This window comes from Diorhabda sublineata, chromosome 5 (genome assembly GCF_026230105.1).
Source record: "Diorhabda sublineata isolate icDioSubl1.1 chromosome 5, icDioSubl1.1, whole genome shotgun sequence".
Taxonomy (NCBI): domain Eukaryota; kingdom Metazoa; phylum Arthropoda; class Insecta; order Coleoptera; family Chrysomelidae; genus Diorhabda; species Diorhabda sublineata.
This window is the reverse complement of record NC_079478.1, coordinates 2769333-3346048: the sequence shown is the minus strand read 5'-3', so window position 1 is coordinate 3346048 and position 576716 is coordinate 2769333. Positions and strand designations below refer to the sequence as shown.

Here is a 576716-nt window from a genome sequence, read left to right as displayed (position 1 = left end):
TGAAGATGGCTTTCGTAGATTTGGTGTCTTATTGTTATCACCGCCAAAAAGTAAGCAAATTTCTTTGGTTACAACCTACTAATCTAAACAGTTCTTGCATGAATATCTTGATAAATTTTCTTGTGTAGCTTGTTTCCGTACTTACAATATTTGGCAATTGTACATATTTAACTCTAACTTTTCTTCATATGAACTTTTACAAAATCCCTTGATATTTATCAACTTCTATATTGCACAGAAACACTCTATTATAGTATCTGGTTATTCAATTCAAATCGTTATAAATAGTTAGAGCAGTTGTGAGAGCTATTTACTCGGCACCTAACCCTCTGCTGGACTGAATGCAGCGAACTTAACTAGTTAAATCACGCTACTCAGGCGAATAGAGTAAAAGAATGAATCTTAAGGTGGGAGGATTATTCAACCAGTCGACTTTACTAAACGCTGGTATATTATTTGCAGTTTTTTAACTAGATATTACAAGGCAACTGAAAAGTATTGAAAATTTAGATCAGTAACACGAAATGTTGTATTAGTTCAAAATATTATTACGTAATTGAAAATGATATTTTTTTAGATCTCAATTTTTTTGCAAGTTCTTCGCTTTAGCCGCACCCATAATATACATAATTGTGGCATCTCATTCATGAATTTGAAACCTGCAATTTTATAGAATCACCAGTGAATAATTTTCAGTAACTGGTCCTGAACTGGGAATCAGACCCAGATCTAAGACTGACAAAACGCAAACTTAATTCAAATATTAATTTCCTCATCTGTAACTTTATTTTATCTTATGCCAAAATAATTTTCCAATCTTTAGTTTGATTATTGCTAGCGTATTTTTCAGTTTATTTAGCTATATTTTTTTATTTCATCAGTTTCAAGTTGTTTTATGGATATTGACATGAAATTTAAACCATTTTTGATAAAATAATTTATATAATCATATTCAACTTGACAATGAATTAAATGGTGACTACGGAAATACCTTATAGATATTTTCCGAAGTGTTAAATAAACCATGAAGCAATCTATTTTGGTCCAAAAAGTAAGTAAACAGTATGGCCAAACACGTATAACCGAGTTAAGGAAATCTGATCATACCCTCGTACTACCGAACGATTTTCGGAAAATATTGAGTGGATTCGTTGAACGGTATTCCATGGAACATTTATGGAAAAGCAGGGGAAATTTAATCAATCCTATAAAATTGGAGATGTGAAGTGCGAAATGAAATAAAACGTGAAATAGAATAGAAAAAAGCTTTTGGAAATAATAATATTAGTCATTTCAAGCTAGATGTTGATATTTTAGGTTTAATTTATACAGGTGACCTCATATTGAAATTGATTGAAATTTTCACCTTCTCCGTATAGTTTTTTTTTTAAATAAAATAAGATGAAATTCTACTTAAACGTTTTGGTAAAAACTAACTACTCGTAGTTAGTTTTTCAAACCAAAAAATTTTCAGTATATAACCTACTCCAATATTGTTTTTTAAAGAAATTCATTTCTTTGGCATCAAATACACTATCTGTCACTATTACCCCCACATTTATTCAATATTTTTTCTCTTCCTAGTAGATACTAGTTTCATTCTTTAATAGTTTCAAAAGAACAAAAAGGTTCCTTATGTTTAAATAGCCGTGTAATATGTTGTGATATTAATTTCTCTTTATTTTATTTTGTGGATTTTTCATCACAATTTTCATAATTTCTAGTGTAACTAACTATCCCTTTCAGACGTCTCAATGTTGAGTATCATTATTGTTTCTACAACCACGTATACCAGTCAATAATGGTTTAGTTTTATGAAGAAGATTTACATGAAAGTTTCAAGGCAAATCTTTGCTACAACGATATTTGTGTCGTTTTTCATCGCTTCTATACATTAAAATCGGAGAATTTCTTATGCGGAAAGAGTTCAGATTTGTTAGATACTGATAATAACGAAATAACAAAGATTTATAGTTTCGAAATACACCTCAACACATATTATTTAGAGTATTAATGGACTGAAGAATGCATATGATAGATTGGAACCATCCACTGTATTTTTGAGGCTAAAAACATGTTCAAAACCAATCAAAAACTATAAAATGATATTTCTTTCTCACGTGATATGCGACAAATTGAGAAAAGCATGTAATTTTTCTCACTTGTAAAATATATTTTTTGTACAACTGTCACAAAAAATTGGAATCTCTATATCTTTGTTTATACGAGGATATATTGAAAAATTCTTAGCCTACTATAGAACCAAACCAAATTTCAATGTTAAAATATTTTATTACTCAACATATTCTCCTCTAAATTGGATACATTTGTTACAGCTAACCTGCAATGTCTCTAGACTTTTCATAAAAAATGTTTCTTCTTGCTCTGCAAATCAGACCTCTACAGCATTTATTACCTCCCCGTTGGAAGAAAATTCACGACCTGTTAAACTTTTTTTCAGTTGAGGTAAGAGATGATAGTCGAGCCAAATCTGGTGAATAAGAGGGGTGTTCTAGTAATTCAAACTCTAAATCACGAATTTTTAGCATGGCAACATGAGATTTGTGTACAGGGGCGTTGTCCTGCAAAAACAGAACACTTTTGGATAGTTTTTCGCTTTTTTTCTCTTAAATTTTTTCCCGTAAAGCGGTCAGTAATGTCGAATAGTAATCTCCAGTTATTGTTCTACCCTCATTCAAAAAATCAATCATGATTTTTCCTAGGCAATCCCAAAAAAACTGAAGCAACAATTTTTCCAGCAGATTTTTGGACACGAAACTTCTTAGGTCTTGGAGAACCAGAGTGTCACCATTTAATCGATTATTGCTTTGTTTCTGGATCGTAGAAATGTACTCAAGTCTCATCCACAGTAACAATTCGGTTTAAGAAGTCTACATGTTTTCAAATCGAGCACAGATCGAACGCGATGCTTCTATTCTTGCACGGTTTTGGTCAACAATCAAACATTTGGGGATCCAGTTCGCAGCAATTTTTCTCATGTCCAAATTGACGTGAGCTATATGATGAACGCATTCGTATGGAATATTCGGTGCTTCAGATATCCGTTTTAGCCCAATTCGTCGGTCTGATAAAATCATGTCATGAACTGCATCGATATTTTCGGGGACTGACACTGAAACTCCCGATCGGTCATCTTCAATGGAAAATTTACCTCTTTTCAAGTTGCAGTCTAATTTTTCACGGTTGTATACGAAGGAAATCTCTCACCAAGGGTATTAAGCATATCTTCGTAAATTTGCTTACCTCTGAACCCTTTTAAATACAGGTACTTGATGATGGCTCAATACTTCAATTTTTTGATTTTCAAAATTTCGGTGGACATTTTTTTCTTTTAATTTATTGGGTAACTCTGGTTTACTTTTTTGACTGCCTATATAATTTACTGAATAAAAAATGAAATATTACATTTTGGAGCACTTATTTTTAACACAGTAAATTATTATTATTCATCATAAAACAATCTCGTTTACTAGTATTATAATTAATATGTTTTCACAATTACTTCCACTATAAATTCCCGGAGATATTCCAAATGTTGCAGTCGTCCAAAAGCGATAATTTCTCGGGACAAAAAAATTCCTCGAAATTATTTTCAATACATTTCAGAGGATGTAAATTCACATTCACAGTTGTACAAAAAATGTTTTTATTTCCTATATAAAATTCGTATTTTCGTGGCAACATTCCAGAGCCTCGACCTGCAGTATTAGTGAAAAATTGATACTCTCATGTACCATTAAAAAACACTCATATACACAAAAATAAAATATGAAAATATAGTTTGTATTGATATGTGTCAAACAGGAAATTTATTGATCGATGTATATGTCAAATTATGATAGATACGCCTTGGAAAATTTGTATGATACGCAAAGAAAAATTCCAGTTTCAATCTATGTAGTAAATGTTATCTGAAGATTTAGTTTCTGAATGAAATGAAGTTAGATATGCACTAAAATGAAGTCTTTTGTGATGGTTTACTTGGTTAGGTTTAATATCAAAATACGTAACTTTAAAATGCGGCATATTCTTTGCATAGCTTACTAACGTCAACCGGCAAGAAAATTTCATTTGTAAACATTATTTTATTTTCTTCTTGAAATAGGTAATTTCGAGTACGAAAAATGGGAAATAGGAAAATGATTGAGTTGAGTTTGATAGACAGTTATGATAATTTTCCTTAAAAAATATGTATTCATAATATTGTAATTTATTTGTGAAAGGAATACTTCATTAGTCACAAAGCAGCAGTAACTTTATCAAATATCAGCCAATCTATTCTATATTTATAACATATTTCAAATTAGAAAATTAAATATATGACTAAATTGATGGTTGTGCTATGGGAGCTTCCATATCAAATATTATAGCATAACGCAGCATGAGTTTGAACCAATTGTCGAAGCATTTCCCCAGTCTGATTATGCCACAACACCCAATTTCGGACCACCTTCACAAAATTCATCCTGTGGCTTCATCATCAAAATCCGAAGTACACTGCTGTTGGTTTAATTCTCGTCGAACGTCATAAAAAATCATCGCACGATTTAATTCCATTTTTTGAGCAACATCAATGTTTCAAGTATCTGTAAACAACTCAAACCACTGAAAATGTCCATCTTTTTGATGCCAATGTTCAATTTGACATACTCACATCAGAGTTATCATGTTTCAAAACTTAAATAGCGACCGTCGTGATTATTGTGACGCTGCTTACATAAGACAGACATCTCAGTATTTAAACTAAAGATTTAAGGGCCATTGATATGACGAAAAAGATAAAACTGAATTAACAAATCAAGAGATATCAGAAAAACATAGGAAATTTCATTATAAAAATTTTGAAAACGTAATAAAATTCAAAAAAATTATATTTTTGGACCCGTACATAAGAACGAGAAAGCTGTAAACCATAAATACTACGATAAAAAAATTTATGACCGCTACATTTTTTTAAATTTAACAACTAAAGAAAAATTGTTTTTTTTTGTAGTTGAGACAGATTTTTATTTTGATATTTATGTTGTACGTGATCTATTGATTAATGTAATTATGCAAATGTCAATTTTGAGTCACATTTTGAAACTATATTTCTTTAAAAAGATAACGAAAATCATGACGATTTATCAAGATCAAGAAATGTACCAAAGCAAGAATTGAAGGATACGAAAAATGTGCAATATGAGTAAACAAACAAAAATAGAAACTAGAAGAAATGAATTTTACGTGAATCAAATAAGTAAAGAGGTATTCAACAGATACTTATAAATATTATGCACACAATTTTTTCCTAGTAGGGTTTTCGTGTCATTTGGAAAATTGCATTATTGCGTTTGCGATGGTAAATGTTTTATAGTAAGTTTTTGGTTATCTGAATTTTTTATATGATCCTTGCCAAGTACATTATCACTGAAGATTAATTTTCATTTCAATGTAGTCATATGTAGAATGGTTACATGGAATACTAATAAACTGTTAAAAAAAAAAGAAATATCTTAAATCAGAAACGCGTGATTCATTACCAAAGTTATATTGATCTCAATGATACACACTTTGTACTGTACATTGTACAATGGTACTGTCCAATAGCAACTCGTTCAAATGTTGATATTATAATATTCGTCATTGAGGAATTTTGAGTGGAACCATCCAAAATCCAAGTAATTTTAACAGATAGTGTCAGTTATTGTCGATACAATAAGTAAATCTACATTTCTCTTTCCTGAGAATCGACGAGTATGTCGGCTTTGACTCAAACTGAACCGGGGTCACATTTCACAAATAAAAGCCTCAGGAACAACGACAATAATAACGAATTATTCTCTCCATTCTGCCTACCTTTCTTTTCTTTAACCAACCGTCGCCTCAGGGCTCAAACTTCAAATAGAGCCAGTTGCTCTGCCCCAATATATTATGAACAAAACAACGAAATGGGATGTTTTCTTATTTTATTTTTAATAAACGAAATTATTTTCATTCGGCATAGTCACGTCAAACAATATATAAAACAAGCAATCTTCAAAAATCTTTTTTATATTATTATTATTATAGTTAGATAGAGAATTTTGATATTTGAAATTATTTACTCAACAATCGAAGCTACTTTTCAATAATTCATTATAGCAGTTACAACTCGAATTATATTCATTGATATGAAAGAAAAACATATCTGAATATTACCACATCTCACGCAATCGTTTAAGTTGAGTGATTTTTTAATGTATACCCACCTTCGATGTAATTAAAACATTATAGTTGATGAATTTTATTTTTCGGTATAGTTCGTTTGTGAAAAAAATTCATAAACACGAAATATATTATACACTTCAGCTCCGGTCATTATTCTAATTACGTCTTTGTAATTTACTTTACTTTTTATTCAAAATTAAAAAAGGCCAGTCTCCTATTTACATTTTAAAATTAATATGTTTTTCTTGCTCTGATGATTTATCTTTATATCTTCTTGTCTGTGCTGAATTAAGGCACGTTAATATCAAATAGTCTTCTCGTATTTTCCATCTGTAGTTATATTAAACTAACATAATGCATTAACGTCGTTAAGCTTTCGGAATTTTGTGTGAAATTTTTCCTTTTTACGTTGACCCGTAGAGTGCTCTTCAATGCAGAAAATTAATTTATGGATTCAACGTCCGAGACTTGTTTTGAAAAGTTTTTTGTATATTTGTAGATAAGTAAGGCCAATAAACATGTTTCAACTTGTACACTACAGTCGTTGATTCATTTCCATTTCCTTTCGTTTACTTCGCATAAAAACTTATTTAATCTGAATTATTATTCATGAAGTTTGGCATATTATATGGAAAATTGGCCGGTTTTTCACTTAATTAATTTCATCAATTTGTGAAGTTGATTTTAATATTTTTAATATTATTTTATTAAGGGCTTTATTTACAATTAATTGCCCTCAAATTCTGTGATCAAGGTTATGTACAAAATTATAAAAGCTACAAAAAAATGTCAAGACAAATATAAACATGTTGTCAAGATTAAATATATAAATGGTAATCCTCATATTATCACAAATACAATCTACATTTTTGTTATTGTTTTTTATTTTGGTTTGAGCTCAAGTTAAAAAATTATTCTACTTGCGCGAGAACGATTCGATGGAGAAGTGACTTTTCATTGAAAAATTTAATTCAATACGAAAGAAATATATCATTTTTCAACATAATCCACACACTGATCGAATTCCACTTTTTTCTAACCGTCTAAATAAATAATCTTTAGGGAATTCCGCAAAACATGCATTTATATTTGCCACCACTTCTTTATTTGTTTAAAATTGCTTTCCCCAAAATTAATTTATTGAATTTAGGAATGGAACATTACAACATTGGCGAAAAAATAGTTTTTCTTTCATAAATTATGGATAATGTCTATTATTTTGACTCTATTTTTGAGCCTAGGGTATAATTAAGTTTATAATAACATGTGATGGAACGCAACAGAGATAATAGATGGATGTAGATCTCAAAATGTTGACCGCGATATCTTGGCAACATCCTTATCTTGAATAAAATTGTTTTCGACCTAATCGAGAGCATTGATTGTTCTTTTTAGTTATTTAAATGGAAAGTTTCAGTTTTTTACGCAAAGCCCTTCACACATCCCTATAGAAAGAAATCTAATAATGTATGATCAGTTAATCGTCTCAACCATTCCATTCCAGAAATATTCCATTGAGGTAAAGTGGAAATGATATAATTTTTAAGTAGTTATTCCCATTTAAATCATCTTCACTGAAAAAAGCCCAAACAAACATTTTTTGAGAATTTTGCGTGTGTTTTCTCGTCCAATATGATTAGAGGGTCAAATTAGTATATCCGTTAACTGAAAAAGAGCAATGATCAACAACATAACGTCTTTTTATGTCTATCTAACAATAAATGTTGTGTTTAACTATCTAATCCACGTATTTAGATATCATCAAACTGAAGCATCACATCTAATTATATAACTTAACTCGTGAAACTATTTTTCTATTATACTAATTCTATAATTATTATTATTAAATGCATTATCCTTAATGTAACCTCTAAGTTCAAAGTACGAAGAGAAATGTTAAACGATATATCACAAGCTTATATTTTCTATTTTAATAATTGAGATTTATCCCGTTAAATATCAACATTGTCTTATCTTTTGTCAATTGTCTCTCACTGTAATATATACTAGATAAAAGAACATTTTATATGGATAATACAAGATGGAGAGTGTAGTACCAAATCTGATTCGTTTGATTATTCTCTGAAACCGAAATACTTCACAAATGATACAATTAATTATAGAAATCAGAATTGCTTCCAGTAAGATTGCTGTCGTCATGGGGATTAAAAATAATTGGATACATTAATCTTCTTCTCACGATTCCACTATTTCTCAATTAATTTTCACGTTTTTTTACACTTTTTTTGTTTCTTTTGTGTTAGATATCCAGTACAATTTTCATTTATTAACAAAGAGTGAATTATATGCATGATAATTGATTTAAAAATAATATTTTTAATCTATATTATCTATAAAAATCGATGTGAAAACCATGACATTTGTAAAACGTGATATTCAACTTATTGCTAAAACATATCTCAGAAATAATTATCAGTAAATGAGAAAAATTGCAGAATTTAGTATGTTCAAAAACATCCTTTTCTAAATGTATGTAAAGAAATGGTATTTCTTTAGTTTTAATATGGTTCACTTTATTTATCTACACATCTACAATTCTACACAAAAAAAAGGATTTTGAGAATCAAGATCAACAAACAGATGATGATTTCATAAAACTTATAAAGAAAGTATCACAAACAGAAAATGTTAGTAAAATTTCAACTGATCAATATCCAGCAATAAATTCAAAGGAATTGAAAGAATTTTTGAAAGATCAAGAAATTCCTCTGATATTTACAGCAATAAATGCACCATTTTCAAAAGCTTGGACAACAATAGCTCAAGAATGTGCGAATAAATATAATGAAACCATTCACTCGGTAACTGGATTTGCACTAAGTTATTTACCGTATGGAAAAGATGTAATGATTTTACCAAATGAATTAAAACTGGAAAAGTTGGAATACAGACAGAAAAATAGCTATAGAGAATACCATCAAATCACACAATTATGACAAGAAACAATTTGACAAAAATAGAGAATTTTTTGAATTTAATGAAGGAGATATGGTGTTTGTGAAAAATAGAAATAAACTAAATAGAAAGAAATTAGAGGAACTAAGAACATAACCATTCAAAATTATTGAAAAAATTTCAATTACAATTTATAAAATTGATACTGGTATAGTAAAATAGAATATAACGGAACTTATTCCAGTTTTGGCATCAAAAGAAGAATAATAACAAAAGTGTAACTGAAGAAAAGTCATAAAGGAAAAGTTGATAACACGTAAAGAGGTGAAGAGATCAGCCTCACTTGGGATGGGGGAGGAGTAGATTTACAGAAATAGTTTATTAATATCACTAATGTAGTGTATTTGTACTTGAAAATCATCTTATATGTATATTAAATTTTTCTTACTATGATCTATTTATATTCGGTGAAGGAAATTGCCTCTGAAAATAAACGTTTGTGGTTCATATTTCGTCTTAACATTGGAATAGTAAATTTTGCCATGGATTCCATCACTACGCTCCGCAACACCACATTTGGACGATTTTGCGAGAGCCCACATCAATTATTATTATAAAAGGTTCATTAAAATCCATTTCGATTCTTTACTATAAGTGAGGCTAGCCTTAGGCTCATTTTTATCCTCAGTAAAATTGATTTATTATATTGAGCATTCTCATATTTTTGAGATTGATGGATTTCACTTAATGCAGGCTTTCATGATGACATTTTACTGCGTTTTGGTTGTCAGTTTCGGTTCTATTCTCAGTTTTTTATATGATTTTTCCACGATCCCTTTGCTTCATAACAACTTATACTAGTTGATGTTTTGCTTTGTATCTCTTCTAGACTTTGGTGTCTTTTTTTCTAGAATTGCTATCGGATAGTATTTTTAATAGAGTATTGCTTCCGTCCACCTATCTTTACAGGTTCTTGGTGGATTATGATTGCTGTGTGTAGCTATTCAGTTCCATCTATGTAAGCTGTGAAATGTTCAATGGTTTCCGGGGCAATTTCATAGATTTAGAATGGAATGAACTTGCAGTTCAGCGGCTGTGCTTTTCAGATTCAGTAATTACTTGTCGTGTAAGATTCACAAGGAATTTTATTGCTCCAATACGGTGAAAGACATACATATTGATACATTATTATAAATCTGTGACTGACCTTCTAATAAAACCAAATGTGCGGACTTGAAGTTGAGAGAGAAACATTGATCAAATCCCTGCAAAAAAATTGTAGCGCCTAAAATTCATTTTCGAAATAATTCAAATTCCGATTTTTAAACGTCCGGTTACATTGTTCCGATTTCGTTGTTTAAAAACCTTTTGAAAGATAATTGTTCACAAAAAAATGAATAAATAGATTTTGTTTTCCACGTATGTAATAGCTTTCTAATGAGATTATTGAAGCAACGAAAATGTACTTTCACTAACAGTCGAGAGTTCCAAACCTGCAGCACGAGTGGTGCTTCAAACGCTTGGATGACGAGGACACTTCACTCAAGTTGCGTAACAAACACCGAAAAATCTCTATATAATCTGATAGTATTGTGTGTATACCATTAAACCCACCGCAATCATAATGAAATATAAACAAGTAAATGGAGTAAAACGGATTTTCGTGAGACAGTTAGTAGGTTATTAAATCAGTTAAAGAATGACAAAATGTGACATAAATGGATAGATATTTTCAATATAAATTAGATATATTGATAAAACAGTTATTTTAACGCAATTTGTTAAGTTGATACATTATTTTGTAGGAATAGATCCTGCTCCAAATATCCTATTTAAATTAGAGCAGATGAGAAGAAAGGCAAATGAAAAAACAACTACTTCTCTGTCTCATACCAATAATGTATTACATCTCCTGTGGAGAATGTAATGTTCATCGACTTTATCGATATCGATATCCCAAAAAGGTCGCATTCCTTGGGGAATTGGGCCCCTCCTTGGAGCTGTTCTATTCTTTAATAGCGATGAATCACTCCGTATTTTTTCCATGAATCTTCATGGATTTAATTTGCTTCGGTATTTCTGATACATTTTTTTCTATTATTGATTTTATGTTGGATCTTTCTCTTCTGAAAACTTGTTGGTATTCTATAGATCTATCTTCTTTATACTACTAGGATGATTCCTGAAGAAAACACAAAAATTTTGGAAAATATATATAAATTTATCAACGTAATCTTTTTTATCCTTTTTATAATAAGAATCGTCAAGCTCCTCAAAATAGCCATCAAATGCTGATATGCTGTTTGGGAACAGAAAATAATCCGAAGGGGCTAAATCTGGTGAATAGGTAGCAATTCAAACTTTAATTCATTAATTTTGGCCATTGCAATAGCGGAAGTATGAGCTTAATAAAACAACACTTTTTTCTTAGCCAAATGTGGCCTTTTTTGCTTAATTTATTCGCTCAAGACTATGGTCGATGTTTTTAGCAAACACTGGAAGAAGAGCCTTAAAATTTAGTAGTCGCGCTTAACAGCCATCCATGTATACAATACATTTTAGACATTATTCGTCTCATTTTCTAATAATTCGCCAAAATAATTGTTATTATTTGATTAGTGACTTTCGATTACTTCATAGTATTTTGTTATTTACCTATTGGTCTAAATCTCATATATAAACTCTTCCTAACACAACTCGCTTTTACAATTTGAAATCCACCAAATTATTCCAGTACTAATATTGCATTTTGGAAATTGTAACACGCTGGTGTGTATGTGTTACTTGCTATTCATTTATTGCATAAAACCGTTATTATTAAATTATGATTTAATTGTGGATAGTCAATAGGTTAAAAGCCATTGTCGTGAACACGGAATGTCTAATTGAAACTGATGATTTCCAGAATAATTTGTATAATTTTGCGATGATTTTATTTATTTAATCAATAATGTCCAGTTATTCTGGGTTTAGGTCATTATATATTATTCTGCTCTAAAAAATTAGCCTCCTTTCACTGGAACTTCTATTTAGCTGCCACTCTGAAAATTTTTTTCTCCATTTTTTCGCCGCGTTTTTCTATTTTGGTTTATTTTCATTCCATCTATGTTAAGATTAGCTATTATTTTCTCCATTTTAATTTAAACTCTTCTTTTTATTTATTTTATTTTGGTCAAGAATCGTTTTTAGGCTCGCAACTTTTTCGTAATTTCCAAAAAAGAGGATTTAATTTCTATACCTTATTTCTTTCAATGATTCTTATGTGAATATATAAGATTTCACACAGAGTAGAGTGTAGGTCAAAATATGTCGGTTAGAGCAATTTACTTCTATACCAATTTCCTTCCATGAGAAGTTGTGAATAAAAAACTTTTGTAAAATTTTAACGTCAGGTAACTTCGAATGAACCCTTTAGAATTATTCTACTTGCCACTACTTATTGCCCTTGACAATCTCATACAGTGTATCAGAATTGGTAGTTTAAGTTCGTACAAATAAATTAATTAGAACTTAAGTTTGGGACCATATTGAGGGCTCTCCTACACGCCTCTACTCTTTGTCGCTTCTTATGTGGGACATGTATTACCTTGTTTTCTAAAATTTGCTCTATGCTTCCCATTTTCACCGGAGATGAATGAATTTTTCAGTTTGTTCTATATTGTTTGAGTCCTCACTTTTTATTTGAGTAAATTCCATATTATCTGATCTTTGATTTCTATATAGGGCTTATACCATCACGATAATAGTAGTCTGATCCCTTCAGTTGTTTTCACTGGTTTTGTCAATTGATCTTAATTTCAAAAATTTTTCGAGTTTCCTTTTAAAATCGTTTCTTTGTATTGTCTTCTCACATTATCCTACGTATGACATAATCGTTGGAATTTTTTCCATTTCCAGTTTTCCCATATCTTGTGACTCTTATTAAATCTTAATCACTTTCCGCCTGGTAAATTTCACAGATCGGTTGGTTTCTTCTGTGTCATTCATTTAAATATACCTTTATCAGAATGCAGACGTATTAAAAGATTGATGTCGAATCTTCTGCAAATTCTTGAATTTCTACAAGCAGCACCCGATGTTCTAGAAAAAAACTGTGATTTTTTCGTTACGCTACATCAATTTTCCATAAATTCAATATGAAGCACCTGAAATGTCCAACTTCCAAACGCGAACGAGAATATTCCAATTCACATTGAGAGTTTAACCAATTTAAGTAAAACAAAAAATGATATACTGAAAACAATCATTCGAGTGAACTTGGGTCCCCGAGGGCTATCTTAGGAAAGAAACAATTTATGAGAAATAAGAAAACAATTGAGTGAAGGCAGGGTTTGGTCTCGGAGGAGTGAACAGGCGTCATTGCCCAAAGTGACCTGGGAAGCTCTATGTTTCAAACTTTGTCGTTTGTCGTGAAAGTCGCTTATAGTTTTAGAGAAACAGAGATGGACCTCTAACAAGGAAAACTAGGAAAGCACATCGTACAAAATAAATTTACATCCCACTTTCGCTTTTTTATGTCAACGTAATAAATTCAATGTTCTCGATCTCAGATTAAACTATACAGTGTGATGGAATAAATATTCTACATATTTATAAGAAATATTGAAACATCTCAAATTTAAATTATGAATTTAACTTATTCAATTTGATGTCGGGAGTATTAGTTTGGAAATTCTCCTCAAATTATGTGTTGAATGTGAAATGCCAAGTATTAGGACTAAAAAATATTTGGTTGTACGAAAAATAATCATAAAGTTAAGTTTCCTTATAAAAATAGATTATCATGAACAAATAATATTTTATTCTAAGAATTTCAGGAAGAATTTGTGTGTTACAAGAATGCGGATTCATTCAAAAACAAACAAAGCAGCGAGATGAAGAAGAAAATGAAAATTATCAACAATAAATATTTGTTACAACAATATTTCAAAAGAGGAGTTAAATCAAAACTTTTATTATTGCTTATAATACTCTTCACGTTTCTAACAAAAAGTAATCTGATGCGTTAAGATCAGGCGATTATACTGGTCATCTTATTGTAAAAGAGTACATTACATTATAACATTATCAGAATCCATTGTATTTTAGAGAAAGATGACATATTATTATCTTCGATGCACATCCTAAATTCTCTTGGTTTCTCTACGATTCAAACAATTCCAGAACTAATGAATGAAACAAGTAAGTGAAGGTTGTGGAAGGAATAAATGAACAACAGGTAATTCTAGAATATATCTACATGAAAAAAAAATCAGAATCAGAAAAGTGAAACGAAAAACTCAAATAATGGAAATAGTGTACAAGGAGGAAAATAATTGAGAGCTAGTTTATGAATGAATGAATAAATCTGGAAATATTTGTAATGCAGAAATGAATTTTGATATAATAGGATTTCTCTTCATATCGATCATCGACAAAATGATGACTAAAAACCGCAGATAGTGCATATTCTATAGGGTATTAGAGCTGATAGAGCCACAAGGCTGTTCTTGTGGTTGAGAATAAGAATTACTTAAAGAGAATGCTGTTCAAATTCGAGCAAGTAACGAAGAATTTATCTTCGCATGAATTTGGATAACACACTATTTGAGGAACCGTAGCGTTGTAAATTGCTTCTCAGTTTTAGCGTCAAAATTGCCATTAGCAAAAATAGAGAAATTGAATAACTAAGTGACAAAGACAAGTGTATGGATAAATAAGCATATGACAATTAGGATCGAATAAATAGTTTGCAAAATTTATGAGGGAGATAGCAGATTCTGTATAGAAAATAAATCGAACACCGGAGAAACAACGATATGAGAAACATTTTTTCAAGTCGAAATTAACAAGCATAGAAAAATCCTTTTGCAGACCACTGAAAAGTTGAAACGAAAGCTAGAATTCAGCATTTCAGTGGAGCCCCAAAACAAGTCCACGACCTAGAAATATGTGGTCAGACCTTGCTATGAAGAGTTCAGAACGTATTTTGTTTTCGAGAATGAATAAGGAATTCATCAGTAAAATTATGGAAATTACTGAAAATATTGAAGATACTGCATACAAGTTTATTTATCAACTACTTTGAATTGTCGGTTTTATTTGTCTTTTCACCGTAACCTTAATTTTTTAGCTAGATCCACTTGTCAGCTCTATTTATCTGGCTACTCCTTTTGGTGGTATCCTCATCACACCCTATGGAGTCTCTTTAGAGCTAGCTAATACTCTAGATGTCGCATGTTTTATAGAAAGTCTCTTTTAGCTTAAGTATCCTACGATTTTCTATCTTGTTAATGAGAACTTGACTGGTGAGGTTGATACGTATCACACTTTCATTACCATCAAATACAATCACCATACCACAAGATGATAAACACCAGTAGTTTGTGTAGTGTTAAGACTTTCATTTATTCATACAATTATCAAACTAGCTATGTTAAAAGCTAGCAGAGTCTATACGAAATCTTATTTTATTAGTTGAGACAAACATATGAAAAGTTTCTATTTTAATTTCAAAATGCTATTACCTGGAAACATTCGAAAAGCAAACTACTGTTTGTGCTCTGGTAATCCTTTCAAACTTTCTGGGAAATGTATATATAAAACACATAACTCCGAAATAATAAGACTAAAATGTATTGGGTTTTGTTCATCACTATATTTACTTAATTTACCTGATGAATATAATATTGCAAATAAACATTTAGAATTTCCAGTTCTCTGCATTATACGAACTAAACATCGAAAGTTTATCTTAAATTAAAATTTAGTTATTGGGAACGAAAATATGTTTACATGAATTCAAAATTCACGTAATTTTCAATATTATCTCATTTAATGAAATTAATAAAAAATTAATCATTCATATGAGAACAGTTTATAGAATTATTTTATAGCATTGAAAACCTCTTAATAACAGAAATATTTAATGATAAATCGATAGTATTTCGTACAACTTTTTCTGTCGATGCATTGCTTTTATGCATTCGACACGACCTTCATAATTAACATGAATAATATATAGTGCATTAGTAATTTTTGCAGTTCTAATTAAATTGCAGTTGTTTGTCCTCGTAGGAGCGACAAAATTCATTTCTAATATATTTCCAAATTGCTCTCTTAAACCCTAAAGTGATCCAAATGACCGAACTCTTATAGCTATAGTCAACTACTATTTAGATCTTAAACATCCAATTCAGAAAACTTGTTTCGTCAAGAAAGATATCAGTAGACGAATATGTTGTTGGATTTGAGAGTAAAATTAATTGTAAGTTAACTTACAACCCTAATAAGCCAACGAAATGGTAGATGCTAACACCGGGTATGCTTATTCAATAATGCCTTACTGCGTAAGCCTGGCCTCAGAAGATTAAGTGAGAACTGACCCACCAGTAAGTACAAGGATAACATTTTTACAGTTATAGATATTACACAAGCCAATTTCAGAAGAGATGTTGAAACTGAATGTTAATTTGACGAACACAATTCAAATAAACCGCAAATTTATACCTTATTTAATAAAAAAACTATCATATGCTGAAAATAAAACACCCATCAGGTGATTTGATATGATTGGTATGGAAAGATAAAAGGATTATCACTTCACGTACTTACTTCAAAAACAAAAGAATTAGTGAAGGTAACTTACAAGTTATGATTGAACTGAATGTAAATGGTCAATCACAATAAATTAAAAGTCATACTATTTTCTCAGGAGGTAATTGAAATTGTGGAGAAATTATCTATCTTCTTCTTCTACTGCCTTACAGTGCGTATGATCAATTGGGGTATAGTTATCTTTCTCCTCTAAGAACGTGACCCAAGTATCCAACCTTTCGCACCTTAATCAAGTTGAACAACTCTCTCTCAGTCACCGCTGCTCTTAGTACATCCTCGTTCTCCATTTTTTTTGTTCATGGTATATGCAACATTCTCGAAGGGTCCACATTTCGAAGGCTTCTAGTTTATTGATGGACGATATCTTTAATATCCATGTATTCATTTCGTACAGTAAAATTGACCACACATATACCGAAGGTCAGCAACAATATTGGTTTAAATTTAATAAATGTCTGTCTTGCGTATTCAATGCGGCTCTAAATTTCCTGCTGAAGGTCCCATTTCTCATATGATTTCCCAAAATTATTTATATTATCTAGTGATAATTGCATCTCAAGTACGTTGTATGTGACTATTGCCGTATTGTCCACATAGCGAATATTATTCACCGGGTATCCATTAACTTTAACGCCATAATCAGATCCCTCAAAAGTCTCAGCAAAGACGTTCTCTACATAGAGGTTGAACAGCATAGGAGACAAAATACACCCCTGGCGTACCCCTATTAAAACTTTTAAAAGTTTTCTGTTTTCTGAATTATCTACAATCAATGCTTATTTATTATATAAAATTTCTAATAGGGGCCAAAACAAAATATTAATAGTACATTCGAAGTTTATTTGGAAAATTAGTTCACGAGCTAACCAAAAACTTTCGATAGGGATCCAAAACTTCTGGCCATCATCTATAGTTACAGAAGAGCAGCTAAATTCTAAATTATATATTGTACGTTAAAATTGTAAATTGTAATCTTTATATGAGTTTATTTAATAATAATGGTAGTGATTATGATAATGTTTCGTCTTTTTTTCCTCCTCAAGATTTATTACTTTAGTAAGCTTTTATTTTTTTATTGTAGTTTTGCTCAAGTCTTCTTCATTCAGTTAGTTGTCATATTATAATGGTTCCAAGTGATTATGTTCAATTTGTATGAACATATGTTCAAAGAAACCAAATAATTTCATGTATACCTTCACAAGACACAAAAATGTGTATATTTTGGCGAAGGAGTGTGTATGTTAGTATGTAAACAAACTTTTTCACTTTATACTATAATCCGCATTTGTTCTCCATTAACCTCTATAAAATTATTTTCATTAATATTGTGCTCTGAATATTTTCTCATATCTCAGTATCAAAAATAGTTTAGTATTTTATGTGGCATCGTTCCTAAGTCCAGTTTTCATGCGAGTCCTTTATCCTACAATCAGCATTTTTAATTCTCTTCCTAATCTATTTCATACCTCTTAGGTCTATTCCTAGTATATTGTTTCTTTCGTATTGATTTGTTAATGTCAAAATTTCTGGAACATGACATGATGAAGGCAAATTACACCGATCAAAAGTTTCTTCTACGAAAAAATTCGAATGCAAACTTCTAATTCCTTTGAAGCAAATTCACCTAGGTTTACAATATTTTCTTCATATTCTTTCTAGATATTATTTACATGCGTCTATCCATTGTCTTCATTAACGCCCACTTCTCCTTTACGCTCCTTTTCCTCTTAATAAGGATCTTTTTACTCAACTATCTTCGTGTATTTATATTTCTCATCCAACGTAGTATCTTTGTTCTAACCACATATTCCTTCAAGAAAACCTTTAAGATCCAACACTAACTTTTAAAATATTTTTTGATCAAAATAGTCCTCCTAGGGCTCCAAACGTTTTGTTGCCTTAAGATTTCTTTGGTTTCTTCTTCTTCGTTTGTCCCAGTTACTTCCAGTTATTACAACTTCATCAAACTATACTTTGTCACTACTTTCAATGTGTTGAAGTTATTCAAATCCCTTCCCATCTTCATATATTTGGCTTTTTGGCTTTTCCTATGGGTAGGCAAGGATTTATGTTTTATTATTGGAAATCATCTCCTGGGTTCATATTCCATTTCTAGTAAAATGCTGAAGAGCACTTTGGATAATGGGTCTTTTTGTTGTAAGCTTCTTTCTATTTCAAAATTCTTCGACTGACTTCCTGCGGCAACTTCCAATTTTCCAATTCAATTTTTCTAAGGAGTATCACAGAACTTTATCAAGATTTTGTTGTTTAGAATTTCTTCGTCTCACTACCATCCGACAACAAAATTGTTAATAAAACAAAACAGTTTTAACCATTATTGCGATCCTTCCTTCAATTTTAAATAATCTTATTTTATACCTTACAAACAAAGAACTTTATATATTTGATATGAAATTCTTACACAGTCTAAGCCTGGTAGACGTGTCGACAACATCAAAGTAGATATTCTACGCTAGTTTATTCGGAAGTAAACTTCCAAGTTACTCAATTTCTGTGAAACTCCGTCATATGTAGCGATACAACGCTTAGGATATTGCATTAATTATTTCGAGGCAAAACGTGACTGTAATTACGTAATTGTATCTTGTAATGCAGATTATGTGTTTTCGTTTGTTACTGTTTAAGAACGGCAAAGCGAAATATATTTGCTACCAAAGGATCTATTAGTAAAAAACAATTTGAGTATATCGAAAATGTATATGTAATTATGAAGAAAAATTATTATCAGGGTCAATAACTGCGAAACTTGCGTATGAGTAATATCAAAAAATCTTTGAATAATAAGAGTACATCAATATTTTGAGTTTGATTCACATAGGACGCTTGAGAAATAAATGCGAGTCGTTATTAGTTTTTTCGTTAATTTATACCATATCAATGCACTCTTTGTTATCCTCCAAATAGGGATTACGACTCAGATCGATCAACTTGAGGTTTTTGAATCACTTTTCAATACGTTGAGGCTAAAAAGTGCTCCCACTGCAACTGTACGATGAAGCCTAATGAAGACAAACTTGTGTTGTACCAAATGATCAGTTCTAACTATCCCAGAGGGAATTCAAAATAAGATATCGTCGAATTTTTGAAAACTGCTTCACAATTATCTCTTTGAGGCTTCTTTACGTGCTGCTTGAAAAGCATAAACCAAAATACTGTCCATTAATGAAAAAATTCCACATAATTTATTAGCGCTGATTGTAGAAATTATGGAAACGACAAAGTTAAATTAGGCAAAGAGAAAATATTAAATTTAATAATCAAGAAGTTTCTGCCAACTATGTCAAGAAATTGATACCAGACCTTTAAGAGAGAATGGTAAAATCAATGCGAAGCATTCCTAATAAATTAGGGATACTATGGAGTGGATATGAAAAGTGGAACTAAGGAAAATGATAATCAAACAGATATTCACAGTGCTACTGTCGATAGAGTCGTTAAAAAATGTAATTGAGACAGGAATCAGATCCAAACATTATGATAACAGTAATTACAAGATATTCGAAACTATTCCGTCAAATATCAAGAAAAAAAACATACAAAAGTAATATTCGTAAGTAAACAATGGACATTATACTGTTAGCACAAGAAATGTGGAAATACAACGAATGACTAATTTAAATAATGGAGAATGAGAGAAGATTAAGCATCAATTCTGCTTTGCCCTGCGTTGATGGTGATTAGACATAGACATAGATTAGACATAGAAAAGTGAAAAACTTTCTTGAGAAGAGTGATTTGAGCTTTAAATTGTGGAAAATTGAGATGCCTCAAGCATCCCAGTAAACCAAGATCAATTTATGTTGAGGTTGCTTATTCTAACCTAATATCAAATTCCTTGTATTCTATTCAGAACAGATACAAAAAAAGTTATAAGAGAGAAAAACTTGCAAAGAAATATTTATATTTCGATCGATGCATCGTGTATTCTCAAGCAATAAATACAAACTATTCCACATTCATACGAGATTAGAGAGAAACTTCCAAGATCATAATTCAAATAAATAGTACTAGGAGTTTGTTCTCAAAATTATTTTTATCTGTATCAATTGTTTTTGGTTGCTGTGTCGATAGTAGTTTCGTTCCAATACCTGCAGCTATCTCATTTGTACCTTGGGGATTGGAGATGTAAAAGTACCGAAGTTTAGGGAAAGTGATCAGACATATCCAATAAAAGTTGAAAGCAAATGGCCCTATGCGGTAGGGTGGAAGCTAATGCCCTCCTCATAGCGGGCTAAAATGTTCTGTGAGTTCGTGTGGGACTTTAACCTCACTAAACCACGCTACTTTTTATGCGCCACGGAAGTGATGTACGGCGAAAGGACGAATACTGAAATATCATCCAGAGTACACGGCAACGAACAAGTCGATCATCTGACAAAAAAGGCGGGACAATTCCTTTCATAGAACCACAACCTCTCATAGGTTCTCCAAAATGGTCATAAAGAAGTGGCGAAAATATTTTTTTCATATTTCGTCAACTAGTCAGGAAAAGGACTGGAATTGAACAAAGACTGGACACTGCCTTTTGTTTGAAAGTGGTTAAAACCAATAATATAATATACGTTCCCATTTAATTTAAAAACTTTTTAAATGGTTTTTCTAGACTATTATTAATTTTATGCGTTTTATTTAGACATTGTTTTGCAATTACATAAAAATATTCAAGTTTAGTGAATACGTCTAAGAACGAGATTTTTCATACAACATAAAATTATGTTAAAGTTGCATCACGTGTACCAGTCTTTTATATTACTATTCTACAAGTTAATAAAACCAATAAATCGGCATTACTACACTATGGATTTGGTGAATCGGCAACGGCAAGCGAAGAGTTCGAAGGGTGAATAGACACTGAACGAGAAAATTTGCATTTTAAGTGTTTTCGACTTGCAGCGTCGGGGATGGTTTTTTGGATATAAGCGAATACTATAGGGAGATACACTCCATACAAATAGTCACAACATATCAACTGATTAATAATATTAGAAGAATTTTTCTATACAGAGAATTGACAAGGATTTGTTTGAACTTGACAATATTAAAATTACTGTGTTATCACTATACTGATACTTACAAAACACGATTTAACTCGCATTGGGTAGCCATATACGCTACAGTTTACTGGAGAGGTTTTTCTACGGAAGTAAACTGAATATAACAGATATATGAACAAAAAAACTGCTCAATCTAATCCTACAAAAGATCTGATCTACCAATGATGGAATTTCTGCGCAAATGCACCATAATGTGCAGGGCAACTATTATGAAAAGTTATCATTGATAGAAACCTTCATCATGGAATATTTGAGTGCAACATTTCATATTTTCTATGGAGTATCGAACAGAAATTACATTTCAAGCAAGTTACTTATAGAGTTGTGTGATAAAATAATCATATTAAATATATCTTTAAAAAATTTATGTGATGCAGAATGATAAAATACCTTATAACATTCTACATGTGATTATCCTACATGCAATACTTATTTCGATACTAACTAATTTCAAAATTTAATAGTTTATAGTCTCTTGAGATATCAGGCTCTAGCTCCACCTTTTTCCCAGTCATCCGATACTCCCGCTACCCATTTATCACGAGCAAATTTTACTATACATGTTCTTCTAATTATCCCGTTACGTCTCTGTCTCAATTTTTCCCATTTGCATCTCTACTAACTCCAGAAGTTTGTCTTAATGCACTAGTGCAGTTTATAGAGGATATTATTATTGCATTATTAATTAAGGCCTTTGTTTTCTTTTTGAAGCCTTTATTCCACTGCTATTTTAGTGTCTACGATGGTTTATCCATATAACATGCCTCTTCTAACTATTTGAGCACTTTTACTTGTTCTTTGATTTTTTCGGCGTATTTTCGACATATTTTGCCTTTAAGTAGTATCACCAGCTTCAAAAAACTTGAATCTTTCCCACACCCATTTAATATCCCTAACTTTTTCATGATTTCGACCATCATGATTATTCAAGATCGAGGATGAAGGAATCTACTTGACTTATATCTTAGTTATTCTCAGGAAAATTTGGTTCACCTCATATGTTTTCAATAGTTCTAATTAGTGAGTTCTAATTCGATTGATTTCATACCAAAACTGGAGGTTTGTAAAATTTTATTGTTGCATTATAAAATCCCTTTTTGCCGCGGTGAAAACTTATATCAACAATCCTTCATTGAATTCATTACATAAAATATACAGTTAGTTGAATTAGTAACAAGTGGCAATGGGAAATTTGTGGTGAATCCAAATATTTTCCAAACACTTTACCTGTACTTAAATCAATTTATGAATGTTAAAATAGTTGAATATGGCTAACTTTTTAATAGCAAGAGCGGACACTCTAATTGTCTTTAAATTGAATTAGAGTGTTCAAAATTTGGTAATGAATTACAGAAAGAGGATATAATATTACCTGAAACTACAGGATGCTATGAGAATAATCTTATGATAAAATTTACTTAAATTAGTCTCCTCTACCTATTGTGAATTGATGTTGAATCCTCGGTATGACCATCGACTCTCGACTTAACTGAAATAACTATATGCATGGACTCAATGGGATTTACGTAATTAAAGTCAAGAGTCATCTATAATCATCTATTTTGACTATGATTTCTTTATATTTGTATCTGCTTTCTAGTCTAAAACTGATTTCACCTCTGTCCTTATGTATTGTTCCAGAGCTAGCCTCTATGTTGAAGCTAATGATCCATCCTTTTCCTTAAGTACAATCTCTTCTAATTTGATATTTAGTTTCCCAATCCCTAACTCATAACTAACCATCAATTGAATCTCTCAATTACTCGCACCATTACTCAAAAATGGTGACTTTTCTTCCTCAGCTTTCTTCTGCTTCTTTGACCAAAAATATTTATATGATTCTTCTCAATTATAAATCCTTTATATTGACGCAACCAAAATTGACCGCACTGTCGATTGGTAAGCTCACGAGTTTATAAGTTATTTCTAATTATCTTCCCTTTATATTGGTTACACTGGCGAAACTAAACAACTTGCTTCTGGCTTTCAAATATATCTTCAACACTCACAAACATATCTTCATCTGTATTGACTCTCTTTCGTCTATTTCCTCAATTAAAATAATTTTAAGCGATCACCCAGTAGTTAAAAATATACAAGACATCTACCAAACTCTGTTCATGATATAACATCTGGAGAGACACTAAGGAATCCTTAACTCTTTAGAAATCCCAGTGGAAACTTGGGAATGATCCCAAAATGAAGTCAAAATCCCAATCCCATGCCTTTTAGATTTATAAAGCAATAAGATTTGATATCATCGGTGAGTCGATGATTTTTTATAGAGATTTGATTTGATTAAAACATACTATTTTCTTATTTCCCCGGTGTTCTGCCTGGTATATCGAACCCGAGACATTTCCCATACCTCCTCTACCTCTGGCTTCCCATTCCTCCGCGGAGGCAGAATCCAGCTATTCAGCTCTTCCGTGTATTGCTTCTTCAATCTACATTTTGCTTCTTCTTTTTTTTCTCTTCAAAGCAAAGTTTCTTCAACTCCTCACCTTCCTGCACAGGCTGGGTACTCCAAAGAATCCTAATGTTTGATTCTGTGAAATTATTACTCATGTTCAGTGAGAAGCTTTTCGAGGATTGTATCGAAAGGGAGACTAATCTATTCTAGGTGCTTTGACACAATTAAAAGCCTTCCAAATAATAGTTCTTCACATATAAGCCATTTAATTTTGAGAAACTACCCAACAGAGATCAAAGTTACTAACTTGTGACACACAATATAAAATATAATTATGTATTGTGATGGTTTTTTAATAGTTATTAGTGTAATTTATTGCGTACTTCTCATATTTTTCGACGAAAGATGTAAGATACTATTAAAAATGTTTAATTTTAGTTCAGGATATCCTGTATATGTTTGTCGATGTTAAATTCTCTCACATATACCCCAACTTTAGTGTACAGCTTATATTGTTGCACGTATATTCAAACATGTTAAGATGAAACTCTTATATTGGTAATAAAAGCGAATTTTTTCGATTTTACATTCTATAAAGTATAAACGATTCTATTTCTAATATTGTCAAGTATCAATGATAAAATCGTTTCATTCCACATCGGTTTTTATCCTTCAGAAAGAAATTGTGATAAAAAAACTGAATTGTTATAGTTTTTGTTTAATCGTGGGTAAAATATTATAATAAAACTAATTTTATTTGCCATCCGTTTACTAGAAATGAATCAAAATTTGTACGAAATTTTTGATTACGCTATATTATTTGAATGCCATCAATTAAGGGACTTTCTGTTGAATAATTTTGATAAAATAAAAATGAATTACTTCTCAGTCTTAAAACGATAGCTGATATAGACAACTTCCTCAACTTATTGCAGTATACCAGATAGAAAATTTGGTTAACTTACTCATGAATTATCTCACTGTGTACAAGAAATTGAACGTACTACTTCAATTGTATGATTTTATCAAATAGTTACTTTATAGACCCTCTATTAGTCAATAGTAATTCCATCAATCTTCACCCTACATAGAAGTAGAAAACAGTCGAGAAACTGGAACCAAGAGTCCGACAACTGAAAATAAATCATTAGTTTAACTCACAAGACACGACAGGAAATTTCAATTTCAATGAAATAACAAAACAAAATCAGATGAAAATCAGAAACGAGCTTAATCTTAGATAAAAAAATGTCTAGACCCAAGTAGAATGGTTTCAAGTTTCTGGTATTGAAGAAAATGTTTTTACTCTGTTTTATTCTGTTCTAGAATTTAGTAGAAACTAAAAAACGTTCCGAAAAGATCTTTGTCGTGTTAGAAAAAATTGAGATTAGTTTTTGAATTTTTTACATTATGACTAGTACAAAGAGAAAAGGTGGAAAATATCTTTTTGTGAGTATTTTGGAATAAAATTGATGTCTCGGCTTTCCACTTGTGTTTATAAATAGTGTGTGAAGTATTTAAGGTTATGAAAAAGTGATAGAAATGCCTTTAAATTATGGAACACCAATTATCTGGCCAGAACCCAAAAATCATCTCGAAGACTGTTATTTTTCCTGCGTAACCGTAAACGTTTCATCCACGAGCTAAAACTAAAACGAGTAAAATTGCAGTATGTTCAACGTCATTGACTCTTCAGTATCTAAAAATATATTTGAACCCTTAGAAAAAGACATTGAAGGACCAATCTCATCACAAAATGATACTGATTTTGAAGCTATGTTCAATGAGCCAAAATTCTTTTCCCAAAATAATTTGGATTATCTTGTGAGAGATTTAAATTTTTCTAAATAATGGAATAAAACCCCTCAAAACTGAACAGAAATTGGCTTTTTATTCTGGCACACATATAGACGAGAATTAATTTTTCTTGTTGATAAAAATGTGCTTCAAAAAATGATTTGCATTTAATATATTCTATTATATAATGAAAATTTATATATTTGGGTACCTATCGCCCACAGTACAAAGTTAAGCCCTTGGGAGACAATATGGAGCCTGGAAAGTATTAAAAAGTAGTCCCAAATTCTTTAGTAGATCGTGAAAAAATAAAATATAACATATAAAACTGGATAATATAAAATAGTTTGTTGAATCATTGGATTAAAACTGTTTTTCTTGCCAAAAATTCGGATCCACAGATGTACTGTAAATTATAGTGAGCTAAGATTAAAAAATAGGCCTAAAATGATGAAAATCGTCGTTTTTAGTCCATATCTATTATTCTGAAAATTTGTTCCAGAAGCTTATTTATCATTTACTCTTAATTCCTATTGACACGTCGGATACATATTTTTTCTTATTATTGAAACGAGAAATTTCTTTTCGTGTCATATGAGATCACGATATAATTGATGTCTCTTAGAAATCAATAAACTCTTACCAAATTCGACGAGCTTCTTTCAAGTATTTTCAACCCTACTTCATTCGTTTTATACCCTTTCGAATTATCTTCAATAACTCCATAAAGAATATTTCTATTAACGAATGACTTGTTTTGGGAAAATTTTCTTATTTTCTAGATTTTAATGTACTCAAAATTACCTAGCATATCAAGTTCAAATCACATTATACCAATTTAAGTAGGGTCGACGTGTATATATAGCAATGCAAATAACAGAATATGCAAAATTGAAAACTTGGTATAATAGATGCATTGAAATAAAGAATAGAAGCGCAGCACCTACATCATATTCAAAATGACATTTTCAATACCTAAATCTCACATATAAATTTAGTAATTGAAAAATCAATTTTCCAACAATGTGAGTTTGCCGCTAACATTTTAATTAACCTTTTTAACAATTACATTTGTTTTTGATGTTACAGCATTCCCTAAAAATTGTTGTATATTTTGACTGTAAACTTTAATTAACATGAGTCATGTTTGTAATCTAATATTATAATTCAAACAAACCATTCAAAACTAACTAGACTGTTGGTAATTACCAATTATAATTATAGTTGTTGCTGTACGCGCTGTTGTTTGTAGTCGAATAATGTTTATATGTTTTATTTTTTTGTTATTGTTTTCATCATAAAGTGTTTTTATAAAGATTGAAGCTGCTTTTCGAAAATAAATTTCTTTAACTTCACGTTAACAATAGATTTTTGTAAACTGATTCGAAACCTAGCTAAAGTCTTAGAGAAAATGCCTCAAACTAATCATATTCCACGTGGAATTGATAAAAAGTTATGTTAAATAATTAGCAAGTTCCACTTCACACAATTAGTTTGAACGGAAAGTGATAATAATAGCCCTCATCGTATTGACATCCAAGCTTATTCATTCTAAATTAGCTTCAATAGTAACTTATCTGTGTATGTTTGTTAGATTTCTATGTACAGCTTTTGAAATGTGTGTTAGACATTCGAAAAAAAATTTTTATGCAATCTGCTTCAATACGTGTCAATTTTGCGTAATTTGTGCAATTAGCCTACATTTTGATGTTTAATGCCAAACTTATTCATCAAACCAGAAATGTCTGGATATATAAATGCTAGTTTGAATAAGTTCAGAGGCAAAAAATGACACAACTTTTGATAGTAGGCTGACAAAAATATGAGTATTTTGGGATTGTCACAAAATTTAACCGTGCAATTACCGATGGATTGAAAGGACAGGCCCCATTGAATGATCAGCAGGATCTAAGATTCAAATATATTTAGCTACAACATCATACGTACAATAATCAATTTTCCTCTTAGGCCTACATATTGAAATTAGTGGGAACATCAAATAATCTGAGATACTTGAGGAATTCACTTAACTCCTCCACTGCATAATAATTTCGATTAAGTTTATTGAGCAATTGAGCAATTTTTGTGGTAATATTGATTCAATCGATGAATTGGGAAGCTTCATTAGATAATTTTTTCGAAACGCGCGAAATTTCTTTCAAATACTCTTTGATATGTCTCCGCAAATTTTCCTAGGATCTTCAAAACCTATTCTTTTGTTACAAAACATTAGTATATACTCTATGACTGGCCTATATAATACATTGAGGCCTTGTCTGTAAAATCTCTAATGTATAGCCTATAAAGTAGTCACCACGCTATAAAATTTCTTGCGTTTTGTCGATAAAATTTATATTTTGGCAGTTATAATCTTTTTCGTCCGTGATTTCGCATTATCACTACTATATGATGTTCGAAAATTAATTATTAAAGTGTTGTTATTTTACGGCATTTTTATTTCCCTGTTATGTTCTTCCATTTGAGTGTATAGCAACCTATATTATGAGTTTATAGGCAATAAATATATTTTAGGCAAAAGGAGGAGACCTTTATAAGCAAAATATTACTATTAATATTATAATGGGAATTGAAAAATGATTCCAATGAGGTATAGAAAACAGGGAATCTACTCATTTTTACATGGAGTACAAATCATCCTTCCAAGTCTTATGTAATATTGAACCAAAGCCACTGGGAAATCCCATCCATTCTAATGTGGGAATCCTACCACATTAGCAATGAAAACCCAGATCTCCCTGATGAAAAAGGGCGCAGCAACCCCTTTCATAGGCCCACAACCTTTTATAGGTTTCCAAAAAGGAATCAAGTCATTTTAAAAAAAAGTGGACAAATATGAGGAAATTAGAAACGTGGAAAAAGTTTAGAACAATCGAAACTATTTTCTATATAATAATTCATTACTAAGACAAAATTCAGTTACTAGTGTATGCTGAATTACCATACGAAAAACATCCAAAAAACTCCCGATAGCTTTTGAAGTTTCTGTAAAAAAACATCCTCAATAAATGATTATAGCTATCGAAGAGGTAATTCTTTCAGTGAGAGGTGGCTCACTTTGTAAAGGCGATGTTGTCAGATGGATTTTTACCAGATTTCTCTGTTCTGTAATAGTTATGATATAACTCTTTTCTTTTACAATAAGTCCAAGTCCAAATTTGTGCATATGTTGTGTGGATTTCTTCGTCAAATGAAAAATAATGAGACAATTCGAGGATTGGAGCGAAGATGTCGAAAAAAAATAAATCTCCTTCATTATTTGAGAAGTTTTGAATCTCTATTATGATGAGAAAACTTTTTTTTGACATAATGAAAAACAAATTTGATACATTCCACTAAACTATGGTTTTCATGCAACTTGTAAACTTGCTGAAACAGATATTAGAAATTGTGTTTTGCAAAATCGATCTCACGATATTAGCATATCTTTTGTCACTGATTTTATGATCATCATTATTAATTGCACGTGATATACCGAACTGATATTTCTTTTGAAAATGTCTTTCTTGCTTTACAAGAGAATTAGTTGGAGGCCTATTGAAAACCCGGCTTCCAACAAATTTCACATCGTTTCGTTTGTCTGAATATTGCCATTGGTAATATTTCTTTTATATTCACATAAACGCTATCTGTAATAAATTATGTACGAAATATCCATCATCAACTTATTTTCGATAAGAAAAAAGTTGAAATATATACGATTTTGAGACATATCTCGTAAGCAAAACTAGAAAACTATGTTTTGTTTTTAATTGGTTGGTATTTGGCAAAGAAAAAATAATGACATAAGATTTGTACGAAAATAATAATAATAGATTTTGAAGAAGACATAAAATTACTATATATCAAAAATACGTGGGAAGGGGGCAAACACAAATAAGAGTTTTTGAGGTACATTCGTTAATAGAACGAAAAATTGAAAACAGATTAATTTAATTATCAATTTACTACATAAATGTTTGTGTTGAAGTCAATCGAACTTATCCGTTCAAAGATTTATGATTTTTTCCAAAATTTTGGACATTTGGTACCGTCTTATTATTCCAAAATTCGCCCAGGAGTCACAATTGCAGACATTGTTAGCTTAAAGACGGTGGCCAAACTTTTGAGTTGGTGAGCCATCCATTTATAAACCTTTCAGTGAGATACCTGGGATTATTTGACCTACGAAGTACACAAAATGGAATTCAAACCAGTTTATTACAAACAAACATCAATTTCTGGTATTAATCAAAATATATGGGAAGTGTAACAAAAAAGGGGACTAGAGGCCAGAGATTTTCAGTGGTAGAGAGGGATTTTAGATACAGGTCATTCTGAAAATAAACAACTCCTATTTCAACGGCAGCCTGATCTCCACCAAAATGTTTTACAACACAAGATGAAACATCTTCTGCAAAAAGACAGTTGATGAACTGTGTCACAATCAATATTCTTCAAAAATCTTGGAATCGTTTATCAAATTATTGTCTTGAATGTGAAAGAATTTCCACGTATTCTTTTATTGCTGGTGTGTTCTGTTTCAAACTAGGAAAGTACTTGTATTCAAACTAGGTTATATTTTTTCCCACAGCTCGAGTTTTTTTGAAAATAATGTTATATCTGAAATCATTCCACCGATGTTCTTATCTTTACTATAAAGCTGCAAGTTTAAACCATTCAACTTTTCAATTATATCAGTACGAAAGGAAAAATTTTGGAGCCATGCGGGATCTTCCAGTTCTTTGAGATGCTCACACCGATCTTTCAAGAATATCTCTGGTGCAGGTAGCAACTCTTTGAAACGTTGCATAACTCTGCCTCTACTAAGCCAACGAACTTCTGTACGAAGCAACAGATCTCAATACTGGCATTCTAGCTCTTCAATTAGTTCTCTGAACAGTCGTCTTTGAAGTGCTTGTGCTCTTATTATATTTACTATTTATACAACTGTTTCCTTGATATTGTTCATACTCAACAACTTCCCACACAGTGATTGCTGGTGTATGATGCAATGGTAAGACAAAAATTTTGGTATGTCACTGTCTTTAAGACACAAGGCAATAAATATTTCCTCCACACTACACTATTGCAGGAGTTTAATCCGTAGCTAGCGCCACCATTTTCTTCACAGGAATGTTTTCAAATTCAATGAGCTTTTTAAATGCTAAAAATATATCATTTCCAACATAGCTTCAACTCTTAGCTTCACTGTATTAGCAGAAAGCTAAACAGACCTCTTGGCAGACATGATCTCAGCTTTATTTTTGATGTTTTTCACTGCATCACTTTGTCTTTTCTCAGAGCTGAATTCAGCGTATAATCTTTTTCAATTCCACTGTGAATTGTCTTGAAATGACGCTCAACATTTCCTTTCTTTCCAACAGAGTTACTCACATTACAAAGTAAATACAAACATTTATATTTAACCGCAAGCTACCCAAAAATAAGTTGACTGTTTGGCGACTACTGGCATAAAGTATTGAACACATCTTGAACATCAATGATTGGCAAGACAAAAATTGTGGAAAAAATCATTCAAGATTAAAAAGGAGAAGTATCATTATCTAAAAAGTAAAGAGAAAAGTAATACCATCCCAAGTACACAATTTTTATGATGATCTTTTGACTTGAAAAAGGTTTTTTCTCAACTTGATGTGATAAAATGTTCAAGCGTTTGTAAATTTCTGAGATGTTACCAGGTATCTATCTATGGGTGTACCAATAGGAGCACTTTATTCAACATTTCTTATTTTTAACTAAGTATCACTTTTCCAAGCACTAAGAGATTTACCTTTGGAGATCAATTGTTCTTCATATTCTTCTTGTCTTCCACTACTTTACTTTATCGCTTTTTTATACTTTCCTATCCTTTGGAATCATTATCATTCTCTCCAGAATTTTCCAAACCTGAATAATTTTGCAATCAACTTGTGAAAAATGTGGAAAAATCCAAAGAAATTCTCTATTTTTATACGTTGAAATTTTATTCATATTTTGTTGACCAATAAAGGTGTCCAGTGTCCATCAAATATATGAGTCACTTAATTGTTATTAAATGTCAATTAGTAATAAAAGCAAAATAAATAAATATTAACAAAGGGTATCGATTGGATTATATTTGACGCGTACAATTTGCTTAGCTCTACCCCAAATTTCAGGAATTTTGGTTAATTGTGTTCAATTATCACGTCGAATTCAGCCTTTCAGGAGACTAAATATGTCAAATCAATTGCAGATGAGCAAACACGGGGTATGAAATTCATACGGTGTACGTAATGAAGTGAGTTCTGTTATAGTATGTGAGGTAAATAATAAATCATGATGGTATCGGCTAAATCATATTTTAAGTAATGATGTGTCATATCAATGCTTATATAACTCAACAATAGAATAGAATAAATGATGATCGATGATAAGTATGGATGCAACGAGGTGGAAATGCCAAAAAAACAAATTTTATTCATTGTCACAATGATTTTTTTGTACATTTTTGAGTTTTATGTATTCTTATACAAATAATGTTGTGACATTTCTCAAACGACTTCTCGTTTCTGAGTTACAGGCCTTTAAAGATGCGAAAGTATATTTTCTAAATTATATATTCAAACGTGGATGGAATGAATAATTCTATATTACCACTTGAAGGCCAGTGGCGGATTATATCCAATGGTTGACAATCAGTAACTTGGGGACAACCTGTACAATATAAAGATAGCAAAAACTGTTTTGTTCAATCGATTTTTAACAAAAATGTACTCTTTGTTTAACTCGAAAAAATTTATGGATAGCCATAAAGAAAATTATCATAAATTTTTATTATTCATTGGAAAAACTTACAAATTAGAAAGAGATTAATAATTATTTTTCATCTAGTAGGCTACTACGTGATATTTAATTAAAAATTGCAAACGACAATTTGTTAATGTCAGTTTGCTGTTAATTTTGTTAACTTGTCATCAATTATCACATCGTTTCAATATGGTAGGATTTACTTTTAGTGAATATGCATTTGATATATGGTTTGGCTTCTGGTAACTCGTCAGAAGCCAGATATACTGAGCGCTTTCTGGCAGAGTTATATTCGACTGAAGAAATTTTGTTAGGTTTGATCGCAGCTTACTGGAAATAGGTTTCCATTATTTTTTATAAATTAAACCGCCCCTAGCCTCCAGATAGTACTCCTAAATTTTTTTAATCAATCCCGGAACACTGTACATAAAATGAAAGTTAGTTCAATACAATCGATGTGAAAATTCATCATGTTACTCTTTATTCTGCAATTTACAATTCTACTCAATGAAGATTAAAATGGAATCAGTTCCCAATAAAATAATCATATTTAAATTTTCATGAACTTCGATTATACAGTGAGCACATATTTTGGACTATTCCAAAGGGTCAACCTCCATGATGGATACTTATTTGTATGAACATCGCCAAACGGTTTCAGCAATTCCAACTTAGTCATGTTTGCTACTGCATATAGTTAGGTGAAACATACCAGAAATACCCAGGCTGAGTACAACGGGAATTCTACGGAATAAAGTTCTCCTAGTCAGTGAACTGGAATCCTGGAACATACTATTGACTGAAGCGAAAATATACTGTAAGTGAAAACTCAACAAAGAATAAAGGAACTGACAGGAACATTACTAGACAAGGAAATAATACCATAGAATAATAAAACATTGTCAAGGCTGAGAAAATTAACAAAAAGGATCAGAGAATAATAATCATGTCGGATAGCCAAACATCCATTGAAGTACTGAACTCTTCTTTCATTAGTTACAAAATAGCTTGAGAATACCAAGGCATACCGGACAAACTAGAAGGAAATAACATAGTTACCATGTTGTAGGTTTCAAGGTAAACGTATTGAAAATTATAGCAAATAATTTAGTAAAAACGAGACCTAAACACCCCTATGGAGACAGAAAACATTTTCTGGAATTAATACCGATACAATATTAGAAGAAATTGATACAAATAAAACACAACCTGAACTAAAAGGACCAACACCCGTGTACGTACGACCAGAAAGGATCAAGAGAACACATAAGCAAATTCTGTTAACAAAAAACAGGACAATGCCACTGGAGTGGACATTTCCAGAAACTAAAACTAGTAGAAAAGAAATGACTGCATCAATGCACATATTAGCTGAATGCAGGTTCTAAAATGGCTTAAAGAATCAGCAATAAATAACTATTAGTTTCAGAAACAATAATTGGAAACTGAATGGTGGAAGGGACACAATATATCTTTCAGATCAAAGTGAATCGTCTTTCTAACATACATTCATAAAATTCTTTTAGTGAAAGGCAGTTGTCTCTTCTCGAGCAACATCCAGGCTTCTGCTCAAAAATATTCCAAAATTCAGAGAAGTTATACGCCATTTTCCAATTTTTCTACAAAAAATCTATTAATTGCTAATCAAATTAATAAATTTCTGAAATATGTCTGCAATTAAGCCTTTCGGATGGTGTTAACATTAACATTGTTAAAAGGCAAAAACTTCCATGAAGAAATAATCAATTATGAGGACAACTGTTGTGTGGAGGCCAGTTGAGTATATCTCACCTGTACAATTTTCGAGCCAACAATGGAAATCAGTAACTCTAAATGTCCTGACGCTCAGTCTTCAATTTTAAGAATGAAATAGATTTATGGAATCAAAGCTTTGTGGAAACAATGGACCAGAATAAAAATGCAAGTAATTCATTTAATGCCATGAGTTGGCTTTTTCTTCTAAATTGAATTGGATTATCTAAATTTAATACGAGATATCTTTTTTTTTATTGATAAATGAAATTATTTAATATAAATATTTGCTCATTAAAATAGTTAAAAGCACGTTAGGGGGTACGTTGATAATGAGAAAAGTTTTTGTACCTTCTGCTAATATAGATGAATAACATATTTTAAATGAATCATGTCAACATTTGGAATAGAAAACCAGCAAATTATTGATTTTGTATTCAATTATAAAATACATCAGCAGACTTTTGACTGATAAAGTCAATACTCTGCTAATGATATATCAAGCTAATTATCGATGGAATAAAGTCCATCCAATGCTGTTAATGCTATTTATTTATAGTTGCTGGTCATCTAATGAAAAAATATCCTAGCTTTTCCGGTAAATAATAAAAATTCCCTTTGATCTTTGGTTTATATCATTTATTTCAGTATAGCGATTGAGCAAACACAGATTCAAATTGATAATTATAAAATGAAGACCTGAAAATCACGTTCACTTTTAATAAATTACCTCAGTGGAATTCACATGTATTACAGACGTTTTCAACCTTTTTATGTTTCTTCTCGTCTACTTTTATATTGCATGCAGATTACCAATTCACTTTCTTTCTACAAGGTGTCATTTCATTGGTCCAAACCGAGGACAGTTCTCATTTTCATAATAATGTACTCGACAACAAACAAAATTGCCACAACTAGAGTGCAGTAAATCTGAAATATCAGAAACCCCTGGACTACGATGTCAACGCGAAGAATTACAGTCCTTTACTTTTTTGAAGATATAAGAGGACACACACTTGCGGTGAATTTAGACTGTTATAAACAAAGAACATGGTTCCAAAAGGACGCAGCAACTTTAGAAACGTCCTATTATGTACTCGTCCACGAAATGAACCGTGAAGCCAATCTTTTTCTGTTATAAAGGAAATCTAAAATTTGGCGAAAGCGAAATTCGTTTAATGTTCATTTTTATTATAGCGCCGATTGATTTATATTGTTTTTTTCAACCAGTTTCTAGAAAGGTCTTTTATTCATTCACTTTCTAAAATTCTTTTTAATACTTTTTGAGATATATTCGAGATTGTTTAGCAGCATAGATATTTGCCGTGAGTTCGTAAATTTTTTCCAGCAAATTATTGATTTACAATAGAGGTGAAATAAATTGGATTCCATACAGTCCTGATTCAACACCTACGGACTCTTTTCTGTAAGGTTATGTCCAATTAAAGAGGCAGCTATCACGGAGAATACCTGCCGACCTGTCAAAGGTAACTTTAATCAACTAATTGAATACCTTGTGTGCAACGGTTTAAATTTGGACGATGTTATCTTTAAGAAATAAATTCTCTTTACTTTTCTTAAAATTATTTTTTAAATGTGAACTCAAATTCTTCCTATTTCCTCCCTGTCTTCGCTATTTTAGATAACTCTGATATTCTGAATATACCTGGGAATAACTTCAATTTCGGACTGTTCAAATGACCTACAAGCTCAATACGTGGTTTACTCAAACGAATCAAGCAGTACTCTTATTAAAAACACATTTCTCTCCCCTTGAATCTCTCTAAGACGGTTATTTTCCTAATAACACATTAGGATATTTCCTTTTCCTTCTTATTGCTTGAAAAGAACTCACTGAAAATTACCAGCCTTAAATAAACTATGAAAATGTATCTTAATTCACTCAATAAAATAACGAAACAAGTTTCTCGTGAATCTGTGACTTTGCTGAAAGATACGGAGTCCTGAATTTGATTTTTCACTCAGAATTCATTATTCATTCGATAGTATATGTGCAATTATTAGAGTATTGAAATTGAAAATAAGTTTAAATATTTGGAAGTGGAAAGAGATTCTTTTATTTAACACACCGTTGTAAATGTCATTTCGAACTGAATTTAAAAACAATTTCACTCGAATCCTAACAAATTTTTCCCTTTTTTCCAAGTAACGAAACCCTTTTCGATAAAACACGTTTAAGTAGAAGTGAAAAACACCATAAAATCTATATTGAACGTCCTTCTTGTTTAATGTGAGCTATCAGATGATTAATTGCTTTGATCTCGCTATCGAGTCGACAATTTCAGGGATCTGCTGGCCACAAAATCGAGTGAAAACTATGTGGCGCGGGAAAACTTGATTCAAAGCCAAGCCTGAGGCAATTAATTGAGAAATGTGCCTGAAATGGACGCTGTGTCCTCGGTTTCAGTGGTTATTTTAAAATGAATAGTGTGTACCCGATAGTGGGGACTTTCAACAGCGGTCATTGTGCGGTATATCACATAGGAGGTTACACTTCATCATTCCATAATGGCAGCGTGGTTTATCCATAGTTACAGATATTCATTTTGACACAAGTATGTACATTTGAGATTCTCAGGTTATAATAACTTCTTTCTCCTATAAAATTTCTTTATATAAAGTTCTTTTTGTTATACGGAATAACGAGTAAGCAGAAAAGTATGATATTATTTGTGAAATGGTATATTTTTCGTCATTTTTGGGTAGTGTCTTAATCCATCGATACAAAACTAATAATTTAGTGACATAAAACTTGGCGACATGTTTTTGACGTCTCTATATTGTTGACAGCTTAGAACTGAATTGACAGTTTTACTAAGTTGTAGTATATCATGTCACAACATTATATAGCTGGCTGTCAATCCGGAACACACATGTTCTTAAGAATTACTGAGCTCGGTCAATAAATAATAATCATCGTTTTACTATCTGAATTATTTCAAGGTAACTCCTTGGAGTGCAAAAAAACGAAACCATGACAGAATGAATGAATCTTAGAATCAAGATAACACAAATATGAAGGGTACATGAAAGATCTTCATTGGATATAGTTTCTGAGGTAACCTGGGCTTGTAGTTCCTGCGTCGTTGGCAGCAGCAGTTTCTCTTGAGGCTATTCTTCTGGGGTTGCTGGCTGCTACTGTAACGGCAAATAAACTGGATCATGACTATCAGGAGTGGGTTGCGAGGACGACTTCGAGGAATGCCAAACACACTTGGAGGTGGACGACTGTCGCTTCTTTCATCAATCTGTATTTCTGTTAAACCTCTAGGAATTGGCACCCTGGATGAACAAAGTTGGTTGATGTGTCGCTTCAGCACACGACCAGTATCTAGTTTCACCATGGCCAAACTATCAAGTGTCTTTATTATTAGGTAAAGGCGCACCTGGATCCCATCCCCAACTGACAAGGCATTGCAGCTGAAGAGGATTGCAAAAAATAGTATCCATTTAGATCCGTTATTCCCTTCCTCGATCTACATGGCAATCATTTGATCGATGGAAGGACTAGTTAACACAGAGATTGTGAATACCCCACGCCGAATAATGGACTTTCCGCTACTGTCTTTGAGTTTGCGATTAGGTGACTTTTTTTCGGTAGTTACGGTCAAAGTCACGACTTCGGCGTAACTCTTTCTTAACGTCAGATTCGAGATTTTTCCCTTGATTACCAAGCTCTTTATTATGGATGCGAGGGCCCTCAAGTGCTATAGCAATCTCTCGAATTTTTTCAAAAGAAATTGTTTCGCCATAAAAGTTGCAGTCAAGCTGGTTACGACGGAGGCTAGTAACAAACTCAGCAATGATTTGCTTTTCAGTTGGTTGAAGGTTGTTGAAATGGACTGAGGTGTCGAATAACTGGGCTTGTTTCGCTTGATCAGTGACATTTTAAAATACTAGATATTTTTAAAAATGTTCATTGTAACAAGAAAACGTTTTCTAGGATGCATCAAAGTTTTCAAACGAGATGACTTACTAATCACATTACGTTACTAAGATAAAGGCGCGCGCTCTAAAAACTTGCAAAAGACACATGAAACAAATGTTATAGCAAATTAATTGGGAAAGACGCTGTTTATGTTAACGGTTCGTATTTTTAAAAAATAGATTGAATACTAATAATAGATTTAATCAGAAGTACCATAATAATTATAAATACAACACACATACAATTCCGAAGTTATTCTAAAGAAAATCACCGTCAACCAAATGAGATTTAATTTGTATAACGATTTTTTGAACGATTCCTAGTACTTTGCGTCACCGAAAGTTGAAAAATCTCATCTTATTGTGTATTTTAACCCCTATTTGAGTAGTTTTATTAATCGCAGTTGAAATATTATTGGTCAAGTATTGCAAGAGAAATTAATTATCAAAAAAAATCTAAAATTTAAATACAACACTCTAGCTAGGGGTTTAACGATAACAAGTCATCCAATTTCCAAAAAAAAAACAAAGTTTGACACCCTAATACCCTAAAAATTTTGCATATAATAAACTAATGAGTTGATATGATTTTTGATAATGCGAAGCATTTATTGAAACTTTCTGTTTGGCGCTTCAAGGTACCAATATTTAAAAGATGTTTGAAATCGATCTGAAAATAGAATCCATTATTTACATAGAGAAATGTGAAACATTATTAAAATTCTTGTTGTTATAAACTAAATTTTCAATAAGATAAAAAGTGAATTTACTTCAATTTTATAGTGGCAAGCAATTACGAAAGTGTTATAATGAACAAGCAGAAGTTATCGAATTATAACTAGTAATGGGACTACAACAATGTCATTAGATGAAACAAAAATGTAACAGTTGATGCTAAAGGTAAATGTGCCATCTCCTATTGCCAATTACAGTAGTGCAACTTTAACTGTCGTGTTATCTTCGGGGATTTGAAATTAGTTACGGTAAAACCCAAAGTGCAAGTAATGAACCGTTCTGGGAGTAATTTGGAACATGTCACGAGAAAGAATGCAGTCATTATCAGAAATGGCGAGGCCTATTGCATTAAACATGAAGCACAACATATTTTCTGGATATCTTTTGACACGTTCGATGCACGGACTCGTTTCAACGCGATGAATTTTATCGTCTCGCAAATTGGTCCTTCCGTACTTCGGCGAGAACGTCGACTACCGACGACAGCATCGGCCCATTTAAATTCATTGGCGTCTCTATTATAACATTGCTTATATTATTATTATTATTATTATTATTATATTGGCGACAAAGTAATTTCGATTTTATAGTATAAAATAAAACACTTTTTTCACTATTTCGCTAAATGACCTTTTGCCATCTTTCTTTCAGCTTCATAAAATTTCTGGTCGTTATCAGCAAAAAACTGAACTAGATGTGGTTGAAGGTCATCGTTATTTGTGAAAATTTGACCAATCAAAAAATTCTACAAACCTCGGATTAAATGGTAATCAGATAGTGCTAGATCAGGACTGTATGGGGGATGTGGCATCACTTCTCAGCCAAGCTCCATTAGGCTCCCACGAGTTGCCAAAGATGTATGAGGCATGGTGGGACGCTAAACCTTTCCGATTTGACAATTCTGGCCTTTTTTTTCAATTGCTTAACAAGTTTCATTAATTAATTAGAGTAAACATCAGAATTGATCGTTAGGTTTTTTAGAACCAGCCCAAAAAAAACAAAACCTTTGTAATCGTCGTGTTTGTTCTATGATCGTTTTCGAACTATATTACTGTACAGGACCGATTATTATCACCAGTGATGGTTTTTTTTTTTCAGGAAATAGTCGATTTTATTACGTTTAAGGCTAATATCGCAAATGGATTTCTTTCAATTCCTGAGATCGAGCTTCTTAACTAGCCCTCCACATTTTAAGTGTTTTTCAATTGTTGTGTGCCTCGTCACAACCTCTCGAACAATTATATGACTATCCTCTTCAATTATGACTTTGATTTGGTCATCATCACTTTAGTATGCCGATCAGAACGTTGTTCATTTTTGAGAAAATAATCTTCAAAACGAATTTTTTTATACCAATTCTGATAGTCAGAAAAGTGACTGTAAAAAATGCCTCCTTTTATAAAATTATCATTTTTAAACTCGAGAATGGAAATTACACAGCGTTATATGAGTTCAATCTGAAAGAATTCTGTGCAGTTCGGCTTTTCTACTCTAATAATTTCACTAATATAATCCTCCTACTCCACTTCAATTCATTATTACAACTCCTCTCATAATTTCTTATTAGGACCAATTAATATATTTTGATTAAAAAGAAATTGGGTAGCACCTCATGTTCTATTTCAAAAAGATCCCGCTTTCATTATCTGTTATTTTGAATGAGAATTAATTCCCTGGAAAGAGAAAAACACGATGCCAATAAATTACTTCGCAAGCAAATTAAACTCAATGTTAAGCTACTGATATAGACATGAAGCTGTAAATACGCCACCTGGTGTTCTAACGGAACAAGTTTCGTTTCCTAACTCAATTATTTGGTGTCCTGCCGGGAAATGTCATTATAAAGCTCACATGCCCAAATTCCCGAGCAGGAGCGGATTTGTCTTCCTCAATTATCTGAAGTCAAATTATTATTTACAATTTTAAAGACGATCAAAAATTAAATTTTATATTAGGCCACATCAAATTTCATCAAGTTTACGATTCTATTTCACTATTTCTTCAAACTGTTGAATATGAATTTTCATTTGACAACCTACTAATTGCAAAAATATTTTCAGTTATAGTTAATTGAATTTTTTCATCGGTATCAACTGACCAGATATAAATTATTTACATACTCAATACCTAGATCATAATTATTCCGTATTTTACACAATTATTTGGCGCTGCACCCTAACGAAATTTATTTAAAACAAGAATGCTGGTAAGCCTCAGGATACTGGTAATAGGCTTGACTCCAGCGTTTACCAACATCTTGTGTATGGAGCTCACTTTCATCTTAATGGACACTTAGATATATCATCATCTTAATCATCATCATCATAACCATCATCATCATCTTAATGGACACATCAAAATGCGAAATTATCACTACCGAAATGCCATGAATCGAAAATATATTAGAGTAAATTGATCGTGTGGGCTTCGATGAACTGCAAAATTTGGTTATAACCAAAGGACATGGTTCCAGCAGGACAGAGCAGCTTCACACATTTCCAATAGCTATCTGCCATGTGTTGGGATAATTTTCCTTGGCACCGATTTGAGATATGACGTATTGTCTTTTGAAACGGATGTTATTATCTTGACAGTTACTTTTTACTCCATTGTGACACATCCTAATTTTCACGCTTTAATAATTTCACAGATTTTTTAGTTGTAGCACTACCTTAGGATATCGTCATATCTGTCACTATCTCATGCTTTAATTTGGGATGGTTGGCAACCATTTTGAAGACTTTTGAAACAACTGCGGTATTTGAGACTCCTGAGCATTAAGCATTGTCAGTTTTTCCTCATCATAACACTTAAGAAGCTACCTTTCGTATCAAAAAGCAGTATTTGATAAATAAAAAATCTCCTTAATATACCTTTTGCTAGTAATGAAAGTAGCATCCCTAAATATTGGATATTTTAATCCCAATTGACCTAATGCGGAATTTTAATTTATCAATTTATCAAATACGGTTAATAACGAAAGAGAAAAGTTGTATGGATATTTATGTGGTAAGCCTGGAACTTATAGAGTGTTATTTTCGAAAAAGATTCAAGTTAAATTTATGAGAAGTGACGATCGGCAACTGGAACTAAGAATTTAAGAAGAGCCGTAAAACTTTTTCAAGTTTTTTTCATTGCAGTACATTTGAACGACATTAATGAACTAAACAGATACATTATATGATTTTGGTCGCTAAGTCCATTCCTGTTTGCATTAGAAAAGGAAGACGATAGAAAGTAAATATTCTGAGCTGGAGCGCACTATATAGAGCCGAGAGAGTTAAATTAATTTAAATGTAATGTAACACACAGTTTCCGTAAAGGTAGTTGGCCTTTTTGTAATATAGGCACTATATAAAATATTTCTTCCTCAAAAATTTCACTTATATTATCATAAACAGGATGTACAAACTATTATAATGATTGTAAGAAACTCACAATTAACTGTGATATATCTAAGTGTCCAATTATTTAGTCGGTAGTATATATTCAGCTTATATCATCCTTCATAATTTGTATTCGTGTTCAAACATGATGAATTTTTCATTGGACGTTTATTGTCTTTGAAATATGACTCATAAATTTTTTAATTGCAATCATACATCTGAGGATCGCAGCTACAAAGAAATCAGATTAAATTCAAGAAATATTGGATTCGAAGGTGGAAATAACAAAAAAAAAGTATTCCCTTAGGAACCCGCTCGCTAAGAAATCAAACACCGCATCACGAATAGTGAGAAAAAAATTTTTTCGATAAAGATCCAGCATGTGTAACATAACGACAAATTTCATAGGGTTGTGATTGCTTTTCACTTTTTTTAAGTCCTGTGTACTCAATCGGGGGAGTAGAATGATTATATTCAATGAGAATTAACTCAATTCTAAGAAATTTCATATTTCTAGGTTATGTTTATGATTTTTTCTTGTGTCCTTAAAATTTTGGTTTCGATAGAAAAATCTGGACTTTGTGTATGTAATTGAAATCTAAACTTTTTTTGTCTTATTTTCTGCCTATGGTACTATGAGATGCGCTTATAACTAACCTACCAATCCCACAATTTTTGGGAACTCAGTATGTGCGATGGATCTTGCTTCACTTTCTCCTGCATACGCACCAGGTGTAAAGGTTCGTAGTTTCTCGCACTTCGAGAGAATATGGATAAATTATGAAACTGATCATATTAACAACCTTCCATCAAGTTTCAAGTCCGTAAATATGAAAAAAGTCGCAAGAGGCACAATAAAAAGAAAGTACGATCTGAAAACTTGCCTTATTGGCCTGGATCAATAAAATTTATTCTCAAATAAACTGTGAAGGTTATTAACATTTCAGTTTATTGACATCATTAGAAAGTCCAAGCTACAACATTCACTTTTTTTCAAGTTAACTAAAATTATATTTTTCGTGCTCCACTCACCCCTACATCGAGTTAATAAAGCACTTAGAGGAGATCGTCGACGCGTAGGCTCCTTTTCGAAGAGCGTGCCCAGACATAAAACGAAAGGATTTAAATTCAAGCACCCACAGTACAAATCAACGGAAATCGAATGAAAATTAAAGTTTCTGATGATAATGGCGAATTCCGACACGATATTGCCGTGACTATTCGGACATTCGATGTATAAATAAAAACGAGAAAAAAAGTTATAATTCTAGGCAGTCGTTTATCATTATGTATTTTGCCAATTAGTTAACAAATCTTTTTAATTCCCTTTTCAAAAATTGAGTCGCGAGCAATTAAAAATTCATTATTTATGTTTATTCTGATAAATTACTTAGAATAAACCCCAATCAATTTTTATTTTCATTTGAATTAAATTAATTGGAATTGAATTGAGTATCATTGCAAGTTGAAAGGCAATAAAATTGACCTTCATTCAAATTGGAAGAAACTAACAAGATCTTCCGCAACATTCATACACAATAAATAAAAACTTCTTAATAATGAATATTATTACAAAATTTCTCAATTTCTTTCTTGGTTATCTTTCAAGAACCTTTCAAAAAATTTCATATTTCGACATACACACCAGAATTATATGCAATACTACAAGCACTATATTAGAGAATCAAAAAAGTGCACTCACTTCAAACTATCCAACATCTATATACTAAAAATCCAATGGCTTTATTGATTGAAGCAGAAATAGCTTATTTGGAAAATGAAAAAGCTACCGCCGAATTTATGTTTGTACCATAACATTCCGGAGGAATGAAGAAGTAGACCCATCCAACATCAAACAGACTACACCAAGCGCTAATCACTGGACCATAGCTATTTAACCCATAAAAATATTTTAGTACGGACTGAACTGTAGATCTTAATGTGGCCCATCTAACCAACAACTTAACCAAACATGAATATAGAAAACATCATTGGTTATTTAAAGGTCAACATTTTCAGTTGACATTACAATAATTTCAACAAAGCACACACAAAAAGTGACGGGGTTTATTTTTAAAAAAGGCGTATCGCCATCTCGATACTGAATGACAGTTCTCATGCGAGTGGGCATGGAACTCAAGATATTCTGAATGTTTGCTTGAGGAAAATTGTCCATTGCTCAATCAGGGCCAATAGGAACTCTTCACGTGTTGATGGAGCAGATATGCGACGTCTTACATGACTTTTGAGCTGGTCCTAAATATGATCAATAGGATTGAGATCGGGGCGTTGAGCAGGCTAGTCCATTTTTGCGATACCAACCTCTCCTACTTCGTTACCATTCTTGCCGTGTGCGGTGTACGGTAATCTTCTAGGATCTCTGGAACATATCGTCGTGCTGTCAATCACGACGAGATCCGTGTATGCCTCAAAAGAAATAACTGTCCAATTCATGTGTCTGCATCTTCTGGGAGCTGCAGTAAGCACGGGTTCTTAGCTGATCTGCAGACTGTTAAAACACTTTCTTTCAACCTTCGTCGAACAGTAGACTATTCCGTGACCTTGTTGAAGACCGCTTTGAAGCATTCTAGCGGTTTGCGTTCAATATTCAGCAATGTTTCAATCTCAATAGCTCTCCGACATTTTCCATCAATTGTTAAGAGTTAACCTCAACTCAAGGATTATCCCTGTCCCAATTAAGTTTAGAGTACTTACAACAATCAACATTTTAGTCTTTTGTAGGTTAGGAAAAATCATATATGAGCTTCATCCAGCTCGGAATTTTTTTTCAGAAATTTGCCTCCAAATTTCAAGTCATTTTTGAGTTATCCCCAAAAAATTACAGGGAACCTTTTTTGCAGGAAATTTTTTGAACTATATTTTTAATTCCTTTTTTCGGCATAGACACCGAGTTATTTGCAGAATTCGAAATTTTGAAAATTTAAACAAAAATATATCGTTTAGCGGCCAAAATTTTGATGTAAACTTTTACTGTATCGATAAAGCACCATCAAAACTACTGAAATCCAGAAAATCAGCGACATATTAATTTTAGTGGGTTCGTGGTTCTAATTGGACTGCACTCACTGGGCTAATATTATTTATATATTTGTCTCTAGAGTCTACTACATACAAATGCTGTTTCTAAAAACATTAAAACGTAATGGTTCATTGAAGCAATGTTAATGAACATGTTGTACACTAAGTTTAAGCGTCATCTGCTTATCGAGCTCAAGTTTACTACGTAAAATGGAAAACAATCACTATATCCCTCAAATATATACAACTGTACCAAGAATCTCATGTTTAAATTTCGCATTATATAAATAATATGAGCTTCATTCTTAATTCAATTCGCAATAAATAAACGGTAGGTTTGAACGCTTTAAAAGCCGCAATCTGAACGCCCTAGAGTATATTACATGCTCGCCAAGTTGATGTATGAGATAGCAGCATCTGGAGACAAATGAAGAAATGTAGGAGAAAGATTACGAGCACCCCAACATCCAGGTTGGCGGGCTAGAACCGGATATCAAACAAATAAACATTGTTTAGCACACTGCGATACACTCAGATAGATACAAAAACCCAAAAGTGCACTTTATTGCTTTCTTGGAAATTTATTGGAGCCGGGATACAGGTGCGTTAAAGAACTTGCTTGTATTTAAACGGTTACTTTAATAAGAGAATAACTGTCTACATAAAATACTTTATCAAGTTAAGACATCGTTTCTACGCCCAATATCGATATTTTCAAAGTACAGTGTATTGAAAACCGTCTTTATGAATCGACAGTTTCATATTATTTAATACTTATCGTCCAAACAAAGAGAATACTGACGAATTTCACAATAAAATGCTTTTTCGGCAACTCAACTCTATAGGGTGTTCTCGTATTTGATACAAAGAGTAGATAGATGTGGCCAGGGGCGGCTCATGTTCAATGGTCAATCATCCTCAACTTTCTAAAAGTAGCAAAAATGAATTTTTCAATCAATTTTTTATTAAAAACGTACTCTTTGCTTAACTCGATAAAATTTATGGTTTGGGAGAATTTTCAACCATTGTACATGCTAACGAAACCGTTCGCCATAAAGTGACATTCTGAAAAAAATTATAATGAATTGTGATTATTGAAAATATTTCAGGAGGTATTGAAACAAAATTTCTTGGAGAACAAATGGATAAGTAAATAAGCATTTGTACTACATACAATCGAAGGCATAAGAAAAAACTACTTCGTGATATTCAATTAAGAATTGCAAGCGACTCAGTTAGTTAATGTTAGTTTGCTATAAATCTTTGTAAAATCTGTCATCAATAATTATCACATCGTATTTAAACTTTCAATATGGTAGAATCTACCATTAGTGATGTATTTGATGTATGGTTTAGCTTCTGGTAACTCGTCAGAAGCCAGAAGGTTGTATACTGAACGCTTTCCGGGCAGAATTATACCCGTGGTAGAACTTTTGTTAGGGTTACTCGCAGCTTACGGAAAACAGATTTGTCTACATAAATTAAATGAACTAGTTTTCATTATATTTTAAAACGACAACCAGCTTTAGAGCAAAATACTGGTCCCACAACTAGCGTACACAAAATGTCACCACAATTTAACGTTTCAACAACAAATATTGATTGGAGAAACTTCTTCAATCCTTTCACATCCAGAAAGCGCATGCCATGGAAATAAAGGATTATCCTGCAAGACTGGCCTTTGCTCGTTGGTTTCTAGACTTTGATGATACATTTGTTGGAAAAGTACTGATTACTGTTAAAGTTGGTTTAGCACAGACTCTTTCATGAATTCCCATTATTTACATTTATGGGCAGATAAAAATTCTACCGGTACAATTCAAACAAAGAATCCACATCGATTTTGTGTTAGTGTGTGGCAGGAACAGTGGGTAATAATTCAGTAGGTCCATATTTTTCTATAATAACCTTAATACCCAACAATACCTAGAATTTTTCCAAAATGATTTACCAGCCAAGTTAAGTGATATTCCTCTAAACATTCGGAGAGACATGCACGATGGAGCCCCTCTCCACTTCCTAAATAATTTGTTGGGGAAGTTCATTAGCATGGCCACCAATTTCCCCTGATTTAAATACAATGGATTGATCTATTTGAGGATATCTTGAAGGGCTGGTATATGCAACACCAATAAACACAAAGAACGAAATGATCTATAGAATAAACTCCCATTCTGACGTTATAAAATAGAATCTTGAACTTCTTTTTCGGGCATTTATTATAGTTTTTTTGTTCTCAATTGATAAGTTGAAGGCTAATCAACTAAATTTCATTTTTTTCTTATGTAAGTAACGATGCTCAACCGTATACAGTTCAATTAGAAATGTTTGATTGTGTTTTAGTACCTCCTGTAAGTATTATCAATAACTAATTACAATTTACGGTAATTTTCTTCAGAATGTCTCTTTATGGCGATCGGTTTCTATGGTATGTACAGAGATCCAAAAATCTACATTGATGTTTTCATTTTGTTTATCTCAAGATCTTGAAAGCTTATCGTAGATGTTGACGTTAATTACTTTTAAAAGAGTTCTGTGTTTACCCTCAACATATTATTCCGATAAATTACTTGTGGAATATCTGTTCGTATTTCGTCAAAGTCGAGAAATTTGATGAAAGAGCTCCCGATATTAGATCTATAACAAGCTACTCAAGCAATAACAATTCATAAAAAGTTAGTCGAACTCGGGATATTACTTTTCTTTGCGATTTTGATTACTGACGTGAATTTTCCCAATTTCCTAAAATGAAAGAAAAATAAAACAGCCGATAAACAGTGCCAAACATACAGAATGTTTCTATGAGTAATATCTGAAATAGTTTGTACAGATAAATCACAAAAAACCACTCCCAAAAAACTTTTAAAAAATCTCCCAGGAAAACGAACTTTTTTAACTATATTTGTTCATTAATTCTCACGAATTATTTAAACAACTCGAAATAAAGACAAAAGCTATTAATTATTGGGAGCACTAAGTGAAAGCAACAAAGATTGAGTACAAAATGGCGGTAAAGTTTTTCTCAGTAGATAAGGCTCTGTCTTTTTCTTCCTGATGGTATATATAAATCATTTGAGATCAAAAATGGATTTAGAAGGTTTACAGTGACGAAATAATTAAATATTATTTGTCACTATTCTTTTTTTGTGACGCATTCTAATTTTATAAAGTTATTATGAACAATTCTTACATTTTATACTTTTATTAGGAACGCTCGTGGTTTATCATTTTTAATTTATTATTTCCATTCCTTGGGTGAATTTACACATTATACGACTATAACTGGGAACAGTTTTGGTCATAATATTATGACATTTTTTAAAAAAAGATGTATGAGGCGTATCACTCGGTTTCTCCTTGACTATGATAGAATAGAATCGGCCTTAAGAAATTGGTCTCCAATAAGAGATATTTGTTTAAACTGGAAAGGTCGTTTACCGAAGCCCCCTATGTTTGTGTAAGTAATCCGACTTTCAAGAGACTTTATCATGACCCTTTTATTTTAAAAGTTAAGAGTGATCACTTTTTTATGAGAACCATTCCGATTGATTGAAACTTTGCGAAAACAGACTTTCCTATTCCTCCGAAAAATAAGACTAAGAAAAAAATCAAAATATTAGTTTAACTGAATATCTCCAGCATATGTGAACTGTGACGTAAAATTAAACTTTTGTCCATATAAATGGAGGTTTTTCATCAGCAAGGAAGTTAAAGTTATCGCTCAAGGTACACTATGAGAAGATTTGTTACATTTCAAAATTATTAACAACATTTTCCCTTCATTTAAATGTATTGAAGATATTCTCTGTATCTAAAATCAATATACCAAAAACACCTTCTTTCTTAACTTCCTTTCTCAACTGAAATCATGTTCATATGATTCGTTTTATGCGGATATATAATAAAATAGATTACTTAGATCGGAGATTGCAGCTTGCTCCCTCCAGTACCAAATCAGACTACCACTGAATCATAACTATAAAAGCAAACTTATACCAAATTTTGACCTTCCTAGAAATTATTCAGAAGGATCAATAATAAATAAAAAATAAACTGCTTGTTTCAAAAAGTTATATAAAACAAAGATCAAACGAATTCCGGGTATTTCTTTGAAGGCAGCGCCTTCGCCGAATTTCAGAATTCTACTATATACAAGCAGGATCAGCTCCAGAGCAGAGATGAGGACAGTAAGAGTCGTATAAACGATTGTATTATAAGTTGGCCAAAAGGTCTCTCTTTAAATAGTGTTGGATACAATGAATCCAGTTACTTCAATTTGTTAAAATTGCCTTCTGTAATAATTATAGTGTTGTTAATGATACTTGCTCAAAAATTAGTTTTCAAAGACAAAGTGTCATCCAACAAGACTTTATGAGTGAAATTAGAGTGTGCAGATAATTCTAGTATTATATTTTGAGGGTTAAACGTAGTCTTCTCAATTATGATGTAATATATATACACATGTTATTTTTTCATTATTGTTTTCATAGTTATCAAGAGTTACTCCTTAAGCGCCAGGATTTTGAAAATAAGCCTCCAAACCTGAAATAAAGAGGAAATAGAAGGAGCTCGGAATATTTTCATATAGAGCACAAGCTTTAGTACCCTAATACTCTGTGGTGCCACAGAAATGAATGTACAAATAGGGCAAATAATTTCTTAGCGTACAAGAGTTGATAATTATTTATAAGTACATAGTTACAGATAAGATTCTCTATAATTTGTGACGGACTTCTATTTTGAAACGGTTTTTGATAAAACGTTTCACAATCCTCCACACTGCAGTTTTGGGAATTTTCTTTAGATAGATGGGCTACCTTATCATCTCTTTTACGATCATCGTCAACTCTAATCATGAGAATCATTATTCTTCTTTCTACTGTGGCTATATTTGAATTGCAAAGGTATCTAATCACATTGCACACCCCAATATTTCTTTCTATCTACTTAATCAAGAATTAACGTTAAAACTGATATCAAAAAACGTTTTCATGGCTTTTATTTAAACCCAATTACTGAATAAAAAAATTGTTAAGAAACAGATTTCATTGAATAACCTCCAAAATTCGTGTACTTATCTTTTTTTTTTTCATACAGCTGTCTGTGGCATTAATTCCCATGAAAATTGAGCTTCTCTTTTATTATTAGAAGCGGATAACCCGACATCCTTTTCGTTATAACTTTGCAAAACCAGAAGGGTCGCATTAAAAGTATTTACAAAAGGAAAGGGAGCATATTGGACAACCTGCTTTTTTATTTGGATATTCTTTAATCGTGTAACGATCTCAATCTTCGTTTTTACCTCTTTGATATAATTATCAAAAATCAAGATGAGAGTTTGGATATTTCAAAAGAATTTATCTATACTTCATTAAAACTCTGGAATTAAGCACAAAGATCCACTTTAAGTGTTAATTGTTCAGAAATCATTATTTTTAGATTTGGAAATTAATATTTTAGAATTTCGATTCTCAATAGCAAATAAAACTAGTTCATGTTTTAACTATGAATGTGATTAACACACATATAGCATCAACATTGTCAAATCCATATAATGTTTATAAAGTAACAACTTTTGAAAGACTATGTGTAGAATTTGATGACATTTCGATTAGACTGATAAAGGTGACAAGTCATTTATGTAAAGCTACTTTTGTTATTTTCAAAACAATGAATATACCATTGCTTCTTAACTCTCAGCTATGGCTTCAAAAGTGTTATCCGGTGGTCGTTCAGACAACGATGATAGTGAAAGTTCTGGTTGTCCAATTTAGGTGGTTACTCCAGAAAACATCAAGAAAGTACACAAATTGGTTTTATCTAATCGTAAATTGAAATTGCGTAAGGTAACTGTAAAGATATCAGAAGGCAGTGTATTTTACAATTATTCTTGAATATTTGACCATGAGAAGCTTTTTTCTAAGTGGATGCCGCGGTTACTCACACTCGATCAAAGCACGGAATCAAAACGATCATCAACTGATTGGACTGCAGCTGGTGAACCATGTCCGAAGTGTCCAAAGGCTGGGAAGACAGTTAGCTGGGAAGGTTATGGCTTCAATATTTTGAGATGCGCATTTAATATTGTTCATCGGCTATCTCCAAAAAGGAGAAAAAATAAGTAGCGAATATTACATAGAGTTGTTAGATCGTTGGAATAGAAAAATCAAGAAAAACGGCCTTATATATCGAAGAAAAAACCACTGCTTCGACAGCTGTTACCGATGGTAACGATGGTTAAATTGAACTAGTTACACTTCAAATTGCTCCCTCATCCGCCGTATAGTCTAGATTTGGTCCCCTGTGGCTAATGGCTATTCGCTTACCTCAAAAGAATGCTCGCCGGTACGAAATTCTGCTCTAATGAAGAAGCAATTGCTGAAACTGAAGCCTAGTCGAGGTAAAAGACAATTCCTTCTACAAGCACGGAATCAAGAAGTTAGAGAAGCGTTGGAAATATTGTATTACCCTTTAAGGAGATTACATTGAGAGATTTTTGCAATAAAAATGTATGAGTCACACGAGTTTTTGAGTGATGTGTTGCTGGTATTGCTGACAACTGACAACACAATTGTTTTTATTCGTTATTAGCTACTATTATTATTATTGATCAGAATTTGAAAAAGAAATTAGATTTTACTGAGCATTTCAAGTAATGTCAGACAATAGAACGTCCGCTAAGTATTTTCACGAACTTTGGAGTGAAACTGCATACAATTAATTTGCAATTTTCATTATCCAACGCTTTGTTGAAGTTGGGGTATGCCTCAGGGCTAATTGTTTTCAAACTTCAAACCATACGAACACAAACCTGCTTAAAAAACAAATAATCTTGTAGATGATTTCAACTGAATTGAAAACATTAGTGGAATGGGATACATTTGTGAATTAATTTGAAGTAATTTTAACATTTATTTCTGCTAGTGAAATTATTTCTCACTTAGTTAATAATTATCAAGAAAAACATGTTTTTATGATCAAAATTTGTCTAGGATGATGATATAAATCCATTTTTATGTTCCAATTAATTCGGAATAAGAGAATTTGAACATACTTGCGAATTTTTAGAGTTGTTAGGAATAGGACGTTGGTAAAAACACTATGAATTCAGTTTCGATATGAATGAAAACTAAATTACTTTGGAATTAAACATCTCACAGTTTGGATATACGACGCAAACTATTGTACATATATCTAGGAGCGATTTTATGCCTATTTGACCTAATTTTGTTGATACAAAATATTCCTCAAAGATAATGCCACCTACAGACTTCAAACTGAATATAGTCGTAACTGAGTTCAATGCATGCTCCTTCTCAACCACACAAGTAGGATCTAACTAAGTTTTTACCAGCTTGAGACCGTGTGTTTAGTGAGTATTGTGAACTCAGTTTGAAAGTGAGGTTGAAGGACATATACAAAAAAAGCTAATAAGTACACAACAACACTACACAAGTGGAAACTTGAATCTAAATGGGAAGCGGCTATTGCCTGCGCCTGCAGTGATTTGATCTATTTTTCATGTAGATTATGAATAGTTCAAACAAACATATTTATTTAGAAAATATTTTATAGTATTGACTGTGTAAATTATTAAGAAACTGATACACAGGTTTATAGTTAACAATTATAACTGCATGTATATAATTACAATGTACCAAGTTTAAAGTTTGTAAATGACAGTTTTTTGAATTGAGTTCGAAAAACTGAACAGCGTCACCTTCGAAATATTCCAAAACTAATCGATTTAGATGCACATGAAATGACATTTAGTAGATTTATATATATTAACGTAATATTGTGCAGCTTATTGATGTGTACCTTCGTTTTCCAGCGAAATAGATTTAATATGGAAAATCGTGTAATGGTAATTTTCTAAAAAAATAATTTCAATATTATTATATTATATAAACAATTTAAACTAAATAATTAGCATATTTCAGGAACTGAAATTAAAGTTGTCCCGAAGCACAACAACAAAATCGAAAATTCAGGGTATTGTTGATGTAGTTTCTGTCCCTATATCGTGGGAAGGCGCACAAGTTAAATACAGCTGTGCTGTTACTCAATAAACACGAATAATATTAACGAAGTCGACTTGATTATAAAACATTATTTTACAATATTTTATGCATAAATAATGATTGCAGTTAACTCTTCTCCATTAACAAACTATGTATTATTTTACTATATACAATACTTTTAGTTGGATTATGAAAAATAAAGAAGAATCAATTAAAAAAGTTTCAATATTTTCGGTTTAGAATGACACAGAACTCGAAAGGATTATATTCATTATTAGCTTGAATGTAAAAGTATATTATGTTACTAGGAATAGAAGACTATCATTATTGTTGAGCCCTGATTCTGTGCAAACTGTGCAATATTAATAGTGCAATGGTGCAATTTTCTATACTGCAGTTATTTAAATTTAGGCCACTGCCACCTTTTCGGCTTCGACATTCACAATCTTGTCATTGGTGTACAGGGTCCTTCACGACGAGCTGAATCGATATGTATTTGGGAAAGTACTAAGATTAGAGTTCTGAAAATTTGTTTGCATGGGTTTTCCGAAATACTTGTTACAGATAAAATTATTTCAGTTTTCTAAAACTTCTGGTTACACCGGTAACAACACACACCGGTGGACCCAAACTTCGTTGTTTTATTTGTTGTTTTTATTAAATTTTCGAAATTTCAATATAACTTTATATAAGACATAATATGCACTAAGTCCACCATATTTTAACGTTTTCGAAATTTTTGGACACATATAGCCCTCCACTAAAAAAATTATTTATCTAAGTTTAAGTGAGTCAGTCTAATATTTTTGGGATCTGGAGACAATTAACACTTACAGCTTTTAAAATCTGTGAGAACCTTGACAAAAATTTATATAGGGTGTTCAGAAAATAGTGCCAAATTTCGCTATCTAAAAACTTCGAAAATTTAATTAAAAACCATGGAAATTTCAGTTTTTTCAAGTTTCTACAAGAACCTTTAATTTGAGATAAATGAATTCACAAACGAAGTCCCTTTGAAGCGTAGAATCCAATGGTAAAGAGAAAAATGGGGGTTGCCGTTTGAAAAAATTAAGTTTTCGAAGTTTTTAGATAGTGAAATTCGGTACCATTTTCTGAACACCCTATATAAATTTTTGTCAATGTTTTGACAGATTTTGAAAGTTGTAAGTGTAAGTTGTCCAAATTCCAAAAATATTAGAACTGACTCATTTAAACTCAGAAATATAATTTTTTTAGTGGGGGGCTGTATTTGTCCAAAAATTTTAAAAATGTGAAATAATTAAGAACTGGTGGACTTAAGGCATACTATGCCTTATATAAAGCTATATTGAAATTTTGTGTAGATTCAAAAAATTTGATAAAAACCATAGCATTCCATTTAAAATAATGAAGTCCATTTCCGGTATAACCGGAAGTTTTAGAAAACTGAAATTATTTTAGCTGAAACGAGGATTTTTGGAAAATCCATGCAAACATACAATTTTCAGAATACTAGTCGCAGTACTTTCCCATATACACATCGATTCAGCTCGTCGTGAAGGACCCTGTACATGTAATATTTAGTGTTTGTCTATATTTATTATGTTAGAAATATTTTTATTTGAAAGGTTCCCTGAATGTAAATCTCCTTTGATTCCATAACTCGTACTTGGTTGTTCTTTCCAATAAAGTATTTTTTGTGCAGTTTGTTATTGCTGGAAACAGAATTTTCTATGTACCTTTCAGCAACACTGTTGGATTCCCATCCACCATGTCGTTTTAAAGCGGTAATGTCCCTTCCTGTCAACTAAAACAGTTGCTGAAGTCAATGTCCCGTATATTCATGAAGATTTGGTAATTTTAAAAACATAACATATTGACAACGATTTAATAAATGTAATAATGAAAACAATAAGAAAGTACCTACCTTTGTTGTTAAATAAATACAGTTCTACGTCCGTTATAAGTTTTTTTCCATTCATTTGCGTTCATAAAGTATGTAATTTCTGAATCAGTCAAAAAACGTGAAAAATGTCCCGTAGCGGTTTATTTTTCCCGCTTTGCGTTAAAACTGTCACACTTTTATTTCTTGATATTCGTTCAAGAAAATCCGTTTTGTGTCTAATTAAAAGGAGTGTATTATTATTATTATTAGTGATGGAGAGTAATGGTGAAGAAAGTTGCACACCAGACGACTTTGTTGAATCGGCAACTGCAGCGACTATGAGTCTTCTCCCTGGGAACACCAGGGAGCAGTATTTTAAGGGATATAATTCTTTTATGGAAAGAGTGTTACTAGCTTACATTAAAACCAAATCCAAAATGTGGGAGTTCTCAACACTTTGTCGACTTCAAAACAAAAAGGCACCCTAATGGTAAATAACGACGTAGACATCAATAAATACTCGAAACTCATTGCATATTTCATATGAATCAGTTGGCTAAAACATTTTCCCTTGAAGAAATTAATAAATTTCTGGTGCAAGCTCCAGATGATCATTATCTCATACATAAGGTATGACGGCAAAAAATTTTACAAGTTGCTTCAATATTCGGAATCGTAGGAGCTCTGCGGAGGGAGGAATTATATAAAATGAAGTATAACGATATTAATAATACCGGAAATTTTTGAATTATCACAGTACCTAATACAAAACCTCATGTTCAACGTCGAAGAGTTAACTAACTATTATCATAATACTTAATTATTATCACAATGGGACGCCACTTAAGGCAGTAGAATCCTTTGTTATTTTTTGTTTCTTCTAGAAGTAGTATACTAATTCACATCGATGATGATTAGACAATTCGTCACCTCTTGTACGCCAATGTTCCAAATTGCGGGAGTATTCTAATTGGGTATTTCGTTGCCGACTGTTTAATTCAAATAGGTCTTCCTTTCTCTCTTTAGAATGATACGGGCTATTCGTACACTCCAGCAAACACCATTTTAATTTGGTGAAAATTTATTAAAAGCCTTAGGTTTAATGAAGCGGTTCCTTTTGTGACACTTTCAGATGCAATCGACGACGACATTGATACTACAATCAAACCGAAAATTGTTTTTAATGTTACGCATTTATGGATGAATAGAAACTGGAAGTTGTTAGCTTAATTCAATGTTGAACAGACGAAGATTATTGTTCATCATATTATTGATTTGTCAAATGGTTTTTATAAAGAAAATATATGTCCTCCAATTAAATTAAACACATGGACTGATTTATTTTGTTGGATGTTCAGATAATAATTAATCTCATCATACATTTCTCAATTTCATATTTGAAACTAATTTTATGACACTAAATTTTCAATATTATCTACTTTCTTTATACTATTGTTAGTCAGACAAACACTACAATAGATTTCCGAGTTGTGTTAATGATTGTCACACCAAAACTTATTTATTTCAAGAGCCACCACTGGAGTGTAAAGTTTTGAATTAGTTCAATTTATACATTCCATTAGGCGTCCTCCTTGAACTTGTGTTTTATAAAATTAAGTGCTTCGGTTGAGCTACATGGAATTTCTTGCTCAAAATTCCACCGTTAACAAGTTGATTTTGATGTTAACACAAACAATTATCTACAACTAAAAGGCATTGAATACTTTTAGAAATGGAATCATCGAATTTATTGATTGAAAAATTGAAGCATAAGAAAAAATTGCTATAATTGAAATGGAGGACTCTAATACCGAAATGTGAATTGATGTGGATTATAAGCTCGTAACGAACTAGTCGTATTCCCTTTCTCTCAAATGAAATGAAAAAAATTTTCACAAAAATTCACAGTCAATTTTTCTAAAAACAATTTCGATTCAAAAGCTCGGAAGAAGCATTTATGTTGTAGAAATGCTTTCAACGGGCTTCTTCCGGTACACTCAGACATTTCCGCAATTCGCTGATATTTATTATTCACCGTCAATTGAGGAATTCTTGTCGAATAAAAAGTGGCCATATGTTCAAGAGATTTGGATTTTAGTTAAAAACACTTTGCAGGATATTACCTGGAAAAGTTAATTATCTTATTGTTAAGAATTTAAGTATCCACTTGGAATGCTTCAAATAAGCAACTTTTGATAAATTGAGACAATTTTTTCATTATTATAAAAGATTGGAATATACGTACTCACACTCATCAAATCATAATTTCAGTACAGTACTGAAATTTTTGTTAAGATATATAAAAGAATGAAGTTACCCGCCAGTTGGTTCCGGAAAACACTGTCATGGAGAGAAGTAGAATAGTAGGGGGACTGAGCGAAGTTAAACCCTTTGTACGACCTGAATCGTTTTGTGAAAAATGCCACAGGACGAAATAGAACACAGGATGTAGATAGTGAAAAAATAATTGAAATAATTTACAGGGGCTAAAACAGGCAAAGATCCTCCTGGAAAATGATTAGCAGAGATCTATTCTCTCGAGTGCGAGATACAACAAAACTGCAGAGCATTTCAACGAGGTGTATATGAAATATAAAACAAAAACCTTTGGTAGTTACAACCATCCTAAATCCTGAACTTCTAGAAAGCAGTAAGATTGATAGATGAACTATAATCATTAGTGCCTCAACAAGATACATATATATTTACAATTTACAAGTTTGAATTCCATTAGAACTGCTTCAAGTGGATTTTCATTTCATATTTGGACTTTTGTTATAACGTGGAAGTGTACACCGAAGGCAGCTCGGAATATTTAGAAATGACATGGTTAATAAAATAATTGTGATTATATTTAAAAAAATACGAAGTAACGTGATTTATTTGATAAATAACAGTTTGTAGATTGTTTCTCAATTAAGATAACTTTACCCTCCAGCAGAGATTGACACAACTTCTTCAATCTAAAATAAAAATGTGGAAAACTTATTCATCATTAAGAACAAAGATATTCATTGAAAATAAGATTAACTATCAACTCAAATCACGTTGCTTTCTCAAATCACATTTTACCAGGTATGAAAAAAAATTCTAATTTCGGATCTTTTCATTCAGAAGTCATTATTACTGGAGAAGCAAGTGGTGATGCCTTCAAAGTAACAAATGACAATGGAAGTGCAAAATATATTCTTTGAGAAAAAAGCATTGCTCATAGTATTGCAAGATCGGTCTAAACAAGTAGATATTCAATCCCCGATTCAAAATATTCACACAAATTTAGTAAATTTAAATTTAGCAACATTTACATACAATAGCACCGCAAAATATATATACACAGATTTTAAAAAAGAAACCCTAACAAATAAAAGTTGTAACTTTGTATGTTTGTCTCAAAAATCAATAAGAATATGAAATTTCTTGAGATTTTGTTTTTATTTTTAGATTGGTCATTGGAAGAATAAATTGCATAGCTTTTGTGAATTAACTACGCTTTGACCACTTATTTATTGAATCATCATATTAAAGGTAGTTGCACAAACAACTATACGTAGTATAATCTCTATACTAGCCTCCAATATTACCCTTCGTCCTCAAATTATTTCGACAAAACGAGAGAAATAGCCCACACGAAATTCTAGCCGAGCAGTTGATAGATATGAGACTATATTTGTGTTCAAGGTGGATTTTTGAAGTATTCAACTGCAACACCAAGAAAATTAATATACAAGCCATTTGCGGCGACAGAAATTGAATAACTTACCATATGAGGACTAAATAAGAATCTGATAAATATTAGAAGACTCTATCTGTCCATTTTTACTTGGTACTTTGTAAGTGGTATTTTTTAAGTAACTACCGTAACTATCTCTAAGTCATGCCAGGCTCTTCTGGAATCTTCCTCGTATAATGTCATTGTCAAACAGAATCCAGAAAAACTTACTTCCCTTATTTTGTAAGATATTAAATCACCGAAGTATCACTCAACATAATATAAAATTATAAACATATTTCAAGATTACCGAGATGCCAAGTTTCTATTCGAGTATATTTTTAACGCACCATTTGCCTCAACTTCTCAGGTTGTATTTCATTTTTTTAACCATAAAATTCGAAAAATTTCAGATGAATCAACCAAAATAGACCAGTTGCTGAAGTATTTTTCTGATATATTGTAATTAAAAACAAATAAAATCAGAAAAAGACAATAATCAGTGAGATCTATGAAAATGCAAAAAAAAATACGTTATTTATTTGAAGAGCAGCTTGTATACTGGTTACCCGAACCAGCAGGGGTTGACATAACTTCCCTAATTTGAAAAATAACTTGAGCTTGCGAGTTAACTGGTGAAAACTGTAAACAAGTTTATATATCAGAAACCTAATGATATTATTAAATTTAATTGAGTCAAGTCATATTATAGAAGGTAAAATAATAATAAAAGCATAATTTTTAATTAAAATTATCATTAGAAGAAACATGATGGACCCAAGCAAGTTTTTTGCAGTTGTGCAAGTTAGTAAATATACAAAAAGTGGGATTTATTGCGATTTTTGTTGAAATATTTTACGTATTATGTGGAAGAAACATATACGAGCTTTCGCAGAAAGTATTTCCATTTTAAAATCATATATTGAAATCAAAACTTTTTCATTACCACTCTAGTCCACTTTATCTTAATTATAATGGACTGGCCTAAAAAAAGTTTTTCAAGAATATACAATGCTTATCGATTACTTCCGTCTGAAAGCTTCCAACTTCGGATATTAAGAACTCGTTCAAAAGAAATCGGAATATTGGAACCATATTAGCTTGTTTATCATTGTAGTATTCAATAACAAAAGAACTAAAAGAGAAAATATGAAAGTAGAGAGATAAAAAAGGGTGAAAAAAACTTTATATATTAGAATTTCCTACTCGTATACTTATATAAATAAATGATGTAAAATATTGTTGGAATAAGTTTGTCATCGTTGAAATAAATCCTCTTTTTACAAATATATAAAAAAAAAATCAGTTATCGTATTACTTATTACTGTTTCATTCAAATCTTTATCCTCATTTGGTATCATTATATAATTTTTGTATTGTTATTCACTTCTATACTTTTGATTTTAATGTTCCTCATTTTTATAGTTCAGACTCGTTTCAAGGCCGATTTATAAACTTTCCTTTTGCGTTGCTGTTCGCAGGTTTGCAGTTTAATTTTCATAGCAAATTGTAAAAAGTTATGTTATTATTTTTGACGTATTTACTGTTTTTTATTTTCATGCTTTTGTTTCTAATTCGGTATTTGCGGACTATATGGTGGAAAATAACGAAGAAAACTAGCAAAAAAAGCAAAGAATTATCAACCAGTAGTAGGTTAGTACATATTTCGAATAATTTGGTTCAATATGAGATACTAAATACTTACATTAACGAAAAAATGGACACGTTTTTATCCTTGATGCGAAATATGGTATAAATTTCTTCCCGGTAGGAAATTTATATAAAATTTCTCAGTGAAACTAGCAATAAAGAAAAATATATCTGGGAAACGATAAAATTCCCCGCTACTGTTCTCGGAACTTTTTCCGCTTTTCTTAATATCTGAGTATTTTTATTTCAATTACTGGAGACGTATAAAATAAATCTCGGAATAAACGTCAAGTTTATTTTCAGAATACAATTTGAGATTAAGGAATATCTAAGCAACGTAGAAAAGATAAACATATTATTTATTCGTATTGTTCATTCAGACAATGTACCTTGATCAACTGAGTAATCTGTCAGAAATTGTACAGGTGCAGGTCATTAACATTTCATATAAAGTGATTCAAATGATAAATGTTGTCATGAAAATTATTTTTGCAAAGAAAAAACGAAATTCTAAAATTGCACAGGATGAACATGAATTAATGTTGACACAATTCATATTTCACCTCAATAGACCAACGATATTTTGCGTTCGTTCGCAATATTCATTAATACTGAAACATCTCGAATTACAAAGAAATTTCACACCTAATTAATAACTACAAAATTAATTTATAATGTCAAGGTTCTATTGTATGAATGTATATTTTTGTGTGATAACTAAAATCACATGAACAAAACGTTACATACACCTCACAATGAAGCTTGAAACATTATATCCCACACTATAGTTCTTTTATGGATAATCAAGAACAATTAACTCTGGATACTGAAGAACTACGAGGACAAAACAGTAATAGTGAATCTGCGCTTTTCTTTAACCATTCTGTCAACTTGTTGAACCAAGTCACCTAAAACGACAGATTTGCATCCTCTGCCCCCTTCATCATTCACGCACAACACTATCACTCATGAAGTTTTCCCCATACACACAATCCTCATTCTGCGATGGATTTCTTCAGCACTATGGTCTTCAGGAATCACACTTCGCAATTCACACTTGGCGGGAGCATCAGTAATGGTGGACATGCTTACGTGGTTGTAGCACAACGCCGACTGACGCCTGAATGTCAACAATGGCGGAGTGTGTAATGCGAGAGCTTCGTACTTTTAAATATGATATATACAAAGAATATTAGCAATAATAGTAAAGTCGTGGGACCAGATTGAATACCGACAGAGCTTAAATGAAGAAAGCTACAACATGAAATAGTAGGTAAACTATTCCATATAATTTATAATCGGAGAAGTGGATGAGAAGAATACTAGTTAACTCATGTTCATGTACCGTAGCTACAAGATATTTGTAATAATAATTTAGGGTCAAAGAAATTCTGAGACTTCGTTAGCTATGCTAAAACTTTCAACGTAATTTGACACAAAAATCTAGGAGAATGTTTTATGAAAATATTCATCTAGAAATTAAATAATACATACGAGATTTGGAGATTCTGAAACTGAGGATGTTGACATGCAACGAAGATTGCGGCGAGGGTCCATAATGTAAACTTTATTTTTCAATTTAGATTTTGATCAGAAATTTGAAGAAGCTCAAGTCATATTTAATTAGAGTAAACGGAGTATCCTTATTTACCATTAGATACCCGATAAAATTCCTTCAGATTCCCCAGAGAGTTTGTAAAAATGTTTGATCGACTGAAACCTACACAAAAAATAAATTTATGACAATGAATTACTCACTTCACAAAAATGCCTTACATATAGGGTAATTAGGATTGATCTAGTCCATCCAGTTCAAATGTCTCAAAATATCTTGAAATTAATTGTTATTTTGAGAATATTTGTGCTAGTTCAAACCAAATTAGGTCTTTACTACGTAATTACAACAAATGGCTTGGTGTTATACATTGTTGATATTAATTTAGATAATCAAATAAATGATTTTCAACTACAAGTCGACTAGAAGTATTAATTATGTGACTATACAGACAAATGTTTCCCATAACATTGATCGAACATAGAATTTTTATCAAGAGCAAATACAGAAAGATAATTATTGATAAGCATTGAGTGTAAAATCGCATATAAGGGATATATATTTAACAGGTGAAAAATGATATTAAAATGCAAAATCGAAGGTCGAAGGGGAGCCAGCAGACGACACAATCATGGTATTGTAATATACGAAAATGGGCGGATGTACGGAGTGTAGAATAACTGCTTTTATGGAATACAGGTCAGGGCTAGCCAAAGTAATCGTGATGTGAAATAATATATCGGGATTTCTTTCATACTTATAGATGATTTATCTCGAAGAATAAATTTTTGTCGTATCCTGAATTGATACAGTAATTTAGCATCATTCTTTTTCTTATGAATTTTATACTCATTTCTAAAATTGCTTCATTTTATCATCGTCAGCCAATAGCATTTGTTTCTGTTTTCAGTAGCAAAGTCTTTTTTTGTGAGTTTCATCCAATTTTGTTGACAAGGCTATCAATTTTCTTCTGTTTTTAGACATTCTTGCAACCCCTTCGCATTATAAGATCATTTTTCTCGCTAGCTCTCCTCCATTTTCGTACAGGTCTGCTTCTTTTCCTTTTGCCTATTATAATTTAGAGCTTAACTGGTTATGTTTACTTCAGTCTTAGTTCTTTGTTCTTGAAATACTTATTAAACACCATATTTTATATTGTGACCTTTTGCGTGAGTATTCTTCTTTCGACGCCATTTACACTACCTGCTTTTGTACTATATCCCCCAAATAGCAAAATCACCCTACTAGCTCCATTTTTTTTATTCTCAAAAGATGACGCTTTCTGTTCCGGTTTTGTTATTTCGTTATATCTTTGTTTCATCACTGTTTGTGTTTAGTATAACCGGTGTTGAGTTATTATGTAGCCTGTGTGTGTAGTTTTATTTTGCACGTGATTTCAATTGGTTCTATTTTGTTTCTGACATGTTATCCTCTATTTTACTCATTTTTTAATACATTGTATTATTTAGTTCAATGAGTTCTTTTTTGACAATCAACCAACTCCCGAATGTAATACTATACTTTATCTACAACTTCCTCGTTCTAATTTATTATTTATTTCGTCGTCGATGGAACGCTCGGTAACTGCAATTGATTTTCACCCTCCTAGTTTTGACTTGACGTTTAAATAATCTTATTTTAACAAAGAGTTAATGATATTTAATTAACAAAAGTAAGAATTGTTATAAGTTTGTTTGTTACATGACAATTTCTATATTATTTTATGAAGAAATTAAACAATTTCGTATCAGGAATATATTGATTTAAAAAGTCCTTCTGCGGACAAGCTTTTACAAATAATTGTCATTGTTTGTATTTGAAGGGCGTGGATACCTGTATTCATCATTTAGATTGACGGCTGCACCTATTGTTTACATTCTGTTACCACATCGCTCAATATCTAATCTTACAAAATATTTTTTTTTTTTTCGGTAAAGTGATACTTTACAAAGGAAATCATCTTAATATATATAGAACAGTATAATATTTTTACATAATATTGACGAATAACATTTAGATTGACTGGAAGTTACTACTCAATACGGAAATGTCGTGTCGTCACGGCAATCTAAAAATTATATTGATATAATCGATTAATGGAACTCAAAATATATATTATCTATTCTCGCCTTGTGACATGTCAAATGAATCAAAATATTTACGAAGCTCGCAATCTATACAAGTCTTATTTTATGACTGTAAAACCATAAGATTGCGAAATAAGATTAATCTTATATCGCTAATAACATTAGAAAAATGGGATGAGTACTTCTCTAAATTGTTTACAGAAACAAGACCAGAGTTCAAAAATCAAAAACAGGACAATATAAACATCATCACATCTCCGCTTAGAATTATTACAATTAAAGAAGTAAAAGACGTTTGTCAGTCACTAAAGAATCGAAAATATCCAGGCCCGGGTCAAATAACACCAGAGTTAATTAAAAATGTCACTGAAAAACTTTTTTCTCATCTGCAAATGCTTTTCCAGAAGTGTATAAATGGTGAAGCGCTACCCCAAGAGTGGAAAACATCTTATATGACTACCGTATATAAAAAAGGGGACAGAGAAAATTGCGACAACTACCGGGGACTTACAGTGCTGTGTACAATATCCAGAATTTATGGAAAAATCATAAAAAATAAAATCGAACAGGAATATTGCAACATGGAGGCAGAAGAACAGGCAGGCTTCAGAGCGGGGAGGTCGACTATTGATCATTTATTTACGATTTCGCAAATAATTGATAAGAAAACCGCCAAAAATCAAGAACTCCACCTTTTGTATGTTGACCTTAAAAAAGCATATGACAGCGTACCGCAAACAAAACTATGGGATGCCTTGGAAAGAACAAATATAAATGCGGCCCTAATAAAAGCAGTACAAAAGCTTTATGAAAACAGTAAATCACAAGTAAAAATAGGAAACAAGGACTCAAAAGGATTCTCCATCAATAATGGGTTAAAACAAGGATGCTGTCTGTCGCCCACACTCTTCAAGATATACCTGGAACACGCACTAGCACACTGGAAAAGGAAATGTAAGAACATGGGCATTCCACTAATCGATTCCACACTATATACCCTGTGTTTTGCAGATGACCAAATAATCTTGGCACAGGACTACGAAGACTTAGAATATATGACAAGAAAGCTAGTAGAGGAATACAGGAAATGGGGTTTAGAAGTAAATTTCAGTAAAACGGAATATATGTGTATTGGAGGAGAACAACAAAATTTAATACTTGAAGAAACACAACAAAAAATAAGTCATTGTACAAAATACAAATACCTAGGCATGATCATCACTAATGATGGAAGATTAGATGAAGCAATAGCACAAAGAAATAACCAAGGAAGACAAGCAATAAGACAACTAAATAGTGTATTGTGGGACAAACAAATATCCAAGGAAAACAAACATCGAATATACAATAGCATAATGAAAAGTATAACAACATATAGTAGCGAAGTCTGGCCTCTAAAAGAAAAAACAATCAGAATGCTTGAAGCCACAGAAATGGATTATTGGAGACGCGCGGCAGGAATATCAAGACTGGAAACGAAAAATAAGAAACGACAGAATCAGGGAGATCATGAAGGTGCAACACACGATTACGGAAGACATTAGGGTAAATCAGTTAAGATGGTACGGACATGTCCAAAGAATGCCTGAAGACCGCATACCCAAACAAATTTTAAATTGGGCACCACAAGGAAGAAGAAATAGAGAAAGACCAAGATTAAGTTGGAGAGAATATAAAACCATAAGAAATGAATCGTTCAAAAAAATTTTTAGTAGAATTTCTCTCATTGTTAATATCGACCATATTGAAAATGGTATTAATTATCATTTGTGAAATATCACTTTATTAGCGGATGCCAATATTTTGAATCAATTTTTATTTCATTTAACAAAAGTTTTATTTAACATGTTAATCCAATATAACTGATCTAACTAAACTTCCACGAGAAATTTTATTTTACAACTCAGAAAAAGTTTCAATTATAAATGAAGTAAAGTTTGCTGTATCTAAATAACAATTACAGTGAGGCTTATTAACGTAAATAGAAAAATGAACAAGAAATTGTTCCACGATTTTTCTTTTTCTCAAAAATTATACCTGGACGGCTTGTTGAAAGGCAGGACTTTCCAATGAAAATTCTACAGCAAGCTTCTCTAAATACGCGTTTGTCTTCGGCATCATCTCTTAGATTAGGTAGATATGGCGGATTAGGTAATAAATTGTTATAAAGTTTGGCTAAAACTATAGCGGAAAAGTGATCAGTTACATTGTCCTAATTGTGGTAAACTTTTATCGTCGGTAACTTTGGTATTTTTTTCTTGAGTTTACTCAATATTTGTTACTTACTGCTCTATTTTTTTGTTCAATAGTCGATGAAGGTAACACCTTTGGTATCCCAAAATACATTAGCCACAATAATTTTTGACCGAAAAAACAGTTTTAGCTTTCCATGTAAGTTTTCATTAGCTACTTCATGTACTTTATTAACTATTTATGAAGGGCTGACTAAAAATAACTAAAAACTAGATATAACTGATAGAATAAGTGGTATATAATACATTGTTTATTAAAGCCTTAATATTCAAAGTATAACCAATGGTATTCCATGGTTTTAACTCAATGTTCGACAAGCTCTTTGAAATCGTTATTTGACAGTAAATAGTAATCTGATGGTGCAAGATCCGGAGTAAACTCTCAGTTAACTAAATCTGGATATTTCTCATACATTCGTATCAGCTGTCCTCTATATACCTCGGCATTGATGGCTTGACCATCTGGAATGATTTAGAAATATACTAAATCTTCATAATTCCACCAGAAACGAGACTTTCTGCTCGAATGGACCTCTCTTTGCGACGGGCTCTGTTAATTTGTCTAACCACCATCAGTGGCCGACCTGAGTCAGCCCACTAATAAAACGATTAAACTGTATTATGTGTATACCCCTTCAATTTCAAATATTTTCGTTGCTGCCACGGCTGATTTGAACTTTTGTTTCCAATATCGCACTCCATACTGATTATTATAAAAGGATTCCACTACAAATAGACAAAATTTTACACACAAAACCGAAATTTCTTATTATTGTAATTAAACATCTTTTTGCACTACAAAAAGTTTTAAATGAAGTTAGATATCGGTCAACGAGGGGCTGAAAGAAAGAAACAGATCGACGTGAATCTAAAATATACGAAAACAGAAAAGTGATAGAGAACTACCAAATGAATATCAGAATCATACTTCTGCACTGTAGATTCAAAATTTTGCTTTATTGCATAACAAAAAAGAATTAGCAAGTTTCATTTAATTTTTCTTATTGCTCGCGACATAGTGATGAATATGTAAGTGGAGGATTTACCAGCAGGCTGAATAGGCCGTAGCCTTGTGTAGCAGATTACGAGGGGCGGCAAATTTTGTTCCGAAATGTTTTATTTGAGTATACAAGATTGGAAATAATTATTATTCATACTGAAAAAATCAGTTTCGATGATCAGCATCCGAGAATTTGAATATTTTGAAGAAAAAGAGTTGGAATTAAGCGTATAGAAAATATATACTATATAAAAGACAATACAAAAGAAGATTTAATTTAACACCTGAGTAAGATATGACAATAACTGCTAGTGATTACCTCGGGGTTAATACGTTTCTCATTGTATCCGAGTTACCAAGAGACTTATAAAGAGATTTTTTTATTACAAAATTGAGTGAGTTTTCACAATAGGCTCTAGCCGAGGAAAAATTGTTTACCAATGATTTAAAATTAGTACAAGAACGCTTACCAAAGCTACTAACTTTTACTACTGAATTTTTTCTTGTTTGAAATGAGTAAAGATCTATTTACTATCGACTTTAATTCAAGAAATTCTGTACGCTTTAGTCATTTTTATTCATAGAGCAACAATTTTTCTTACGATAACATAGTTTTGATTTTTTTTAATTTGTGAATCGTATGCATGAACTCGTTGTGTAAGTTTTATTCTTATACGTGTTGAATACAATTTTAAAACAAACTTTACAGTACAAGATTCAATTTTGCTTGAAATATTATTTCAAAAATTCTTTGCAGGGAATAAAAATTAGTTTGAATAATTGTGAACTAAGGTATCAAATTTCAAGCGGCCAATCCGTACATCCACCACTGAGGGATACAGATTAATAACTGGTTTGGCAAAATTTCATGGATTATAACATGTAATGTAGTTATCAGGCATTTACCTTTAAATGCGTATTCATAAAGATATTTACTAAATGCCGACCTAGCGTAAAAAACTAAATTATTCAAATTTCGTTGCATAAAATTAAACGGGATGTGTAAAAGTTGGAAAATTAGAGAACTTCGTTATCTTGCCGGCGTAAAAATATCAACTCTAAATTCCACGAAACTGGTTTAGTTACTTACTAAAATTAACTTTCGCAAATCCTCTTAACCTAATTTACTCGAATTTCTTAACAATTTTCACCCTCCGCAATGTTCGCGGCAATTTAAAGTTATACAGGTTTTTTCCTTCGCATTGATCTTTATTGAAATAAACAGGTGAACATTTAAATTTATATATAGTTATTATGACTAAACGGAAATAAATCTCCAATTGGAAAGGCAAAATTAGAGGAAAAGAAAATTTGTATTTTTGGAGGTGGAGGCTATTTCCCAATGGTTTCCTGGTGTTAGCAATGCTTCTGTTGATGAAATGGACAGGATATTCGCAAAGTAGATCCTCTGCTGTCTCTAAGGCTTTCTCGCAGAATCTGCAGTTGTCGTTCTCTGCCATGTCTATCTCCTTAAGGTGATACTTTACAGGGACAGTGACCTATCAGAAGACAGACCACCAGTTTAATGTCGATAACATCTTGCTTGTTTAAAATTGTTAATAGAAGGCATATTCTGGGAATATACTTGAGAATAATGAATATCCACTACTTCAATAATTATTAACAGCAACATAGAGAGTCTACGAGGTTTCTCTTTATGTCGAAAGAACATCAAAGACTGATCTAAATAACATTTATCGCTAAATTTCGGTAGGAAGGACCTTGAGATGTCAACAAAGTGCGTTTTACAAAAAATCGTCACTTCATATTTCATATTTTTAGTTTGATTCGTCATAATTAGGATCATAAGGTTCATATAAGTACTGTTGGCCTTATTATTGTTTTGTCAGTGTTTATTACGTTATTATCTGCTATAATAATCTCATTTATCTGTATGCTTCTCTCGTTTTTCCTGCCTACCAGCATTATTTGAAAAGTATATTTCGTCTTTCACTTAACATATATTTTATTTGTCTTAGTTATTGCTTCGTCTACTGGTTAATTATTCCTCGCTTATCTCTGGTGGGGCTTCTTTCCAAATTTTTTTGTCTCTTCCCATTAACACTAGGTCGTCCACGTAGTCATTTAATTTCTTTTTTTTATCGGTCGTGGGATGGTTCCGTTTATACTTATCGCTTCTTCTAGTGCCATGTTTCCAAGTATTGGTTATAATCCATCTCCTGACTACTCTTTTTAGTTTGATTATTTACATATTACTCACGATATTGTTATAAAATGACGGGAATGGAAAATGAAGAGTAAATTAAATCAAAAGACAGAGAATGATATGTGATACTTTGATGAGAATAATAGAGACAACAAAAGTCCAAATACTGTATATACTTGTCATGGATATGACACTAAAAACAATAAAAGAAAAGAACAATAGCCTGGGAGATAATAATTAGTTGCAGCAACCCAGAAAAGGTAAAATGGATAAATTAGTATATGCAGACAATATAGTAACAGTAGCAGATATATTTAGAGAATAGCAAAAAATGCAGATGCAAGTCATAGGAAATTTGAGTAGAAGTAAATATACAAAAATTCATAGTATGATGTGAATGAAAATACAAAAAACAATTTTTAATGAGTAAACAAAGAATATATAGAGTGACCACATTCGAATAATTCGAAGTTATTGTCACAGAAGATGGAACAATACAACAAGGAAAACCTGGGAAACGAGTGAAATAACAACAGCAGAGATGAAATAGCTAAGGAAAATAGCAGGGAAAACGAGCATGGATAGGTTAGAAAAGAAGGTAATCAGAGGAAAAATCAAACAGGAACTAAGAGAAAACATAGTAGGTGAATGATGTTTAAACTTTCTTGGAAAAAACACCATTGAGTCAAAAAATGTGAAAAGTGACAGAAGCAAAAATTTAAAACTCAGGAAAACTTCTTTAGAACAAATTGCACGGAAAGGAGGAATAGAAGATAAAACTATTCGGCAAATAGAGACAAGTGAAGATAACTGAATATCATATCCAAAATGTCATTCCTTAGGTTGATTGAGAGGTCGTGAAATTCATCAAATGAACTAAGTGGGTTGACAATTAAACTAAAAAATATTTTTTGTTCATGTTAATTCAATTCGGTTGCTTAGAATTTATTAAAAACACACTTTGAATATGGAAAAATTAATATCGGATTATTCGTCAGTGTTATCCCTTTTATTATTATTGTTTGTTGTTGTTGCTAAAGTAATCATAACGTGTGGGTACATTAAATAAAGTAAACACCATTTCTTCTGCTAACAAAACCAACAATCCTATGAAAATCAAAACAAAACGACGGTGCTGTTATTATGAATAGTTGGTATCACGAATATGCTCAGCATATTAACAATAGACTATCAGTCTAATGGTGTTAAACCATATTAAAAATAAATTGTTATTGATCTGTTTTAAACTACTTATTCATTGTTAAAAATTATATATTCCGTCCTATTAAACGATGCTCATTGACTGTGTATCTGGATTCAAACAGGTGCTGAAAACAACTCTGAAATTAACACACCAGTGAATATTTCGCATAAACAATTTGGATCTTGCCACGGGCGCAACTGCTTGAATTAGATTTTCCAAACTTGATTGGATACATTTTAAATAGCTGTTATATGTTTTTATTTAGTTTACATTGTTAACCGTACATTATTAATGTTATGTTGAGGTTAGGTTTGCAACTTAATGGAAAAAGTAGGTAATCCATGGAATAATTAACAGTTTTTAATTAAGTTCTGGTATAGCTATTTCAGACAATCGCTTTTCTATTGTTAGGAAAATATTAAGTTGATTTTAATTGTCCGTTTTATGTTTTTAGCATTTTTTAATTTTTCTTTTATGAATAGCGACACAATAGGCAGAGGTGCTTTGTTTTAGAAGAGCTGAAGGTGTACTTTTCAACAAATCAACTGAAAACTCTGGTCTTCATCAATAAAAATATGCACGCTTCAAACTCATTCAATAAACAGATAAAATTTCAAAACTACAATTTACTAATTTACTTAACGGCAAGCCATATTCATTTTTTTTCAATAAGTTCTGTCGTTCAATAATTATATTGAAATTCAGAGGAGGTATATAAATACACAAATTTCTGCTATCGTCTTCTGTTTTTCAATATCTTCTTCAACTACTTCTCTTTCTAATTCTCCCAGCAAGTTAGTTTATTTATCAGATTCACTCATGTTATAGATTCTTAATTTTTCAATTATTTTCGAATATTAATCTTTTGTTCATGACTTTGATAGAATTCTTCATTAAACGTAGTTTTATGTGAAAGGCTGGGAGGATGACTTCATTCAGATCTGGAATCATATCGAAAAAACATTTGAGATTTCCTCTTAGAAACACCGATCTTTTTGAATGTAGTATGAATTTTAATCGAAGAAGGCTATAAAATTTTTCTTTATGTGAATTGCATGACAAATGGAATTGGTAACTAGATGGTTCTCATGGTGAAGCAACGCAGTTTTCAAATTAAACTTGAAGTAGTCTCTTCGAACTTTCCAACAAACTACTGATATAACAAAAGAAACACCTGCAACCTTGATGTTTAAAGTTCTGGGTTTTCTATGACGAATGATAATCTTGTATATCAATTGGTTCCTCGCGTGTATCAATATAGTCCCGAGATTTTAATATTTCTTCATTCTATGTAAAGTATGATTCTCTAATTTCCCTTCTTTATTATATTCGCATCGATAATTTTCATTTTCGTTTATTATTATCGTAGTTTTGTTTTGAAACAGTCTCAGTATTCCTTATCAAAATCACATCGTCAGCATGTGGTAGACTATTTATATTCATAGCTTTGTATATCTGAAAAAAACGGCTGCACTGATTCGTCTACAGACACGTTAGACATCCCATTCGAAAAAGCAGGCTTCAGGGTAAATAGCTGACAGTCGTTAACCTTTGGGCGCAACGACCTTTTTCTTTCTTCCTTCCTGAGACCGTAGTGCTCTTCAAGCTAGTTCAGAACCAAAAATTCTGTTTGGATCTAGTGGCATTAACGTTCCGAAAGAACTTTTCAGAGTAATACTGTCCCTTCACCGTCTCCTTTTTGTTGAGAATTTTTTTTACTTTAGCTAATAAACGCAACGGATGAATTAAAAGCATTAGTGTTAATTTTCTAGCCTCTTTATTTCCTTTTATTTCTACGAAAGCAAGGAGGTGAGACTTAGCTCAGTGCTTTTATAACTTGCTAACTATTAGAATGAATTGACCTACCACAAGTTTTATAGTTTCTAGCTTAACCTAACTACTTAGTTGTAGAACAACAAATGCGGAAATAAATCAAATACTAAGCCGTTGTCGACTGTTTCCAAATTACATTAGGAAAATAGACAATATAAGCTGGCAAACGAGCTTTAAACTTTTATTAATTTTAAACGCATATTGTTTCATGCAGCTTCTATTTGCGAATGAGCTACGTTAATTTATGTTTATATCCTCATGAAAAGTAAGTTGTTTAAAAAGTTAATTTAACCGTAAAAGTTTATATTTAGCTCTATCGTAAATTTCAGGCCGAAGTTAATTTTCGAAATTAACAATAACCGTTTACATTACACCTGTTAGAGGATCGAATGTCGTTTTAACGAATATAAGAAATAAACAACGTAATGTTGAAGGATCGTCATATAAATTTGTTTGTGGTTCACTTAGACATTGAAAAAGTTTTACGTTCCAGGCACAAATTGAACTTGTTCTTCACTAATTCGAGACGAGCAGATAAACAGATATTTTAGATCTATATAAAAACAAAATGATGATTTTATTCTTTTGTCAAGCTGTATCAAAGAAGGTATAGCAACTGCCATTGTTGGGTTTTTATAATAGAATTTTTAAATAGGAATGATGTGGTCAAGATCGTTTTTTATTGATTAAGTTTCTTTTCTCCAGAAAGCTATATACAGCTTCTAATCCTCTACAAGGCTCCTGAGCATACCTGACCTGACTCTGTTTTACAAATAGTACCAGGACAGATGCCTTCTTGAGCTATCCAACATAATCACATCTACAGCAAGCGATCCAATAAGGATCGAGATTAAAAGTTCCATTTTATCGCCGTCGAATTGATTGAATGAATAATAGTTTGGCAAACAAGAAAGTCTTGAGTAGCAAACTAAAAATTGGATAATAATTTTTTTCAACACCAATAAGGGAAAAAGGATTAATAAAATATATCAATTAAACGTAGACAAATTAAATGTGAATACAAATAATTTACAATGTAAAACTTTAATCAGAACGAATGCTCCTAATATCCTTTGAAAGTTTTACTTTATTTGCAGTGGCGTGTCCAGAATTCTGCTCGGGGTAGGGTCAGGATACAAGTCCACGGAGCCTCCAGGGTTCTAGGGGACATTCTAGAAGAATGTTTTGTGGTATTGTTTTGGTCCTTCAGAGAGTGCTATCTGTAGATTTACAAAAATGAATTAACTACTTCATTTTTGGGCTCAAAAAAGGAAAATAATGAGAGAGATTTTATTCATTCAAATAAAATTCTTAATATCAGTTTTAACAATATTTATTTTATATCATATATACTTATTTTATAGTTTAAGCTTTCGTGTTTTTTGCAAGCTCATGAAGGACTTCCTCAGATCTTATGCTAATGTCTTTGTATATCTACAATAGAGCTAGATCATAAAGTCTTTGGAAGAGTTTTTGATGTAATCCTTTAAGTACTAGGGTGTTTATTTCATATTTTTTCATAAGTTATATTTATATTTTATGTGTGCCGTTTCAGATCTGGCTCTATATGTTATAAGCCAAAACCTCAACTGCATATTCTAAAAATTAAAATATGCGAACACATACCTCAATGAATGATGATCATTATACGATGAAAATGATGTTCTGGAAAAATATTTTCAATTCAGCTTGGTGTGGACATATTTTTAATTCCATATTACACATAAACATATGAAAAATTGAATCAGGAGCCATGTAGCTCATTTTTCATGTGCTCTGTTTGTTGTTACCAAAAATTGTCAAAGTGAATTTTCGAATATATTCTGCAGCGAATAATGCAGTAATAATGATAATACTACATCGATAGCCTTTAACAAAATCTATAGTTGTGATAACATTTCAAAGATTTGAGAGAGCCGGTTGCTGTAGAAAAACAAATTACCTCCGAAAGACCAAAGTCTACAATTACTGATAAAAGGATTAGATAAATTACTTTTCAAAGATCCACTTCATTCGATGAAACGAATTGTCATACAAATCATGTTAGAATATTTCGGAAATCTCTTATTTTCATCTCAAGAAAATAACTCTAGTCCAGGAATGATCAAGAGACGACTTCGATTGTGAATTGAGTAGAAATAATGTTGAAACAATAGGAAATGCTTTTGATTTATTCAAATTCGAGCTTAACGGTTCCACTAATGAAAATAATACTCAATTAATTAAAATTCATATTGGATAAAAGACACATAAATCTATGAAGATCTCGTGAGTAAATGGGAGGGTTGGAATCATTGACAACAAATAAGATCGAAATACATGTTCTAAAAAATGAAATTTTGGGCAAAGAATTTATTTAAACTTTTTCTAACCGCTGAATTGAGCGAAAAGTAGTCGTAAAATTGCCCATAAGTCATCAGATTTCACGCTCCTTCCTGTTTTCCTTTGAAATATTTGAAAAATAGATGATTTATCTGTTCACATTTCATAATTTTATTGAGCTGCCATTAACATAAATTCAACTCATATTTGTGACTTCAAATCAAATTATTTGATAAGCTATACAATATATTTAATAATTTTAATTAAGAAAGTTCTTTCACATGCTTACAAAGACCATTAATAATAGATTAGATGACACCTCCAAGTTTTATAAACGAGGTGTTTTTCGCACACATATTTTCGGTTGAATTTTGAAATCACCGCGATACGCTTCTGTCCTCGACGTAAGGTTGTCATCTCTCCTAGCATATTTCAGATTCTTCGGCGTTTCCTCTCTTACTTATCTTCCATGTTTGTTTCAGCACATAAAATGATGAAAAAGCACATAGACGGAAGTATATCCTGCGATTTAGTTTTGATGAACTGCATCAGAATTCGGAGATGAATTCAAATGAACGAATTAAGGGACACGGCCACGAAAAGAAGGCAAGAACCGGATTTTCCGTACTTAATGGGCAAGTAAAATATGAATGCGAGCATTTTATAGACGGTGAATTATATTTCATTACTGACACTGGAATTTAACAAAATTATTATTATCTATTTCCTACTAGTTCCGTCCTAATTAATCTACTCTGAAATTGTTTGTAAACGCATAAGTTTGGGTTTCAAAAAACAGAAAAGAACGCACATTATTTTGAATCCTCGAATATTTATATTTGATTTCTTATATTTTGACTTTTTAAGATATTTTACGGTATGTAGATGTGAATATTAGCAAGCTACAGAACAGAGAACCAAAAAAAAAATTTCTTAATATCCATATTTGTTTTCTCTGTATCAATCTTGATACAAATAGTAATTTCAATCATTTGGTGTATGATCTTTGAGAAATATGAAAATAGAGTAGACAGTGGAGCATTTTTTTAACGTATCTCACACAAAACTAATCCGATATCTCTATATTTTACTTTTGGTGTACCTTTTTATAAAAGTTATAAAAGTATTCTTTCACGTTCCTATTTTGTTTCTAATAGTTCCTGGAATTTTTCAGAGGTTAAAGCATATGGTAGAAAACCAGGTAGAGTAAGTACTAGCCTCTCGAACCTGAGAAACAAAAGCATTGTTACACTCTTTACTGGTGGTATTGATCTCCAAAATAATCGAATTAGTGGATGCAACAGGATTACTAGTAGAGTTTCAACAACTTTTTAGTTTTATACTAGACTTAATCTCGTATGAGAATAATAGATGAAAATTTTAGATTTATTAGTTATTGAGCACCAATTCATTCGAATCCATCGTGACAAAACAAATATGAAATTTCAGAGCTTAATATCTATACTTACCACCAGATACGAGATTCATAAAAATTGTATTCTTAACATGTTCTTGTAATCAGTTGGACTGTAGCGTGAACGCATTTGATAGTTCACAGGAAAAATCCAATAATTAACAAGATTCGACTGAATTAGTGCGCCTTTGCTTGTTAGAGATTTCCAAAAAATATTTGTTCAATAATTACATATCCACTTTATCCTATCCGTAACAATTTTCAGTAACCAAATCCAAATAAAACCTGAACAATGAAACTTTTCTTTTTTGAATATTATCATAATCTAAGGGCAAAATATCAGAGTAAAACGTCAAACAGTGTGTCACATTTGTTAGTTACTTTACGATATGAGCTGGTAGAAGATTTTCAACCCTTCGAGCGAATTCATCCAAAGCCATTGAAATGATTTTTGTATGATTACTCGGAATATTCTCTTGTTTAAAATGTTTTGGCAAGCATTATCGTCGTCCACATTCATGGTATGTGTGGATTCAATTTAGAGAGAATTTTTAGATTGTGCCTTCACCGTATAGAAATTTAAGTTCATACTAAACCCATGATAGGCACATTGAATGATATTAATAGTTCATATACAATTGAACAAGGTTAATCCTGGATAGCTGATTGCTTTCAACTAGTATTGAAATCAATTTCCGATAATTTAATACAACATTCATTTGTATTATTATCAATGCAAGCGCGTGGTATAATAAAAGAATGAAAGAGGGATATGATAATACGTATTCATTGGAAAGGAACTCTTATGTGGATTGTTTATAAATTTAGTAGAATTTTGGTCACATTTGGTATTTTCGTACTAAAGGTCCCTAATTTAATGCAGAGTCCGTTTAAAAAAAGATACCAAAGTATAATATATAATAGTGTATAATAATTATGTTCAAAGTAAAGGACGTATTGAGTAGAATGTTTCTAAGACACAGAGTAGATGTTCATATGTCACAGTAGATACATTTCTGCTCTGCTAGGTAATCCAAAATATGCGTTGGAAAGCAAATGGTGAGTACGATTTAAAAATGATCAAACTACCATCAAAGAATAAGAGCCTTGTGACCAAACAATTTGACTACCAACTGATCTTGAGAGTTATGGGTAGTTCTCAGAATATTTGACGGACTTTTTTGTATGAAATTGTGGGCGAATAGAGACGGTATAATCGTTAAATAGCCCCCGTATGTATGAGTGTACCTATCTGGGTACCAATGATTAAACATTAGGTATATATAACACCCTTTGTATGGAAAATGTACATTCACGTTTTGTAATATTCGCAACTGCTTTGTTTCACCACACGTGAGGTTTGTTATATTGATTATAATGTTATTTTATTTGCTTCAACCTAATTAATTGTACGGGGTATTACACAAGCAGAAAATACAAAGATGAAAGAATACGGAACGAAATTATTGTTCTCGCAGCAGCCAAATCTAAGGCGATTTTCGTATATACTGTCATTTGAGATTAATCTTTTTATTCGGAGAAAAAGTCAATTAGATTGTTCCAATCCTATTCGAATATATAAGTATCGTATAAAAAGGGTTCCACATTAATTATCTAAAGATATTATGGAATTTTTGGATAGGTTCGGAGGACTAGTTTGTAGTAAACGTCATATATAACTCAGTTTTATTTATTCATGATTCATTTGGACGAAAGATTTGTAATAATTATGACAAATCTTTTTGCACATATTGTGAGAGATAATTCGATCAAAAATTCAAACAATTTCTATCTCTATCAACAACACAGTTCTTAAATTATAAATGAAAATGAAAATGAACGATTAATTGTAAATACACACACACAATGTGCTCTAGTGATTTCATTCCTTCTATTATTAATTCTTCTATTTCTGGTTTCGTTCTTCCGCTTCTTGCGATTTTTGTTTCCAAAAATATTTATTCTTCAATAGCCGATCTTCAAGTTGTAAATCTTCTGCTTCTGATCCGACACAGATATACTTAGTTTTTTCCATATTGACCTTCAACTCTAATCTCTCAAGCGGATACCCTCTCCGTGGTACAATCTCCTTCAATTTTCCACAGTTTCATGTACAAAGATTTTGAATGTCCTTGTTACGCTGAAGCTAAAGAAAAACTGTTTATTTTGATTTTTGAGTTATGATAGATATCATATTTTTTTTCGATTATACATTTCAGAATTTTGCCATATAACCTGCTGAAGGAACTAATAGCTCTATTGGGATACTACCAGGAGCAGCAGCTCGATTGTTTTAAGAGTATTCATCACTTGTTCCTTTGTGATTTTTTCTTATGTATCTTGAACGGTATATCGTTTGGGAAACTGAGTAATTAACCCCGTTCTGTTTTCTCTGAGTTTCTTTACGTAATGTTCCTTCCAACCCTATAGGTTGTATATTATTTCTTACTGTCTATTCTCTCGAATTTTCAATGAGTTTTCATGCTTCTGAAGATATACGTCTTCATCTCGATGCATTTGCGTTACCAGTTTTTACTTCTATTGTTTTCTCATGGTACAAATATTATTTGGTGAAATCAACGAGCGAGAACTTATTTGGACCGGAGAATCTCTTGAGCTTCACCACAATAAAATCCTGCTCCAACGTTTCGTCAATAATATAAAGTAATTCAATTTGCAATTACAGAAGAAAAATTATTCTCTGGAAACAGACACAAGATGTGACAGATTTTCGGATATAGCAGTAAATAATTTCCCAATTGAATATTCCCTATTGATGAGGAGGAAGAACTGAAATCTCTTGATACAACATTAAGAAACATTGTAAGATGTTGAAATAAACTTAAGTTGAATCCAAAACGATTCTTAAATAAAATGTTTTCTTAAATGAATGAACAATGTCAAGTTCATAAATTGAATCTCGAAATTATCTTGAAGGAAGGAAACGTATTAAAGCATTTTCCAAACTAGTCGGCATCATAACGAAATTTTGAAGAGCAGATTCTAACAAATTTCACAAGGATGAAAGGAAATTCCTCTCTTTTTGTTTCCCGCATCCAGAAAAAAAACTGAAAGAGAGAGCCGACTTTCAGGCTCTCTGCTCGATTTAAAAATATATTTTTTTCCTTCAGTGCTAAATGAATTTTAATTTGTGCTCTTTATTATGAGAGAGAGCGTTTTTGACAAGATCCATTATTCCAAAGCGAGTAAAGAATACGAAACGAGAGTTGAAAAGTTTTTGCATTGAAACGATCTTGATTGTTTTTTATGCGATTTGTTCAAAACCGAGATCTTACCTAATTGCGAAAAATGAACTTTGTATACGAGAGGGTTTCTACCTATTTTGATAAGTTCAGTACTTATCAAGTCCTCGAATCTAAATCCCTTCGATATATGGGGATGAAAGCTGGAAACACCATGTCAAAAAGTAATAAAATCGTCAAATTTCCAAGTAATTCATAAACTATGAATTGTTCTTATTCAGGGTTAGTTCGAAGTGTGAAAATTGAATATTTCACAAACCTAAAAGATAGAAACAAAGTTTTTACAGATTTTTTCCTTCATAACATAAAAATTAAATAGAAATATTCCAACAATTCCATTTTACCTTCTCTAGGCATATGTTATGAGGCTGTACATAACTATCTGGATACAGGGTTCTCATTGAAGTAGATAGAAGCAAAATTATAAATTCTGACACTTATTTGAACACACGTTATCAGAATAAAGTTACAAGGAACCTCATAAGTATTCCGTAAATATGACACACACGGAATTTAACAAAGATTATTATTATAACATTCGAAAAGTTGTCAGCCACTTGGTCAAATCCCTTCTCACACTCGGCACCTCGCCTTAATATAACAGAGTCTATACTACAGCCCCAGCTAGAGCCCTTGAAGTGCTACTGGGTTTTCCACCTAGTACATAACATCCTTAAATAAATGCTGACTGCCTCAATTATCCATGCGTAAATCTTACCGCAGGACGCTTTGAATGTGAATCATTTCGATGGTGACCAAATGGCGTTTACGCCCGCTACTAATAAAGGCTTGAATGTACACACAATTGATAGAGACTGGTGACTGCAAGCTCGCTATACCAAATAATGGAGCCACCTGGTACACAAATGGCTCCAGGATAAATGGGCGGGAAGGTGCAGGCTTCTGCGGATGGAATTCTGACGCACGATAATCATTCGACGCCATGGAAACAAAGTAATCTTAATCTGATCAGTCAGCAGAGCTTCCATATAAACGCTAACCGTTAAAATTAAGCTTGTGCTAAAATGTAAGAAAGTCCTACAGAAAATGATAAGTGATAGTTGCAAGATCCATCTCGTTTGGGTGCCCGGTCACTTGAGCAGCAGGAACAACAACGAGACGGACTCGCTCGTCAGATTGGAGTCTGAAAATTTACCAATGGGTCCAAAACTCATGCTTGGTGTAGCCTACAGTGTTGTTATTAGTCTCTCAATGGTCTGCTTAAGAGACAGGCTATGCGGAGATGTATAGAAACATTTGGCCTAAGACAAGGTAATGTACACATAGATCAACCTCCTGTCTCTCGTTCTAAACAACTACTCCAATTATATAGGAGCGAAATTCAACTGATGATTGGTTATTTCCATTGTCAAAAAGACTTATGACAACCAAATTTGGAGTTGATATAGTTATCCATAATCAGTAATCAGAACATACTGATCCGATCCCTTCCGACGTGATAGATAGAATATTCCATGACATAGGTGTCTCAGATCAAGAATAATTGTTCACTTTCAACTAATAACATTCACAAAACTATTAATTCTTAAACAAACTGCTATCATTACTCGTATAGTTTTTATTACCATCAACTTGAAATTCTGATTATAAATTTTCAATGCGTCTATCACATATTCATAATAAGTAATTTTGTTTGTAGCTCGTGCGCAACATCCCCTATTTATTTTCGCAAACTCTGCGAAAATTAGAACAATTGAGGTAAATTAATAGCTTGGTTATGAAAACAAGGCCGTGTTCATTACTATGCATTCACAGAGATACACAAAAGACGGAGTCTAGTTGAAAGGAACGAAATATGTACGCTAACTACATCGCTATGTTGGATCAAAAACATCGTAGAGAAATATAGGGAGTGTTTTGTAATTTTATGAGCAGTTCTTTCGATTTGGTACATCAATTCTCTTAACTGATTTAACTAACTTTTAATTTGTCATAGTATACAAGATGTTGGATAATCAAATAGCTTGTTATAGTTATTAATTATTCTATCTTGAAATAATAGTTAGCCAGAAAGAATGATCTGTCACGTCTGGTTTTAGACTCATGAAAATTAATTGAATTTATATGATGAAATAATTAAAAATGATTTCTTCGTTCTTAAACAAAAATCTCGAAATCTTGATGAAAGCGCGCTCCTCTCCTTCATTCCTCATACTTACTTGTATCTACGACAATCATTTCAAATGACTGCTGCTTTTTCTGATAAAAGACTTTTGAACTGGGTATCTTCTATAATTTTTCGGATCTGTGAGCCAAAAATATTCCCTGCTTAAGTTTCTCTCCTACAATATTTGGAAATATTGTTTACAATTCATCTTCTTTGACGCTTTCACAAAGTCCCAGTTTAATATGTGGATATTCACCAATGACTTATATTTTTCCTGGAGTATACTCGTTCCAAATACGACATTGTTTTCGTACTTTACATACCAATTGGCACTACAGCTTTGTATGAGATTGGATCTCACATCCTTTGTTTTGATATTCATCAACTTATCCTCTATTCTTTGAATGTGACTCATCAATATCAACTTAGCTATAGATTCATTAATAACTAGTCCGGGATCATTACATTTTCTTTCTATTTTTTTTTTGAATAATTCTATCAGTCTTTCTTTGTTTCTTGCTATGTAATATTATCTACAAATGTACAAATTTTGGTCGATTTATCAAATATAGTACCTCTCTGATCTATTTGATTGACTGCTACGTGTTATGTGATACCAAAAGGATCAATTAATTTACTACCTATTTTAACTTTAGCACAAGATTTATGCATTGTCATTATGTCCATATTAATCAATTTCTTGGTCACTTCCATTTCATTGCTTCTTTCAGTTTGCCACGATGTTCGCTATTAAAAACTTAATAAACATCTATAGTTAGTTTGTTTAGATCAATATCATGTTCGTAGCACTTTTCCATGATTTGCGGTACTGTAAATAATTGATCAGTTATGCCACGTGTTTTTTTTTTGTCTTTGTCTTTTCCTATATAATGCTGCTCTATGGCCCTGCTGGCCCATAGACAGAAGAAATAAGAGTATTTGGTAAATCCATCTTGTAAAAACAAAAACAAACCGATGACTTTGAGACTTCGTCAAGAAGTATGGGGATATCAGTATTCGTACAATAGTCGTAGATGCCTTCTCTTTTGAAAACTTCTGTTTCTGGACAAGGTTGGTGTTAACCAATTCCATTGTAGTGAGCAAGTTTTGCTTTAGATCTAGATAAAAGTAAATATGTACTTATAAACATGAGATAGTATATAATAAAAACATGTTTAATCAATTCAAATGAATATTTAGAGCTATATAATTATTTTTTGTGGTTCATATTCAAAAAGTACTAAGTACTGATTAAGGATTTATAGATTCCTATTCTATCAACATCCAATATTATTGAGTAAAACTTCCTATTCTATATATAATAATAATAATTATTTCATTGCATTGTATTTTGGAATATTGAGAGCTCTTTTTCTGAGATTATAGGTTAAACATGACATCATTAAGGAATAAATTTTTGTTTTTTAGTTATGATTCTTCTTCTTCCAGTGCCTGCTTCATTCTAATGAAGGCTGTCAATAATCCTTTGGAATTCCTCACGATCTTCAGTCACGCGTATTAGATTTACGGAATCACGTACATGGAACCAATCTCGAAGATTTTTCAACCATGAAAATCTTTTTTTACCCACGCCGCGCCTGCCTTCTATCATCTCTTCCATGATGAGTATTTTAATGTAATGTTATTTTCATTCATGTTGATCATGATTTGCTGAATTTTCTCCTTCGATAGGTTTCTCTTTAGACTGAATCTGTCCAGAAATCTGTAACTTTCTCTAGTTGTAAGATTTGATTTATACAATTTTGGCAGACAAAAAAAAATTCAAAATCATTCTCACGTAAACTATTCCCAATTTTTTTTTTAATTAATAATAATAATTCTCTTCATTTTTCACGCAAGGAAAAACTCATATTGTAAAGATATATTGTAGCTTTTATTTATTCACGTAAACGTTGGGACGGCTCTGACAGATCTTACTAAATATTCAAGGCAGGTAATTATTCAAAACTAACTCAACTCAATTTACTACTTCAAAGAGTTGCTTAAAGGCCAGTGATTAATGTTGAACCATATCATACATCGGTTCAGTAACTCACGTACACGATAAACAGGAAACTTGGATTTGAAGTTGTAAAATTGAAACCGTGAAATCACTTACGATACGATTAGTCCAATTTTCGATAAAGATATATTTACGAGTATATGTCGGTAAATCATAATATAGAAGCCACCGCTGGGGCATATGATGAATATCAACGTTAGCAATATGTTGTTAGTTTAAAGTACTTTGAATTATAAAGCCGATATTTCGCTAAATACGAGGTAGTTCATGTGTTAATTTATTTCTATATCGAAGCTATGCTATTTTTAAATTCATCTTTTATTTTCTGTAGGATTTAGATTGACTCAGTTATGCAATGAAGATCCCCCCTGATGTATAAATTATGAAACCTAATATTGTGACATTCCTAATTTATTTTTCCTATCTCTGGATACACTTGCTGGAATGGAAAGACTTTTCCACTGAAACTAATTCCGTGGATAGGTCTTAATTTCGTAACTCAGTGTATATTAGGGGCTGTGGAATGCATAGAATGGCAACTTTTCAGAAACTTATTGACCAGCATCAACTAGACAATATTTAGATCCCCAACTACGAATCGCTGCTATCCGATTACGATCTAGATCCAGTAGAATAATACTACGAGGCTCAAAAGTTACATGCTTTGTCTACTAGCATGGCGATAAGCTGGTTGATATGATGCTTTAAATATCGCCTGAATCTAGCTCAATAAAATAGTGATACTAAAAGTATTAGGAATCTTGGTATTCCAGATTAATCTTACCTGGACTCATCCTCCATTTGGAAAAAGGAAATACGCAAACTACTATCGCTTGATGAGACAATGACTTTATTATTGGGAATTAGAGCATCCAAACAAATCCAAATTTTGCAGAAGACTGTTCACAAGATAATGATATAGCACGATACACTATTTTCTTGACAAAAAATTTGTATCATGGAAAGTAGGATGCCTTACGAGTAGATTATATGGGAATGATTTGCACGCTTCTTTGTATTTTCATACCAAAGTTGTATAATCCAGAGGTAGTTTAGTTCATTTTAGTCGTGACAAGAAGCATTAAGCACTTGTTTTGAGCCTTTCCGTTAACACATACTTTTTTTTTTTGTTGATTCATTTAAAAAGCTAGTTCTGGAGTTTAACAAATTTCTCACCAGATTCAGAATGTATCGGCGAAAAGGACTGGTTCTGGACCTTCTGGAAATTTCGTAGACAAAGCAGAAATGGTGAAGCTGCGATTCTCTTTTATTCGTTGAACCAGGTTATCTGAAACGACAGATTTGCGTCCTTGGCAAATTTTTGCAGCACTACGCTCTTCAACCTGTAGAAAACGAATCACACTTAGCAATTCACACTTGGCGGAAGCATCAATAATGGCGGATATGTTTACGTGGCTGTAGCACAACGCCGACTGACGCTTGGATGTCAACAATGGCGGAATGTATAGTGTAAGAGCTTCGCAGTCACTACAGTTCATGCCCGCTTTCCTTTACCTGCGTAGCGTCCTCACTGAGCGATCGTACGTAAAAGAATTCGTTTCAGAAAAAATTTCATTTAAGCAATAAGAGTACCCATTGTGTGTAGGCTACAAAATACTTTTTATTGGGTCAACTAAATAAATATCCTTTCTTCCTGTCTTTGAAATAGTCGTGCGGAAAATAATATTGGAATACTGAAGACTGTGTCCATCTAAAATATTTTGAATGCAGGAAGAAGAAACATTTTTGTAGATATCTGATAACTCATATGAAATAGTACTTTTGGCGTACTTTAACCAAAAATTTGCTGCATCAATCTTATGTGTGTGAATATTCCATGTGGAGCTGGAACATGACTCCCAGAAGTAGGGTTCTGAGGATGATCTTGAGGAAACAATAGGAAGTGGATGAATGTCGTTTCATTCATTAGTGGGTATTTCAGTTGAACCGCTAGGAATCGAACGAAAAATGTCGATTAATGTGTCGCTTCAGCACACGTCATAAATCTAGCTTCTAACGACGCTGGTTATGTGAATTAATCGTATTAATTGAAACTAAATCGAATAATATTGACAGATTGATGATTGATTAGAATCAAAATCAGTTGATATCTTACCTCTGAAGCAGCATGATAGATGGAAACTTGCAACTATTGCGAAAAGTTACGTAAAGTATTGTGAAGTATAAAATAAAATTTTATACAATATAACGAAGCTATAAGTCTCCTACAGTAGCTCAAGAGTAAAAATAGGCTTGGTTAAAGATGGAGAATTACTACCTAAGGGTGGTATGTTGATTTACAACACATTGTCACAGACAATTGATATATTTTAGGTAATTGTTACTTCTTACAACAGTGCCAATATAAGTTGTTTAGATTATTTTTACCCAGATCCAATTGATAGTGGAATCGTAAACACCTCAACAATATTTATATGTATCTAAATTAATGAATGTTGTAATCATCATTAAAGTCGAAGCTTGGGAATGTTTTATTATTTATTTAATTAGCTAATGTGAGATTTATTCCGAAACAAACAACATTAAAACAATAACGGGATATGAAATAACTATTACAGCCGTTAGAGGGATTTAAAGTTATGACAAAACAGTAGTTAAAATAAAATAATTCTCAAATTATTCACCTGTATCTAGTCTAATGAAATTTAACGTAATTTTATAATTATTTTTACGATGCATTAAAATCGAAGTATGAATAACGTTCTCCATAACAGTTCATTATACGAAAAGTTATTTAACTATCAATATTTTTAGATGAATATTTTCTTTTTGTGATAGGTGAAATACATAATCTCTCTACTTTTATCCAAGAATATACTGCAAATCCTCCTTTCTCTGCGTATGAAGTTCTTCTTTCGGAGTTTGCAGGAAAACGTTTTATAAAAGAAAAGATGCTTACAGGAGCATTGTTTACTTCTCTTAATTCGCCGACCTCAGTGGAACCCTCTTATCCCTATTATTTCGTCTGAGCAGCCTGACCGACCTCATTTATGTTAGCAGTGGAATTACATTCAAGAATTTCATTTCTGGATTTTTGAATTTCTTGACTACGCTTATACTTCACTTATTATACTGTACAAACTTATTCAAGATTTTTCTCTCAATTTGTCAGTTGAACATTCATATTTCAAATTTTTTAATTATAGAAAAATACTTTATAAGGAATATTAAATGATATCATCACTTTTATTGCTTATGAATCTATTAGTAATTCATCATATCATAATAATTCATCAGGGTCAATTTTATTAAATATTCTGGAATCACACTTTGTTCAATTATCAAACTGCATATAATCAGCAACGAAATTGGACAGCTTAATTAAAAATAATCTGCTAGATCTAATTTAATCTATATCCCGAAACTTTCGGACAAAAACTGGCTGAATTGAAAATCAGTTGGAAAACAGATCGAGTTCTTGTGACCAAAATGTTGGAAGATATTTATGCATATCAAATTTTCCACAAGCAGAATATTCTGTTCGTTAAGGTTCGTTGTACATTAGAAGAAGGAGGTTTAAAAAGATTTTTGGAAACTACAAATCTGCTCGAGTAAATATTTGGGACTATTTCAGCTACACGTTGCCACCAATGCTACAGACTATGGTAGAGTAATTCACGAAAGTTACTTAGAACGAGGCGCCAAGAGTAGACATCAAACACCTTCTTTTTTGATGCTAGAAATACTACGAGATCATCAACAACATCATTAATGTTTCTTCTGAGTTGTTTTTAGAATATTTAATGAAATTATAATACATACAAGTTAGTTATCGAAAATAAAAATGTATGAATATGATTAATCATGTAACTATTTTGAAATGCCAATTTCGTTACTGAAAATGGAAATAATAATCATGCAAATGAGAGCAGGAATATCATTTCTATTATTCTATTCGCATAGATGACAATTTCTATTGACATAATCAGAAATAAATACGAATTGATTATACGAAAGAAAAACATTGATCAAGAAATATCGAAGTAATTTATTTATTTGTGAAATTGAGAAGAAGCCCCAATTCTTCTCCAAATTGGTTTTGTGTTTGCAGACTATAAAATAGCAATGAAAAGGCTTCCCAAAAACTATTTTCTAGACTTAATAAAGTCTTGGTTAAAATCAAACCTTCTTGGCATTTCCCAGTAGCGTCACAATGAAATTTTGATATACAACTATTTGATTATAATCATCATAGTAATCAACTTCATTTACATTTCTTAACGGACTAGCAATTAAAATGAAAATTTTGGAATGAACTCAGCAATGTTCACAAAAGAATTGAACAGCTTTTCACTAGAGGTGATAGATAGAAACTGTTATGAAGCATAAAAGAAAAATGTTGAGACAAGATCATAGATTACAAATACGACAATATAAAGGGCGACTAAATGAAATTTGCGTTAAAACCTTGTAGAAAACTGTGAAAAATAGTTTCTATATACTCTAGAAGAAGTGTAGTTTGGATGTAGCCAGCGGAAACTACAATGAATGAAGCAAAAACTTATGCTGTTGCTTCAAATTGAGTCTATGAAAAATTCACACAATTTTGTGGAAGCAGAAAAAAAAAAGAAACAGTACTATTTGGAAGAATAAACAGAAGTGCATCTTGTGGCATTGGTATTGGAAATAAAGAAAAAGTCGACCCACAAGTCTACTAATATATGGAATGTGAACTGTTCAGATTGTTACGTGCATAATATGTATCATTAGCGGACACAAGTGTGGACGTGAAAGATAAATTCATTATTCAAATAAAAAGCTGATATTTTGGTAACATACAGCAAATAATTTGAGAATTTTATATGTAAGAGATTTGAGCCTTTTAGATAGGTGAGAGTCAGCTGATACTATGAAAAGTAAAAAAGTGGAAGAATTGATGATTAGGCAGGAATCCAAATTATAAGGAAAAGACACAGACAAATATGATCAGGAAACGTCAAAGCCAGAGGGAGAAAAAAATACGAGAAAGTCATAAATAAATCGGCTAGCCCCGGTTAAAATATTTAGGAAAAAAGTTGACTATGAATTTAACACCACAGAAGAATATAAAATATGCCTTAGAGAATATTTCAAACAATGAATGATGTTATATAACATTTGAAATACTGAGGAGAATTTTCAAATCAATCATAATCAATTCCTTTCTTTGTCAATCGAATGAAGAAATTTTGTATTCAACAGAAATTTGCATCGACAAAATACTTTTGTCATTCATTCAAGAAGTATCAAATCTAGAAACAACACCATATGCTTTAATTTTAACCGACTTTCTCAAACTTAAAATTTCTTCGATTCATGTAAATGATGTTTCGATATTTGGATTATTCGGAAGCGTGACTCTTTTATCTATATTTTGGATGTTCCATTAACAGATTTCTAATATTTTCATATTATGCTTGAATTTAAGTAAATTATACCCTATAGAAGTAACCCTTTCTATTTTTGGTTGTCCGCTACTGGTTAGCACTTCATAAACATCTCACATAATAAACAATCTCCCCAATTTTTTCGATCAATACCCAATACTCCCAAAGTCAGGAAAACTTAATTTAGCCAATACTTTTCTTAATACGAATGTGACCCAATTGCCCCCACCGTCTCTTGTACCAGATGGTGGGGAAAGAGCCAACAATATGCTTTTAGAATGATTCCACCCCCACCCCGACAGATTTTCCGTTAGCGAAAAAGCACACCCCTCAGTTTCAGTTTGGTTTCAGGCGCTGAAGGGTGCTTTTCAGCTACGGGAAATTGCCATCACCACGCGTCCGGGGCAGACACATGTTGATGGAAAATTTGTGGAAGTTTTTCTTTTCTGTGAGTTTGTGCTTTAAATTGAAGATGATGAAAGTAAGCTCATAACTTTTTCTTTCTACAACTTTTAAATTGATATTTGACGAAGAGATTCGGGAAAGTTTTCACTAACGTGCAGTTGTAATTTTCCGGAATCAATTTGGTACTTGAAAATAAGTTTTACATAGAGAACATATAAACTTGTACTCAGCTATGTCGAGGATAGTTATACCTTGAATATTATGAGAAAATTCGAATTTACAAAATCATTATTAAAATTAATTAAAGTATATATATAATTATTAAAACGATTGATACTATTTTACGTTCATTATCCCTTGAGAATATTTCAATGGCATTTTTTATTGCGTTACCATTTGTTTCGAAAATATTTCATATGAAAACTTGACTCAGGACAAAATCTTGGCTCTAAATTTTCTATCGAATCTTTTATATTTACAGAATTTAATACAAACCCTATTGTTGTAATTTCATAAATAATTTTTTATTTTCACGAACAAATATCAAATAGACATAAATGATTGTTATAATCCAGGTATTACGAATTATTTAATGTTTTAATGCATTTTGGCTTATTGTCAACGAAAAAAACTAATTCTAACTTATCAATTTCCCCAAAAAACAGTGACTGCTTCCTAAAATGATTTTCATATCGAATTTTCATCCTGCTGAAATATTTAGAAGAAAAATCAATTTTTTTTAAAATTCGCTGTCGGAAGAAGCTTGAAAGCTGTTTATTAAATTTTATTCTTATATATTAATTAGAGATGGTATGTTCATTATTTATATTGTTTCATTCAAAATGATCACATGTCTGTTTGAAATGAATGATCTTCCTTGGCGGATACAAGCAATTTTTTCCAACCTATCTGCTATTTTATTATTTATTTTGATATAAAAAAAACATTTGGGAAGCTAGAAGCTGCTACAAAGCTGCAGTTTGTCGATAATGGTGATAAATCAAGTAAATGAAAGTGCTCGCAATCGTTCTTCGCTCAATTAAGTTTATTGAAATTTAATTGCGGAGCAAAACACATCCATTACCTTTATTACCTAGATTTTCATTTGAAAATTATCAGAAACGTTCAAACAATTTGTTCGTCGGCTGAAATCCTGCAAAATTTAATGGAGAAATGTTGAATCTATACGCATATCGATGAGAATAAGCAAAATTTTTAATGAGTTTGAATAATTAAAGTCAGATTTGAATTGGAAAATTACTCATTATTACTATTAATTGGAATAGAAATTTACTTTTAACCATATTTAATGAATTTTTGTTTTATATAAACTGAGCAAATTCTATAGAATGAACTGAAATTCTGATATTATGAGTGAAGTGAAAAATAACAATCGATTATTTTCGATCACCCTTATGGTATTCGTTACGATTAAATAATAGATAGAACGATAATGATAAATTATATATTTTGTATTAATATTGAAAGCACCGCAGCGTTTTATGTCTCATTTGTCCACCAATGTTGCTTAGCTTCAACAATGCCTTGAAAAACTCGGTTTGAAAATGACCAGTAATTTGGATAATTTCTTGTGAATTAGTTCAGATATTGTCAGCGGTCGAGGGATTGAAATAATTAGTTATTTTCACCTCAATTCCAAAACGTTTCTTACAAAAGTGTCTACACTGAGTTGGTTAATACCCAAAGAACAATTTTTTGTAAAAAAAATTTTTAATCCGTTTTGATATTCGGTGTTTGTACTAATTTTCTGTAGTAGATGCACTGGAGACTTGTCTTCATATTCTTTGTTAGATTTTAACCGTTGATTCCATCCTGTGCAGCTTTGGGAAAAATATAAATCGCCATCGATTTCGACTTGGATTTACACTAGGCATAATGTTGCTTCATTGCAATGCCATACGAACTGAACCGCAGATATTTCGTCATAATCATCTGGTAAGTTTCAATAAAAGTTTTTCAAAACTCATCACTTCAGTTTTTAAAGCTGTGAGGCTTTGGCTCTTGTTTGGAGCGTTTCTGACATTGTCTTTGAATTAATCTATATTCTGATTAAAATCTTGAGCATTCCGTTTGTGTGGAAATTTTGCGGATATACTCCAAATCGTCTGCATACGTCTCTTATTATAATCAGTGCCCAATACTCATTTCATATTGAAAGACGAGTATCTAAGAAGTTTTCTTTCGAAATCACCTTTAGAAAATAATTCTCTCAGTCACAGAATACCATAAAATGCTTCTAAACGCATTTCTAGGTTTTCAGCGTATTCATACAATTTGGTACAACCAATCTTGTCATCCAGGAAATTCCCATCATAATTTTCCATAGGTTATCACTTCAATTTTGAAAGCTGTATTTAGTATCCTCAAAAACTGAGCCTTTAAATGAATCTATTTTCTGAATCGCTTTCAGAAGCACATCCATTAAAAGACTCAAGAAATTCAAATTTTGATTTAAAACATATTTTTGTATTTTCGACTTATTAAGGAGTTTTACAGTTATTTATGGTGATTTTGAGGTTTTTTTGAATGTGATAACTATCGTTACACACATTGTAAACTTGACGAAAAACCGAAGTAATTAAACTATGTCACTTAGCTTTTAATCGTCGTAAATATAATCAATTCTATTCCTTGATTATATCATGAATTATATAATCACGATAAAATGTTTTGTGTACTAAACCCTTTAACTGATCGAAAAATGAGTAAAAGAGAAACTCGAGCAGCTTCGTAACCAGGTAATTTCACAAAATTCTCTCTTTTAATTAGACCGAAAGTGCTTCTCCGCCTCTTAATATTAATCTTGAATTAATGAAAACATTTGTAAGTAATCGTATTTCTTAAATAAACCGTAAAACTAACAAATTATTTAAAACAGCAGCGATTTTGATAATATACCGGTATTACAATTCTCGCCTTTTTAACAGAAATAATTTGTGATAAAAATGTGAAAAAATAACTGAATAATAATTATTGGGAAGTTTGTGTGTCGACCGCTACAGACAGCACTTAAATAGAGAAAATTCACGAATTCTACTAAATTAAAAAATAATCAACGTGTTGTTCAAAAATATCTGCGATTATTCAATATCACAAGTCTTAGATTAGGGGATGGGGATAAGTGAGAAGTTTGTTATGAAAAAACAGTTTTTTGTAAAGAAGTCTTCTTTAACATTTTTAAATCTAGTTTCCTCAATAAAACATTTTTGAATATAATCATCAACAGAATAAAGAAAATTTTGATAAATTTTTTTCCTTATAACTTCAAAATTTGTGCAATTAGACAATTTTTCTTTGAATTTGGATTATTTACTATGGTTGTAGGTGAAGGACGGATCTTAACAAATACAAACTAACTAAAATTAGCTTCCCTTGTTCTATTGATAATAACTGCAATAATTTTCCGATTATAACTATGTTTAAAGGCGTTTAGAAACTTATCATGGAAATATATAGAAACAAGTAGTGACTTATGGAAATAACATTTTTTTAATCTAAACAGATTTATAGGTATAATGAAGTAAAACAATAAGAATTATAAAATATGGAACTCAATAAAATTAACTCGATTAATAATTATTCTCTCAATAATGAAATTTATGTGAATATCACATCATTTAGACAAAATAGAAATGTGATGGACACAAAGTGTTTTTTAAGTAAAAAAATGGTTGATTGTCTTCTATACATTACTCCAACTTCTGAAATATTCTGTATCGTACGTAAAATTTTCTTCACTCAATCTGTTCGTAAACTCTCTTCCCATCAATGCTTGCCCTTTACATCTATTTATTTCTCACTTCATCCGTTTTACCTTTATCTAACTTTTTCTTCACAGGTTCTTGTTTTAAATACCTATCTTACTATCAGTTCTTTCCACTGTGTGATATATATGGTCTAAATGTCTTCTTTTACGACTTGTAATAAATCCCCTCTATTTGTTTGAATAACCCACGTAACAATCTGGATAGTTCACAATGTCTATGTATCAATAGACTTGTGACTTGTCTTCACGATTCTACTGCCTCAATATTTAGTCCAGTTTGTCTTTTTAAATAGTACTGATTGAATAACTTCAATTAGTCTATGAAGTACAAGTGTAAGTTTTTTTTGTAATTAATTCCAGTTTCCGTTACCTTAACTTCATCTAGTCCATTTCTTAGATGTAGTTCTTCAACTTCTCTTATGCCAAAACAATTAAAAAGTTAAAAACCTGTCACTTCTGAAAAAAACACTATATTTGATATGAACTTTTTATAACTCTTGTTATATTATTTTTGTTCCCAATATATTTCATTATTTATATTATCAGATTTACAGCTTTGTATATTCATTATTTATAATCAACCCACTAACGAAATTGATGGTAGATAAATATTACTGGTAGCTTGCTTGAGCAACCAGCATGACCAAGACAATCTGGGCTCGAACTCGGTTTAGGAATACAATGGAAATTAAAAATTTGGAATTTTAAAAAGTTTACAGCATTTATCACAACATAAACTTCGTCGAATTGTAGGTAGCTTCTATTAAACAGAATGAACGCGTGCATGACACGCTCTAGACGTCGAATTTAACCAGCTTTCTACTTTTTACGTGCTGATCGTCGTGTAGTTTGTAGTTGCAGATACCATGAAAAATGACATTTCTGAGAGAAAATCTGATAGAATCTGTACATCCTCATGAGTGTTCATATAACTAACAGTCGGCTGGATTCAAGGAAACTAAAATTTTGGAGAATATATGAAATCATTTGCCCATTTAAAAATTCCATGCCAAACTGGTGATTAACTTTCTGACCTAATCGACAATCATTGAATGTTTTGTTGAGTCTCTTCTCAATAAGTTCAAAAATTGATCATATAAACCTCAATTTATTCTTCTGTTTAAGAAATTCGTTCATCAAAATATGTTGTAGTAAAGTAACTGTAGATACATATCAAAGGAGGCCTTATGTAATAAGGAAAAGAGGAACAGGATAAGTTTGATTTTCATGCTAGTAAGTCCAACAGTAAATGATTCTCTTCGAGAATAAAATTGTTGCATCACTTCTTAGTGTTAGTATTTTCCATTTCTTCAAAACAAATTTCGATCATTAGAGACCAACAAAAATTGCTTACACAGACCGGAAACCAAATATATTTCACAAAATAATATTTACATTCATTCATCAATCTTTAAATTGTTATTCTACGGGCTATCTAACATTTAACTGTCTTATCTGACTGTTGGAAGTAGAAGATAAACCTCACAATTTAACAAACCCAATTTTCAATAATAAATTGTAAGTGATGGACCGGGCTTGGATGTAGTTATTGATGATAGCCGACATTAGCTAGATTTTCCTCTACAAACAAAAGACTATTAAATTTGTGGCTTAGCGATAATTATAATGTTGTATCCAAAACACCGACCTTTTCCAAAGAAAATTACGGAATCAATGATGATGATTATAGGCTTAATAGTATCTACACCGCAACAATTATTATAAGTTATTAAAGGACAAAACCCTAAAGGGCACAGAAAGGATTCTCGCCTAAAGACAGACGTTATCCCGGCTAAAGGTTGAAAATCACAAAAGAGCTATTGTTGTTGATAAATTATTTCACATCTAGTTGATTTGTTTGGTTAAAAACATAAAGAAAGTATGTCAATTCGTGTCAATGCAATACAATAAATCTGAAGACATCACTTTGTCGCAGAATCCCAAAATGATCCTCTTCTAGTTGGAAATTTATATGAATAAGGTACAGGGATAGTTAGAGCACCTAAGGTTGTAATTCAACCCTAAATTTAAACGTTCACGCTCAACGATTCCAAAACATATATCAGAACAAACCACGAACTACGGCACCTTTCTATGAATAATAATATATAATAATAGATACAAACATGAACTAAAAATTATTTTTCTACAAGTGTACCCTATGAATAAATCCAATATACCACCTTGATCGACATCCTTCAAATCGATACAAATTTAGGATATTTTAGCAAAGTCGAAACTCCTCGATAACTTTATGTAGATATTATCCGAACACCAGGACTACACTCAAATATACACGGATGCATCTAAATCGTAAGACACAGTATCGGCAGGAATTGTAATACTCATCTCAAATACTGGCTTCAGACTAGCTACCAGAAGAGAGTACAGTACACACAGGAAAGACACACGCCATTCTTCAAGCGGCTTTGTACAGTGCAAGGCAAGGTCCAACTAAAACGTTGATTATTAGTGACTCTTTGAGCGCAATCAACAGTCTACGATCGGTATATTAAAATAATCCACTCAGTATAATTCTAAAAGAAAAAATACACAGACCGATTCCTAAAACTATTGTGGGTACCTTCACACATCTGAATACCGGATAATGAAAGCGCTGACAAGATAGCTCGAGAGTTCCTCAGTAACCAAAATTCAGAAGAGGAAACATGGAGACTTGAGAGCCCACGTAAAGAAAGCAGTCCATGAAAATTGGCAAAACGTTAGGCGACAGAGCAGATCCAAATTAGCAGAGGTTAAGATGTCAGTGACTCCTTGGAAGAACAACCCGAAACAACGGAGAGACCAGATGATCCTGTCACGTTTGCGAAAAGGACATACCAAGTATACCCATGAACACTTTTTGACGGGACAATAAAACAATATATGTGATATGTGCCAAGTTGAAGTGTCGGTAAAACATGTGCTAGTGAAGTGTCCTAAGTGGTCTATGTGAGTCTTTGGAGCGATTGGGGAACAACTGTGACATTAAAAGTATTATTTCTAATCTAACAGAGATTGATATTATCAGCGAGAAATGAAATGTAAATTACATAATTGTACAATCACACCGTTACGTTGCTAACACTAAATTTAATTAAATGTTTTGGTTCTATTGTATCATTACGAAATTGTATACTGTTTGTGGATCATAATAATTCTTAAGTTGTGTTGCAAAGTATACCAATATATCAAGTTTAGAAATAGGATTTAATATTCACTCAGATCAACTCTCAAAAACAGCACCGATCATATCCATGTGGTAGTCACCTTCTGGCCTTCCAATGATCAAGATAATCATTTATTATCCTTTACGTAATAGATTTGGACTTGTTTTATTATTATTTTTCAATCGTGTATCCCGCATTTGTCTCCGTTTTGTCTGAATAAAATGCTTGTCTCTTTCTTCTTTAGGTCTGTAAGTTATATACAATATTGTTGTCATGAACCTTGTATTCTTGCACAGATAACAAAATTTTCTTTATCATATTTGAAATGCAATTTTATCGATGGAAATAATTTACAGATGTCAATTTTATATTGTTAAGATACCGTGAAAAGTCTTGAAAAGGTTGAAGTATCATTAATTCTAGAACCGTCTGTGTACTATCATCTTTTTGTTGTGTTCCATACCATAGATTATTAATTATTTAGGGAAAAGTATTCTCTAAATATATATATGTTAACATATTTCTAATAGGAAGGATCTATATTATAGTAATGCACAATCTCACTAATTGAAGAGGAACTTTGTTTCCTGTACAGATTACACATCTAGCCCTAAGTCGTAATTGCCGTAAAGACAGAGTGCGGCAAAATACAATACCACTTCAGTCTAATTGGTCTAATTTGTGGAAAATTAAACTTTGGAAACAGTTGCAATGAGTATAATATTCCAAAAGTTTGAAATATGTAGGTGGTTTATTAAATGAAAATATGATATTATAATTGTTGGATGCGGTAAATATTTCATGTTATACGGCTTGCTACTGATGAACTTTTTAATGGAATAAAATATTACATCGAGCCACTTGTTACTATCCTCAGAGGTAGACTATTTTTTATGAGTTGGGATGTCACCAAGCTACAACTTAATATACATTTTTTCGCATCGGGTTCAACATAATATAACTCGCTGAAATATAACCTCAATACAAATATATGGAGACTTTAAATGAGTAATTGGAACGTGGGTCTTTGTCTATGGTTATTAAAAATATTGTGCCTAGCTCACCTGATTTAGCATAAAGCAGATTCTTCTCAAAAATGTGTTAAAACAAAGCTATACTTTCAAAGAGATCGCAATATTTCTTTAACTAGTTTATAATAAAATTATTGATTACACCTCGTATACATGAAGTTGTTTAATATTTATTCATTGTCACTTTTTATGTGTTTGTTTTAGGTATTATGATTGCAGATTCAAAGAAGAATTTTAGTAACTTGGTTGGTCACGTGTATTCTTGGGTAATTAACACATATTTGGGGATGTTATTGCTTGAGAATACACGTAGCTGACAAGTGGCAACATCTTCAGATTTATCAACGTGCAAAATTAAAGAAAAGTTGAAAGAAAGTGCTACTTGTTAATATTTATCTTCAATACCATAACCAAAAAATAACATTTTCTATTTTTTTTTATTTAAAGTAACTTCTTTCTCATACTAGGGTTGCTACTTAAGGCTTAAGATCTGGCAACACTGTTGGAAATATTTTGAATCTGACATTGTCATCATAAAGTTTGACATTTTTCAGAACTTAATGTCATCCGTCAAAAATCGAATGTTGTACCAAAAAAATATTGATGCTGTACTAAAACTGATAATACAAGATCGTAAAGAAGAATAATGAATCTATGCATATGAAACCGAAACCAAACTATAATCTACTGCAAGGGTCTTGCAAGATGAACCAAATCCATCAAAAGTTGTTCACGCACGAAGCACTTCAAAGCAAATGTTTTTTTAGGAATAACTGGACATGTCCCCACCGCTCCATTGTAACTACGTCGACGTTCAATTCTGAATGGTACACCATCAGAATTATTAGAATAAATCAGGGAAATTAATCGCAGAAATCGAATCATTCTCCACGACGACAATGCGAGCTCTCTCACACATCAGTTAAAATAAAATCGTTTTTGAACAGTGAAAACATTGAATTTATGGATAATCCACCGTACAGTCCTTGTTTGGCACCTAATGATTTCTTCTTATTCCAGTAGTTCAAAATAAACTGCGAGTTCAACGTTTTCCTACACCTGAAGAAGCGTTCAAATTTAGAGTTACCTCAATCGGAAGTGTATTGATCTTAACGGATAATATTTCTATTATCTTGAGTAGTAACCCCCGTACTTACAATGTACGCCCGTTTTATAATATTTTAGTTATTCCATCTTATTAACCTTGTGATGGAAATTCGTCCCTTTTTACTCAACAAATTTTTGAACTATTCTTAATCGATCATTTCTAAAGAGCAATAAACACCATTTTCGGGAAATAGAGAAAAACATTTTCTTTCCACGGTACATTTTCCAAGAAATTTCAAATAAAACCAAAGAATAACTGAGGCGACGTTCAAGAGTGAACCTGGGTTTAGTCTCATTCACGTTTGGTCTCTTTTCAGTTATTCTTTTTGCTACATTTGGTACTGTGTGGGTTAATGACCATGAAACAGTGCTACAGAAATGTATGTATTGTAAGAAATAATTGTATGTTTGTACTGTTATAATTCAATAAAGAATTTTTTGAATTTTTCGAGTGTTTTAATGTGCACTACGATTTCAGTGTAATTTTAAACGTTTCACTGACTATAGTCGCTTACTGAGAAGATTGATGTTATTTTGAAATGAAATTTATGGTTACTATTATGAACTATCTATTGAAATAATCTAAATTTATATAGAAGAATATTTGAAAGAACCAAATATGTTTTAATACTTTTCGACTAAAGTTTGCGGTAAATGAAAAGTAGATTAGATTCAACAATATAAAATGAACATATCCTGATCGACAAACCAATTCATTATCACATAGTTGATGCTACAATTATCAAATTTGAAATGGAGGTTTCCTCTACAACATAATTTTCAACTTGGAAACAATGTTTGGATCCATAATTAATACGTTTCATTCTAATTTATAGTTTTTACTGGGTATACAGAACATCAACAGCTTACCAACATCTTTGAAAGGGAACTGATAAATTTGAACAAATTAATAACGTGCACTGAGAAGCAAAAAAACCATCAAAACAATGGATTGAAAAGGGAGAACCGGCTAATTATCAATGGCGAGTATTATGCGAAGTTATTGAACGTTTGAACGAAGAAATCAAGTCAAAACAGCCGCATTTGGATAATAAGAAAGTGTTCATATATTAAGACAATGTCATTATTGAAATGGCCAAAATTATTGCCAGATTCAACACTCTCGGATTATATTCTGTCGGCTGTTAATGGTTATTTTGAGGAGCTTGACGACTCTTATTATAAAAAGGGTATCGAACTTATTGGATACCGCAGAGAAAAGTATGTGGAGCTAAAAGGAAATTACTTTGAAAAATAAATATACTTTTTTTTTTAAATTTTTGTGTTTCTTTTGTTGGGCCAGTACTTCTTGTACCATCCTCGTATATATAGTAGCAATATCAAGCTCACTTCATTAATAGTGATAAAAACATTACTTCTAATGTTGCAATGCAGCCTTTTTGAAAGGTTAAAATAAAAAATCATTATTGTATACCTATTTTTTACTAGGTTCAGGTACTACCAGTAATGTTTATGTTTATTGCCCTTGAAAATTGTGACTTTCTATTTTGTGAATTCTTGTCTTTTGATTTTAAAAATGCTCACAATTATTTTTGCGAGTTAAGAAGAAATTTTTAATGTCACAGCCTTGATTTTTGAAATTATTCGAACTTTAAAAAGTTGTTGATACACTCTCCCCAAATAAATAAATGAATACATCTATATAGTAAATATATATTTATCCAATGAAGTATGCTAAAAGTTAAAGTCGTATTATATATCAAAAAATCAATTATCCGTTTTTTTTTATTTGCAAAGGACCTCAAGGAACCAGGAATCAAATTTGCATACTATGTTGATAATCTATAAATCTCCTAGCTTTGGATTATATCGTCCTAATGGATGGACACTAGTTTGATATGTCTCCTGAGGAGTAAATTTAATGGGCTAAAATGATTAAGGTGAATCCCCTAGCCTTGAGCTGTATCGATGTAATCAATTGAAGTTATTTGTGCCGCTGCTCTAGGAACTGACTTATATATGTCAAACTGTTATAGTTAATGTTAAAACTTGGGTTTTTTATCATCTAAAAAAATATTGTATTAAAGTTACCTCCTTTCAATTACCATTTTTATTCGTTGAGGTTGTGGTGGTCCAAACAAGCTCATTGATTTAATTTTTCTCATATATCTTAGTTTCAAAAGCACAGTGATGCTAAATATTAGTTGAATATATGTCTAGATTGACATATTTCTTATGTTATTTAGTACTTTTATATGCATTAGTCATTTAAAGCAAGATTTTCATCAAAATAACTTGCGATATGTCCTTTTTGAAACTTGAAACACGGATGTATCACATTGTGTACTTATTTCAGCTTCCAACGAACATTTTCAGACCCAATTAGGAAAGTAACATACGATAACATCGATGTCAAAAGAGCCTCAATAAAAGGGGCATTATACCAAATGATTTCCTCTTTGCTATGAGCTCTTTCCTTGAATCGGAAAAATAGGAATGATGCCCAATTACATTTTTTTCCTGTCATATTGATGCTTATCAATTTTTATGTGAAAAAATGTTACGAATTAAATATCGTTCGTTATATAAATTGATATAATACCTTCATAGATATTTGTTTGCATTTTTGACGAGCATTTTTCAAGATTCTATTTATTTAAGCTGCTTAGGGTATTTTATAGATGAAGTTTCGTTATTATGACAGTCAATATTGGGAAAATATTGGTTTCTATTTTCAATTAGAACATAGTGGACTGATTGTATACAATAATCATTGACATTGAGATTTTATTCGAATATTTCGAACTTTTTCGCTAAACCTTTTCTTCTTTTTATTTCATTTCTCCATTTCTAAATACATTTAGTCCCTTGCAACATGGAACAGTTCTTTGTCACCGAGATATTCGATCTTTTCTTTTCGAATGATTGTCAATAGATATTTGTTAACTTCTTCTTCTTCTTCAGGTGCCATTTCCATTGGTTGGAGACAATTTCGGCATACTTATTTCGGTCCTGAGTGGTGCGAATTAAAGATGATGTGTTCATACCAGTCCAATCGCGTGTGTTTTTGAATCATGAATATTGTCTGCGACCAGGTCCAAGTTTTCCTTCGATTTTTCCTTCTATAATTGATTTCACTATAGCATACTTGTTATTACAGTATATGTGGCCCAGATAAGAAGCCTTTCTTCTCTTTATTCTGTAAGCAACTCTCTTTCCTTTCTCATACGTCTAAGCACTTCATCGTTAGGTATATGTTGAGTCCATGATATTTTTAGTAGTCTACGGAAGATCCATATTTCAAAAGCCTTGAGTCTGTTCATGGTATCCACTTCTAATGTCCATGTTTCTGTTCCATACAAGAAAACTGAGTGCACGTACTTAAATTTAAGTTCAAGGTTCAATATTATGAAGAAATTGAAATGGTACGACCACCTAAGATGAGGGGCAGATAAAAAAGCTTAAGAGTTAAGAATATGTTAGAAAAAGCTCAGAAGAAAACCACCAATCACGAGAGATCGTTCTATAAAAAACTCTCGAAGACAATTTTTTTTATTGTACTTTTTTGCATTTTTTTTATATTTTCCCGAGGTAGAGCTTTTTCGTGAAAATCCCAAAACAAACTCTTGTAATTATGAATTATAGAAAATTATCGGTAATTTTGTTGCACTATGTAATTAAATCTGAATGTGTTTCACGTATTTATATTATTTTTAACTATTTTTCAAACAAACATTGAGTGGAAATAGAAATAATAAACTAAATGTATGGAAATATTTAATAACAAGAAACATTTGGAAAAAAATTACATTCAATTATCAATTTTCATATATCAACAAAATAAAAACAAACGTACATTAATAGATTTTCTATTACACAAAATGATTTAAAATTGAATCATCATATAATTCAAACAATAACAAAATTTATGGACAAACATTTTAAATTGATCAGTCTTCAATTGATACACTTTGATTGATTAGAAAAAATTTTATACTTGAATGGATTGTAACACTTTTTGCTTCAAGATAAAATATGATACTCCGTTTCTAAATCGATGATTATTTGTGGTGAACTAAACTTTTATTTTAATGTACTAACAACTGATAGAGGCCTAATTTAGTCAAGTCGTATATTTAAGTGAATTGTGTTCAAAATTATCACATACCTCGAGTCAACTATGATGAAAATTCCACAGATATTCGCAGTAAAACTTATAAGTGCAAAACATCATGTTAGCCTTTGATCAGAAAGTAAGAGCTTAATTTGCGTAGACATATCTTCTAAACTTATGAGTGTACCACTTTTTTCAGAGCCTATAAAACTTTCTAAATCACATCATATCAAATTCAAAGGGCTTCAATTTCTGTTGCCCTTATAGAAAGAGATCCAGAAACGGTAGTAAGTTAGTTAGTTAGATTCTACCTAACTATCCATCATTTAGCTAGTGTCTGATTGGAAGAGCTTTTGTATGCTAGCTAGCAGTAAAATATCAACTTTCCTGTAGTAAATTGAACTATTTGTTCGTATTTGCGCTCTTCTTATGATTACTTCCAAAGTGAGGTTAAAAACTGAAGTGGATAATTACATATTATTATTTCGATGAAAGGAACATTTAAGATTTCGATGAATTGGAAAATAGTATACCTTGGAACGTTCACTTTTAACAAACGTTTTTATATTTTGATTTCAAGCAGAGTTTTGCTTAAAACGTTACAATAAAATTACGGACGTAGCGGGAAGTAACCTAAATTGAATTGCAAATGGAACGATCATGTTGCTCAGCGGGATCTCATTGGATCGAAGAAGTAATTTGAATTGAGACGCTTGAAAAGGGGAAATCCTAAGTTATTTAAAAAAAAGTCAAACTATGATATAAATAGTGTGAATAGACAAGTAAGTATAAAATAGAGGCTATTATCAAAAGCAACGGATATGTACTTAATGACATTGGAAGAATTACATCGAGTAAGAATTATTTATCAATATTGTTGTGGTAATACAATTGCAATATATACACATCAAAAAAAACAGAAGTTGTACCACGCAACTTGTAGTACAAATACTTCAGTTTTTTCGCTATCTGACCAGGAAGCATTGGAGAACTGACTACTTCATAACAAAAGCACTCACAGACCCTGGATGTTTTCGCAAGTATCTATATATCAAGCAGATATCAGTTTCTCCCAGATTATCCAACTGCAGTGTGTCGAGCTACGTTATTCCATTTTTCCACTGCTCTAGATGGAAGGAAGTAAGAAACTTCCATATCCAGAAACGTCAAAGAAGTTTCAATATTACCAGCACGATGAAATGCTTGCGAGTATCAGAGGAGTCCTGGAAGTACACCTATGAAGCGATATGGGCTATAATAGAAACCAATCACTATCATATATCACACATGAACGATTGGATCTTCATAATTCTTCGAGGACATTAATATAAGTTCTTTAACACAAGCTATGATAAGCTGTGGCCCTTCAAATCCTCACTCAATCAGTCTTTCAGCAGCAAACCTAATATTAAGACTTTCTCCACTTATACGTCCGTCGGGTGATCACTTTTCGTCACAAAATACGATATTATGCCATTCCATCTTGAAGCGCTCTAGCTCTAGCATTTACAATAGTATTAGATGCTATAGTACAAATCTAGCGACTGAGATATTCAATTCTGCTTTGTCGCGTTTTATTTAAATATCGTACGCCTCTGATTGATTTGCTTCGCACTGTCCTGGTACGAAACTTTGATAAACACTGGTTTATTTCCCCGATATCGTTTATAATCTGACCACTGGAAAATTACTCATCGTGTACCAACAGACAGATGGTTGTATCCTGATCTGGTAAATTGTTCAATCACTTCCATAATGTACTTTCTGGTATTAAGACTTATACCGATGATTATATAAATGACTTAAAGTACGTTAAAGTTAATTATAGGGAAGGGTTCCAAGATGGAGATCGTATAGTATCTAGGAAAGGTTTTCAATCAATAGCCTTTTCTATTAGGAAATTGTTGAAAGTGAATAATGATGGAATTGGTTAAATACAGATTTCATGTCTTGAAGACTCTTGGCTTCAATCTTCTTTACTACTCGCTCTACTTTTTTCGTTCTTTATTTTCCTGACAATTTTTTTGTCTGGTATTGTTCAGTTCATTGTCAACTCCATTTGTTATTATTTCTGATGTATATAAAACTGATGGTCTTACAATTATTTCATACGCTCTGATTTTGACTACCGTTGAAATGTTTTTTGCTCTCAGTACTTTTGATAAATATCTCATTGCTTTGTTTCTTCTCAGAATTCCCTTATTGGCTCAATATATTTCAGATTTGTATATGTTACGGTTTCTAGTGGATAATCAATCAATCAAAGAATAACGTTTTTGGAATTATATTTGATTCATCTGTATTGATTTGTATGCCAAATTTTTTGCTTCATTTACCAACATATTTCTCTCTTCCATTTTGTTAATCATCGTAGTATGTAGTGCTCTGTGCTATATGCTGAAATACCAAAAAATTGTTGTTGGAATTTGAATAAATGGAAATCCGAATCTACTACTCGATTAAAGTTTGGTTTGCAATAAAAACTTCATCTAAAAAGTGTCAAAATAGTTCATCGATCGTTTGACACGGATTTGTTCCTCATTTTGCCCTTAGCATGTCGTTATCCAAAGTTGTTGGTATTCCTAATCGATAGGGATCAAAATTACTGGTTATAAACTAGGAGAATCTTCTTTGGCATTTACGAATATCTAATTCACTTGAATAAACGTTGCGAATGTTTTTAATCGCAACTGTCACGTTACAACTCGTGCGGATGTCAATATTTTTCTTCTATTCTATTCAAATTATTTTCATACGTTTGGGTGGATTCAAGCAGACTGTTTCTTACTAACTCACTCAATTTACTTAAACTTAGTACACTAAACTATCCACTATTCACTACACTATACATTAAGACTTATTATTGATATTTGTCTAATTCTTATACATACATATTTTTTATTGATTGTTCTCTAATATAAAGCAATTATTTGTACAGAAAGAATTTCTCGATAATTCAATTCTAGAGAGTAAACAAACAAATAAAAAGGCCTTGATTCTTTAAAAACAATATAAAAAAAGGAAAACAGCCTGTCCGATAATCGCCGCATTCGTCAAACTTTAGATTCTTTTATCATAATCGAACAAGACCGATTTCACGGTACATATCGTGGACGAGTTCGTAACAATACAATAGCAGATATACTCTTCTGATACATCTACTATAAAGCCCCAAATTGTTCAAATATCTAATGTTAATTTATTTAGATGTGAACAAGTTACAGTTACTTTAAAATGTCATTGACACGAAATACACTAAAAGCTGACAAATGACAAGAAATTATCGATGTTTCCAGAAACATACAACATCATTTCTCATTCTCCCTAATATTCTTATCTTTCCATTTTGATTTCAATGTGGGAAAGTGATATTTTGATTACTTTGCCTTATTATTAAGAAAAATAGAATAAAACAGAATATACTCGATTTATTTTATTTTTTTTTTTGGTGTGACGTTTTTAGTATAACAATTTATTTCAATAAAAAAATATCTCTCGACTCACTTCAACGAAAAATATTCCATTTACACGATCTCCCGATTCTTCAATAAGTCATTCTCAGTTCGACGTTCCCGGTGACAAATCAGGAGCGGATCCATAAAGTACATTTCTGCCCGTTTAATTTTCCAAGCTATTGATAATCGCGCCTTTAATATATAACATTGAATTTTGATCACGTGCGCATGGTTGGAGATGTCAAACTAAGAACAATAGAATCAATAAAATGTATTAGCCATGTTTATCACCCTATTCTTTCCAAGTTTCGTGCCTATAAAATGGGATTCACCGCTTTAGAACCATTGTGAGTTTATGAGGGTGCTTTAACAATGTAACTTTATTATTTTAGGAATAATTATGAGATGTAACTCACACTGATATTCTTAAAAAAAAACAACAGCAAGAGAACGAATATTATAAGCCCAAAGACAATCAAATTCTCTTGTTTTAGTCAACTAGACATTACTCAGGGCAGAATCCTGTGAATACTTATCTCTGATATTGTATTGTATTCACTGTAATTTCATTTGCTGCATTATTTACGACAGGATTCAATTTGCTGCACGGTGCCATAAATTGACCGTGGGTTTCACAATTTACCCCACCAAAATTATCGCATCCCTCATTATTTTTCAAATGTGTTGCCTGTTTTTCGAATTTTATTATTATTACGAATTAAAACAAAAATAGATACGCCTTTTACAACATTCATTTTATATCAGTTTAATCTACAGAGGACAAAAAGTTTGATTTACCAAATCATAGAAAATATCAAAAAAATTGTACAAAACATTTATACAAAAAAATGAACGGTGCTTAAACTAAAACCAGCCAATGAATTTCTAATAGCGTGTGTTCCTCTAATTACAGCTTCCATTCGTCTTGGAAGGCTTCTAAACAGATTCTGGACGTACCTATCCTTGCGGCATGTTTTCCCAGAAGTTAAAAAGAACATTTGAAGATCACCTAGTATCCTTATTGGCGCCGGATGTTACTGAATTTGTCGTCCTATATGGTCCCAGACATGCTCTATTGGGTTAAGTTCCGGGCTACGTGCAGGCCAATTCAGGGTGGGTATCTCGATCTCTACTAAGTACTGCCGAAACACTCTAGCGGTATGTGGACGAGCATTATCGTGCATTAGCACAGAGTTGTCACCGATATGAGGCATATAGGGCACTACATGGGATATTGGTTATGTACCTGTCAGCATTTAGGCTTCCATCATTCACTGGTACTAACTCCGTGCGACCCTCGAAAAAAATTCCTCCCCAAACCATGATAGAGCCACCACCAAAGCTTTCAGTTTGACAAAAATTAACCTGATCGTGCCGTTCACCACGTCGCCTATATACTATGTGTACACGCCTATCTGATGAATACAGACAAAATCTTGATTCAACCGTGAATAAAATATTGGACCAATCTTGAATATTCCAATTTGCGTGTTCTCGTGCAAATTTCAATCTTGCGACTCGATGTTCTCTGGTAAGACGTAGATCTCCAGCTGGCACTCTGGCTCATATATCTGCTTCGCTCAGCCTATTTCGAACTGTTTGTAGGCTTATTTGGACATTACGAGCAGCCAACAGATCTGCTTGCAGCCTTCGAGCGGTGGTACGCCATTAACCTCAAATAACGATCATTTACTACCGAAGTTACCTTTCCGCGGCCTTGTCCGGGTCTTCTGGTTAGCGGTCCAGTTTCTTGGTAGCGAATAACAGCTCTGGATATGGTGCTTTGTTGAACTCTAATTAACCCGGCGACGTATCTTTGACTACGGCCATCTTGTATGAACGCGATAATTCTAGCGGCTTCTTCATTCGTCACATGTGTTGTTAAAAGTTCAGGCACATCAATTATTAACAAAATTAATTTAAATTTTTTGCTATACAATAACACAATTTGCTTAAAAAGTTCTCGATCTCAATGCATTCTCCAAGACAGAAATGATTTACTTGAGTATTTTTGCCTCCAAGAAATTGTGATATTTTTTGCACATGTCAAAAAACCAGAAATATCTATTAAGTTAATACATATACAGATTGTCCCAAAAAACTAAAATTAAGTATTAAAAATATCCTAAAATACCAATGATGGGATAATTTTTATGGGGTGTATAATTACGTTATATAAAAACTAAGATTGTTTGTTTGTAACTTGGCGCAGTCGTAATAGGATTTTCGGGATTCAACGTATAGCACGTTAATTTTTCGTATTAACGATTAACCGAACTTTCGACTGGTTTAATTCGAATGTATATCGAACTTTGAGCTACCTGTATTGTTCGAGGAAATATCGGAAATAACCAGATAGTTCAGAACCGATCAAGTACTACAGGGCTCTAATTTGACAGTTCATCTCTTTAATAAATTGCAATTTCTGGAACCGTTGATGATATTCATACTGAACACACTATTTTCACTACCACTACACCAACACTGACAATTACACTGTCTGACTAATTAGTTTACTTTCTCTGGAGACGATAAGATGAAATTCATTTTTTACTTCTGAAATTTTGCGTTATCCCGTATAAAATCTAATACCAAATTACACATTGAAATTTCATAACTGAGTTAAAGAGGAAGATGGAAGGCGTGAAAGGCGTTCCCATTAATTTTTATTCATATGCAAGTTCACTCACGCTTTATACTCACATACTTTTTCACATTTTGGGGGATGCTTATCTTTGCATAATAATAAGTTTGCCCTTTTTCTGCCCTTGATCAACATGTTCGTGCTCCTCTCTTGCAAATAAAACTCGTTGATCATTTATTTACTATTCTGTATAGTTTATTTCTTACATATCTTCAAACTTAAGAAAAAAGTAAGTTCATGAATTGAAATGAATATTTTCAGGTCAACATATAAAAAATAAACAGGATGGAGAGTGTAGAAAAAAAAATGGAGGAGCGGGTTTTGATACAATGAGGCACACAAGAAACTGATCGACAGGAACGATTAGAAAATATTCATGGAGTAGAAGCACTCTAAGACCAAAGAAATTTGAAATTTTTACCAAGAACATAGTTTATTCCTCTATTTTCTCGTTTTTCCTTACATCAAGAATAACTAAGAAAAACGAGGATCAGCAAGAAAAAGTTAAAAAATACGCTCAATGCTTTGAAGAGGCTCTAAATCTAGTCAAAAAGAAGGAAGATATAAAGGAACGAAAGGAACTATTTTCTTTTCCTCGTGGAGGAAGAAACAGATAAGGAAATTTAAGTACACATGCAAAATTGGAAACACCATAAGAGTGCAGGTGAAAAATTCAATAGAAACTATTTATTAAGGGAGAAAAGATAAACGTAAAATGATATTAAAGACAATTGGTATGGAATATCAATTCTGGATACGGCTAAACAGATTGAAGGATTATACAGTGGGGAAAACTTTTTTATTAGTGGTTATATCCTTGATAAAAAATACTGTATGATCCAAAAGTTAAAATGCAGCCACCAGAAATCAATTTTTTAAAGCAGTAGGTATAAGAGGTTTGTCAAAAAATTTGAATTCTGTGCAAGAGTAAAGTATCTTTTTATCTATCTATTTTCTACAATTCAGATAAATGTTATGAATTAAAGTTGTTTTGAATTGAAAGTTATATACAAATATGCAATCACAGCCATTTATTTTGAAAATTTAGGTTTTGTGATTATTTACTAATAATTCCGTATTAATGATGCTTGTAATTGCATATTTGAATATAACTTTCAATTCAAAACAACTTAACTTCATAATTCATAAAATTTTTTTGAATTTTAAGAATAAAGATACTTTACTCTTGCACAAAATTCAAATTTTTTGACAAACGTCGTATACTGCTTTAAAAAAATGATATCTGATGGTTACATTTCAACTTTTGGACCATGCAGAGCATCAAGAATAACTTTTTTTCATAAAAGCACTCATAAAAAAGTTTTTCATATGGTTCCAACTTAAGTAGACACACTGTAGAAATAAAATAAGGAAAACCAAGGTTGAAGAAATGAAGACGATATTGGGTGAAAGATATAAGCAAATTCTATGCCTATATCTTATATTCATAGATTTCAAGGAGGCTTATGACACAATAGATGGATATAAAATAAATATTTCCTTGAACCAACTAGAAATCCAAAAAAATATTATGAATTTGGTCAAGATGACATTAGACAACAGTAGAATAACAAGTGACGGAACTGTATCAGACAAATTAGGTGCTCAAATTTCAATCTAGTATTGGAAAAAATTGTACGAGGCAGGAAAATACTAACGACTCATCATAATCAGCAGATAATTGCATATGCAGACGAATTAGCTTTGATATCCAAAACAAAAAAAGAAATGGAAAGAGCATTCTGAAACTAGAGGAGGCATCAAAACGTTATGGAATTACAATAAACAACCAGAACGTAAAGTATATTTGTAGTCAGTCAAATTTGATCAGTAGAAAAGATTAAGTTGGAAGTACTGAAAAAGTAGTTAAAACCGATGAGAAAAGGATAATGAATATGTAAAATACGAAAATTTTTCTAATTAAAACATATTTTCATTAAGTAGAATTTGGTACAACTTTTTTTCAGTTCATATTATACATTAAATTGATAATTGAAATTATATGGACGTAAGTAATAACTAATCGAATCAATTCGTTACAATATATCTTCTTTAATGGCGGTTAGTGAACGTTTCTACCTGGCATATTTTGATAAACGTCACAACTCTGATCCATCATCGGTCGCTTATCACATCTAAGACGACGGGGCAACGAAGTAGTAAAAACTTCCAAGACATCAATCACTGCCTGAATTGCCATCGCACGACCGCCTCCGGTAACATTACAAAAATCGCCGCCGCTACCACTGCCATCGTTAGCACCTGAATATAAAATTGTTACCGTATATCCAAGCACTATAGAAGACAACACTCAAGATTTATCATGGTTGTAAGGAAGATGAAAAATTACTGGATCGCAAAAAACTTTTGATAAAATAGATCGTTGTGAATTAAATCTCGTTGTGGTTTATATTTATTATCAAAATATTTATTAATCAGATATCAATTGGTTTTGTGACCCCTTATAAACTTCGTTAGTCACGAATAATAAATCTATTTGTAAAACTCACAAGTAGTAGATTTGGGTGTACAATTTTTTTTATAATACGAGGCTTATTTTTTGCAGTTCCGATCTTCCAGACATGCATCAGGTCTTATCAAAAAGTCCAAAACACCTTTTTTGTTGAGTTATGGTAGCTGTCACTATTGACTGCCCTGTGAAATTTGAATGTCGAGATTTTATTCGTTTCTTAGGAAGAAAGAAAATAGTGCAGAAGAACTCATAGAAATATGGGCCGATTGTACGAAAGGACTTTTTTATTATCAGTTTAATCCAGATCACGTTCATTGCAGCACAGAAACTGATCGATTTAAACGGTTGTAGTCATATGATAGACCGGTGGGTAAATTTAATCATCGGACTTTTCGGGATCAAAAAATAGCTTATTAGTAATAAACTTTCTGCTCAGTAATAATTATTAAACTTTTAGAATGTTACAACTACAAGTTCTTGTAGGCCATTTTTTAAATTTGAAATTTCAACCGAAAATTGCACGCGAAATTATATGATGTTAATGATGAAGGGGATCATGGACGCAAATCTTTTACTACCGATATTATTTAATGACCTAACGCAACGGCTAAAGTTGGTTTGCCCTAAGCGACTGATCAATAAAACTTTCAATATATTCGTTTTATACTTCGTTATTAATTAGTTGTTGTTCAGAAAAATTTTACCACAAATATTGACACCCGAAAACAATCTAACAATGTATTTCTACACATTCTCCAAGAAGATCTAAAGAATTCAAATGAAACCTTGATAATGGCGTGGTTATGGCAACTACTTACCAAAAAACTGTTTTTCTCAAAGCTTGTATAGTTTAGAATGTTTAGATGAAGAAGCATGCTCACTGATATTGTTGTGATCCACGACATAACCTGTTCTCAGTGGCCTAGAATTTTTTCTGAGCTATAGTAGTGCTATGAGGTGAATCATTTCCAAATTGAGGTGGAGCTTGCAAAAGGAATCAAAGCTTATTTTTTATAAATTATAAATGCAGGAGCTTTTTGGAATGGTATAGTCAACTTTCTATATGGTTGAATAGTTATTCGATATGACAAGAATATTGAGGTCTGCAGAGATGATTTGCTTTGAAACCTATTTGTCTGTCAAATAGTTCTAGACTGAACTTTTCGTGATAATCTCGGAATAAAATTTATCGTTATAATATAAATTATTATAAAAATATGATCTATGTTGTAATAAAACATATTCAGTTGTAATCATAAATACGGTAACACAATTATGTGGAATGTCAAAGACCCTTTCCTTCTGGTATTGAGACCCCAACATACTTTCTAAACTAAATTATATAGTATAAAATTTGCAGTTTTATCAGAACTGATGATAACTGCACGTCTGTATATCTTTGGTTAAATGTTTTAAGAATGTACAATCTGTAATCACATTCTGGTCAAGTTTTTTGGTATTCTATTTTTACGTATATAATACCTCAATCTATGAAAACGTATTAGAGATGTAATTAGAGAAAGATCAACTATCAAATCTGTTCATTTCATCGATACGTTGCTAAGCATGGTCCATTTCAGATATCTCCTTCTCGATAAGCAAGCACAGTCGATATAAATCATTCATTCAAAATTCACGGACGGTCTTAGATTTTGTCTTTTATTGGAAAGCTTTGGCAAGAGTTTCGAATATAAAACGACATATATAATCCACATTCCTGAATGTCCTTACATTCCTGAATCTTTAACGCCCGAATTCGTCCTCGTTGATGCCCTTCTCAAACGACTTTCGGCTCCTTTTTTCTTTCCAAACGCTGACGTAGAAGCGAGCGCTTTTTTTTATTGAAAATAATCTTTAGTGACGAATATTTGTTTATGTGACGGACTTTTTGTCTTATATCGCTTATGTAAATACAACTATTTCTAGAAATGGAAAGAGCAGATGCTACTCGAAATTATGAGAATATATTCGATCATTAACAGCCAAATTTAAATATAAAAAAGCCAGTAGTATTTTATCTGATACACTAGAAATTGGAACATACCCAATTGTGAAATTACTACTTGGAGCCTTAAGTAAAAGTAATTGAAAGATATTTGGACTCAATTGATGGATTAAAAATAATAATAAAATCGTTAGATTTCAATAAGAATCTTATAGTAATTCAACTATCTAATCCTTGCCTATTGAACGTTTCTTTCTTTCTCGCTATCCTTTTAGTCGAAAAAGCGAAGACAATCAATGTCAGTATAAATAAATAGTATATAAAAACAATTTTTCTCAAGAGATCAGATATCTAAAGATCAACAGGGACATAAGTTTGAAGCGGCTGAAACTATCTAATAAAGTTAGAAGATGAGACAAATTGTTGAAAAAAGGCTTTACTTTTTCCACTCCTCATTATCTACAGGGTTCAACGCATTAGGTATTTACATCATCAAGTTATTCTTGTTGACGATTAGTTGTATCTAGTTTCCATCGAAATATTACAAATACGTCTCTGTTCTGTTCACAGAAAAGCCCAGAGGCTAAATTAGGTAATTAGCAGATTCAAAGAGAGCATCTTAGTTTCAATCGACAAATGCACTAATTAGAAATCGACGAACAGGTCTACGATGCAGATCATTACTTCTCATTAAAAGCCTTGTCGCTTCTGTGTTTTGTGCCTTGAACAGAATATATATATACAGGCCATTTCATATCCCCGGGATTAACGACGATATTTGAGAAACTGTGAGTAATGTTTAAAAAATAAACATTTTATATTATTTGTCAATAGTTTTAATTAAAATTTTATTTGTTCATTAAGAAATTGTAGTTCATTAAAAATATTTACGGTACTTCAATTTAGTTAAAAAAATCAAGTGTTACAAGAGATTGTTAAAGAATGTTTGTATTATACTACTGGAATAATTTTATTGTACTATATTCTTAAAAGGGTTTCTTCTAAATTACGGCACAAACCAATAAGGTCCAATCACTTGTATTTCTATATAATATAATAACATGCGTAAAAAATCGGTACGTAGAAATAAAAATTTCAAATGTCAAAGTTCATAAGACGGGAAAATGAGGTTTGAATCAAATCAATCAAAGTAGCACCGGTTAAAATATGCAAAAATATTTCTGACTATTACCAACGTTCGAAATGGTTAATTTCCTCAACAAAATTTCGAAAATGTTTTCCTACTTTCATTCATATTATAAATTTCAACGGAAAATACTGTTGCCCAAAATATATAACGAAGGGAAAATTGACTGAAAATGTATCTACAACTTTGGTAGAATTCATAAATATGCAAAATAAGTTATCTGATTGGACGAAATTTCCGCAAAACTTTTCGAAATCGGAATAATTCGTTACTATAAACAACCCCTAACAATGTTCTAGTCGAGTAACTTATTGCTTTCACCTCACTAGCTGTATAATTGGATATTGGATATTTTGGCAAATACGGTTTACCACAATGAAAATTGATGATATTAATGTGTTTTCCATATTTACATTTTAATCACCGTATTATGAATAATAACCAATCATATCGGTTACCCAACTTGAATTTTGTTTTATGAATATATTGTTGATTTTTCTATTGGAAACGTGTCTCATATCAGTGTCGGTTTTCATACATGTTATACAAATCAAATTTTTAATACATCTTTTAATTCAAAAAAAGGGTGTGTTATTAGATAAACAACTTTAAATCACTTTTTATATTATATTTCAAATTTATGACTGTTGTGTAGACTCTCCAATAACTTTATCTTCCATTTTTTTGGAAGTTTTCAATAAACTTCTTATTGATATATCGATATATCCATTTTTATTCTCAAATATACTTACCTATTTCTCGGCTTTACAGACCTAACCTTGATCTTCTTTACTCCACTTCTCTTAATCACTAGTCACCTTCCAATCTCTTTAGATCTTGTTCCAACTAATCTAATATCACTTTCTCTGCAGAGTCCAATTCGTCTTTCTCCTCAAACTCTTTCCCTTTTCAATACTTTTATTTTTCTTCAATATTCTTTTTTCATTCATTGGCTACAAATGACCGATCCACTATTCGTTTAGTTTTTATAGCGTTCACTATGTCTTTTTCTTTGTAAAACTGAATTAACTCTTAGAACTTTCCTGTCTAAAATTTTTTTAGAGGTAGTACAATCTTCGACAACTAGTAATCGTTTTACGTGATAATTTGTCTCAATTTTAGGTCTGTATGCTATTTATAAAATCGTATGCTATTTATAAATTCGTATGCTATTTATAAAATCGTTTGCTATTTATAAATTCGTATGCTATTTATAAATTCACATAGTATTTATAAATTCGCATAGTATTTATAAATTCGTATGCTATTTATAAAATCGTATGCTATTTATAAAATCGTATGCTATTTATAAATTAGTATGCTATTTATAAATTCGTATGCTATTTATAAAACCGTCACGAAAAACATATTAAAAGGTCTAAGAAGTGAAAAGTTAATCATCTTTGGTGATAGAAGTTAAAATTTAAGTAACATGATCATTGTTCAACAGCTGACTCCCTATCTTTTATCTCTGGATTTAATTCATTTGATTCATTAATGAATTAGTCAATATATTCAAATTCCTCCACTATTTCAAACCCAAGCTCAGTATTCATGTATTTGTTGCCTCGTCTTCAAAATCCCTGCATCTTCAATTAGGCATTTTGTTCTCAACGTCAAATCTACATTATCAGTGATTTCAAAAATTTATATCTGCTTAGAATTTTTCTCTCTCGACTAGAATAAATGGTCCTCATTATAATATACGAAATAAAAGTTAAAAATAGTAGTAGACAGTACATTACCCTGTATTAATCACGATTTAAGGCCCCAATATCTTCGGGGCTTTCAACTCCGACTACTGTGATTATAAAAATGATTTTAACAAGTCTTATCATTTTCCTGGTACTTTGAAATAATCTCTAATATAGTACAACTTTTCTCTGTGTACACATATCATAAACTTGTTTGAAATGTACAAAAAGTTATTCTTCAATATATCGGAATTTATTAAGAATGACTTTATTTTAAATAATGCCTAAAGACAACCTGTTATTTAGCACAATAGATCTTTTTCAAATCTCCGAGAACAAACATCAGCCTCAGAATCAAAAATAAATAAAAGCTTTTACTGAAGTAAAGAGCATCAGCCAAGGGATAAACTGAATTTGTGGCGTATCGGCAATCAGCAGGGCTGTCGGCCCGACCCTTCAACTGGAAGAGTTAGAACATGATCAGTGGGCTGGAAGACCTGCAGCCCTAGATAAAGCGACGGCATCGTAGTCGGCTCTTCATCATTTTTTTTTGTTTGAACATACTCTCGTACTTTTATATACATAAACAATGGAAATATATCAATAAATAGTTTTGAATAGACGCTTCATCGGAGTGTAACGGAAGAATGATATTTAAAATTAATTTTTCGTAATAGCGTGGTCAAATATTCAAAAACATATATATTGATAACAACTAGGAACTCTAAATAAATTATTTACACTATCTCACTAACTTATTCACTGTCTAACATAAATTTCGATAACTAAGTTATCGTCTTCAGAGACTTGAATTATCTATTTTATTCTCTCGAAAAATAAATTCAGCGGAAATACCTCCTTTACATTTATTTTTTAACAACCAAATTACATAGTGGGCCGTGAGGATTTTTTTTGGATCGCTGATCGTTTTTATTTAATCCACGATGTTATAAGAAACCGAATGAGTCAAATTATGTCAACCGAAGAGTGCAAACTCCCGTTGAAAAGGGCGTATAACTTAACAACGTGCCCTCCGGTACCTTACAGAAAATGATGATTCTAGAATTACTGGCCCAACAAAGGAAACACAAGAATATTTGACAAAAATATATCTATTTTTCAACGTAATCGTTTTTTAGTTTCAGCGAAGTTCAATAAAGGATCGTCAAGCTCCTCAAATAGCCATTAATTGTCGGCATCACATCTTCATTGTTCGTAAATCTTAGACCACCGAGCCATTTTTTCTAGGAACAAAAAATAATCCGAGGGGGCTAAATCTGGTGAATGGAGTGCATGAGGTAGCATTCAACATAGAATTCAAAGTTTAATTCATCAACTTTAGCCATTGTAATGACGGATGTGTAAGCTGGTGCAGTGTCTAAATGAAACAACACTTTCTTCTTAGTCAAATGCGGGGCCGTTTTCGCTTGAATTTTTTTCCTTTTTCAAGGGAGTCAATGAGAATTATCCCACTAAAATTCGGCTCGTGCAAATTCCATTGACGATCATCCAATACTGCTTTGTATATTTTCTTCAACATTTCTAGATTCGTCAACAACTGCGATTATGGTCTTTGCAGGTCGTACGGCCTCGTTTAAACTCTTCTACCCAATATTTTACTGTTGAAAACGAAGGAGGATCATCACCCAGAGTAGAATATAGTTCAGCAGTTCATATATGGGTTGAGCTAAGGTCTTTCAAATAAAAGTATCACATAACAATGAACAATTTTCTCCATGTTTACAAATTCACTGGAAGCGTTCACTATTGATGGCTGCCAAACAAATACTAAACAACAAACTTGGAACATATGCTGAATATAGCTTCTTAATAATACAGTGGAATATTTTAAACAACTATCGCCATCTCCAGATCGAGCCAGGTATTTCTGACATCATCCTCGTACCAACAAGTATCTTCTTTCGTCAACTGATACTATTTACTTGTTATTTTCATGATAATTTGTTACTGGTCTGGTAACAGCTTAATTCTATTGATATTGTTTATCTCATAGTACGATGTACGTAAAAAATAAATTACCAATAGAACCTTATTATATGATTACTTTTGAGCACAATGATTCTTAATCTATTGTTTGACAACACAATAATTGTAGTGTCTGAATTGTTCAAGACAGTTTATCTTTGAAAGTTGACCGTTATATTTATTTTCTTTGGATGAACTTGATAAGGAAATGTTAGTAATAAGTGGAATAAATAAACAAAACGACTATTTTATGTCTATATTGACGTTATTTCTGATATTCAATTTCATTTATTTCATTAATGATACCACAATTATTATATTGAGAAAAATTTCTACAAATAATTTAATTTTAATAAAATTATTATAGAATGGATAACAGTGTATCAAACAGAGCTCAAATACATCTACAAGATGTTACTCTGAATGGGAAAACCGATTTAATGGAGATGAAGAAACGTACGAGTCCATTTTTGTATTTTGCTGCTATTACTAGTGAGTTAATTCATCTTATTGTTTATAATCAATACTTTAAGAATAGAAAATAATAACGAGAAGCGAAAATTACTCATTACTCAGTTAAGAAGACAAGTCATTTTCTCATTTGTGCTTAATACTTTACCTTTATATTTACCTATTGTAAAAAGTTGTATTCTTTTTTAAGTTAACAAACTTTCGTTCGTGAAATTCATTCATTCCAATTTAAGCTTATCTATAGTTTTAATATTTACTTTGACATTCTAATATTTTGTTTCTTTTTTTGCTACACAATTTTTAAAACCGTTTACATACACTCGTGGTCAAAAATAATGCACTACACAAATTTCTGAAAATATTTTTTTGTGTAATGAATTTAAATTAGTATTGCTATTGTTTAACTCCTTTTCAATCTTTTTGACGCAATAATAAGAAAAGTGTAGTAATTTTGAGTAATTTTCAATGAGTGAGAAAAATGAAAATAAAAACATTGCAATAAAACCAAAGTTTCTGGGCATGCTTTCAATTAGGTGCTGTATCAGTTCTTGACATATCATTTAAATCTTGAGGAGATGAATTTCGACGACGAATGCGGTGTTTTAAAATGCCCAGCATTCCCGATAAGAATCATATACGGACTTCATGGTAGCCAGGGTGTGAATTCCTATTTCGTTTAGGTAATTCAGAACATCAGTCACAACGTGTGGTGTACCTTAGTCCAGCAACACGATGCTGCCTGGTTAGCAAAGGTGCCTGGAGAGCTCTTTTGCTGTGTCGTCTTATTGATCTATCAGAACTATCAGACTTCTAGTAAAAGGCTGTTGAGCTCGACACTCGTCATTGACTGAACTGAAGGACGTCCTTGTCCGAGCCTCCTAGAATGTGAACCGGTTTCTCGAAATCTTTACATCAATCTGCCAATGGTTGGTGTACGCCAAACAGATTTGCCGCTTCCCGATAACTTTGTCCCTGTTCAACTAACTCGGCTATTCGCTTCGCGTTCACTTAACTGCCTAACTCTTATTCATTTTTTGTTTAACTAGTCTCGAATTTAACACACCTTGATTGACTTTGATACAACAATAGAATGAAAGAAACAATAAAATAAACATAAAATTAAAATTTTAAAAAACCACAAAAACATTTATTTGCTGATAAGAAACGTCGCTGCATTTTATCGCTAATATTTAAGATACTTCAATTTTTTGTGATAGAAGAAGAAAGGAATTCAAAAGATTAACATTTTAGGTTTTGATATTGAAATAAAGGGTGGCGCGTTATTTATGGCATCGAGTTTATGTAATGTTGCAATCAATATCAATATGTTTTTTTTTAATTATTAATTGTATGGTATTTCTTTGTTGTTTCCTACTACGTTAATGTCCTGTCATTCTGCTCCTGTCATATTATTGATCTCGACTTGATATGATCGTTCAGGTATACTTTACAACTTCATACGTCTTTTACTTCATTTCGTCATGCGAGTTAATGACCTTTTTGCTTAATACCAAATTCAATATGAAATTAATAACGCTATACGATACTTATCGACACATTTTGTTTTATAACACGTACTGAGGTTAATCCTTAATCTCCTAATAAAGTATGACTCCTTGGTTCACTGATGAAGACACTTAGAAGAATAGGATCCGACATCTTTTGTCAAACAGAACGATCAAGATAAGCAAATACAACAAACCTCAGGAAGGAAAAAGACCCATTGGAAGCTCACCAAAAAGAAACTCCGACGTAAATCAGTCGATCATTTTATAAGGAACACATTTAAAATCTTGATTATATTCATCGGAGCTTTTTGAATATACTGAATACCATCTATCCACTCGATACGTGAGCTTAGCTCATAAACTTTTGAAGCATTTTTTTTTCATAAGAGCCAATCATCTAATGCTAAACACGTTGTTTCAATTGGGATAAAGTTCGCAGTTAAGTTTCTTGCAACGAATTATGATTGAATTATAGCTTCATAATCTACAATTACATATATTCGACTTCAACAAACAGTCGTTTAGGGGCTAAGGAAGTAACTCACTTTTCTGTCACAACTAAATTTATATGTAATCGCCTTATCTGTTAAAATGATCTGTGGAAAATATTTATTACTTCATCCATACAAACAGATTTCGTGTAGTTATAGGATGTTGTGCAGCGTTTGCTATGTCGGTTTCAAACAACATCCGGAAACCTCAATATGCAGATGTCGGTAGAAATTACAGAATCAACTCTAATAGCCTACAAGATGCCCAGTTATGAACGACAACCCCATTCAATATAAAATAAAATCGTAAAACTTATATAAATAAAAAGCTTTCAAAGAAGATCTGAAAATTCAGGATATAGTATGATTCACGAGATTGAGACGATGATATTGAAGCCACCACATCGATAAAATGATGGAAGATCTATGGGCTAAATGAGCAAAAGATGACAAACCAACTTCCTCCCGAAAGACCTTTGAAAAGAGGGCAGGAAAGCTGGACATATTTCTCAAAAGGCTGTATAGAAGAAGAAACAAGACTAAGTCTTAAGAAAATAGAAGGAAGAAGTGAATATAGTAGTAAATTAACAAGCTATAACTTGCAATAATATGAAAAATATTGTCGATCGTACTTCGTATATATAAATAATGATTAAAATTTTCCTCTTCTCTTCTCTATTTACTCAAATTTCTTTACAGTGGATCTGACTCTAATCACGTTCGGTGTAGTTATAATCTGGATATCGCCAGTGACAGAAAAGCTTCTATCGGATGATCCAGAAGAAAACCCATTGGGTAGACCAATAAGCACACTTGAATTGTCGCTGGTTGGATCACTCTCTCAGATAGGAATGGTTATGGGACCCGTACTACTAGAAAGAGTATTCGGTAAATTCGGAAGGAAACGTGGTTTGAATATAATAAATATCTCAGTTGCAATAGTATTAGTAGGTTTAGCTTTCTCTACACACATTTTGTTATATTATTTATTTATTCTAACTGTAGGTATTTTACTAGGAGGGACTAGTGTGGGATTGGCTTTATACATAGGTGATATCACTCAAGACCACAACAGAGCTAAAATGACTTGTTTAATGGGATCATTCATACCCATAGGGAATCTTTATGGTTTTATTTTAGGAAAATATTTCTCTGTCAAAATATTCACTTTATTATCCACTATTCCTTTAATTATATCAGTTGTTGTATCCGAATTATTTTTACCGGAATCGCCGGCTTACCTTATGTTAAAAGGTGACAGAAATTCTGCTCTTAAAGGCTTGCATAAATTGTTAAGAATAAATTCGGAGCAAGCTGAAGAACAAGCTAATAAAATATTGTCTAATCATACTGTTAAGAGTGATAAGGCTAATTTTAAAATATTGTTGTCTGAGAGAGCTACAAGGAAAGGTTTTATAATATCGTGCATTTTAATGACATCAACAGCTACTACTGGTCTTCCTTCTATCATGTCCTATTTAGAACCAATTTTTGAGGAATCGGGTGCTCAAGTTTCGAGTTCTTTATATGCTCAAATCGTTGGTATTGTCCAAATCTGCTGCTATTTTACAGCAGCTGTACTAGTTGAGAAGGTAGGTAGGAGACCTCTGTTGTTAATATCAGCAGCCGCAAATACCGTTCCACTGTTTACACTTGGGGTTTACTTCAACCTAGTTTACAGCAAATCTACTATTACTGATCAATTGAAATGGTTACCTGTGATTGCTATTATCACATTAACAATAACTTCAATTGTAGGTATTTGTTCAGTAGCACCAGCTTACATGAATGATGTTTTTTCTTATAATGTTAAAGCCACGGCAATTTCTATAATTTATTTAATCAGTGGAATTTCAATAGCTTTGACTATATTTTTATTTCCTATATTCATGGATACGATTGGACTCTCGTGGAGCTTTTGGTTATTTTGTATGTTAAATGTAAGCGGTTTTATTTTTATACATTATTATGTACCGGAAACTAAAGGGAAAGACATTGTTGAAATCCAAGAAGTTTTGAGAAAATAATTATCAATTCTTAGGTACCACAAATGATAGACAGATGATTCTGTAATACATATCTGTGTATTTTTGAGGAATAGAACCATCTAATTATTTTATTTAACTTCCATAAATTTCCTAGGAAACAATAACTGCTTTTTTATCATCAATTCACCGATAAAATATGTTGAAAACAATAATACATGATATTTCGTTCAACAGACATGTTTTGACGTTGGTGTCAACGGTCAATGGTTAATATGTAAATAAAGTTTATAAATAATATTTTGTTTTATTTCATACCTCCTACAACTATCAAATTCAAAATATTTTATCTCTAAGCGAGAGAACGCAGAAATAAATTTGCTTGATTGAATAAAACAATACGATGTCATTCTAAATTACATTAAATACATTACACTAAATACATTTTTTTATTAGCTTGGTCCGAATCTATGCAACGAAATCTTTTTTACCTTAAACAATGCAATGATGGCCCCAAACACCCAGCAACCCAGGTACTTAATTTCTCAAATACAAGAACCATCCAAATTTATGGAGCAAATAAACTTTTCGATTATATCCCATATATCCCAGGGACAAATCTGGAATTTTTCGCAATCAAAATAGGAGATGAAATTGATCCTGGTGGTATTATTAAACTCAAGCTTTATTTAGTTTTATGTCGCCCAATTTTTCTAGAAAGTTGTGTTTGGAGTGTTCTGTAATAAAGAATCAAATTCCATTATATCTTAAATATATAAACGTACATTCATTGTATCCATTATGAAGTAGGTATAAAGCTTTGATTTACAAGATTCACAAGCCCTCTATCTCAATTTTATCAGTGCCACTCAAATTCGAAATTTTTCTTTTTCTCCCCCTATCTCGACCATTATGTTTGTATAAGCAGAACAAAGACTTATCACTGAATATGATCCATTACTCATTCAATACCAAGTTATTACTTGATAGTTTTTTTGTTCGATGTTCCTGAAAGTGTGACAAACGTTCAAACCTTCTAATAGTGCTTTAAATTCCAAGAAACACTCCACGTTGTACAAGCTACTTACCGTATACGACGATTTTTTCTTGCTCACTGTTCCAGAGCATCTGTTTTTTTTTTAATTTTCTTAGTACCATGCATCATTAAATCTGACAATAGTATCCACAGTTCTGTTTATTCTACTATACTCGTAAATTTCTGGAAATTACAGCCCAGCGATAAACACTTTAAGTCATGAACTCGCTCGCTCCGGCCATGTCACGGTATTGTCATAAATTTAAAAATTTAGTAATACTTATGTAAAATAAATAATATTTCAATATCGGAAAGTACTGATTCGTCTAATCCTAACAAGAAGACAGTAATTTTCTATCAATAGCAGTCAAAATAATATTAGCGGGATGTTCGGGTTAAAAAAGTAGATATCACAAATATTACAATAAAGTAGCTACAAATTTTATGATGTCGATAAAGAATGCTTGTATCTCCCTAATATTTGAGCGGTTGTTTTATAATCAGAAATAGAATTTTCATATCAATTTTGTACATCGAAGTTGTCACAAAACACACTTTTATTCGGTGCAACTATCATAAGCAATATCATTCGAGAACTTCTTGACGCAATTGATAATAAAATTATTGAGGTTTTAGTCTAAGAGCTGATCGCCACTAAGGTACTTCCAAAATGCTGAAACTTTTTCTTTATGTTATTAATTATATTTGAAGTAGAAAAATCAACTTCTGGCAGGGCTAGCGTTTTTGCCATATTGCAATTTTTTTTAGTATATTTTTAATTAGACAATTTTGAGTATGAAAAAAAATTGCCAGATGATTTGCTCGTTGAAAGTGAAATGGATCGAAAGTTACTAAGACGACTGGTACGATCTTCCAAATCTAATTCCTAAAGAAAATATCTTGTAAACTATTTTGTTAGGTATTTATGATAAAATATCATGATTCAGGTAATTTCATATAATTTTTGCTCAATTACAAAAGCTTAATAGTTTGATAACAATACTGAAGAAAAATTCTTTTCCAATAATTAAACATTCGTCTCCCTCTTCATTAGAAATAATCTCGTTCCTCGGACGGATATTGAACAATCAGGTATCCAAAAACTGTATAAAAATGCAACTTTTTATGTATTTCGTTGTTTATTTTTGACTTGATTCGCAATTGTGTAATGTATAAATACGACTTTCACGACATGGCCAAATTACGTTAGTTAAATGCCTTTATGTATCAATGTTTCGGCATTTGGAAAGTCTACTGTAGACAAATCGCCAGATATCTGATGGTTTAGACCCCGAGCCAAATTAGACATTTATCTGGAACATATTTGATATTCTTTTACCACCCTCATCAACAATAATTGAAAAAGTTAAGTAAGGATAGTTATTAAAAAAAAAACAATAAAACTTCTTGCTGATTATGAGATTAAAGTAGTTGTTCTTAAAACTTTTTGTGTGCAATTTTCGAAAATACCAAACTTCATTACATTTCAAAAATTTATATAATCGACAAATCCCTTGGCAGTTGGCAGTTTATACAAAATCATTATTGGTAATAACTAACATATCTTCGAATTTTGAGATCAATAAAATTGTAACTTTTCACCGAGGGGAGAATGGAACGCCTTTTCATCGGGATAATGTTTCTTCTCATACTTTCACAGCGATTCCAAAAGTATATCTTGTATGAAAGTATTATTTTTCCATTGTCTAGAGATTTTATCGATACACTCGCAGGCTTTTCTGATCTTTATTGTTTCTGTTGTTACTTTCAACTTGGAATAATATTTACAACCTTTACTTATATATTTATAAATTAACAACAAAGTTTGAGGTTTGTATAACTGGAACAGATTTAACCTGTTATACCTTGGAATTGTTTTTCATGGGATTACAACTAGCTCCTTCGTTCTGCTATATTTATTTGGACCATTTCATTACTTTGTACTATTATTCCTGCTTTTTCTCTATTTACCATTTTCTCCTAGTTATTTTTTGGTCGTTTCCGATTTGATGTATCAGTATGGAAACCGTTTATTCGCACATCTAATGGCATTGCATTATTTTAGCATAACAAATATACATAAGTTGTTTGTTCAGTGCGTATGAAAGGAAGCTTTGAAAACCTATAAATAGTAATCTTGACTTCATCAAATTTCCTCAAAGCCTCTGCCATATTTTTCAAAAGCTCTGCGTGAAAATGGATAATCTTTTATTGTTCCTTCCAGAAATTGCCACACTTTCCAGAAACTAACTAAAAGAAGACATCATTTTCGAACCTCACATTAGAAAAATAATATTTGTCGTTAATGTTGATTAAGCAACGTTGAATGAGAAGAAATTTATCATTTGAAGAAGTAGTTACAAAGTTACTGAGTAATGGAGAAAACCGAAAAAAGATTACTATTGTAGTTGACATGCTAGAAAGTTTTGAACTCTCGATTAAATAAATCCTATATCATTTTCCGGATAACTTTACCACAACCATAGAAGTGCAACGACTAAGAAAGACAAAATGGCAACGATTTCTCTATCCTCCGAGGTTCCAGCTCGGTTCTGCGCATTCTCAAGCATGCGCAAATTAGATAAAGTATCTCGAACATACCGCATACCAACTGTCCATATAGGAGTATTACAAATATGGTTGTTATTCAGTGGAAACAAAATGGCGGATTTTCGAAGCCAGTGCCCTCGATGATACGTAGCAGAACTAATCTATTTAGGCGGTTCATTTAAATTCAAAACGCAGAATATCTACTGTATTCTATGTTATTCATATCCATCCAGTTCCAAATTCGAAGTCTCCTGTATCAACGATAGAGAACATCTTATAACTGGGACACGTTTATTTTCAAAATAATACTCACAAGCTTTTTCAACTAAAACAAGGAAAATGAAAACTGAATTGGGAACGGGACCCAGTTTGAATAATTCCTGACGAATATTATATATAGAATCTTCAGTTAATTCAAAAGTTATTTGACTAAAATTGAGTCTAGGAATGCCTGCACAAGTTAAATGTAAGAAAAATAAGCAGACTGAGGTGTTGAAATAGGGGTGGTTAAACCCTCCATCCATAGCACCTCATCATTAAAATTGTATTTCTTTATATCTGAAAAGTTTCCACATGTTCTTGATTTTAGATCTCTTTTGATTTAAAAGAAGTCGAAACGTCAAATGGCGTGCAATATGTCACTGAGAAATTGGTCCAGCAATCGATGAAAAGCTACAATTTTGTAATATTGAATTTAATCACTACCGTTTACCGTAAATTCCGGAAACACTATGAGTGTTACTTAGGATTTGGATTCATTTCGCAAAAATCTATGTAGATCAATAATTAAAGTAGAAAAATTCTTTCACTGACTCTTGTAATCATCAAAAAATTGAGTTCCCAGTCTAATATATACGACAAAACTAACTAATGAAAGAAGACCTACTATGATCAAATTACTGTATTATTTAAGATGCTTAGAGCTATAATTAATTAGTACCTAATTAGAGAAAAGTGTTACTGGAAGGCAGTTGAGAAAAGTTAAATAGTTTGCTTATTTTCAATTATTTGAGCTCAAATAAGATATCTTGAGAACAGTTATTTTTGTAATATCCTCCATTTTCAGAAGAATTTTTAACGATGAAATCTCTTTGCCAGATACGTCATTTTTGTTCTTATTTCAAAGATTTACATTTGAAATTTGTAGTTTAATTGATTCCTATGAATTTAATGCAACGCTAATTTGTTTATGATCCTTTTTTTTCAAGATAAAATCATTCTTACAATGTATATATTGTATAATACATATTAGAATTACGCCCACCGTTTACTTTCCGCTGAATAAATTTGAACGATAATCATCTGATATTTTGTACTGCCAATTTAATACGAGTACGATTACTCGATAAGAGCCCAAATAATCAGTACGTAATAACCTTGTTCGATAAAATTTTGATTTACAAAAACATCAATATCGCTATTACATATTTATTCGTGATCAAGTGGATTTTGTTATTTGAAAATTATTCTTCTATCAAAATATGTTTAAACCATTTCTTCAATAAAAAAGTTTAACTCAAATGACTTCTCATGTTATCGGCATCGTCACTAAAAGTACTTCTAATCCTGACCTAAATTTTAATATATAGGTTATCAGTAAATTCATTATTAGAACAAATGTTTCATATATTATTAGGTAATTTATAAAATTACCTATCAGTTATAAAAAAAGACTTGCTTTTCGTAAACTACGATCGGTAACCTAGATCACGTTCACTGTCGATGTCCTCCAGAAACTGAACTAAGTAATTGGGTCAAAGCCATATGATAGAATCTAGTATAATTATATATTATAATCTAGTATACAAGTGGAGAACTGCATTCAGCCTCTTGAAACTTCGAGATTCCAATTGTGTTATCGGGAAAGGCTTCTCGAAATTTTGTATGAAGATCCTGTATACTAATTGATAATAATATCTTTTGTTTATGGTGATTTCCACCATTTTCAACAACGGTTACATAATATTCCATAATTCCCAGGTATCATGAGACTGACATCATAGACGTTTTCCTTCTTTTACAGGAGGTTGAGATGCAAACCATGATTGCTGTTCCGGGACATTTGGAATTAGCGTCTTATCATTTTTGTTGACCATTCAAGAGGAAGTGTCCTTAACACTCGAATTTTATCACACCTATTGGTTTTTTAAATTTCAAAATGATTTATTGGATTTTTAGTCTGATTAAAACTATCATCAGAAGAGTCATTTTCGTTCCTCATTTTACTAACAGCAGCTTTAACTAATTTCTTGCATTCCTTTTCACTTGATAATCGTTTGGTTTTTACTGGTGGTTTTCCTACTTCCAATAAATATCTCTCTCACATGAATTAGACTTAAAACAGTCGATGAACGCTTCATTTCACGAATTGCAACATTTACACTCATTTAAATGATTTAGGTTAGTTTTTTGAAAATTATTATTTCCGTTTATATGGTTATCTTTGAGTAATTAATTTAAGTAGATAAATTACAGGTTACTAAGGCTTGAATTTTTTGTACTTTTTGGCTTTACGACAAGAAAATAGCTATTGGTACTTGAATTGGCATCATTTAACGAGTTCGAAGAAATAACATCGTCTATAGTTGTATTAGTACTTATTGGATTGTTGATAGGATCGTGAAGTCGAACTAGTTGTTTCTATTAAAGTTTTCACTGCGGAATCCATTTTGTTTTTAATTGAGTCGTCTACGTAACCCTCCGTAACTGTGCTGGATTTCCACCCACCGTGATTTTTTAGTTGACTTATATCACCACCGGAATCCACTAATAGAGACGCCGAAGAGCTTCGAAATGTATACCCAGTGTAGTTTTTTAAATTAGGTACATTCAAATATATCGCAACAAGCGAGGGAATTTTTGAAAAAGTATTGATATCTACAACTTGGGTTTTGCATTTTCCCTTTCTCCACTGCGAAAATAAATGATCTGTTTTGACATTTGTGGGTCGTTGATTCTTATATTTTTTTAAATGTTTACCAAGTTTAATGTAAAAACATTTCATACCTCATGCATGAGATAATGATCGTCTGGAGCTTGCAACAGAAACTTACTAATTTCTTCACGGGCAAATGTTTAAAATTTTTTGGGTCTATAACTAATTGATTTATTTATCAAATATGCAATCAGTTTCGAGTATTTATTAGTCTATGTCGTTATTTATCATTAGGGTGCCTTTCAGCTTTGAATAAGTCGACCAAAGTGTTGAGGACTTCCACATTTTGGATTTAGTTTCAAAGTAAGCTAGTAACACTCTTTCTATGAAGCTGTTTACGCCTTTTTTAGTACTCCATTCCATAAAAGAATTATATCCCTTAAAATACTGTTCCCTGGATTTCTCAGGAAGAAGATTCATAGTCGCCGCAGTTGCCGATTCAACAACATCTTCTGGTGTACAGTTTAAACTTTCTTCACTATTACTTTCAATCACTAATAATAATACTACAAGCGTGAAAATGGAAACCGGTACTTTTTTTAACGATTTTTAACCGATTCAGAAATTACATGCAAATGAATGAAAAAAAAACGTACGTAGAAAACAAGAATTATTAAATACCTTGAATCGAGGTCTGTAAACACAGAAAAATTACATATCATGAAAATATTAATACACGAACCTACGTATTTTGAAAGGAATCAAAAATATTTGCAGGTAAAGTCTCAAATTTGAAATTTCTACCAAATTTAAGGTAACTTTGTGATTTTGATTAGTATTCACGTTCAGCCTGTCGATTATTCAAATGGCATGATCATGTCAACAACTTATTATTAAAAATTGAATAAACTAGGAATCTTTGATCTATATAACAGCCAAATATTACTGTCGACATTGAAACTGAGCAAGAGGTTTGAAGCAATATATCAATAATTCAAGAAATTCTGCTAAACAAGTTTCAAAAGAACTGTGGGCGATCGTTTACGAAAAAACTGCTGCCAATGTCTCAATCAGGCTTTTGGTGTGAATATTCCATGCTCAAATTAATCTTTTTATAGAGAAAAAATACAGATATTTGCAAGTAAACTTCAAACATTTTTAAAAAGAAGAATAAAGCGTTGTTAATGATAGAAAATATTGGTATTTCTCATGTTTGTAGTTGGAATGTTTTTCAAGACTTTTATGGCATAAATTATTACCACACAAGGGTGGTAATCTCACTTACAGCCCGTTGTAATATTTACATACCCCCGTCGTCAATTTCAAAATGCGTAATTAACAATATGAGAAAAATCTTTCTGACTGCGTTATTGACTGTATACTATACTACCATACTGGAGAAATATAAATTGCACTAGGAAAAATTCAACTTGTTGTATCAAATATTTCTATAAATCATTCAAATTTGAATTTCTGAATTTTTTGTTTATTCCAAATAAATAGAGAAAATTCATTTTTAGCTTAATTATTTCACATTCTCATTTGCCTCAACTTAGATATAAACTCAAGTTTTCTTCGAGACGTAACAAGTGAACAAAATGGGAGTCCGTGGATGGTGGAGTGATACCCAGGACGGGAAAAATGGAGGAAAAAGCTAAAACATGCAATAAACTTTAGTTTATATATTTAAAATCAAAACAGTAATCAGGGTAGGTTATTTAGGTTAATATGTGAAAGAACCTTCCTCTTAGTATGAAGCATTTATTTCACATATATACAGTAAAATCTCTAAATATTTAGAAAATATATTTTGCTTTTGTGGTTATTAAAGTTACGTCAGTAATAGGGAATAGTAACTAACTTCACGGCGAAATTATTTTCTATGCGATAAAATAAAACAATACCCAATCTACCCACATTTTTTTAACTGATAAACGTCTTCCTGGTAAGACATTTGGAAATAATTATTATTACACATTACTCCTTATAATCATGTTTCTATGACGGAATATTTCCATTCTCGTGTAAAAACAGTATACAGTATTAATCAATAATTTTGAAAATGGAACGCCGGAGATCTGATCCACGAATACCACTACTCACCGATGATGAGGATGACGAAGTGCTTGGTTTAAGTGCAGTGGGGGATGAAAAGAAAACGACAAGTTTATTTTTATACTTTGTTGTATGTGTCGGTAAGTGACTGACTAAATATTAACTAAATTAGCTTCTTATCTTACCTCGAATCAAGATCAATCAGATATTCAGTATGCATGCTTTTGTCACATAGTAAACTATTTATTTTATCGGTTTTACATACTCTTTTGATATTGAATAATTATACTACAAACCCTCTAATTTGAAAATATTTCGTCGCCGTTATCAGCATATTTGAAAATGTATTCAAATCATCTATTATATTAAAAAAATTGATGATTTCCATTCCGAGTCCGTTCTGGCGTTCTACCCAACCGATTTGCTTAACTTTTTTTTTTCAATGAAAGGTATTGATGCACAGATCAGCAATCAACCATCGGATTTCATCTAATTTTCACCATTCTCAAGTTATACTCAAATGCGATTTCCCCCTCTACATTACTTATGGGAGTTTTTCAGATACACAGGTTCTACCCTCAATATCTCAGGTTCTATTCAAGATAGAGACTTCGTTTTGGTTTAAGAACACTCGCTGAAAAACCTTCTTTCTTTTGAGTTTTTGAACACTTAAATCGGTTGAGTTGGAGAGGAGCTAGGCGCGGACATTCAATGTGGAGTTATGGATTTTTGTAGGTTTTTGGTAATTTTTCTACATTCAAAGATCTAGGTTATAATATAGCTACAGAGTTTGTTCTTTTCTATTATAATGATTTCTGATACTTATTTAATGGATTCGATGCGAGCGAAGCCGCGGGTAAAAGCTAGTAATTAATTTAATACTATTCCATTGAAATATTTTACACTATAATTTTATGGTCTATTTTACGTGTTTTACGTTCACCTATTATAATCACCGATTCTGAATTTATCCATTCTAAGCTTCCTATCCGGTGCGGTCTAGGTCCTTTAGGATCTTCCTCGTCTCATTCTATTCTGCGGTTGATAAATCAATGCTTTCTTCGGCCACATGTGCTGCTCCATCCTCATCACATGTCCGTACCAGAGCAGGTGCTTAGTCTGTATTCTCTCTGAAATCGTGTATACTCCACCTCTTCCTCGTTGTATATCTTCATTCCGTATATGCTCGGTTCTGGATATCCTGCACCATATTAGTAGTCCATTTCCACAGTCTTTATATTTCTTTTCTGTCTAACTGTTAGTTACCACATCCTTACGTTAAAATAGGTTATTTTTGAGTTTAGGTTAAATTTTACTGACCACCGTTATTTCCTTTATTTTGGTGTTTTTTTTTTTTTCATTATTCCATATTCGGGTGAGTCAAAACTATGAAGAAACAAAGTTAGCTCCTTATATTAGGAGGTAATTGAAAAAATTAAAACTAAAATTCGAAATAAACATTTTTGCATATGTATTTATGAACCTTCCGATTCAAAGCAAGAGCAAATTTCTACAAGAGATACTTTCAACATTTTTTTCTACGCCTGTTCCTGGAAATAATTGCATGCTGGATGCAGTACCGGGCTGGGCAAAATTAAAAAATCTTCTACCCCAACTTAATACATGTAATAAACATGTTTTGTCCATGCTTCAAATAGTATTGCATAAAAATATTTTTATCTTGTAAATTATTTAATTTCATGTATGAAAAGAATCCTGCTTAAAGCGCCTGTAAGGGTTCAGACGAATATTCCCAATCCCTTATTTATGTTAAGTAGACAAAAATAAGACAAGATCTTGCGTTTATGAAAATCAATTACAACTTTGTTTCTAGAACAATAACACAAATATAGGATTTCAATTTGTCATTAACCCAAAGTATAAAACTGATAATACAATCTGAGGTAGCTTTACAAATTGTCACAAACAAAATAATAGGCAGAATTTTTGAAAAATTCGAAAACTTCTCAACAAAGTAGTAATAATTTTTTTTTAATTAACTTAACTTAACTTAACTGATTGATTTTGATCCTGCAATTATAATATACATCAGTTGATGTGGAAAGAAATTTTTCCTTACAAAATTTTTTGATTGGTAACTGGAAAACATCTAGTGGTTTACTTTTTTTATAAATAACGATAAATTGCATAATTTGCTTTGGTATCCGATGCATATCTAAGTTCAGTGTAATATCTATGTAAAAAAAATGAAATGTCTATTTATTTCAAGTGAATAAATGTATGCGAATGTTTTGCATATTTTCAACAATTTTGTGCAGATTTTGGCTCAATATTGCGTATATTTATGCGTATAAGTAGAATTTTTCTATTTGCTTATTTGGATTTCCTCACTTCTCACTGAATAAATGTAAGTAGAGGTTAGTATCTGAATAGTTGAATACTGAAGCGAATGGAAGTACCTTTAATTATTAAAAAATATTTGAGATGATTTACTTTGAATTGAATTTATTAGTTTGTTTTGATTTTTGTTTGTTTATTTCAGCCTGCCTTGGTTCTAGTTCGTTAGGCGTGGGAGTAGTTTGGATATCGCCCGTAGCGCCCAAGATTACATCTATTAACAGTACCGACAATCCTCTAGGACATCCTGTAACTACAGTCGAACTCTCCTTCACCGGATCTCTCATACAAATAGGTTCCATATTAGGTGCGGTTGCATTAAAAGGAATGTTTGATACATTCGGAAGAAAACGTTGCCTCAGCAAAATCCATTTTCTAATCGTGATAGCTTTTGCCGCGTTAGCGTTCTCTCAACACATCATTTTGTATTTCTTTTTCTTGTTCATTATCGGATTTCTTATAGGTGGATTGAACGTTGGAACACCTGTTTACATAAGTGAGGTAACTCAAGATCATAATAGAGGATATATGTGTTGTTTAATAGGATTATTTATACAAATAGGGAATCTTTACGGGTATATAATGGGTTCGTATTTTTCGATAGAATATTTTACTTTATTTTGCGCGTTACCTAATTTACTATTTTTCATACTTTCCGATATGTTTCTACCGGAATCCCCTACATATTTAATAATAAAAAAACGTCACGAAGAAGCCGAGGATGCTATTCAACAGTTAGTTCGCTGCGACGTTATGACAGCTAAGAATATTATTAAAAATATCGAATATACTATAGAACAAACGGCCAATAACACTAGTTCAAGATTGAAATATATGTGGACCGATATAACTGCTAGGAGAACATTTTTAATAACAGCAGTGATAATGCTATTAGCATGCATTGGTATACCAGTTATTATGACATATTTACAATCTATTTTTGAAGAATCAGGTTCAGATCTTTCCGATTCTATGAGTACTATCATTGTTGGAGTTTTTCAAATATTTTGTTTTCTGCTCGCTTCAATTTTAGTAAATAAATTTGGTAGACGACCACTTTTGATATGGTCAACTTTAATAATTTGTATACCATACTTTGTAGTAGGTTTATATTTCAATTTAAAAATGTATAATCCCTCTTCAGTTGCTAGTGTTAAATGGATACCGTTAGCTGGTATAATATTCCTTATTTTAGTTGCGGATATTGGGTTAATATCGGTAGCTTACGCTTATTACAACGAAGTATTTTCTATCGATATTAAAGCTACCGCTATATCTCTATTATATTTTATAAGTGGCGTTATAACTTCCTTCTCATCATTTATGTTTCCTATACTTATAGATACCATTGGTCTTGATTGGATATTTTGGATATATGCTCTGATCTTTTTTGCTGGTTTTGTCTTCATATTTGTAAAAGTGCCAGAAACTAGAAATAAAAATATTATAGAAATTCAAAGAATATTTGCCGACAATACACCCCCTTATATAAATTATAAATAGTTATTGATGTACAAATTTAAGGAAGAAAACAGATGAATTTCAATCGAATACTTCATTATACTCTTTAATATGATTTCTCATAATATAGACGAAGCAAAACGCCGATTTTCCAAAGCATCATTGTCAAAAAAAAATATCAATTTAATGGTGATTATTGAAACTAAAATCATTGTTTCTGTTTGTATTGTCACATATTTTGTATTCTCATTACAATATGGTGTTTGTAGTATACTATGAAATTCTCAAATGTACTTCATTCCGACTAAAATAATAATTTTTGAAGTAAAAAATTTATAGGAATGAATAAATACATGATTTTTAAAAACAATACATGATTTAAATTCATATACTGAAACTTGCACCACAGCAACATTGTGGTACAATTTGAATTAAAATTTCCCAAATACAAAGTTTGTACTTTTTTTGGACATATACATAAAATAAAAAACATTGAAATTATCAGCAACATTTATTTATTTACCTTTAACCTATAGAATCGGTAGGTATTTATTCATACGAGATTTTTAAAAAGCTGTCAATTGCTCAGTTATTTGTACAAATACAGTCTTTTTACTTCAGATTTTTGAGGCGGTGGTTTGGTGTACTAGAACTAATCTCAATACCACGAGAAACAATCTCTCAAAGGTACAAAGACTTGCTCATATCTTACCGGGTCCATGAAATCATGCCTAAAAGCTGCAATAGAAATAATCCTAAATCTCCCACCTCTCCACATAGTACTGGAAAACATTGTAGAGAAAACGTCACCTAGAATGTTCAGAGACGGAATCATCATAGATGTTTAAGGACGTTGCATCGAAAAAGTTTAGCTTTGGGAAAAGCTTCACCTCAATAATAAACTGTAAAAGCAAGTAAGATCAAAACACCATACAAGAAATTGCATACAGAATTGCCATTAAATGGTAAACGGACGGATCAAAAACAGCATACGGAACTGGAATAGAAGTGTACGAGCCCAAAACACTCTGAAAGCCTCGGTAGCGCACCAATCATTTTTCAAACATTAATTACCAGTAATTTCTTATTAAAAATATCCACACTCAACCCCAGTTATTTGTGTAAGTTATATGTGACATTTTACCTTCTAAGAAGAAAATCTTTCTCTTGATTTTCCGCTGAAGTATATTTAGATTAATAATAACTTCTACAGTATACTTTCCAGCCCCATGAAAAATATGGTAGTAATAATAATCCAGAACAATAAAAGATTGAACTCACATCTTCTGAAGAAATTATTAAGGAAGTCAAAGAAAATATAAAAAAGAGCCCCGCGGATTTGATCTCATTGATCTCAATCTACAATTGACGTGGAAAGTAGCAGTGATTCCTAAGCTCCACACGAAGTTTCCTCTTACAGGCCGAACTTCCTTCTACTTATATTGTCGAAACTATTCGAAAAATTTAGGCTTAAGCGACTAAAACTCATTACAGAAGTATATAATCCAATCCCATATCATCAATTCGACTAAGTTAGGTCGATCAGGTCTACCGAAGTCGGTTCCAGATTATTTCTTGTCATGATACAGTTTGAAATAAGGTTTTAAAGCATGAATTGAAGACGTACTTGTCTTAACTGACGTTTTAGAATACTACATTTCGGACAGACACTTCAGAATTTAACAGAAGGAAACGGAAGGAAAGGTACTAAGAATCGAATGTGACCGTTCAGTTACACGACCATTAATGGAAGGTTTTAGACAGATATTGTGAAAAATATGAAAATAAACACTATGAAATAACATTACATCTATTTGAAGACAGAAAAAAGTTTGTGCTCGCTTTTTATATGTTTATAGTATAATATACTGATATAATATTTTTCAAAATTTTCGATCAGTGAACCAATCAATCATGTTCTATTTTAAATAATTTTTCTGATTCAAGCTTCAATCAGTTTTATAATAATTGATTTCTACCCAACTCTCCCACAAACATCGAAGCAAGTTTCGAATGTTTTTATTGTAGTACTAGATAATGAAGAAACTATTCGTACTTCATTTCTTTTCATTTTGAACGTCCAAATATTATTTTTATAGTTCTACTGGTTTAGAAAGATGGTAGCAAAACATGAAATTGATCCACGTAAACCGCTACTGGCAGATACCGTTCACTATAGTATTGATATTACTAATAACAATAAAGAAAGTGTGGAAACTACTGGTTTGTTTTTGTATTTTGTCGTATTTGTTGGTAAGTTTTTAGAAATATAAATTTTAATAATGTTTTTATCGTATTTTCATGAACAATACATCACAAAATTTTTGTAAAAATCTATTACTATGATTAAATCAATTTTCTAATTGTACTTATTCATTAGATAAATTAAGATTTAAATAACTAAAAATAATTTAAAACCTTAAACAAAGGTGCTAATAAAAGATGGAACTTGAAATGGTATTTACACAATAATATAATATAAACGGTGATCAGTTTAGGGATTTGGAATCATTTTATTTTTTATCAAAGTATGTTATCAGTTGTTCTTAGATGGATTCAATAAAAATTCTCGATACCACCTATGTTAAATAAAACCTATAAATGAGTAAGGGCAAATGTTATCTACGAAAAGTATCTTAAAACAACTTTCCATGTGAATGTCGCTAAGAAAGTCAATCTTTTCATTGCCAAGGCGAAACTAGAATGAAAGTGATTTTTCTGTGTGAATACTACAAGTCTATGTGAAGAAAGCAAATTGTATTTTTTGTTGCCTTATCGCTAGTGTAAAACTTGTGACAGAGCAACAACTTCCTTCCAATATGCAGAGAATTCTTTCGATATTTCAACTTTCACGAAAACTACAAATGATACATTTTTCACAAAAATTGAAAGCAATATACAAGTTATTGTTTGAAAAGTCCTGAATATCAATGACTTAGTGATCCCTAACGATCTGACTCCTAAGATAATAAAATAATGTGACTAACTCTAAGAAGGAAGTTTTTTCAAAATAAAAATTTGATTCTTGTTAGGAAATTATTACAATTAATTGGTAGTACGTATATGAAATATTAAATATTGTAATTTATTCACTGAAGGTAGAAAAAACTTTATATATTATATAATATGAAAACACGATCATGAAAAGCTTTTTTCATTACTAATAAAAACGACTACCACATATTTCTTAGATCAAAATGAGGCAATTTAGTTAAATTAACCGCTTAGATTAGATCTTATGGTGTCTAAAAGTTTTCGAATCGTTGAAATGTAAATATGTCTCATAAAAACATTTTTTTCATTGCAAATGTTTGCAAAATTTCAAGCTTTATTTATTTATGAAAATCCAACATTCTTATAAGAATTGATTCTATTACTTATTCATGGATTCTTTGAAATACGTTCTGAAATCTGTTTTTAAACTATGATTAGCAATTGTAAGACCAAAGCAACTGTAGATTTGGCGTTATTAGCTTCTAGCCAATTCGCTCGTGACTCTATTTCTTTTTTTAAACGCATGAACCTAAGTTCTCTTTTAAGTTCATCTCGAAATCGATATAAATATTAACTTATCTCCAAATATTCGAATAATATCTAAAATCCTAAAAGTTATTTCCCATTTTTAATATGAAAACGATTCCAAACTTTTAACTTCAAGGCCATGTAGCGTAGGTAAATCAAGCCATGGATTACGAATGCTTTATTATTTTAATACTCTTGTATCCATAAGACTAGACCAAAATCGATCTTGAAAGTATCTAAACTTGAATTTCTATTTTTTTTGCAGTTAATCTCAGTTTCGTAACGTTAGGAATAGTTGTAGTTTGGATATCTCCTGCTTCCGCGAAGCTGCGTTGTACGGATCCATTAGAGAACCCTTTGGGAAGACCTATATCGACGATCGAATTAGCCGTTTTGGCATCTCTAATCCAAGTTGGACTATGTATAGGAGCTTTGCTATTAAGAGGATTTTTTGATATGTTTGGAAGATTGGGCTTCATAATTGTAGTTAACTTTTTACTGGCAATATTTTTAGTAACATTAGCATTAGTATCGACTATAATTTTATATTACGTGATCATATTTTTTATAGGTGTTTTGATCGGTAGTTTGAGCGTTGGTGTACCTATCTATATAAGTGAAATAACTCAAAATCATAATAGAGCTAAAATTAGTTGTATAATGGCAATATTCGCACCAATAGGAAGTCTCTGTAGTTATTCTCTAGGAACGTTTTTATCTTTGAAAACTGCCACTTTAGTTTCATCTGTTCCTTCTTTTACATTAGTCATCTTGTCTTTCCTATTTTTACCAGAATCTCCTACATTTTTATTGGTGAAAGGGAATGTAGAATCCGCTGTTTTAGCAGTAAAATCATTGGTTAGTTGCGATTTTAACACAGCTATAAGATTAACGAAAAATACTGAAATGATATTATCTCAAACTACAAAAAATAATGGAATAGATATAAAATCGGTTTGGTGTGATAGGGCATCGAGAAATGGTTTAACAACATCTTTAGTTCTTATCGTACTTTTCTCTACCAACATTCCAGTTCTTATGTCATACCTTGGAATAATATTAGAAGCTGCTAATACAGAATCTTCAGTAGGGATCAGTACAGTCATTGTAGGCTTAATCCAAATAATGTCTTTTGTAACAGCCTCAAATTTGATGGACAAAGTTGGAAGAAGGCCACTTTTATTAATATCATTAGTTACAAGTTGTATACTTCTGATTATTATGGGACTATATTTTTTTTTACGAAGTAATGGAGCGTTTTTAGAAGATTTTAAATGGTTACCTTTTGTCTGTATTATATCTTTAACTGCTACTCTAGCGACAGGATTATCCTCAGTTACATTCACGTATATCAATGAAGTATTTACTTACAATGTTAGAACAATTGCATTATCGTTAATTCACTTCACGAGTGGAATAACTTCATTTCTTTCTGTTTTTACTTTTCCTTTAATAATGGAATCGATCGGTATAGCTTGGAATTTTTGGATTTGTTGTATAATTTGTTTCTTCGGTTTTCTATTTGTGTTTTACCGAATACCGGAAACAAAAGGCAAAGATCTTTTAGAAATACAAGAAATTTTGGGTAATGGCTATAGCTCAATTTGAAAGCAATAAAATGCGCATTTTGCATACCCCGTAGCAACGTTTTATCAACATGAAAACCAAATGAATATTGTAAATATTAATTCGAAATAAAAAATGTAACAAGAAAATAAAGAAGCATATTTTAATACCGCATTTTAACATTATTAAAGTTTACAGTTACATCAAAATATAGTCAAGTAGTTTGCTTTGACGTCGTTTAGGTTTAGTGGAATTTTCAATTATAAAGAACTGTAATGAGAACAAAGACTTGGAAGATATGAGAGAAATCCAATATGTTTTCTACCATGCACTAACAAGAGAGAAAACTAATATATTATGTAATAACTTAACATACCTATCGCTGATATTAAACGTGGAACAACAGATTTTTGAAAAACTTAATTTTTATATCGTAATCGATGAACTGATAAGTTCCTTATAAAGACATATCAATGATCGATATTTGAAAATAATAAGTATACATTAGAAATTATTTCATCTAGATAAAAACTGTAACAAATGAAAGTTCCAATTATTTTTCAATATTCACGAAATCTATTTCTTTTTATATTTCGTGAGACATTCGTGGAAGCAAAGCAAAATTGATTACTATTCAAAATAAACATCGATTATGTCAAGTTTTCCAAGGAAACTTAGGAAACTTATTATTTGTATTGAATTGCTTTTTATATCCATAGTTTTTCGATTTCTTGATTAATTGTTTAATGCCAAAGACTAAGCGACTAAATATTATTGGATTGGAAAGATTGGCAATTTCGTAAAATTGATAATTGATACTATAAACGACAGCTAGATGTCATTGTCGACAAGTTAATTGACTATAAGAACATCCTATTGTCAATATTATAAAACTGAAAAGATCTTTCATTACTTGTTAATAGTCTTTTACTACACCATATATTATGTGATCATTTTAGATAAAATACTTTTAAGTGCCATTTGAAAACAATAGCAGAAACCACACTAGACCTCTTCATCCTCTTTTTCTTCTCATTTTTCCACTTTTGTCTTCTCTAGAGCATTGGAAACAAATTTATCATCGATTTACCTATTTCCTCCACCTTTTCTTGTCCTATGAAAGTATGACTATTTGATTTATAGTCTGTTGTCTTTGTTTTTCTATATCTGCTATTTGTTCATTCTATATATTCCTTGATCTGTCCCTTCTTCTTCTTCTTATACTTCTCGTTTTCCATATTCGTTTTGTTAATCTATTTTTGTTAAATATCCAAAACAGTTTAAGATTCTCCTACTTACTGTTTCTTGTTGTAAATTTTTTCTTACAACTTCATTTCTTACTTTATGCATGCTAGTTTTATCGTGTATTTTTCGTAGGTACTTCATCTGTCATTGCGTCCACTTTACCATCTATTTTATTGTTAGTTCCCCAAGATTCACTTCCATATATCAGTATTGGAACTGTTATTGTATTGTATAGGCTCAGTTTCACTTTCATTGATATCTACTTCTTATGAACACATTTTATTATTTGCTTTTTCCATTCTGTTTGTAGCCTCCGCTTCTATTTCACTGTCCCTTATTACTTTTCCAAGATATTCAAAAGGTTGTAACTTATTCTATTTATTCTTCTTTCTCTATTACTGTGGTTTTGTTTCCATTTTTCTCGTGCATTATCATTGTTTTGCATTTTTCAATGTTTTTCCACCTCTTCCATCCAAATTTTAGTTAATGCTTTAGATTTTCTGCCATAATTACGATGTCGTCTACATAGAAGAAACCTTTAAAGTTTATTAGGATCATTTTGAGGTATCCTATGTTTGTTTGTATCTATCTCGTCCGTGTCGTTATATTTTTTATTATTTCATCTATTTTCAGTATAAATAATAGTGTGCTGAGACCTTCCTCTTGTTTTATCCCTTGTTCTATTTCAAAGACTTCTGATCTTTGTCCATTCAATTGCATTTTCCCTTTTACTCTTTTATATACGCTTCTTGTGATTTTCTTTTGTATCTCTTATTTGTTTAATATCTTCCCCACGTTGTTTCTTTGGATTCACTCGAATGCTGTTCTCAGGTTTTTCGTTACTTATCAATTGTTTCGTCTTTCTTTTCTAAAAGCTGCTTGCTCTTCTTCCAGTTTTTTGTCTTCTTCTTCTCTTAGTCTTCCTTAGAACCTCACACATTTTAATATAAAACTTGATTGTAATGGCTTGTGGCCTATTCCACTGTGACCTTTCCAAATATATTACGATCCTTCAATTCTTAAAGCCTTAAGTCCATCAGCTTAAAAGCTGAACTCTTCATTTAATTTTTTGTCTGCAGCATGGTTGTTAAATGTTCCTAGTGACAAATTATGTATTCTGAAGTTTCTTCTGATCTACAGAATTCACATAAATACTTCTCTGTCAACCACATTAATTGTAAATCTCTATCAACAGCAGTTTAGTTGACGCTTGTCTTTGACTTGGTGAACCCGATTTTGCTCCATTTCCGCTAGAACTTGTACTTCCTGGGGTAGCAGTGCTCTTTAAAGAAGCCGTGAGGATCTATTGGAATCAAAATTTCCGAAGGCACTGATTTGGCTCTACTAGATAAATCTAGATGAAATGATGTTTATAACCCACTAATATAAAATATTATTTGGATGCTTCCAAAGAGTTTATTGTTTTAGCGATTTAAAATTCATCATTTATATCATGCGGAAATTTAATGAATAAAGAACATCTGAAATTGCAATTGAGATAAGTCAAGAAATACTAACTAAAATTACATTTTATATTTGAAAGTATGTATGCATAAAAGTTCACAGATGTAAAGGAAAAACTAATTCAACTTTTGCAAACAAGAAATATTCCATGTCAAAAGGGACTGGAAATGGAAATCGAATGATTTAAGTCAAATCTAATTTCAAAATATAATTAGAAGAACCAAGAGGATACAGAACCGGTACACTGAGATTTTAAAATAGATATAAAATATTCTTAGTCCATAATTGAACTGTAATGAATGTTGATGAATAGTATTATCGAAAATAATTATCAAGAATCAATTTACTACCAAATATTAATTATTAAGTTTCATTGTAATACATCTTGGTTGTAGTCCCACGAAATCTCTCTTATTTCATCTATCGATTATAAACGTGTGTATCCAAGATGTAATTCGATGACCAAAACAATATGTCACTATATATGAACTTATAAAGCCCAGAATATGAAAAAAATCGGAACGTACTTCGTTAAATTTCATCGGCTTCCATAATATTGCACCTCCTATTATCTAAAATATGGAGAGCTTTATTGAATAAGATTTAATTCTTCCAAAAAAATCAAATTAGAAAAATCGTAAAGTGTCATCATCATTTTACATCTAGTTAATGCAGCAAGCCGATAATCAAAATGTTTTCAATAGCTACATAGGAAATTGGGATAATTTCGTCTAAATATCGCATCGCTAACCACATAATCTCACATATGATCAATAGGATTCAAATCGGTGCATGTTCATTGTTCATCTATTTTGTTACGCGAGGGAAAAAATATGAGTCTCATTACATTTTGGACCTAAAATATGTATTAAATATGTTCTTCGATTGTACATTATACTTCCTCTGAACATCTAATTTACACATCGGAAGGGTACGACTTGAACAGCACTTTTTAATCGTCGCTTACAATACCGAATCATGATTCATCTGTAAAAAGCACATTTCTCATAACAAATATTCTTGAGCTTGTGGTAACTGTACCCCTCGTTGTACTAAAAGTGTCGAAGCTTTTAGAAGCTTTCTACATATCAACATTATCCTTCTATGTACTATTGCATTGGACTTAAACATGTGGTAATGTCTTTCTTACATTCTACAATTTATTTATAGATGCTAAAATTTGTCATTTCTTTTGACGTAACTTTAATGCAACTAGTCAAGTTTTCAATCTGTTAACTTGATTGTGGACACGGATAAATAAATCTTGAATTGAATTGAAGCAACAATAAGTTTTATTAAGGTTTGAAAACTTAAACAGGGAACCGTAAATATGTTTTGCTCGAATCACGGTGGAATTCCGTTTAACAAAAATGAATGTAAACCGCAAAGAGGACAGACGTAAATTTTCACGTAGGATGGCGGACCATTCCCGAACTTTTAGAACATTTAACACTCTCGGAAAAGTAAACTGAAATAGCGAATAGCGGCGGGTAGTATCTTTAAATAATACATTGTTTCTTAGATTGAGACAAATGGAGCTTGGAGAGATTAAGCGCACTGCAGTTGGGGAAAAGAAAAGGCTAAGTCTAAACTGAATGTTTCCGAATTTGTTTTACTTTTTGCGTTACAAGGTAACGCACATCACATCTTGGATCTTCATAGTCATAGTCAGTCAAAGTATTAAAATTGGATTGCAAATGTCATAAAGAAAAAGTTTAAAGAAGGTTATAGTTATCACCAATAATCAGATACTGAACTAAAATATATCAGGAGGAATTGGATGACTTATCCTATCGATTTATCGACGACATTATTCAAATTTTAAAAATGGGAAAGATTTGTAAAAGCAAGCTTATTACTGATAGAAAAAAAAACGTCAGTCTCTGAAGACGATAACCTTGTTATCGAAACGCACGAATTCAAATCAAAACCCTGTACTTAAATACACCACGTTAATTGATGCCAAGCAGTTGTGAATCCAGTTGAAAACTAGAAGTTGATTCCGTTACCTCACGAAATAAACGATAGATAAGATTGAGAAACCTTCGAGAAGAAAGTAAACACGAAAAGAATGGCGAAATGAATGACAAATAAACCGGGAAATCCCATGAATTACAAAGGAGTGTCTCCGGTTACTCAGTTCGGTTCGGGTTTCCGTTTTTCTTTTAGTTTGCTTAAAACCTAAAGGAAATTAAAGTGGAAATTACAGATGTATTTGAACTTTTTCCTGGCTTGAATATAAGACATCGGAGAGGCTCTGAACTGTTTTTCGGCATTCCTTTTTCTGAAATTGACTCGTGGCTTAATGGGTGTGAGTCCGAAAAATATTGCCTCTGGTGTTAAAAGTTCAGTTTCCTTCATATAGTTTATTTCAAATATCCACAGACGAATCCAGTCTTCTTTTTCAATTTACAGATTTCACAATGATCAAAATCATAAATTTAAATTGTTTAAATCAAATTAAAATAATTTTCTTGTTCCTAATTTGAAAAAAAAAACAAATAAAAAAGCGATAAAATATGATAACAAGTCGGCGAATTCAACAATAATAAAGTCGGAAAACTCATAACAGTAATTCTAAAATAAATAAGACTGATTAGTCTGGAATACCACCACAGAGGTTTAATTAATTTTTGTGTCGATATCGGAAATAGTTTCAAAATCTCTTGTTGAAAAGACTACTTTTTCATTCTTCATTAGTCCAATCTTGGTAGGTGACATTCAGGAAGCTATATTGAAGAAAAGCAATAAATGTATGAAAAATGGCCAGACTCTTTCAAAATAACGAACTGGGTCAGTTATCTAGAAGCGAAGTCACTATTTAATGAATTTCAATTCGAATTTCGTCGTAATAAATCAACCATATCTTCCATTCATCGATTTTTCCAAGTTGTTTCATGAACTGGATGAAGGCATCAATTCGCCTGCAACATTAAGCGATTCAACGAAAGCTTTCGATTGAGTTCTCACGGACTCCTTGACAAACTAGAGTTACTGGCATCTCTTTTTACTAACAGGAAACAGTATGTAGTCTGCGCAAACGGAAATTTTGATTTGCGCAATATATAAAATGAATAATGCCTTTTTACATCAGTGGTAGGTGGGTAATAAATTTAAACTAAACGATAATGAATCGAAACATCTTCTCTTTAGTGTTGACAAATGGGCCATGAAATTTCAGCTAGTGAAACTACTGGGCATTTATTACCATGCTGGTAACCTCATATTTGACCACCTTAGCTCTGTATTCCTACTAATTTATCGAAAACTATATATAACTCATCAGTAAAGAAAATATTTACCTCACACAAAATTATTACAATGGGCCTAAATACAAAAATTGCAGAAAAATCCTCGAAAAGATTTTAAGTATAGTCATTCCTTGTTTGGAGATTGTACCTTTGTAGAAGTTGAATGTTACATTAATTGCTTTCCAATTTTAGTCCGGTAAAATTAGACCAAAAAATAAGAGTGAAGCTACATAAATTCCCGTCATGCTGAAAATCAGTAAATTTGTTTAAAATAAAATTGAACTTAGAATTTGAATGTTACCCATCATTTCCATGTAAGGAAAAAAGTTTTTCGCGATTATCAGTAAAACGGTAAGTTTTGTCATAAAAATACTTTCGACAAAAATTGTTGATCATAAAATTATTTACAAGAAACGTATTAATACTTTCTACGAGCCACTGTTTCTGAGATATAATGATTCAAAAAGTTGTAAAAGTTATATTTCTGTCGGATTTAATGGTTATAATGATTACCAAAACTGCAGAACAATATCTTCGTTAATTGATAATTTATGACAGTTCCTACGAGTCAACAGAAATTTCTTACAAATACTCCCAATAAGTCTCGGTTCATTTCAATGTTGTAAGAAAAGTCTACTGCTGAAAATATATTAATAAAACCATTAAATACGATAACTTTTCCAACTTTTTGAATCATTATATCTCAGAAACAGTTGCTTGTAGGAAAAAAGTATTCACACGTTTTTTGTAGATAATTTTATGATCTACAATTTTTGTCTTAGGTATTTTTATGATAAAATTCACCGTTTCGCTGAAAATTGCGAAAAACAATTTTTTTTCACCTTTGACCTTGAATAAAATTTTTCCCATATTCGGAAATAATAGGGACCATTCAAATTCTATGTTCAAATGTATTTTAGACAATTTTACTGATTTTCAGCTTGATAGGAATTTATGTAACTCCGAATGTCTAAATTGAGCGGATTATATAATGAACATCTTGGATACAAAACACTTGAGGTCGACGCTTATGAACTGGGCACATAAGAAACTTTTGGAAAAAAAATTCGGTGAGCCTTTTGCCTAGGGTAAAATTTTAAAGCACACCACAAATTATTTGTCATCGTTTCTGAAAATCGAAATAATGGATGAAATGGAGGCAAAATACGAATACTATTGAAGCAGTTGTTTGTAACTATACTATTTACTATAGATTTCCTTCTTAGGCCCATTTAAAGTCTTCTTTATTGGGTAATACTTCATATTTTTTTCTGCTTCTAACAATGAAAGAAAATATTTTGGCAAAAACACAAAAGTTAATCTAAATAAGTAACCTCAATTATACAGTTTAAGTTTGAACCGCAATTTTGAAGCTTATGATGCCCATTCATCTATTTGGTCTTTGAGGGGCAATTGGACAATGCAACTATGTTTGACGGACAAATCTTAAAAAACGATAATTTGGAAAATGCGTTTGGAGTTTTGCGCACGCATTTGCTTCGCTTGAGGTGCTCAAATTATGCAATTGGAAAGCAACAATTGTATTTATAAGATATTTCGTCTTTTCTTTTGAAATATCTAAAATAAATTTGTAGAAGAACTCGAAATTTAATCTTGATTTATATATAATTTTCATATGTACTTATTGTATATGAATATGGTCAATAAAGTTTCTATCTATCTAATGATATTGTTAAGTTTTGCTTGATCTTTTTTTTGTCATATATATCAGAAATTACTACTAAAATGAATATTTGTGAATTTATTTCAGTTTCTGGTGATTCGTTTCGAGATTTTATTTTTTATATTATTATTAACATAATCTTAATACCTTTTATATCTGAAACTAACTAAGAAACTGATTGTCATAATACTCTATCCATCAAAATTTCAATTTCAGTTTCAATTCAAAGATATTCTAGATGACTCTGAAGTCAGGGTTACAATAAATTTAAACTACATATTTTCTTAATAAATATGATTGAGAATATTTGTGATTTAATTAAACATATTACAAATTCTATCGATTCTTAAAAATTAATGACTCAATTATGCGTTCCGCATTTGTGGTATAGTACAGCGTATCATATATTCTGCTCCCACGAAATCTAATGTTTACTTTTCAGAAATTTTTGGATGTAGGATGGCTCTAGCTCCGTATATTCGCAGCCTCTCACACTTTGAGAGAATATAGATAGAGGTATCGTCCTCTTCGCAGTAGAGTTTGAACTTTGCATCCTCTGATAAACTTATCGTCTTCAGTCCACTTTTACAAGAACTCCAGAGTGTTTCGCAACTCATTGGAATATTTTTTGTGATTATCTAGCTTATCTAACTGAAGAAATAGTTATCGTTGCTTCAAAGTACAAACAACAAGATTTGCAATGAACTTTTTTGTCTATTAGTGAGTCCATGTTTCACGGCCGTAATATTGGTCTGTAAATTGCATTATAAACGTATTCCTTGAGACTCCTCCTTTATTTATCAATCAGTGATTTATGCTGTAATACGGGCTTAAGGCATTTTTAATTTATTGCCTGGTTTTTCTATTTCTGTCCTGTATTTAAATGTGCTCACAGTTTTAATCCTATGTCCTTCTATTTCTGTATTTATTGTGTGTTGTTTGAGTTCTATTACTGCAGTCTTTTTTACCTTTATGATCATACCAATTTGATTTAGTGTGTTGTTCCAGATATCAAAGTTTTTCTGTAGATCTTTGATGTTTGTCGCAATAACTCTATCTTGAGCTTAAGCTACTTCAGATATTTTCACTATTTGGAGGTTTTTGTATCCAATTCGCACTTTATTTGATTTGGATGAACATATATTTTCTATATTTTCTCGAAATATGTTGGAAAGTAATGGATGCAATCCTGCATCTTGTCTTACTCCTTCCGTGGTTAGAAAAACCTCTGCAATTAGGTTTTTACAAACATCATGGTTGATATTTGGTTTATATTGTATTTATATGTAAATTTAATACCCTAGCATTTCTGTACGAACTTAATATCCCTCAAAAATTTGTACATTTACTCTAAAATACTACATAAGCTTTATTAGAGGTTGTACAAACAGATATTTTGCACTTCACTACAGCAAACAATTTGAAAGATTAATAAATAAACAGCTGAGATATAAAACTGATTCTTCGTAATAGATTTGGATATTTTATTGGTAAATTATTGATTTTGACTTTTCACCTATTTCAATTTTTGAAATATATTTAATTTAGTTAAATTTAAGTGTTTAGTTGAAGTGTTAACAATGTTTCTTAAAAAACTGTCCATGAATAAAGATTGGTACGACAAATCCAAGATAAGTTTCCAAACATCAATAAAAACTCATGAAAGGATAGATAGAAGAAGAATATGATATGAAAAGGACATGAAAAAACTAGTGTAAAGAAAAAGGAAAGGAACCTCGTAGTAAAATTTAAATCGTGTTATTGTAATTAGGATTCCAAGGGAAGCCGAACCTGTTAGATGTATAACTTACGTTAGGCTTATGTAAGTTAGCTTTCTGACAGTGTTTACAGGAAGCCCAAAGAGCAATCTTGTAATTAACAAAGTTTAGTTGCGCTTTGTGAAATGTTCTTGCCGGGAAATTAGAGATCGTGATGTTAGACAATGAACGTGTTCGTTTTTGTAGGTACTTTATATCCGCGTTATTTTAAAGGAGAGTATTAACAATTGAATTGCTCTAGAGATTAAATAGTTTCTAATAACGTTACGTAATCAGTTTAAGAAATCAAATTGTAATTTGTAGAGAGCTAATTTGAAAAGCACGAGAAGAGAATAATTTAGAAATTGGGTTATTTCTAGTGGAAAATAATTTAAAAAATTAAAAACATGTGGTTCAAAATAAAGCAAATTGTGTATATTATCGTAATTCGTTTCATATTTTGGCTCATCTCTCAGTAATCCTCAGAAAAACAGATACAAAAGCAAACGTAGGGAGAGAAACAAAGATTATTCGACGTTCAGAGAAAGTATTGGATAAGATTGGATAAATTCGAACAAACAGCAACAACAATGCGCAGCGTCCTAATCTAACATCGAATTTCTAGGAAGGTACAAAGATCTTCATAGTGTTGTAAATACCCCTTGGTATGTACCTGATAATGTAGCAACCGTCCTCTAACTAATTGTGGATAGCTTAGTGAGAAAAATGCTATGATCCAAGCGATCAAAGGCTTTGGAAAAATTTGTATAAATGGCATTACCATTATCTAAGTTTTCTGGCGTGTTCAGCACATTAAATTCGATTGTAATTCTAAATATAAGATTATTAAATGAAGAAACCATTTGACCATCTTGGATAATTCTTATTTATGTTTATTTCTAAAGTACCAAGTCTTCATTCATATCTCCAGATTGGTATTATTTTCCATCATCCGGTGATAGATATTCTTCGAAGATTCATTGAAGCAGATCTAGGAATCAGTTTCTAAATTATCTTCTCTACAGTCATCACATTAGTTGCAACTGTCTCTTTGTGATCGACCAGGTGTCTTTTGAGGGCATTTTTAAGAAAAGTTTCATTAAACTACGTCAAGACTGTAAGGATCCTGGGGTACTGTACAATTGTGTGCTTTATCAAATATCGCTTCTCCTGTTTAATGAATGCGTTGGAGAATTGTCATGGTGGACTGCATCACGTCAATAATCCAATGTAGAAAAATATTTAGTGACGATGTTTACGCCTCACAAAGTTCATTCAGAATTTTCGACGGAAGATATGATATATTTTTGGGCCAAACCTCGTATAAAAGAGAATATTTTTAATAAATTTTGTTTAGTAGCACGGTTTTTTTTTTTTCGTTCAGAATTTAAAAATTTTTGCTAACGCAATTTAAAATACCTGGAAGGCATTTAATTATAGTTCAATAATCCATTTTTAGGCTTACCTTTATAGTAAGTCTTTTGAGGGTGAGAACCTCACGAAAGCAACCCAATAACGTCGTTGCTATGTATCTCTATACTCTCTATACATATATACACTTATTGTTTGACTCCGGAGAATGGATGTTGTGGTATTTCCGTTTGCCTGGAGTGCCGCTTCCGGTTACGGGACTCAATAACACGATCGGCTTGTTTATTTTCCCATTACTTGATGAAATCCATGCCTCCTTATTTGTACAGTTTCTCAGTTTTTTTAATATTTTTACAATAATTTTCTTTCTAGAAGAATCTTTTTTGTTTATACTGAAAGAAACAGTGTAGAACTATGGCAATTTACGTCAAACAGGAGCTTTAGATTAGCTGCTTTTCTATTTAATGTATTCTGTTAGTTTCAGTAAAACATTTCGTATCTTTAGCTTATCACCAATACGTCTCCGATTGCAAGTTATCGTCTTCGGAGGCTGAAGATAAACTGTTCACCTTCAGTCTCTGAAGACGAAAACTTGGTTATCGAAACGCGCGTCAGACTGAGTAATTGTGAGTGTTTTTTAGGTCAAACAATGATGCATCGTTGTAATAATACATGTTAAAAATAACGAAAAATGATTCTACGAAAAGTTTTGCTGGTCAACTTTATGTTTCACCATGCACAGCACGTTTCATTTAACAGCAAAACAACAACGCATTCCAATTACAAAATGTTGTTATTGAAGTTGTGTTTAATAAGTTTTAACTGGAAATTTGACTGACGGTAAGGTTTTGCCAAAGCCAAAAATATAAATAATAGCCACATTTGATATCATTCATTTGATCTATTGAACTTTTCATAATTAAATCGTTCGTGACTTCATAACCCACTTAAAATTTCAACAGGTCGCTCAATTAATATCGGATTCGATGCGGAAAGTTTTACACCGTATTCCACAACTGGGATGATTAATTGAGCTGGCTGATATGCTTGATGATGTATGTATATACATGGAGTAATGTTCCTGTATCACTTTTCTGTATCACTTGATACCCCTGTATCCAATTGCTGTGTAATAAATGTCATCAGTTATATTATATTGCCAAAATTAAAGTGTCAATGTACACGTTAGAGAAAATGAAAACATGAAATTGTTGTAGGCAAATCAACATACTGGAGTGTGAAAATTTGTTGAATTTTTCGTTTTGTACTTTATTGTTACCTAAAAATCGGGAATTTGTACTGGATAAATTATAAATGGATAATTAAACTAGATACATATTCTTCTAGTGTGAAAATCCTCATTTGAATTCTACACCAACACTCAAAATTACTCTGTAATTCTAAACTTACCTTCAGTCTCTGAAGACGATAATTTGGTTTTCGAAACGCGCGTCAGACAGTCTAATTGTGAGTATAGTTGGTGTAGTGGTGGTGTATTCAGTAAGGAATCTTTTTAATAGGCTATGGGAGAAAAGAGTTTGATGTGGGTGTTAGGAGGTCATTTTGGACTAAATATATTCAAAGTACTATTTATAGGTGGTGTACTTGAAGATATTTTTGCCAAACAATTGCAGTCCATATCTCTGAAATTGACAACATCAGTTTCTCAACAAGTTTCGTGGCAAATTGTATTCGATTATGTTAAACGAGGTAGCACAAACTGAATACACTGTTTACACCACCACTACTCCAAATCTGAAATCTCTATAGACGATAACTTGGTTATCGAAACGCGCCTCAAACATTGTTACTAGTGAGTGTTGGTGTAAACAGTGTGTTCAGTATGAATATCACCAACGGTTCCAGAAATTCCACCTTAAAGGTAGCACAAAGCAATAAAGGTACTGTTTTGATTTCGTACTGTCTATTGTAAATTTGCGTTGTATCATGGTACTCTTATAATGTCCACAAAATTTGTGAAAAAAAAACTCTGCATGTGTGTATCCATTGTATGATCTACAGATCTTGGTCTTAACATTTTTCTGAGGACAATTTAACCCTTTTGCTGCTTTTGACGCACCTTGGCGTCTCTAACGAAATTGCTTTTCATTTAGACGTGCTTGCGCTCATTGCTCGCCCCATAGATTCCGGAGCACTAAAACCCTGTACAGAAAGGACGAATTCGCCACGAATCGTTATGCAACGTACTCGTGGTACTATAAAACTTCATTGTTCATAGACTAAATTTGTTATCAAATGGTCGCGTTTTGGCACGATTTTTCGTACTCGTGACATACGGCGCATTAGCCTTTTGTGGACGGTGTTTAAGGCTATGTTTATGTCTAGTTCGAGGCGTAAGCTTAGAGCGAGTGAACGTATCGATGCTCGCGGCGAATTCGCCCTTTCTGAAAGAAGTTTTAGGGTAACGCAATAGACAGTTTTCCAAATATGATTTTTATGGAATCCAATGAAATTATGGAGCTTAAGTGACAGAAGTGAATTATGTTTTGTAGAGAACAAAAGTTCCATAGTTTAAAATAAGGAGGCTAGTGTTTCCTTAGCCCTTTTGATTCCGCTGTTAGCTTTCACATCACACACTTATTCTATATAACTTATTGTGGTACAGTATGCTACCGGAGTGTCGTTGAATGCTACCATCTATCACTCCAAAAGCTCCTAACCTAACCAAACCTATTCTAATCTTATCGCCGACCACTCCACATCACACCAGAATTGATCACTCTCTCTAGGCCTTCGACCATCCTTCTTTTACCATTGCAAACCCAATTTTCCCGTAAATTCTATCCTAAATTACGTGATTTCTCACTGCCCATTCGAAAATCAACCTTCATAGAGCAGCACTTTGCTCGAAAAGTACAGAGCCTTCTTTTTTAGGTCAAAACATTATATCACAGTGATATATTTCTATTTTTCTTTGATCCAGGATCTCTTACTTTACAGACATTATTCGTTCAAAGTATGGAAATGCGTGAATAGGTACTTATAAGATTTTTTAACATAAACTAAGCTTTCATAGTGTCTTAAATTTTAATGGCAATCTGTCAAGGCATGCGTAAATATCATTCCCAACTTGGTATTGATAAATGTTGACATCTCCAAGTACAGATTTGAAGCTTTCCACATAACCCTCGTTGCTTGATACAAAATTAATGAAAAATGATGAAAAAATGGTGTTTCAGAAGAAATGTATATCAAAGACTTACCTGAAAGTTTTTACTATTTTAAAGAATAAAAGATTTTCGAAAAATGGAAGATGTTTAAATAATATTCATTGGAAATATTAATGTCTTTATTAAATTTGATAATTCTACAACCACCTATCGAACAAATTAACAATATTTACATTAAACATAAGCAACAAAAACATTTTCATACAAAAGATTGTACAGAAAGAGGATACAAATGGAAATAATTAACTAAAATATGGCTTATAAGCTACAGCGAGACGATTTAAAATTTTTGTTGTATATATAAAATGCGAAGAGAGATTTTTTTCAACCCCAATTTTTAGCCTAAAGCGCAGATTTGAATTTCGGAAACGAAGCAAAAAAGAGCTTTCTCCAAAATTATCGAACGGGCATCAAGTTGTTGATCGGTGGGCTTTTATTTTATCAGTACAGATCAACAGCAATAAAAATGGTTGTTAGTTATCTAATGCACAATTTTTAATGAGTTATATTTCAATACTCAATAATTTTACTCCATGATTAGAAGTACGAGTCAAGGGTCAACATGTTTCGAAATACATTTACAAGATGTTTAAACGAGTTATTTAACGTATTATCAATCCCTATCATTTCGTACGGCGAGCCTACGGCGATCCTTCGTCGAGCCCGTGTGCCGCAGTTACGAGCCATTATACAAACTTTTGTTTTCACATAAGAACTGATCTTCAGTCGCCCTGTTACCGGTTGTCGGTTGTCTAAACGTAAAGATAATCTTGAATACCCTTGAAATGATGCAATATACTTTTCTGAAAACAGGACAACGAACTAGATAATCACAAAGCTCGTTTGATGCCACTATGAATATTTCGATCAGAAGTATTGATAATTATAATGGATAACAAACATCCTGTGCGTCGTATCAATCAGATTACTCGAATCCGCCATCTAAAACCTCTCTAGGCGCTTCCCATCAGATATTATCACCTACAATAAGGTAATACGCAGTTATCTTCAATGAATAATTGCTCAAAGTTATTAGAACCGAATTTAATGAACTATAATTTGCTCACAAAAAAGTATTTCCACACAGTTCCATTCTATCTGATAATCTCAAATAACTCTCTAGTTTGTGATGTGATTAATACAATGATTTGATCGACGTATGTGAGTCGAATATGGTGTTGAACGAAACTTCCAGTTATCATAAATGTTTGCAGAATTCTCATAATCAGATAACGCGCTCCAAGTTACTCCCAATGATCAATTACAATGAGCGATATCCGTATATTAAGAAAGTAATAAAAATATTTTTTTACGTTATGAATGTCCCACCAAGAAAAAATTCATTTACTTTGGAAAATGACATCCACGTTGAATTAAATCAAAGTTTAATCACGTTCCTTGTATCTTAGCTACATCGAAGAATATTTAATTTGGGCATAATTTAATTTAGTTAGATATTGAAAGGAAATATTTTGATGACTGATTTTTTTTTAAAAGACTTTCAGTACTCGGTCAAATTTTTTTTCAAACCATATAGATCAATTAAAAGAAAAAGAGGCGCAGTGGATCCTAATTTTATAGATTAGATTCATCGGGGTTTTCCATACGTTAATTTTTATTTTATTTTATTGTTACTGTAAAAATAAAGACACTAAATGTGTTATTACTACTAATAAATTATAAAACTAATAGACTCTCACTGTATACTCTTTTAAAAATTAAATATATTATTTAAAATAAGAAAAAAACCATAAATAAATGTAGTTTGAATCCTCTCTTTGACAACTATGTTTCAATTTTGGTTTATTAGGGACTATCTGAGCCACCGCTCGGCGGTATACTCTCGAAATCATAAGTTTGGATACCAACAGGTTGCGTCGGACCACTTCCTGATGTTTGGGATTCGGTGGTTTCAACAGCCGTAGAAGTCTGTAATAGTTCAAATTATCTTCAATGGTATATATACTACATTTCGCCAAAAAAGTATCACCATGATTTCTGAGCATTGTAATGAGATAGAATAACTATTATTGCTTGTATGAATGTCTTAATTCGTTTTTCAATTTAAAATACTAAAAATTATTTCTTTTAAAACTAAATAAATCAAATCTGTAACAAGTGTTGTCTCCTCGAGCTCTATCACACCACGACAAGAAATTTTCGACCAATTTTGTTCACTCAGACATCAACACCTCTTGTATTCGTTGAAGGTTAGCAGGTATCAAAATCTGTGGATCTCACCCTTCTGTAAATATTTTCCCACACATGTTCAATAGAGTTTGCCTACAAAAAAGGCATAAGCAACAACATGTGGCCCTTATCTCACTATAAAGTACCTATAAGAAGTTGAGGATTCTAATCCCTTCAAGATATTCCTGTCCAAAACTGTTCCATTATTAAAGGTCTTAAGTTGAGAGAAAATCACCTCTTCTTTGAATGGGTATTTTCCGATCTGAAGTATATAGACAAAATCTAGACCCAAATCTTGAACATTCCAGTACGCTTGTTCTAGTACGGATCTTAGCCTAGCTGTACGGTGTTCCGTTAGAAGCAATGCCAGCTATCTGGTTCTAGTGCCAGCATTTCTTCAATTTCTCACGATTTGTCAAATCTATAATTTCGATTTCGAAATAACTGTTGTTGTTTTTCCGTCACATGTCTTCTTTGTGAAGCTTACAGTCTCAAGAATCTATTGACTGCAGATGTAGTAGCCGACGTCTGACTGCATCCATCTTCAAGAACAATTTTTCTTAACAATTTGCTCCCATGGGAAATTTTTTTTGTAATTGCTAATAGTATAAAAATTATAAAATTCCACGAAGGCTAATTCTGTAAGCAACGTTGCCATTTCTACGGGTGATACGATACTTTTTTAGTAAAGTGTATTTAAATTTGACATAACCTTAAATAATTTAGAATAATATTTACCGTTTGACTGGATTGACTCGAACTTATGGGTTGCGCAATGGTACCAACTGAAATTGTGGTTGTGGTAACTGTATTTGTGGAGGTCGACGTTGCGGCTCGCATCGTCGTACCTGACGTTTGGGTGGTGGCGTTAGGTCTCACCGTCGAAATGAGGTCGGTTATTCTTCTTGCGGCCACTGTGATAGCGTGCGTAGGTAACGGTTGATTAGTATTACGTAATAGGAACTGTTGGAAATGGGCTTGTTGTAAGATTACTGGTAACTCGTAATGATGAAAAAAGTACACCATCGAATGCTGGAACAATGAAAAAAAAAACAGTGGTCATCTCAAATTTATAATCCGGAACGTGACACTATGTTAAAATGCTAATTTATGTCTGCTAGACATACGTTAACTACAAAAGCTAGGGATTTATGTACATATTCCAACTTTAGAACGCAAAGAGACTCGGATTTATATATCTTGACTGACAGTAACTGGTAATAAGGGTTTTTATTTGATCCAAAAAATACCCGATCTGATATATGGATAGCGTTATCATGGAATTTCAATTCACAACTAACGAATACATAAACTGACTAAAAGAAGAAGCTCCCTATGCTCCCCAATGCCTTTGAACAACTACTGAAAAGAGTGGTATTCCTGACAGTATCTAAGGTATACTGAAGACCAAGCATTGTTCAAACCAAAGGAAAATTAACCTCCCCATTATAAACAAGAAGCCGAGATAACAAGAAAAACGATCGGAATTCTGCTGGAAGATTAGCAAAAATTAATACACACTTGAAAGAAATGGGTAAAAGAAGCGAAATTTTTCGAAGCTCTCTCGAAGATGCTGCGCAACTACCTGAATAACAAAAGATCAAGATCAAAAAGGCTAAATCCAACATAGAGTGCAGAAGTACCAAAAGAGGCAGCTCTCCCCCCTGGGATCTACAACAGTTGCACGGCGGACATCCCAAACAAGAACTGTTTTTGTAGAACCACATCGAGTATCTAGTGGATAAGCAGAGGATGACTATCCAAGCTTAAACGGAAAAACAAGTTCCACGTTATCACGGTCACTGTTTCCATCTTTAGCGGCATAATTCATTTTATATAGCCGTCGCAATAAGCTCCAAACCCAACAAATCAACAGCCAGTATTTGTACCACAAAGTATCTTCCGAGAGTTGAACTTGACGAAAATGAAAAAAATCATAAATAACTGTATCAAGAGAAAATTCCAATAACTGAAGATTCATTCCAACGTCTAGCTGTAAAAGTTAATGTACTGCACAGGGAAAGACTAATCCATGTAATCAAGATTGGACTTAATCTAGCAGTCACCAAGAAGGAAAAGAACCCGCTAATCCGTGAGTATTGGCAAGTTCTGGAATTGGCAAATCTTAGCAACTCATAAGGAGTTAGTGGTGCTAAAAGCAAATTATATTAAAATATAAATAAATGTGTCTTTTTGGTAGATTCTTTCGAAACCACTCTCATTTATATATTGATGTATACTTTGGGCTTCGGCATCAATTCAACCCCTGGCAAAACATATACAATCAGAATTGTTCTGAATCTTTGTATGTTGTTGTCTCTAAAAGAATATATTTGAATAAAATTGTTTTGGAATGAACTTACATTGATAAATATCCATTTGAAGAAATTTATTGTTTTCTTTACCAAATTCTCCTTACTTCCATCATTCATGTTACAATTTTTTTACGGATATAATATAAAGGATACTGATTTGGAAATTTATTGACAAATGTGTCAAATAAAGTGCGTCCCGTTTCGATTAAATCGGTACGTCAAAACAAAGAGAACGAAACAATTACTGAGAAATAATCGATTCGTATTGAATGATATGCTTGTTTCGATAGTTGCGAGATCATGAGAAATGATTGGAAATATTCATAATTGAAAAGGATTCTTTTATTCTCCATCAACTAATCTTCAAGAAATAAAAATATACTATAACGATGATTTGAAATTATTTTCTCGACGTAAATTTGAAAATTTAAGTTAAATTTAAATTGAATATTACATGAAGTGTGCCTGTTTATGATAAAACTACATTTTATGTGATGCATATTTTATATATGTCTAAGAATTTTCATATTTCAGAATAACATTTCATCCAGAAGTCAATGCAGGTACTTTAGCTGATGGAATTCGCCTCGAGCGCGACACAATACATTTTGACTAAGTGGGTATTAAAGTCGTTGAAGGGAAGAAAGAAGAATCTCCCTGCTTGCTGTTCCGGTCACCGAATTCTCCTTATTTATTCGCCGGTTTAATTCCTACGGATTTCTCCCGATTCTTTTCCATCAAGTTATTATTTTCACAATAAACTAAATGAAACAAGATACTGTGATGTTGTTCCGGCGCGTATTCCTTTTTTTTGTTTGTTGATACAATGCCCTTAGGCTATGTCTTCTCATAAAGCTTTTTCTAACTTGCTCCTTTATTTTTCTTATACATTCAGGGTTGTTACGTTGAAAATTCTGATTGCACATTTCTACTAATTTCGAGTTATTTGATCTGGAAGTGCAGATGTAGAAAGATTTATCCAATGAATTCTCATTAAAACTAAAATATGAACAATTGAATTTGAACACAAACATTTACTAATGTTGCAAATGTTAATTTGGGGGCAGATAATACGTCAAATCGGAATGTTTTGGCATACGAGTGCTATTTGAGTGGTTTACAGACACTGGAAACATTCATCTTGGTCAAAAAATCGAATTAAATCGAATAGGAGTACGCCGATCAACTCGATTTCGTGATGAAGCACTTCGATACAGAATGAATTTCTTGGGGGTCATCCAAAATCGCCTGTTTCGCCAGAGCCGATGCTGTGCGTGAACTGATATTGTAATATTGTCATATAACATAGCGTGGGATTGAGGCATACTTAAGCACTAGTTGGAAAATTGACTGTCAATTTGATAATCGCTCAAAAACAATCTCGTGTCGATTGATGCAAAGAAATGCTAAAAAATTTCAACCGCGGTACTTGAAAAAACGTCTATAAGATGGTAGGAGGGTGTCGAATCATGGATCTGTGCATATGAACCCGAAACTAAACAACAATCGATTGTATGTACAAATCTCAAGACGAGACAAATTCAACAAAAGTTGTTCGTGCACAAAGCAAATGTCGCTACCGTTCCATTAGAGCATCGTAGAACAGTGAATTCTGATAGGCACACCAGCATTTGTTTGCCAAAAGTGTTCGAAAAAATCAGGGAAACCAATCGCAGAAGACGAATCATTCTGCACCAACACAATGCAAAATTTCACACATCTGTTCTAATAAAAACTTTTTTGAACTGTCAAAACATCGAATTGATAGATCATCTGCCGTAAAGTCCTCTTTTAGAACCCAATGATTCTTATGTAAAGAAGCAGTTGATGCGTTCAAAATACCTTAATAAGAATGGAGCGACAAATGGTTGAAACGCACGCAAAGTGTATTGATTTTGAAAAATCCTCGTATTGTAAATTTTTTAATAGGATGTATGCAGGAAGACAACCCCAGTGAATCTACCACTGAAGTATTTCAAGATCTGTTAAATGATGTTCTATCAATTTTTGCACCTAATGAAAAAAATTCACTTATGATGCCAAATTCCGTCACTTAAATGGTCAAATATTGGGCAGTATAAGTAGAGTAGCCCAACATATTAGACGTGAATTTCATGATTTAGTTCTATAGGAAAAGATTGCCGAATGTACCTTTATCTCTCGAATCAGTGCTGACTAGTTGGAGAATTTGGTTGGAAACGGCAATCTTTTATGCTAAACATTTCATAGCAAATAAGGAATTGCTTATAGAGTTCAATAATTAGACAGTACTTCTTGTGAAAAGTCACAAAATATTGTAGCAAAACTTTATACATAGTTTTGTAGATAAAAATTGTCATCATCAGAATCCGTTAAAATTGTTAAAGAATGTAAAGAAAATAATTCAAAAGTTTCAGGTGAAATTGGTAATTCGGTAAATAAAAAATGTTTCAGAAAAAAATATGGGCTTCATAACTCTCCAAAAATTTACTAAATTTTGTATAGGAGCTTTGAAATTGATGTGAATATAAAATTTTAGGATTTAAGTCACTTTAAATATGCTCCTCGGTAAATTTTGATTATAAAAATATATTTTCAGATAGAGGACAAAATTTCCGGATAGAAAACTTTGCAAAACACCTTGTCACGAATTATAATAGATTTTTTGAGTTTTGTTAGTTTGATATATAAATTTCTTTTTGTAGGTGTATGAAATGTAAATAAATTGAATTTTTTCAAAATAAAACATTTACAAGATGTTCATTTTTCGAATTTTCGTAATTATTTCGAAAATATTCCGTCATTTTTAGTGCTTATATATGTGTATATTTTATCAAAATTATTGGCATATGAATTAAACCAAAAAAGATCGCCTTCACCGCAAAAGATCCGATTTTTTAAAGTAGACCATATTAAGATACCTATCATAAGAACACACGGTATTTCACAATATAATTTTTTTAAAAAGGAAATTTTGTTAGAACATTTTCGTTGGAGGAAATTAATTTCGCTACAAAAAGCTTTCGTTATGAATTATCATCAAAAATATATTATTAATGTAATCGTGTCTTGAACTTTGTTATTTTTACTAATAATAATATTTAAATAATCAATATACATTCAGTTAAAGTACTATAAATCAGATCTCAAAATATTTGTTTACAAATTTATTCCCTTGAAAGTTATTCGACATTGAAGTTGAAGTTATATCTTCCAATATCATTTTCGGACGTAATTGAAGAAAAAAAGTATTTTCAAGTACTAAAATTTGACAATAACCGAGTAATGAATGAGTTGAAGACCAAAGCGTGGTAATGCAAGTTCTAATATTTAAGTTTTGTAATAACAACATCTAAAATTCATGTTTACGTCCAGCTGGGGTGCAAATTTACTGTAATATAAGTACAGTTTTTCTTCCGTTTCTATTTCTATCAGCGGCAGTAGTGCATTCGCAGATCCGAGCTATTTCAGGAAATGTACTCCATTTTAAAATCGCAGCTACCGACATATTGTTTGTAGAGTTTGTAGATAGAAATCAGATTTGTGATTCACTGATCAACTGCTCGAAGAAGCGTTGAGTGGACATCCGTCTTTGATTACAAATCACTTCATGAAATCAAAAACTGTATCCCAAAAATGCCTACTGAATAATACAAAAAATAACGGATGAGCAATTTCAGTTTTTGACATCCTACAATGAAGACGGTGATGATGTTTTTATTCGGATAATCACGGGGGATGAAGCTTGGGTATCTTACAACACCCCAAAAAGTTTAAGCAAACCTTGAAAACTTAAAATCTACTGTGCACGATACAAACGCTTGCGCGTGAATAATATAATTGGCAGGACCCGACCAAGGAATAAATAACGCACTTATTTTAGAATAAAAAGTCAAAAAAAACCTCTGGTGAACCAAAAATTGATCAACAATAAGTAGAGCTAAGGTACAGTTGCACCAAATCTATGGTTGAAAAGTCGAAAATTGTTTGTTTTTAGTTTTTACTTCTGAATTTAACTCTCGAGTTAAATAACTTTTTAAATGAGTGAGTTCAATGAAAGGAAGACTTCACGCTAATTCGTCTTCTTCTTTCTAACATGGATGACCATATTAGTAGTCCAGCATTCTCGCCATCGTTTAGATAGTCTTCTTCCTTCTGGGCTGTTCATTTTTGCCTCCTTAACAAGTCTTCCATTCTTTTTATTATATATTTTATAATTTTTCTCTCTGTCTTAGCCACCTTCCAATTTGCTGTTTAATATATTCATTCCGCATTCTTTCGCGTTCAGCATACTTCTTAGTATTTTCATTTCAACTGATTCTCATCGTCTGTAGCATCCCTATTCGTATCTGGTATTGTTTCTGCTGAGTATCTAATGGTAGGTCTTACAGTCGTTTTATATATCTTGATTTTACTTTCGATATTTGATTACTTGTTTGATAATTTTTAAGTGTGTTTCCAATTTTGGACATCACAAGGCATTTGATGATGAGCGTATTTAGTTGATTTGCTCAAGTGTTTTTCTATGATGTTATTAAAAAGTGTCGTTATTTCGTCTTATAATTTTTTCTCTCTGTATTTAAGCATTACGTTGGTGATCTTATCTGGTCCTCTTTATATTCAAATTTCCTCCAATATATATATATATATATATATATATATATATATATATATATATATATATATATATATATATATATATATATAATATTTTATTATTGGTAGTTACAAAAAACTAAGTAAGTAAAATAGCGGAATTGAAGAATAGTTCAGGCACCGTTACATGGGAACGGTTCATTTGAGGAAAATTTACTACAATATTTTTTTTGTTCTGAATTTAATTTCCAATAGAAGTAATTTTCGTAGCAGTTCTTATGAGGGATATCTTAATATGAATATTAAGATCTTTCACTTTCACAAAAATTATTAATGACGAATAAAACCTTTTATAAAAACAATAGTTTTTTGGTCTAGTCTAAGTTTTAATTAATCTTGGACATACTTACTTGTATAAACAGCCAAGACGTGACTAGAGCCAAGCTGCTGTATTGTCCGTTGAACCTATAGTGATAGGCGTAAAACGAGAAATGGTAGAGGTAGAAGAATCTGGAATAAAAGAAAAAACAATAAAGCTCCGTTCTGCTGCAGTTGCTCGGAAATAATTAATTAGTGATGTTTTGATTTTTCACTCCGGGGAAATTGAGAACAATACGTCACTCAATCCAATCCGGCGGTAGTTGCTTGAATGCAACGATAACTGAAATATTAAAATGGTCGATTGTTTTTTGTTTCACACAAACTTCCATTCTTATTTTCTTGTTATTATAATCTAATCTACAGAGTGTACAGTTAAAATTTCCCATATTTTTCTTCGAAATTAGTTTTTATATCATTAACCAATCCATAAAAGAAAAAATTAGTTGAAACTAATATAATTCTGACAGTCCAAGATCCAGGCTTTAGACCTTTAAATTACTTTACGTTTACCATGCAGATGTAGCACTTTCAACTTGTCATTTGTATTTATTTATCATATTATTGATGAAAAATCAAAACGGCAGAGGTCAAAGCAGAGATGCATTTTGTTAACTACCCTCACTCAATCCAACAAATATTCATCAACAGAAAAAAGTAAAATTAGAAGAAAATGACACCAACTGATAAAACAACTCAAAACAATGCAACACAACTGAAACGTTCCAGCGTATTAAAAATGATTCGATTGCTGAAAACATTCTTTATACTTATACAGTTTACACAAGGCAGTTGTAGCGGATCCGAGCAATACTTCAATTGCTGTTATGCAGCCCCTATAATTTCGGCACACTTCCAATTCCGTACACACCAACAGATCACTACCATCAATACTGCTCTTAAAAACATTCGGGAATAGATCTGGTCAAAATTTCACTCACCAGGATGACGCAGTGATTTGGTCCAGTTTGGACATAAAATATTACCATCATCCAAATTCGCTTGTTGGAAGTTTCGGTTTGAAGTAATATGCCCAGAAATAGTTGAGGCAGCTTTACAAATTTCAGATTCATCCATCATTTGAGTATTTCTCGCAAAGCTAGATCTCGACTACCAAGCATATCCAGAGGATACTTGATTCAATTAAGATTAAGGTGTAATTCGACTTTATGTAATCTTAAGTTGACGAAAAACTTGGACAGCTTGGAACATTGGAGAAAAGTCGTTGACCCGACTGGCAAACATGACTCATGCACACCGAGTTCACTTGCAGACGCCCAGAACTTCAATTTATTGGGACTCCTTCTCCTGGAGATGTGCAAACCTTTAAAATCAGTTACCAAGGCTTAAGTGGAGCTTATGCTATAGTTCATTAATTGTTGCTATGAAAAAATTCATCTACATTCTCTAAATAATTCAACATGAATAAGGAGGAAAATTATGTATGTTGTTTCAGATAATTTCCCGCAAAGTTTCCATTGAAAGATTTCCTAGTTTTCAATGTGTAATTTCCAGAGTTTTTCGTCAATGTTTTCCTTCAACAAGATCTTGATTAATTTTTACACAGTAGATCATTTTGAAATTGCATTTTTTAATTGGACACATTTCGCGACAATATTTCGCACTCAATTTTGACCAAAATGTACTCCTGTTAGTTCTCGGTAATCCGATAACTTTTTGTAGCAAATACAGTAGAAACTCATAACATAACTATGAGAAACTTGACGGACATTTCAATCTGCGAATAACATATCACATTACCTTACGTCTTGTTTGCCAGGCTTGTCCCTTTATCCCCGGGGAGATATTATCTGACACAACAAAAAGAAAAATACCACCAGCAAAAGGAAGATTACGAATAATGGCCGACTCACGAAATGACACAAAATTACTTTCAGGTCTATTACATAAAATTGACCTATTGTGTCTTGTTTGTTGGAGGTAATAACTGTACAACTGTGGATAATGTTACTGAGTGTATAATTAAGAGAGGGCCGGTATATGATGTCTATAAAAACAAAAATGAAGGTCGGTATCATGTTTTATGTATTTATTACTGTCGACCTACCAAAAGATCAATTTTAACGACAAAAAAATACAATACCTTTAATAAAATGATTATTTTTTGAAGTAATATAATTAATAGAGGTAAACAGCCAACGAAATAGAAATTTTAAATAGACCAAAACGAAATGTTAGATAGAGGTAAGATCAAGAGAACCTGGACTACAAATAAATGAGCAAAAATATATGGTAATGGATGGATTCACAACAACCAACAAGCCATTTATCCATAAAAATCAAAAATGGAAAAGAATATTTTGAAAAGATGGCCGAAATGAGATATCTGAGAGTAAATACAAATACAAATGAAAATACAGAAATTTAAGAGATGATAACAGCTGTGTTGGATTACAAAATATCAAGATCCGCGAAAAATAAAGTTTATAAGACAGTTCGCTTCAAAATAATCTACTATGGGAATTATCTAATAAACTGGAAATGTTGGAGAGGAAAATATTAAGAAAATCTTTTGAAGGAATACAGCTTGATGAAGACGTTTAAAGAAGAAGAACAAAAACAATAGAGATCGTCTACCATTAAGTAACCAGGTATTAAAGGCAAAATAAGATGGTTAGGACACCTAAAAATGATGGAGTATCAAAATTGGTTCAGGATGGAAAAGGGCATCTAACAAGGTGACTTAATTTTTCCCAAACTTTCTATAACTATCTTAGAATACTTAGAGCTAGACAATAAGAACATAATTGAAGGGAGAGAAGCTAAACCATCTGCATTTTTCCGCCGATATTGTGTGTTCTTAGCTAGACAAAGTAAATAAAATAATCTCAGAAGTATTTACAGCTTCCCAAGAAGTAGTCTCGAATATAAACATAACAAGACCCAATTTATGATAAATTTAGTCGTAACTCAATGTTAGAAGGAACTGCCAACTCAACAGAAGAATAGGACTTAGGCTGCATTTAGCAAGCTGAGACATGTCTCAACGAGCTATGGAAAGATTCACGTTACGTGTAACATTACGAGTTAAAACCCAAAACGAAGAGATGCGTGAAAGAATAAAACTTACGGTTCTTATTGACAAAAATAAAATATTTAAAATGGAACTGAGTTGGCAATATAGCAAGATTGGTAGATAATAGATACCCGTAGAAAATACTGGAATAGCGTCCCAGATATTAAGCATAAAGAACGGACAATTTGAACAAGATATCTTCCTATTGGATCCAAAATGTCCAAGACCGAGTAAATTATCTGGCTTAAGAGAGGCTTATATCCAGCAGTAGACGAGACAGGCTGCTAAATGATAGTAACAATCGATAAAGGAAGTAAAAGAAAAAAGGAAGACCAAGGAAGAATTGATAGAAAAGTTGAAGATAGATGTAAGAAAGTTTGGTATAGAAAGATGGCAAAAGACAGGATCAAATGGAGAAATTAATTGAAGAAAATCGAGATAACAACATGAAGCTATTGGCAACGCTGCCAGTTGAGCATTCGATGAATATATATAAATCTATTACGAATTTATTCAAATGAAACAGGAGTTGATCAAATGCTTGGAAAATTCGATAGAAAATCTATTAACCGTTAGTTAGTTCAGTAGTAAATTTTTTATAATCTCTTCCATCGTAATTATTCATATATTTATTTCAAGGAAAAGATCAATTATGTTTTCACTCAAATTATGTTTGATCACTTCTGTTTTATAGCTAAGTCTAAGTAGAAAAGAAATTAGTTTTTGTATAAATCTCACTCAATTCAAAGTGTTTAAAATATCGAATCCGAGTTTTAAATAGAAAGTTTTAGAAATCTTAGGTTAGAGTTATATGGTAAGGAAATCAAATCAGCACATATCTTTGAACAAAAACCACAGTTAAGTGCTACAACCAACGATAAGTTCATTTTTCATCTCTCGCATATTTGTTTCTACTTTATACTTATCTGCTTTTTATTCGTTGATTTTCTTGAATTCACGGTTGAAGTTCCTTTTTTCAGAAATATATTATTACTGCAACTTTTTTTATTGTTTCCAGAGCTTATATTCATTGAGAGAAGATTAACTAAAGCCAAAAACACTTTCTGGGGAATATTTTCCACTCGGGGACTTTGAGGTTACGAACTGTTGTTCACCGTTATTCAATTTTATGTTCATCAAATTTTATAATTGTACACGAATTTGAATCTATTCAATAGCTTTCACCACGTCTTTGCATCGCTAATCGCATCGCGTTAATTGTCTCACCCAACTTCTTTCTTTTGCCTTTCTAAAACATTTTTCTTTTTTATCTTTTTAAATTTCCTGCATTGCTTGTATTGCTCGACTTTAGCCAACCTCCTGGCAATAAATATTTATATGTACTTAGAAATATTTCATATTTTCATCCTTCCATATCCTGCAATCTCTGCCTTGCTCGGAAATTTGGATATATTCATCATTATATACGTACTGAAGCGAAAATGGTGCGTATTCTAAATACCATCGAATTGTTCATCTTTAAGGAATATTTCTAAACCCGCAATGAAAGCTCCTACACGCGAATACACTACCAAAGAGATAAACTCAAAAACTTCTAATGTAATAATATCACCTGCACTTTATGTTCTGTTTACTATGAAAATATATTCTAGAGAATCTATAGAGGACTGACTTAAGCTTGTGCTCACAAATCCCTACTTTTTAGACACTCGTGAACGTATCGTAGAATATACGGAGAACGCCATTTGGTTTAATAAACTGAATAGACATTTAGAATATAAATGAAGCAGAAAATCTTAATAATTGAGGGATTTTACTCAATACAACAGAAAGAATTTATAACTCTTATTTCGGATTGAATAACAAAATGAAAAATAGAATGAAGAAGATCACAACGGGCGTAATCCTATAGAAGAATTTAATCATTAATCACAAGTGCGATCCATGATTGCTTAGCACAACATAGGAAGAAAGATCATAATCAGTGATTTGGTCCAGTATAATATTCCTTTATTTCTACAAACTTTTCATAAGGTTTGACTAAAGTTTGTATGCCACTATAAAAATACGTTGGCGCTGTTAAATTTTGTATTCCTCAACTCGGCCTTCAGCTTTGCAAACAAAAAATGAATCAGACGGATCGAGATCGGGGCTACGGGGTGAGTGTTCAATCTCTGTGAAGCTACATCCGTTTACAGTAGCCTTGAAAAGCATTGCAAACCAGAACATTGTTATGAAGCAAGCGCCCCCCTTTTGCTGCGCCTTAAATTTTTTTGCCGTAACTGCCTTAATAAGTCAGATTGATATGCTGCGTTCACTGTTATATTTGATTCCTTGAAAACAATGAAAAGGATACTCTCGCCGTTCCAAAATATTGTAACCAAGACATGCTGGCCTATGCTGCCATTTCTTTTGTTTTATATACAATTTCTTCCATTCCAATATTTTATAAAGTAGACACCGTGGGTCATCTTCAAATGATTTCCGTCCCACTAAATAACTTTTTTATAGACCAATTTTTAATAGTTGAAAATGACGAAGAAGTCACCGTAAACAGCTTAGATGACTGTTTTTGATTCGTGTTGGTGTTCATCCTTTTCTAGTCAAAAATTCATTAAGAGGTCGTTCGAACTTCACTATAATGATATGAATCGAAACAGCAAGTTGAAATGCACTCTATGTGATATTCTATATTTCCATCTTAAGCTTCTGTTAGACAATCTTGTTCACAACATTGTTTATAGTGTCGTCCAATCATATAGATCGTGAAGCCGGTCCTGTTCCAATATGCTATCGATGCTAAAGTTTGGTGATTGCGGCGATGATTCGACGCCTATTTCTTCGTATTTTTGTGGCCTATTTCATTATGTTATGACTGCTTATATTGAGACAATATGAAGAGTTATTTACAAAAATACTAGAAAGTGAAAAAGTAGATATAAAGAGTTTCTCCCAGCCGGATAGAATTTGATATCATAATGAACATATCGAGTACAAAGTAAACTAAACGGTGTATTTAAGCAAATTAGTGAATTAGAAGTATGAGTGAATAGTTTAGTGATAAGTAATAGTGAATTGTTAAGTGTGTAAATAAGAAATTACGTAAGATACAATGTAAAAATTCAGCACAGCATTTTGTGATCAAAAACTGTTTATATAAATAGAACATGAGCTTGAAACATTCCTGAAGGCAAGAAAAATAATAACGAATGTGAGATAATCAGCAAAATATTTAAAAAATGGAGGTATAGGCTTCACAAACTACTTGTTTCAAAACATTAACTTGTATAAAATAACATCATGTTTTTAACCAATGTACATCCTATCCTCAAAACCGTAATAAACCAAATGGGCTCTGGAAAATCCTATACTTTCATTTGATTTCCAAAGATAATTCAAAGAAGATACGTTTTCCCTCAGAGTAGAAAAATATGTATTCCATTGTACTAGATTTAAATATATGCTTTTACGAGATGACGATTCTGCTATTGTCCGAGAATGGTGCAATATTCTATTGAAAGAAATTCTAATCCCTACATATAAATATACGAGAGCTGTTTGAAAAGCCTTTGACATAACAAAAAAATATAATCTTCTTCTTAGCCTATATACATTCATTCAAAATACACGCCTCGAAGTGAAAATTGGGAAAATGGAAAAAGTCACAGAAGGCGAGATCTAGTGAATACTCTGGGTACTAACCGTGACTTTTTGTCTTTCTTATTAATGTTTCTTTTTTTTTTGAAATGAGCACAACCCTATGAATGTTACAAAAAAAGTTGCCACTACTTTCTCGGCCGATTAAATCGTTTTTGGTTTTTTCGGAGCAGATTCATTCTTTTCAATCTACCATTTTTTTGTTTCAGGAGTGAAGTGAGAGATCCAAATTTCATCTGCACAGCAAAATATTCTCATTCTCATTTTGCTTCAATAAGTACTGAGAAAAGTTCATTCGAATGCGTTTTTGGTACAGTTAATAATTTTTGATCTAAGATTTTTGTTTTTTTTTAAGTTAAATTAATGATTTTCATTTTTTTTTTGGTGTATTTGTGACCATTAATTCTCCTCTCTATTGTATTGTGTAGTCATTCCTATATAATTTTTTTGGAAAAGTCAAACATGGTTCATGTATTATTTGATTTTTTAGTGTTTTAACTAATCAAACTATCTGATGTTTCAAAATTAAATTGAACTATTTATCACGTGCATCTTTCAACAACCATGGGCACAACATTTAGGAAACCATTCTCAAATTGAACGTAAGTAATTTAATTACATAACTAAAGATTTTTCAATTTAATTCTACAATCCATGTGTTTTATATGTTTTGGATCACAATAAATTATTTGTTCCATTCTATATTGTAGTTTGTCTGATGATGGGAAGAATACTTCTTCTAATTTTCGAAAATTTGCTGTAATATATATGATTAGAAGGAATTGTAAATAAAGATTTATTGTCAAACAAGTAACAACGACTGCGCGGCGAAAGACATTATTAATGATTAGGGAGGCATCAAAGTTGGCATAAAACAGACGCCTGAATAGAAAGGATCAACCTTTGAAAGTTGTTATCCAATGCCCGGAATAAATAAAAGATTATTTTGGAAATAATCACAAGAGGCAATCAACTTGTTCAACGCAATTAATTGAAGACGTCTGACGTCCGATGAATGAAAATAAATGTTTGTTATGGAAGTATCCTCGATTGCATGAACGAACCGGTTGTATCCCGTAACGAAGTTGAATAAGGAGATTGAGAGTAATGTCACATCAATTTTTTGTTTTACAAAATAAAAACACTATGGAAAAGAAAACAATTCAGATAACTTCCAAAACAGAACAAGGAAGGAACGTCCTGAAATTTAAATTACAGATAAAAACGTTGTAATAGATATATCATCTGCAGGCTTGAAAGTCTCTTTAAAACACGGAAAAGTGGAAATAGTTACGTATTCCACGTGCCGCCTGCATGTGATCCTAATTTCACGTGTTTCTGTCACGTTCTATTAGATCCATTTTATGTTTTGTGTGTATATATATATATATATATATATATATATATATATATATATATATATATATATATATATATAGGTGTTTTGTCAATACCGCCAAATATTTACGAAACAATCACGGAATATTCGTTGTTACTGAGGAATTTTCCATTTATAGAGTTTTGTTGAAAAGTATTATGTTCATAAAATAAAAATTACATAATTTCGGATAATAATGAATAATATTTGTTTGAATTTCTAAACAAATCTGCTTTTGCAATGTCACCACTCCTAATAAAGTAAAGCAGTTATGAATTTTACATTCTTTTGAGGCATCATAAAAAAATTGTTAATTCATGACAAATATTACTTCTTGAAAAATAAATATAACTAAGGTTTATTCATACTTAAATGCCTAGCTACGAAATTAATAGTTAAGAAAAATCAGACAGTCTCACGTAAGTTAAGTTTAATGTAATGTTTGCGTCTTTGAATATTTGGTTGATCTAACACATGGTCGGCATCGACTAAGGGGAAATCTGCGCCAGATTGACACATCAGGGTAAACAAAATAAAAGTTGCACTGCCGAAGCACATCACTCTTGTCATCATTGTGTTCCCAGTATAGTGTATACAGTCTAATTTTGTCACATACTTGGCAATAATCCTACGAGAACTTTCTCTTGTTCTTTCTGGGTTCGAGAACTTTCTCTTGTTCTTTCTGGGTTCCCTCTTTTTGATCTGTAATGTTCTTCTCGGCAAAGTCACTTCCTTCATCTATATCGTTTTCAGTATCATCTAATACCACAGTTACGTAGATGCCAGAACTAGATTCATCTACTAGAGCATGTTGCATGGATTTCTTCTACTAGCTTTTTTATTTAGCTCCTTCTTCTTAGTATAAGGCGTAGGCGCCTGTTTTATTTTCGACATTCTTGCCTCCTATCCTGCTCCAAAGTTACCGCTTCACCTTTTTCTGGGTTGGCCGGTACTCCTCCGGTCCAATGGGGATTCATCGCATGCTATCTTGATCAGTCTGTTGTCATCCATACGACTTATGTGCTCATCCCATCTTGATAGAACCCATTCGTTGACGTCATTTATTTTGTACAATCTTCTGATGTTCTCACTTCTTTCCCGGTCCAGGAGGATTTTTCCGGCTATTCTGCGTAGCACTTTCATCTCTGCTGTTTCCATCATTCTTTTGGTTTTCGCCGTTTCTGGTCGTGTCTCTGAGGTGTAGGTCATTATGGGTCTTGTATATTTTCGATTTGGCCTCTATTCCGATATGTTTATTTCGCCATATGGTTTCGTACAAACATGCTGCTATTCTTGAGGCTTTGGTTGTTTGCTCTGTCACTTCGTTCTCTACGTCTCTAAATCCTGAACTCTCGATTCCTATGTATTTGAATTTCATCACTTGGTGAATTATCTGGTCGTCTATGACTAGCTTACACCTTATCGGAGTTTTGGATGTGGTCATACCATTTTGTTTTGGATGCAGATATTATCATATTGAAATCTGTTTTTAGCAAATTTCAATACACCACTTGATTGCAGTCGAGGTTTAATACGTTTTATAATTAATATTAATAATTTACTACAGCAGCTATTTCTGCTTCAGGCACCATCTTTTCTTTGGATATTAGGTAAAGCCCTGCAAATTCAAACTTTCTCCGTACATTACTCCTGGAAAGACATGCTGCCTTATCAAGTTTTTTCATTAAAGATAGGCAAATGATTTTGTTGACAATTCTATAAGATTCCTGGTAATAATTTCGCAAAACTTCACGCCATGCCTGTTTAACTAAGTCATAAACGTCAACATCTACAACCAAAGACTGAACAATGTGGGACATGTCAACTGGTAAACAAAGAAGTTCAATGGCAATGTCCACTAAGTCTAGTGATATGTGTATAATAAATTTTTGCTGGTACAAAGTTATTTTGTAAACAATCAAAAAATTGTGATCCTTCCTTCCAGCTTGATGGTTAGCAATTTTATTTAGCATTGAGTGGACTATTATTACACCAAGTTGAATATAGAGGTAAACTTATGTACAAGGGAAAAAAGTCACCAACACATACTTACATACATCAACCATCAATTTACTTGGATTGTGGCTGCCCCTCTTACATAGAATAGAACATTTTGGGAAATCGCTTCGGTTTGAAATCCTATCTCGTCGCAAATAAAAAAATATCTTGGGGCTTATTTTGCAAATAATCTTCTTTTACGATTAATTTTAGTTTGTTTCTTTCATGACTTCCTGTGAACCTGCCAAGGCGCGGTCCAGATCGACTAATTTGCAACTTCCTTCATCATTTCTAACGGCTACAACTGCTCTTCTCATGTCCTTTTCAGAGTGAGTCCTGTGTTTTTGAGCATTTGGAATACGAATGAGAATTTGTTGTTAATGTTGTGTCAATCTTCAAGTCAAGTCTGTCAAGTTCCAACTTACGGGTTGCCGTTGTATTTTTTTAGTATTCTGAATTTTCGGTAATCATTTTACAAAAGATTTGGTCATTACCAGTTGCTTCTTGGTTTGTCTATAGACCCTTATCTCTACTAGACCAAGCTGGTAGCAAACACGACATACATCCATGCAACAATAGATAAGTAGTGCCATCCATGAGTTCTTCGAATGGTCATAAATACAAAAACTGTGATTACTTTTCAATTTATTCTCCTTTTCTTTCCACAAACTTTTAAAGCTAAAGCTTCCATGCCATTATAAAACTATGATGCATCTTTAGATTCAATAGACTTGATACTATTCTAATCAAGTTACGACATGTTTAAATTGACCGACATTACTTATAAGACACCTTCTGTTAATAATTTTTCATCTCATCTTTTTAAAGCTCTTGCTGTATTGAAAAGAACATTATTAAATTTATATTCCAAGACTTATTGCATGTGTAGTTTTATCTGGTTATCTTGAAGAAAGGAAAACGTTCCGTGTGAAACACAACCTATTTTCCGCCTGAAACAAACGCCAGAGATCCTATCAAATATTCACCGACATATGGTCGTTTTGAGACAATCTCCCAGAAAATTGTTTATATGATGCAGATACATCGTCGTTGGAATCAGCACGTGTTTCCTGATATCAATCAGATTATGATGATTAGAGTTGGGGAACGTTTAAATATTCGTCTAACATTATAGATATGTGTGTGAGGTAAGAAAGGTAGTGGAAAAATATTGACAATCTTTCACTGTAAGCAGAAATATTTTTTTCTTTTTGGTTATACCGGAGTGGTTAGATTGCTATCGATTGAACTCGAAATTTAGCCATAACGTAGTGCAAAAGTTTATTATTGTTATAGAAATATTCAACTGAAAATCTAGGATGGGAAAACAAAAACGAAAAACAACAAATAAAATGATTCAACTAAAAAATACGGGAAAAGGTGTGTCTGCTGTATTATTTTGACTACACATTTTTAGGTGAAAGTCTTTCTATAATCTCTATATGACAAATTGTTATTTTTGCTAATTTCATCAAAGTTTGCGTTACTTCCACGTCAAGTAAGTTGACATGACTTGATGACTGCTTGATTATCGGAAATAATTGCTTTGTCACAGTTCTTTCCACGTATCTTTCAAATGCTAATAAGAGTAATCATCATCAAGAGTAATATTTCTTCTTTCTACCCTGTTAGATCAGTTTATGGTTTTTTGCCATACCAATTATCAAACATCTATTATATAACTACGTAAATATCATAGAAGAATTAACGCACAGAACAGGACGAGGATGGTCCCAGAAATATCTGGCATAACCTATAGATGGCGGTAGTTGCTTTGAAAATACCATAAACTATACAGCATATGTTTCAAGTTTGATGACTCCACGTTGTTCAGTATTTGTTTGGAATCCATCAATAGTGAACATTTTCAATGACCTGCGAAGGCCAGCATCGCAGTGGTCGACCAAATGAGGTGACGACTCCAGAAATATTGGAGTCAAAAAGCGGTACAAGATGATCGTCTACCGAAAATACGCGAGCTAGCAGACATAGTAGGCAGTTCAAAAAGTGAGGTACATCGCAAATCAACTGAAAATTTTAATATGGGTGCTGCAATTGCTTACAACGGAACAAAAACAGCATCGTGAGGATGTTTCCATCGAGTGTTTGGTAATGTTTCAAAGAAATAAAGCCAAATTATTGCGCCGTTTTCAAAACAATGGATTGAAAAGGGAGAACCAGCTCCAAATAATGCAAAGATCGTTCAATATGGAAGCAAGTTCATGGCGTCGGTTTTTTGGGATGCGCGTGGAATAATTTTCATCAAATATCGACGACGAGTATTATTCGAACTTATCACAACGTTTGAGCGAAGAAATCAACTAAAAACGAACACATTTGGCTAAGAAGAATGTGATGTTTTAACAAGACAATGCACCAACTCACAAATCCGCTATTGCAATATCCAAATTTATCAATTAAAGTTTGAATTGCTACCTCATGCACCCTATTCGTCAGCTTTAGCCCCCTCGGGTTATTTTCTGTTCCCAGACATGAAAAAATTGCTCGATAGTCAAAAATTTTCCAACAATGAATGAGGCGATGTCGGCAGTTAATTGCTATTTTCAGGAGATTGACGATTCTTATTGTAAAAAAAGTATGTAGCTAAAAGGAGATCACGTTTAAAAATCAATCTATTTTTTTCCCAAAAATTTTGTGTTTTATTTGTTGGACCATTCTCGTAATAAAAAATCAGTTCTTGTAGATCACGTTTTAAATTTGAAATTTCTACCGAAAAATGTGATCCAAATCTGGTTCTGGGTTAGAATCCGCAATCAGTTGAAAGGTGATCTACATGAACCCGGGTTATAGTTTTCGAAACGACCAGTAACTACCCATGAGTAAAGAATTCAATGTTTAGTTAAACAAGGGAAACGTGTAGAAAGGGATTCGCTGATATTAATTGAAAACGATCATTTTAGTGCAAACTGTAATCTTTCCAATTGGTATGGAAAATTTGTTGGTATCAGTTTAAGCTAAAAACGTGTAGATTTTGAGCGGATTTATGGTTTTGTAATAAAACGACAGGACATCCCAATCTCAATTGACTTCTAAACTATTCTAAAAGATAACAAAAAAATTGTTTTCGATTCCAATTTTCTCTTTGAAAAGCGAATTTTTTAACTTATAAAGACGAAATTTATTGGAATAATATTTACTATACTGTAGCTACTGATTCTATGTATGTTTTATTATGAATTGTGAATATATGCAACTCGATAATAGAATTGTCCTTAACAAGTTGGGCGCATGTCACTGGCTTTTGTAAACTACCTACATGGCTTCTCGGATGTTTACTGTTTTGCACTGCTGCCGGTAATCGAAATGCCTTGTTGTCCAGTAGAAAGAAAAGCGATTAGAGACCCGCAGGAGGTACCTCGCCAGTTTTAGTAAAGCCGATCGAGGGGATGTAGCTATTTTAGACCCATGCAACATTATACAGGATGTACCTTGCAAGCATTCTATTTTACTAAGAAAATAATAAATTATTAGATGTCTCATTTGTATCGAATCAAACCAACAATAGACCTGCACATAGTGCATTTTTTGATACCACATTGTGGTATCACGCGTAGGGGGAAAAGTCAGAAATTTCCTCGGTTATTTGTACGAGTTTTTAGCTGATTTTTGTGATGTTCAGAGTTCATTATACGATTGCAAATAAGCAGAGAAGTGTTTTTAGTGGCAAGGAATCGTTTGTTTCTCTATTGATCAGTGGTAGATTTTGGCAATTTATCGTTTCAACAGTTATCTGATGTTATTTTTAATGATTATCAGCTTAGTAACAACCAAAGGCAGAACTCTACGATTTGTTATATTGCAACTTAAGCAAGAAATACTAAAATTTTCTCAGATTGTTGGTTTTGAATGGGACTATGTACCACATTTTGCGTATTCTTTTAAAACTAGAGACAGAGAGAAAGTAAAAATCATTAAAATACACCTTATCCACTCAACAACAATCAAAATTTAAATCAATCAGCTTAAACTCTCGCTGGTCTTCTGCCTGCTCCGCCGCGACCAAAATTGGTTTGATGCGTTAATAGAGTTGTGAAAGAAGCTACAATTAATTTAAAAAAAGTTTAAGAAGTAATTAATTTGGAGACACCATTGCTGTGACATGTAAAATTAGAGTAAAATAAACGATTTACTGGTAGAAAAGCTGAAATGACTTCATGTCACTGAAACAATAGGCAATTGAGACTACGGAATTTTTGATGGCGGCAACTTTCACAACCGTCTTCAACCGAATTATGCCTGATACATCATTTCTGCAGTATATTTCGTAGCCCAAAAGACAATAATAACAGTAAAATTTGAGGTATTCGCTCCGAGTGTGACTACAGCTCCACAGTAAATATGAGGCTGTCAGAGCATGTTTTATTACGTTTTTCAATAGCAAATGGAAAAATTTTGGAAAAATGTATAATAAATATTAGTAAAATAGTCGTCAAAAAAAATTTAATACTTACTACCATTTTATAATTATCTTGAACAAGCCAAAAACACAAATAAGTATAATGATAAAATATATAACAGAATGCAGTTGTACAATTGACAAAAAATAATAAACATCAATTCTCTGTTGACCCAAGAGTATTTTATTTATGAAAGTGAGTATGAACTGGTTACAAACCTCCGAGAATTTTATTTGAAAAACGTGCAATTATCGGAAGATGAAATAGTTAATTTGTCTTGTGGAACTGTTAAACAATCTTATTGTAACAATTGGTTTCAAGCTAGACGCTTAAGAATTTCTGAAAGTTCTAACGTTCATAATATAAAAGTTTTATGCAGGAAACCAGTTGAAAGTTTGGTTTCAGGTATGCTAAATCCTTGTAAAATTGACAGCAGCTCAACTAGATTTAAAAATGGAAAATTGTAACAAAGAAAAATATTTACGATACTCCGAATTATTATTTTTGATAACAATAAGGTTATGGTACTACTTACTTCAACCTTTTAGCTGCAGCTATCCACCGATTCCGTTGATTTATTTTCCATGTAGCGGTTGGAAATTTACAAAATTTGCACTTACTTTTTCTGCTAGTATTTTTACAATTCACTGCATAAAACAAATAAAAAATTTTAACGTGTTTTTGTTTATAATTTCGGTTATAATAGCCTCCCGTAATGCTCAAAGTGACCACTGCGAACGCTTCAGTCGATTTAATTTCCCCTACCATACCTTTCCTCAGAGCGAATACCGTATTGTAGCAGATAAATAAGAAATTGCTTGAGATAGGGACTGGTTGAATTGTTTGAGAGGAATGGGGACATATTTTTGTGAAATATGGTTCATTTATTGTCCCTGATATAGGAAAAACTTTTTCTCGAAAAGACTGGGCTTGTGGTGATTGGAGACCTAACCTAACCAAACATAAGGCTTTGAAGTTATTGGGTGAGTTGATTAAATTAGAGTTACTATTTAGGGCTTATACAGCTACGGCTGTATTATTACCTACAGCCGGCGATTAAGCTAATAAACAAGTTCAACAGGTTACAGAAAAACCGCAGAAAAACTGCAACACAGACAATTATAAGAAATTGCAAAAATCTACAGGTAGGTGAACCGATTTAACATATTTCTTTTTGCGAGTTGCCAATTGTTTTTCTTTATTTGTTATTTGTTATTAGTTTTATATTTTTCGTAATCTAAAAAGGTACAAGCAAAAAGAATAATATTATCATAGGTGAAGAAATATTTCCACGCAAACTGTCCATACTGTATATTTTTAATTAATATCAAATCAATTACTAGACTAGTGTAAGTCCCTACATGGTTCCTACCACATGACTTCGAGCTAATTAAAACGACTGCGTCGTTTTAATTGACTGTAGTTTAATTGGTCTACTTGATAGTTTCGGTGTTTCCACAATGAAACTTTCAATTCATGGGGAGAGAAATGCCGAATTATTGAATGGGTAGCTGACGGTTTTTCTTAATAGCTATCGATTACTATGCGCCCCTCATTATTTTCATGCTGTTCAATTCTAGGGACGGCAATTTTAATTTCTTAAGATGAAAATTCTAATTTCTGAAGAATGAAACCCATTTAAATTTCATTTAACCTGCTAATTACAAGTTGTTTCTATCAAAAATGTATTAATAATTTCATAATCAATTGTCATAACATGCCATTGGGCCTGTTACATTTTTCATATTCCGTTATTAACTAATTATAGGTCAGTAATCACTTTTGTTTTATTCTCAATATATTCAATTCTAAAAGTTCAATAAAATCTCACTGTCAATTCTAAAACGTCCTCTATCTACAACACCTTCCGAAGGTTCAACTCAAATTTTAGTAATTTTGTGGTGACACTATTCCTTACATTCGCTGGTTTTTCTAGTATATTTTTATATGTAGTGCCCACAAAATTTCTCGGCATATGGAAATCGAAATTCGATAGTTTGTTCTCAGTATTCTGACTAAAGTTTGAATTAATGTTAAAAAAAATTTATGGAATAAATTTTTCCGTCCTCGTATGAGTGCTGATGTTTATTACGGCGGATCCCTATCACAAAACCAAGCGGTAAACAACACACTTCATTAGTACGAAGATGATCTCTAGGTTATAGTGTTTATGGACAAACATAGTTGGCCCATGTCACGTTTGAGAGCAGAGAGCTGTGATTGCTTTTAACTCTGTATAAATGGCGGCTACGCTTCGAAACCGAGGATAATCGTCACCAACGCGACGTGACATAACAGTGTCGCCCATTTATGTACGAGTCTTGATCCAGTGGTAGAGCTTCAACTTTCGACAGACATAAGATAAATTGGAAAAAATGGCTGGAAATAGATCTTAGAATAAAGAAGAGAATTTGTATACACATGGACAAATTTTTTACTATCAATTTTAGGAGAAACTCAAAGTAACACGAATCGCCAAAAATCTTGGATTCTTTTGATTGTCAAAATGAGACACTAGGATCAAAATTCAAGGTTTTTATCATAAATACAAGGGCGTTAATGGTATCTATCGAGATGTTCCATTCTTCTTGAATCGCGATTGTAAGCTCCTGGTGCAGAGGCGTAGCGTGCTTTGTAGGGGCCCTGTATCAAAATTAGTTGGGGGGCAAAAATGAAGGGCAAATTATTACAAAAGTGAGGCTTCAAGAAGTAAAAAATATGTATGTAAATATACTTATTGTGTCTAGACTATGTATGGATGGATTTGATACGAGGGTGATTCAAATATAAACCGGAATTTTCATTATTAAGTTACAGAGCTGAAATTTTGTACAATTGTTTAAGATAGTCTCCGACACGTTTTCCACCTCTTCAAAAGCGTCTACATTATCTTTGACCAAAAAACGAATGATGATGCGTTTTGCAACAGACACTAGTACATCATTCTAGCTCATGACTATATTTGTACCAACCTCGTAGTTTGGGCTAAAACGATTGACAATTTTTATGAGGTAATCATACAAAAATAGAGCCTTAATAAACGAAGTAAATCCCATCGTATTCTACGTTCAAGAAACTCTTGAGACCTATTCTTTAAGCTTAGAGGAACAAAATTGTCGGACTTTTTCGACGTCTCCTTTGGATTCAAATTTTTTCACACGCAATAATTTTGCCAAAGATTTGAATAAATGATAATCTGACGTTGCAAGGTCAGGTCTAAATGCTGGCTGTGGTGGGAATCCAATACCGCCGAATACATGATTATATCCCCGACATTGATAGCTCCATATCGACCTCTATAATTCCACTAGATACATAACAAGTTTTTCAGCTCGAATCGACCTCTATTTGCTGAAGATTCTGGGATGAAACCATTTGTCTTCGCACGACAATGCATATAAAATTAAAACTATTATCTTTTGGTAGTACTAGGAGCTGCCTAAACATGTCTACTAGACTTTTCACGTTTGTGACAACTTTCAAAGCGATATATGATGTCCAAAGAAGTACGATAATCGACAAGTGTTGATACTGCTTCTCTTGTAACCTCGATATTCTACGGAGATGGACGACTTCAGCCTTAACAAGTTACGACATGTTTAAATTTAAGCTCGGAAATAACATGTATAATATTCCACAATCGAAAGCTTGAGTTATGTTCGCGTAAAGCTCCGAACTTGTTGCTTATGTATCAAGTTTATTTGGTGATAATGTAAAAATTAAAACATTGTCTTTGAGCCATAAGTTTAAAATCGGATTAACGTTTAGAAAATAGAATAATTCACGTCAGCGCGAATAGGAATTTTTTCCACTATTCAACAAACGAATATTAAACATTCCTGTGTACAGAATAGTTGATGGTAATAAATGAGTGACAGTAAATTATTACGTTTGATGTGCACGTTTATTTGTTTGATGAAATGAATTAGCCAGCAGCTTCCTATTTCGTTCTTGTCGATTTTTTTTTTTTTTTCGCCAACGTACTGGCGATGTAGACACAGCACGCTAGTCGCCATCGGCTTTAGGGACACAGAGAGGGGCTCCATTATTTTATTTTCATACATTTAGAATTAGTTTCAAAGTAATCGGCTCAAGTTCACGGAAATATGTCTGTGGATCAAAGGAAACTTTTGATATAATTTCAGGAATTTAACAATTTTCTTTTGTTCCTCGTAAGAAAAATATAATTCCCCCAATATTTATACTGCTATTAGCATTATTTATAATTGAAAGCTAAGTGTTTTTTACATACACGAAGCACTGTTTTTTGCATATTACAATTTTTTTATTTAAAACAATGTATCTTCACAAATCTGGCTTTCGAGTATATTTTCAATTGCACAATTTTGAGTAGACTTCACCAAAGGATTAAAAAATATAAATTTTAAAGAAGCTTTCGTCGAATTTCCAATTGAACATTGGAGTTCTGATGACATTATCCCATTCATTGGAAATACCGAAATAAATTTCAAATATTTACATTGTAATAATTATAATTACAATAAAAGAATATTTATCGAATTTAGACCGGGAAGAAGCCGACACAAAAATCGTGTATCACATAACTCAGATCGAGAATGATGATGATACTACCAATATATTGATAAAAGCTTCTGATACAGATATCTTGACGATAATGATAGAAAACATGGATCATTTATCAAGCTTATCGTTGAATATTTTTATGGAATATGGCGTTGGAAATAATAGAAGAGTAATCAACATATCAGATCTATGTAATCAATTAGGACCAATACTATCATAAAGCTTACAAGCATTTTCCAGAAGACCAAAGACCTTCCGAAATGAACCTTTTATTAAAAAATATGTCAATTATGATGCTTCCAATTTATCACCTTCTGAATCAAATTAAAACAGCAACTTTAACGGACTCAATGTATATCAAGAATATCTTAAATCTCCTACAACATTGAAACCAGACGTTCATGGATGGCTAATAGAGGAAGAAAAGTATACTTTCAATGACAAGATGAAAATATTGTCTATACATGACGTTTTGTTAAAATCCAATGAATTAGACAATCTCAGTTCGGGTGAGGAATTTTTAACATAAATGGAATTCATTGTATGAACATTTATGTGTAACATCACGTATTTAAAATGCCTTTTCCAGGGAGCGAAGAAAATGTAGAATGTAATTACGAGGGACGAGATTATTTATTTGAAGAGGGAGACAAATGATTAATTATTGGAAAAAAATGTTTCTTAAATATAGTAATTAAACAATCAAGCTTTTGTAATCGAAGTAAAATATATATGAAATTACCTGTATCATGATAGTTTACAAGATAACTTTCGATCCATTTTACAAATACTTTCAACCGAGCAAATCATCTGGCAATTCTTTTTTTATACTCAACATTGTCTAATTAAAAATATACTCAAAAACCAGATTTGTGAAAATACATTTTTTTAAATAAAAAATTTGCAATGTGCAAAAAACAGTGGATATTGTTGCAAGCACGACAACTTTACCAGAAGTTGATTTTTCTACTTTAAATATATTAAATAATATATAGAAAAATTTCAGCCATATGAAAGTACCTTAGTCGAAGTGGCGACCATTGATTGTGTTTTCCTTTGGCTAAAATTAGGTTGGATACGTCTGTTACATTTCTTTGGCCGAGTCTCAGAGCATTGCCATATACTATTTGAGACGGCTTCAGGAAGATAAATTCTCCGCATTCTATCTAGATCAACTCCGGATACGGATGCCAGATGTAGATTCAGAAATTATGTATATTACCATATTCTCCACAAAATTGCAATCTTCAACCGACATGAAAATCTAAAATAATGCGTAGGTTGTTTCTACTTAGGATTTATTAGATCTCTCAGTGTCAAAATTTAAAGGGGAGAATCACGAATATCTAAGACCGCATATAGATTCTCAAGCGTAGTTTTCCATTTTCTCTAGTTCTGCTTTTTAATAAACGCTCCACAAGAACCATAACGATTTTAATTATGCGAAAGAAGTCTCGGCCCCTTTTTTGTCAAATAAATTGCTTGCTTACTTCCCTCTACCCACAAATTAGGAGAGTATTGATTTTTTTGCCTAGTGTTTCTGGATATTCCGTGACCAACTTCCTCCAAGTCCATCGGTCTTATTGTTGCTACACATTTTTTCATCATTCCTGTCCAAATTGAATTGTGCACACTTTCAGATATCAAAAGCTTCCTCGTAAGTCCTAGGATGGTTTCTATTGATTCTATTTTCTTATTTCCATTTCCATTACGGTAGTTTCTTATAAGTTAACCGCAGCGCTGTAATTTGTTGAAGAGTACAAGATGTATGGAAAAACCGCCCCTGAACATATTTGTAAAACATTCGATTCGAATGTCGTTTATTTTTTAATTACATTTACCCTCACATATGGAAATCGACAAATTGGGGATATTCTGAAGGATAAAAATTCCTTCGTAAATATGGAAGGTTTGCATTGCGTATTTAGGATAGGGTGGTTTGATGTCTGTTTTATTGATATTGTTTTATATTCATGACATTAAACTTCATATAGAGAAATCCACAGAAATTTTTATTAATAAGTGATAAAGGATCTATTAGCTTAGAACAAGGACTATACAATCATGAAAACTATTTTCGAGAAACGGATAAAAATAAACATTCTCACAAAGGGAAATGAGATGAAAAATCCGTTATAAAGAATAAAGAATTTTCAGAGGTTGCTCGGTATCAAAATGTGGAACAGGACTAATTGAAAATTTAATGTAATATCCTACTAGCAACAATTAACGCTATGTCTGGGTTGTCCTTATTAACCAAACGCCACTTGACTTAAGTAACTGATAAGAACTTTATTTGTTCCATTTATATACAAATCAATAATTTTTCGGAATAAGGGCTATCAAGAAAGTGAAAAATATAGAGATAAATTTCCATTTTTTCGTTTATATCAACTGTGAACATGTCTAATGGATCACTTTAGAGCAGTCAACACCCCTTCTTTGACAGTCTTCAATTCGGAGACATCACCAGACAGCAATTGTTCTCTGGCCTTATTTTTACTTCCTGTTGCAAACCATCTGTCTAATATTTCGAGCTCTAGACGTCTATAATGAGAAATTCCAGTTCGTACGCGAGCTAAGTCTAATATATGAAAAAATTATTACTATTATCTCGGTTGTTACGAATTTTATTAATTTGCTAAGTCTGTCATTTCTTAGAAATTGTTTAAACTATTTTTCTTAATTTACCAAACCAAAATCCAGGAGAAGATGTCATTTTTGATATGATTGTCCTTCCTAGTATGTAATTTCGACAGCACATATGGCACAGGGCCTTGATGAAGATCAATTAAAAAATCGAAACGTTGGCATTTTGAAAAACTTTTAGAGAGTTTTATTTTGAGTCCTTCACCCACAACACCATTCGAAATGACATTGAAAAAACTCTTAGACAGTTTTATGTATTCTTGCTGATATTCGTTAAAAATGAAGAAGAATTGAAACATAATTTATTAACATGGAAATAAGCATTGAAATTGAGAAACATGAATTTCAATATATAGAAGACAAAAATAATGGTAGTGGGGAAACAAGAAAAAAACCTATAAATTGAAATAGATGGAATACAAAAGAAACAAATGAAAAGTTTCATATATTTAGGCATAGAAATAAATAAGTAGAAGTGAATGAAAGAATAAGCGCCGCAATCAAACTTCATTATGCGTTGACTAGAAATAGTATCAATAAATACTAGAATGAACGTGTATAAATCAATATTCCGACCTGTCCTTATACATGGTACCGAAAGTTGGGTACTTACAAACTAACTCAAAAATAAAAGCAGCTGAAATCAAGTACTTGTACAGAGTTACCAGATAAAAGCGAATAGGAAAATAATTGAAAAACAACAGCTAAGACGTTTGCGATACCTTTGTAAAATGGAGAACAGAGACCGACAAACTGAAGAAATGGAAAAGAGAAAAGAGGACGACCAAGGAAATCGTGGAAAAACACAAGATTGAGTGCTGTAATTTGTTGCAAGAGGCCTATGGGGACAATTCTCTATCTCGTACGCGTGTTTTTGAGTGGTGGAAGCGCTTTAGTGAAGGCCGAGAGAGCATTGAACGTGACCAGCGCCCAGGTCACCCTGTGACGGTTTCAACTCCGGAAACAAAGACCAAAATCAACCAAATTGTGCGTGCAGATCGTCGAATAAGCGTCCGGATGATTGTCGACGCTGTAAACGCCGATAAAGAAAAAATTTAGTCTGTGCGAAGTTGGTACCTTGCGTCAACGGGTCTGATCAGATTTCTTTTAAAGGTTACGAAAATATTTGCTTTGAAAGGGACCCTATTTGAGTCGATGGAAGCGGTAAAGCAAAAAACGGCAGAACTTCTAAAGACACTCCACACACCAAAGAAGACTTCCAGCACTGCTTCGATCAATGGAAAAAACGTGTGGAAAGGTTTGTGACGAGGGGAGGGGAGTATATTGAAGAGGAGCATTCGAATGTAGAATAATTTTTATAATAAAACCCTTTGTCGTAACCAGTCTCGTTATTTAATAGCCAGACCTCGCTTTAAAGAAACGAAAATTTCAAACCCGTGTCCAGTTCTTAAACTGTTCATTTATATTCTGCTGAGCAATTCAAAAAAATATGTATGGAAATAGTTTGATGTAAACTTTTAGGAAACAATGGATTTTGAGAGACAGTAATATTAAACCATTTTCATATATTTTTTCGAATTTTTCAACAAAACATAAATAAGCTTTTATTAACAATTTAAGTAACTGAGTAGTTGAGTAGAATTTTAGTGATAATTCCCTATAAACTTGGTTTAACCAATAATTTTTTTCTATTTCCTTTTCTATGAGAGAAATTTTTCATAGAATCCTCGTACGTATATTTTTTTCCACATTTAGAATTGTGAATAATCTCAATATTGTTTTTTAAGTAGAAGAGAAGAATTTTGCATAAAAACTAAAAATTATTACTAAAAAATAGTCACATCAACTTTCTCTAGCTGGAAGTAATTAATTTGAAAATAAAACGATTTAAGGTCATTGAGTCATCGCATTTACTAGGAATTCTCTCGGAAACAATAGCCCGAGAAAAGTTGTAAATGCATTCAAATTGGTATTATTCAAATCCGATTTGAAAGTCGAGATCTACTTTTAGAATTTTTTAAAATAATTAACAACGTTTCCATTTGTCCGAATTGGATGAACAAAAAGTTGTGATTAGTTTTTCCTTGTACGAAAAAGGCATTGCATTTAAAGTGCATATATTTGTTGAAGGTTCCGTACGAAAGACATTTTTTATGAATGAATTTTCATGAATTGTATTCAGGAATCAAAATAGTGAAAACAAACATATTGTTAACAAATTCCTCATTCTAGAACTTGGAAATCATTTAAGCAATGCGAATTTTGAAAACACCGCTCTAAACAGTTGATTATTAAAATAATTGTAATATCACTATAAATTTGTGAACATTCTCACTATTTTTCTTTTTCCCTGCTAGAATTAGCTGGGAAAATATGCCCCATATACTGATTTTACTCTTACTTCTATCTGTTTTATGATTCTTGTTGATTCTTGAACTACCATCCATGGTATTCTTCAAATTCACATTCACATTTCAAAACTATCGAAGTGTTATGTATCTATTTTTCTCATTGTTCATGTTAGCACCCCACATAATCAGCCACCAGATAATGAATGTACTAATTCATAATATCCCGGGATATTTCTTAATACAAGCATTAACTTTGTTTTATTTATATTCTAGATTTCTGCCCACGGAACCGTGTCTTCAACATATTCTTTATTTGTGTCCGAATGAATCTGACACCTTCACTTTGATCTTCTATTTCTTTCAAAGCTTTGCTGATTATTTCTTCTAAGAATATATTAAACAGAACCGTCGAAATGATGAACCCATCTGATTCCCTTTTTTACTTCAATGTCGTTTGATGTGCCCTTTCCTACTCTCATATTTTGTTTTATTATAGTGTTGATTTTGATATTAAATCTGTGTGTATTTGTCGTTTACTAGTACTACTACTACTGCTCTGCATTGAGATCAGTTTCCAAAGAACTGAACTTATACACCTCCTTAACTGTCTATTACTCCCTTATTGAGTCTCGTCTCCGATATGCGAGCGAATCTTTAAACTACAAAATATAGCTGGTAGATATATTTGCATCCGTTTGCCTTATCCGTAAGCACGTTTCTCCAATTTCGAGATCATTGCACGGCTATCCAACTGAGAAACGCGGAGCACGACCTCTACCTCCGTACTCCACGTTCAGAATTAGTTCAGGGCTCAATATTTTACAATGCAAAAAAATGCACAATCAGTTGCCAAATGAAATCAAATCGATATTACTATTATCTACAATTTTGTTACTCATTGTGGTTTTCTTCTGTATATTGAAATTTTATTTTATTTGTATCTTTATTTAGATATTTCTATGATTGTTTTTAGTTTTTACAAGCTTTTGTCTACAAATTGCAACAATATTTTTGACAATAAAGCAATTCTCTCCCTCTATTACATAGTCATGTTGAATATGATGAAATCCTTTGGTACAATCACATTAAAATCGAATTTCTTGTACCTAGACCACACCCGAACCCAACAAGAAATAATTTGAAGGGCCTGCCAAAGGTTAATACAATAAATTTGTAGCTAAAGAAGCTACAATCTTCATATACTAACATATCTCGCGAGATATAGATATTTTTAACCTGTACTTTGAGATACGTTTATAACGTATGCCCTTTTCGATCTCATTTTCTCACCAAACACATGAAAAATTTTGGAGAAGCATGTACATATAAATATTTTGTGCGTATATTTTCGATTAAACTGTGGGGCTAATCCGAACCTGTTGATAGAAAGGGCGCAGCTCACTGCCACATACAACGCGATTCAACTCTTACAAACCAAACAAATTATAATGACGGTCATCGAGTAAATATGCGTGAACGCGACATGTATATCGGCAGATAGAAAACTACGACTCGAATTAGAACCCATTCAATATAATTAGCGGATGATAGATGGCTCTTTCTGGGAGGAATTATCCAAGGACAAAAGCTCTTGATGACCGGCACCGACGAGACAAAGGCGTAGGTTCATCTATATATTATAAGGATCGCGTGCGTACTAAAAACAACAATCAACTGATTGTAAGAAATTTTGTATTGAATTTTTTCCTCCATTCAATACTTTTGCTCAATTTGCTTCTGAGACGGACCAAAAGAAAAGATCAATCGATAAGATTCAAAGAAGGTTCCTCTTGGGACGGGCCAAGAGAACAGATTATTGGTAGCTTGATTTTGGGACGGATCAATCGAGAGGTTTCACAGAAGCTTCCTCTTTGGACAGTCCAAACGAGAAGATTCATAGGGGATTTCAGTTGTGTCGGATTAAAGTAGGAGGTTCATTGGGGATTCCTCTAAGAATTGTAAAATACTAGCTGGTACAAAAGATCGGCTACTTTCCTATTAATTGCCGTAAAAAACAAGACATTATGAATGTAACCTCAAACAACCTAAATCATTAGCTCCGTGTTAAGGTGAGGCTTCCGCTTCAAAGTATGTTGTGAGAATCGACGAGGATGTCTGATTCTTATTAGATTAAATTGCCTATTTTTGAAATTCCTCTCAAAATGGCTCGTTTAACTTTCTTAGAAAATTTTGAAGGTCTTCCACTTCTTCAATTTGTCACGTAATCGTCGTTTTGATCGCTCCCTATGAACGGATTAGCTGTCGAACAATTTATTTTTGGTTCATTCCACAATTCCTTGCTGCTCAATTTCCGTGAGTTTCTAAAAATTAATTTACACGAATCACATGTACTCTCCATTGAACAGTAATAAGCCTTTGACAATTCAAATCTTCTTGTCCATAAAATAACATGGAAACAGATCTTGACACATTTTTATGCAATTAATTCACCTTTGCGGTCTATGAGTCCTTGGCCTCATATAGTGAATGGAATGGGTTCGCAAAAGTCTCAAAAAAGTAATATGTGGTTATTTTTTTGAATGACTTTAAGAAATAAAATACAACCGTTAACTGATTGAGTCGAAAACAGACTTGCTTCATGACAACGCTCCAGTCCACACTGATCCGCTTTCCAAAGGTACTGTACATGAATGTGGCGTCACAGACATTGAATACCCACCATATAGCCCTGACCTGAAAGCCAAATTAGCGCCGAAGATGAAATTAAACAGGCGGCATCTGAACATTTTGACTCTAAAGTTGCATCATATTTTTATAGTGACGTTTTGAAATCAGTGTTATTTTGATATATGAGCTTTCTTTTCTTGTTAGGCTCAGAACTTATGGACCGCGCTGTAAACCTCGATTTTATAAGTTGAGTTTATAATTTTCCACAGGACGGTTTTTTCTAATGTTGGATGGATGTGTGTACAGAGTTTCATATACATTACAACCCAAAAGATTTATTGAGTCTTGATATGGTACTGCTCATTTTGATCTATTAATCACACTCCTTTCAGAACGTTAAGGATGTGAAATGACCAGCTGCCACAGATCTTCATCTTCTATTTCATACACTGTGAGTTGTAGTCCTTAATCTCTGACAAATTCGGGAGAAGGTGGATATCGGTTTCATCCTCTTCGTAGCAGGATCTGCACGGTACATTTTTTACTAAACCTAGGCGTTTCATGTCCAATCGGAGAAAATGTATAATGGTTCAAAGCTTCTGGTTGATTAAAGTACACAAATAAAAAATTTTCTGGTCCAATAAATAGAAAAGAAGAATGTGTGTCTAATAGATGAACATTTCAAACTCTTTACAATCAACGCATATTTTCCGATTTCTTTGTGAATGTACCACAACAGATCTAGATGATGACAAAATTAGTAGATAGTTTTTCCTCCCCTTTGGTAATTATATGTATCAGTTGGTACAGATTCGGGACGCGTTCCCTGAAATTAAGTTAACAATTTTGGGCACGCCCTTGTCTGAAAGATAATATCAACTCGCTGTATACGCTTCTATTTGCCCTCTATGCAAATTAAAATTATGAGTTGCTTGTTTAGACATCGAAAGGCATATTTGTCGCTATTTCTCAGAATATATAATTATTCGGTCGGTTTATAATAAAATACGACCGTTTCTCGTTCTAATTGGACAATCGATGTCATCTTTAATAAAAGGGTATCGCTAACGTGGATTGTATCAGGGTGGATTGTATCAGAAAAAAAAATAATTTGGGCTTTAATATAGATAGAATCTACACCGGGGAAATCCTAAACGATCTACATTGATTTGTTACAAATAAGGTATAGAGGAATTCGATTGATAGTGTATGGAATTTACTACTAATCCGTAGTTGAATTGGATCGGAATTCTAATGATGTGTTAAATGAAATTCCCGTTTATTGAGATACGACGTACGATCATCATTTTTTTAATTGACTTAATTGACACTTTAATTATTAAGGATATCTTAACATTAACTTATCAAAGAGGCTGTATCTATTTGGTATAAAGATCAGGGAGCAAACAATGTCCCAATAAGTGATCCCATCCTGGAACAAAAAACAATGACTTCGCTCTCTAATACGGAAGTGTGTAGTCGTCTTGGGTACAACGTTTCCAGGTAAGAATCAAAAAATCTTGGTATTCTAATGATACCAGAAGCTTGAGAAAACGTCAAACAGACCACTATATCCAATTGCTTTCGCCATACATGTTTTAAAGACATATCTACTGCTACAGAACCAATTATTGAATATATTTCCATCGCGACGCATATATTTGTTTGAAATTCTAAACAGTGGATAGTAAGTACCGAGCAAAATCTACCCTATGCCGATATGTGCTTTTACTCTGGGGGTGAATACCACCCCAACTAAGTGATGGTAATTTTTAGTTGAAACTAACCGTAGAAATCGATAGAAAATGTTCTCTATGAAGTTTTTTGAAAATCAATACTTTTTGTCTTAATCGTCATCGAAATTTTGATTTTATGTTTCTAAATCTTCTTGATTTTAGGTCTCTTCTGTTTCAAAATTAGTTTTTTCAAATAATTTTTGAAAGATAGGGAAAATAGACGTTTCGATTTTTCTTTAAGTCTTTATCAAAATATATTTTCAAACGTCAATATCAAAAATTATTAAAAAAACTAAGAGACCTAAAATCAAGAAGATTTAGAAACAAAAACATATCAAAAGGTCTAAAACATAAAAAATTATAGAAATTTTGAATTTGAAAGCAAATGTTTAATCGCTTTTCACAAATAACCAAAAACTGCAGAGAGATTAAATGTAGCTTTCGTTATAGACCTAAAGCAAACCAATTCATTATTATTTATGTTTATTAAACTTGGGACTTATTTAGTGAACTGAAGATTTTGAAAAATTGAAAATTGAACCAGTGAAAAGCAGTCAATTTAACAAAAAAAAATGTATTGATTTTTTTTAAAAGAAGCGTTCATATAAGACTTTGAAATACATAAAATAAGGGAGTTATGACGAAAATATGATAGAATCCCTTATTTAATACAAATAATAGGATAAAGAAGCTTGATTCTAAGAAAAAATTATACAGGGTGGACCAGAAAGGCGTACGATTTTACAAACTCTCTTGCGTTTGAACGTTATGAGAGGGAGTTGCGCGAGCGGTGGGTTTTTCTGAAATTTAGTCGCGATGGATCACTTCACCTGAGCGCAACGTGCATTCTTCATTAAACATAACATAAATTAGTGTCCGAGGAAAAGTGTGATTCTATCGTGGGTGAGAAAGTTCGAAGCTACTGGTTCGACTTTCAATCAGAAGCCTACGGGACACTCAAGGTCGACAAGAACAAAAGACACAATTCAAAAAGTTGGAGCTTCAGTTAAACGTAATCCTGGTCTATCGACTCGTAAGCGATCAGCCGAACTTGTGGTATCCAGAACATCTTTGTGTTGCATTTTGTCTAAAGATCTGAAATTACACCCGTACAAAATTCAACTTGTGCAGAAATTACAGCCAAATGATTTAATTTTAAGACGTTGTTGGAATAATGTCGGATCGCTTTCAGAATTTCAACAATATTCTGTTCTCCGAGGAAGCCCGTTTTCACTTAAATGGGCATGTCAATATGTTACTGGGCTGTATAGAACCCACGTGCAAAACAAATTATCCGTTTGGGCAGCCATATGAGCGCACGGAATGATCGGACCCTATCCCTTTTAAAATCAACAGGGGCAATCCGTCATTGTAAATTCTGAACTATACATAGGCATGTCCATGGATTTTTTCTTTCCGTAACTGTAACAATTTGAAGCCTATAATCGTACGACATGGTTTCAACAAGATGGCGCGCCATGTCATACTTCTAATGCCCCTTTGGCGGTCGTAAACCAGATATTTGCTGCGAAACTGATAATTCGCCGAGGTGACATTGCATGGCCGCTTAGAAGTCCGGAATTAACACCACCGGATTTTTTTATGTGCGGATACCTGAAAAGTCTACTCCAATAATACGCTTAATCAGTTGAAGACTAATATCCGAAAAGAAATAGCGGCTATTCCCCGAGGAATGTGCCAGAGAGTTTTTACCAATTTGAGATCTAGATTCGAGGAATGATGCACACCTGGATGATGTTCTTTTTACAAAATGAATTTCGCAGATGTATATTTCGAATAAAATAAAAAATTGTATATAGATTATATTCAGTTTTTTTATTATTATTTTAAATTCGCAAAACTTTATGGCTCAGCCTGTATTTACAATGGAAAGAGCATTTTTTTGTGAAAAAATTGCCTTTTATTAAAAACAACTTAAAAAAATATTAAAAATAAATTCAAACTGCTAAAGAACAAAAAGTTTTGGCAAGCGATATTGTTTGATTTTTCGAAAATTTCTAAGGCCTTGTACGAACTTATCAAGACGATTTCGGATGTGAGTAGTTTCATCCTAGGAATCTGCAATGAAGCTATGTTCCAATTTTTTAAATACACACTTTCATATTAAATAAATTTTATTTTGTCAAATTTCCAGCTAAATCGTCTCTCCGAATAGAATCTATCAGAAAATTTCCATTCAAAGATCCCCATAGGCTTTTATTTTATTTAAAACTTTCCGCATTTTACCTATTAAAGGAAACGAGACAGTGTCAAGCTCCGACGACATCGAAGACAAAAAGATTAAAATTCCGACACCATTTTCGAAACTGTTGACGCTATTACAAAAGATTCAATTTGTACTTGTTCAAAATTCTCAAATCTAATAATATTATGCCTAAGTGAGTGGAATAAGCGTCGTTGAAGGAGAGAACTTTTAACTTCGGAATTAATATATTCCGTCCAGAAATACCTTTGGATTTATTCGAGAAACTTCGTATACGGCAGCGGTGGAATTCAACAAAACGGTATTTTTTTCCGTTGTTTTGATTACGTACCGTGACGCGGGTCGAATTTTTTTATTTCTTTCCTTCGAGTTATCATCGAAAATTAATACGTGTATTCCTTTTCTTCTTATTCACATACTTCTTCTTCGATTGCAGTGTAAATATTGTCTTTTTCAATAAATTTTACCAGCATTTTTGCTCAATAGGATCCGAAAAACTACAAGGAATACTAGGAAATCTCTTCCAGAGAGTAATAGACAGAGAAAACATACCGGAAAGATTGCAACTTCGCGTTTCAAAAATGGAGATTCCTAAATATGTTAGAACTATCGTGGGAAATGTATCGTAGCTTCAAGTATGTGGGGAAGAAAACTTAAAAACCGGATTTGAGAACAAATTCAAGTATTCGCAGCTGTGAGGTCGACAATAGTTCACATCTACACAATTTAACAACTAAAAAAGAAGATCCAATAACAAAAATGTACACCTAGACCTATGATACGGCACCAAGAAAAGAAATGTGGAGAGCTATGGAATAAAAAAGATTCTCTCAGAATACAATATGAACAACGAAAACTTGATCACCATAGAAACTTGACACAACACTATCAACACTTTTGTAAGAACTGAAAGACTTCTACAGAAATATTCCACATTATCAACTCTGTTAAAAACTTCCATGGAGTACACCCTGTAATATTGAAAAAAGAAGTACGAGGGAAAAGGAATTTCACTCACTTTTACAAACCAGAATATCTAGCAATGACCGAAATAGAAGTAGATGAAAATTTGGAAATTAAAAAGGTAGATTGATTCGAATATCTAGGATTCATCATCACAAAAGATGTACCAAATGAAGAATAGATTGGGACAGGCACGAAGATGCGTAGAACTACTAAACCCTATACAGATAAAAGACATGGTTCAATGTATAATGACATGGAGCGCTGAAACCTGGATGATCAATAAAAGGAATGAAAACAAAACCACAAAGGTGGAAATAGATGATTACCATGGAAGTTGCGGATTGACGAGACTTGACAGAGTAACGGATATTGAGATACATAATCATCGAGTAAGAGTATATTGAGAAAAAGCGATTGTTATGGTATGGCCAAGTAAGAAGATCAGAAAATACCAGATGATTAAAAAGAGTTACCTACTGGAGTTCCATGGGTAGAAGAAAACCTAGAAAAACTAGAAAATCTTGGCGAGATAATGTCGATGAAGAAGTGAGAAAGAGAGAATTAGAGAAAGACTGAGAGGACAAAGATAAATGGAGAACAAGATTGTAGGTGTAAAAACTATTTTTTGTTATAACTAAAGTTTAGTTACCAATTGATTATAGTACTTTTGAAATTTGAGATTTATTCATTATTTATCTATATATACATATAAACAAGGTAAATGTTTACCCTAACAAGCTCATAATTAATATATTGTCAATGCGGATTCATGTAGAGCATACAAAATCCATGTTTAAATAGCTTTGTTTTTGCCTAATCATTGTTGTACATAAATTAATAATATTTATTTATTTGATACCAATTATCGATTAAATGGAAAATTATGTATCACGGTTGATGATGAACACAGTTGAAAATATTTATATTACATCACAAGTATGAGTTTTCACCTGAAACACCTAAAACTTTTATGGATTCTCATTATCACTTATCGATCAATTAAATACAATTAAAAATTTACAATGACATTTGAATTATCAGAACAAAATAGTATTTCGAAAAATTACACTAATTCTGAATTTTTTGTATACTTCAAAATAAATATTTGTTAATGTACCTTCCTGAAACATAAAAGGATAAGAAAAGAATCACGCGACACTATTTTTTCTTCGACCAAATCATTTTTTTCCATCCATTTCATATAACCTTCTAATCTCTGCATTCGTCCTTCTTCTCCATTAATCTTGTTCCACTCGTAAATTTTTCTCTCTCCTCTCTTTCTCTCTTCTCCTCCCTAGCATTTAGCCTGTTTTCCTCTTTCTTATTCATGACCTTGCGTACATTACCATTCAACACCTTAGGTTGTATAACTGTCCTGTAAATTCTTAGCTTCGCTACCCTTGAAATATCTTTGAAACTTGATAGGTTTCCTAGAGCTCAAACTGTTTTATTGCCTCTTGCAAATCTCTTGTCAATTCTTTAATTTCATCCCCTTTACTTGTTACAGTCACTTCCAAATATTGCACTCTAAATTTAATTAAAATGGCGGGTAGAAAGTACCAACAAAAAACTGATCTTTTTTATATAACTTTTTAATATTTCCAAAAAAGAGATTCTTCCAAAAGTGTTTGTCTTCCTTTTTGTATTTCCTATTGCGAAACAAAATAAAAAGTGGAAACTTTTCGGAAAATACGTGCTTTGGTAACTGACTCCACTGGATTGCAATTCTCCAAAGAAAGGAGTTAAGTTCATTGCTTGAAGTATTTGAAGATATTGAAAGCTTATAATGAGATTTTTATTTGTCACCAAATAATTTATATGTTGATACACCTCTTACAAAACAGTTATTTGGAAAATTTTGCTTCTTTAGTAGATTTGAGAGTTTCTTTGCGAAAATTTTGAAAAACATTTTTTCGCTCATTATAAAATTTTGTTATTATTAGTTACATCCAACTCACCTCAACCAATGTCGTTTCGTGATCGATGTATGACAACAAATAGCATCATACTGGTCTGCCACCCACACTATAAGAATTATGTAGAACGCCGTGGTTGTGTCATTAAAAAATTCCGACATAATAGCCTCCATCCCTGTAATAAATTGAAAAATGATATTTTAAGTCTTCTAACGGTCTTAGATTTTGCCAACTAGTTCAGAGGTGTTTTCCGATTTTCACTATTGGTTAAATATAGGGTAATGCAAAGCAACTAGCTCATTCGAAAATTGTTTTTCCCCGCACTTTACGAGGATGGTCCCATAAGTACCTGGCCCAATAAATAAAACACAAAAATTTTAGAAAAAAAAATGTATTTATTTTTCAAATTAACCTCCTTCTCTTAGCGATGTTCAATAAGTTCGATACCTTTTTATAATGCCGACATAACCTCTTCAATTTTGGAAAATCTGCAATCCCCTTCTTCCGTAGTCTAATATTTCCTAAGTCATCCCTGTCTTTTATACATATGTATACCTGGTTATACAGCCTTCAGGTATATAACCAGGTATCATCGTCAATTTGGATCTCCCTTCTTCCAAGTTGTTGGAGCTTTGGAAACAGATATTTTAAAAAATGTTGAGGGTATGCAACAACCTTGTTTCAACTCTGTCTTGACTGTAAATGATTCCGATACTGTATTCCCGATTTCTACCTAAGTTCTGGATGGCCTTTGTAAGGATATGATTAATGTTGATATTCTCGAGAGCTTTCCATAATTTCGATATTGGTATCTTGTCGTAAGCCTTTTGTAAATCTATAAACATTACGTGAACTGATCTATTTCTTTCTCTATCGATTGCTTTAGAGAAAACACGTTGTATGTACAACTCTAAACCCATTCTTTTCATGAAAACTAACACTGATTTGTTGCCAAATTATTATGAATCAATTTAAAAAATTGTATACGAGGGTAATCCAAAACGAGTGGTAATTGATGAAAAATTATTATTGTAATTATTATTATTTATATAACTTTATTTCTCGATTTATTTTAATATAAATAAGTTGCATTTCCCAGCTGATAAAATCTATTTGAAATTTTGTATCGTGAAGACGTGCGTATGAATAGTGCAGTTTATTCAAAAATAATTGAGATTTGATGGAGTTTTTGTCAGGTATATCGATAATTAAATGTAATAAAAAATCGTTAAACCATTTTTTTGAGGACGTCTCGATAAATTTCATCTCGAAAGTATTTCAAACGAGTCTCAAAAAGCAACCAAATGTGAAAAAAATTATAAAACAAAGGTTTTATTTCGAATTTTACTTTAGAATAGTAAGTAATTAATAGCGACACTCAAAACTTGGACCATAACTGATCAAAAATTTCATTTTAAAATAAAATTCACATGAAAATTTCATTATTAATTTCTAGCGCTTACAAAATAAAATCAAATCTATCATTTTCTTTATACAGTAGTATTGTTTACACAAAAACTCTGAAACGAGGTCATGAAATAAACAATGTTTACAAAAGTAGATAAAATAACCAATCAAACAGTCCTCTAAAATCAACATGGAATACTTTCATGCACCGTGAAATAGGGGCCGCCGCCAGTGCCATGAGAGAAAAGTCATCAAAACACAAATCAAATACAGAGAACCCCTATTTGTATCAAAAATTCATATTCGGGTACATGAAACACTATCAAATTACCTTTTATCATAGTCCACAGATTGGTAATATTGAACTGATATAGAAATTGAACTACATTTGATTAGTTCGGGCTATATAAAAGGTCGTCTCTATAACGGAGTTAATTCAATTATTTTTTTCCTGTATAGACTAAAGAGGTTAAATCAGATTATATACGGTAGTAGTCAGAAAACTATACAACAAGAACGAACGGCGAAGTTGATGCGGCACATAATATGATTATGTCCATAACCAAGGACAATCCAATATAAAACAGAATAATCTTTTAATAAAAACGAATATTGATGACAACCAGAAAAAAATTTGGTGAATATTTATTTTTCAACACCCACTTCGGAGGGGGTTGAGTGCTGAGAGTGGATGTCTAGAGCATCCTGAAAATAATTCCGTTGGAGGGTTGAAATATTGCCAAACTATAACAAATAAAAATTATTGAGATGTAACCTACACCCGTTTATGTCTTGTCACAATTCTTAAAGACTTAAGACTTCAAGAAATTTTTTCTCACGCTTTCTTAAACAATTACTTAACGTCACTAAGTATCCAATTATGAAATTAATATTATGAAATTGATATTATTGAAAAACATCACATTTTGTCTTGTCGATGAGGTACCTGTTTTTGATTAGCAATTACATCCACTTTAAAACCTCTCATAATCATTATACATTCAAAATTAAGTGAAATACAGATTACGAGCATTCTTATAATATGAAAATATAATTTCATGTTAAATCTCGTAGTACGAGGGTCGCTTGAGAAGTTTTCGATGTAACAAAGAATCAAACTATTTATTTTCCAGCACAGTCTCTTTTGTAGTCTACTAGCAAACCTGGCCATTCGTTGCTGTGGCTGAGTGATTTAAAAGAAAGAAGCGACTTTAAGTGGTATAGGCAAAATAAGATATGTACAGTGTGTAGTCGAAAAAAAAGTGTGGCGCTATCTATAAGATGCAAAGGACAAAATTTTACAGTTCTCTGTAAAGAAATTCGTTTAAGGCGCTACCTGTTCCAGTCTTATGGAAACTAAGATTAATAACAACAATCAATGTTGATGATCAGTTTATTATCATTTATTGAGACCATTAATTTAGATAATAACATATCATTTAAGTTGGACCAAATTACATATATATGCCAACGTTCATGAAAATCAATTGACTCGTTTTTGCCTTCATTCGGAACATATACACGGACCCTGAATTTTTATATATTAAGATACAGTTGGTCCAGCGATGCTCTAATCCAGTGTTTCATAACGTGGGGCTCAGCCCCCACAGGATGGAATGGACTCGACTTGAGTTTTTGCTCTAGGATAGATTTCGGTGCCCAATTGGAAGAAAAAACCAAATTCTTAAATAATTGTGGCCAATAAATATTATAAATTTATTTGACGAGACCAAAATTACAAGTTTTTGGCGTTGCCAAATTAATATCCATTTCGCAAACGGCCAGACGCTCTAAAATCTCGCTTAAACACGTAGTCTGAATCAAAGAATTTCAATTTATGGGAACCTGAGGCGCCTCGTAAAGAATCTGTGGTCCGATGATACCTAGTAAAAAAAAAGCATATCTTTTCTTCGCAGCTACATTTAGGAGTATATTTCGTATTAAAGTAGAATTTTTTTGTTCAAATAATCATTTTTACGCAGTAAAGTAAGCGGTCGATATAGAAAATTTTGCTTTTAATTAAGATCTTTATTAAAATTAATTCGAATTTGGATATCTTCCTAAAACCTACCATTTAAGTTTCTTAATGGAACAATTCCTAATCTGTATTCTACAATCTATTAGATCTCACAATGGCAAAAGCGTGGCTTTTATACCGGCGAGTAAAAAGTGTATTACGTAACCATAAAAAGGATATGTCTTCGACTCGAGCTGGAGGAAACTTTGTACGAACCAGAACAGTGAAAGCCGCAATTCGATGAAAATGACATTCAGACTAAAAAGTACAAAGGTCCTGCACAACATTTTCCTCCTAATGCAGTACCTCAAGATCAAGTAGGACATTGACCAGCTTGGTCAGAAAAAAGGATTAGGTGCAAATTCACCAAGTGTACAGGAGTCTCCCAAAGCATATGTGATGAATGAATTTCTATTTTTGTGTGATTAATAAAAAAATATTGAATATATTGATTTTCTAATTTGTCTATTTTGAAATTGAAATTTGTGGTTTATGAGAGGTTGATATGATACACGAATCCGGTTCTGTCTCAAATATAACTACTCTTGACTGTCGCCGCCAGTGTTTTCGATCCCAAGTTCAATAAGGCCTCTTCCTGCTCTTGTTTACCTCTTCATAAAATTAATTGAATGCCTTTTCTGACCTAAAAGTTATTCGAGAAATGTGTTTGTGTCGTTGAGTGTTAGAAGACGGAAAAATTGTTACATTTTGATGTGATTTTTTTAGGGTGTCGTAATTTTTATTTTTGATGAACGTCTAGTGTAAAAGTAACGATATAATAGAGTACGGCCTCAATAAAATGTTTTTCGTTCAGCAACCAAATGATCTGTAGGCTACAGGTTACTGGTTAGAGGACCAATTAAAAATAATCAAACAAAAAAAATTATTCAAAGCTAGATGTGGGTACGGATGGACACCATCAAAGTTAATATTATTGATTTAAGGGTTATTTCACAGATGTTTATTCAGTTATCTGGCACACCTGCAAAGTAAATCACAGGCGAAATTTCGTAGATCCCACAAAGTTTTCTCGGAATCTACTCGACCAATTTCAAACAAATTTTGAATTCCTATTATTTGCTTTATACTCGCGAGTTATGGTATTTTGTCTTTGATATTATTTTCATTTTTAAGTATAGAAAAAGTTTTCGCGAATTTCCCATTTTTAACTATTTCTTTTTTTTTTTTTTATAAAACTATGCCAGGACTTAAGTGGATCTACTGTTTACTAACGAAACTCTGTGCGATCTACCATTTACATACCTCTTGATATCTTAAATGAAACTGATAATTATTCTTAGTAAGTACTTATTTAGACAAGTATGAGCAAAGTGTCTGAGCATCTTCCGCTAGATTCGCAAAATCAGGTTTGTAGTTGGAAATTTCCGACCTCAAAGAATCCATCTGTTAAGCGAAAATTGTGTATTTTATTATTTGTTTAAAGTAAAAAAATGATGACTCAGATAAATATATCGTTCAACACAATCAAATTCAGAATTTGGATATTTCCCAGTATAAACGAATGTCCAGAAATGTAGAGCTTGCTTTTAAAAATATGTCGCCATGTAGTCCATTTGAAATTTATCTTTAGATTTTGTACCCAGTTCTTAGATAACACTATGATCAATGGAATTATTAAACTGATGAATTCCACGAATTATTCACTAAAGCGATTCGATGTCTGATACCACTGCTTTAGATTTGAAGTAGCATGTTTCATGTTTGATGATGATTCTTGATGTTTACAAACTGTCGAAAGTTTTTATTTTCATTGTCAACTGTGATAGACGCTGCAATCTAACTCATCATTTTTTTTACTGTTTTCTTCTTGCCTTGTAGTTCCAGATTTCATGCGCTTCAGTTTTCCAGTAAAATCTGATTGTAACGCCTAATCACATTGCAAGTCTAAATCACGCAATTGCTGATAATCCCTTCTCTTGAAGAAATTTTATTATTTCGTCCGGTATAACTCGAAATCGTTACAAAAACCGGATTCAATCAACGACATTACGTCAAATCTGGTTCCTTCTCACCTAATTGTTGTTTAAACAACCGCCTTAGGAGAAATTTTTCTTTTATGGAATTCGCAATGTTGAAAGAATTATTCATCACACGTTTTTCTTTTCATACAACAAGCCAGTACCTACTCGTTCATGAATTATACATTGGTACTTATGAAGTCTGAAAAATCCTAGTCTTTGTGGCAAAAAGCAATGAAACAATTATAAATATCTGTCATTGCAGAAACTCCAGCAGTGTCATTGATACGAGTCTAATATATGCTCTGATTTTCATGAATTTATCAAGGTTGCGTGTTTTTCCTTTCAAGGAAATCATACCTGTATGTATGTAGCTTGCCGCAAAGCGACCAAAGTCCTAAGGCCGTGCGAGCAATTGACTACCTTACCAATTAATAAATTCCGCATAGCATGACAAATTAATGTTTGATGTATATTGTAGAAAGTATTGAAGCAACGTTATAGAAGCAATCATCCAGCAGAAAACCCTTCGGAATACTGGAAGAGGTCTTTAGTAATATCATACTTGGATTCAATTATCACGCACCCGTGGTGAAACAAACTTGTGAGTCTATTGCCCAGTTTTATGATTTACCGAACATAAAGAATGAAATGGAACTTTGGCAGCAATTGTGGCATGATAGGCTTAATCCAACAAATCCAACAGTTGTTGATGTCCTAAAAGAAACAAATTCTTTCTTTTTTTCCCTTCTGTTTCATTAAAAATTTTGATCGCTTTACCACGCACGACCTATGCAGTAGAGCGATTCTTTAGAAGCATCAGAAGACTAAAAACATTGCACCATGGCAGATGATAGCCATTGTCGAGAAATCTATCCGAATAAAAATACATATATTGTTGCTACTCTGCTCCCACCTAACGTAACATCTTTGATTCAACCCATGAACGAAGAAGTTATTCAAAATTTTTTGTAGAAGGTCTTATATTCAAGGCCGGTTAAATGCCGACTGTAATGTGACCGATTTTCATGAAAAGTTTACAGTAAAAGATGCCGTCTTGGAACTTAGTAAAAAATACAACACTTCAAAAATGCTGCAGAAAACTTTGGCCAGCCAGAAATCCTGCATCTGACTTAACTCTACAGACTAATGAGAAAGAATACCATCAAGACGCGCTGACCAATGTTTTGGATGTGGTTAGAAGTGCTGACAATCCCTTGAATAACCTGCCTGAAGATGCGGTAGAGGAGTGGCTTCTAATCGACGAGAATGAGCCTGGTGAACAAAAACTAACCGATGAGGACAACATTGTAGTAAATCCTCAGCATACTCAAAATTTTGAGGAAAGTGACTCAGACGCCGAAACGGAAGAAAATGAAAAAATCAGCTGGGCAGAAGCTGCAGAATCACTAAATAAGTTTATATCTTTTGTTAAGGCTAGTACTAGCTACACTTAAAATTTTATACTAAACGCCAAAAGTCAAGAAAGCAGAAAGACATTTAAAATCTAAGTGAAATGCGTTATATGAAATGTAAAATAAACTTTGTTGTATTTGCGTAGTGTATTTGTATTTTAATTATTAACCTTATAATTACCGCCCGATAGACCGGAATTTTCGGTAGTCCGAGACCGAGCCGGTCCCGAACGTGCCGGATTATCGGACTTCTACTGTACGTCATTGTATAGTATCAGTGGTGTCGATTAACACAGACTGTTCTACTCAAATTTTTTGCTTTGCCATGATCAACATGACAAATAATCGTGATCCTGCACCCCTGCACTATACTAATTCCGCCATCCGTTGAAAAGCTCTAGAGGTAGGTACGTATTAAATTTTTAAAATTATTTCTAACTGCCAGATAACAAAACTGGACATTCCAGTGAATTCTGAAAGGTTCAAAGAATTTTTCAACATAATTTCACTTATATCTCCCCTCAAGGTTCTGCGAATCGAATATATTGATGTTAATTCGGCGAATTTAAGCAAAGAAGTCATTTTATATCGTAAATTTTTTTTTATTAACGCTGGAAATAACAAAAATGTAGCTCGTAGTACAGCTTCAAATATCATAAGTGATTATGAGTTTTGCCCCAAAAAAAAAATATCCCAGCAACCACACATAATCACTCTCAATCATCAAGCAAGTTTTTTGGAATAAATAGAGCCGTGGGACTCCTTCAACAATAGATGTTCATTATAAATTGAATACATTTAAAATATACCAGTAACCTGTAGATATGCCGTGATTTTACTTAGGGCTTGGTGTTAAATATTTTATGATTCCATCAAGTTTTTCAGTTTCGCCATTTACTCGTATAAAACGTTCTATGGATTTTCTTTTGTGCTGCAAAGCAGTGTCGAATTTTATTTGTTATCGTACGAATTCGGTGACAGCGTTATATTAGAGCCCTTCTAATGTCCTGCGGGGGTGTTTAGTTCACTTTCTGGTATCGATTTGTGAATAGTTTGCTTAAAACTCATACGGTACCACAAATAATTTCTTATCAATCGATTTGACAGACACATAATTTGATTCGTGAAATGGCTTTTCATTTTCATTCAGTAGGTATAGAGGATTTAATGTAGAAAGTTTCGTGGCTTTTTAAATGACCACCTAAAGGTCACTAGATCTTCCTCTACACCTACGCTTATTCACAATTCTTCATCCATATCGCGGACAGTACTGCGTCATCACTTCTTGGTCTTTATAGAAAGTGGAATACTATTCATATTTTCGTGGATTTTACATTATCTTTGACCAAAAAACCAATGAGTAGTACGTCCTTCTCGCTCAAGTGCAGCCACTTCCTCGACACTAAATATTTCGCGCGCTTATTCAAAAATTCTTGTTTATATTTGAACCATTATCAAATTATCGTTGTGAAATTTTCGCTACGAATTTTATTCCAAAAAAAAAAAAAAACCTGTCCATTGATCTAGGCTAAAACTGTTCGATAGACACAGATATAAACTGCTTGCAGTATTATTTTGATACTTTCACAGCACAATAATACATTTTTAAACAAACTAATCCCCGTTGCATGATCGTATACAACAAGAGGATTATAGATTTCGCATTGATTAATTTGATGCTGAAATTAAATGAAGCGGTGAATATGCGATGGGGACAGGTATATATCTATATTCTACCGACGAATTTTCGTATTTTGATAGTTTCACAAATTAAATAGGCTTACCAGGTCGAACGTTGCTGCCAATTTTTATAATACGGGTAAAGTTTTAATCACGCAGATGTTGCCTTCAACAGAACAAACGAGATAAAAGCTTTTCGATTTTAACCTAGAGAGGGGAAACTAATCGTAACTAATCTTTCAAGTGAATCGGCCAGAAACAGAACCAATGAAATTATGATTCGCGTAATGCGCGACGAAATGGAAAAGTTCATTATCTACTGTTCGATATGGAAAAGTGGAAATTAGTATCCCAAAATATCGTTTATGTTAATGTAATGAAAACCGTATTGTATATGCGCCCAGAAAACACGTCAATTTAGCGTTTTCGAGGTCGTACAATCCATTTATCGAAGTTCCAATAATCGGAAATTAGTACTTGCCGGTTTTACCAATAACTCTATTGGTTGACTTCCCGTTTGAACTGGATTTTATTTTAGTGGGTCTTTTCCTAAGAGATGGGGATTTGGGATCGAGGGGGAAAAGACGTACAGTAAGAAAAAAGTCAAAAATAATTAATTTCATGTTGTTACTTACTCATTTTTCATTTTCGAATTGGAAATTGTTTCTTGATGTTGTTAAGCAGACGGAGGAACAGTTTTAGTTAGGTTAGGATATCTTCATTGGCCGAAAGCTCGACAAAAAATATTTTTACATGATAAGCGATATGTTTTTATAATGAAAAGAAACCAGTACAATTATTATTGAAACCAGAAACACTAATTTCCGACAATTGGATTCTAAATGAATTGTGTAACCTCGAAAACGCCGAATTGATCCTAAGGGTAAAATTACCGATTTTTTCCACTGGTAAATATGTCGCTCAGCCACTCCCACGGAAAAGTGAATTAATAATTGACCCATATACTCTCTGGACACGAATGTCCCAGAAAACAGGTCCAAACTTGAGGTTTTTCCGGAGAGCCCAACATGTGTAAGAAACAACTAAAGTGCTCGTGATTCAGCAAGCTTCGTCGAAGCTGGAAAACTGCTATTGGAGTAGATATAAGGTCTTGAAATATATTGGAGGCTATGGACGGCAACGAACACGTTCACCAATGTGGTGTTGAAGAAAAAAAAAAAGAAAAGTAATGCCTAATAGCGGTACTGCGGTAGAAACAGAGGCCAGATATAGATATGGGAAATGTTCCTAATTCGACATATCAGGCAGAACACGAAGCCCTTAAAATACGTAATTATTTATTATTTGCCCACATAGTAACCTAGTACGTATAGACTGACGGTAGAAACTGAAGCTAAAATGGAGCAGCGCGCAGTGATTAAATGCTTGCAGTATAGTGAAAAGTTGGAGTCGTGAATCTAAATGTGGTAGAGTATTTGACTATTTAATAAATATGGTACATAATATATAAACTTAACATGAAAAAATTGTCTGCTCAATGAATACAACAGATTCACTTGAGAATTACGTTTGGAGTCGATATAGACAAAAAAGAAAACTTTCTTTCAAGATTAGTAAAAATGGAAGAGTCCTGGATCTATCACTATAATGTAGATATCAAAATAGAGAGTAGGGAGTTTCATCACCATCTAGAAAATTAAAGATACATCCCTTAGTAGTTGTGATAACAGTAATGTAATTACTGTAGATTATCAGCGACGGGGTTGCGCAAAAAATCGTCACTACAACAATCGTAATAATTCAGGCAGCTTTCAAATGGGACAATATTAGTAAAAATGAGCAAAAGGATCAACCCTCGTATAATAATAAACCGAAGTTAATCAATATTTATTCACAGACCTTTAATTAGTTAGAAGTTCTAATCAATCAGTCACGCGATATATGATCATTTCATTATTAGTTTGTACAGTATGAAATGTCGATTATTGTTCATTTCACGGACGATGATGATAAACGATCATTATCACTGACACGTTTTGACAAATAAATCAGTTGCAACTCAAAATTGGCAAATTTTACCTATAAAAATTAAACTACCAGCAAATAGATAATTTTGAGTATAGAAAATACACAAATGAAAAGTATAATAACGCATTATACAAAGTGTACCAATATCACTACAAACTTCGGCATATTATTCGTATATAAAAAAATGTTGATTGGAAAAATAATCTCCATAAAAAATTTCATATTGTTTATAGTTTCCGTTTTACCTATAGTCCAGTCAAAATAAGTGAATATCTCGGAAAATCGACATACCCAGTATACTACAACGTAAAAACTATTTTGGCTTCCACAAACTACTCTCAAAATTCACATGTGATTGGATGGTCGCAAGTTTTAAAATCGGAGAACAAAAATCGATTTTCTTCATATTTTTTGCAAATATCTCGTTTTCTTTTCAATTCTCTACAACTTTTGTATTTTACATTTTTTTATACAGTGAACTGTTTTTGAGATAGAGGGCGTAGAACGCGCGGTTAGAGAATTAACTAAGGTCAACTGGTAGTCCTGATCAAAAGCTCGTAACATTAAGGTTATAATTTAATGCTAAATATATAATTATCATTTTTTATTAACTTTGAGATCAAATTTATTCTTTATGATTAGTGTCAATGTACCTGGCCAAGAAATTGTTGATGAAAACACTTAAATTGCATTTTAATTCTAATATAATTTATATTAATAAATGAAAATGACAAAAAATGAATTAGAAATAAAAATTTCTAGAACAGGTTCTAATTTGAATTTTCATCTTCTTCATCATCGTCATCTTCTGCTGCAGAATTTCAAGTTCATCTTAATTACCGTCTTCAACGACATTTGTCTCAAAGGCATCCATTATTTCTGGGTCAAAGGTTCTATTATCATTAATATCGGTCTGATATGGTACAGCATTGGGACAAGCTTGTCCATTACACTGGTCGCAAGCTAAAGAGCACTGCAACCCTGCTTTTGCAGTTACATGATAGAGACGCATTTTATATTCCACTAGTACAAATTACATAATTCAATTTGTGCTATAAAATACAGGGTGTTCCGTCCAGATTGTATACAAAAGAGAAAATAGTTTATTGAAAATGAAGATTTACCTCCGATTTTAACATAAATGTGACTTTGTGTGAAGTAACAAAAATTCGGCGTAATATAAAGGGGTTTTCATTTGAAAAATCATGTTTGGTTTGTAACGAAGTTATGCAATAATCTGTAATACTTCGAGATAATATGAATCTTAAAGATATATAATATAATAATTTATGTTTTGATATACCTTATAACACAAACCACCCTATGATTCGATGTGTTAGTAAATTAAAAACAACTAAGTGGCCCTTGGGTGATTTCTCAAGGTGAAAAATTTTTATTTCGGGATAGTATTTATAACAATTTGTGCCTAATTTGTATAGGAAGGAAGTTATCGTTGAAAAATGAAGCATTCATTTTGTAACGGAAACATAAACTTTTCTAAACTCATTCATACAAATGTATCTTATAAATATTTAATTGAATCGATGAGTTCTCCTAAATATTTTATTTGAAAAGTATACATTCGAAATATCAGAATATGTTGTTACTCGAGTACACGAAATGTGGAGTTTCACGTGGAGTTTTTACAAGTTTTTCCCCATTACACTTTATCCGATCAGTTCTTACGAAAGCTTTTATGTTACATACATTTTTAATAGAGAGTCTAAAATATGAGGGAAAATATTTAGAAATCTGTAAAATACGAACAACAGAAATTTGAGTCAGACAAAATATTTGATGTCGTTGAATGGTTCAAACTGAAATTAAATGTGCTTCAAATTTTCTCGAATAATAATCTACTATATTATCATTTTTATGGATATCTTTAAAATCTGGAAATATTTGATTGCTTGGCAAATACAATTGAAATCAAATTAGAAAAACTTAAGCGGTGAATGGTGAACTACTCAGAACGTGTTGTTATTTGACTTGTTTACAGATACTTAAAACACTCATTTTAGTCAAAAAATGGAATTAAATCACGAATAATTTCTTGCGATGAGTTTCTATGACTTACAACGTGGATTAAACCAACACGAGTGTGCCGATCAACTCGATTCGACTTTTAATAATGAAGCACCATTTCTAGTGGCCGTGTTTCACTAAACTAAACAGCAATCGACTGGATGGGTCTTTCCCAACGAGCCAAATCCAATAAAAGTTGCGAAGTTAACGTTTTTTACAACTAAAGAAGCGGTTGATGCGTTCAAGTCACATGCTTTGGAGGTACCACAATCTAAATGGAAAACTACATCGACAATTAGTTAAATTTTGTACAAAAAAATATTGATCTTAATGGAGAATAATTTTAGAAACAATGAAGATATATCTAATTATTTGTCTATATCAAAACTTACGTAGCAGCCCTCGTATTGATATTGTTTTCTATAAATCAATAAATATCAAGTTTAGGAATATCCATAAATAATTCTTTTGAAAGAATCGTTCGGAATGGTTTATTTGACTTAAATTCACAAGCCACGGAACTCGGTAAGTTTGTTGGAAAATTTTCTCGTCATCCAATTGTCTGCTGACCTTCGTCCAACTATCAGCCGTACACCAAAAAGTGAAATTATATTTTAATATATTCAGAAAATATTTCTTGAATAAAGATATAGATAAACTCTTCATCTGGTACAAAGAGGTCTAGGGATAGACTTCCTAGACGAAGTAATCAAACAATAAACAAGTAAGCCTAGTGACAAAACCCAGACCAGGTTAGTCTTGGTGTTGATCTTGTATATATGGACTTGGTCTTGCAGGGTCCAGTCTTGGTCTTAAGCTGCATCAAAACTTTTGCAAACATCGTACTTTTATGTGCTTGTTAGACTTAGAACAATATAAAGTGTCCAGAATCGAAGCAGAAACAAATAAACAATATTATCAACCACATTTTTATACAACTTAACAGTAAGACTACTCCTAGAATATCCACGAAACTTTTTTTAATAAGAATATTGTACATTTTGGATCATATCAATTTAATATTTTATTATTAGAATACCATAATTCTAAATTAATTTCCCGCTGATAAATTCACAGATATTCGAAAGCCTAGAATATATATTTAAAAAAGTACACTTTGGTATTTCATCGCCACAATCCCACAACAATCACACCCATTACCTAGTTGACAAAGATTTCGTTATAACATTATTTCGTAACGAGGTAACTGGAAAGTTTTTTGTTTAAAAATAATCACAAAACACACAAAAAAATTCTTAATGCAATTATGAAATAAGTATGTACATCCATTAGTTTCTCTTTGATGTCATGTTAGTAGCAGAAGAATCGAATTCGGTTTTAGAACATTCATCGATTTATTAAAAAATACAAGATTTCGATTCATTTTCGATGAGATGAAAAAGAAAAAATTATCACAGATTCCCAAGAGAAATAAAATTCTCTTTCTGACACGCTAATGCAGTTTGCGCCTTTCCTTTCGACACTGAACACAAAATGAGGATGGCGTCGGAAGGCGTTTGGTTATACACCAGATTGATCTATAGCGACTCGGGAATGCTACTCCCATTCTATCCAGGACACATACAGGACAGTACATTTCTACATAAATTTATATGACAATGTTTAGAATTATGTAAGATTATGGGGCCATTTTTAATAATCGTTGAACTTATTTTAGATTTAATTTAATATATATATAAGAGAAGTTCCAGATACTCAATGAAGAATCCAATCGAGCAAGGCTCAGTATGAACAAAACTAAAAAGAAGTGCATGGTCATGTCGCGCAGCTCAGACCACGCAGACACGGCAGATAACTATATCTTCGAGTCTATTACAACTTCAAACCTTGACTCTTTCATAACAGATTGAAAACTGGAAAAAAGGCGTATTGCAGTGCCCAGAAGATGCTGAAATCCCGCCGAGTATCTACCGTACAGTACTGAGGCCAGTTGTCTTGTATGTGTCTGAAACCTAGGTAATGACTGCTAGAGACAAAAACTCGTGGAAGAGGAAAGTACTACGACGCACCTATGGCCTAATCTAAAACCAAGGAGAATGGCGCATTCGTACTAATGCTGAGACTTACGCCATGTATGGAGAGCCCATCCTGGTAGCAGAGATCAAGGGTGCGAGGCTAAGATGACTCGGTCGGTCGAGGATTCAAACTTGCATACCAGCAAAAGCCGGAAGGCCGCAGACCACAAGGACGACCACTTGTAACATATCAGGGCGACGTAGAATGAGACCTCAAAGCACTAGGAGTTCGAAACTAGCGGAGAAAGGTACAACATCAAGGAGAATGAAAGACAGTTGTTCGGGACGCCAAGGTTTTTCATTAGCGTCAATTGGATGGGTGAGTGTTTCAAATATAAATCGGAATTTAAAAAAAATGGATGTTATATTAGTCTATTAGAAAGAATAAAGATCAGTCGGGACCGCGTAACATCGCTTTTTAGTGAGTGAGAAGGATATACCAGTTTTAGTTGCGCCAACGCATCTTTATTCGATTTTTTATCAAAGATAATGTGAAATCAGCGAAAATTTCGAGCAATTCGGGGACGAATGCCTCTTGCAGATTCGAGTGTGTGTTCAGTCTTCCGAAAAGGACGAATTTGCAACATGCACGGCGCCCCAGAAAGTCAGAGCAGTAGAAAAACTCTGGTTCTGTTATTCAGACTTAATGTACACTTCGTCCATTTACTGGCGTACCTAATAATTCAATTGGGATCGTTTTCGAACCACGGCAAACTGAAGGAGATTTTATGGATTTAATATCACTCAATATCCAATTTGTGCAAGAATTTGTGCAAAAGGGCTGAAGCGAAGTCCAATTTTGTTCGGATGGGTACGAAAATAAACATTTTTAATGGAGATAACTCTCGAGCTTTTGTCGATACATCATTACATCCACAGAAAATGTTTGGTGTGTTTTATGAGCTAATGTTACCTTAAAAACGATGGTGGTCAAAATGTTTTGTATCTTAATAAGCTGCATTAATCTTGTTGACAAGAAAATCTAACAGGTCGGAGCCAGACGCATCACAGCGCTAGCTACAATTGATTTGCTCAAAAAAAAAATTCTGATTTAAAAATCATTTCACGTAACTGGACCACTAAGATCGTGTTATTTGACCTAATGAATTATTTTCTTTGGGGTTACTTTAAAATGGATATTCAAAGAATTATTGGCAATTTTCGGCCGTATTTGCCACGAAAAGTTTGTGGATATTGCGTCAAGTAACATTGCAACCACTTGGCCAAAATCATATTTGAACATTAAGAATATACATTTTAATAGATATTAAAAAATTTATTTCTTTGTTTTAATATATTTTGAACTTGTATAACTATGAAAAACACCCCTTTGATGTCATTTTATGTCTATTTAACATAATTTACTTTCATTTGAAAATTTGTGTTAATGTATTTTGGAAATTAAAACCATCATCACTAATTAGTTTTTCAACAAATATGATACTCTGTATTCCGCAAAAAATATACTCTTTTTTTCAATTCGCTATTATTTGTCGTTTTCCAAGAAAAATCAGTTTTATTATTTCATATTTCAGACATTCAAGATTATTATTTGGTTACTAAATGACCTTCTGAAGTACCTATTAAATTTACCCGCTACCGCCTCAATATTGAACGCTTGTGACGGTAATAAAAAACGCGGGTAAGCAATTTAGTTAGATGCAATGTAGGTAAATTTAAATGAAGATAAAATCACATCGAATATCTGTAGTCAACGTTCAAAAGGACAGTTTTTTGTCACTCTGTATGGAAAATTGATTTAACTTCGTGGATTAACTGCACCAGTGTCTTTTAGTGGATGTTGGTATAAACTGTACGTGATATGTATATCACATACGTCTCAACAACAAAAACAAATCGGACACTCAGATTTAATCTTATAATTTTGTTAAATCGCTAATCTTTTTAACTTAAGGTGAGAACTAGTTTAGTATTTTATTATTTACACAAAATTTGCCACATAACTTTATCCATCATTTTTAATACATTTTCTGACAAGTTGTTTCATTCTCATAGCGGGTATTTCTCCATCTGCTACGGCGAAGGCATTGAAGAAATTGAATTTCTGGACGTACTCCACCTACATAGTATCCCATTCTTCTCGAAGAGCAATTTACAGCTGATTCAAGTCACTAATAGGGGGTAACGGTGTCCAGCAAATGCTCTACGGGATTCATATCGGGAAATCGAGCAGGTTAACCAGAATTGTGGTTCCCAATTGCTCCCAAAGTATTCGGTAACAATTCTGGCGGTATGTTACCCAGTATTATCGTATATCAAAATGAATAGATCACTTATAAATGGTGCAAATAGGGATACAGCTTCTAGAAGCACTTTCTCGAGCAGTTAGAGACCTATTATCAATGAGAATCATTTCATCCTGGGCGAGGAAATAATTTCAATTCAGAACATAACTGATTTCCTTTCGAAAAACCTTGATTCGCGAAGAGTACATTGGTCATTTCCACACTTTGTCTCGATCTCCTGAGAGATATAGACCTAAACAGTTCACAATTGCCCTTGAGTTCTATGAGAATGCTGGTCGACAAAGGATCGCCTTTCTCTACGATACCTTTCCAAGAGGTGGAGCCAGACTAATTCTGAGCTTACATGTGTGTTTCTCGCCACTTTAAGTCTCTCCCGAACCTCGGGAATGATAAACCTTTGGTCGCCTACTGCCAGCCCTTCGTTTGTTGCTACCGGTAATGACGGAGTGCATCGTAAATGTAGACTAGCGTTTCTTCAATGTATCGTACGTTTAAGTCTTCTCTTGCCAAAGAATCAACTTGAGCTATGTCTACATTCGAAAGAAGTATTATTCTGGACCAAAAGTAAAAAAAACATTAATGACAGAAAAGGGTTAGTCTGAATTACAGTTTAGAATAATTTCGACAGGTAAATTAACTTCAAAACAAATAAATTGAATTTGAGTATTTTCTAAGGATCTGCTGATCCTGTGGGGATTATTTCTAAGAGCTTACGCCCTACATTCTCTGTAATAACCAAATTACCCACAAACACATAATTCCCAATTAACTTTCTTCCTCTTCTTCTTGTAGTAGGACGAGGTCCTGTCAGGTCTGTCATCTGCCCTCTTGTGACGCCGATGTCCAGTTATCGTACCAGCGTTTTGGGGGCCTACCGATTGGGCGTCTTGTGTCTAGTTTCTGTGTTTTGGCCCATTTGGCAATCCGTTCTGGAGCCATTCGTTCTACATGGTCTCTCCATTGTCGGCGTCTTGCTCTTACCCATCTAACGACATCTTGTACTCCCATTTCTCTTAAGGTATCTGTGTTGGGTATTCTATCGTGGAGTGTGGTACCCTTTATTGTTCGTAATATCTTCATCTCTGCTGTTGTCATTTTTCTCTTTGTTTGTGTTGTGTCTGCCCTTGTTTCTGCGGCATAGGTTAGTATGGGTCTGATAGAGGTCTTGTAGATTCGTGTCTTACTTTCTATGCTCATATATTTATTTCTCCATATAATGTCCCGTAAATATCCCGATATTCTAGTTGCTTTCTTGATCTGCTTATCTACCGTCGTCATTAACTTTCAATACGGAAAATATGAAGTGTCAAGTTTATCATATAAGTTTGAGGGCATGCATTAACGCCGACTTCTTGGAGAAACAAAATATTATAGATATATTAGGTCTAAACAGATCACCAACATCAATACCGATCTTGAAAACGGTCAGGAATGGGGTGGAAGCAATCTGATTAAGTTTAATGCAGTTAAGTTGATACTGCAGTTCAGGATTTGGTCCTGTTTGAACATGAATATCATCACCGCAAATTCGCTTGTTGGGTGTTGATGTTGGGAGCAATATGTTGTGACATGGCCACGTAGCCGAATTAGCTAAGAAGCTTCACAAACATTTTAGCCCTCTTTAAGACCAAAATGATGTATACTCCTCAGCATCTTCCAATCCTCTACAAAGCCCAGTTTCGTCTTTGGAGTATTGCTCGCACATTTGGAGCCTAGGACGATAATCAATAATAAGAGATAATTAATATAAATATTCCTTTCTTTTTTCATTATGAAAATACTACAAACTAACAAGAAAAGTAGAACGAAAGTATTATTTTTCCATTCGCAAATACTACATTTATTTCTTAATATAATCTATCTGTTATGTTAATGAATATTTTTCATTCTTTTCGAGAAAACTTTGTTCTCTATGTACATTTGAATTATACATTTTGCAATTAACTCCGCCTTTGGTTGATGAATCAAAAATTAGATGTAAAATTTTTAGTTAACAATGAGAATAAAGCCGTGATCTGTTCATGAAACGGCAACATTTAATTAACGCTGCCTTTCTAATTAATTAAAATATAAGAATTTCTAACAAGTATACAAAGGATTTGCAGTTTCGTATAAAACAAAAATATTGGGTTAAGGTAACCGAAAATCTGTGTTCTTATTTCAAATATTTTCCATTCATTTCACGGTTTTTTTTTTTGAATACATACCTAATTATTTCATAAATCAATAGAAAAGAATAAACAAAGATTTTAGCAAAAAAAAACCAAAAAGAATTTGGATATAAAACTGAATTATAAAATGTCTGAAAAGTTGCCGAGCTCAGCCTAAAGATGTCAGCACTTGTCAATATAATTTGGGAAAGGCAATTGATCTACGCAAAAGAAAGAAGAGTTAGACGCAGTGTACGTAGATTCTTCATCCATACCACGACTGCAAACTTTTTGGCAATTGAATTCAAACGTGGTCAGATTTGTTTAACAACCACCGATATCATCAAAAGAGTTTATCGCATCAATTCGTCTGTATCCACCACTTCAATTTTTAAACGAAAAAATAGTCAAAACAGTGGATTGCGAGGAGAAGACCTCTTCCAAAAAAGATAAAGATGGTTTCATTGGCCGGAAAGTGATACCGAGCGTTTTTTGGGGATAGTCAAGAGATTGGGTTCATCGACTATCTTCAAATAAGTAAAACAATATCAGGAGAGTATTATGCATCGTTGGAGAAAGAAGGAGAAAGAAGAAATTGCAGAAAATGGCCGCATATGAAGAAAATTCACGATTGGTTGACCACTAGATCTGACCCTCAGCGACAATCAGTCGTCCATTTTACTAAGAAACACGGCAACTATTATTTGGAAGCTCTAAAAAGATTAGAGCGGAAAGAAAATATTCACTTGGATAAACATGCATAAATACATACAAGATATTTTTAATTTTTACGACAAAATTCTGGAGGCGATTATTGTCGCTTAGCATTATATTGAGGTCCACTTAAAATTAACAAATTCATTTATTTTCAGTTTCTTTTAATCAAAAACTGTAATATTAAGAAATGTTTTTAAATAGGCATTTCAAGTAACATTTCTATTTTAAGAAGCTGAATTACGAAAAAGGTTTGATAATGAAGAAGGAATAGCAACTTTCGTCCTTTTATAATTTTTCAGAAATGTCGAAAAAATGCCGTCCACATGCATTTGCAAAAAAACCCCTTCAAATATATACTCAAATTCGGGAAAAAAAAGCCATTTTACTCACACTTTGTAGGGGTGGAAGTAGGTCGAAGAAATGTATGATATTTCTAGATGAATCCAAGCTTAATTGTGTGAAAGAAGACATTCCGAGGTTATTGTGACTTGTCCACTGCTAAATTATATATATACAGATTATAGTTTTTGAGAAATTAGGGACGAAATGACCATCCAAATACAAGTACATCAGAGATTCGTAAATACCAAAAATGATTTCGTAAGTTCAGATTAGAAAATTTGTATATATTTCTGTCTTCTAAAGATCAGAAAGACCAATAAATAATATAATGAAATAATAAGGGCAGAATTGGCCGCAAATCCATATCAGACATTCGTTTAACTCTCAAATACCCTTTACTAACATTTGTCGACCTTCCAGAAACATTTGCAGAAAGTGTTTTGGTTCCCCTTAGTCTATGCGAAGAGAATGAAGCCAATCGATCCATTCCATCCGATCCAACGTATTGCATTGACGGCATCATACATAACCTTATTTTGATCACTCGATTACTGATGATGAAAAATTTGATGAACTAAAATGCAAAAGGGATTACGACGACGCAAGATCGCAAGAAGAAATTTGATGAATTGGTTCCGATATTGCTTCTCGGATTTCCATTTATACAGATTCTTGTTGGCAAAAAATTAAAAAATAATGTTCAAAATGCCATATTTTACACAAAATTAATCGGTTTTTGATATTTGGTTACATACAAGGAATCAAAATATTGTTGATATTGAAGGTAATTTTTTATTGATTACAAAAATTCATTCGATAAGAGAGTAAAATAACCTGCAAAAGTTCTGATTCTAGAATAATTATTTCAATTCATAGTTATCCTTTCATTGTATTCAAGTTATGCAACGTAATAGAGAAAAATAAAATCATTGCTTTGTTATATATACTCTTAGATATTATTATGATCAAGACGTCGTAGTCAACAGATTTCGTATTCATAATATTATAAGAAAACAGAAAGGAAAGAAACAGCCAAAAAATTTAATAAAAAAAATACTAAACGAAATGTCAACGAGTTATTTTATGACTGAACATAATTATCTAAATAATGTCTCTCTCGTTTATTCTGTATTTCATAAATTCGCAGGATGGTATTTCGACTGCTGGGCTTTTTGAATTTAGTCTTTAATTTGATATTTATACAAAAGATTTTTATATGTCGAATGAAATACCAGTGAACAAAGAATATCAATTTAATGGAAGTGATCTAATAGAAAATACAACTGATATTACGTAGGCGAAGAAGATTTTGGAATGGTTTTAAATATTTTACAAAAATTTCCACAATCGTCCAGTCACCAACAATCAAGGTAAAACCTCCAAATTTGGAATTAATCTTGTCTTAGCCTCTCCATTGAAAGTTATTTAAGTCCTATATTTGCTTCCTGCTCTTTAGGGGTGAAAACTACCACTAATAAATAAATATTGAATGGCTTGGGTAGCATGGAAAGTTTTCTTTTAATATGTGCTTGTACTCTCAAAAAAATTTTTGATAAAAAATAATTTGTTTTCGCCGTAATCTCTTCTTAGCTATATACACTTTTTTCAAATTTATTGAAGTCATCAGAATATGTATTTTTTGTGACACAAATTCGTTTCATCAAGTTTAGTAACAAGAAATAGTTATTCAAACCTAAATCGGGGGATTAGAGCGGATGGAAAGGAAACTTTTAATCTAAATCATAGATTTTCAATATAGACATTCCATACGTGTGTGTATTCTTGGATTATTCTCATGCAGAAGAATTTTCTTCAAGATCAAATTAAATCGTCCACAATTAACAAACTCAATTACGACAAATCCACCGAGAAACTCAATATTTTTACTACTTAGTGGATGGCATCTTGTGAAGAATTCACAGGTTACGAAATGGCACAAAAATTGCACAAATGGACGTCATGCTTGTGGGACAACTACTAAGTTCAATACAACAATTTTTTACTATTGAAATTGATGGTCCTAAAATTCCACAGTGTTTATCAAGATTATTCTTATTTTGAATAAACTTCAAAGTCACAGATTTATTGTGCGGCTTTATCACAATATACAGCGACTTTGCAGCTTTTTGTGTGTGTGTATAAAAAGTGTTCAAAGTTTAACTTTATAAATATCAAATTTCTTTATTTTTTTAAATAAAACCACCCGGTTATTTCTATTTTAATGCATTCAGGGGTAGAAAATAAGACAAATTTATGTATACTTTCCTATACCTAAACCTTACCGTTATCCAGATATTAAATGTTTTCTGTAAATTTTTAGAGATGCATGTGTGGTCTAAATTTTATTTTGACCCATTGATACAAGCCCCAAGAAATAAAAAAGTATTTTCCTGTATCTTGTTATGGTTTGTAAATAAAATCAAATCAAATTTAAACTTTTGGTCGTTTCCGAGATATTTGAGGTTTTAAATTATTATTGTATTTATGTATACATGAATTTGCCTTATTTTTTAACCCCTGAATGCATTAAAATAGAAAAAACCGGGTGGTTCTATTTAAAAAATGAAATTTGATATTTATAAAGTTAAACTTTAAACACTTTTTATACACACCCTGTATAAAATGAAAAATTTGTCAACATAAGATTCAAATACGTTTGAATTTGCTAAAAGCAACCGAACAGAAAGCATTTTCATATCGTTAAGGGTATCCTCGTAAAAAAATAATTTATAAGGGTCTGTCAATTGTCAAATTTTTAACATAAAAATTAATAACTCAAAAAGTATGCATTTTTCGGAAAAAGTTTTTAGACAAAAGTGTACTAAAATTTTACGTAGATTTCAAAAATGTATTAATATACAAGGCGTTCTATTTAAAATAACAAAGTTACAGTCGTTGTACAACTACGAAACACTAAATATAACGCTTAGCCGTTAATTATTTCACCAGTTTCCCCCGTCTGTATATTATGCAGAAAAAAAAAGTGAAAAAACACCGAGTAGATTCAGAAACGTTAAATTACCTGCGGTGCTTTTGGATTGCGTTTTATTTCGCATCATAAACGGTGACAAAAATAGTCAGAATAAATTAAAAGTTTTCGCTCTGCGCCAAAGTTGTAAAAGTCGTAACAACTTCTATTCTTGATTGTCGACGAGATATTTCTACTAAGGGATGATGCGTTTTGACAATTCTCATTAAAGCCGGTACGGTGAAATACGCGGAACTTAATCCCTTTATGTTTCACTTGACCCACCAATTGATATTTCATTGCATAACGGATAACAAAATATAAACTACACTATTCCTTTTATGTTTATTAAAACATCGATCCAAAAATATAACTAAAATTCAAAGAAATAACAAAAAATTACGCAGATAACATACAAGCGCCGAGGATATTTGATAATCCCCTGTTTTAGAAACTTTGATCTCTTCTTATACCTAAAATATTTCCTCGGCAATCAAAGCTTTAACTATAGTGACGAATTGAAAGAACATGAAGAAGGCATACAAATACTTGTCACTCGTGTCTACAAAATTTCTTAAGCTATGTACCGAATTAGTTTGTAACATGCCATTTAACTTTGTTCACGTATTGTGGCGCAGTAGTCACTGTTTTTGAAGACATTAATTTGTTGTCTACCATTCGAGAAATTCAATAAAACCTCGGAATGTATTCGTTTTACAACTACCTACACTCAAGTGTTTAAATCAAAGTAAATTCTAGTGAATTGTTTCTTTATATTCGCTGGTGTTGTCAATAAAAAAGACAAAGTTCATGCCTAGTTAAATTTCCATTTTTTTAATATTTCTTCATATAGTATTTTGTGCAAGCATACACGTAAGAAATTTGATTATTTTAGTCCTTTACCGTATTTCTATGTCAACCAAATCACGCATGGCATTCTCATGATAAAATTTTTGGAGGTTTTCGCTTCCCTGGTAAAAAATGTTTACCGTGAATTTTGTGATTTTTGTTAATCATCATATGGATCATAATTCCATGAACGTATCGTATCTACGAAGCGCCGTTTTTTTAAAATCGAATTAGAAGAAATTAATCAGAAGTGACTACTGTGCCACAATACGTGAACATAGAAAATTTGCCGATTGGCATATTATAAGTTTAATATCTGTACAACAAATATTTTTTCCGTACACTTTTTATATAACCAAATGCAATTGCTCAGGAAGTTACTACTAAATCTCCAAATCAAATGAAAATTAGTATATTCAGCATTTTTATAAACTTGTACCACTTGTAGCTTAATTTTTAAAACGGAGAAAATAACCACTCGAAGATCATTTCCGACTCGTCTCTGATCGACGACGAGCTAATAGGAAACAACATATTTTTTTTCTCTCGTCAAGGACTTTTTATTTTTTATTTTTCTCGTTTTCTCATTTCGTTAAGAACTCGTGGAGGCGCACCCAGGAAACAAATTATTTTTGTGAAAACGAATCACTACACTTACCGCTGCTGTCGAGAAGTTATTTTTCCTTTACCTTTAAGTCAAAGGAAATTTTTATGTAGCATGCCACTTCTCAATGAACGTACCTCTTCGACTTTCAGAGACGTCGCCCACTATTTTTAATTCAAATAAATAATCGTCTGATATAAAATCCTAGTAACACCATTGAAGACATCCAAAACGTTGATTTAATTTTTGTTTGAGCAATATTTTAGGTTTGACTATGATAAGGGAAAGATTTTCTTTTTCAGGGCAGAAATTGTGTCGGATTTGGGAGGGAAGAGTGGTACGGAGTGACATGCAAGGTGCAAAATCAGAGTTACTTTGTGCTTGTAGTGTTTGTTTGCACTCCTACGCTAGCATGGACGTGTTTTTAATAGCTTATAGAACCTTCAAAGCCTCTTGGCTGTCGGGGAGAACATGAATGTGATTTCTAGCAAACCATCCTGAAAAATGGTAAGTGATTTTCCTAATGGTATGGAGAGCTTGGTTCAAAAATACACAGTCGAGCTCCTTGCACTAGCTTCGAACCATCTTTATACCGTAGAGATACATTTTGAGCTTGCGCAAGATCTTTATTGAATCATGATTGGCGGTCAATGATTACCCACTTCGAATAGGATATCTATGTAAATCATGCTATGCATTTGGTCCCTTGGTTTGTCACTGCTTTCTGGATTTATTAATTCTATAATTCTAAGGTGATCTTTCAGATTCTCCAGCTCCAATTTTTTTGTACCCAGGCACATCAGTTTTCGAGTTTTGTTCAGCCCCAACAAACAGTGGATTTTGAGATTACCTTGTTTAGATGGTAGTTCCAAGTAAGTGTTTCATCCAGGGTGACTCCTAGATATTTAACTTCATTGGAAAGTATCGGTTGAATTCTTTTAAGGATAGGTGCTCGAATATTTGCCGTCCTGCTCATTATTAATGGAAAAAAAGTTGTTTGCATCTTGGCAGTGATTAGGAGTTCGTGTAGCCTAGGACAGTGAATCTACTACTGCTAAGCTCAGTGCATTACCAATGACCACATTAGAGGTGATAGGACTCCGTCTTGTGGACAGCCATTCACTTTAATGAATATTTTCGTTTTTATCTGCCGTTACTATCTGAATGAGTTCAGAAGTTCAACATGTTCAATATGTTATTGAGATGATAGATGCATTCAAATAATTTATTTTAACCAGTTTTTATTTATTTTATATATAAAATATTTCAACACCGCTGTCTGTTGTCGCGAATCAAAAAAGGAGCGTATTTTTCAAACTTTTGCGATTTCCCCGAGAATAGTCTCGGTAATTGGTTAGATTTATGCTATGGATACCCCTCCAATGCTCTTTTTAAAAAGTGGCGAATTTCAGAACAAACGAGAAATTGTAGGGACTCTACGGTAGCAAAAGCAATATAGGTCCGCCTTTTATGTGGCATATTCTATTCCATTTACTTTTCATCGGTGTTTTTGTGTCGTCATACGATACATAAAAGTATTTAGTTTCAAGTTATATGATTTAACTTTTCGAAACCGTACTTTTATTTCGGTTAACATTGTCGACGGAAATTTTCTATTTGACAAGCCTCAAATAGAGGAAAAAAGCAACGCAAAAAGGTCGAAATGTAATTCGGAATATAATAGAAAGCTTTTTCTGAATAATATATTGAATTATGATAAAATTTTGATTTTTCAAAATGAATAAATGTAATAGTCATTATCGTTATTAACCAAAACAAATGAATGAATGAATGAACTACACTATATTTGAAAAATAGATTGAATATACCTCAAATGAATGAACAAAATGGATCTCATAATGATTTCCACAATTTTTGTTCTAGATTATTATCGAAATATTTCATTAAAAAATAAAATCTTGAACATGAAAAACAAAATAAGTAATACTATATATCAACACCTTGTAATGATTTTGTGTGTACATAGGACAGACATATCAGTAGTTAGAAAATAGATTAAAAAGCTATCGATATATTCAATTATAGAAATTTTTAAAATGGAATCAAATACATAGGAACGAGAAAGCTGTCAATAATAAAACTAAAAAGCTAAATAATTTGAGTGAAATTTATAGTTTTATTTCAAAACGTTTAATACAACTACGAATAATTTAATTTATGGCTGCTACATATTTATGAGATGTGAAATTAATTTTTCTCCTTTTTTTTTTAATTAATTATTATGCAAAGTGTCAATGTCAAGTCTCATTTTGATACTGGAATAGGTCAAAAAGCAATTTTTACCTATTTTTTGGAACCAAATTTCTATCAAAAATGACCTGAAGTCAAGACGATTTATCAAGAAATACATGAAAAAATTAAGAAGGTATAAAGTTTAAGAAAATCATTACGAATATATACAAGAAAAAATGTACTCTTGTATGTGTTTATATGATTTTTGCATATATAATCTTAAAATTTCGACAATTATCAGTAGGAAAAATCCAAGGACATTTATAATTGTTCGAAAAAATTCTATAACAGGTTTCGAAAGCTTGTTGCTTGGTAAGGTGGCCTATAAACAACATGCTTGAGAAAATTGTTATAAAATAAAATGAAAAAACACAGAACAAAAACTTTATTTATTTGAAAGTGCAGTTAACCGAAAGACAATTAGAAAAGTTAAGTGAAGATCCAGACCGTGTTAGTTTCCATATCTGACGCTTGTCATTAATAATTTGATTATGATGTTTGGTATGTTTAATTCTATAATTTCATTAATATCAGTTTTACGACCAAATCGTAGCATTTTGAAATAATAAATAATTGAAACGTGATAAATAAAAACATCCCATGGGATCTGTTTTCAGTATAATGTACTGATTGGTTATCTCCAATCAGATGACTTAAAATTAATTGATTTATTAGGATTTCTACTGAAGTAATTCATTTTTCTAGTAATTATGCGGACTGAAAGGTTTATATATTTGGAGATAAATTATAATAAATTGGATAAATAATATCTGTAAAGTAAATCGAAGTAGTCGTTACTTCAAGTCTAGAAATTCTGTAGTAAAGATAATTCTTGATCAATTCGTGTTTGAACTGCATTTCGGAATTGGAGAATAATGAAGGGTCATCACTGTTAACGGTCCGCAACACCATCAAAGTTGTGTATGTATAGGTAGAATTACACATTGTAACAACAGAATATTGGAACCTGTGTCCAGCCACAATTTAATAGGCTTCTGAGCGATAAACTGTAAGATGAATACCATCCCATTATTATTATTATCTAATCGATTTATTTGTACATGTATCTGAATCACTGATCTACAATGTGTCTCCTGTTACGTGAAACGACCCATTATTTTTTGAAATTTAGCCCTGCTTGTCAAAACACTTGTATTGAAAGTATATTAAAAATTAGCTTCCCTAAAGAAAAACAGATTTTTCCTGCACATAAATATTCTATTTTTCAAATTTTTACCGCGACTCATCTAATCAATATAAATCTAAATCTCAGTACAAATCTATATAAACACTATCTAAGGTTTCTTGGCCGTATTTGGATATTTGGGTCCGTACCAAAATAGTAGAAAAGTAAAGCAGCGCAACTTTAAAAAAATAGATATCGACATGACATTTTCTCTGTATAACTGTCACTACGTTCATGTTTTACCCTGTTTCTCTGACCTCTCCGCGAAATTCATCACTAGTCTAGACTTCGGAGCTCGGAGCTACTCTACTTGTGGTCGCGGAACCGACTCCCGAACCGTTCGAAAAGCCTCCAATTTTATTTCATTGTTTAAACAAATACCAAACTATTGGCAATTTGCAAAATTAGTGTTTACTACACGCGAAAATATTTCATAATTTCTTTTTTGTTTCAGTCAATCTTTGATAGGTTCACGATTATAACAGGGCTACAATTGCGTTACTTCGTCACCTTCTTCTAACATTTTGACGACTTTAACGAATAAATTGTGTTTGCTTTATAAATTCTCAGATAATGTGTTTTATTTATGTTTATGCTTTCACTTCTGAGTAGAACCTATTTATTTTTAAGCAATTAAATTAGCTGCATTAGTTTAATCATGAGCTTCTCAAAATAAATGCTTTCCGTCGTTAGGAATCTCTTGATCAAACACTTGTTCTTTGCAGTATTTGATTACCTTTTACTGAACAAAATTCAACTCTTCTACCAGAGTCGGTTCACTGAGAATATACTATAATCAAATATACGTATTGAGAAATATCAATCATGTCGATTCAATAATTAGAAACTGTGAAATAATCCACAACAGCAAATTCAAATCAATACTGTTATTAATAATTATTTTTCATCATTAACATTTCTCAGTGTAGATCGTCTTCACGTATAAAATCAATGGTGCGAAATATGGATACGGTGGGTGGAAACGCAAAAAAAATATCAAGATTGGACGCAGCAACTGGTGGTGTTTGGCATGTGCCGTCGTCAGCGTATCCACGAGGACGCCCAACTTGTTGATGTGGCGGACCAGACGGCGACGTCTGAGACGGCCTCGCAGTAAGGTGCCTGTTGCTCTTACGAACGAGAATTTCAAATTGCCGATTACAGAATTTACCCAAGACATTGATAAAACTTGTTGCCGATATTATTTTATTATATTTGTTAATCAAACGCCAATAGAAAATTTCTGCTAAAATCTAATTCATGTATTTAAAATTCATATTATTTATCAATTGTAGCTAATTTGATAGTTTGAAAGTTTGGAAAAACGATTCCGTATGCCAAGAAAAAATAGCGGAATTACATAAATCACTGCTTTTCCAGAGAATTTGATTCTTAGCGACTTACACTCGCTCCTAGATGTAAAACAGAAATTCAGGAAATTAAGGGACGTGATTACCAAACAATCCTGACAGGTCAATACCACCTTAAGACGTCGGACATGGCAGGTTCTGCTAACAAACCATAGAAACAGCAGAGCATCTACTTTGCAAATGTTCTGCTCATGGCGCTAAAAGGCTCAAGTTCCTTGAAGGATCAGTACTAAAACCTAGACAAGTGAGACATTAAGAACCGCCAAAAAATAGCCTCCTTCGGAAGGAGTCCATTTAGAGACTTGTACAATATATCTCCTAGGTATAGGTGCTGGGTGGTTATAAAGCCAAATCGACTCCACAAAACAATCTACGAAAGAACAATGACATGATTGGCTAAATGTTTCAAATAGAAACCATCCATAGAAACTGCAGAGGATATAGTTTGCAAAAACCAAAATTATAATTATTAGAAATCATTATTTTACGAAGATGGATCAAATGGAAACCGCAAACCTGAAATTTTTCACAGTTTCCCTATATAGTATCCGCCTCTCAGGAAGCTTTCGAATGCCTTTCGTAAAAATCTCTCGTCTTATTAAGGTAACCATTCTCGCATCTCCAATCGCAGTAGATCAGGTGCCTCTTTCAATGGACCAAATAAATAAAAGTCGCGTGGCGATAAATCGGGACTAGTGGGTGTTCCAGTGTTTCTCAACCCAATTTGTTCAAGATTTACAACGTAAGCTGGATATGGCGTTGTCTTGTAGCGATATCGAGTCGTTTCGTTCTGTAGACAGTTTTTAGCATGTTTTTTTAAGAGGTTACTATAATACTGCGCGTCCAGTGAGAAAATCAACCGCCTTTCATGTCCCAATGGTACACAACAGCTTTCTCACTGACACTGTATATAGTGGTGTTCCGAAGTCTCATTTGTGGTGGATATTCGATTCAATAAATTTTCTTTTTTCTCTTCACTACCGCTGTAGGAGACGCGTGCTAGCTTTCGTGTGAATTTCTGCTCAAAATTCAGAAGTCTTGGCACCCATCTGGATTAAATTATGCGGTTCATGAATTATTTGCTCAACACCACCTTCGATGTTGCCCGATTCTTCAGCCAGTACTGCGTTGCCGTTATGTTCTCTACGCTTCGTAACAGACCAGTCTAGTCAACTCTAAATTTATCCCGCGATTTTTCAAAAACTTCGGTTTATATTTGAACTACCCTCGTATATAATTTAGTCTCTTATCCAGTATACGAAAACGAAGATAAACATTTAGATCATGCTCCTATTGATTCTGGACTATCACAATATGGAAATGGGTTAAGAAAAATTAATTAACATTATTTTTTTCTTTCAAATTTGAAAATACTACGAACCTTCATTATTATCATTATTATAAAACAAAACAATTATATATTTAGAGATATTATTAAACAAACAGCATCGGGGTTGTATTCTCCATTTCCGTATTTCACTTTCTAGAAATATATATAATTACGCAAAATCAAAACATTTCAAATATTAGGAATGGTTTAAATGAAAAATCGTGCTTAGTATTTTAGTTTGATTTACGAAAAATTAATTTTGTTTTTTCTCTTCATATACCTAACGTGAAATATCAATGATAAAATAATAACACTAATGGAAAAGAGAAAGCTAGAGGAAATTAAGTGCAACTCAATTTGGAAAATTGAAAGGGAAAATTAGACAAAAGTTTAATCACGCTAAACATAAATGACTGACCTAACAATGTGAAGCCGCAGATCAAACGAGACTTTTCCATTATGATTTAAAACTGACACAAGAAAAAAGCAGAAAATTCGGTTTAACGCCCAGTTCGGCACAATAAATGGACATCGAAACGTATAAATTAATTGTACAGAATTTTCGATACCTACAACTGAAATTGTATAAAATTATTTTGTTTTACACAATAACATCGAATACCACAACTAATACTAAACATACTGTTAACAACTTTAACAAAAACAAGAAGAAAAAATAGAAAAATTGGTAAATTAAGTAATCAGTACTGCCGCCTCTAATTCTTATGCATTCTTGAATTTTAATTTAAAAGCTTCCAATCAAATCTAAATGTATTGTGATTTGTGAAATACACTATGATTTATCTCAACTACCTTTTCTGATGGTCTTGCGGGTTTTCAATAGGATATAAGTACGGTAAACATAAAGGCTAGTTCTTAATTGTTATACATAGAGCGACCATGAATTCTTAGCCTAATAAAGAAAAATATGAAAAAAAATCTTGCATATTCCCTATTTTGTATGCTAAATCAGATATTTTAGGATCGAAAATCTAAATTCTAAATCCATAAAGAATTACCTAGTAGAGAATAAGTAGCAAACGAAAATCTGTTCATTAAATTCTGTTAATATCGAATAATACCCATTGAAAAAGCTCATTCATCATTGTTTTCATTATAATCTTCTGCCAAAAAGCTTAGAACAAAATATTTCTGTTTTGGATTTGTTTCTCTTGTCTGATGGTTTGCGGGTTCAACCGACGAAATTTAACTTTGCTTTTAATAATATTAAAACCCGACGTTTTCTCCTCGTACATTTTTTACAAATAAACTTTAACGTTTCCCCCTTTCATTGTCTTCTACGTCTGCACTGCCAGATATGAATTGATAATCCCTTGTTTTAGGAAAAATTCAAGAATTTGATACGGCGAGAGACAATTTTTTGAGTGAAAATGGGTAAGTTTATGGTTTGATAAAAAAAGGTTATTTGTCAATTTTTTTACATTCATCAAAATAGTTTTTTTCTAGAGTAATCCAATACGTTTCTTTTACCTCAAAATAGGCCTCAGTTCAACTGACTACCAAGTGCATTTTTTGTGATCAGCGAATAGCCACTAATCACTGGAAACCAGATTTGGTCTAAACGGTGGATGAGGAAGAAATTCAAAATGTAATTCGTGCAATTTAACTATCGTTACCATGGACTTATCAATCGGTGCATTGTCTTGGTAAAACAGTGGTTTTCTCTTCGACATATGAGGCCCTTTTTCCTTGGTTTTTGCATTAAAACGAACTGAAAACTATATGTAGTATTCTCTATTGATAGTCTCTTCTTTCGACGCTTCGGACGTGGTGCACCGACTGCGGTCCACTCAGATGACGATCGTTTTGTAAATACACTGCCTTCTGATCTCAGCCATCTCACTAAATTTCAATTTACGATTAGATATAACCAATTTGTGGACTTTTTCATGTTTTCTGGAGTAACCACTTCAATTGGACGACCAAAACGTTCACCATCATCGGTGTCTGTACGTTTAAATTCAGCAAACCAATAACAGACGGTTCTTTTCGATAGAGCAGAGTCCGGATAGCCCTTTTGAAGTCATTGCTGAGCTTGTACACAAAAATTGTTTTGAATCCATTCTTTTGAAAATAACAAAAGTAGTTTCACTTAAATGGCTGCCAATTACAGCTCATTGTTATATCCGTGATGAAATATTTTTCTAAATTTGATCATTTGAAACTATCAATATTACATTTAGATTTACTATCAAGACCACGAACGATGAAATACATTTGTCGTATTCTGTCGAGGGCTTTTGAAGTGGCTCGATTTTCCAATTTATCTATTGAGGGATTTGTGGGACGCGCTGTGTAGCATTTTGATACCGCAACTGATGGATGAGCTCATCGCTCTTGCTGTTTGACATGTCATTTTTGAAAATGATCGCATATAAGAGCTAATTAATCAACGAGAACTACGAGCTGTTGGAAGGATCATTTAGTTCGTTTATCTCGTATGCATGGTTTTTAAATTCACTTTATTTTTTTTTTTCTATACTTTTACGAGGGATTGGCGGTATGTATTGGTTGAAAAGAAAATCGTAAATGAATTCCCAACTAATCTAATCCAAGAGTCGAATTTTTTTGGAATTAACCAAAATGTATCTATTTGTAGACAAGTGAAGTTTCAACTGTATTTCTATAAAGAAAAATCTTCTGGTACTGATAAGTTAATCTTTAATTTTTTTTGTTATTTGAAAATATATATTCTGGAATCATAAATGTCGGGAAATATCAGAAAAAACTAAAAAATCAGACTATAAATTATTAACGATTTTTTAATTATGGACGAAATGCGTAAATTAATTTTAGTGACTACCCAGCCACGCCTAAGTGTACGGCAATGAAAAAGCTGATTAAAGGCAAAGAACAACTCCTTCACAGGACTTTTTATAGGTTGCCACTAGTAAATCCTTTTACACCAAAATAATTCGAGTGATACCTGCCGTTTGGACATGCCTGTGGATATTGAACTTGAACTTATGTAGGTTTTAGAGCTCGGGAATGACTTGTCTTGGTAGCTAATTCCACAGCCTTGTTCTCCCGATGAATTTAAATTCCGGAAGTCTGCAGGCGAAAACGGTGTTCATGAGTCACGTCTGCCCGTCGAGTAGGTCTTGGAAAAACTGGTCTAGGGATTATGTTGGACAGCTCGGAAGATCATTGGCCGTGGTAGTATCGGTAAAACAGAGTCTGGATCGCCTATAAGTCGAACTGGTGTGTTCTGCATTTTCTGGGTATTCTTTGGAACCGAGCTCTAAATGTGCGAGCATATTCCAAAGATCGACGAGTCTGGACCTTGTAGGAGATTAGAAGCTGTTGCTTTTTGGTCTTAAAGAGGACTCCAAATTTTATGATATTTTATGTCCAGAAAGGACCAAATCCTAAGCTGCAGTCCAGCCTTCTTCAATCAATCAGATTGCTTCCATCCCGTTCCAGAATGTTTTCAAGATCGATATTGATGGTTGTTATCTGTTGCTACCTACGGATTGGGGTGTCAGCCGAGTTTATTGGTGCGGTTGATTAGAACGGCGACACTAGTGCTATCATCGGCGAAGCTACTACAGATCGGGTTTGCAGTTTTGTCGAGTAGATCATTTATATAGAGGAGAAAGAGAGTTGGTGACAAAGTGTATCCCTGGCAAATACCAGCGTTGACCTATAACCTTTCTGTGGTGTATCCATCTATAGCGACCTGGATGGATCGGTCTTTAAGAAAGCTATTAAGCCAGTTGATAAGTCAGAACGACAAAACGTACGATCTTAATTTACATAAAGATCAATAGATCAAAGTGTTGGTGAAGTCGGGTTAAGGCCTTTTCTCCCTAGTTCGTCCAATTCTGAAGTATCCCTATAGGATTTGATGTGTTGAGTTAACTACAAAACTACCAGCGTTTCATTGCTGCTAATGTGCCGTATAAAATTGTAGATACTAAATATTTTTAACAAGAAATAGAAATATTTCTCATAAATCAAAGTTTTTTTCCATTACAATTATCTTAATAATTAGAATCTCGTATTTCAGAAACAAATATTTAATAAAAAAAAAGCAAAAAACTATCCAATATAATAGCAATTTCAGTCAACTTGTTATCGAGTGGTGCAGTGGGTGAAAAAGCCCGGTCCGTTAAATATGATGCGGCGCCAACGATGTCAATAGTACGCCACTATGGCGGAGGCGTCAAAGACTTCGGAAGTGATAAGAGACGATGGCAAATTTGCATAGTTAAACATAGTAATTTTTCAGTCGCCAGCACGTGGACGGAAAATATGATCTACACTGAAAAAAGTAACATACAGTTGTAATTTTGAATAATCAAATTTTATTTTCAGCTCTATAAATTATTATTTTTATTTTAGTTTTTTAGAAAAAAACTTCCATAAAGATAAAGGTTTGGCTTCTAAAGTGACTTTTTCAAGGAAATCAAACAATCAAAAAGCTACTTTTCGAATAGTTGCCGCGTTTCCTCGCAAAACAACTAATTATTATTCCAACTACTGATTGGAGCTATAAAGGAAGGAAAAATAAAGAAAATTCTTACGCCGATGATGGAATAAACTCAATAATAGATCCCTGGTTGTTGCCTTTATACTTCGGAATAGACCGTTCATCGACTATTCCAAAACGGAAAAAATTAATAGTCTTTTCCTATTCGTGAAACTATACGTAGAAGAAAAAAATTTCTCTCTATCAGGACAAAGAAAAGATAGTAAATTTCAGAGAACTACAAAATGCTTCCGCGTCCACGATATTATCTAGATATCAAATCTGGTAATTTCAGGATGTTTTCAAACTTGAAAAAAGTTCTTTAAAGAAAGTGAGGAAGTCATCGCTGAAACACAAACCGTTCTACTTGAATGGAACAAAAAAAACCGTTGAATTGGTTGTATCAGTGTCTACTTGAAAAAATAAAACTAAATTTGACCAAAATACGAGGGTTATCCATAAAATAAAGTTCACAAGGAGCTGCGGATGCCAAGAACGGGATTTGGTGAGACTAAAAAATGGATTCTCGCGCTAGGTACCAATTACTCTATGGGATTCGTTTTTAGTATGCAAAATAAGGATATAGACATAGACCAACTAAGCACTTGATCAAGTAGAGGTAGACCTTCTAGTCGTGGTAATCAAACTAACCCTGACCAATGAACAAGAGGGCATAGTGATGAGTAAATGCAAAACCAAGATCAAGATAGTCTTAATCTTGTCTTGCACATTTTTTGTTAGATTTAAAGTGATATAAAATGCTCAGATTTGATAATTCTTTTGGTTTATGGAATATCGGAATGTTTTTTTGCCGAAAATTTTGTATTATTCATTTTTTAACAATACATTAAAATCAAGAATATAATACGTCGAAAACAAACATAATGATAGTAGGTAAAAAGAAGAGTTTCGATTATTTAGGGGTGGACATACATACAAAACGAAGGAAATCAAGAAGAAGAGGTGAATCAAAGAACCAGCGCAACAATCAAACTTTAATACATATATGTTAAATGGAAATTGACTGGACAGAACTCTTTTAAACGGCTGTAATTCGCTATTATTTTATTAAAAACCTTGTATTTTTGGCTAAATCCTTGTCGCTGGTATATTTACTCAAAGGATTCTAAAACAACGAAGTGGTGGTTACAATATTTGTGTTAATTGTGCCATGAATGAAATCAAAGACGAACCTTGTGGAGAAGTTACTCAAAAAGGGGCCCCTTAAAACTGGAAACCCGCATCATCGGTAAGTCGTACTCTTATTTATGATTTCTCGAATCCTCATTTACACGCATTGATTCTATCTAGTTTATTAGCTAACGCTCGCTTTAATACCAGAAGTTATATTTGGACAGTCCATTTTTTCTCTCTAGGAGTGGACATACATACAAAACGAAGGAAATCAAGAAGAACAGGTGAATCAAAGAACCAGCGCGGCAATCAAACTTTAGTACCTATATGTTAAACGGAAATTGATGGTAGGGAAAGACATAAACAAAGACAAGTCGTTATAAATGGTAGTGAGAAGCTGGAGCTTACAAACTTACAAAAACTCGAAAGAAAAAAAATTGAAGCAGAAGAAATGAAGTACTTACATAGTCGGAGGTGACACCAGAAAAGAGCGAATAAGAAAATAAACGATAAAATAAGACTTGAATGTAGAAACTGTGATTTAAAATCAACAGAGTACGTGGTTTGGATATCCTTGCAGCAATAGACCGATAAAAAATATTTGGTAAGATATGGAAAAGAGGAAACGAGGACATTCAAAGAAATGTTACGGCAAAATTTCCAAATTTGAGCAAGAAGGATATGAAAAAAGTTGAAAAATGAAGTTGTTTGCGCCTTTATGTCTTCAATGTATAATCTGACAGTGGCATTTTCAATGTCAAAAGCCTTGTTGATGACCAAAAAGAAAATTTTTATTTATTGGATCGAATATCATTTATAAATTAGTTATTAGAATGAAACAAATATCTATCATTCTTGTATTCGATGTCCCGAAAAAATTCTTCTGCATAAATAATATCCTACGTCTTTGCAGTAGAAATCGCCTAATGTTTTAATTAAAATGATATTTTGTAAACCTGTCACACAACAAGGAAATGTCTCTGGAGACGACAGAAATAATAACAACCGACGCAATCGCGTCTATATCTCACTGCCCCATAAAATCTGCCCATGAATTTTCCATTATTGGAAGTGATCGCTACCGCCCGCCTTTACTCCTATAGCTTGTCATCGATTCATCAAAAACCCATTCCGTCGCAATAAAACGCAAGCAAAACCATCCGGCCGAATTAACGGCACGGATTTGACGGTGCGCGAATATCGCAAACAGACATTGTCGCTGATGTACATGGAAAAGATAGATATATACGAAAATGAAGAAGCTTCACTTCAGATGTACCCCAAAATATCAGTTTACACGTACTCAGAGTAATTAATTAAGAAAACCTCCGTGGAGATTAGATGTAGATAAAGATTTGTGGACGGAAATACTAACTGTGAAAATAATCTACACACAAAATGAACAAAACAAATGAAAAGCCAACTAATTTTTGATTGCTTATGAGTTTTGTATGGTCTTTAAACGATATTGTCTACATCTTCTCAACCATAACAAATAATTTCCTTCCTTTAGTTTTTGTAAAATGTAAAAATCATCAACAAGCATGTACGAATTAAATTCCTTAACCCTTTTTCCACCGAGGACTGTTTTCGCTTAAAAATTATGGTAAAGATTGAGGCTTCTAATCATTGTGCTGATTCTTGATGAGCTCCCCATCCACTAGTGTTTATTCATTGAACGATTTTACTAAAAGACACTACAATTGAGAATTCGAAAGCAATTCAATTATTCCTGTGTATTCTTTGAAAGTTGATAGAAAGACATCATTCGCGTATATAGGATGATAAGACGACAAAAAGGAGCATGCGCAAGTGAGACGTACGTGAACAGATTGCTCCAAGGGGGTGAGATATATGGATTGTTGCATACACAATAGGTTCAGTTCTCAGTTACCATTGTTGCTACTTAAGTTTTGAAACATGGCAACACTGATGTGAATATGTCAGATCTAACGTTACCATCATAAAGATTTGCCTTTTTAATGGTTCCATTAGAGTAACGTGGAAAAGTCACTTCTGAATGTCATACCAGAATTTGTTTGCCAGAAATCTTCGAAAAAATCAGGGAAACCAATCGCAGAAGACGAATCATTCTTCACCACGACAATGCGAGCTCTCACACATCAATTCAAACAAAAGTTTTTGAACAGTTAAAACATCGAATTGATGGGACGTCCACTGCATGAATCGACTCAAGTACTGAGTTAAAGAAAAATCTTGATTATGAACAATCAAATTTTTAATCGTTTTATCACATTTTTCCATGGATTCTTTTGGTACTTTTGTCAGTTTTAAGTTTACACATACCATATATACATAAATTTTATCGATAGTACCATTTTAAAAAAATTAACTTTTGACACATTATCTCTACGCGAAGTTTATTTTGATATTTAGTTCCTTACATATTAATATTTCGAGAGTGATTACATGTTTTGCGTTTTAATTAGTAAGTTAGATATCTAATCGAAATAATTCTTCAAGATCATACTGGTAGCAGTTGTAGAATCGAACTAAATTGATGCACCTACAGCGTGATCTGTTTACTCATGAGAAAACTGCTGCAATGAATGAAACTGCGAAGCAATTGCACATGGCGTCGCAGTTTGAGGCTGTCTTGATATTAAATGTAGCGTAGTCGCCGATAATATAGATTTCGATTGTAAATGCGACGATCTTTGACGTTGTCTTCAGTTCGGGTTTCAAACCCGAACGAGGTTTGTTAAACTACTCTGATGAGACGTAATAACGTCGAAACTAGTCAGTGGGTTACAATATTACGGTATTAATATCGACAAAAATTGACGTCGTCCACGCTTTTCAGAAGAGATGTAATTCATTATTCGTCAGGGTATTAGCTCCTTTGGAGAACGGCAGAATATATTTTCTAGATATTAAATTTCGGAATTATTTCATTGAATATATATTTCTTAGACCTCTTTATATGTTCATGTTTCTTAATATTCTTGATTTTAGGTCTCTTCTGTTTTAAAATTTGGTTTTTTCAATAATTTTTGGAAGACAAAAGTTGACGTTTCGACTTCTTTTAGTCTTTATCAAAATATTTTTATTTGATTTTCTTATGCAGATAGACAAGATGTTGATATATATCGAACAAATATTTCGTTTTTACCCACTCTTTACCCAAATGACTTTGTGGCATATTTTTGCAGACAGCCAATTTAGAAAATAAAAAGGTTTTATTTAAAATTTCATTATTCGAATATTATTCATCCTATATAATAGATTATTCTTTAAATTATAAAAAAAATCGCCTTCTTCCATCTTACCGTTCATTGGGCTAATAATGAATTTATGCATTACGTAAAATGTCTCCAAAGACTAATAACCAAAAAAAGGAGACACAGACCAGCGAGTGGCAATTTTTCGCTCAGTCAATATTAGTGAACGATAATTACTCTTGATTTAGATGAATCGTTGTGCTTCTGTTTGGACTTCGTGAAAAGACACCAAACTTGAATGCACAAGTAGCACTGTCCCGTATTTTATTAATGACTTATCCGAACTAAGGCAACAACAGCCAGTAGATTAATATTTTTGATCATTAGTTTGGTTTATTTGTAATTCAATTTAATTATTTATACGAAATGTCTTTCAATGAATAGTGTATAGAACAGATTTCCCAAATTAATAACAAACGATGTGAAGTGAAGTACAATATGCTACTCCTTTTTTTTTGGAAATTTGTTTTTTACATCATCATATCCACAATTCACGCAAAATGTTCAAATTTTGCAAAAAAACTTAGTTTATCTTATTTTTAGTTAGTACACACTTTCTTTTCTTCTGATTACCATTTTTTGGCGATTGGTGCAAAGAATAAAATCGAAATTTAATATTGAACTATTTGTTTTTCGATATTTCTCCCATATTAAATTCTTTGGAGCGTTTGAAAATATTTCTATCCAAAAAGTTTCTTTGATTCTGCTTCTGTCTTCCTTCGATTATTTCTTCAAAAGCTTTATACATAACAGAGGAATATTTCTCTATAATTATTGCAGTAATTGCTGCTTCCCTTTGTACACCGGTACTATCAGACCCATTCTCCAATCTTCTATCCATAATCTTGAAAATTTCTAACAGTAATAAGGTCGCTTATTCCCATGTTCTTTAAATTCTCAGCTGTGATTTTATGTTCTCCTCTCCTTCTTCTTTCTTATTTTCAAGTTTTCCCATCTTTCTCTTCTCTTTTCTATCCAGTTTCGTCGTGTATTTGGCTTGATTTGTCTTATTAGTGATAATAATCTCGATGTACGAGAAGTATTAATGCTTAATTTCCAACACGAAGGTCGTAGGTTCGAATCCTCTGTCGAATTAAATTTTTATCATACAAACCATTTGCTCTAAGTCCAAAGGAAAGTTACAAACCAGCTCACAACACCACATACAGGAGAAGGTAATATAATCGTATTAAAAAGATTTTCTTTTGAAATTATAAATGTTGATGTTGTAAGTTAGTTAAAAATCAGCCTACAAACAATCCCCTTCAAAAATAAGTTGAAATTTTAGAAAAAAAAAAAGGGATACAGTAACGAATTTTCCTTTTCCTGGATGTGCGGAGCATTTTAAATAAAATTATATTAAAGAGCTTCGGTAGCAATAGATTTTGTGTGGAATCCGAAAAAAAAAGGATATTTCTGTATATGGTTTCTTTTATCCTTACCAAGAAAAGTGATCCCTATTGTGTATTTTCGAGCTAGTAGTATTTAAAGATCATATTTCATTGTAACAACACTATGAGCGCGGACTTTGTTCATTTATTTTTCAGTTTTTTTTGTACTTACCGACAAGGGCTAAGATAACTGTCAACAAAGGAGCAGCGGGAAAAGTCACGGTAACGTTAAACTCCAACATTTGCAGGAGGTCGACTGAAACAAATAAAAAGAAATGATATTAGCAAATAACTCACAATTCATAAATGTTTAATCTAGACGAAATTGTTTGTACATGTACCAAATTAACTTTATGCCTGAGTAACAGAAGTAAAAAATTAATAGCTCATATATTTTGGAGACCTACTGTTCTACGAGGTGTGGCTATTAAGTAACGAAATTAGCGCTGCTACAGAAGAAGTACGCGTGCGCCAAAAGTTAACGACTGTCAGCTGCGGCATCTAAACAACAAGAAATTCGCAAAAATATTTGTATTGATACTTTGGATGCGATTGAAAATTAGTCAAACTTATTAGAAAAGGTTATAACACGTGTCGAATCAAATCTGCATTGAAAGGAATAATTTGAGTCTTTTGAAGATGTGAAAAAAAGTGGCCGGTGTCCTGAAGGATCTGACAAAAAAGACTTCCTGTACTTTTGCAAATCTCGATAGGATCTTGTTTCACGACAAGTCAATTCTCAAGTATTGCATATAAAAGTGTACAAGCTCCATATGTGATTAGTACCATCATCTCCAACCATGGACTACTATTAGACGGACGATTCTTCTCAAAGTTCAAGAGGAAACTTGCCCCTGTCGTCATTAGGTGAATCCTGAACTCAACTGGTTCACTTGTCGGCGTTACAGGTTTTCTACGATTTTCCTGTAACCAGTAACCAAAACTGTAGCCAAATTATAGCCTTTTACGTAGATAATATGCTTATTTTTTTTGTATTCCAAATCCTCAATTTACGCGACAGATAATTACTACGCGAGCGCAAGTCTCATCTCAATCCAAAAATCACTCTAACCGCAGCCATCTAAAACGAACATTGTTACTACATCAGGACCACATAAAAATGGCCCTATTTTCATAATAAGAGTTTCTCTCTCCTCGTATATAGTTTTAGAAAAGTAATATTTAGATACCTATTCCTATAGAACGTCATAATGGTGGACCCTATTATTAATTTGAATCATTCATCCTTGGATGCATAACTTGCAGATCGATTTCGAAACCATGACGCCTCTTCAGAGCAAGATACTAGAACGGTTTGACGAAAGAGTAACTTTTAAGAATTTATAATACTTTTACGTGCTACATATCCACCATTTTGTTGATCCCATATTTACATAACATTGAAAAATACATTAGTTTCAATACTCATACTAAAAACTGTTTTGATCGTTGGGAAAATATGGAGAATCATCTTTTTAAAATGGTCACATGAAAACGATTGATTTTAAACCTCTAATATACTAGGGCCGTTTTTTTTCAGCCTCCGATCGCTCCGTGCAGACGGTACGCGGGCAGAAGAAAGCGGTCATGCGCTGTAGGCGACTGCGAGGCTCTCATACTACACACTCCACCAATACTGACATTCAAGCGTCAGTCGGCGTTTTGCTACAACCACGTAAACATATCCGCCATTATTGATGCTCCTGCCAAGTGTGAATTGCGAAATGTGATTCGTTTTCTACAGGCTTAAAGCCTATAGTTCTGTTTATGGGTAAAACTTCATGAGTGATGGTGTTGTGCGTGTCGAAAGTTTGTCGTGCATGATGAAGGGAGCCAAGGACGCAAATCTGTTGTTTCTGATGACTTGATTCAACGAGTTGACAGAATGGTTAAAGAAAACCGCAGATCCTCCATTACAGCTTTGACTACGGAATTTCCAGAATATTGAAGGTCGGTTTGGTACTTTATTGTTACTTAACGGTTAGGTTTCATTGGCGACGAATTTCTTTGTAGAGGGTATTGAAAAGCTTGTCCACAAATGTCTCAATCTCTATTATTTATAGCCTATCGGAGGTTGAAAAAAAAACGGCCCTTGATCTTATTATCAAAGTGATAGTATCAGAAAAATTGGAATTTCCACGAAATATGAACCAAACTTTCAAGCATACGATCTGGCTATTAAATAACGAGATTGGTTACGAAAAAGCGTTTTATTATAAAAATTATTCTACATTCGAATGCTCCCCTTCAATATACTTCTCTTCTCTCGCCACACATCTTTCCAAACGTTGTTTCTATTGATGGAAGTCTTCTTTGGTGAGCACCTTTAGGAGCTCTGCCGTTTTTTGCTTTACCGCTTCCATCGACTCAAATCGGGTCCCTTTAAAGCAGATTTTATCTTCGAAAACAAAAAAAAGACGCACGGTGCCAAATCTGGTGAGTACGACGGGTGTTCGAGCTCTGGAGTGAGCTTACTGGCCAAATACTGCTTCACAGAGAGTGTGTTATGGGCGGGTGAGTTGTCCTGGCGCAAAATACAAAAGTTGTTCTTCCACAACTTGACAAATAATAAGTCTGGTTGACAGTCTGATCCTCTGGAACCCATTCAGTCATCACGATACCGTTAATGTCGAAAAAAACGATCAGCATTGTCTTTAATTTTGGTTTGCTTCCTCGACCCTCACTAAAGAGTTACACCACTCAAAAACACGCGCACGAGCTAGAGAATTCTCCCCATAGGTCTCTTGAAACAATTTATAACATTCAGTCGGTCTTCTTCTTCATCTTCTTTTTTCTTTTGGTGTTTTAGATTTTTATTTAGTGAAATATTTGAATAATGTATTATGTCCTTATGACTTATACTAATATCATATTTATTGAAATAATTCGATAATTGTTGGGAAAGTCATTGTACATATGTTAAGGAAAAATGATTTATGTTTTGATGTTTCGTTTCTGTTTTGTTTTGTTTTTAAATTGTTTGTAGTATCTGTTTATCCTTTTCTTGAATATGTTATTCAACATTTTTTCCGGATAATTATTTTCTTTCAATGCAGTTTTTGCTTTTTGAAGTGCCTTGTACTAATTGTGACGCTATGTACATAGGGGAAACATCTCAATATTTAGAAAATAGACCAAGAGGTCATTAATACGATAAAAAAAATAGAACTGCATTAACGAACCATGAAAAAAAAAAAACATAAATTCAATTATAAAGATTCAAAAATTCTTGAAACGGAATCTAATACATACACGATAATTGGAATTTTTAGAAATGGTTCACATAAGAACGAAAAAGCTATAAATGATAAAAAAGATCTAAATAATTTAAGTAAAATTTATAGAATTTGTAAATTCTAATAAATTTAATATATTTCAGATGTGAAAACCAAATAAAAAATTAATTTTTCTTATTGGAACAAAGTTCTAAGTTGATTTTATTCTTTTTTTGATATTCACGATGAAGGTGATCTATAGATCAATATAAAGAAGCAAATTGTTAGTGTCAGTATCATATTTTGATAAAGACTTAAAGAAAAGTCGAAACGTCAAAATTTCTTTCTTTTAAAAACTATCAAAAAACTAATTTTAAAACAGAAAAGACCTAAAATCAAGAACATTTATTAGATGTTATTAGATTTATATATATATACGTTTAGTGATCCGTTTATTTACTTATAGCTTTCAGCTAAATATAGAAACGTTGGGTACGTACGTATGTATATTCTTTGAGGATCTTTGAAATACCCACTCCATGGTAACTATTGATACAAAACATCACAAAGAAATACCGAAAATACAGATAAGAAGTAAGTGCGAATATATTCCGACAAAGTATCAATAGAAAAATTTGAGGCCAGTTTATTTACGAGACACAATTTGCGTCGATAACATAAAGAGATATTTTATAAAACGTCACGTTTCAACATTTTTATTTCATTTTATTTGTGTTTAATGGTTTCATCGGATACATCGAATCGAATACTTCCATACAAATTTATAAATGAACTCGAATGAAAACGTTTCTTGATGTAATAATAATACAAAATTTGAATCACGCCACTATAGTTTATTCATCATTTCCCAGAATTATTAGAATCATATAGATTTTATAGAATTAAACAAAATGTATTCTCAGAAAATATATAAATATTCTTTGAATCATTACAACCAATTGTTAAATTTAATCATATTTAGTTACGTATTAGTTGGAATTTCACTCTACAAACTAAATAATTGAACAAAAACGCGTCCTTGAAATTACGTTATGATGTATCGGTTTCTTACAAAAGTAAAAAGACCCTAGACACATAATATAAATTCCAATTAAATGGTATTAAATTCTCTACCGCAATAAAAATCGGTGCAAAAAAAATAATGATTGAGACGAAAGCGGATGTCTAGTAGTCTATTGAAAGCGTATCGGGGATCTTATCCTGACAACAATAAAATCAAACAGAGAAATGTGAAACGTCACACTATTCTCGATAAAAATTCTGAAGACGATCAGAAAAATTAAACTGAATTAAATTGAGAAACAACTATATTGAGTATATATTGGAAGAAAAGTCAATTGAACGACAAGAAATTCAAAACTAATCGATTGTAACGTGCATTTAGATCATTCGTTTCATACTATAGTTAAAATTATTGGGAAAAAACTGATACGGGGGATGTAACATATTTAGTTGCAGATCAGTTACTCCTGAGAAAACCCCCTAAGCAAATCCACAAGTAATTGATTGCTTATGTTTTAGAAGAAATCAAAATATATCTTCCAGGCAGGAACGTCGCTTCTGCTTCTGTTAAATACAAAAAAGGAGCCCAATCTGTGTCAGACAATCAAGTAATTATCAATCCTTTGTCGACCATCAATAACATTTGCAGCAGATTGGAAACAACATATTCGTATACCTCATAATCTGTTCGAATAGAATAAAGTCTGATTAAATAAAAATAAAGTTTGATTTTCTACTACTCTGTATAAATCAATCGAGGCATTCAACGCAAAAAATTGTCGAGAAAACATAACAAATCTGTTTTATTTTTTCATTTATTCTGTTTCCAACAGCACAGATACGTTCAAAGTAAAAGAATAAACGGATGACCGGAGATCAGTATCAAACTTCTTCTTTTCGTCAAAATATGATGTATATGAATATATGGCTAAAGTTAATACCGTGAACGGCATCGGTGCGACCTAAGCTGAACACGGATGGAAAGACAATTCTCCTGAGAACGTCCAGTATGCGCCCCTTGGCTATGCCTTGTCCGCAGACCGGCAAACAACTGCTCATGTTGACCGAACTGGTGCGGTCGCGGAGGCTTTGCATAAGAAAAATCCCGATCCGCTATATCCGTTTCCTTTACTTCAGCCCTACGTCCATCCTTCGTACAGGGTGGACAAATAATTTCCCAACAGAATTAGATGATTTAACAAAATTTTCATGTAGATTAATTAATGTCATCAATTAAATAAATATAAGGTCATAATTCAACTGTTTGGCAACAACAGGTACATAGTTGAAAGGTTTCCAAGAATTAGCGTTTGTGAAAGTGGTTTTCTCAATCCTCTACATTTTATGTGAACACGTAACCTTTTGATAGAGTATATTACGAGGTTCTAGTTTGACTTATGAGATTATGGTTTGATACTAGCTGATAAAGTATTGGAGCCCAGGCTCAAATCCATGTAGGAGCCCCCAGACTTGAACGACGGGGCTTACCTTGTACCAACGCTGGGAAACCCGGCCTTGGCAAACCAATAATGGCCCAAACCTAGTTGAAGTACGGGTAACTTAGCCCCGGCCATTCTATAGTCAGCCAAGCCTGTCTGAACTCTATGTAACCTCGCCTCGGCCATCCCATCCCATCACAAGTAACCAGCCTGGCCTAAGGTTACAGACTAGTCTTGGGTTTATCTAGTCAACCAAGCCTGTTCCAGGCTTGCAAACCAGGGACATTGTTATCATTTCAGATTCCCTTCAAGTCTGGTCGAATAACGGCTTCCAAGCATAGGGCCAGAGGTGTAGATACTTGGCCCAAATCTGGACCTATAGTGGGTCCATCCTATATGGGAAATACTACTTCCATCTACACTATAATAGTTCTTAAATACTCAATGTGGCTTAAAAAAAGTATACGTATTCCGTTCACCAATCTGCACCAGTGGTTAAAAACAATCTTGCTCAAATCTCCACCTCCAACAGAAATAGACCTTTATATCGACGAAGAAATAACAGATTTATCTAGAAACAATTGGTTTCAAGTCAGAAAGGTCAAGAAGATTAGGGGATGGAAGAAGAAAAATATAAGAAATTAAATGAGGAAAATTTACGGTCTAATGAATAATAAATTAACCGAATTAGACGATGGATTAGGTCTAATTCGGTGACTACTTCATAAGCGGCAAAGAAATCTCCGCATTTTACTAAACAATTAGGATAAAACTAACTATTGCGAACCTTGACCTTACAGAAAATTGCATGGGACTGATAAGAGCTTTCCACAATTTCTTTATAATTGTATCTCTAGCCATTTAAAAATTCAACTCCTTGCGAATTTACGCAACACTCTAAAATCATTCAAAGGACATCTTGTCTTCCTGTGTACTCTTTTAGCGTTTTTTCTAAATTTTAGCATCGCCACCCGGAGTTTTATCACATATTTCAAAAATTTGGTATCAAAGATACAAGCCTTAACGAAAGAAAACGAAACATTTCCGAAAATTATCTGTAATGATTAATTATTTAAATAATAAAGGCGAGTCACCCGGTATCTATCCATCGTAGGTATATTCTGGGAATTCTATGTGTAGTATAGCCTCTGTTTTTCAGAGTCGATGTACCCGAAGGCGATGTTTTCATTGCTTCACTTGTAAATCTCCACAAAGACGAAAATCGAAATGTAGCTATTCGGTTCCGAGGTGGTATACCAGGGTTGCTTTTTATATTTTTGACTGTTACTGATATTTACGGTGTAAACTTTTGGAACATAACCTCAACCACAACAATTTGTCATTTGATTGCGAATAGTCAAAAATCTTTCGGGAAACATGGATAAATCATTATGTAAAATATTGTGCATTCAAATTTGCTATCTGGATCATGGATCTACGGATACGGGTCTTTCAAGACTGCAATACAACTAAAATTGTTCACGGAAGACGTAAAACGAAGCAAATCATGGACTGTTTATTTGGTATTAAAGTTCATAAGGCAACAGGTGCGTTAGAACAAAAGAAATTGGAAAACTTCATAAAAGAAGTAAATAATTCTCAAGCCGCTGATCGAATAATTTTTTAACCAAAAAAAAACAAAATACATGGGCAGCTATTTTCAACACCTAGGGCGTTCTTCCTCAACGTCCTCAATAAAATAATAATCCTTCGACCCCCGATTCGCCAATACCTGACCCAGGGAATTCCAAGTCCTAACAGTATGCTATTAACTTAATCCTCTCCGATATTCCTTGTATCATTTTTAAGAAAAACCAATATATTCACTTCCCTCTACTTTCCTCACTGTATCACGACACCCCCTTCTATCCCTTACTTACACAAACAACACAGACGAGACGTATTGGATTGAAGTGTTAAGGTCACTTTTCCTCGACTGCCTAATCGACGTGAGCAAAGGTACGCTGCTCCTAGGAATTAGGGACGCAAGGCTAAGTTTAATTTTACGTTTTGTATATATGTTTTTTTTGAGCTACCTCTTCGTCATCTAGCCCACATATATTGCCCAAGCTAATAGTGTTTAAGGTTACATTCCTGTTTGAGTTCTATCCACTTGAGCCAGCCGTGGACCATTTTATGGGTTTTTTGTCCATTCTAGTATGGTGTTTTAAACCCATTCACTTATACAGCTTAGTTTTGCGGTGAATTTCGTCTCAAATCTGTTTTTGTTCCACCAACATTCGAAACAGTGGAATTAAGTCTGTGCGAAGTTGGTGCCCAAAAATCTGACTCCTGACCAAAAGCTCTTGTGTCAACGGGTCTGCTCAGATTTTCTTGAAAGGTTAGAAAAAGATCTGCTTTGAAAGCGACTCGATTTGAGTCGATGCGGTAAAGTAAAAAACGGTAGAGCTCCTAAAGACCCTCACCAAAGAAGACTTCCAGCACTGCTTCGATCAATGGAAAAATCGTATGGAAACGGGTGTGGCGAGGAGAGGGAAGTATATTGAAGGGGAACATTCGAATGTAGAATAATTTTTATAATAAAACCCTTTTTCGTACTTTGAAAGTTCGATCTCCAGAAACCAATACCAGATTGTAGATTTTTGATGACTTTAAACTGATTCATTTCATCATTATACATACGTAGAGAAAACTTCTTGAACTTGAATAAAAGTGCAGTAGGGTACCTGTTACAGAAATCTGTGGATGATTATAAAATAGAAAAAAAATTATCGAACGTGGCTTGTAATTATGAATTAATTTAACGGATCTGCTGTTGAAAGTATTCAAGTTGCGGGCATCACAAGTTCCAATTATTTTCCAATCTATTACATCCTTCACAATATATCCCGCCTTACTCTCTCTTAAATCTTTTATGAAACTCTTAATCTTCAGCATAGTCAGCTAGAGTTTTATTTTTTACTCGTCAGCGGGAACCCGATTTTTCATTAATAAGTAGTAGCGTAATCAGTGGTGGATATGAAAAATCCAAAAATATTAAAACGATTTAAAAAAATTTAGATTTCAATTAATTAGAAATATCGTGATAGATTAGAAAAGATTGAAGATATCTTTCCAGCCGGTCTGAATCTATCTCTGTCTCCAAAATACGTAAACTCCTCCTAAAGGAGGCTACTTTACTCGGGTTTTTACCCCAATTTCTAAAGGGTTAACACTACTCGTTAGATGTAGAGACATTCGCTATCTCTATTACTTTCTCGTAGAAACAACAGTTGTCGCTTTCCATAATGCCTATCGTCTTAAATGGTATTTGACACGGCTGTGATCTTTGTCGTAATGTCGATCTTTTCTATTGTCTTAGACCTGAAGCATTTCTACAGTAAGGCTCCCTCTGATTCTTCAGCCATCCACATAGATGTAGATAATAAAACTATACATAATAGAATGTAAGGACTAGGGACAATTATAGAAAAGAATTAGCGATGTTAATTTCGTGGAATAGTTTGCTGGAGATTGGTTTTTGACAATAATTTACTTTTTATCATGAGGTCCAAATATGGAGTAGCATAAATTAATTCTACAAAACATCCAAATCTAAAAGGAATAAAAAAACTACTAGAGTTAAGCTAAACAAAGATAAGAATTTGAAAATTGCAGCAAATTTTGGGGAATGAACTAAAGGCAGATGGCACCAGTTGTCTTGCATGTTCAAGTACAACAAGAAGTTTAATTTTTTGTCTCGATCAAGTACTTAGAGCGTGGACCAACCACCAACGCCTCGTTATTTAACAAAGTTATCCTCCTGCCTGTTTATAGCAAGCCCCATATTACTATAGCAGCACTGGGATGATTCAAGTAGAGAACCTGGAGTTTCCCACTTACATCCAGCCCTTATATGGCATCTAGAATCTATTTCCTGTTTCAGACGTAATCAGATATTTGAAAAAATTCGTCAAGACCCGACTTCGATGAAGATGCATTGCAAGCTCAAGAGTAGAAATTTGTTACAGGCTGATGTATCCCGTTTTTTAGGAATGAATCAGCGTAGTACCGATTCAAGTAGTACTTCGACACGATATTTCCGAAAATTTCATTTTAGTACGTTTATTTTTTAACAGTTCGTATAAAATACCGATCCAAAATAACAGTATGCAAATATCGTTGTAAAATGTGATTAATTAAAAAGTCCTTAGAATACCGTTGAAGCAAAGCACCAATTTCCATTTTTCAATAGTTATCGCTCGGCGTTACGCTCCGAAGAAAATTTAATAAAAAAGATTAATTTTTTTCAATATATATATAAATAGTATTTCCGCCTCCATCCCGCCACTGATAACAATCGCGCTTCCAGCATACTTTCGGTAATGATAAAACTTTCTAAGTTACACGGCAACTGCGAGGAAATTAATGAAGAGAAAAACTTTAAAAGTATCAACATCGCCATACGGAGAAAGCTTAATAGCATGAAAGGGGGATTACGCGATTTTTATAAAAGAATTATATTTCAACATACCAGAATTAAAGTACAATGAAATTATTTAACTATGTTTTAATTTAGATCCGGCTATCCTCCACGGGGAACCACTTCTCTGAGCAAATTCCTTCATCTCATCCTCTATTCTTTTTTTTTTTGTTAAATCAATATCAATATAGTTGCACAAAACTCGGTATTTAATACGAAAGGGCAATAATTTATAAACTCTATTTAAATAATGAGAAAATAGAAAATCTATTACATTAATATTCAAATATAATTTCCATTATAGTTGACTCGTACATACTTACAAACTTTTTTTAAAATATACCATCAGCAGTAGCTTTTCAATTGTTGATTTATCGACGTAGACACGATATCGAAGAAAATAATCCAATGGGTTTGAATCATAAGATATTGGTGGCCAATTTATTGGACCATTACGTGAAAAGTTTCTTTGAATCAATCAATTGTAGCGCAAACTCTTTGGTATGCAGCTCTATTAGAACCACATATCACCAAGATTATTGCCAGCCAATGGGCAACAAGCAATATTTCATTGGTAATCGAACCCGAAACAGTTTCAAGTAGAAACGGAAATACCCCCTAGCTTCATAACCTAAACGAGTCAATTTCAGAAATTGTGAGGCATCATCAATAAAACTAAATATGAATTGAATTAGTCATTGCTATGACTCCAGTGATAGTGACAGTATGAGCAGTTTATTTAAACCTAAAGAGGAAAAAGATGATAGTAGATGTAGAATCTATTTTAATTTGATGTAAACAGCTAAAACAAATCTAAGGTTTGTTCTTGGTAGTTGCACTGGAACTGTACTGAGCTGGACCAGTGCAGGCCAGTTCCTGAGTGTATAGAGTTGGTTCGATCGGATACAAAGAACGATATAGTGCAGAGTAGTGCAGAGAGCAATATTTTACATTCGTCCTATGACGAAGATGTAGTGCCACCGTTTGCAGATTACATTTATTGCACTATCTTGCACTGCACTGTCTGAACTGACTCTAGACCCAGTGCAAGCAGTACAGTTAACAGGGTGAACTTGTTCTCTTGCACTGCTACCAAGAACAACGACACTAGCGCTGGTTCTGCTACAAAGAACGCTTTAGTGTACACTTCCGAACTAGTTCTGCCAGTGCAGCTAGCAAGAACAAACCTCTATGTACGGTTTTTGGGGTTGTTCGGCCGTCGTCGGTTGTATTGCTACGTTTTGTTAGCAGTCGAACCGATCGAAGTTTCTGAAGATGCTTTCCTCTATCATTTGCAAGACGACCAAACAGCCCAAGACCGTATACATATTGGACTATGGCCGTGAATTTAGCTAAAACAAAGACATTTTAGTGACATAACACGGGTCGAATAATGGCATGGCCTCAATTTGTTACATTTTATAGCAATATTCTCATTGAACTTCTACAAAAACACTTCAAATGTAAATTTCAGTATATTTTCTCAGTTCTAAAGATATCACCGCGAACAATCTTCTTCAATACATCACATGAGTTCTTAGTCTAACATAAATAAGAATAATTATTTTCCAATATAACTTCTGACCTAAGTTTCTATGCCACTATATACATATTTCAATGCCGTTAACTCGTCCTTCAAGTTTGCGAACAAAAAATAGTCGGACGGAGCCAGATCAGGGGTATATGGTGTCCACGCTCTGTGTAGAGTAACCATTGGAAAGGGAAGCAGTGTGAACTGGAGCATTGTCATGAAGCAAGAGCACACCTCGGCTGATTTTACCGCGCCTACAGATTGGTATGATTGTAGTCAGCACTTTTTATTGCTTTTCGCGTACGGTCTCTCCTTTCTAATGCCACTCCATGGAATATCTTTTGGATGTCGGATCATAGTTACAGATCAAGGTTACATCACCCGTTACAACTGATCGGATTGGAAAGAACTGGAGTTTTCTGGAGTAGTTACAGTTTGCCGAACATAACCAATATTTTGATAAAAACATTAAACAATTCGCAAGCTTTGCCTTGGAGTAAATCTATACACCATGGAATGTCAAACCAAACTAAAGGAAAACTTATAATAAAATAATAGAAGAAAGAAAATGTGATCGATATTGAATTTTAAAACATTTTCAAATGTAGAAACTGATAGTTTTTGTCGCGTCATTCCGTGTTGGTCTGCACAAAAACACTGTTATCTCAAGTAACTATCATTTAATTAATTATCAAAAGCATTTAATAAAGCCTTTGTCTTAATTGAAATTTACAGAGATAATCGCACTAAGTAAATTACTGGAGAATGAAATTGAATTTTTTACTTTGTTAAACAACGTTAAACATAAATTATATCCTTCGTGGGTAATGGAACGAATAATATAGACACTTCACACAAGTATAAATTTAAGTGGGATTATATAGATTGAGTAGATTTGTTTTTCGATGTTTATTTTTTTGGTATATTAAAAAAAAACGTATCCCGTATAACGGAAAATCGCGGAAAAACGATAAAGAAATCGCAGAGACCTTGGATAATGAAACATTATTCTACATTCGATGGCTCCCCTTCAATATACTCCCCTTCCCTCGCCACATACTTTTCCATACGTTTTTCCATTGATCGAAGTAGTGCTGGAAGTCTTCTTTGGTGAGAGCCTTTAGGATAGTTTTTTGCTTTACCCCTTCCATCGACTCAAATCAAGTTTATTTCAAAGCAGATCCTGTTCTAACCTTTCAAGGAAATCTGAGCTGACCCGTTGACGCAAGAGCTTTTGACCAGGAGTGTAATTCCTCGCGTAAAATTTTTCTAACCGTTTCTTTATCGGCGTTTACAGCATCGGCAATCATCCGGGTGTTCATTCGACGATCTGCATGCACAATTTATTTGATTTTGATCAATGTTTCCGGAATTGAAACAGTCACAGGGCGACCTGGCCGCTGGTCATCTTCAATGCTCTCACCAGCGCTTACACCACTCTAAAATACGCACACGAGATAGATAATTGTCCCCATAGGCCTCTTGCAACAATTTATAGCACTGAGGCGGAGTTTTTTTTCAAGAAAACGAGAAATTTTACCCCACTCAACCAGGGCGCCCTCTAGGCGCTCAGTCTCGTTATTTAATAGTCAGACCTCGTAATTTAGTCGTGAACTTGTGTCGTATAATTTTTTAATCAAACCAATTTTTAATGTTGATCTATTCCTGATTGTCCAGGCTTCCAAGGTGTCTCTACCCCACGCCGATGTGTTCTTTGGAAGTTGAAGTTGAAGTTGAAGCTCTTTAAGGCGGAAAAATAAATGAATTTCATTTTATATACTGAATTTTGACCTCCGCAGGGCAAAAGTTAACATACACCATAACTTCAAGAAACTTTGAGATAATTGAAATTTACGTAAAAAAACAAGTTTTCTAGACAACTATACAGGCATTCATTGCGAATTATGGGAAAAAATAATAATTTATTTACACTTTTGAATAAATTTTATCATAAAAACTAGATAGTTTCCAAAGTATGTAGTATTCAAATTAAAATATTATCAATTATTATAAATTATTCATCGCTTTATATAAACGTGCTAAATCAGGATTTTTTTTTAAATATCTTAATGATAGGAGAAACCAACAGAATACGCACAGAATAACTTTCTTTTGCTCCCGGTATCGTAGCAACGACTACACCAACAATCACAAATAAACTGTATGACGCGCGTTTCGATAACTCAGTTATCGTCTTCAGAGATTAACTGTTTACCTTCAGTGAGGTATCTACTATAAGAATATTTTTGGTCCAAGGGGGTGAAGAAGGCATAGAAAGTGGAAAGGTCAAAGAGAGGTTGGTATTTTGGAGTAGAGGTGTGAGCAATTTTGAATGGGATGTTTAAATTAATTTGCTATTAAAAAAGACTTTAAATCAATAAGATTTATCAAAAAAAATGTATTAAAAATGTTATAATATTTCTCCTGTCGTGATTTTTGTTTTTTTTTTTTAAAAATTTTATTTTTTTAAAATTTTATTAAAAAAATATCATTTCCTCATTATGCTTCAGTATAATATAATTGATTGTTTCAATTATTGGTTTATAATTTTCCCAATTAATTAAGATATTTTTATCAAATAACAATAGTTTATTTTTCATGTAGATCGGATGTCATAATTTATTTAAAAAAAAATTCGATCGAATTAATAATATACAAACTTTATTAAGTCAAAAGACTTCATAAAATGCATTTTAAACATCTATCAATCGAATGCATCATCGAAATACCAGTTTTTTTGTTTTTAAACGAACGGTAATATTTTTCGCGATTTCATTTTGAACTATAACATTCCAAACCCTTTTCAAAGCAACGCATGGATTGTTAAAATACATTGGAAATTGAAGTTAATAGCAATTTTTGACTACCTACGCCTAAATACTTGACTGGAAATTGAAAAAATCAAATGCCCGACAATGCTCAATCGGAAATAACCGATTTGGATAGTCCATTGTGATTTTTTTAATATATTTCAAAGCGAGTTTTGTCTTTTGAAAGAAAGTGTCAACTGATATAACTGGGATCAAAATGGCATAGTTTTCATGTCGTTTTTACAAGTAACATAGTTGACAAAAAAATTAACACCACTATTTTGATGTTCTAACTTTTGTTAGCTATAATTTATTTGTTAAATCATATTAAATCGTCTTATGAAACAAATTGCAAGCTCATACTTCACCCGTTACGTGTCGAATCATCAAGTACTTCTTTCCGTATACCGTATTTGTAGAATTGTACTCAACAAGTGCTACTACATAAGCTTTTCCAACGACACTATTATCAATTGTCAATTTTATTCGGTACATTCTTTTTTTTTCTTCCATAATAGGTCTATCGCCGGTTCCTTCTTTTATATCTAGCTCTGGATAATCTCTCCACCTCTTTTGTTGTCGACTTCTACTTCTTATTCCAATTGGAGATTTATCTTGCTATTTAGGATTCGACTTTGTATTGGCTCTAATCTTTCTTATGTTGTGATACCGATTCATTAATGTTAGTTAGATCACATGTACGTTTGATATTTTCACTTCTTTTTCGGTCTGGTGTATTTCAAGAGATCCGCTTGAGAATTATCATTTTTGTAGTCTCCAAGAGTTGTTTCGTTTTAAATGTTTCTGCTCTTGTTTCTGAAAACATCTGGTGACTTTATTTGCACTGGCTGCTTGTCCTCTTATCTTGTCATCTACGTCTTCATAACTGGTTATGTTAATTCCAAGTTCTCTACCGTATTCTGATCTCGCAGTGATCCACTTCTCCAAAGAAATGAGTTCAGATAAATTGGAAGTTCTGGGCGTCTGCAAGCGAACTCGGTGTTCATTAACCCCGACTGCCTGTCGAGAAGGTATAGCAAAAATTGCTCTAGGCGGGATTATGTTAAGAGTATCTGCCTTGGAAATATCGGTAAAACAGAGTAAGGATTGTCTGCTCTACTCCGTATTGAGTCAAAAATCTTCAAGATATGCTTGGGTGCCGAGCTCCAAATGTGCGAGCAATATTCTAAAAATGGACGAATCTGTGCCTTGTAGAGGTTTAGAAGCTGTTGGATTTGAAGAGGGCTCCATGTTTTCCAAGCGAATTTGCGGTGATGATGATATTTTATGTCCAGATAGAACCAAATCCTGCGCTGCAGTTCCAGCTTTCTTTGTAAAAATAGCAGCATGGGTCTTTGCTTCATTTCATTCCAGAATGTTTTCAAAATCGGTATTGATGGTGGTGATCAATTACTGCCTATGGAATGTTTTCCTTATATATTGAAGGTATTTAATCACCTTCATTTTCGGCACATATCATGGCGTCATAGATGATTTTTATTATGTTCAATTAAATGTGACTAGGACTATTTGGTGTATATTTCTTATAATTCAACTCCATCTTCTAGCAGTTACTAAGTATCTGCATAGTGGATTATTGTAATGTTAGTAAGAGAAAGTTATCAAATTAGTGTTCTGTCATTGATTTATTCACTCAGTCCTCGGCTCTAAAGTCCATAGAGGACCTTGGTCTCGTTTACGACACACTTTACCAGCATCCCTGGTCTTGTTTTCCAATATTTGAGTTGTATTCTCTTCCGGTCTTGTTAAATCTCAACTAACCACCTATTTCCGGAGCCTCTCTCCCTCTTTTTCCTTCTAATCTTCCTTCTTCGTTGCTTTTTCTTCATCCATTCGCTCCAGATGCTCGAACAACTGTATTCGTTCAGCTTGCTTAGTGCTAAATTACTACAAATTCTTCAAACATCTCCATTTTTATTGTATGTATATAATTTTCTCAAAATATGCTGAAAATGCTAAGCATTTTGAATCAATTCATTTCCTTCAGTAATGATTGAGCCAAGATACTTGGAGTTCGTCAGCCTTGGCCCTTAAAAGTTTTCTTCATGTTTAAAAATTATTGTTTGGTTCAAAAAAAGACATTCAGTCATAGAACTTTCATTTCTTAAGCTACTTAGATAATCGCCTTCTGTTTTCTCCTCATAGGCTTGTAATCCATTCGATATCATCTTTGATAGTACTTAATGAATAGTCATTGTCTTTCCTAGTATGTAATTTCGAATGATATTACGCGTTAAAGACTGAAAATGAAACTGCCCAAGAGTTTTTTCAAGGCTAAAAATGTATGGTACATTATAACTTCATTTTTTTATCATCATCAACGTTTAAGTTATAATTTGAGTTGGAAAAAACTCTTGGACAGTTTTATTTTGAATCCTCAATGCGCAACACCATTCGAAATTCATAAATAGTGTTCTAAAGTGAATTTTCACAAACCAATATGTTTCCGTTTTTATATATAAGGCTAATAAGAAATATTTCCATTTATTTGACATCAACTATTAAAAAATCGTTAAGCATCCTTCCTCCTTTACGTAACGTTGATATAATTGTTTGATCTTCTGATGCCTTTCCATTTTTTTATAGCCTCATTTCTTCAAAAATTTGCAGTTTTGATATAACCTAACCTCAACATTAATTCCTCTACAAAATACTTAGTCGAGATTTCTTCTTCACCTAACATGTCTTTGTTCCTGATTTTACCAAAATTTAGTTTGATGCTTTTGATTTTGGAATACATTCTTCAAATATCCCATATATTTGATAGGTTTTCCACTTCCTGGATTCTACTTTGTTCTGATGTCCTATCTGGTCGAAATATGTTTGAAACTGACTTCCTCTTTTATTTGTAGAGCCTTACATTCGAGAACGTCAAAATATGTGCGCGTAGAGTCCAAAAATAGCACCTTGGGACCTCGATTAAGATTTTTACAAAAAGTGAAAACTAATCCGATATTTTGGAAATCTCGATAATCGAGTTCAAAAATTCGCTTACATACAAGAAATTAAAAGCGTGTGTTGAAGAAATTGAGAGATTCAATCCCGACAAACTTCAAAATAAGTGAATGAGAAAAATTGATAGGAATTTTTTGAGAACTTACCAATAAAGACGAATATCTGGTGATGAGAATATCGCAATAACATCGAAACTGAAACGGTCTGGAATTAAAAAAAAATTGTTACTCAAATATTATAAATTCAAAATAACTGTTTCTAATCTATAAACAGTATCCGTAAAGCGGTCAAGCAAATGTTTGCAGAGATAACATCTGTGTATAATGGAATAGTAAAGCTGCTAATAGGAATAATAACATTATTCCCTACGATTATTAGTTTATCATACCTATTGGGGCAAAACAACATGATATTATATTGTAATTCAAATATTATTACCCCGAGGGAATCGTACCAATTAATGTTGACGATAATGTCAAAATCACTTTTTAGATTCTATTGGAAATTACATTCCGAAAAGTTGAATACCAATGGACAATTCTTAGATCAATTCAAGGTGTAACATCATATCTCAAAAAAATCTCTACATAACCTACAACTTATCATTTCATTTTTTTTAATCTTATACAAGATACGTGACAAACTTGTCCACGACATGGAAGGTGAACCGGTCCTAATTGGGTTATAATGGAAAAAATCTAACATTTGGCGAATACACCGGTTCGAGGAATTCGTTTCATTCTAAAATTCTAGAAATTCTTTTCTGATATAACGAGTGATTTTTTTGCTGATATCTTTTTGGCAACACTGTTTTTGACAGATCACGCGTGAATCGTGTCTTGTGTCATTGTCAAACTTGTTCAGTTTGGTCTATAATTTAATCATGAATCGACTTACGAACGAACAACGCTTACAAATTATTGAATTTTACTATTAAAATTCATGCCCGGTTAAGAGAGTGCCTACTGAGGGAACTATTCGGAAGCTTGTATCGGCCAGTGAAATGTCGATTCGCCGCCGTTCGCAGCAATTGGGCCTCAACTACGTGGAACATTTTTCGAAAGGATTTGGGTGTAAAACCTTATAAGATACGGCTGATGCAAGAATTGGAACTATACGTCTAACATTTCGTGAATGGGCGCTGGCAAATTTGGAGAGAGATTCACGTTTTTATCAGCGACGAAGCTCATTTCTGTCAACAAGCAAAATTACTGCATCTGGAGTGAAGACCAGCCAGAAGCATTGCAAGAGCTATGCTTTCCGGAAAAGTCAATGTTTGGTGAGGTTTATAGGCCGGTGGCATCATCTTCAGAAGCGACGATGGCCGGAACGTTAATATGAATCGTATGATGATTGACGATTTTTTTGTCCAAAATCGAAGAATTGGACATGCCAGACATGTGGTTTGAGCAAGACGGTGCCACCTGCCGTACAATGGCCAAATTGAGAGCCGCTTTCGTCGAATATTTCATCTCACGTTTGGGGCACGTCAATTGGCCGCCTAGATCGTGTGATTTAACACCTTTGGACTATTTCTTGTGGGGCCATGTTAAGGCTAATGTCTACAGGGATAAACCATCAACGATTCACGCACTGGAAGCTGATTTTGAAGCATTTATTCGTGAAATACCGACCGATATGATGGAGAGAGTGTGCCAAAATTGGACCTTGCGCTATCTAAAGCGGAGCCGCGGTCATCATTTCCATGAAATCATCTTCAAACATTAATTTATACTGATCGTTCTATCGATTCCAATAAATATTTCTTCATTTTTTCAAATTTTTTGTGGTTTTTTTTCAAAATCATAACGAACGAAAATGGAAATAAGAAAAACATTACATTATATTGAACGATGACCTTAGAAACCTTACAAATTCATACTTGATTTTATGTTTTCCATTTTTTTCTCTATCTAACTTACTATCTAACAGTTAGACAAAACCTTCTTATTAATTCAGTATACAAATAAATACATTACTTATGTAAGATTTATCCCACATAAAACATTACACTATGAAGAAATCCAAATTATTTTATAAACCATCAATGAAATATCAACAAGATAGTTATGAATGCTACGCTTAATCAACATTATCGACCTGGTTGTCTACAATAATACATAGAAACATCGTAAACACGTTTGATAGTATTTGTGAAAGTCTGAATAGTGTTAAAGAGAAGTGACTCAATTAGACACACGTCGCATAGAACAACCAAAAAGCTATCTAGAAAATACACAAACGATTGTCATTTTCTATATGGGATATTTCCGCAGAAGTTTTCCCTGGGGGGTCGCCAACCCCGTAACATCCTTTGAACCCGATTTCAAAAGTTACCGAATCGAATAGAAATCAACCGGAAGGTTCCGATACAAAAATTTTTTTTACTAAATGGGAAACTTTGTCAGTTTTTAAATCCATGTACTAGGCAGACATTTTGATCTTTATTTTAATAATACTTCGGTTCCGCATTAAGTTGAACGCATTTTGTTAGTTATCCGGCCATGATGTTGATGGGATATCACAAACATGTTCCGGCGAGTTCAGTATTCGGCTCAGTTTAAGGTCGAGCCGAGTAGGAGAAGCGAGTTGCTCGGCTTAGTATCTACCCCCTCCTCCACGTTTTACTCCTGCAAATCGTCAGCTTTCTGTTCAGTTTCGAGGTTACGTGAAGACTGTGTTCTGCGGTCCATCGTTTTGTGGATTATCAATTTTTTTTAACAGACGTTGCAGGTTCTAAAACTTTTGCCCAGCCAAACAGTTTAGGGTAATTTGATCTTGTATTTCAGGAGTCATCAGATATGTATTCACATGTTTTACGGCGAGTTCACGTAGCAAAAGAGGAAGCTCCGAGAGTGTCTCTTCTTTATTAACCAATAATCAACTCATAATCTAGGTTCTTTGTTAATTTTCTCTTCCAGAACTTCATCTATTTCTTCTAATATAATCGCGTATGCCCTTTTACAATCCTTTCTATTTTGAGTTATGAATCCAGTCACTTAGTACTCGCGTTACCCGTCTTAAATTATGAAACTAATTCCTTCTCACTCCTTTTTCTTCCTATTTTCCGATCGTCATCCGTTCATATCATGAGTGGTCACGTGGTTCGCTGGTATCACGGCAAGATATGGCACACGTCATTTCCGGTTCGTTGCTCACTTGTTTCTATAGGCTGTACTGTTCGATGATGAACCGGAAGTGAGGAGTTGTTTCGCTTCCCTGCACTAAAGGACCGTTCCGTTGTCTTGTTTATACTATCTTGTCTTTCAACGAGTCTACGTGTATGTCTCCCTTATTATGGACCAGTTAATGAATTGTTTTACAAGTTGATGTTGACAGATGGCTGCGAACGCGATCTCGTCATAAAGATATATTCCTAAAATTTATATACTACTCGCCATCATTTTCTTGTTCAATATGTTGCTATGATATATTATTAAAAGTTATTCATAGTTGTGAGTATACAGGACGTCCCACGACAGATGACCAACTAGTTGAAACTATCTGTATATATGGCAAAATACTTTTAGTAAAAACATGAAAATTTCTACGTTTGAGTTTTCGGATACGATCTTTTTAACTAAAATATTTTCGAAGATGGCCGACTTCCGGCTCTACCGGAACATTGTTATTTGCTATACGGTTCATTTGAAGCATAAGTTAATCGAATTAAACCAGTTATTGACAATAATAATGCCGAAATTATTTTACTGCTCATCCAGAAGCATCAATACGTGTTGCCTAAAGAGATCTTGGAGTAAATACAATTTGATTTGATTTTATTTTTTATTTCTTAGTGCTTGTATCAACGGGTCAAAGTAAAATTTACACCACACCTGCATCTCTAAAAATTTACAGAAAACATCTAATATTTGGACAACGGTAATAGGAAAGTATACATGAATTTGTCTTATTTTTCACCCCTGAATGTATTAAAATAGAAAAAACCGGGCGGTTCTGTTTAAAATAATAAAGAAATTTGATATTCGTGAAGTTAAACTTTGAACACTTTTTATACCCACACTGTATAGAATGAAAAATGTTTCAACATAGATTCAAATACGTTTGACCCTGCTCAAAGCAACCGAACAGAAACCATTTTCATATCTTTAAGGGTATCCTCGTAAAAAAATAATTTGTAAGGATCTACAAATTTTTTATAAAAGAATTAATAACTCAAAAAGTATGCATTTTTCGAAAAAAGTTTCCAGACAAAAGTGTATTAAAATTTTACGTAGATTCCAAAAATGTATAAATATACAGGGCGTTCCATTTAAAATAACAAATTTATAGTAGACTTCCGCGTTTTCTTTCACAGCTTCAACAGACTCAAATCTTTCCATTTAACGCTAATTTGATTCTTCATTCTAATAAGTTTGAGTCATTTTCAAACCCTTTCAAAGTATCAATACAAATATTTTTGCTATTGTCTTGTGGTTCAAATTCAAGGATTTGCGACACCAGTTTTGAACACACTTTTCGCATGTCAAAATTTTGACGTGGTGGGGCAATCCGAAAGTAAATCATCTTCTCGGCCATCTTAAAAATTCATCTTTCAATGAATGAGTTTCAGTTGCAGTTTTATTGGAAATTTCACAACAATCCGTTCTTCTATTTTTACGTCGATCATTTTTACGGCAAAACAAAAAAAAACAACCTCTATACAAACGAGGGCCACGGCTAAAGTGGTTTGTCTACAGATACGGTAGACATCGCAATGGAAAAAGTTGGCTAAACAGTTGGCAGTTGTTAACCTTTGACGCATGCGTACTTTATTTGTAGCTACACTTTACTTAATAGCTACACCTAGTTTATTAAAAAACGTAGCTACATATTAAATTTATTTTACTCTAGTCTCTTTTTTATTAATTTTATCTGCTGGTTATACGAGGTTAAAATTTTTTAGCTAGGGGTTCAATTAGAGACCCCTGTTGGGCATATACGTTGATTACAGTAATCTGGGCACACAATTTTGGTGGACTTGAGTCTCCTCAAGAACCGAATACAAATATATTATTCTCAAGGTTTGCAGCATACTGATTTAGGCTTGTTTTAGTTCAAATCAGTATATCAGTACCAAATACGATATATATTGTATTTGAAAAAGCACTAAGTATATACATTTATATCGAAAATATTTATTTCCAAATGAAAAGTCGTCAATGAAAAAAACAAAGTTCCACGTTTTTAACATGAATTTAACGCTGTTGTTTTTGTTTAGTTTTGTTTTCTCAGTGTAGCTAAATCTGTTGAATACATGATGAATTAGTTTACAAAATTGTCCGACAATTAAATAACCCACAATCCCGTTTTACTTTCCACGTATCATACATGAATAATCAAATATGTTTCCACTTTCATAGTCCGAAAAACGGTTGAGCCGCAAACTGAAGGGATCGAGCAATTAAAAAAGGGGTTGCCGCGGGAATTGATGATGATGATGATGAGTACGTTTTGAAAGAGGCGCCATCGCCGAATTGGGTCGCCGGTCATAGAGTCGAAGTTAACCAAGCAGTAACCAACCAAACGATGTCTCGGTCTCGAGTGTTAATCAACATGATCATATTTCAGGAGAGGCGGTTTGATAGGGAGAAAGTTGGAGAGGGTAGCGGGTAGCGGCGGCAAAGTACATAAATCAGCGGGTACAGGAGCCGAGGGTTAACAGGCTCCCAGTAGCCTACTATCACGTAATTATGTCACCTATATCGTATGACAACGACTCGGATCTAGTTTCGATAGATGTGGATGTGCTCGTTGCTCGTTATGTTGCTCTTCTGGAATTTAGTGGGGTGGACACGGGGGAGTCTTATGTCATTTTTTTAATGAAATTTATTGCCTTGTATTCGATATAGAAAGCAATCAATTTTTATTTTCAAAAATTATATAGCAATAAAAGAGGAATGCCAATAAAGGAGATGGTCAAAGTTGAAATCGTTCAAAAAAACAATACAAAAGGCAAAAAAAAATACGAAAAGTACTTAGAAAAGCAAATGAGAGTGGATAAATGAGAAAAATTAGAAATATTGAGAAAAAAAGACACAATACATTTAAAGGTAACATGAGAAGAATTAAAAATGAATGGAGAAGTGGTAGGAAAGAAAAGTCAGCTCAAAGAGATCCTGAACAATTGTTAACGGACAATATAGATTGTATAGATGAATCAGAAGAATTACCAGAGAAACCAAAAAGAAAAGGGTAATAGAAGTCATTGGGAATGGTTTAACGCCACGTTGTTTAGAGTATTTATTTGGTAGCAATCGTCAATATTGAACATCGTTATGTGATACAAAACTTTTATTTGATAGACCATAGCTCAACCAGTATATAAGCTGAACTAAATTCTACTCTGGGTGAGACTGTTCCTTCGTTTTCAACAGTTAAATATTGAGTTCAAACAAGGCGGGTACAACCTGCGAAAACCATCATCGCAGTTGTCGATCAAATGAGGTGACGACTCCAGAAATGTTAAAGAAAATCCACAAAGCGGTACTGGATGATCGTCCATTGAAGTTGTGCGAGCTGGCAGACAAAGTAGACAATTCACAAAGTGCAGTACATAGACATGATAAAGCTGTGAGCAAAATAGATACAGCGTTTGCTCATAATGGAACAAAAGACAGCGTCATGAAGATGTTTCCATCGAGTGTTTGACGCAGAAATAAAGGCGAATTTTGATGCCGTTTCATAACCATGGATGAAACGTTAGTCACTTCACACTTGAAACAAAAGAACCATCAAAACAATGGACTGCAAAAGGAAGACCGGCTCTTAAGAAGGTAAAGACCGTTGTATCTTTGGACCGGTTTTTTGGGCAGCGCGTGGGATAATTTCCATTGATTATCTTGAAAAAGAAAAAACTATCAATGGCGAGTATTATGCGAACTTTTTGCAAAGTTTGAGCGAATAAATCAAACAAAAGCGGCCGCATTTGGCTAAGAAGAAATTGTGGTTGCATCAAGAAAATGCACTAGCTAACAAATCAGTTATTGCAATGACCAAAATTAATGAATTAAAATTTGCATTAAATTAATGGCAATTTTGAGGAACTTGACGATTCTTATTATAAAAAGGGTATCGACCTTATTGAACTTCGCTGGGAAAAGTTTATAAGACTAAAAGGAGATTTCGTTGAAAAATAAACATATTTTTTTCCAAAAATTTGGGACCATCGTCGTAAATGATTATAGAAATTGATGAGATATATATGTAAAGAAAAAAGGATGTCAGAAGAATGGGAAAACGAACTAAATGTTACGATACACAAAAAAGTAGATCAAGAACAATTCAAAAACTACAGAGGAAACCAAAACCAGGAAATACGAATGTGACTTTCCGCAATGTAAATACACAATTAAACAAATAGTAGAAAAAACACGTGAACACCAGATCGGTACTGAAAAGCAGTTTATAGATTTCCAAGAAGCATTTGACTCAATAGAAAAAAGATGATGTAGACTCTAAAAGACCAAAATATCAGATATATACACTGACCAGCAAAGAAGAAGCTGAAGAATTTCCAATTGATAAAGGACTAGGACAAAATGCTAGTACGTATTACAAAAAATATAAATACAGGAAACTTAGGAAACAGGGGAGATCAAATAATAACATTCGCAGACGACAAAAAGGAGAAACATAATGGAAAGTGTGTTAAAGAAGCTGACAACACAGTAAGGAGGAATGGAAATAATATAAAAAATTATGGGGAATGGTAAGTGAGTACGTAACTGAGAATAGAGATTGATCAGATTTCATCGGCATTATTTTAAAATAATTTCTGATTAACGCGGTTGTATCTATTCGAAACTATCTGGTACGCTACTGAAAATATCATCACATTCCATTCCAATATTCTTCAGTACCACGTGAAAGGGATTACAATGAAACAAATCTCAAAATGTGAGAGAGTTGTTTATGCGCCTTTCATGAATTCCACCAAAATTTCCTTTTCGAATACGAAACTTTCAGTAATGCATATTTTCCTTTGTAACGAAACAGCATTATCTTACATAAAAGAATTTTCGAGTAACAACAGTTTGGAATAGGTCGCGCCTTTTGCACGTAAATCTGAAATTCTGTTGTTCGATCTAAGAGACTAAAAATAACAGGAACAGATGAAATTTTATTATAAAAAGGATCAAAAAACTAGAAAATCGATGATGTGTGTATAATGAGATTGTATCAAAGGTTTTTAAATAGAGCTTCTTGGAAAATACGATCACCAAACTAAATCAACATTCCAAATGCAAAAAAAAAAATTTGAAATTATTTCGTAGTAGCCTTATAATACCTTGATTAAGAACACAATAAAGTTAACCAGTTGGAGTCTATGGAGTCAATATCCTTGTCTTTAGTAGTTCAGAAGACCGATATTGGTCACCACTAAGCGAATCCAAAGATAATGATGAAAACATGATAATAGTAGGGAACGAACAAATAAACAGCTGATGCCATTATGTACCTGGAAGTAAACCTGGTCACCAAGCTGACTGTCCAAGCCCACATCGGAAGAGCGGCAGATAAAATAGCCACGGTGCAGAAGAAACTAAGCAGGCCATCAATACAAGCAACGAATGTAGTACTGAACACACTATTTACACAACACTACACCGATACCCAGAATAACGCGTTTCGACTGAAGTTAAATAGTTCACCTTCAGTCTCTGAAGACGATAACTCGGTGCCATTCATACTGAATACACTATTTACTCTAACACTACACCGGCACTCACAATAACGCGTTTCAACTGAAGGTAAATAGTTCATCTTCAGTCTCTGAGGACGATAACTCGGTGCCATTCATACTGAACACACTATTTACACTAACACTACACCGACTGTCACAATAACGCGTTTCGACTGAAGGTAAATAGTTCACTTTCAGTCTCTGAAGACGATAACTCGGTGCCATTCATACTGAACACACTATTTACACTAACACTACACCGACTGTCACAATAACGCGTTTCGACTGGAGTTAAATAGTTCATTTTCAGTCTCTGAAGACGATAACTCGGTGCCATTCATACTGAACACACTATTTACACTAACACTACACCGACTGTCACAATAACGCGTTTCGACTGGAGTTAAATAGTTCATTTTCAGTCTCTGAAGACGATAACTCGGTGCCATTCATACTGAACACACTATTTACTCTAACACTACACCGGCACTCACAATAACGCGTTTCAACTGAAGGTAAATAGTTCATCTTCAGTCTCTGAGGACGATAACTCGGTGCCATTCATACTGAACACACTATTTACACTAACACTACACCGACTGTCACAATAACGAGTTTCGACTGAAGGTAAATAGTTCACTTTCAGTCTCTGAAGACGATAACTCGGTGCCATTCATACTGAACACACTATTTACACTAACACTACACCGACTGTCACAATAACGCGTTTCGACTGGAGTTAAATAGTTCATTTTCAGTCTCTGAAGACGATAACTCGGTGCCATTCATACTGAACACACTATTTACTCTAACACTACACCGGCACTCACAATAACGCGTTTCAACTGAAGGTAAATAGTTCATCTTCAGTCTCTGAGGACGATAACTCGGTGCCATTCATACTGAACACACTATTTACACTAACACTACACCGACTGTCACAATAACGCGTTTCGACTGGAGTTAAATAGTTCATCTTCAGTCTCTGAAGACGATAACTCGGTGCCATTCATACTGAACACACTATTTACTCTAACACTACACCGGCACTCACAATAACGCGTTTCGACTGAAGGTAAATAGTTCATCTTCAGTCTCTGAAGACGATAACTCGGTGCCATTCATACTGAACACACTATTTACACTAACACTACACCGACTGTCACAATAACGCGTTTCGACTGAAGGTAAATAGTTCATTTTCAGTCTCTGAAGACGATAGCTTGGTGACATTCATACTGAACACACTATTTACACTACCACTACACCGACACTCACAATAACACTGTCTGACACGCGTTTCGACTGAAGGTAAATAGTTCACCTTCAGTCTCTGAAGACGTTAACGAAACGCGAGTTAAACAGCGTCATGTAAGTATTGGTGTAGTGGTAGTGTAAACAGTGTGTTCAGTATAAAAATCACCAACGTTTCCAGAAATTCCAGCTAAGTAACGAATGTCGTAGCAGCAAAGAGACGAAGGGCGTTGAGAATACCTTCTCTCTACTCCTGTGCTACAAGCTATTATTGGGATAATTACAAGCGAAGAGGAAAGGATACTCTAGGAGTAGTGATAGCTTGCCAGAATATATGAACATCAGATAACAGAAAATGCTGGACTGCAAGCTTCTTTTTTAGCGTAGAGACCTGGACCAAACGGGAGCGTGATGACACCAATCTTACCCAGATTCTTACAAATATTTCAAGACGCCCTCGCTGACATCAAATGAGAGCCAGTTTAATTGCGAAGATAGGTGCTTTCGAGCCCAATTCTACGGAAAAGGTGAAAAAAAACCTTCCATCAATCCCTTATTTCACAAAGCGAACAAAAAATGGTGAGAAATGTAATAGAGTAATAGCTTGAAGTGACTGGAAAACGCAAGGAACAAAAACACCTTCCGATTCTCGCTGTATTATTATTCATCTGGGATACACGAACGTGCTCTGCGCGCTCTTCCGATTGCGTTATAATCCTGACGATCTGAATAGTACGTGTTCAACTGAAAAAGTTCGATGCATTCAGTACAGCGCAACCTCTACTAGTAAATAAGTTTTTATTCACAACTGTCCCAATTATCTAGTTCCTCAAGACGATTTGAACTAATTAATAATATAACAAGTTAATAAATATAAAAATATAGACAATAGACAACATAGAATTAAAAACGAAAGATAGGCCATTACCAAATGTTATTATAGAAAAAACTAGTGTAAGTAGAAGTCTAAAAAAGAAAATTTACTCAAAACTAATTTGATATATCCAGCTGGTTTACCGGACCTCACATCTTTGGATTTCTTTCTGTAAAGATATCTTCCAAGATGAACATGACAATATTAACGTTTTAAATCAAGTATATTGTTGTCAAATGTAGAATTATTTCGGCAAACACATTTTAAAAAGTACGACGATTCTTTTACACAGAGCTACAAGGTTACAAACCTCATAAATTTTCTACAATAGTTTTATCACAACTTCAATTATGAATAGAAATTCCAAATTATTTTAGTCTAGATAAAACAATGTAATAATAGACTAGTTAATAACTAGTTTCAGTTCAAAGGAATTGTGGAACAATAATATTTTCTTGAAAACAACAATATTAAAAAAATTTTGATTTTCTGAATTTTCTAATCAAGTTTTTGTCAATGAAAAATGGATGATATTAAACATGAGGACTTGGAAGAACGGAATAAAAAATGACTAAACCATAATATGCAACAGAAAAAGATAAATACGAAGTTATAGTTGAACATAATCCTATTTTTGTAGGAAGATGTATGATGAAATTAATATCAAAATATTTTTAGCTTCTTTTTAATAACAGTGTTTCCTACCATTGTGTGTCCTAATTAAAACAGCTTCACTAGACTATACTACCTCGATTGTTTTCGAAAAATATTAAATTACAAAATTAGCTTTTCCTGCAGACAATATTTATTTTATAGCACGTTTTAGACCGATCAGTAAATTGAAAAATGAAAATGTTGTGAAAAAAATTCATTTAGTTCTTTTCCACTTAACCGGAAGCACTGCAATCAATGATGGATTTACGCATAGGCACGTGAGGTTCAGGCCTATGGCGGCATTAACATTAACATAGACATTGACATTAACATAGACATTGACATTGACATTGACATTGACATTGACATTGACATTGACATTGACATTGACATTGACATTGACATTGACATTGACATTGACATTGACATTGACATTGACATTGACATTGACATTAACAATAACAACAATTGCTTTGTACGATTGTCAATAATGTCAGACATTTTTTGATGCCGGCTAGTCGCGAACATTGTCAATTAAATTCAATCCAACCGTCCAAATACGAGTCGTGTCACGCTACCTCACACGTGCTGTACGTGTCCCAATTTGCGTCTTGCCTTAGGCTTATAGGGATCTGAATAGTTGCAACCAATTGAAAGTGACGACAGAGCAAAACAAGGAAGTATAGATTTGATAAAGTCCAGGATTTCGAATACCTGGGAGTGACAGTGACAAACGAAGGATGTGAAACCGGGAAAATCGACAAAAGACTGGCGGGAAGGAACAAAACGTTTGGAGGATTTTCAAGATCAAAAGATGTTTCAAGATTTGTCAAGTTACAAGACAGTTATACAACCAACGGTGCTGTATGGCAGTGAGTGTTGGATCATGAACAAATAAGAAAAAAACAAAATAAAAATAAGGAAGAGAAAGATACTAAGGAGGATTTTCGGAGAAGTGCGAGAGCAAAACGAGTGGAGAAGAAGAACGAACGCAAAGATCAAAGATTGAATGGTCAAGCTGTTGGATATAGCCAGAATGAACGAAGATGTGTGAAAAGATAATTGTTAAGGGGAAAGGAAGAGGGGGCGAAAGAATAGGAATAGAGAACTGACATGAAGCAGCCATGAACGAAAATAGATGGAGGAAAGCGGTAGAACGATTTCAAGTCTTGGATCTATAAAATCTGTTGCTGATTAATGGAATTTAGGTGTATCGAACTGAGCCTAAGGCGACTGCACGCTGCAGTGAACTGTGTCCCCTACGTCATTTTTTACTAAAAACTGTCTTACAACATTGGCAAAAGATGAAAGAACAAAAATAATGTAGGGGTTCTAAAGGGTTAGAAAAAGTTGATAAAAATGTGGAAAACATCAAAATTTCGAAGAAAAATTTGAAAATTTGTTTCAAATACCGGCCTAATAAAACAAGAAAGATTTATTCTATGTGAAAAGTTATCCAGCTCATGAAACGGCGCTGAGAATTCTTTTAAAATAAAATTATAATTGCCTCTCAGGAGTAAAATAGCGACGCAGACTTGAAATCTCTTTGAAAACGATATTTATTTGTTTTTATTTTCATACCATCAAAAATAACTGTTTAATTCGGATAATTAACTTTTTGACGTACCTAATTTTGCAATCGATATTTGTTGTTTTTATCCAATGTTCAATTTAAATTAAACGAAGACATGAAATATGTCTATGAATACAAAAAAAAAATCACGAGAGGAAGCGCAAGAGAAAAAATATTTAAAAAAAACGAATTGAAACTGTGAAGTATAATATAACCTCGAAATGGGAAACTTCTCCTTAAATGTATCGAACACTCTTGTGTTAGACGTTTTTATTATAATTACTTTTTAGATAGACAATTTAATATAAAAACTGTCTGAAGTAAATGAATGATTAAAATAATATCCTAGTGAATTAGTAACGTACAAAATCGACAAAAACACCAATCACTGTATTTTGTGTTGTCTATTCAAAGTTGTTTTTCCTTTTAAAGATCAAAACGTCATTTTGTCATAAAGTAATCCACATCCATTTTAAAATAGTCACTTTCCAATTAAACAATTTGAGCACCCAATCGAGCACATGGGTACGCAATGCTTCAAATCCATGTATCTACTTGTCGTTTTCAAAATTTGTCCGTTTTCCCCATCGCCCCTCGAAGCCCAGGTAAAGGTTTGGAGCTTCATAAGCTTCAAAGTTGTGCTTTAAACACAAACTGTAAGATTAGTTAGATTAAGTTAGGTTATGTTAGGTTGGATTATGTTAGGTTAGGTTAGGTTAGGTATTCTGGCGAGATGCAATGAAGGCAGAAATACCTAGAGAAAGGACAAAAGAGGAGATTGTTAATAGTTACTGCGCAACTGAAAGTAAACAGTTTACCTTCAGTGTCTGAAGACGATAACTATGTTATCGAAATTTACGTTAGACAGTGTAATTGTTCACAGTGTGTTCAGTATGAATATCACCAAACGTTCCAGTAATTCCAACTTAGTTGCGATGACTCAACGGTCAACGGAACCAAGCAACTACGAGAGTTTAGTATTAATATCAAATTGGTAAGTGCTGATGTATGGTTTCTCAAATCATACCGTAGGTTAAGTATTTTTCCAGGTTTTATGAAAGTTGACATAAACAAGAGTCCGTTAATATGCTGGATCTAGAAATCAATGCGGTCTATATGACCGTATCGGCTGAGGCCGTCCAGATGATTGCAGGATTTCCTCCCATAGATCTTTCTTCAAGCTTTCTATATAAAATAGGAAGCAGACTGGCCGGTAACAGAAGAATGGCACGAGAAAGGACTTATAAAAAGTGACAGGAGAGCTGGGGCAGGCTGGACACTAAAGCCCATTGGACAAAGATATTAGAAGCTGGGTAAACTTAAACACAGATCCACTTTTTATTTTATTACGCAGGTTCTTATTGGACATGTATCGTTCGGCACCCCACGAAAAGAATCCAGGACTATGGATGATCTATGCGATACGTGCAAACAAAGGGACGACCCGGTCCATGTCCTGTATGAGTGTGCACGGTGGAATGGGGAAAGGACTATTCTGGAGAATAGAATTGGAGAAATACCACTGGTTATTGAGATCATAAGATGCATGAAAAACACCGAGAAAATTTGGAAAATAGTAACGGAGTTCATGATAGAGGTGATGAGTAAAAAAGAAAAGGAAGACATAGAAGTATACGGTTACATAGATAGGATAGATAATGGAAATGGGAGGTACGCAGATGATATGACAATTTGTTGCCCTCCCGGCGTACACAACTCCCAAGAAGTACAAAGGAGAGGGTGGTTTAGAGAGATGAAAGTCCCACACGAACTCGTAGCATTGCACTAACAAAAAACACGTTTTTTAAACAAATCAAGTCGAAAACATTTTTTTTAATAAACATGTAGCTTGCTTGGGGCGCTAGATGTACGATAAATATGGAACAAAGCGCTCCACGCTTTTTTCACAATAATAATTATATTTTTCATTCATTATTCCTTCATGGCCAAGAGGTAGAGACAGACCAAATGAAAAAACATAAAAGAATTGTGCAAGCTGAGACCAACGAAAAAGAACAAGGGGAGTAATCCATCCCAATAAAGGGATATGTAGGCGCCCCAAGCGCTAACCATAAACCAAAAGATTAAACAGCATGATGATGATATTTATTATTATAAATTACCTCTTAGACAAAAACTATTCAGTGTCAAAAAGTTTATAAAAAATATCCCATCGAAGATTAAAAATTAGTCACAAAATCAAAGAAATTATTTTTCTGAACGAAAATAATGGTATAGAAAAAAAATGAGTACTTACAAACACAATCATAATGAAAAATGCTGCAAAATACGACGTTCTCGCCATCCACATACTAACAAACCGATAATGTTCTCCAGATACGACATTTCTGAAATAAAATGATTTTTTAATAGAAATTTGATACCCCAAAGGTGCAATTAATGAGTCACTGGTATTAATATAGTATTCACGAGTGTATAATGAAGGTTATTATTCACTGAATAATAACCTTCATTGGTTGATGATCTCTTTTAGTCCAGGACTTTATTTAATAAAAACTTGTTTAAAATATACAAAATTACGAAAATTTCACTGTAACGTAGGTGGTCGGTTGGTTACACTGATTTATGTTTGACTGTTGACTTTAGAGGTTAGGTCTTTCCAATTTCTTAACTTGATTTGTATGTTTTGCCCATATTTCATGGCTACATTCAACTTTGTCTATAAACTCGCACACACTACCATTACACATGACCGATGATCATCCTGTCAGCTGTCAAAATAAAACTTATTAAGGGGGTTTTCTGGTCTAGAAAGTTGAAACAATTGATTTTTTTGCGTATATTCAAAGCTTAGACCCTTAAGAACACGTCCTTGGACGGATTTTTAGAAAAACGCATCATTTCCGGAGATACAGTAGATTTTATGAGGAGTTTTTCCCGAAAATACTTTTTTGAAGTGTTCGTCATGATATCTCAAGTTCTACGCGACTGATTCTTTTGAAATTTGATGAAAATCTTTTTTATATATCTTTATCGCGTCTGCTTTGAATTTTTCTAAAATTTTAATTGGAGTATTTTTACAAAATTCGAAAAGGTCCAAAAAAAGGGGCAAAAAATTGATATTTCATGTCTACGCCATTTTGTGAGTATTTTTTTCCGACCAAGGTGAATGCGTAGCGACATCTTTACAGATTAGGAATTTTTCAAATTTTTTTGTTCCAGATCACTATAAGAGCTGGAATCATGTCAACCAGGGTGCACCGTTTTTTACGTAACCCCCACATTACCGGCCTATAAATATATAAAAAATGGTTAGTACAAATATTTTTCAATTTTTTTACGTTAGTTTCAAAAATTCTAAAATTTGGTATTTTAAGCCATAATACCCCCTCTAAGGGGCACCAACCCATCTTTCCTATATTCATTTTGTATATACTTCTATTTCTTCCTTATATAGCCTTATATTGCATCTGTTTTTCTAAATTTTACAAAGCCCAGTAACAATAAAAACATTGAAACTGTATTTGATTGATAAGTCTACAACGTTCGACACAATCTTCTTCAATAGCTTTTTAGGAATTAGGAATATTTCGTTCTGTTTTTGTTCAAACCTGAGTTTGTTTGAGGTTCAGTCACATTTTACTTCCATTTTCGTTTACCACAATATTTTTTACCCAAGGTGATTTCTATCTTTTGATATTTGTTTTTTATAATTCTAGAGGCAACAAAGTTTACACGATTTTCGACGTCAAACCAATTGATATAAACTGCATTTTTGTTGTTGACTGCTATAGTGCACTTTTCATCAAACCATGGATTATTGTCTGCCAAGATCACTCCCGAAATCTAGTTTGTGCCAACTAAGGAGTCATTGAAATTGGAGTAAACGTCATTCCAAGAAAATCCTTAAGATGGTTCCATTTGGCCGATCTATATTGCCAAACTTCAAACTTTACATGGTATAAGATCCTGAGTTTAGATTTCTAGTACACACGCTGCTGTAATTAGTTTTAATGATCTGATGTTTCGAGGAGTGCATGTTGTTAGAAACAAGGTCTAAGCTGGTAGCAAAGTCACCATCTCGTAGTTTACGAGCGGTCTTCGTGAATATATGCGCTTAGATGACACTGACGACCTGGATAAGGATGAGGTGAGTTGAACCATATCGTAATTTGGATCTTTAACTGAATTATCTGTCGTCATTAGGAATAGAAATATTCTCTAAAGTAAAATTCTCTTTGTTTATGCGGCCATACATTGCTTTTAAATTATTTTATTGAATATCCACTGATATAAACATGGATTCTTCTATTTGTTAACCTCAAATGACTCGAATCGACAAACAACCACCTCGCGCAAGTAAAGCTGTGACACTATGTACGACAATTCATTTATCTCACGCGCCATCTAGAGATAAATAGTTAAACTATTACATTACATCATTTGAGATAAGTTTTTTAGCACCAATAGTAGAATTTGATGACTGATTACACTATTTGAGAGGAGGTGCGATATGTATCTGTAGTGGCTCAAGATATAATTGATACAAGTATATGATATTCCAAAACACAGAAGCCACAACTTCCCAACTGGCATATTATAAGTTTTTGCTTGCTTCTTGTGGCATTTTTTGATTTAGGTATGTAATGATGAAAGGAATATGCATTCCTGGTAAATATAATGACCGAAAATGAAACAGCAACATATTCTATACCTTAAATAACCCTTATTGTCTTCGCTTTCTGCTAAGGTCTTTATAGAGGACAACAATAAGTCGTCGTATCCAAGAAACTCGTCTAACAAAAGTCTACTAAAAGGATCTCCAAAACACTCGTCTTTAGCTGGATCTAGAGTAACGATTTCCACTGGGATTTTCAACCTGGTTCTAGTAGCGGGACTAAGTCGTAAAAATCCATATTCTAATGCGAATTCTACTATGTATTCATGTTCATGTTGAGCTAAAATAAAACGGTAAATCATATGTAATTAGTATATTCAATATAAATGTTGTGACGGGTATACAACCGTACGCCACCTAACGGCGCCAGTCATAATTTAATATAATGGAAACTATTCTAGAGGGGTCCATCTATTCCATATTGGGTATCAATGAACTACCACATATTTCTGAAAGATAAGTTTACTATAACTGGACTAGCTAGACTCTTTAAAAAGTTTCTACAATGTTCTAGAATTATTACAAGAGAATATATAAGGCAGGAGCTCACAGTAGTGTTATAGTTGTTCATAATTAGTGTAATGAAGTGAAATTAATTTGTACAATTTTATTTAAGAATATTAGGTTAGGTTAGGTTATGTTTAGGGCATAATCAGTGATAAATGTTGACTTTTTAATAGTAACTAGTTAGTCTATGTAATTGATTCAGCATTTATGTCTCTTCTTTCCATTTAACCATAACCATTTAACCACTTTTTTGTGTATTTTAGTGCAAACACGACCTACCACCATCTATTTTATTTCACTAAATCATCTCTCTAATTTTTAATTCAAAAAATTTTAGACCTTTAAGAATGTTTGATTCTTGATTCTTCTTGATTTTTTTTATTACAAAACATATTATAATACAGAAAATTTTAATTATATTTCGACAGAAGTTGAACCCACCAAAAATTTATTTATATTAGTAATTTATTAATATGTTTATGATTTACCTTTAGTTTGAGAATCAGAAGCATCTATCACATTTTGTTTAATGTCTGTAACTGCAAACAAACTATCACTTTCATTATTGACTCCATGTGTAGGCCTCTCAAAAATTGAAGATTTCTCAGTGGTTACCATTGGATGATCAGTAAATAACTGATAATTATCCCATAATGTAGGAGACATTTTTGATACATTTAACAACGCATCTGATATCAACTTCTTCTCATTTTCGTCTGTTTTAACTGCATTACTATTGATTTTACCTAGAATGTATGGAATTTCTGGAACCATTCATACTAAACTATTAAATATGGTTATCGAAATTAGAATATAACAGTGTAATTGTAAATGTTGATGTAATTGGATTAAACAGTGTGTTTAGGGTATATTTATTCATTATAATAAACAGCTGAATAGATATAACAGAAGAGTATCATGCAAAATCTATTTGATGTTAGTCCTTTTAAATGTTTTGCCGCTATATCAGCCAAAGTAGCAGTTCATATAATTGTATGGTTTGAGATTTTGCTATATTTTTGTAAAGAGCTATCCATAATACACTGGAATCGAAATTTACAACCCTAGATATGGTTTTCCAAAAAACCTAGCTCTGTAGTCAATTATAATTGATTTCCAATTTATTTGGAATGAACTTTGGTGAGTTTTAGGTCAAGTGTCAAATTTTTGAACATATCATAAAGTGTTCCTAATACAAGAAACTATTAATTCAATATAAATTACGAATATTGTACAACTTCTTTGAAACTATATTTTTCACCTTCTCGAGCTTTTTCATAGTCTTTTTCATTGAGTAATAAATAGATAGATATTCTGAATTTGTTCCTGTATCCAATATTTTCATCAGCCTGGCTGATTAAAAACAAACAGTTTCTGAAAGTTCTCAAAAATATCTATAAAAATGACAATATTCATTTACATAATTTTTTCCTACAAAAAACACTCTTTTAATAATTATAATAGCTAAATATATTACCAACAAGTTATATCAATGGTGTATTTAGTAATATTCAATGTTGAGAAATAGATTGGAGCAGGAAATTTAATACTTTTGCATCTAATTAGTGGTTTTTTATATAAATATGGGATATACTAATGTATTACAATCCCTAATTAAATTTTATATGTCACACACAATATACTTAATATATTTGATTAACCTAGATGGAATTATAAAAAAAATTGTATAAACATGAAAATAGTTATTTTTGAATCTACTAATTGTATGTGACAAATATGTAGGTCTTACCTTCTACAGCAGCTTGCAGTGGTTCAGTTTCTTTAGAACTATCCTCAACTGCACTTGGTTCGATATTAACAAAACTGTCCCTTGCTAACAGCCCAATCACATGGGTAAAATCTTCTACTTTGCCCTGTTGTTTCAGTTTTTCCTCTTTAGCATAACTCTGTTCAATATTATAATCCTTTCCTACATTTCTCACTATTTCTACTCTAAGTATCCCATCTCTAGGCCATGTATCTTTTACATGGTTCAAACATGTCGATGGTGACCGAGAAAAAGTAATGTGTATATACATCAAAACAAAAAATGCTGCTATAGCCTTAATTAATGTGAGAAATTCTAAAAATCTTCTCAATGGTCTAGGAAAAGTCCTTGCATAAGCTAAGGCAGCTCTATAAAAAAGCGTATGAAATAATCTATCACGTACATTAAATAAAGGATTTTGGTTATTATTGTTTCTAATCCTATTGGTATTGATGAAGGGTCCATTAAGATGGTTATTTTCAGGACTGACTTCTATTACTGGTGGTGCGTTTCCAGACATTTTTAATAAAGTTTTTAACGAGTTATAAATCTGAAGACAATATACATCCTGCAAAATAAAGTAGGTTAGTTGCACTTTTAAAATTAAGTTGATTTGAAGAACTTTTCAATTTCACTTTTATAAATGAGGAGGGGAGACATCAGCGTAATTCATAATAATGATTCGGTAACTTTGACGTTGTTAATAATCAGAATTACAAAGTTGTTTTTAGCATATTTATAAGTATTGCAAATCATATTAAAGCGCAAAACATACCTTTTATTATTAATATTTTACGGATTATGTGAAAATATAGTTGAAATATGTAATCATTCTAATAAGATACAATAATTATATTCCGCTCCAAAAAATTTCCAAAAAAGCAGATTTTTGATTTTTTTAAGTCAAAAACAAATATGAAAATTGACATACTTTTGACGTGAATCTCGACGGTAATGACAAATGACGTTTATATCAGGCAATTATTTTAACCGCAGTATGAATTGTTTTCTGGGAATTTTCAGTTGGGAAAATGTAACCAAACAAAAGTCATTCCAAACTTTTCCAAATTACTTAGAATTCATGCTATTGGATTTTATTAATTCTTTCAATATTTCATCTTCAACACAAAGTTCATGAATTAGCTACCGAAAATAAAATCAATATAAATTGTCCCAATTAAATATAAATATAACGTACGTATGTACACCTGAAGTAAAGGTATACTTTCGTTCTATTTAAACATTTTAATTTGACAATTATGAAGTTTATTGAAAATAAGAATATGTTACTCAATAAGTAAATAAAAAATAAATAGACCAAGTTAGTTATTGATTTAATAAATTCAATGTTTTTAAAAGATTTTTGCAAATAAAATAATAGCGTGAATGTTATTGATTTTTATTATAAATAAATTAACTGCTGAATAAATAAAGAATATATCGTATATTTTTTATTATACTTGAAATAACGAAGAAGTTCAGCAACGTTAATATAACCTGATTTTAAAATTAATATTTTATTATATTATAAATTAATATAATTAAAGTATCTATTAATTGATTTTCTTTCAATAAACAGCTGCGTTACTAATTTTAAGGCATTATTAACCAAATCCCACTGATACTAATTACTTAACCATATGTCAGGATTTAATAGGCCTGAATAAATATTAATAACAGAAATTGTTGGTGTAATAATAATCACTGCAATCAGAATATTTCAACACTTCGCTTAGTGCGTTCATTTTACAAATAAAAACAGAATTATTACAAAAAATAAATTGATAAAATAAAGGTAAGATACACAATATTCCCAATATAATTCTAGGGGCTTTTTACTATGAGAATGTATCATCACAAAATTAAAAATCACATTAAAATGATTCCTATATAAACATGTAGCTTTAACACAAAATTTGATAAGATTAATATAAAAGCCACAGTAGTCTGAGGGGGAGTAATTTCTATTTGCATATTTCTATTCTTCAAAAGCAAACGAAAAATGTTTTAATTATTTTTTGAATACTGTCACTGATCGGTAAGAAAAGAAAATATTATTATATTGTATATCCTCACAAATCTTTTCACTCATAATAATTATACAGTGTGTAGTGAATTTTATGTGCAAAAATTCATGTGTCATAAAAAAATAGGTCATAGAAAAATCAATTTAATAGAGGCAAACCGTCAATGAGAATTAAAATAAATTGGAAAAGAAAGTCTGAGATATTATTATCCAAATTTTGTTACTGAATTGGTAATTTGTTTTGGCTCCGAAAACCAATAATCAAAACTTTTACATATGGATAGAAATATTTTATTCCAATTGAATGAATAAAAACAGCAAGATATCCATAAAAGCACAATCTAATATGTAACACAAAATTTATTTAAAGATAACCTAAAAAAGCATTATAAGTGACAGCTAGTGTTGATAGCTTAGCTTCATTTAAGTGAAACCTTTATACTTTTCTCTTCTCTATGGTATAAATGATTCAAAATTTCTATGATTAAATAATAAATAAGTTTTAAAATATAATTCAAAGAATCTATGAACGGTAGTTACTCACGATCTCTCATCTAGTTCCCATCAAATCATCTTTATTTAACACACGTATCGATTTTTTCTATTGTAAAATATAAAAGTGCAACAAGCCTATTCACAAAATGGTAATTTTCTCTTGAATTTGCGTTTTTCTGAATAACCTTCAGTCTTTGTTGTACAAAATAAGAGTCATCATAATTATTTGTATTTATAAGTTGCCTAATTGTCTCGGAATCGGTTATAAATTATATCAATTGTCCCACTAATATAGAGAAGCCTCTCGTATCATTAAATATATACCATACATACTCAAAAACTAATTATCGATGAAATAATTTTTTATTAAAACTCTTCAATTACTTAATACATACACTTTTTATCCTTCTTAGGCATGAAGAATCGAACATTCCTAGATTGCCTCATGCTGATGGGGTCAGCAGTATCTTTAAACTTACCTGAAATGAATAGGCCCGTTCTACAAGAAGTTGTTACTACAATCGTAACACTTTCATTGACTGTTGAACAAATAGTTATCGAAGACCATCATCTGGTAAGATTTTGCAAGTATCGGTACTAATATATACAGGGGATTTCAAAAAATACTTGTTAATTCTACTGCGGTGGTATTTATATATACTAATTAGTTTTATTAATATAAAATATACAAAGTAGGGCATAAAAACAGTATATACCAAGTACAGGAACGTCTTAAATATACATTACCAGGAAAAATTATCGTAAAATGACTCTGTTGTGAACGCACCTCGTATATATGTATATTTCTTTCGTGTTATGAATCTGTTCGCCGTATATACTGAATTTTGTTACCGTGGCAACAAGCCCTATTGTGGTTTCTATTTTTAGACCTTTTTTTTGTCTAGTCGGCCAACGCTGGGCCGTAAAATAAATAGAAAAAGAAATGTAACACTTGGTTTTTGGCATTGGTAGTGTGCGTGTGGTTATTATTGCGCTACTATCTCATAATAATATTTATATTTTGTGTATTTTGGTTGATGTCAATTAGCAAGAGTGTATAAATGTTTAAGTTTCAATGTACAATTTAGTTAAACAGTAAATACAGTCCAGTACTTATTGGTTTATAGTTTAATGATGTAGTAAAGGTGAATAAGAAGAAAGTTTAGTGTTTTATTTGCCATTACAAATGAACTAAAAAATAACGTAATCAGGAATCTCCTGTACAGACTCTGACATGAGGGATCGGACCCTTACTAAGTCTTTGATGTAAATCGACTTAAATTAAAGTTAATATCAAATATAGATATCAGATTTTTGAATTTATGAAATAGTTTCAATCACTTTTTTACAACAAGATAATTCCGATTTTTCTCAAAATTTGTTCTTGTAAGGCTTTGGGTATTCACAGGTACTTAATGTATACATGCTTGTGAACGAAAATTGGTTGGATCCCCGACTAGGACCTAACGATGAAACAAGAAACAGGGCCGTTTCAGGAAAAATATGGGATCCGAAAATAACAAACTTGTGTGGAGAACAATCAAACGAGAATTTAGAAAATACAATATTTTGGAGGGGATACGGAGACGGAGATGTTGTTCTAAGTAAAAAAATGAAAATACGAAATCAGTGCACCACAAATTTACATAATTTTCCGTTCGATACACAAATATGTGAAATTAAACTTGGTTCATGTAAGTAACGACCGAATTATATATAACTGACTCACATTGTTTTTATCCTTTATGTAAAAATAGTGTTTTCTTAACAAGCGAGGTGTACACATTCCAAAAACATTATAAAAAAAGTCTAACGCCCCTAATTTTCGTAATATTTAGTCTTTTTGATTTACAAAATGAGGCATTCAAAAATTTTTTACTAAATGTATGAAGGTGATCCAAATATGAATCGAAATTTTTGATAAAATACTCAAATAACTGAGTATCTCAGTGCACTTGAATGTAAATGGAAAGCAGCTAATATGACGGCCGTGACGTCACGCTCCGGTTGTCTACTGTTTATCTAGTTTATTTATCAGTGTTACCACCCAACTATAGTCACCACAATTTTTGTAGTATAAACTGTTTAATGAACTTTTCAATTCAAAATAGAAAATAGGGGCAAAATAAATGTTGTAGATCGTTTTAAAGAAGAAGAAGTTGTTATCAAATGGAAAAAAATTGAGCCAGTTGTGATTTTAAATGAAATCAAATCTAACGAATTTTATTTAGAAAATGTTTCTGTAAATGTCGTGTTAGATATTAGACCTACGGGTAAGTAGACATAATATCCTTTAACTATACTAAGTTCAGCGAGTTTCTAATTGTTTCATATCATCAAAAAAATAACCTTTAGGAAGTTCTGCAAAATACGCGTTTGTCTCTACCATCACATCTTTGTCAAAATCTAGACTCTGAAATTCAATTTTTAAGTTTGAGCAGTGCTAAAGATCTATTTACATTGTTAAGTTAAATTCCAATTCTTATTTATACAGTGAAGTTTAATTGTTTATTACGGAAAAAACTCGCAGCTTTGCCAAAATTTGAACGTTGTATTAAACAGGGACGGCATAAAAACCTATGCAAATATCTGATTTCGTAATATTTCGAAGTGACAGTTCTATTAAACAGGGACGGCTTAAAACCTATGCAAATATTTGATTTCGTAATAATATTTCAAAGTGACAGTTCTATTAAACAGGGACGGCCTAAAAACCTACGTAAATACTTGATTTCTTAATAATATTTCGATGTAACAGTTCTATTAAACAGGGACGGCCTAAAAACCTACGTAAATACTTGATTTCTTAATAATATTTCGAAGTAACAGTTCTATTAAACAGGGACGGCTAAAAACCTACGTAAATACTTGATTTCTTAATAATATTTCGAAGTGACAGTTCTATTAAACAGGGACGGCCTAAAAACCTACGCAAATACTTGATTTCTGAATAGTATTTCGAAGTGACGGTTTTTTAACAGGGACGGCCTAAAAACCTACGCAAAGACTTGATTTCGTAATAATATTTCGAAGTAACTGTTCTATTAAACAGGGACGGCCTAAAAACCTACGCAAATACTTGATTTCTTAATAATATTTCGAAGTGACAGTTTTTTTAAACAGGGACGGCCTAAAAACCTACGCAAAGACTTGATTTCGTAATAATATTTCGAAGTGACATGTCTGAGCAAAGTTATATATACTTTTATCGTATAAAATATGGTGGTTATTTATTTTAGGCAATTTCAGTTCCGGTTTGGTCGAGTTTGCTATAAAAAGGAATCCAAAGCATTACTTTATATCCATTGGTTTACCCTGCGCAATAATAGTGGCCCTAAACTATTTCTCTTTATGGATAAAATCAAAAAAATTCTATTTAAACCTATTATCGGTGATTGTTCATTTTTATTTTTATCACTTATCGACCTGTCGGATATATCCAGTCTCATATTTTAAGCATTTAGACATTTCAGTGGGAATATCAACTTCAATATCAATTTTAATTTTTATACAATCATTAATATCAGCGGAAATACAAAACGATACATTTTTGAAAAATCAATTAATTGTGAAAAGATACATAAATGAAAATTCCGTAGCATTATTATCTAAAATCAGTTATCCTATATTTTATTTCATTATTATACTGATAAATTATAGTTACTCATAATCTTAGAATTATAAAAATATTTAAAAATTATGTACAGAAAAAACTACAGTTACTAAACTCTTAATGTGTTTCATTTTCTACTCTCCAATGACCATTCTAATCCATGGGGTGAACGAGGCCCCGGCAGGTATATTCACTCTACTTTAATGTGAATCTTTCCGAGCAGACATTCTGTCAAGAGTCACACGGGTTGCATGCGATATCTAGCTGTCAGATATGCATTATACAAAAAAAAGTTTCAAATAAAAAAGATGGCAAAAATTATTATCTATAAAAATGACCCTCATTATTTTTGTCGTACGTTGTTTCGCGAGATATTCAATAAAACGTGCTTTTCAAAAGGGTGGATGACGCAGGCGCCCCCCCCTTGACGCTCTCTTGGATTTACTTTCAGGGGACACCTCTAAACATATTACAAAAAAAATATCTTCTCGGAAAGATTCTCATTAAGTGTCGGAATCAGCTACTACTGATTCCTTATCAGGTGAATAAAAATGACTGATGTGGTTTTATCAACATAACGCCTGCCATTAACTATTAAGTAACGTCGTTTCATTGAAAATTCCAAAATAATACACGGGGCAGTAAAGTGTTAATGAATATATATACTAACAAGTAATTATGTACAAAACATGAAAAAAATATTAAATACTTGAATTATTCCTTCTTATAAAAACACCCCACCTATCTTACACCAACAATATTTATAATAAAATCTTTGGTAAAAAGAAAGTTCATTTAATGAAAAAAACTTAAGAAGGCACCATCTTCTTTGTTGGTTGAAGTAATACAATCAACCCTGCAACAGAAGAAATAACACCCAACAATCCAATAGTTCCTGGAGATAATTTCACATGGCCCAAAGACGTTAAAGGAATGAAGAAATCACAACTATTTTTAACAGTATCAATCACAATACTTTGATTATTACTAAGAATGGAAAAAGTTCTCAACAAAATTTTTAATGTGTCATTAGAATTGAATTTTTTTGGTAAGATATGATCCTTATTACTTTTCAGAAGTTTAGAAATTTCATAAAAATCTCTCACTAAATTCATTGTGATAGAATACAACCAATATCTATTTGATAAGTTGGACCATCTTTCCGTATCTACTGTGCAAAGATCTGCTCTTCCCAACCACAAAATATGATCTGCTAATAGAAATAATGCATTGGTTATCTTGCTCAGAATAAGTGAGTAGCGAATGGTTGCTTCTTCTTCATGAAATAGTGGTAGCGTTGCATATATACTCTCAGCAAATCTGCCAAACCTAAGCACTAAAAATTAAAAAATATTTCATTTATACTATCAGAAATAAAGTTGTTGAGTATAATACAAATGTCAATTAATTGCTAAGCAGTGAATTTTTTAATTATTTATATTATTCAGCTTCAACTTAAAAAGAATCATTATAAATAGGACATTTTCATGAAAATTCTGAATTTGACTAAAACTTTTTACTTACTTAAATTGGGTAATGAAAATTATTTTAATAAAATACATTTTTTCAAATTTTCATAACAATAAATTGTTATAAATGGTTAAGTTATTTATTACAAGCAATGTATAAAACTGAGCTTAAAATTATTAACATTCTTACATTTTCTAAAAGTGCTTAATTGAAATTCCAAATTCTTTAGTCCAACTACACCATTTTTACGATTTTTCTGCAGATTATGCCAGATAAATCTACTGAGATATTGCAAGATTCTAGAAATTCAATTTCATATTAGAGCAGAGGGGAATAATTATAAGAGATGTTTACCTTGCAATTTTATCTCTACCGGCCGTTTGATTGTTTAATTTTATTAACTGATCCATTGCATTAAAGTATGCACTAGATACAAGAGATAATATATTAAATATTAAGTCATTACTACAAACGTTTGCCAATGAGTTAAATGTCCTTGTTTGTGTACTTTAATCTTTGTGTTATTACATCAGTTTGGCTATCTGATATTAGTCAATGACATATGTAGATAATAAAATATTGTACAATATTTTACTTTAAAATGTAATTCACTCTGAATATATAAAAACTGACGGCAAATATAATATACAAAGCGATTTTAAACAATTCATTTTGACAAGTTAGATAACCTTTTAGGAATATTCGGACAATGATTACATTAAACCGATCAATATTCGGAAAGAAATCCGGATCCCATTCACAGTCATTTTAGAGCTGAACTAAGTGATCAGGTCCACATCATTAGGCACAGTGGTTTGAGAATATGGTTCATCTATGGTTTGTGATTATACTCAAGATTAATGGGTGTAAAGGCGGTTAGATCACGAGTGGCTAAGTTTCTTTTTGTTTTTTAGAACCTTCAAAATCATTAAACTCGATTCTTGGTTATTTTTGATAAATTTTTATAAGCAGTGCTATTGCTAGGTTGATAAATAGCTGATATCTGATCAATAAATATCATTAAACTACTTAAAATCTACTTTAAATTAATGTCTATAAACATGAGAGAATTATGATTAATAATTAACGCACGAAACTGAAGAAATAAAAATAAAAGTTTTTTGTGAGAAGAGATTTGAATTTGAAAGCTTCACTAAAAACGAAGTACCACATTCGGAAACTCTGATAATCTCGTTTTGGATTAGGATCAACTGATATATGATCTGATCTGATAGGTCATTGAAAATCTAATGAAATTATTCCTCAAATATATTCTTCATAATTGATTTGATTGATATTGGAGCATAAATGAAACTAGTAGTAGTAGTAAAAGTAATCATATTTTTTCAAGATAGCTGAAGAATCATTGGTATACAATTGCCTCAATCTTTAAAAAGAAGAAGAAATTGACAGCTATCTAAACTTCCAATACTCAATATTCTAGCATAAAATTTGTAAATTGAATTTTCTTTTACTCTGATTATACAGTCTTTATACCTAGTGTATAGAATAAATATAGAAACCTAAAAAAGATAGATAAAAAAGATAAAAAGTGATAGAAATAAAAACTAGAAGGAATTTCGTTTTTTGTTTTAACAAACTGGTTTGAAACTACCTGACCTGATAAAAAGATGAGTTTTTGAAAGATTTCTTTAAGTATATCATGAAATTAATAAACGTTTTTTAATAAAGAGTTACTAACATTCCGACAAAAAATACGGAGCATTGACAATTCATTTCCATTGAAATGTTAGCTGATAATTAGTGGTACAGTTTTTCATAATATAGATAAGATAAAATTGAAGCTAAAGACGACTATTTTTAACTTGTATAAGTGAATTACAAGTGCTGTATATTTTATGTTAATTTTATTTTAACATTTCAAATATGGAAAAGGAAGATATGTCTACCGAAGAGCAAGATATTAAGCCCATTTTTCCTGTTATGACAGAAAATGCCACCTTATCCGCTAGTGAAAGTCCTAAAAAATGGTCTCCGGGTTTACAGGACACTAGCAGAAAAAGTGCATTTTTGCCATATAAAGTTTATACAGGTAACACAGTATTGACAAACTTGCAACGTGGTAATACACTTGCAGAAAATGTTCTATCAGAAGAAACAGAAGTAGATTTTCATATGAAAGCTGGTCAAGGTGAATTATGTGAACAAGATATACTTAAAGAAGGTGATGTGGATGTTAAAGATAGCAATAATTTAACTGCTCTTCATTGGGCTAGCTTCTATGGTCAATTACATACTGTACAACTTTTAGTAAAACATGGAGCACAAGTTAATATATTAGGATCAGAAGAAGAATCCCCATTAATTTTAGCTGCATCTGGCGGTCATCATGATATTGTAGCATTTTTAATTAGTCATGGAGCTGATGTAAATCACGTGGACCATGTACTTATAAGTGTATTTATTATCCATGAATAATTTTAAAATTTTCTTATTTATAGATGTGTAATTCTGCTTTAATGTATGCTGCAAAAGGTAATCATCCACATACTTGCCAAGAACTTATTTTAAATGGGATAAACATTTCTCTAATTAATTTAAATGAAGATAGTGCTCATTCTATAGCAGTAGCAAATAACAGTACATTGGGTGAGTAATAAATGGATTATTTCTTCTAATTTTTCATATTTAATAATGATTGTTTAATTTCTTTTACACTTTTCATGTATTTTGAAATTATATTGAAAATTTATAAAATTTTAACATTAAGATTTAAAAAAATTAATTTTTTTCATAAAATAACTATGATATACCATTTTTTTAGTAAAAATTTCTTATTGTTGAGTGTGAGAAACCTAGACTTTACTGTAATAAATTTCTTTGATGTATATGTACTGGTTGTTTTATTTCAAAAAGGAATTTACTTTTTGAACATCTCAGGAATGGTAAAATTAACAGAAAAGGTATTCAGTTCTATATTATTTTATTTGAAGGGGTGGGTAGAGAATATAATGCAGGTAATGGGTTAAAAGAAGGACTTTGTTGGCCATGTTGAATGTATTCATTTGAGAACTCAGTTTGACTAGTAGAGTTGAATAGTGTAAACATTTTCGACTGGAGACACTCCATACAATAGTTATAGATAACACTTTCAATTTTCCATATTAATTCAATGGGATAGTTTCTTCTTCTTGACAAACCATTAACATCCTCTGAATTATTGTGATGAACATACACTCACAATATGTTATTAAAGATTCCTTGGTTATAGGTTATATATATATATATATATATATATATATATATATATATATATATATATATATATATATATATATACAAAATTGTGTATTTAAAAGAAGGCTTTTTACTGAAATTTTCACATAATATTGAAGGTTATGTATGACTTGACTCATTATTTTTTATTTGTTTTAGTAACTTAAAAAGTACATTTGATATAAGTGACAATTTCGGTTTTTTGCAGCTCAAACTGTGATAGAAAATTTTTTAATTTTACAAGTAGAATCAGGCGCAACTTCGTCGAAAAAAAGTGGAGGAACTGTTGCAGAAGAAAAAGGTTGAGAACTGTGACTTTATCAGTAAAAATTGGGACCTGAATTTTGCTTGTAGTAGATTTGAAAAAAATCTATATTACTGCGAAATAGAAAGTAATATGAAATACTCGTATATTTTTAATAAATGATTTTTTTTTAATTAAAAGTTGTTTTTCAATTGAATGAACCCCTTCCTATGATGATGATTATTAGAATGATCAAAATCATTATTTCTTCTAAATATTTTTAATTTATTTCAAGTTTACTTATTTTGTGTACCACCCAACTTATTAATTAATGCTTAGTTTCTTTAGGAATTATGGCAAAGTCTTCTGTATATAAGGAACATTTTTTATTGTGAAATCACTGTACTGATTTCAAGCTGTTAGGTAATTTTGGTACATTTTCTTCTGTAATTACCAATTGTTGAGAAAGTAGGTAATAGTACTTGAAGAAAATAAAATACACTGTAATGTTTTTCTTATTTATTTATAGTGTTTCTATCGATGGGGTAAGTTTATAAACACTGTCTCATACTTATTTAATTTATTTCAACACTTACACTACACTTAACTAATTTATTTATTTAAATTTTTTGGTTACTTTTCTAGTTTGGTCCGTTCACTTCACTATTTATTATAAGCTTACTAACTACGCTAAACAAACTCGATATAAAGCAGAAATGGAAGTTCCAGAATTCTAAAATGTAAACATACAAAAATAAATAAATAAAAAGACCTTTCTAGAAATTAGTTAAAAAACAATGTAAACATAAAAATAAACTTCAATTCCGCGGTTTATAAAAAGTTTATCGAACGTGGCGCGACTTCGCCAAATTTTATAATTCCATTCTAATCGGACAGGACCGGCTTCATGTTGGGGACGAGTTCGTAACAATATATTTGATTTGTAACCTTATTATATCATAGTGTGATACTAATCTTTAAATAAAAGGAAAAAAGGCTTGGAACATTTTCAAAATAGAAAAATAAATAATGCAACTTTGTATTCTGCATAAAATAACAAAAAACTAAGTTTGTTTGTATGACAAAGATACCTTAGGACAGGGGTCACATTGGCTTGTAGCTGTAATGATCCCAGAATGATCTTTCTTTTTTTTATTTGTATTAATAGAAATAATAATATTGCTGTCAAGGGGTGTATAGTGAATAAAAACAACTGTATAATATTTAATTTCAGATAATATAATTCCAAAACTAACTGAATATAAATTATATTAAAAACGAAATATAACTATATAATATCAAAAACAAACTTAACTAAACTTAATTGTTATGTAACTAAAAGTTCACTTTGATGCATGACACTGCATAGATTTTAATATCTGGCTTCAAATTAGATGTCGCCACACGTAAAATTGCTTCCAAACTCTCATTGGCTAAGCGGTTCCTATTTTTCGTTTTGTTGAGATTCATGAGAGAAAACGTTTGTTCACATATATAAGTTGAACCAAATAGGCTGCTGCATTTAGTGCGTTTTTTCGCAATTCTTTATAGTTGTTTTTATCAAGGCAACTGTAGAAGTTAAGTAAAATTCCTTCATTAAATTTGTTTTTTTAATTCTCATCATTATGAATGTCTATTAAATCCAGCTGCATTGACTCGGGTGCATTTTCAGGGGTAATGTTAAAAGGGTTGCTGAAAATGTCTAACAGTGGTTCAACTTTTTTGAAATCAGTAAAACGATACACAAGCGGCTCCAAAAAATCCAACTCTGATATTCAAAATTACTGATTTATTCATAAATCGATTTTCAACTTTTTGTATCACTAGATAGATTAGTTATTATTTTTAACCTACTAAAAACCATATAAAAGAAGAAAACCTGCAATATTTCAAAAAATTTTTTATTCTGGAGTGTTAAGTAATAAAATATAAATAAAATATATACGGACACGATACATCTCAAAAATTTTCAGTGGCCTTTTTTTCAACCGTGAACGTAAGTGGGTACTTCATTGTCGAATTGTTCACGATACGTATACATCCTCACGTAACTGATAATTATATCTATAATCAAATAAAATCGAGAGGTAGAACTAAAGAATGTTTATTTATTAAAAAATATTTTAATTCCTAAATAATATATCACAGAGAAATTCAATACTAAATATATATGTTAACAAAGTTTTCAGATACTTTTCATATTACACTGATGTGGCGACCTCCTAATTTAAGGCAGATTTTTACGTAATCAATTCATATGTATGTATTAGTTTCGATTCTGCATTTATTTGAATACTTCACATCGAATTGACTGATAACTTGAAGGAGATTAAACCAAAAGTAATGATTAAAAATTTCGCCAATTTTGATAACTACTAATTCTAATTTTTCAAAGTATGACTAATACGTCAAAATTGCACTCTTACTTATCTTAAAGTAAGTCGTATTATGCAATGTTGGTCAATGTTTCGCGAATTTATAATAAAAACAAACTTTGTACTACGAGGGTTGCTACGCCTCGCGCATGACCATTGGCCGTTAAGGTTTTTGTGCTTACGATAATTTTTGTAGTCAGCGACTATTATAGAGTTGACCTTACTGTTATTTATTTCGTTTAAAATATTGTAGTTTCTATTATGAGATCATAATGCCGTTGCTATATGCAAAAACTCTAATCGAAATACCAACAGGTATTAAATACTTGGTTTCCAAAAAAAAAAAAGACTTGGCGAAACATTGGATATAAAATTAATTTAAAATATGGTAAATGAATATAGTAAGCCACACAATTCCTATTTTTTTCTAATAATTATACTCATTTTATGTTGTTGATTTGCTTGTAGAATATTAACGAAAACGGTTTCAGTCTGGTTGGAAATATTTAGGTATGATACCCCATAAATTTTTGGACCGACGAAATTTGATGTCGTGTAGCCATAAAATACAAAAACCGCAAACTTCAGCAACTTGTAGTAACTTTAAAGTTTGAAAAAACAAAAACAAACTAATCTATCAGCTGATTGTATTCGCCCTCTGATATACTAGGATAGAAAGAATCCCCATCATTGACTATGACTAGAATGCCAATTGACGTGATATTAAGGATTACTTTCCGATCATAGTTTCCTATAATTCCACATAATTAAAATTATGTCAACAAGAAAAACGTCGCATTTGAAATGAGAAGAGTTACTTCCAAATATAAACGAAAGGTAAAAAAACTTGGAACAATAGAAAAACTAATTCGTGACTAATCTAATACTCATCCATCAAATACTGATGGTTTAGGTTGGAATTTTTGGTTAGGTGGTGATATTCATACTGAACACACTGTTTATACTACCACTACACCAACAGTCACAATCACGCTGGCTGTCTGTCAGTCTAAACTATAGTTTACTGTAAACTGTAGTTTACCTTCAGTCTCTTAAGACGATAACTTGGTTATCGAAACGCACGTCAAGCAGTGTAATTGTGAGTGTTACTGTAATAGTAGTTCAAATAGTGTGTTCAGTACCGATCGTTTGTTTAAGTTTTTTTTACTTTTGTTTTCAAGAGAAAGGGAAAGTTCCAAGTGTTAAATTGTAAAAAATAGAGACAATATTATGTGGGATATGGTATATTTTACGATTAATCTCACCATCCTATTAGGGGGATTTTAAAATGAAAATAATGAGAACAAAACAAAATTATTCGATGAACCAAACAACTTTTGAAGTGTATTCAGGAAGTGGTGTGTGCAAGAGCGGTTACAGCTGCGGCTGTATTATTCCTGTAGTCGAAGATTTGCGTAATCACACAAACAGATTCACCAGATTACAAGAAAAACGGAGAAAACACACCAACGCGGTATTGCCATCAAGTTATATTTGTATAAGTCATCTAATTTGTAATTAAAGTGTGTTAGTCTTTTAAGGTTATATTTAATTTTGGATATAAATAGAAAACTTTTAAAAAGTTTCAGAGAATAAATTCTACGCTAAACTATATCACTATTTATTGGTCATCGAAAATGACATAATCCATTTTTGAGTACTATACAATATTAAAATGATCCTAGATAAAGATATATATCAACCAATCATTCGAATTATAATTTTTTGTATATAAGGTAAGAACGTTTATATATATTTACAAACGTCTAGTAACATTTTATCATTAATCATGACTGATGAGAAAGAAAAAGTAAAAGTTAGCCAAAGATTTTTCTGGTTAGCAAATACAATTTTTCATCAAGTAGTGACAGTTACAGTAGCTTTTATAGCTTACGTTTTTGTCAAGAACTACGATGTTTCAAGTAGAGCGTTTATTCATTTTTTTGTTACAACTTTTGCAGTAAGTATTTTTTTAAATAATAATCAAAACACCACCAACTACTAGGTTCTTAGAAAATGGAAACAATATCGTATTTTATTATACATAGTGTTATGTCGCACTTTATAATTCTTCCTATTATTACTATTTGGTCATTGATAGGGCATATCAATTTTTATAGCCACTATTATTCACGCCGCATCCATTTCAACAAGTATTTCTTTTACATTTATGTTTTCTTAGAGACTCGACTTTCAATAATACATTAATTGACATAAAACACCCACGCTTTTGATGCTGAAATTATTTTTTAGTTCAATTGATTGTCATAGATCAGAAATTCGTGAAAATATAATTTCTTACTAAATTATATTGTATAACTACAAATTTTTTTACTTGAAAATTTACTATTGTGTGTTCTTATCCTGGTTAATATGCAACTAACAATACTCTAGATTGTTATGTTAGTTGCATATATGATCTCGCGTGTATCATTTCAATACGCTCTACGTTATACTGGTTACATATCTACGGTTATTATTCATACTTTTTAATTACAATTTGTTATTTCATAATATTTAGTATGCAACTAGTAAAACACTTTATACTTTTTGATACATTGATTATCATAGTCAAAATCATTTAAAGTATACAAATTTTCAAATCTACTTTCTAGTTGGTGAAAATCGAATCGTTATATATGCAGATAAAGCATGTAAAAACATGTCAAGATACTGGAATTTGTCTATGGTGATAATTTAGTCATTTTAAAAACAGATTATAAGTAATATAAGCTATTAAAAAATGGAAATTAGTCACTCAAAGAATAAACAATCGTTTTCGATCTCAAAAACAAATAAAACTTTGAGAAAAGTGAACAAACATATTCATTCATTGAGATGATGGAATGTTGGCGAAAAGACTTGAAAAATGATCAAATGGTTTTCTTCTTTGGATTAGTATATTTTTGAGCAAATGATTTCAAATTAGTTCTGACTCTTTAAAGAGTTCCAAATTTGTTTATTTAAAAAAAAAGAATTTTTGTTATTTCAGTACATTCCATTGATGGCTGAAGGTTTCATTTTATTTAACGAATCAAACACTTGGAGTTTACAAGTTAAAAGAAGTTTGAAAGGTTGGGTGCATGGAGCACTACTAACCATTAGTCTCATCTGCGTTTCTATTGGTATTGGAGTTGAAATTCACTACAAAAATAAAAGTATCCACCCCGTGCACTTCAAAAGTAATCACGGTAAATTAGGTACGAAGTGACAATTATTATTTTATGACTAAAATCAGTTTTTGAATGGTATACCTTTTAATATAATAAGTTCATAGTAATTAATTGGATTAACGTCTGGTATAGATAGTACTCTACAGGGTGTTTCGAGATTTTATGCGAAAATTTCGGAAGTGAGTAGATGATGTGAAAATAATGCTGTGACTTAAAAAAATTTCTCATGCGCCCCTTCGTTTTTGAATTATAGGCATTTAAAGTTGCGAAATCAGAACTTATACTTATTTGGGTATATTTTCTAATTTCTACATTCGAATATGAATTTTTGTTGGATGATCACGTATATGGATATAGTGTGTTTGACGGAATAAATAATTCTACACTACTATCTAAAGGCCAGGGGCGACTCATGCTCAATGGTTAACAATTCGTAACTTTTACAGGGACAACATGTACAATCTAAAGATTTCTTATTAAAAAGTCGCTCTTTTTTAACTCGATGAAATGTATGGTTTAAGAAATATGTAGATTTTTAGATCGTTGTACATGCCAAGTAAACTGGTCGCCATAAAGAAACATTCTGAGGAAAATTATCATAAATTTGAATCGAGTTAAACAAAGAATACTTTTTTGTTGAAAAATCGATTCAAAAATTCATTTTTGCTATCCTTAGATTATACAGGTTGTTCCTATAAAAGTTACTGATTGTTAACCATTGAGCATGAGCCTCCCCTGTTCTTCAGATAGTAGTGCAGAATTATTTATTCCGTCAAATATTCACTATATCGATATATTTAATCATCCATTAAAAATTCATAATGTTCGAATGTATAAATTAGAAAATGTACCCAAATAAGTTGTGATTTCGAAACTTCAAAGGTCTAAAACTCAAAAACGAGGGGTTGTACTAGAAGATTTTGGGTAGTTGTATCGCTTAACCCCCACAGCTCCGATGACCTTAAAAATTTAGTATGTTGTACAGTTTTTTATGCTGAACAAAAAATTAGAAACCAGTGTTCAAATTTGGTGTAAATTTTTACACACTAGTCAGTATTTACACATTCTCCTTGCAATTGCGAGCTATTGGGGATGTTAATATCGACAAAAAGGTCGATTTACATCATCACGCTCTTCAGAGGAGTTGTTATTCAATATTTGTCGAGACATTAGCCAGGAAAGTAGTTGTTTCCTCATTTAAAGAACGGCGGAATACATTTTTCTTGATATTGAAGTGAATTTCATAGTGTTAATAGTAGAAATCCTTTATTTTGATCAGCATAAAAAACCGTACAACATACAAAATTTTTAAGGTTATCGGAACTGTAAGGGTTAGACGATACATTTACCAAATTTTGTTTATGTCACTGAATCGAGTCTCTGAACATCGAGTATAGTATGCAATTAGTTCTGTTTGTGTATTATGCATCTGTAACGCCTCATTATAATTATTGTTTTAGGTTTCATATCGTGGATTCTGTGTTTTTGTCTGGCGTTAACAGGAATTATTACCCTCTATTCCTCAAAATTGAAGATAATAATACGACCAGTAACTTTAAAAAGCATACATTTATGTTTAGGACTTGCATGTTTCGCCATCGGAGTAGGTTCTCTAATTTTAGGTCTTAATTATTCTCATTTTAGGGTAACACATAATGAATTATTAGTAACAAAGACCTTGATCTCCATCATTACAATATGGAGTTCATTAGGTGCTATAATGTCTCTTTTCAATAATTTAAAAAGTATGTTTACTTAAGCAAAATATTGTGGTTTGATGAAAAATTCAAATTTTCAAAAATACTACTATTAATGTATAAAATTCGATAGAGAAAACAAAAAATATTGATTAAAAAACTTACGTAGAGATCACAATGTCTATACATGTTTTACTAGTTTTTATTAAACTCCCTGTAAAAACTTTTTTGAAACGTAAACAGTAACAATCGTTTTCATTCAATAATAAGGAAGAATTTTTATCATAGGACCTATCATAATTAAAAAAAAATTAGAAATCGAACAATAGATTTATAAAAATTAAATCAATAAGAAATACGTAGTTAGAGCAGGTCAGGTCTACAAAATTTTTTATCCTGGCGATAAAAAATATGGAAAATCACTTGCCGGACTCGTGTTGGTTTGAATAAATAATAGTTTTAGTCACATTAATATTTCGAATTCGAATTCATACCACCTTTGCCATTTTCATTCTTATAATTTCAAAAATATGCAGAACCATATTTATTTTGGGGAGCACAGTTTTTAGGCTGGAGGGGGAAGGACACGACCCTTAAAAATTGTTTGCTTAATATTTCTTTCTAATACTTTTCAAGTGCTTACAAGTACTGAAGAACCCAGTGTTTACAGAGGATCTGTTAATCCTACTCCTCCTAGAAAGTTCAGAATGTGATATGGCAGATCTTCGTCTTCTGTTCACTTTTCACACTTCGAGAGAATGAGGTGATGTCCTCTGCGCAACAGAATCTGCTCACTGCACGTATTACCTGCCAAGTCTAGCGTCTTAAGATGTCCATTGTGGCGACAGTGCCCCGATAGGACTCCCGAGACTGTTAGTATTCGTAGGTTGTTATTGCCTAGGTTGATACATTCAGTATAATTTCTCTGCTTATAACTTTCCAGAAGTGTTTTTGCCTACCTCATCCCCTGTAGGTTTCCCAGTAACTGGTTTTACTCCTATCTACCTTTTTTCCAATGCTTTCTCTATTCTTTTGTAGCTGAGGGTTCAGGTCCTATGGATAGTTGGTCTGATCTTTAGCTGATCTGTCAGCTATTTCTTATTCATTACATGGTAGCTTTAATTTTTCTTGCCTAGCTCGTTGAATTCAACTAGGCATTCCCAAACTAGTTTGGATTTTATCATACATATTTTTTAATTGCATGAATTTCTACTTGAAAAATACTTGGTGTGTTGTCCAGGCTTTCAGAGTGATTAGTTCTGGGCCCGTACACTCCTATTCCAGTTATGTGTGCTGCTTTAGAGTCTATGTACCATTTGATGATATTGCTGTTCATTTGTCGTTTGGTGTTTCGATCCCATTTATACTGCTACTGATTAGTATTCATTCATTCATTCTGAGTGATGTTATTTCTGCTAGACTTTCCAGTACAATGTGCAAGCCAGTATTTAGACTGATTCTAGTGCCCCAAACCACTGCCCCCTTATGTCTTTTTTGATCTTACAATTGCCTTGAACATCCACAGTAGAATCGTTGGGTTACAACTCCAAATTCTCCCTGTAAAGTTTCTGTACACCATCAGATTTTTTTTTATCTAACACTTGGTAACAGTTTTCACCATATTACTCGTGAACTACTACAAAAAAGGGTAAAGTTTTTGGTACGAAAAGCAACCTCTTTTTGGTTAATATTTGTGCGAAATATAGAGGATAATTCGTTTTCTAGTTGTTACTTTGTCATAGATATTTCCTTTGTGAAAATTACAAAGTAGATTATGAATTCATATATTGATTGTAAGAACGATTTGAATCTCAATTAGTAATAATTAAAGTTGTTATTTATGAATAAACTTTTTTCAAAATATACATATTTTTTTATCCACCCACCAACCTTTAAGATTGAATCTTATAAGATTTTTAACTGAGATTTTCATTAATGATATTTGTAATCTAACCAAAAATACTTTCTCCTGCATTAAAATTAAGTTGAATATACTTAAATTCTTCCAGAAATATTAAAATTCTTGTGAAAAATCAGTGAAATTCCGTAGCAGCACGGTTTCAAACAAAGTATCCCACAAAATTGAAAATCATATGTTTACCTGAAAAATACTTCGCATTTTCTCCTTGCTCAAGTTTGCAGGATACAACGAACAAGAGTGATGAGAGAAAGTTTTTTTATGTATACTTTTCCGCACCACCTACGAGGTAGTATACTCGGCGCGTTTTTTTTAACGTGGTTTCCCCTGTAGGCCTATTCCACGATCTACTAGACCACGATTTACTAGAATCCTGTTCGTTACTAAACAATGAATTTACTCTTATAATACGTATGGATTAGATTTCGACTAGAAATGAATAGAAATTTTGCAAACAATCAGGAAACACTCTCGGTCTTCCACAGTATAATTCCATTTAAGTTTCATTTCGATAAAAAAACCACCACCTCGTTTTGAAAGAGAAATATTATAATAAATGATTCCGTATATGTTTATCTTCAATAAAAAAGAACGACCACTTCTTCGGAGTTTGGAAATAAACAGAAAACACTCTCAGTCCTCCACAGTGTATGAAGTAAGAGCTCAGGTGCGAGTGCCCGGGTTGAAACCAAGTCTGAACGACGCGGTTGAGCTATGTTACCCATAACACTTAATGGTGACGTTCGTGGTTCTGTACGAAAAAAAAAGAACGACCACTCCTTCCTGAGTCCTGAATACCAGTAAAAATTATACCGTTTACGTTTCTGTACGAAAAAAAACAAAGAATACCTTTTTTTGAGAGAGAAATACTATTAAAAATGATTCCGTATATGTTTAACTTCAAAAAAAAGAACGACCACTTCTTCGGAGTTTGGAAATAAACAGAAAACACTCTCAGTCCTCCACAGTGTATGAAGTAAGAGCTCAGGTGCGAGTGCCCGGGTTGAAACCAAGTCTGAACGACGCGGTTGAGCTATGTTACCCATAACACTTAATGGTGACGTTCGTGGTTCTGTACGAAAAAAAAAGAACGACCACTCCTTCCTGAGTCCTGAATACCAGTAAAAATTATACCGTTTACGTTTCTGTACGAAAAAAAACAAAGAATACCTTTTTTTGAGAGAGAAATACTATTAAAAATGATTCCGTATATGTTTAACTTCAAAAAAAAGAACGACCACTTCTTCGGAGTTTGGAAATAAACAGAAAACACTCTCAGTCCTCCACAGTGTATGAAGTAAGAGCTCACGTGCGACTGCCCGGGTTGAAACCAAGTCTGAACGACGCGGTTGAGCTATGTTACCCACAACACTTAATGGTGACGTTCGTTTTCTGTATGAAAAAAAAAAGAACGACCACTCCTTCCTGAGTCCTGAATTTCAGTAAAAATTATACCGTTTACGTTTCTGTACGAAAAAAAAAACAAAGAATACCTTTTTTTGAGAGAGAAATACTATTAAAAATGATTCCGTATATGTTTAACTTCAAAAAAAAGAACGACCACTTCTTCGGAGTTTGGAAATAAACAGAAAACACTCTCAGTCCTCCACAGTGTATGAAGTAAGAGCTCAGGTGCGACTGCCCGGGTTGAAACCAAGTCTGAACGACGCGGTTGAGCTATGTTACCCATAACACTTAATGGTGACGTTCGTGGTTCTGTACGAAAAAAAAAGAACGACCACTCCTTCCTGAGTCCTGAATACCAGTAAAAATTATACCGTTTACGTTTCTGTACGAAAAAAAAACAAAGAATACCTTTTTTTGAGAGAGAAATACTATTAAAAATGATTCCGTATATGTTTAACTTCAAAAAAAAGAACGACCACTTCTTCGGAGTTTGGAAATAAACAGAAAACACTCTCAGTCCTCCACAGTGTATGAAGTAAGAGCTCAGGTGCGACTGCCCGGGTTGAAACCAAGTCTGAACGACGCGGTTGAGCTATGTTACCCATAACACTTAATGGTGACGTTCGTGGTTCTGTACGAAAAAAAAAGAACGACCACTCCTTCCTGAGTCCTGAATACCAGTAAAAATTATACCGTTTACGTTTCTGTACGAAAAAAAAACAAAAAATACCTTTTTTTGAGAGAGAAATACTATTAAAAATGATTCCGTATATGTTTAACTTCAAAAAAAAGAACGACCACTTCTTCGGAGTTTGGAAATAAACAGAAAACACTCTCAGTCCTCCACAGTGTATGAAGTAAGAGCTCAGGTGCGACTGCCCGGGTTGAAACCAAGTCTGAACGACGCGGTTGAGCTATGTTACCCACAACACTTAATGGTGACGTTCGTTTTCTGTATGAAAAAAAAAAGAACGACCACTCCTTCCTGAGTCCTGAATACCAGTAAAAATTATACCGTTTACGTTTCTGTACGAAAAAAAACAAAGAATACCTTTTTTTGAGAGAGAAATACTATTAAAAATGATTCCGTATATGTTTAACTTCAAAAAAAAGAACGACCACTTCTTCGGAGTTTGGAAATAAACAGAAAACACTCTCAGTCCTCCACAGTGTATGAAGTAAGAGCTCAGGTGCGACTGCCCGGGTTGAAACCAAGTCTGAACGACGCGGTTGAGCTATGTTACCCATAACACTTAATGGTGACGTTCGTGGTTCTGTACGAAAAAAAAAGAACGACCACTCCTTCCTGAGTCCTGAATACCAGTAAAAATTATACCGTTTACGTTTCTGTACGAAAAAAAAACAAAGAATACCTTTTTTTGAGAGAGAAATACTATTAAAAATGATTCCGTATATGTTTAACTTCAAAAAAAAGAACGACCACTTCTTCGGAGTTTGGAAATAAACAGAAAACACTCTCAGTCCTCCACAGTGTATGAAGTAAGAGCTCAGGTGCGACTGCCCGGGTTGAAACCAAGTCTGAACGACGCGGTTGAGCTATGTTACCCATAACACTTAATGGTGACGTTCGTGGTTCTGTACGAAAAAAAAAGAACGACCACTCCTTCCTGAGTCCTGAATACCAGTAAAAATTATACCGTTTACGTTTCTGTACGAAAAAAAAACAAAAAATACCTTTTTTTGAGAGAGAAATACTATTAGAAATGATTCCGTATATGTTTAACTTCAAAAAAAAGAACGACCACTTCTTCGGAGTTTGGAAATAAACAGAAAACACTCTCAGTCCTCCACAGTGTATGAAGTAAGAGCTCAGGTGCGACTGCCCGGGTTGAAACCAAGTCTGAACGACGCGGTTGAGCTATGTTACCCATAACACTTAATGGTGACGTTCGTGGTTCTGTACGAAAAAAAAAGAACGACCACTCCTTCCTGAGTCCTGAATACCAGTAAAAATTATACCGTTTACGTTTCTGTACGAAAAAAAACAACGAATATCTTTTGAGAGAGAAATACTATTAAAAAAAAAAGAATGACCACTTCTTCCTGAGCCGTAAAATACAAGTAGAAATGATTGCATTTAAGTTTCTGTACGAAAAAAAGAACGACCACCTCTTATTCAAACAGATTTGAGAAATCCAAAATACTTACATATCTGGCAGGTATCTCTCTTTGATCACTGACTAGAGTCCTGAAAAAAACTTTGTGTGGGTTCTTCAATCGCCAATATAATTTTAAAGTTTAAACTAATCTATTTAAATTCACTTAACAAAACAAATGTACCCATAGTAAGAACTCATGTTATACCATTAAATTAAATTAAATGTTAGATAAAGGGGACAAAAAAGGGAATAACAAATAATGCAATAATTGTCGTGGAATAAAGCTAATTAGCACATAGCTCAAAGTAAACGAATAGATCATAAACATATGATAACTAAACCGGCAATTAGAAATTATATTCAAATATAAACGTATAGAATGAAATATCAAATAGCAATAACAAATATGGATATTATTAGGAACATTGATGAGACAAGTTAAAAAAAAAACGATAAAATAGAAAAAAGGGAACCAAATTATTTGTGAGAAAATTCATGAAATCATAGATATAAGAGAAGAAAGGAATTAAAACTTGAACAAGACAGTAGATGAGAAAATATGTTAAGATATGGTAATAAATTTATTAATATAGAAAAAGAAAAATTGAAAAAGAACGAATTGATAAATAAAAATAAATAACACTCAAGAATTGCCAAAAAATCAGATATGAGGAATGTAATGTAACTGTTGTGAAATGGAAACTATAAAACAAAGTAATTAAAACTTAAATAATAAAGAAGAAAGCAACAAGAACGTGAATAGAACTTTGAACAAGAAAATTCAACGCATATATAATGAAATAGATAAATTAGGTAATAGAGAAAAATATGAAAACAAAGGAGAAATTTAAAATATAAGTGGAAAGGAAATCAAAGTGTAGTTACAAAGCAAATTGAATATAAACAACTGCTAATCAGAGCGCAAGTCTTACTTCTAAATTAGAAAGTATTTAAAAGGTCTTGAAATAAAATTTCAATTGAATTTATAACGTGTAATTTTCGTTAATAAAAAATGAAAAGCTTAAAGACTCACCTTTTTCCTGAAGATAATCCTTTAATCCAACTAACAACACAAAATATTTTCAATAAAATTATTATGAACCGGTTCACCCCATCCTTAACAACAAATCAATCGACACAACCAACCTCCACCGTATCTAGCGAGAAACTGAGAACCAATACAGAGATAGATGCGAGCCACTGTACTGACTAATATTGAAAATTATTTGTAAAATACCGGTTTATCTATGAATCAATGTTATTTATTTAGAAATTTATTTTTTGTACTAAAAACTGGTATGACTGTCTTGTGTAACGTATTACTAACGTAAATTCTATTTGATTTTAGTTTCAAATTTGGCGAAAATAATGTTTTCAAATTCTAAGGAAAGCTATTTCAAGTTTTTGTGAAGCCAGAAAATTTTTTCAAAATATCTTTACTTATTTATGTTTAGGTTGACTTTTCTTTGTTATGAACTTGAAGTTCACGTGGATAATGCAGGATGTAACTGTAAAATATAATCAAATTAAATAAAAACTTTGAAACTTTGGAAATGAATAGGTAACGGGCCTATTTTTTAAGCTGATATTTTTCATGCTTTCAACATAAACTGAACATAAATAAACAAGGAAAATTATTTGTTTTATTGCCTACTTTCAGTAATTCTGCTACATTACTATTTAATATCTGGCTAAATCATTATATTATGTCCAAAGATATGCCACTGGCTTTAAATACCCCTTGTCCCATTTCTTGTTCCCGCCAATACAGCAGTCGATTTTGGGAAAGTACTTATCAAACTAATAAAATAACAATACTGAGACCATTTTTAAACTGATGGAATGTTTTCATTTTATTAATTGTTTCTAATCAATGAAAATTGTTTATATATCTGTGTGCTCATTTTTTCTAAGCTATTTCATCGATCGTGTATATAATTTGAATACTGATGGAAAATGAAGAGTCAAGTGACAGATTACAAGACAATCTGTATAGTATGTCAGATTTTCTACAATGGATATCATATCATTTTACTGGCCTATAAATTGAAGATAAAAAAGAAGAAGTACTGTGAAAGAGTAATTTTAAGGTTTGTCGTTATCTTTCAAAACTTTGAAATTGTAAGAATTGTCTTATAATGTCTCATAAAAAACGGTTCAACTCAACAGTAAATAGAACTTTTATTAATGAAACAGTGAGCGGCTTTAGTGTGCCTAGTGAAACTCCAATTTTTAAACCTACTTCATCTGGAGGATCAAAATCACAAATAATTGAATTAAAATGTGATTTAACCTATAACGATTATTTGCAGTCTTTGATGAAATACCAAATAACTCAAGAACGTATTAAAAAACAAGAAGATATATTAAAAGGACAAATACTATTACAGCAAGAACATTTTAATAAAAGGGAAGATGATTTAAAACTGATTAAAAGTGATATGGAACAGCTCAATATGAAAGAGTACATAGTCAAAATGATTAAATCATGTGAAGAAAACATCAAAAAATTGCAAGAGATGTATTGTAGATATCAAACACAAAAGAAACTTGAAAATATCAGAGTGGAATTGCGTGAGGGAACGAAAGAATTAACTTTCGAAAATGTACAATTAATCAACACACAAGAAGAATATGATAAATTAATAGAATCTTTGGAAAAACTCACTAGTGCCTGTGGAAAAATTATTCATTGTAAACGCGATTTTCGTGGGTTACATAATTTGGCGGAAGATTGTAGACACTTGAATGAAATTTTAAAACAGATAAAAGAATCTCAGACATCAATTTCGATAATGAAGACTCATACCATAAGTACATTAATACAAAAATTATCTGATACTTTCGCCAAGAAATACGAAAACTGTTATTAATTCTTTCATCAATTTGTGTTTTAAGTAAGATTAAAATTGTAGGTATTTGATAGAATGATTTATTTTCTAATTAAATTTTTTTAATAATGTAACTTGATTTGCTCTATTATTTCGAGAGATTACGATTTCTGTGGGCCCTGAATTTGAACGTGGATTCTGATTGTGTTCATCTCTGGAAGGATGGAAAAAATATAAAAAAATTCAAGTAACTGTATGCTTTTAGATATCGAATGTCGCAAGAATATTATAATAAAATAAGTTAGACAGGATAGAAGATATTCTGATCTGATTAGGAATAAGGGAAAGTATCAAAACACTTGTATATTCTTTGAGTTTTCAATTTTTTTTGTAAGAATGTCTAATCCTATTTGTATTCCCGATACACTGGCAACTTGAAACTGGCAAAATTTGTGAATATATTCAGAAAATGATTGATTTAAACAACTTAAGGAATAATAAAGATGAACTATGAATTACTACAAAGACATTTAATTTCTAAAATAAATAGTTATTCAATTATATGATTCAGAAACCTAGAAATAGTTTGAGTTAGGCTAGGACTCCTCATATGTGAAAACACAAAAAACATTTTTAATCTTTCATGTCTTAAGGCGTAAGTATTAATAATTTTTTTGAATTTCTATGGGAAAACATAAGAAACAACTTTAAAATCTTTTATTATTTTAATTTTTATTAGTCTACAGATCTAGCTGGGGAGCAAGTCTACTTCGTGTCCATTTTTTTATTTGTTCCTTTGAAATTAATTATTCAGAACATTTCTTAAATTTGTTTTGCGGATAATCAATTTGAGCCAAGTTATTTCAAATGTAACTTGATTTCACAGTGGACTCTGGATTGAAGTTAAATGAAAAGCAGAGGATAGGAATTATGTTTGAGGAAATAATTAGAAATGTATCACATAAAATATTTTTTATTAGCATTTTTGCAAACTAACAGGTATGTATCTCATGCAACAATGACAACCACAATAAACAGCTTTTTGTATGGAATTGTCAAATTTTTAAAAAATTAAAATAAATTTTCAACTTTTTTTAATAACAAACGTCTAGAGATTTAACTCTAATTTTTTTTTCATACAGTTAACAATTTTATAAATCATAGTTGTTTTTGGTTAGTATCATTATGTTTCATCCCCTGATTGAAAATCTGTACATTATTAGGTATTATGAGCTGCGAATTTGTTCTGATTTTGTACAATTTTATTACAAACCAAAAACAAATATTGCACATCGGACTACTTCAACAACTCTTCAATTTCAAAAATGACACAAAAGACATTCTTTCATTTTTGTTTTGGCATCATTTCATGACAGTTACAAACACCTTTAAATATTAATTCCTTCCTTGTATTTTGGAATTATTTACAACATGTGTCAGTAAAAACTTTTTTTAAATGCGGACTCAGATACCTAAGTTACTACTGATACCAGATCTAGTCAAGTTACAACTGAAGGGTTAATGAGGTAATTATTTCGTCAAACTATATAAAAATAATGTTTCGTAGTGTGATTCTTTAGGAAGGAAAAATTTATTTAATTTTCTGTGTATGCTTTTATATTTCGACAATTCCGAATAACTATTCTCTCTAGTATCATGTCGATCTCCACAAATGGAAGTCATTTTCTCTAATTATCTAAAAAAATTTTAGATTCATTCACATGATATGAGAGTACTAGACTAGAAATTATTTTTTTTTTACAATAAGTCGCTTTCAATAAACACAGCCTTATTATATTTTATAAGGATTTCGTCATGTATGATACCCCTAACCTTCCAATATTTATACACCTCTTTGGGGCAAATAGCAAGGTTAGTTAGCATATATTCAAATAATCCAAATTAATTTATAATCACAAAATTAAACATTTTTAACATTATAACAATAATAAAAAATTTAAAAATTAACCAGGATCCAACTAAACAGATGCTATAATAGTTTCCTGCAAGTTTGAAATCTATTTTACTTCATTTATACAAAAAAATCAATGACATTTTGGATTCCCAGTGATTTAGTACTGTGGTACAGTAAAATGTACTAAAATCATCACAGTTACTGTTCCTGTTGATCGTGAGGTTCACATGAAGACTCATATTGTGTCATCATAAACTACAACTCATATACTGAACACAATGTTCACACAACCACTACACCAACACTCGGTTTACCTTCAGTCTTTGAAGACGATAACTTGGTTATCAAAACGGTCGTCAAACAGTGTAATTGTGAGTGTTGGTGTAGTGGTGGTATAAACTGTGTGTTCCAACTTAGAAATTCCAACGATTAAATTGATTTAAATATAATAAAACGGATGTTTACTGATACCAACTGTTTTTAAAGAAAAAAATTGAGGAAGATAAAATTTTTGTGCGCATTAGTTCCTCATTGAATTTATATTGGTAAAATTTGGCTTGGAAAAATTAAAGCAGACACATAGTTCAAATTGATTCAACATCTAGATCTAATATTTTTTCCTCAGATAGCGATTATCGATAAATATACATAATGTAGTTTGAAAAAAAAACAATATGAAATATATAAAACAGAGACATCTTGAGAAACAGTTTTGTTCGATTCAATATGGCACAGCCTTGTTACAATTGTCACACCAAATAATTTACTTTCATTGGTTGAGCAAAATTAGACAAAAAAATCGTTTTCTCAATGACTCTCCATGAACTACTGTTTCACTATGCATTATATTTAATGCAAACACTAGTTAATGGCGGACAGTTAGTACTATAAAGGCAAAGACTTATAAAAATTATTAATAGTGTACTAAACTTTACGTTGGTTTATTGTCCAGTCAAAATAGACATCTGACTTATCCATAGATCTGAAAATTGATGGAGACGTTAAATACCCCATTATAAACGAATTATCAATAATCCTACTTCTGAAAAATATCGTTTGTGATCCATCTATGAAAGATCCAACAACTCTACAACAATTTCTAGCAAATACTCATATTCGCCTAATTCAAGAATCTACAGCTGCTGGTATTCCAAACAAACAAACAATTTCAGAAGCCCAACTTCTTTAACTCATAGTTGAGGGTACGATAGATGGTAAACGGGGAATCTGGAGAAAGCAAATGTCTTGGATGAGGAACATGAGAGAGTGGACAGGTCTGAGAAATGTAGGAGATCTGGTTCACACAGCAGCCAACGCCAACATCTAATAATAGTGGATAGGTAACGGAAGAAGGCATCCAACAAAACAAGATGGTAATTATGCTGATGTCCTTGATAATTGAAACAAGAATAGAACAACTGTCGTTGTTGATACTACGGACTCCCAAGTGATAAAATTATTTACTTTTTAAAACCTGGGAATGCTCTAATACAATTAATCTTTCTTGTTTCTTGTTTTCTGTAATCATATTCCAATTTCTAGTTGAGTTCGTCAACGCTTGGACCGCCCTATTTCGAGGCTGATCGTTGGATCTGTGAGCAGATACATTCTTTTTACGTACGGTAGGTTGCTGGCCTCACCTGACAACCTTCCTCCTTTACCCGGGCTTGGGACCGGCAGTAGCAGTCACCAGGCTACTCTATCCACCCAGCAACAAACCACAAGCGGAGAGACAGTAAATTAGGGACACGAAACCTTTAGGAATACCTCCAAAAAGATGGATGGATTCATGGACATCAATATCTCTAGAATGACAAGTTGGAAACTACATGCTTAAGGCTTACAATACGTTGAAGAAGAAGAATTGGAAGTAAAGATCACACACAAATAGATCTTGATGAGATCTATCCATGGTTCGATATCTGTTAGCCTTCTTGAGATAATGGCCACTTCCGGTATCTCCAGAATTAATTTTTTCAGCATAAAACAGATATGATCGTCGTGGGGTGGCTTATCATACTTGTGCATCAGCTTTTTTTAAAAACATGTTTCTTCTTATCAAATGCTTGATGGTATATCCAATGAAACATGAAATATGGAAATAATGCTTAAAACTATCATGTTTTTTTATTATGGGGTGTTTTGAAAAAAAAACTACCCCATATTAGGAGACTTTCCTCTAATCGTTTTATTAATGTACAAAAATGGAGAAAATGGAAGAATTAGAAATGGGGGATGCTACATGAAATTAAGAGACAATCTAAAATAAGTAGACTTACACTGAGAAAATGCAACACTGAATAAAAATAAATGGGAAGAGAAAATATTTAGTTATAATTATTTATTTGATCTAGTTTAAACGAGTATTTGGGAACCTTTGAAGATTTCGAAAATATTTTTACAAGTTAGGTTATAACAATGACATTTTATGAGTCATACAAGATGTTTCTGTCTTAGGAAATTACTGTTTAAATAACAATACTGCTGTCCAAAGAGGACTACCGGTAAGTTCGTTTCATTCAACGTTTTGACACAAAAATATTTTCAACTTGAAATTATCAAATTTGTAGACAAACGTTTTGTTCGAAATTATGAGTATTTTTTCGAACCAGTAATCTTCTTTACAAGAAAAACCGTTTAACTTTATCGAGAATAGAAACATGGAAAGTGGATTTTAGAAACTCGGCGAGATATTTAAAAGATATCGACCAATTTGGAAAGTTTAATAAAACTGTATGTACACTGCCGGTCAAAAGTTTAAGACCACATTAAAACAACACAATTAACTATACCAGATTAGATAAATAAAAGAAAACGAACATGGCAGATGCAAATTTGTATTTTCCAAAAAAAAAATTTTTCTAATTGAATTCAGTACTGTCTTACAGCAAATAATTAACATTGATTCGGTTTAATCTGTTTCCAATTTTAGGCAATAATCCATGCCATAATAAAATTGTTCTTTTAGCAACTAATTAGCAACAAATTTTGAACAATGTTTGCTGATTCTGCACTGTCATTTTTATATGTCTCTTTTGGTAGATACTTAAAACAATAATTCCCTTCTTGAAAGGGTTGTATATCCATTATTATTCAGTTTTATATGGATCAAAATCGTTATTTCTATAGATACTATAAATTCAAAAAATTAATGTACGTAATAATAGATTACTTTGTAAATTAATGCTATGAACAGGGTCAAAGATTAAAATGGTTATTGACAACCACACAAAAATATAGTTAAAATACCAGAACATGTTTTAGGAAGAGAATGTATCCAGTGAATAGGGAGGTTCTGAATATAGTCAAATATAAATATTTAAACCTTTTTAAGTGACACTTTTTAAACATGAAATTGACAGTAATACAGATGAAATTCAACAAAATTGTTAGCTGGGAGAAACTAATTCAACTAATTGTTATGTAATAAATTATGAAGATTGTTAACATAAGTTAGTAAAATATTATTTTGCTTGAAAGAGTACTTTCTACCTTATTTGAGATCATAATTTATCCCGATGAAATGTCTCAACATCTAAATGATAATAATTGTCTGATACAAACTTATCCTTGGAAAAATATTACATATTTTTCAAATTAGTTGCAAATTTGTATTATAAAAATCTCGCCAAGTTCTATTTTCATAACAGTCGTCTTGAATCACAAAGAGTCTTCTCTACAAAGAATAAAATTAAAGCAAAACTAATTGCATCATCACATAGCCCTATAGGGGCCTTGCATTTTCAAATACTGTATCACCAAAGAAGGTCCTCCGGCTACTATTTCTCCTGGAATTTGAGACAGGGGACAATTCTCTATACTCATTATTCCCAAATTTGAACATAGAGCCAATTCAAAAGGGAGGTTGTGTAATGTTGGGTTATCATTAATATATAATGATTCCAAATTTTCGAGGGTACCAATCTCCTCTGGAAGATAAGCTAAATTATTTTCACCTGCACTTAAAAACACAAGATTACTAAGATGCCCGATTGCTCTAGGTAAGCAAGTTAACTGATTTGATTGGACAATGAGCCTTTGAAGATCTTTTAAATACCCCACTTCTTGTGGTAGCTGTTCTAAGCGGTTTTCTTCTAAATCTAAAACTCTGAGTTTACGTAAGTTGCCGATGCTTGGAGGGATTCTGCGTAAAAGATTATTTGAAAGAACAAGTACCTGCAAACAATAGAATATTAGCAATAATATCAATCAAAATATTTAGAATATCTTCGACAAAAAAAATATTTTGTTATATGTATCATAAAAAAAAAAGGTTTTTAATCACTTATATGAAAATATTAGAATCTAAAGAATTAAGATCACCTGCTATATGATGAAGACAATGACAGATAAATGTATTATGAGCAGACTCAATGAATGGTCATAGCTAAAGATTTAATTTGAAATAAACTAACTGTAGATACCAACATTATAAGACTAACAATGAAATTCAACTACCTTAGACTCCTTGGAGTAGCAAGTGAGAGGGATTTAATAAAGGAAACAAAAACTCAAGTGATAAAAGCATCAAAGTCCAGCAAATATAAGTATTTAAGACCAAACATTGATAACAAGAAGAATAATGAGGAGAATTTAAATGAAAACACTAAGAACAATTGATGAAGTGACACACAAAGAAAGAATGAGTAATTAGAATATTAGAAAAAGGTTAGGATTTCAAAATGTTGTAATATGGGTTTAAATAACAAATTAATTTGAAAAGTAGCCAAAAAAGAAATGAGTATAAAAGCACACACAGACACAGACCATTAGGCATACAGTTGGTATATAAACAGGAACTCACTGTCGCAAAAAGAGCTCAGAAGGATGTTAAATATTTGGAGTTGACAGGGTCCTATCCAAAAAAAAGAAGAGAGAATGCCGGAAACAAATGAGCATAAAAACAAATACACAGAGACCACTAGGAACACAATTGGTATGAAAACTGGAGCTCAGTTTCTCAAAAATAGCTTAGAATGAGGCTAAATTGAATAGATCCTAATAAAATAACAGGAAGAAAGAATGTTAAAAAACAGAGGAGCAAAAAATCAAACGCAAGGAGACCACTTGGCAAAAAGTATAAGAACTAGAGCTTTTAGTGTCCCAAGAACTTGGAAGGAGGCTAAATATTAAGGCAGACTCCTATTAAAAAATATTAGAATACCTAGAAGCAATACTATAATTAATTAATAACCTTAATTATGTTAAGAATAATTTGCCTGTATAAAATGGATTCTTACCTCTAAACTCTGCAGACATTGTATATCATCAGGCAATTTACTCAACTGATTTGTTCCTAAATTTAATTCAACCATATTTGTCCATGTTCCAACATCAAGAGGCAAAGAAGTCAATTGATTCTCTTTCATATTCAATTTTGTCAAATGTTTGGCTCTCGAAAATATTCCATAGGGAATTTTGTCGATTTGGTTATGTTCCAAGTTAACAGAATCAACATTTACAAATTGAGATGGACCTAAGAATATGCAAGAAATTCAAAAAACTGTATAAAGTTCCCAAAAAACAACATGAATAAGAAAAAATATTCACCTCCTGAGGGATAAGCAGAAAAAATATTTCTTGATAGTGTGATGCTGGTTAGTTCACTTAAACTTGATAACAATCCTTCAGGTAATTGTGAAATAGCATTTCCTTCAACATTAAATTCATCCATATGTTTACAATTGCTCAAAGATGGAGGGATTTGAGATAACCTGTTGTACCTGTTCAATAAGAAGTAATCACATAGTCAAATTAATTAGGGTAATACGAATTTTGTTACCTTAAGCCTAGCCTTGTCAATTGATGTAGTTCTCCAATAGTATCTGGTATATCTAGGAGTTCATTATGTTGCAAATCTAATGTTGATAAATCCAAACATTCACCTATTTCCACAGGTAGATGTTCCAAGTGATTATGAGAAACATCAAATGTTAACAAATGTACTAAACAACCAATACCAGGAGGTAATTCTTTTATTTTATTTTCTCGTAGACTCAACATTGTTAATGATGTTAAATTCCTAATTTCGTCACCTACATATCTTATTCTGTTAAATCTTAAGAATAAAGTAGTAAGGGATGTTAATTTGTATACCACATCTGGTATATCGTTTAGCTTATTATGTCTTAAATCTAATACTTTCAGTGATCTCAGATTTTCAAGAGAATCTGGTAAGGAAGTCAAAGAATTCTCACTTAAAGCTAACGTTTGTAGACTCGTTAAACAGCCTATTTCATTTGGCAAACAAACTATTTTATTACCATAGAGGTACAGTTCAGATAAATGATGTAAATCGCGGACAGTAGGCGGTAGTAGAGTTATATTAGATTTACTTAAATCCAAACGTTTCAAACCCTCCTCTTTACATCTTATAAATTCCTTTGACACGTCTAAATCTGCTTGAATAGGTTGTTTATTCTTTTTGGCTGTAGGTTTCAGTTTATTAGATTCTGGATGTTTCACCGTTACTACTTTAGGACGTGTAACGTCTCCCGATAGAGACCCCGAAGAAAATTTTTTCTTATTAACATGTTCCAAGGTACCAGAGGATTCAGCTTCAGGCATATCTTCAGAAGAAAGCATAAAATCACTACTAGCGTGTGACATTTTTTACTAAGACTAAATATTAGCCATTATGTTTTGTTTACAAGCTAACAAGTCTTGTAAATTCTTACTTAATGGCGTATAAAGTCATTTCACAACACATCACTGGGTGGAGGGATAAATTTTAAATTTTTTTCTTAGTAAATGCACTTGATCAAGGATTAATTCTTATGAAGACAGGTGCAACAGTATTTCGAAGGCCGACCGTGCCTCCGCCCATATAAACACTTTACATGGATTATTGAAGCTTTACACAGTTGCCACACTTTATTTCTATTTAGGAAATTTGAAAAGTTTGATATTTTAAATGTGGAATTATATAACTACGAATTTGAAAATCCAGGAATCAGTATTCATGATACTTAAAGAATGATTCAACACTATTTTTTCAATTGAATCTAGATTGGTGACAGTATAAAAAGTTGACGTATATATACTGTGAATTTCAAGTTTCTAAGCTTGTTCAGCATAAATTACAATTATTTGGTTTTTATAATACTCTACAAAAACATTATATAAAGATTCTGTACTAGTAAAAGAAGAAATTTAAGCCATCTCATTCAGTAGATTCTTTATATTACAAAAACAGTTAAGAAATCTCAAGTTTATTTATTGTTCCATAATAGCATCTTAAAATAAAGGTTTTTCATATTTGATGCTTTTGCATATTTCATACATTTTCTTATTTTTAGAATATGCCAAGATTAGTTTTTGTTAATAAAAACTATTTTTCAATATCTGAACTATTGAAAACTTTTTATGGCAACGGCAACGCAACATATTGCTGTCAAGAAAATTCGACATGAGTCACACTTTTTCAGGATTACCAATAGCTTTGTACATTGAACAATGTTGTCTTTATAACCCCAAAATTGTTGTTTCTATTATTCAATTACTCACGAGTCGAATAATTATTTCATAAATTATTTTAAATAGCAAATAATCCTTCAAATTGAAGATATTGTGCATAAATGGTTATGTCAGGAATAGACATTTTAATCAAACAGGGTTAGGTTGGTAATGTTTCAGGGGTATTATTTTACTGGTTATTAGAGAAGTTAGGGTTTTTTCATTTATCAGTGCGGGAGTGGTGCTTCATGCTCGTATGATTGCTGTGTTGTGAGAAGTGTTCAGCGATGTTTCGGTAAATGTAACAAAAAAATCGTGTTTTATCAAAAAATGTATATACATGAAATCTAGAGTGAATTTTTTTTGTGAGTGTTAGTTTCGAAATAATGTGCGTTGAGTTATTGTAGACATGTTTCGGTGTATACCTATTTTTAAAGGCTGTAATAGGCAAGTGGAAACTGTTGATAAAAGACATTGTTCTTTAATAAATGTTCCGGAGGAAATTTTGAGATACTCTAGGAGTCTAGAAGAGTTACTTTTAGACGCGAATAGAATACAAGTTCTCCCAAAGGTAATTGAACCCATCTCTTTCCGAAGTAGTTTTGTTTTTTGGTTAATATTCGTTCAAAAGATTTTTATCTCATATTTATTTCACGTATAAATGAATGAATCAATAATTATATACATATTATTGTAAAATGATTGTTACTAATTGTTTTACATTACTGAAACCTGTATTTAATCAACAGTTATTATTGCTTGTTCTTATGTTGTAATTATTTTAATGTAATTAGAAAAAGAGGTCATGAAGGTAAATATTTTTGGAAGATACAAGCTAAAATATTGTTTTTATATCCTAATCAATTTCCGTTTAATTTTAACCTACATTCATAAAGTAGGCAGTTTAAACAAATGTATTATATCACAAGTTACAGATTTTATCAAGTTAACCGATTTTTTAAAAACTAATTGTGACATTGAGTAAGAATATATGTGGAAAATATAATTCAGTTACAGAAAAAAATTTGATACTTGTAGAATAGTATTTATAATTAGTATAAATATTAATGTTTATATAATTTGAGAAATCAAAAAGTATCTAATTTTCAATTTAGGTCATGTGTTTATTTATTAGTTTATTCATGCATTAAAAATGATGGAACTAAATATACCCAACATTTGATAAGTAATTGCTGATTTATTCTTATTCCTGGTAATTCACTATCAAACACAACCTAGGTATGACTATTCTTTCCAGAAATTTGTCAGCAGTTTTTGAAACATTGAGGTAACTGGAATCACTGTTACTAAGTATGTCAATGAAAATATGTTCCATATGATAAGTAGCAACACCATAGACCATTTTTAAAATCAGTTATTTTTACTCCAGGTAGCTCTATAATTGATAATTTTCTCCCTATTTTTCTTAGATTTACTTGTAATGTTTATTGTTATTTATTAAAATATTTCAAAGGCTAACACTTAATTTTTCTGAGAATATTCTAGAATGGAATTCAATCACTTTTTGTTGTGTGTCATAAAAAAATGAATATTACTAGGGACATAGTCGTCTCATAATCTTGTTTCGAAGGGATTACTTTGTTTTTAGTCGAATTTAGGCCAGGTACTAATAAAATTTTAATTTATCGATAATATTTTCGACAACCACTTGTATATAATATATTTAGAATATTCTAAATGGAATTCAATCGATATTTTGTTGTATGTCATATTAATTTATATACTACTAGTGACATTGTCATCTCATAATCTTATTTCAAAGGGATTCCATTGTTTTTAGTCGAATTTAGGCCAGGTACTGATCAAATTTTAATTTATCGATATTTCCCATTGCCGCCTGTATACAATATATTTAGAATATTCTACAATTCACTATTTTTTCTGGCTGTGTATTCACTATGATGATGAAATCCCCCAAAAAGCTTGAAATAAATGGATCAAAAGTATATACCTTTCGAGGAGACAAAAAATAACTAGAAATATGCCATGAACAAAATCGAGTGGGGTTTGTTCATATCTCTTTACCAATTTCACTAATTGTTGATTTGGAATTTTGTCTATATAGTCTCTCCACTACCTTCTCTGTACTGATTGATTCTGTGAGATCTCATTTTTTTAGTAAATGAATATATGGGGATGATTCTTGGAAAAGGATAAATGAACTTCAAGCATGTCTTTTATTTTTTTTTTATTAAGTAAGTGTCTGTACACACATACACACACACAACACCTCTACAGAATAGAAAATCACCAAAATGTCCTACTAAAATCTCTACTTTTGGGTTATAATCAGTGTAATATGATGTCCCATGGTGGTGTGTGTATATAACCAAAATTGATTGAGATCCATTATAATGATTTTGAAACAGCCTCTGTACTGATTGATTCTGTGATATCTCATTTTTTTTTCAATAAATAAATATCTGAGGATGATTCAGAAAAAGAATGAAATGAGTAAGTATCGAATAAGTGTCTGTACACACACAAAACACATCCGCAGAATAAAAAAATTACCAAAATTGTGATTCTGATTGTTGATTGAAATTAAATTAATTGAAAAAATATTTATGTAAACTGTGACAAAGTTCAAATTATGTTTTTTTAATAATATTTTTTCTTTATCAAAATATTTTGATAAAGAAAAAATATTTTGAAGTATCCTTCATAATGGTCGTAGAACATTTGAAAAACTTGTGGGGCTTTGATTCGGAAACAAACCATGCAGTAAACTCATGAATTTTTTTGCTTTATAAAAAATTTTTACATTACAATTTTTCGTTTTTTGATTGTAATAGTTGAAAAAATTTTTCGCGTCTTGTCTTACTTAATCTTTAATTTTTAGTTGTAAAATTATGTAGCCTATTATGATGTCATTATATGTCTCCCTTTTTAACATTTTTCAGTTTACTTTGTAAAAAAATATTCATGGTAGAAATCCGTGGATAACTTCACATGGGTGTCATACTTTAGTTTTAAAGAAACTACTTTAATAAAAATATTAAATTCTTCCAACTAAAAATCCGAAACAAGTAACAAAACCATACAAAATTGAAAATATTCTTTCTTTGTTCTTCTAGCAGTCATACTGTTTTCATTTTGTCAGCATGTTGGAATGCCCTATTGGGTCAAATAGTGATGTGACAGACATAACCTAGAAGTGCATTGGTTATGTGTGTTTATATCAAATACATATTTGTTAACGTTAAAATAATTGTTACAGAACTTTTTTCGACTACAGAGACTCCGTAAACTCGGTTTAAGTGATAATGAAATCAACAATTTGCCGTCAGATATTCAAAATTTCGAACACCTCGTCGAATTGGACGTTTCCAGAAATGGTAAGTTGACGAGATATCATCAATAAATTATAAACTCGTACTAATGTAAGCTTGTATAGAACCTGTTTTTGTTATTGCATCGAGTAATCATATACTAAGGTATCTTCAAACAACGTTGCCACGTGTATTACCAATTTGAATAAATGAAATATCGGTTATAAAGTTATGGTGTAATCACAGTCAAATTTATTTATATTTTTGTTTTAATTCATTGTTAAGTAATTTGTCGTGGATGGGTAAAAATCAGTGTATGTATATTATGACGACCCATGGGGGTGTCTATACAACCACAATTGATTGAGACGGGCATTTGATGTTTTGTTGACTGCAAACAGATGCAATGCCACTACATTGGAGGAAGCGGGCAGGGCTTTTAGAGATATTATCCTGACATCACTCTAAATAAGATGAAAAACTATTCCAGATGTGGTAGAGTGGATAATTTTTGGATGGAAATTATAGAAAACAGTAGTTTAAAATTTCTTCTAATACTTTCTCACGGCAATGCGACAGCCGAGGGAGTATTTTCTATCTATGAGGAGATTTTGGTTGAAAATGTAAAATAAAATTCACGTAGGAATCAAAGATTAGTGTACGATTCTCTACAAAATTTGGTGGACTAAAAAATGTAGGTATTTCAAAATCTATGATACTCTCTATGAGGATTGCCTATTCAAGATATTGCTGAATACTTATAAAAGAAAACTGGAAACAAAAAAGAGAAAAGTCCTTGAAGATTCTCAATAAAAGCTTGCAGCAGTAGAGCAAGAATTTGTTAAATTAAAGAAATAACTTTTGCATTTTTCAAAATAAATAGTCATCATCATAATAGTGTATTAAATTCATGAAATTTTAATTGGGGAAATGTGAAAACTAACCCAAAAAAAACCGAGAGAAAGACGAGATTTTAATTTTCAATTTTTACTGTACTATATTATTTCTTATAAAATATTGGAAATTTTATACTTTCGCGGTTCCCTCGTTTTTAGCATTTAGAAAATGAAAAAAATCATCTGATTTCCATACATGTTTTCTTTAAATCTTCGTATTTATGAAAAAAAAAATATGGAAATTATCTCACCTGGAGATTTTATATAATTTTATGACTTTAAATGTAATTACAAACGCACTTCTTCACATATAATCGTTCATAACTTTTTTACAAAGTATCCAACGCAGTTCAAATATTTTTTTGTTAATCTACACAGAAAAAACGAACATTTTGGAAAAAAAATTAAAATTGTTTGTTTATTCATTTTTTATATGACTTAAAGATTTCATATGGTTTTCGCACTTTAAATGTTATCATAAACGATCTAGAAAATCGAAAAATCATCTGATTTCGATTAATTTTTTTTAAAATCTCCGTTTTTACGGCGGATTTATGTGAAAAAATATAGAAAATATGTCACTTTAAGATTTTATACGGTTTTATGACTTTAAATTCTCTTTAACAGTCAACCTTAGTAAGATACCAGTTTTTTCATGGTGAAAATTTTCAATTTTTCAAAATTAACTTTTAATATCGTACACTTGATCACAATAAGGGGTTTTAAGAATGTTTTTGTTCATATAATTTTAATGATTACTTAATGAAAAAGGTACAAAGGATAATATGTGAAAAAATTTTTGTATAATTTCTTTTTCAATTTGTTCGTTTTTTGTATAGATTATGAAAAAAAAGTATAACAACTTCATTTGAATATTTTGAAAAAAGTTATCAAGAATTATACGTAAATGAGCGCATTTTCATGAACATTTAAAGCCCTGAAATCAATGTAACTATTCATTTTTTTTATTTCCATAATTTTTTTCATAAATCCTCCGTAAAAACGAAAATTTAAAAAAAAATTCATTGAAATCGAAAGATTTTGCGATGTTCTAGAGCAAAAAAAGATAAAGTATAAAATTACCAAAATATCTTGTTTCTGATTACGTAAAATTTCAAATTTATTATTAAATTCTTCTTAGACAACGATGATATTGAAAGGGACTCATGAATATTTAAAAATTAGTATATTTGTCGACTAAATTTGAAAAAACCCCAATATTCAGTTGAGCATTAATTCAAAAAAAAAATCGAGGTAACTCCTTGAAACAAAATCAGATATACTTCATCCTACTTCGTTTTGTTTAAATTAAAAAGTAATCAAGAATTTTATTGGTTAATATATTTCACGAGTATAAAAACACCAGACGGATATCCCCACTATTAAGAAGTGTTTAGTAAATAAAGTAGGCGTATCACATTCCTACATGATGACATTTTTATTTACACAACAGGATGATGTCGCAAATAATAAATTATGCAAAAAATTACAGAGGAATGTATACAGTTATTATATTATGTTTGGTACAGAATTGGTTTTTAATTTTTTTTTAATAATTATTAAAAAAGAAGGATATAACGTTACGTAGGAAAAATTACGTGATAGAATGTGGAAGGATCTATTGGTCCTGCCAATCTGTCATTTGAATATTCTAAAAATTAGAAAAAGCTGCGTAATTTAGTTTGATAGATTCTCGTGTTTTGAGGAGAACTTTGTTCATTAAAATTCATGTTTTACAAGATGTAACAGTCACCAGAAACTTTGGTAATTTTATACTTTCGCGGTCTCTTCGTTTTTTGGGTCTAGAAAATCGAAAAATCATCCGATTTCCACGATTTTTTTTAAATCTTCGTTTTTGCGGCAGGTTTACGAAAAAAATTATTGGAATTAAAAAAATGAATACTTAAATTGATTTCAGGACTTTATGTTCATGGAAATGCACTTATCACGTATAATTGTTGTAAACTTTTTTCCAAATAACCAAATAAAGTTGTTATATTTTTTTCTCATTATCTACACAAAAAAAAACGAACAAATTGAGAAAAAATTATACAAAAATGTTGATTTATCGTGTTTTTACAATTAAAAATAATAACAATTTCTTTTAAAATTGATCTTTTTTCACATATTATCCTTTGTACCTTTTTCATTAAGTAATCATTAAAATTATATGAACAAAAACATTCTTAAAACCCCTTATTGTGATCAAGTGTACGATATTAAAAGTTAATTTTGAAAAATTGAAAATTTTCACCATTAAAAAACTGGTGTCTCATTAAGGTTGACCGTTAAAGAGAATTCAAAGTCATAAAACCGTATAAAATCTTAAAGTGAGATATTTCCTATATTTTTTCACATAAATCCACCGTAAAAATGGAGATTTTAAAAAAAATTAATCGAAATCAGATGATTTTTCGATTTTCTAGAACGTTTATGATAACAAGTGCGAAAATCATATGAAATCTTTAAGTCATATAAAAAATAAATAAACAAACATTTTTAATTTTTTTTTTCCAAAATGTTCGTTTTTTCTGTGTAGATTAACAAAAAAATATTTGAACTGCGTTGGATACTTTGTAAAAAAGTTATGAACGATTATATAAGTAGATAATAGATAATAGTAGATATAAGAAGTGCGTTTAAAATCACATTTAAAGTCATAAAATCATATGAAATCTACAGGTGAGATAATTTCCATATTATCCAATTTATATATTTCCAAGATTTTTCGATTTTCTTTTTACAGCCAAAAACGAGGGAATCGCGAAAGTATAGAATAACCAAAATTTTTATTTCTATACTAGGCTAGAATTTCTGGACCGTTGGTGATATTCATAGTGAACACACTGTTTACACCAACACTCACAATTACATTGTCTCACATGCGTTTCGATAACCAAGTTATCGTCTTCAGAGACTGAAAGTAAACAGAGATAATTTGTTTATGGAAACGCGAAAGTATAAAATTTCCAATATTTTATAAGAAATAATATAGTAAAGTAAAAATTGAAAATTAAAATCTCGTCTTTCTCTCGGTTTTTTTTTGGGTTAGTTTTCACATTTTCCCAATTAAAATTTCATGAATTTAATACACTTTTATGATGATGACTATTTATTTTGAAAAATACAAAAGTTATTTTTTTAATTAAACAAATTCTTGCTCTACTGCTGCAAGCTGTTATTGAGAATCTTCAAGGATTTTTCTCTTTTTTGTTTCCAGTTTTCTTTTATAAGTATTCAGCAAATCTTGTGATTTTTTATTATTGTATATTATTGTAATCAAGTGCACAATATTAAAAGTTAATTTTGAAAAATCTATTTTTTGACCTTTATCAAGGCTAAAACTATATAGTACATTATAACTCAATGCCTATATACCCAAGTTTACAACCAAACCCTTGTTTATATACAGGGTGTTTCGAATAAGAACCGATATAGTGCAGAGCGACTTCTACTTACCATTACTTAAAGCTCTCAACAGTCTCACACAGAGTACCAATTTTGGTATTAAGTTAAAGTGTAAACAGAAATTTTTGGCCCAACAAACTCCTCATGGATGCTACTTGGTATAAAGGAAAATTTATTATGGAAATACTGGAAGTTGCCACGACTAGTTATAATTATGATTGAAAAAATTATAATCAGCAGACAGCAACAAATTTACTTTCAGTTTAGATTTAGCATTGTTGTCGATATTTTGGGCAACTTTGCCCATAGTCCTGTCAGTTTTAAGGAGTTAGTATCGTTGGAAATACTTCAATGTCGGTCCTCCTAAGACCATGCATTGGAAACTTTCGCCTCTGTCGTTCTTTTCCTATAATCAAAACCAAATTTCACACCGTCAACTATTCAAGATCTTAATCACATGATCCTTTGATTTACTGAATTTCTTGTATTTGAATATTCGATTGTTTTTACTTTAGGTATCGTTAACACATTTATGTACAACATTGTTGGGTAGCGAATGTTCCCATGCGAAACTCACTGGCTTATTTTTGTCAATACCTTAACAGTTTTAATTGACTCGACTTAATTCTCACGAACTGCTATCTGTTTTCTGTGTCTGATGTTAATATAGTTTTTCATTATGAAGATACTCTAAAATAGGATAATTGCGATAATAAAACTTCACCAAATGTATGCCAATGCGTTAAAATAATATGAGAAAATTGGAAATTAGTTCTTTGTTAACATATCGTGATTAATTCCAGATTAATTCGAAAACTTGTATAATTAAATTCTTGTAGATATCAGAATTTCCATGTTGCTTTAAAAGTTTTGTTAATAACGGTAAACATTAACAAGAACACACCTGCAGCAATTGCAAATAAAACTGTTATAAATAATACATTAATATCATCGCTTCGGATACGTTTTTTGAAAGTAAATAAAGTAATGCCATCCTTATTACATAATTCATATATGATAAATTGTTTCCTTACGCTTTATTTTATGTCTCACCAAAATGATTTCTTCCTTTGTTTTGCTAAACATTCATTGTTAAGTTTTAGAGTTTTTCACTATGTTTTTTGATGCCTGGGTTCGATTTTTCGTGGGTGCAGAGCCCAACTCTGGTCCATAAATTTTTTTGTAAACAATTCAATTGTTTATAAAGCTGTAACTGTTAAACAAAGAGATATTACCTTTTCATTGGTTGGTCGAGACATTTTCAATAGCAAGTATCTATACAAATATTTTTCGCTCGTTGAAATTTGTCATACACATTCTTTGTCAATTCCAATAGATCCAGAAATCGCAAAAAGTCGATGGTCAAATCGAACAAGATTATCGATTTAATCGATATATTCATCATTTGACGACACGAACGTGGATCATCTTCAACATTTTCTCGGCCATCTTAAAAACGCTTACAGCACTAAAAAGCACGTGGACGCGTCAAACATCCATTGTCATAACTTGTTTCAGTAGTAATGAAATGTGACAAGAATTGGCTGGTAGATCATTTTTTACGACAAAACAAGAAAACACTATGCAAACGAAGACAACGGCTACACTGGTTTGTCTACGGACACAGCAGACATCGCATTCGAAAGAATAGTCTTCAGGCTAAACAGCTGACAGTCGTGGCGCACGCTCACTTTTTCTCCCTTAATAGCAACACACACTTTCTTTACTTTGAATTCTATGGATTAAGGCAAAAGCTGAAGCATTCACATATTACGATAATAGAAAATACAAAAGAAGAATGTATGATATAAAAATTATTGCATTGCATTCGATTGATTTAATGTTTTGATAATGTAGCTGACTAATTTGATGTTTACTTTGTTTCACAAACGTAATGGCTCTTGATATCTTGAAAATAAAAAAATGCAAATATTGAGGTAAAAAAATTGATAACAACATTATTACTCTTTATTTTATTACCGACTACTCATGAATATCTGTGCCGTGGTTTGCGATTCCTATACCTTTATAGCGACAAGAAAGTCGTTCGGCCTTGTCGTATTCTTTTAGAGATGGGAAATACTTCCGTTAGAATTAAGAACCGCTTATGAAAAATAAATTTTTTTCTTGCTTTTTTCTATTTCCACATACGACAGCCGAATAATATGTAGTGGAAAGAAATAGTGAAGACAATCGTATATTTATTGAGAATGTTTGTTTTAGACATTTTAATCTGCAAGTATGATGTAAAAACTACAAGGTGTGTTCTTCCCCAGGGGTCATTTTCGATTCGTTCTGCGCATCTCTTTGGGAGCGAATTCTCATTGGCCGCTTCCCAGCTGGTGCTCATTAGCGCACCTTGTAGTCTTAACATCATATCTGCAAGAAAATTGCATTATTCTATGCAATATATGCAATGCATTATTCCAAATTTTCCAAAAAAATAACGGTTAGTTCTTATATTCAATACAATACGTTAAAATTTGTATCAGGTTTGAGTTTAAGAGGTCTGGCTATCAAATAACTCCCGTCTGAGTGCTATAAATTGTTGCAAGAGACCTACGGGGACAATTCTCTATCTTGTGCGCGTAACCAGTCTCGTTATTTAATAGCCAGACCTCGTATATGATTTATTTTGTTTTTAAACCGCACCTTTATGTTAGTCATATTTTCTTTGTTTTTTTTTTAATTTCGTCGTAAACCTACTAAATATAATGGGAGAGGAAATAATAAAGAAAGGAAATATAAACATATAGTGACCGGTATGTACCGGGTGAGCAACTAAGAACGGCCGTCGCCCATATATCCAAAACGGATCCTATTACAGCTTCAGGAAAAAAAATAACAAAAATGACCCCGAGAAACACGTTGAAATCAATTTCACGTCTCTACCACTAGAGGGTTAATTCGAAAATGTAAAAAATATAAATAATTCTTCAACAAATTCTGCGCCAATACAAGTATAGATTCAGCCCTAGCAACACCATTTATGTCAATACATATACATATAATCCTCATCCCTAGCCGCCTAAATGACCTCGCTGTGTGACTCATACCTTAGAATCAAATAACTCCGCTGCCAAAGAAACCCTTCTCATCCTCTGGATCAACAATATGCAGCCCAACTCAAAAGGAAACTTCTTTATCCGCCCCTTAGGCTGCTAGCAACAATGGTCGATAACCTCCCTGAAATCTTGATAATTCTTCCATATCCATCACATAAAACCCACCCCACACACTCTTCGTCGATCGTCGGTGCTGCAAAAATCAAAAAGAAAATAAAAAGACTTGCAGGCTCTCTTTTTGTTTTCTTCTAACCAAAAATCCTAAATATCCGCTTTTCCTCCTTCCGAAAAGTTAGAAAAAACAATCCCACGCAACCACCTCAACCCAGCCCAGCAGAGGAGCAACTCCTTTATCGGGGCCCACTCCAACACTCTAATAAACCCTCCTCTTATTAAAATTTTCCTTATTGCACCAATTCTATCCAACGAATCTCTCTCTCAGAAATTCTGCGCATTTCCCATTTTACAAAGTTTAGTTTATCTCTTCAAATAAGAGTCCAATTTTGCTTAGCCGATTCTTATAAAATTGATGTTGTTTCAAAGAGCTTTTATCCAGTATTATAAAATATATAAATGGCTCTTTAGTTTACTTTTAAAAATTTCCTTATAATTTTCAAATTATTGTCATCATTTTATCGATCAGATCCCCATTGAAGGACATAAACATCCCGGGAACGCCATAACGTTAAGTTAGGAAGAAAATATCTCGTAAGTTCCATCTCTAGTAATCTGAATCTAGATATGAAAGAGCACAATGCTCCCTTAACGATATCATTACCAGCACAATGGAATCTCGGTCGAAGTCGGAGGCTCAATGACTTATTACATTTTTCTTTTCATTCCAATTCACCCACACGAATCCTTTGCTTTCAAAGTCGTAATTCCGGTTTGAGATCATTTAGGAGCCATTTTTTTACAGTCTTCTATACGCAATCAGCGAATCCCCAATAAAAGCTAATGAAAATACTCGTAACTAGCTTCGTACAGTTTTTTAAATCACATAATTAGTCATTAAGAATTAGAGACTTCGATAGTAATATTTTTTTAATCGCAAGATAACTGTCGTTAAAAAAAGTCATATAAACGAAGTATTTATTAACAAGAGACACAAAATACAAAAACTTATTAATCAAGTTTAATTAGGTGTTTATCAAAATTCAAAACCCACTTTTTTTATCTTTCTTGGTAGAACATAGGTCTGTGCACTTCCATCTTTATATCAACAATTCTTACGTTGCTTTGCAGTGTTGAGTGGGTTCGCTTAACCCTGTCAAAGTGACGCAATAACGATTTGAGTTGTTGATCTGGTTAAGTTCGAGGTAATCGATAAGGAAAACAGAATATGGTGGACAGAATTTTCCCGGTATTTTAATGGAACTTCAGGGAGGGTTTACGAAACATTGTCTTTGTCTACGGAACAGTCGTGCAGTAGATCGACACAGTGTAAAAAAATTGGCAAGCAAGAAGTGAGTTTCAAGCGGGATCTAAAAATGTTGAGTTTATACCCCTTGTAGATCTCAAAAATGTCTTTCTACCTCCCCCTTCATATTAATGAAAAACTAATGAAAGCTATGGATGAAGAGGATGATGGATTCAAATACCTTCACCAGTTGAGTGATGCCAAATTAAAGGAAGGTATTTTTATTGGGCCACGAATAAGAAAATTGCTGGACGATGACAATTTAGCAAAAAAGCTCACCGGGAAGGAACTTAGAGCATGGAAGGCATTTATTAGTGTAGTGAAGGAATTTTTTGAGCAACAATATAGATCCAAATTACCAACAATTAGTTGATGAACTTCTAGACGCATACAAATCCCCTGGTGCTCGAATTTCATTGAAAATTCATTTCCTCCATTCCCATCTGACATTTTTTCCCAAAATTTGGAAGCTGTCAGTGATTTGCAGAGTGAAAGGTTCCACTAAGATATTAGAACAATGGAAATTCTGTATCAAGGACGATGGGATCGGGCCATAATGGGTTATTACTGTTGGTTTTTAAAAAGGGAAAGGGCAACCCCTCATAAAAGTAGAGCTAATTAATATTTAAAGTAATTTTTTTAAAGTGTTTGTTTATAATAGATGTGAGGCATATTTATTAGATATAAACTATATATATATATATTGTCAATATATACGATTTAAAAAACGTGAAATTATTTTTTTAATAAATATTAAATATTTTTTTCAATGAATATGGTTCTATAAATGTAACTGAAAAACCTTACGTGATACAATTATTTTTTTCATACTTTCGTATTTGTACAAGCTCATGTTACTACAAAAATTTTTTTGTCGACCAGTGTAATTATTCAAAATTCGTATGACTGTCCATCTCAAGGACTCACTGCGTCAGATCAAATTTTCTCGTCGAACGATCTTTCGGATTCGACACAGGTAGTGTGCGCTAGATGCACGAAATGTTTTCTAAATGTGCCTGGCGTCCGAAAAACGAGGTAAAAAGCGCTGAGAGAAATATGATGTTAGTTGTTTCTAGTAATGGTGGGTCCACACGATACAGACTTTTGTTCGTACAGACTACGAAGTCGGAGTAAAAAATTTTACCCAAACATTTGGATAGAATGTGTGTACAGACTTTTTATTCGAAAATACAATTTAAATTTCTTAGCTACGGTAAATACGCAGACTTATGGTGGGTCCACACGATACGAACTTCCATAAAATTCTATAGAATTTTATCTGTGCAGACTAGACAAAATATACATGCATACTCCGACTTTTGGATCGCACCGACATTTGGATCGCACCGACATTTGTCTGTACTGTCTAGTTTGCACAGACAAATATCTATAGAATCTTATGGAAGTTTGTATCGTGTGGACCCACCATAACAGTGGTTGCACCATTACTGTTAACATTCATAAATTAGAATAAAAGTTTTTTTATTTATGTTAATTGATTTTTCATTTCTAATTATTTCAAACGGGATTAAGAGAATTTGACAGTACTGTAAAGTACAAGGATACCATAAAGTGCCATTTTCCGGACTCAAATTAGTACTTTACAGTCGTTATGTACTATCCACATCTCGTTAAAGAAACTAATATCTTATTAACGAGTCTCTCATTGTATTAAGCTAAACAATAGATAATGCAGGAGTCTTTTTTGTAGGAAATAAGAACTGTTGAAAACTTTAATTTTTCTTAAGGTCGCTTGACATAATGCAATACAACGTACAAGTAACCTAACCTCAAATTTTATCTAATATTTTGTACATAGTTTAACAATGAAAATAACGAAACTAAGTTTTACGAAAGTCAGCTGATCTGTTCATCCAAAGATAAATAGATTGTAACTTGTATGCATTAAAAACGGCACAAAACCGATAATGTCAAAATCTTGCATGAAACCATCAGATGTACTTCATCTGCGCATGCTTTTGGTCAAGAAATATTGCGTCTTGCGTTGCATCGCACCTTGTATTGCATCATATCAAACGGCCTTTATTTTATTAAAATATTGCGTTCATCAGTCCCGGAATCAGCATATCAACAACGTTTGAAGTCTCGTGTTTACCGATAATAAATATGAATCACACAGATTATCTTGAAATAAATATTTCTCATTTACGTTCCTGTAAATTTATTGCGAATTGTTTTCACGTATCGCTTTTATATTTTTATTGATACGCTACGTAACTAATCTTGCCAATATCAATTTATAAATACGTCGATATTATTTAAAGGAAAATTTCATTCGGTAATTTTAACGGAAATATACAGTTAACGTAGATGACGGAAAATTGTTAATGTTGGTTTTGCGACAGGTTAAAATTCCTAGTTTCAACTTTCTATTACAGTGAATAGAGCAATAATTTAATAATGATAAGATAGGCATTCATTAGAATGAAACGATGTATATTTCAAGTCCACTGACAAAAATATCAAAATATTAATATTAAGTGTCAACAGGAATTATGTTTCCTGGCAGATTTATGGTTTCGCGCTGTCTGGTATAGAAAAATCTAGGTTGTTTGTCCTATTTCCACCATTTGTAATCTGAGGATAATTTAATTAGTTATTGCCATGAACTTAATCCTTCGTAATATTCCACTTTAAAATATATTCGTAGTTTAAAGTTTTTTCTGTATACAGGATATTGTCGAAGTAATCCGTGGTAACTTCGTTCGTGATCACTTCACAACGATATATTCATTAAAAACATAAGTATTTTCATAATTTTATTTTTTTATTTTATTATTATAAAATAATTTAGCCCTTTGTTGTAATAACCCAAGTAATCTATGAATTGTTACATGTCAAATTGAAACGGCACGTTTTCTATGTTGACGTCTAAAACAGTAAAAGACCTTGAGCCAAAGGTGAGCGAAATAGCAGATGATCTTCAGCCACCAACAGTAATGTCATAAGGATATTGTTCGTTAATTTTATCACCAAACTCCTAACAGAAACGTTATGAGGACATTGTGCCCCAACAACAACAGCTTAAAAGAGCGACTGAAAGCATTTCTTCCTCAATTACTTTTTGGTCACCGCTACTTTTTCGGCATCAAACCGGGTAATTATTGTGTTTTTTTTTTGGCATTGAATCGTCACGTGACTACCCTTCGTATAAATGCTGTGCCTTGTTTGCCATCGAATAGTCACGTGATTACCTTCAGTATAATGATGGAACGTCTTTTTGATGCCGTAAGATGCCTATATATTACATTTGCCCCTCTGTATAATATGTTACAAGTGAAGATAGTTGCTGGGACCACTAGCTGGGGTCGTCGGCATAGTTAACTTCTGATTCTAAGTCGTCTGCTGGTCTCACTCACATCTGACTCAAGGTCGTCTGCTGTCTCACTAAGATCTGACTCAAGGTCTGCTGTCTCACTCACATCTGACTCAAGGTCGTCTGCTGTCCCACTGAGATCTGACTTAAGGTCGTCTGCTGTCTCACTAAGATCTGACTCAAGGTCGTTTGCTGTCTCACTAAGATCTGACTCAAGGTCGTTTGCTGTCTCACTAAGATCTGATTCAAGGTCTGCTGTCTCACTAAGATCTGACTCAAGGTCGTTTGCTGTGTCACTAAGATCTGACTCAAGGTCGTATGCTGCCTCATTCACATCTGACTTAAGGTCGTTGGTTGTTTCGCTCAACTGCTTTTATGCCTACTCAGAACACACATTATTATTGCTGTCAATTTTCCAAACGGGAATGTTTTTTTTCTCTTTTTTTTTTTTCATACTAAAACAGTTCAAATTTGTTAAATATTGATTATAATGGAATATGAAGATTTCGAGTTTGAAAATACGCCTCAAGATATTTAGAAAAAAGCGTTCGATGTTGGTAATAGTTTGGCAAAAACATGTATCAATGAAAAAATTTGAAAAATACTTCAATAGCATCAAATAAAATATTTGCTGGTGAAGGTATGGTTGAAAAAATATTTGGTTTTAATTTCAGGCTAGTTTAGCTATCCACCTTACAGACATGATGACATGGAACATTTCAATTTTGCCTCTTGACTAAAAATGGCAAATATACAATACGGCTCGAAAAAATAGAAAAAATTTGTTCAATGACAAATGATTTAGCGAAATTTTTGCTATTACCGAATCCGGAATTACATACCACAGTTTCAGAAGATTAACTGCGACTATTCTAGTTTCTACAAGAGCAGTTTTTGAAACTCTTAACCGCCATGGAAATGAATCCTATATATCGATAATTAGCGCTAATATAAAGAGAACATCAAGAAGTGTAGTGGAATAAATTCAGCCTCCATCGCCTCTCGACAACAATGCTGTGAAAATTCAGTACGTTTCGTCTTCAAATTCGACCTCAATTACAAAAAATATATTCAAATGAAACAACATATGAAGAAGTTCACTCCAAAATTGTCAATGTAATATGCATTTTAATTCTGAACTTTGTTTTGAGCGTGTAAAGTGAAGGAATTATGGTTATTACGATAATATCGCAACGTTCTATTGAAATAAAGAAAGTACGTTAAATATTTCCTATGAAAATTCACTTTATACCTATAATTTTGTCCAATACTGTACTTTTTTATTTGAACGTATTGTTAAGGGGACAACCGCACGCCATCTAACGACGCCGGTCATAAATTGATGTAATGGAAACTATAAAAGAAATGGTGGGTAACAGTTGAACTATGTTCTAGATGTTTCTGGAATAAATTGGCTATTACGAGCGATAGAAGTTACTAAATTGTGAGTACATGTACGAGAGTTTTGTCGTACGAGTGCTATTTGAATTGTTCAAATTGGATTAAACCAACAGCATCTCGAACCACCGTGTTTCGCTAGTTTTCTGACATCAATCGTAATCATAGTTTATTACAGGACGAATTTCGTAGAGGTCCTGGTTATTGTGACAGAAAACCTCGATGCACAGAAATGCCGTGAAAATTTAATCGCGTCTATAAGTTCATTACAGGCGACGAATCGTGGATCTATGCATATGAACCCGAAAGTAAACAACAATCGACTGTATGGGTCTTTCGAAACGAGTCAAATCCAATCCAGAAACAAAGTTGTTCGCGCACGAAGCACTTCGAAGCATATGGTCGCCCGTTTTTTCGCAATAACTGGACATGTCTCGTCGAAACTAATCGCAGAAGACGTATTCATGATATACATCATGACAATGCGAGCTTTTACACATCAGTTCGAAAGAAAACCAGTTTTGAACAGTCAAAACATTGATGGGTCATCCGCCGTACAGTCATTGTTTAGCACCAAATGATTTCTTATTATTCCCACAGATCAAAAATTGCGAAAGCAACTGAAGAAGCTCGTTGATGCGTTCAAATATTTTGAAAAAGCGATTTAATTGTCCATTTTAAAATTTGTAATTTGAATAATAATTGCGATTTAATAAAGTTTCAAGTGTTAAATTAACTTTTACAATTTTATTTACTGACCTTTACCCAAGAAAAGTTGTTTTAATATTTTTATTATATTTACACTTGTTTTACACAAACAAATTATGTTTATATTTTAATGACACGAAGGAAATTAATTTATCTGGATATTATAATGGAAAACTACTTAAAATAGTTACCTTGAAAAATTCCAGACATATCGTATAGAAATTCAACTCCATCCAACAGAAATAACTAAATTTCTAAGTAACAGTGGTAAGTGGTATAAAAATATGAATCCGAAAAATAGCGAAACCAATTCGTTAATAAAACACTTGGAGATCGTTGTATTTATATTGTTTAATCGCTTTTACCTCCAAAAAATCATCAATACGCCCACCCGCAATCCGATCGAATGTTAAATACGACCTCCAAAAACGAATTAACAAATATTTGCTCAGCAGATGAATTATGTCTTACAACAACGACGGTGGTTTTTAAATTCGGAGAGGGCGTAAAATAAAAATGCCAAGTCATAAAAATAACTGAGAGAGTTTTTTAAACTAATGCATTTTTATATTTTGATTAAACACATTAATCTTTCCAATGTTAATATAGAAATTACTTGAGAGAATCCAAATTTATAAGACAAAAGCAACTTTTTATAGACGATGATGATTAAGAAAAATGTGAAACGTTTCAAGTATAACCAATAGGAACAAGAAATAGATACAAATAAATAAATCGAGATCTAAGGTAAAGCTGATTTTAACGACTTTCAAAGAAATAAACGAATACCAAAATAAATCGCTTTAAATTCTTCATTCTCTGGGGTGATCCTATTGTATACAAATGCTACAATTAATGATATTTATGATCGTTAGAGTGGATAAGTTATTGGAACTTTAAGTGTCTAAGGGACGTATGGAATCACTTGAGTAAGATATTGGTTCCCGTTAGAGGACGCTCAGTTTACAATAAGTCTTAAAGAATACAATAGTAACTAACAATTCTTCACAGTTACGTTAATATAAGACAGAAATTAGTTAATACGAAACGATACGTTAATAGAGCAAAAAAAATGGACACTTAATGTACAGTTAACAGATCCAAAAGGTTCTCATCAGGAGTGATGAGATAATTGGTGTCTCGAAAGAAAGATAAACAATTTTTAGAAAGGTAAGTTTGTTAAAAAAATTGAAATACATAGTTTGGGAATTTATTTCTTGAAAGTACTAAATTCTCTATGTCGCGCGTGTGTTTTTGAGTGGTGTAAGCGCTTTAGTGATGGCCGACAGAGCACTGAAGATGACCAACGCCCAGATCGTCATGTGGTTGTTTCAATTCCGGAAACATTGATCAAAATCAACCAAATTGTGCATGCAGATAGTCTAATGAGCATCCGGATGATTATGACCAAAGTTTGTGCAAAGTTAATGCCAATAAATCTGACTCCTGACCAAAAGCTCTTGCCTCAACGTGTCTGCTCAGATTTTCTTGAAAGGTTAGAAAAAGATCTGCTTGGAAAGGGACTCGATTTGAGTCGATTTATCGTCCATAAATACCGGATTACAAATAAAAACACGTCAGAAAGAATAAAAACAATTTTTAGATTAACGTTAGCAACGTCAAATTTTTTAATAAGGTGTAGAATTTGTTACAAACGTCAAACGGCGAACGTCACTGGCAAACTGCTACGGCAAACAGAAAGTCAAGTTTATGAATCGGTCCTAAAATCGTCCAAATGTAAACCGTTGCACTCATGGCATTCATTTAATTAAGTACCTACGACGGCTCGGCAGGTATTCACTGTGATGATCCCATTTCGTGACTAATATTTTCTTTTATTTGTCCGTAAATTTTAGATTTGACATAATCCCACAGGAAAAAGTCTATAGGTGTTAAATCGAGACCGCTTGACTTACGTCATCTCTCCTGGAGAAAAAATTTCCCGAGCTCGTGACATACATACATTGGACGAGTGTCAAGTCGCTCCGTCCTGTTGTAACAATGTTCTTGGATTACAACGGAGAAGTCTTACATCTCCACATAACGAACGCTCCGAATTCATTATAACTGTGCATCCCCTTTCATCTTCAAAAAATTAAGAGCCTGTAAGTCCTCGCGCGGACATTGCAGCCTTTTTTGATTTGTATTCTGCGAATTAATATATTTTTCTTAAGGTATCTCACGAACTTGCTTCAAATAAAAATACACTTGTCCTATTTGCGGTGTGTTATGCATACACTTGTTTATCTTGTTTAACTCGATGTGGCTTCTGGTTTACCGGTCTTCATAAATTTAATATCCTTCCGGTTTTTTTTAATTACTTACTACATATGGACTTGGATCACATTTCACAAGAAAACAATGGCGTGGGGACAAGGAAATTATGATGTAGAGTTTCTGCAATATTTAACAAGAATTGCCTTGGTTTGTTTTCAAATGTGGACAGAAGTCAAACGAAAGGTGCCTGTTGACCCAGAGCAGTATTGCCCTTTTTGTTAAGAGGCGGTACATTTTTGAATTGATTTTATTCTTAATACACACCTTTCCAAATCACAATTTTCTAATATTGCTTGCATAAAGTTGGCCATTGGTTTATTACTATACATTTTTCCAATGCTGTATTTTTACATCTTAAACAAATTTTATTCAAAAATATTCTTTCTACTTTGACTCAAATTTTGATACATTTTTTAAAACAACTTGACCGAGTGGTCGTTCCAGCTCTACTATAATAAATTGGATCGAGCCAACTCTGTGTAAAGAGTTTTGAGACTTGTCACTGATGTGCCAAAGATTTTTGCTATTTACGATCGTACCAAGTACAATATTTTTCAGTTGACCTTGACGTTCATTTGTTTATTATGGCTCTAAGACTCCTCGATTTTATTTAAATTTGGGTCTATAATTCAATTCGTGCGGTTTGATAAGAGATGGAGTAACTTGTATGATATTACATCGTTCCAATATTCCGAACCTGCATTGGAAAGCTACTGCTATTGAATGTCTTTTCATCGTTAACAACAATAAATTTTTTTCACTCAAATATGTCGAACTTTGTTCCTGAAAATGAGTTTTAGCGGACAGTTCTTCATTAATTTTATATGAAGAAAAATGCTGCCGAGAGTCATCGTATTTTGGTGGAAGTTTATGGTGAACATGCTCCAGCTGATGGGCACCCAAAAAGGTTTGAAGATGAAGAACTAGAAGCATTACTCGATAAAGTTTGTTGCCAAACACAAGAAGAGTTCGCAGAATCTTTGGGTGTCACTCAAGCAGCCATTTCAAAACGTTTAAAAGCAGCTGGATAGATTCAAAAGCAAGAAAATTGGGTTCTACATGAACTCAAGCCGAGAGACGTCGAAAGGCGGTTTTGCATGTCCGAAATGCTGCTGGAACGCCACAGAAGAAAGTCATTTTTGCATCAGATTATTACTGGTGATGAAAAATGGATCCATTACGATAACCACAAGCGCAAAAAATCATAAGTGAATTCCGGCCAACCAGCCAATTCAACGGTAAAGCCGAATATCCATGGCGCGAAGGTTATGCTCTCTATTTGGTGGGATCAGAAGGGTGTGCTGTATTATGAGCTGCTAAATCCGGGTGAAACCATCAATGGAGAACGCTATCCGTATGAACTGCCTTATAGCCCAGACCTTGCTCCTTCTAACTACCATTTGTTCCGGTCGATGCAGAACGCCCTCACTACAATACGTTTCACATCAGAGCAAGATATCAAAAATTGACTTGATTCATTCTTGGCTACCAAGTGCAGTTCTTTTGGGATGGGATCTACAAATTGCCAGAAAGATGGGAAAAGGTCGTAGCTAGGTCGTAGTAGAATAGGTATCAGATCTGTAACTGTAATAGTTTTTACGTTAACTGATGTAAAATACAAAAAACTCAACTCCAAAGTACATTTTTTATATGCTTGGAGTAAAATAACTTTGTTAAATCCCTAATAAATGCATTAAAATTTCAAAAAAAACTTACAGAAAATTTAATTCTGACGATGTATACAACCTCAGGAATCCGGGCGCTCACTATAACTCGCTTACAAAGTGTTTTTGAAAGTTTTGTTATAACAACTCTTTTCCTTATATTTACCTATAGAATCATTTCCCGAGAGATTGGAGTGCTATTCTGAAACACGGTGTATAATTATATTAATAGCTCCGTTAGCACAAATTCCAAGTTTTTCACCTTTAAAAGAAATCCATGGTTTAAAGTCTTATTTCAAAAATAAATATCCTGGTATTTGACGGCCTGCTTTATCAATATACAGTTAGGAATCCATACTTGAAAGAATAGAACGAAAATAACCGACGTATTCTATTAATAATATCAAAAGAGGAAGTAATCTAACAATAAAAATACCATCACGTCGACAATTGAAGAGCAAAAGAACAGTAAACTAGCTATCAATTAATTTTTCGTTTTTCAGTGCGCGCAGTGGCGTATTACACAACGTTTATTTGTTGTTTCATACTGAATTTACTATCTCTTAACCTACACAAAGTACACAATCTGGCGCTTGTTATGAGTTTCAAGTTATCGCCTTTAGAAACTCAACTATTCAACAATCTACCGGGTTTAAACTACCAATAAACGTTTGACTCCATTCGACATGACTGATCAAACAGCTGAACTGAGAACTAGCGGCTCTCTAACTACGGAACACCTTCAGATACTTAGGGAAGTCCGTCAAGGATGCTATTTAACTTACATACGTAGAACGAATTATTTAGCTGGCATTAAAAGGACATCAAAAAGGCTTTATAGTAAATAGAACTGCGACATTAGCCAACAACGTAGAAGATCTACAAGAGCTTGTCAATTCTATCAACGAAATTGGAATTGAAAAATACGCGCATAAAACCAAACTAATGGTCATAAACAGACAACAACACGGCGAAGCTCAATTACTCATCATTGGAAATAACATAGAGAAAGTCAATAAATTTAAATACCTTGGATGTATGTTAAATGGAAAATCGCAAAAACAGCTTTTACAAAGTTTAATAAGTTCCTAATCCGCCGAGAAGAAGCTGAAGAATTTGAAAAAGCTAGGTTAGAATTCTCAGTCCGGAAGCCCTTTCACGGACTACAAGAGGAACTCTGAGTATGTTTAGTGTATGGGGATTAACCACCGTATTTCCTATACGCCTATATCATATTTCCGGATTCTGAAAGACCGGAAAAAGCTCATCTTTTCATGTCGGCTTTTGACGTGCATTGTATTGTTCGGACTCGTTGGAAAAACATCTTATACTTTGCAGATGTTATAACATTTATTTTTACATTGTCATGACGTAATTCGATGTGTATCATACAAAGTTTGTTATTTATGATTAATTCTTGCTTTTTTTTGTAAAATTGGTCAAGTAATAAATGGTAAATAACTATTCGATGATATACAGAGGAGTTTTATGAAACCGATTCAGCAACTATATCAGAAGTTAAATAATTTATAATCTATATATAATATAATAATGAGTTCGGACGTTTTTCAATGGAGGCACTTGGGAGACAAAGTTTTTGAAAGCCAATTAGCCAATTTTGAGGAGTAAAAATCACGATAAGAAACCAGTGTAGATCCGCTTACCTAGAAGTTATTAGTAATGTTGTGGTGTAAAAACGCGTTCAATTTATCATAAAATTGCCAATGGACAACATTATGAGTTTTCTATCTATTGAAATGATTAAATTTCGTTATTCGATTATTCTTATCTACTAACTAACTAACTGCTAAGTTTCAACTTGAATTTGATTCAAAGATCGCCAAGTGTCTTCGTTACTAATTCACCATCACCCTCATCGTTTTTCTTTTCAGTATTGTCTGAATCTTCTGATTTGTAGTTACTGGAATTGTAATTATGCTTTAACTTAAAACTCTACAACAATGATCCATATCATCACTATTTGCATACGTATCTTCATACTATTTCAAATACGTTTCCTATCAGTTGAAAAAACATCAGAAATTATATCATTTTTTTCTCCTCATGTCAATTACATGATTTATAGTTGAGCTTTGAACCCTTCTAGCTTTCTTAAGATACTTTATTCAATAGATCTCGTGATTGATATGTGAAAATACGGTTTTCCTCCACTCAGAGTGATAAATATACTCCAACGCTTAAAAACTCCAACGCTTAAAAATTCTCAAAACCATTTCTATGAAAAGATAGATTGGAATCTCTGGAATTATTTCTCTAGATCGTTATGTTAAGGTCTGCAAAGAGCCAGGAATCCATGGGGCCAGATTTCGGGAATATTCTGGTGATCGAGTAATTGAAAGCGCAATATGTATAGTTTAATCACGGTCTTTATCCATATATTGAATTTTGTATTTGAAAACGTTGGTTCTTATTCAAATTTCATCCAAAAACACCGTGCCATATTTATTATTCATGATTTTACCTTTATCAAGATAGTCGATGACCTAAATACCATGTAATACGGATATTATGATCTTGTCAACTGTAACTTCAAATTTATTAGTTTACAATTTACTAATTGCGTTAATACTATGGTATAAAGTCTTAGCGTCGATGATAGTGAAGAGGTAGCACAATAAACTTCGATAACTTTATAAACAAAAGATTAAACTAAGTTGCGCGAGCAGAGTCTCTGGAAACAGCGTAGCGTCGCTGATACCTCACTGTTCGAGATCTGATCACTTCGCTGTCTCGAGAAAGAATTCCAAATGCCTCATCTAGGTATTGGTTTTTCCCAATAAGAGGATTAGTTTAATTATATAGACATTGAGATTACTTGAAATTTCCTGGATCAGGTATCGGTCAGTCAGTAGAGACGGATTATTGTTTTATCGAGGAAGTTTGCTCGGAGAAATTTGTATTAATTACTCTGCTCGAAACAATTAATCATAGATACCAAACAATATATAAAGAATTAATAAACATCTATCCATAGATAAGCGGTCCCATCTTTTATCACCCTTTTCCGTGCTCCTCGAATTCGCAGAGATACCGCTTTAAACATCGCAATTAGAATACTTAAGCGGACCCGTCCCAGCCTTGAGGTTACGGCTTTTCTCACTTCTCAGTGAGTGCAACAGCTTTCTTAAAAAATTCTCCGTCTAGCGATCCATCTGCTGACCAGACAAAAGGGATGAATGATCCACGAAGATCTTTTGCTGTTCGGTCGTATTTGGAGTCAGCAGTGATACTGCAGTTGTTGAAAAATTCTGGCCTTTCCTCATGTCCCATGTCCTCTAACACATGAACACTTTCTTTGCAATTGAGAGCTTGAAGCAGATCAAATCCGGCCCTGCACATCCGTCGCAATTTTGAGGGAGACCAAGGGCGAGGACGTCTCGTAGTTGGTCCGTAGTATCAGCTGATATTTGGTTTCTATTACCGGCTGCTATCTACAATTTACTTTAATCCAAGAAAACAAATCACCTATTAAAAAATATAAAAAAAAATTTTGATGCATCTATGAAAAACTTTAATTGATGGCTGTTATATATTTTTGGAATGTAACGTTACAACTAAAGAAACATCATTTTTGCGGTTAAAACATATTTTTATTTTGACGTTTTATCAAAAAATACTATAATTATTTCGGTTCCAACTAATATACGAGGATGTATTGATATATGGTTAGCCTAGACCAGTTCCATGCATAAACAAAATATTGCGTTATCATAGCAACGAACAATAACTTATTAGAAGTGCCAGTGTAAAGTTTGACGTCAAAAAAGTAAACCAGAGTTACGCAATAAATTATAAGAAAAAATATGTCCACCGAAATTGTGAAAATCGAAAAATTGGATCATCAAATACCTGCAGTTAAAAGGTGTAAGAAGTAAGCAGATTTACTAAGGTATACTTAATACCCTTGAAAAATTGGTTTGCAAGCTTCAAATTAAATTTCAAGGTAAATTTTCCATTGAACATGATGACCGATCGGGAAGGCCAGTTTCTGTGTCAGTTCCCGAAAATATCGATGCAGTTCATGACATAATTTTATAAGACTGTCGAATTGAGCTAAAACGGATATCTGAAGCACTGAATATTTCATACGAACGTGTTCTTCATATAGTTCACGTCAATTTGGACATGAGAAAAATTGCTGCAATATGGATCCCCAAATGTTTGAATTTTGACCAAAAGCGGACAAGAGTAGAAGCATCGCGTTTGATCTGTGCTCGATTTGAAAACGATGTACTTAGACTTCTTAAACAGAATTGTTACTATGGATAAGATTTGGGTTCATTTCTACGAGCGAGAAACAAAGCAACAATCAATGGAATGGCGACACTCTGGTTCTCCGAAACCAAAGAAGTTTCGTGTCCAAAAATCTGCTGGAAAAGTTTCAGTTTTTTGAGATTCCCATGGATTAATCATGATTCATTTTTTGGATAAGGGTAGAACAATAACTGGAGATTACTACTCGACATTACTGACCACTCTACGGGAAAAAATTGGAGAAGAAAGATGCGGAAAACTATCCAAAGGTGTTTTGTTTTTGCAGGACAACGCACCTGCACACAAATCTCATGTTACCATGCAAAAAATTCGTGATTTAGGGTTTGAATTACTAGAACACCAGATTTGGCTCCGTCCTATTATCATCTCTTTCTTCAACTGAACAAAAGGTTGAAAGGTCGTAAATTTTCTTCCAACGAGGAGGTAATAAAAACTGTGGAGGTCTGGTTTGCAGAGCAAGAAGAAACATTTTTTTAAATGTCTAGAGAGGTTGCAGGTTCGCTGTAATAAATGTATACAATTAAGAGGAGAATATGTTGAGTGATAAAATATTTTGACATTGAAATTTTGTTTACTTCTATAGTAGGCTAGGAATTTTTCGATATATCCTCGTATATCTAAAAGAATTTCGAAAGTAAACTCCAGAAGTGACCATGAAATCCGAATTGCTGGAAGTTAAAAAAAAAGGAAAAGAATAAAGCTCTGTAGACATATATTCCGGTCGTAAAGTATGTGAATTTATTAGTAGAGGAAAATATATATTTTTAATTTAAATCGCAGTTTTGACATTAACGCACGTGTTGTTTTGCCGAACGTTTAAATAAATCTATTCTACACGAACATCAAAAGAAGTTGAAGAAAATATGAAAATAAACGTTTACCTACAGATTAAATTTCAGGTAGACGCCATATGTAATAACAATTCATGATTTTTTTTTTAAATTATTGATACATGGTTCATGATCTCTTAGCCTAACATAGAAAGAAACATCATAAATTAAAAAAAGTGATCATTTTTCAATATATTCGTACGTCGCTTGTTATCGTCGCTGTTAAATAAAAAAATGATCGGATTGGGGCCAGATCAGAAGCAGTGGCTTGGAGGGTGGCGCTTCCAAACTAAAGTGCAGCTCAAAGAAACCGTCACAACTCACTTACAATCATTGGCGGGTCTATTTTATGAAGACGATATTGTAAAGCTTGTTCATAGATATGACAAATGCCTTAATCGTCAAGGTGATTAAGTAGAGAAATTGTATTGTATTGTACCTTATTTTTGGTAATGAAATCTTTTTTGTATGTGTAGTATAATCCTAAGCAACTATTCATCTCTAATTTTGACTGTCATAATCACCAAACGTTCTCGTCTACATTGAACAGTAAACTGAAGTATGCATAATTCTTCTTTTTCGTTTTCCTTCAAAGTTGATGAGTTTCTGGCTGCTCTACTGGTTGTTCTGGCTGGTCGCCTTATATTCGCTCACTTCTATTTTATTATCAACATTTTAGAACACTGTCTCAATTAAGAATTAGAAAACAATTAAATGATATTAAACGTGCTTAAAGGCACTGACAGTAATTGATGAATTTATCTGATTGAAACTAGAGAGCAAGTTGTCTGGATCTGGATTTCGAGTGTATTATGTGTATTATGTCATGAATCATTTCAATAAGGAGTTTAGGTGGAATTGCTAGTTGATTTCCTCTTACGATTTAAGTTACTCAAAATGACGAAGTTAGCTACCGATTAGATTGATCCAACCGGACATGTTGAGTGACTTGAAAAATGTTTTTATTACGCAGAATCTAATCTATGGTTATGTCTATTCGTCTCCGAAGTAGGATCATCTGCAAGTGATAATTTATTTATAAAAACGCATTTTCAAAAATCGATTTTGATACTAAAGATTTCCCTTTCATCTACCCAATTATCTATTAACAACGATAAATATATTCTTCCAAAAATAGATCAATAAAAATTTTATTTAATTCCTGTCAGGTTGAAATGAGCCAGATCTCGTTGGCATGTGTTTTATTTCTTGACCTATATCGTGTGAAAAACTATAGATATGGACGTGGTAAATTGTAAATTTATCATATTAACTGATTATATAACTATATATTATTAATTTATGTACGAGATTTATCGTAAAAACAATGAGTTACTAACAATTTGACATGCTAACTTTTACCGAGTTAAATACAAATGAAAAATCAATTATTCAACTTGGTGTATTTGAAGTAATCATTCAACAACTCGTGAAATATGGTTACAATAAATCATATATTTTATATTTAGTTCAACCACGAATTCTCTGAAAAGCCCAATTATTGAATGATTCAATTTGGAATTGGATATTGATTGAATTTGGCACTAATTCAGCCATTGTTCTATATGGAGTACAAATAATGGGTTCCAGATTATGGAGACCTAGTTTTTAAGCAAAGAAACATACCTATATCCAGTGGTGGTCTAATGGGGTGGCGAACAGGGCAGTCACACTTGGCCTCGCTCTTACAGGGGCCTCGCGCAATAACCCAAGCAAATTTTAAAAAATATAAATTTTTTTTAAAATTTGTTTTATATATATTGACAGACAGTTCAAAGTAGTCAGAAGTCAGAACGTAAAAAAAGGTATTTTGATTATGAAGGGGGAAATGTAGCTCACGAATTGAAAGCGGAAGAAATTTTCAAAATAAACTATTTTTATGTCATTGTCGACAATGTGCGCGCAAGCTGTTATCCTAGGTTTGAGGCTCTTAAACATCATGAGAGCATATTTGGTTTCATGTATAATATAAAAAAATTAAAGGAAATTAATGATAGTGAATTTTTAAAGCAATGCAGTGACTTGCAAATATCTATGATAGTGGGAGAATCATGTGGTATTGATGGACATGAATTGTACGAAGAACTGAATATGTTCATCCTTGTGTATGAAGGAAACAATGACATTATCTCGGTGCTTAAATACATAAGAGAAAAAAATTAACTGAAGTTTACCCCACTACGAAATAGTCCTGAGAATTATTGCTACTGCTCAGTTGCGACTGCTGAAAGGAGTTTTTCGAGGCTTAAAATTATTAAAACAAATTTGAGGAATTCAATGACACAAGATCGGCTATCAGCGCTTGCTATTCTTTCAATCGAAAATGACGTAGCTTATTCGTTAGATTATTGTGCTTTAATTAAAGATTTTAGTCTTAGGAAAAGCCGCAAACATCAATTTTAAAATTTCATCATCTCTGTATTCTGGTAATATCAATAGTCTATGTATAGAGTTTTGTGATGATCGTTGTGGAGTGGTTTATCCATACTTCTTCGTCTAACTTTTCTGTTTTTTTTTTCTTTTGTTGTGCTTTTAAGTTATATTATCGATCCATCTTTTCCGGGGTCAACCGACACTTCTCTTTCCTGGCCGGCGATTTGTCTCTTGCGATCTTTACTACCCCATCATCCGTCATTCTACTTATATGGTTGTACCATTCTTAGTTTCTGTTCTAAAACCACTCGTTAATCTTTTCCACATTACATCTTGTTCTAATGTAGCCGGTACTTACTCGATCTCTCAATGTGTTCCCCGTGGTTCTCCTCAGTATTTTCATCTAAACTGTTTCCAGCATTCTTTGTGTTTTGAACGTGTCCGGTTGTGTTTCTGCTGTGTATGTCATTATTGTAAATTCTAGTCTTAGTTTCCGTTCGAATATATTTGTTTCTCCATATTGTATTATTGAGGCATCCTGCTGCTCTATTCTCTTTCTGATTTTGCATCTCTATAGCTTGATAGTGTGACGCCGAAGTAGTTAGTTTTTATAATCTGTTCAATGCTGGTACCGTCAATTTCTATCTTACATCTAATCGGTTCTTTGCTAATGACCAGTGTTTTTGTTTTTTGTGATGAAATTACCATGTTAAGCTTCTTTGCTACTATGTTAAACTTGTGGACCAATCTTTGTAGACCGTCTTCATTTTCTGCTATGAAGATAGCATCATGTCTTACATCTTACAACCTTTCCTCCTTTTCACTTCCTTTATTATTTCACCCATCATGAGATTTAAACATAGGGGGCTTAACGAATCTCCCTGTCTTATACCCGTGCGTTTATTTCCTCTAAGTTGTACGTCTATTCTAGCCTGTATTATGTCTGTCCTTATATATGTCTTCGATTGTTTTGATGATGTCTAAAGGTATTTGTCTATTATATAAATCACACTTCCACCGCGAAAATTAATTAATTGGAGTAGGAGGGATCATATTACCTTCTAAAATATAAAAATTTGTATTAAACATCAATATCGAGTGTAATAATAACCAGTGTGTACAATGCGGGAATATATGTTATAGATTTAATTTCAATTGGCAAATGATTATGCATTTTTTCTCAACGCACAGTATTGAGTCTTTAACTCATTTCGAACGTGGAATATGTAGATAAGGATCGTGCTTTGCGTGACTAAGTGGCAATGACCTTTCTACAATTCTTATGTAATAGGGATACGGATTCAAATATGAATAAGGGAGAATGAATTAATATTTTGAATTTTCTAAACAAGTCCAGGAAGTTTGGAGTGTTTAGTATGAGTGTGTGTGAAACTAATCTTTCTTGAACTTTGATTTTCTCTGAAATTGAATCCCACAACACGCAGCCCAGAAGAAAATAGCATATCGGAGATGATAGTTGTTATAGAATATAATAAATTTAGTTCCTTGGAAACTTATCTTGATTTTCATCGCTCTGGCGTTGAAAACTTGCACACTAAGTGGCAAAATGTTGATAACGAAGATGGTCATATTATTAATTGATAATAAAATTGTATTCAGTTGATGCTAATTTAAAAAACGACATCATTTTTCGATTCGCTTTTATTAATATATTCAAATAGATTCGATAATTTAATATTGAAACATAAAAAAAACCATTAGAATTTAATTTTCCATTCCCACTTGCTACATTCACACTGCAATTCAGTGATCATGTGGTTTGGCGATTCAAAACGATGCGAATACAAAATATTCGGTCTGTTGCTTCTCCGTTGACATTGTCATTAATTTTTTTCGTTCCGATGTTATCTGACGCAATTAAAATTCTCCCTAATGAGAGAAGCAACTAACGAAACTTGAATGACAATTATATGTTATTTAAAAAATTATAAAAAGTGCTGCTTTGACGCTGTGGGTGAAATAATGAAACACGTTATTCATCAGTTTCTTTAAGTTATTTATCTTTTTATAAAATAATAAACAATATAGTTTTTTAATAATGGTGATTGACATCGTATTACATCATCCCATCAGTATACCAGTGCTCACACAGCAACCTGAAGGTTTGGTCTGCGAACACTGCTTGAAATAATTTATACAATCACTGAATACATCTTTTACACCACCATTACACCAACTATAATCACAATTACACTGTCTGACGCGCGTTTCGATAACCAAGTTATTGTCTTCAAAGAAGAAACTGAAGGTAAACGTTTCAACTTCTCTGAAGACGATAACTTGGTTATTGAACCAATTATTTAATTATGGACGAATATTGAAGTCAAGTGTGTCTAGTCTCAGAGCCCGGCCCGAGGCCCTTGGCACCGCTAAGGGCCTCGGACCGGAGTATGGAAAATCCACCTGTCATTAGAAAATCTTTGGATCCCAATATCTCCGTAATTACTGTATATTATGCGTTCATATTTTACAGGTAATCAATATCGAAAATAAGCTTCCGATTTACCGTAAAAAAATAATTCTAGTTCCAACAAACGCTGGAAAATAATCAAAGATAAATTAAAGCTTTTATCAGACACCAGATGGGAAAGCAGAATCCAGGCAATTAAGGCTGTATTATTGCAATTTGATGATGTTGCTGAATGCATAGAAAACTTAAAATGCCAAACGCAACACACTCAATGATTGAGATTCCGTTTTAAACGAAATGTTTAGTTTGGAATTTATCATATGAGTCATTAACGCGTGTCAATACCATAAGCAAATTATGGTAATCTGTGCAAGTCCATTTAAGCATTACTCTTGAACATTTGTTTACATTTTGACTGGATTCAAAAAATGTCTTACGCTCGTCATTTTGAAGAGAAAAGCAGTTATGATTTGCCAAAAGATTTTAAAAATAAAAGAGTAGCCAAAAAGAAAAGGATGTTTGATTATGAAGACATGGAATCGAGATTTATGTCTTTAAATCAACATTTTTAAAATTTTGATTTCCTCTATAACTTAAACAAGCTAAAAAAAATTACAAAAGAGGAAATACTGAAAAATTGTCAGGATTTACACACAATCCTCCAAGTAGGTGAGAGCAGTGACTTCCAACCTCATGAGTTGTATGAGGAGTTACAAAATATGATCCCAAATTTACCCAAGTCCATTAAAGACGTGAAACATCTGCTCCAATATATCATACAGAACGATTTGAAAGAAATTTACCCAAATATTAACATTGTCATTAGAATTTTGATAGCAATATCTGTAAGTAATGCTTCCGCTGAAACGAACTTTTCAAAATTGAAAATTGTTTAAGAAAAACTATGAGTCAAGAAAGACTTTCAGCTTTGGCAGTTTTATGTATTGAAGTAAATGTAGCATCTAAGATAAATTACGCACCAATCTCCTGTTTTAGAACGGCAACTTTATTTGATGCTGAAGTATAAAAAATTTATTGTGCTATAATAGTGAAAGGTGGTTTGTTTGGCGATTGTTATCCGGCACAGTATTTTTCTAAAGACACACATTCAAATATGGCAAAAAGAAAAACTTATTCGGAGTTTTTGCCTTTGAGAAGTGACACTTTTTGAAAAACTTCCAATATGATTTTGTTAATACAGTCAGTTTTGAAAATAAACCCTTTCTCGTTTTTCCGAAATGTCCATGTCATCATCAAGGATGTTTTCTTCCAAAAGCTGCTTCTTTGAGTTACGGGAAACGTGGTGCAAAATGTTTCAAAGCAAGTAAAAGAGTGATTTTCCCTAGTTCCATTAAGATGATCCCATCGATTAATTAATAAACTCCTCTTTCATTTTCCTTATTAAAGTTGATGATTTAGGTTGCTTGGTATATTGAAAAATAAACAAAATTATTATCGACCCTAGTTTTTATGGTTTTTTTTGTTTTCGCATAATATAAATTTCATTAAATCTGTCGTTAAACAGAATTCAATTAGTTGGCCAACTTAGACACTATAAACAATGATTTGAGTTCAATTAATTACATGTAAACACATAAAGTGGCACTGTTTATCATTACGAAATTAATTGTATTACTTCGGACAAAATATCAATAACCCAACTACAGGATGTCCCACGAGGTTTTGTTCAGTATATATCTCGTAAACAGATTGAACTACGATATTGAATTTGGAAGTTGATGAGACACCTTGTATATTGTTCCATTGCTGTAAACTTGTAATTCAACGATACCTCTTTCTGGGGTATATACCAATTTTACATTCTAAAGGCTTTCCATATTCAATTTGACCCGATAATTCCAGTAAAAATATATGAGAAGATAACAATGAAAGTGACGTTGAAGTTGCATCTCTTTCTAGTGATTTTGTTCAAGGAAATATTCATTATTTTATTATGAGATTTACAGTTATCAAGACCTCGAGCAGAACTTCTTGGATCTAGAATGGATCGTCCAATAGATGTAGGATTTTTGGACTGTTGGACCGTAGTTCTCTTGACGTTTCGCCAACACGAGTCTGAAGATACCAATCTCTCGTATAGATTAGAAACGAGTTTTATTGGTTTTCAAAATATTTTGCATGCGTTTAGTTCAGGTATTGAAGTCGTAATCTTCTTAAAAAAGACCAAAGATAATTGCAAATCGTTTTGATTTTGGAAAAATGTGGTTTCGTAAATAGATATTTAAACCTCGTTATCTACAGCCACATCCTCAATAAAAATTCTTTCTCTATTATATCTTCCAATGGTAAGTGGAAAATTAATAAAACGAAATGGCAATTTTATGTTGATACAAAGGAAAACTAGGAAGAAATACATTAAAATGGAAACCTATTCTTATTCTATATCACTAAGGTATCTAAAAATGGTAATCGTCGCATTATTTTCATTTCTACATAACATACACTGGAACTTTTGGTTTATCTGTTTCTCTAAGTGACTCATGAGTAGTTCAGCCAGCTGTTTGATTAGGAAATAGATTCGATCCATACATGTTTTATATAAAATTATTAGATTCATTGAGTTTTGATTGGACCATCATTGATCACCATACGTTGTTCTACCTCTTGCTTCAATGTGCTTCTTCGGAAACCAAGTTTTGTAGGATTTGGCCTTTTTTAAGATCCACACAATTAACTGCTGATTTATTTTGGTATTATATGCATAGATTATATACCTCTCTAAAGGTAATACACAGAATTTCATGTACACTTAGTTAAAATTTCAATAAACAAGTCGAGGCGAGCTTTCTCTTAAGCAGTTGTTAGGTTATCTTGGATACCCCTAAAAAACATTTTCTTTTAGTGAAATGGTCATTCTCAATTTTGTAATTTCGTTAGGTAAATATCGTGGAAAATGTCAAGCAAATTTGATTATGATTATAACACTTTTTGATTATTATACGTGAAAACATAAGAAATACGTGCAAGGTAGAAAATGTAATTGACTGAGTACTAAAACGGAAACAAGAATGGAATAATCACATTAGTAGAATTAAAAGCGAAATACTAGTGCGTATAGCAAGGTAGAAGAAGTATTGGTCGACCGCGAAAGAGATGGTGTGACAATCTGGATCCAGGAGGCTGAAACTGAAGAAGAAACAGGTTTTAAACCTACCATACAAGAAAGAAGAAGAAGACTATTAAACCATTTCTTTTTTCAGCCATTTTTAATTTTACTTCTTTGACGGTTTTCAATATAATACCTTCTTATTTTGGTGGTTTTGATTATAGTACCGCCTTTCCCGTTAAATTGACTCTAATATGACTTTTTTTGGCGTTTTAAGCGTCTTTTTTGACACACTTTTGAATCCACCACCTTACTTTTTACAGTGTATCACTATACAATGTATTAAGTTCATTTGTGTGCTCTTGTACATCTACGTTAAAAATTATGAAAAACAATTCTACCAAAGTGCTCACGGCTCAATTCCTAGTTTGTACTTGTCACTACAAATAATAATCATCATCATTATCAAGCCTTTCAATCCCATGTGGATTATAGCTATCGCTTTTGACGCTTTAAATCCTTTTTTTTAGGTGGACTACTCTTCGTTTTGTAATTTTTATTTTCTTTACAGTTTATCGTTTGTTTTGGCTGCTTTTGTTATTATTTTCCATTCTTTTCGATTCTGGCGTTTTGCTCTCCAGTTTTCTATATTGAGTGCTCCTCTATTTCGTTTCTCCTAGTTTTTCTCGGCTTGTCCCTTCTCCTTGGACACAATGGGATCCAATGCGTTATTCTTTTGAACATCTCAATTGGTTTTCTTCTCATTATGTGCACTACAAATAATACTAATTGTAAAATGTCGTGGTTGAGGATATAATTCACTATTGTTAAGTTTACACCGGAACTGTCAGTGTCAGTAAAGAATAATCAGTATTGCTGTGGCTAAAAATTTTCATAGCAACCCTCGTATAATTATCTATTTAGTGCGTATAGAAAAAAGTATGTTTATTTATTTAAAAACGATTTCTTTTTGAGATATGCAAGTCTTAACGTAATTTTTTTTACAATAAAATATTAATTTCGAAACGTTTTTTTTTTCGGGCAATGAAAATCGACGTCCATTCAACGGATTCTAACGATATTTCATCATTATATTTATCTTGAGTATTTGGTGGATTTTATTTTGTTTGTTTCAGATATACCAGATATCCCCGAAAGCATCGGCCAACTTCGAGCTCTTAGAGTCGCAGATTTCAGTTCAAACCCCATACCCCGTCTTCCGCCAGCGTTCAGTCAACTCAAGTCGCTCACCGTATTGGGTCTTAACGACATGTCGCTTACTTCTCTTCCGCAAGATTTCGGTCAACTTACATCACTTACGTCATTGGAACTTCGGGAAAATCTACTTAAAGAATTACCCGCGTCGTTGTCTAAGTTGACGAATCTGGAAAGACTCGATTTAGGAGATAACGAGATAGAGGAATTGGTATGTTAATGAATATTCAACTCTATTAAAATTACCCAGGTGTGCATTTCGAGATGCTAATTTATATTAAGTAACAAAATATTGTTGATATGAGTCATAAAAAATATGATATTATGATTAATATTTTAGTAGAAAATTATCTGATCGGGAAAATTGATTCGTTCAATTAATATCTGTTTGTTTTTCATCGTATATTGCCGTATTTTGTTAAGAAAGAGGGAGTTCTAAAGGCACTTAATATCATTATGGACGCAATTGCTTCCACAATCATTAGTTGTAATGACTTTAAACAAATTTGTAGTGAAAATTGCTCTTTAAAAATCACCAAAAAAAAAAAAAAATTATAACGCCAGAAACTAAATTTTCACTATTTTTGTTTATAACTTTTCTATTTATATCTCCTGTAGGGTTGCTAGTTTACGATAAGAAAACCCTTCGGCACCGGTTTTTCCAATGTGGCGGCCGAAGAGCAAAAGTGGCGATTCCACAATTTTGAACTTCTACACTACACTACACTACACAACACTACACTACTCACCCTTCTACACACGAAAAAATAAAATTACGTTGACTAAAATTGTTAACCGCTGGAAAAATGTCATTTCAATTCAATGTTTTCTCAGTGTATCCATGCTTCTTTTATTGTAATCTGTTGAGAATGACTTATCTGTTTCGATTAAATCGTTAATTTTTTGTCTTTTTGCGCTCTTCGGTTTTTACATTTTCATCGGACAATTTTCACTTTTTCCATACCAAGATTCAAACAATCATTTTTAATTATCAAGGCAGAACTGGATTCCTACCATCAATATGTGGGTATCAAACTTAACACAATAAATACTGTCCAACTTTCAAATTTTGTCTTCTTCAATCGTATGATTATCGGAAATTCTTTTCTCAAGCAGAACGCATGCACTTTTCTTCCTGTCAAATGATTTTCTCTCTTTACCTCTCTTAACATCTCTCTTCTTTAATAAATCTCCAAATTTTCCATAATTACACTAAAATTCTCAAGGATTGCTTCAAACGTGCATGTGAAGTGGTTTTATTCATAGCGGTAAATTACTTCATTTTCAATTTCAACAGCAATATCGCAAATGTTGACATGAATTATACACTTATAAGATAAATTTGCTGACAGATTTTTTGCAATTCATAATCAACAAAACCATTCTAGCATTCATAGGAATTCCTTTCAACACAAATAGTAACAAAATCGATATTGAGCCAAAAAACTTGATGCAAGTACTAATGGCAACAAAAAGTTAAAAGTTTTGTGGCTCTTTGAAAACTTTTAATTTTTGGCTGACCCCTGAACTATTTCAATTTCTTTAATTTCTTAGACCTTTTGATATGTTTGTGTTTCTAAACGTTTCAAAATTATTGAAAAATAATAATAATAATAATTTTGAAACAGAATAGACTTTAACATCAATATTATTTTCGGCAGTCGTCTAGTACTTTTTTCGATGACATCGCTGTTTGGACCGTTTCAAACTCTTGTCGTAAGTCAAGCTGATACTTCCAAGATTGATTCCTGCTTCCAAAAATTTTGTGGTTGTAAATGATGATGCAGACTGTCCAACTCGTCTTTCATTTACTCATCTCGATACTATATTTTTTCTATTTCCAAAAAAATTTTCACGACAACTCACTCATACGATTGTTAAACATAAAAAAAGCGTCCGAAATGATCTAAATGTTATTGATAATTATTAACATCTTCAGGTTGAGTTGGGAAAGTTTTTAGACAACCCTCTTGCATACCTGCGTAATTTGATTTTTATTTTGTTTTTTTTTTGTAAATTTTCCGAAACAAGGATTTTCTATTTCAGCCATCACATATAGGAAAACTTCCTGCCCTCCAAGAACTTTGGTTGGATCACAACCAACTACAAAGTCTCCCTCCAGAAATAGGACAACTAAGTAATTTAACGTGTCTCGATCTTTCGGAAAATCGGTTAGAATATCTTCCCGAAGATATCGCAGGTTTGGAAAGCCTAACCGACTTACATTTATCTCAAAATGTATTAGAAACCCTACCCGATGGTATAGGAAAATTAGAAAAACTTACCATCCTAAAGGTAGACCAAAATAGATTGACTAGTCTCAATTCTAACGTCGGTTTTTGTCACAACTTGCAAGAATTGATATTGACTGAGAATTTCTTGAGCGAATTACCGATCGAAGTCGGAAAATTGATCAAACTAACAAATTTAAACGTAGATAGGAATAGCCTAACGGCAATACCAGAAGACATAGGCAATCTTTGCGAATTAGGCGTGTTAAGTTTAAGAGATAATAGACTTACGATGTTGCCAGATTCATTAGGAAACTGTAGAAGACTTCACGTGCTAGACGTGTCGGGTAACAGGCTGCCTTATTTACCCTATACGCTTCTACAGTTGAGCCTTAAAGCTGTTTGGTTGAGCGATAATCAAGCGCAGCCTTTATTAACCTTCCAAACCGATACCGATCCAGACACTGGAAAAACGGTTTTAACGTGCTTCTTGCTACCTCAACAAGAATATCAACCGACGATAGGTGAGTTTATTGTAATTTTTGTCTTTCAAAAATATGCGATTTTCTTTTTTTTATATGTGTTTTAAATCGTGTACGATTTTCGAAACGATATTTTACAACTTTAAAGACGAATATCTCAGAAAATGATGAAAAATTTACGGTCTAGATACGTCGCAAAGACGGAAAAGGAATCAATTATTCTAATTCAATGATTGAATGATGAAAGAGATTCATTATCTTTTTGTTTCATTTAAACCAGAAATACATACATTTAGGGGTTGGGGTTAGAACGTCCTACGACGTTGTCCGATGCTCATTTGCCATTATTTTCCATTGTTGTATTCTTCCTCTCTTAGCTCTTGTTCGTTTATTGATCGCTTTATTCCTCCTCTCATACAGGTTTTCCTTGGTCTTCCTCTTTTTTGGTTTTCTGGTGGTATCCATCTTATTACTTTATTTGCTAGTCTTGCGTATACAACAAGAAGACTTAAGGAAAAGACAAAAGGAAAAATAATCATAGATGATGAAAGCAATTCGAACAACTTGGTGTGTGTATATCAAAGAACTGTATAATGAATCTAGATCAGAAGAATGAAAATGGCATTTGATGAAGGCGAATGCTACAAATTTGACAAAAAACAAAAAAGCTGTTGGACCTGACAACATTCCAACAGAGATGCTAAAGCTTATAAAGAAAACACAGGAATATAGGAAGATATACTTGCTGTCTTTATAGATTACGAAAAGGCATTCGATCGAGTACAACACGACAAGACATTAAAGGAGTTGATAGTTTCGATGTAAGAATCATCGAAAAATTGTATTGGCGCCAAAGAGCGGGGGTTCGAATCAACGGAAAAGAATGCAAAATCTTAAGAGGGGTCAGACAAGGTTACATACTCTCACCACTTATGTTTAATTTTTATTCAGATAAGACCTTTAAGCAAGCTAAACGCATTACTGAACGACTGGATCCCGATAAGGAAATAAAATGTAGAATTGAGGTAGCTCGTACGACATTGAGAATGAGATCAATATTCTCTAATCCGGAAACGGAAACACATGGTAAGTTCTCTTATATGGTGTCGAAGCATGGACTACCATTAATCGATTAAGAGGCTTTTGAAATGTGGTTATATAAACGCATGCTCAAGATATCGTGGACAGCTATGCAAACAAACGATGCAGTCCTTAACACAGCAAATGCGGTTCGTGAGTTGGTAGTTAACATCAAATGCAGGAAAATAGCTTATTTGGGACACAAAATACGTGGGTAGCCGGTTTAATATCCCCCGGTTAATTATGATGGGTAAAGTTGAAGCCTCTTGGTTGAAGGATATCAGAGGATGGACTGGAATAAGAGAAGCAGGACTAGCTCAAGATAGATAGAGTTTTGCCATGCTGATCGTCAACGTCAAGGAGACTTGATACGGCGCGCTAAGAAGAAGAAGGTAGACTTGCGTCTGTCATTCTGTGAACATACCAGTACCATACCAATTGTTTCCTTTCTATACATGACTGTCTCTCTTTTATTAGTTACTATTTTCAATCTTGATGTCTTAGATGCCGTTCTCAGTACATCCATTTCTGTAGCTTCTATTTTCATTTGTTTTTTTAGTCACCACGTCTTTGATCCATATTCTAACGTGCTTTTGATCATGGTGTCATATAGTTTCATTTTTCTTTTTTTGCCTATCTCTATACTGTATTTCCTGTTTTTTCTTTTTTATTTTCGAGTCATTCTCCTTCCAATTTCTACGAGTTTTATCCCCATTTATACAATGTAACCGCTTTTTCGACCGTCTCTTAACTAAATGATTGCTCCATAGGTAAATTGATGACCTTATAATCGTGGTGTACATCCCCAACTTTTTCCTGCACATATCGAAGACCTTTATAGCCTTTTTCGAGATACCTTTGACGTGTGTGTGATTATTACACAAAATTCTGCTATCCAGCGGTTTTCCTGGATACTGCTTGGGTTTATTCATTCATTCAAATTTTGAATTTGGGTGTTCAACATTTTTCTGAGATACTCGACATTTATTTATTGTATTGTTTTGAAATTCAAATTGAATCATTTTACAAAGTCATTTAAAGTACTTTGTCAATTTTTTCACGGCGGTGCTAAATACCATTTTGTTATACAGTATTGGAAAAACGAAGTTTTAATTTATCACCACACCTTTCAATAGAATCTTACGGTTAATTATAGTAAACTCAATATTTCCACTAATCTTCCATTCCTTACTTTTGACTAACCTAATAGATCATTTCCAAAATACAGGATTCGTTTTAAAAGTAGTAGGACATTTATTTCTAATATTTATTCGTGAGAATAGTAAGAACGATTATAATTATTCAAAGTAGCACGAGTTTTTCAGCTTTTGTACGCTGCCAGGAACGCCTGGACCGAAATGTTCAATTACTGGGTCACGCCGTCTCTTTGAGCGTTGATTTTATTCTCGGGCACATTTTCCTCAAGGTTAAGTTATCGATCTGAAAAACTTGGGTTTGAGAATTGCTCAACTTTTGAGCAATCGTTTTGGTACTCATCGTACGATAACTGTTGAATGAATTTTCCTCGCGACATATTTTCGTTGGTCTTTCCCTACTTTCTCGGAACAGCTTGTGCCACTCAAAACCACCCGACCTAGCTATGGCACTTCAATTATGTCGTGAGTGATCGCACGACGCTGTTTCAGTAAACGTTCTTTGAAATTACGAAGACCTGCTATGCCACTGCTTTGAATAATCATCATTGGATTAGTGGATATCTAAGTAAATCAATACTTCGGCATTTTTCCTGTTTTCAATAAAAGCGAAGTTGGAAATTATTTGGAAAATTCATTTGGTGCGATCAGCTGATCTTCAAAATTACCAGGCTTATTCCCAGACGATTATTCCTTCTTTGGAGTCATTAAAACAAAATTTTTAATGATACGAATACATATAATCGTTTTGCTGAAACCGAATGTCCTCAAAGTTAAGAGGAAGTGATATAACTATGGGAAGGAAGAGGAATTTTGAATATTTATTTAGTATTTCCATTAATCCTTTGACGTAGGCCCCTAAAATTCCTATACAAACATCAATTGTTTAGATATATCAAGTCCGTACAGTGTTTACTTTCCTGGTAGAGGGATTTTGTTTACAATGTTTACATAAGTGAACATACAAAATTTGTCTTCATTTGTCCTTCAAAGCAACGGTAACCATTTCATTTCAAAATATGCCCAGCAGTCTTTGACGCACATCTCCCGTTACTTGTTCTAATGCTTATCGATTTCGATTCTAATAAATCCTTATTAAAAGGAACAGTTAATTGTCCCGATGCTCTAGTAAAATTAATTCTGTAGATTCGAAGTGAGTTGATTAAAGTGTTCGCATTCAAATACCTGTAATTTTTTTCCAATACCGTTTATATGTAAATGATTCAAATTTTATTCTGTTTGGTACACATTTTAGAACATTTTTTAACAACCCGTTGACATTTTCCTGCAAACCGCTTTTATATGTTGTGTGGTTCTATTATTTTTTTGTTATGTGTTGTATTCTTGTTGTTAAAATTTGTTTTTCTACAAAGCCGCAGAAACAACTGTAACAGAATTTTATCCAGCATCGTTCAAAATTGTAAATTACTGTACGTGGATTATTCGTAGTTTCAGTTTTTTCTGTTGCATCGTAATTGTCGTACACGGTGTGATCAAATTTGACTCAGAGTGGTGCGTTTAAACTGCGCGCGTAAATCAAATCGGTTAAATTCTTTTTCCTAAATTGATACAAACTCTTTTAACGTTAGTTATAGAGCAACAAGTTTGCTAGGAATTTCGTTTCAAATGGAATTCCGACGACGAGATCGATAAATATGTTGCAAAACTATTTGGAGGAGTTAACTCTAAATATTTGGGTGGCTCAAAGGATTCAGTGAAAGTCGTCGCAAACTTTTCACTTGCAAATAGTCTATACATCTCTATCAACGACCATAGCATAAAAAGTTGAAAGAAATGATGCTCGAAAACCGTCATATCGGCATCAGGAAGTTAGTAGAGGCTCTCAACATCTTATGGATCGACTCAACATGTTTAGGTATGAAGCGAGTCGATGCTACACTCGTACCAAAAGAACTGAACCTTGTAAAAACTGTTTACAACACCTTCACCCTATAGTTTGCGTGATAATTATGGGGTGGATAAAAACTTTTGACCGGTGGTGTACCTTCTAGAACTATATTTTCAAGTTAGTTGACTCAAATATATGAAATGTTCAACAAACAGCAAAATGTTTCATAACATTAAACCAACGTCGAGTAGATGCCGCCAAAAAGTTTCTTAACAATGTAGCTGAGGACCTTATGTACATGGCGCTTCCAAATAAGCTGAAATCTAAAAAGCCATGTCAAAATCGTTCCAAATGGTCAAACGGTCATTGGGAGTAGTGTTTTGAGACGTCATCGAAAAGCTTGAACGACCAGGTTCGCAGTCATAACAGAACCACCGTAGTCGCCGGATTTGACTTCCTGTGTTTTCTCCACTTTCCAAAACTCCGCTTCGGGGAAGCGTATGAAAAATTGGATCGAGATTGTTTTGGTTCGAAAACAGCCCATTTTGGAGTCATGAATAAATATTTGAATCAGAATACGTAGAAATGTTATTTTTTAAATCAGTCCTCGTCAAATTTCATCACATACCTTTGTAACACTAAATTTGCTGTTTGGATATTTTGGTTTTGTTGATTAAATTGTGTTAGGGAAATGACTACATGCGTTCCTTCAATTGGAACATAGAATAATAACAAAATAAAAATATTATAGTACTTGTTCAAATGGTTAATAACTTTAAGCGGTAAATACCATAGAAATAATATTGAAAATAGAAAGAGCGAGCTTGTTCACGTCGGCTCGAACTTCTGATAAAGAGAGTAAAAACATCGATATACCACTATCTATCTCCCTCTCTACTCTATTCCGATTGGATCGCCATGACGTCGAAGTTTCGAGCGGTTAGAGAGGAAAAGGAATCGGAAGCGAAGAGGGAGAGATATAGATTAGGAAACCGATGCTCTTTCTTTCTTTTCCAACGGTACAATTCCACGTACATGTCTCTGTCTTTCTCTATCTTTGATATTGACTCTGATGGTAAATAGACACGTATTTCATTTTGTACGTTCACTTTTTCTAACACAAAGCTTAACTCGGCACTTTGGCAAATTTATCAAACTTTCTTCTTTTTTTTGTTTTTGTTTTGTTGTCTTGTCTATTTATGTGTAAAGCACCATGTTTTTTTTTCTTTCTCTGTCTTCTGTGTGCACCCGCATAGCTTCTGATGGTCGCTTTTACCACCACCATCATCACGATCTAACACCAGGCCTTTCTAATGGTAGTACATTATCCCGTACAGATGGCGCTGTTACCGAAGACGAAGACGACGACGATTGGCGGGAGCACGAAGCCAGTAGAACGCATTCCGTTAAATTTACCGATCCGCAAGAAAAAGACAACAGAGAGGTGAGCACAACACTTCATACTACGTTGCGGTATATGGTGGGGGTTTTAACTAGTTGTAAAGACAGTGCGGTGAGATGGTGTTGCACGGCTAGGACGGGAAATTTGAGTCGGAGCAACAGTTATTACATGTTAAATACTTTAAGAGAGTTGGATCAGTTGTATAATAACAGAACCGAATATTCGAATGACTGATTAACTTAAAAAAATGAATTTTGCTTAATTTTTCCATTGGGTTTAAATTATACGTAAAGAGTATGGCTGTGAATGGTAAACAAGTAACGAATTTTATATTTGCAAGAGAATTAAATGATAGGATATTTATTGGTTGTCTACGTGAAAGAGTCGATGCTCGTTTCTACTGCTCCACCGACTTGTAAACGATTGACGTACAATAGAACAACTAGAGCCTCCAGTACGCAGAGAAAGTTCTCGATCAGTCGTTTAACCATTTTCTAAGTTTACTAAGCTAAGATCTTACGTTTTGGACATCTAAAGATGAGTTTCCGTCTTTTAACTTCATCATCTCCAAGTCCTTTTCCATTCTACTGTTCCACTGACCTGAAAGCGATTATTGTGACAAGATAGAGCCTCCAGTGTGCAGAGAAAGTTCTCGATCAGTCGTTTAACCATTTTCTAAGTTTACTAAGCTAAGATCTTACATTTTGGACATCTAAAGATGAGGTTCCGTCTTTTCACTTCATCATCTCCAAGTCCTTTTTCATTCTACTGCTCCACTGACCTGAAAACGATTATTGTGACAAGATAGAGCCTCCAGTGTGCAGAGAAAGTATTCGGACAGACCAAGATGGATTTTACCCGAACATTAACTTGCTACATATTAAAATATTTACAATGTTGTCAATATGTGGATGACGAAAGTAATATTGGGTACTTTTTATTATGATAGGAATTTCAAATGATTTACACAAAAAATTAAATGACTGGAATGAGTTTATTTTATTATTTAAGCGTTTTCCTCAGAATATTATCGCCATTGATTGATACGCAGGTTCAACGGAACCAGTCAGAAGAGGTTTAACTATTCTTCTTCTTTATCATGTACGATCCGTATTTTGGAGGTTTGCTATCATCATAACTATTTTGACTTTGAAAGCTTCGATTCTAAATAAGTCAGATAGTGTTTACTAAGCCAAGATCCTCTTCCCTTTCCAATAAATCTACAATTCTTCTTTGAATTATGAGCTGCAGGATCTGAGTCTCATGATGAGTTTCGGTCTTTTCACTTCATGATCTCTATGTCCTTGTCCATTGTACTGTTTCATCGACCTGAAAATGATTGAGCGAGAATTGGAAATTGGAATTGGAAATTTTTTGCTCACTTTTCCTTTATACGTGAAACTTTCGATTCATTTATATTCTAACTGTCTATATCTTCATGAGTTAAATGACATTAAATATGAAACATGTTCAATATTAAATTTATTTACTTATATTTGAATGATATTGCTCTAATTTTCCTCGCTTGAGACTTGTTAGTATCACAGATCCTCTTAAGTAAAATCTCAGGAGATAAGAAGTGCATCAGATGGAATTTCCACTGGATGGATATTCTTCATTTCTTACTCAGTATATTGTAATTTGACAATAAAGAACAAGGAATAAAAGTGTCTAAGAAGCGACGATAAAACTGACGAACTAAAAAACTGACTAAAATCTAAATTATTTATATACAAGATTTAGAAAAATGGTTTAGGTGTGCGTGAAGTGTTTTTTGAACCTAATGGTAACTAAGTGAAATTTTTGTTCGAAGTATCATTTTTTTTCAGTTGTGTTGATTTTTATCGAATAGATTTTGTATAAAGATGTAAAGTGCAAATACTTTGCGCGGAAACGATTTTATACCCAATCAAGAAATATTCTGTGATATTGAAGGTTAGAAAGCTTATAAAATGGCTATAACAAACGGTAGTTTGGAACCATTGCCCATGAAATATTGAAAATCTGATAAAAAAATTAATTATCTCATATAGAAGTAAAGTATAAGGTATTTTGTTTACGTTCGTACCATTTTTTTTGAAATTTTTGATGTTTCAATGACTAAACAATTTATTCGCGATATATTTTTTTACATTGTTGCCTGGACTATGTCTCTGTTAGGCAATCTAAGAGAACAGCTGATCTATATTAAAATCGCGGCCGTTGGGTAAACTATCGCTTTTCAGGTAGTGAGAGTTGTTCTGTATTGTTTTTTTTTTGTTTTATAGTCCTAAGAGGACTCCATAGATATCCTGTAAATCTGTTTCAGTAAAACTACTTAATCTAATCCTGAAGTCTTTCTACTTTTCCAGATGTAAGGCATGTTGCAGGTTACGTGGACTCCCTTTTTCACAGAAGCTTTCATTCTTTCCTATACTGTGTCTCATTCAATTTCCTCTACCATCTTAATTTTTTCTCTAGAGCTCCTCTTCGGCATTCCTTTCATTTCGTGCTTCATATTCCTTCTGTTCTAATCGTTCTTCTCCTATTCGTATAAAATGAGTGTCCATATTTCTCATCCGTATGTCAATATGGGTTCGGTTACTTTTACATATATTTGTTTTTGTATTTCCTTTTCGCCTTGAATAATCTTTCAGCTGCTCCAATTCTCTCGTTTATCTCTTGTTCCTCTCTGGTGTTAGTTCCACACCAAGGAATTTTTGCAGTTTTTTTAGTCAGTTTGCAAGTAACTTTTCAAGACATTCATTTCCATTGCTGTAAAATGATAACCCAGTAGCAGTTGAAAGGACAAACTTAAAGGTTTCGGAGGCGTGAATCCAATTTAATTAGATAGAAAAAGATTTAGTTTGAATCCTGCTTCTTTTGCACAAAAACTAAAAAAGCCACGTTTTCGAGATGAAAACTTCTTAAGAACTGTTTAAGAAGTTATTTTCCAATAGAACTGGTAATAATAATCTCTTAGAAACTTCTAGAATCACACAGAAACTTTCCGCAAAAGTATTCGTTTACCCCACGGCTTTTTTTTTTAATTGAGCATGAGCTGATTTTGACAATTAGAGTTCTTAATATTTTTTTAACGTTCAACATAATGCCTTATACAGATTTTTATTATCAAAGATAAAAATATAACAGATCTACGAATATATCTGTCACAGTTGATTCCAAAAAAGATATTTTTATGGGTAGTTTTTAATTTTACAGATTTTTATTTACATAATTATTAAATCACCCATATTTCGGATGGATATAAGTAAACGAATTTAACTGGTTCATTTATACGTTTAATAAAATTATTGCAATGAAAATTCAAAAAACATTAAATACTTCAAAATAAATATTTTCATATAATGTATAAGGTGCAAACGTTACCTTAATTAATAAAGACTGCGTTTTATAGTATTTTTTAAAATAAAATAATATCTTGAACATAGAGTAATGTTTATAGCAGAAATTTCACCATCAACCTTAAGAAACTATACAAAATTAACGTCCTCAAATTTGTGCCTTGTATAGGTTATAAAACTAAACCGTTCATAGTTCAAATTTAAATGGGTTTCATTTCATTTAAATAATTATAAATGTGAAGTTGATTCAATCCTTTAGTACTCTTTGGAACCAAATCGCCAGTTCCTCCAAAGCGTTGCCTTAAAATTACCGCGTGTTCAACATCACGATACCGTCCACGAGTATCATCGCACCAAGGAATCTTCCATAAAGAATATAATGATATACTTAACCAAATCTGTCAGATCATCTACACGACGTCATGCAAACCTCACTTTGTAACGTAAATAAATTGTAAGTTGGAAAAAAATTATGAGAAACGAATCCAAAATAGTAGAACCAAAAATAAACTCAAAACATCGTTAAATTATTAACTGATCTTAATACGACCATTGTTCTTGTTAATGCCACGCAGATTTCATATATTTATAGACCCATGAATGTAGTTCCATCATAGGGTACTCGCGTCATCGTCTAAATGTCTGATTTTTCATCACTTGGCTCAGTTATTCAAATGTAATTTCTGACGAAAGCCTGGATTAGCTCCTACATTATTTAAACAGCGTGCAAAACAAACAATTTAAAGAGAAAAAATGACCGGGGGCTTGGAATTAGAGTGATTAAATTCTAAATATTGGAAAATGAAAGTACAATATACCATCATAGTTCATAGTAGGATAATAGATGGGCTAAAGAATGTTAAACACTTCTAATAGACTCATTGTGACCCACTTGAATTTACCAATTTGTCGTTTGAAAAACCAATCAGGCGCTTTGACTTGAACCTTTTGATTCCTAACCACCTGAGGGGGAACAATTGCGATGACTGGGTTCCGCTGCCAGAGGGAAACTAAATTATAGCCCCTGTCGGTGCGTCAATGAAATCCAGCGATTGTTTTTCCGTGAAGCCGGTAGCGACGAGCTACAGATTTGATTTCAGGTAATTAGCACCGGGTGATGTTTCACGACTCGTTGTTCGATGAGTGTAGATCCAAGGATTTTTAGCTTCTTAACAGTCTTTCCTAATGCTCCGGGTTGGAAGATATGGGTAGAGGATAATTGGAGGTTGAAACAACTGTTAAACCCTGAGCCCTTTCGACAGCTTTGGCCTTTCTTCTCCTTTTATTTTTCTCCGAACTACTGATGTTGTAGTGTTTGAGCCGGGCCTTGTCAAAAGCACCATTTAAAGTTTCGAAATCGGTAAAAACCGATGCTTTCAGGGTAGTGGGTTTGTTTGTTCAGAGCCCTCGAAGGTTCTTGCAGGACCCTTGGATTTTCGCTACGTTTCTCGTAGTTGTTGTGCGCGATACTTGATTAGGGCTCAGGTATTATTGGTTTCAGGTGGATTCAATGCCATTCTTGTCAATAATTGTCAACAGCTTTCTTTTGCGACCAATGCGTTTTAGTACTTCGTCGTTGGTGATTCTGACAGTCCAGGGTATCGTCAGGATGCGTCTATAGAGCCACATCTTTTGATCATTTGAGTTTTCACAGTTCAGAGTTTTCATTTTGCTGTACAGTAGCAGTACTGACCAAACATAACATTTCATGAATCCTATTCGGACGTGGAGGCTTAGATTTCTGTTTTCAAACATTGAGGAGTACCTGACAAATGCCTTTCGAGCCATTTTAATTCTGATGTTGATTTCTTTGTCTAGATCTATTTGAGCGTTTATGACTGAACCATGTTTACCACCTCATGTCACTCCTCCAGCACTTTCTGAAGTACACACTGAGAATGTAGATTGAATTGTTATGGAGAAAGAACGCAGCCTTTGCCAACTCTCTTTTAAATTTCGATTTCGTCTGTCTCCATGTCCTCAACACGCACCACTGCCGTTTGATTGTAATAGATCGTATATCGCTTGGATCTAAGTCAATAGTTGTTAAATTCTGTATAAGTTTATCGTGTTGGACTTTATCAAATGCCTTCTGGAAATCAATGAAACAGACATACACATTTTTGTTGCATTCTCTGCACTTCTGTAGTGGTACTGTATTGTACTAGCGAATAATTTGTAATTTTACTTTAAGATGCTTTCAAATTTCCATTTAAACCGCGATATTTTGATTCGGTGGATGAAATTCGGAAGAGTATTATTTTTATTACCAAAAATATAGAATTTTTTTCAAATATTTCATGCCGTTTGTTACAATGAGAATTTTTAATTTCATTTGAAACCCATTTTTGACTTTTACCTTTGTATTGGTTGTGATGAATTGATTAGTGGACATTGTAAAAAGAAAAACGTTCAATTTTTATTTTTTATTTTTATTTTTCGAATGTTCAGAACTAGTCCGATTTTACAAATAAGATAATGTAGCTTTTTTAGAATTAAGTACTAACCCTAATTATAAAAAAAAGCTTCTCGTTGGAAATGTAAGCTAATTGTTAGGTCATTTATTTCGATTGCTCAAATTGCATGAAAGAGAAACTTACAGAGTGACCAAATTGAAATTAAAGTGTTCAAAGTTACGAAAAAAAAAGTTGCGGTCATTTGGAAAAGTTTTACGAATCCGCGCGTTCGAATATTTACATTGTTTTGCATGTTGAAACCCTCTTGATGTTTCTAGGTTGTGGTAGCATTGCATTTCTTGTGATACCTACTAATTTTTTACGGATCATACATTTATCGCATTTATAAATATACAGGGAAAGTTACAATAATCATTTAACGTAACTGAATGGTTTGGTGTGTTGTGATCTTTTTTGAAATGAATAATTTTTACTTCGTTTTCGTTTATTTCGATTTGGATACAATATTTAGTGACAAAAAAAACATGATAACAGCTAAAAACAGGGAAAAAGTGGAAATGAACAAATTATAATGAATGAATGATTTTCGGGGTGGTACGGTTTTAAAATTAACTAATTTTCGAGTCAATTTTTATATTTGTAAAAAATATATGGACGATATTGTGGTTTTAGACGAAAAAAAAGTTGCAGGACAATAGTATATACGCTGTGTCCACGGACATGTAAAAAAACTTTTAAAAAAATGGAAAGCCCTGCTTGAAAGAATAATTTATAAGAAAATTTTCCAAAAAACCTTTTATTTGTTGAAATATGTTTTTCATGTGGCAAATAAGGAAAAAAATTATCGAAAAAAGTTGTTTAGAATCAACATCTAAACTCATATATCATAAACTTTTTTCTTATTGTTCTGTACAGCTAATTGTTAAAAAAAAACAACAAAAGACCGTATTATTGTATTATATTGTATTGAATCTTTTATTTATCATGGAAATATGAATATTATTCTGTAATAATATTTAAAATGACCCTACAAAGTTTTTCAATTAGGTTTTATTACTCTCTCGTAAATAAAAATAGACTATAGGATTTCAATTTTTGAATAAATAGATAAAATGTTGATCCTAAACAACTTTTTTTAATACCTTCTTGTTGCAATTGCAGTTGTAGATGTCTCTCAGGCCTCGGTTGGCAACATTTTTGAAATCCCAGAATTGTAGAGATGAAAAAAGAAAAATAAATTGGTTAAGTTAGGTTAGGTTGCTGATCACCACATTGTATATTTTTTTGACTTCTTATGTTTGCATTGAAGCTCAACTAGTCCAAGAAATTAAGCCAGAAAAAAGAAATTTTTAAATTATATTACAATAAAACAAAGTTACGAGGTCTGGTTATTAAATAACGAGACTGCGCGCCTAGATGGCGCTAGTAGTGCGTTGGGTATCTAGATAGATATCTTGTCTACTTTGAAACGAACGTGTTTATTTTCTCACCATGTGTGACGAAAATTGAAAAAAACTCCGACAGACTGCTATAAATTGATGCAAGAGCTCTTTGGGGACAATTCTCTACCTCGTACGCGTGTTTCTGAATGGTGTAAGCTCTTCAGTGAAGGTCCAGAGAGCAAATCAAAATTCAAGACAATGTTGATCTTTTTTTTTTTTGACATTAACGGTATCGTGATGATTGAATGGATTCTAGAGGGTTAGAAAGTTAACCAAACTTACTATCGGTCAGTTTTGGCAACACTGCGAGAATGAATTCGTAAAAAAAGGTCCCGAGTTGTGGAAGAACAACTCGTCGATTTTCCACAAAGACAACGCACCTGCCCATAACGCGCAGTGCTCGAACACACGCCGTACTTACCAGATTTGGTACTGTGCTACTTTTTTTGTTTCCAAAGATAAAATCTGCTTTGAAATGGATCCGATTTGAGTCGATGGAGGCGGTAAAGTAAAAAACGGCAGAGCTCTTAAAGGCTCTCACCAAAGAAGACTTCCAGCACTGCTTCGATCAATGGAAAAAACGTGTGGAAAGGTGTGAGGTGAGGCGAGGGGAGAATGTAGAATAATTTTCATAATAAACTCCTTTTTCGTAACAAGTCTCTTAATTTAATAGGCAGACCTCGTATTTTAAAATAAAAATATTACATCAAAATCATTTAATCAAAAAGGGGGGCGAATTGAACGGAGAAAGGCTACATCCGTCGCTGTGCATTTTTTGATTCCTCAATTTTTCAAAACTAAAAGTATGTTTTATTCTTGACTACGCAGGGCTGGATTTTAAAAAAAAAATGAGAATTATTCTATCGTCGTTTCTCCTATACGCGGTAATTTTCGTGGTACTTGATATTTCAAATAATATACTTTAAAATCCCATGGAAGCACTTTTAATGATTTCCCTTTTTAAATAAAAGAAAATTCTTTAGCAACAACACACACAAAAAAATTGTTTTTCAAACAATAAATAATGAATTGTAGTATAATGTACTGACTTTCCCTGTACATCGAATATTTGCAATCTTGAAATTCCGAAAAATAACATTTGAACCTTTTCTACATGAGTTGATACAAAATATTTCTTTCAAATTTTGATATGTTTTTTAACGAATCAATATCTTAACTTATTTTATGTGATTTATGTATCGAGCTAGATTTTTTAGTTAAAATAATTATAGAAAAAAAAACAGTGATTGAGTAGGTATACGTAGTTAGAAAAGGTTAAACTTCCGTTGTATCTAATTTTAGGTAGATTACTTAGTATTAAAAAAAATGTTTCTGATAAGATACGGTCTTCTCATTTCAAATATAAACTAAAATGGTAAATATTCATCAATTTTACTCAAGATTTAGGAGCAACAAAATTTTAAAACAAATAAGACAACTTCGCAGTACGTCTGGTATCTAGGACATGGCAGAAGCCATCGAAAATAATAAAAAATGGAAAAAAATGATAGTAGAATAAAATTTATTATAAAAGGCAGATAATATGGAAATAATTAAGGGAAAAATAAATTACGGATGATCCGAGTTCGGGCAGTGTATAATAACGAAAAAAAAAAAAATTTTCAGATTCGAGCTTTTTTCGTTATTTTGCTATTTTCTAAAAAATTTTCCTCTGTATTGTATATTTTTTAAACCATCTGAAAGTAGACATTTCAACCAACAAAATACCCACCAACTTTTTAGAGAAATTGAATATTTTGACGTTAGATTTTTCGATTGAAAATTAGGGTGATATATGAATCTTGAGCCAAAATAGAGTAAAAAAATGTTTAGGACATACAAAAGGTTCGTTGTGCCCAAATTTCGCGAAAAAAATTTTTTAAAAAGTAATTTAAAAAAGCCAAAAACGTGGTTTTTTCAATTTTTCATATAAATTTTGAGGTTATGTGAAAAAGGTGTGAGAACAATAGTTGTAGATCTTTTGATTACCTACAACTTTATCATTCAACTTTTTTCTGTAAAAATAAAAAAAACAATTTTTTACCCTTAAACACTCATCCCCACCAATTTCCCGGGAAATGGGTTGTAGGTAATCAAAAGATCTACAACTATTGATCTCACACTTTTTTCACATAACCTCAAAATTTATGTGAAAAATTGAAAAAACCATGTTTTTGATTTTTTAATTTACTTTTTAAAAAATTTTTTCACGAAATTTGGGGACAACGAACCTTTTGTATGTCCTAAATACCATGTTAATTTTTCTGATTTGAAATATTTATTTTTTACTCTATTTTGGCTTAATTTTCGATCGAAAAATCTAACGCCAAAATATTCGATTTTTCTAAAAAGTTGGTGGGTATTTTGTTGGTCCACTTTCTGATGGTTTAAAAAAATATACAATACTGTGAAAATTTTTTTAGAAAATAGCAAAATAACGGAAAAAGCTCGACTCTGAAAATTTTCTCTAGTCATTATAGACATCCACTGCCCGAACTCGGATCCTCCGTAATTTATTTCTTTCTTCATTATTTTTATATTATCTGCCTTTTCTAATAGGTTTCATCCTACTATAATTTTTTTTTGTTTCAAAAATCATCGACCCTGGTCTTTTATTGGAACTTTTTTCAATATTTTACTGCTATTTATATATAAAAAGTCGTAATTCGGAATTAATTGAAAAACGTAGGCTAATCACGTGATTTTTCTAGTATTTTCTTCCTCATTTACCCATACGTGGTGAGGTTTTCGACTACCACTACACTAAGAAAATTTGGAAAATATTTAAAGAAATATGTTCAGTAGTAATAACCAAGTACATTGATAATTGTTCGAACAACTTTGATAGCAGATTTTGAAAACTTAACAAAAGGTTATTGGGATAGAATTTTTTTTGCTCATTATAGAAAAAATACGGATAAAAAACAATTTATTTAAAGGTGCAATTAACAAAAGGACAATTGAAAAAGTTTAGTGGAGATCCAGATGTACAGGGTGCGGCAGCATAACTTCCTTTTTTAAAAAGTTCGCCATTTAGTCGGTAGATGTCGTAACGGAGTGCTAGTGGTCTCGTTCGAGAGGGGGGACTATAAAGTTTTGTCCCGGCACAGTTCAGTCGCCATCATGCGTTGGAACAGTGAGGAGCGTGCGTTTGCCGTTGAGGTTTACTTTTCGAGCGGATGTTCTGTGATCGCAACCCAGCGCGCCTTTCGGAATCGCTTTAATTTAGCCCCCTTGGCCCCTGTCCCGGACCGGAAATCAATTGTTACGTGGGTCACTACGTTCAGACAAACTGCAAGTGTGACAAGACGAAGAACTGGAGTCCCTCGGCCCATTAGATCACCGGAGAACATTGAGTTAGTTAGAACTTCAGTGTTGCGATCACCACGGCGTTCTGCGCGCAAACATGCGTCTGCCCTTGGACTTTCCGATCGTTCTGTGAGGAGAATACTTCATGATGATCTTCATTTTTATCCATACAAGATGGCAATTGTGCAGGAACTTTCTGAACGTGACTTCAATTCTCGGAGGAACGCGTGTGAGGTTTTTCTGGAAGTCGTTCCTGAGGACGCTATTGTTTTTTTTAGTGATGAAGCCCATTTTCATTTGTGTGGATCCGTAAACAAACAAAACATGCGCTACTGGGCTGATACCAATCCTCGACAATTGCATCAACGCCCTTTGCATTCACCTAAAGTCACAGTGTGGTGTGCAATTTACTCACGTGGAATTATTGGTCCCTGGTTCTTTGAGGAAAATGAAGTCACAGTGACAGTGAATTCGCACCGGTATGTAAACATGTTACAGGAATTTTTTTTCCCACGGCTAGATGAGTTGGACTTAGGGGACACTTGGTTCCAACAAGACGGAGCAACGGCACACACTTCAAGAACATCGATGGCTGTTTTGAGGGAACACTTCCCAGAGCGCCTTATCTCAATTAGGGGCGATTTGGAGTGGCCAGCCCGCTCTCCCGATTTGACCCCTTGTGATTATTTCCTATGGGGTTTTTTGAAATCCCGTGTGTATGTGAACCGTTCAAGGACCCTACAAGATTTGAAGACGAACATCCAGGAAGAAATTGCCAACATAACGCCTGCTATGCTGGCAAGAGTCATGACAAACGCCAGAAATCGGTTTACTCAGTGTATGGAGAATGGGGGACATCACCTAACTGATTTGATCTTCAAAACTCAGTAAAACAAAACTTTATGTATGTGCCTGTATTATAAAAAACGAATAAAAATTTTCTGATTCATACAATAAGTTTTATTAACTTTTGAAAAAAGGAAGTTATGCTGCCGCACCCTGTATTACTTTCCATAACTGATGAAGATGTATTTCTAATACGCATGCTGTTAATAATTTGATTGATGTTTTTTGATAATATTCAAGTTTTATTGAGTTGGCATTGTTGTGATCCGTAATTTTCATAAACTTTTCTTCTTGTACACCACTTTTGGCCAATCGACTAAACGCACTCGATCTATTGGAGTTATTAGTATTTTTTTTCCGTGGTATTCAAGCTAATCGCTTCGGCAGATGATTTTGCCAATTTTGAATCGCATTTCTTTCAACATATTATCATACCAGTGACCATTTTCGGATTTCCAGTGACGATTTATTCTTAAGAATAATCGGTTGATTTCAATATTAACACCCCTTTTTGGCATAAATTTTTTAAATAATTTTCAATACAAATTAACGATACCAATTCAAAAAATACCTGAATATTGTCTTATACTGGAAAGTATTTGAAATAAAAAAGTTTGAGAAGGCCGTATTCTTATAGTTGCTATTGTAGATGTAAAATGTTCCCAAAAAGTTGACCATAACTGAATGATTAATGTTTATTTTTGTTTTGTATGCATTTTTGTAATAAATTATGTTCGTAATGCATGGATGTTTAATTTTACCGTTACGACCATTTTAGAAAGTCCTTAAAAAACCCTTTTAGAAAATTGTCGTTAAGTTTTCTAAAATAGTTTCATTCCTTTTACTTCATTATTTTTTGTTGTCAGTTGCAAGTAATTTGGTGGTGGCTCTCTATGGTTTACATTTCCAACAGTAAGTTTTTTTTTTTTAGAGAAAAGTTTATTCGAAACTCGTAAGTATTTATAAATGAGAATACCAAAAAAAATATATTTTCTGATAATACAATTATAAATGACTGTTTACTAAGGTGAGTAATCCAGATTCAACATCATTTCTCATATATAGAGTGTTCCTAAACTCAGAAGGTATGAAATTGAGATGGATCTTTCCACCCCTTTCCGAGATATCACCTTAAAAAGGTGGTGACTAAAATTGAGTTTTTCTCTGTAGATATTGGTTTTGGAAAAAAAAATAAGAAGAAAAACTTCATCTTGAAAAAAGGCTTTATATGAAATAAAGTGTTGGTAATTTTACCCTCGAGGAATATCGAAAAAATACCCGTGGCTAGACTCAATTTTAGTCACCACCTTTTAATGTATAACGAAACTTCCTCTGCCCGCCCCTTTCCGAGATATCACCTTAAAAAGGTGGTGACTAAAATTGAGTTTTTCTCTGTAGATATTGGTTTTGGAAAAAAAATTAAGAAGAAAAACTTCATCTTGAAAAAAGGCTTTATATGAAATAAAGTGTTGGTGATTTTAACCTCGAGGAATATCGAAAAAATACCCGTGGCTAGACTCAATTTTAGTCACCACCTTTTAATGTATAACGAAACTTCCTCTGCCCGCCCCTTTCCGAGATATCACCTTAAAAAGGTGGTGACTAAAATTGAGTTTTTCTCTGTAGATATTGGTTTTGGAAAAAAAATTAAGAAGAAAAACTTCATCTTGAAAAAAGGCTTTATATGAAATAAAGTGTTGGTGATTTTAACCTCGAGGAATATCGAAAAAATACCCGTGGCTAGACTCAATTTTAGTCACCACCTTTTAATGTATAACGAAACTTCCTCTGCCCGCCCCTTTCCGAGATATCACCTTAAAAAGGTGGTGACTAAAATTGAGTTTTTCTCTGTAGATATTGGTTTTGGAAAAAAAATTAAGAAGAAAAACTTCATCTTGAAAAAAGGCTTTATATGAAATAAAGTGTTGGTAATTTTACCCTCTAGGAATATCGAAAAAATACCCGTGGCTAGACTCAATTTTAGTCACCACCTTTTAATGTATAACGAAACTTCCTCTGCCCGCCCCTTTCCGAGATATCACCTTAAAAAGGTGGTGACTAAAATTGAGTTTTTCTCTGTAGATATTGGTTTTGGAAAAAAAATTAAGAAGAAAAACTTCATCTTGAAAAAAGGCTTTATATGAAATAAAGTGTTGGTGATTTTAACCTCGAGGAATATCGAAAAAATACCCGTGGCTAGACTCAATTTTAGTCACCACCTTTTAATGTATAACGAAACTTCCTCTGCCCGCCCCTTTCCGAGATATCACCTTAAAAAGGTGGTGACTAAAATTGAGTTTTTCTCTGTAGATATTGGTTTTGGAAAAAAAATTAAGAAGAAAAACTTCATCTTGAAAAAAGGCTTTATATGAAATAAAGTGTTGGTGATTTTACCCTCGAGGAATATCGAAAAAATACCCGTGGCTAGACTCAATTTTAGTCACCACCTTTTAATGTATAACGAAACTTCCTCTGCCCGCCCCTTTCCGAGATATCACCTTAAAAAGGTGGTGACTAAAATTGAGTTTTTCTCTGTAGATATTGGTTTTGGAAAAAAAATTAAGAAGAAAAACTTCATCTTGAAAAAAGGCTTTATATGAAATAAAGTGTTGGTAATTTTACCCTCTAGGAATATCGAAAAAATACCCGTGGCTAGACTCAATTTTAGTCACCACCTTTTAATGTATAACGAAACTTCCTCTGCCCGCCCCTTTCCGAGATATCACCTTAAAAAGGTGGTGACTAAAATTGAGTTTTTCTCTGTAGATATTGGTTTTGGAAAAAAAATTAAGAAGAAAAACTTCATCTTGAAAAAAGGCTTTATATGAAATAAAGTGTTGGTGATTTTAACCTCGAGGAATATCGAAAAAATACCCGTGGCTAGACTCAATTTTAGTCACCACCTTTTAATGTATAACGAAACTTCCTCTGCCCGCCCCTTTCCGAGATATCACCTTAAAAAGGTGGTGACTAAAATTGAGTTTTTCTCTGTAGATATTGGTTTTGGAAAAAAAATTAAGAAGAAAAACTTCATCTTGAAAAAAGGCTTTATATGAAATAAAGTGTTGGTGATTTTACCCTCGAGGAATATCGAAAAAATACCCGTGGCTAGACTCAATTTTAGTCACCACCTTTTAATGTATAACGAAACTTCCTCTGCCCGCCCCTTTCCGAGATATCACCTTAAAAAGGTGGTGACTAAAATTGAGTTTTTCTCTGTAGATATTGGTTTTGGAAAAAAAATTAAGAAGAAAAACTTCATCTTGAAAAAAGGCTTTATATGAAATAAAGTGTTGGTAATTTTACCCTCGAGGAATATCGAAAAAATACCCGTGGCTAGACTCAATTTTAGTCACCACCTTTTAATGTATAACGAAACTTCCTCTGCCCACCTCTTTCCGAGATATCACCCTAAAAAGTAAATTGAGTTTTTTTCCTCAGCACATATTGGTTTGGAAAAAAAAATTAACAATAAAAAAATTTTTAAATAAAACAAGGATTTTTGAGTTATAAATTTATTTCATCAAATTTAATCTTGAAGAAAAGTTTTGATATGAAATAAAGTGTTAATAATTTCACCCCCGCGGAATATTGATAAAATACCCTTGGTTAGTCTTTTACAGAGTGCACGGAAATTACGGAATTTCAAATTTTTAGTATTTTTGAAATTTGAAAAAATTCGGGATGGTTGCACCCCTCAACTGGATAGCCAGTTGTTGTGATTCACCGGTTGGATCATTAGATTTCGTAGAAACTTCCAACCTGGCAGCTGTAGAACTGCGAGGAAAAAAATAAAATGAGGAAGGAAACGGGAAAACAGAACAGATTTTAATAAAAAAGAGCTTATAACATATAAAAAAATTGAATTTATAGTTTTTAAAAATATAAACAAACAGGAAATTATTCTATTCGTTCTGTTCCATAAATAAATAAAAAAAAAACGAATTTAGGCGGAAACTATTATACAAAATTTGCATAAAACAAAAGGAGTTTAATAAAAATAACTTTAGTTTTTGTGAGGACAATAATAAAAAAACAAAGTTTAAAAGATGTTTGAAAAAACAGCGAATATAAAGAATAAAATCACCTCAAACTTTGATTTAAATTGAAGGTAGATAGAGGACGATTTAATATAGATTCCGAGGTTGTATGGAATTTTTCGAATAGAGTGGCAAGTCAAGTTATAATAAATAAATCCGAAGTGACATCTGTGCCACAATACGTGAACAGAGGAATATTCAAAATGTTTAAAAAAAATGTAACAAGCCGAATGGTATGGTTACACTATATACTCGTAGTTGCCCTTCAATGGTAAAGACGGTCCTGTGCATAATATGATTTCCTATTCGTCAGTACACAATCTTCCAGAAATGTTAATAAATAATATAGTTTGTTTATGTTTACATGAAGGAAATATCAATATTTTAACTTGAAATGTGTATTATTATTACCCGATTTTTTTGTGTCGTTTGCGAGACCGTTATCTCGAACACTGGAATGTGGTATTGTTTGTTTATATATTAGTCACACGGTAATACCTACTCAACGTTGAAAATTATTATCACGGATGATATATACGCGCTATTTAGGACAAAATTGTTTACCAAATGGTGTCGTATCTCGTTCTAGAACCAGTTAAAATAATTGAATTGACTCATTTAAAACTCCACGTGTTGAACAATTTGAGTATTAAAAAAACAAATGCAGTGTAATTTCCGTATAAGAAATATCGAATTAATATTTCACCAGTTTCATTAATTTGGTAACTTATAATCTTATAAATAATGTCACCAACGTCCTAATATTCGAAGTAGAACCCATCGTATTCCATGGGTTTACTTTTAATCCAACGGTCAGCAAGACTTTCTCTCTTTCCACTTTTGCCATGGATCTGAATAAATCGTAATATTACCGAATTGAATGCTGGAAGCGGTAGGAGGATTTGGAGAGAATGGCTTCCTTTCTCCCAGTTTCCACCCCGATCAACTGTCTACAAAGTTCATTCTCATCTTAATAGTCTTAAAAGATGGAACTTCCATGTGCGCAGAATTAAACTAAAAACACGTGACGTTGCTAAGTCCCCTTATTTAGCAATACTGTGAAAATAGTAACAGTGTCTGTACAGACCACGATGAAAGAGTGTTTGATAGAAAAATAACGTTCCAGAGTTTGGAACAAGTAGGATTTCCGTGGCGCTTGGATTTAACTATGCCATTTTGTAAATCGACCCAAAATAAGTCGAAATTTTTTTGATATCTCGCTTCGTTTTCGAGATATCGATACTTGAAGTTGGAAAAATTTATTTTTATTTAATATTTGTATATTTCAACCTAACCTAACCTAACTTAACTTTCTCGTGGTGCACTTTGAGTGCAAAAAGTTCAAAAATCGTAAATTTTTTACAGCCAAAATTGTGTAAAAAAATTTTTCTTCGCTTGAGGATTATTTTAGTTTTATTTTATTATTATTTTTTTTTCTCATGGGGGGCTTCGCCGCGAGGAGCGTGTGAGTTTGAAGAGGGAAGATTGATGGCAGATAAATTCGAAGCGGGTAGATTTGGATCGATTTTTTACAGTCATTTTTCTTATTCGGTTGATTTTGTCGTTAAAAATAGGATAAAGTTCCAGCAAAAATAATTGCTAGAACTTTCTCAGGATAATTGTGAAGTACTTCAGTAGTCTGAATTTTCAATTATAAAACAAAGAAAATAAATAACTTTTGAAAGCATTTAAAACGTACTTTTTCCTCGAAAGACGATATTTTTACATTAAATTACTAATTAAATCTTCAAACTATCATTAAATATTTTTTTTATTTTATAAATAATGAAAAATAACCGACAATTCTTTATGAAAAACATCAAATTATTCTTGTATTTATCGAATGTTGAGTTAAATGGCTCATTTTGCTATAAAAATCTATTTTTTTCAATATAATTTTGGAGTATCATGGTAAATAATATAAAAATTGAATAAAAAATCTTTTGTTTATTAAATTACAAGATTTAAAGTGATAAAATATTCATTTGAAACGAAGTATTGAACGCCATCTGTTCAATAAAGCGAATTTTGAACTAACGTTTGATTATAACTTTAAATATCGATATCTGGAAAACGAAGCGAGATATCAAAAAATTTCATTCTTCATTTTCGAGTTTATTTTGGCCTAATTAAGCTAAATCCCCCAAAGTTTATATTCTGTTTTAGTAGCAGTGCGATTCTGAGAAAGCAGGAACCGTTTTGTAAGCCAATTATATGCTGATTTACTGATACGTTTTGATATCATTTGGCTCGTTTCTGATTTTTAAATGTAAAATTGATGGAAAGTGATTCGGTACGTTGACTGCAAACTACGAAATAATCCATCATTTACTCTTCCGACGAGGTTTTTGACACATTTTTTTGAAAAAAACCCAAATTTTCTACATTTTTGATGATATTACATCACACAGATGGCGTTGCAGAAAAAATTACAACCATTTAAGTGAAGCTACTTGTTTCGTTTGCTAATTTATCACAAGCTTCTTGATGAAAAAAAAATACTGGCTTCTGAAGTGTTATCCAGACTCTGCTTCATCGAAAAGAATCATTTGTTATTCCAGAGGAGAACATTAAAAAAGTCTACAAATTAGTTATATCAAATCGTAAATTGAAATTGCGTGAGAAAGCTGAGGCCTTAAAGATATTAGAAGACAATGTGTTGACATGAACATTTGATCACGAGAAACCTTTTTTCAAAGTGTGTACCTCGTTTACTCACAGTCCATCTAAAACAACAACGTGTTGATGATTCAGAGTAATGTTTGGCTATGTTTACTCGTAATGAATCAGATTTTTCGCGTCGATATGTTACATGGATTCATCACTTCACTCGGGAATCAAAACGATCATAATATGAGTGGACTGCAGCCGGTGAATCACGTCCGAAGCGTTCAAAAGCACAACAGTCAGTTGGGAAGATTGTGGCTTCAGGATTTTGTTCATCGACTATCTCTAAAAGGAAGAGACAATCAGGAGCGAGTTATTGGATCGTTTGAATGCAAAAATCCACGCAAAACATCCTCATATGTCGAAGAAAAAACCATTGTTTCACCAGTACAATGCACCGATTAACAAGTCGATGGCAACGATGATTAAATTGAACGAATTACACTTTGAATAGTCCAGATCTGGCCCCCAGTGACTACTGGCTATTCCCAGATCACAAAAAAATGCTAGTCGGTAAGAAATTTAACTCGAAGAAGAAATTGATGAAATTGAAGCCTATATTGAGACAAAAGATAAATCCTCCTATAAGCACGACATCGAGAAGCGTTGGAATGCGTGTATTGCATTTGAAGGAGATTACATTGATGATTAAAATCGATTTTTAGCAAAAAAATGTGTTTTCCTTAGTTAACTTTGTATATTAATTAGTATTTTTAATGATATAATGCGATTAAGTAAAATTGTAAAACTTGGCAGTCAACTTATTACATAATTTTTGACAAGCCAGAATTGTTCTAAAAAGTGTAAAAATAAATAAAATAATAGAGCATAAGTAAGTGGGGAGTTTTCAAAAATATGTATCAATATTAATTTTTACAAAACAATCTTTGACGAAAAATCTTCTTTGTGTTTGTTAGAAAAAAAAAACTGCGGTTCGAATATAAAAATCGTTTGAAATCATGTCGGGCTTCACACCTTTTTAAATCGTGTTAAAACTGTTAAACATCTTACATCAAACCTTTTACTTGTAAACTTTCAAGCAGATCATATTTTAATGGTACAATAAATTCCGACCTTTAATGCGATCGAACGTGTCTAAAATGAAGTAACACAGATTTAGTTTACGATCGAGGCATAATTTTGTAGTCCTTTTGCAAAACATACCTGACGGTAGAATAACCTTCTAAAACCTTTTATAGAATGTGAATTATACATTGTAGACTTGAGCAACTCAGTATTTTGTTGATGCAAAAATATATATTTTTAATCCCATTCATGGCAAATGCAACCGCATGCATTTATTTTTAGTACTGTAAAAAAATGTCTGCATCTGTATTGATGCCTAAATGTTAATTATTTTTCGCAGTAAAAAAGATTTTCACTGCCATAATAATTCACAAAAGAAAAACAATTTTTCCAAGGATTTATTTTTAATATCGTCGATTATTGTTGGAGTAATCATCATAAAACAATTTATTTATTGAAATCATAATTGATGGTAGATTTTGAATAATTACTTTCAACCTAAATTGGATGATATTCCATGATCCGTCAGATATATCTTGAAGTAATTCCATAATTTAATCTGTTAATCGGTTTGGAAGAAAATTGACAATAACTTTTTATAAAGACGCTATATGTATCGGAAACTTTGATCGGGTTATCCCGATCATGATCTGGATGTTCGAAAACTAACCCGGATCACGTTTATTGTTGTTCGGAAACTGATTTCCACCCTTGTAGATCGGAGGGTAAATACGATCAGGTGATTTATCTATTTTGAACTAATTTATATCCCTTATATGTTGTCTGTCTACTACTAATTCTTATAAAAAATAGCTTATTGGTATTAAATTTTAGTGGAAAATACGTACAAGGGGGAAAATTATACAACTAAATAAATATCCTGGAAGAATTAAAGCATGAAAAAGTAATAGAAATCAAAAGTTCTTGTAGATCATGTTTTAAATTTGAAATTTCCACCGAAAGTTAAACGCTAGGTTCGAAAAGTGTGATCGAAGTTTTGGGTTTTCAAAATTCAGTAAAAAATTAGTTGATTGTTCTTAAACTTTAGTGGAAAATTCGTGGAAGGAAGAAAATCGTTGGTAACTGCTCAATAACAATTATTAAACATCTAGAATTTATTATACAACTAAATAAATATCCTGGAAGAATTAAAGCATGAAAAAGTAATAGAAATCAAAAGTTCTTGTAGATCATGTTTTAAATTTGAAATTTCCACCGAAAGTTAAACGCTAGGTTCGAAAAGTGTGATCGAAGTTTCGGGTTTTCAAAATTCAGTAAAAAATTAGTTGATTGTTCTTAAACTTTAGTGGAAAATTCGTGGAAGGAAGAAAATCGTTGGTAACTGCTCAATAACAATTATTAAACATCTAGAATTTATTATACAACTAAATAAACATCCTAGAAGAAATAAAGCATAAAAAAATAGTAGAAATCAAAAGTTCTTGTAGATCATGCTTTAAATTTGAAATTTCCACCGAAAATGAAACGCTGGGCATGGAAACTGTGACCTATACCTCGTTCGGGGCTAGGATTCGCAATCAATCTATCTGAATCCTGGTTATAGTTTACGAAAAGTCTTATGGTAATACGTGAATGAGTGAATAAAGATTTACCGTATAAAAACGCTTATCAACCGAACTGTCTTCTACAATATTTCGAATATATACACAACATTTTTTCAAAATTCTTGTTTAGACACCATTCGTTCGTCACAATACGCCACATCCAAGAGAACTGAAAGCAAAGGCTCACAAATTATTTGGAAAAGGACAGAATTCATTGGAGGAAAGTGATCAGCAATCGAATGACAACAGTACGATTGTGTCGGAAGCTGTCAATCCACATGTTAGACAGTCATCAGAAGCTTCACAGGTAAATAATGAAAACTTGACACGAATTGATAAAATAATTATAAATTCTAGTATCTTTGTTATAAAATTCAATTATTAACCATCTTTTCTTGATTATTTTATTTTTTTTAATATGGATAATTTTAACCTTTAGACGATACAGTTAACTGTACAGGCACTGCTATTCTCTCCATTAGAGGATTCTCTTTGTTCAAAAAATGAACTCAGCTCTTCAAAAATCGATTCCTATAATTCCTAAATTACTAATCGATCTCAATTACCCGAAAAGGAATCATTTCTGATTCTTCTGAAACCAAAAGTCTTGTCATAAACCATAAAAACACCAAAAACACACATTGGTGGTTTTCTTTTTACCCGCTAAAGTACCAGTCCATGTAACCGTATGGAATAAAGCGTTACATAAATAAATTTTCAGATCATCGAACCAGAAATTGATCCTACTACTGTTGGGAATGGACAAATTGACGAAAATAGCGAACACAGCCAAGAAGAAGATACAGACGAGGTAAGTTAAGTTCTTATACAAATTTTTATAATGCTTCATTGCATGTTGTGAATTTTGAATCCGTAAAAAAGTTTGATAGAAAAAAATAATTATATCACTCCTTCTTTTAGACGTTTTTTTTTTGGTCGTTGACGTTGTATGTCAACCGCATTTTAAAAGTAATTACTTTGATGGAAAAATTTATTTTGGGAAATTATAAGAACGTTTGACAGATTGACGTTTATTATATTTTGCATCATACACTCCAGATAATTAATTTGAAACGCTACTACGATTACCGTCTGTTTGAAAATCAAAAATCTGAAATACGACTCTTGATTGATTCAAATTATTATAAATTATAAATTATAGTCTCTGATATAAAGTTTGTTCCAATCTTCTAATGTGGACCGTCCTTGAAACAGTTATTGGAAGCGTTTAAATGATATTTAGAATGAGTTTCGTTCCAACCCATCAAAAAATCGTCCTGGGTACTGTAACGATTCGGCGCAATAGAGATTACGTGTTTCAATCGTTTGTTAACTGTTTTCGGTATGGTCATTTCGATACTTGGCTGATAGGTCTAGCTCTATAAACGCTTCCATTAACCGTTCCCGAAACGGTTCATCATCGATACCTAAGGTGGTTAGGTCTGTAGGGACTGTCCGGTTGGAACATGTAATTTATTGAACCATTGATGTTTATCGTCGGCGTTGCAGGTTTTCTGCGATTTTCCTGTAACCAGGCGAACTGATTCACCAGCCAAATAGCCGACGATAGGGAATAATGCAGCGGCAGCTGTACCCGCCACCCATTTAAAATTGTTCAAAAGAAAATCTCAAAAAACAAACACAAAAAAATTCAGCGCTGAGGAAGGGAATCATTTAAAAAGCCTCATACATCGAGGCGCCATCGAGCTCCATCCTGTTGAAAAATGATCTCCTGAGAATCTTCCATAATTTGGGTGAATAGCCATTGTTCCAACATGTCTAGGTACGTTATTCCAGTCACAGTTCTTTCCGCAAAAAAATGGTCCATAAACCTTTGTCTTCGGTGGTCTCTTTCTTGTTGCAATGTTGTATGTGGATTTTGCAAACCCCATATGCGAACATTGGGACTGTTGACATTTCCACTGAGATGGAAAGTTGCTTTAACGCTAAAAATGATACGTTGTACAAATGTGTCATCCTCTATCATTTCTAGCTCATCACCGCCAATTTTGAGGCGCTTTTTTTTGTCATTAGCTTTGAGAGCCTGCACGAATTCTAAACGGTAGGGCTTGTACAGCAAACGCCGTCTCAGAACTTTCCATATAATTGGTTGGGGTATTCCAAGTTCTCTATTGGTAGACTTACTTGGGCTGCGTACAAAACTGTCTTCTATACGTCTGACATCATCTTTTAATACATTAAAAAAACTTTGAAACTTCCCCTTTGCATTGATATAAAAATTATTCCTGTAGCGTTTGTACTTTAATCCTGTACTCGAGCCATAGTATTTCTCTGGTTTTTCGGATTCAATCGTAGTCGTACTTCGCTACAAGATGTATTTTGTTCAAAATCGGCCTTTGTGCCTCAAAACATCGATGGTGTGCGTAAACTGATATTGCGAAATCGTCATGTGGAATTTGTTCGCGATGGATACCGCATAATTCTACAATCGCTGAAAAAAAAACTTTTTATGAGGCTCATTTTTTGTTTGAAACTTTTTCCCTCTCAAATCAATATTTTCCGAGATTTTAATTTTAATTGTTATAATGTTAAAGGTGACTGACGGTCAAATGGTAAAAATCCTTGTATCGGACAAATTTTTTCTTAAATTTCAGCAAATTAATGCATAATTCGACGAATCCCATGGTAATATTACGAACCCTAATCTTGTACACGACCACCAAGTCTCTTAGACTTTTCCTCAGAATAATTCAAACGTTACCTACACGCGTTGGATAATCTCGTTCTATTCAAAGAAAAAATCACATTCAAAAACGTATGAAAACAACAAAAATCGTGTAAAAAGAGATAGTTTTTTATTTTTAACTCGTGTTAAATCAAGTCGTGTAAAAAGAGATTTAGATAAAGTACTTGCGGTTTTTTTGCGTTTAGGTATCTTCAGTTATCATCACAAAAACCATAAACGTGATTTACATCCGCATATTCTTGATTTGGAATGTACTTTATCAGAGATATTTGCACGTTTTAAAAAATCTAGGGATCTTGGAAAATAATATAAAGTTATATCTTGAAATAAATCTATCGTGTCATATTACGAGGTCTGGTTTGTTCAATGAGGGAGTAATAATGTCTATTATTATTCATAAGGATGAGCATAATAAATGGTGTTGTTGTTCTTTTGAATAATTAATAGTCGCTATAAATGATGACTATAAAAAAGCCTTTAACTCTGCGTCACACCAAAAAACGAATAACATCCTTAAATCAACCGGGATCGACGCACAAAATCTCTATAGATCATAACCGGACTTTACTTGCACCAAACAGCAACAGTCGAAATCGAAAGGTCCACATCAGAAGAGAAAGCAATAGGAAGAGACGTGCGACAACTGCAGGCATAAAGATCAATGGTAACCTTATAAACAATCTTCGTTACGCCAGTAGCCTACCAGAACTTCAATTTTTTATGGACGTTATTGTAGAATATATTGAGCAATTCAAGACCAAACTATTGGTATTCTTTAAAATGCAAAGAAACGCCACCATAAGACTCCATGGAGAGATTATTGAACAAGTTTTATCTCTAAGATACCTGGGCACGCTCCGTCAACCAGCAATGCGACCAAAAACTCGAAATCAGATCAAGAATTGAGCAAGCGCGGAAAATTCTGAACAACATGAGGACACTTCTGGTAAACTGCAACGTCAACTTGGAACACCGGACCAGAATACTTGGCTGTTAAATCTTTTCTGTTCTTCGGTACGGATGCTAAAGTTGGACCATAGATTCGGCCACAGAGAAGAAAATTGATGCGTTCGAAATGTACGTCTACAAGCGAAAGCTGCGGATATCTTGGACAGAACATAAGACAAACATAGAGGTCCTTCAGCAAATGGGTAACTTCTTACGTCAATCAAGGAGAGAAAGTTGCAGTACCTAGGACGTACAATGAGAGATGAGATTCTCCTCCTGATAATAGAAGACAATAACCATTCGGATCGCCAACCTCCGTAGGGAGACGGCGTCGTAAAAAGAAGAATTTACTCGCGAATAGAATACTATACTTTGCGGAACTACCCAAGATTGGCTACGCCCAATGTTTAGATCCTTTAGCGATATCTTTAACAACTTTTGATATTGAATTTGAAACTACATCTGCATCTATAAAAATCTTTACCACTCGAGTGTTTTCCCAGCTTTTCCTTGGACGAGCATCACTTTTATTCAAACGGGTTGTTTAACAAACAGAGTTGCAGATTTTATGGAGTGGAGAATATCATAAATGAAACCACCAAATACCTTAACATTCTTCGAAAGTTTAGGCGGCGTTATCTTCATAATTGGGCCGTACTTTTTTCAAAACGCTCGGGGCGATTCAGTAACTATCAACTCTGCAGAATATACGTGTAAATGCTAGAAAATGGTGAATCTAACGCGAGTTTAAACATTCCAAAACAAATTGTTTCCACGTAAAAATATTCTATGACCTTCCCTCGGCCCAAACTGATTGTTGATTTCTTCTATGAAAATGACGTTGCTTCAAAAGACGTCTTATGGATCTATGGTCTTTCAAGACTAACCCAATCCAGCTAAAGCTGTTCGCACTTCGGAACAAATGGTCTCCTGGTTTATTGAAATAACTGTTTTTGTCGTCACCGTTTCCTTGGAGCAACGTATAATGGTCAATTCTGTACAATGGTACACAGAAGACGAATCAGTCTCCATTACGATAATGCGAGCTCTCACACACATCTGGTCAAACAAAAACGTTTTTAAGCAGTCAAAACATCGAATTGACGGGTCATCCGCCTTAAAGTCATTGATTAGCACCCAATGATTTCTTCTCATACCCTCAGATCAAAAATAAATTGCGAGATCAAAGTTTTTCTATACTTGAAAAAGCTTTAACGATTAGGATTCTTGGAATGTTATGTGTGGTCAGTACTGCTGCTGTACGGAGTAGAAACTTGAACCTTGAAAAAACTTGAGACGCATCCTGAAGATACCTTGGACTGACAGAATCATCAACGACGAAGTATTAAGATGCATTGGTCGCAAAAACATCTTACATAGGAGACATCTTACGAAACGACAAATACCTACTGCTACAGAACTTAATGCAGTGCAGGAAGAAGAAATCCTGGCTCCGCAAAATAAAAGAATGGACTAATCTCAGCGACGAAGAAATGTTTAAAAACGTGTTTGCCAACCTTCAATGTGAAGATGGCATGTGTGGCACTTCACTCAAAAGTGCAAAAATTTATGATCCATCCTGTATCCCGTCTTCATGTTTTTCAACTTCAAAGAGATACGTAAAGTAAAGAAACGGATAGAAATAGATCTGATTAATGGCATTCCGGTATACAACAATAGAAAATAGAATATAAATTTGAATCATCACGTTTTGTCGATTCCAAAATGAACTGTTCGCCGTGTGGGAGTCCAATAAACTGCAATATTTTTTTCTATTTTAGATTGAAAGATCTGTTAGGTTTTGAAATACTTCACCTACATCACATTCATTTGTATATAGTAATTTTATCGATATTGTTTGTGCCGATAGGTGGTATGTATGTCAGGTATCTGACGTGTCCGTTTTAGTTTTTATTTTGATGAGTATTGTATTGTAAACTTTATTTTTATTATTTAATGGAATAAAGGAATCGTGATTCAGTTTGTAGGTGATTTGCTCGAAAGTAATCATCGGTTGAGGTCAGCAGAGAAAGTTTGCTTCTTCTAAAAAAGATCGCATTCATGAGATAAGACCATTAATATAATTTTGAATTGTTTATCAACTATTTTAGATTTATCCGGAATGAGTGCGCTACAACTCGTGACAATTAATTCGTTGAGATAAGAATGCGTCAACTCTGGATAGGTATATTTCAGGTAAACGAAAAGGTAGTCCGAGTACATAATACAAATCGTGACGGATTCGTCAAGAGTATTACCTAGCATTTAGTACCTAATCCACTTTGTAAAGTTGTAAAATTCAATTAAAACTGAGAATTTGTAAATTCCGCATTTTAACATTAGGAAGGAATTTTTAAAATTTGTCGTAATTTATAAAATTCTATATAACGTATTAATGTACAATTGTAATTGGTTGAAATTCTACCCCTAATATTTCCACGACCTTTAGGCTAGGTGAGGTTAGGTTGCATAATCTTCCGTCACGAGTTGTCTAATCTTCATGACAACTACGATCAAGAGCTGGCGCATTGTGACAGAAGTTAACATTTTTAGTAAAGATAATACTGTTTTCTTCAAAAAAAATAACGTAATTCTTTATCTTTTATAAGATAAAAACTATTTTAGTGTCTGAGGAATGCAAGTTTTTTCTTGCAGGCTTGATGCTAATAATTATAAAGCTCAATTAGAAAGTTTTAAGGGGGAAGATGCTTCAAAATATCGATATTTTCGAAGACATATCAAATTGAAACAAAACTTTCAGTGTTTATTATTATATATTCGCCGAGGCGCTTCGATTGTGTATTTTGTCTTTTCCATATGAAACAAAGAATCCAAAAATTTTTATTTTTTAATATTATAGATTAGAACAAATCATAAAATGAGAAATCGCGCGTAAAAGTTTTCGTATATAAAAAATCGTAATTTTCTTGAACTCACCGCGTTAATATGCTAATCACCGATTTCTGGTCGATAGAGTTGTCCTTTTGAATCCTCAAAAAACTGATTTTAGCCCACATGTTCGAGTCTGCGTTCTGGCCTCTTTACTTGAAAATGAAGCGCGACTGTTTTGTCGAGTGATCCTTTCGGCAAAATTGTTGCATTGTTGTCCAATTTTCAAATCTAGTAACTGCATGTTTCTCAGTGCTGCACTGTAGCCTTCAATGAACATTCCTCCAGCGATTTAAGTAGAAATCTCGACGATTTTAATGCCTGAGTGAAAATGGAATTGAACACCTCATTAGCAGCTCGTCCTTAGATAATTCCTCGTACACAGGACGAAGGGCAGAGTGCGCGCTTTCCAAGCGATTCGGCCGCTCGTATACCTGCTGATGGGTAGTTTAGGAAGATATTTATGCAAAAAAATTCGTTTTTTTAAGTCTCTAAAGCAGCTCCCCCCTTGAATATGTTCAAACAAGATCGTCTAATTCATTTTGAGAATAGCATTTTGGCTTTTTTGATATAAATCAGTATCGTTATGTGATGCGCTTGGTCCTTTAGTATCTTGATCAAATATATTTTTAGGCAGTGAAACTGTACGTTGATCACAACTAGTACTTGGATATTGCCATTTAGCTCTCTACAAAAATAATAGTCTTCCAGATGATTTCGTAGTTTTCGCCTAAAAGTCGATGCTCCAAATTTAAAGGCACTTCTTTTACCACTTTTTCATGATACCAAATATGATTTACAAATACACTTGAGAGCCCAAAAGCACCCTAAAATACTTACCCATTGAGTATTTTAGGATGTTTTTGGATATTTCGGTATTTTTCATCCTGATATAACTTTTGTACAATGTTTAAACATATATTTTCTGCATATATAGCAAAAATGATCTGGATTGGTTGAATAACGACTCTTTGAATTAGTCATGACGCAAAAACTGAAATAGATTAACATCTTAGCGGCAAAAGACGAAAATTTAAATTTTCTAAATTAGAATTATATAGAAAAGGATAAGTCTGATTTGCTGACAACAATTCGTCGGCTTCTGTTGCCATATTTTCCTGATATGACTCCTTCCGATTACTTCATGACTTTAGATTATTTACTATCTGTTGTAACCGTATTTTCATCCGTTTTTCTGTTGAAATTTAATCCTATATATCCATATTGATTATCCATCAAGTTTCAAGCATTTCCACCCACTGTAGTTTTCGTTAACGGTTCAACCTGTAATCGAAATCCGAAATGCCGTTTCGAAGAGAAAACTCCCACCTGTTGTACCAGATTTATGAGCATCCCATTCACATCTGTAATATGGAGACATTTCTAGAACGCCTGTATCTAGTTATTTATTCACATATTTTCTTTTCCGATAGCACCTACACGGAAATAGTCAATTTATTGTGTACGAACTATAATAAACGGTGCATCGGTTATTTCTTAGGGAAACGAAGAAAGTTGTTCGGTTGTAAGGTCGATTTGATGGTGTTTTTATAGGTTTTACATCATTAAAAGTGAACCGCGTCAAAAGCGAGTTTGATATCACGTTATTGGTGAAAGGTTAAAAATTAATATGTCGTTGATGACGTTTATGATAAAAATTCTATTAGAAATCGTAACCAAGCGGAAAAATTTTTTTTTTAATAAGGGGTATTGAAGCTTATGGTGATGGTAGGGCAATTTAATGGAAAACTTAATATATTTTGAAATTTGACTGACATATAATAGTTATTTGTGCAACAAGTGAGTAAAGTAATACTTTTTTTCGAGAATAGGACGGTTTGACCGGCGACAATTCTTACGAGTGGAAAAAAGTTACTGTACTCACGAGTTTCATACAAAAATTTTTCTACGTCCGTTTTTATTTTTTAATTGAATTGACAACATTTAACGAGTCGAAAGAAATAGCTTCGTCTGTGGTTAACGGATTGTTGGTAGGATCGTGAACATTTACAATGTTGCTTGAAGTCGAACTAGTTGTTTCCTCTAAAATTTTCAATGCGGAATCCATTTTTTTATTGAGTTGTCCACGTAACCCTCCGCAACTGTGTTGGATTTCCACCCACCATTTTATATAATTCCTTCCTCCGCAGAGCTCCTGCGATTCCGAATATTGAAGCAACCTGAAAGATGTTACAAATAATATCGAAGCATACATTGTTGCTTCTTCACCGGCTAATTTTTTAGATTTTTTGGGTTTATAGCCACGAGTGGATAAATGTCAAACGAATCCGTTTCTCCTTGTTCGCTATGCGCATGCGCCGAGCTGAGTCTCGGCGGGTACTTTTGAAATAGTATTTCAAATATCGCGAGGTTAAAAAGTGCGGCGTTCTTGGGTTCAAGCCTGATGATCGATAAATACAATGAATATAAGAATTTTTTAATGAATGTTAATCCTGTGTGCTATTGTACGGATATAGTGATACATTGTTTATTATTTTACAAATAATTTTATTCGTATAAAACGTCCGATTACACTCAGGACAATTAAATAATCCAGTCTTCAATTCCTCTTCATTCTTACTTTCCATAATCTACTTTGAGGTTATAAAAAATGATATTTTAGTTAAGTAATATGTAAATATTACACATTTTACTTACTTCAGTGATTTACCTATTAACACAAAACATATTTACACGTAAATATTAACGCAAATTGTTTGATGGTTGGGAAAGAAATCAAGTACAAAGTTTCTACCAGGGGCGTTTGAAGACATTTGACTGCGCAGACGACGTTACGTTTCAGAGCATGTGCAAAGCGAGCAAGGAAGACCATTTTGACATTTATCTACTCGTCTATAGCCAACTGATTTATTTTTCAAATATGCAATGAGTATTTACTGATATCTACGTCGTTATTTACCATTAGGGTGCCTTTCAGTTTTGAATAAGTCGATCAAAGTGTTGAGGACTTCCACATTTTGGATTTAGTTTCAAAATAAGCTAGTAACACTTTTTCTATGAAGCTATTCATGCCTTTCTTAGTTCGCCATTCCATAAAAGAATTATATCCCTTAAAATACTGTTCCCTGGATTTCTCAGGGAGAAGATTCATAGTCGCCGCAGTTGCCGATTCAACAACATCTTCTGGTGTGCAGTTACTACTACACTCCTTTTAATTAGAGACAAAACGGATTTTCTAGAACGAATATCAAGAAATAAAAGTGTAACAGTTTATCGTTGAAACGAATTGACATGAGAAAGAAATCGTTCACAGCCCTTTATTTTGATAAAACAATTTTATAATCTCGTTAAATTAAATGACACGTTACGGCACTTTTTTTAGCACCAAAACGTGAAATAATTAACCGCTACGATACTTTTTTTCACGCTTTTTGACCGATTCAGAAATTCCATTCCTTATGAATGCAAACGAATGAAAAAAACACGATTATTGTAACGGACGTAGAAAAATTAAAGTTATATTACTAATAATGCTTAACTTATTTAAAATCATTCAATCTCTTTTGTCATTTTGTCACACTAGCATGCGATTATAACGGCTAAAAACATAACAGGTCTTTTTAATGACTCCGCCGGAGGATTGCTATAAACGACTTTCTTTTATCAAAAAATTGCTATGCTCAAACGGTTTTGTTTCATATAGATTGCCAATAATAATGGAACTTATTTAATTTCTTTCCACTTCATTTACGGGTTATAATAATTATTAAAAAATTTTTATTGTGTAAAGTATTTTTTCATTAATTGTAATGATTTCCCGTGTTAATTTGCTAGGAATAAACAAGTTACTATCCTTTAGCAAGATAAAGGCAAAAATTGGAATCATATCAAGATTACAAGTGAGTGATTTGGTGTTGGGTTAGACACTTACCCTCGAAGTAACTCCTCCCAGTCTTTCTTGGTTGTGAAAAGGGTTGAAAAGATGCTTTAGGAACATTTATTCTCTACCCGTACAAGTTGCATTTGCATCCCATCGACTGCATAAATTATATCTTGTTCTCCGGCTAGTATACTTCACCGATAGGTCGTGAATCAAAGTCGAATTGAGTAAAATCCAAAAGATTTATAGTATCATACTTGACCTTTTTCAAAGAAATGCGTCACAAGTTAAATGAGTTAAAATGGGTCCTTTCAGCTTCTTAAAGCTCCAACAACTTCTCAAAACAGGCGATAATCACTGGTTGGTAGATCAAGACTGTAAAGTTAGCGGTCAAAGCCTTCCTGCTTGAACTTTTGTTACTTTGACACCATGCAGTCATTTTTGGTCATGGTTCAGAATCGCGCCAGGTTAGATGATGTCTCTTTGGTTAGTATCGTCGACACCGGGTCTTAAAGTAGACTTCAAATGTAATCAACAATTAGCACGCATGTTCCTCCTCAGATTACTATGGTTTAAATATTTTGATTCTACAGTAATCAGTTTATTTGTTTTTTTATCGTATTAGAAGCGATAGGTCAAATGCCATTCACTTCATAATTGTGATTCTCATTCAATGTTTTTGGATACCAACTAACAAACAACTGTCGTTTTCCTGAAAATATGTGATAATTGATTCTGATCACTTGGTGAACTAAACTTGCAGTACCAACCTTGACCACCTTCATCATGAACGTAAACTGCACTCATCAAACGATAAATATCTGCAGCACTGTATCATTTAACTTGTAACAGGAGTCATACAATAGGCGGTATCGCCTATCGTAGCTTCGCGGCGATGGAGAGTTTGGAAGCAGTATTAGCGGCAGTTGTAGCGTCACCTAACAAGGCTTTTTTCCATATGCAATGAAACTACCGCAGGAAAATTCATTTCGCTTATGGAAATACCTCCAATTCGTTCTTTTTTTCAAACAAAGAAGTCACGACGGTCACTTCAATCTCCGATCGCTCCGTGCAGACGCTACGCGAGCAGAAGAAAGCGGGCATGCGCTGTAGGTAACTGAGATGCTCTCGCATTACACACTCTACCATTCAGGTGTCAGTCGGCGTTGTGCTACAGCCACTTAAACATGCCCGACATTATTAATGCTCCCGCAAAGAGTGAATTGCGGTTTCATTTGTGATTCATTTTCCACAGGCTTAAGGCCATATTGGTGCAGAAATCCATCGGAGAATGAGTCGGATGTATGGGGAAAATTTCATGAGTGATGGTGTCGAAAGTTTGAAGATTGTCGTGCATGATGAAGGGGACCAAGAAGGCAAATCTGTCGTTTCAGATGACCTGGTTCAACGATTTGACAGAATGGCGAAAGAAAAGGTCTGTTTTTTACTCTACTTGAATTCATTGGCGACAACTTCCTTTGAAAAGGGTAGTAAAAAGCTTGTCCACAGATATGACAAATGTCTGAATGTCTTCGTTGATTATGTAATATAGGGGATTCAAAAAAAACGGCCCTGCATCACCTATACGGTGGCGTTTTTATCAGCGAAGAATAAACAGACTTTTAGTTCTCGGGAATTATCTAGTTTTCAACAACCGACAAGTTCCATTCACCATTTTCAAATAAAATTCTCAAAATTCCCTAAAAATTGTGTTGTAAGTACAAAAATTAATGGATTTTGAATTTTCGTACCAAACCATTTGAGTGTAACACTATTAACCTGAAACGAGTCTAGAGTAAATGATTTATTGTATGCATATAAAACTACTAACGATGCGCTCCGTCGGAGTCATGGAAAACCTCTTCTATAATAGTTGATTCGAGGGAATTTGTTAACGCTACGCATGTTTCAATCTAACTATTAAATCTTTCTGAGGGTGGTGTGCTTCTACAGGATCAGGTGACTCTTCGTCGAGTCGGATTCGTCAGCCGTGTGTCTTCTTCATCAGATGAGCGAGATTCTTCATCGAAACCGAGTCGTCTACACAGACGTGATACTCCTCACCATCTCAAGAATAAAAGAATTACGTCGGTGCCCATAGACAAAGACAAGGTGGCCTCGATCATTGCACAGGTCTTTTAACTCTTTTTAATTTTTTTATAATGTTTCAATGACATACCACTGCAAACATGACGCAGTCTTATCTACTATTAATTAAAAATTCATTGAAAACTTACCGAAAACTAATTTTTTCATAATTTTCCGAAAAATTGGAATTTTATTGATAAAATATCAATTTGTGCGTAAAGTCAATTTAGTGGTATATCATTGATATGTCTGTCTAGCTAGTGATGTTTGTATGTGCTTTTTGCATGCCGTTATTATTTTTTTCGTTTAATCGTACTGAAAAGGTAAAGTATTTTGTTGCAGTAGTATTCCTAACATTTATTGAGCTAAAATTTGAAGCCATTTTCCAAAATTTACTAATTGTTTTCTTACTAACAGGTTAGCTGGAGGCATTGACATGAGTTTTAGTGAGCAGATAAGAGTGTTAGCCATCCACACTCTCGATTTATTGTTTATTTACACCCGTCCGTCCTTTGACTCGCGTTCGAAATTTCATATCAAGCAGCAACTGCTTGATTTTTAAATATTTCATTATCGTATTTGGTTAATTTCTTCAATTTCTAATTATATAATACAAAATTGACGAATCGTCTCCAAGCTCATGGCGACAATGTTCAAATATGCAAGAAACATGCGAGGTTTTTGACGCAAAAAGAATCAGGAGGACGAAGCCAAAAATCTCTAGACGAATGGCAAGATTTTCACGAATCATAGCAGCGATTTTTTAAGTTCGGCAAGAGGAAAAGTCACAGGGAGCCAAATCAGTCGAATACGGTGACTGAGCGATGACTATCGTTTTGTGTTTGTCTCAAAAATCAGTAACAATATTTCCGGAATGTTACGACTAGTTATATAAATAAATTTGGTCTTGTACGATGAATTGTTTCAAGCAGATGTCTCAAAACTGTAAAGTAGTTGTCTTTATTGACATTTGAACTCTGGACACTGGAACCAATGGTTTCGGCTCATTGACTTGATTGTTGAGATGTTTGTAAATAATTACTTCAGCACGAATACAGGAAATATCAACATTACGACATTGCTATCGTAGAACTTCTTGTCACACGAGTGCTATTTGAGTTGTTTACAAATACCAGAAACATTCATTTTAGTCAAAAATGGAGAATGGTAAGTACTATCTCGAGCCGCCACGTTCCGCTTTATTAATGGCTGTCAAAAATATTTGTTCGCATAATTCGATGATCATGAAATGAAGCGATGAATCATAAATCTATACATAAGAACCCAAAACTAAATCATAATCGAGTGTATGGGTTTTCCAAGACTATCCCAATCCAAAAAAAGTTGTTCGAAACAAATGGTTGCCTGTTTTCTGGAAGTAACTCGACTGCCATTACAGCAACATAGAAAGGTCAATTCTGCATGGATACACAAGAATTTGTTTACTAGAAAAGATCGAAAAATCATCAAAAAAACCAATCGTAGAAGACGAATCAATCTTCATCTTCAGCTCTCACACATCAGTTCAAACAAAAGCGTTTTTGACAAGTCAAAACATTGATGGATCATCCGCCGTACAGTCCTTGTTTAGCACCAAATGATTTCTTATTTTTCCCACAGATGAAAAATAAACGTTTTGCTACACTTGAAGAAGCGGTCATTCGTTTTGGAGGTACCTCAATAGAATTGGAAAAAATGTTCTTAATCGGAAATATTTTGAGAATCAATAAAGCCATATCCAATTATGATTTTATTTGTGTATTTCAAAACTAAAGTAGCATCCCTCGTATTGGGGATGGAGCTTGACAAGAAGTTAATTATACCTTCCTTCATTTTAACATTATGTACAGAGGATCAGAACGGCATATATCCTGAAATCCTCGATAGCTTTGGAGACAAATAGAAATGCCACTCAAACCTTGGAGTATATTAGAAATGTTTTCAATTTCAACTAGAATTAGTCTTTGGTTTCCTACAAATAAGGAAATGGCTTACAATTAATGAAATATTGGCTGAAGCACATTCTTTACAATAAAAATTTCTTTTCCGATTATGAGAATTGATGTTAATTAACTAAAAATTAGCCTCTAAACTGTTTTGTATTGTACAATACTCCCAATCACGAATTTTATACATCATAATTTCATCTTTTTTTCATTTCAAACCAGAACAAAAACTATCAATACGTGATATAGTCCTTAAACATGTGAATTATGTAAATATTATAAATGGTATTTTGAAAACTAGGCATATTATGCAATTTACATTTTCCTCCTTAAGAAAACTTTTCAATTTTCGGCGGATGCGAAAGTTTCTCCACCAAATATTATTATATTATTACTAGCTTTTACCCGCGGCTTCGCTCGAATCGAATCCATTAAATAAGTATCAGAAATCATTATAATAGAAAAGAACGAACTCTGTAGCTATATTAGAACCTGAGATGTAGATCTTTGAATGTAGAAAAATTGCCAAAAACCTACAAAAATCCATAACTCCACATTGATTTTCCGCGTCTAGCTGCTCTCCAACTCAACCGATTCAAGTGTTCAAAAACTCAAAAGAAAGAAGATGTTTCAGCGAGTGTTCTTAAACCAAAACGAACTCTGTAGCTATATTAGAACCTGAGATATAAATCTTTGAATGTAGAAAAATTGCCAAAAACCTACAAAAATCCATAACTCCACATTGAATTTCCACGTCTAGCTCCTCTCCAACTCAACCGATTCAAGTATTCAAAAACTCAAAAGAAAGAGGGTGTTTCAGCGAGTGTTCTTAAACCAAAACGAACTCTGTAGCTATATTAGAACCTGAGATATAAATCTTTGAATGTAGAAAAATTGCCAAAAACCTACAAAAATCCATAACTCCACATTGAATTTCCACGTCTAGCTCCTCTCCAACTCAACCGATTCAAGTATTCAAAAACTCAAAAGAAAGAGGGTGTTTCAGCGAGTGTTCTTAAACCAAAACGAACTCTGTAGCTATATTAGAACCTGAGATATAAATCTTTGAATGTAGAAAAATTGCCAAAAACCTACAAAAATCCATAATTTCACATTGATTTTCCGCGTCTAGCTCCTCTCCAACTCAACCGATTCAAGTATTCAAAAACTCAAAAGAAAGAGGGTGTTTCAGCGAGTGTTCTTAAACCAAAACGAACTCTGTAGCTATATTAGAACCTGAGATATAAATCTTTGAATGTAGAAAAATTGCCAAAAACCTACAAAAATCCATAACTCCACATTGATTTTCCGCGTCTAGCTGCTCTCCAACTCAACCGATTCAAGTATTCAAAAACTCAAAAGAAAGAAGGTGTTTCAGCGAGTGTTCTTAAACCAAAACGAACTCTGTAGCTATATTAGAACCTGAGATATAAATCTTTGAATGTAGAAAAATTGCCAAAAACCTACAAAAATCCATAACTTCACATTGATTTTCCGCGTCTAGCTCCTCTCCAACTCAACCGATTCAAGTATTCAAAAACTCAAAAGAAAGAAGGTGTTTCAGCGAGTGTTCTTAAACCAAAACGAACTCTGTAGCTATATTAGAACCTGAGATATAAATCTTTGAATGTAGAAAAATTGCCAAAAACCTACAAAAATCCATAACTCCACATTGAATTTCTACGTCTAGCTCCTCTCCAACTCAACCGATTCAAGTATTCAAAAACTCAAAAGAAAGAGGGTGTTTCAGCGAGTGTTCTTAAACCAAAACGAACTCTGTAGCTATATTAGAACCTGAGATATAAATCTTTGAATGTAGAAAAATTGCCAAAAACCTACAAAAATCCATAATTTCACATTGATTTTCCGCGTCTAGCTCCTCTCCAACTCAACAGATTCAAGTATTCAAAAACTCAAAAGAAAGAAGGTGTTTCAGCGAGTGTTCTTAAACCAAAACGAACTCTGTAGCTATATTAGAACCTGAGATATAAATCTTTGAATGTAGAAAAATTGCCAAAAACCTACAAAAATCCATAACTCCACATTGAATTTCTACGTCTAGCTCCTCTCCAACTCAACCGATTCAAGTATTCAAAAACTCAAAAGAAAGAGGGTGTTTCAGCGAGTGTTCTTAAACCAAAACGAACTCTGTAGCTATATTAGAACCTGAGATATAAATCTTTGAATGTAGAAAAATTGCCAAAAACCTACAAAAATCCATAATTTCACATTGATTTTCCGCGTCTAGCTCCTCTCCAACTCAACAGATTCAAGTATTCAAAAACTCAAAAGAAAGAAGGTGTTTCAGCGAGTGTTCTTAAACCAAAACGAACTCTGTAGCTATATTAGAACCTGAGATATAAATCTTTGAATGTAGAAAAATTGCCAAAAACCTACAAAAATCCATAACTCCACATTGAATTTCCGCGTCTAGCTCCTCTCCAACTCAACCGATTTAAGTGTTCAAAAACTCAAAAGAAAGAGGGTGTTTCAGCGAGTGTTCTTAAACCAAAACGAACTCTGTAGCTATATTAGAACCTGAGATATAAATCTTTGAATGTAGAAAAATTGCCAAAAACCTACAAAAATCCATAACTCCACATTGAATTTCCGCGTCTAGCTCCTCTCCAACTCAACCGATTTAAGTGTTCAAAAACTCAAAAGAAAGAGGGTGTTTCAGCGAGTGTTCTTAAACCAAAACGAAGTCTCTATCTTGAATAGAACCTGAGATATTGAGGATAGAAAGTGTGTATGTGAAAAACTCCCATAAGTAATGTACAGGGGGAAATCGCATTTGAGAATGGTGAAAATTAGATGAAATTCGATGGTTGATGGCTGATCTGTGCATCAATACCTTTCATTGAAAAAAAAAAGTTAAGCAAATCGGTTGAGTAGAACGCCTGAACGGACTCGGAATGGAAATCATCAATTTTTTAATATATAAGATTAGTATAGCTAATAAAAGGGGCACTTTATTTCAAAAACAAATAACTAAGTTCTGTGAGTACGTTACGGCTTAAATTGCGAATCATTTGTTTGGCAAAATCATTGTATTTTTGGATGGGGGGATAATGTCATTTGATGTTTTCTAACAGTGGTTTAGAAAGGGAATAAATACGGAAAGTAGATTAAGAATTTGAGGAATGATGATAACTAACAAGACCAAAATAATTATTCAAAAAATGATGATAATACCAATAAAAAAATTTACGACGCAGAGACAACGTCAATAACGGAAAAATGTTAATGAAAATGAATTCAGACGACATAAGCATTATGAGATAAATGAGGAACTGAAGAGGACGATTTAGTTAAAAAAAAATAAAGAAGAAAATGGGTGGGACATGTGCGAAAACACAGTATCCTCAATGAGAATGTTGCAGTAGGATTTAGGAGATACAAGATTAAGAGAAATGTCCAAATCAAAGTGGTTATAAGGACTAGAGGAGGAAAGAAAGGATAAGCATGGAGATAATCCGGATTGATGCACCCCTAAAAAAGAATTTTGAAAGCACTTCGTTGCTGAGCCTCACAGGGGGGGTAGAAACATGTATATTTAATATATCCAATATTGTTGTGAGGAAATTCCTAACAAAGACTTAAAATATCTTATGTATTGTACGTAATTCAATCATTATCGGTATCTACATTTTCTGCAAAATTATATAACAAACAACTTATACCACAAAAACCTCTTTTTAGATCGAAAAAACACCCGATACTTATATGAAGAAAAATCTAGATTATTCTAAAAATAAGACGTAAAAGGAAATCGAAAACATAACTCGATAGATTATCTGATTTCACTTCATTAGATTTTTGTGTGTGTGAATATACATATGACAATATTCTTAAACTCAAAACGTCGTCACTCAAATTCGTCCTGTACCATGAATTATTCATTAAAAAAATTAAAATAAAAACTTGTTTCAGAAAATTTTTATCCTACCGTTTATTTAACTAATTAATTTATGCATTACTTCATTGACTCACTCTGTATGTACTAAATGTCGTATTAAGTAAAGTTGTTAAGTAAGCAATGCATTTCTTATCTTTATTACTTTAGAAAATAGGAAAATATGTGATGAAATAATAATATGGTGAATTATTTTGTGGGCTTTTTAATGCCAAGAATAGTGTCAGAACCCACATTTTTTATATTCGTATAGAGCCGGAAAAATCGGCGCATCAAAAGTTACTTGTACCAGGCGAACGAAAAATCTGTTGATCCTTTTCTGTGTGAAAACTTCCCTAGTAATGTTATTTCCCTTAGAAAAAATTCTGATCACTCTATGCACTTATAGTCGATAAAAATCCATCACTTTTTAAAGCGATGTGAGTCATAGAATTTCCGTTTATGCCTCAGATCTTCTTCAACGAAAATTGAAACTTGATGTTGATGCATTTACATCACGTATTGCAATACAATGGCACTAAAGCCACTATTGACAAGCTGAACTTGATATATACGAGATAAAATTGCCACTTAACAAAAAAACAAGATATCAGGCATGTTCTAGCCTCTTAAATACGCGATAACTTCCTCGGCTGATGAAAATCTTCCACTTTAAGTGTCCAATCACTCTTGAACCACGTATTTCGCCGGTTTTTCGAATTCAATAGTGGTCGCACTTCGCTACAGGATGATTTTTGTGAAGGTCGTCGAAAACTGGCTGTTGTGCCAGAAAACATCGATGCTGTGCTTAATCTGATAATACAACATCGTCTGGTGACACACCGAGATATTGAGGCATACTCGGACATTAGTTCATTAGTGCATGAACATCTAAAATACTTCAAAAGACGTCTATAATATCGTGACAGACGACGAATCACTTCGAAGCAAATAATCGCCTGTTTTTTTGGAATAACTGGTTATATTGCTACCGTTTCATTGGAGCAACGTATAATGGTCAATTCTGAATGGTACACAAGCATTTGTTTGCCGGAAGTGTTCGAAATCAATCGCAGAAGACGAATTATTCTCCACCATGACAATGCGAACTCACACACACATTAGTTCAAACGAAAACGTTTTTGAACAGTCAAAAAATCGAATTGATGAGTCATTTGCCGTACGGTTATTGATTGGAACTCAATAATTTCTTCTTATTTCGGCAGATCAAAAATAAATTGTTTTTTCCACACCTGATGAAGCTGTTGATGCGTTTAAATCATGTGTTTTAGAGGTGCCTCAATCGGAATGGAGAAAATACTTCGACACTTGGTTTAAATGCATGCAAACGTGGAGAATATTTTGAAAAACAATAGAGTCATATCGTATTATAAGTATTTATCTATTTTGTACATATAATATATGGATGGTAATAAACAATAACGTCTACACCAAAATTTTTTTGTATAAATGCCAGCGCTGAAAACGTGAATTAAAAATTTGGTTAAAAAAGGCCAAAAGGAAAGAAAAATAGAAATACGACAGTAAATGCACCGGACCTAACCTAACCTAACCTGAATCGATAGCATCGACATATTTCCCGATCTCAAAAGAGCAAAAAAACAATAGAAATAAATGAAAAGTAATTTTATTCCACAAAAATTTAGTCACTTTCCTCATCCTCTTCCATTGGAGATCGATCATTCTTTCCAGGATACAAAAATTTTATATCTACAATGATTGCATCGAATGGATCCACATTTTTTCGCCGTTTCCTGATAAATTCACAAATATGCAGGTCCAAGTTACTTCTGATTCCCCCTCTCGATATTCTTCTCATGTGCCTCTAGCTGGATTCAATGGTGTAGGCCCCTGTTTCATGGTCAACAAAGTGCCCTTGATTGTTGGATATTTCTGCTCCTACTTACCTGCTTACGAAATGACCGCGATTTTCGACTCTCTAGAGATCGCGGGAATTTCAAAAATATCGTCACCTGTAAAATTTCTTTGGCGTTTTTCGAAAGTTCTGCAATTTTTTCTAGTTTATCACTTGCTACACTAGCTACATTTTTAGTACACAAATGGACACTTTTCAGCTTACCCCCCATTTAAAACGGTTCTCCATCGATTTGAATAAAATAATAATAATAATTGAAATTTATTAAACCAAAAAAAAATAACAGAGCAAATAACAATTTACAATCTATTATACAAAAAGTATTACAAAAAATTTAAACTATTTTTCGTTTACAGTTACTTCTAAAAAGTCTGAAACGCCAGTTACTTTTTGTCAAGTAAAAAAAATTGTAGAGAAATTAAATTGAATACTTTTCAGTGATTATAAGAAATGGATTGAAAAAAAATATCTGATTCATTAGGCTGCTCGATTTCTTGAAAGGTCTAAACTGTAGCTTTGAAATAAAAAGATCGAGTGTTGATATACATTTCGTGACGCTTTATCATTCTTAAATTACTTTAAAAAAAATATGTGCATCCTACTTTCGTTCATTGAATATCAAACTCGTGCATCTAGATTATAAAAAAAAATGATAAAAAGTTCTTGATCATTCCAATTTCTCCTGTCAAATTTTGAATTGTTGAAACAGTTTGGTTTCAATAATTTTTTTTCGCGAAAAAAACCTCTTGACCCAACCCGATGATATGATAAAATATATTAATAATTTCTATAATCATCTTTATTAATATAAACCCAATTAATTATTTCAGTCTAAAAGAATTTCTAATAGAAGCTTAGCAGATTAAATAATTAATGAAAAGGATGAACTTTTGAAAAAAATTTTCGAATTTAACCGAATAAAAAATTTTATATTTTGAAATTATTATATTTTTATAGTAATAAACCTCTAAAAACAACATATTAGGACTTTTCGGAAACTATGATCGGGTGTGGTTGTGAATGTTTAGAAATTAACACGGATCACGTTCATTGTTAACCGGAAACTGATCCTTGCGGCCAGTGGGTAAATACTATAAACAGACGGGTTGTTTCATTTGTCTATGGTTTATTGAATTATAAAAATGAATTATTTCCCTTTAAATATCTGTCTACTATTAATTCTCTCGAGTTCTATTATTGTGAGGTTACTGAGCAAAACCATCCAACTAAAAATTTGGTAATTATACTCTTTCGCGGTCACCTGGTTTTTTGGCTCTAGAAAATCGAAAAATGGATGGATTTTAATGATCTTGGTCTCAAAATGTTCCATTTTTCGGCGGATTTATAATAAAAATACGAAAATTAAAAAAAATAAATATTCATGATTTTAAATGCAAAAAAATGACTTTCTACATATAATCCTTCGTAACTGTTTCTGACGTCGTGGAATCAAGTTCGTATATTTTTTTTCGCAATTTACATAAAAAAATGAATATTTTGAAAAAAAAAATTCAAAAAAGTTAATTTTTTTGAATAATTGTGAGTTGTAGGATTTTGTTAATAATAAATTGAAATATATTGACAATGAGTTGCAACAATTGTGAATTGAATACATTTGAAGCACTTACAATATCCAGTGATACAAAACAACCTAACCTAACCTAACCAAAATTATAAAATTTATCTATTTTTCGATTTTTAATGGTCCAAAAACTATTAACATTGAAGAATATAGTACGAAACTATTCACGAAAATTGATTGTTTTTCATCGATTTCATTTTAAGCTATAAAAACTAAAAAAATCAATCTTTTTGGATTTTTTTTTAAATTATTTATTAATTTATGTAGAATACAAAAAAAAATATAAGAACTTTATCTGATAATGAAATAATTTTTTGTAAAGAATTATTTTGCAAAACGGTTTTTTTTACGAATTAAAACAGTAAAACTATGACAAATTTTCATTCCAGGTATTTCTACTAATTTTTTTTATAAATCCGCCTTAAAATGGAACATTTTTGAGACCAAGATCATTAAAATCCATCCATTTTTCGATTTTCTAGAGCCAAAAAACCAGGTGACCGTGAAAGTGTATAATTACCATAATTTTTTGCAAAACCGTTTTTTTTTACGATTTAAAACATTAAAACTATGAGAAATTTTCATTCCAACTATTTCTACTAATTTTTTTATAAATCCGCCGTAAAATGGAACATTTTGAGACCAAGATCATTAAAATCCATCCATTTTTCGATTTTCTAGAGCCAAAAAACCAGGTGACCGTGAAAGTGTATAATTATCAAAAATTTTACTAAAAATTCGTATTTCTTTTCTGGAACTGGAATGGCATCACTTGCCAATGGCGCTTACAGAAATTAATGAATCTAGCGTTCGGTTTCTTTACTTGAACGTTGCACAATGTACTAATTGGTAACCTATATTCATAATGTTTCATCATTTCTTAAGTTTGAAATACAAAAAAAATAATCATTATAACTAAATAAATTAGACACAACCTGACAACATTGTCTAGTTTTTGTTAGTTGTTTATGGCGATTTCAGGTCTAGCTTTTGATAAACTTAAGAGGTCTATTAGTAGATGTCTTTGTTAGGCGGCCCCCAGACAATCAATTTTATAGCTCAATATTACGAATTGTGCAATATTATTGACCGTTTAGGGTTAATATTGAAGATTCCACTATTATTGAACAAAAGTTTGAGTGTGTTTTTATTTTTATTGCACCATATTTTTCCATTGCATTGTGTAGGATCAGTATTGCGCAATATTTTTTAGTCTGTATTTCGTTTTGACGAGGAGTACACGCGCGGAAAAAGAGAGTGAAAAAGTTGAGAAAAGGGAGTTTATCGTCGAATGTATCTAACTGTACAGATAATTGCCATATTTGTGGAATGTCAAAGGTGATGAAAAAATTCAATACTTTGAGAACTAAGTAACGGAAGGAGCTTAAGATACATCTCCAGTCGATGAAATTCTGATCTAGTACAGACGACATATACCAACCTACTAAACATGAAAACATTGCGCAGTAATTCGTTTATTGTGCAATTTAATTGATCGTTTGAATTCTAAGCGCTTTTCAATCATCTTATTGTACAATAAAATATATTGTACAAAGGGTCTAGGAGCCGCCTTACTGGGCTTCTTAAATTTTCCGACCTTTCAGCATCAAAAAGTATTAAACTTTAGTGCAAAATCCGTTTGAGACGGTAAATCGTAGATAATCGCTCAATAACAATTATTCAACATCTAGAATCTAATATTTTACCAAATATGGAAGGAACGCAAAAAATATTAATTGAAATCAAAAGTTCTAGTAGGTCAAGTTTGAAATTTGTAATTTCCTCCGAAAATTTAACGCGACGCACACTGGGGCGGACAGTTCCTATACATGGCAAAAATCGAAGAAGTAATTAACAAATTTTTGGAAAAACCAATATCCCCTTCATTATAACAGAGGTAAATGTTATCATTAATCCCCCCATCCCTGTACTAAAGTCAGTTTTCTACGGATAGTGTACGTGTACTGATATGTAGATTTGACTTTTGAATTTTTTGTGTGGATTTAAAGCTATATTTTCATAGTTTGTGTTTGAATTTCATTATGGAACCGTCGACTTGTGGTATGTAACATTTTAATAAAATTATATTCGCAGAAAACTTTATATATTTAGTTAATATTATTTAGAACAAAAAACAAAAAAAAAACAAAATTATCTTAACATTTTCCAAAATATATGTAAGCTTTTAGTTAGGTTTCAATATAGTCCAAGTTTTGAAAATTTTTTTTATAATTGGTATTATTTTGAGCTTTGCAATATTGTATAGGTTTCTTGCACTTTGCTTAAAAAAATTAGTCTGTGTACTGAAATAAGATAGGGTAAAAATAATATTTTAATTTTATCATTATTTTATTTCCGGAACGAAATCAACTTTTTAATACTCTCAGAATTTCAAATAAAAATGAAATCGATCAACACTTTGATTATTTAAAAGATGAAATAATGAAGCGAACAAAATATTGAAAGTGAAAAGCTTTTAAAGCGCTTAAATAAAACTTTATCATATTTCAAATCACACTTTAAATCGCGCTGGATGAAAGCGTTCAGAATAGAAAAAATGTTTCTCAAAAATAATGCTGAGTGGCATTTACAATAAGAGAAGATGTAGAGACTCCTAAAAGAAAAAAAGGTCGCCCAGAAATTCCATTTAAATCTAGTTCTGAGCAAACGAAACAACTAAAAACAAGACAGTTGAGATAGTCTACATCAATAAATGTATTAAATTATGCCGCTCAAATGAGTTTAAGAGCTACTGGACAAACCGAAGCTTCAAAAGTGTTAGATAATATTACCAGCACATCTCCGAAACGTGCGAGTCGATACAGAAATGCATTTGAGAAGTCGCTTGAGAAACAAATTATGTCAAGTGAAGACGTTCTAGCGCAGATGTGTCAAACTCAATTTTGCAGAGGGCCATATATTAAATTTTGAATTCGTAGGTGGGCCAGCTTTAAAATAAAATGAACAGAATTATTATAATATATATATAAACATTCGTAGAAAGTACGAGTATTTAAAACATCCGTAGAAGAATCGAATAGAATCTAAAAGCTCTAAAAAACATGATTCTTTTTTCTGTGACACATTGGGATCGCGGGCCTTATTGATACAGCCCAGGGGCCGGAAGCGGCCCGCGGGCCGTAACTTTGACTTGACTGCTCAAGCGGTTTTAGTGGACGCGGAGTTATCTCGACACCATTATGACATAATCAGGATGAGTGCTTCAGAAAAATTTCCTTCTATGTATGTAATAGCTGTATCTTTTTTGTATGAATATGTAAATAAACAACTAGAAGAAAATATTTATGTCTTACTATAATGCCTTTTGAATTAAAATAAAACTAACTATGTGATTTATTTGCAGTAATAACACATCCTATTCATAATAAACAACTTTGGCATATATTTATAGAGTTTCTGATTTATAGCCATGTATAGCCACAGTGTGCGACGTTCGTAAAATTGTGATATGAATATCGGTCTAGTTTAGGATCCGCAATAAGCTACCTGACTAAATTATGTACAGCAAAATGCTTTTTAATTCATTCTTATTATTCAATTACGCATCATTTTCATTCCATTTCTTGTTTCTTGCACTATTCAATTTTATTTTGACTGATTCCAATGTCTTCGATTTATCCATAGTTTCGTTGAAATTTGATTCATCAAATCTCATTTACACGTTTTATTACTTGAAATAGATTTTCAAACTTTGCAATAATAATGCTTGGACTGACTGTTCTAATTTTTTCAATTGATTCTTGATATCAGTTTCTCACTTCAAACATTGCATTTCTCTTTACGTAATTTTCTAACTAATTTAGGATATTTATCTTTATAGAAAATATATTGCAACCTTCTTATTTACACATCTTACTGTAAACATTTTTAACCGGTTACATAATTTGAATTTGTGAAACGATGTTTTTGGCTCGAGGTGTTGTTTATTAAAGTAGCATTGTTATAGTACCACAAATTTGCATTTAATTTTCGAGTTCAAGCAGTAACTTGGCGGAATCAATAAAAAAGCGTAAACATGAAAGATTACGTTTTCTTTCGTAACGTGTTTATTTTTAGATCTGACGGTGTCGACGGTACTTATATGAATTGAAAGTACCCACTTCTCGTACGTGTTAATTTTATTTATTACATTCTTTTCTTCACTTTACCTCGTGGTTAGTTTGTGTGAGTGACAGTATTTTGATTAAAAATTTGAGGTACTTAAATACCTTAAAGTTAAAATGAACGTTTTTTTGTTCTAATCTTTAATTTTGATCACAAAATGCTCACTTCTGAGTAGATATGAATTTTTTGCGCTTAATAATAAATTTTTGAATATTCCTATGTTTTCCATTCATAATTGAATAAGTTTAAAGCCTCTTATCTCCTATTCTAGGAGTCCCATCGGCCTCTGGATTGTTTTCTACATTCATTTAACCATCAAAAACACTTTCCCATAATTGCAGCTTGGTGCTGCAACTATTTTAGTGTGAGTTCGTTTTTGAATAATCATTTGTTTTCCATTCATAATTGAATAAGTTTAAAAGTTTAAAAGTCTATTATCTTCTATTCTAGGCGACATATAAGCCTCTTGATTTTTTCCTACATCGATCTAAACATCAAAAACATTTCCCCATAATTGCAGCTTCATACTGTAACTATTTTAGTGTGAGTTGATTTTTGAATATTCATTTGTTTTCCATTCATAATTGAATAAGTTTAAAGTCTATTATCTTCTATTCTAGGCGACATATAAGCCTCTTGATTTTTTCCTACATCGATCTAAACATCAAAAACATTTTCCCATAATTGCAGCTTGATGCTGCAACTATTTTAGTGTGAGTGGGCTTTTGAATATTCATATGTTTTCCATTCATAATTGAATAAGTTTAAAGCCTCTTATCTTCTATTCTAGGAGGCCTATCGGCATCTGGATTGTTTTCTATATTCATTTAACCGTCAAAAACACTTCACCATAATTGCAGCTTGATGCTGCAACTATTTTAGTGTGTGTTGGTGTTTGAATATTCATTTGTTTTCCATTCATAATTGAATAAGTTTAAAGTCTTTTATCTTCTATTCTAGGCGACATATAAGCCTCTTGATTTTTTCCTACATCGATCTAAACATCAAAAACATTTCCCCACAATTGCAGCTTCATACTGTAACTATTTTAGTGTGAATTGGTTTATGAATATTCATATGTTTTCCATTCATAATTAAATAAGTAAAAAGCCTCTTATCTCCTATTCTAGGAGGCCTATCGGCATCTGGATTGTTTTCTACATTCATTTAACCATCAAAAACACTTCCCCATAATTGCAGCTTGATGCTGCAACTATTTTAGTGTGTGTTGGTGTTTGAATATTCATTTGTTTTCCATTCATAATTGAATAAGTTTAAAGTCTATTATCTTCTATTCTAGGCGACATATAAGCCTCTTGATTTTTTCCTACATCGATCTAAACATCAAAAACATTTCCCCATAATTGCAGCTTCATACTGTAACTATTTTAGTGTGAGTTGATTTTTGAATATTCATTTGTTTTCCATTCATAATTGAATAAGTTTAAAGTCTATTATCTTCTATTCTAGGCGACATATAAGCCTCTTGATTTTTTCCTACATCGATCTAAACATCAAAAACATTTCCCCATAATTGCAGCTTCATACTGTAACTATTTTAGTGTGAGTTGATTTTTGAATATTCATTTGTTTTCCATTCATAATTGAATAAGTTTAAAGTCTATTATCTTCTATTCTAGGCGACATATAAGCCTCTTGATTTTTTCCTACATCGATCTAAACATCAAAAACATTTCCCCATAATTGCAGCTTGATGCTGCAACTATTTTAGTGTGAGTGGGCTTTTGAATATTCATATGTTTTCCATTCATAATTGAATAAGTTTAAAGCCTCTTATCTTCTATTCTAGGAGGCCTATCGGCATCTGGATTGTTTTCTATATTCATTTAACCGTCAAAAACACTTCCCCATAATTGCAGCTTGATGCTGCAACTATTTTAGTGTGTGTTGGTGTTTGAATATTCATTTGTTTTCCATTTATAATTGAATAAGTTTAAAGTCTATTATCTTCTATTCTAGGCGACATATAAGCCTCTTGATTTTTTCCTACATCGATCTAAACATCAAAAACATTTCCCCATAATTGCAGCTTCATACTGTAACTATTTTAGTGTGAGTTGATTTTTGAATATTCATTTGTTTTCCATTCATAATTGAATAAGTTTAAAAGTCTATTATCTTCTATTCTAGGCGACATATAAGCCTCTTGATTTTTTCCTACATCGATCTAAACATCAAAAACATTTCCCCATAATTGCAGCTTGATGCTGCAACTATTTTAGTGTGAGTGGGCTTTTGAATATTCATATGTTTTCCATTCATAATTGAATAAGTTTAAAGCCTCTTATCTTCTATTCTAGGAGGCCTATCGGCATCTGGATTGTTTTCTATATTCATTTAACCGTCAAAAACACTTCCCCATAATTGCAGCTTGATGCTGCAACTATTTTAGTGTGTGTTGGTGTTTGAATATTCATTTGTTTTCCATTTATAATTGAATAAGTTTAAAGTCTATTATCTTCTATTCTAGGCGACATATAAGCCTCTTGATTTTTTCCTACATCGATCTAAACATCAAAAACATTTCCCCATAATTGCAGCTTCATACTGTAACTATTTTAGTGTGAGTTGATTTTTGAATATTCATTTGTTTTCCATTCATAATTGAATAAGTTTAAAGCCTCTTATCTTCTATTCTAGGAGGCCTATCGGCATCTGGATTGTTTTCTATATTCATTTAACCGTCAAAAACACTTCCCCATAATTGCAGCTTGATGCTGCAACTATTTTAGTGTGAAGATGTCTGTGAATATTGATTCTGAACTTCTGTAGATCGTACAGCTTTTGCAAAGACGTATCTTGGGGTTTCCACAGACTATTCTTCGACACATTTATATCTGTAGATTAACTCAGTAAGCAGTATCTGATTTCCTATTTCCGTCCGAGATTTGTCGCCACTAAAAAGTAGGTAGATTAAACAATAAAATGCATTTTATTGGTTATAACCACGAAGCTAACCATTTTTGGCACAAATATCTCGAATAATGTAGCTTCTTCCCCTACTTACATCAATTTTTTCTATAATAATATTTGGTATTGGTCTACCTTTCGTTTTTAATTGTATCTTTTCTTCTTGTTTATAAAAACAACTTTCATAATTCCCAGAATCACATCCACTCTATTATAGTATATTTTTATTGAGTTTAAATCATTTTAAGCAACTACTTACTTCCAAAACATCTCAAAAAAAAAACACTATTTAACGTTGGTTATGGAAAGAGTGCACATAACACGCAATTGACTTGACTGGACGTTGGTGTTTCGTTTGCAGTTAATTATCATGGTGTTACAATTCGATTGCGAAGTATTGAGATTATTATTTGGATTATGCATCATCATTTTATTTATTAATTTATTTGGGAGCTCTGCAGCACTAGCCGCCCCTGACTCAGCTCTTGTTATGATGTATCTTCCTGGCAGTTTGTCTTTGGAGAAATTCCAATATTTTGTTTCATATTGAAACGAAATACTGAGGTCGTTCGTGATGTTTTGAATTGTATTAATCTACTAATAAGATGTCAAATTGAATTCGTGCTCAAATAAAATTCAAAAATTCGAATAGTTTGTTGACCTATTTACATCTTACAAACGTATCAATTTTATATATTTTATAATAAAGGAAATAATTATAAAAGATGCTGAGGAAATGATGAATTGCAGGATATGAAGAAGAAACACAACCATAAAAAAATCGATTCATTATTACATCCTCTCATCTTCTATATTATAATATTACAAAAACACATTAATCTATGATTGATAGTTTCGTTAAATCTATTAGGTTTGCAAAAATAATATTATTACTTAATAATTTATAGTTTTTATTTCGTTCATCTACCCCAGTAGTTTCCAATTAAGTCCTATCGATTAAATTGTCCATTTATTTCATTACGTCTTGACGTGTCGTTAAAGCTTAATTGACTTGTATTTTTTTTTTTTTTTTTTGGTATTGAATCTCATAACGACTGATTAAAACTTGAATTAAATTATCAATTTACAGTTATGAGATCATTCTCATGAAATTCCTGTCCACGTTCTTACTTTTAAATTAGTTCAAAGAATCAATACTAATTGTAAGTTGTATCTTTATCTAGATGTTATTACTTTTCATTACGAAATTCGTGATTAAAAATAGAAAACGATAATCGAATATTTTAATTCAATGTTTAAGAACACTGCATTCAAATCACTTACAAAGTCGAAGTTAACTAAAAATAACGACTTCAACATAATCTCCTTTTAGCTCCATACACTGAAATGCACACTCCTCAAAATAGCCTTTAACTGCCGATAACAGCACTTCACGTGCATCTAATCTTCAAAAACACTTCCCCATAATTGCAGTTTAATGCTGCAACTATTTTAGTGTGAGTGGGCTTTTGAATATTCATATGTTTTCCATTCATAATTGAATAAGTTTAAAGCCTCTTATCTTCTATTCTAGGCGACATATGAGCCTCTTGATTTTTTCCTGCATCGATCTAAACATCAAAAACATTTTCCCATAATTGCAGCTTGATGCTGCAACTATTTTAATGTGAGTGGGTTTTTGAATATTCATATGTTTTCCATTCATAATTGAATAAGTTTAAAGCCTCTTATCTTCTATTCTAGGCGACATATGAGCCTCTTGATTTTTTCCTACATCGATCTAAACATCAAAAACATTTCCCCATAATTGCAGCTTCATACTGTAACTATTTTAGTGTGAGTTGGTTTTTGAATATTCATATGTTTTCCATTCATAATTGAATAAGTTTAAAGCCTCTTATCTTCTATTCTAGGCGACATATGAGCCTCTTGATTTTTTCCTGCATCGATCTAAACATCAAAAACATTTTCCCATAATTGCAGCTTCATACTGTAACTATTTTAGTGTGAGTTGGTTTTTGAATATTCATATGTTTTCCATTCATAATTGAATAAGTTTAAAGCCTCTTATCTTCTATTCTAGGCGACATATGAGCCTCTTGATTTTTTCCTACATCGATCTAAACATCAAAAACATTTCCCCATAATTGCAGCTTCATACTGTAACTATTTTAGTGTGAGTTGGTTTTTGAATATTCATATGTTTTCCATTCATAATTGAATAAGTTTAAAGCCTCTTATCTTCTATTCTAGGCGACATATGAGCCTCTTGATTTTTTCCTACATCGATCTAAACATCAAAAACATTTCCCCATAATTGCAGCTTCATACTGTAACTATTTTAGTGTGAGTTGGTTTTTGAATATTCATATGTTTTCCATTCCTAATTGAATGAGTCGTAAGCCTCTTATCTTCTATTCTAGGAGGCTTATCGGCCTCTGGATTGTTTTCTACATTCATTTAACCATCAAAAATATTTCCCCATAATTGCAGTTTGATGCTGCAACTATTTTAGTGTGAGTGGGTAATTTTTTTAAACTGTGCAACTATACGGTTTTCGAAAGCTACTTGGTTCATTTTCATTTATTACTAATCATATTTATATATTATCAGTTATCTTCATCGCATTATCATCGTAATTAATCTCCGAATCAAATTCCATAATAGAAAATTAGTTTATCGATCCTAAACCCTACCATATACCATATAGCCTAAAAACGTCATTTACTTTGGCTTTTCATTTGTTGAAATTGATCTGCTTCAATAATTAGAAATTTTACAAAAAAACTTCTAGACCCGATCATCAGATAATCATATTTATCTCTGCTCCACATTATAATCATCACAATAATCTAGTGCATCGACAAAATGCCAATTTGAATGTATCTTTCAATCCTGACCAATTTAATATGATCGATCGGTCGGTCCGATATACCATATTTGTTGCCTTCTTTTGATCTTTTGTTTATGGTGAATTATTTCAACCTTTCTAACACAGTGGCGTACTTAAAAAGAAATTATTTTGCCATCATCTGAATATATACAAAATTCCAACAGAATACAAACTTCCAATGCCCATCCAGTTGTCAGATTGCCCTGTAGAATAATCCGTCATCGCTAATATATCACTTTCTATTCAAAGAAGGGGTAAAAATGTATAAATATTTTCATTAATAGACTACCAATCAACCCCAAATCCTCCAGTAGGTTAAAACTCTTTTTTTCGCATGTAACTGTCGAAATTTAAACCTCATGTCTCTTTTAAAAAATTTATTTAATAATTCACACCATAAAAAATAATCCGAACTTAGGCTAAAGGCTAAAGATTCAGGATATGACTTAAGCTGAACTATGAATCCATCGGAATTCGACAGCGTTGCCAACCTTTCTAATGATCTGGTGATTTTTTCCAAGCGCTTCTTTTCTCCTTTACAATAATTTTCTAAGACTATCGATGCCTGTTCATGTATGAATCTGAAATGATCCAAAAATTTCTAGTTAGTCGTGATAAATAAAAAAGCAGAGTCAGAGTTTTTGATTGTACTATCTGTAATTTTATTGTATTGTAAACCACCAATAGAACTGATTCCTATTAGTAAACGTAGTAAAATTCAGAATTTCATCTGGAACACATTATTCAGTAGCACATACGCTATATATTGGAGATACTTACATTTGCTATACTAACGATGTTGTTCTTATTGACGATACCGAAGATAATCCTCAAAGACTATTACATACCGTTAACACTAAAGTAAAACAATTAAACATGCTCATCAATACCGAGAAGACCAAATGCCTAGTGACGTTCAAAGAACCGATACGATTTAAGTTGGAAGTCGACTCAAAAATTATCTAACAAATGAATTATTTTGAATACCTGAAAGCTAAAATTACCTAAGTAAGAGAACAAACAATGAAAAAGGACGAATTTCAGGATGCTTGAAAGATATAGTTTGGAAGAACAAATACCGGAAGTAAAATCAAGATATATAAAACGACTGTAGGACCTACCAGTAGATACTCAGCAGAAACAATACTAGATACGAATAGGATAACTACAAAGAATACGGAATAAAGATATTAAACAGCATAGTGGAATGCAGAATACAGGAAGACTTAAACTCTGGAACAAACTGGAACGCAAAACTGAACAACTCAGAAGGAAGAAGACCACCTAAACGATAGCTACAATGCTGAACTTCTTCCGGGAAAAGTTGCTATCAATGAACATCTACTATGGTCATCCATATTAGAAAGAAGATGAAGAAAACCTTCAGATTACTTGAAACATGCTACCGTGAAGTCCGTTCTTCAATCAAAAACATCTCCTTTGGAAGATGTTTTACAAAGTTTCTATTAAACTGTGACCAAGTATGAAGCAAAGTCTTATCTCGTATGTATGAAGCAACCTATCAAGAAATAATTCCCATGACAATATGCTATTGCAAATGGAGAAAAAAGATTAGACCAAATTTTGTAAATTATCTTCGTAATTAATATTTAAGCATTTTCTTTGTAGATCAAACTTAATGGATAAATTTTTCAGTTTCTTATTTCTTAGACCCTTTTGTATGTTTTTGTTGCTAAATTGTCTTGATTTAAGTATCTTCTGAATGAAAATAAGCATTTAAAATAGGTAAAAATAGACTTTTCGAACAATTTCGGTCTTTATTAAAATATATAATTACTTACGTCTTTTTACAAAATATGTTGTAACAATATATGGAGAGAGAAAAACAATTACCACTCAAAATCGTACTACAAGTCCATCTATCACCTCTCCAAATAGCGTTGTTCCAGTGTTGCCATAACTAACGTTATCATATCACTTAATTTCCACATCTAGTTTATACTAAAGCTTTGATACTTCTTGAAACTCTAGGCTTGAAAAAATTCTGAAGAACAAATCAATCAAATATAGCATGTTATGAATTCGTCCGTTGACGTAGATCGTGAAGCCTGTTGTATTAATTTAATAGAATCTAAAGTTTGGCGGAGGGAAATTTCTTGTTATTGGTTTTATAACTTATTCACAGTATGTTGTCGCCGTTTTTATAAAATCAATTTCTGGGGTGGCCTTTTAGTTTCTTCACATTCTAGAATCACACACACGCGCATGTTCATCAGCGAATAGTCAGTGAATAATCTGATGTTATGTCGAACACATCGAGATATACAAGTAAACCCAACGGTAAATTTAAATAAACTATATAAGTGTTTGTAGTAAGTTAGTGCATAGTTTAGTGAATAGCCTATATAACCCTGCACTTTTTAGGTAAAAGACAAGCTGTGACAATAAGAAGACTTCATAGCAAGCACACAAAACTTGATGGTTATTTGATGTCGTTCTACTTTATATTTTTTGTGTGCCAATGACCAGCACTGTCAAGGCATGTTAAATTGAATTGAAATGTTTGTGATTATGTCCTGCGTCCTTTTCTTCATTCTCGTCGTCGTAATTAGAAACTCGACATTCCTCATCGATCAATCTCACGTAGATTATTCTTCTTCCAGTCCTTCGGTTGCACATTTTCTTCTGGTTGTTTATATTTTAGTTGTCAATTTGACCCTTTTTTACAGCAATTAGTGTAGCACGAAATTGATTATTTTTAATAATTTATGCTCATTTTCTGTGGGACTTTTCAATTCTATTTTATTACCCATAATAACATCATTCAAAAAGCACGTCTACGTTTCTGTATGAGATAGTAATCATAATGATCTCATTATACCATTGCAAAGAATATCTCATTAACTATGCTTTTCCTTCTTTCTATTCTTGAATGGTTTTTTTTTAAATAGAGGTAGAAATAACTGTTCGTTGTGACTGGTATGATTTATTATCTTTTAATAGACGGATTGTCGTTTAATGGTATAAAATAATTTCAAAAAACGCCCACCGTTTCCTTGCTCTGATAGTTCCTGTTCTAAAAAAATATTTGATAGAAAAAAATCGAATTAATTTTTGGAATTACGGTTATTATTCATTTCAATGTTTAATAATTTTCGTGTCAATTATATCCGGGAAGCAGATCATTAAAACAAAACTTGTAAACGTAGTGAGAATATTTAAGTATTTAAATTTCGCTGTAAACTTACTACTGGAACATAAAGATTCAAATCAGAATTTGGGTAAAATTTATACCCACATTTATTTATAAAAAACTTCTACTATTCACAATTATTTTATTTCAACATGATATTATTTCTTTCCAAATTTTGGGCGCCGTAGTCAAATCCGAGTTATTGTTTGAACTTTTCGTTGTTGTTCTCGCCGAAACCCTCTTCAACTGTTACTGAAAACAACCAAAACCTTCTGGAATATCCAAAAGGCTTTGAAGAAGTTTTTACTAGATAAGTGCATTAGAAAAATCATACTGCGACTTGATGATGTGTGCTGTGATGAAATTTATGAATCCTGGAGAATCTAATCGAGATAATCAGATATCTTGATCGAATTATTGCATTATCCTCGATCTGTGGCTAGTGTGCAAAGCTCAATTGAATCTTAACGTTCTAAGTGGGGCGAAATCGAAACCAATAAGTCACTTACAAGTGAAACTAATAAAAACGTGGTGATAAGACCTAACATAAAAAACCAAAATTTCGAAACCAACATTTCAACACTTTTCTGGTTAATAAAAAAAATAAAATTATATTTTTAATGGTAGTATTAATTCTGTTGACAAGAAAAAAAATTTATACATTGATTAAATTCTTATGAAATTCACGCTACACGTTACAAAGAAAGCAAGAAGAAAGAGAATCCTAACCTAACCTGAAAAATTATTAATGATTTGTAGAAATTGTTTACGTTATAATATTGAATTGTTTTCGTTTTTGAATGTCCTTGCCTAAAAAAAATAGTACAGACTGCGCAAAAAAATTTAAATACAGTTTTCGCAGACAAATTTATGGTTTTTGGATTTTGTAGTGGCCAAAAAAGTGTTTTCGGAGGCAAATTTACGGTTTTTGGATTTTGTAGTGGCCAAAAAAGTGTTTTCGGAGGCAAATTTACGGTTTTTGGATTTTGTAGTGGCCAAAAAAGTGTTTTCGGAGGCAAATTTATGGTTTTTGGATTTTGTAGTGGCCAAAAAAGTGTTGAAATTTAGATTTTCATACTTAGGTATCAGTTTAAATGCGTAATAAAAGAGGTAAAATGAAAAAAATGGTTGAAAACATCGAATTTCTCTAGCGTAGTCTGTCGGCTCAATTTATTTCTATTCTTGGCGATATCATCCTTGATTTATTATTAAAAATTTAGACTATCTTTTTACAAAAATAATAATCATTTATTTACACGTACAAATAATCATTAATTTCTATTGGATACATTCGTGACATTTCTTCAAGTCTATTTGAATATGAATAATGTCTTTTAAATAGAAATTCCAAAAAATACTGACGATAATGAGATCTAGTTCTTCCATAAAAAGATATGTTATCACGAATATCTCGCCAATATTTTCAGTATAAGCCTAACCTACCCTAACCTAATCTAAATTTTCAACCTCGAAAAAGTATATGAAGGAATAATTTCCGCACCCTTTATATCTTTATATTAAATTAAGCAGCATAATTTTCTCCACAACATACTGAAATTTTAAGGAAATCGGGCGTATACAACCTAAACTAAATAATTACCAAAACTTTTTACGACGAATCTTTGCAGTCTTCCTTTTGCTCTCCTGGCCTTGATTACAATATAATTCACATCCTTATAAATTATACTTACTCCCAAGTACTTAACTATGATTATTCTTCCAAGAAATTACAAATTTATAAACAAAACTACAATTGTTCATCCTTTTTAATCAGAAAAAAACCTAAAATCAAGATGTTAAGGGCCTCAGAAATAATGAAACTGAAGAAATTTAACTTTTTTCACTTCGTATAGGTTTAAACTAAGGGATGAAATATTTTGGTGAATTTTCCATTTGTTTACTAGTAAACCTTAACACCTAATTGTTTATATAAAGAAACGTATTTTATTGGTTTCACAATTATGTTAACATACTTGAAAGAATGTTAACCTATTCCCTTTAATCGTTACCTAACGTATAAACTTTACATAGGCTAATAAATTCTGCTGTTTAGAAAGTGAAAGTGAATAATGTCGAGAATAAAATATCAACTAGTTTTATGTTCGTTATCAACAACAGGTTTCGATGTTCTTGTATTTAAACCAGTCAAATGAAGGTAAATACATTTGAGGATCTGAAATAGTCTTATAAATAGAAATCAGAGTTGAGACAAAAAACATATTATATAACTGCTAAATCACTAATCTTGTCGCAGGTTTATAGAACTCTGATTTAGATTATAGGAAATGTATTTTTCATTCAGGTTTAACAAAATCGAAAGAAGAAATCCCAAAAAACTGAAATTCATCTTACATGTATCCCTTATATAAAAAAAGAAATAAAAAATCTACTGAAAATTATAAATTAATTAATGTCTTGCTATCAATCGCGAGACTATCTACCATAATAATAAATAAATCAACATATGAACGATTTGAGCGAAGAAAAATTAGGATTTCGGAAAGGTAGGTCATAACTGGATAATATACAGTCCTGGGCAAAAAAAAATCGACTCAGGCGACACCCCTACAATCAAAAGTCACCTGCCAAAAAAGATTGAATTGTATACAACAATCTTGAAGCTAATAGCATTAGCTTCAAAATGAGATCTCAAAATCCAATAACATGTTATGATCGATAACCACCCTTTCAATGCTTATTTACAATAGTACTAATTAGGAGTAACTAACCCTTATAAAAGGTTTTCTACTTGACCTATCACTATCTCGGCCCTGCAGAGGAGCAACTCCTATATCAGGGTCAACTCCAACAAACCTTCCTCATATAAAAAAATTCCCTTATCCTACCTAAAAATTTTCCAACGAATCTCTGTCTCTTTCTCACCTATCACTACTAGTCACATCTCCGTTAACAAAAAACAAGAATTCTTCCTGAAAAAGGACGCAACAAGTGATAAAGCTTATCAAGCGGTCATCCAGATATTCCCTTCGTTACCAAAAGGCTGGGAACTTTAATCGAAGACGCGTTTCCGGAAGAAAAAGATTCAAAATCGGGTCTTCACTGGTGTTCAAGTCCAACAAGAGCTCGTAGAAACGCGAGGAATGGTTGAACAGTCAGAAGAAAACTTAAGATAGCTAACATTGAGTCAAAATGCTACTGCTACTGGTCCCAACCGAACCCCAGCTCATCGATCAGGTCGACTACGATTTACCATAGAACAAGTCAATTGGATTAATGAACATTGGGGCATATCAAAGGAAGGAAAAACCGAGTGAAACTGGCGAGGGTGATAACGGCGAACCATAGAAAAAATTTTGCCCATCCACATACGGCAGGTTCTGTACGATGGTATTTAGAGGATGTCAAAATTGTCTCTATGGGTTGGCCAGTGCGTAGCCCGGATTTAAATCCTATTAAGCATTTTAAGGATGAACTCAAGAAAAGAGTTCGGGCAAGAAATACTTCACCAGTCACGAAATCGGACTACCACATGGCACTTACTAAAGAAACTTATTCAATCCATGAAAAAGCGATTTTACTAAGACCAGGGGAGGAAACAATATAAACACCGAAGAAATAATAAATAAATCAGCCAGTACTTGCAAGTTTTAACTTCATATTAAATAAAGAAATAGCGGAAACTATTATTTTGTTGTGTATGTGTTTGGGATGATTGTCCCTTCATTCCAATCCAATTAGGTAGGTTCAGTGAACCAGCACTGATCCTCTATTGAAGCAAAGTTCATATACCTTCTTTACCCTTTAGTCGACCGCCGTAGGATGAAAAGTCGTGTCGGTTTTTTATTCAGTAAAAGTCAACTCGAATAACAACAAGTTAATAGTTCGACATTATGAAATTTCACTAGAATTATATACATAAAGAGCTTCATTTAGAAAAAAAAAAGTGAAGTAATCATTCTAAAAACACGGAATTCTTGTCATTCCATGGTAGTTATTGTAACTGTATAAACAGGATTGAAACTAAACTGTAAATTTTATATCAAAAACTCTATTAATAACGAAGAAATTGTTACTTAATGGTATTTTATTGTATGCCAACAAACTAAAATTATTGCGTAAAAATTACTTTGTATTTCAATTTATTATAACGTTGTTTTGTTAAGTATCAATCGCTTTTTAAATTGGATAATTCGAAATCAAGATCAGAATTGAAATGGCTCAAAAGGCATTTGTCAAGTACTGCTCCACGTCAGAACAGGATTCATGGAATGTTATGTGTGGTCAAATGATAAAAAAACTTGAGGCATTTGAGATGTGGCTCTATAGACACATTTTTCCATTCGTTTTATTTATCTATTTCATTTTCTAATCGAGTACGTTCTTTTTTCTTGGAATTATGAACATTGTCTTGGTATTATCGATATTTCGATTTAGTGTTTCTTCGTCCTCTACAAGTATGATCATATAACCAGCATAGCGTTAATGTAAGTTTCTCCATTTTCCAGTTTAGATTTTATATGCTACCTTGTCTTACTCCATTGTTAGTTTTAACTATTCTTGTTGTTTCCTATTCCGTTCTAACGCAATCTGTACATTTCTCTTTGTTCTAGTTTCCTCCATAGGTTTCCTCTATTCATAATATCGAAAGCCTTTCTCAGATCAATAAAACCAACACACTTGTGAATTTCTTTCTTGTCGTGTTGCTTTCACCGATGTTTGTCTAATTATTTTCATTCTCAATAACCGAAAAAATAATTATTAGAAAAAATGTATTTTAAAAAAAGCAAGTCTTAAAACTTTTGTTAAAATATTTTTATTCTATTAGGGACAAAATACACAGATTTAGCTTCCTTCATAAGTCGTTTACATTTTAACACATCTATGCTTTTTGATTCGAAATTATAAGGGCCATTATAATCAACTATCTAGAAATGTTTTAATTCCTTTTATTCGAACAAAAGGTAGCTCCCTACATAAAACTTTGGAGATGTTTCAGTTTGATTCTGAAACAAATCAAGTGAAATGCGTCATATATATTTATATAGACATTTATGGCTTTTCCAGTGCTTCTGTTTTATCTAATTTTTACTTCCTGAATATACTCGTGCTTGTAGGTGGGAAAATACCTAGATAAAATTATAGACAAATGAGGAACTTTCATAAAATAACTCGCACAACTTTCATCAGAATTGTGAATTTTCTCATGCAATTACCGTTTCTATATCACTATAGAATTACATTCAGTTCTTTCACACTGAACTTGACATTGTAGAATGGTTGAAATCACGTTTTTTTTTAGTTAATAACAGTAATGTACCGACATTTTAATGTTACACAGGTCAGAAGAAGATCGGAGATCCAAATATTTCACTCGAGAAAAAGCATTTTAGTGCACGAACATAGAAAATTGTAATGCACGAAACTTGTTTATTTATTTTCAATCTACTAGAATTCTAAGCATGTAATTAAGCTTTATTTTAGAAATTCAACTTTAAATATCTCTTTATTCACGCACGGAAATTGTTTTTTATCACAATTATTTTATGATTACACAAAATATTTTATCCTTTTAGTCATTTTTTTGCCTCATTTAACAGTCCCTCTCTCCTATTGTTCTCAACTCTCTTCTAATGTCCCCAAACAATTTTCTTTTATCTCTCCTCTTTCCCCATCCCCTTCACCTTTTAGTACTTGTTTACCTTATCTAAAAATCTTCCTGAAAACCTAATCATTCTAGTGTATTGTAATGTTTTTCTAATTCATTTTATTCGTGAGGTTAATTGAAAAACACTGTACCTGTCTTACGTTCTTAATTTATTTAAATACTATACACTACACTTAACTTATTTATAATAATTCACCTATCACTATCACTTAAATAACTGTAGCTATTACTTCTATAACAATTCATAGACATAACCTAGTTTAGGTTAGAATTTTGGGAGTGAGACTGGTATACTCGACGGCACTCTGACAGCACCACCCAGCACAGTCTTCAGAAGTATTATTCTTTCACCCTCACCATAAAACGTTTCCATTCTGAGACCTATAAAATGAGCAGACCTCTGTTCAAAAAGTATTTCTTTCAAAGTCAAAACATTACAGCACAGAGCTCATTTTCTTCAGTTATGTAGACTTTTCTGATATAAGTATAATTTTTCAAATCAATTTCAGTTCTTTCTGACGCAGCGTCTCCATACATTGCCACTAGATTTTTTGTGAATGGGCAAACACTCCATTTAAAGTCCTAGTTTCGATCTATCCTTAGAGATTTCTCGCTAGGGAATTTATTGAATCAGTTTCGACAATAATTGTAGTTATCAAAACAAACAGATTATCATGAACACACTATTTACGTTACCACTACACCAACACTTACACTTACACTTTACTGAGTTTACCTTCACTCGCAGAAAACGTTAAGAAATTCCAACTTAATCAGATTATCCGTCCAAATGTAGATGCTGCTTACTCGTCTAAATTAACAGCAAACATTAAATGTTAAATTACCGCTGATATCAATTTTCGGAATTAGAAACGTAAAATTAGAAGAAACACAAACCAATAAAAATGTAAATGTAATTTAAACTCTGAAACGTGAGTGCTTTTTCGTGGTATTAGCTGAGAGAACCTGAGTAATATGTCCTCAAAAGAACATAAAAGTATGTCAGATATTTCATAGTCGTAAAGTGTTTACTACTCTATTCATCATCACATATTATACCAGATAAAAAAACTAGTTTATCTAACAGATTAAATGAGTTTAAAGTACCTGTCCCAACAAAGAAAACAGCGATGTTTATACCCTTTTTATATTACCATATGTCAAGCTTCTTAGACCTTTAAATATCGACATTATCTCATCATTGTTGGAAAATTTTTGACCACCAAGCCATTTTTTTGGATTTGGGAACAAAAATTAATCCGAGAGGACTAAATCTGTTGAATAGGGTGCTTGAGGTAGCAATTCAAACTATAATTCATTAATTTCGGTAATTGCAATATCGAATGTGTGAAATGATGCATTGCCTTGATGAAAGAAGTTTTTTAATAGTTATAATGTCTGTGATAGTATTAACCAATTTTTCAACTAAAAGTGACAAGAAACTATTTCATAATAATCCGAAAGTTTACCTCATTTCATTACGAAGAATTTTTTTCAATTTTCGTTCATATCAACATAATATTCTTTACCATATCATCAAGTCGAGGAATTCAGGTTTTTTCTTTCCTTGCATATACAAATATAAACTCCAACAATAGCAACAATGAATGTAACAATCACTTTGTGGGAATTTCGAAAATAAAATGATTAGGTTCAATATTTTACAGGTTTTTTCCTCAGACTATTGGTTATCGTTCCGCTTGTTACTTTTACAAATAAGCTTTTAGGTATCGAACAGTTTTTCAACTAAGTAGATTTCAATATACCGCAATTATCAGTTTTTCAGTCGCGCCTTCAATTTAACATCAAATTTATTAAAAAAATATTTTCACAATCAAGACAAATGACCACTTGACCCCTCTTGACTCTTGAATTAGTAAAAGATCAATCTTACATCTTGTGAATCTGTTGGAGACAAAATTGAAGAAACAACAACATCTAACACGAATATACGCTAAGAAGAAACAAGAGGAGTTTGTTAAGTTGCCATTTTATGAAAAAAAAGTTGCTACAAAAATTTCTTGAACAAGTTATTGAAATAAGATAAGTTGTAGCTACCTAGTACTTATTTTTGTTCAAGCATCCTCTCGAAAATTTTTTGATCACAACACCTTATGGATAATCGTAAGCTTATAAGGAATCTCAGCGAATCTCAAGGACGGAACACGCTGCCTAGTGGAGCTGTGAAGACTTCAACGGCTCTGACACTATCGAAATTTTATTCAGGACGATCAATCGATTAATTCTTTGTAACTAATCGAGCTTGCTCTACAACTTTGGATTTGGAATATTCTTAAACAACAATTAAGTTATCATAGAAATTTGTGTCGCTCAATAGTCACTGTAATATTCGTTGCGTTCTTTTCCACACTGTATGAAAATACCTTCAAGAGAAGATATCAAAATGTTTAGTTTAACTTGAAACAACCTAATTAAAAGCCACTCTCAATGAAATTGAAGAGGTTAATAAATTAATATAATTATGGTCAACTTCATCGAGTCCATCCACGTCTTGATGATCATAATGATAGAGGAAGTTTACGTATGAACTTGTGACAATCTATCATTTTGACATGGCAAGGATAAAATTAGACGATTAAAATTAAACCTATAATTTTTCTTCATCTTACGTTAGGACTTAGTCCTGTGTTTGCATCATTAGCTGCAGCTGGGATGATGGAGACCAGCTTTCCTACCATCTAGTAGGTGGTCGGGATGTATTCGGTTTTTCTTCTTTTGAAATATTTACCAACCTGTCAATTGACATTTTGTCCACGTGGTCTCTCCATTCCCTTCGCCGATATCTCGGCCATCTCACTACATCCTAGATGTCTCCCTTATTTCATCATTTCTCTTTTGGTCGAATAATGTGTTTTCCGTCATTGATCTCATCGTTCGAGTTTCAGTAGGTCTTAAAAGCCGCTTAGTTATGGTGTTCTCTGTTCTGGTCTCACACAGGTCTTGTTCATTCTGACTTTGCTCTTGGTTGCTCCAGGTATTAATGACGCCTTTGTTGTTTGAGCTTTCACTTCATTCTTTAAATTTCTATTACTTGATATGTTCGCTCCTAAATTTTTGAATCACTTGTTCTACACTTGTTCTCTGTATATTCTAAAATATTTGGTCTTCTTCAGGGATATTTGCATATTAAAAGCTTTCGCTATTTGTTCAAACCTTTGTAAGTTATCTTCGTCTTCTAAGATGATCACTGCGTCTTCAGCATAACATACTATTTTTATTTCTTTGTTTCCCATTCGGTATCTTCTTCCAGCTTGCTTTACTTCGTTTACAATCTCATCAATTATGATACTTAACAAGATCGGGCTTAAGCTGTCTCCTTGTCTGATACCGGCCGTCACAGGTATTCTACAGTTTATTTTAGTGTTCAGGTCTTCGATTACTTTTATTATGTCGGGGTGAATCTTTCTTCTCTTGAGTAGAGTTGTTATTCCCCTCAATTGTACCCTATCAAATGCTTGGGTGAGATCGATGAAGCACATATAGGCTGTTATATTGAACTCTATAGCATTTTTCGTAATTTGGCCGATCACAAAAACAGTATCTTTAGCTGACCTGTTCATTTTGAATCCCTGCTGTTACCCAGAGATACCAGATGACTTCTTCCGCTAAAAATTTAGTGAAAAGTTTTTGTACTGCACTCATCAAGCTAACCTCGATAATTTTGTGAATCGTTCTTTTCACTTTTTTTTCTTACATACATTAAAAGAATGTAATTTAGACATATTCTGAAAAAATGTATGGTTTCTGGTAATGCTACATTCGCTGCTCAGACACTGAACTTGAAGATAAAATGAAACCATGATCTCTTAATATGTTATAAGTATTGAGCACATACCTTGGTATGTGCGTAATAGTTTGACTATGAGGTTGAGAGCCTAATTTCATATCTTTCCATAAAATCTGTGGGGAATAGGCGTCAATCACCGAATGAGATAGGTAGATATGCAAGTAAAGATAACGTTATAAAGGTCATGTTTGAAATTTTGATTTTACGTCTAGTTTCAATGGGAAAAACCTGTAAAATATTTAGGGAATAATATTTTAGAAGAATTATGGATAGCAGTTCTCAATCATCTCATTAATGTGCGACGTGTATCCATAATTAAAAGAAACGTTCGTTGTTGGTTGAACCAAAAACTTCATTTGCTTTTCATAGAAAGAAACATCTCTTTCGAGCTTTCGCCTTCGAGATCCCCAGACATCGCTGGATTTTTATTTTTTGGAATCGCGCAATCAAGAAAACCTTAGGATCCTGATTTGATGCGATTTGCTAATCGGAATTTGAAAAAAAAATTTACAATGCATTCAAACAGATAATTAGTTGAGAGAGATAGCATTTGATGACAGTTGATATAATTTTTTTAATAAATCTATAATTTCGAACGCGAGAATTGATCCCATTTGTATACGTTTTAAATTTCAGTTGAAATTTGAAAATGAGGCCAGTATATTCAAGTTTCTCAAAAAAAAAACGAAATTATGAAGGTGTCGTCTGGTTGAATATATACATTATATAGAAATGCACACACGACTTTTTACGCAATAAGATTTATTCTCTTCAACATTGCATTTGTTTCCTGTCTACAATTGCTGTCAACGCGGATATTTATTCACGTGAAATGTTGTCTAAACGAAGACTGGAAGAAATAACTGTAAAAATATTAAATATATCTTCTAGTTAATGTAAAAATTTTGACGCCTAGGATAGTTACTATTCTATAATGATCTTTAATTTCAAAGGTATCAGATCCATAATATTTGTTCTGGAAAAATGGCTAACGAATATTAGCCTTTGTGTTCAATCAAATTCAAAATTTATAGCTCAAATTTGGTGTTAATTACGCTAATAAATTATACATAGTATCCCGTATAAGAACACTGAGCAAATGCTTATAGGGGAGTCCAAATTATGACAATTTGGAGCAATTTACCTCTATACCAAGTTGCATCCCTAGGATTTCAAAATAGGGCAACCCTTTCACTTAAAAATACTAAATTTTGTACATTATCTGAGAACGGTTAAGAACAAGGGTTAATTAGGGGTGATCTAATCTTAAAATTTCAGTTTTTTATCTGTCAGTTTCATTTCCATACCGTGGATAATTTAATTCTTAAACCTTTTTTCGTCTCGTAATTTTTCTTAAAACATTGTCATTTTCAAAGAAAAGTCGAAAAAGATTGCTCAATGATGTTGTTTGAAAAATTACAAAAAAGGTTGCGAAGAAATTTTTTTGAAATTTTGGCCCCACTCTTGCGACTTGGTGTAGAGATAAATTTCCCCTAATCTTCATACTTTAAGTTGGTTTTTACGTTTCTGTTCTGTGTCGGTTCTTATGCGGGACACCCTGTATTACAACTACTTCATTTTTATAGAAATGGGACTATAAATAATTAGACTGTGTCTCGATGTCATAAAATGCTAATAGAGTGCCACTAGCTGAAATCATTCTCACTTTTGTTCATAATCTTTTCAGGCCCTTAAAAGGAAGGACGACGAAAGTGACAGAACAAGCGGCGTCTCAACTCCGCCAGGCTCGGTCTCGGGAGGTGATCGCAGTTGCTCTTCGAGTCAAGGTAAGTACAACGGTTTCGGTCTTTTGTTTTTTAGGTTGATGGTATTTCGAGTATATATCAAAACGGTGTTGTCGGTTCTACAGTACGGGCTTTTCATTGCTCGTATTACAAGTAGGAATTGAAAATTCTGATGCTTTAGTCGCCACAGGACCTTTACGTGTCAATAAAGTGGAAAAATTGCTTCCCGATCGGTGCCCTTTTAAGCTTTAGAACGCTAATATACTCCCGTCGATAGGGATTTGAAATAATTGACGAGTTATTATAGATATTTCGAAAAACACCATGTATTACTGATATGGCTCCAAAAATTTAGTTCAATCACTTTATTTACACACGTTCCATTTATTTTATGAAAGGAAACACCAAGCTATGGTTTCAATATTGCTAGTTGTTTTTAATTATTTCATAGTAATATTACAAATTTCAAAATTGAAAAAAGTAATCACAGTCTTATGAATAACAAACTTTTTAATTGAATCTCAGGGAATTCTTAGTGATCTAGTGAAAACTTGAGGCCTGATTCCAAATCAGATCAGATCAGTGGTAATGCTTTCATCTTTATCATCTATAGGTAACTTTTTCAGAATTTCTAGACACTATCCAACGCTTTTTAACAATCTACAGCATATATATATATATATATATATATATATATATATATATATATAAACGACGTGTTTCAAATCCCTACATCTATAAACCATCACTTGTAAGATTTAATCGCAAAACAAGCAGAGAATAATTTTTTGCCAAGTTTTCTACATGTACAGATCATTGAAGGTTACCGTCAATATATAGACCAAGAAACTTGATCGAAATAAGTCATTGTTGGATAAAACTAAAGTTTTTTCAGTGTTTAAACAGAGACCGTTCGCGTCAGACCAAAATTTAATAGTAATAGCTTGTATATCTGGACCACTAGAGGCTACACTGAAGTCATCTGCGAATAAAGTGTATTTACCATTAAATAGTAAGTGTGTGACATCATTAATGAATAGAAATAAAACGAACTGGACCCAAAACTGAACCCTGAGGTGCACCCCTGCTAGCTGGCAATTTATCAATTGTTTGCGACATCAAGATAAGTTACAAACCATTTTAAGGGAACACCTCGGATGCCATAATATTCTAATTTGTTAATCAGAATTTTATGATCAACGAAAGCGAAGGTCTTAGCGAAATGACAAAAAACTGAAGCAGATATAACAAAATACCGAAACTCTTGGATAATCGTAATAATTTGGCATCGCCGCTTAATGCACTTCTATCGTTTAAAACCAGCGAGATGTTTTCGTTGGGATTAGCGCACACAACCTACTCAGTAATATAACGAGAGATCAAGCGCGAGGTGCTCATTTTAACCGTCGTCGGTTACTGTTTCATTTCGATTGCGATCTACGTTTTGTTTCGAAAATTTCTTTTGTTTACTTTAACGATGTTGTCGGTTAGTGTTTTTTCGCGCTTATCTTGAATGATAACGATGCGTTATAGTTTGTTAGAAATCGATAAGGCAGTTTTTGCTGTATCGAACGGAAAACATGAGCACGTTGCCTAAAATTCGGGTAAAAACGCGCGGTAATAAGTTTATTATAAAAGCAGATACGTTACCTAAATCGAAAAATTCGGCTATTTTAACCCTTACCCGTTCTTCACAAGACACAAAATCCTCTCCTCCTATTGTTAAGAGAAATAACGCCAATAACAACAATACGATTTTGAAATATTCAGGTTAGAGGATGTTTTTTTTTTACTATTTATTTTCATTTATTTTTATGCGTTATTGTGTTGAAATTGATTTTGGATTACGTATTCGATATATATTTGTTATTGAATTTGTTCAAGGCAAACGTGTATATATGTATGAAAGTTTTGTTGTGTTAATTGAAGCTAATAAAAGGTGAAAAACACGTGAGTCACTAAATATGTACTGCTCAATTTGTCCAGATAAAGACAACTTACGCTATTGGTTACTCTTAACGAGTGTTAAACAGAATTTGATGGAATAGTTACACCAAACTTATCGTGAATTAAATTCATATTTAATGAAAGAAAAATATTTTATCACGTTATCAAATCGGACAATGAAATCATAATAATTTCACTATATTTGGATTCATTAACAAGATTTTAATATTTGTTCTATATGATACAAATTCTTATCTTAATCTTTCTGAGGTGATATAATTTTTATTATTATAAACAACTTACCATGATATAAATTTTATTAATTTTCTTTAATATCTGTATAAAATGATTCTTTTGGAGACGTTTCAGAGAGAAGGAAAAAAAGTTTGTTCATCATTTAAACCTAGTGTCATCATCTCTTCATCTATCAACAAAAATACCAATTGCGATTTATATTAAGACAGCCTCTACTTCTTTTTGAGGTCATTCATTCTATTAATTACATAAAAAACGAAAACTTATGAATTTTCCTCTCGGCTATTAACAAGTTAAAATACCAATACATAATAGTCCCATGATTTCATTTTAGTTGACCTAGGCCGCCGATTATTTGATATATTTCACTGTTTCAATGTTAAATACTAATAAGACTAGAATCTTAAACAACATTATAAACCAATGTACCCATTTGGCATTGACACACAATAATAACAATTTATTTTCATTTATCGCACTTTCGAACGTGTCAATATACATACCAAAATATTGAACAGTTGTTCGTCTCATATAAAATTTATTAAATGTATTCTATTTCAAGAATTCAAGAATTTTAAATAAAAAAAAAGGTAACACCATAATAATGAGAATTATTCTCTTTTATTACATCGGTTAAATAAAATAAATTGATGACTCTGTATGATATTAAACAGAAAAATATTGGTCATAATACAAACATAAGACGTTATTAAATTTGGTGTCAAGTAAACGCTCTTGCACAAATATTGAAGGTGCTGATTCGTTTGAGATACTTTAGCTGGATGTTTGAGCAGGCGTCAATAACGAAACAGATTTATTTTTGGTAATTTTATACTTTTGCTGTCCCCTCGAAAAATCATCCGATTTCGATGAATTTTTTTTTAACGCAGTTCATATATTTTTTCGTTAATCCACACAAAAAACGAACTTTTTGGAAAAAAAATATGGAAAAATGTTTGTTAATTTTTGTTTTATCTTACTTAAAGATTTCATATGGTTTTCTGACTTTAAATGTGGTCATAAATGCACTTCTTCAGATATAATCGTTCATAACTTTTGTACCAAATATCTAACGAAATTCATGTGTTTTTTTGTTAATTTACAAAAAAAACCGAATATTTTGAAAAATAAAAATCACGTAAAAATGTTTATTTATTAATTTTTTACAAAATCAACTTTTATCCTTAACAATGGTACATAAAATTTACGTACATAGTCGAATTATACTTATTTCTTTGGTCTACTCGAAAATGAATATTTACCAAAAAAAAAATGATGATCCTTGAATGGAATTGGAAATTTATATGAGGTGCAGGGGGGAACCTTCAAAAGGTACTCTCTTGGATGAACCTTCTACCTGCCAGGCGAGTTATGTGGGATTCTTACCGCACTAAACCCTTTGACCCTGCTCTTGGAACGGTGTTTCCCCGGGGGCACTCTTTGTAAATACTACTTCGCCGGGGCGTTCTTATATGATGTTACTGTTACTCTTCGTACGTGGTGCGGAGGTCCTTGATGATGGTCTCCGCGTACTCCGCTACCTTGTTCCATGCTGCTTGGCTCTTCAGTATGTGCTCCACTATATTTTCTGGACTGAACCTTCAATGGGGCTCCAATGAAACTATACTGCTAAGAGTTTACAGAGCTCTCATATGCTCAAAGCTTGACTATGGTTGTTTTATCTATATGTCCGCTTCCAAGTCTAAAACTGACTTAAGACGACAATCTCCTCTCCTGTCATATGCTGCTAAAGTATCTTCCAATTCTTCTAATCCTGTCCATTCGCTACTTACCACTACTTCCGTACCTAACAACTCACGAATAACTGTAAATTCAATCCCTCAATTGCTCACACCTCTACTCCAAAATACCAACCTCTCGTTGACCTTTCCACTTTCTTTGCCTTCTTCTCCCCCTTGGATAAAAAATATTCCCATAGTAGATACCTCACTAACTATCTACAATAAACACGAATCCCCTAGCGTTCTTGTAGAGAAAGCATTCTTGGAAATTCTGCATAATACGGATGCCTCCAAAGCTGAATCCAGTGTGGGTTGCGCAGTCACTACAAACCACGAACTCATAAGTTCTTTCCGCTTACCCTCGACGTGTAGTGTTTACACTGGTGAACTATACAGTATCCTTCAAGCCTTCAAATATATTTCTTCTCCCCATAAACATATCGCCATATGTACTGACTCTCTTTCATCCATCCATTCACCGACCATACAATGGTCCAAAACAAAACAAACAAACCACTTTTGATGTATATTAAAGGTTAAGTTTCTACTAAACCTCTTAATTGCCACTTGTGACTGCCTAATAACTTATTTGACAAATAACTCGATTTGATCGGAGGTTTACTTTATTAGAAGGTGGAGAAACCGATTTTATTTGATATTATTAAAAAGCAAAAATTTATTTTAGTAAAATATACCTTCATTACTTTCTTTACACGAAAATAAAAAACACTTCTCTCTGTATATTCAATACATTGGTAATTTTATACGTGTCATACTTCTTTCTGTATTTTAATATATCGGTAATACAATATTATGTGGTATCATTTTAATAATCTATACAGTAGATAGATATTTTTATTAAAATCGTAATATTTTTATGTGGGACGTTCACGACTTTCGAATTTGAACCAAATATTCAGTTCACGTTGATTAATGAACCAATTTCGTAAAACAATTTTTGTTATTGGTGATTTTATCAAACACGGGTACTGTTGTTAAAAATAGTATAAAACTACATTATTTCATTCATGAAATGTATCAAAATCTTTTTTGATAAAGACCAAAATAGCTTAAAACGTCAATATTATATGTTTTTAAATGAAAATTCATTAAGAGGTCTAAAAAGAAAAGAGTTTAAGAAAATTATTCTATTCTTTATAAACTCTTGCAAAAAAAATCCATTAGGTTTGGTTTGGGGATCACATTCATTCCCAAAAAACAAAGTGAGAGACATATTGAGAGAAATAAGTCTGTAGAATATTTAAAGGAAGTTTATCGAATCAATAAATGCTTGTAGTATTCGTGAGTAAATATAATGCTGTGTATCTTTGTTCTTATAATGAATGCTTCCTATTGTAAGAAATCTCGTGATCAAACGACAAGCAGTACTTTTCTTCATTACTTTTCATCGAACGAAGCAATAATTATATTTATCGATCTTCCACCGGGTCCACAACATCAAACTTAATTTTAACATTGTATTTAAAAAGAATTTTAAAATTTGGCAAGTTTATTTACTATCAACAAGATCAGTTAAAAATAAACGGCAATTGAACTCAAATTTCATAAATTGACGTGAATCGACATCAATCGCCGTCAAGGGACAATCGACTTTAGTATTAATCTACCAGATATAACAAAACTAGACGCCAATTCACTTCAAATAACATGAATTGACGTGAATCAACATCAAGGGACAATATATTTGAACGTTAATCAACAAGATCTGACAAAAGTAGATGCCAATTGACCTCAAACGACTTGAATTGACGTGAAGCGGCATCAATCGCCGTCAATAGATATCAATCGGCTTCAATGGATTGTTAATCGACAAGATCTGGCAAATACTACAAAAGTAGTCGCCAATTGAACTCAAATGACATGAATTGACGTGAATCGACATCAATCAACATCAAGGGACAATCGATTTCAATATTAATCGACAAGATCTGACAAAAATAGACTCCAATCAACCTCGAATGACATGAATTGCCGGAATTAACATCAAGGGACATTATATTTCAACGTTAATCAACAAGATCTGACAAAAGTAGATGCCAATTGACCTCAAATGACATGAATTGACGTGAATCGACATCAATCAACATCAAGGGACAATCGACTTCAATGTTAATCGACAAGATCTGGCAAAAGTAGTCGCCAATTGAACCCAAATGACATGAATTGACGTGAATCGACATCAATCAACATCAAGGGACAATCGACTTCAATGTTAATCGACAAGATCTGACAAAAATAGACGCCAATCAACCTCGAATGGCATGAATTAGCCGAAATTAACATCAATCGGCACTTTAGTGGGTTTTTAGAAAATTTACAAATTCTAAGTTCTTCATAACTGAAATTATGATAGAAATTAGTCTTCAAAGTAACAAAACTAAGCTTAAATAAATAAAAATTCAAATCGAGAATGTTTCATCTTTTAAGTGTAATTTCACCTTTTCAGGATACAGTATTTAGACGAAAGTATCTGTATCTATTATGAAAGTTAACATATTGGTAGCTACAGTTGGATATCTGAGTATAATCAAGTATGTAAATACTTTCATTACCGTTTTAGCATATCATACATTTATTATGAGAAATCCGAATTATTCATAAATATTTCTGTCAAGTTCTACTTCGATACTGGTGACCTCTATCTTGAAAACTGGTCTTTCCTACTTGTTTATCGTCCACCCACATAAAACATTCATTAAAAAGACTAATTGCTTTGGAGACTAAAAATATTGTTAATTAAATATAATTGATTTCAATTAATTAGTAATATTTAGTGACGAATATTCCTTAGATGGAACTCATAGTCGAAAGCAGCGTTCAGTGAACGATCAATTTTAATCTTCTTCTGATACGTTTACTTTTAAGAACGTATTTCTTAAATATTGAAGATATTCGTTAGCTTCATGCTCACTCTACAAAGTGACGTGCCATAAGTCAAATAACTAATTTATTTACATTTCCCTTTAACTCTAATCACGCAATTCTAAGCTCAGCTTTCTGACCTGTCACGCGACGATGTTAATAAAAGAGAGAAGCATCGCGCAACCTGAAAATTATAGAAATCATCATTTATTTCTTCATTTCTTGTTTCTACATCGTGAATCACTAAACGTTGTATTATGAAGTAATTAAGTTTACTGTTGATCCTGCAGTTCGAGTTGTATAAGTGAATCTGTTTGATATTGAATGTTAATATGAAGTATTGATGAAGAACATGCAACAAATTTTCGGTGTCGTCATCATAGTATAAATAAAATTGAACACATTAAGGCAGAAAAATTTGCTACATGAATCGTATGATCATCATTGTTGCATGATAATCCAGCTTGAAATAAACAAACATAATTAGTTACCAAATCGAAATCAACACAGTCCAAATACAATACGAAAATAGCCTTCAAAAATTCAATGCTTATACACAATGCTAATGATTTCTACAAGCTATATGTTTCATACAAATGTGTTGGTGGTGCTCGTCGTCACAAAAATGAAAAGGAGAAATCTCAATTAACGTCTAGCAATTTTTGCGTAATTCTACGACTGAAACTTATAGAGAAGTATTAACAGTGTTTGGTGATGATCCCATGATCCGTACATAAATGTTTCATTCAAGTGGGTGAGATAAACCCATCGAGATGCACATTAACACTAACCTGCAACGTGTAAGCGCCCTAATGTGACAAAATCAATGTCCAACAAAGTCATCACGAATAATTGGGTGCTGTTTCGCGATAATGCACCTTACGCGTTCAAGATGATGCATCTTTTAGCAGAAAGGTTTCTCCAGCCTCTATATTTGCCAGATCTTTCGGTTTGCGATTCTCTCGTTTCCCAAAAATCAATAACGTCGTAAAAGGAGCGCGTTTTGAGTAGCGTGAAAATATTAGTGACGATTAGGAGAAATCAGTTTCATTATTTAGTTGTTGTTTATTCAAAAGTTTTAGCTTTAACGACAATATTAATAAATCCTTCATTTACTATAGAAATCTAATATTGTCTTTATTTTTTGTTAGATGGGATTTATCTTTTCCGTTTTTTTTTTTTTTTTAAATTCCTTTTTCATATTTAAAACTTTAGTCTAATAATTCCATAGCAAAATTATTTATTGTGATGATTGAAATTGAAATAAAACGTTATTAATCGGAACCCGTATTTCTGTATGCGTCATTTCGAATTTACTCTTTGTATCCATTTCCGTCCTTTTCATAATTCAATTCTGTCTTGTTCTTTTCAACTCAATTATTGCATCCTTTGTTATATCACAAATTGAATTCGATTGCAATTGTTAGTGGTACATTGTCAGATATACAATATTGAACTTGATTAAACGAATTGGAAATACCTGTTGAATTTGATATCTTCCGCCGACACGAATGTCAAATAAATAACGAGGATACGTACTGACATGTTTGGACGATCTTATCGATCGATAACATCAAAATATATTGTGTCACTTATACAGGGCGTATTGTAATTGTCCAAATTTTTACATACTCAAAATTCGTTAAAAGATAAACAAAAATAATTCCATAGATTTGTAAAGGCCGCTTGACATGGTGCAAGATAACGTTCAATAGATTGTAAAATCTCATAAATAAATATTACACGTCGTTTGACATTATTCAAATCTTTTGCGATTGCATCATATTTGCCATTAATGGAAATTACATTAGAAAAAGTAAACAAATTCCTAACCTTAACTTTGTTATCAAGTCAAAAGTTTCGTTTCGCTAGAATTGCAACACCAATACGATAATATTGCAAGTGCAAGATCTTGCATGACATGTACATGCTCAGCAATGCAATTTTGACAATATTAAAAAATTCATAACTCCTATGCAAGTTTGATTCCCTAGATTAACGTCTCAAGGTGTTTCAAAGATACATTGAAGCAAATTTTATGAAAGTTTGAGGAAAATCGAAGTTCGAAGAAAAAAGTTTTAGCTGAAAATAACGATTTTATAAAATTTGATTGGTCGTAGTTGGCAATAACTTCAACAAAGGGGAGCAATCAAGTAAAAGGAAAGATTTATAATATCTAGTTATATACGAGAGTTGTCTGAAAAGTATAAATTGAAAAATATATTTACGCATGCATTGATGGGTTTCTTGATTCTATTTTGACAATCGTTGTAAAGATACTGTAGTTATAAAACCAATCGATACTCGATAATCATTTTTATCAATTGGTAATTGCCGAAGAGTAAACGAATAACGAAAAAAAATAATTGAAGTCAGCTGATCAGAACAGTAACTAGTAAAGTATAGAAACTTATTAAAGTATGTTCAAATGCTTGTTTGTTGTATAACCAATTCGTGTCAAAGCTGTCTATCAAAAAAATATATTTTTTTTTCAACGTAATCTCTTTTTAGCTCTATATCCTTTTCCCTGCGAAGTTCGATATCCTTTTTATTATAAAAATCTTGAATCTTCTCAAAATAGCCATTAACTGCCGGCATCACCTGGAAAATCTTGGACCGCAGAATCATTTTTTCAAATATGGGAACAGAGGGAGCTAAATCTGGCGAGTAGGGTGCATAATTTATTGATTATGGCCATTGCAATAACAGATTTCTTGGCTGGTGCATTATCTTGATGGAAAAACACTTTCTTCTTAGCCAGATGCGGCCTTTTTTCTCCCGATTGTTTCACTTAAACGTTGCATAATACTAGCCGTTGATTGTTTTTTCCTTTTTCAAGTTAGTCAATGAAAATTATCCCACGAGCATCCCACAAAACTGACGCCATACCTTGCTTGCAAATGAAACGGATTTTGCTTTCTTTGAAGCCGGTTCCCCCTTTTCAGTTCGTTGTTTTGATTGTTTTCGTTTTGGCTTTCTTTTTGTTGCCACACACACGATAGAAACATCTGTACGACTCTGTTTTTGTTCCATTATATGCAAACGCGGCATCCATCTTGCGCACAGCATTCTCATGTCTAAATGGTTAGTAAATACGCGATGTACCGCACTTTTTGAAATGCCTACTATGTCTTCTATCTCGCGCACTTTCAATCGACGATCATCCATTCTTGAAACATATGCTGAATAGTTTGTATACTTCCTACTTTTCAAACAACTACCGCCCTCTATAAGTCAGGCTAAATAAGCATTGAAATGTCAAAAGTCAAAACAAATCTGAGACCTCTCTTTCGAAATTCAGAGCAAAGAGATCTTACTCAGAGTTTTCAAACATTGATATAAGCGACATCTGAGTAAAGTGGATTGCACAGTCAAATTCATCAAATTTCGTAGCGAAATATATTGTAGAACCACAGATTTACCTTTGACGTACAATATCTCAAATACTTTTCAAATGTCAAAATCAACTACACGAGGTTTCATCTCTATTCCGAAGTTGATTCTCAAATTTAATTGAACCACTCATTGATCTTTAATATTTCTCATTAAAATTTTGAGAATGATTCGAAAACTTTGATTACTAGCTCGTCAAATTACTATTGAACTACTTGTGATTTAACTTTATGTTTATGAAGCTACACGTCCAAATAAAATTTGCTTCGTAATTCAACTTGAAAAAAAGTTTAAGAAACAATGCTGTAATTAAATTTGTTCGCGAATAAGCATACGAAAACAAAGAACATACTCTGTTTACTTCAGAGACTTGACGCAACAAACTCCAATCTAAATATAATTAATTTAATGTAACTTCTATTTATTTTATTATTATAAATAAATGTTTGCTGTATCTGTATCGAATTCCACTAGGTATTTTGCATACGGCTTTTGAAACTGTGTATTGGATTAACTGTAAAACCAGGTTTATTAAATAGAAATTACAAATCGCATAAAATTAGAAGATTAATAAATTTATAAACCATCTCGTACTCGGAGGATTATAAATGTATTATGATGACGTGTTCGAGACGTGAAATTTAAATGTCGCCGTATTAACAATTTAAATAACTCGAAATTAGAAATTTTTCCTGTTTTGCATTCTAGTAGCATTGATTCGTACAATATTCTTAGAAATATTTTCATTGAAATTCACATTTGATTCTATTTTGTTGGTATTATTTGATGTAGAATGTTTTTTGTTTTGATTTCAACTTCGAACCTAACCACCCATGTTTGATCAATTGAACAAATATGTAACTTCATCATTAAATTAGAATTTTGGTCAAAATGTAGCTAATTTTTTTTGGAATGATCATTCAAACGATTCTTATGGTATTGGTTAACAAAAATTACAGGTATAAAGTCTACAGGTAAATCCATGAGTTCACTAAACCGTTTCGATCAACAGCTTTGAACTTAAATTTTCTTCAGTTGGTACTGGCCATCTTTCAGTGCATGTTCATATGATCTGTGATACATACCAAAAGAGGTTTTCCAAGTTTTAAGTCAGGAGAAGCTCTGTCATATATTAGAAAATATATTAATTCACAAGTCCATGGCGTAGTAGAAAGTCCGAAGAGAAGAAACAAAAGAAAGCTTCTAACATGTGTGAGGAAAATAGCAGGTGAAATCGTTGCGAAAACTTCAATTTACCAACTTAGGCCATATCTGTGAAACTTTCTATAAGACTTTTAGCAGTGTTTGTTGCTTAAAAATAACTCCAGCAAGAGAATTTGTCAGGTGATGAAATTTCCTGCAATTTTTCAGAGCATACTGATGATGAAGATATCGATGACATCGATGAAGATACCGCCATATCTCTCATACCACATGCAACTGGAGTGAAAGCTTCAGGAATGGCGCTCAATTATGTGGATCAGCAAGAATTTGTTTTCCTATGAAAATTTAAATCATGAATCTTTTGCAAGACTCGTTTCATCCGTTGAGATTTGGACATTTTAACTGAGGGTCATTTTTTTTTAACCACCGATCGCTCCGTGCAGACGTTACGTGAACATAACAAAGTGAGCATGCGCTGTAATGCGATGTAGCATTACATACTCCACCATTCAGGCGTCAGTCGGCGTTGAACTACAGCCTCGTAAACATGTACGCCATTATTGATACTCCCGCCAAGTGTAAATTGCAAAGTATGAATCATTTTCTACAGGCTGAAAGCCCATATTGGTGCAAAAATTCATCGGAGAATGAGTCGTGTGTATGGAAAAAACTTCATGAGTGATGGTGTCGAAAGTTCGAAGATGGCCGTAACGATGTACATCATGAAGGGAACCAAGGACGCAAATTTGTCGTTTCAGATGATCTGGTTCAACGAGTTGAAAGAATAGTTAAAAATCCGCAGATTCACAATACTGCTTTGTCTACGGAATTTCCAAAAGTTTCAACGTCTGTTCATTGGCGGCAGCTTTCTTTGAAGAGGGTATTGAAAAGCTTGTCCACAGATATGACAAATGTCTCAATCTCTTCAGAGATTATGTCGATTGTTTGGTAATAAAATTATTGTTTTAATATGAACTTGTCTATTATTTTCTTCGAGTTCTAGTAATAAACTAGTTTTATTTTATTATTGCTAACAAAATATTTGATGTTGATATAGAATTGATACGGGACTCGCCCTAGATAGTAAACTCCTTTGATATAACAATGAAAAGGGGATAACATGTAAAGCCACGAAAGCCTTTGTGGTGTGCAGATATTTCAGAGACAAGAATTATGGTTGTAATCCAAAGATCTTGTAGTGGATGTATCACGTAAAGGGCTACTACAACTGATGTTAATACCACGAGAATTAATATCTGGAATTGCAAATACCTACTAGCCTGTCTATGTACAACCGGGGCCATGGCCAATATTTTACTATAATTATTTGTATTTTGATAGCGTAATTTAACTTTTTTAACTAGTAATATATACGAGGTGTAGCTATCAAATAATGAGACTGGTGATATAAAATATTTTATTTTGTTGTTATGAAACAGTGCAGGAAATCTTTTTCTGTCAATTCCTAAGGGAAGCGAGCCGCTTGTTCTATCTCAATGATCTAAGACTGGGATGTTGTACTTGGTTAGAAACCTCTTCACGAACAGTGCGGATTTTATGCACCAGTTTTGAACACACTTTTTGCATATTGGAATTTTTGTGTAAAATTTGCGGCACACATTCTCCACCAATTCCTGCAGATTCAACAATTGCACGAATATTTAGCCGACGGTCAGATCGAACAATAGTAACGGATATAATCGATATTTTCGTCCGTTGTTGACGGGGAAGGGCAACCGAACGTAAATCGTTTTCAACATCGTTATCGGTCATCTTAAAAACGCTTAAACCATTATATAAAGTTTTCTTCAAGTGAAATGTCACAGCTCCTATACAAACGAAGGCCACGGCTACACTGGTTTGTCTACAGTCACGATAGACGTCGCATTCGAAAGAGTAGGCCTCAGGCTAAACAGCTGACAGTCGCCGCTAACCTTTGGAGCATGCCTACTTTTTCTGTAGCCACATCTCGTAATATGAATTGTGGTTTTCACTATATTTATTGTATGAGATTAGTTCCTAATTGTGCTCTAATATTTGTGTGTGTTAACTCATTTTGAAGCTGTAAAATTTAATTGTAAAACACACCCTCTAAAAGCGTCATTGACTTGAATTAAGACCGAAAATTCGTTTACATTCGATACTCATTTATATTTATTATTCGAACTTGGTGTAATTTATGTCTTCTTATATTTCAGCTGGCGATTCAGATGCTGCTGTAGAACTCCGAGAAGAAAAATATGAAATTCACATCGAACGATCCCAAACAGGTTTAGGCTTATCGATAGCCGGGGGACGTGGTTCGACGCCGTTTAAAGGCGACGACGAGGGTATTTTCATTTCTAGAGTAACAGAAGGTGGTCCCGCTGATCTAGCAGGTCTCAAAGTAGGCGATAAAGTCTTAGTAGTCAATGGAATAAATGTTGTAGACGTTAGTCATTATGATGCCGTTGAAGTATTAAAAGCATCGGGTCCAGTATTGATTTTACAAGTAACTCGAGAAGTCACTAGGTTGGTGAAACCTCCTAGCACTTATGTGACGAGTAAACCCAGCTTAACGCCATCTTTAATTAATAAAAGCGATACTGCGAATAAAAATAATGTACCTCCACCTCTTCCACCGCCCTTAGACGAAGATATAACTTTACAAAAAATTCTAATCCACACTACGCTCATCAGAGATTCTAGAGGCTTAGGTTTTAGCATAGCCGGAGGCAAAGGATCTCAACCGTTCAAGGCTGACTCCGACGCTATTTACGTATCACGTATTACCGACGGCGGAGTTGCCGATAGAGACGGAAAACTTTCTGTCGGCGATAAAGTAATTTCTATAAACGGTGTGGATTTGACGGGAGCTTCGCACGAACAAGCCGTCAGTATGCTTACGGGCGTAGAGAGATTCGTAAGGCTCGTGGTGGAAAGGGAAGTACCTAGCGAGAAAAATGGAGACGCTATTATTAGTCCGGGGCCTCAACAAAGTCCGAGATTATTTGGATTACCCAAACCTTATACGGGATTGTACGCTGCCAATAGTTATATGGCTAATAGACCCGGATATAGAAGATCTATGGAAATTGAAAAGAAGGTACGTCGATTTTATTTATTTATTTTTTTTTTATAAAAAATTTATGTAAAAAAACATTTTTAACCCGGTGGTTAAGTGGTGACATCCTAATCTAGGGGATGATTTAATGATTTTCAATAAAACAGTATCTATGCAGGTGATGTAGTACGGATCTAGTTGTTGAAAAAAAAACAAAAGAATATGGACGGAATGGATGGATGGATGGAATATGGAATAAGACCAAATATATAGAGATGGGAAGGGATCTGAAGACACCAGTTTAAAGCGACGACGGAACACAGTAGGTCCATTAGTTTGGATATCTGGGAGTGTCAGTGACAAACTAAGGAGGTGAAACCAGGAAAATCGGCTAAAGACTGACGAGATTGGGATCAAAATATATTTTAAGAGTCGCCAAGCTGCAGATATAAAACCAACGGCTCTGTGTTGTAGCGATTGTTGTATCTTGAACCATAAAAAAGAAACCAAAATAAACATGAGAGAGAAATATACTAAGAAGGATTTTCGGGAATTGCAGAGGCAAAACGAGAAGAAAGAAGAACGTGATATGGGAAGTTAAAAGAAGAATAGGATAAAAAAACGCAGAGAAGATTTAGAAAGAATAAATCTGGCAATAAATAGCTATGAACAAAAAGAGATGGGGAAAAGCAACAGAGCGACTCCAAACCTTGTGCCTATAGAACCAAATAATATTTCAATATTCTAAGTACTAGTTTTTTTTGTTGCTTGTTTAAACAAAAATCGTGAGTGGAAGGTAGGTATACAAAAATTATGTAATGTGACTGGCAACGTGGCGCTCGATTAGGAAACATTTGGATCATGAGACTCAAGGTAGCGACACCCAAAAACCTTCTTCTTTCACTGGCTAGAGATCTTTCAAAATGTTTCTTCTTCCTACCCATCAGACGCATTCATTTAGTTTTTCCAGTAAATGTTATCCTATGCTATAAAGGATTATCCCCAGTGCTTTTGTTTATTATCAGATTTTATTGTGCAATAATTGATATGAACATGAAGCTATTAGTCTTTTCACAAAAATAATTTTATGTGGTAGTTTTTTGTAGTCTCCAAAAGTGGTATGTACCCAAAAACGTCCTCTAACTACGGTTCTACTTGCTAAATCCCTAATCAATATTCGAGAATTTGCAGAACTTCTAAAAGGTACCTCCTCTTCTTTTCGTGGTCCAGCCCCATATTAAATTGGAATATCTGAAACCGTTGATGATATTCATACTGCACCTACATCCACAATTATACTGTCTGATGCGCCCAAGTTATTGTCTTCAAAGACTGAAGGTTTTAAATGCCCTTGCCGGATATTGGAGTAGGTTCTCACTTGTAAGAATTTTCTTCTGATACTGCCTTCCACACTGTCTTCTTAGTGAACCAAGAGATGTTCACTGCTTAAGGGAATGAATCTAAAAAGGAGATGCTGCTACCTAAATTAGATTCAATAATAATTGGGAGTTGATGTTTGAATGTTTAACATACGACTACTATAACTAACATTTCTTCACGTTATTATTTATTGAGTTTATCTCATCGTGGTGCCACACCTGCGAGTATTGACGATAATAATTAATCACTACTGTATCGTGTAATAACCTATTAATCATCCTTAATTAATATTTGTCATTATAATTGAGGAAACGTACAAATTATCTATAATATGTTGATGATGTTTATTTTGTTATTGTTTCGAATGATTCTTTGTACATTTATGTTTTGGAAAATAACTCAAATATTTTGTTGCGTGTTTTTTTTTTTTAATGAATATGAGATGCGTTATTTTTGTTGTGAGCTAATTTTTCATCATCAAAAAATAAATAATTTCATTTCATTGTCATGATGAATAATCCGGAATTGGAGGAATACAAAAACGATGAGAATTTTTTGAGATATTTCACTAAATCACGTGGAAATCATAGAGCATTGCATTGACCAATTATTGCGGCCAAAATCAGAAAAGAATATTAGAAACAGTTAATATATCGATTTATGTCAAGTCAAATAAAAATTCTGCCACGTGTTTCTAATTAATAGAAGAAAATTAATAATGGAATATAAGAAAAATTGTTTTTGGGAGAGAATACACAATTAATTATCAAATTAACAATAAAAATTTCGAATTAATATAAAAAATATTTTAAAATATTCACAAATTGTTCAAAATTTGACATGGCAAATACAATATCATTCAGGCGTTTAGCCAAAATTTCACTAAATCCTGACATTGAAACAAATAGATGTCTGGCACACAAGTAGTTTTTGAGGAGTACTTTAAGAAAAAAAAATTGTTCTGCGCGCGAGCGGCCATGGAAAATGGGTCAAACCACCGGAAAAAAATTTAGTCAATCGGTCCATTATAGATATAAACTGCCCCGATGAGTTGTTTTCCAGACATGGACCCCTGGTACGAGAGTTGTGGAGCGGATGTTCAAGTTTATTGGGCTGTAACTGTATGGATTCGTGATTTGAGTAGACTGAAATCAGATTTTCTAATAATAATTGTTATAAAGTTGATTTGCGCCGATTATACAATTGATATTTGTGAACTCGCTCCCCGATTCTGAAAACAGCTTTGACAGTTCGAATTATTTATTTACGACAGTCAACAGTCAAAAAAAAAAAAAACTATCTATAGTCCCACATCAATTGAAATACATTTCTTAAAAGTGGGAGGTACATCATTGTTATTCAATTATTCGAAGCGGCCCCCGCTGACTTCCCTGTCAGCTCGTTCGCCGTGTGAGTAATCGTCGCTTGGTATTTCAAAATAAAACTGGCATGAGATTACTAAGAAAAAAATGAAGGCCGCTGCGAGAACAAGCAGGTTCTGAAGTATGGATTTTAACATTGATGAAGCTATAGTCGATAATATAAACTACTAGCCGTATCAGAAGAATTTCCAGGTGTGTTGGAAAATTGCGGAAGTGTAAAAAAGAGGAATGGAAACTTTCTTATCGCATATTTTCAAACGCATGTCCTGAAATAGCAGGGTATTGGGACCAGAATGACAAGTGACCTTTTTCAGGAATCTGCATTTTGATATTTTTACGTCAATCGCATAGACATCGATCAGAAAAAATGGGCAAACTAAAAAACTTCGTGTTTAGAAAAATGTAGTTGAATTTGGCAAAAGACAAGGTGGAAATGAATATTAAATCTTATTTGTTCAATTTGACTTACTGAGTTGTTGACGCGTAGATCTGATATAGCTCATTATCACGTAAAGGAAACTTTTCCGAAAAAATGTGTAAAAACTTCTTAAGTGCAGATTTTCACGTTCTACAATTTATTTTATATACATTGTATCAAACTCCTTCCACGTTATTGACAAAATACCAATTTTCCTGGGTTTCCCCAGTTTCTATAGTCGCTGGTGTTCAAAAACTGCTCGTATAGCATAAATCATTTCTATTAGTTTCAGTGTGACCTTAGTTCCTGAACTAATAGTTTTAAGTTATTTTGAGCATAAGTTTTTTTAAAAACTTTTTTTTGTTTAATGGATCCAAGAATGTTAAAATCTCCAATCGTTTCACTCAATTAACCTGTTTATAATTTCTTAACAGCTATAGGTCAAAATGCTCTATTTTTCCAAAAGGTATATTGATAGTTTTAATATAAAAACCCATCAGGATAAGTAGAACAAACCTTACCAAATGACACTACAGCTCGGTGCGAGCCTTGACCTCCTCGACAATTCTCACCCAAACTGGTCTGTTCTTCACCAAGGTTCTTCATCCTCTCAAGTCTTCGTATATTTGATCAGTCCATCTGATACGGGGTCTACTTCGTCTTCTATTGTTGTATATTTTGACATTTCTGATTCTCTTAGGCATCCGTTTCCATTCTTAAATGTGACCTATCCATTGTAATCTTTGTGCTTTAATGAATCGGACCATGTTTTTATTGCCTAGTATTCCATCGATTTCTTTATTAGTTTAGAATTATCCAGTCTGGTTCATTCTAACTCTTCCATATATCCTTCTGATAATTTCTCACAAAAATTCTTAATCTTTCTTGGTCTTTTTGTATCATCACCCAACATTCGCTATCTTAAGTTACGATTAGAGTCTTGCTGACTTCATTCTATCACTTTGTATTATTTCTTGTACGGCAGTGTTTGGTTTGGCTGGGTTGTTTATATTTTATCCAAGATATTGAAATTTTACGACACCTTACAAAGTTTTACCATATATTATTAAATCTTCCACTCTCCTACAATCTTCTGATGGCGGCATCTTCATTGATACAACTTTATATTCATTAATAACTATGCCTCGGTCTTTATATTTTCTTTCTACATAATGGAGTCTCTCTTCATTTTTAGCTATTATTGCGTATGTCCAAATATATGAGTAGAGCTACTTTTCACACTTCTAAATCAAAACTTCATCATCAGAAGATGAACCAATACTTACACGATCATTTTAGCAGTAGTATTGTCCAACTCCAATATTGTCTCTTCTTCAATTTAATGATGTACCACTTCACATTGTACTTTCTTAACTTTTCTTGAATTTCTTCTAGATAAATATGTTCTTACTTAGATGTGATGCATGCATTATTTTAATGTTTTTCAGGTTACTGTACTTTCCTCGTACAACAAAAAAAAATTATTTCTTCTTGTATCATTTACTGTATTTATTCTGTTATATAAATATTGATATTGGCATCACTTAACTTGTTCTTACAAAGTCTTCGAACTTTATGGCCGATGCAATTAAAGTTAAGTTTATAAGCAACCACAATCGCCAATTAAAAGAACATTCTTTTTCAATCTGGTGCTACAGCAAGCGGTCTTGAAATAAAAAGACCATTATGTGAAACATAAAAAAGAAGCGCCATCGCTTAGAGCACTTCCACATCGTACAGTAGCGGACTATAATATTTGGTTTCTTATTGATTTACGTATATAAGCAAAATTGTGTAACTCTACAGGAATTAGGAAGTTGATGTTTACTTAAGACGTGGGGCTTAGCTTCTTTCCAAAATTCCTTTCGACCTTTTGTTTGTGGTAATACTTTATGTAGGTTCTTCCCTCTGTTCTAAATCGCTTTGTCATCCAGTTCCTCCTTGTTTCTTGCTCTTATTGTTCTGGCTTCTAGTATTTGTCTTAAAATCTTTTCCTAACTCATCTTTTTCACATGTCCAAACTATTTTGATTTTTTTCTATACACTGCTCTGCAGATTTTGTATTTAATATTTCGTTTTTGATGTGGTCTAATCTAATTTTGTTTTCAATTTTCCGTTGACCATGTTTTGGAACCATACGTTACTATGGGTATAGCTACTCTTCAATTTCTACTCATTGTTTCCTAGAAAAAATGTTATTACCGCGTTAAATACTTTTCCTACGTTTGTTATTTTTCCTCTATTTGTCTATTTTCTATTTTGATGTTATGTGTTTTTATTTCTGCTCTGGTTTTATCTGTGTTTATTTTGATACCGAATTTTTTTATTGTTCGATTAAACAATTCGAGATTTTGGTTTACTGTTTATTCATCTTCTGAAAATATGATCATGTCTTCAGCGTAACATATTTCAGTTAGTGTAATTTTGTCCATTTTCCAGTGCCCTACATTATAGCTTTTTATGTATTTTTTTAATAAAAAAAGTCTTGGGGTCGTATCACGATAAACAAAACTTGATAACTACTTAAATTCAATTTATATACATCTACAAAATTATGTACACAAAAATTAAACTAAATTGCGCGAGCCGAACCTTTGGAAACTGCGTAGCTCCGCTGAGATCTCTGCGTTCGAGATCTGATCGCTTCGTCGTCCTAACCTAGGATGAATTTCTCATCGACTCAAACGTCTCGCTTGGGTTCGTATATGAGATGGTGGAAGGATGTAGTTATATTGGTTAATCCTAAAATGTTATTATTATTATTGCGAGGACACGTTCATTATAATGAAAAATGTGGAAAAATACTATAACGTAAAGATTATGATATTGTGGCGGTAAGTAGTACGGGCCTGTGATATCATAAACAGTTAAACTCATTAGTAATGTTTTATTAAAACGATCAATCAATTGCTGGAAGCAGTGATTTAAAATTCGATCGAACATTAGATTTAATTCTTCCTCTTAGCAGAACAGGATGAGTACCACCGGTTTATAAACGGTATCGAAGTTGTTTTCTGATAAGAATCATAATTATCGACTGGTCCTGAAGCGAAACAGTAAACATTACATCAATATACTTTTATTTCTCTAAATATGTACAAATATCCTATTTACGTAAAATTTAAATTGAGCTTCTGTGAACGAAATCGTTCGGTTTCAAAGGAAACATAAATCGAGTTATAGCTTCCTTCCACTGTTTCTTTTATTCCAACATCGTTATTTTGCTTAGCGGAAAATATTATGAGGTCAAAAGGTCACACAATATAAATTTATAACCCCCGTAACTTGTTAACTCCAATACGTTGATATGTTATAGGAGAAAACTCAAATACATTTTCCAACAAGATTACATTCTTTGAGTTTGAAGATATTATGTATATTTGCTTTATTTTTGAAGAAAAAATTATTTGATATGTTACTGTTTGCTTAAAAATAAGAGACTTCAGTGGTGTTGACTCGAGTATCAACGCAAACTGCGTAGCTAACGCCATCTATCAAAAATGTTTTACACTTTCTTATACATAGAAAAATTAAAAACTATGAATTAATAACTATCTATAACTTTGAAACTTTGTTGTAGAAAAACTAACCTATCACAAAAAAGTTTGGTTTGCAAGTTGTTGAAAAACCACCCTATTAATAGGAGCAGAAGGTGTATTTAGATATGCTTCGAAACACAGGGGTCGTATGATTTTTGTATCTTTGAAACACAGAAAGGTCACAAGGAAAACCTTAGAAAAGATCTAATACACTTTCATTATGATGGAGGAGCTGTACACGACACGAGAGGACCCATAAGGTCTTGTAAATTCAGATTAAATTTAATTTTTATGTGGATTCAAAGTTTAGCACCACAGCACCATTGAGTATTGAAGATTAAAAAAATCTATCTGTCAGATCCGAAATTTTCCAGATAGTGGAAAGGAATTTTCTGTTTATCCTTTGATTTATCGTGCGTGACAACCGTATCAAATCTCTTCGCATTTGGTAGTATATTTTTACGCACGAGAGAGTAATAAAACGTAATTTCTAATACATTTGTACAGTCACTTTGAATATTATCGCAGAATAATGTAAATATTCTCTAGAATTTTAATAAATGTGCCTGAGCGAATACAAGTTTCCGGGCTTTTATTGTTCTATTATATCCATAAACTGAACAAAATAATAAAAAAAAGGTTTGGACAGGCCAAAAGCCCAAAAATTACGTAGGCGATTGATAAAATATATTCATTATTTTCATACACTTGTTATTTATTATGATTTCTCTATTATTTTAATATTCTCCGATTTATAAAAATTGACTATAACACACTAGCATTAAATGATATAAAACAAGGGGATCAATTGCATTAAATATTTGTAAATTTGAGTTGACTTACTGTAGGAACACGTGGAGACTCATTGTCTATCGAAAAATATTGCAGCGTATTAGGGTTTGCAAGTTACAGAAGTTGAAGCAAACACATCTATTTATAGAATTTTTTTTTACAAATTAATCATTTATTTTCAGACTTCTGAGTCTCCTGAGCCAGTAAAGCCGCCAACTCCTATTCAAGAACCGCCCAAGACAAACGGCATCGACCACAATACAGCAAAGGAAGTTCCAAAACCTGCACCGAGACGTATAAACTCCGCTTCGAGCGATTCATCAACTACAACGGCTCAACCGCAAGCACCTACCGCCAAATCGCAAACGAATCACAAGAAGGCATCATCGAATTCTTCTCTAGAGGATGATACCCAGGTATTTGCCAGGCCAATCACCAACGAAGAGTTCCAGGCTATGATACCACCTCATTTCCTTAAACCTAACGCTACCCGATCGACCACCCCTCCCTCAAAAACCTCACCTACACCGTCTGCGACTACGCCTACCGGTTACGATAATGTCGCGAATTCCGTTACTACGGTGACGATAAAACGGCCGGAGGCGCCCATCGAATTGCCCCCCTCACCGAAGGGGCCTGGGCGTGTTACGGAAACCATTACCAAGAGTACATTTACTGAAACTGTGGTCACTAGGATAACGGACAATAAGTTGGTAGAGCCGCTGATCATAGAGGTAGGCGGCCTTTAGGAATAAAGGCTGTTTTTGCTACCATTTTTTTTTTAATATTTTCCAAATTTTTTTTAGGTTTGATTTATTTTTTTTTTAACAACTGACGCAAAGTGTCCTTACAGTATTTTTACAATTTATACTAATTTATACTTTAAGGACCCTTTACAAGATGGTTTTCTATGCATGAAGCTATTACTTAACTTCACTCACCTGCACCGACACTTGGTTTTTGGTATTCATAGTGCCTATCATTCTAAATCAAAAAGATCGTATCGGTACTACTGTTTGAATTAGTATGATAGTACCTATATTCAACATCTCGTAGTTTTTTGATTGATTATTGGCAAGTACGAGTAGTTCCGCAAGATCGTTATCAAAATGCAACAAAAATATTTATATCGTGATAGAAAAAAAAAAACTAGTATTTAAATTCAATTTGACTTTACTTGGTAGAATATTTACGATGCGATGATTTGTTATTCTTTTCCTACGAGTGATGAACCGAATTAATACTAAGATGTTGTTCGGATATGGATTCGTCGATATTCGAAACCCGGACTTGATCACTACCATTTTGTAATCCTCATTTCGTTTTTTAACTGTATGTGTCCCTTTTTATTCTTTTGGCTCTGCAGATGCTCAGTGTTGATCTATGAATCACACTCCTTTCCTTTTTCTTGCGCTTCCAAGTATTATTCTCTTGTATTCTTTAGTCTCTCACACAATGCTACATCTAGCGTTTTCAGATGTCAATTGGGACGGTAATGCCCCAACAAGACTCCTATTTATATTCGTAAATTTTCCTTACTTTGGTAGTTGATACATTTTCCTTGCTTGTAGTTTCCAATTTTCTTCTATCTACTTAAGTTTTTAGTGTTTTCTCCATTGCCCCGCAGTTAATTCCATAGTTCCGGGAAATGCTTTTTCCGATTCTCTTTCACCTGGTTATCAGATAACATCATGTTTTATATCACTGTATCCAATCATTATCTTCTTTTCATCGATACTCTTCTTTGCAAAATGTATTTGTGCTCTTACGAAACGAGTATTTATAACATTATTCAATAAATCGTGTGACTGACACACAGATAGCGCTGCCATTGTCAAATCCATATGAAGTACCAACTTTCAAAAGACTATGTGGAAAATTTCATGAAATTTCGATTAGTTTTAAAAAAGTGAGAGCCATTTAAATGAAGCTACTGTCGTTATTTTCAAAACAATTACGTGTTTTAATTTATCATTGCTTCTTGATCGAAAAAATATTGTACAAGCTCAGCATCAGTGGCTTCAAAGTATTATCCGGACTCCACTCAATCGAAAAGAACAATTTGTTATTGGTTTGCTGAATGTAAACGTGCTCGTATCAACTCCGATGATGATAATGAACGTTCTGGTCGTCCAATTGAGTTAGTTACTCCAGAAAACATCAAGAAAGTCCACAAATTGGTTTTATCTAATCGTAAATTGAAATTGCGTGAGACAGCTGAGGCCATAAAGATATAAGAAGGCAGTGTGTTTACAATTATGCATGAACATTTGATCATGAGAAAGCTTTTTTCAAAGTGGGTGCCACGTTTACTCACAGCCGATCCAAAACAACGTTTTCATGATTTGGAGCAGTGTTTGTGTCAGCAGTGTCATAACAAATCAGATTTTTTGCGTCGATATGTGACAATAGATGAAACATGGATCCATCACCTCCTCTAGAATCAAGACGTTCATCATCTGAGTGGACTGCAGCCGGTGAAGCGTCCAAAGGCACAACAGTCAGTTGGGAAGGTTATGGCTTCAGTATTATGGGATGTGCATGGAATATTGTTCATCGACTATCTCCAAAAGGGAGAAACAATCAATAGCGAAAACTACGACTACAAATGCTAAAATCAAGGTAAAACGGAAAACGGTCTCATATGTTAAAGAAATAATCACTATTTCACCAAGACAATGCACCGATTCACAAATCGATGTCAACGATGGTTAAATTGAACGAATTACACTTCGAATTGCTTTCTCGTCCACCGTATAGTCCAAATCTGGTTCCCAGTGACTACTGGCTATTCGCTTATCCCAAAAAAATGCTTACCAGCTCAAATGAAGAAGCAATTGTTGAAACTGAAGTCTATTTTGAGGAAAAAAAGACAAATCCTTCTACAAGCACGGTATCGAGAAGTTAGAAAAGCGTTGGAATTATTGAATTGCTGTTAAAGGAGATTACATTGATGAATAACATCATTTTTTTGTTCAAAAAAATGTTCTTTTCTCAGTTAGTCATTCGGCTTATTGAGTATTGTGTTATATACCTAAAAAATTATGCATTAAAGATCGATCGATGACTGCGAAAAAGCCATTTCAAAACCTAATATTTAATAATATGAATAATATTTGGCTTTGTTGAAACATTTCCAAAAAATGTGATTAACATCCATCAGGTGGTATTTACACACTTGTATACTCAGGTAGAAACGATCTTTTCATGTCGCTATAACCCAATTAGTTTCCGAAAAAAATTAGGATCCGGATTACTTTCCGAACATTGAGATCTTGATTGAATTAACACGATCTTAGTTTTACTCAAATAAATTATAAATGTTGCATTTTTTAGCGGATCTTTATAAGGTTAGTATCTTTTTGAAATTATTTTTTGCATTTTGGTTGGTTTTAATTGGAGTTTTATTGTAAATATAAAACAGAAAAATATTTCTCATTCAATTTAAAATAAACGCATGAAATTAGTTTTTTTATTTATTTTCTCATTACGCCAAGTCTTTGAAAAAATCTCTTATGCTAAGAAATAATATCTATAAAGTATGAACAAAAATTTTTTATAAATTATAGATTGTTTTCAATTGTTATCATAAACTTCTTCACTTAACTTGAAGCATTTCTAGCTTTTCAAATGTAATGCATGCTGTAGTTGAGTCATTACTTGGTCTCCTTTCCTATCCTGTGTCTTTTGTTTCATTTCCTTCCATCTTATTCCTCGTTTTCCCCTGCCATCTTAATTTGCTCTCTACAGCTCTTCCTCGACCTTCCTTTCTTTTTTTTTTTTTGTAAGTTCGTGCTTCACATATCTTGTGTGCTAATCGTTCTTCTCCCATTCTTATAACATGATGTCCAAACCATCATAATTTTCCTTTTTCGATTTTGTTATCGAAATTTTCTTTAAATTTTTACTTGTAAAACCTTTTAAAAACTTGTTTTTATCGAAAAATCATGTTGATTGTAAATCTATTTTAATTCTAACTGCTTTTTTGATAGAAATTACTTCTGACGTTTCGACCTAATTCCGATCTTTATCAAAATGAAATCTCATGTAAACCATCTCTTCTTCTTGTATTTAACTCGGTCTTAAGAATTTTTTGAATCTTTATAATCAAATGTATGTTTTTTTTTTCAATCTTCCGTGGTTTTTTTACTGCAATCTTATTTTTATTAAACTGATGACTTTTGATTCTATTTCCCAAATAATGAGATGTTTGTCTTATGTAAACATGTTGTTTTAGATTTCAGTTCATTGAAATATTTTGGTAACGTCTTGTTTGTTTAAAATCAGTTTTCTGTCTTAATTTATTACAGTATCTGCTTATCCTTTTATTTGAATACGTTTTTTATCATTTTATGTAGTTTTTCTTATACTTATGCATCTAAATGCAGGATTTCATAGTTGGATAGCTCTATCAGACAAACTTATTATAACTGATTTTGTGACATAGGATGACATGAATTGAAGTTTAAATATCTTAAAGACCAATCTGGTTTTAAATACCACTCTGTTTTTTTCTAAATATTAATCTGATAGAACGTAAAATCAAGTTTTCTATTACGAGGGTTGCTACTTAAGTTTTGGGTTAGGCGAACACTGATGTGAATATGTCAAATCTGACATTGACATTTTTAATGGTTAACGAAATAAGTCAAGAAGATTTTCGTGCGATGTTTTTTATGAATTTCATCGTAGATTAAACTCACTTTTGGTGACGAAACCCCATTTCGAACCACTCGCTGGTTTTCTAAATTCAATCAATAAGTCATCCAAAATCGGCTTTCCTGAAAGGGAAACCAATCGCAGAAGACCTTTATAATGCGAGCTCTCGCACATTAATTCAAATAAAAACGTTTTTGAACAATGATTTCTTCTAATTCCCGAAACTAGAAAATAAAGTGCGAGGTCAACGTTTTTCTACACTTGAAGATCACATGTTTTGGAGGTGCCTCAATAGGATTCGAAAAATGCATACAATTATGTATTGATCTTGTAAAAGAATTAAGTGTTCGACTGAATTTCATTTTCCAGTAATAATACAATCATCTACAAATCGGAAAAAAAGAATATTCATATCAAATTTGCTTAAGACAGTATCCTCAACATCTTTTATTTCTAATCGTGCTATTATTGAATCGATTAATTAATTACTACGAATTATACGGTTGTTACTTCAGTTCATTTGAAACTTATATCTAATTGAACAATCAATCGGTCTTTCATAAACTATTTATTCAACTTTTGAATTAAACAAAATGTTGTAAAAGAAATGTAATCGCTAGAGTGAGCATAGACGGTTTCCTGATACAGTAAAACAAAGCACCTTCACATTTTAATTACCTTTAACAGTAATCAAATACTATATTATTTAATTAACTTTTCAAGGTTTTCCCAAGTAATCTATTTAACGTTATGTTTGAACAAAACACTTTTATAAAATGTATTCAATATTATTGAATGATAAATTTGTTATAATGTTAATGAGATTAATTTCTTTGACGTTACTCAAAAATAACCTTTACAACAAATTATTGCAATTTACGTTCGTTGTTAGTGCACTGCCGAAATTTACATAATTTTCGTAAACCCCCTCAATATCTCAACATTCGAGGATATGAATCTGGTCTGTAGCAGAATGAACAAAATTTATGTGATCGAGTGTTTGATACGAAAGTCGTACGAAATATACTAATTTTTTTTTCGAAATGAAATACGAGAGCCACTCTGTTTGGTTTGCCACGAAACTAGAGGAGTTAGAGCTAGCACTACTCTATGTTTGGCTATCATCCTGTAAGATATGACTGTAGTTGAGTCGATTTTATCACATATACATACGATTCTTTATCGAAATAAGTATTCAAGTTTGATCTAAGTGAACAACAAAGTTGTAACGCACTTTTGCTGATGGAATTCCTTCACGAGCAACTTTATTTCACTGGTATAGCGACTTTTAAAGAGCACGGATATCGTTCGAAGAAGATCCAAGCGATTGAATCAACTCTTAGTGTTAATGTTGGTGAGAATAATTTAATAGTTATTATTCACCTTATCCACCTGATTCGGCCATCTGATTATTCTTTAAATTAGGTGTTTCACAGTAATGGTCAGCGTCTACCATGATAAGAATGCCCTTCATGACCCAAAACACTGTATGCAGTATTTTCTGTATCGGTAAAGTCTGGTTGAATTTCTTCTTGACCGGAAATCCACTATGCCACCAATGCATTGACTGTAGTGACTAGTATTAAAGTCGAGGAACTCCTCTCTGTCATCTTGATACCATTGCAGAAATGTCATTGCTGCTCCTAAGCGTTGAATTTTATGTTGGGGTGTCAGATTTTTCAGCGCCTATCTAATACACGATCTTTTTGGATAGCACGTTTACGCAACAAGGATCTCGATATCTGCGGAAAACGGTTGCTCATCATATCACTGTCAAGTTTAATAAGATCGTTTTTGATGAGTAACGTTTGACCATTTCAAATAGCCCAATGTTTTGTGCATTCTGGCTACCACGCTACGGACACGAAGCAGGACCTGTCCGGCTGGTCTAGGATTGATAAGTCATAGAGCTATTACACATGACGGCTTATAGGGAAATTCTCTTTCAGAATGTGACTGATTAGTTTATGTGAAAGTAAGGAGAATAAGTGTTTAAATATACGTGGAGCTAACTTCGTTACATCATACTAAGAAATCTTTTCAAACTTTCGGCCGACGCGGTGTCGGTTCGAAACGTGTCGGTATAATCCTTCGAGTTCTAAGTAAACAAGCACGTTCCGCATCCTTACTTATTACAAGAACTTTCGATCTTTGACCCGTTTTCTGTAATAAAATTATGATTAAAGTATCATTGAGGGTTTGACTAATTTTTTAATTAACAAAATCCATTCAGTACGTTCAGAAATCTCAAACTCTTTCTATAGATGTATATAAATTGTGCATAAGAAGTTGAATCCCTAAAAAATATAATTAGTACAAAAATTGAAGATATTAAGTCGATTTTCATGGTATTTAAAAGGTTATTATTCAAAGTACCATATCGAAATTCAATGCTATTAAGAAATAAAGTTTAATATTCTACAACTCCCTGTATCGAATCTATTAATTTGTTTTTAATTTACTTTTATTTCACGGTTGAAAATACGATTTTACTTGTTTTAACATTTTTAATCCGCGCAGTAATTTTTTGTTTATTTTAACGCCGCACTGCGACGTTAAAGATTCCTTATCAAATATGGCGTTGTCATATGATTGCGCTCGAGTTTTTACCTGTTAGTTAATTAGCAATATTCGCGTTTGTTTATACATCGTTAAAAATGTTTCACATATTTAGGATATTTAAAAAAAGTGAGAAAAACGGTGAAGTGCATCTCAAATTATATAAGAAAAAACATGAAAATACATATCCGAGAAAGAAAAAAATTAAAAGGAGACGTATATCTATAGTTTTGGTGAGTTTTCAATTTCAATTTTGATTTTTTTTTTCTAATAATAAAGAACACTAATATCGGTATCTACTTAAAACTGCTACACTAACTGACATTTCTGCCTGTTTTGTTTTCCTCTTAACCATCGTCTGCTTTATATGTTGTTACATTCAAATAAAAATAATATAAATAATCAAATAAGGACACGATTCAAAGAACTACGAGGATGGTTCAGAAGTACCTGACCTAAAGATGGCGATAGCGAACGTTTTCAGTCAATTTTTAAACATGGAAAAAATTGGTCATCGTTATGTGATACAATACTTTTATTTAAAAGGATTTAACTCAACCAACATAAAAGCTAAACTCGATTATACTCTGGGTGAGATTGTTCGTACGACCTGCGAAGACCAGCATCCCATTGGTCGACCAAAATAGGTGACAACTCCAGAAATGTTGAAGCAAATCCATAAAGCGGTACTGGAGGATCGTCGACTGAAAGTGAGCGAGCTAGCAGACATAGTAGGCAGTTCAAAATGTGCGGTACGTCGCATATCATCTGAAAATCTGAACATGAGAAAGCTGTGGGCAAGATGGCTGCCGCGTTTGCTCACAATGGAACAAAAACAGCGTCGTGAAGATGTTTCCGTGGAGTGTTTGGCAATGTTTCACATAAATGAAGCAAAATGGATGACTTCACACCCAAAATATAAGAACAATCAAAACTATGGACTGAAAAAGGAGAACCGGCTCCAAACAACTGTTGATCACGGCGTCGGACTATCTTGAAAAATGGAAAACTATCAACGGCGAGTATTATGTGAGTTTATTGCAACGTTTGAGCGAAGGAAACAAGCAAAAACGTGTTGTTCTATCAAGACAATACACCAGCTCACACATTCGTTATTGCAATAGCCAAAATTAATGAATTAAAGGTTGAATTGCCCCTCATGCATACTATTCGCCAAATTTAGCCTCGTCGGATTATTTTCTGTTCTCAGACTTGAAAAAGTAGCTCGTAGCCAAAGATTTTCTAGCAATGAAGAGATGATTTGATGGGCTCGACGATTCTTATTATAAAAAGGAAATCGCTGGAAAAAGTGTATGGAGCTAAAAAGTGATTACGTTGAAAAATAAATAATTTTTTATCCAAAATTTGTGTGTTTCCTTTGTTTGGCCAGATACTTCTGGGTCCAATAAGAATCATGATATTTTTAGTAATTTGTAATCTAAATTATATACAGAGGGTTCGGTAAAACATTGTTTCAAGAATAACTCATAAACTAACTTTCTATTTGACATTTAACAAGAATAGTAGAAGAAAACTACAGAACGTTCGAGTACATAATTCAATTATTAGAGATTTATCGCAATAATGGATATTTAAAGCCTTTACTTTTTTTCACTTTTAATAAGATCGACTTTGGGAATAATTATCGGAAAATTGTCACATTTGACACGTCGCTGGTGATTCCAGTTTTGATTTTCCTTTAAAAACAAAATACGAAAAGCGAAAACGAAATCATTTGGATTCGGACAAATCAAAAATAAATAAAAGAAACTAAACTATACAGGAGAATTTGATTATGTATTAAAACCGATATTATTTTGTCTTCATTTCTAAAACAGCACGAGCCATATAGGCAACTAGCCATTGATTTATTAAAAGATAATTCCCTGTTTACCACAAGAACACCATAATTTTTCTATTGTTGTCATTATTTTCATACCACCATTCGTATTATTGCCATTTCCGAGAATCTAAGATTATACAACAATTAAGAAGAATTACATTTTTCTCCGAGCACAAATCAAGTGAGGGAGAAATGTCTTTTCCTCACGTATCGTACACTGTACTTTTCGTACGGATTGTGTTCAAAACGAAGTTCACTTTGTTTATTAAATAATTATACAAAAAAAAAACTTAATATTCGAAGTTCAGCATTGTACTCTATGATTCTAACCCAATGTTCAGCAAGCTTTTTCAGACCTTAGTAAAATTATTATTTGGGAATAGATGCCGAAAATTGTCACACCGCATTTTCAAAATCCCACAACACAAAGTTCATAAACTAGTTGGCGAAGACTTCGTTCCAGTTTACAAGGAAATACTATAATATTGAATAGAAAATTTTTAATAGCTTTTTTAAAATGAGAAAATTTTAAAAATTTTGTAAAAATTGTCGACCTCTCTTTAAGGCCAATTGGTTGGAGATAACATTGCATTACTTAATGATTTTACAGCTAAAATATTCTCGAAATTCCTTCTTTTATTTGAAGATAGAGCAACCAGCCTTGCGACCAAGGTTTCATTCAACTCCCCTATAAAACTTTGATTCGACCTGCAATTGTTCTTGTGTCCACTTACTTTAATCACCTTAAATTAATCAATACAAACTAATGTGTGTCACAAGTGTAAATAATTTTGTTTGCACTAGAAATTCGTGATCCAAAACTCGGTTGTTTAAATAGTTGTTGAGATAATTTCTAAAATATTATCACACTTAAGTTCACACAATGGTTTTTGTATAATTAGAACACGTTTGGTAATAATAATTAGATCGAGCAGTACAGTGTAACGTGTAGTATTTTTTTTAATATTTACAAACCGAATGTGTCGCAAATTCAGAGTAAATTTGATTTTAACAAGATTATCCAATCACAACTGATCTTCAAATAACTTTATGCTTTCGCTCCGTAATTTCAATGTCTCAATAGATAGTATCTACATTTCTGAAGTACCTGTTGAATAATCTCTTGACTAATGCATCTTATAAGGTTAAAATGTTGGGTAAAACGATCTCTTTAAAGCTTTATTACAAACCAAAAGACCAAAAGAACATGAACCAAAACTTCTGGCTTTTCAGCCAAACCATCACAAGTTTAAAATTGCGGATTTGAATAAAAGTTCGCCTCAAACTCCACAAAAATACTTTTAGTTCTGTGATGTCTTTGACCAATTTTACTGATTTCGAACATTTTGCCTACATAAATAATTTAAACATTTGGTGATTGTTTGTCCAACAGACGTAACATTTCATGGCTGTCATCTCCGTCTCCCTGCTATGATTTTTATGTCTCTGCTGGCGGGCTCGTGCGTTGCCGCTTGATCATTGTTGCAATCTTTGACACTATAATTTGTATCATCCTTTCAAAAGACGTATTATCGTTTTCTTTCATTAGCAGATCTAAAACTCGCCCTAAATATGAATCGATCCCTTAGGCATACTCCCAGATCGGCTCCAAACTCGTATCTTACTGCCAAGCTTCATATTCTACCAGCCCATTGGGGTGCTGTCCCTCCAATTGCCATGTAAAACTTGGCTGCGTCTTGAAATACTCTTCAGAAATCTTAATAAGTTGGACAAACTTATTTCCTTCTGACTTAAAGGACTTACTAAGTCCAATATCACTTTGAATACCTTTTCGTACATTTATTTAGTAATTTCGCCTCGATTTTGTCTGTATCTGTCTCTTCCTTTATTCCTTTAGTTTAGCAGTCTTGCTTTGAAAATGAACCAATCACTGTTTACTGGAAAAAATTTTTTCGGGTGCTCGATTTCCGAAATTTATGATGTCTTTGACCACGTGATTCCAATTTGACTGGTTTCGAATAACGGATTAAGATGAAAACGCTAACTGATGCCTTCTCTGAATGTTCAATAAATCAGTTAGCATTCTCAACTTTGTCTTCCATTAGAAACCCTTAAAATTGTGCATAATAATTAGTATATGAAATGTTATTCGATGTTGATCGATGTTTTATGATGTCTATTGACGTAGTTTGATGTCGTTTCGAGTCGATTCATGTCTCTCGAGGATTTGGCCGATGGGATCACATTTTGCTTAATTTAATCAATTTTTTCCTAATAATACCCAAAATTTCTTTCGTTACGGCACATCTACAGCTATGCAGGAATGGAATTCAAAAAACCCGAGCTCCCTACATGCTTCTTGTGAGGAGATATCGCACACTGTAAAAAATGCGCTGATAACAAAGAATTCTGCCGTTTTCGTTGTTGAAATTCTGTCAAAAATCATTTTGCAAATTAAAAAAAAAATGTTCTTCACACCCAGAACATGTAAATTCTCATGTCTAAACTCTCGACTGTGTTCCGTATCAATTTTTGTCACTACTCGACAGTGTACCCCAAATGATCGCCAAAAAGACTGTGCCCTCAATGATTTTAAATAATAAAAAAAAGTACTAAAATCAAATACTAGAATTGTAAACTAATTAAAGTTCTATTTGATTTAATGCAAACAATGGGACGGCTTCTTTGGAATAATCAGCCTGTACGGGTTATCTGGCGATTTCTTACTGGGTTACTAGTTTGTAACATTCTATACTTTTTTCGTGGGAATGGGAATTATAAAAGCTTCTTCAAAACTCGCTCCGGTATATCAGTTCTTCAAAAATAGATAAAGTATACACACAGAGGAAAGCACAGACTTGACCTCTCGTGCAAAGTCAGCTATGATAGCGGAGTTATGATCATGTATCTAGAATCGAGCGAAATCGAAAAGATTTCAAGAATTATTTCAACTTTATCAAGAGTTTTCCTTTATTCAATATATTGTTGTAAAACTCATGTCGTTGCTGTATTTAATTGGATAATTGAAATGATAAATTTGTCTACAATAAGTTTTTTTCAGAGATTATTATTCCTAAATATAAATAATTGTGTTTTAAATTTTTTTGATATTGTGAATATTTCTAAAACATGAATAATATTGCATTAGTACACTTTATTATAAATTATTTCCAGCAGAAATGTATTTGATGTTTATAAAGTGGAAAAATTTGATTACACATTACTAAAACTTGACAAAACAGAAATAAGGGACCTTTGTAATCAGTCGAAAGTGACGGTGACGGTTGATGTACCATCATTTTTTTCATAAACAAATCCTTGGTATTTATTTATTATTTATTAATAGATCAAAATTGTCAATAGAACCTGCTCAAAATTTGCTATTATCCGTCCGATTTCCAAGCAAAAGAAACATTCCATTCAGTGAAGAAATGTATATTTTTGCTGTTATATCTTTTTAAAGGTACAAAAGCTTTTTCTGTGTAATCAGATTATTTTTTAAATGGACTTTCTCAGAATTATTAAATTCAAATATTTTAAGGTCAAGTTACTGGAACATATAATTTTGAATCCATCCATACATGCCCAGATTACCTCCACCAAAGGGTATAAAACTCAATCTTAGGTTAAGTTATTTTGATTTTTGAAGTTTTTGACTTGTGGAATAATTGTAGTATCTTTCCACTCCATTACTTTTGTCCTCCGCCTTCCGAACTGTGTCTGGGGTAGCACTCCAAGTAATTACGGCTACGGTGCCCATTGATCTCTTAGCCCAGGAAAGAACGTCCAAGTACAAATCGCTACAGAATAGCAACGAAGCTAGAGAAAGTTCCCTCACAACATGGCAAACTAGATGGGAAGGTGAGACAGTAAAGGCCCAATGGACCAAAAGGTTAATACAAGCCGTGGGTTAAGTGCGAGCACCGCCAAGTAGACTACTACCTGACACAGGTCCTAACAGGACATGGCGTCTTTCGATGTTATGCCAAACGGTTCAGAAAAGACACCACGGATAGATGTATATACTGTGCCGCCGTAGACACTGCCGAACATTCCATCTTCGTATGCTACAAGTGGAGAGAGGTCAGAGACAGGACTTGCAGACAGCTGGAATGCGAGCTCACTCCAGACAACATTGTAGAGAAGATGGATGCTTGACAGCTCAGAGAACTGGAAATCGGTGCAGAACATGGCTAAGAGTATTCTCAGCAACAAGGAAAAAGATGAAAGACAAAGACGGCAGAGAGAAAGGAACCTGAACTCCTAATCCCGAGAGGGGAAGGGAGACGTAGGTTAAAAGGAAACCACTGATAGCCCGTCACTCATGAAGTTCCAGGAACGATGACATAAGTGACAAAAGGGGCCGTAGAAGACTAGAAGGACACTTCAACCGTCCGAGCTCCTCTGCAAAGCAGGACTCCGCAGAGGTGGTGAATGTTTCCCAGCAAATTGCTTGGGAAGTGTGACAAGTCGTTATAAAAAAAAATTACTTTTGTCCATTCTTATGAATTGAATATCATATCAATCTATTTCGATATCTTTGAAAAAAAGTCACTTTCGGTAGTGACACTCGTACATACATACAATTCTACATCGGCTGGTAATTGATAAGTTTTCCTTCTTTTAATGGAATATGAAAAGTATTAAAACTTAATACATGTTATGTTAGTAAGAAATAAACAATACCTTGAAATCGGTAAGGCCCTGCTATAAGCTTATCTATTGAGTAAATAATCAATATAATTATTTTGGAGATTTTTTCTTAAAACTTGGCATTTTCGTCTAGATAATTTAATTAGTTTTGTATTTGACTTCATGAACAGTGCTAACCATAATCAAGGAATAATTTTTTTTGTAAACTACTAATTTTAAAGATGTCTAGAATAACTAACAATATAATTAATAAACTAAATCATAATTACATTTAATACACAAAAAAATGTGAATTAATGATCTAGACAGCTTTTTAAATATTGTTAAATTCCAACCAAAGATTTCAGAGGTTTATTGAAAATTAAATCGTAAAGGTTTAACTAAAAACTTTATCACCTTTAAGATAAAACTTTTTCTCAAGTTTGGAATTTAACAATCGATCTAGTTATATATTGGTGTGTTTTTGGCTAAACCCTTCCAGCGCTAGCAGTCCAGCTACAAATAAGGTAAATTATACGGCAAAAGAATCCACACAACTCCTTACTACTTTCCACCTTTCCCTTCTGTAAACCTTGTGCTTCACTACATCTAATTTTATTATTTCTGGTAACATTATCAATTTTTTTTTATATAATTTCACAAATTTACGTTATATAAATCATCATTGTTTATAACTTTTGTTGTGTTAATTAAATTATTTTTTTTCACATAATGATTTGTTTAAAAAATATATAAATTGATCAAAAATTTCTCAGAACATCCGATTTTAAATTTCATAGTATATATTGTTTCAAAAAAGAAAGAAATTTAAAGGAAAAAAAGGGTCCAGAAATTTCAATAAAATAAATAACATAACTAGGCTTTGCTCTTGATGGATCTATTAGCTAATACCACCGCCACATCGCGCAGTAACTATTTTTCCTGGATGCCCCTGGTGGGATCGGAAAGACATTCCTCGTATCATTGATTTTGGCCACTGTTCATATAGAACAACAGCAGCAGTTCCTTGGAATAGCGAACACGTTATTGCAAAACCCCTTCGCAATAGCAAAAGCTCTAGTGGCCTCAAAAATAATCATTTGGTACGAATCTTTTCGCGCATTGGAAGCTTTGATCGAACTACAAAAAAACTGCGCAATGAATCGAGACTTTTTTTGCGGAATAATTTAGTATCCAAGATTAACTGCTGCTGATGAAATAAACTCTTGCCTCAAATCATCAAAGAAACTTTAAATGGTGGAGTTACATAGCTGAAGGACCTATTTGTTGAAGATAGTTGAAGGACCCATCTGCTGGGAAATGCATTACTATCGGTAATTGCCATATTCCTTTGAATTTTTGCAATTTAATCTCATCAAAAGAAACCCTTCAATGTGAATAGTTTACAAACGGAGGCGGGCTTCATGTGTTGAAATCTAAACCAACCAAAAATATGCAATAAAACGCGCTTGATGATAAGAAAACAGGTGAGTAATGTGATTCAAGAGACGATATTCAAAGGAAAATTGAAAAATGAGTTAATTCTAATTCCGAGAATTCCAAAAATCTTAACGAAAACGCCCTTTGATTTTAAACGAGTTCAGCTCCCGAATAACAAACCACCTGTTGGTGGTATCAACTTGGAAAATCCATATTTTTCTCATGAGCAGTTGTACGTGGTGTGACCAGGAGTCGGCAAATCTTTCAAAACAAATGTACATCACAAGGTGCTTCAATGAAGAAAATTGAACCCATGCTATACAATATGTGCAAACACCGCCATTGATATGCTTAATTTGTGTACTTTTTCATTTATTTTTGTGTTATATGAACAAAATATTTATTTTTTATTCGTGGTATTACGTTGATAACATCATGAATTAAATTCATCTAATCTGAAATACGAGTCTAATTGACAGTTCGACATGTCAGCTGGTTTTTTATAAAATTTAATAAAATATTTGATACGCAACGCAAGTTTATAGCAATGAATTTTTTATAATGTGTTACAAAAAACGATTAGTGGCCATTGGAATGTTACTGGAACGCACATGTTTCATCATTGTCACCACCTGAACTCTGAAAAAGCTCTTCTCATTTAGTATAAACTACTTAGATTTTAGAACTTTCTAATATTGAGCACAGTATAAGTAAAATTGATGATAATAATTTTGATAAATTTCGTAGTAAATAATTCGATTATAAACGTTTAATCATAAAAAACTAAATACATTTTCGAAAATACCTTTCAAGTTTAAACATAATTAGAAGATGAATTTGGCTAGGCATTAATAAAGTTGAAAAAGTTCATCTAAAAATAATTTTATTTATATATTTTCAGGATGTTACTTTAAGCAAATTGGGAGGATCGTTAGGTTTCAGTATTATAGGAGGTACCGATCATTCCAGTATTCCGTTTGGTTCCAAGGAACCCGGCATTTTCATCTCACACGTAAGTATATGGCGACCCCAATGAACTACACCCTTCAAGGACAAAAGTATCCGAATAATTGACTATTCAAAATAATTTTAAGTAAAAAAAAATTCTAGAAGTTCAAGTTCCTTTCAAATGAACCTTGATTCGTCAAAAAATATCAATGCAGACTATCTAACTAACAAAACTTCATTATATCATAAAATTTCTGGTCCTTATCAGGGAAAAACTGAACCAGGTACGATTGAAAATCATCGTCATTTGTGAAATTTTGACCATTCAAATAATTCTGCAAACTTCGAAATAAATGGTGATCAGATGAGGTCAGATCAGGACTGGATGGGGGATGTGGCATAACTTCCCAGCCAAACTCCAATAGTTTCCCACGAGTTGCCAGAGATGTGTGAGGCATTGCATTATCAACTTTTCCGATTTGACAATTCCTGCCGTTTTTCTTTGATTGCTCCAACTAGTTTCATTAATTGTTTACAGTAAACATCAGAAATGATCATTCGGTTCTTTGGACGTAGCTCATAAAACACAATATCTTTGGAATCCCACCAAACTGACAGCATGAGTTTTTTTTGTTATTTTTTAGCTTTTTTTAGTGACGATTCTTTTCAAGAAAAGGGTCAATTCAATAGCCAAATATCAAGCTTCTGAACTAGCCCAAGACATCTCAAGTATTTTTTAATTGTTGTCTGCCTCTTCACAACATCTCGAATAATTTTATGACGATCCTCTTCAATTATGACTTTGATTTGGTCATCAACTTCAATAAGCCGACCAGAACGTTGCTCATCTTTGAGGAAAAAATCTTCTAATATTCTTATTTGCATGAAAATTTTCGAATTTCAAAGTAATAGTCAGAATCTACGTATAAAAATATGAATTAATACTCTCCTGAGTATTGAAATTGTTATAACACAAATCAAAACAATTTACTGCTAGTTTATTGACTATTTCTAATTGTTCTAGTTGGTACCTGGTGGTACTGCAGCTAAAAGTGGAAAACTCAAAGTTGGAGATCGTATTTTGAAAGTAAACGGAACAGATGTAACTCATGCAACCCATCAAGAAGCTGTCATGGAACTTTTGAGACCCGGGGATTATATCTCGCTCACCATAAGACACGATCCTCTACCAGAAGGTTATCAGGTAATTTTAGTTCAAATGTATGAAAATGTGGGCACTTTGACATGAAGATTAGGAATAGTTCCAATTAGATAAACTTATGGTATTCATAAGAATTTACCGATGTATCAGAATTTAATAATTCAATTATTTAATTAAGTCTAAGTAAATAATTTATTTTGCACTTTACAAGGTTCAGTTTTTAATTAACATTTTTTACATTTTCAAATTTTGTTGTGTTTGTACATCTGCCAGTTGTGTACTTCAATTTTTCTTACTTGATTGAAATATTTTTATATTTACTTCGGTTTTTTTTTTCTTCCTAAAATCTAGCCGAGTTTACATGTATATTATTTTTCTAAAAAAGTACTTTCACTACCTAAACTACCAATATAAATACGTATAAAACCAAAAAGTCGTAAATTTATGGTTATTTATTCGGAGGGTATTATATTAAAATACCTGGCATTTTCCTTATAGTTGGAGATATTAATTAATTAATTGTGAAGAAATCTATCAACTGCTTTTTTGTTTTCTATTTTTTATATTTTTATAATAAATAAATTAAAGAGATAAAATATTGCATTGAAATAGATTCATATTCCCTAGATTTTCATAAACTTTTTCAATTTGACAACACTTGAGACATAATAAGATTATTATGCAAATAATGACACCTATAAATATTAATATGTAATGAACGATTTTATATTTCTTTAAATTCTTACAAGTTAAAAAAATAAAAAACTAGTACTTGCTAGTGAGGTGAATATTTATTATTTTGAAAAATATATTTTATTCAAAATATTTTTTTATTACAAGCAACTCATGGTTTCGTATGTTGATCCGAAGGTGAGTATACATTTGAAAACTGAAAACTAATTTATATGATTTTTATTTTATTAATAAATCTAATGAAAGTTTTATTTTTAAATTTCGTAGTAAGAATAATGTTTGATTTCAACAATATTTATTAAAATAATTTAATCATATTTCTATCCATCTATACTGTATCAGTGATTAATAACTGGTAATACTAATTTTGTATTTTTTTTTTGTTTTCTTGTATTATTTTTTCACATTTCTCTTTTATTAATTTGTTCCATATTCTCCTTTCTAATCCTCAGTTTATTCAGATATTTGCTATGAATCAACTTAATTATCCTTTTCCTATATATCACTGCCACTTTATGATGAATTTATTTGTTGATTATTATCCACTGTAACATATAACAATTTGAAACTATCATCAAATAAATATGAAATTAAACTCTAGACATTTGTGAACATTTCTAAAGGCATTTTAGGTGACCCTATCAATGGTAAGTTCATGCCATAAACTAACCTTTTTATATGAATAGAATATATAATTTGAAGCCAGACCTGTATCAGTCATATGATTTTCATTCCATATGTGAGGTTAAAAGGTTAAAATAAACCAACGGTGTAACTCACAGTTCAATATGATCAAAACATCTTTAATTTTTTAATACCATTGCTTAGTTGAATATGGAAAATGATGAACAATGTTAAACGAAACCGTTTGAGTACCTGAACTGGTTAAAACATATACATAAACAATTTATAACTACCTAAAACTACATCTATCATATTCACCTGTCGAGGTCAATGAAAATACACATGAATTATTGTAGATATTAGATATAGAATCAAAAATTTGCCAAGTTCATCTCAAGAAATTTGCGGAGAATGAAAAAAGCTGTCACAAAGAGACCAATCATTAGAAATTGTTTTTTTTTACAAAAAAATGAATAATTCTTTCTTTAACAGAGACAATGTATCATTGAGATCCCCAAAATAGTTTCATAACTATTTAAAAAAATTGATATTTGGACTTGTCGGATTTTGATACTAAAATTGGGATTTGAAGGGATTTGAAACAAAAATACGCTCAGGCTTCAAAGGGAGGAGCTATAGGAGCTATACTAATTGCAATTTTTTCTTTTTTACACTTCAATTACGTACAGGCTTAGTAAAACAAATGTTTAGTAATAAATCTTGACTTCAATAAGTGAAAAAAATATTGCAAAGTATCATAAACTAAAATTTAATGTTTTGTTAAAAGTAAACAAAGTCTTTATTATTATTCTAGATCACACAATATTTGTATCAATTTCTTCATCAACAATAATATTTTCATCTTCTTCATTGTTGAGACTTTCGGCTTCTTGGTTTTCCAAATCTCGATAAAATTTTAGTGTTTCGTAGTTTCTACACCGTGCTTTGTTAGCAACATCCTTTATTCTTGCAGCTTTAAGATTAACCCCTTTGTTGATGGTTGATGGCTTTTGGATTTACAGAGACATATTAAACTTTGGTTTTGTGTCAGATTTTGCCTGGCAAGTTTCAGTTCTATAGATCTTCGCCCTGGACCAGAATGTTATTTTTCTCCTTAATCTTTTTTAGCATAATTGTACTGGAAGTGCCACAAGCTCGGTTTTTTTTGCACTTTTTCAGAATCAGACTTTCAGTCTTCAAGACATCAACATGATGAACAGGTCCATGTTTCCCCAGAACTTCTTCATACTCTCCGGACTTAAGAATAGTGTCCTTCTTTTTCAAATCTTTATCAATCAATCTTCCTACTCTCTAGATAATAAAAATCGTTTTATAGCTTATTGTTTCATCTTATGTATGAACCCATGGTGAAATTATAATATTGTACTCTTATTATAAAATATATTTCATTATAAATTTAGCTTAAATGATGTTTAGTTATTTGGAAAGTACCAAGCCAAAATGCATTGTTTACTTTGATAATTTTATCAACAAATTATGCTTTGTTCGAAAAAATAATTTTAATTTTATTGAGACTTTCTTTTTACAACGTCTCATGAAAAATCCTCGCATATTTTTGTTTATCACTTTCCCTTTCCACTTTATACAACACATAAATATTTAAAAATTATATTCAATACTCGATACAAAACAATTATGTTTACACCTTTTGTTCCTGAAGACGATAATTTAATTATCGAAACATGCTTCAGATATTGTAATTGTGAGTGTTGATGAATGATAATCGCCAACCAATTTAGATGAAAATTTATGTTTTCTTTAGGAATTGGTAATTGAGAAAGCAGATAATGAAAAACTGGGTATGCATATTAAAGGTGGTCTTCAAGGACAAAGAGGAAATCCTTTAGATAGATCTGACGAAGGTATTTTTGTATCAAAAATTAATTCAGTAGGAGCGGCCAGGCGGGATGGAAGACTTAAAGCTGGCATGAGATTATTAGAAGTCAATGGAAAATCTCTATTAGGTCAGTAATAATTGTATATTCATTATTTGTGTACCAGGTATTGGTTATTTTCTCCTTCTATTTATTTTAACTAAAGAAATTGAAAATTATACAAATATCGACTTATACTGGCAATTCCATCGCTTAACTTTCGATGCATTCCGCATTATAAAATAACATATTAAAGCTTTCATTTTATTTTTTCTGTTTTGCTGTTCGTTAATATTTACTGAAAGCTCAAAACGCCTCGTAATCCATTCCATTTAGATTTACAATTATACCTCTCTGGACTAAGCGGAACGGGATAGATCGTGCTAATGATTGTAATGAGTAGAATACACTCTTAGTGTCATCTGTGTGAAACGTTTATATAATAGTTGGTTTGATATTAAAACCCCAAGTGACACAAATATGCTTAAATGGAAAAAAAATAACCGATTGTATCTCTCCCTTGATATTAACAATTTTGAATTTTAATCTGTAGGACATAGAATCTTTATAGCCACTTTTTATTTCATACAGATCATCATAAGTTTATTTGTCTTTCAATTATAATAATCATTCTACTCTGCACATAAATTTTTATTTTACATTTTCAAAAAAAATTAATTTAGTAATTTTATACATATAGGTAACTAAGTAAAAAAAGAAAAATGTGCAAGTGGGGATGATAATTACACAATACATTTTTTAGGTGCAACTCACCAAGAAGCTGTAAACGCCTTAAGATCTTGTGGAAAAATCATACATATGGTAGTTTGTAAGGGTTACGATAAAGGTGATATTGACAGAGCAGTTCATGAAGGTAGATTAACAAGAGCGGGATCTGTGAGCAGTAGATCGCAAAGTGTTAGCTCTTTAGACGTTCCTGACGAAGATAATCTACTGGTAAGTTTAAAAATCGATTATTAATATAAGTTTATAATAGTTTTTCCATAATTTTTTTTCATTTTTAACACCAAAAGTTTCTCGTTATAAATAATTTGAAGTAAATTATGTGTTTTTTAGGATCCGAAGGCAAAAGTGGAATTATCGCAGACCGAAAAAGAAGAAGTAGAAAGAAGGCTGCAGCCTATTCACCAAGAAGACGAAGAATTCTCTTTAGTAGAAGCAAAACCACCGTCTCCTGCAGATAAAGTAATTCGAAATTGTTTATAACTTCATATAAATATAAAAAATGAAATCCTCTTTTTTTTTGTTACCAGGTTCTAGATGTAGTACGAGCGGTAGAAACTTTAGCTCACGGACCAATTGAAAATTCCATACCTCCGAAATCTCCTAATTCGGAATTAAAAACGACCACAATAGTGATGAGCAAACACACACTTGCGCCTCAACCAACTACGGTAAGTGTTGTCTAATTTTCAAATTGTGTTGTTATATGTGTGCTTTTGTGTTATTTATGTTCATTATATATTAGTATGGTTATATGTATACAAAGTTCCATACAGATTTTCACCATGACGTTTACTACTTTATGTTATTCAATCTATGAATCTTAAAGTTTGATAAACTTCACCCTTTTCCAAAGATCTCTAACTGAATCCTCCATATAAGGGTAGAACGTTAATGTAAATCTCTTTGTTTTAATGCTGTATGGTACTATAGATGTTTATATTTTATTTTGATTTAATTTTTAAGTGCATGTTAGCTTTTTCTTATTTTTGTTTTGGACAGGTGAGTTTTTATTTGCATATAATTTAGCATCAAATCTACTAGCTTATTATTTAATATAAATATACCTACTCAACTAATGGCTTGACTGTTTACAAAAACCATTAAACAAAACCGTATTAAACATTGTACAGAAACAATTTTTAATTGTATAGATGTGAATAAAATGATAATAGCTTGTTATATTGATCCCTTATAGCTGGCATGTTTATGTATATACGATGTTAAATACGACATAACCTCATTTACTTAAAAATATTTATTTGACTATATAATATGCAATCAATTAATTGGTTGTCAAGCTATAGGTTTCCTCAATGACTAAAGTGGATGACTCTATTATTAACAATTGGTAAAAGGGGGACAACCTACAGGGGCTGAAACAGGCAAAGACTCTCCTCGGATACTATAACCAAAGAAGATTTACGAATACTAACAGGAGTCCTGTCGGAGCACTGTCGTCTCAATGGACACCGGAATATACTAGAAATTTTTATTCATATTCTTTAGAAGTATGAGACACTAAGAAGCTCCAAAGCAATACACCGTATGAAGCAGACAACGAAGATCTTTTACAGCTACAGCCATCCCACATCTGAACTTTCTTAGAGGTGTAGGATGAATAGATTAGCTGTAAACACTGGGTTCCCCAGAATCCCAGCAAGAAAGGAGGACACAATACACATACACAGTAATATCTGCCAGCCATAAACTAGTGTTTGTTTTATCTGTTTTATTGTTCATCTATGTGCATATAATAAATCATTCACATTTTCAGTCATTAGAGAGGATTCTGGTCCAATTTCTTCTGTCTTTTATATCTTCATCGAAGTTTTTTCTTATTTCAACACCAATAATTGGTATATTCACATCTTTCTTGTTATCCCTATTCGTTTTTTAATAATTTGGTCTTATTGATCTTGATTTTCCATTTGTGCAGCCAGAATCATAATTGATCTAAATGTTTCTACCTCTCTTCATGGCTTGTTAGAATGGATGTGTAGTTTATGAATGAGTTTTTGTTGGTAGGTAAATCTGCCCTGTACAGTACATATATTGAAGAACCCAGGACGCTTCTCTATAGGAATGTTGTCATAGAAGGACTGCTAATCACTACTTCGCTCACACGAACCTTAATCTGTCTCTGGTAGATACTTATTAATATTGTGTTCTAATATAGTTTATATACACACAGTTTTCTTCAATTTCTAACAGTATAAGCGTTTTAAAATAATTTTTACCTTGATTAAATGAGCATGTGGTCATACAATCAGTTTCTTTTATCGAAATTTGTTAATTACAGTGAGGTTATGTCATAAAAATCTTTTTTACAGCATGTCTAGCATGCAACATTGACACCTTAAAAAGAAAATGGAAATATAACAATTTATTTTTGCAGATAAATCAGCAAAGAGAACCATAACATTTATCAAAAAAGAATGAAATTTTACTATGAATTTATTTATCATAAATATATTTATAAATGTGAGGGTTTTTTTGAATGAAAAAAAAAGTGTAATGAAAACCGTGGTGCTCATAATTTTTAAGTACATGATAATTTTGTAAGTGTATATGTATATGTGAATTAGGTTAGAAATAAAAGTCGAGTTAAAACAGGTATTGTTAAACATTTTCCGGGCTAAAAGCATCAAGACCAACCCATTAAACGATAAAAAAACTGATATTATAAATACAGGTACCTAATGATCAATACACCTAGTATCTATCGTTATGTGTTGATACCAATGACAACAAAATTTATCCAAGATTCAATCTTCCAAATTTTATTATACTGAATATGACAAAATATCAAAAAATCAACAGTGCGCTGTTAAAGTTTGATGTATTGAACTTTTTTTTTGTTTAATTTGAAGCTTAGTGAAGCAAAAAATATATAAACGGAATATAAGATGGATTAAGAAGAGCTCTAAACTGGCAAAAGTAAAATGAATACTTAATTTGCAAAGTGACACATTGGTTGATCAAAAATTTTATAATCAAACTTACGCTTTCTCTGCCCAAAGGAATTACGGCTTAAGCTTTTATACAAACAATTTACATCGATAATTCTACACATATCAGCTACTGATATTTAAAAGTCTGCAGAGAGTTTTATTTCTGCCTCATACTTTGTAAAAACGCTTATACTAGAAAAAATTGTCAAAAGACTGAACACCTCGGGCAGCGGGGGTCCTACAGCTTCGTACGCCACACTTTTCTATATATCCACTTGTTTTCCTGGATAGCTCTTAAAATGGGCTGCTCTATGACTTAGTATATTGTCATTTTAGCGTTTACTTTAATTTTTTCTGAACAAAGTAATGAGTTCAGAAATTGTGTAGATTTTTTGCCTTGTTGCTCTCTATTTCTTTTATCTTCTTTAGTTGTAACAATTAAAACATTTTATAATATTTATTGAATATAATTATAATTAAACGACATCTGTTATATCTCGACTTCATATCTTCTTAATGTAGTTAATGACATTTGATAAGAATTAGTAATTTGATAAATTGTTTCATTCGACACACGTTGAGTAGAGATTCTAGTGGAGCATGAATTGAAATATGAGGAAACTCAAACAAAAGATGACTGCAGATTCTGTAAAAGAGGAAACACTTATTCACATATTTGTTTTATTCAAGAATCTAACTTTCAACAGGATAACTAAAATAGCCAGCGAATGTCATTAAGGAATTAAAAATAAAAGAGCTGCTAGTTTTAGACACAGTCCTCTGAAACTAAGTGAACAGATAATAGATCTTTGAATCAATCAATCAAACGCACATAATTATTCAGAACATTCAAATTGATCAAAATTAGTTATGAATATTGATTAATCGATTTTGATAATAAAAATTAGTTTATTATATTCACATGTGTTCGAGGAAGAAAATTAAAAAAACAAAAACCTATCCACATATAACAATAAACAGGTTTGAAAAACGTATAGCGAGACATATGAGATATTTATTTTGACCTATCAGAAAATGTTCCTAATTTGAATTTATATTCTAATTCTTATCAAATTTTGTATAATCTAGTTTTGAAAATTGAATTGTATTATTAAAAAAAGTAAATTTTTGTGACTTATCTCATACAATCATACAATAACTGCCACTAAATTTACTGAAACTGAATTAAATTGGGCCAGCACTACATGTACAATATTATTATATATAATCCATATTTTTTTTGTATTAATTCATTTGGTTTTTAAAAATTGAATACTGATTATAACGAAACACTTTTCCATTGTATTTGATTCATTATTTGTTTTGTTATCATTTTCTTTGTTATTATGCTTTACTATTTTTTCAACCATTATATGATTCCTCTTATAAATGTAGTTTCTTCTGTATAAGAACGTGAATTTCAAATGCAATACAACAAATTTTGGAAAACCGACTAATCTCGTATCAAAATAATATTTTAACTTAAGTCATCTTCTTCTTTAACCGGCGCTACTATTAATTGAGAACCGGGTCCTTCTCAACAATTGACTGTCCTGAGGGTGGCGCCTCCAACTTCGATCCCCTAGCTGAATCAGATCCGCCTCAACGTCCTCCAACCCATTAAGACGCAGTCTTTCTCTAAGTCGGCGTCCTCCAGGAACTCCATACATGGCTCTGCGCGGGTATCGATCAGAAGGTATCCTCTTCACGTCAGACGCTCCCCGCGGATGAACGCCGCTAAATCTGGCTCACCATACATTTGTGTCAACTCAGCATTCCTCCATATCCTTTTGTGAGCTTTGACCTTCGTGAGAGCCCACTAAATTTGAGCGCTCTCTCGACTGCCCACAAGCATCTATTCCCCGCAGTAACTAGCACACAGGAAAGCGGTGTTCTCTGATTTGGAAGGTGGTTCTCCTTGAGATTTTCATCTAGATGATTTTCTGTTCGTTGATTTTGAGTTCTCTTGCTTCAGCTCGAACTCCTCAACCGCTCCCGAAAGAGCAAATCTTGCAAATCTAAATAATCTAAATCTAAAATATCATCCATTTTCAATGACTCCAGTGGATGACACTATTAATTATAATTGCTTTGCTCGCTTTTTAGTAACAACTCTACGTTGTTAGTCGTTTTGTGTGCATATAATAAATCATTCTACTCTAGACCCGTAGAGGGCTGTTTCTCCAAACTCCAAACAGTTTGGTGAGAAAATCCAAGTACATAAATTGTGATTTATTTCCACGATTATTAATTTTTTTTGTATTTTTATCTTAGGTTTACAGTCTTGCGCTGGATTCTTATTTCAGTACATTTGAGAACCGCTTTTTGGGTTAAAAAAAGTTATACAAAGTCGCTGAAACAAACCTGTGAAATAATTTTTGAATCTTGAACCACTAGTGCCAATGGTATATTTTTTGAACAAAAATACAGGGTAAAAGATATGATATGTAATGTCTTATACTTAATCATAATTACAGCTTTTTAACATAATTGACATGATTGGATATTATTGACAAGAAATATAATTAAATATCCCATCTAGGATCCTACTATAGACAAAATATGTTGGAAGAACAAATTTTTTTAGTATATTTATTATATTTTATTGTCCATTTTGTAATACAATATTTTCTTTGAAGGATCCATATGCGTCAATCATTATTTTTCATTGCATAAAATGACGCGTTTACAGTAACTTTGTTGGCACCACAAGATTTGTTTGAAACAACTTCTAATATTTATACTTATGAAATCAAAATATTTACTAAAATGTCAAATTGAAAATATTCTTAGTGTTTAACTAAATATTTTTGAATTCTTGAGTTTGTACAATTTTATAAACAGTTCAATATTATTTCTCTATACAAAATATAATAATACCATAATAATTGTTGGGAATTGAAAATTACAGGAGAATATAATTGCAATCATTTTATATAAAAAAAAATATTTTTCGCACAGTTGTCTGCCTAGACTATTTGAAGTATCTTATTTACACTACAGGTCACAAGTTTTTACTCACCCTATAGTTTGCTTTTGCTTTTATTATTCCGGTGCACAATTTTGACATTCTCTGTAAAAATTTCAATAAATAATCATCGTCTATTTAGTCCCATTTATTTCTCAATATATTCCAAAGATGTTAAGTGGAAGTTGGACATTGCTTTCTGAATTTTCTGTTCAATTCATCCCAGAACTCAATCGGATTAAGGTAATGCGAATGTGATGGCCAAATTATTACTTTCAGTACCTTCTTTTCCAATTTTTTAAAATACTCTTTGCAGTTCCTGGGATCGTATTACATTTCGTCCTTTATAGCTTTATAAGGATAAGATAAGGATTTTAATTAGCCTTCCAATTACCTGATACTACGTGACCATATTTTTAGACTACATACTTAAAGTAATTAGGCAGCGGATTCAATTAAAGCTTTCAAACTGTTTTTTTTTAAATTAACACCAAACATTGACTTACCTGAATCTTTCCCATGAATCACTCTATCGATTTACGAAATTCCATTCAATAGTTTCTGACAGACATACGAGTCGGAAAATTATTTTTTCTAATATGTAGTGAGGACGAATTTAACAAATGAAAAATTATATAAAAGTAGTAATCCTTCTTTTCAATCAAATTTTCTTTCTGTATTAGAACAATAATCGAAAAAGATATAATAGAAAGCGACTACTGAATACTTAATATTCAAGTAGAAATAACTGAGAGATCTTTTTATAGATTAAATTAAAATCATCAAACACAGTAGTTACGGGTTCAAAATTTTCGAAAAAAGTGGCAATCAGTCCAGTTATACCATCTCAGATAAGAAGATATCAAATTATATATATATTTTTAATAATTTCTCTTTAATTGATCGTCAAAATAGAAGGTACAGTACTTACTGAATAATATTGAATTAAAATAATTGTTATTTATAATACTTATTTTATCCCTACATCATGTTATAACTTTGTTCGTAAAAATGATATGTGCCTTTTTAATTTCTACTAATATAACAAAAAAAAAACAGAATATATAATATAATAATAATTAATAAATATATTGTATTTTATGTGTTGTATATCGTATATGTTATGTATATAGGAATATTTATTGAAAGAAATATTGTCGAAATCAGTATCCCAATTCACGCAAAAAATTTTGTAAAAATATTATATTTGCACTAGACGAAATTGGTAATCAACAATCAAATATTTTGTTACAATATTGGATTAAAAATTCTGTTTTCAAACGTACATTAACATAAATGATTTTTATTAATCAATACAGTTAAGTCTGGAACCGCAGGTGGTATTCATAATGAACACACTGTTTACACTACCAGTAAACCAACAGTCACAATTGAAGGGGTAAGAACCAAAAAGGTCTAAATGACAATTATTTAAAAAAACGAGTCAAGAGCAGTTGAAAATTAAAATTACTTGCTTGGATAAAAAAAATAGGTTAACGTATCCACGCAATGACTTTCTCGACTTCATTATTCCCTTCATGAGATCATGTGTGATCCAAAAAAGACAATTGAAAACAATGTTTAAAATGGGGAGACATTGTGAGATTTGAGTATAAACGTAAACACTTTTTATTCTTTACGTTAAAGGATAATTTAAACTTTTCTCTTGCCTTTTATTCCACCGATACACACACACACACACACACAAAACCCCATCAAAAAACCAAAAATAAAAGAAAAAATAAACCATCGGAAACAAGGGTGGAAGAAAATGTTCAAGAAGAAGCACAGACGAAGAATTTGAACTCTACTTCGACTATGATAATTAGGTATCATTTTTTGTTGTATATTCAAATACAGTTTACTTGATAATACAAAATTGTATTCTTGTAAGGTATTAAAAACATTACGTTCCGTCATGTAAAAATACTATTCGAAATGTTTGTATAGATTTTACAATAATCAACGAACTTTGACTTCTAACCAAATGAAAATAATGGAACTTTTGGTTCTTAGTCCTTTAATTACACTGTCTAACACGCGTTTCGACTGAAGGTCTCTGAAGACGATAACTTGGTTTATCGAAACGCGCTTCAGACAGTGTAATCTTGAGTGTGGGTGTAGTGGTAGTGTAAAACGTGTATTCAGTACAAAATACAATGAAAAATAAACTATAGAGGATATAATTAATTTCATTATTAACAGATTTACAGTCATGAAATTTCTAGTGCAGATATTATGTAAACAAGTCCAGCCACTAGTTGTAACCAAAGTACATTTTTGTATTTGATGTTGAAAATATGGCAAACATTATCTATATTATCTAATTAATACGATTTAACTCCGTGTGATTATTGGAAATATATTTTTGGTATGAAAACCAGGTGTCGGTGCGTAATTGTGTTTGTCTTTTATTGTCAACCCGATTGTCCTTGTCTTTCGCGAAATAGCTTCGGTGGAGGTTTCATTATTAATACTCCTCTTTAAAATACTTCGGATTTCTAACAGGTCGACTTATTGCATGACTCTACGCTACCGCAATCAACTCAACATAATTTGGAAGTGGAAACAGAACCAAGAAAACAATCAGTTGATTATGAACAACATGCTTTCGTTACTAAAAATACCAACGATGAGCCAATTTTCACTGACTTTCCTTTACAAAGTGTGATACCACCACCTCCTATATATTCAGAAACAGAAACTAATATAGATTCTAATGATCGTAGGGCTTCCACCAAATTATTATATTCAGTATCATCTTCTATCGTTACAACTGATCTTCCACCTAATACATTTTCTATTAACCTTCCTCCTAAAGATCAACAATTCCAAATTAACGTTTACAATAATATACCTCAGCCATATAGATACGAGTATTTACCTAATTTTACCGATTTACCTATCGTACCCTCCCCCGGAAGTAGTTTATCCTATCCCAGTACGGAACTACTCGATGAATCGCAAATTATTAAAGTCCCTCCTCCACCACCACTAGATCTTAGTGATCTTTTATTGGATTTACCTCCTCCATTGCACGATTCAATGGATTTACCTCCTCCACTACCAACAACTCCTCCCCCTCCCCTACCAAAAACGGAACCACCTTTAGATGGTGAAATTTTATCAAGTTCCGAAAAGATTTTAGAAAGTTCAGTGAAAGTATCAACTACCAGATCATTCGATACAACTAACAAGACCTCTGTAACTCAGGATGATGAAGTAACAGAACCACCTATAGGCGCTTTAAGAAAACTAGTCGCAAATTTGACAGATGAGGTAATAGCCCATTCCACTAGCACAGAAGATTTAGAAGTTTCCGTTACGGCATCAACAGATAGAATCCAAGATACGGAAATAAAAGAAACTGATAGATCTTCAATGCAATTAAATACCAACGTAGAAGAAGCTATTAAAGCTGCTAATAATATCAATCAGTCAATTGATAACGCCAATAAATTATTTGTGACATCCTTAACAAAAACCGAGAAGGTCGTTTTGCCACATACGGGAGCAATAAAAAAACATGTATCATATGGGTCTGATGTTAAAAATGATACAACAGATGTCGAAAATAAATTTTCAAATCATTTATTAAAAATGGAACATCCAGTATCGACTTTAAACAACAGAAAACTTGTTAGTAACTTATGCATTGACACGTCTGAAGGTAGTTATCCAACAACAGTTCCAAGTTCCAAACACATAACTAGACAAACATCCGAACCTCGTTCTCCAACGACTCCTACTAGGCGTATTGCTAGACCTCTAGTTCCTCCTCCCCCGGCACCGTCACAAGCTGTAAAAAAATCTGTGACTCCTAATAACAGTATTACACATAAAACTCCACCATCGCCTGCTGTAACTAAACCCGCATCTCCCAAAAACGGAACAATAAAAAAAATTCCTCCTCCCGTACCTGCTAAAACATCAAAATTAACTTCAGCTCGAAGCGAAGATAATTTGTTGGATTCTGTTAATATTAACAATCCTATTTCTAAAGTTTTTCAACCATCTAGACCCATTTCTATGATTTTCTCTGGTAAGAAGGATTTGGGATTCGTTAGTGGAAGGTTGGGAAAATATGGTACTGTAGAAAAGGTAATTCCTTTTCCTTAGATAATTATAGTAAAGTAGTTATTATATTAAATACTAATGACGCGGTGTATTTGATAATTCCAAAATTTCTACGATTAAAATGAAAATTAATTCAATCAAAAGTTATTTATATTTTAATATTTTGGAGTTATCATAATTCGATTTTCCAAGTATATTACTTTACAATTTCTGTTAAATATGTGTATTCTTAAAGCCTCCACAGTCTCCTCAGCATAATGCGCCTAAACAATCTGTGAGTGATAGGAAGAAATTTTTCGAAACCGCAATGGAAGAAAGTCAAAAACCATCAAAACCAGGTAATATTTTTTCCTAATCTATCATTGTTTTGCTTAACTTTTGTCTTTGTATGGAAATTTCGTTTAAAAACAGATTAAAACCTGTCGTTTTGAGCTACTTCGGTCTTTATCAGAGTAATAGGCTAGTTGACAAATTTTGAAAATTAGTTTAAAGCTATAGCTTAGCATCTATTTCACCCCAAAAATATATTATTTTGAGAAAAATAGGTTTTTTACGTTGGTGTTTTGAGTTTTTATAAATGAACTTGAAATTGACCGCGAAAAAAGCCAAGACTATCATGGCGTCTTGAATTACATAGGTAACAAAAATAACGTAACGAACTCATCACTGCCCTGATACCGATGCTGCTTGGATATAGTAGAATTCTAAAATTCGGCCAAGTCACCTATGAAATACCCGGAATTCGTTTAATCTTTGTTTTTATAGCAAGCGGTTTATTTACATTGTTTCTTTTGAAGAATTTAGTATGACAAATAGTTGATTTTAAGGTCGATGCCTTACTGTCGCCCACTATTGATTGCATTTTTAATCCAAGTTATCTCTCAGTACTTGTTGGGGGAACTGTTTCATCCCCGCTCGATTATTGATTATGCTAAAATAGTAAAAACAATTTATTTAAAAAAAAAATCATAATACAATTTACTATTATAATAAAATATAATTTTAGAGAAAGTATTCAGTTATCTTAGTGCCGATGAATTAGAAAAACTAAAAGCAGAGGAAGAAAAGAAAATCGCTACTTTATCATCTTCAGATATAAATTCCTTACACGAATTGGACCATTCTGATGGAGATTCAATTGAATCACAACGTTCAAGGTAATAAATTAAAATGTTTATAAATAATTACATTCACAATAGTTTACTAGAAGCCACAATTGTCTCAAATTTATATTCAGTATCTTTATTTTTACCTTATTTTTCCATTATGTAGGCCTTCGAGTACTATTGGCATAGTACGCACCGCTAAGGCAGAAAGACGTCTCCGTGATCGACTTCGAGAAGAAGGTTTTCTAACAGACGAAGACGACCCGCCTCTCTCCCCAGCTGAAGAACGTGCAATTAAGGCAGAAAAACGGGCAGCCTGGAGAGCCGCTCGACTTAAATCCTTAGAACAGGACGCGATACAGGCACAAATGGTTATCAAAAGTATGACAGATATGGTGGGAGCTGGTGAAGTACCAACTACGGTTCAATCAGAAATAAGTAGCAGTGATGGACTTCCACAAAAAAATGAGGTTAGATGAAGGTTTTATTTTGATGTTAAATTATCTTGTTTAACTAAATATTGAATGAATGAAATGTTAGTTCAAAAGCCCAATAGCTAAAGTTTAGTGTTTGATGAAAAGGACTTTACTTTTACTTTTAGAAAACTCTCTGCAAGTTTGGACATTGAATTTCTGGTGTATACAGTGTAATCTACTTATATTATTGCGAATAGTTATTGTTACTATGAAGGGTAGAAGTAAGGAGAACAATCTGTGTCCTTCGGAATGCGTTAAACAAGAGTTGTCCAGGATTGTCATGGTTCTGGATTGCCCTATTCATGCCATACCCTTTTTCCTAAATCACCGACATTTTGAAAAGTTTTCAAACTGTTATTTACTGTATACGGCTAGACACTTTTTCAACTTTTCTCCTATAAGAGATACTCCTTCTTCTCTCTACCCTCCATAATTAGATATTCAAGTAAGTTGGATTAGGTTATTCGTCTTCCATCTGTAGCTTGTCTTTTACCTACATGAATATGTATCAATCGAATATTCTGAGGTGTTATATAAAAATGTTCCGTTGTGAAGTAGTCAGCAAAAGGTAAAATCAAATTTTACCATAAAAAGTTTCATGGTTATTAATCCCTTAAAAAACTTAATTTCTGGAATTAAGTATTAAAGTCCGCTGTCTTACATTGTTATTTTTTTGATACCTATTATTAAATATAAATATTTAAAATGTTCCCGGTAAACTTTATGAACGTTGAATTAGTGTAAAATACAAGGTATAGTAAAAAAATTTAACTTTGATATTATATTAGATTATAGCCAGTTATTACTACCATAAAGTGTTTTAATGAGCAGTTGAATGAGAACTACCATTTTTATGCTCACCAATTTGCGCTACGAAAGCGAGTAATGTCATGAAGTATAGGGCTCAAAATAGTTTAATTATAGATCATTTTCTAGTAACGTAAAAGTACAATTAAATGAAAAACTCTTAGTAATATAAATCCACCAAATAGTAACTTTTGATATAATATTTCGGATTCTTCGCTCTAAATCATTGCACCTGGTTGCAAACTCAAAGTTATACAAGCAATACATTCAATTATTTTTGTTTTTCATTGTCGAATAAAAGGCATTTAACACTGCATGGCAGATTCATTCAATCGTTGTTTCTGCTGTTGTCTTTAGTGGTAGAACTTGTGCATGTCCATATTTTATCTATTTATGTTTTGTTTTTTACATAGTTATTCTATTTTACCTTTCTTAATGAATCGGTGTTGCCAAAATTGTCTTGATATCCAATTTAATATTCATGTTAATAACAATATACCGTACATATCTTATCATGTACAACAAACATAAATGTGTAGAATAACTTGATAATTCATACTAACTAGTTACGTATTTGTAAAATGTATTGCATTATAATCAAGTTAAATATTTGTAGGACGTGAAATAACTAATAATAAATAGACTTATTTATTTTTAAATTTAACTCTTATAAATATATTTAGAACAATAACATCTGCCCAAAACTTAACATCTACAATTTCCTATAATTAATAACGTCCTTTTGAAAGAATTCGTAACTTTTGTTTTTGTTAAATATATTTACGAAATCATATCATCAATATTCATTGACACGTTTATATTGGCAACACCGCTTAGACCTAACTATACGAAATAATAACAAAACGTGATTAACAACTGGACTTTCCGGCTTTTTATTGTCCAGAATGTTACTAATACTAAACTTGAACTAACCTAAATGCATGTCCAGTTACGTCCTTCGAGTGCCGATTTCCCCAAACTCGCCGTAAGAACGAAACCTGGCAACACTACAGTACGAGAAAGTGAAAAAGTACTAGGAGAAACGATAACAAGAAAAACCGAAGAATACATCGACGAAAACGGGGAGAAAAGAGTGAGAACAGTGGAGTATGTAGAAAAGCTGATTGAGAGAGAGGTATAAAGAATCCAAAAATTGATGGCTTGTCAAAAATCAGCATGACTCTCTTTTGTGCACCATTTATGGTTAGTTTTTTAACACACGTTTCTTTTGTAGTTTTTAGTGTGTGATGGTTAAGTTTTTATATGTAAATAGAGACATTATTTGAAATAATACCATTATTTTCTCCGGTTAAATTAATGCAAATTTGTTATTTGGCTTAAAACATTTCATGAAAGAAGATTCTTTTACTGGCTTAATTTTGTTGTTCACAGAATATTTTATAAGATTGACTTCATAATGATTTTATCTAAATACTCGACTTAGTTCTATAAGTTAATTAAAAATTTACCTTGAACCCTACCCTTTCTCAAAATCATAATCGTACTCCCCGAGAGTGTGCTACACATATTGCATTGATTTGTGAAATTCAGAACATTGCAATTGACGGGAAAACTAAGCAAGAGCTATAGACGTATAATTGATGTTAATCACAACAGACTTTTACACCTTCAAGCGTTAAAACAAAGGTTTGTTACGTTTACTTCGGTTGGTAAAGATTTTATGTCACTCTTTCAAACAAGAACTGAGTAATAAGGAGACGAGAGTTCGATTTTACACCCAAACTATCCTCGATTCGACCTCCTTTAACCTAGCAGATCGAAGAGCACCACTATAATCTCATAGAGATCATTAGGGAGACAATGGTTATATGTTATATCAAGATTTTGCCTATTTGGCATAATTCTACGAATAATCGAAGTATCTATATGGTTGCAGATCAGTACTGGTATGTAGTGACATTAATATGGACGATCATATAAACATGGTGATCACTGAAAGGGCACCTTTTGCTCTCTTTGTAGAAGAAACATTTCTCTTCGTGCAGGACAACGCTCGATTGCATATCACAAGAATAGTACAAAATCCAAACAATGGTCTCAATGTAAATAACTTTTTAAGACCAAATTTACAAGATCCCTTGCCAAAATGAAATCAGAAGTGAGATTAAAAGCATATCCAGATATTGTCAAATTGTAATTGATGCTAGTAGAGGAAATATGGATTTTTCATTGTTTTTCAAATATTTTTGGCACATTCTTTGTTAAATTTCTGTAAAGTAATAATTCCTTCTTCATATAGTTATTTTTTGTTCAAATTGATATTTTTTATTTTACCTTAATATTACAGGGGACCGTTGTGTACATAAGATATGACATTGGACATTCAAATTAAGATTACATGGTAACTACTTTTTTGCCCAATTTATTCTTTTGACTTTGCATTCAAAAATTTTACAATTTTGTACACAAAATATTGAAAATTCTCTTTGATGTCTCTATTTATCATATCTAGTATTTGGTTGTGGTTTTAAACCGTGTATTTTGTCTTGCCATATCTGTTTTAACCTTTCATTTCACAAATACGTTGAAATTTGCCAAAAAAATTCATTTTTTTTTTAATTTATTAATATTAAGAAATTCATAAAGCTTTTGTTTTTGAGATACAGCTTTTGGTGTTCTAATTTTAACAGTTTTTCTTAACAGAAACATGTATATAAGACTATTAAAATATTGAAAACAAAATGGAAGATATGTATATATTCGATTTGTTTATTGGTTTGTGATTTTTTAGAAAAAGAACTTGACCAAATAAAATCAGTTGATAATGTTAAAACGTTATTATTTGTGCATAATTCAACTAAAAACTTTGCAAGTAAATGAAATCAGAAGTGTTCACAGTAATTAGATTAATTGGTATAATTTCAAAAAATCAATGTTTCACATATCCACAATTTATTCATTTTTCAAAATAATAATATTAGTACATATATTAAAAAAATATATATAAATATAAAATTAATAAGTGAATAGATTTTCTAAAAAATTACGACCGAATTTTTTTATATACATAAAACACTGACGTATTTTTGTGTTTGATATAGGTGGAACAAATTCAAGAAAAAATCATATCACTAGAATTAACAAAACCTGAAGACTTAAAACTCGATATACCTACAAAGTCTCCTACAACAGCCGATCAAGGAGAAAACGATGAAGAGGAATCAGTCTCAGAAATATCAGAACCTCCAACTCCCACTACTGATAAGGAGAAAACACTGGATTCAACAGACGCGACTATGAATAAAAGAAGACGTCGAAAACGGTCAAAGAAAGGAAGACATTAAGCAATTTCTTTTGTATTAAACGCATTTTTTATTGTTTTGTAAAAAGTATCGGTTTTTGTATTAATTAGAATTGGCAACATTGAAACTTACAGTTAAAAATAAAAAAATTGCACAAATTTACAATTTATATGAATGAATTCATTATCGATTTTATGAGAACTTTTTGGGTAAACTATATATTGGTACATATTTTACTTGCATGTTGGCAATTCTATTTATTTTTTCATGAATTGTTTCACCGAGGTGGAAGGGATTTTTAATATTGTTATAACTATATTTAAAATAAGTTTCTAAATTATTTAATTGTACAAAATATTTATAGATATTAAATATTTTTATTACGATGAATTTATTGATGTATAAAACTCTTTTTCCAAGGCTTTTACATTTTTGTGTAAACCAAAGTCTCGCGACACTATTTCAAATATAAAATGTCTTCAGTTGGTTTAAAGCGATACGGGACAATATATAAATATAATTAATATTATTTTTAGAAAAATGCTTTGGAAAAAATATCCACAATTTTAATAAATGACTATATTTTCCTTCTGCGTATGCTTCTTTAAACCCCATTATTCACTTCTTAGGTGCTAAAATACCTTCCAGTTGAGTCTAAAAAAAATTAAGGATCAGTACATTAATAAGAAGATTAATATATTCAAAGTGATATATGAAGGAATTCCATAATGTCTTAGGGTCCTTTCTAACGAGGCGTTTTAGTAACGCTTTACAGAAGTATTGTCTAGCAGCACGGCTTACCTCTTTGTGGCGTTTCGTGCATTTCGCCGGTGCTTTATGATGAAACCCATTCATGTGGTACTTACCAACAGTTTGAAAGTTTTTAAAAAAACGTGGTGATAACCGCAACCCAAGCATTACATTTTGCGATTTTATAAATATAAGCGTCGCATCTGGAATCCCATATCGTCGGTGCTATTTTAACTTCCAATATGAGATCTTCAGTGGCAATTTTCGAGACTCCTCTTTCCATTTTATCTAATCGGTATACGCAATTCAACCGACAGGTACTAACAAGAACACATTTAATATATGCTAGACAACTGTTAAGTGTGAAGGGGTTTCCCTAGAAACGTTCTACTCTGAAGCGGAAGTCAGCCATGCAGAAGCGCCGCTTGAACGCTCCCTGTGAAAGGATGCATATAAAACCATATTTCCCTCGCCGTTGTGAAGCGCTGCCAAACCTCCTCGTGAGAAGGGGCTCCTATATTGACATTTTATAAAAACAAGAGGTAATCTCTACTATTCATATCAGTGTTTATACATTTATGTATGTCCAGTCCCTAATGTTCTCTATCATATTCTCCAATATCTTCTTCCCCTAGTCTTGCTCCTAATAATTTTTGAAACAGTATGCCATCTTGCTTCAAGAATTATTTTATTAATCATTTGGTCAACCCATGGTATCACATCTGATAAGCCAAAACTTTAGCTTCAGTATTTTTCCTGGATCTCTTCTTAGCCTCATATTGCTCGTAACAATTATTGAAACATTATCCCAGCTTCAATATTTGTGTATCTATTACAGTTAATGTAATGGACACAAGATTCTACTTTCTCTCTCGTAACTTGGCCTTTGTTTATATGATTATGCAAATACCGAATATTGTATATTGTTTCCCTTAATAATTTTAATTATTTCTCATTTTTAACTAAAAGACCCTATAGATAGGTGTGATATACAACGTGAATAATGTACAAATTTGAAACGTGCAATATCCTCACCTTTAGTTGCTGATTAGTTTTCTTTAAAAATGCAATTTCTTCCGTATGTTTTCTTTCTTCCGCTAGTCTCGTTTCGGCCGCCCTCCTATCCGCCTGTTCTGCTCGTTGTTTCAATTCAGTTATTTGATTTTCCAAATCTTGTTTTTCTTTTTTCAACGTTTCTACATCTTCGAACAAATCTGATTTGCCTTGTTCCGCCTGTAACGCTTTTCTCATACCTACAAAGTTATTTATTTGAATCGAAGTAAGTGATATCTATATCCAAGGAAATCCAGAAAAGAAATGTTTTTTTTCGCGGATCTTATTCCTAACCTCAATTCAGGGATATGTACTTGTAAATTTGATCGAGGTTTTATCAACAGTTCCGTGTTCGCTGATCAACTCGAATCGGTTCATTATTAATACCGAATCGGTTCTATTACTTCTCGAATTTTTATTAGAATCATAATGCTCGATTTAATTGCTACCAAGAAGTCTTAATGTGAGCATAAATTAAAATAAACTGTTTCTACGGTTCTGAAAATATTTACTTTTAAAAGAAAATCGTGAATTATCGATCCGGTATCAGTTATGAATTGGTTCGGAATCGTTTCTAATGGTGATTCAACTGATAATGAGTCTGTATCGTTGTTGTGTTAAATAACTAGTCTAAAACTTACCGAAAGCAACACTGCTACAATATAACGCTTGATACGCTTCTATGGTCATGCGCATCTCGTCTCTAACTCTCAATAACAGCAATCCTCTTTCGGCACAGTTTATAGTTACTTGTCTAATAATTTCGTCAAAACATTGCGTATACAGTTCTCTTCTCACTGGGCAAATACCGGTCTCTCTAGCCTATAATAAAATTACTATTTACTAATATATAATCAGCGGTGTAGCGCTTAGTCCCGGAGCTGTGAGTAGTGGCCAAGAATCAGTTAGATTAAGCCCTCAAGATAGATGAAACATGACTTACTGTCAATTAATTTCTTATTGGTTTGATTTCCCATAAACAAAATCTACTACTGTTAATGCAACGTGCTCGTGTTTTCGGTCACAAATTACTTTTATGTCAGCTAATGAACACAGGAAGGCCAATAAGATTTTGTTAGTCAGTATATTTGAAGAACCTGTATATATCTACACCAAATGTAACATAGGTATAACCACATACCTGTCTTTGTTGTAATCTCATATCCAGTTGTTCTTGTAAATTAACAACATCTAATCGAGTTGCTGGTGTTGTAGAAACACACTGCCTCCACAATTGTCCATCGTCTTCCCATTCTTTAGGTGGTAGAATTGTATTGAGTATTTCTTCAGCTTCGCGTTTAATATCTGCGGTGAGAGGAGTCTTCTTTGCAGCTTCATCCTTATTAAGAAAAAATCACTAAATAGTTTAAATTGAACCAAAAAAATTAAATGATTTCCCTCTAAAATAACAACCTAACCTTAATTTAAATAACAAAAGTGAATAAGAAATGCTTATTTCAAAACCTATTATTTTAGGTATATTCTCATTAATGTAATAAATTGATACTTTTTTGGTTATGATTTTGTAACTTAACCTAACTTACACTCTAGGGAAATATGAGATTAGAAGGGAGGTATGGAACAGTGTGAAGAAGAAGCCGAAGTAACAGTAGAGAGAAAGAAGAAAGGCAATAGAAAAGAAAATTTCAACACACAAAGAAATAGAAAGCTTGATGAAAATTACCTCAGTCTTATAAATATTTCAGATAACTGTAATCAAAACAATGGTTGCTTCTGACTCCAATATATTCTATGATGTTAAAAAGGATTACTTGAATTTTCGTCATTTTTAGACCAATTCTTGAACACAATTTTTTGTTCTAACCACAAAAACACGTTTAGGAAATAACAAACATAGAGAAAACCTTACCAAAATCAATAAAAACACATAAAAAAACTAAACACCATCAAACACCCTTATAGTATTGTTGTTCACCGCTTTAGAACCCAAATTCAGCGCCATCTAGTAACATGTGGTTTGCTTCTATTCAAATTTTGACAGCTAATTGATAGGAATCCAGGAATTTTTTTTTAGGTTATGTTAATTGACATTTGGCAATTGAAAATTATTTTTATTTCTCACGATTCATTAATTTAATAATAAAATACTATTTATATCTAGAAAATGTATTTTCCTTATATTTTAATTGAATAATCTTATTATGAATACAGGTAAATATATATAACTTTCATCAATAGGTTTTTTTATATAATTAAATTATTGATAGCTAATGTGAATACATCTTATTGCAAACAAAAACAGATTATTCATAGATTTCAATAACCGGTATCATTACACTATATTTAGTTTTCATATTAAAAAATCTACTTAATAATACCAATAATGCTAATCTTACCCCAGAAGGTCCCGCTTTTGAATCATGTTTTGAAACTAAAATTGGATTATCATACTTAACCAAAGTATTCGGAGATGGTATTATTCTTTCTGTCGTCATATTCTATATATGACAAGGTATGAAAATGGAATGAAAAGAAACTAGCAAGATTGACATTTGTAAACTTATTTAGTAACCATGGATTTGTTTTTTCAATATTTAGTTACTAAGGATATAATTGAATTATTGGAGAGATGAGATTTTTAATGCCCTTTTGGAATAACGTTATCCTGTTCTACTAATGTATCAAAAAATAGTTAATACTAGTTATTGGAGTCGAGTAAAGTCAATTGAATTATTATAGAGAATAATATGAACGAGAATATTAATATATAATAAGAATGAATTCAAAAGAAAAACCATGTTTCGCTTGCTGATAGATTTTTGCTCTAAGTTCATTCTAAGGCGCCTGAAATACCTACGACCGTTGTCATGAGTAACGTTCACGACGACTCTTGTCAAAAGGTGGGTCGAAGTCATTATTTGATGGGACTTAGGACATTAAAGTACTTTTGAAGCATTCTTGTGACACACCACCAAATATTTTGCCAGAAGAGAATTTGATTTTACTTCAATGTAAATCAGTTAAGCACTCCACTAAAAAGTTCAATATTTTACAAATTATAACATAACCTCTTCAAGTTTTTCCTTTTTTGCTTTTCTTTAATAATTATCTCAAAACGCCTCATGAGCCATTCCTTTGTTTTACGATTATAAAGCTCTAGACTAAGTGGAACGAAAAATATCGTGGTCGTGATTGCTTAGTGGTATACACTTTATATAATGCCCTGAATAAATAACAGGACTTGTGATATTCGTTAAGCATATGACACAGAAATCGGTATTTCTCTGTAGAGATAGGAAGTCAAAATCACTAGATCCTTCAACGATTCTCTTTCCGCTGGGGCCAACGGCCTATTCTTTTTTATTTAAAGGGTAACAAATCACACTCTTACCCTTGTGTCGTTCCGGCACTGTCTACAGCCGATGCCTTTCTATTTGACAATTGGAAATGTTACAGTGATGACAGATTTATCGTCACAGATATCACAAGTTACACTGTCTGACTCATGTTTATATTACTAAGTTATCTTCTCAAACTGATTTATTGTGACGATTGTGACAAATATACTATTTAGTATTTCATGATATGTGCATTTTTTCGAATTTATCCGATTATAGATGGTTTAGAAACCACTATAGAAGCTTGACTTAGAAAAATATATAGAAATAAACAAGTGAGGAAATTAAATGAAACAGATAAGAACAATAAAGTCTTATTCTTAAAAGAAAAGTTCAATATAGTAGCCAAAAAATTGAGCAAAAGCCTCTTAAAACCTTTCTGATATATAAAAAATACACCTTCAAGAGTTTCATAAAAAAAATGAATTTGAAAGAGAATCCCCCTGGATTCAGAACTTCAGCTCAGCGAGATATTATAAAAAATATGCTACACATTTTTACTGGTTTACTCCCATTGTCATTTAAGGTAGCAACTAAATAGGTTCAGTGAAGAAAAGGACGAAACTCACGTTCGCCTAGTTACCACATGTCCTGCAATCACAAACTAACGCAGTTGAATGCTTTGGAGAAATTTTTAGGAGCAAGGACATAACCACTGAAGAAATTTCAGATATTGGAGCTCCTTCTATTTTTGGAACCGGAAACTGTTAATATTTTAGTGTTTGGGTCCTCCTTGTCATCTATTCACAATTATTTTTTTTCCAAATTAAAAAAAAACAAAATAATGTTTATAGAATACAGTAAAAATATTTGTGAATAAATTTAAATAAATAATAAAGCACAAGTACACAAAAAAATAAATTTAATAAAAACAAAAATCACCACAAAAGTAATAAACAGTCTTCTAAAGGAGCAGTCTTTATTTTTTTAAACTCAAATTTTGCGAAGTTCTCCGTCTCCAATACAAATTTCCAGATTCACTTAAATCATTACTATTTACAATAACGCTAGTCATAGCTACAGGTTGAAGTTCAGTAAAATTTAAACTACAATCATCATTTTTCGTTTCTTCAACTTTGCCATTTTCTTTAAATTGATTAGTATACTGTATAGGAACCTTAAATTTAATATTTTTTATCATAGCATGTTGTTTATTCTGAAAAGATGTCTCATAATGAATGGGACGTGAATTTGGGTCGAGGATTTTTTGGCAGATTTCTTGAGATATGGAATCCGTTTTGGGAATCATATTTCTACTCGAAAGTGAACTGTCAGTCGACAATATTTTCTGACAAATTTCTACTGATTCTGCCATGTTGTAGTTGCTCTGGAGTTGAACAGTTGGCATATGGTCGAAATCCCTAAAAAAAATGAATGGTATCATGATAGTTATTATATTTTATATGGGGATTTATTATATTGTATTTTAACTAAATTTGACATTGAGCTCATTGAAATCACACCGAAGGCACTTAACATGATTGACAATTCCATCCTGAGCATTCAAGATTCCATAAGAAAAGAAAGTTTCCAGAAGCCTATCTAATCTCTGACTTGAACTCAGCTCATACACAGAACTCAACTTGGCCCAAATATCCTTGGCCTTTTCACATTGGTAACATTCAGCATATTCACGAAAAAGAGCTAATTAGGAGAATCCTTGGTTTCATCCTTATTGGAACCATCAGCAGCTAATGTCAACTTACCATTTATGACATCCAAACCTTTTTGGTGCTTCAGCAGTAAGGTTATTTGCCTTTTCCAACTCGACCAGTTGCTTTGATCCTCCAGTTACTCAATAGAAGCCTTGAAATCAAATGATCCTGACGTGCTCATGATCAACTATCAGGTTTCAATCTAAACAAACTCATTCCGACACGAATTGTGTTTTTTTCTAGAGGAGCACGTGAAGTAGGATAAGGAATAATAAATTTTTTACATAAAATTAAGTATCAATTATCACGACCTACCTGTTAATATTGTAGTAGCTCTTAAAAGCCGGCGTTTTAAAAGCGAGTTTGATTGGTCCGTTGATGACACTGGTCGTTGTTGCCGTTCCACCAGTTGCATCCGCCCTGGAAACAGATTTAACAGCAGAAGGAAGATGTGTAACTGCTTCCGTTTCTTCTTTGTTTATCTTTATCGAAGAACAAGCAACGGAAGCAGTGGTTATAACGTTTATAGCGTTTGGATTATCGACAGGAATATGAGTATCTGTTTTATTGTTATTAACAGAACTAGTGTTCGGCGTTAGATTGGTGGTAGATAGTATTTTTGAACGAGCCGGTACAACAGTCTTTATCACTTCAGCCTTTTTACCAGGATGAGTGTTCTTCATATGACGACGCAAATTATCTTGACGGCGAAATGTTGTTGAACACACGCTGCATTTGTACTGTTTGCTTTCTGATTATTTAAATAAATTTACTTATAGAAATTTAATCATTTCTCAAGTGAAATACATGAACGTGAACCAAATGACTTTCGATACATGTGTACAGTATTAACAAAATTTTAAAATTTCGAATAGTGAAGACTCAAAATAAAACTCTCCAAGATTTTTTTATAATACCAAGGTTTCCATCTTTTATTCGAATTTCATCAAGTATAAAAATATAAGATTGATGTAACAATATTAAAAAAATCTATATGTTTTAATAAATTAATAGGACACACTGTATATGAGACACAAATTTGAACAAACTATAGAATATAAACAACTTTGTTGAATAAAATAGAAGAAAGAGAAAAAAGACATTTAAAGAAACTTACACATACAGATATAAATATATAAAGTATTGTCCAATTTTTTTACTCATATACAGTGTGTCCTATTCATTTATATATACATATACAGATTTTTTTTAATATCTTTTTTAATACATTTTTTGTTTACTCAAATCAAATAGAAGATCGAAACGTTGGCATTATAAAAAAACTCTTAGACAGTTTTATTTTGAGTCCTCAACTCGTAGCACCATTATAAATTACATACTAGGAAGGACAATAATATCATGAATGGAAAATTATAAAAATAACCATATGAATCCAAACAATTTTTTTACAAATTATTCACAGTGCATATATAAATATCCTAAACTTTGATGAAGACCACCAGTGTTCCTCTACCTTAACAGTATTAGTCATACACATTTCTGGTTCTTTTTTTTATGTACAAAGAGAATTTTATATATGATTCAAAGCCAAACTGTAACTGGAAAAAGTTGAACTTTTTTGGGTACATGAAAATAAACTAATACAAAAAAACCATGAAGTAAACCAAATTTTCTATTTCTTTCTTAGATTTTTTAATGTAGTCTTTGAGAAAATTATAAGACACAGAAAAAAATGACAACAGAAATCGTCTTCATTAATAATTATAACATTAACAATAAAAAATAAAGAATATGACAATTGCAGTGATTACATAAGAGGATCTGTTCTTATGTTGCAAAAACACTTGTTTTACCTATACAATAAATATACAAGAGCTCCAAGGGAGGAGGTAATGCAAATAAAGCTAGAATAGAACCAGAACTGTAACCCAAGCAAAGCAGGCAGGCTTAACCTATAAGATAACCCTATACTTGTGAAACATAATTACTTAATCAATTATTTAATAAAAAAGAAAACACTAATTAAGCACAAGTATACAATTATAGGTCTATTACATTGTCTGTTGTTTTTCAAAATTAAAATATATAAAGGTTGAGGATCATTGGTACAAGTTAGGGATATCCATTATAAGTTTCTATCAATAAAAATTATAGATTTATCAAGGGCTTCCATATACTTATTACATATTCAAAATATTCAAACTCTAGCTTACCTTCGTGTATCAAACTATGTCTTTGAAGATCTTTTTTGTAAATGAATTTTTTGTAACAAACACTACATTCAAAAGATCTTGTTTTGTTATGAGACAATTTATGAACTGATAATGCCCACTTTAGCTTGTATCTCTTTCCACAAAGATCACACATATGAGCTTTTTCTTCTACAAAAAAAAACATATTCTTGAGTTTGGATATCCTTTTAACATTTTACATAAGAAAAATTGTTGTTGGTGTATCTACGATTTTAGATGATAACTAAAAATTGCAATGTCTCGTTTGGCAATAATTAGATCTCTTTAAGTTGATTTAGCCATATGAGGTAGTTAAAGTTCATTCTATGTTATATAGAATAAAAACTATCCAATTGTACAAAAGAAATTGATTATTAGTGAACTGTAATATTAAAAACTAGTACAAACTTTTTTTCAGAACAAAAGAATAAACTCTGGTAGTAATAGAAGATATATAACAAATTACGGTAGGACTGTAGTAGAAAAGTTGATACACACTACTGGTCAAAAGTTTTTGCTCAAGCCATAATCCTTTGAATAAATCTCCAAATAATACACAAATAATAAACAAATTTATTTACCATATTATCAAGCGACGATCAAAATGATCTTACAAACCAAAAATAATAGTGTCAAAATAAAATTAAGAAGTTGCACTGAACTAAATTTAAAAATATGTAAAAAATAACACCGCATCAATCAATAATTCGTAAAAAAATGTATGCTACTTACTTGTATGAACTGCTGAATGTTTATTCAAATTCGACTGGTTACTGAATTTGGCTGAACAAATGTTACAGCTAAATGGTTTATCACTTTTATGTATTATGAAATGTATTTTCAAAGACTCCTTACTTCTATAAGCGTTTCCACATATAGAACATATGTGGCTTTTTACTTGGGAGTGTGTTGCCAAATGCCTAGTCAATTTACTTCTCACACTAAATGATTTTTTGCAAATGGAACAACTATAAGGCTTTACAGGCTTATGTTTATAAGAATGTACATCAAGTTGGGCTCTTAATATAAATTCTTTTCCACAATGTTCACATTTATATGGCTTAGCAGCTACAAAGTGTATTAATAATGATTTAAATTTACACAATAAGAAATACCTTACTTCCATTACAATAAGTATGATACTTGATGTGTGTTTTAGTGTTAAAATTCTTATTACAGATAGTGCAAAGATATGATGGAGGATCTGAAATTACTGTTACATGTTTAGGAATGATAACTGTATTGTAAGTTCTTCTTTGTTTATCTGGCTTTTTAATTCTACTTGCTGCAATATTTTTATTTTCAACTTTAAGGGAATCATATGTATTTTCATTGAAACTATTTTCTAGGGTTTTATTTTCTAATGTTTCAATAGTTTCGTGAAATGTGAGCTCTCCATTATAAGTTGAGGTACTGGGAACGTTCCCATTTACTTGTATTACTCCCGTATGATTATTAACTACTTCATCTTTTGTATCATTTTCTAAATTCTCATTGTTCTTTTCTGATTCGTGTAGTCTGAGTTTCTTTTCTTCTACACACTGTTTACACTGATTTTCATCCTCTAGAAGACAAAATCTGCATTTTTCATGACCACACGAATCCCGCACTAATCGATTTGAAGGTCCCGTGTGTAATTTATTACACTGAAGACAAACACTATCATGCATATTATTAATAATTAGAGAAAACACTACGATAACAATTATGAAAACTAGAGATTACTTTTTGTAATACTAAAAATTGACAAATATACAGTTACCACGAAGTTGTCCATGTCTTCTTCTTTTTTTTCCAAGATTGATTTTTTGATACTTTTACCATTTATCTTAAAATCTCTAAAAATGTATACCTTTCCAATAAACTATTAAAAAAATTATATTACAAATATTGTAAGTATATTTGACACATTTTGAGCATAAAATGTCCATTGCTTGCAGTGTTATAGAGGAAATTTATCTATGATTAACACATCCAATAATGTATTGGTTGTGTTACCGCTCAAATTATAACCATGGTTAAAGGTGTTGCAAATATAGAGATATTAATATCTCTATGGTTGCAAAAATCAGTTATAAAATTGACAGTTTTTTTTATTGTTTTTAGTAAGGTTATCTTTATATATGAGAATTTATTGGGCGCGAGGGTTTGAATAATATTCCGATTTGAATAAAAAGAAAACCTTGAAATCGTATCCAGTTTTAGTTTAGAAGATGCAAGCGACATCCGTGATATAACTTGTTATATTATTATAAACAGTTTTATCAAGTTTAAAAAAATGTCGGAAAATACCGAAGAGATGGCTAATATTGTAAAACAAAGAATTGAACGAAATCGTCAAAAAGCTATAATACTCAAAAGAAGTAAATTGGTCTCTCATCCTTATAACAAAGGCGAATTTGAAGAAACCACAACAACTTTAAAAATTGGTACCACAAAATATAAGGATACAGGTGGTGGTTTCTTATTAGAGGAGAATGATGAGCCAGACGAATTAGAATTACTATTGAGTCAGGCGGAGGCACCTATACTTGAACTTGATCGTCCCACCTGTGAGGTGTGTAATAAAACTTTCGGCACATCTTGGTTATTCGAAAAATTTAATTTCAAATGTTGTGATGGATGTAGAAACTCCGAGACACACAAATTAATCACAAAAACTGAAGCTAAGGAAACCTATTTGCTTAAAGATTGTGATTTAGACAAAAGGGAACCAATATTAAAATTCGTTCAACAAAAGAATCCTCATAATCCTCGATGGGGTGATATGAAATTATATTTATTATTGCAAATAGAAAAGAGGGCATTAGAAGTCTGGGGTACAGAAGAGCAGCTTGAAAAAGAACGAGAATTGAGAGAAGAAAAAAAAGTTTTAGCCAAATCCAAGAAGTATGAGAAGCGGTTAAAGGAACTAAGAAAAGGTATGAGAAGCAGTTTGTACAATAGAACTACAGCAGCTTCACACACTCATGAATATGATAAAGAAACTTATAATGAAGATGATGATACTTATCATAGAAAATGTCTCACTTGTCCATACGAGGAAACTTTTGAAAAAATGTAGATTGCAGGTACATGTAAAATTATATACATCATTCAAAAATAGTTTCTTCCTATTATTTTATTCATAATTCTCTTTTTTATCTGTTTGAAATTTTTATTTGCATGTTTTTAAAGATGAAGTTTTTATTAATCTCAATATTTACAATTTACTAGATGAAAAGTGTGAAAAAATTTGCTTAAAATTTATAACAATATATTTCATATGAAATTTTTTTTTATTTAATCCTAAACTATTTAACCAGGCAGTGTATGGCTGATTGATTGGTCATGCCATATAGATATATCTAAGACGCCATTTCCACACCATGGGCATCACAGATGATCAATGTAAACCTCATAACTTGCCTAATATCATCAAAGTGTTCAAGCTAAAGCGCCTGATCGACCTCTCAAAGGACATCGGCCTTTGTTAACGTCAAGTGAGGCATGAAGGGCCTATCTATAGGCGTATATGATCAACTGCCCTTTGTCCGCCCACAATTAACTATGAACTATGCCATATAGGTACTTTTTCCTCCAAGCTTTTTCATCTTTCATTGGCTCTTTTATTTCATCCCTTTTTTTTATTCCCTTCATCTCAGCTACTTGTTTCTTAATTTTAATCCATGTTTTATTTTGTCTTTCAAGTTTTGCTTGCTATTCTGGATTCGAAAGTTATTTTTGGTATTCTGTATCTTATTTTTGACTGGTTTTATCTTTAGTATTTCTCTATATGGTCCATGGCCTTTGGAATCGTATTTCCATTGCTTATATAAAGTCCACTGGATTTGGATTCCATGTCCATGTCTGTAAAGCATGGTAGGCATCACGACTTTTTTCACAGTTTCTATTTTTGTCTTTTTTGATACTTCCTTTTTCCAAATGATGCTTTCATTGTATTAAATAATGAAAATAATCACATAAAATGTCTTTTTATTTGTTATTTTACTAGAAAAATGGAAGATATGATTTATTTTATTTGAATGTGGGTAATTTTAGTTAGATTGTAATTTAATCTCTCCTGTATGATAAGACCCGCTTTTATTTTTTATTCATACATTTTAAAATGAAAAAGTCATGAATTCCATAATTTATTGTGATATGTTTAACAAATAAGATGCATGTACCAACAGGTGATTATTTTCATTGAAAGTTGAACATATCAATTGTTCATTTAAATGGTTTCTCTTCAGGCTATCATTACAGAAATCTCAAAAACTGTGAGTAAAAATTATTTATTCTCATATGTTTTCTAATCTACAAATCGGACCTTCTAAAACATTTTTTTTTATATTATTGATGTGTTTTTTCATCTATCTAAGTTATATTAATTCAATATAGATATATAACAGACACTAGAGGGTAATATTTACAAGATAAAAATATTATTTCATATACGTTGATACTAAAATATGCTTTATGTAGATAAAATACCCTTCTCGCCTTATAACTGATAAGGCGAGGGCTGGAAGAAAGATAAACACTCTTATCAGTTATTTCTGAAAAGGGATGTTTATGTTAGAAGGTAGTTAAAACTGAAGATACATTCTAACAATTGAATTCTTGTAAACAAGGTTGATTTCTACATTAGTCGTGAATTCCAAGAAATCCGTCATTTTATTTAAAAGTTGATAACGGTTTTATAGTAGTCAGGTTTCAATTGAAACTATCACTTTCCAGTAATTCACTTATTTTTTACAATTTTATACTATGTCCAAATATTCACTTATAAAATGTATTAAAACTATTTGTTAAAATATATGTTGTTTTATTTTAAAAAAACCCGATTACCCAAAGGTATAGAAATACTGAAGATACAATATATACTATAATTTAGTATAACATATTTATATTGTAATAAATTTTCTTGTAATTTTCAGAAATGAAAATAATTCAAAAAGTGTCACTATGAATTATCCCAATTCCACTTATAATTACATGTTTTTTCCATTCAACGGTCCCCTACTTCTTAAGTTTATCGATTCCATTTATTTATTTACCATAATTTCTCGTATTATGGCTTTTAGTCCTTTGAATATTATTAGGCTAATGTAGTAACTTTTGTTTGTGGACAGGTGAGCGCAACTGTAAAGTTTTATTGTAGTGGCAATTCTGAATTTAAACGTCAAAAAAGTATGGCCGATTTGGATGCGGCTGTGAGTAGGAATTCGAATCATTTTAACATAATGAAAGATTCAAATGGCCCTCGTGTTGTTACTATTAATAAAACCGAAACGGGTTTCGGATTTAACGTGAGGGGCCAAGTTAGTGAAGGTGGACAGTTGCGGAGTATCAATGGGGAACTTTACGCCCCTCTTCAACATGTCAGTGCAGTCTTGGATAGGGGAGCTGCTGAACAAGCTGGTATAAGAAAAGGGGATAGAATTTTAGAAGTGTGAGTAGCAAAACAATTCCCATTTTATTACCAGATATTTTAAATTAATGTTGAAGCAATATTGATTTTTAATAGTTTATTTGGTGACGTTTGACAGTCGGGTTTGTTGTGCATATATTTAGGCAGTGACTAGTAATCCTTTTGTTATTATTTTTATTACCGATTTGCTGTATTTATTTCATCAATTACTAGAAATTAATTTTAATAAATTAATTTAATAAATTTTTCCAGGCGTGCTTAATTATGATAATAGTTTTTGATAGATTTTATCCTAAACTTATTTTGTATTTATATCTTTATAACAACTATTTGGATATATATGTATATGTAATAATAAATGGTTGAGTTAGAAATTTTGAGGCTTTAGAATTTTCCAATATGATGCAGCAATTGAAAAATATTTTTATATGTAGAAGACCATCTCAAAGATAAATCAATCTATTGACAAATTAAAGTTTCTTATAAGGTGTCGCATTTCTACTTAATGTAGCAACAACATTAAATAATCATGCAAACTAGCATTTATTATATAATTCCAATTTATTTTTCTTAATAAATTCCAGCAATCGGTGTAATAATGAAAATTAAGAATTATGAAATCTCCTTTTGTCGGTTTAGTAGCCATTCCTTTTATTGGAATGGTGCAATGTTCTTTGTTCACTTCTTGAAATCAGTTTTTTCTTCTTTACATTAGATTGGCATTTCAAGTTACATATTTTTTAAGGTCACAATAAAAACGTTATCCTTATGTAATAGAATGTTTGTAAAAACTTGATTTATTATAAATGAAATTTAAATATCTGAAGTAATAATAACATTGAATTCGAAATAGCTATAGAATTTAATTTTTATGTTCAAATATAAAAATAAAACTTGGCTTCTCTATCATGAGCAACTAATGAATTATGTTGTACCGAATGTAGTATAGTATGATGTAAAACAGATCAAGTTTGAATTTATATTTTCTAATATTATCAGTCCTCTTTTCAGAGAAGGATTTGTATGTTATTCTCTCTAATTTAATATATTTAAATTAAATTAGAAGTTATATTCTTGATTAGGAAACTGTTTATTATAGAGATATAGTTCCACTGCTTTTGGTACAGCTTTTTTAATGAGTAAACTGACTGTCCACATTCAAATTAAATTGTAATAATGTAAAAAATGATAATGTTGTAATAAATGCGTGTTCTGATAAATTTTACTCAAATGATTAAGGTCTTTCTTATCACGGACAGCTTACAGCTTTCTCGTATCTATGTGTGTGAACCATTTTAGAGAATTCTCTTTTTCTTGTATTTGAGTCCATTTCAATACTGAGATGTCTGCCCTATGCAAACAGTGTCATCATTACCAGGTACTTGATAAATAATTTGCTCTTTTATTTTTGGTATGTGAAACAAAAACTACCATAAAAGTAAACTTTCTCAAAAAATGTGTTGGGCTTTTAGTATTGTATGAGACACTCTCCCTTAATTGATTTCGAAGAAACTGTTTATTTGCAAATTCTATTTTACTCAGAATAACAGTCTGTCTAAATATGAATTCACTATAATCGTGACCTTAGTTGTACGCAATTGCTTTTGTATTACAATACATATGTACTTATAATCAAATGTTCTGATTGTCAACAAACTGTAACGGTTGTTAAACCAGAGGGTCGCTACAAAATAATGTTAATTGTAGGCCACGATAAATCAAAAATGTGCAATTCGAGTCAATCAACAAACACGTACTATTAGAAAATATAACAAACCTTGTAATTATACTTCTACTAAGGAAGGCCAAGATACCTATGATTTTGTATAAATACCTTATTTGTGGCATTCTTAGTTGTTGTTGAATGTGCAAATTAAAAATATACAAGTGATTTTGAAAATATGGATCAAGTATCCTCTGATTAGAGGCCCCTCACTTTTAAATCAACACTGCCAGGCTACTTATAATAAATGTTGAATAACTTTTTCTTTTAGAAACGGTGTCAATGTAGAAGGATCCACACATAAGCAAGTAGTCGATCTAATAAAATCAGGAGGGGATGTTTTGACATTAACAGTGATTTCTGTGACGCAACAGGTAAGATTGTATACTACTTGTTACAAATACTTTTATATGCAAGTAAAATACCATATAAATAATATATTTGTTAACTTTATTGCTTTGCCGGTGTTTATTTTCCCAACAATTTTTTAAGAATTAAATTATTGTATTAAAATTTTTTTGACATAAAATTTGTCATGTTATATTTTTAAGCTAATATAATCTTATAAGATCCATTGTAAAATTTGATCTTCATTTATATCACTTGTATTCAAGTTTGATATAATAGTATAATGAATAATGTACATTATTAAAAAACTAATAATTTTTATGTTATCTAACAGCTCAAGTTATTATATATAGTTTAATATTGTTTATTTTAGGAAGCTGAACGTTTAGAACCAACTGATGATAACCAAATTTATTATGACTACAGTGAAAAAAGATCTTTACCTATAAGTATTCCAGATTACCACCATAATGAACGAGGTGGAGAACGGTATGTTTCTTTTAATATATACATGGCAGGTCGTCACCTTTGTTCTAGAAGATATAGGGAGTTTGCAAAGTTACATAATGATCTGAAAAAGGAATTTCTAGGTAAGATTATTTAAAATTTATGTCCGAGTTAATTTCACAGTTTTTTGTCTAATATTCTAGTATTTGTTAGTTTCATTTTGTCAAAAAATAGCAGCTTTTGGTCAATTTATTACTTTAGAAAAAAATCAAATACTTAACTCACTCTAATTGAATGTTCCTTAAAATATATTTGAAAATTATAATTCCTGTATATGTTTGACCAGTTACACATTTATTTCATCTGAAATAAAATGAATTTGTTAGTAATATTTGAGGATTTTTTTAAATGGTATTTTGAGATAATTTCAAAATTATTATTCAATCAATATCTTGTATGTTTCATTTTTATATTAGTTCAGTGTTTTCATTTTTTAAAGGTTTCACATTTCCCAAATTACCTGGAAAATGGCCATTTACGATGAGTGAACAACAATTGGATGCCCGACGAAGAGGTTTAGAACAATATTTGGAAAGAGTATGTGCAGTGAGAGTTATAGCAGAATCTGATATTATGCAAGAGTTCCTAACTGACCAAGATGACGAAAATAGCTTAAGTCCTGTCGATTTGAAAGTAATACAAACATCAAAAAAAGTATCCTCTAAATTACCTCTATATATTAATTTGTTTTATTTCTAGGTATTATTACCTGATAGAGATGTGGTAACAGTTTCCTTAAAAAAGAGCGCCAATGCGGACGAAGTATATGAAGCTGTTATTAGAAAAATTGGAATGAGCAAAAAAGTTTCATGTTATTTTTATTTATTTGAAATAGTTGAATACAATTTTGGTAAGTGAATTTTTATGATAAATACTATGAAAAAAGTCACTCACAGAGGTATTTGCAAAAAATTCTCTCTTGATAAGCCCTATGTCTTGCATCGTAATATTTATTTTATGTAGCAATGATAACACACTGGTGTTGTCGTTCAAATCATTCTAGAGTGGCTGAAAGCAATCTTATTGAGTTTAATGCAGTAAATACCAAGGTTGTTGTTTTCACAAAGAATGCTGGCACTGTAACTCACGATAAAATATCACCATCACCATAAATTCGTTTGTTTGGTGTTGAAGTTAGGAGCAATATGTCACGTGGCCGATATAGCTAAGGCAGCTTTTCAAAAACTTGGAGCTTCCTTCAAGACCAAAAAGCTATATATTCCTCAACAGATTCCAATTCTCTACAAAGCCCAGAATTGTCAATCTTTGGAGTATACTCATTTCTTTGAAGAAGTGCAATCTTATGGAATCTCCAAACGGCAGGCTTTTCACATAAAAAGACCATTATATCCCAAGTCCAAAATAACATCCAAATTAGAATGTGTAAACCTGTTTAACCAAAGTAATTTCTTGTTCTTCAGGTTCAATGGAATTTTCATTAATACACTTATGGTATTTTTACACATTTTGCATAAAATTGTAATAATCTAAATTTTTCCTTTATGGTACTATCTTCACTTGGCTAGCTTAGTGACATAAGATATAGTGAAGTTGATCGACTTTTTTGTGTGTATGATTTATTACATTCAATTCTGTTTTTTGTTCAATGTTTTAGAAAGAAAATTGCAACCTAACGAGTATCCGCATAATTTGTACATTCAAAATTACAGTACAGCCACTAGCACTTGTTTGAGTATTAGAAAATGGTTATTTTCCATTGAAAAAGAATATACATTGATGAATGATAGTCTAGCAATATCGTATTTATTTTGGCAGGTAATTCTTTATTAAACATCAACTTTAAAAAATGTTCGACATAATTATTAAAATATAAGAGGTGATTTTTAATAATTTAATGCAAACAGTTTCTGTTTATTTCATGAATTTTACTAAACTACTCCAGATTCTACTAAAATCTTTTTTTGTAAATATTATTCGACATTTTCAAAAATGTCTGATTGAATAAACAAAATTTTCTTCTTCTTTCCTTTGCTCTTACTTTTTTAGGGGTTAGATGATTGTTCCAGTTCCTCTATACCCATTTTCAATGCCTTTGTTATTCTCCCCAATTCTTTTGAAGTTTTATCCCGAGGTTTATCCATTTCTTTCTTGGTCTTTCCTTTCTTAAATGTTTTTCTCTCCAATTTACAACTCTTCATTCTTATGATGTATCCGTACTAATGTAGATGGTTCTTGTTTATTTCTTCTATTATTGATTTTTCTTTTGTTACTTTACCTTGTCCCACTTAGTTTTCTCACTATTAGCCATGGGTGTTTTATCTGCATTATGTTTTTGTTTAATTTTTAGATTGTTTCGGTTCCTCTTGTACCCATATTTTCCAATGTCTTTTGCTATTTTCCCCAATTCTTTTGAAGTTTTATCCCCATGAATTTAATTGGTCCATACATTTGTATCTTGGCCTTTCATTTTTTAAATGTTTTTCTCTTCATTTTATCTTCATTCTTATGATTTGTCAATAATAAAATGTAGCTGTTTCTTGTTTATTTCTTCAATTATTGTTTTTCTTTTGTTACTTTATTTTGTCCCACTTAGTTTTTCTTAGTATAAGTATCGGGTGTTTTATCTCCTTTGTATTTTGGTTTCATTTCTATTTTTAATTTTCCAATTTTATGCTGACCTTTTTAAGTATTAATAAATTTTTGTCGATTTATTCACCCTGTTAACTGTTTATGCAACGCACAGTGCATAAGCTATTTCTGCATTTAGTTTCATCCTTTTCCATCAGTATATATCCATTTCCATTATATTCTACTTCTCTATTAAGTTAGTCCGATTTTATTTATGTTCACTTCTATTTTAATCTTTTATGTTTTTGTAATTATTAATTTCAGGCTGTCGATGAAGTTAATAGAGGAGTTATAAATGCAGGAGAACGTTTATATCAATTAAAAGCTTTACAGGACAAAACTAGAGCTAGTGAATACTTGAAACTTGCTCGAGAATTACCCGGTTATGGAGAGGTTGTCTTTCCTCATTGTGCTTGCGATTCCCGAAAAGACGGACACGTGGTACTTTCCATAGGAACGATGGGAATTAAATTACATGCTTGCAGAGAAGATGGAACCCTCGAGACTCAAGTGATATTGTTACAATGGGATTGTTTGATACAATGGGAAATAGATGAAGAAGGTAAGTTAATAAATATCAGGATATTACTCTTCTGTTAATATAATAGAAAAAAAAATGGTTAGGCCTTTTATGGCATTATTCAGCTTCTTGTAGAAGCTCTAATAACTCTAGTTCTTTTGTTACTATTAAGTTTAAATCGTGTTTTTTTCATTTTAGGAATGGCTTTTTGTCTTAAGTATAATAGGCCAGATAAGACACCTAAATGGTTGAAAATATTTACACCATATGTGAGTATTTTTTTACTTTGAAATATTTAATATGAAAAGACTTCCTTATCTTCAAATATTTCTTAATAATATGTCTGCCATAGCAGCACTGTATCTTTAGATGCTTTTTTTATGTGTATATAATAAATTATTTAACTCTAAACCTGTGTAATGCTAAACTTTGGTACCAAAAAAAAAGAAAATTCAAAACGAAATAAATTTTTGTTTACTATCACAATGTTTCGAAGAACTATACCAAAAAAATTTTATAAGATGGTATTATATCTGCTAGTACCTTCAGTTTGAATTCATTCTTGTAGATTACTTCAAAATTTGAAGGTTTTAAAGAAATTTCACTACATAGTGGGTCAAAAAAGTAACAAATTGATTTGAAGTCAACACATAACACCTATTGGTACTAGTTGTAAGGAAAAAAATATTGACCCAACTCCTGCGGGAGTTTTTGCACCATTTGAGCTCCAATTAAACCATCTTGGTTCAGTGGATTCCTTCTTATCTTTCAAAAAGGATCTCTGAAGAAGTAGACCAAAGAAAAATTGAGGATTTCTTTCAGATGGTATTATATCTGCTACTACCTTCAATTTGAATTAATTCTTGTAGATTATTTCAAAATTTGAGGGTTTTTGAAAAAATTTCATTACATAGTATGATTTCTGTGGAATGTGAATTTTGTACCACATGGTGTTTATACTCCTAAAGTCGATAGGATAAAAATATGATATAAGCAAATTAGTCTCTGTAAAGGCAAATTATCAGAACATCCCCATATGCCCAATGATTATGTCCAAAGTTATTACTCCATAGTTTTTTTTTGGCTGAAGACACTATTTGCTTGGGCGGTGCAAAATATTTTCCTAGTTTTTCCATTGCTACTGCATCTTTTTACTAAATACAATATTAACAGTTTCAAAATGCCTCAGCTGCTTGAGCTTTTTCTTATTTTTATTAATTGACGTTTAACACTTCTTTAGTTTCTGGTCACATATTTTTTTTGAAAATTTTTTCATTTGATATGATTCAATTGGATCTGGAATGTTTCTTTCTTATCACTACAAAAACTATTTTATTATATGTTGTTTTATTTATTTTATTTATTTCAGTATTTGTATCTGATGGATTGTTTTGAAAGGATCTTGAAAGAAAGTGAGCTGTTGGACACGGGCGATTGATGCCTCCCTTAAAAGAATTTATTTTATTCAAATCTTAGACTAAAACATCATCAATTATTTAATAAGTAAGAATATGCGAGAGTCTATACTACACATTTAAGATACTTCCTAGAAAAAAATATTTATTGTGATTTTTATTATGATATTCTATTATGTATTTTTTAAATGTCTTTGATTAGCTTTTAAAAATGCTCTATTTGTATATAATATAATATATGATGTATTGGTGCAGTTGCAATATTTTAGAGAGAAGTTCTCTATTTCGCAATAAGGTGTATTTATCAGTAAATAACTAGTATATCTTCAATATTTTTATCGTATATTGAATTCGAAATATTTATACATTCTCGTATAGATCGTACTTGATGTTAAAAAACAATTTTATTATTGTTGAGGAAGTTATATTTCTAAATATCTGTTAGTTTCTTTTAACATTTGTTTATAGATCAAGATGAATTTGTTTTGATTTTTATTTACTGTCTAAATCATCTGAAAAATAAAGTACAACTTTGACTGTAATTCTGATATGTTCTTATCAGTTGGGGTATAAAAGGTTCAAACTTACAATAATAGATTTGCCACGTTGATTAGATTTAAAAAAAAAACTATTTTCGGTAGCCTACAAAGGCCTTACATATTGTGGTAAGAATTTCTTTTGTTTGTTTCATGATAAATTTTCTTTTCATTTAGGACTTGGTCCATAAAAATTTAACTCACTCTAAAAGGTACTCAAGGAAAGGTTAATTGTCATAAAATTTAAACTCCTGGATAAAATTAACGCGCCACTCATATTTTTCTCGATATTCTTTATTTATTAATAACTTATTGTACCACAAGTAGTCCATGGACCTTTTTTGACAGTGACAGTTTTTAATAAAGTTAACTATAGTATCACATATCTTGTTTTGAGAGTAATTCGTATTAAACCTCGTTTTAGATTAAAACTGTGTTGACATTTTCTGTTAGAAGCCAACTATTGATTGTTTTTATTATATGCATGTTTGGGAATATATCAAGTAAAAAAATGAACCGTCAAAGAAATTTGTCAATGCAGGAGGCAGCGCGAGCATCGGCTCTCCATAATGAAGAATATTCAATGCGAAATGTTTCTGGTTTGTTAAGAAGACATAATTCCAGCATAATTAGTCGCATAGTGAGGCGACATAATGAAACAGGTTCCTACCATCGCAGACCAGTAATCCAAAAATAGAGTAGGTAAAAGTTTTAAATACCTTCACATGACATTAATAGAAAATTGAAGACTATAACGAGAGTTAAATGAGAGGGCTAGAACAGGAAGGAAAAACCAAAATAAATAAAAACAAAAGTCTATAAGAAGTAATCATTGGTATTTGGATCAGAAATATGAGACTTATCAGACGAAAAAATTTAAACTCAACATAAATAGAAAATAAAATCGAAGAAGGACAATTAAGATGTTTTTGCCGCATCATGAGAATAAGAGAAGAACTTTTAGTTCTTAATGATTATAAATCGATGAATATATACAATTTTTAAATTTCAATTTGAGCAAATTCTCATCAAGTGATAATTATATCTCAATTTTATTCAGTCGAAAGGAATTTCAATTTTTCAGGTGATTTTCGTGTACAATTCTGACTGAGATACTTAAATTATTGTAAATTACAAAATAATAACACTTTGGATGCATATCAATTTAGAAACAAAAACCATTTTACAACAGCTAATATCAATACAACAATACAACTTTTTCTAAATTTTCTTATTAAATACTTTTTAATAATACCTTTCAGTTGAAGTGGAATGTTGTATTCTTTTGCTAGGTAACATTTTTTATTGGATATTTTGATGACAAACTTCCACTATAAAATTGATTCTTGTGTTACGAAAATTAATATTAATAAAACCAACAACTATAACGAAGAAAATATTTTAAATTAGAATCATCATCTCATTCTCAAGATCCATATAATTATCACTACGTAGATTATACAAGGTGGTCCTAGATTTTATACAATTATTGGAAGAGATGGTAGTAGATCCAAAATGAAAGTACTTTTTTTATATCTGAATAATAAAGGAGAATTATTTGAATAGAGAATCTTATGTTCTTAATTATCTACCATGATATTTTTTGTATGGAGAGCATATTTTGGGAGTGATTATAATATATTATGATAATTAATTTTATGTGTCTAAATTGTCTTGATTTTAGAACTCTTCTGATTTAAAATTAGTTACATAAAACAGACAGAAATTGATGCTTTGACTTATTTAAATCTTTATCGAAACGTCAATTTTTATCTGTCTTTAAAAAATTATAAAAAAAAACAAAATCAAGAATATATAGAAGCATAAACATATCAAAAGGTTTAAGAAATAAGAAATTAAAGAAATCACCGGTAATTTTATATAATCACCGAATTTATTACTTCTACGGATACATATATGAAGTACTTTTTGGTTGTACTATATACTTCTAAAAATTAATGTACATAATTATGGACCACTTAGTATTAAAATAATTGAAATCACTTGTGTATGTTTTTCCTAGTGTTATTTTTTTAAATAATAGGTTAGGTTTTTTCAACATATCATAAAAATTTATTTCCCAGAAGTAAAGTGAGACTTACCCCGACATTCTTAAACAATTACGAATTTTTGAAAAATTGCATTTAGATCTGGAGTTTGTGAAAGATCTGATTTATTAAATGGAATACTTATGTACTTTATGTAATTTATTTTTATATGTATATTTTTTTGTTTATATTTGATAAATAATTGAAAAACAATAGTTGTAACAAACGACTAAAAGTTTATTATTCCTTATTAGCTCCTGGTACAGGGTTTCTATTTGTTTAATAAAATTAGATGTAATTATTAAGACAATGAACTTGTAGCTCATACGAATATGTTTAGCTCTTTTAAATTGATTGAAAAGGAGCCAAGGCTCCATTGAACTGGGTTGATGTTCATGTATTTTGACGAGATCAAGTTATAGTCTTTACTTGTTTTCTATATTTTTCTCATGTTTTGGTGTTATTGGTATCAAATGCTATAGTTATTATATCTGTTTAAAGTTTACTCGTGGTTTTATATGTTCTGTGTTCAGGAATAAACCGAATGGCGATTGTGATAGTTAATGTCGCTAATTTTTATCTTGCTCCTTAACCTGACTTAAATGAAAATTACTTGAACATCTTCAATCTACGTCTACACTTAAACTAGAGCACATATGCCTATTAGAAAATCGGTTTCGAAATAATAGGAGTTTGAATGGTTTTTTTGAAAATTTCTTTTTATTTTTGATTTAATGATTATATAGACGAATTAAATTCATCTAATTTCAACGACTTTATTGAAACTTTAGGCCGCTTGACATGATGCAAGAAATTAGTTTATTACATGGTCAATATATTGCATAGATAAATATTGCACTTATTTAATATTTGTGTGCGGTTAAAAAATTAAAATAATCAATATATTGACTGCAATTTCTTGCATAATGTTAAGCGGCCTAAAGTTTCAATAAAGTAGTTGATGCTATTATTTTTCAATAGCTCAGGAAACCGATTTTCTGAATAGGGTTTAAAACGTTGCATTTATGCTCTAGTTTAAGTGTATACATAGATTGAAGATGTTCAAGTAATTTTCATTCAAGTCTGGTTAAAGAATACCATGCAAAATATTGGCATACTATTCAAAAATAAATTATTTATAATAAGTAGGGTGATGCTATTTACAACTCCTGTTTGAATAATAAACAATTGTTTTCAAAACGTTTGCCGGAGAACCAACAACACATGTATCGTAATGTTTTTCCCATAAACATAAAGTGATTTAGGCTTTGTAGGCTAAGCATACTAGTAAAATAATTGGGGCGCAAAGAACAGTTTTGTTAGAGTTTCACATGTTTTTTGGGTCAGTAAACATGAATTTGTAGTATAAGGGCGAAAATTTGACCCGGAACTTTTTGTTTTGGGCACTTTATCCAGTTTATGGCACAAAGGAAGCCTTTTATCGGCAAGTTCATCCGGTACAAAATTAAAGTAGATTAAATTTTCTACATTTCTTGAAATATTTTGTCGAGAGACGAACTGTTTTAACCGTTTCTTTATTTTACTGATTATGTTCTGTAATCTTTTGAATGGTAGCACACCGTAGATTTCACATAATTTATTGAAAATTTGACATTATTTTCATCTGTACCTGTCATTTATAGACAATTCAATGCTAGAATATTCGATAACTGTGTAATTATATAGGTAAAGATCTAATTATATAGGAAAAAGAATAACATTCAATTGAATAACTCATTAGCTTCGCGACAATATGAAAAAAACGCATTTTTCAATGTAATTTATTTTTGTTTCATGCACAGAACGTTGTTACGTAAACGCCTTGTTGATAGAAAAGATATTGTATAAAGCAACTTTAAGATTTTTTGAAAATGTATATAAATTCCAATATGAGGTTGATAAAGTGCCATTATAAATGAAACAGGAGTCAATTTTCGAAAAAAAAATCAAAATGTGGAAATATTTTTTGACTACCTTATCAAATCTGGTCTCAAATTAATTTTTTTCTAATAATTCCTAAAATTGTTTCAGTTACTAACTATTGTTGGTTGTGCATTATACATTATACAGACAATAAAAAATTTTTTCCGTTAACATATTTTATCGTTTGTAATCATCCTCATTTTCTCGTTCTTTAGCTTTAAGTTTATTTAGTCTAAACAATTTTATATTCTTCCTATTTTATCTTAATTCTTACGATACAACACCGACTGTCCTCAACTTTCCAATAATAATAACATTATTCCTGTGAAGGATGAAGTAAAATATCTAGACACATCAAAAGAAAACAACTAGAAATTAAAAACATGAGTTGCCTAATAAATAGAAAAACGCAGCTAATTCTAAATTTAATGTACAAAACCATAATTACTCCTGTATGGACATATGGAATCGATCTCTGGAGATGTAGCAAGCCTTCAACCACAAAAATTGAACCATCCACAATGACATAAATGTACAATTCATCAACGATGTTATCAGAACCAATATAAAGACTGATGTGCAAACAATAACAACCAACTAATCAATACTCTGCTCAACCACCCACTGCAAGAAAGGAGACTAAAAAACAATGACCCGAAGACACTCACCTGTATCGTACAATTTATTTATTACTCAATAAATATAGACTGTGAATTTGCAAATAAAAAATTCTCATACCAATTCAATTGTCCCATTTCTGTTTTTCTATTTTTGTAAATTACCTATTTTGGTACTTTTCTATTGTCTTCAAATATTATTTCCAGTTTTATTTTCTCTAATTTTTTTCTTAATTATTGTTCACATCCATATAATTTTTTCAATTTTAAAACTTCCTTTCCCTTTTTCTATTAAAAAATACGTTCACTTCTCCCTATTATGATTCACTTTTTTGGTAGTTGCTTAAGCAAATGTTGGGTAATTATAGTTTTCAAAACTTCCTGTATAATTTGTTAATCAACAAGAGCAAAAAATCTTAAAGTTGAAAATATGGAAAGTGGTAATTGCAAGTGATGATTTTTTATTTTTATTAAAAAAATAGTTTGTACATAAGATAGGTAATTATATTTGAAAAAAAAACTATTGAATAGATGAATTTAATTCAAACTTTGTAGAAAAAAATCAAATATTGCACATTTTTACGACTTGTAGCTCACTACTGTTTCTTATTTGTACCTCTATTATCTTTTTGTTAATTTTTCTACTGAAAATAATCCTAAGAGAATTTTCATCTATTGATATCGAACAGAACCGACATAAATGGATGCAGTTACGAGAGACTTATGTTTAGCAGTGAACTCAGATGAGCTAAATGATGATTATTTTGTCACATCTTATTTTCGACAAAAAAGTGAAAGCAGCTACAAAATCTAATTACACTTTGGTGATGTGCACTGGGAATCCAGTGAACTTGTTATTAAAATTTACACTGTAAGATTGGAAATTTTTCAATGCCATAATGGTTTTAGATTTGAGATGAAGATTTTTATGAAAAGTTCACCAGAATACCTTAGCTAGAAAGCTATAGAATCCGAAAATCAAAATTTTTTCTATGTGAATATTATAAAACACTGTAATATTTATAATCCAAATTTGAGAGTATTTTACTTGCTTGAATAAAAATTAAATTGTCATATTGTAAAGTAGTAGACAACTAATATATAATAAATTTTAACAGTGTAGTTACAATGCCATTGACAGTTTCTAATGTTTTGTTCTAAATTAACTTTATACTTACGTCCGATTTGAAATGATATCCTTATATTATTGGTGTTGCTAATAATTGAAAATAGTTATATATTTGCGTTAAATATTTTGAGAAAAATAGAATATTAATCTAAAAAATGATATATAATATTTGGCTGTTATGCACGAAATTGAAATAATAATCATGTTACTGAAATAATTTTTGTTTTATTTGAAATTAATACCTCCCTGTCTGTACCTTTTTCACCAATCACTTACCACCCACAAAAGAAGTCTGTCCATCATGGCAATACTGAAAAGGTTGCGAATCCATATGACTGACTCAAAGATATGTCCATTTCATCCAATAGAAGATCTGTATTTTCACTATTTATCCAAATCTCCTCAAATACTGGCGACTCACTAAATTTCCTCAATACTCAATAATCCAGGAATTAAAGCAATGATTTTATAGTCAACAACGGCATTTAATCAGGGAAACTAACAATAGCAGGACATTTTTTTTTGAAAAAATTGTAATGATTTGAATCAATTAGGATCTCAAGAACACTAATTACATTGAGTTATTTTTATTTATGTTTCTTATCTCATTAGGTCCTCAAATATACAGTAATAAGAATTTATAGTTGAGATTTTCTTCTTGGACCAAGCCAAAGTTTCCTTTTAGTTGAAAAAAATTACTATTTTTGTTACTTATCTGCCTTTAAGCATTGAAAATACTTCTAATATATAACAAATTCTTTTTATTTTGATCCTCTAATAGTCCAGAAATCATAGTAAATAGATTAATTAAAAAGTCAATGGAAGTGAAAAGTTGAATATAAAGTTGCTCCCAAGAAGTTGGATTTTTTGGTAAACCGTTGCATTTTAAAGAAAGAAAAGAACAGGCCATATATAAACCAAAACCCTTAAGTGGTATGATTTACTGAGACATCACTTGTTTTTCTCATTATTTGAGCCCTATAATTTCTTCCATATATAATCTTCAGGTAAAGGTTATAATAGTAGTGAAAATTGCTTTGAGTCCATTATAGTTTCAAGCTCTTCACATTAAAAAAAATTCAAGAAGCTGCAATGTATATTAATGTAATGTTATTTGTATTTCCTAAAGACAATAAAGAGAAAAAACATACTATCTACAAAAAAAGAAAGGAAGGAAACCCCACATAGTAGAGGATGAAACACGAAGTACTTCACAGAAGCTTCATAAAAACAACTCATAAATGGATAATTTTATCACGAAAATAATATTTTTATTTTAATTCTAATTCATTCATCATCTATCCTTTTTCTCATATTTTTTTTAGCACCTGAAATCATTTTTCTCTTTTTAAATGATGAAGGACCGAAATCATCTAAGCTTTCAATTGTTTTCTCTTTGAATTCCTTCTTAATTTCCTCAGGTTCATATACAACTGGAGCTTCAAAGTAATCATTCTGTACTGGTAATTGTAAATCTACATATTCTGGTTCTTTAACGGGTATCCATTTACCATAAGGATGGTTATCCCTAGGATCAATTATAGGACCATATACTGGTTCTGGAGATACTGTTACTCTTCTTTCTTTCAATTTTTCTCGTTCTAGTCTAGCTCTTTCTTCTTCCTCTTCTGCTTTTTGTATCTAAAATATTAACTTCGTCACAGCTAATAAAGTGAAGAAAAAGAGATTACCTGCATCAATTTTAGTCCTTCAATTCTCTTATGTTTTTCAACCTGTCTCAATTGTGTGGCTACTTTATCATGTTCTTGTTTGAGCTGTTCTTCTATACTTAGAAAGCCATCTGCTGGAGGTTCCCACGAAGATTCATTAGTAAGTGTATTCCAATAATAAATATGCCCTTCCTTTGACTTAGCTTCATGCCATACTTTAGTTTGGTTATCCTTAAGTTCTAAGTTTTCACTTTTTAGTTTTTTTGTTATAGCTATTGAAGTTAAATCAGCACAAGAATTACTTTCAACGTCTCTTCTGTATGCTGCCATAGCAGCCTGTTCCATTTTTCGAATAGCTGAATCCACATTTTCCGATTCTTTATGGGCTTTTGCACTAGCTTTTGTTATGTTTTTTAAACGTTTCTTCACGTTTTCCTGATGTCGTCGACCTTTTTCATGAAAATCAACACTAGGCTTATTGTCTGCTATCCAACATTTACAAAAATCGCAGTATTTTCGGTCGTTAGATTTCCAGTAGTCTGCCATTTTCAAATTAGTAATTTCTACTTATGAAAATAGTTAAAATATCAAATAAAAATATCCACTTTTCCCATATAAATAAATATACTGTCATAAATGTCAAATACGGTCTTCTTTTTCCAAGAATCAATTCATCTTCTATTTTATGACCTTAGACTCTATGGTTAAGTTTGCCATCTATTTGAATAAGTTGAATAAAGTTTTATATAATTATAATTTTTATTTCATTTCTAAATAAATAGTTAACATTATTGATTAAACTCTTTCAGAAAAAGTTCTAATTGGGGAAATATTACACTTATCAATAACACTCCAGTTAATTGTAAAAAGTTTATATTTTTAACAATATATGAATAGTACACTATAACTATAGATAATAAGCAGATTGCTAAGGAGCTTTTTTGTATTTAAATATATGACAAAAAAGGAAAATATAATAAAAACACAATTTACAGTTAGACATATACAAATTAGATCAATTACTGTAAGCTGAAATGTAGCGTGGAATCAATTTTGGTCTTGGACATCATATGAAGTTGCAGGAGTTTAATATGTCAGAATTTGGTTAATGGTATTCATTGAAGTGTTGTTCCCTTCTTCTTGGGTCTCGAGTGTGAGTTCCTGAACGGCGATAGAAATCTTAATTCTGTTCAAGATTGCTATCGCCAAATACCACATGTGCTCAATGGGATTAATGTCTGACGATTTTACTGGTCACCGTAATCTTGGAATATTCCGACTTTCTAGTGCCTGTTGAGTCCAATTTCATTTCAGTGATGATAAATAATGGGTTCAATAAAATTTGGAACACGTCTATCCCATGACACAGTGTCTGGAATGGGAATAAGCTGCTCCTCCTTGGTATGGAACGACTTTCCTGGCAAAAGATAGTGGTTGCATTTTGTCGCTTAGTTAAAATCCAGTCTTCGTGTTCCTGTGGTCACTGCAGACGAGAGGCTATATGTCTAGGAAGTAACTAGAGCAGTCTGGATGGTCTTCTAGATCGCAAAGTGGTTCCAGCCGATCTCCGCCATATTGTGAGACTAGAAGTGAATTGAGTATACGTTCTTATGGTTCGATTCCGACGTACATAATCTGGTACATACCGATTTTCTCTAGCATCAGTTACTGACTGTTAACGCTGTTAACTTTCTGGTACAAAGACAGTATCTGGTAATAGTATTGCCTAATTGCAAGTCAATTGCAATCCAACAATGTCCTAATTTATTAAATTGGGGAACCTTAAAAATCTTAATCGTATTCTGCTGATATGATTTCTATCAGTCTAATGAATCTTTTAAACATTTCATCTTTATAATTTTCGAATAAATTAATGCTTATTTGAAGCATTTTATAATAAAAAGGCAGATGCTCTTAACGAATTTCTTACTACTTACTAAAAATGAGGCAAACGTAATTTTTGCTTGTCTCTCTTTAGTCTTTCCCTTTTCCCATTCTCGATTAATTAGAAACGAAAATGATTAATTTCGAATTAGAAAGAGTCTTTCGAGGCTTCTCAAAAGTCTTTATTAATGTTCTCGAATCCTTTTTCGGCTCTTATGCCCCGGAGACGGAGGAAAAAAGATCTGAAAGAAAACTGCCATGGGCTACATTAAAATATTTTGCCCTTCATAAAGATAGTCGTTGAATATATATGTTTGTTTCAATTAATGGAATTCAAATCTATCGTATATCTAGTTAATTGCATATCGGGAATTTACACGAATACGTGGCGCGGTTTAAAAAACATGATAGAAAGCAGCTTATACTTTTTTTTTATTTGTGATCGATAGTTATACTTCTTATCTACCGTCTACAGTTTGATGTTTCTTTCGTTTCGTTCAAGAATAGAGTATAACCTCAAAAAACCCTTGTTGTGGAAACAAACGTCAACGTTTACTTAAAACCGAGCTTTTTATGTTTTAAATTTGTTTTCGTGAGTTATGGAAAGTGGACAGAAGGAGGAGTTTTTCTTATAAGAGAAAAGCTGAAAAAGAGTCCAACTGAAGACGATAAATAACAGTTCAAAAACTTTCCATAATGGCACTGACATAAAGAAAGGATATGATGATATGAATGTAGACGAATTGGAATATTTTGAGTTATAAAAATTAATATCATAGTTCATAACCCAAGAAGCCGCTATGTTCATAAGTGCGAAAAGTTATCCGGGGTAAAAATCATATTTGAAGCTTCGGTTAAAAATTTATCCTGATGCTAATGTGGCGCCACCTTTATTTAACTCATTTCGACGGACACTTTTCGGATATACACAGATATTTCTCTTTCTCTCTACCCTCCTTATTATGCGTATAGTTTTCAGACTCCAATATGAGATAGAGCACGGAAATTGCGATTAAATACAAATAAAAAATAGCCACAAAGATTAACATTTATGAAGATATCACATATCAGATATAAAGTGCTTGAGCAAATACGTTTTATAGATGACGTCTACTGACAAACGTTAACGATGGCCTAGGATGTTTCACAGGAATAAAACGTTTCTTAACCATTGATGAAACGTTGGTTCATCACATCATACCCGAAACAAAACAACAATCCAAACAATGAACTGTAAAGGGAGAATCGTTTCTAAAGAAGACCGATCCAGCTGCAGGAAAGATCGGTTTTTTGGGATGCGCGTGGGATACTTTCTCGAAAAAGGAAAAACTATCAACGGAGAGTATTACGTGAATTTATTGCAACGTTTGACCGGAGAAATCAAGCAAAACATGCCGCATTTTGGCTTATTTCATCAAGACAATGTACCAGTTCACACATCCCTTATTGCAACGTCCAAACTTAATGAATTAAAGTTTGAAATGCTACCCTATTCTTCAGATTTAGCCCCCTCGGATAATCCCCTCGAAACATCACTGGGAAAAGTGTATGGACCAAAAAAATATATTTTTTTCCAAAATTTTTGTGTTTTCTTTGTTTGGTCAGGTACTTCTGGGACTATCCAAGTAATTGCCTGATTTTTTCAATGTAACACAAACTATGTTTTCTGTTCTATTCCTGCGAATTTAAAGTGAAAGTTTATAAAGGACGGATGTTCGCTTGTTCTCCATTTAAAGACGTCTTTGTTGTTACCGCCGCCGACGTCTTATTGAGAGATTAATTTTTCGACAGAACGAATTTCGTCATTTGAATTTCAGAAGTAGGATCAAAGCCTGTCGCCGCGGTATCTGAGGGTGGCTTAAATAAAATTCAATAAGATTCAATGACGTTTGTTGAAAACGTGGCTACATTCCCATAATTGGATTATTTGTGAGATATTGGAGGAGATTTTTCAATCGAAAAGGTTAATTGGATTTTTGATAATTTGCTAATTAACTATACAAGTGCAGTCATGAAGTTATTCGCAAAAATTTCGGATTTATATGCAATAAAATGACTTCAAACATGCACTAATTTGTACCAAAGTTTGACTACATATTTATATTTATTTACATGGAATTAAAATTTTATTAGGTATTACCAAATAGAGTTTTGTTAAAACTTTCGATTACATGTTTTTCTAAAAGCTTCAAAAAAATAATTTTTTCACCTTATATATGATGACATATTGTGATTTCCATTCCGAGTCCGTTCAGGCGTTCTACCCAACCGATTTGCTTAATTTTTTTTTTCAATGAAAGATATTGATGCACAAATCAGCCATCAACCATCGGATTTCATCTAATTTTCACCATTCTCAAGTTATACTCAAATGCGATTTCCCCCTGTACAATACTTATGGGAGTTTTTCACATACACACGTTCTATCCTCAATATCTCAGGTTCTATTCAAGATAGAGACTTCGTTTTGGTTTAAGAACACTAGCTGAAACACTTTCTTTCTTTTGAGTTTTTGAACACTTAAATCGGTTGAGTTGGAGAGGAGCTAGGCGCGGACATTCAATGTGGAGTTATGGATTTTTGTAGGTTTTTGGCATTTTTCTACATTCAAAGATCTATATCTCAAGTTCCAATATAGCTACAGAGTTCGTTTTGGTTTAAGAACACTCGCTGAAACACCTTCTTTCTTTTGAGTTTTTGAACACTTAAATCGGTTCAGTTGGAGAGGAGCTAGGCGCGGACATTCAATGTGGAGTTATGGATTTTTGTAGGTTTTTGGCATTTTTCTACATTCAAAGATCTATATCTCAAGTTTCAATATAGCTACAGAGTTCGTTTTGGTTTAAGAACACTCGCTGAAACACCTTCTTCCTTTTGAGTTTTTGAACACTTCAATCGGTTGGGTGGAGAGGAGCTAGGCGCGGACATTCGATGTGGAGTTATGGGTTTTTGTAGGTTTTTGGCAATTTTTCTACATTCAAAGATCTATATCTCAAGTTCCAATATAGCTACAGAGTTCGTTTTGGTTTAAGAACACTCGCTGAAACACCTTCTTTCTTTTGAGTTTTTAAACACTTAAATCGGTTAAGTTGAAGAGGAGCTAGGCGCGGACACTCAATGTGGAGCTATGGACTTTTGTAGGTTTTTGGCAATTTTTCTACATTCAAAGATCTATATCTCAGGTTCTAATATAGCTACAGAGTTCGTTCTTTTCTATTATAAGATTTCTGATACTTATTTAATGGATTCGTTGCGAGCGAAGTCGCGGGTAAAAGCTAATTAAGTATAAATTTATTTTTTGTTTTTCCCACTATTGTTCTCAGTGTTTTCATCTCGGCTACCCTCAGCATTTGTTTCGTCTTGTTGGGTCTGATACAAGTCTTGTAGATTCTAATTTTGCTAACATTGCGCATGTACGGGTTGGACTAGACCAAACAAGAAGAGACAGAGTAATAAACACATGTCAAAGAGCAGTGCGGGATACAAGACATTGTAAGATGGGGAAGACAACGTAAGAGGCTGTGGTACAACCATGTAAGACGGATGGACGAGAACAGACTTCCGAGAATAGTCCTAGAAAACAACCCGCCCGGCTCAAGGCCTCCCGGGAGACCACCTAAAAGGTGGAAAGATAGTTGGCAATCCACCTCTCAGGAAAAGAGGTAGAATTAACAGATCTCCAAGAAGTAGAAGAAGAAGAAGAAGTATAAATTTGTACATAGAAAAATATATAGAACTACATAATCAGCGTAATCATGTTCAATATTTCGTATCATCAAATTTATCTTTGGAATTTATTTTTCTTCTTACACTAGACTCAACTCATCACTACATATATAATTAACTATTCACTATATAACTGCTTTAATAATTTATTTAAATACAGCGGTTACTTTTTGATTCCGCTCCATTCATTTTGACTTTTTATTAAAAACTCTCGCTGCTAAACAAGTTCGTATATATATATCAGAGAGGAATTTCTAGAATTCTAGAAAGTAAACAAACAAATGTAAACAAATCGCCGCTGTGATAAAAACAAACATAACACAAATTTTAGACCTCCATCGATCAGGACCACCTCACGATTTATGTCGTGGACGAGTTTGTAACAATATTTTAGAATTTACTCAATTACCAAGTCCATTATTACACATCTTGTTGGTGGTATCAATCTACGCCTTCACTGTTCCTGTTTCAAAACTGATTTTTGATTCTAATAACTATAAAAATTGTAGTGAAAATTAATTATTCCAATACCGTGTTTTCCTCCTCTCAGTATTAACAGTTTCATAAATTCTAATAAATACCGCTCATACTTATACTAAAATTCTTGTTACATCGTTTGATAGTTGTGGCTTTAATTTCGATTAAAAATCTTTACAAAGAACGAAAAAGAAAAATATAAATTTCTCTCGAAGTATTGTTCATAATTTCGTAGAAAATTTGAAGAATTTCCATGCATTCCTTGCATTGACCTGCTGGATGGAGGAAATTGAAATTCTTTAAGAATACTAATAGCTAGAGAACCCCCTAACGTTTGATTTCATAAATACTTAATTCTGGCAACACCCTCAAGAATTTATTTATTGCGTTAACAGTAGCGTAGATAAGGCGCTATGTGGATACGATTGCAAGAATTTCGTTTATAGCTTTTGGTTTTAAAAACATTTTATGGAAGGAAACGATTTAGTCGGAATAAAAAATTTTTAAATCATTATATTGTAGATTGTTGCCTCTCCTCATTCAAGACTTTCGCTGCGCTTAAAGCTGATTTTTCGGAAACTACGATCGGGTTAACTCGGTCATAATATGAATGTTTGGAAACTAACCTAGATCACTACACTGATATATCAGTAGGTACTGGTGGGAAAACCATAGCATTTTATATTTATTACTTATTGTACGTGTAAAATGTAGAAAACGTAAAAAAGTGACTTTTCTCCACCATATTCCAAGGTGTAGTAGAGAAAAACCCTTTCAAATATATTAATAAAACGCGAACCAAAAAAATTTTGTACTGAAAATACAATTTTTCAATACAATTATGTTAATTGTAAATACATTTGAGCCATTTGTGAAATAAAGAGGTAAATAAATAATAAAATATTCATCTGAAATTTACCCATAATATAAATTTGAACGTGTATTAACGCTCCGATTTATTTTCAGATTTCAGATAATACACAAACAAATCTTTCCATAAAATGAATTTCTTGGAAAATTTGCTATTCCTCAATAACTTTTCATTTTACAAGTTAACTCTCTCTCTCTCTCGAATGAAAATTCATAATTTCGATAGACCCGGTGGTCTCGAATCCTCTTGTTCAATTCCAATTGACAACAAAGAAAAAATTGTCATAATGACAAGAAATTTCGAAAATGGGAAGTAAAAAAAATCACCCTAGCAACGATCATACTCGTATTATTCATTAAATAGGAGGCGGTCCAGTTCAACAATTACAACGATCAAAATGATTTCGGGCGTTTTGTGCTAGAAGAACTGAAGAAAAAAACTTTGAACTTGAGAAAGACAATTCTTCAACATCACCCCCCTACTTGCATGCGAAGTTCGAACCCTCTAGTTAAACTTTTTCTGGCCAAAAAATAAGAAAATATAACAAAAATGACCTTAAAATGGAGAGGGGTGGAGATGGAAAGTTTCGACCTTAGACGGGAAATCATCTCGCAACTAATTGAACCTATATGTGAAATTTCATTTTTCAGTCGCTTTTCGTTTGACCTGCAGAGGTGAGCAAAGGTCAAAAACCACTTTTTTTGCACTGCGACTCCTCGAAATATTCATTTGTTTCAACTAAACTCTAATAACATCAATCCGCCGCCAAAAAAGCCATGTATGCTAATTTTGAACCAAATCGGACCCATAGCAATTGCTCGAGAGACGAAAATAAGAATTGTAGCTTAAACAGATATATAAATATATATGTATAAACTACAGACATTCGAAAAACCATCATAATCGTGATCACGGGGGCCCCCCATTTTTCTTCTAGTCATTCCTACCGTAATAGTCGAATTTTTCAAGGAAAAATTTTACTAAAAAGAAATTGAATCACTCCTAGGAAATTTTTTTTTTTGGTTGCAACATATATTTTGTTATATCTGAGTCAGAGTATTTTAGAGATTTCGTGAAAGCTTTGAATCCGCATTACAATGTGCCTTGTAGAAAGTTGAGTGCGTCAATATTACTGAATTGAATGAATATAAATAAAAAAAATCAAACCTAACCTATGTATTTCTTAATCTTGTACCAACAGTTCTGTATTTCACTGCCAGCATTTTGCTTTATAGGTAAATTTTTCTTCTTTTCCATCAACTTCTGTTATTCGAGTGAAATCAAGTTCGTACCACAATTCGTGCTGTGGTCTACCAATTTTGCTACTTATTTTTCAAAATATGTAGCGTACATTCAGTTACCAAAAAACTGCATATTCGAAAATAATTTGTTATTTGTTACTTGAAAGATAATCCTTTCTTAAAAAACTTGATTTCTAACATTACCTTTACCCAACGTAGAAAAGTCGAATAATCTAGAAAATTGTTTGCGTCGTAAACGTAATTTTTTACATGTAGTTTTTTACATCCCACCAATGCCATTAATAATGTTTTTTTGATAGTTAAAAATTTATTATTACTCTTATATGATTGTATTGATTTGTTTTCATAAGCAGCGTTATTAATAGGTTACTGAGGTTTGCTGTTTTCTGGGTTAGGATCCACAATCAGCTGATAGATGATCTACCGGACCTTAGATCATAGTTTTCGAAAAGACTTAATGATTGTAACATCCTTTCATCGTTCTATCCAAGTCTCGTGGTTGTCAAAAACGACGTAATAGATGATGTCAATGTTTTAGACCGTGTCGTGCCTACTTCCCATAAACTATTGTTGGATCAGAGAGGATTTCCTTCAAAATTTGGTGGCGGTCGCAGTTCAAGCAATAGCAATAAGATTGTTTTGTTAAATTTATAAAAGTATGTGTTGAATTGAATTTTACCCAAGTATATGCATTATCTATAACTTTCGTCCCGATGTCAACGGCCTTTTTATATTGATAAAAAAGGAATTTTAGCGATTGCAAACATTGACTTTGTTGGTTTGTCTCAAGTCTGAAAATAAGCATACATTCATGGTTTATGGTTGGCTTATGTGAACGGTATTTTTAGTCAAACCCCCAATACAAGCTTATGGAGATGTGAGATCTGGTATATGTGAAGAATAAGGAGTCAGTGAATATTTATATTAATGTCCTGAAGAAATTTACGGAATGGGGCAACTTTATGGGAAGTTGCTATACAATTCGAGGCTTTAAATAAGATATCTTCTATCAGTACAGTTAACTTTAGGACAAATATGCTTGAATTTCAATTAATAAAATGACGAATTAGCTTTGAATATAAAAAATACTGGTAACGAATAGAGATTTCCTAACCTCAAATTTTAGCCAGTTCACCAAGACTTCTTCAACGCAGGTTCGTTATCCAATAAACAGCTTTTATCTTTAAATAACACGAGAAAAGTTGAAAACCGTGGGAAATTATTCTTTTCATAATATTGATCTCGTAATATTGATACCTCAAATGCTGATGACACAGTTTCGAAGACATGTCAAAAGTAGACATAAAAAAGTAGAAAGCATTCATTTTAGATTGGAAATGCTTGGAAATAAGATATAAAAGGGAAAATTTGGGAGAGTGGTTGGAAAGTTAAGTTTCCTAATTGTGGAAAATGGGCAATCAAACTAGGTCGAACTTGCCTGTACCAACATAACCTAACCTAATTATATTGACGAGAATGAATTGCTCATTGTTTATTTTTGATGAAAATAAGTGTGCTCCTTGATCGTGCGATTGAACAAATGTATTTTTAAAAAAACCATTTGCCGTCTAATGACACTACGCCTTTGTATTTTGAGGAGGGATGTTGCCCTCGTATTAGAAAGGAGGAAAAGTGGGCATAATGTTGAGGATTCAACCGAGAAATTGTGATGCAGTAAATTGATATAATCAGTTTGCGGGTAGAATTCAAGAGTTACATAACTTTCGTGAAGGGGAGTGAGAAAATTGTTGGTTTTGTGGGATATGGAAGGAATTACAAATATTTCTATGTAATCACAACCAGTACAAGAGGGGCGAAAGCCGTTCGTTTATTAGATTAGGGGATATATTGGTAATTTATCGAAACATCTAACACGTAGAATTGCTTATTTTAATGCACAAAAGTGGTAAATCGCTATTGTTACCAATGAATAACAAATGGATTCTCATTAACGCATGAAAGTGATTTTTCAAATCTACAACTGATAAAAATGAGTAACTTGTTTGTGCGAAAGATTAATATGCATGTTCATGCGTGTCATGATATGAATGCTATAAATTTAATGAGGGCCGAGAGAGCATTGAAGATGACCAGCGCCCGGGTCGCTCTGTGACTGTTTCAACTCCGGAAACTGTGACCAAAATCAACCAAATTGTTCGTGCAGATCGTCGAATGACCATCCGGATGATTGCCAAGGCTGTAAATGACGATAAAGAAACTGATAGAAAAATTTTACACATGAGAATGTTGAGATTTTATAAATTATAGAGTTGACAACAATGCAGTTTGTCAATGATCCATTCATTGGCACTTTTGGCGCGACATTATGTATTAATTGTAAGGTTAGCTAGTAGTTTTTCACTCACCACGTTGTGTTATATTTTTGACCAAAAATCAATAAACCTTTTATTTGGAGGATGTTTTAATCTAGTGACAACCTAAAACCGTAACGGGTTCTTAACAGAGAAAAGTCTGTGCGAAGTTGGTGGCAAAAAATCTGACCAAAAGCTCTTGCTCAGATTTCTTTGAAAGGCTAGAAAAAGATCTGCTTTAAAAGGGACCCGATTTAAATCAATGGAAGCGGTAAAGCAAAAAACGGCAGATCTCCTAGAGGCCCTCACCAAAGAAGACTTCCAGCACTGCTTTGATCAATGGAAAAAACGTATGGAAAGATAAGTAGCGAGGGGATTGGAGTATATTGAAGGGGAGTTTTGGAATGTAGAATAATTTTTATAATAAAGCACTTTTTCGTAACTAGTCTCGTTATTTAATAGCCAGACCTCGTATGGCTTGCGAATTTCACATTGAACTCATTTACAAAACACGATTCAAATCGGATATGTGATTCGAGAAAACTTTCCGCATCTTTCGTCACAGAAATCACCACTTAATTCGATTTCAACCACTATTCTGACTCATCTAGTTTGGAGTTTGTAAAAATATCTTTAGGTCATTAACATCTTTCTTTTTATAAAAAAAACTTCATCGTTTTGTCATAATATACAACATTTTATTTCTAATTACTGTATACGAGTTGCCTAAAGTTTTAAATGTGCCCTTTAGCAGTAACCAAAGCAATAATCATACGCACTTCCAGTTCAACTATCGTACAAGTCTTCCTACGAAATCCCTGCATTTAAAAAGATATTGTTAAGTATGCTGGCCGAATGATTTTGATCTTTTATAACCTTTTTGGTTTTACAACATTGAGATGAATCGAGAATAAAAAGCTCGATTTGTAGTTGAAAACGAAATGGCTAGACCAGACTGGGATTAAAAAGGGTAGAATGTTGTGCCTTAAGCGCGACATAAAAGAAACACAATCAGAGACTACTCAACAATCTTAATGTTAAACATACCATGATGTTTTATATATACGGATCAACCCTCGAGGTTATTAGCGGCCTACAAAAGATTACAAACATTAAATTTTATCTAATACGCTTTTAGAAATGGTGGCAATTTATTTACTTTTACTTTTGATTGGTCCTTTTTGTTTATTAAGAAATAAATAGATAATGAAACGTTCGAATGGGATGTAACCGAATTATTAGGTGATATTATTTGAATATACAGTGTGTAAAAGCTGTAAATTCATTTTTTCGAATACTGTTTAAGCCTCTAACAATCCTATTTCAGGTTGATTATGATTAAGATTTCCTTCAAAGCCTCATTCAAGAATCTTGGCGCAATATAAAGAGCAACGACACCAAAGTTTTCACGTTCCTGTGTTTGTCAAGGACATACACTCCGACTGCAGATGATACTGCATACCACCACATTAATCTAAAACCTAACCTTACAGAGTCACTCAATTGACAATAAGAGTATCTTAAAGTTAAAGCTGTACCAGAAAATATCACAGTCATTTTTAATTGTTATATTTTTTTGTTGGTTTTGTGTGCCAATGACCAGGCATTGTCGAGGCACATTAAGTCATAAAGGTCTCGAAACGAAGGTAGGGGGGTGGTTCATTTCATGGGCGCTTAGTTATCTCACTCTGTGACCGCTAGGTCGGCGTTGTGATCGAGGGATGGAAAAATTAACTTTAAATGAATATGAAAAACACGAAATACCGTTACAATACACTCTACAATTTCAAATTGTATTATTTGAATAAAAATTTTCATCTTTACTGTTCCCACGTCCATCCCTAGATAGCAGCGCCGCGCCTTAGTTATTTCGAATACTTGAAACCCGAACAATATGAGAACCACTTTGGTCTGGTTAAACTGTAAGATAAAAAATAAACACGATTTTATGTAGAGCGTCAGATACTATGACGTTTAGTTAAGGTGAGTAATCTCAGTAGGAGTTAAGCCCAAATATGACGCCCAATTATTTGATACAGAGATTAAGCATTTTTCTTTGGTTCGGATGATGATATCGCTGATCCAGATTTTCCAAGGGATTCCAATTTTGACGAAACTGTGAGAAGAGATTTACAGATTTACAAACAACAAGTGGATAAACATCGAAAAGATGATGATCTACCCGAAATGACATATTTTTTTTTTTTGAAAGGAAATTACCATTTTGGTGTATCTCATATCAAATACATATAGAGAAGTTAAAAACAGTGGATCTTTATAGCTAATAGCTACAGATATTCTAAATTATATTGATATTTTCCGTTTTATCAGTAAAAGAGGAAGAATTAATAAAACATAAAGTTTGACTTTATCGTTGAAAACGGGCATTAAAATTTTTGTATATTATCTTGAACTTTTGTTTGAAAAAATTACTGCAATCAGTTGAGCTTCTCTCTTGCTTTTAATTAACAATCTCCGCTTTTTAATTTGGTCTCATCATTACTTCTAGTGACTTTAATTTAATTAGATGTCCGAAAATTATGGCTGTATATTTTTCAACGTCTCTTCTAATAACAGAAGCGGACTGGAAACCATGTAACTTAGAAAACCCCTTGGTAAAGTATTTCGTATATTGCCGAATTTAGATACGAGCCTACTCGACATTGTAGAAAGCCAGCAATAAAGTTATATAATCTAGCTTTTTTTGAAATAGTACGACCATAATCTATAGTCGTTTTTAAATATTAAACTTATACGAGGGTTGCTACTTAAATTTTGAGATATGGCAACACATCTGACATTGCCATCATAGAGTTTGACAAATACTTTTTGAGCTGTTTACGGATACTTGAAACATCGTGGTATTGGTCATCAACAACTTCGGAAGCAACTCCGTCCCGAGTGATTCGAAAACTTATTATTTATTGCATTAGATGTGCTTTTGTTTTATTAAGTGCCCAATCATATATCTGCTTGGAAGATTGTAACTAGGGATCGAGTTTTAGCGTCTCCTCCATCCTCTATTCTGATCCTGATCCTAGTTGCATTCTTAAAAACAATTGTAAAAAACTAAATTTTGAAAAAGCGAATCGATAATCTCAATTGTTAGTTCTAATAGATGTTTGGCCCTTTTCTTTTGTTAGTTTGTATGACAAATATTTGGATTATGTAATGATGATTCGACAATTGGTGATTTAAAATAGAAATTACTTTTAGTTTGCTGCTTTTCTAGCTCAGAATTTTCTCAGCGGCTTCCTATAAATAATGGAAACTTATGTTAGGTTATTAAAGAAATATCCAGATGAAGCTTCCAACTTACTGGTCTGTAAATCAAAGACTAGTGTACTTGTCAGATGCCTTCTGGTTTGTTCTTCAAATTTAACGTTTTTTCTGATGTTTCTAATTGTTTTTTATACTCTCTTCTAATGACAAATGAGATATTTCGTCAACTAAATCATTGGACGCCTTGCTTATCATTGAATGGAAAAATAATTGAGGAAACCGAGGAAAAGTTACTTATATATTATACTCAGAACGCTTAGTTTTATGAAATCATGCGTAAGTAGTCATTTGCTTTTAAAATTAAAGTAAATAAAATAATTCGTTTCATCGATACCAAGATATTGTACAAATAAATCGAATTTCCTAAAATTTGTTTACTTTCAGTATTGGAAAAAGTAGTTCCGCGATATTACCTTTCTCAAATCTGAGAAGTGACAATTTTATTTAGTATGTTTATATTAGACTTTTCCCCATTATTTGTAGGTGTGTATAAACGAGAAATGTTGGGATGTATATATCAGTTTACCTGCAAGTTGTTACAGGGAGAGGAGGAAATACAAAAATATTTGAATTTCCCACGGGATCGCGTAGAGAAAATGGATTTTTCGGGAAGACTTTTGCTTTATGTTCGTAAACTTACCAGGGACTAATCTAGCCGTTGAGATATAAGAATAGTGTATACATTATATTTTTCGTTAATATTTTTAGTCGCTACTGCAAAAACATATATTTTGATCAACAGCAAAACCAACCAAATGTTAGTTAGACCACCTGTTTGTTCGAAGTAGTTTTGTAAAGCTAAATTTTCCGCCTTCTTGTTGATTTTTGATTTGGTTTTAAGTTTTCACAATTGACAGCCACGCAGAAAAGTGTCAATATTAATTAGTGGTCTTATTTAGTCTTGTATGATGATAAACATACAAGATTCATTTTATAGAATACATTATATATAAATTATATCTGTCAAACGAAGAGGTGATGGTAGAAAAACGTTCTCAGGGGACCGTAACGTACTTTTATCGACGCCGTCATCGTAAAAATCAAACTTTTGGGTTTACAGAAGGGTTGAAAGATGTCACGTTTCACTGAATTTCAAAATATCGTATACTGGATAGTGCTAGCTCGTTCCTGTATTTGTTTCATACCTGGCGCCGTTATTCGAGAAACATGTTTTTAACCTTTCTTCGTATTTCCATATTCCCTGGAAACGTTCCTATTCTACAACATTACTGGAAGTGATATTCTCTCCTAATGGAGTTGAATGGAAGAGATTTAAGTATATCGATATTAAGTTTAGTTTTGTTTTTGTTTCGAGGAAGCAAGTTATTTAAAAGTAGATGTGATACTACAAAATGAAAAATAGGTAGCTTTTTTAGGAATTACGCTGATGCAATTATATTCACGGCGACGTGGTTCAGTTTTTCGGTGAGTCTAACAAAGTGTGTTACGGCAGTAACCAAGTTTTTCCGATTTTTAGAAAATGTCTTAAAATCGCAATGAATCTCTTCGGAACTGCTTCAAATTTAGAAATAAGAAAATCAGTTGGATCTTTGAAGCATCTGGACATGCTGACTATGAAGAATACGCCAATTTGATAATATGTAAAAAAAATATAGTACATAACTCGCTAAAAAGTGATAAGCACATTTACAAGAATTCGGCATTCGGCCTATAGTCAACATTCCCACCGGGTGTTTCGAGATTTGATGCAAGAAATTCGGGTGAGTAATTAAATAATGTTGTGAGATAAAAAAAATTCCATACGACCCCTAGTTTCTGAGTTATAGGTCTCTAAGGTTATTAATTTTTATTATAATAAACGTTCACCGTTGGTACCTTTCCATCCATATTATGTGATATTTCTCTGAATATTCGCAGAAAATTAGAAAATCTTAATTACATTTTATCTAATAGGTGGATTGGTTGGGGAGGTCCATTTGCATGGCCACCACGTTCCCCTGAATTAAGTACAATGGACTCATTTTTTTGCTCAAAAGTTTGGTATATGCGATAAAGAACGAAATGATCGATGGAATAAACTTCCATTGTGACACCATAAGGCAGAATCTTGGAATGCTTGATAAGTTCGAAGAAATATTCTTCGGAAGTGTGTAGAAGGGCTGTAGGCTAGCCAACTAAATTTTTCTACAATTCAATTTTTTCCTTATATAAGTAAAACGATATTTGAAAGTATGCAGTTCAAGTAGACATGTTTTAATATGTTTTTATACATCCTACGAATATTTTCAATAAATAATTACAATTTATTATAATTTTTTTCAGAATGTCTCTTTATGGTGAACGGTTTCTTTGGTATGTACAACAATCTAAGAATCTATAAATCTCCTAAACTATAAATTTTATCGAGTTAAACAAGGAATTCCTTTTTACATCTTTCGATTGTACAGGTTGTCACTGTAAAAGTTACGGATTGTTAATTATTGGATATTTCATGTCACATTATCTCCCGAATTTTTTGCATCAAGTTCCGGAACACTCTGTATATTTATTTATATAAATAAAGTTGAGGAATAACAATTAACATTCGCTGTTTAAGGCGAGTTGTGACTTTTTACGTCAAAAAATGTTATTTTAAGAGAAGTATAATTTGATTATCATGATAAAATGGACGAATGTGCAACGCAATGTACGATACGCATCAAGACTAATTATTGACCTATAATATATTTTTCCGGTGATTAATTGAATCGTTTGCAACGTAAACTTGACATGACAAATGGTTTATAAGCTTTCAGAAAATTCCAATTCCAGCCGTCACGCATTTTTTTCTTATTTTTGCTTGGAATTTTTCATCTTCAGCTATTTCACTTTCCTTGGAATGGTAACTTGAATATAAATAGTATGTAAATCGCGAATATTGTTGTAACTTGGCAGCTGATTGACGTACTTTAGACTATATATAACCAACAAGTTGAACGTTTTAGTGAAAACTCATTTTTCAGTTAGTTTTAGACTGTGTGTTATTTATGTCGAATATACTCAATATTCTAAGAAAAACTTTAGTAAGATTTAGGTATTTAGTTTATATCACTTTCGCATTAATGTCCAACAAAGTAGTATTTCAGCCGCGGCGTACACAACATTTTTTAGACGACGCATAAGATTCAAAACTTTTTCAATTACCCCGAGGAAAGAAAATAAATAATAGAGAATTATAAACATTTTATTTATTGAACAATATAATGTATCTACATAAAGATATTTGCAATGTCAATATTAATTTATTAATTATTTACAAAAACTAATGTTGATTTTACCTACAGGATAACAAAACTTCGGATAAAACAAAAAATTTCAGAAAATAAAAAATTTAAGGTTATACAAAATCATCGAAGTGAAACTGTCAACTGTCAACATTGAAGTGGTTAGGTCACATTTAAGTTAAAGTTGTCTACTCTAGAGCGTCCCGAAAGTGTTTAGCAGTACGAAACTGTCACTTTCACTACATAGAACACTCAAAACGCAACTTTCGGTACGTAAATGAATACAGAACGAATAACTTACAGATGGCGTCGTCTAAAAAATATTGTTTGTTATTAGATAATAATAAATTCACGATATTTAGTTTTTCACTTAATTTGGAACCGTTAAAATTATACAACGACATTATTATATTTAATAATGGAATGTTCCAAGCCATGTATATAAATACAGTACACCTTGATATTATGTTCGCAAAGGATTATATTGAGTTTCAATGCGGTAAGGAGTATCAGAGCCATACTATTGAATACAGATTCATTCTCTTAAAAATATGAAATCGTAATTACAGTAATAGATTTATTTTTACTTTACTTTCAAGCAGTATCTTACAGGCGTCAACTTTAGGTTCCAAATATTCCAAAATTCGTATTTAAAATTAAAAAAATATATATATTTTTAACGTGTTGCCTTTTTTTAAAGCGAAAAATCTGATTACGAACCAAAGATGACTTAACGAAAGTTTTTTTGAAAACACGAAATGAATTCTGTCTACTTTTCGACTTCAACTTAAGTCAGCTTACCTTCAGTCCCTGAAGACGGTAGCTAGTTATCGAAACGCGCGTCAGACAATGTATTTGTGAGTTTTGGTGTAGTGGTAGTTTAAACAGTGTGTTCAGTATCAATAAAATCGTAGTGCCCTCAAAGGATCATATGAAAATGAAAGATATTTAAAATATATTAATACTTTTGTTTAAAGGCGCTGACTCGAATAATTCTTATCTTAATAGTACAGCTTTATACTTATTTTGTTTACGATTTATCCTCTGTTTACGGCAAATTAGGATGATAAAGAACAGCTCCTCTCATGTCTAAAGAACCGTTTTCAACTTAAACTAACCGTATCGACAAGATAAAGCACGGCACCGTCTCTTCAAGAATACCTAAGAATCCATCGGATAAGTAATTATGCAAATTTAACTACAAAGAATTCTTTGAGGATACTATAAATGTTAAAATTAGAATTAAACTTGCTACTGAATCGCAGTAGGCTAAAGATTATAAAATCGAAGTACCTGTTTCGGAGATATCGCAACATCGTGTACAGGACCGAAGTCACAATAATAAACTCCCGTTAATTGTGGGAGAAAACTTCAAATACTTGTCAATTTTTAGTTTTAAATCGATATAAAATATTGGGGACGATTGTGGTGAGCCGGCTATTCACTATTCGTTAATGCGGCGCATCTGTTTAATTGCATTTGCGTATCGAAAATTCGAGGCATTTAAGCACGTTCCCGCGGGTCTATTCAAGTTGATAAACAAAATTTGAATTCAAATTGACTCACTTCACTGGTACATTGATAAATCAATTTCGCTTTTAGAAGGTCTATTTAGATAATTATTGTATACTGCAGAATTTACTGACTTTTTCAGTTTCCAATTGTCTTTTTGCTTCTATCTGTCATCGTTCCTCTTCGAAACATCTGACACATACGAAAGGTCGCTGCTACAATCATTTCGCATTCAGTTTAAGTAAAGTGCGAACAGAAAAACTGCAAGAAATTTAGGTGGAAGGCCGCTAAAGTAACAAAAACAGTTTTTTTTGTCGATTATTTCTACCAAACACAAAATACACTATTCACTACACATTAAATTCTCCATTAAACTTAACTATCCACTAAACTTTAAGTTATTACTAGACACTTACATAATTTATTTACAATTTGTTTTATTTTTTTTCTATCCCTATCTGTTTATTATCGTTTATTTATACTCAACGGATTTCTAGATAAATCGGATTCTAGAATGCCGTATACAAACAGAAAGGAAACATTTTCTCTATAAACACAATCACAATATGTGAACAACTTATAAAAATGATACAAAGAATTGCCGCGTAGAGGAAAAAATAAAAGATCCTGGAAATTTAGCCGTTAAACTTTAGATCCTATTAATATAATAGAACAGGACCGGCTCCACGATTTATATCAGTGGTCTAGTTCTTAACAATAAACCTTTCAATCAATTCAATCACGAAACACATGTAGGCTTGATCACCTGACTGTGAGATTTTGATTCGACAATCATTTCCAATTGATTAAATTTAATTAATGACAAACTTTGTCTGTGTGATTTTTGCTTTTAGAAAGCTAGTCTCAAACTATTATAACGTTTCTACTAATAGATTTTCTGCATATAACCCAGAAACATGAATTTATATTTTTGAAACAACCAAAAGAACTTAGATGCCGTCTTTCGAATACAATCTGCTCCTAGGGACCTAATTTGAAATTGAACGAAAGCTAATTAACTCTTTTTGCGGAATTGATTGGTAAACAAAAATTTGCAAATATCGGAAAAACGTTGGAACAGTTAAAAGCGATCGATAAGTTACTATTTTAATCAAAATGTAATTCATTTCGAAGGAATATCCATGAAAAATATTCATTTAGCATAAAGACACAATTGAAATAATGAATTGTATCAAAAACCACAGTGACTTCACAGTTCGCTTAGTCACTAACGTCACAATCGCGTCCCTTCTGTAGCAGATGACAATTCAACCGCAATCGCTACGACGCCAGATGGCGCTCTAGTCCAATTCTCTACTGCACGAGAAACTCGTTGCAATATCTGACCAGTCGGAAATTTAATATAACACAGGATGTGTTAGGTTTTAGTAGAACATTCACGTTGACGACAATGGACATAACGTATAGAGAAAATTGAATCCAGTTTAGACAGTTGGTTGGATTCAAACGGAACGACACACAACATGATTTCCAATTAACTAAGATTAGGTACTTTAATATAAGTTCGTAAAAATTTAATCAAAGATATTAAAAATAGTCATGATTATATTGATTATTTTGTTAAAACAATTACAGCAAGGTTATGTTTAAAAGAAAGCGAGACTACCACCCTAAAGATCAGGAGTAACATTTGAAAAATATATGGAGCAATAAATCATAATGACGCAAAAGAGGACGAACCTTTTTTAGTCAGTTTTAAACCTCTAGAATATTCCGAAAATTTACTACTTGATAACCATGAGCGTCGGTAAATTTAGGTGTAGAAAAATCTTTTTTTAGACGACGCCAACTGAAAGTTGTTCGTTCTGTACCTCACTTCATACTAAATCGAATTATGCCATTCTGTTGTAGAATTCTGTCACAGAATAATAAGGTCTTCGGAACTTATTAAATGTATTTGCCATTTTTAATTCCGAAGGCAGCTGGTTGAATAATTTTTTAACAGATGAACTTCCAAGTTCACACTCTGTGAGTAAATGCATTTCTTCCGCCGGAAAAAAACTACCCGTCAAAGTAGTAAATCGTTTTGTAATTGTACTTATTAATAATTGATATTTTTTCTTTCTCTAGCTTGTTATTTATGTTGTCGTCGTTGTAACCGTAGGCAAATACGGTTAGTTTTCAATCTCCTAGTTTTTTCAAAACTGTGATGACAGCAGCCCCGTTCACACAAATTATTAGCGATGAATGACGAAATAAATGATCAGTGGATCAAATTCAGGATCTGTTACCTACTTGCGACAAAATAATGCATTATGATTTAATTTTAGCCCAATATTATCCAATTGACAAAAGTAAGATCTGTCATTACTTATAAATAATCTCTTATTGATCCATATTCTAACTTTAATTGAATTTATTTGTTAATATATTAATAATGAAATTGCTACATCATATATTGCGAAAAAATGTATATTACTACTTTTTTAGACGACGCCATCTGTAAGTTGTTCGTTCTGTATTCATTTATATACCGAAAGGTGCGTTTTGAGTGTTCCATGTAGTGAAAGTGACAGTTCCGTACTACAAAACACTTTCGGGACGCTCTGGAGTAAACCAACCTTAACTTCCTCAAATGTGAGTTAGCTATTTCAATGTTGACAGTTGACAGTTGACAGAGATTCCATTAACATCTAGTAGAGATATACAATATTAATAAATTAATATTGACATTGCAAATATCATTAAGTACATTATATTGTTCAATAAATAAAATGTTTATTATTTTCTATTATTTATCTTCTTTCCTCAGTGTAATTGAAAAAGTTTTGTATCTTATGCGTCGTCTAAAAAATGTTGTGTTCAGTCCTTGGCTTACAAATAACTATTTGGCAAAGTTGAAATGAAAAATAAAAATTATTATTGGGATTTGGTCGTTTTTTTATAAACTACACTATTCTTATTATAAAAAGTATACCGAACTGATTGGTTTATAGAACTAAAAAACAAATCAATTGTAAAGAATTATATGGAAATTCAGCCTATATAACTTCGTATATTTTTACTTGTCCAGAAATCGTAACCATTGAAGGACGTGCTTCTTTTATATCATATAACAATTTGGTGAACATTTTGTACGGTATTGATGATTAAAAACCACTTGAGTTTATGAATATACTCTACGAATAAATTCCATATGTTGCTATTGAAATTCGAATCACGTATAACGCTTTTTAGATGTCATGAAACTTTCTCGGCGTATAGAATTTTCATTGAAACGTAGTAGGAATATTGCTTCAAATCTGAAAGTGAAATCTTATTATAAATAAATAACAATGTAATGTCTGAGTATATCGATTCTTTAAATTGAAAAGCACGTCATGAAGGCATTCCCACGAATTTACTGATATTGGCCGTAGCGATAACTGCCATTATCACGTAATATCGAAAAATTAAAATGTCACCGAACGAAGTGGCTTTCGGTTCTTTTCCAGAAAGGCGAAACATGAAATGTGGAAATGTGGTCACGAACCAACTGCATTGCGATATGAATCTGATCCACTCTACACCTATAATAAATGGATTATGTGTCGCAGCATATATATTTTCTCTAACAGTTAAAATATTTAAACAAATTATATTTTTCACTATCTAGAAACGAAAATTGAACATTTTATTTTGCCTAAAAATATGAATTTAGTATTTGGAATGAAAAACAATCGTTCATTTTAACTAGTTTGGAGAGCTGCTGAAACCTATTTTGAGTATTTTGGGATGCTCTTGGATAAAAATGAGAAGTCTTGGACTCCCAACTATCTTCGTAAATCGTGTCGCTTCTAATTTTAATATAAACTTTTCTATTTATCATTTTCTATTGCCTTCATTCTTCATTTTTTTTTGTACAAGCCAGTTAGGAATTTGACGATTCCCCATACAGTTATAAATTAAAATTGCAGTATCAAATATCAGCATTTCTATCGATTTGTATGCTCGGTAAATTGTCTATTATTATTAAGCACAAAGGAGAATGAAATAATAGGACCACATGTATATTGTATATATGCCCATCGACATCCTAAACAGCCCTGGTGACATCTTGCCAGGGGAAAACAAACGACAGAGTCACCGCGGGGCTCAAGGGACATATTTACCTATTGAACACAATTCAATTGTCTGTCAAGTAACAGTACCGTAATTGGCTAATATTTGATCACTAGCATTGAGAAATTACTTATAGGAAACAGAAGAGAAAGCTAAACTAATGGAAAAGTGAAAAACGAGAAGAAACTTCAATAGCGTACAGTTTTAAAGACAAATTTTAGAAAAGCGTTGACTCAATCAATACAAGAAATATGATGAAGGCTTTGAAAGACCAAAGGATAGGAACGAAACTGAGAAAACTTGACGCAGTAGATATGAAGAAGAAATTGGAAACTTCAGAAAGAGCGGAGCTCAAATAATAGTATATGCAGATAACATAGCCTTGAATACAAAAAAAAAATGATGAGGATGTTAAAGAAGTTGAAAACAGAGAAAAAGGAAATAGAAGTAAAGGAAACGAAAATAACGGAAAGAAACTATATTAGGTATAATCAAGATGAAAATATATACAACTTATGAATGATGAAATGAAGGAGTAACTTAAAGGGAAAGATATAATTAAAATCATAAATAACGTTAAATATGATGACTAGAGTATCTGTTAAAGTTCATGCAAAGACAGTGTACCTTTATCAGTGGTATCCAGTAGGTAGAAGAAGAAACGCCCAGATCAAAGTAGTGGTTAAAACAAGTTGAGAAGGAATGGTTAACGATGGGAAGACAAGGCTAAGAACGGGACTAAATGGAGAACAATTAGCAACATAGGGGAATAAATAGGTAACGGGGATTGATCACACATCTAAAAAAATTCTGTGTAGATGTAGAGCAATAACGAAAAAATTAAAGTTCGGTACATTACTGGATAGAAAAATTTCTTATCTCTCAATTCTTAACAATAAATTCGAAAGATTCCAATTCGGTCCTGCGTTTTTCTTGGATAAAAACAATTTAAAACATAATGGGACGTTGAATATAACCATAAATGGAGGTCTATAGAGTATTCAATGCCTCTCGATGTACTTTGGGTACTCATTTTTTTAGGTTAAATCATTGTAAATAGGGTGGAGCATAATGTTTAAAAAGTAGGGTCGATCTATTCATAAGAGTCTTGATGGTTATCGAATGCGAGGTGGAGCGAAGTATTAGTTATCTTATTGGCATTTTTATGGGATAACTATCATGGCCGAAATATAGCTGCGAGCTCTATTTGCATCTCATTAATTACCTCTCTTTTAAATACGAGGGTCAAAAGATTTTTCAAATGAAACACAGATTTTTGGATGTTTTGTTTGAGTGAACGTTATAGAAATAGGTGTTTGTTAGTGACATAAATCCATCGTTGATTTATTATTCATTTTCTATCCATCAATTTATTTCTTCAGATTTGGAAACAAGAAATAGTTACCTGGGACGGATTCCGAAGAATTTTTTTTTAAATCTACACAATAAATTGGCGTAATAGTCATCATTGATTGCTTTACCTGTTTGTAGGCAGGCAAATTGGATTACACCACGTACCTCGATATTCTTCGGCTCCGAGAAACTATTTTGACAGTTGTTTGGTCTCTAAAGTATTATAGTGCATCCAAGTTTTATCCCTAGTTAATAAGTAGTGTATAAACTTGTGTACATTGCCAAACATTCCGACAAAATCCACACGATGTGTTAGTGGTTAATTATGAGCAAGGGCGACATCTATCTTGCGGAAAGCTTTCTCATATCCAAGTAACCATTAAAATTGATAGTACAGCGTTTTTATCCTTGCAGAGATTCCTGCAGATAGTAGAAAATACCAAAATATATAGACCCATTTACAGGATTTCCTATTTTTCATTTTGTTTTTATGGAGAAACCAAATAGTTATAGGAGAAAGCAGTAGATATGTTGTATATAATATTGCTTATGGATTGATCACATTAGATTTGTCAGAATTTACATGATTTGTGGAAAGATGAAAATCGAATGACTACAGACAAGGAAAATGTAATCCATAATTCAAGAAGTTAATGGAGATGAAATGAATTTTTCAAATATTCTTCCATTTGAATACGTCAGTTGAATGAGTTAAAATCAACTTTTACATAGTTACAAATTTATTTGTGGTTCTGAGTCATTAAACAGAATAATAATGATTATAGCACAAACAGAATTACTGTTTAATGCATTAATTTCGTATTTAAAGTCTGCAGTTTGCACATTCCATGCGAGTATGAGAAATCTTCAGATTGTTGTTTACAAACAAACAATTAATATTGATAATAATCCCAAAATATTTGAATTGGTCGCAATTTTGACAGTCAGGCATGAAAAAGCTTCATTGTATGATATATATTGAGTGTTAAATGTAAAAGACTTAGCCCAATACACAAGGAATAACCGAAAAGGAACTGAATTCATCAACTGGTTGCCAACTGATTAGTTGTACACACATTTGACTCAATTGTGACCCAAAACCTGACCGATGCAAAAGTAAACAATAGTTCATTTTTGTTAATAAGAGCTTAAATTATGTTGGGTCACATATATTTAATATATAGTTAAAATTTTTAACAATTTTGAGCTTTTCTCATTTTGTTAAACTAACAAGAGCTATTCTAATCCCCTTTTCAAGTGGAGTGGAACCAGTCCAAGTTTTCTTCCAAATGTATAAACTATCCTATTCGTCCATTTTTGTTGGGTGTTGAGATTGGGAGCAATATGTACTGGTAAGTCACGTGGATGAATTAGTTAGCTACAAAGAAACTCGGAGCTCTGTTTAAGATCAAAAAGCTATATTCTCGACAGATCCTATCCTTCTACAAGGCTCAGATTCGTCCATATTAGAAGTATTGCACATTTGGAAATCGGCCCACAAGCAAGAGGATGCTCGATTCTATAGAGAAGAGAGCAATTCGACTTATAGGCGATCCAAAGCTGACCAGAAAATATAGTTATATATATATAAGACATAAAAAAAGAAATTAATAAAATGAAAACAGTAATTTTTCCAAAAGGAACTAATAACCTTACATTGAAACTCCTAAGAGGCGGGTGATTCAAGTTGCCAGCGAAACAACAGGTCGAGTTTCTTGAAACCGGTTGTCAAAGCGTTGCCGACTGGTTGGCAACTAGTTGCTTCGTTTGAAGTTTCCCAAGACTCATAGCGAACTGGTTAGTGATTTGTGTCAGAAATGAGTTTCTTTTGAGTTGATCTATATGTATTCGGCCTTCATATCTCAATAGTATGTGGTAAGTACAGACGAATTTACACATTTTTTACATACCGTCGTACAATAAACAGTATAAGTATCTCAAACACCGTCGTTGATGATACTATTAAGAATAAAGCAGTCTTCAAAATCCTTACAAAATACCAAATTTCAGTAAATACAATCCATATTTGTAACTTAAATGGCAAAACTTTATATATAAAACTTCGTATTTTTGGTTCTAACTACAGAATATCCATCTTATTTTGAGAGTTCTCGTACGGTAATGTAATTTTTTCTCCTATATACCTATAAACCTTCGAGTTCTCAAGTTATTTATATTTCACACTCTGTTGCCTTGACGTTTTCCGCTTGGTGCTCGTTTTGTAATATTCCCTCACTTTTCGCTTCACACCCTCTAGTTAATGAATGTAAAATATAAGTCAAATAATACTCATTCTTTTGTTATGGTTCTTTTGTTCGAACATCCCTTCCTGGTCTGTACATCTTTGGATGTGCTCGATAAATTTTGAACTATCAAAATGTATTTTCTGTATTGGGTTAGTGATTAGGGTTGCTATTTGAGGGTACGATGACTAATCATCATTGTTCAATTTCTTGTATCTAAAGTGTCATCATTTCAATTTATAATATGAAATGAGAATAAGGAAAAGATGAAGAATTAGATAAAATAAAGCACAAAAAGGACATCAACAAACAATATATATCATGCTGGCCTCTCATAATCATTCTAATTTTCATTCCTTTTGGTTTTGGGATAGTGGTTAGATGTTTTATCTATTTAAATATATAAATGAATTGCTTTTCGTTAGTCTCGCTAAAACTCGAAAACGGCTGGACCGATTTGTTTAATTTTGGTCTTGAATTATTTGTGGAAGTCCAGAGAAGGTTTAAAAAGTGAATAGATATGTCGATCTATCCTCTATGTCGATGATTCCCACGGATTTACAAATCGGTTTTAAAAGTTTAATAATTTCCAGTACATCTAGCCTTTGCGATAACCATAAATAAATCGCAAGGCCAGTCGTTGGAAGTTTGCGGAATCAACTTGGAGTTTCCCTGTTTCGCGGATGGATAATTATATGTCGCGTGTTTGAGCGTCTGAAAACCGTCATCTTTGTTTATTTACGCACCACAAAACAAAATAAGATTGTCTCATATTTTTTAATTTTTTATTTCTTGCTTTACATCTGTTAAAGAGTAACTTTGAAGTCTGTATATAGTTTCATTTCATAATTAGATACATATTCAAATAAACGATTTCCCATTCGTTTCTGATCGAGCAATATTTTACAAAAAGATAATCATAAATAAGTCCAATTATAATTTGAGTAAAACTGCACCATCTACAATCTACGTAATTATACAGTAATGATAAAATCCACCCAATTATACCGCTCGGGTTTAAAATAAAATCTAGATTAGCTAGCAATCTGCTAGAAAATTATGAAAGCCATATCAGTTTTATGAATTAAATATTCGCATATTTAGACTAATTTTAAACTGAAATTTCCATTAAAACAGATGTAATCAAATGTAAATGACACTATATACTGAAAAGAAATAAATATAAAATTAAATATTGCAACTACAACATTATTATGGTGTAAAAAATAGTTAATTTGATACATGTATGAAAAGTGAGGTTAGAATATAAGTTTTCGTTGGTTCGTTGAAGACGTACTTTATTAAAGGATATAAAAAAATAGTATTATCTCATTTATATATACAAGGTGCGTCAATATTAAGATGTATTAGTCGTAGTGAAAACACCGAAACGAATAACGCGTTTTCTAAATACATTATAATGATTTGTCGTAATAGAAATTGTCATATCAACAAATTTTGAAACTTTGAACTATTTTTAACGGTTATTCACCTTCATTAATTTAATACATCAATTAATTACATTCGCAAATTATATTTTTGTACACTATCAAGTTCGAGCTCTTCAAGTTACTTCGAAATTTTATTATACAAAAACCATCTGAGCTATAATTTATCGAAAAGCACTTTTAAAAATCTAGAAAGAATACTTTACGACCCTTTTTAAAAACTGGGAACTTTGTCGCTGAAACTTCGACTAATAATTTTGGTTTCCTAAATAAATCTTTTTCTTTCTAATTTTGAAAAAAAATTATTTATTGTTATAAAAAGGTTATTATCAACAGCTTTGGAGGTTATAAATTGTTATAACAATATTTGAATATCATCCTAGATAATTTTCATTGCATTACTCAGCATCAATAAGAATTAATTTAATGGGTTATTTTAGACATTTCTGTTTATACAGTTTATGCCAATTAACTAATATTTCGATTTTTGTTAGGTTTACAAAATAGTTATTTAAGTATCAAGGGTAGTAAGTCGATGATTATGCTTTGAGAAAGACAGAAACTTTCATGTTATATCAGTTCGTTTTAAATAATAAATATTATTTTTTAAATATGATTCCATTTACCAAATTTTTATTTTTACTTTGTGACCTACCTTCACTTCATCATTGTCTGCGTATTTGTTGTTTGGAAGATGTCAAAAATCAAAAATTGAACGGGATATTCCTGAGAAAAGTCATAATAAATATGTTGTTTAAAAAAACAAAAACACGCTTACGAAATTGAAAAGTGAAAAGTTTATTTTGGAAATTAGTTTTAACTTTTTAGTTTGATGTGATTTAAAAGCGTGTTTTTGTTTTTTTAAACTATTTTATGTTTCGATTTATTGTCAAAAATATAAGTTCTAGTTATTGATTTTGTCTTCAACAGAGGGTGCACTAAAATTTCTTAAATTCTAAAGTAAGGTGAACAGTTGTAAAGTTTGTTTAGATGTAAAGAGAAAAAAAGACAAAACAAATTTTTTCAACAGCGTAAAAAGGATTTGAAGTCACGCCTTAGACCGCTCGGTTAACGAACGCAATTATAGTGGTGGGATATACTAACATTAATAAGCCATACTCCAAGGGAGAGTTACAAATAAACTCACAAGCCCACAAACCGATAGCGTATTAAAATCCGTAAAATCCAGAGATTTATACGACAAATAAAAAGGCTGTCAAAAAATGTAAATAGAAAACATTAAAAAAAGGGGGCTAGGGGTAGTCTAATGGTCTAATGATAAAATTTTCCATATATATTCTGTGGACTAAATATTTGATGTTAAAGAAAACTAATGATGATAATTAATAATTGTAGTATTCGTATATTATGTGAATATTTAAAGCAAAAGGGCACTAACAGAAAAAATCCAGTATCACTTCGGTGGAAAAAAAATATATAAAACACTCCCATTTTAAATTTACTATGTATTACTATGTAACATTGATATTTTTATTTCAAACTACATGAAAATTTTGTGTCAAGTCACACCAGGTTGCCATATACATATTGAAGACATTTATTTGTTTATAGTTTTAATCCTAGCACCACGTTTTTAAAAAAATGCCATTAATTTCCTCATAAGTAGTGTTATTCTCATGCCAAGAATTATTTTTTACTTTTTAGTTTCATTATTGCTAAATGCGCTTATTTTTTTTACATTTTTATATTTTTTTAGTATAAAGCGTGTGTCTCAGTGCTTTTAAACTGTATATCAATTTTTGGTTTTTTAGTTGAATTTGCTATTTTCAAGCCGTCTGTAATATGTGCAGATGTAATGATAATTGTAGTTTTCCCACTAGCACTATATTTCTTACTCTCATTCATAGGATCAGGGCCGTATTAAGATTTATAAGGCCCGGGGCTAAAATAATGACGGGGTCCCCTTAAGGAATTCGAAAACCCGGAAAAATTCACAAAATAATATCAATACTTTAGATTTGTGGTATCAACACATCAAAAAATACAGAATGATTTCCAAATGATGCGGCCCTCTTGGACCTGGGGCCCGGGGCTCTAGCCCCCCCAAGCCCCTAGCTCAATTCGGACCTGCATAGCATACAGGAAGAAATTTAGTCCTGGCGAATCTAGTCAGGATAATCAAATATTTTGATGGAATTATTTCAACGTTTATATTGAATCTAATAGTTGAACGTAGGACAAAATCGAAACCAAGAAGTCAATTACAAACATATAAATATACAGGTGAAATTGATAAAAGCGAGTTAAGTATTCAGAGTTTGTTCACTTTAATTGGAGCTATTGCACGAAGTTTCATAGCTGACATTTGAAAGATAGTACTTTTAAACGAAGAATATGAAAACGTGACCTCCAAAGAACAGATTGGTGCGGGATCGGAAGAGGTTAGCACTTCCTATACCCTGCCGAGATCTTTCCGATTTCCAGTTCTGGCTCGACACATTCGCCATTCTCGCCAGTCTCTCTGTGCGCAAAATGTTTAAAAATTTTAGCAACTGACATTTAGACTTTGTTTAGAAGAGGAAGATGAAGAAAACCGGAAAGATTTCATGGAGAACAGTGTATGTACATTTTGCTTGGAAAAGAAGATCCGTAGATCAGTACTGGATACTTCCTCACTTCTTCAATAAGCTTTTCCGGTTTTATATAACAAAAAACATTGCAAAAATATTACAAATTCCAAGTCGTGTTGGACTGGGATGGGACACGTATCGGAAAGGTGTAAACTACGCTGTTCAAACTCATTCCTTCTCAGACACTCGTCCGTATGATCGTAGTCGGATCGGAAGGTGTGTGCCGGCCTTTATTGTGCAACAGGTTTTATTGTTATAAATTTTTATGTGTACAGTTATTGGTTTGACGTTGAATATTGATATTTATTCTTTTCAGTTGGTAATACCGGGAATTTGTTAACTAAAAATATTTTAGTTTCCATATAGAATTTATTTTGTAGTAGATAGTTGGATTCTAGTCATTCCAATCTATTTATAACGAAGCAATTAATGTCCTTCGAATAATTATAAACAAGATATGTTGTCAATATGAATTTAGAATTATTTAGAATTTTCTTATGTTATTTTATATCAGTTGGCAGTTTCTAGTTATTTATGAAATTTCGTGTATTTTACATAATTGACTTAAAATGTTAATGCAAAATTGGCCTAAACAGTTTTCATGTTTTGATGCATAATTTACGTATTGCGGTTGAATTTCCATGGCAAATTTAGGCAGTGAATATTTTGATTATAAATAGTTTATATCATATTGAAATTTATTCAATTCGGCTACGAACAATTTAAATAAAATTACTAGCACGTATTCTTCGATTAGTTAATTGTTATAGTACATAGCTCAAAAAAATTAGAGGTGAGCACTACGTTTCAATTTAAACATTCGTAGTTTTAATATGTTATATTTAATTAATTGTTTTTGCATATTTTATAATATTCTTTGGTATTAAATTTAACTTGTAGTTGGGTCAGTTAATTTCGACAACCCTACACTATATACCCGCATTATTAGAGTTTCTAGCTTAACCAAAGTTTACTTAAAACTTCTATTTACAATGGCGAATAAACGATAGAGGCAAAAGTTACATTTTATTTTTGTAAAAAAGTCCTGCTTTTGTGGAAAAGTCTTTTAATTGAGGCAAAAAATTTAATAGTCGCAAAAAATCGTGGGAAGTTTTATTTTTCTTTTTGTAAAAGCACACAACCGAACCTCTAGGGGGTATTGCCAATGTAAACTATCAAAATTAAACTCCACGCCGCTTTTAAACAGAAACACCGATTTAGACATTTTCACATACAGGAATAAACCCACAAAAACATTTGATAATGAGGAAAAATGAGGATGCGAAAATGGTTTATAGATACGTTGTTTCAAAAAAAGGTAATCCAGTTTCAGGATAGATAGAAAACTGAAAAATATATGGAGTTTGTTCAGTAAAAAACTTCGTATCGCCATCCGTATTCAAGATAGAGGGGGTTGAAGAAAAAAAATTATACACATTTTAAAATTAAATAATTATGGGTATTCAGCTATTGGGGGCCTTAGAATAAAACAAAACAACAGTTTGTTTGTTGTTTGTTTCATACTTAGGTCTCCAATAAATCAGTGCCCATACTTATTTAACTTTGGAAAACTAGATCCCATACTGATAAGATTTTTGTGAAACATTACAAGAAACGTAAAGCCATCAGTCCCAATTTTTCTAAAAGTATCCGTTCTATCGATGGGCATATATGATAATGCTTTAAAAAAAGAGAATATCTCTCCAGAAGACGATACAGCTTCAGACAAAGCAGGAATCAGAGGACAAGCAGAAAAGTTTTTAAGAGCAGTGCAAGTTTTATAGATATCAGAACTGCTGTTTGTAAGGACATTTTGAAGTAGATTATCGAAGCTCAAAATACAAATACGCGAAAAGACACTTGTGAACACGAAGCTACTAGCTACTCTAGCTCTTGTAGAGCTACTCCCAGCATGTTTGAGATATAAGAAGGAAATGAAACACCAAATGAAGGAAAGCTTGTGTATGAATTGTGTAGACGAGCGATTTATTTAAAGTTTTCTAAACCTTCAATACTATTGAGAGATATAGTTGACAAAAAATTTGTAGACATTTAAAAAAATGTTTCGCTGTTTTTAAGGTAGCAGTCGGATTGACATCGTCCTATGATTGAGTAAGGTTCAAACATGATATTGTAAATGTATTTTTGGTAAAGTATGTGTATAACAAGAACAAATTGGTGATGTAATTATAACCATACGTCATTAGAATTTATAGGTCAGCAGGATGTCACCGTGGTCAATTTATTATAGTCTAGCTACATTTACCACAGTATGCACATATGTGAGAGTGCAGCCTGTTAAACTCCAAATGATTCTCGTGTTTTGATATACAGAGTCGTGGATTGCAGGACTATTAAATTTCGAACTACTAGCACTAATTTTAATAACGTAAAGTAAATTTCTAGATCACGAAATATACAGTCAGCTATATTATCGGTTACATGAACAGAAGATGGGAGCTCGTTAAATTTAATGTTTTACATGAAAAAAATTCTGGAGATTTTGGATTATACAGAGGGTGTATCATATGTGACAATTCCTACGTCTCAATTTAAACATATCGTAACTAATCTTCATTCCTATTATTCATATTCTATCATTATCTCTTTGTTTATCACCAACGCAGAATATTTTTATAAAAATTTGTTTATTATATCAATTACCATAGATAATTCCATTAGAATGGGTTTATGGGACTATTTTAATCAGTTACAGCAGTCAGATGATGAAAATCTTGCCACTGACTTTAGGGATTGTCCGAATGTACAGATCATCCGTCTGGACCTACTAAATGGGACAAAGCCGGGACAAAGTTTCACTGGCCCGACTATAGAAGGGTGTCGCAATGAAAAGGTTAAAGAAAAATCTATGAAATTGAAGGCTAAAACACACGGCACAGCGTTTCAGAGTTTAATCTTCTTAATAGTGGAGATTTGACGTTCGAAGATCGTTCGTACTCGCCGTTTATAGGATTCCATTGAACTTACGACGCCATACATCGTCAATTAAGATCTTTAGGTGATATCTTTGCCCCTGTGCGAAGCTAGAACATATCAAACGCCTATATCTCCGCGGAGCTACGTTACTCCTAGAGATTCGACACGCGAGACTTCCGTTTAATTTTAAGTTGTGTACATATTTCTGTGTATACTATCAGTTAGATAATTTCAATATATAATAACGCCGATTATTGTGATACCTCTTCAAAATCCTCGACTTTAAGTCTAACGCTCATAGTTATCAGTGTCACAAAAATTAACCAAGATTCTGGGGAAACATCGAGTAGAGCTGTGTCTGTCTTGCAGAAAGAGGATCGTTATATGGTTACTTGCGATGAAAAATGGATTCATCTAAACAACCCGGACATGAAAAATCAATGGTTACACAAAGGACATTCACCAGAACCTGTCGCAAAGAGAAGTCGATTCGAGCGGACAGTCTTGTTGTGTGTCTGTTGGAATTATGAAGGTTCAGTGTCCATCGAAATTATTCCAGATGGTCCAGCTATTATTATCGAGATATGTATAGCTGATGCGAATGTATGAGGTTTAATTGAAGAAACATCCAGGTTTAGTTAAGCAAAAGATCACAGAAAGGGGTATTGGACTCCTACCACATCCAGTATGTAGTCCAAATCTAGCCCCGTCAGACTACTCAGATTTATGGCGAAATTCTTGCGTTGGAAAATATTTGTAACCAAAGGGGATGTTAAAAATGCAGAGCGACAATTTTTTTACATCTAATCCCAAATAATGGTTTAATAAAGGTCTCTAGAATACGATGGGTTATACTTTGAATATTGGGGCATCCTTTTTGTGTGATTATTTAATGAACAAAGTGAAAATTAGAAACTAACTTCATTCAGGAGACATCCTATATAGAATTTGTTTGCTTGGGTTCATATACTTTTATTATATATTACAAGTTTCAAGTCGCTTGCTCAAAGTGATTCATTCGTCAACTAATCAACTACTGTTCGATTAGGATCTGAACCTTGGATTCAAGTGTATGATACAAATATTGAAGAATTCAGTTAAGAAGTAAACATTTGTATGATATGTACAATGTACAACAGTCAGTTTTAAAATATTCTGTTCTCCGTCACTGAATTGAGCAATAACCATTCCGCAAACTGCAAAGCGCATTTAAATCAAGTTTGGCGCGCCATTAAGTTGACAAATTTGGAAAAACATTGTTTTAACTGAATAATAGTGTATACGCAAGAGCAAATATTAATTCAGTTCGTTGCATAAACCGACGTCCGGTTCGTCGGCGTCCGTTAGTTACATTTTATGCATTGTATAACTATCTCAGCAAATAAAAAATCAAGGGATATCCAAATAGAGTATCTAACATTGAGCTCAACGATTTGATTCATATTTCTTATAAAGAGCTTATGCTGCAGTCAAACATCTGACTGTATTTCGTCTCTCCAACGTTCCTGTATGTGTAGACTATTTATTCCAGTAGTATTCAGTTTCGGTTTTGATTATAGCTCTAACTAGCTTTCCAATTCATTTCAAAGTTTATTATTTTGTTCTCATTTTCATACAGATTTACTAAGTGTCCATTATGCTCCACTTCAAACAGTTTGGTCTGCGAGAATATTTGTCTTCTATAGTTTGTTATTTCAATATAATCTTTGTTAGTTTCGTGCTAAGAATCACTACGATATCAATTTTCTTATTACTTTTTGTAGTACATCTTGGCAGCTGTTACTGCATGTTTTTGGAATGGAATAAATTTATGCTTGAGCAATACCAGCAACCAAACACAGAACTTTTGATGAATGTTTGGTAAACCTGATATAACAAACAATATAACAAATACCAAAAATCAATTCGCTTTTAAAAACTGTAGGTGTAAAGGAACTGGCAAAATATTGGGAGACCGGCAAGTAATGTCGTGAAATCGCCAAATACCACAAACCCATATCCTGCGTGATAAGTTTTTTGAGTTTCGTATGTTTTTCCAAGTGAATTAGACGTTAATAAATACGAAATTTGATTCTTTAAGTCCAGATCTGGTAATTTGACATTTGAAACAGATTAGAAAAGTAATTAGCTGTCTTTCATAATTTGTCCAAAGAGATCAAAGCTAACAGATCCATTACATGCAATTTACTACTTCAGCAGCACCTTGATTACTGGAGATGGTCCTATATGATAATCCAAAATAAAAAAAGCTTTGACTCTCTCCAATTCAATCATTTAGAAGTACTGCGAAGTTTTGTTTCATTTTTTTTGTTAATGGAAAAAATTTAAATGATGATGTTAACGAAGCTGATAGCTTTATTAAAGAAAATTTATTCGTTTTAACTTATTTCAAGAAAGTGACATTACTTTCTTGTCTCCTTTTGTAGGTGGTATATTTTGGAACTCGAGATCACAATTAAACTAAAGTGTATTTAAAATAAAAATAAAAATAGAGAACCAAAACTTATTCGCACATAGTGCACGTGATCAGGGTACCGTACTTGAGAAATAATTTGAGTTTCGACAAGCAGATAATAATATAGATTAATATAAATTATGAATAATTATGCATAATTATTATTACAAAAATTTTCAATGTAAATGTGAAGTTTGGACTAGATATAAAGTAAACGACCATAATATGGAATATTTAATATTCAGATATCAATAATATTCGAATTTTCACTTAGCCTTTTATTGCCTACACCTTGTTTTAAAATATTAAAATAACATCTTCATTTTTGATCTCAATAAACACATTTTCTCATTTCCCATCAGATGACATTGAGCTTCCACTGTCGTTATCATTTATAATAATATGTGCAACTTGTATATTAATAACAATGTCTTTATTCCACATTTTGAATACTTGAAATTGGAAATAACGTCATTTTATTTTCATAAATATTCAATGATTTGTTTTCCGCTAGCGGTGTATAGCTAATATCAACAACTTCATCATCTGTCTCCGTGTCAAAGATATTTAAGAAACCTGAGCAACAGACAATTATAAACAAACTCACTACAGTACGACATTACGATGCCGTCCCTGTACTACATATGACAACAGCTTCTTCATCGATGCGGCGCTCGCTCTTACGCGGCTTTTTATTTATGGTATATTATGGTGCCACTTATTTGGATCAATAATAATACCACGTCATGTTTCGGCATTTTCACGTGCTGATCACGCCCTGATCATTGTTTTTATTTACTATTTTTCTTTGATAAATAGACTTTACGTATATTTGGATGTTATTGAACAACTTGCTATCATGTTCGCGTGAGCGTTGGATTCAAATCACTGTGTATTTAATCGACAACGAATTAAATACCCTTCAATGGTTTTCTCGTTGAACTAACCTATTTATTGATAATTGTATTCCCCTGCTGCATTCCATTCAACATCCACACATCGAAATAGCGTATATGAAGCAAATGCATTATTCTATCAATATTTCAACCTCACTGATTCACTGATTGATGTACGACTTGGAAATTTTATCAGATCTTGTATGCTTTGTGCTGAAGAGACTGCTTTAGTTTGCGTCAGACAGAATGGTATAAAGGATAGAATCTTATGTTTCACTGAAAATTTGATATAGTTGAGGAGAAACTTCCTAAGATTGCGACTACGTAATATCTATGTAAATTTTTTGATTGACATTATTGTGTCGTCAAAATCGATATGGAACTATGTACGGATATGATATTTTATTTTTATATTATTGTATGCAATTACTATCAGAAATTGCCAGTCAGTTCTGGTACAGAAAGTAACAATTTCCTCGAAGTGACCTATTAGTAGACTCAAATTTGGAAATGTGTAGATTCAAAATTATACGATAGCTGTAATCGTATATGTGACTTTTTCTCAATGTAATACAAATAAAATTCATTAGAGAGGGTGAATAAAACTAGTTTTGTCTCTTCTGTTAATCAACAGTGACTTTTTCTGCATCTGCCCCGTGGTTTACTTTGTTCTGTGTGTATACTTGGGACCTGTGACAAGTTTTGGCGTTTTACCAAGAAATATTCTTTTCTTATTGGCTGCTGTTTATTAGGCAATCAAATTAAAACACAATTAAGTTTATTGTTCAACTTTCACCATGAAACTCATTCGAATTTTGTAGTAAATTACTAACAAAAATCATGACTGATTTCCATTTAAGAAGATTTAAAATTCTAATATCTAGTTATTTCACATATAATTTCTTCAAGAAAATATTGTAAATAGAGTTGTAGAACGTGATAAATTTCATTTTTTATGACCCAAAAATATCTTCATCTAAAAAATTAATAATACCATTTTGTTATCTTCGTCAGGAAAGATAAAAAAATAAAAGATTGCCTTCTACATCCCCAAAAACCGAACTATCTAGCTTTATGACTAAGCTGTATATAAATTTGAGATGAAATAAGGGGTGGGGGTATATTTGATGCTCCCAGGGTGGTCGTAAATCACAATCGGGACTATACTAGTTATCGTCCTCTTTCTTCCTTATAAATATGATCCTGATATCAGAGGCGTGCTTGGTGATACAGAAATATTGATATTTGAATCTACAAGACCGGGTTTTATCATATTTACAGTTAATTTTGTCTACTACGTCTCTGATCTTATAGTTTTCGCCTTGTTAAAATTATTATCTTTCTACCAGTTCTACTCAAGTTCCATCTTTGATATCGGATTTCTCTGACTCATGGTATTTTTCTTTTCGACTGGTTAGATTGCTATTGACGTTTATCTAGCTAACTGTTCTCTTGGGGCGCGAGGGATGACTTCTGTCGAAGAGGACATGAAAATGGTTTTATGATTATTTTTCAGAGATAGTAATTTTCAAAGTAATAGTCATATAATTTGATTAGAAATTATTTGAGTACATATACAGTATGTTTAAGATGTTAATGAAAAAATAAATAGACGTAGAACATTCGTTTCGTGGTCGTCTATTTCTAAATTATATTTTAGAAACATCCATTTGAAATTTTAATATAATAATATTATATATTATATAATTATAATAATGTAATAGTTCGATATGGATAGTTTCTAAGTGGAAGTTGTTCCGACTAAGGAAGACAGAATCATAACGTTTTCTCTATCCTCCGAGGCTCCAGCTCGGTTCTGCGCATTCTCAAGCATGCGCACTATACATAAAGTGTCTCGAACCAGAAAGAAAATGAATATTGTCGGCACTTTAACGTTGGGACGTTTTTTTTCCTTACCAACTGTCCATGTAGGAGTATTACATATATGTAATGGCCTCCATTATTTGTCAAATTGAATGATTTTTTCAGTTCTATGATAAATTAATTGCTGTCAGAAAATCTAAAACTCAACAGACTTTTGTATAAACGTCCTATATACAGTTTTCACGTTGATTTGAAAATATATTGGTCGTTGTTGAGTTTTATTTTTTTCTATCGTACTCTGCTAATGAATTGGGGTTTAAGCTTTCCCATTTATCAGTTCCCATATACAAACCATATGCATAAAAAAGGGGCGAGAATGCGAGAATAAAGGGATTGGAGGTATTTTTCAACTGAATGTCGGTATATATGCATCTTCTGCGGTTTATATTGCGAATGAATAGATGAGAAATAATGGGAAATTGTCCGAAAAATAATAGAAAGAAGCCAATAGGTAGTAGTAATACCATTTATTAGAATTTTTTGGCTAAATTATATTATTATATTGTTGATTTAATACGTTGCGAGGGAATACAAATTTAAATTTGGAAAACAATTGAAAATATGAGTTACTATTTCAATTTTTCATTCTATTAGGATTAGGATTTCAATTTAAATAAGTTTCATCATCAAAAATCTGCGTTAGGGAGGAAATATATAATTTGAAACACTCGTATTCATAATTTATTCAATATAATACATTCAAGGTATAAAGCAACTGTAAATTAAAACTTTATTGGTTCACATTCACCTCCAAGGCGCTTTTTAAACTTTATCATATATAATTCTCTACAAAATATTAAAAAAAATCGGAACTGGAATCGTGAATTTTCGATATACTAGGAAAACGATATTTGCGTAGTTTTATTTTTAAAGTATTTCCATTTCTTTAGAATTAAATACGTAATTATATCTCAGGTTCCAACTTTTATCAGTTTTTTGGAAACATATTTAAAATAACTTTTTGATATGGTACATATATCTGGAACTGAGCTTCCTACTTTTTCACTATTAGACTCTGTATTGTCTACCTGTTGTTGCCAAAAAGCGATCACCTCAATCAGGTATTTTCGTATCTGTTCTGCTAAATATCAGGAAAAAATTTTTGAAGATACTAAAATAATGGACAAAAAGCCAAATAAACAATTGGTATGAATCTAGTAGGTTGCTGTCATTTAGGTGTTTAAAGTAACTAAAAAACGTGGTTCATTTGTCCAAGACTCAAAGAATAGGCATATTAATTACGATAACAAGAACTTAGAAGGAGGTTTGTGAAATTTTTAATAATAAATACCCTAGTCAACAGGTTTAGCAGTATACAGTAAGCAAACTTGAAAACAAACTGGACTAATTGTAAAATATTGAATAACCAGGTAGAAATGCTCAATTTACTGACGTAAGTACTTCTATAGATTGATGAAAATCTGCATAAGACAACTCGAGAGCTTGCCGCCAACAATGATGTAAGTTAGTCATCTATTTTGAGAGTTTTGCATGAAGGAAAATACCACTCCTACAAAGAAGATGATCTTGAGAGTGACGGCAAAAATTCTTTGAATCGATGATGGATCGGTAAACAAACAGAAATGATGATTGCCGAGGCTGTAAACGCCGATAAAAAAACGATTAGAACAATTTTACACGAGGAATTACACATGACAAAAGTTTGTGCGAAGTTGGTGCCAAAACATCTGATTCCTGACCAAAAGCTCTTGCGTCAACTGGTCTGCTCAGATTTCCTTGAAAAATTAGAAAAAGATCTGCTTTGAAAGGGACCCGATTTGAGTCGATGGAAGCGGTAAAGCAAAAAATGGCAGAGCTTCCAAAGGCACTCACCAAAGAAGACTTCCAGCACTGCTTCGATCAATGGAAAAAAGACTGGAAAGGTGTGTGGCGAGGGGATTGGAGTATATTGAAGAGGAGTATTCGAATGTAGAATACTTTTTATAATAGAACCCTTTTTCGTAACCAGTCTCGTTATTTAATACCCAGATCTCATATATGGACCGCATTTTATATTTGGATACATTCAGTTTCCTTATCTTTCACCGAATTATCTGTTTTTTTGATGCTTGACTTAATACTACACGTGATTGAATTGATCGAAGCCGCTCCAAATAATAAACTGAAAAATATTGTGCCACAGTAACCCAACAAGCTTCGTTTCAACCATTTTTTAATTTATGTTATACCCAGACCGCAATCATTTATATTATGGAATATTTTTGTAGGTGTATGGACCGCTTAAGTTAACCCACTGGTGAAATTCTCTAATTTTGTCGTAGGAATCGGTATTTCTGGCGCTTTTTCAATATTAGTTCCGGTGTATCCGTCAGTACGGTTTGATACCTTTCGTAAATAAACCCGGATTAACCTGCTTTTATTTTTCGTGGTTGTTCAGCTTCAAACTTTAATATTTTACAAAAGCTGCGCGTTAGACAATAAATCTAAGAATGTGAGAATTTAAATTTAACATAAACTTATCAAAGTTTTTTTGTTTTGATTTTGAATTGTATCAATATTCAAAGGCGCATTATATATTCTCTATATAAGCACATAAATTTATTTGTCTTCAAAAAAAAATTGGAAAAGCCTACGTAGAACCCATCTCGGCATGTCGACTTCATATACCTCTTTTTAAATATGCCATAAAAAATCCTTATTGGTGTTTCTTATAGCTTTTTGGACCATTTCGCGGGAAAAAGGGTGTTTTAAATTGAAATTGATATTGCCTATCTTTCTGTTCTAACCGGTATAAGATTGGGTTATTATTTTCGGATTCCTAAAAGAAAATTTTCACAGAATTCGGTTCGTCAAGTTCAAATATTACAGATCTGGTTTTTCAAGGGCATAAAGACATAAATATATTTTTCAAAAATAATATTTACCGTAGGTAATAGACTGTAAATATATCCACATATTGAAATTTGGAAATGACAGCTTTCTAAACCAGGTGTTAATGATTTTCCAGGAGGAAGTAGCTCTGGCCACAAATATTGAATATAGGAAATGCTAGGGGCTGCATTTTGGTATTTTTTATACAAAAATGCGCTTCCACTGCGATCTATCGCGTTAATAAAATTTTTAATTAGACTTAATGCGCAATGATGGAAGCAGATCTTGAAACGGCTCTACAAGAAGTGAATATTCCACATTTTTCCCTCCAGGATTTAAACAGACTCGCTTAGGTTATAATTTTTTACGATAATGGTTTCCTTGGTCTCAATTAAAAAAAAAATAAAGAGTAAAATTTGGTATACACAGTTAAAGTCTGAGTGTTTTAGGTTATTTAATCTAGTTTGGGAAGCTCAATGATAGGAATTAACTTCGATTTTCTATCCATAATATTTTAATACACCACTTCTTCATTTTGTTAATACTATGACCTGAAGAGTACGTCTATATAGTTTCTGGCTACTTTTTGACATATACAAGTCGTGAAAGAAGTCGTTTAGATCCTGCATAGTTAATCAGATTCAAAGTCATCAACGACCTGCGATTCGTTCGAAATGGAGAGCTGTGAATAGGAAATCTTATTGGATGCAGATGTAACTTGTATAGGTAAATTTCTACAAGGAAGTATTGGTCTCTTAATTGACTGTTACTCAAACTTCTTCTTCCTCTTTCAAGAGGACCAGGTCCTGTTCAATCCTGTATGTTTGGCTACTTGGATCTTCCAAATTTCGTACCACCTCTTTGGTGGTCTGTCTACAGGTCTGCGTGTGTTCGGTCTCTGAGTTTTAGTCCACTTTGCTCACTGTCTTCTTTTTACCTGATCCCTCTAGAATCTTTTTCAAATTAAGTCACTGGTGGATTTTCTTAAGATTTTCATATCGATAAGACAAACAAAAGCAGTCCGAAATTTGATCTTTGGTTTGGTGAAAATTATATGTGAATCAAACTGTACTAGATTGGTTCCAGAAGTACCTTGCCTTGCTAGAAAAGTATCACTGTATTAGAAAGTACACAATCTATACAATATATGTTTCAAGTTTGGAGACGCCACGATGTTTAGTATTTGTTTGATATTCATGAATAGCGATTTTCAGTGATACAATACTTTTATTCGAAAGTCTTTAGCCCAACCGCGTTTGCTCACAATGGAGCAAAAACAGCGTCGTGAAGATGTTTCCATTAAATTTTAGTTGATGTTTCACAGAAATTATGCCGCTTTGCAGCTAAGGGTCCATCACTTCAAGCCTAAAAAAAAAAGATCAATTAGAATAATCGACTGAAAAGGGAGAACCGGAACCAAAGAAGGCAAAGACCGTTCCATCTGCTGGAAAGGTCATGGCATCAGTTTTTTAGGATGCGCGTGGAATATTTTTCTTCTTGGAAAAGGAAAAACTATCCACGGCGAGTATTAAGCGAGCTTTTTGCAACGTTTGCGCCAAGAAATCATCAAGACAATGCACCAGCTCTCACATCTGTTATTGCAATGGCCAAAATTAATGAATTAAATTTTGAACTGCTACCTTACGCATCCTATTTGCCATATTCAGCTCCCCCTGATCATTTTCTGTTCCTAGACTTGAAAAAGTTGAAATTATTTATTATACTCATCAATACATTACAAGAGTTCCGAGGTCCAAAGGAATAACTCAATATTTCCTTCGGCATGACTAGTGTCGACCATTGTAAGTAATTTGTATACATGTACAGTTTTGGGAGAGATGAATTTTGTTTTCGCGGTTGAATGAAATTACAAAAAATAGGATTCTAATACCGACTGAAAAATTGAAAACCGTCTCTGTATACATCCGCACTTCTTCATATTTTCTTTGAGCACGATACATGTTCACTGCCAGACCAAAGCATATCGCATATAATAAAACTTTATGGTAGCACGGAGATACAAGGCCTAGTTAAGATGAATAGTATAGGTATCATCACATGTCATGCTTTACATTAATGTAATGTCTTTGGACGAAACGCGATGTTGCTGCCGCAGGGTTTATGCGACCTTTGAGGATCTGGGCATGCCCCTATTCCTTCATTTAACGAAGTTCCATTTTATTTTCTTACATACAAACACATAATTTATTCACTGCTTAGCAAATATAAATTTTCTTGATGTTAGGGTAACGGTTTGTTTTGAGGTTTTTTCTCAAACAATAAAAAAATAAAACATGAAATGAGAAATTCTATATGGATACTGTTGTTGAAAAAAGTATTCAATCAATATCAGAATAAATTGTTACAAATCAAAATGGGTAACTCTACACAACATTGGAAATAGATCGTCTAGTTGGGTATTATGAAGCAAATAAAAGAATTGTTTTCAGTGAGATTGGGTTCTTTGTTGAGAAATGATGAAGTCCAAAGTTGACAAAATGTTCAGTTCAAAATGTACCATTTGAATCGTTTGACAATAATTGTTTTGATTAACAAAACTCTTGCTACACAATCGTCGTATTGTTGCTCAATATTTAACAATTTTTGAGATTTGAATTTGAGCACGTTTGCCACAATTTAATTTCACTTTTAAACTGTCACTTGTCACATATCAAAGAGTGCTTATCGCCTGCCAACTTAACTAAATTGAAAAATAACATGAACATGGTTACCAACTTTGACTCTATATAAAACAAAATAGTGTGAGGGAAGGATAGGGTCAAGGTTGGGATAGGTCTACTTAACTAACTAACCAACTACTTAACTCTGAAGTTCAATACGGTTTTGATTGTGCCGTAAGAAGTGTATGCTAGGTAAAGACCAGGCACCGATATTGTACAGTGATGGCCGTACTTACCAAAACAGGAAAACAGTATTGTCCAATACCTTGCTCAATTTTAGCATGCTGTCCGAGATATAATTCTTCCAATATCAATTGCAGAAGACAGTTGTGCGAAGATCATTCAATATCATCATAAATACGCACGGCACTCATACCAAATTAAGAAATGAAAATTAATGTTTACTCCCCGTTTAAAATTCTGTAAATATCTAACAAACCGTCAGTCCACGTGGACTCTCATCTTCAATGTTTACCAATGAAAACATCGAGTCGTAAACATAAATGCATTTGTATTGGACGAAGCTGTATGTACACAATTTCCTCGAAATATTCCTGTTAGACATTAGCGTCGCTTGACGAAATACATTTAATTAATAAATTTCTTCAAATAAATAAAAATATGAGCGTTCTTTAGACTAGTTTTTACCTAACATTTCACCACAATCAGTAATCGTTATTGAGAACGCATCCTACAACTCGCGGCAACTCGTTAAGATAACAAAGCTCAAATTTTAGAATTTAAATCTGTAAAAAATTGAATTGCTTACTGTTGTTAAAGGTCTAAAGTTAGAGGCAATTTATTATATTGACAAGCTGTGCTACCTCCTTACTATTACCCTATATAGTTAATACGGGCAAAATCAGAATTTCGAAAATTTAATCAGTCTTTAGAACTGAGTAAAGAGTTTGTAGAGCTCGTAAAGAAAGTTCTAGCAGCTTTGGAAAAACTTTTTTGAATATCAAAGAAGAAGGTGAGTATGTGGTATCACCCTCTTTACAACCCTACATAATTCAGTCAAATGATGACTCTAGCTCAGACACTTCTGACTACCATGATTATTTATAAAGATACTTTGGAAGTGAATTGTTTTTTCCTTTTGTTTTATTTGCAAAGAATTTATTTTCCTTCACGGTTTTTGATTTGAAATTTCGTTTTCCAAAAAAGAATCGAATGGGGTACAAAAAGGACTCAGTGCACGTCTGGTACCCTGTTTAAACCAAACTCCCTTACAGGCAGGTACATTTTATTCGTCTATTTACGTAAGTTCAATGTAGGACTACAGGGTTTTTAGAATCTACAATTGATATTGGAAGAACTATAACTATTATACAAAAATTTCTAGAGAAAGTGTACACACAAATAGAATGTGATTCAGAATTCACACTACTATAGAAAAAGCATTGGCACAGAGAATGTACCAGAAGACTATGCATGTCTGGTTGACAGTGACTAATATACAAGCTCTGAGGTACACATTTGAGATTTTTTATAAATTGAGATATATAAATACTGAATGGGAATAGCTTCCAATCAGGATGAAAAAAATATCTGCCGTTCCTAGGCATAACATTCCTCAATTATATTCCACAAGATTTAAAATAAAGCAAGAGAAAGAAATAGGTTATAAAAGATATGATGGAAAAGGATTATCACAATTTTTATGGCGATTTACCTCATTTTTAAAACTTGCATACATTTATTTTATGGGAGTCTTTCGTTTTTGTTGATTTTATTTGAATTTAAAAACTTTGCCGTTTGTCTTTTGACGTTCATAGTAAATTCTGCACCCTATTTATAAATTTGACGTTAGTACCGTTAACCTAAAAATTTCGTTACTGTTTTGACTTTTTGTTTTCGTGATATTTTTGTGTTTTTGTTTGTAATCCGATATTTATGCGCGACATTATGAAAAAATAACGAAGTGAAAACAAAAAAAGTCGAAAGAGCGTCATAAGCAAACAAACAGAATGATAAATAACCTCAACATCACGCCCTAACGTCATATGTCAAAATCACGTGACTATTGCTAGGAAAGTAGCTACGAACGACGAGGCAAAGATGAAATTCGTTTATATTGAAAGTGACCAACGGCAGACCGATCGGCAAACGGCGACTTTGCATTTCAATGTTTTTAATTTTGTAACAGCAAATGTCAACGGGAACGGAAAGTTAAGTTTACGAATCGGCCTATTCTATAAGTGCATTGTATAAGAACTGATGGCGTATCTAGGCACCTAAAGACTTTATGAAGAGTTATAAAAGATCTTTGTTTTATATTAATACTATAAATAATTAATGAAAAACTGAAGATTGTGCCTAAATAAACAATAATATCAAGAATTATGTTAAAAATTTTTTGTTAAATGTAATTACAAACATTTGATTATGATTGAAAATAATGGACTCTGTGAATCAGAAGTTTTTGTAAAAAATTCTTGACTTCTATTACAAAATTATTTCCTAGTATGTGGTAAGCAAAGTAATAAATATAAATAATAAAAAGTCCTAATTCCACTCGCACTTCGTAACTCTAAATAAGGTTGGATACTGCGTCAAACAAAAGTTCGTAGGTTCATTTTCTTAATTATTTTATTTTTAAAATTTCAAAATTGAATTCCGTAATATTTATTTCTACTATAATCATAATCGCATTCAAATGATTCCCATGCAAAATATAAAAATTTCTATCGCGTTAAGTTGTGAAATGATTCTAGCCCAAATGTTAACAAATTGGTTTTTTTGCTATATCAGGTTTTATGTTACAAAGAGTTTTTTTTCTGAAATACGAAGCTCTTTCCAAATTAAAAAGTTATACTAAAATTTCATGGATGTGTTCTTAAATTTTATAATTTCGCTGGGATAATAAAATATAAGTTCATTATTACTTCACTAACACAAACCACAAGTTCGTGAAACTTTCAAAAGAAAGTCAGTTTTACCCTTTTGTTATAAGAAAACTCGGAAGACGCCTTTGGACAAGTTTGGGGAAAAAGATGTGCTGCATAACTTTATCAATAACGACTGTCTTTTTTCAAAGTTTCGGCTTGATTGAGTATGAAAAAGATTCCAGACACTATTGCATTTTATTATTTGACCCGAATATTGTTTTATGGTCGTGTTTCATTCAAATACATATGACGCTAAATATTTTTAGTCGCAAGAAAACTAAGGAAGTGTTTTCATTTATGTGAATGTGGATGCATAACTTCATCTATTCGTCCTCCATCGTAAAACGTCTACTACGTAAGGCTCAAGAATAACCAGAAATCACACAAGGCCATATCGGGCAAATAAAATGGATGTTCAAGGTCTATTCTTGTGTCTGTAATGATCCCTGCCTCCTCCAGTCGTGTTCATTCCTTATCTAATGTCTGTTTGGGACGATGTATTGAATCTGCCGATAATAATACATGATGAATTTCATTTTTTTTTCTTTGTTCATTTCTTCACCATATTCAAATATATTTCGTCTATTCAGAAATATAATTGTTTACATTTCTTTTGCAATCTCTCCCAAAATCTTTGTTCGAGACTCAATTTCCGAATCAGTTTAGGAATCAACAGCATTCAGACTTTCAAAATTGTCGACAAGCTGTAGTCATTAGTTCCTTCTGTGGAAGAAAATATCCGATTCGTGCATGGTAGATAGGAGCAAAACCAATGATTGGGATAACCAAATGGGATTGAGTAAGTTAAAGACTTAAATAAATAATGAAAACCCTACAATGGATTCCGGGATGTACCAAAGCGAAAGAAATGCAAACAAGCCCTTCATGGGTCCCGAACCCTTTTGTGGTATCAGCCACAATAGAAAAAGCACTGGAAAGGGAGGTAAATAGGAGCTAATCCAATTCTTGGGATAACCTTGAGGGGCTGAGACAGGCAAAGACTCAGAGAAGATCTGCTGAATGTGTCAAACTAAGTCTACGAATACTGACAGGAGTTTTATCGAGGCACAGTCGTCTCAAAAAACATCTGAAGACGCTAGATTTAGCAGATAATGCCTGCAGATTTTGTTGCACACAGGACGGAGCCTCTATCAACATTATTTCAAAGAATGTGAAGACGAAGATCTCTGGCAAACTTCTATTTGTGCTACTTCATCCAAAACACTGCGATTATCTTTTTGTTTGACAGCAATTCCATATTTCAATATTTTCCAGTTATAAAAATATCAATTTGTATCATTTAATTTGTTTCTATCTCTATTTCCATCTTCCCTTTTAGCTCAACTTTTTCCTATTTAAATATAAATAAGCTTATATCAGGAAATTTGGTGTAAATTAGTCAATTATTCTTCTTAAAATTGGCTAGGCTTCCTGAAAGCACTAAATCGAATTTTCTAACAGAAACTTGGAGAAATTTCTCCACAGGGACGGATTTTGTCTCAATAAAATTCATAAGCAACATACTTTTCATAAATTCGATTAAACGCGGAGTTATGACTGGAATAAACACAATGAAATAAATTGTCGAGTTTGTCTTCTACATTGTATTAATCTAACACTACATTTAAGACAAATCAATCATTTTCCAAATTGCTGTGGCATTTATAATACGAATGATGATGAGAATAAATTATAATTAGATATCAAAATAGTTCAACCAAAAAACTAAAAAGTTACATGTTGAAGTAACTATTGTGATACTGTTTACATTGGGCAAACATTGCAATTATTGGCAAGCAGATTAAGAAGCCACCATAATGATGAATAAATTGAATAGTCTAAGCCAGTGGTCGCCAAACTTTTGAGTTAGTGAGTCATCTTAGCATTTATAAACCCTTTAATAAGCTACCTAGGAATATTGGGCCAAAGAAAGTACAAAAAATGGAACTTGAACCATCTTATTACAAACGAACATTTAGTTCTAGTATTGATCAAAATATATAGGAAGTGTAACAAAAATGTTCATTTCAATGATAGGAGTTGAACTTGTTTTGGCCATCAAGTATTTTCTTGAAGTTTGGAGGGAATGTTGTAGCCGCCATTCAGATGCAGTTGTCCAAATTCTCATCAGTCAGTCATACTTCACACAAGTATGTAGCACATTAGAACATAGCTTTCAATCTCAATGCAATTTCAACCACAATTGGATACTTTTCTTTGGGGACTAGAGGCCAGACATTTTCAGTGGTAGAGAGGGATTTTAAATACAGGTCATTCTGGGAAATAAACAATTTCTATTTCAACGGTAGTCTAATCTCCTCCAAAATGTTTTACAACACAAGATGAAACATCTTCTGCATCGATCTCTACAAAGGGACAGTTGACGAACTGTGCCATAGTCAATATGCTTTTAAAATCTTGGAATCGTTGTTCAAATTGTTATCTTAAGTTCGAAAGAAATTCCACGTTTTTACTATCATTACATCAACACTGACAAATTATACTATGTTTCGATAGTCAAGTTATCGTCTTCAGGGACAGAAAATCAACAGTTTACCTTCAGTCGCGCGTCAGACGGTGTAATCGAGGTAACGTGACGACAAAATATTTTGAAAAATCCATTTGAACAAACATGCAACCAGAAAAACTTCAAGATTGTATTCTCTTCATTTAGTATACTATGAAATTATTCAGTAGAATCAAAAAGATAGGAGTATTAGTTTCTTAAATGAATCATATTTCCACGTTTTCCTCTGTATACCTTAGTAACATCAGATAATTAAAATACTAGAGATATGAATCATTTATTTAGAACGGTATATTTTGTATAAGCATTGCAACTACCAGAAATTTATCGCTAGATGTAACGTATAAGTCTTTTTTAGTCGTTTTGCCGTAGGGACGCGAAATTAATTTTATAACAGCAGAATATCTTACAACGGTACTGTATTTCTATGTATACCAAACGAAACGAGATGAAATTTATTTTCTACCCGAGGGTATCAGCAATAAAATTATAGCTCACACAAGGGGTGTAGATTTTCTCTGAACTACCATGTAAATTAAGGATAATTCACCGTTAGTTTACTCGTCGTTTCTTCTATAGGTATATTTTGGATTTACGGCCCGAGCGATAGATCAAAAGTCATCATTATTGAAGATACACGTTTTATTTGTTTTGGAGGAGTTATTACATTATCTCACTGTACAATTACCGATAAGTTGAGGAGTTGCTTTAAATACGCACACTATAAAATAAGCTAGTACGGCCTAGTCTAACCCAGTTTAGTGGAGTCGAAAGTACTGGAATATATCATAAAGTTTTCTACTTTTTGGATGAAACTACGTTTAGTCGACAAGCAGATCAAAAACAATTGAGATAAAAGTTTTGACAGAAATTTTACAAAGTGAAAGTAAAGAATCTTGTCATTATAATGAGTTATCAATGAGGTTAAGTTAGGTTAAGTAATGATACTCCACAATTCTTAGTACCACCAAGGCTCACCATGTGAAAATGAATAACAATCGAATGAATAAAAATTGAGATATGATTATTGCTTGCATCTAGGAGCCCAAATGGAAACTGAATAGTATAAAGTTTTGTCTTTACAATGTGGGATTGTGAAACCTTGAATCTTGGAATACCTAGAATACCTTGAGCACTAGATAACGCGACTAAAGTTTCAAATGTCAACCAATGTAGAGCTAGGAACCCATTGAGGTTGAGTTACTAAGTCTTGGAATACCTTAGATATCAAATAACGAGTTAAAATACAAATGGCACCCAATGCCCTTCCGAGTTGTGTTAGTAAATCTTAGAATACCTTGGAAATTAAGTAACGTGAGTAAAGTTACAAGTAGCTTCCTATGTGGTGTTGAAAACTCATTCAAATTGAAATAGTAAGTCTTGGATTACTTTAGACATCAAGTTACGTGAATAAAAATACAAATAGTGTCCAATTTGGGATTCAAAAACCTTTCGGATCGAGCTATTGAATCTTGGAATACCTTGAGCATTAGGTAACGTGACTGAAGCTACAAATTTCGAGAAACGTAGAGCTAGGAACCCATTGAGGTTGAGATGCGAAGTCTTAGTCTTAGAATACCTTAGATATCAAATAACGTGAGTAAAAATACAAATAGCGTCCAATATGGGATTGAGAAACCTTTCGGATCGAGCTATTGAATCTTGGAATACCTTGAGCATTAGGTAACGTGACTGAAGCTACAAATTTCGATAAACGTAGAGCTAGGAACTCATTGAGGTTGAGATGCGAAGTCTTAGTCTTAGAATACCTTAGATATCAAATAACGTGAGTAAAAATACAAATGGCGCCCAATATGGGATTGAGAAACCTTTCGGATCGAGCTATTGAATCTTAGAATACCTTGAGCATCAGGTAACGTGATTAAAGTTACAAATATCGACCAACGTAGAGCTAGGAACCCATTGAGGTTGAGGTGCGAAGTCTTGGAATACCTTAGATATCAAATAACGTGAGTAAAAATACAAATGGCGCCCAATACCCTTCCGAATTGTGTTAGTAAATCTTAGAATATCTTGGGAATTAGTAACGTGAGTAAAATTACAAGTAGCGCCCTATGTGGTGTTGTTGTTAAAGTTTACTCGACTATTCTCCAGGGTACAGTTTTTGACGAATATATATATTACCGGCCAAACCCGATTTCAAACCATACTACTTTTGCCTAGGATCAATTCAAGAATCAAGCAAAACCAGGCTTTGCTCTATCTCCATCTATTATAGTCATCAAGTTCAAAATGAAATCTTTTACAAAGTGTCCAGTGATTGTCAACAGGAAAACCGTTACTCTGTAAAAATTCATGACTTGGGGTAGCGGGTATTGTATCAGATGTATTAAGGAAATGACATATTCCTTGGTTCCCATATTGCATTATGAGGAAGAGATTTATGGCAATTAGAACAATATGGTCATTAGGTAGAGAATTTCTAGGTAATCAGTGGCTGATGGAGTATCATTGAATGAGACTCTCATAAGAAAAAATAATTGATAGGCTGGATTGAAGGAACGAACGTCATATCTAACATGAAAATTCAATTCAAAAAGGTGGACTGAACCTTTGGGTTTTAAGGTCGGTGCTATTTCTTTGTTTATTCTCTAACATATCTAATTTTTTTATATATTTGGGAAATAGACGATTCATTAGTCAATTACGGCGAATAATTTCCCGATTTTTATATATCCTATTCTCAATTCTTCATTGTATAATAATGTATAAAGATAATAATGATATATCATAAGAAATGCCAAGTGAGAATATCTACAGAGACGTCTTTTATAAAAAGTACAGAGCTGAAGTGGAAATAAAGACTTGGACCTGATTATCCTAATCTTAGGTCTCCCCCGCTACCGTTTCTGGAATACAGATAGGGCAATCATGCCAACTTTTCCCATTAAAGAAATCGTGCTTTCACATACATATCAAAACATTTGCATTATTCAATTCCACTCTCATTTTCATCCGCTGGTTTTGTCTATCTTTCACCTTTGCATTTGCCTACACTTCCTTCAACAAATAAGGCCAATAGGAATTCTTTCTAATTTTCGGTCATAAAAAGTCAGTAAAATGTCTTTCAAGCAACATTTTATACGTCTCGAAAATTGGGCAAGTCTGGAAATTGATTGGAAAAACTTTTATTAAGATTTGACGTAGCTGAATTCAATTTATTATCCGCTAGGTGAAATCGAAACTAAGATCTAGAGAAAAATTGTGTAGTGCAACAGGAAAAAGAAATAATGATGAAATGAAAATAAGCCTGAAAGTATGAAATGGATAAACAAAAATCATTGGATAGCGAATGATTCTTTTATTGTATTCCTTGAATGAAATTACTTTGAGGCTAGAAAATATATAAATTAATTTAAAGTGTTTATACAAATTTTCAATTTACATAGCACGTCAATGTATTTGCACTATATCTTTCTATATTTTTATAGAATGTCGTTTATACTTTTTTGTTACATAATACAGAAGAACTACCAAAAAAGAAACAAAGTTACCGTCGACTATCTGCTAACCAGACAACAACGATTCTCATAATTTCGTCTTAGAAAGCCTCAGAAAGTCCTTTTTCGAGCTTAAAGGTAAACCTCTTAGCGACGCTACGTTTCCTTTTTAAGGATTTTTATGCTAGGGTTAAGTTTTTGTCGCACGCCAGACTGTAAGAGGATAACAGTATAATATTGTAGAGTTTTTAAACCGATCTTATACTTTTTTAATGAAGTTTATGCTCCTTTGGCAATGTTTGATATTGCCATAAATATCTTAGCAATTGGCCAATAGATTTAAAGTTTATGCCAGGCTCGAAAATTCTAATCAAAGGTTGTTTGATCCGGAAATGAATTCCTAGGAATAGAGAATCGTTCGGTTTCAGTAAGTTCTACTTAAATGACACTTTCATGTCATGATTGTTTTTACTACTGTCAATTTGGGATTAATAAATTGATTGATGGAATTTTCAGCTAATATTAGAAAACAGCTGATCTACGTCAAAATGGCAGTCGTGGGCAAACTATAGATTTTCTCGTACCCGTGTTTTTCTCCGATAGCAAGAGTTTTTTTACATTGCTACTCGTTTTATGGTCTTGAAAAGATAATACAGTCGCAGCTGTACTCGTCTGCCCCCAATTTGAATAAAATTTTTCAAAAAATCAAAAAAAAAAATAAAACAGAAAAAAACCCTAAACTGATAAGCACCGTTTTTACTTACTTGAGCTCCCTTTTCGTTCTCTTCCGGCGAATAGTCGTCTCCTTCCCAGCCAGGACAGCAAACACATTCCCACACAACCTTCACAACCCCAGTCCTGCAGAGGAGCAACTCCTACATCAGTGCAACTCCAACAAACCCATTTCCTATAACATACTTCCTTTATCTACCAAAAATTTTCTCTATCGCTAAATCGTCCTCTATCTATCTACACTCTGAAAGTGTTTAAATCAATGTAAATTTATGTTAGCGAGTAGTTATTATTTGTTCTCCCTATTGTCCGTAAGAATTACAACTTAAGGTCATGCGATCCTGCCAACGCGAGCCTTGAATCTCTGGTACAGAGATCCAGCATCATATAGCCTGGTTACTTCACAACTATAGCTATAATTATTATTGGTAAAACGTCAAAGAGCTGTGGTATATTTTACACAGTCACCCATTTCTGATTAAATAATGTAAATCAAAATGATCATTTTCTATTAAGACAGAGAGAAATATAGAATTTTTTCTACATTTGGAACTGTTGGAAGTTCAATAAGAGATCTTCTGAATATACAGGAAACGGTCAATTCCGCTATAATCAGCTAATAATTTTTATAGACATTTTCTTAAAGATTCAAGCATGAGGTACAAAGTATTTTTATAAACTCACGTAGGGTAGTTTCGTGGTTAGAAAATGGGACTTTTGGGATATATTAAAAGTTTGTTAGCAGTTTTGTGACCTCTCGTAATATCTCGTAGCGCCGTTGAAAATTACACAAAGGGCCATAAAATGATTTCGTGAGAAATTCACGAAATGGAGAGGAAGGTTTGTTACGTGTAACTCCACTAATTGTAATTTTGTAACTACGATTCCATGAAACTAACTTTAGATGTTTCTTATGTGGGACTTTAACCTTGTTTTCGGAAATATAGTAATAGTTTCCGTTTTTTTTATTTCTGTGCTAGATTTACGAGGTATTATATAATTTTTTGTCGAACGTTATTTGCTGCATAAGAATAAACAATAATAAGTTAAAATTGTAGTGTTTGTAAGTGTGCTTTGTAAGATTTTTGAAAATATTTTTGCGTGTTGTAACCAATAGATCTGAATCTGATTCCTAGTCTGGAAACTATCTGAATAATTGAAATTATTCGCTGAGTCCTTTCCATTCTTCCTCTCTTTCACCATTTTCTAAATTATCTCTTTGGTAAGATGGACGTAATGGATTGTAATATGAACCAAATAATTTACCATTTAATTTTGGTTTAGAAAATTGAAAAATGGTTTATCTTAATCACTGTGTATTGATCCTAAAATGGGGTCGAGTAAAGTACGAGATAGCTTCGGAGAAGATCAAATGATAAAAATAAGGAAATAGATGTTATCTAATGTCAAATAGACCTAGAACCAAAACGCAGTATGAAGAACGATGTAGATCTTCTATTTGTTATATCACAATTTGTTTTTGTTACAAATTTTCAACTAATAATGAAATGAAGTTAATCCCAAAACTTTTAATAAATAACTATCTATTCTAGTCACTTTGATATATGAATATAACATGTTTGTAAAATGAGATTGTTTTGAAAATATTAGAGACTATAAATTCTAGGATTTCAACGTTGAAACGAAATTTCCCAACAACAAAATGACTTCACTCTACTTAGAAGCTGTTGAATATCTTCGGGTAAACGAGATAGTTGGTAACAAGCCAATTTGTCAAAGTGAACATTTTCGCGGATTTCAGGTTTCCACTTTTCTAAGAAATTGAAAGAAAAGCTAATCTTATACTCGAAATAATTCTCAATGGTACTTATCTGACGTTACATCTTTAGATGCATCTCGACTTTAATAACATAGCTGCGAATAGGATGCTTTATGGTAACGGCAGAAAATAGGGCAACAAGACGTAAATTTCAAACAAGATAATATACGAGGATTGTCCCAGAAGTATCTGAAAGAAATTATATACTTTATCATATACTTTTCCCAGCGATGTTCAATAAGTTATAATAAGAATGTCCAGCTCCTCAAAATAACCATCAACTACCGACATCCCCTCCTCATGGTTGGAAAATCTTCGACCTCTGAGTCATTTTTTCAAGTCTAGGAACAGAAAATAATCCGAGAGGGCTAAATCTGGCGAATAGAGTGCCTGATATAGCAAACTGAAAAACCACTTTCTTCTTAGCCACATGCGGCCGTTTTTGTTTGATTTCTTTGCTCACATAATACTCGTTGAGAGTTCCACGCCCATCCCAAAACAGCGACACCATGTACTTGCCTGCAGATGGAATGGTCTCTGCCTTCTTTGGAGTCGGTTCTCCTTTTTCGGTTCATAGTTTTGATTGTTCTTTCGTTTCGGGTGGGTGTGCCAAACACTCGATGAAAACATCTTCACCACGATGTTTTCGTTCCATTACGAGTCAGCTGACCGACACCAAGTGAGTCTGAGAACCATTTCTTTTCTTTACTGTCATGTGTGTACTCGTATTTAGTCGTAGGCTTCGTATTAATTTTTACGGAGATGAAGAGATGAAGGAAGATTCTACTTTGAATTTCAATGTCTATTAGAATTATTTCGAATTTGAACTTTTGTTTTGATTACCAAATTAAGTACCAAAGGAATGCTATCGCTACTAGTGGGAGCACAAAAAAGGAGAAAGCTTTTATCGTCTATAATATGTTTCCACAAACAATTGTAAGAAGGTAAAAATGATAAAAAACCACGCCCGGAGATGAAAATGGAACAAAAAATTTCCGCTCGTCCTTTTTATGTAAAAAGTAAGCACATGGGGATTTTGATCTTGAGCTTCTGTAGATTGTACTGTTCGGCAAAGACGTCTCTTGGTAGATGATTCAATAGACTAGAACTTCTGCAAAGGAAGGAGTCCAAATTGACGTTATGCTGTATAGACCTTGCAAATACTGTTTCAGGTGGTATTATGTTGGTAAACATCTATCGTGGTAGTCTGGTCAGCGACCTTTCTTCTGTGCTTTAAGCTGTACAAGTTTCTGGTTTACTCTGGGTCGCCTATAAGTCGAATTGTATTGAGCCAACCATTCTCAGGATATGCTTGGGAGCAGAGCTCCAATAGTGCGAGCAAATCATGCGAGAAATTTTGAGAAGATCTGAAGGATTATCAATGTTTTAATGTAATAGTTGAAACTAATACAAGTAGATGACAGCTCAACTAATTACAGTTAACAAGAAACTGAAATGGCGAGAAACATTAAACTATATAATAATGATTCCTTATTTCAATTTACGCATTATTATAAATATGGAAGTTTTATCATGATTTTCCTTATTTGATAATTAAATTTTAATTCAACTACAGTACGTTCTGTTATTTACCAAGAAAGTAAATAGGAGGAAACAGTAAATTCCTCATTAAGATGAAGGCATAAGCAGAAGTTTGAGAAGACAAAGAAGGTCAAACAGAGTCGGCAAATATTCAACTACTTCATTATATAAATATTTGTTTTCTTTATGTGGTTTTACCACGGCGGAGGAAGGGAATGGATTAAACTACCGTCAGAAGATAAATAGTAACAGTTTGTGGTAATGATTGAATTAAAAAAAGAAAGTAAAATCTGGTGAAACAAAAATTATATACTGGTTGAGCAACTAGAAACATCCGGAACGGAATATATTGCAGTTTCGGATAAATATGTTTGAAATACTTCGAATCGCCTCGTATTTTTCCAATCTTATCATCTATTGTCGTGGGTCTATTGGAGTAAGCGAGATATTTTATGTGTCCCCACAAATAAAACTATAAAAAATTAGGTATGGAGATCTGGGTAGCCCCATAAACACCCGGTTTATATCTTATATTTACAATTAATTTTATTTTGAGGTGAAATCAATGCATTTAACTGACGTATTGGAAGAAAAGAATGTTCAAAATTTATTTTCATATAGTGTTATTCTCTAAGTTAGCCGGTAGGAAAATTTTCTCAATTTTACTATTTACTATGATGCGCTACTGGTAGAACTTGTGCAACGTAGGGTCGACGACAGGCATCGCGTCGGTTTGCTTGGGAAAACGAACAGATGACGATCCGAATTTAGGTACTTGAAAGAGTAAGTATCATAATAAAATTGAGAATGTAGAAATTATTTGATTCATACAGGCAAATAGTATCAGTATCCTAATTTATTCAAAATAGTTATATCGATACTCTTGCTTACTTTTAAATTTTACTATTTCTCAATTTGTATTACTTGCGATTATATTGTTACATAATATTAATTTATCTCTTGTATAAACACAGAAATTCAATTAAATCGGCGTCACTCACAACGTATAAAACAATTCTAGTAACAGAAACTCGTAGGGTACAAACTTTATTATTTCATACAACTTTCCAGATACCATAAAACCAATTTCTTGTTAACTCTTATCAAATAATTCAAAATCTTTTGGCAATATCAAGTACAAATATGAAATACCATTCACAAAAAACATATTTTCAACTACACTGTCCAGAAAAATTGAAGTTTTTTAGCTTCAATCACAAAAATTTTTATTTGCTTAATTTTACTACCGAATAGTTTACTTGAAATAATTAAGATTCGGTTGATCATTATTATAATCAATCCTTATAATATTTTTCTTTATTTTTCACTCCATTTTTATGAAAAAATGTGGAAAGCCAAATTCAGTCATGTTTTTTAGTGACAGACTGATTTTTTTGCATGCTCATTTTGTAAACGGAAGTGAAAGCATTTCGTATTGAAATTTTTTGCCAAAAATTTCGACGAAAGTCCATGGAACGTTTTCTTCCGAGCTTTCTTTGTGAATTTTTAACGCAAGCACTACATTAATTACTGATCGGTGCCGTTAGACGGCGTGAGACTGCGTACCTGTCACAATATTATTGATACGGCTGAAAGTTGTGCCCACCATTACTTCATTTTTATAAAAACATATGGTGAATCAATGTCGGCCATGTTTTTTAGTGACAGGATGATTGTTTTTGCAATACTTTTTTGCCGAAAATTTCGACGAAAGTCCATGGAACGTTTCCTTCCGAGCTTTCCTTGTGAATTTGCGTTGAGGTCAACTCATTGTAACGCAAATATTTAATCACCACGCGTTATTCACGATACATATTTTACTTAACTACATTAATTACTGATCGGTGCCGTCAGACGGCGTGAGACTGCGTACCTGTCACAATATTATTGAAAGTTGTGCCCACCATTACTTCATTTTCATAATAACATATGGAGAATCAAATTCGGTCATCTTTTTCAATGGCTTAACAACAATCACCAAGCGTTATGCACGATATGTTATAATTAACACCAACATTGGGGGTCTAAGAGATTAGGTAATTGAATGAAGTTTATATTTTAAAAATAACATCATGTAAATGAGGACCACTCCTCTAAACGAGAACGCAGATTTGTGAAAACTCTTGTTCCTGGCGGATGTTTTCCTTTAGCTGACTGATGTAGACTATATGTTTGAGGTGTCCTCACCAAAAAATCAAGAGGCGTCAAATGAGGGCCACGTGGAGGCCAAGGGATATAACTTCTTTTGGAAATTAATCTTTCAGGAAACATCTGTCTCACAGCCACTATAGAGTCATTTGATGTGTATCTGGTCGCTCCGTCTTATTGGAATCAGGTTCTCGTATTCGCGCTATTCTTGATCTTGCAAGTTCTGGAGTCGAATATCCCTGTAACATCGCAACATATGGATCGGTATTAATGGTGATATTTAAATGAAAATTAGCCTCATCTAAAAAGAGGATGTTATTAAAGGTGGAAAATCGACTAAGCAATTCTTCAGCAAATGCCAACCTTGCTTCAAAGTCGATATCTTTGAATTTCTGTGTTAACTGGAGCTTATAAGGACGCAGCTTAAGATCCAACTTCAAAATTCGCTGTAAACTTCGTCGCGACAAGTTTAAAGCCACTGATCCTTCATCCTATCAATATTGTCTGTGGTCCTAGACGCCCTAAGACGACGTTTTGTTGGTAGTTCAAACGTAGAGCAGGTCTCTCCAAAACTTTTAACCCATATTTTATTTAAGGCTACCCCCGCCCACCCACCGTTTACCTCGTGAAAAAAGATGATGCAATATGCACGTTACATTGCGCACCCCTTATAAACCCCGAGGAATAGGAAGAAAGACTTGAAATTTTTAACGGATTATGCTACTTCAAAATATGTTAGTAGAATTAATTCTATTGAACTTTAATAAGCTAATGACCACCTCGATTTTGCAATTCGCTATGACTTTTCGTATAGTCAGCAGACGGTATCCCATAAACTAATTGTTGTTAAGAACTACAATTTCTTAAAGTTATGGTACACAATTTTTCAGTGTACGTGTTAGGTTGAGAAGGAAATTGAATGTCATTTTCACTGCACACAACGTTACCGACAAATAGAGTTTTAATTTAAAAGTTTTTCTTTTTTTTATTGTATTGGAAACGGGAAAAAACTGTTCAATTTTAGATCCATTCAAAGCAGTATTCTTCTCAATAGAAAAGTCTGGTTCTTTTTTTATTTCCAGTTTTAACCGTGTAAAGAAATGGACGCCATTACCGATAGAGATTGGAGATGTCAGGAGCATGTCTTGGCTCAGGGCGATTCAGAACCGTTGCGTTGTTGATAGTAACTCTGTAATGCAGTTTGCCCATTTTTACAACGAATAGTGGTGCATTGAGCGGTAAGGCAAAGTGAGCAGAAAAGCACTCGGTAATGGAAAAACTGATAGAGAGGGCTATTGGGAAAAGCTCAAATTTTCCGAGGAGATTTTCACTCTTTGGTTTCATAACAAGCGGAGTGCTTTTATACTCGAGTATATGAAAGGAAAATACAGCGTATGTGGGAAAATCGTAGAAATAAATGAATATTTGATTCGATAAATCCACTTTCCTCTAACTTATACAAATAAATGTGGAGATTTACTTTAAATATTTGACAAGTTCTTGTTTATAACGTTAATTTAAAAATTCAAAGTTGTCTTAAAATTGTTTTTAGTGATTGCGCAGACAAATCTACTATAACATATACAGTATTGCTGAATATACGAGAACCAGATGTACCTGACCCACCAAACAAAACACGAAAATTTCAATTTCGATATACATTTTATAATAAGAATCGCTCTAAGCTAAGAAAGCTCCTCAAAATAGTCATTAATTACCATCATTACATCATTGTTGGAAAATCTTTGACCCTCGAGCCATTTTTTCAAGTCTTGGAAAAGAAAATATGTCGAAGTGGCTAAATCTGGCGAATAGGTTGCATGAGGTAGCAATTCAAACTTTAATTGATAAATTTGGATATTGCAATGACGAATGTGTGAACTGGTGCATTGTTTTTATAAAAACTTAGACAAAAGCCGAACTTTTTTCTTGATTTATTCGCTCAAACGTTGCATAATATTCGCCGTTAAAGATTTTTCCTTTTTCAAGGTATTTAATGAAAATTCGACGCCATAACCTTACCTGCCGATAGAACGGTCTCTGCCTTCTTTGGAGCCGGTTTTCCCTATTCAGTCGATTATTTCGATTGTTCTTTTGTCTCGGATGTGAACTGATGGACCCACGTTTTATCCATGGTTATAAAACAGCGCAAAATACGGCTTTATTTCTGCCAACGATCCTCCAGTATCGCTATGTGGATTTTTTTCAATATTTTTGGAACTCTCACCTCATTTGGTCGATCACTCCGATAGTGATTGTCTCAGGTCGTACGGCCTCGATTAAACTATCCAATGCTGTCCAATATTTTCTTATTGATAGCAAACTTACTCAAAGTAGAATCAAGCTCAGCTTTTATATTGATTGGGTTAATGTCTTTGAAATGGAAGTATTTTATCACAAAACGATGATCAGTTTAATCCAGGTTTTCACAGTTACTAAAAACTTTCACTATTGATGGCTGCCAAACAAATCCTTCTGTCTTCAAACTTGAAACATATGCTGTACAGATTGTATATTGTCTAGTGAACTGGTACTTTTCTAGCAATTACCTCCATCTCTTGGTCAGGCTAGATAGTTCTGGTACCATTCTCGCAATGAAAGTTATAGTGATAAATATTTTAGTTAGTTGGAATACCTCAAAATCTTCTCAATTTACAAGGCGAGATATTAGAATATGGAAGAAGTCAAAGCATCGGAAATATCGGCTGTGCAGATGCAGATGGATTGGTACTAACTGCTAAGCACAAAAGAACTATGGAAGAAAGCTCAAAGATTTATAATACAATTTGAAAACATGAAGATAAATGAGAAGAAAACGAAGACAATGATGATACGCAATGATGAAATCTAAATGGTAAAAAACTGGAGCAAATGCATAGCTTTGAATACGTAGGCTCAAAAATAACGGAGACTAAAGGAGATAACAGGAGCAGCAGGAAGACTTTTTGGAAGGATTAAAAATATCTTTCTGGCATAAAAAGATATACCGAAACATACATTCCTCAAAAAACATTGACCACAACGTAAAACAAAGAAATAAGATATAGAGCATGGATATCAGATATCTAATGAAAATAGAAGTAAAAACGAGATTGAGCAGGATAAGAAATAACACATGTAGGAAGAATCTGAAAAGTTTTTTTCTGATACTAAAGTTGATGAAGTGCAGCTGAAATGATAAGAATAGAATACGAATTAAAAAGAAACAAAAAGGAAGACAAAAAAGTAATTTGGAATGAGGAAGTAGGGACAGAAGAAGGGAATATTGATTGGAATAAGATGGAAAGTAATGGAAAGAAAAGAATGGGGGAGACTTTGAAGAAGTGATAATACATACAACTTACATCCGTAGTGCAAGAATTTTCATTGTAAACTTTATAACTCACAAGAGAAATCGATATTTGAGCCCATAAAATTTTTAAATTTTCCTATCGCTACTGTCGGTATGAAGTAACTGTGGATCTTCCTTCCAAATTATTCATAAATATCTCATGTTTCATTTTATTGACGAAATCTCCGTAAAGTTTTGCCATTAATTCCCAAAGATTAGTAATAAAGAGTGATGATATGAAAGCCAAGTTTTTTTGCCATGCATCTCGAAAAGTTTTTCAACTAAGTCGAACTTTGTTCGAAACTGATTTCGCGTCTAGATGCGGGCTCTCAAACTCATATTTCACAATGTTTGTATATATGTATAGGTAATAAATTTCCCCCAGGCCTAACCCTAATCAAATACATTAAATTTTGAATATTGTAAATCACTTAGGGGGAGGAGCGACGGAAACAGAATAATTATTTATTTTTTTTACTTTGTTTTTGACAAAAAAAACCTAAATTAGAATACATCGAATAAATGTTAGTAACATGAGTTTTAACAAAGGCGAAAGAAAAAAAAACAGTTGAATTGGAGAGGAACCAATTTAGGAATAAAAATATATTCAAGAACTTTGGGAAAGGAAACCTTAGGAAGAACTAAAGAATGTTTATAAATACAAATTAATAAGGTATATATGCAGATATGCAAAAAGGGTCCTTTCAGAGGCAGAAGGATGTAAAAAAAATAAGAGGGAGTCCAAAAAAAGGAATTTTATTATTCAAAGTGGACTAAAAGCAATTGAAAACCTAATTGTCCATTTTTTTTCCTACTATTTCATGCTCTTAAGAACGCTTAAAAAATATTTGTACCGATATGTATTGCTCTTAACACTTTCACGTTTACATCCAAAGGGATCCATTTAATCAGTATTATGTAAATTAGTGGTTAACTAGGCATTTTCTCGTTTAATTTTCTCATCTGAAAAACGAGCAGTTCCACACAACAAATTAGTTGAAGTCACTTCCCACCCGAAGAAGAGCCTGAAATAGATATTTCATTATCAGCTCACACTATTCGCAGGTATGGCTCGGAAACGCTAATTCATTTCGGTACACCATTCTACTTTTAAAGAAAGCCGAAGCTAGTGATAAATATCAAGCTGATACGTTATTACTTATATTGTACAGTGTGTTCATAAAGTGACGTTTTCTTCCAGCATTACGAAAAGCAGTAAATACGTTGCATCTGTTTTATATAGTATGTTGAGACAAGAACACTTCTCATCTTGATAATCTTCTATCATGAATTATGCAGTTTTTATATGGTGGACAAGAAAAAAAACCAAAATAAGCAAAACAACGAGCGGCTTCCTTTGGAATAAAAGGCGCGTCACGATTATGTCCCACGCCAGCACTAAAAGTCATTTTAGCCGTAACCCTTTTGAAAATATTTTTCGAAAATGAAGCAAGTGGACAATGAAGGCATTTCAAGAAAAGATGAAGCGACCTGATTGAACATTTTAGCATTATAAAGGTGCCCATAGGTATGATATGTTCTTACGAACTAAGCTTCTATATTTTATATAAATAAAATAATTAAAACGTTGGTCAAATGCAAAAATTGTGTCCTCACCCGACTCATGGGTAGATATTTGACCCTGATGGCTCAAAAATAGAAAATGAACAAGTAGAGACAGGAGTATATGGCCCACCAACTTTCTATTTTCCTGGAAACATACAATATTCTCACATATGCAGCTCATTACGCATAACATAACTAGTGCAATGCCAATGCAAATATTTATCATATCAGATATCAGAATTGCCCTTCAAGCACTTGTCCTTTGATTCAAAACTAGTCTGGGGCTGCACCCAATCTTAGAATTCACTGGGAGCAAACTAAAAAGTATCTGGCTACATCAGAGTGCACGGTACTGGACAAGCTGATTACGTGGCAAAAAGGCGGAACAACTTCTTTCATAGGATGAAAAGTTTTATAGGTTTTAAAATAAGCCTTCAAATTATAGTCATGAAGAAGTGGGGAAATGAGAAAACTCAGAAATATGGAGTGAAACTCCAGGTATGAAACAGTAAAAGAGATTTCTTTCCCATTCTATCAACTGGTTCCAAAAGATCCTTTCATTTAGTAAAGATGAGCTAAGAAGAGTTAGCAGTATGTTCATTGGATACTGTCTGAAGATTTCGTCAGCTCTTGTTGTTTCTACAAGGAACCAAAGTAAACCGCCGTACACCTTCGTGAATGCGATGCTATCCTTAGATAAATATTACGATTTAAGTTGTTTGAAGGCAGAAGATGTAGATGTATAGATTCCGGACTTTGTAAAGTCGCTGCTACCTGACTGGTAAACAGTTCGGGATACACAATAGATCAAGAGGTCAATCCTAGCTAATCTAATTCACTTTATTGAAATCGTGTTGAATATCCCATCAACGTTAGGTTTGGTTTCATATTGATATATTTAGAATTATATTTAGAAAGAATATTCGAAGAATGTTTCATCTTTCGATTTCAAAAACAGATAAAAATGTGTAAAAACTGGATGTTTGTCAAAACAGGCGACTGGTGTACTAGATACTGTGGTACTTTCATAATAACGCGTTGTATCACAAGTTGCTTTTGTCCGATCCGATCTACTCGCCATATTTAGTACCATTATCTTCCGAAAGAGAAAAATGTGTTAAATTATTTAAGGATGTGACAGAATAAGGTAGTACGAAAGAAATAGATTCAACGTAAAGGCAGTAATTTGAATTTTATATTACGTTATTTTCAATAAAATAATTCAGCTCGTACGTTGGTACCTTTTTCTTAATGAATATTCTACTTACCTTTTGAAACCGTCCCTGCACTGATTTGTTTTAATTATGTTTTAATAACCAATAATAAGAGTGAAGAGAGAGCTCGACATACCCGAAGTGACTAGATCAGAGTAGACATATTTGCAAAGCAAATTTTCTCGAAAACATGAATATTCATGCACTGTTAAATTATTTGACATTTTACATATTTCTCCCAATTTGCGGACAAATTGTATATCACAGGGTGTTTGAAGCGCTGTTATAGTAGAAGAAATGAGAATTTCCCTACCGTTTTGCATGCTTGCAACTGAATATCTACAGCTAAATGGTAGTTTAATCACGACGTGCCTGTTTTAGCTAGACTGGCTGAAAATTATGTAAATTTTAGTAGAAGTCGAGTTTCATTTATAATTACTAGCAGCGAATTACATTCTAAATTATTAGTCGCAGAAAATTAGCTTGCCCAAATTAATTATTGATATTTATATTAGTTGATATTTATTTTCACTAATACAAAAGAAAGTCTAGCGTCTTCAAATGTTTGTTTAGTCGACAGTGCCTCGATAAAACTCTTGTTAGCATTCGTAGATTGTTCTTACTTAGGTTGATACTTTCAGCAGATTTAATCATAGTTTCCCAGAAATTCTTTGCCTGTCTCAACTCCTGAAGGTTATTCCAATAATTGGTTTTGCTTCTATTTACATTCTTTTCCAGTGCTTTTTCCATTGTAGCTGATACCACAAAAGAGTTCGGGTCCCATGAAGGGCTTGTCTGCTTTTCTTTCGTTTTGGTGCATCCCGGAATCCATTGTAGGGTATTCATTATTTATTTAACAAATACTTAGCAAGGCATCTTTCACAGAAAGTTTTTTCTTTTGGAACAACACATAAAAATTGATATTGAGATTTGAGAAAAGTGACATTAATTTCCTTATCAGTCATTTTATTCTTTTATTTTTCGTTTTCTAGTTATATACCCACTGGGTATATAAACGTTTTTGAGATCACCAAGTAACTTTCAATGCGACGAAGTAACGTTCTTTTGTTATAATCTCCGAGGATCAATAACAGAAGAAAACTCATGGTTATTTCGATACACACAGCCTGGTGGATAACTTCAATAGGAAAAAGGATAAAAAGTCACTAAGGGCATTAAATTGTTAACCGTGTTTTCAATTAAAGTCACTGAACAGTGAAAATTGCTGGCGTAGTTATATGGGGATCTACTACACGTTTTAGTTTCTAAAAGAAATAAACAGAAAATTTTGTACAATCTGTTCAAAATTTTGAATATGTGTGGATTATGTTCTTGCCTTCAACCATTTCATCAGAGCGTCGTTTTGTCCTTAGTAATTTGATAACATTCTTCAACAAGTATTAGTTAGTCTGTGGCTTTGTCATTTTCTCTGTTTGATTGAATTCTTCTAATG

At 32.4% G+C, this 576716-nt stretch overlaps 15 protein-coding genes across 32 annotated transcripts; 9 read left to right on the top strand and 6 right to left on the bottom strand.

The window, feature by feature from the left end:
- The first annotated feature begins 118733 nt into the window (after nucleotides 1-118733).
- On the top strand, nucleotides 118734-123208 carry LOC130444146 (facilitated trehalose transporter Tret1-like). Its single transcript, XM_056779187.1, has 2 exons — nucleotides 118734-118949; nucleotides 121627-123208. The coding sequence occupies exons 1-2, from the start codon at nucleotides 118826-118828 to the stop codon at nucleotides 122952-122954; spliced, it is 1452 nt and encodes a 483-aa protein (XP_056635165.1). The 5' UTR covers nucleotides 118734-118825; the 3' UTR covers nucleotides 122955-123208.
- Nucleotides 123209-131339: 8131 nt separating this feature from the next.
- On the top strand, nucleotides 131340-135748 carry LOC130443912 (facilitated trehalose transporter Tret1-like). Its single transcript, XM_056778807.1, has 2 exons — nucleotides 131340-131568; nucleotides 133932-135748. The coding sequence occupies exons 1-2, from the start codon at nucleotides 131436-131438 to the stop codon at nucleotides 135287-135289; spliced, it is 1491 nt and encodes a 496-aa protein (XP_056634785.1). The 5' UTR covers nucleotides 131340-131435; the 3' UTR covers nucleotides 135290-135748.
- A 1438-nt stretch (nucleotides 135749-137186) lies between these two features.
- Nucleotides 137187-140504, top strand: LOC130444749 (facilitated trehalose transporter Tret1-like). Its single transcript, XM_056780028.1, has 2 exons — nucleotides 137187-137500; nucleotides 139035-140504. The coding sequence occupies exons 1-2, from the start codon at nucleotides 137365-137367 to the stop codon at nucleotides 140375-140377; spliced, it is 1479 nt and encodes a 492-aa protein (XP_056636006.1). The 5' UTR covers nucleotides 137187-137364; the 3' UTR covers nucleotides 140378-140504.
- A 13899-nt stretch (nucleotides 140505-154403) lies between these two features.
- On the bottom strand, nucleotides 154404-276371 carry LOC130444748 (membralin). The gene is made up of 11 exons (XM_056780027.1): nucleotides 276172-276371; nucleotides 275379-275964; nucleotides 274117-274374; nucleotides 273158-273401; nucleotides 270740-270830; nucleotides 255588-255645; nucleotides 238197-238280; nucleotides 197224-197356; nucleotides 163789-163888; nucleotides 157227-157520; nucleotides 154404-156227 (listed from the first exon to the last, which is right to left on the bottom strand). The coding sequence occupies exons 2-11, from the start codon at nucleotides 275914-275916 to the stop codon at nucleotides 156105-156107; spliced, it is 1923 nt and encodes a 640-aa protein (XP_056636005.1). The 5' UTR covers nucleotides 275917-275964; nucleotides 276172-276371; the 3' UTR covers nucleotides 154404-156104.
- Nucleotides 276372-278336: 1965 nt separating this feature from the next.
- LOC130444745 (gamma-aminobutyric acid receptor exp-1-like) lies at nucleotides 278337-281647 on the top strand. Its single transcript, XM_056780024.1, has 4 exons — nucleotides 278337-278491; nucleotides 279326-279611; nucleotides 280056-280190; nucleotides 281157-281647. Exons 1-4 carry the CDS (start codon nucleotides 278363-278365, stop codon nucleotides 281585-281587), a joined length of 981 nt encoding a protein of 326 aa, XP_056636002.1. The 5' UTR covers nucleotides 278337-278362; the 3' UTR covers nucleotides 281588-281647.
- Nucleotides 281648-282172: 525 nt separating this feature from the next.
- LOC130444747 (peroxisomal membrane protein 11A) lies at nucleotides 282173-283743 on the bottom strand. The gene is made up of 3 exons (XM_056780026.1): nucleotides 283355-283743; nucleotides 283190-283299; nucleotides 282173-282866 (listed from the first exon to the last, which is right to left on the bottom strand). The coding sequence occupies exons 1-3, from the start codon at nucleotides 283408-283410 to the stop codon at nucleotides 282340-282342; spliced, it is 693 nt and encodes a 230-aa protein (XP_056636004.1). The 5' UTR covers nucleotides 283411-283743; the 3' UTR covers nucleotides 282173-282339.
- A 23-nt stretch (nucleotides 283744-283766) lies between these two features.
- LOC130444746 (DNA-binding protein RFXANK-like) lies at nucleotides 283767-286640 on the top strand. The gene is made up of 3 exons (XM_056780025.1): nucleotides 283767-285406; nucleotides 285463-285610; nucleotides 286446-286640. The coding sequence occupies exons 1-3, from the start codon at nucleotides 284888-284890 to the stop codon at nucleotides 286541-286543; spliced, it is 765 nt and encodes a 254-aa protein (XP_056636003.1). The 5' UTR covers nucleotides 283767-284887; the 3' UTR covers nucleotides 286544-286640.
- A 3933-nt stretch (nucleotides 286641-290573) lies between these two features.
- Nucleotides 290574-295591, top strand: LOC130444340 (uncharacterized). The gene is made up of 3 exons (XM_056779428.1): nucleotides 290574-290816; nucleotides 291849-292056; nucleotides 293490-295591. The coding sequence occupies exons 1-3, from the start codon at nucleotides 290646-290648 to the stop codon at nucleotides 293786-293788; spliced, it is 678 nt and encodes a 225-aa protein (XP_056635406.1). The 5' UTR covers nucleotides 290574-290645; the 3' UTR covers nucleotides 293789-295591.
- A 7368-nt stretch (nucleotides 295592-302959) lies between these two features.
- On the bottom strand, nucleotides 302960-310772 carry LOC130444488 (leucine-rich repeat protein soc-2 homolog). Its single transcript, XM_056779635.1, has 4 exons — nucleotides 309700-310772; nucleotides 309468-309640; nucleotides 309158-309393; nucleotides 302960-308093 (listed from the first exon to the last, which is right to left on the bottom strand). The coding sequence occupies exons 1-4, from the start codon at nucleotides 310524-310526 to the stop codon at nucleotides 307632-307634; spliced, it is 1698 nt and encodes a 565-aa protein (XP_056635613.1). The 5' UTR covers nucleotides 310527-310772; the 3' UTR covers nucleotides 302960-307631.
- Nucleotides 310773-311595: 823 nt separating this feature from the next.
- Nucleotides 311596-481283, top strand: LOC130444483 (protein lap4-like). 18 transcript variants are annotated; one of them, XM_056779615.1, is made up of 24 exons: nucleotides 311596-311943; nucleotides 314614-314731; nucleotides 346972-347261; nucleotides 349097-349805; nucleotides 355184-355290; nucleotides 376035-376211; nucleotides 376626-376715; nucleotides 388243-388422; nucleotides 421883-421982; nucleotides 435523-436409; nucleotides 444061-444612; nucleotides 459874-459984; nucleotides 460945-461124; nucleotides 461923-461952; nucleotides 464183-464384; nucleotides 465058-465251; nucleotides 465372-465500; nucleotides 465569-465709; nucleotides 473469-475061; nucleotides 475273-475375; nucleotides 476044-476194; nucleotides 476310-476613; nucleotides 478376-478561; nucleotides 480489-481283. In XM_056779615.1, the coding sequence occupies exons 1-24, from the start codon at nucleotides 311782-311784 to the stop codon at nucleotides 480729-480731; spliced, it is 6939 nt and encodes a 2312-aa protein (XP_056635593.1). In that variant the 5' UTR covers nucleotides 311596-311781; the 3' UTR covers nucleotides 480732-481283. The 18 variants fall into 18 exon arrangements, 17 of the variants coding, with proteins under 17 accessions (XP_056635593.1, XP_056635591.1, XP_056635594.1 ...); XM_056779613.1 differs by having other exon boundaries at nucleotides 355103-355290; XR_008909959.1 differs by having other exon boundaries at nucleotides 311617-311943; nucleotides 355103-355290; nucleotides 478376-478629; nucleotides 480489-480619.
- On the bottom strand, nucleotides 481030-485003 carry LOC130444364 (axonemal dynein light intermediate polypeptide 1). Its single transcript, XM_056779457.1, has 5 exons — nucleotides 484778-485003; nucleotides 483634-483831; nucleotides 483134-483314; nucleotides 482475-482692; nucleotides 481030-481343 (listed from the first exon to the last, which is right to left on the bottom strand). Exons 1-5 carry the CDS (start codon nucleotides 484946-484948, stop codon nucleotides 481308-481310), a joined length of 804 nt encoding a protein of 267 aa, XP_056635435.1. The 5' UTR covers nucleotides 484949-485003; the 3' UTR covers nucleotides 481030-481307.
- Nucleotides 484533-508680, top strand: LOC130444486 (sorting nexin-27). Its single transcript, XM_056779633.1, has 10 exons — nucleotides 484533-484664; nucleotides 494816-495135; nucleotides 497109-497211; nucleotides 497559-497775; nucleotides 498132-498325; nucleotides 498392-498542; nucleotides 499308-499468; nucleotides 500546-500843; nucleotides 501000-501070; nucleotides 502171-508680. The coding sequence occupies exons 2-10, from the start codon at nucleotides 494876-494878 to the stop codon at nucleotides 502237-502239; spliced, it is 1524 nt and encodes a 507-aa protein (XP_056635611.1). The 5' UTR covers nucleotides 484533-484664; nucleotides 494816-494875; the 3' UTR covers nucleotides 502240-508680.
- LOC130444485 (zinc finger protein 154-like) lies at nucleotides 486697-491759 on the bottom strand. Its single transcript, XM_056779632.1, has 5 exons — nucleotides 490819-491759; nucleotides 490431-490766; nucleotides 489681-489848; nucleotides 487822-488257; nucleotides 486697-487212 (listed from the first exon to the last, which is right to left on the bottom strand). The coding sequence occupies exons 1-5, from the start codon at nucleotides 491366-491368 to the stop codon at nucleotides 486771-486773; spliced, it is 1932 nt and encodes a 643-aa protein (XP_056635610.1). The 5' UTR covers nucleotides 491369-491759; the 3' UTR covers nucleotides 486697-486770.
- Nucleotides 491725-494493, top strand: LOC130444487 (DNA repair protein complementing XP-A cells homolog). The gene has a single exon (XM_056779634.1). It carries the CDS (start codon nucleotides 491977-491979, stop codon nucleotides 492760-492762), a length of 786 nt encoding a protein of 261 aa, XP_056635612.1. The 5' UTR covers nucleotides 491725-491976; the 3' UTR covers nucleotides 492763-494493.
- An 877-nt stretch (nucleotides 508681-509557) lies between the features above and the next one.
- Nucleotides 509558-510777, bottom strand: LOC130444010 (WW domain-binding protein 4). The gene is made up of 2 exons (XM_056778965.1): nucleotides 510161-510777; nucleotides 509558-510110 (listed from the first exon to the last, which is right to left on the bottom strand). Exons 1-2 carry the CDS (start codon nucleotides 510683-510685, stop codon nucleotides 509757-509759), a joined length of 879 nt encoding a protein of 292 aa, XP_056634943.1. The 5' UTR covers nucleotides 510686-510777; the 3' UTR covers nucleotides 509558-509756.
- Between the last annotated feature and the right edge of the window lie 65939 nt (nucleotides 510778-576716).

Coding starts and splice junctions, on each gene's coding strand:
- LOC130444488 (XM_056779635.1), bottom strand. CDS start 310,526: ATGTCACACGCTAGTAGTGATTTTATGCTTTCTTCTGAAGATATGCCT. Junction 309,641..309,699: donor TTGACAAGGCTAGGCTTAAG/GTAACAAAATTC, acceptor CTTATTGAACAG/GTACAACAGGTTATCTCAAA. Junction 309,394..309,467: donor TTCTGCTTATCCCTCAGGAG/GTGAATATTTTT, acceptor GCATATTCTTAG/GTCCATCTCAATTTGTAAAT.
- LOC130444749 (XM_056780028.1), top strand. CDS start 137,365: ATGGTAGCAAAACATGAAATTGATCCACGTAAACCGCTACTGGCAGAT. Junction 137,501..139,034: donor GTATTTTGTCGTATTTGTTG/GTAAGTTTTTAG, acceptor TTTTTTTTGCAG/TTAATCTCAGTTTCGTAACG.
- LOC130444340 (XM_056779428.1), top strand. CDS start 290,646: ATGACTGATGAGAAAGAAAAAGTAAAAGTTAGCCAAAGATTTTTCTGG. Junction 290,817..291,848: donor TTTTTGTTACAACTTTTGCA/GTAAGTATTTTT, acceptor TTGTTATTTCAG/TACATTCCATTGATGGCTGA. Junction 292,057..293,489: donor AAGTAATCACGGTAAATTAG/GTACGAAGTGAC, acceptor TTATTGTTTTAG/GTTTCATATCGTGGATTCTG.
- LOC130444010 (XM_056778965.1), bottom strand. CDS start 510,685: ATGGCAGACTACTGGAAATCTAACGACCGAAAATACTGCGATTTTTGT. Junction 510,111..510,160: donor AAGGACTAAAATTGATGCAG/GTAATCTCTTTT, acceptor TTAATATTTTAG/ATACAAAAAGCAGAAGAGGA.
- LOC130444146 (XM_056779187.1), top strand. CDS start 118,826: ATGGATAACAGTGTATCAAACAGAGCTCAAATACATCTACAAGATGTT. Junction 118,950..121,626: donor GTATTTTGCTGCTATTACTA/GTGAGTTAATTC, acceptor ATTTCTTTACAG/TGGATCTGACTCTAATCACG.
- LOC130444487 (XM_056779634.1), top strand. CDS start 491,977: ATGTCGGAAAATACCGAAGAGATGGCTAATATTGTAAAACAAAGAATT.
- LOC130444747 (XM_056780026.1), bottom strand. CDS start 283,410: ATGGATCAGTTAATAAAATTAAACAATCAAACGGCCGGTAGAGATAAA. Junction 283,300..283,354: donor GGTAGAGATAAAATTGCAAG/GTAAACATCTCT, acceptor TTGAATTTCTAG/AATCTTGCAATATCTCAGTA. Junction 282,867..283,189: donor ATTAAGCACTTTTAGAAAAT/GTAAGAATGTTA, acceptor TTTAATTTTTAG/TGCTTAGGTTTGGCAGATTT.
- LOC130444746 (XM_056780025.1), top strand. CDS start 284,888: ATGGAAAAGGAAGATATGTCTACCGAAGAGCAAGATATTAAGCCCATT. Junction 285,407..285,462: donor ATGTAAATCACGTGGACCAT/GTACTTATAAGT, acceptor TCTTATTTATAG/ATGTGTAATTCTGCTTTAAT. Junction 285,611..286,445: donor AGCAAATAACAGTACATTGG/GTGAGTAATAAA, acceptor GGTTTTTTGCAG/CTCAAACTGTGATAGAAAAT.
- LOC130444745 (XM_056780024.1), top strand. CDS start 278,363: ATGCTGATGGGGTCAGCAGTATCTTTAAACTTACCTGAAATGAATAGG. Junction 278,492..279,325: donor TTATCGAAGACCATCATCTG/GTAAGATTTTGC, acceptor GGGTATTCACAG/GTACTTAATGTATACATGCT. Junction 280,191..281,156: donor GTTAGATATTAGACCTACGG/GTAAGTAGACAT, acceptor TATTTATTTTAG/GCAATTTCAGTTCCGGTTTG.
- LOC130443912 (XM_056778807.1), top strand. CDS start 131,436: ATGGAACGCCGGAGATCTGATCCACGAATACCACTACTCACCGATGAT. Junction 131,569..133,931: donor ATACTTTGTTGTATGTGTCG/GTAAGTGACTGA, acceptor TGTTTATTTCAG/CCTGCCTTGGTTCTAGTTCG.
- LOC130444486 (XM_056779633.1), top strand. CDS start 494,876: ATGGCCGATTTGGATGCGGCTGTGAGTAGGAATTCGAATCATTTTAAC. Junction 497,776..498,131: donor TCTGAAAAAGGAATTTCTAG/GTAAGATTATTT, acceptor CATTTTTTAAAG/GTTTCACATTTCCCAAATTA. Junction 498,543..499,307: donor AATAGTTGAATACAATTTTG/GTAAGTGAATTT, acceptor TCAATGTTTTAG/AAAGAAAATTGCAACCTAAC.
- LOC130444485 (XM_056779632.1), bottom strand. CDS start 491,368: ATGCATGATAGTGTTTGTCTTCAGTGTAATAAATTACACACGGGACCT. Junction 489,849..490,430: donor ACATTCAGCAGTTCATACAA/GTAAGTAGCATA, acceptor TTTTTTTTGTAG/AAGAAAAAGCTCATATGTGT. Junction 488,258..489,680: donor ACATAGTTTGATACACGAAG/GTAAGCTAGAGT, acceptor TTAAATAATCAG/AAAGCAAACAGTACAAATGC.
- LOC130444364 (XM_056779457.1), bottom strand. CDS start 484,948: ATGACGACAGAAAGAATAATACCATCTCCGAATACTTTGGTTAAGTAT. Junction 483,832..484,777: donor AATATAGTGTAATGATACCG/GTTATTGAAATC, acceptor TTTCTTAATAAG/GATGAAGCTGCAAAGAAGAC. Junction 481,344..482,474: donor AAACTAATCAGCAACTAAAG/GTGAGGATATTG, acceptor AATTTTTTTTAG/ACTCAACTGGAAGGTATTTT.
- LOC130444483 (XM_056779613.1), top strand. CDS start 311,782: ATGTTTCGGTGTATACCTATTTTTAAAGGCTGTAATAGGCAAGTGGAA. Junction 388,423..421,882: donor TGGCCTCGATCATTGCACAG/GTCTTTTAACTC, acceptor TAATCTTTTCAG/GCCCTTAAAAGGAAGGACGA. Junction 475,062..475,272: donor AATATGGTACTGTAGAAAAG/GTAATTCCTTTT, acceptor GTATTCTTAAAG/CCTCCACAGTCTCCTCAGCA.
- LOC130444748 (XM_056780027.1), bottom strand. CDS start 275,916: ATGTCTGGAAACGCACCACCAGTAATAGAAGTCAGTCCTGAAAATAAC. Junction 274,375..275,378: donor ACTGCAAGCTGCTGTAGAAG/GTAAGACCTACA, acceptor CATACATTCTAG/GTAAAATCAATAGTAATGCA. Junction 163,889..197,223: donor ACGAAACGACATTGGTTGAG/GTGAGTTGGATG, acceptor CTTTTATTCCAG/ATTCTTCTACCTCTACCATT.